Source organism: Phyllosticta citribraziliensis (genome assembly GCF_038025025.1).
Source record: "Phyllosticta citribraziliensis strain CPC 17464 chromosome Unknown J3D65scaffold_16, whole genome shotgun sequence".
In the NCBI taxonomy this organism is placed as follows: domain Eukaryota; kingdom Fungi; phylum Ascomycota; class Dothideomycetes; order Botryosphaeriales; family Phyllostictaceae; genus Phyllosticta; species Phyllosticta citribraziliensis.
Genome location: NW_027117353.1, coordinates 4,914 through 492,452, shown reverse-complemented (window position 1 = coordinate 492,452; position 487,539 = coordinate 4,914). Strand labels below are relative to the sequence as shown.

Here is a 487,539-nt window from a genome sequence, read left to right as displayed (position 1 = left end):
AGGGCGATATCTCAGTCCCGCACTCACCTACTCAATACACTACACCTTGATTCGCACCTTCGGCGGACCTGTGCTCCTTCAAGTCGCCCCATCCCCTAGGTTCAAACAGCATGATACGTCCTCTCATCCGTCGTCTCTCAGCCACCTCGGCACGGATCCACCATGACTTCGTATGCTCTGCAGTCGACCCTCTTCCATTTCCATGTGCTGACTCCTCTCAGTCCATATTGGAAGTTCCTCGAAGGCATACACATCGGAAATGATATCCAGGCAGTCAAGGAAGCTCTGAGGACGCATTGGCCCGAGTACCAGAATCTGAATAGGAAAGACAGGGGCGCCATTGCATATCGCGTGCTGAAAAGACGGAGAGAACATAGCGGAACTAGATCCAATGTGAGTTCGCCTTCTCCGTCCACAATGATTATTCTAATGACGGAGATAGCGCCCGATTCCACCAGTCGATGCCCAACATCATCCAAGGAATGATTCTCAGCCGAACTCTGGCACAACAGCTGCTGGCCATGGTCTCGAATCTGGATCTGGTCTCCGCGCAGACGATAGTCATCCACGCGACAGAGCCCTGAACACACACGCTGAGCCGGTTAGCCATGCGCTCCAATATACAACCGCTTCCGACAAAAATAACACCCATCAACGCGATGGACAAGCCCCGAACCCCCATACCGAGCCAGCTGGCAAAACAGTTGACAAATCAGAGCCGCTCCCTACGCAGACACCACTCGTCTACGCAGCATTCAAGTCGCGAGTGCCCATGCTGAGCCAGCTGACTTGAAGGATGCAATCATGCGGACTGAAGCGCCATCCAAAAGTCTCGAGTGGCTCCGCGAGGCAATGTGCAGCCCGGACAGGACGACGTGGATTGTGGATTGCGAGTACCATCAGCCCCCCAACTACTCCTATCACGACGTTGTACCATACCAGCTTGCTGTCGTGGAGCTCCGCACCAGAAAAGTCCTAATCTCAACTTTGATCGACTATGGAACCAAGACCTCCGAGCAACTATGGCAGGAGCTATATGGAGACGTGCCGTACTTCGACACAATGACACGCAAAGGATTTTCGTCCACGTTTCGGAAACGATACCGCGGCAACACGACACGGGGCTCCAAGCCTAGTGATATTAAGACTCGGATGAAAGACCTGGGCTTCTCAAAAAAAATCCCACCAACTTGTATCATACAACAAATCAAGTTGTGACATGGCGATCATGGCAAGGCTCTTAAGGGGCCAAGACCAAGTTGAAATACCACCGCTCAAGTCCCAGAACTTGCTACCGCTCTTCCAACCGGTAGATATTCAGGATATGGTCAAGAAAACCTGCTCTGGCACGGACAACAGGCTCCAGTCAGTCTTTGGTAGACTGTTCGTGTACGATGGGTCTCTTACGTTCCATGATGCAGAGGTGGATGCGCGAGCGTTGAGAGATGTCGTGGTCGTCATGTATGAGGAGCGATGTCGTTGGTTGGAGACCTGTGCAGGAGGATGGAGTCAATGAAGGCGGGGCGGTGTTGCGACAACGCTGCTGGCGTTCTTGAAGTGGCCATTGGCTTGCTGTGACGGCGGACGTCCCTTGGCGACACATTGGGAGCGTTCATGATGGCAGGAAGGCAGGCGGCACATTGGGAGCATTCACGGCGGCAGAAAGTCAGGCGGCACATTGGGAGCATCCATGAAGGCAGGCAGTCAGGCGGCACAGATTGATTGATGGAACAGGAAAAGCTACAATGCAACGCAACGACCCAATGCAAGGCAATGCTTGAAATGCAACACGACGCTGATTGACACGCTCAAATGGGTAGGATACATTGACACATGCAACTACAAAGAATGTACAACGAAATAAGACCAAAAGCAAAAGAAAAGGGTTTTGAGATTGGACGAGAATATTAACATCAAAAAGAAACTATGCATTCAACAAAGCCGCTGGAGGCGGGCCGCAGCCCATTCCAGCCCAAGTGAGAGGTTATTGACAAGATGTCGTCGTCCCGCTTGTCCCTTGAACGACCCGCTTTGCTTACGAAGAGAAGTTGTCGCCGACGTCGTGGGTGGACGACGAGCTGACGGTGACGCTGTTGGCGGTGACCTTGAGGCCAGTCGTCGAGGTGATGCGGACGTCGACGTTGGCCTGGCCAAAGCCAGTCTCGTACTCGAAGTAGTTGTACTGGGTGCGGGTGGTGTTGGTCCAGGTCTTGCCGCCGTCGGTCGAGACCTCGAGAGACTCGATGGGCAGGTTGCTGTTCTGGACTTGCATGGCGAACCAGTACTCCGAGGCGCCGTCCTTGTTGAGCAGCGAGATGCCGCTGGTGATGCCGCACGAAACAAACTCCCAGTCGACGTTGATGCGGCCGGCGGAAAGCGAGTCGAGCTCGGTGAAGGCGTCCTGGAACAGGTCGAGGTGGTGGTCGCCGCAGCCGGGGCACTGGTCGACAACCATGGCGACGATCGAGTTCTGCTGGGGACCGGTGACCTTGATACAGGAACCGCAGTGGGCGGCAGAGGCCCAGTCAGAGTCCGTCAGCGCAGTGCCGAAGATGGACGCAGGCAGAGTGTAGCCGGAGAACGAGCAAGTTCCCTGCGAAAGGTCCGTGCCGTAGGTGTAGTACGTGGCGGTACCAGTGACGGCCTCGCCAATCACCTCAACCGCGTCAGACGCAGCCGAACCGGCGGAGTTGGTCAGGTCGCCGACAAGGCCAGCAGAGCTCGAGGCCGCGGGGCTAGAGGCAGCCGCAGCGGGCGTGCTCACAGCAGCAGGGGTCGAAACGACGGCAGGGGAAGAAGCGACAGGGGCAGGAGTGGAGGCACCACCAGCGGCGGCATCGGAAATGACGGGCGTGGCGGCAGGCGACGAAGCAGCGGGGGTGTAACCGCGGGCGACGGGCGAGCTAGAGACACCAGCAACGGCCGAGTCGACGGAAGGCGTAGCAACGGGCGTAGAAACGCCGGCAGCGGGCGAGGTCACATCGGCAGCGTTGACGCCAGCGGGGCTGGAGGTAGAAGTGACGGTGACAGTAACCGGCTCAGGGTCAACGGTGGTCGTGCTGGTGGTCGTGCAGTCGCAGGTCGACGAGGCGCCAGCAACGGAAGACTCGGTGGCCGTGACGGGGCAGACCGTGGTGCTGTGGGGAACAGTGACGGTAACAACACCGCCAGTGGCGTCCGTCGACGTAGAAGTGTGGTACAAGGTCGAAGTCGTCCACTGAGTAATTCCAGTCACTTCAGGAGTCGAGGCAGGAGCCTCAGGAGTCGAGGCCGGGGTCTCGGTGGCCGTCACGGGGCAGATCTATTGAAATTAGAAATGAGGTTTGGTACCCAGATGAAATTTGGCTTACAGTGGTGCTGTGGGGAACGGTCACGGTAACGACGCCGCCAGTAGCATCGGTCTGAGTTTCCGTACGGTACAGAGTGGAAGTGCTGTACTGCGTAACGGGGGTGACTTGAGGGGTGGAAGTGACAGCGGCAGGGGTCGAGCTGACAGACTCAGGAGTCGAGGCAGGGGCCTCAGGGGTCGAAGTGGCAGCCTCGGGGGTAGAAGTAGCAGCCTCAGGGGTAGAAGTAGCAGCCTCAGGAGTCGAAACAACAGACTCAGGAGTCGAGGCAGGGGCCTGGGGCGTCGAAGCCGGGGTCTCGCTGGCAGTCACAGGGCAGATCTACTCAAATCAGAAAGAATTCGTAGCAGTGGAATAAAATTGCTTACCGTGGTGCTGTGGGGGACAGTGACCGTCGTAAGACCGCCAGTAGCGTCCGTGGAAGTCTCCGTGCGGTACAGAGTGGAAGTGCTGTACTGCGTGATGGGAGTCACGATGACAGAAGTCTCCACCGAAGTCTCCGGCGTGGGAGCGGGGCTCTGGGGAACGGGAGTCTCCGAAGTAACAATGGAAGACTCGGGCGTGGGAGCAGGGCTCTGGGGAACGGGAGTTTCCGAAGTAACAACGGAAGACTCGGGCGTGGGGGCCGGCGACTCAACAGAGGGAACTGGGGTTCCAGAGCCAGCAGCAGGGGTCGAGGACGTCTCCGGGCAGATCTGGGCAAGTTAGATGGATTCTAGACAATTGAAGACCAGGCTTACCGTCGTAGTCTCCGGAACGGTGACGAGAGTGGTGCCACCATTGGAGTCGACCTGGGAAGTCGTCTTGTAAAAGGTCGAAGTGAAAGACGAAGTGGAGCTGATGGTGGGAAGAGGAGTAGAGCTCAAAGTCAAAACGCTGTCGACCTCGACGGGAGACGACGAGGGAGGAGCGACGCTGGAGGAAGACGCGGGGGCGCTGCTCTCAGGGGTAGCCGGAGACGAAGGAACCGGCGAGGGCGTGTAGGCCGGGGACGACGGAACCGGCGAAGGCGTGTAGGCCGGAGACGAGGGGACAGCCGGGGCCGAGTAGGATGGCGTGTAGGCAGGCGACTGGGGAGGCGCGCTGCCGCCGCCAACGGAGCTGCTGGAGGCCACGGGCTGGGGGCTCGACGCCACAGGAACAGGAGTGCTGGCCTGAGGGACGGGAATGGGCGAGGAGCGCGCAGACATGGTGACATATTCGGTGGTCCAGATGGTCTGGCGGTCGCTGCAGTACGGGTCCTGCTGGGCAGCAGCCAAGCTGGCGCCAGCGACGATGGCACCGCCAACGGCGGCGGAGTTGATGAAACGCATTTTCTGATGTAAAAGAGTGACAGCAGCCCGATATGAGCTCGGACGGAAAGAATGGACCTCTGAAAAGTCAGAGAAGCGAAGGGCTGCAGAGCGAAAGGGTGCCGAGAGGGTGGGAAGCAGATGGAGAGCGAGTGACGAGGGCTTTGTAGGTGTTGGCCATGTTGAAACGGGCCATGATTAGGGAGGATCGCCGCATCTGCCGAGATTTGTCCCTGTCTCGTCTGGTTGCCTGCTTCGCGTTAGCCCCGGGGTGTGCTTCCATCAGTGCGCGGGCTGTACAAACACGAGCCGAGCAGAACGAGGGCCGTGGCGATGACGCTGATGCTGATGGACAGGAGGAGAGCGCATGCAAGACACGAGAGCAGATGGCGGCTTGCGGTCCAGCACGGCATGGCAAAGCGGAGGAAGGAGCTGCTGCAGTGCCAGGTCTGCTGCCGTGTCCGCTGTCAAGAACGTCCTGCGTTTGCTTGGCGTGGTGTTGACGTTGGACGAGCGCTGCTGATTGGCCAATGGCTCAGGCAGCCAGGCATTCTGCAGCTGACGTGCCTGGCTAGACCTAAACGGGACGCGACTCCAGCTCTTTCTCAGGCACCGCAGTCTCGAACCACACCCAACCCTCTCCCTCTCCCTCTCCCTCTCCCTCTCTTTTCCATCCATCGTCACTTCATCATTCAAACGCCACCCGCTTGGCTTGCTCTTTCCATGCCCCCTCCCGCCGCCTGCCGCTCGTGGCTTTCCCCTGCTTTCACCGCTCCACGAATGCCGCTGCGCCCGGACCGTGCTGCGCCGACTGCCGTTCCTCATTTCCGCATTGTGTGGGGTGAAGGCGTGGGACTCCGGTTGCGCTGTTCGCGAATCTCAATTCCCTCTCCCTCGCTTCATTCGTCGTCCCTCCTCGTGGAAAGGACACCTCGTGTTGCCTACCACCATGCGCGCCACGTCTCAGCCTTGCACAACGCAACGGCTCACAAAGTCCGCAGCCAAGCCCGCACGACATGATCAGAGACATTTGATTTCAACCTGCCTCCTTTTCACCTCGCCCAAGCCTCTTTCTCCAGGAATCAACTAGCTCAACGGCGGAACGCCCGTGCGGCCCGGCGCGCTTTATTTACCCCTTCACCATCCGCCTCCATCCGTGGACCGTGGCCCCGTGGCCCCGTCGCCGAGAGGCTGACAGCTCGGATGCCAATCAAAAATGGACCAACACTGCCACCAGTCGATCACAACTAGAGCTTCCATGCTCACTGCCTCCTCCGAACCAACAGCCTCGTGTGATAAAATCACATCATCACGTCACTGACAGCTTCGAGGCCTTGTTCAAATCACCTCTCACTTCGTCCGAAACTGTCGAATGACGATGCTCATGATTGCGCTCTATGGTTTGCCTATGCTATGCCGTTCAGTGGACTAAATTTACATTTCCTCAGCCGTCATTCACAATTTCTCCGTTACAAAACCCTTATGCTACAGAGCTCAAACCCAACTTCTTCACATTCTGCTGAATTGCCTTGAGGTGGCGCCTATCCAGCGAGTCTTCCGAAAGGGACCATGCCATGACGCCCTTGATCCCCAGACCCTGGACAATCTGCGCGAACTTGGCGTCAATGTGGACAGGCTCGTCCCAAGTCCAGAACAAATTGGCGGAGGCGTCCCAGAAATAGTGACCTCCAGCCTGGCTGTCGACCTTGGGAGCTGCAATCGCCTTTGCCCACGACTGAACCGCACTCGCTCCGGCACAAGTACCATAACCGGGAATACAAGCAAGACCACAGTATGCGTCCGTGGTGCCGCAGTAACCACCGGAGCTGCAGCAGTTTGGCGCAGCGCAGCTCTTCTTCACAGTTGCTCCGCAGGTGCCGTCATATGACGTTGGAAGGTTGCCAGGACCTGGCTGGTTAGACGGCTCAAATGTCAACGCACCAGACTTGCCGTTGTCTGATCCGTCGGCGTTTTCAAGAGGCACCGTCTTGCAGTTCGGTCCGAGGGGAGTGGTGGCGCAGCCCGAGGCCGGATCAGTCGTAAAGTACTTGGCGTAAAAGGCGAAACCCATGGTTGCCTTCTCCTTGGGGAGACCCATGTCCAGGTACTTCTTGACGGCGTTGTAGGAACCCACTACATCCGCGTGATGCTTGGTGTAGTTGTCGCGGCGGTTCATGAGATCGTACGACATGATGTTGAAAGAGTCGACCTGCGCAGCAATCTTGGGCGTCGTCGTGGGGTTGAAGGCAAGCATGTCGCGCTCCAGGCCCGGAACAGCAACAGACAAAAACTTGTCCTTGCCAATGGCATTGCGCACCGCCTGCAAGAATGGAGGAAAGGCATCAATCTCCCACACCTTTTGCGAATTGGGGACCGTTTTGTAATCGACGCCGTTGCCACCGACGTACTCAAAGTCGAGATCTGTAGGTACGGTAAGTGGACATTCCAAGACCAAAAAGAGCCGACGTACCAAGGCCATCCAGACCGTACTTGTCAATGACCAGCTTGCAGTTCTTCGCAAAGGTCTGCACATTGGCGGTCTGCAGCGCCTGGGAGTAGTCGGTGTCTCCCCAACCGCCAATAGCAGCCATGACCTTGACTCCGGCTGGGAAGCGAGCCCGAAACGTTTCGACAGGCTCAAATAGCTTAAACTCGCCGCCTCCCTGGGTCAAAAAGTCCTTGACGGGCAAAAAGGCCATGATGGCATGGTCAATGCCACTGTTGAGGGTCGGATTGCCCAGGTCCGCAGTGTGGTACTGGTCGGCGTACATCATGAACCATGCTGACGTTGTGCTGGGCAGCAGTGCTGCCGCGGCCATGAGGCCGTATCTCAGAATTTGGACCATGGTGTGGTGTCTGAGGTCGACACTGGAGGCCGAGGAATGATGGGTGGTCTTCTCAACAAAAAGGAGGCAAGGAATGGATGGTCAAAGAGGGACGCGCAGCACCTGATATATGTCCTCGTCTGCTCAGGTGCGTACACCCAACCACTCACGTCCTCCAAGGCGCGCTCTACTTTAATAGCCATCTTGGCCACTTGTCTCAGTGACCTGGAATGGCGCGACCCTTTGGTTGTCGAGTCATGAACGTCATCCCGGTTTTGGTGTCATGGCCGCGTAGGAGCAACCATGACCAATGGCACCCTACTTCGAAACCCCAGCTTCTATAGGCTAGGGCCATGAACCCGGCGATACCAAGCCGCGACAAAAACCTTATTTCTGCCGTATTCATCTCTACACGGCGTCCCTGAACCCACAGGCTATCAAGGCCGCCCAGTGCTGTAAGCGACGACGCTGAATACCTTCGGCCCTGCTTTGGTTGGCGCAAAGTCAGCTATTTTCGAAGCGTTCCTGGAAGTCAAAATACGCAGCTCCAGTTGATGGAGCGACTACCGATGCAGTTATCCCAGCCATCCCTGGCAACAGCCCTCACGCACTGTTTCATTTGCGACGACGGCCTCCTTAAACTCCTTCAGCTTCCCAATCGCATGCAAAAGAAACGCCTCTCCGCTTTCATCCGGTCGAGGCACGGTTTTGCCACAAACTGCTCAACAGATTCGCGCGCTAAGTGGGAAATTTGACGTATGCGCATGGCGTGTCGTGCATAAGCGTGGGGATAAGGTTGGCCCGAAACTGAAACACAAGGCTTCGACTTTGTGCCAAATTGCGCCACACCTTTAAGAAACGGCTACTAAACAAGAGGATCTCCTGTCACGATGGGGTGGCATTTTGGGTCATGAGCTTCCATGTCTTTCCCATCGGCAAGCGTCGGCAGACGATGGCCGTCGACGCAACTTATGCAGGGTGGCGGACCGGCACGTTGCAGCTTAGTTGAGACTGGTCTGCCGACCACGCCCTTACAGTCTATCCAAAAACGGTAGGTGTGCGACAAGACGTTGACGAGTGGACGAGGCAGTCTTGTCGTGCAGAGTCTATCTCACGACTGACGCATGACGAACTGACCGAATAGGTAGGTCGCGACATTTGGTTGGTCGTCGCTATCCGTCGCCAATTTCTTGACAGACGGGAACCGGCTCGGTCATGACGCTCCAGGCGCGGCACCGGCCTTTGACTTTTCTGGGCGCGTGCTGCTACAACATGACAACGGCTACCACCCAATCGCGACTTTTCAATCATCTTGACATTTGAAAGATACAACCAGAGACGGCATGAAGTACGATTGTGGATGGAATTTCGATAATGCGACCCCGTTCAGAGCTATCGAATTCCTCTTTGCTATCTCTCTTTCTATTCGCTCACGTCCGGATGCAGCAAAAAATGTTGGACCTCAAAAAAAAGCTCCCCATCGCAACCATTTTCGCCGCCAACGCCGCAAGAGCTAGGAAATGTATGCCCGGAATGATCACGCCGGTGAAGATGCTTGATTAGGTAGGACAGGACAAGAAGGAGAAGAAACGATAACACCAACACATGACCTCCCGTCAACACAACGCTCCGTCGTCACGTGGCGCACTGCCGACTACCTCACGCGGTCGTTGATCGGGCGGGCGCGGATGTCGCGCTTGGACGACGTGCCTTGAGGGAGGGCGCTGGTGCAATCGACGAAGCCAGCGACGGTCTCTGCCGGGATGCCGAGGACGCTGAGGCGGGCCGCAGGGTCGACAAACGCCGCCGCCCACTTGCCGTGTGCGCCCACAAATGTTTGAAAGACGGATCCGACGCTGGTGTTCCTCTGCGACAGGTTGATGTCCGAGTCAAAGCGGTACACGCCCGGGGGTGGGTTGTACGTCTCCGAGTAGTACTTGACGTCGAGCTGGCCGGGTGTCGAGTCCTGCGGGCCACCAACTGGAATGCCATTTCGCTCCTGCGCAAAGGCTCTGCTGGCGCTGTGGGCGCCGATCAAGGCTGCCAGGTCCGCCGCACTGAATCCCTTGTCCACAAACAGATTGAGCAGAGAGTCGTGGTCGCTGCCGGGTCCGAAGCCTGGAGGCAGCAGGCCCTCTGGCGGTGCTTGATCCGTGTCCGTCCGTCCTACGCGCACCTTGATAGCTGGTCCACCGGGGCACGTCACGGTGGCATGCGCGCCCGCAAACTGGATGAGGTCGGCCGCGCTCACTTGGTCCGAGTACTTGGGGTAGAAGCCAGACAGCCAGTCGTGGTAGGGGCCGAGACCGCCATTCTCGCGCCGGTTGATCTCGTCGGGGTTCAGGAGTAGAGATCCGTCTGCGCCACCAGCTGCCGGCGGGTAGTAGGGGAGCGACTGCGAAAATGTGCCCGCATCGTGGAAGGCGAATCGGATGGCGCCTCGGGCAAGGTCGTTGCACTGGCCATCAGTGAGGAAATTGCTCGTCAGATCGCTCGAGATGGTGGTCCAGATGGCAGGGCAGCCGGAGTTGGAAGAGTCGTCAGACGAATCGCCTGAGCCGTAGGAAGATTCACCCGTCGAGTTGACATCTTGTCGACGCGTGAGGGACGTTCCCTTGAGTGATGGGAAAGAAAAGGCCGTGCTGCCACAGGCCGAGGCGAGCAAAACGGCCGCGGAGAGAGACTTTTGATGCATGTTGGTGGGAAGAAAAGTGGAGAAGCCAAGGAGAAGTCAGTGGGTAAGCAAAGAAGAAATCTCTTGCACTTCTTGTCAAGGCCGTTTGGATAAGCAAGTGGAAGCGGTGGATGGTTCGTTAACAAAAACTGCATCCGTTTCCAGGTTCGTCAAGGCATCTTATACAAAAAAGTCTCCGTCAGCCAGTCAGACCCCGGCCGGTGTTTGGGTCTCGCAACATGCTCACGCACTCTGACTTACACAGACGACCTTTTTTTGGCATCATAATCCTTTCTTATTTTTTGTTTCCTCCGCAGCAGCCACAATTTCTTGTTCCTTGCTGTGTGGCGCATTTTCTTCTCGTCAGCACAATAGGAATCCACCGCCTTGGTGTCGCGCGCCCGCCCAACTAACTCTAACCATCCTTTCGCTAGGGAGGAGGTCCGTCGGCCGACCACCGCACCCCGACAACAACACCCTCACCTCACCGCCACCCACCCACCACCACCCCAGTCTGCCAACCAGCAGGTACGGGTTCGCGGCGCATACAGCCGGAATCGCTCCATCAGCAAGCAGCAGTAGAAGCATCGTAATCATCTTCTTTTCCACTGTTCTCCTGCATGCTGCTGCTAGCTGCATACGAGGCGCACGCATAGGCATGTACACACGCACCCCGGTCCCCCGCCTCCGCCTACAGTACACCTCGCCGCCGCCGAACGCCACGCATGGCCAGCCAGCATCTCACCGTATCGGGCGCCGGAACTTGCTGTATGTGCGTATGTGGGGGAGGAAAGGATATCGACTCTTGCGCAACGGAGCTCGGTTGGCTTCTTGCACGAGCTGTCTGTCCCTCTGCTTCGAGCCTCGCTTTTCGAGCCTCTCGTTGTCGTCGCATACATGTCCGAAATTGCGACTCGTACAGACTGACTGCCCGCTGCGCGTCGAGCGACGCCGTGCCTGGCGCGCACGCACTTCTCACGCGCGTGGGTGTGGTTCAGCTCGCAGGAGTCTCTCGCTGCTCGCTCCTCGCGCGGTTGGCTCGGTCGGACGAGCTCGAGCTCGAGCTCGAGCTCCAGGGCGTGAGCGAGCGAGTGTCCGACGTGTTGGTTGGACGGATGATTCTGGTGCTACTGCAAAGCACAGCCTTACTGCTGCGCGCTGTGCTGTGCTGTGTGTTTTTCCAATCGACACGGTGAGCCGGCCGGCCAGCCGGCCTCAACACACACAGCCTAGAACACATCATAATGGCTAGTGGTATGAGTGAGCAGTATGTGAGCAGCAGCAATAGCAACAGGATCCAACACCCCCAACGTACGTGAGCAGTTCATTCGTTCGCTCGCTCGCTCGCTGCGGCCTTGTGCGATCTTGCTTCTTTCTTCTTGCAGCATCAGGTGTATGTGGGTAATCAAGCCTGCTGGCCCTACTGCCCTGCGCCGCCGCTCACAGCAGGAGTAGAAGCAGTAGAAGCAGGCAGCCAGCCACCGACGGACGGACGGACAGATGGATGGATGCAATCGAATCGGCACTCTGCTTGCCTTCCCGTATCTCGCTACCTGGGTACTTCCATCCAGCCAGCAGCCCAACCCACACAATCACCGAACGATTTGCATTACACATTATCATCTGCAGCCATGTCTGCACGTTGTCGACCGACGACGGACGCGAGAACCGGGCCATCTGACGCGATTGCTGATGAATACCTAGGAACAAGCCGACGCCGAAGCCGACGCCGAAAAAAACGTTGGTCAGGTAGGTTGGGTTGACAAGGGAAAAAATATGGTGGCAAGGGTACATTGTACGGTGGCGGTACCCCTGTCGTTTGTTGCTTGTCGGGCCCGGCGCTCGGCTGCGCTAAAGGTAGGCAAGGAAGCTAGCTCCTGCGGCTGGCTGGCTGGATAGATGGATGAGGTGAATGGATGGATGGATGGATGGATGCCGGCGAAGGAAACGAGTCAGAAAGAGGGCATTACCAATGTTGGTCAGCCAAGCGCTCCGGATGGGGCAAGAGGTGTCTGTCGTGTGCTATATGGCTTGTGCATCTTACAGGCACCCATGGATGGTGGAGTGGAGGGATGCGATTCGTTGCGCATTCGCTTCTGTTGTTGACGTACTGTACATACAATCTCGTGTTGTTTGTAGATAGGTATGTACAGTACACCGCCAGAAGGAACCTATCTGCCGACCTATGTATCGCAGTCAGTCAGTCAATCAGTCATCGAAGGCCAGTCGCCGCACCATCGCTGGACCATCTCAGTCAAGCAAAACAAGCAAACACCAAGAAAGCTGACAGAGGGCCAGGAACCCGCCAAGTCGGACAAGCAGCAGTAGTAGCAACAGGCTACACAAGCAGGTGGGTGCCGTACTAGTCGGTACAGGTACCTTAGACAGCTGTCTCGTGTTGTCTAGCCCTATTGCCGCCAAGCGCTCCCGCACCACCGCTTCCCACGCTTCCTCTTCCTTTTCTTGCCTAATGCGGAACACTCAGCCCTGCAGCATGTACTTTCTTGACAAAGTAGCTGCCCACCTGCTTGCACTGCCGGCTCGCCCCATTCTAACCATCCATTGAACACTGGATTGAGCAAGCTTGGAGCTCTTGACTGTGACCGACAAAAGTTCGGCGATAGGGAACCAGCGCGCGCGCAAATGCGTTGGATGGCAGTATGCATGTGGCGTGTGTCGTGCATGGATGGGCGGGCGCGGTAGGTGGGTGGATGGTGGTGGCGTCCCCGCCGCCGCCGGATCTCCGCTCCCAAGCCCGACGCACCGCACCACCTAGCTACCTCATGACTGGATTCGACTGGATGCACTGGATGCACTGGATGCACGACACTGACGCGACTCGATGACAACGCATGACGGGCGGACGGACGGACAGAGTCTGGTCGTTGGCATGTGGGTGGATATTTGGTTGGTTGGCTGGTTGGCTGCTGGTTGACTGCGCAGAATGACTGCAATTGCGTCCATGACTGTTGCGACGGCGACGGCGACGAGAGCTCTCATCCATCAATCCAACTGCCAGTCGGGGTGTTTCCGTATAGTAAGCAGCGCTGCGGATTGGCTGGGAGCGTCCAAGTCGTTGACGGCAAGGCCGAGAGCGGGCGCAGCGTTTGTAGCAGACGCTAGAGAGAGAGACTACGGTGCTCATTCTAGCGTTGTTGGCTGGACGGAGGCGGAAACATCCGGATGGGACCACAATACCAGACCGATTACCACCCAACCACGATCCCACGATACCTGATGACATGTCCTTCCGGTCAGGTGAAAGGTGGGCAAGGTAGCCCAGCAACACATGATGCAAACCAATGCAACGCGCCTGCGAAAGATAAGGCGCACATCAGCGACCATTAGCAATGGTACATGCCGCCATCAGACAGGTAGACAGAAAAGTTTTGTCTTCTCTTTCCCAGTCGGCCAGCGGAAATTTGAGACTTGCGTGCGGAAAAGCTGTAGTGCAGGCATACCATGCAATGGCAAAGGTATGTGTATGTCGAGGCATCATCTTCTTCCCGCCGGTTCATCCGCTCGCTCACCTGCTCTGCCCCTTCTCCTTCATCCTTCGTTCTTGATCTACGCATCCTCCCGTCCGCAGAAATAGATGAACGCGGCCAGAATAGCAGCGTTCAGCTGCGCTTCACTGCGCAAAAGTCGGAAATTGCTCTCGTCTCACGACACGCGAGGTACGGTGCAGTGCGTTGCTGCGGATGATTCCGCTGCGTGCGTCGCGCCATAGTAGAAGAGTAGGGTCCACAGCAGCATCAGCATCGTCTCCTGCCGAGAAGCTGTATGTTTCTGCCTCGATGCCTGCCGGTGATAGTGAGCAATTGCCCGAAGCGGGCGTGCGAGTCAAGCCACGCGACTGATGTGGATGTGGAGCAGAGGGGGGCCTATGCAGCCCTACGACACAGCAGAAGTCGCCAGCGGTGGGACCAGTTGCTGCGAGCTGGGTGCTGATGCATGCATGCATGCATGCATGGGTGCGTAGGTGGTGGATGCAATTAGGCGGACTTGACGCCACGCCACCTTTCTTTTTCATCTCTGGAGCGGGAGACATGTGGAGTAAGAATGAGATGGAGACAGAATAGAAGACGAGAAAGCACAGGGCCTGCACAGAAAAGAAATGAAGATCGAGAGTGAACGAGAAGGTCTCTCCCAGAGTGAAATCTGGACAAACAAGAGCGTAGCAGCCAAAACAGTGCGAGTTGCCGGACCTGAGGAATCGCCCAGCACCGCTAAGTCTGTACCAAGAGCGGCAGTCAGATAGATGCCAGTCTGGCATGTCATGGCATGGCTTCGCTTCGGCCCCCTGCTCACCTGTATTTGCCCTACCTTGCCTTCTTGAGCTTACCCTGGCCCCATAGACGCGGACATGGATGCGGTGAGATGACACGAGCTACGCCCGCTACCAAGCAAGTGGATCGGGGACGCTACCTGCCTGCCTCCAGCGCATGGATGCGTGCGACGGACTAATTGACTGACTGAGCGAGGGAACATCGAATTCGGGATTTGGAGCACATTGGCTTGTGCTTGTGTCGTGTCCTGCCATGCCATGCGCCATGCCGTTCTGCAAGTCTGTCCCGCGATCGTCCCTGTCTCTGATTAGTTTGGCTGCGCAACGGTTAGTTCATCCACATATCCAGTATCTACCTGCCTACATCTGGGCTGCTGACAGCCCTTCAGCCAGAGCGTAACGGGTGCTGCAAAGGCCGAAGAGCTCATGTGGCCCCGGACCAAACGGAAGCGCAGCCTCCACGAGCCAACAGCCACGGAAGGAAAAAACGGCATTCCCTTTTTCCGTCCATATGTAGTTTTGACATTGGTCTGACCGGGGAAGATTTGAACCACCATCACCTGATGGACAGTTGAAAGGTAGGCAGGTGGGCCAGACGGACACGTGAGGGCTGGTAATCGGAAGGACAAGTGCTGGCTCGGTCCCGAGTTTCTCGAGTCGTTCCGCACCCGCCTACTCGCATGATACGCTGCCTTGCAGCAGTACTGCTGTGCTGTTGTGCGATCGACTTGGTAAAGAGAATGCTATCCCTCCCGAAGAGTGATGCGTTGTCCCTGTTTTCCTTTTTCGTCGCGTTGGCCTTGCATATTCTTCGCCGCTTGTGGTGACTGTCGGCGTTTCCGTCTGTTGCACGTCGTCCTTGGATTGTATCTTCCGCTCCGCTGCATCTCGTTACCTATCCTTCTGCCTGCGCATGGTGCCTTCACCAAGCGTCCATTTTGTGTAAGCCATACACGTGCGTTTTCCATGTCCTCATCTGTCAAAGGCAAGCAGCATGGTACGCTAACGACGGCAGGTGTTGAATCTAACGCAGGTAGGTAGGTAGGGAGATGAGCCGGTTGCAAGCGGAGCGGCCCAGCGTGGTGGCGCGGAGCGGTCCAGGTTGTAGAGCCACAGCTGAAGCTTGTGACAGGCAAAGCCAACAGCCAACGAAAGATTAAGAGACACTTCCAGATTAGGAGAATGTGTCGGTCTTCTTTCTCTCTTGTCGAGATGACCGGCGTGCCGTGCTGACATCAGGTGCACTCTAAAGACGGATTGATGCCGAGGTAGGCAATGAGGTCGTATTTGCGTTGTCTGTGTTGCGTTTTACAAGTTGCTAGGCGGCTACGGTGTGATGCAGTGCCGTTGCTTGATCAGCGAAGGGCTTTCTTAGGCCCTGACGTGGTAGTATAACCCTGAAGATGGAACTACTAGTGTATGCGCCGGACCGGTAGACAATGAAATATGGTCAAATGTTGAGGAAAGGCAACAGCCAATTCAACTGGTGAGTGTAGGCTGTCTGTTTGGACAGATTGTAAAGCTCATCTGGAGCCTTTCGTTTGCCGTTGCATTCGACGTTGACAGCAAAAGGCCGCGTGTTGGCGGGCATTTCTGAAGAGTATGAGCTGGATCGGGTTTCTCATCTCCATGATACAATCTAACGGCGTTGGTTTGAATCCCAATCTATAGCCCGGAACATGTGCTAAAGTATTGGGAGGACGGAAGTGGCTAGCGATTTGGGTTGACGCGAGGATTTTCATCCAGAAGCTGCTTCGATGTACCAAGTGGTCCGTAGGCTCGGCTCAGCTCTGCCGGTTTTGTAACGTTGCATGCTCTTGTTCGAAGTAGTCAACCTCCAACATTGGAATCGGTTGCTCGAGTGTGTTCGCCTTGTCCTTCCCAATATCAGCTTGTCAATGGCTCCATATCCTCCGATCTTGCCCTCATGCGAATTGGAAGTTCCCAGTGGTTTTGCGTAGCTCAGACGTCAGTGGAAGAGGCAGAGGTCCGACAGCGGGCTGGGCCAAGCTGCGTACGCGTGGCAGACGCAAGAGGTAGTATGGAAGGTTGCGAGGATCAAAGGCAAGAAATCTTCGATGACGCTGGGATCGTAGGTCGTTTTTGTGCAAGTTGGTAGACGTCGAGTTGTGGTCGACGCGCCGCCCGCGGTTGCAGCATCGCATCCGGGTAAGCCTCGGCGCGAATCCCGCTCCGCTTTCCGGCGGATTTTGTCCGTTTCCATTGTCCGAACCCGACCTTCCGCAAAACATCGAACCTCAGGCTTCCTTATTCAGCTTCTGGAACGCTCGTGCTAGCGCCTTACCTTGCGACTGGTTATGATACTCATCATTTCTTCGAGACATACGAGATCGACACCCGCCATCCTGACAACGTTCACCGCCCAAGCGTCGAACAAGCCCAAGAGCCAACGCGCTGAATTCCTCCCATGCCCACCACGATCCAGGGGCAGTAGCCACTTGAAAAACTGCCACAAATCACGTTTATATGGCCCAGCATAGTCGGAATAAGATGTGGACCTAGCGGATTTATCTGGAGGCGAAGGAAACGGCGCTCAAGCGTCTGGTGCAAGCTGATGTCCGCAGGGGGACCACATTCTTAAGAGCGGCGGTAGGAGTACTACTGCAGGGGAAGCGGAGGTAGCGGCGGGAACGGCCATCGCCCTGACCACGACTGGGCGCCGGCGCCGTCTTCGGAGCATGGCGCAGTCCAAGCATCTAGCAACACGCCAAACACCTGTTCGGAAGGAGCGTCGAAAGATATGCGCGCTTTGTAAGTGCTGTGGTGTGCTTCCTAATGACTGAATCGCCTGCCATGTTGAGATTAGCTTTGTAAGGTGGGTCGAAATGGCGACAGATGCCGCCTCTTCCATGCGAGGACTTGAACAACATACGCCATTGGCGGCTGAACTTGAGAGGTGAAGAGTATCGCCTTTCCACCAACAAGGACTCGACCCCAATTCAGAGCATCTTCGCTGTTTGCATCAGAGCCAGGAACGAAATCTTCCCTCAAGATGGCTTTGCGGGAGTGCGACATCGCTTCCGAGGCGTGAGTCGCGACTTGAAGCATCGATCAGGCAGTCGAATGGTCCAAGCTTCAAACACCAGTACCGCGCTGGAGCCACAGCGCCTGTTCTGCGCATGTCATGCACAGGGGCTGTCGGTGAAGGTGTTCAAGGGGAGATACCTACCGTAGTGCCAAGGTCATTTCACGTTGCAAGGCAACGCTTCGCATACACCAGGCTGGGCTCGAGATGATGAAATACGAGGGGACCATTTGGAAACTGCCCAGGTCCTTCGACCAACACCAAGGATGTCCAAGACTAAAAGCGACGAGTCGCAAGCGAGCGCTGGTTTGAGACGCAGGGTCCTATGATTCTGGCAGCTGTTGGTCCGGAACACTCCCTTTCTGGTGGTGATCGGTAGGTTGGCAGTCGGATCAAGATAGATGTGAAGCCCAATCTCGACCCTTGATTCGTTTTCACCCAGTGCAGAATCCGTCATGGCCAGGCATCCGCAGCACGTCTTGGAAACCTAACTATGAGCTCAGTGGCGCTGACCACACTATGGCGCAAGAGCTGGGAGCTTTGGAATTGAAGCAAGCATATCGCTAACTTGAATGCAAGCCGTCAACACCTTCCAAAATACTGCGTCTATCAGACTCGGTCTAGGAAGGTCTGAGGCAATCTTATCAATCACACGGAAGGTGTTCAATGTGGAAGGTAGGGCTGCATTGATTGGACCAACCCAAGTCAAGCCCGTGAATTAAAGTCAAGAAGAGGTGGAGCCTCATCTGCAAGCCCGGTGCAGATCCTGGAACCTTCGCACTCGGCCCGACACTTGCGAGAAATTTTCAAGCACCGCCATGTCGTCAACTTCGAGAGGCAAACCGAAAGCGAGCCATTTTGAGCCATGTCGATATCGGACCGTTCCCGTCCTCTTCAGCGGTGGTGAACGACAAAGTATAGCTACACAGAGCTCTCAAGACGCAACCAGAATTGTATCATCGTCGTCGAAACTGAGACTGTGGCTTGGAGATCCGACAGCCACAAGCGATAGGCGAAGTGACTGTCAGTCTGTCACACATTCAGGAGCTACAGCTCGGCACGAGCCGGCCGTTAGGAATCGAGCCGAAAGTTCCAGGCTCCATCAGCCCATCGGAAGAATCCCTGGTGCCCTAAACCGACTTCTGAGGCCTGCCAGTGCGCCATCACTGTGGAAATTGATCAGCATTACCAAGCGCACCAGTGCCAGAAATACAGCGGAAAGCTTCCCTCGTAGATTCCATAAGCAACAATTGTGTCATGGCCAAGTCCGAAGGTGAAAAGCAAGGACGGTGGCCTTGATATAAGGACGATGCAACTGCCACAGTCGGATAGGTTTCAGTAAAGACAATCCTTCGATCCCGGATCACCTTATACAATGTACTCCCGCCTCCTCACTGCGGCACCGCTGCTTGCAGCTTCCGCCCTTGCCCTCCCCCACGGCCATGAACAGCGTTTCGACTACATCATCGTCGGTGGTGGTACATCGGGTCTGGTCGTTGCAAACCGCCTTTCCGAGCTGAAGAACGTCTCGGTGGCTGTCGTTGAGGCTGGTGGTTCAGTCTACAACAACGTCAACGTCACCAACCCGAATGGCTACGGACTGGCCTTTGGCTCGGAGATTGACTGGGCCTACGAGACTGTCAACCAGACCTTTGCTGGTGGCAAGAAGCAGACCCTCCGCGCCGGCAAGGCTCTTGGCGGAACCTCGACCATCAACGGTACGGAAGTTAAGCATGACGAACTGGCAACAACTAACACTGCCCAGGTCTGGCATACACCCGCGCTCAGGACGCCCAGATCGACGCTTGGGAGCAGGTCGGCAACAAGGGTTGGAACTGGAACGAGCTCTTCAAGTACTACCTGAAGAGCGAGGGCCTCGAGAAGCCCACTGAGCAGCAGATTGCTGATGGCGTCACCTACAACCCCGAATTCCACGGCACCACTGGTCCTCTCAAGGTTGGCTGGAAGAATGAGCTCGTCAACTCTACCGTCACTTCCCTTGTCAACGAGACTTGGACCAATGTCGGCGTGCAATTTAACGCCGACATTGCTGGTGGTGACATGACCGGCTTCAACGTGTTCCCCTCGACTCTCGACACTCAGCTCAACGTCCGTGAGGATGCTGCTCGTGCCTACTACTTCCCCTACCAGAACAGAACCAACTACAACGTGTTCTTGAACACCGAAGCCCAGAAGCTCGTCTGGACTGAGGACGATGCTGGCGAGGCCACTGCCTCTGGCGTTGTTGTTTCGACCAACGGCCAGACCCGCACCATCCACGCCAACAAGGAGGTCATTCTCTCTGCTGGTGCTCTGAAGTCTTCGGTCCTCCTTGAGCTCTCTGGTGTCGGAAACCCCGAGATTCTGAAGGCTGCTGGCGTTCCTGTCAAGGTTGAGCTGCCTGCTGTTGGCGAGAACCTACAGGACCAGACGAACAACGAGTACACTGGCACCGCGACCAAGTCTTTCGATGGGACTGCGGTCTTTGTCGCCTACCCCACCGTTGACGACATCCTCAAGAACAACACTGCTGCAGTTGCCCTTGACGTCAAGAGGAAGCTCGCCCAGTACGCCCAGACCACTTCCCAGGAAAGCAGCAACGACGTCGTCTCTACCGACCTGCTCAGGAGCGCCTTTGATGTTCAGTACGACCTGATTTTCAACGCCAAGGTTCCCCTCGCTGAGGTCCTTGTTACCCCCTCCGCCGACACTTTCACCACTGAGTTCTGGTCTCTTCTTCCCTTCTCCCGTGGTAACATCCACATCACCAGCGCCAACAGCTCCGTTGCCAAGATCAACCCCAACTACTACCAGCTCGACTGGGACACGACTGAGCAGGTCGGCACTGCCAAGCTTGTCCGCGAGTTGTTCCAGACTGCTCCTCTCAACCAGTACTTTGGTGGAGAGACTTCTCCTGGCTACGACCTTGTTCCCAAGAACGCTACGGACGCTCAGTGGGCCGACTGGGTCAAGGGCAACTGTGAGTATCTTCTTGCTTCTGGCAAATCACATGCTAACATTAAATTAGACCGCTCCAACTTCCACCCCGTCGCTACCACTTCCATGCTACCCAAGGAGAAGGGTGGTGTTGTTGACACCAACCTCAAGGTGTACGGCACCAAGAACGTCCGCGTTGTCGACGCTGGTGTGCTGCCCTTCCAGGTCTGTGGTCACCTGGTCTCGACCCTCTACGCCGTCGCGGAGAAGGCCTCCGACATCATCAAGGCTTCCGCTTAAGCGGTGGCTTACTCTCACGACGAGACGGGAGATTTCTCTTCTTCTCATGCACATTTCTCTTCTCAAGACATATTTTAGACGGAACCGCGGCAGATACCCTAGACGCCACATTTTTTGACGGATTAGTAAACTGAAGACTTTTCGGGTGCTTCAAACACTGCCGTGCCTCGTATATTCTGAATCGCGGAAAACGGATGAAACGTGGTGAACGATGATGATGTTTTGCTTCATGGATGCCAAAAGAAATCGGGAGACGGGCGGCCGGGAACTGCTGCAAGTAATCTTAACCGTTGATCCTGGCAACACTTCGTCGATCGCAATCGTGAGCGAGTCGGTCACTTCCACACCTTTACAAGCCCAACGCGATCAAGACTGAACGGACAAATGTAAGGCTAGCGGGAGCTGCTGAGCTTGGTCTTGAGCTTAATCACTTCCCAGTCTGTTATGACAAGGCCACAGGGACACCCGCGCGAGTGGACATGACATCGGCATGCTGAAATGCGGGCAACCCGAACAGGTCGGACCCGGAACAAACAAGTGTCCCGCTCATATAAACTTCAGGGCCAGCGGACACGGCAAGCCGATTGGTGGGTTCTCCCGTCCATCACAAAGCGACGAGTTTACTGGGCCAGCGACGCGGCGACGCCGGCGAGTGATGCTCTCCTGCCGCCTCGCCGTTGAGCTTCCCACCGCGAATCCAGTCATAAGGTACTGTATGGCCGCGCGTTCCCCTGCGAGGAGGTAGTCTACTTCTGCCTCTCCACTCTTTTCGATTGTGCGTCTCACTCGTTCCTACGGATCGCCGAAACATGCTGTCGATTGCCAGGCTCTGCGCCATATTATTGGCCTTGACGAGTGTTCCAGGGGTTGAATCGCAGGCGAAGTTGGGAGTCGAATTCGATCAATCAGTCTCCAAGGACCTGCCCGTCTTGAATCTGCCGTACGCTCGTGTTGTTGCGAAAAGCTACGATCGAGTAAACAGAGTAAGCTACAAATCTCCTCGTATCATTGGGAAGCTTCTGAACAGGGGCAGCTGTATGTCTTCAAAAACATTCCGTTCGCTGCTCCTCCGACGGAGCAGTTGCGCTGGAGACCGCCACAGCCTCCGGTCCAGAATTCCACCGTGATTGACGGTTCCCACGGCCCGAGGTGCGTACAGACGGGCATTGGGAACCCGACGAACATTCAGGACGTAGGGGGAGGCACCCAGTCGGAAGATTGCCTGTACCTCGACGTCTACGTCCCTGGTCCGGCCATCAAAGATCCCAACAGCATGATTCCAGTAATACACTACTTTTATGGCGGCGGCTACGTGTTTGGGGAGAAGAACATCTACGGTGGCGCAAACTTCATTGAGACGGGAGGGGTGGTGTACGTAGTGTCCAACTACCGCACCGGCGCCTATGGCTTCCTTGCGGGAAGTACCATGGAAAAAGAGGGTCTCCCGAATGCTGGTTTCTGGGACCAGCGTGCGGCGTTGAACTGGACGAACCAGTACATCAACCTTTTGGGCGGAGATCGCGACCAGGTCACGGCCATGGGCGAATCGGCCGGCGCCGGGGGAGTCTTTCATCAAATCACGGCCTTTGGAGGGACGCAGGATCCACTGTTCCGGCGAGCCATTCTGCAAAGCCCTGCGTTCGATCTGAGGTGGGACAGGAGGGGCGCGTTGGAGGTGCAGTTCCAAAACTTTGCCAAAAACGCCGGCTGCGAGGGTAAAGGACTCGACTGTCTGCGACGCGCCAGCCCCGAAGCCTTGAAGCGAGCCAACGACGCCGGCGCCTCCACCCCGTACAAGGAGCGCAGCGCATACCAGCCGTCAGCCGACGGCGGGTTCGTCAGGCAGATGGCGGCGTTGGAGCTCGAGAGCGGCAACTACTGGAAGGGCATCGAGTCCATCATCATCTCGCACTGCTTGGACGAAGCTGCCGACTACGTCGATCCGCGCGTCCAGACGAACGAGGACTTTGACCAATACGTGCGCTACTACTTCCCCGTCGAAGGCGTCCCCGAAGCCATCGCCACGCAGTATCCGCCCCTCAACGCCACGACCAAGCCGGCGCAGTTCGACACGCAGTCCGCTCGGCTGAAGACCATGATCGCGGACCACCGGTTCCATTGCAACGTGGTCGACATGGCGGAGGCGCTCAGCAAGACTGGCCGCACCAAGGTCTACAACATGGTGTACGCGGCGCCGCCGTACAAGCACGGCGCCGACGTGCTGCCCACCTTCTTCTTCCCGGAGCTCATCCCCAACGGCACCAGCACCTTCGTCGAGGCGTACCGCAGCCTGTTCACCTCGCTGGCGCTCACCGGCGACCCCAACGCGCGCCGCCAGAACGCCTCGGGCCTGCAGGCGCCGCCCTCGTGGCCCACGGTCGACACCAGCGGCTCGAATCTCGCCAACGTCCTCAACATCACGCTGGCAAAGTTTGAGCTCATTCAGGATCCGCAGGCGTTCAAGCCTACCTGCGACTTTTGGACCAAGGTCGCTGCGGCTGTGACGAATACGGAAGGATATGCGCCGCCCGGCGGCGAGGTCAGGCAGGACTTGTTGCCGCAGCCGCAGGACAGCAATGTGTCGTCGAACTTTTGTGAGTATCGTACCACATCCAGCGTCCCGTCATCTTGAAATGGGAGCTTGGCTAACTTTGCGCAGCTGGGACCAATGCTACTGGCCGCCAGTCGTCGGCTGGCGCGAGCCAACTTCACGCGCCGAGCCCTTGGATCAGGTGGGAAACCCCTCCTAATATTTCCGACCAACTAGTACTGATACGCTCGATAGCTACCCCCTTTCTGTTTTCCTTTTCTCTCTTGCCTTTCTCTTTTAGCGACGTGACGCGAGCCTCCGCAGGCCTTTTCGGAGAGAAGTTGGTCGCAGTCGACGTTCGTTTCTTGATGTTGCTGCATTTAAAGTCGAGTCGTTTGAAGGTGGTTCCCCGGCGGATTCGTTGCCCAACGGGCATGGCGGTCTTTTCAGACTGAGATGTGGACAAGCCAACTGAGAGTACGGGATAGTTGAGCGGATCTACTGTATCGTGGGCGAAGATACGATCTAATTTCTCTGAAGGAAGCAGCTAGCTACCCTGCCTGATCTAGTTAAATGTTTAACTTCTGGAGAAGCAGAAGTGCCCTTTGTCCCTCTCCTTGCGGCTTCGATTGGTGATGAGACAATCCATCAGTGTGACCAATCAAGTAACTCAAGTCCGTCCACGTCTAGATTCCATGCAACAGTCCTGAGCAAAGGAACGAAAAGATGGAGAGCAGACCAGTCAGACACTCAAGCATGTACCAGAAAGATTAACAACAACATCATGAACAATTGCATGAGCGAAATGCTGCAATCTATGAATCGTAAACAAAAAGATAGAAGCAGGTAGTGCATCACCTTCACTTCCACCCCAGCAACGCATCCTCATGATAGGCAAGATGAGCAAAATCAGCAGAAAGACAGAAAAGAGAGGTAGCCACGCCACGTGAGCAGCATCAAAAATGTACATTAGCAACCAGCCAGACCACCAGACCACCCCCAACGGCCATGTCCGGAAAAGTCTCGCCAGTAATGCCTGCCCACACTCCCAGTCCGACCAGGAACCTGACCCAGGTGACCGCCCATAGCCAGCAGACCCGAAAACGCTGCACGCACACGCGCGCGCCGAGAAGAACCGCTTCTCTGTCAACTCCTGCCGCAGCCCCAAAAGGGGATTCTGTTTGCAAGCAAAGCAAAGCAAAGCAAAGCAAGCAAGCTCCAGCCAGACGCAAATCTCAACCCAGCAGAAAACAAAAAAAGGAAAGCATAGCAGAGAGCAAGAAAAAAGGCATGCATCATCATCTCATCAATCATTAAGCCCCATCAGCGCCTCCAACTCCTCCGGACTAAGCGTACTCTTGCGTCTCCTCGCGCGGCCCTTGACGCCCGTCTTCTTCGGCGTCTTCTTCGCGACGCCAGCCGCAGATGCGGAGCCCGAGCTATTACTACCTGCGATGTTGCCACCTTCGGCCTGCGTCTTTAAATGTGCTTTTGCTGCCTTTTCTTCTTCTTCTGCCATCTTGGCTGCGGCGATGGCGGCAGCCGTCGATGCCGCTTCTTCTGCTTCTCGCGCGGCGATGGCGAGTTTTTCTTGCACGGTGAGTTTGGAGGGGGAGGAGAGGTTCTCGTAGTCTTCTTCGTCGGACGGCGGCATCTCGCTCGATTTACGCTTCTTACGTGTCTGTTTCGAAAGAGGAAGACTGTCAGTTTTGATGTTCTGTGCGATGACTCGACTAAAGAAAAAGGCTGTCAAGGTTGAGGATTTGGGCTTCGGTCGACTTGTTGGAACAAGTCGAGGCGCCTGCTGAGTAAATGTCGAGAGTTGATGTGGGGCTTTCCTGCTGTTCAGAGAATGAAAGAGATTTGCGTACACTTCGAGGGATGCCCGACGTTTCCCGCCCGATTGTGGAAGGCTTGCTGCGGAGCGTGGAAGAGGGGTGAGAGCCTGTCGAGGTGGGAAGTCGGCTCGCGGAGACGGTCTTTTGGTTCGTAGACGACGGTTTGGAGATAGGTTGGGACATCATGTCGACGTCGGGTGCGTTTTCGTCGGGGTTCTGTGGATGCGGTGTGTTATTGTTGGAAGGGGCAAAGACAACCTTGCGCGGCGACTTTTTGTTGCCATCAGACTCATGGAGAGCGTAGGAGGTAGGTCGAAGCTTAATGTCAAAGAGGTCCGTCTTGTCTTTTGGCGTTGGCTTGCCGGGCGAAGGGATCGGTGGTTCGTCGATTTCTTCGTCATCCTCCGCATATTCGTCGTCGCTCTCCATCTCATGACCTTCTTCATCTTCCTCTGCCACAGGCGCCAGACCTTCTCCTGATACTAGACCCAGTTGCAGCTCGTCAAGAGTGATGGTGTCTCCGCCGTCCATCATCCGCCTTCTCCATCCTTGCATCAGACTCACAGCTTCTCTCCACCTCTGCTGCATCTTCTCCCAGCCTTCGCGCAATCTGATGATTTCCTCTTCCCTCGATTCGACTTCGTGAATGGAGACAAAGTTGGGGTTGGTGAGCAAACCACGCAAGTGATCCAGCACATGGTCCATGTCGGTTGCAAGTGCATCGTATGACGTCGGCAACGCATGCATCAAGCCAGAATCTGAATCCTCGCCTTCGCCGTGAACCCCCGCTTCGTGGTCGTGTTGGCCGAGCTCCGGCATGCCCTGCAGTTCTCTAAGCGTCGCGAGCGTGCTCCGGACCAATCCGATGAGATTGTCATTTTCATCGCTCAAGCTTTGGCTCAGCTGGGTCAAGAATTCCGTCGTCTCCTGCTTAAGGCTGTATTCTGGGTCTTCGAGATTGGCCGGCTCCTCTTCGCGGCTGGCGCTGTTGGCTCCGGTCTGGCCGGGTGTGATGGTGATGCTCGCTCCGACCAATCCCGTCTTGTTTCCGCGTTGTTGTGCCAGGAGATGAGCCTTGAGGCGCTGGATCTGTAGGTCGCGCTTCCGAACATCGTTCGCACAAGATGCGCGCACCTGCTGGACCGTCGTCTTCAAGCGGCCCATTTCTTCCCGTAACGACCGCTCCGACCTTTCGGCAGCGCGGACCGCATTTTTGGCGGACCTCTCGGAGGATTGTGCGAGCGACAGTTGGCGCTTGAGGTCGTCGTTGCCGGTCTGGAGACGCTCCAGGGCGCTGTTGGCGCGTTGGTTGTCGACGCGGACATCGCGGAGGGTTTGCATCATCGACTCGCGCTGTTCCTGTTCGCGCTGAGGGAAGCATGTCAGCGTGCAGGAAAAAGCAAAGTCGTTGGCTCGCGCTCACGTCTCGCCTCAGAATCAGATCGTGGACCAGGTTGATAATCTGGGCCATTGTTGCTTCTTTCCCGCCCTCACCCTTGGAGGGGTGCGCGAATTCGATCGACTTGCCATTGCGCAGTAAGCCTCGTGCAAGCAGCAGATTGTTAAGGTAAGTTGAGGCGCCCCTCAGGCTCTGAGGGTCCATTGTCGCCGAGGCTCGTGATGTGCCGCAGAGGTGGTCGGTGGAGCTTTGTCCAAAAAGGCCGGCGCGTGGATTGTCTGTACTGTAAACAAGCGTTGCCAGGGTCGGAGAATAACTCGTTGCCGCTCTCTAGCGCGGTGGCCGGAGGCGCGGCGTCGGCCCAGCGTAGCGCCGCACGTGATCTCGACCATCAGTTTTTCACACAGCTTCATCAACCTCAAAGCTGGACCACTATCTCATTTTCACTTTACAAGAGCAGACGGGCATCTGGTTTGAGAGTTTTTTTGCTCTATTGTCGTCGCGCGGCTCTACCCGTCGCGTCTCCTAGCGCTCTACCACTCATCACCTCTACCACCACCACCTGTACCTCTCCTCATCAATTCGACGTCTTTTCAAAAAATGTCCGACCAACACACGTCTCAACCACCAACGGCAGCCGCCGTGGCAGACGCCCACCAAAACGCCCTCAACGGTCCAGAGCTCGCACCGGCCACGGCCTCAGCAGAAGATTTGGCCGCAAACAAGGCCGAGAAGGTAGAGCGACACGGCCTACCCGATGCATCCTCACCCGGGGCCAACGGCGACTCAGCAACGTCTCCATCAAAGCGACGCCGACTGGACACAGGTAAGTGATGACGAGCGCGCTGCGGATCGAACGATCGAATCCGAGTGTGCGTATCGACAGAGTCGGAAGCTGACGGTGCCCCCCCTCCCAGACGGTGAGACAAGCGCGGACATTAAGGTTGACGAGTCTCGACGGGAGAGACAAAAGGGCGTAGCGCCGATCAAGCCTGAGTAAGTGGTGATGGTGATGATGACGGTGATGATGATGATGGCCGGGCGACGGCGTGGTGTTTTTGTTTGCCCATCATTTGCAACGTGCCTGACAAGTTGGCTGGCAGGTATCTTGTAGATCCCAAGGAATTGAGGCAAGCCCGGCTCGTATCGAGAGACGAGCCGGACGACGATGCCGCAGAGGCGTCCAAGCATGCAGATGCGAATGACGGCACGCAGCAGCAGCAGCAGCAGCAGGCCGCCGGCAAGAAAGGCAACAAGAAGAAAGAGCGTGGCCAGAACAAGGCCCGGGAATATGGAACACACCGGGACGCGATTCAACTCTGCTCATCCGTTGCCTTTTGCAACGAGTTTGCGGCCGCCCCCTGCAAGTTTGCCAACAAGTGCAGGTTCGAGCACGACCTGCGCAAGTATCTCAAGGAGGGCAAACGCGAGGACCTGGCGACGTTTGAAAAGTGCCCCATCTGGGAGCTTCGAGGCTGGTGCAACGCGGGCTGGAAATGTCGATTCGCAAAGACGCACTCGGAAGAGAAGACGCATGCCGATGGGCGAAAGGAACTGGTGCTGATCGAGGACTCGGAACGCAAAGCGGCAGCCGAGGCGACCAGGACGGGCGATAGGGACGACATTGGTCACGTCAACGTCGTGTCTACGGAAGCGAAGCACAATCTCAACCGCAAGAGGACCAAGATGCCCAAGTCTGACGTATACCTCGAATATCTGGCCAAGTCGGAAGAGGAGGGCAGGTCCAGGCAAAAGGTCCCCGCAGAGGCGGCTCAGGCCGACACCGAGATGAGCGAAGCCAAGCTCGACAACAGAGCTGCGTACAGGGAACCTCCTTTGCTCGCATCAGAGAAGCGCCGGATCTACTATGGGCCGGAAACCCCAGTGCTTGCGCCTCTGACGACACAGGGCAACCTCCCGTTCCGGCGGCTCTGCGTGCAGCTCGGGGCGCAGGTGACATGGTCGGAGATGGCCATGGGACTGCCTCTGATCCAAGGCGAGAAGAGTGAGTGGGCGCTGGTCAAGGCCCACGAGTCAGAGGCGACGCCGCCGCGCTTCGAGCGTCGCAACTGGGCTAGCCAGAGCTACGACAACGGGCGGGACCTCAAATTCGGCGCGCAGATTGCGGGGAACAAGCCTTGGATCGCCCTCAAGACGACGGAGATCCTTACCGCTTTGTGCCCCAGCCTGCGAGCCATTGACCTCAACTGTGGATGTCCCATCGACCTCGTGTATCGCCAGGGCGCGGGATCAGCGCTGCTCGACGCGCCGGGCAGGCTGGAAAAGATGCTGCGCGGCATGAACGCCGTGTCCGAGGCAATCCCCATCACGGTCAAGATTCGCATGGGCGTCAAAGATAGCGAGCCCACGGCGCAGAAGCTCGTCAACCGGCTGGTGCTGGGCGGGCAGGAGGCGCGCGCCGCCGACCAAGGCCCCTGCGGCGTCGCCGCCATCACGCTGCACGGCCGCAGCCGCCAGCAGCGCTACACCAGGTCGGCCGACTGGGGCTACATCTCGCAGACGGCCGCCCTGATCAAGCGGCTCAACGAGGAGCAGGGCCGGCTGCTCGACACGGCCGGCGAGCCGGACGCGCGCAACCTGCCCAACGGCGGCCGCGTGTACTTTGTCGGCAACGGCGACTGCTACTCGCACCACGACTACTACCGCGCCATGGAAGAAGACAAAGTGGACTCAGTCATGGTAGCCCGCGGCGCGCTCATCAAACCGTGGATCTTCGAAGAAATCAGCAGCGCACAGTACCTCGACAAGACCTCGTCCGAGCGGCTGCGCTACATCGAGACGTTTGTGAAAAACGGGCTCGAAACATGGGGCTCGGACGAGATGGGCGTGGGCACGACGCGGCGGTTCCTGCTCGAGTGGCTCAGCTTCAGCTGCCGGTACACGCCCATCGGGCTGCTGGAGCGGCTGCCGCCGGCCATCAACGACCGCGCGCCGGCGTTCCGCGGCCGCGACGACCTCGAGACGCTGCTCGCGTCGGACAATTACAGGGATTGGATCAAGATTAGCGAAATGTTCCTCGGCAAGGCGCCCGATACGTTCCGCTTCGTGCCAAAGCACAAGAGCAATGCGTATGAGATTGAGGCCGAGGGTTGAGGCCGAGGGTTGGGGCCGGGGCGTGAGGCCAAAGCTTGGTCAGGGTCGAGAGTAGAAAGGGGGGCAGGCGTGCCAGGGGTAGAACACAAAAAAAAAAGGGTAGCCCAATCTGCAGGGGTACGGGACGGTAGGGTAGCGTGGCACAATGCACAGATGACGACGGACGGACGGACGGATGGACGTCATGTCTCGGCAGGGCCAGAGCACACACACACACGTGGCGGCAAGGACCTTTTTCTTTTTCTTTTTCTTTGGTTTCCCGTCCCTGCAGCAAGCAGCAAGGGGGGTTCCGCTGCGCTCGGTCAGGGGGGGGTGTTTACTAGGGAGGGTGGGTCCGCATGCTTGGATGCTTGTTTGCGGCTGCGGCTTGTGATGCTGCTCTCGCTTGGACATGGCATTGTTACTACTCTATTGGTCCATCCATCCATCCATCCATCACTAAGCATGCGTGCATGGGCGATTGCGAAAGGTTCGTTTTAGAATATGTACTGTCGTCGTCGTCGTTGGCGCTTCGAGACGTCTTTCGCCGTTTGCCGCCTCGTTCGACTACTGAGACAGACCGACAGAGGCACCGACCGGCTGCTGCATACATGAGTGCTCTGCCCCTGGCTGCGTGGTACAGTACAGACATACAAGACGGTCGGTCTACAAAGGGCTGTCTCGCGCCTGATATCAACGGACAGGACAGACAGGCGATTGGGGAGGGAACGACACTATGCTTGGAGAGCGACGAGAGCGGCGTCAAGTACACCGGCTGCTGTACAAGACGGTGGGATGTCTGTGTGCTTGTGGAATTTTGTGTGTGTAGGAGATGCGCATGAGGTGTACGCGGGGTTAGAAAGGTGGAAACAAACAGACAGACAAATAGTAGACAGCAGTCTCAGACAGGTCAGTGATTAGTTAAACGGGGACTCCTTCTCGTGTCCCATTTCAAACCCGCACAGTCAAGTCAGTCAGGCAATCAGTCACTCGATGATGGACAATGCCTGGGGCTCATCAGGGATCGAGGCCATGTGCGTGCGTGCGTGCGTGCGTGCGTACCTACTTGCGTGCGGAGCCAGAAGTGGTTCTTGCTCTGCCTCGCATTGCGACGAGGACGCAAGCACGAATGCGGTGGTGGGGTTCAGGGTCTTCCTCTCCTCCTCCTACTCCAAGGAAAAACCACGGTACCTACCTTGAGACTAGGCTGGATGCCGCGCCTGGTTGCGTGGCCATCCGCGCGTATGTGTGGTCGTCAGGACGGGGCTAGACTAGCACCACCAGCGGCGAGGGCAGGCAGGTGGAAGCGCCAGCACGCATGCATGGATAGATACATGCTCCAGCAGAAGTGAAGTGCCTGTCTGTCCCTCTCCCTCGACACCCAGGGTTCCATGCGGTGCGGTGCGGTCCAGTCGGACGGGACGGATTATCTTCGGTCAGGTCGGTGCGGTGAGCCGAGCCCACGGCAGCCCAGCCACCCAGGCGCGCTCGCTCGGTCGCACGCAGGGAGCAGGGCGTCGCCAAAATTACTGCGTCGGGCAAGACTGCCGCCGGCCTGCCTGTCAGCGCGACGGGAGAGAGAGAGAGGGAACAGAGCCGTGGGGTTGCTTACACATATAATCCGTACGTGATTATTATGATGATTGGTGTGAAGAACAGAAGCGAGCTTTGCGCGACTCGTACGTACGGTTGGGGTGTGAAATGGGGCCATTGACCAATGAGGAGAGAGAGGAAGAAAGAAAGAGCTGGAAGGAAGGAAGCAATGATGGGTGGAAGTGAAGTGACATGTCGCTTGCTCGCCTGCTTGCTCGCTCGCCTCCGTGTTAGATGGATGATGGGATGGATATACGTGCTTAGGCTTGTACCGAGAGACAGCCGGCCGGGCTGTTGCCCCTCCGCCACCACCACCACCACGCAGTGTCGGTCAGTCCGTCAGGCACGCTCAGGCACCGAGGCCAGTGGCGACGTCGATTCGATGGCGATGGCGATGGCGATGGCGATGGCAATGGCGGAGACAGCCAAGGCGCCGATGATGATTGACGGTCACCATCCATGACCTGAGGTACGCGGCAGGCAGGGCAGGTCTTGGACCTGTACACGTGCTGCAGTTTGCTAGAAATCCAATCGAGGCTGGAGAGCACTGAGCAAGAGACGTAGCGTAGGTAGCACACACGCTGGCTCTTCTTCAATTGGTGAAGACAGGCGGGACGTGCACCAGGTCGATTGCACGATGGAGGAGGGAGACATCCGACGGTGGACGCGCCTTTCTACCCAGCTACCAACCTTACCTACCTACCTACCTACCTTACCCTAGCGGCTCGGAGCGGCGGCAGCCGACGGCGCCTGCGGCATCCGAATCCCAGGGCAGGTTAACCTAGGTACCGTACCTACGGACGTCAACCCAAGTCGTCAGCTCCCGCGGCCTCGAAATCTCCAGGGCGGGCGCGCGGCGGAGGGCCTGTTTTGGCACGCACATCAGTTTCAAAGCCAACGGCCCCCTCGACCTGAGCAATGTCCTCTGGAGAGGCTGTGCCCGGTGCAGTGCCGAGTGCGTGTTTCTCGTTCAATTATTGTGCATGAAGCGGTTTCAGATGATGCATGGGACGGGCGAGCTCAAGCACCCACACAGCGGCGGCGGAGCATTGTTGGTTGACGGGCGGGTGGAGCAACTGCTTCTTGAGGAAATGTGTGTGTGTGACTTGGTAGCTGCGGATTTGCTGGGGCACTGGGCTGGCTGAGACTCGAGAGTCGACTTCGTTGACGAGAGACAGAGACAGACAGAGAGGGCAGGGCAGGGCAGGGCGGAAAATTTTCCCCCACACGACGCTCGAGACGGAAAAGCTGAGGAGCCGCCTCGGTTGCCATGAGCTCTGTGTGTTTTTGTTTTTGTTGGAGCCTCATGGCCGCCAGGGACCAACGGGGACCCGCGGCCGGCGGTGAGCAGAGGGCGCGCGCATTGATTGGCGCCCACTCCACTGCGACGACGACGGACATTTCTGCGTCAAGTGCACGAGTAGATCATGTATAACCGGTTGTTGGGAGGGTCGGTGAAGCTTACGGTTGTAGAGCGCTGTGGTAGCAGAGGGTGGCGGTGCCAGGTCCAGGTCTAGGTCCGCCAGGGAAAGCTGAGCTGAGCTGGGCAAGGAAACGGAAGCTGAGAGCTGAGGCGCGGGGAAATGCAGCGGACCTGACGGAATTAGAGACGCGCAGACGAAATTGCATTGTTGCGTGTGGTTTTGGCTTCCTGGACGTGGAGAGAAGTCCGCATCGCACGCCCGGTGGCTTCGACGCGCGCGCGGGCCACGACGACAGGACTGCCCACCTGTTGATGACCGGCAGTTCCGCAGTGTGTGCAGCGAGAAGGTTATATGTGTGTGTGTGTGTGTGTGTGTGTGGGTGTATAAGCAATGGGCTCGTGTCGAGTACGCTGCCACATGGTCAAAAAGTCAATATACATACAGTACACAAGCGGTGCGGCTCCCGAGGCGGGCTTTGTTCGTTCTCGCGTCGTCGCGGAGCGCGTACGGGTAGGGTAGGCAGGGGCAGCAGCCGGCAGCGCTTCTCCGAGAAAAAGCCCCAAGTTGTAGTCAGGGTCCATCTGTGCGCCAGCCAGCGACCAAGTGAGACGAGAGACGAGAGACGACCTGAGAGACGACAGGCATGCCACAACGTCGTCCTGACGAGAAGCAACCACCGAACGGCACGGCCATGACGCTGGTCGTGATGATGAGATGGATGGATTGTCGCGGGCGCGAGTCGTGGAGGGTGATGGACATTAGGCTGGAACCAGCAGAGTCAGTAACTTGCAGGCCGGTGACCTCATGGCCAACGTAACGGGCGAAGCGAGGGCGTTCAGTTCCTCAGTCGCGGGAAGCCCGTTCCTTGTACCATGTACCATGCATGCAGCGAGTGCCAGTGCCAGTGCCATTGATCTGGCCAGACTCCATCCACCATCGACACGGTCAACAGCTTCAACTCTTGTTCATACATGTGTCTGCCGCACCGCACCGCACCGCACCGCAGTCGGTCCCCACATTGGCACGCGGCGCCGGTGGGGCGCTGCGCCCTTCTAGAAGACGTGACCAGACCAGACCAGCCAGACAGCCCGCCCACGACAGCAGCAGTCAAGGGATTCGGTTGTTGAATGTGTGTGTCTGTCTGTCTCTATACGCGCCCGTGGATCAAGCAAGCCACACGCGCTCGACGGCTCTGTAGGGCCGAAAACCTGTCAAGGATGGGCCTGCCATTGCGGGAGAGCGCTTACGGCTTGCCGCACTGCGCGCCGTTGGGTTGCTTTAATGCAGCCCTCCCTCGCCGCCAGCCCATGACGCCCACATCCATCTTCTGGCTTCAGTTCTGTCTCTTAGCATCTCATCCAATCCACATACCTACCTTGGCCCTCTGCACCGTCCGTCAACACCAGACATCCATTGGCCCGCCACACGCCGTGTGAGTCGACCCGACAGACAGACGCTACGCTCTACATTATCCGGCACACGCTAGACGACTCATCGTCGGCTGCCGACTTGTACCTACCTACCTTGCCCCAGAACCAGAACAACGCATCCGCCCCCAGCTCATCCGCCTCAACTACTTCTCCTCTGTCCCAAATATCCCCCAACACGGTGCTCTCCGCCTCCTTCTCCACCCTCTCGCTTCTGCGCTTCCAACGAGCCCACCTGAAGCCCGCCCGCGTTCCACCAGCTTGGACCGATCCGGCCCACCTGCTCGCTGACTCGAGCCGATCCCACTCGCTCCCATTGACATAAACCTCGTGCCCGCCGTCGAAAGTGGCTTCATCACAGACCCCTCCGCCTCTCTACAACTCCCTCAACCCTTCTTCTTCTCTCGACCGCGACCGCGAGAGCACCCTCGACCCGACCCCCGTCACCACTCCCACCTCGTCCACCACCTCGCCACATTTTGACCGCCAGCGCAAGGAGAAGGACCTCCTCTTCTCCTGGCATAAACACCCCCACCAGGGCCACGACGTGCAACCTCCGACCGACCTCGACGACCTCGACTCCGACATCCTCTTCGACGACGCCGGCGACTGCACCTTTCCCCTCTTCCCTGCCTCCCCTCCCGACGCTGAAATGGCCGCACCGGGCGCCCCGGTCGACATCTTCCTCTCTCGCCAGAGCTCCTCGAGCCCGCGAAACCAGACCTCGACCCTGAGCGCCGCCTTGCAAGGCGCGGGCGCGCAGCCAATCGCCACACCGACTTCGGCACCGCGGAGCGGCAACGAAGCCCGCTTGAGCATTGGCGGCAGACGGGACTCGACGAGTCATGTCGGCTCCTACTACGGCATGGGCGCAAAGCCCATCTCCTTCAAGGACCGCCCCAGGCGAGAAAGCACAACCGCGGGAAGCCTGCTGAACGGCATGAGCTGGGGAGGAGTTTCGGTTGGCAGCTGGATCAGAGACGAGTAAGTCTGTCCTGCTTCATTCCTACTGACTCGGCGCCCGGCGTCGTCACAATTGCCCAATTCCTCACCACCGACGTCATGTCGTCGACCTTTCCACGTTGCTGACCATCAATGCGCAGTGTAATCATGGCCGGCACATCCCCCTATACCTTTGGAAGATCGCCGTCCTTCCACTCGTCTTCGTACCTGCCCAAGATGGAAGCCAATTTCATGAAGGACTTTAATTGCTGTGGCTTGACGCTCGACTCGTTGCACGAACTCCTCCAACATTTTGAAGAATGCCACGCGAACCCTCCGGCCGTCCAGCGCTCGTCGCTGTCTGGCCAGGGTTTCAACAACGACCGGGGCCCGACCTCGGGGAGTATAAATCCACAGCAGACCGACAATTCGCAGTCCATGCAGCAAACGTACCGCCCGCAGCAGTTCCAAAACCATTCCTTCAACTCCAACCTCAACAATGGTTACAAGCAGAGCCAGCTGTCGTCCGCGCAGGACATGGACACGCTCGAGGACATGGAAATGGATGACCCGCAGACCCCGCTGGGAGGTTCCCAGCAGCAGTTCAACTCGCAACAACAGTTTGGTCAAAACAATGACCGGACGCCCCAGCTCAACATCAACCTCGCCAACACGGTCCAAAACTCTGGCTTCAGGACATCGACACCCACGACGCCAAACACGAGCAATCCAAACTTTTCCCTCCAAAACAACCCCACCGTGTCGTCCGTCAACACGCCGACCCTGGGCGGTGCCAACAGGAACACGACGCCAGACTCGTCGGTCCCTGGAACTCCTGGAGAGTTTGAGCAGGACCTCGGCAACTTTTTCGGCGGTTTGCCCATGCCGATGGGAGGATCCATGATGCAGGGCAACATGGATCTTGGCATGGGCCTAGGTGGCGGTTTCGACGGACTCGACGGAACGATCGACCAACCGGCCAAGCGGTTGTTCAGCAAGCAGGGTGGAGGTCTGACGCCACAGCAGTTGCAGTTTGCCCTGCGACAGGGCAAGCTGGGCCCCGACAGCGAGATTGCAAAGCTGCACGCCCAACGCCTTCTCGCCATGGGCGGCGGCCTCTTTCCGCCAGAGGAGAACAAGCCGTTCAAGTGCCCCGTCATTGGCTGCGAAAAGGCCTACAAGAACCAGAACGGTCTCAAGTACCACAAGCAGGTGAGTTTGCATGACACAGAAAAATATGGGTGGATCTCCGCTGCATATGCATGTGCTTTGAGCGCTGACCAATTCTCTTCTCTTCGTGCAGCACGGACACCAGAACCAACAGCTCAAAGAAAACGCCGATGGCACCTTTTCGATTGTCGATCCGGAGACCTCCGTGCCGTATCCTGGCACTGTCGGCATGGAGAAGGAGAAGCCATACCGCTGCGAGACGTGCGGCAAGCGCTACAAGAACCTCAACGGCCTCAAGTACCACCGCGCACACTCGCCGCCCTGCAACCCGGAGCTCAGGGTCAACGCCATGAACCTTGCCGGCCTGCAAGGGGTGCAAGGCATGAATGTCAACGTTGCTGGCGCGGGTCTGGCGGGCATGGGCGATGGAATGTTTTGATCATGGCCACATACATTGTTATTGCACGCACGCACGCGCCGCGCTAGCCAGCAATCCAGGGCCGCCGCGCCGCCGCCACCACCAGTGGGAACGTTCCACGTTCATCGTAATTGCAGAAAAGCACTGGTCACGTGGCGCTCCAACTCGCTTCGCTCTCGCCGCTCGCCGCCCGGCCGTCCCGTCGTCAAACGGCAACGGCAACGGCAACGACGACGACGCGTATTACGGACATGTCCCTTTTTTTTTCTTTCTCTCTCTCTCTCTCTTTCGTCTCGTCTTTGTTGTTGGGTCTTCCGTTTTCCGGCTTGCTTTTCCGTGGCTGGCGTGTTATGGGCAGTGGCGTTGTATCAAAAATTCGGCATAGACGGACGGACAGCGGCGGCTCGGGTCTCTTCTCTCTCTTTTCCTCTCTCGCTTTAACAACGCCTACCTACCTACCTACCTACCTACCTACCTACCTACCTTACCTCTGCTTTGCTTCTTCTACTCACGAGATGTGCGCTAAGGTTCTTTCTTTGTACACAATAGACAGACAGCTTTTCCCCCCCGTTTTTGCCCAAGCTAGCCCCTCCCCTCCCACCCTCGTGCCTTTTTTATTTCTCTGCTCTGGGGATTGGATTGGATTTTTGTGCTTTGATTTGGATGGGTGTCGTCTTTTTTTTTTTTTTGGCTATTTTTTTTTTTTTTTCGTCCTTTGCCTTTCCGTGAAGGTACGACGGGCGGCGGCGACGACACGGGGAAAAAGACGTGAGCGAGAAAGAAAAGATGGATGGATGGATGGAATGGAATGGAATGGAAAGAAAGCAAAATATGAGCAAGTCAGCAAGCAAGCGTGCGTCTTTTGTGTTTGATTATTCGAGCCTCGTCTTTGCAGCGCGCGCGCGCGAGAGAGAGAGAGATTGAGCGTTTGTTTAGGTATTCCCCTGGCTAAAATGGAGAGAGGCAGTAGGGCAGGTAGGCAGACAGACAAGTAAGTAAGGTGATGGTGGTGGTGGTGGTGGTGGTGGTGGTGGTGGTGGTGGTGGCATTTAATGTCGAAGTAATTCTATTCTTCCCTTTCCCTTTCCCTTTTTTTTTTTTTTTTTCTTTCCTTTTTTGGTCTCGTGCATGGTTGATTTTGGTTGATTGGTGGGTGGGTCCCTACTTGTGCCTTTCACGTCTCCCGTTTCTCTGCGGTTTGGGTTTTGGGTTTTGGGTTTGGCTTTGCTTCTGCGGAGTCGAGTCGAGTCGATTCTCCCGCCACGGACTGCATTGGTGTGCTCTTGCTGCTCTGCTCCTCCTCCTCCCCTCCTCCTCCCCTCCGCCTGCCCTCCGCCTGCCCTGTTTTTGCTCTTGACTGATGAGGTGAGGTGAGATGGGATCGGATGAGCGGCAAATGATGACACACCGTACGCACTCGTCGAGAGAGACGAGGGGGCTGCTACCTTTCTCTCTTCCTTCTTCCTTCTTCTTTCCATCTTTCTCTCTTTCGACGCCTCTGCCGCCGCCGCCGCCGCTGCTGAGAGACACGACTCCCTCGAAAAGATGAAAGGGCGGGTAGAGAGAGAGAGAGAGAAAGAGCGAGGAGCCGAAGACAGGACGGCAGGCAGCGCCCTCATGACACAACAAAACAACCAACGCAACATTGACGCTGACGCTGTCGCTGCTGTGGCGAGAGCGAAAGCGAGAATCGGAATCGGAATATGCAGCTCTTCTCATCTCAGGCCGACCAATCGATTAATACACACACTGTGCTGTCTGAATTGTTGGACGCTTCTTTCTTTCTTTCTTTCTTTCGTTCATGCTTAAAGGGGCGGATGGATGGGCGGATGGATGGATGGATGGAAGGCATGATAACACGAACGACGGCCGCATAGCATGCAAAGGGGTCAGGCTGGGTCAGGGGACTCGTTGCCTTTTCTACTTCTTGTTGTCTTTTTGATACGTCTGCTCGTTCGTTCGCTTGCTTGACGGATTGATGACGATGACGACGACGACGACGACGACGATGACGCAGGCGAGTTGAGTCACGTTGGGCGTTGAGAGGGAGGGAATTTTGAATCGAGTCGAAGTGAGACAGTGCTTTTCTTCCATCTGTGCTTCTTCTGTCATGGTGTATGTCGTCTAACAACAAATGTGCTTACAGTCGTGCTGTTGTACATCTCTAACGCCCTTGCCCTTACGCCTTCCGCTTCCCTCCCCCCCCCCCCCCCCCCCCCCAAAGAAAAAAGAAAATTCAAACCAAACGCCACCCTCTCCCCCCTCCCCCATCATCACAACCATCACCGCGTCCCCCCACACGCCTCGGGATGCTCCAGCGCAAAACGAAACCGATCCACACGCAACAAGCGGTCCAGCGCCAGCGTGCGCACGCGGACGACCGTCTCGCGGCAGAACGTCTGCGAGCGCCAGTCGTACGAGCACAGCACGCCGCGCAGCATGCCGCCCTCGCGGCCGCAGACGACGACGGCCGAGGGGGGCCGCGCGGCGGTGAAGGCCGTGGCCGTCATGTTGAAGGTGTCGATGAGCGTGAAGACGCGGGTGTGGTTGGGGTTAGGGGTAGAGGTAAGGTGGGGGTTGGGCGCGTCAGGGACGCACTCCCCATGGCGCAGGTGGTGCCGCGAGTGCACGCTACCCGCGGCGCTCCACTGCAGGCGGCCGTGGTTGTATCCAAAGAGCAGCGTCTCGCACTCGCCAATGTCGGCCGGGATGCCCTCGACCCCGATGAACGACGCCTGCGTCGACCAGAACTTGCCGCGGTACACCTTGCGCAGCATCCAGGGCCCGCACAGCGCGACCAGCACGGCCGGCACGAGGAACGACAGGCTGAGCGCGAACAGGAACGCGACGAAGGCGTGCGACACGTACTTGCGCTCGTCGCGGTACGCGATGGAGAGGTTGGCGACCCACAGGAGCGAGAGGACGAGGTACGCTGGGCTCCCGCGGAGGAGCACTTTCATGACTTTGCGCATGAGCGTTTGCTTGACGATGTAGGCGTGCGGCTTCATGCTCTTCCAGGTGATGGAGGCGCCGTATGCCCCGTCGAGCAGCACCTTGTCTTTTTCGACGATGCCCGCCACCTGCGTGAGCGGCTCAATGTCCCACAGCCGCACGCCCCACGCGTCGCGGACGTGATGCCACTGGGCCGCGTGCGCGCCGTCGTGCGTGGCCGCGGGCAGCATGCAGATGAGGCGCTCCAGCAGCTCGTCGCTGTCGTTGGCCAGCGACAGGCGCGCAAACGCCTCGAAGCTCGAGTCGCTGCGGTCGACCCGCGGCCGCCGCCGCAGCAGCCCCATCAGCGCGTACGCCATGTCGCCGCCGCTGCGCTGCTCCGTGGTGCGCGTCTCGAAGCACTCGAGCGCGATGCTGACCAGCTCCAGCGGCGTCAGGTGGATCGAGCCCTCGTAGTGGTCGATCAGCTGCCGCACCGTCTTCGCGTCCGACCACGCCCGCGACGCAAAGTTGCGCTTGGCCAGCTGCTCGGGCGTCTGCGGTCCGCCTGCCGTGTAGATGGCGATGCGGTGCTCGGGCGGGCAGAGCAGGATCTCCGGGAGCGTCCACAGCCTCGTCCCCCATTCGTGGAACCAGTAGTCCTTTGCGGCGGCGGAGAACGGCTCCTCCGGGTTGCTGAAGGACGGACCCAGCGCGATGATCATCGAGTGCGCGGCGCGGACAATATCGCAGATGCGCCAGACGTCGTCGTTGTCGGTGACGACGCTCGAGTGCGAGCATCCCAGACACTCAAAGTCCAGCCAGAATGCAGGCACGCCGGCCGCCCGAGCAGATTTGGCGCCATATTCCTTGAGCAATTGCCTGTGCTCTGGCCCCAGACGCGTGCGGAGGCGCCTTTCTTCCTCTGGGATGCTCCAGCTCTTCAACTCGTCTTCCGTGGCAACGGTGAACTGCTTTCGCGTGTACGACACGAAGACGTACTCGGGGTTGGTGACATTGTCCTGCTCCCTCACCCAGTCGGACACTAGTCGTGTTGTGCTGCCGCCCTCGGGGGTCAAAAAGCACAAGTATCGGGGGCGAAAATGGCGGCCTGGCATATCGTCGTATCTGGCATCCATCAATGAATCAGAGTCGCTGACGGCGCTCGTCCAACTGGGTATCCTCCTGTGATCCAGACACGGCCGCGAAGGCTGGAGACTCTGCTCTTGCAAAAGCGTCGCGCTTTCGTCGTCTTCGTGCTCTTGATGTGACCGACTGGGTCGATTCTCGGCGGGATTCCGCGCGACCTTGGTGTATCCCCAGTCCCGATATCTGATGGGGTCATAAAATCCCTTGTTCCTCTCTTCGCCTTCGAGATTCTGCGGTATCAGAAGCTGGAAAAGTCAGCACGGTGCCAGTGACGTTCTGCGGGGCCACTTACCATGAACATCATCAAGATGCAAGAGGGAAGCCACTTGAGCGCGACAATCAGCGCCCGCTGGTATTTTTGCACCCACGTCGTGCGTGAAATTGGAGAATAGTAGTCTTGAAGCATGGTTTTCCGGACGGAAGAAAACGTCCAGTTGGAAAGTCGAATGAGCGCGGGCGTCTTGTTCTTGGGCTTTCCTATCCGGTTCCAGGGGACACGATCCCTTCCGACGTCGCCAAAGCTTTGCACCTAAGTTCGAGTACTCAGTAAAGGAAACAGAATATACTCTTGGCGGTGACTTACCTCCATGAGCTCCAGCTTTCCATCATCAGGCCTGATGCGGTACTCTCGGTCGTCATCCTCGTCAATCTTGACGATTCTCCCAAACGCATCTCTGTGGGTGAGTTTGGCCTTTTTCTCGCCATGCAGGTGCATCCATTGCCACTTGTGTTTGCTCTCTTGTTCAACCTGCTTCTTTTCATCCACGTCGTGAAGGTCCACTTCTGACAAAGGCTTGGTCTCGCTGTCGTAGGCTAAATTTGCGGCCTCGATATCTGGTTCTGACGGTGAGCGACCCCCGAATAGTCGTGGCAACGGATTCGACTGCAAGCAAGTCAGCAAGCCGCATCGCCGTATCTTGTTCACCACGTACCGGCGCCATGGTCAAGCAAGTCAATATACTTGATCGGTGATTAGTGGAGACCTGGACCGTGCGGTAGCTCCCGTCAACTCGAAACCTCTACAACTGTTGAGAGCGCTCTGAAAATTGGAGTTTGTCGAGTAATGGAAATCGTCCTTTTCTATAGACAAGACAAGGAAACCCTGCCACAATGGATGCATGATGCAAAATTCCACGTGGGAGTGCAGTCACTCGCCTATCACCTACCCACTTTGGGGGCTACATCTAATTTGGGGGCTTTTGCATGGGACGACGGGTTATGTATAGCTCTGCCGATCCGCAGCAACTCCTCGAATTGGCAAATTAGTAGCTGGATGGAACTAGCGAGTTGGCCCAGGTTTCCACGTTGGTGTAGCCTTTGCCTTCGACGTCTTTCATGCTGTCGTCCGTGGACGAGTCCGTGCCCAGCTTCTCCTCAGCCTCATCCGGAATACCGTCACCATCAGTGTCGGTGCGCTTCGTCCCAGGGTTGAGGTAGCCTGGCCCGTTGACGGGGCTTGCCGTCTCGTCTGATATGAGGTCTCCCTCCTTGCCCCAAGAGTTGAGCTCGCTGACAAGGTATGCATCGACGGAATCGCGCACCAGGCTCGCTCCGGCATGGTTGGCGACATAGTCGACAGCGGCGGTAGCATTCATGATGGTGGACGGAGCCGGGTAGTCGTACTTGGTCTCGACGAGATTCATACCGCCATAGTTGGAAGATGCGACGCCGAGCTCTGACCCATTGAGTTCCCCATCCTTGTCAGAGTCATAAAAGTTTCCCTCCACATATGCGTAGAAGTTGTCGTTTCCTCGCGTAAAAGCGGTCTTCGAGGTGCTGGGGCCCGAAATGAAGTAGTTGCCTACGACATTGACATATGACTTTCCATCGGATCCTCCAGCGATGTAGCCCCCACCTGAGCCCCAGTTGTAAACGACATTGTTGGTAAAGTCGTTGACACCCTTGACCTTGGGATTGCGCGTCTTGTTGTCGATGTAAAGATTCCGGAGGAGCGAGACGCCCCCTTCGCTCTGCATGAGACCGCCGCAAGAGTGGGTTTCCAGGCCTTGGCCAATGATGCTGTTTTGGATGGTAATGTTGGATACCTCTCCGTTGATTGAAAAGGTCTCGTCGCGGCCCCAAGAGACGGAGATGTGGTCAAAGATCATGTTTTCTCCGTCAGCAATGGTGATGGCGTCTTTGCCCTTGTCTCCACCCTTGCCCATGCGGATGCGAATGTAGCGTACAATCGCGTCGTTGGCGTTGGAAAAAGACCAGCCATTACCGTAGGTGGCAACTTTGACATGTTAGAATCTTCGTGGCGAGAGCTGATTTAATCTGCTTACTTCCATCACCCGGAGCAGTCTGTCCTAGAATCGATACCCTTTTGCTGACCACCATGCGATCGGTAATGTTGATGGTGCCGCCGACGGCAAAGACGATGATGCGGTCTGATTCAGACACAGCATCTCTCAGGGAGCCCTTGCCGCTGTCGTCCAGGTTCATGACGACGTAGACACTTCCATCTCTTCCACCTGTGGCATATCGCCCAAAACCTTCTGCCCCTGGAAATGCGAGTTGCTCGGAAACGACCGGCCAAGCCAGGGCCACAAATAAAAGTAGGAGAGAGAGAATTCGCAGGCCCATGATTTGAAAGAATTTAAGCGCGTACGATGTGCTGCATTGCGAAACTGTCAACTAGATATACTCCTGCCAAGAATGGTGCGTGTGATCGACGCGAACTTGAAGAACGATGTTTGGAGCAACAGATGTATATAGCGAAGCGAACATTCTGTAACACAATGCTTCTGGGGCAGCATTGGTGAATCGCGTTCCGAGGGTTCGTTTGAAACGATCTTGGTGGGTCTACATCCGCTCGCCTATTTGTACGACCGTCCGTGGCTTCGGTCCTGTGCGTCGTGAGGCGCCTACCTGGAGCTCGTGTATGTTGAGAAGGACAAAATGGTCGGCTCGAAATGCTTCTCTGCACGTGAGCTTCCTCGGCTTGAAATTCGGTGCTCTAGGAGTGTCCATTGACGCAAATGGCTCCAATGACGAGGTGGTAAATTGTGCGCCTTCACCAAAGTCTCGACAAAGCTTCAAGATGACTTGCTGTTTGTACCTGGACGCATTGCTGTGTCATGGACTCGGGACGAAATGGAAGAACGGTCAGAAAGCTAATGAAATCAGCCAAGGCCGCATGCGCCCACGACATAGCTGCTTCGAGCTACATGACAGCGCTGTCATGACGCCAAATTTGCATGCATCATTGGCTTCGTGGATCAGATAAGACCCGGACCAACTGCTCCATCTCATACCGGACGATCGCTTTTACAATACTGCCGAGCAAAGTTCCAACCGCCCTAAAAGGCGTCTGCAAGGGGCAACAACACGTCGTATGTAGTGCCGGAAATTGCCCAGACGGCAGAGAGAGAAATATTTCTCAAGGTGGGCCATGGACCAAAGGCATCGCATCGAGGCTTTACCTCTGTCCGTAGCAAGACGCGTCGATGCAAGCAGCGGTCAGGGATTCGTCAAGACTCCATGAGTCGTTCGTCCAGATGGTGATCAAAGACGGACAGCGGCTCCGCAGAGCAACCTGGTCGCATCGTCTGCGAAGCGAACTGGAGATGATGCGTTGAAGCTGGGAGCCGATAGAGATGAAGAAGATGTTGAGTTCAAGAGACGGACGCGCTGGGAGTGAGGGTTGTGTTGGAGAGAAATGGCGGTGTTTCAAAATCCCCCGCGTTGTGCAGCATCCATCCCAGAGGGCCCGATTACGTCACGCCCTGCCCCACGTCGCTGCCGACGAAACCTTAAAGACAGCTGTACTCCATACTACTCCCTCTCTTCAACTCTCTCGCTTTGGAACGGACCATTTTCAATTCGTCCATCTCACCAATTACCCATCAACTTTTGAAATCTTTCCAATTGAATTGTTTGAAGCAATGGCCGCTCCGCTGTCCCAGACGTATCCCCGCCCCGACTTTGAGCGCAGCACCTTGCGCTGGAAGTCTCTCAACGGCCCATGGGACTTTTTGTTCGACGATGACGATGCGGGATTGACCGAGCGCTGGCAGCACAAGGGTCTTCCTGCCCAAGTCGAGGTAAAGGGCACTGGCTCAGGCAAGCCCGTCGCCGCCTCTGACAGTGAGAGCCTCACGTACAAGATGGTTGCTGGCACACAAGAGCTCTTGAAGGGCAACCTCGACATCCGCGGTGCCGTTGCTACCAAGAATGAAAAGCGTCACATCCAGGTCCCCTTTGTATTTCAAAGCCCGGCCTCTGGAATCAATGAGCGAGGCGACCACGAAGTCTTGTGGTACGAGCGCAGCATTGAAGATATCCGCACGCCGGACGAGAAAGAGCGAGGAGATAGGGTGCTTCTGCGCTTTGGTGCCGTCGACTACGATGCAAAAGTCTGGCTTGGTGGGCAGTATGTTGGTGGGCACCGCGGCGGCCACGTCCCCTTTGACCTCGACATTAGCGATGCTCTCGAGTCAAACCCCAGCGGCCCTGTCCGGTTGACTCTTCGCGTATACGACTCGGCCTACGACTTGACCCAGCCGCGTGGAAAGCAGTACTGGGGCGCAAAGCCCGAGAGCATTTTCTACACACCCTCTGGCGGAATCTGGCAGTCAGTTTGGCTTGAGACTGTTCCGGCCGCCAGGATTGCCGATAGCAGCAACGGCACATTTTTACACTCCAACGATGTTGACAGCGGGAACCTCCGGGGCCAAATCGCCGTGTCTGGCAGGAAGGCTGGACACGCGTACAGCGTGGAGCTTGAGGCGAGCCTTGGTGGCTTCCCAGTCTCAAAAACTTCGAGGCTTGATCTTCCCAAGGACGCTGACTTTGCCCGCGTCGAGCTTCCCTTGCGTCTATCCCAAGAGCAGAGGGAAAATCTGCCGGCAGAGTTCCTCCAGCGTGCGCCGCTGGACAATGAGCGTTGCTGGAACAATGGCGTTGCCCTCTGGTCCCCAGACTTCCCGTTGCTCTACGACCTGACTTTGCGTCTTTTTGACTCGACGAGCCAGCTGGTGGACGAAACAAAGACAACTACGGGCATGCGCTCGATCGATTGGACCACTGGAAAGGGTGCACTGAAGCTGAATGGCCGGCCAATCTTCCAAGCGCTGTTTCTGGACCAGGGCTACTGGCCTGACACTTTCATGACGCCTCCGTCTTCCGATGCTCTCAAGGCTGATATTGAGATGGCCAAGAACATGGGATTCAACGGATGCCGCAAGCACCAAAAGGTCGAAGACCCCGTCTTTTTGTACTGGGCCGACCGTCTTGGATTCCTCGTGTGGGGCGAAATGGCAAACGCCTACCAGTTCAGCCACGACTACATCGAAAGATTCAACCAAGAGTGGACTGAGGCGGTTAAGCGGGACATTAACCACCCATCCATCATCACCTGGACGCCTGTCAACGAGAGCTGGGCGTACCCCTCTCTCCACGACAATGTCGACCAGCGCAACCACATTCGCGCCCTTTACTACTTGACCAAGTGAGTAGAATTGCTTGCACAGGAAAATGAGATACTAACAGTGTCCAGGACTCTCGACCCAACCAGGCCCATCAACGACAACTGCGGCTGGCAGCACGTGCTGACCGACCTCACCACCTTCCACGACTACAGCGACGCCCCAGCCTTGGCCGAGACGTGCGCATCGCTCGAAGGCATCCTCAGCCCCAAGGCCGGCCGAGGCCTGTTCGTCGAGCCGATCCCTGGCATCGACCCCGGCTCCGCACACAAGCCGGGCGCTGTCGTCTTGAACACCGAGTTTGGCGGCGTCAACATTGCGCCTGCCGCCGCCGATGGTGCGGAGCGCGAGTGGGGCTACACGACGGCGAGCGATCCCCAAGACTTGCTCCAGAGGATCGAGCGCCTGATGAAGGCCGTTGTGCAAAACGGCCAGTGCAGCGGTTTCGTCTACACGCAGCTGTGAGTATCATTCAGACGCTCCGCCTTGACTACGGCTAACGCGAGCGACAGTGCCGACATTGAGCAGGAGACGAACGGCCTCCTGTCATTCGACCGCAAGGAGAAGCTTCCCTCGGCGCAGATCAAGGCCGTCGTGGACGAAGTCTTGGCCATGTTTTACCGCCAGCGTGGTTTGTAAACACAGGTGCGCGGCAACAGTGACGAGGACAAGTATTGAACAGAAACCTCACAGAGCCTGACGCGCGAGACCGGCCTCGACGAAACCAAACTCGCGGGTCTACTTCGACGTCACGCAGATCCAGGATACTGGCGTCGTTGGCGGCCAAGAGAAATCAATTGGTCGGTTTACTTCACACGTAGGGTTGAACAGAAAGTCGTCGTACCAGCAATGAAGCAAATGGCAACGCAGCGAATCAAGAAGAAGCAATCGATCAAATCCAGCAACGTCCTTTCCATGCGCCTTTTCCAAAAGTCCGTGCGTTGCAAACATGAAGTCCCATTTCCAGCATTCGTCGTCACCGTCATCCCATTTTTTTTCTTTTCAAGTCTTGCCACGCCGTAATCAGTTGCCCTTCTTCGGAGTGACGACGGTCGCGTTGCTGACGGGGATGGTCAACTGGCTCTGCGAGCAAGTGCCGCCGCCAACCTGGTTGGTCTTGCAGTTGGAGCCGCCGTACAGGGAGAGAGGAGCGCTGCCGTTGACGCGGATGCTGGCGCCGTTGTAGACGAACAGCTGCGAGATGCTGACGGCTGTGATCAAGGAAACATTTCAATCAGCGTCCAATTCTCCCGAAAGCGGACGCCAAAGCGGCAGCACGCATTTGACATCAACAGAAAAAGTATCAAGCGAAAGGGGCCAGGGGAAGAGGAGCAGAACTCACAGCTAATGCCCAAGTTCGACGTAAAAGTGACGGCAGCATTGTCGCACGGCTGGTACACGCCGCCAAAGTTGCCGTTGGCGCCGTAGCCGGAGGCGCAGTGCGTCGTGTTGGTCTGCGCGCTAAACGCCACGGTGAAGTCGAGCGAGCGGTAGTTGCCCGACGGCGTGTAGCTCGAGGTGATGGATGTCAGGTTCCAGTTGAACTTCTTGAGGGCGCTCGTGTCGAGGGCCAGAGCAGCGGCGGGGGCAGGGGCAGGGGCGGCCGATGCGGCGACGGCGAAGAGGGCCATGGCCGACGTGATGGTGTTGGCGAGCATGGTGACTGCTGTGGTGGGGAGGGAAGTTGGTTTGGCGGTTGGACGGTTGGACGAAGTGGGTTGGATGGTTGCTGGATGGAAGGACGGCTTCAAATGGAAGAAGATGAAGAGGTCGTGAAAGAAGTTGTTCTCTTAAGGGAGCGAAATGATGGTCGGTGGGTGGGTACGAAGAACGCGCAAATGTCGTACGAGAACCAAGCGAGTGTTCGTGTTCGCTGCGTGCCGATTTCCTATTCTTGCTGATGGGGAGACAGGAAAAACACAGCTGCAGGAACTCGCTTATATACAGACGCGAGTTCTCCACCTACCCTCTGGACGGTTGCATTTCTGGGGTCGTAGTTGAGGTCCAGGTCCCACCGCCCCCAATAATACGAGAGCTAGCTACCCCAGGGTCCATGTTCAGGTCCGGTTCCCATATTGGGGCTGCCCGGGCGCCCCTGCGGCGCCATATGTGCGCCACTTACCGCAGACTGGACGCGTTTTCTTTCGCTTCCAAGTGCCGTCGTCCTCGACCTACGCGCCGCCACGCCTGCTAGCTGCCCGTACAGCCCACTGCCGAACCACACCAACACATACGACGTCCCTCTGCTGCTAGCTAGGGGTGGAGCGGCCGCGTGCCATTCTGCTCGGAGACTTCGAAGTCCGCCTTGAATTGGGTCGTCCATCGGAGACTGGTATCGTGGCGATTTGCGCTGTTCGGTCGGCGCCGGCGATGCGGCTACGTTGGGCTAGGCGTGTCCGGTAGGGCGTTGCTTTCGCTCATGGTGTGCTGTAGAGCACAGCGTGTACGGTGCTCGCTCGTATTGTCCCAAGCAGCAATGGCAGCCGCTCATTCTGCTCCTCGTCTTCCGCACACACGGTCTTGTGGGGTAAGGTAGCACCGCCTCTTGCGAGGGAGCAGTCGCCGCGGGAGCATCGTGTTGCGGTACGCAGCCGAGAAGGGCTGGAGAGGATCAAACGAGGCGTGGCTGGCGTGGCGTGGTACAAGCGAGCGCGGGCTAGCCATAAACGGCATTTCGCCTGGTCTGGAGTACCCAAGTCGTGTCCGAGGTCCGTCCAAAAGCCTTCTTTGCCCAGGGCGCCGACGGATGGGGAAAGAGCACGATGCTCTTGCGAGATGGACAATGGGAATCGTGGGAAAATACCATGCCGCTCCTTGATTGCGAGTCCTCGTGGCGGAATGGAAGAGCAGGTTCCAGGTGCGGTCGTTGTGACCAGGCGCTCGCTGACAGACTTCGGCTAGAGCGATTGTTGTGAACTTGAGTGGTTGTGATCTCGCTGTCTCTTCTCTGGAGCTCCTCATTCCTTGGTTTACGCTGACTGCGCGTCTCCATAGCCATGGTGACTCAGAAGGGGACGGAGAGATGTGTGTGCGTGTTTGAGGGATTCCAGAAGGCTCTCGCGTCTTTTAAACCGAATCGCGTCACCCGAGCAGCATGGTGGATCCATCAAGGGTCGAAAGTGAGGGACAGGGAATCAATTCAAATTCGCCGCCAGCAGCGAGCGGATTGGACTCGCTGTTCGGTTCTTTCCGAGTAGCTTGCTGTTTTTGCTGAGGTTAGCTAGAGTGCTCCAAGTCCCGGTGTTGCTAAGGGACATTCATCATCTATACCTTCCAAGAGCATGGATGCACTTCATCCGTATGTCCTCGATCAGCAAGCCAACGGCCACTTCTTTTCCGAAAACACCCACAGCATCCTTACGATTCATCGATGCCTTGTCTGGTAGCTGCTGTTGTCCCATGCTGACAGACGAGATGCTGGCTTTTGCGGTGGAAGGGGCGAGGCTTTCCGTCGCGGACGGCAGGACTTTGAAAATGCGTATGCATGTTAGAGGGTCGTGGTTGAGGTACGCGATGGGCATTGGCGGTGCTGCAAGGATGCGCGATTGCTCTTTCCAAGGAAGAGCACATCTGGCCGGTGGCCTCCTTCCCTCCAGTCTCGCTTCCAAGTTGGTCCTCTTCCCCCAGCTCTACAATCCGTCCTCCATCTCCATCCTCCTCCAATCCACTTCCATCCATCTTCAATCCATCGTCCATCGACTTCCAACCCGCTCCAAACCGTATGACACCCATGGATAAAAGTCTCAACGAAGACGTTCCAATGTGGACCAGAGGAATGACATGCCATGCTCAACCCACTAGCTTGGAGCTCACCATAATATGTAGATGTCGAGGCTCTTTGGTCCGGGAGAGCCGCCGCACTGGTGTCGAAGCCTCGCTGGAATTGATGAAAGTAGCACCTCGCATTTTTCCTTCCTTCATGGAGGCCCTCGTATGGCTGGAGGCAGAACTCCCAGCCGATTACATCGCTCCGCAATACAAGAACAAGACTCGCCCCCAAATCTTCGAACTTGTCATCCGCAACGCCCTCCTAATCGTGAAGGAGAGCGCCCTCATCAATTGGGACGGCGACACACCCTTCGTGCCGGCCATGACCATCACAGGATTTCTCCAAGACGTGCTGCTCCCCGACAATGAGGAGACTACGGTTTCAAAGATGGCTGCAATCAGGACCGCGGCATACAATCAAGGGCTTGCAGAAGGCCGCACGGCAGCGCATGCAGACCTCCTCTACGCCAAGGGCTTCCAGCGCGGTTTCGAAAAAAGTTACAACGATGGCATGATGGTTTACAGGACGGCGCAGTCCACGTCGGATAGAGAGCCAACAGGCGTTGAGATCCCTCAGCAATTAACCGGACCGGACCAGACCGACTCCGAGGGAGAAAAGGTCAATCAGCCAGTGATTGAGATCAATTCTACGGCGGACGACGAGGTGCCTCAGCCAAAAAAATTCCGCCTTGTCGACTACTCGGACTCGGACTCAGATGCCGTCCTTGAGGCGGATCAGCCACGGGGCAAACCCCGTGACGCAGGCTCAGACCTCGCGCAATCAGCTTCAGTCACATCGGGCCCATCTCTTCCAGGCGCTCAACAGACCAGTGAGCATGGCAAACACCCTCGAGAGGCAATCCGGTCCAGCTCGGAAAGTCATTCGTCGGGACCAAGTCGAAAAAGACCTCGACTTCCTTCCACTACAGCCATCCGCACTCCTTCAGCACGCTCCAGCGATCCCGTGTCGGGCTCCGAATACAGTGACGAGAAGCAGTCAGGAGACTCAGGCATTGGCAGCGGTTTGGATTTGCTGTCCACCACAGACGAAGCAATGCCGAAGAACCGCGGAGACCCTGTTGAGTTTCAAACTAGTCATTAAGTCGTCCTTCCGGCTCGGAGGCAAAACTTCGAGCCATCAGGATCTCTGTGTCCCCTAACTTAGACGGCGGTCTTTTACTTGTGCCGGTCCATTTCAGACCATCGCTTCTACGAGATCAGTACTGTCGATACGCTTTGGTTGGGTTTTCACCGTCGGTTTGACCCACTCTCGTTTGCTTCTATTTTCCTCTCCTTTCTTTCACTGATCTTGTTTCTTTCCCCATCCAATTCGGATCATGTCTTGTCGTGGCACGATGGTTGATGAAGGAATATGCGATAAGTTGAGATGGCTCCAGCCTGTAGTGGCTTTATGCTTGTACATTCGGTTTCGTTCACATTTTCTTTCCGTGTTACATTGTTAAAGAAGGACGGCGAGATACGAGTTCAGTTTCCTTTTTTAGTATTTTCAACCTTGTTTGCTATTTTTTCCTTCTCATAAAGGGTAGCATAGTCAATCAAAGCGTTTAATTTTTTTTTTTTTTTAAAAAAAAAGAAGATTGGGGAGAACAAAACCGAAACAGCCCATATAGCTAGCTGGGTATAGTCTCCAATCGAACCCTTTGAACGATCCGAGTTGAAAATGCGCAGACGCGCGGTGTACGACGCCTGGAGCCGGCTCTGGCAGCGCAGAGATGTTTTTCGGGCTGTCAAAAGTTTCGAGGTCGTCCTCCAGTTTGGATCCGAAGAATTTCCCGTGCGAAAGCTCGATCGATGTCTCCTCACACTTTTTGTCTCATCCGCGCAATATTCTAAATCAGAGCGAGCCTGAAAGCCAGCTTCAACCGAGATTTGCAACGGGGACGTGTCGTTAGAGGCAGTCAAGGTAGGTGAGACCAATGGGTCGAGGTCGGAGTGTAGTTCTCTGATTCGCCAGCCATTGAAGAGTTGTTCCTCTTGTTCAGCCCTGCAAGCCGTCCCACCCTACCCCACCCACGCACGACTGCGAGCCTCGGCTCCGCGTCGGCAACCCAACCACCACAACTCTACCTTACCTCGACCCCAGATGCGCCGCTATCCCGCGATGCACAACGACAGAACGAAGCCCATGGCTGGTGCGTTTCTGACGACAAGGACGATTCCGTGAACGCCACACCAGCCCTTCGGCCCGCCCGCCAATTCCTCCCACCATGCCACCCTCAACCAAAGCCCTGCTCTTCGACATCGGCGGCGTCGTCGTCCTCTCCCCCCTCGCCGCCATCAGCGCCTACGAGCGAGCCCTCGCCCTCCCGCCCGGCTACATCAACAGCGCCATCGGCGCCGCCGCGCCGCACGGGGCCTTTCAGCGGCTCGAACGGAGCGAGATGGCGCTCGACGAGCGCTTCTTCGACGAGTTTGGCCGCGACGTCAGGAATAGGGATGTGTGGGAGCGCATTACGCGCACGAACAACACCAACACCACCACCAGCAGCAACAAGGTCCCGGCAGTAGGGACGCAGCAAAAGCAGGACGATTTTGAAATAGCGACGGCCCGCATCGACGCCCGCGCCCTCTTCTGGACCATGATGCGCGCCGCGCGCCACCCGGACCCTCACGTCTACCCTGCGCTGCGGAAACTGGTGGCCGTGGGCCGCGCGCGCGCCGCCTCGGCCGACCCGGCTGCGTTCGTCGTCGGCGCGCTCAGCAACGCCGTCGTCTTCCCGGCGGGCGTGCGCGACGAGCGCGGCGAGCCGTTCGACGCCGGCGCCGTGCTGAACAGCAGCAGCAGCAGCAGCAGCAGCAGCAGCAGCAGCAGCAGTGGCAGCGGAGCGCGTGAAACCAGCGGCAACGAGACCACAACCGCGCCCATCGCCCCGCTCTTCGACACCTTCCTGCACTCGGCGCACATCGGGCTGCGCAAGCCCGATCCGCGCGTCTACGCGCTCGCGCTGCGGCGTCTGGAGGCGGTGCTGCGCGAGCGCGGCTGCCTCGCCCCGGACGCGGCGCTGCGGCCCGAGGAGGTGCTTTTCTTGGACGACATTGGCGGCAATTTGAAGGCGGCGCGGGCTTTTGGGTTTCGGACGTGCAAGGTGGAGATCGGGCGGACGAGGGAGGCGGTGCGGGTTTTGGAGGGGGCGGTGGGGGCGAGGTTGTTGGATGAGGCGGACGCGGGGGGATCGAAGTTGTAGGAGGAGGAGGAAGGGGGTATTTTCTGTCTGTTGGCGTTGGTTGGCGTTGGTTGGCGTTTGGATCTGGGATGCGCTATGGTGATTGATGTGGAGTAGACGTGTAGAGAGAGAAAAGCGAGTGAATCGAGTCAAATGAAACAGCTCCCTTCAAGTGGATGACATATCACGCCAGACATCCATCAAACCTGCCTGCCTGCCAGTGGAATCTGAGCTGACTTGAGCGAATGCAATGCCCTCGGTCTAAGACAGCCAGTATACTAGGTACTCCCCTTATTCTCTGTCTACCTTGGTCTTCCTTTTCTCGTCCCTTAGCCATGCGGAGAGTGTCGCTAATTGTATCATGCAATGCCTTTCACAATTGCTGCATGGCGCGAATTAGAAGCCCGCCGTCAATGCTTTCCTGGCCGAATGCCGTGCCTGGCGAGAGCGAGACGAGCGAGACGAGCAAGAGGACAACAGGTAGGGTTTACAGCATCACGCCGGCCAGCCAGCTTCCAGCCCTGGCAGTCGACCAACCCAACTCGACCATCTCAACCATCTCAACCAACCATACTCCTCTTGCGGCCCCTCAACCGCACCTCATCCAACCTCTTGAGCACCGCCGTCGCCGCCTTCCCGCCCGCATCGCGATACGCGCGCAGCACCTCGTGGAACAGCGGCTCCGCCGCCGGGTGCGTGCTGCCAAAGGCGCGCTCCAGCACGTACAGGTCGACGGCCTTGTCTTCGTCCTGGATGGTTTGCGACGCGAGGCCGAAGTCGATTATGGTGACGGTGCCGGCGAGGACTTGTGTGGATGCGGCGGCGTCGGGTGATTGTTGATGGTGGTGGTTTTGGGTGGTGGATGAGGGGGGTGAGGAGGAGGGAGAGGACGAAGGCGTCCTCAGCATCAGGTTGCTCGTCGTCAGGTCGCCGTGCACGACGCCGACGGCGTGCATGCGGCCGACGGCGCGGCCCACGCGCGCCATGAGGTCCCACAGCTCGGGGACGCGCGACTTGTCCAGCGCGCCGTCGCCGTCGCCGTCATTGGCCTGCCCTTGGTGGCCTTGCTCTTCCTCCTGCTTTTGTTCTCCGTCTTCCGGCACGGCGGCCAGTGCGGCAGGTCGGGGGCGCGCGGCGAGCGCGTCGTGCAGGTAGCGGTCTAGACAGGCGCGGATCGTGTGGCCAGGAATCCACTCGAGGAGAAGCCAGCCGGCTAGCATTCGCAAAAAGAAGAAGCGTCAGCCTAGCCGCTCAATCCGATGGAGAAATAACCTCGCCCGCCGCGACTCAAAAAGACCGAGGGAGGTAGGGAGCGCGAGGCACATTGAAGAAGCAGTATCCCTTGCTGCCAACCAACGCATAGATAATGTACATACCATCCCAATCGCAGCCCCAAACAGCCGGCACCGTGACGCCCTCGCGCCGCAAGCGCACCAGCACGCGCGCCTCGGCCAGGATGCGCTGCCGCGTCAGGCGGCGGTCGAGCAGCGCGTGGCGGTACGGCTTGGAGGGGCGGAACTTGAGCGCCGCGGCGCGCGACGCCGTCAGGAAGCTTGTCTTGTAGACGAGCGCTTCGGCGCCTTGGGTGATGAGCGTCGCGGGAGGCGTCGTCGAGGTGGCGGACGGAGAAGAGAAGAGGGAGGGGAGTTGCAGGCTTGCGGGCGGTGGGGGGGTGGTTGTGGGGAGCGCCATGGTGGTGGTGGAGGTGGTGGTGTCGTTGCGCTCGCCGGGCAGTGTTGTGGCGGTGGTGTTGTGTAGAGTCGTTGTCGTCGTGAGTCCCGGTCAATCGTCAATTGCGTCGTCGTGGTCGTCGTCGGTGGTGGTGGTGGTGGTTGCAGAGAAACCAAATTCACCAGGACCCAGCGACGGCGGAAAAAGGCGGGGTGGGGTTAGTTTGGCCCGCGTTTTTTGACTGCCCTGCCCTGCCCTAGGTGACGTCCGCCTGCCCCACGCGCGTACCGCACCCAAGGAAGCGCGCGTGCCTGCAGACGACTTGCTCCCTGATCTAGCGCCGCCCTACGCCCTGTCCTGACAGCTCTGCCCTATACACGCCCCAGCCCTACATGTGTACATTGTACCAGGAAAACCCCACTATGTGATCTACTCATCAACCAACCACAGTACTGTACCAACTCACCAAAAGCCCACCCCCTTGTATCCCCTGTGTTCTCTTGAAAAGGGAGAAGGGAGAGTTTAGCTCGAGGGAGTACCTGAATTAGTGTAGGTACTACAGATGACAGGATGGACCCAGACAAACAAACAAACAAACAGGAGGCCTTCCTCCTCTTCCTCTGCTTGTCTTGCAATGCCATGCTAAGCTACCCATGAAACGGAGGCTAAACGAGACGACGCGACCAACTTTGGCAGTTGATAGGTAGGCCGTTGACAGCTGGCTCAAGCGGCCGGCCGTTGGATCGCATCGTCTTGCGTCTTGTCTTCGGTCGTCCCAGCTGCCCCGCATTGAGACCCTGTGTGCCCGACTGCCTGGACCCTCCCTCCGACGCACGCAATGCGCGGATGGGCCGGTAAGGTAAGACTGCAAGAGATGGGAAGGGTGCACGCACTGTGCGTGCGCGCGTGGCCTGAACGCTGTCTCATCCGTCTGCCTACAGTAGTACGGCGTGTGTGTATGTTGCGGACAAGGTCCCAGCCAGACGACCCTTAATTTAACTGACGGAGCGCGTCAGGCAGGCCGACGGTGGGTGGTGCGTGTTCCAGAATGTCTGGGATGGAGGGATGGAGGGATGGAGGGATGCGTGGGGCGGAGCTGGGGTTCTGGGGCTCGGGGCTAAGGCGAGGTAGGGTGCATAGGGTAGGGATGCTATCAGGTACGTCCGTACCGTCACTCCGGCCTTTTCTTTTCTTCCCTTTTGTTTTCCCTTTCTGTGGACGGGGGAGAGAAGGAGGAGGAGGAGGAGAGAGAGAGACGGACATGAGAATGGAGAAAGAGATGAGGGATTGTTGCCTGCCCTACAGCATCTTCGCCTGCTCTACCCGCAGAGAGTACGATAGGTGCTGGATGCCATTTTCAAGGCGCAACACGAAGCGACAGGCCCACGGCACTGCACCAAGCGAAAAAGGGCGACAGGCACCAGTGGTGAGTGTACAGGTAAGGTACATGTAGTGCATGGACGGCCTGATCGGGTAAGTGCCTAGGTAGTGTAGCGGTTCGATCGATCCTCGCCGTTCTCTTTTACTGCTTTTGCTGGCCCTGCTGCTACGTACCTAGGTACTGGCTGCTTTTACGAGGTGTTAGGTTAGTGGGAGGCTCGAGTGTTGAGGAGGGGGGTGAAGCGCTCGCAAACAGCACATCATAAACGATGACTCCACAACAGTGATTCGTTTATGAACCGGCAGCAGCCGGCTGCACACCGACGTCGCCCTACCGCCCCCACGCTTCACACGGACGGCAAGGAGACAGACAGATAGACAGGCACAGACAGACAGGCAGATAGCAGCCACGGCACCGATTCCTATCAGAGTGCTTGCGCAACCTAGCTAGCAGCGTGCAAATATACCTAAGACCAGCCAAAAAAAAGGGCTGTTTTCTCCTCCCCGCACAAGGGAGGCAGATCTCTCAAAGAGGACGAAATAAAGCGGACACAACGAGTTCAGAAGCGAATGGAAGAAGAAGAGAAAAAAGTGAACGTGATGTTGGTGCCCGGTTGAAAAGAAGACACGCTTTCTCCTCTGCCGCTCAATCATGGCTCAGCCAAAACCGGAAGCAAGAAAAGCGTTTCAAGGGCGCCGTCAATCTCCCCACGATGACGACCCGACGAGATTTACGCAGTAAAGAAGCAAAAAGAAACGCCCGAGACCGCGTATTTCCATTCCTACTGCTCCGGACAAGAAGAAGGGAAGCAAAAAACGCCGCAAAGGAGCGTGCCAAGCGAATGTGAGGCAAAGAAGGCCATTGGGAGGAGGGGCTTCAGCGAAAGGAACTCCATAGCAATCCTAGGCAAAATTCAAAAAAGTCCACATGCAGTAATCGTCATCGTAATTTTCCCGCCAACTCGCCATAGCCGGCCAAACCCCCGTCAGAACATGGAGCTCTTGCGCTTCTCGGCGCTCGTGAGCACGAGCATGGGCATCCTCCTGCGCTCGCCCGAGCCAGACCTGGAATGCTCATCGCTGCTCTTCCTCTCCATGGACCGCTCCTTGAGCGTCTTGCGCTCCGAACCAATGGCGCCGCTGGCGGCTGCACGCAGACTGCCAATGCTGGGCTTGGCCGACAGACTGCCGCTGCGCACGCTGTCAGAGTCATTGTCCGACGAGGGAAAGCTCGTCTCAATCTCGCTGACTGGCGTTCCGCTGCCGCTGCTGCGCACTCCGCGACGCTCGATGCCCGCGCGAACGAGGTTGCGCACAGCCGAACGGCGCTGACGAGTCGCAAAGTTCTTGCTACCCTCGTGCTTGGCAGTCGGGGCAGCTTGGAGTTCCTCAAGAGGTGGCGGTCCGCGGGGCTGGCGGGTCGGATGCTCACCAGCACGGGCCTGACCGGGGCCAAAAGTGCCCGTCATTGGCGTAGAAGGAAAACCGACAGGACGGACAAAGGCAGACTTGGGACCGTCGGCGACGGCGTCGGTACCGCTCAAGTTGAGAGACGAGATGTTCTTGCGGTGACCGCGGCGAAACGCATTTGCGGATGGCGGCGGGAGCGGCGCAATGTCGGCCGGAGGAGTTCTAGCCTTGGGCGGAGTGGAGCTGCGAGAGTCAAAGGGGTTGGCGCTGACGTCGCTCGGGGGAGAGACCTGGGCGCGAAACGCGGGAGTGGCCGACTTGGGGGGAGAGTTGGTAAAGCTGGGCGTGGGAGGAGGCGGCGAATCCGAGAGTTGCGGCGGCTGCACGTCCTGATTCAAGACGTATTGGTATTGGCCAGTCAGGGGGTTGTAGCCCACGGACACGGACGCGGACAAGTCCTGGGCGGCCTGCATCTGCTGACCGTAGAATCCGGCCTGCGGCGTCATGGGCGTGATGGGGAATTGCTGGCGGGCGTTGGCGCCGTTGAGGCTCATTCCAGCAAGCTGGAGACTGAGCAGCTGCTGCTGGAGTTGCTGCTGGCGCTGCTGCAGGTACATTTCAGTGGCCAGCAGCTGAGCGGCAATGCTGGGGTCTATTTCTCCATCGTCGTGCGTGTCAAGCTTGACCTGGGGAGGCGCAAGGACGTGCTCCGGCAGGGCGTAGTACTGCTGACCGGCGTTGTAGCCAAACTGAGACTGCTGGTTCACGGGAAAGCCAGAAGCAATGGCGGTCTGCGGAACGGCGGGGTTCCGGCCGTTGTTGGGGACGAATCTTTGAGCGCCAAAGCTGTTGTTGTTGTAGGGAGCAGACTGGGGGACAGGGCTCGAGCTGTTGTTGCGTGGAGCGGTGCGAAGACCAGCGAGCAGGTGCGAGCGGCTGGTTCTCGGGGTGGGGTTTTCGTTGGCGGGATGCTCGCTGATGGAGTCGACCTTGGGCGGAGCGGCGGCGCTGAGGCGCTTGAGGTGATTGCCTTTGCCACGAGAAGAAAAGCTGGAGGCGGGAGCGCCCAGGCCTCCGCCAGAGGCAAACGAGTTGTTTTTGTTGAAGGACATTTGAGCAAGACCGCCTGCGTCCATGCTCATTACGACGAACAGACTAGGTAGGTAGGTGGTTGGTGGAGAGAAATCGAAGAGTGGAAGCGGATGCGACCGGACAGAATTAGGGATTACAATGGTCGAAGTAGTCGGGGTGTCGAGTGGTGGATTGGGCGGATGGGTCGCGGGGAGGCGGAAGCAAGCAAGCAAGCGATGCTCAAGGCGAATACCGTACAGCGAAGATGTGAAGTGGAAGTCGGGCGAAGAGAATGAAAAAGCGGTGGTCTAAAGGCCTGGGTATCTGGCGGGCGGGCGGGCGGAAGCAGAGGACTCGAATGGGTGCTGGTTGCTCTGCAAAGAAGCACGAGGGAGCGACGTGGAGAGGCTGACTGGTGTGGAGTCTCGGAGACGTGACTGGAGCGACGACGCGGCTAAGTATGATGATGATGTGCGAGGCAAGAGCCCAAGGCGGCAAATGTGTGTAAAGAAGCAGAAGGCACACAGGGTCGAAGAGAAAGGAGGAGGAGAGAATTGGAGGCGGAGCGGAGGAGAGGTTTGTGGAGGCGGAGGTGGAGGTGGAGGTAGAGGAAGAGACGGAGGGTGAGAAGAGGGACAGGAGCAAAGAGAAGGTGGGCGGGCGTGGGCGTGGGCGTGGGTGGATGGCGGCGGGCTGATGAAAGAGAGCGAGAGCGAGAGGAACCAAGGTATTATTGGCAGACAGGGGCCCCGGTGCGCTCAGTGGTCCGTGCTCCCACGATGGTCAGGTCGACCGAACAACTCAGGGCGAAGGCAGATCAGATATACGACGGCTGCTCTCTACCTTGGTACGCCTCTGCCATCTAACCTCTTGACACTCTTGACACCTTTGACCCTTTGGCCCTTTGACGCATTCAGAACACCCCTCCCAGTCTCGGCCTCGCCAGACCCAACGCCAGGCCAGACTCCCCTCAGCGCCTACAACGAGCCAATCCTGACTCGGCGGCACAAAGCGAAAGCCTCCCATTGTGCTCGACGGCTATTGATTCGCCACCGTGACCTGGATCTGCATCTGCACTGCTCGCTTGTCGCAAGCAAAGAAGAAAAAAAAGACGGACAAAAGGACCCCTGAGCGGCCAGAGCGCGCAATCAGCCCGGCCGGGACTGAACTGCCTTTTCGCTGTCGCCAACGCGCCGTTTCACCCTTTGACTCTCTGTTCCCAGCTCAGGGCAACGCCCAGCCAACACTCGAGCAAATCTAGAACACACATGACGACGCGCTCTCCTCCACGCGTCCGAATGCCTACCCATCATCTGCACTGAACCGTTGAAACTGGCCGACTCCGACCCGCTGCGGAGCCCGTGCCGCATCTGTCTGCCGGTGTACATGCCTGGCCGATTTATCAGCATCTACCACCTACAAAATTATCGTCACGCTGCAATTCGTCAGAGCCTCTCATCTCTCGGCTGGCGGTTCGGCGCGTCCCTGCCCTGCCTTGCCGCTCAAGCTCCAGCTTCACATCAATCCTCTCTCCTGCTCATCTCCTTTGCATCCCTTCGCTTCCCCCACCAGCCACACCGACACCCCACAGCCCACGTTGCTCCTCATCTCCGACCCTCTGACGTCGGACAAGCATGGGCTTGCTGTATGACCCCAACGCCAACACCACCTTGCCCGCCGGCCCCAACTGACCCTGACTTGAAAAGAGCCCTGGGCACCCCGCTCGACTGGCCCGAAGCCAAAAAGGTCGCTGGCCAGGTCCGACAATGGGGCATCGAAGTATTGCATCTCTCTCTCGCCGCAATTCGTGCTGCTAACCAACCAACCGCAGCAACTGCTCGCCATATGGCGCCGCGCAAAGGCCAAGGAGCGCGACGCCATGCTGTGGGGTGACGAGGTAGGGTGCCCGCGTCGCACATCTCCCGCCGTGCAGCGCTGAAGCTCGTGTCGTGTATGTAGATCGAGTACCTCGTCGTCGCCTACGATCAAGACCACAACAAGGTCCGCCTTTCGCTGCGCCAGGCAGACATCCTCGACGCCCTGGCCCACGATGAGAAGCTGCTCAACCAGGGCGGCGGCGTGCCCGACGTCCAGCGCGGCGACCCCAAGTACCACCACCCACCTCACCGAGGCACGCCACGTCCAATGCTGACCCTGGCCGCAGGAAGAGCGAAATCGCTGCGCCAGTGTTCCACCCCGAGTTCGGCCGCTTCATGCTCGAAGCTACGCCCGGCAAGCCCTGGGGCATTGGTTTCAAGGACTTGCTCGACGTTGAGCAAAACATGAAATGGAGGTCCGTTGTCGTCATGGCCGTGTCATGCAACCGCCCGAAGAAGCTGAAACCCGCAGGCGCGTCATTGCAAAGGAGCACATGGCCCCAAACGAATTCCCCATCACCATGACGACCTTTCCGCGGCTCGGATCCCCCGACTGCATCTCGCCTCCCTACCCTCCCTCGGGCCCCAAGCTGCGCTCCCAGTTCCTGCCAGACGAGATTGCTAACCCGCACATCCGATTCCCCACCCTTGCAGCAAACATTCGCGCCAGAAGAGGCCGCAAGGTCGAGATCAACGTGCCCGTCTTCCGCGACGAGCGCACCCCGTGGCCCTTCAAAGACCCCACCGTCGACTACGACTTGCACAACTGGCCCGAGGACGACGACGTGCGCAATGGCGCCGCCAAGGACAATCACATCTACATGGACGCCATGGCATTCGGCATGGGCAGCTGCTGCGTGCAAATCACGTTTCAGGCCAAAAACATTGAAGAGGGCCGCAAAATGTACGACCAGCTGAGCCCGCTGGCGCCAATCATGCTGGCCCTGACGGCCGCGACACCCATCTATAAGGGCTTCCTTGCGGACACGGATGCGCGGTGGAATCAGATAAGCCGGTCGGTCGACGATAGGACGCCAGAGGAGCTTGGAGAAAAAGTAGGCGCAACGTCGGAGATTGCAGAAATTAGACTTGGGCTAACCTATCGGCGTGTGTAGCCGCTCGAGAACGACCGTTGGCGCATCCCAAAGTCACGTTATGCGTCCAACTCGACGTACATTTCGCAGGACGCGCGCTTGCGCAAGGAGTACCTGGATCCGGAGCTAGTGTTTGACCCTGCGCTCAAGGCGCGTCTGATGGAGGGGGGCATGGACGACCTGCTGGCGACGCACTTTGCGCACCTGTTCATCCGCGACCCCATCGTCGTCTTCGCCGAGGACCTGCAGGAGCTCGACCTGACCAAGGTCGACCACTTTGAGAACCTGCAGAGCACCAACTGGCAGCACATGCGGTTCAAGCCGCCGCCGCCGGGCAACGACACGGGGTGGCGCGTCGAGTTCCGCCCCATGGAGATCCAGATGACGGACTTTGAGAACGCCGCCTTTTGCATCTTCATCGTGCTCATCACGCGCGCCATCCTGTCGTTCGACCTCAACCTGTACATTCCGATTGCGCGCGTCGCCGACAACATGGAGACGGCGCACGCCCGCGACGCCGTCAACACGCAGAAGTTCTGGTTCCGCAAGGACCCGTTTTCGCCGCGGCCCGCAACGACAGCGGCCGCCAGCAACGGGCGCAACACGCCGGCGACGCGCGAAACGACGCCGCCACCGCCGCCGCCGCTGGGCCCGGTCGAGGACGAATACGCGGCCATGAGCGTCGACGAGATCATCAACGGGTCGGCGTCGACGGCGGGCTTCCCGGGGCTGATCCCGCTGGTCGAGTCGTACCTGGACAGCATGAACGTCGACGTCGAGACGCGCTGCGAGCTGGCGCGCTACCTCGACCTGATCCGGCGCCGCGCCGACGGGTCGCTGTGGACGGCGGCGCGCTGGATCCGGCACTTTGTCCAGCGCCACCCGGCGTACGAGAAGGACAGCGTCGTTGGCGACGACGTGCAGTGGGACTTGGTCAAGGCGGTCGAGGGCATCACGACGAGCGATGGCCGCGATCCGGTGGCGAAGGATATGTTTGGGGAGAGGAGGTAGGAGGACGACGCATCGGAACGGTTGTGAGCAAGCGCTACGGCGAAGGTACATGTAGTGGGAGCATTGCATGCATTATTGCGTACCAGCGAAGCAGCAGATGGGCGAGGTTGGATCCAATAGATAGACGGATGGGCAGGCGGGCGGCCACTTCAGCTCTGACAGAAATTCAACATGAGAACAGTACCTGCATAGTCAGGTGTCAACAGACATCCAATAAGGTAGCTAGCACAAGGTGCATGGCCCAGCGTAGCGTATGTAGCATGGCAGAGCACAGCATTACCTTCAACTGTCTGTTGTTTATCGGCTCGTTCCTCGCATGAGAAGCTTGAAGCCACTTCAATGTGCACATCGGCGTCTCAGGCCAGGCCACTCTATCCACACGTCCACACCACCGCCATAGTAGGAAGACAACGAGACGAGGCGTGCTCAGAGAGAGACACTAGTAGGTACCTAGGTAGGCAGATTGGCAGAGGCACGCAACAGAGCTCAAAGCATGCATTCACTCATCTCTCTCCTGGCCCTCCCAGTCTAGCCCATCTCTCCACACATCTCTTCTCCCTGCGCAGCGCAACGCAGCCACCCAATCAATTGCTCCGCGTATACTCCTTCTCCCGCTTCAGCTCGTCCATCTTCGCAACCCGCTTCTTAAACTCGTCGTACTGGCACTTTTCATACGAGTGGCGTTCGTTCTGCGCGTGGGCACGGCGTTAGCGCGACCCTCCCTCTCCCCTCTCCCTCTCTCTCTCCACTGCCCCCCCAACCCCAACCCCAACCCCAAATTGTTACGCACCTCGCACTTCCATGGCAAGTAGTACTCGTCGACGCGGCAGCGGTTCAGCGGGATGAGCAGGTGCGCGCAGCCGTCGCGGTAGGCGAGCGGCAGCTTGGCGGCGGCCATGTCGTCGCGGGATGCGGGGCCTGTTGTCGTTCTTGTTAGCTGGCGTTCAGAGACGCGTGGTGTCGTTCGTGTGGTGAGGGATGGAGGGGGGAGAGGGGGAGAGGGCTGCCCAATTGGCATTGACGACGAATAGATGCGTAGATGTGTGGAGGTAGCGACAGAGAGATAGATGGCACAGGTGGACAGGCAGACAGGAGCATCGCTCCAACAACCCAGACAGACAGACTCACCGGCGGCGCCGCCCAGCCCAACCGCGTCCTTGATCTTCTCCGCAATCGTCATGCTGCTGCTCGTATCCAGCTAACAACGTGGTAGCTACAGTGTAGCGTTGTAGGTTGTCGGGCGACGAGGCGTGCGTAGTGTTAGAGGTGGTGGTCTGAGCGTGAGCTGGGTGCGGTGGTGGTGTTGATGCGGAGGTTCGGGTTCGGGGCGTTTGCGGTGTCAATCGGGTGCGGGCGTGGAGTAAAAGGTGGGTTGTCGAGGGAGGCAGCGGAGAGATGGAGCTGGAGTCCGTCCGTACACACACAGAGAGGGTGGGTGAGCGAATGGGGCGCGGCGGTGCGGTCGGGCGGTGAGGGCGAAGCCACCAGGGTGCCTGGCCGTCCGGTCGACAACCACGGGCGCCGGCCAATCGCGCGCGCCCATTAGAAACGACGTCTGCCAATGGTCTGCTGGCGGGGGATCCCCACGGCAGTCTGTCAGACCTACATGCACATGATATGTAAATGGGACGACGACCACGACGTTGTGTTCTTGACCATTCATTATATACAGCAAGAGCCTCGAGAAACGAGACAAGCATCCTCCCATCCCGTCCCATCCTAGCCCGCATCGCCTTCTCTTCACCTCACCTCCTCAACAACCCAGTGCACCTAAAGCAAGCCCATCCCCATCCCATCCTCCACACCCCCCTTCGCATCACCCACCCAGCAGGGCAACAGGGACGACACCATGACCACAAAGCGCATGAGCATGTCCAACGGCGCCTGGCAATCCCAGCTCCAAAAAAGGCTGATCAAGCAGGGTCCAAAGGATCCGTTTCACTGATTAAGCTGCACTTACAAGAGCAGATACTACAATTGATCTAAGCGGAGTTGCGAAGAGAGCGTGGAGAGGAGAGGAGATGGGGATTGCGGGCGGGGAGTGGGTTTATATAGGTCAGGAGGGAGGGAAGGAGACGCTGGGGCCATTATCGGTGGCAGACGTGGCAGCAACACGAGGTGAACTAGAAGCACTGCTCCGCTCAGAGTAGACCTCGACCATGGAGCGGCATCAACAGACTCATCACAAACACCGTCAACAGCAACGATGCTCTCGGCCAGTCGCAATCCACACCATCAGAATCAACAACGATAATCTGAACTTTTTTGGCCATTCAAACGAGAAATAAAGAGTCTTGGGCTGCGGCCTCGAGCTCGAATTCGAGGTTCGAGGCCATATTAACCCGCCCCTTCAAATATCCGTCCATCCTGTCCGGCCGTCCACCCATCCTTCCATCCATCCGTTGACCAGAAACCTAAGCGCTCAAAACGCCCAAAGAAATTAGACGAAAGAACAAAAGACAACGCCAAACAGACGACGACGACGAGCCGTGAGAGAAATCAGCATACGAGAGGAAAGAATAAAACCCCCCATTCTCCTTCCCTTCCTGACGCCCACCCTACTGACGAACCGACCGACGAGACGAGAGTCGTGAAAGAGAAAAGAATAAAACAGAGACCTTGTGGGTTGTTGAGAAGCAAGGCCGTCATCGACAGCCGGGGAAGAGGATGACAGCTGTAGCCTGCATGCGTCATCCCAAGAGCAGGATGGAAACCCAACCCAACAACCCAGCCCGATTTGGACAGCACCAGTAGCCAAGTGTACAAAGCAGCCCCCCTAGAGACACCCAGCAAATAGCCATCCATCCCATCAAAAACATCCTCAACTGCCCGACATGGCCCCAAAACATCATGCCATGTAGCCTAGCCCTCCACAGGCAGTCGTCGTCAATCATCCTTTGCGTGACGCAACAAAGCAGGATTCAAAACGAGAACGCTCATCGAAAGCTGGATCGCTGCGATAGCAACCCCATGCGAGAAGAAGAAACAGAACGGCGACGATAAACAGGACGATGAAGAAAAGGACCGCTGTCGTAAAAGTCGTGGTTTTGGTGCCGTTGATGACGCTGCTGCTGCTGCTGCTGTGGTCGTGCTGTACAAAGACATAAACAACCTTCCGGGCGGTGGTCATGACGGCGGGACGAAGATCCGTAAAAAGTAGAAGAGGAACCGAACTGCAACTCGCCACCCTTGGATCTCCAAACCCACGATCGTCGCAAACGCCAACGTCTGAAGCGCAATGGTCTCTAGATGACGAGCTCTGGTCAATAAGAATTCTCGTCTCCAAGACGCCATTGCGGATCAGACATTTTTGGCCCTTGTGCTCGCGCTGCCCACGCTCCCGACCCTGCCGCTAGTCTTCCTCACGCCGCTCGTCTTGCCATCAGTGCTTCGTCTGGTGGGGCTTCCCCTGGTCTTGGAGACGCTGATTGCGCCAGCACCGCTGCCAGTTTTGCCCAAGGGCGTCTTGGGTTTTCCGACGCGGTTCTCAACATCACTCTCGCCTCCATTCCACGTCGTAGTCGTCGTGGACATGGTGGTTGTCGTGCAGCTAACGGCTCGCCTCTTGCTGTTGCTCGTTGGGGTCTTGGAGTTGGGGGAGCGGGAGGCAGCACGCTTGGCCAGCATGCGAAGCTGATATTCCTCGTCCGACTCAGGCTCGACGGCAGACGCGCGGCGCACGTTGATGACTTCAGAGTCTGGCATTATGTACGGCTCATTCTCATGCCCGCGACACGGCGACTGGTGACGGCTTGCAGGCCCGTAAATCTTGCTAGTCTTGCGGGGCTGCCCAGGAGTAGGCGCAGGGAGATTGTCGTCATGAACTGTGGTTCCCAGGGATGCAGACGTTACGCGGTGATCGTTGGTATTGATTTCGCCAAGCGCCGCGCGCTTCTGGCTGCCGTTGGGAGGCGTAAAGGTTTGTCCGTTGCTGGCCAAGCGCTGTCTATACGACTTGGTGGGCGTCGCCGGTTGAAGCGCCATCTTCTCCTTCCAACTGTCCTCGAACCACCACTCCCTGAAAGTGCCCTGGTTGAGATGGAGCCAGTGTTGTTGAGGGCCAACGACCATTCCGGGCCTCATGAATCGCATAAAGGCAATGATTTCGTTGGCAGTGAACCCATGCCTGTAGATCAGGTAGGCACCAATCAGACATCCCGTGCGCCCCAGGCCAGCCTTGCAGTGCACCGCGATGCCCTTCTTCCGCACCGTAATCATCTCGTGGGCCAAGTTGACAAAGTTGCGGACAAGGTTGAGAGGAGGGCAAGTTCCGTCATCAAAAATCATGTCCAGGTGCTGAATGCCCAGCGCCGTAAAGTATGTTGGCGAGTAGAGCTCCGAGTTGAGGCGGACAACCAGCCCTATGTTGCGCGTCGAAAAGTGCGCCAGGACGTTCTTGAACGGAGTGGGAATGTCGGCCTTTTCAAGTTCTGCAATCGTCTTTGGCACCTGGGCGTAAAGCGGGTCCGAGGTGGGAATCACCTTGGCTGGAAGGTGCTGGGGCGATGCAAAGGCGAGAAAGTTGGGCGACACCCAGTTGAAGTCGCCCATGTCCACGCGCTCAAACTTTTCATACTCCTCGAGGCTGAAATCCCGCAGGCTGCAGATACCTTCCTCCTTCGCTTTCCACACGCCGTAGACGACGTCCTGAATGTTGATAATGTAGTCGGCCTGGCTGTATCCGGCATCTCTGAATGGCATGCACGGCGGATCCATCTGGGCAATTGGCGCAAGGGCAAGGTGTGGCGGCCAGTTTTGGATGAGCACCATGTAGCAAGCAAGCAAGCAAGCGGCATTTGCGCGGCCTAAGAAGGTCAGTGACGATGCTAGGGGAGCGGGGTTGCTGCATACTCCTCGAGTCGGCATGGCACCAGAATACGACGGGCCTGTCTTCGTTCTTGGGGGCCGCAAGCACCTCGTGGAGCAGCACGGCGAAGCGGTAGAGGTGGCCTATGTGGAGTGGGCCAAAGTCGGCGTGGAAGGCATTGTAGAGCAGGCGGCGGTCGACGGAAAAGTAGACGGGAGGAGGGGAGCTGGGCTTGGAGGCAGCGGTGCTCTGTTGGGCTCGCGAGGAGCGCTTGCTGGGAGACTTGCGCTCCTTGGACACCGGGTAGGGAAACGGCGTGTGCGCGTTGGGCGGGTGGGTATACGAAGCTAGGTACAGACGGTCCTGGATGTACTCGATAACCTGGCCGATGCTCTGGGCGCCGTTGCGATGATCCTCCTCAATTGAGGCGTTCGAAGGCATGGCGGGCGATGCGCGCGGTCAGGCGGATGGATCGCGGCAGAGGGGAAGGGGCGGCGCGGTGATGGGACGGAAGAAGACGGCGGAGCGCGTGTGGGTGGGCGTGAGGTGGTAAAATAGTGGTGGAGAGCAGCTGGTGCTGTAGCGATGGCGAGTGGGAGTCCAATGTTTTGGCGTCGTCCGAATTGGGCATGGCCTGGTTTGCGGTTGCCCGGGCAAGAATCGCTCGCTTAGTCAATTGTTATGAGCGCCACGGCGGCGTGACGGCGCATTGCCACTGGCCAGAGCTCCCGTTACGGCGGTAAATGCGCCGATCCCCGCAGATGCCGTGCACGGGCGCCGACATTGTTTTCCACAACAACCGCCAACACTTCCCCGTCGCTACGCCAGTCAACCTCCATCACCGTCATCGTCCCGCGTCATTCGTCCCCATCTCAGCCCCGTGTCCCTCTGGCTCGTGCCACCTTTCGCCTCTCTACTGTCGTGTCAGCCTGTGCCACCGCGCTGCTGTACCGCCGACACGCCTTTCAATTTTCACCGCTGGCCGGTCATTTCCCAATCAGGCAATCTCGCTTGCTTTGGTTCCTGTCAAGCAGCCATGTTGATCCGCCGTGGCAGACAAGAGGGCTGGCTCACCCTCCCCATCACCGCGCTGAAGCCATGGGCTGACCTAAACGGCCTGGCTTTCAACAACGTGTCTGTTGGCCCTCTGCCTGGGCTCGAGCATCGAGGCTCCGCTGTTGTGGCCGAGCGGGACTTGCTCGGAGACAACAACGACCCGCTCATGGCCATTCCGCGCGATCTTGTCCTCTCTCTCGAGGGGGTGCGCTTGCACGCAAAGTCGGATAAACACTTGCGCCAGCTGCTCGAGGTTTTGGGCGACTTTGGCATGGTAAGCTTCACCAATCGTCGTTGAAGATGCGTCTGGGCGGCTATCGCCTTGCCATCCTGCCCTTGTTACGCGAGATGAATCAGACGTCTTTCGGCGCGGCGCTGCAAGGACCCGCATGTCTTGTTAGAGTGCAGCTTGTCGATTCGATATCATATCCCAGAGCGTCGAACTTTGCAGAAAAGACCCAACGCAACAGCTTGGTGTATGTGTTGCCATCTCATCGTGCCCACTGAAGATGTTGCCGCTGAGACGGCGGTTGTCGTGTGAGATGTCGGACACTGAGAGGTTGAGGACAGCACAAACTTTTCATTCCACGCAGTCCATTGTCTTCTCACAGAATAGGTGGGGCACCTAATTCTTGATCCGACGTCAACATGTCCCAGTCGCTGGCAGGCGTCTGACTTCGTCTCGCGTAACAGACGGCAAATTTATTTGGGCTTTGAGATAGTCTTGCGGGGTTGCAGATAGCATTCAAGCTCACGTTTCCAGACTGCCAGGATTTCCATTCTTGTCTTTCTTCTCTATCAGTCTTCGATCTCGCGTCCAGACAACAAGATTGGCGTCAAAAATCCAATGACAGAGTATGAGGGATCAAACAGACCATGTTCAGAGGTACTGACATTTCCAGATATGTCAAATTTCTCCCTCAAGAGCTCCTCCCTACCTTTTGGACCGAGGAGGAACGCACCTTGTTGATTGGGACGACGCTCAAACCAGCGGTTGAAGCCAAGTTGAAGAGCTTGAACAAGGAGTATGAGAAGCTTCACAAGTTGACTGAGAGCATTGCCTGGTGCAATGATGACTGGTGGTACGACGACACTTATGGTCTCACCTTTGACGACTGGCTCCAAGTCGATGCCATGTATCGATCCCGTGCGCTCGAGTTTCCAGGAATTGGAGACAGCATGGTCCCGGGGATTGACATGGCCAACCACGCCAGTGGAGATGAGACGGCCGCTCTATACGAAGTGGACTCAAAGGGAAATGCTGTCCTCCTTTTGAGAGAGGGCAAGACGGTGAACGAGGGAGAGGAGGTTACAATCACGTACGGACATTTACATTCTGTCCGCGAACCATGCTAACATTTTCTAGCTACGGCGACAAGAAAGGAGCTTGTGAGATGCTCTTCTCCTATGGTTTTATCGAGGACAGCATGAACTCGGCTACGGAGCTATTCCTCGATCTGGAAATCCCCCAAGATGATCCACTAAAGGTTGCCAAGATGCACATCAACAAAGCGGCACCAGGCTTCAAAATCTTTGACAGTGAGGAGCCCAATGTCTCAAGCGAGGGCACTGGCTGGATGAGCGACTTCATTTGGCTTGTAATTGTCAACGAAGAAGACGGGCTGGAGTTTCAAATCTTGCAGACCAACGACGGTGGCAGAGAGCTACAAGTCTTTTGGAAAGAGGAGAAGCTCGAGGAGCCACACAAACTCAAAGAGCTACTCGAAGCCAATCTGTTGTGGCCAGTCTTTCAGCTCCGGGCCGTGGCATTGATACAAGACAGAGTTGAGTCACAGCTTCGTGTTTTGCACAGCTCTGAGAACGATGTCAGGGGTGTAGATAAAGACGGAGAGTTGGTAAGACAAGGAGTCTGGAATCTCGCCATGAGGTTCAGGGATCTGGAAAGAGATCTGCTGGAGCGGTCGTACGGGGATCTCGAGGAAGAAAAGGAAAAGCTTCTGGCCACGGAGACGGTGCAGCGGTACCTTGCTTTGCAAGAAGAAGAGGACTTCTCGTGAGCGTTCAACATTTTTACGGCCGATTGACAGCATTCAACACCTTCGCTTGTACAAATTTGACGACAGAGCGCCGAATCAAAGAATTCTTCTCGAAGTGAAGCCAACACATTCCGCATAGTGCCAAGGTATCCAAGCAGCCCAAGCTCGTTCCCCACGCACAACCTTACCGTCGATCACCCCGGCAGAGTCTCTTTGCGTGGTCCAGCTTTCCCCAGAATCGCGATCCGGAAGCGAGGTCATGTCAGCCAAAAGACATGCTCCGGCTGTTTCCGAGCACAGCACTTGATGCATTGTACGAGTCAACGACGCTGCCAGCCGTCCGGAAAAGAAGACCCGAATGTTGGGAATATCAGACGACACCAGGTCAAGACTGAAGTTCAATGTCCAGCAAAGGCCCTCTATGCTGACAATTCAATGGTGTTGAGCGGGCGCCACTGGGGTCTAGTTCTCTGTCGTCCAACATTGCGGTACGAGGGTACCACGGTTGAGATTATGGCTGAGCGCCATTGCCGGCTAGTCAGGCCATTTCTCGAGTGCATGTCCACCCGTCAGCTAAAAAATAGCTCTTGCATGTCGCGTGTCTGGCGTACGTGACGCCCGAGAAAAGCCAGAGCAAAAGCCTAGGGAGCGTTGCTTTTGCTCTTGGATGCATGCATGATGTGCGAGTCAGCCCTGGGGTATCCCGTCCGGCAGCTTGCAAGTTTCCAGGCACGCAGGTCTAACATCATACCATTCCCCGCGTGACCCTCTCTGGGGTGCAGAGTGGGTGCTGGCGGCGACGCAGGGCACACTCAGAGGGCCGTAGCAGCATGGTCGGTGTTGAGGCCGAGCGAGCAGCACCAATTCTCCGTGTAACGACCGCCCATGATGCCACGCCTGCTGATCGTGCCGCCTGAGATGGGACGAATAAGTAAGTGATAGCTTCTGGATGGCTTGTTGAAACGAAAAGAGCCCGGGAGGCCTCGAGCAAACACGCAGGGGTTGATTGGCTTGCGCGCGACTCCTCCCCGCAATCCCCCAGACTTCTTGCGCGGCGTTATTCTTCTTTGCCCCCGACACGTCTTCTACCACTCAACTCCAACCCGTACAATTCCATCCCCTCCCGACCCCTCACGCCCGACATCCTTCTTATCGACCAGCCTCCGCTGCGTGCCGCCCGCTCCAGTCGTCGTTCCTGCAAGCCTGCGACTCCGCCGTATGCCTGTCCGCTTTTCGCCCAAGACCGCCGACTCACGACCGCTTCGCCATATATGACAGGGCTTGCGCGCCCTCCCCCGCCCCCGTCATGCCTGGAATACTCCCCATGAAGGTCATCAAGGTCGGAACCACCTCTCAGGCCCGCATAGCCCAGGCCTGTGATCGCTGTCGGAGCAAAAAGATACGCTGCGATGGCGTGCGTCCCAGCTGCACCCAATGCCTCAACGTTGGCTTCGAGTGCCGCACCAGTGACAAATTGAGCCGCCGAGCTTTTCCCCGTGGATACACCGAGTCGCTCGAGGAGCGCGTGCGCCAGCTCGAGTGTGAAGTGAGGGAGTTGAAGGATCTGCTTGACGAAAAGGATGAGAAGATTGATGTGCTTTCGCGGATACACTCAAAATCGCCTCATGGCGCCAATAGGAGACCGGCTCCATCGGTCACTCCCCAAGCCAGGTCGCCGAGTGAGGAATCCATGGACAAGGACGATCTTTTCAAAGTCACGCAGTCGCCGCTGCTGCTCGATGAGGGCTCCGCCAACTCGTACTTTGTTGGTTCTTCTAGTGGAAGAACGTTGATCGGTATGCAGGCGCAATCCGAGTCACAGACGTCGTCTGACCTTTGCAGATGCCTTCAACCGCCGTGTGCAGGAGACTGGAAAACCGTTCCGGGTTGTCTCCCCTGAGTCTCTTCTCGAAGCTGAAAGTAGGCCCGCAACAGAAAATGGAGCGACAGATACCCCAAAGGCTCCCCCTCGAATGGTCTCTGACAAGGCCATCACCTGTTTCTTCCAAGAATTCGCTCCCATCTTCCCCGTTCTCCACAGGCCGACATTCCTCAGCTTGTACGAGGAGTTTGTGAATGACCCCGAAGCCATGACTGACAAAAAGGCCCTTGCTCAACTCAATCTCGTATTCGGTATTGCAACACTGGCTGGCGAGGTCTGACACCCTTCCCCAACCCCTTGTCGCGTACCTTTCTGACAAGCTTCAAGTCTCTGGACAAGGCGCTCGTGGACTCGTTCGAAACCCAGTGGCAGACAGCTCTTGACGCTGTCTTACACGACGCTTCGATATCTACCCTCCAGTGCCTCGTCCTTGCCCAACTTTACTGCATCCAGAGGGCAGACTACTCTCGTCTCCTCAAGTACAAGGGGATCGCCATTAGTCTTTCACACCGCCTTGGACTGCACCAGTCCCAGAAGCGCTTTGCGCTAGGTGCCCTGACTGGGGAGACGCGGAAGAAGGTCTTTTGGACGCTCTACACTCTTGATTGGTAAGTCTTGTCACTGTCTCAAGTTTCATCCAGCTGACTGGCCAAGTTTCACTGCTGCTCAACTAGGTCTGCCGAAGCACTTTAGGGAGGAGGACATTCACTGCGAATACCCAGTAGACGCCGACGATGAGTACATTACCGAAAAAGGCTTCTTGCCCTCACTCCCCGGCGAATTCACCAAAGTGTCGAGTGCCCTGGCTCTGTTCAGGGCTGTCCGGATCCTTGGCAGAATCCTTGAGGAGAATTACCCCACCTCTCCGTCTCATGATTTATCCTTTCGCAAGATGACGGCACAGTCAGACGAGCTCGATCAGTGGTCCAGCAACCTTCCTTCGCATCTCAAACTGCAATTCGCTCAGGACAAACCGAGCACAAACATGACGAGCAGCCGATCCCCAATACTGGTAAGTTCTTCCCGCAGTGGACCACGTGCAGTGCTGATGGCGTTGGCAGTCCCTGTTTTACAACTACATTCGCATACTCATTTGGCGGCCTGTGCTGTGTGCTGATCCGGGCAGCCGGGCCTCTGCTGCCGTCCTTGCCGTTGCAGGTTCGTGCAAGCATGTTGTGCAAGTTGTCCAGCTGCTCGAAGAGAGGAATTTGAGCTTCTCGCTCTGTCTCAACAAGAATGATTTGCTCGTGTCGTCTGGCTTTGGTCTATTATTCCAAGCTGCTGAGCTTGACCAGGACTCGAAGCTGTTCAAAGAAAACTTGAGATTGACAGCCGTTATTGCTGATCACCTCGACCGATCGCTCTCGCCCGCAGCAGCCTCTTTTGGAAATATCGTCAATTCCATGGCCGGCTTGCGGATTGAGCCAAAAGAGCCGGCGCAGCTCTCACCAGTAGACTCCATCCATGAGGCTTCTTCCTCACCGGATCCTCTCCGTGCCACTCATAGGCACCTTAAAGCGATTGCTTCACGACTATCTCCAAGCAGGCTCTCCCACACCGAGAACCCCGATCGCCGTGCCACGGTGCCAAACATCAGCATCAACGGAATTGGTCAACACACCAACCCCAGCGTCCAAAGCCTCAACTCGATTCATTCTGTCGCTTCTGAGCCTGCCCACGTACAACAAGCCCGTTCCGAGCCGACCATGTCGCCGCTCACCCACCGCGCTTCGTTTGGTACCACACCAAACCCCCGACTTCGCCGCACGAACACAAATCTTAATGCGCCAGCAGCCGCGCGCTGTTCTTCCACCAATCTCGACTTTCTCTCTTTTGGTAACGACCCGTCTGCTCATGCCTATTCCGCGTCCTCGCACGCAAAACCAGACATTCAAGCCTCCGACGAATGGGAACGTCTTCTGGGCGGCTTAGACAACGGCGCTACCAACATATACGACAGCATCTACGGCGGTGCTCCAATCGATGCGCTTTCCGACATTCCGCCCTCGCTGCCCAACACATCTGCTGCCATCGCAGACACGGGTCTCGTCTGGTCGCCGGGCATGTGGCACGTGGGTCTGTCGGATCACGAGCCCCAAGCACCGCCACCCCAGAGCGTCCTAAGCTTTTCAGACGAGAGTTTGACAAGCGGCAGTGACGCGTTTGACGTAGACTTTGGAAGCGCGTCGGCATCGACGGGGTCCGCCGGACCCGGCCCGGCTTCCGGCGCTGCTGGCAGCAGGCTGGAGGCACCACCTCCATCGTCAGAACCCGGCGCCTCACCCGGCCGTCGTCAGTTTCTCTACAGTGGAGGTGGAAGCGGCGGTGCCGGTGGCTCTTCGTCGTACCGCGGCTTGGTGATTCCGTCGGATTATAACGCGCATGGACACGGCGAGTGTGAGCCCTTGACCGTCATCGACGGCGGCAATTTCGGCTTGTGATGGAGCCCAGCTCGGCGGAGACGTCCTTGTAAACAGGGCGATGGCGCTGCTTTGTAAATGGAAGAGCTGAGAAGGTATTGGGACTGCTTGTTTGGTGTTTGGAGCCCAGATGGCGGCATCGGGCTGGTATTCTGTCTTGCTTGGTTCTTTTGTTCTCTGGGTGGATTGAAGTCTTTCTGTCATTGGCGAAGGTACGTTTTTTTCAAAGGCTGGCTGGTTGATTTGATTTGATTTGATTGCTTCTTTTTGTCTCTCTGTACATGCTGTCTGCGAAGCGCATTCGTTTTCTATGTGTTCACCTCACTGTGGTCATGCTTGGCGGCTGCCTTCCTCGTTCGTTCTACGCATCTCTGTACATGTAGTTAGCGAATAGCAATGGCTTTTACTGCATGCTTTTGCTCCCTGAATTTCTGTTCTTGCACTTTTTTTTTAGCTTCGCGTTGACGCTGTGGCTCCAAAGTTCCAAGTTTGTGACCCGCATCTCTTTGCGTACATCTGGCTGCCTGTTTATTGTGCAAGCACAGGTTAGCGAGCGCGTTGTCGTCGTCGTCTTAGCGAACTCCTTACGGTGAGACGTGTCGGGCATGGGACATGTGCTTTGCTGTGATTGATCTGCTTGGTTTAGTGGAGAGCTTCTGTCTGCCTATCTTTTCTGCATGGTATTCCGAAATGGATGTGAGGTTCTTCCTCTTTCCTTGGTGGTCCGTGAAATGCACGCTGTGCCAACTCCTATTATGTGAAACCTCTTCCTCATTGCCAACAATCCGCGCTTCCAATTTTCAACTTACCTTATTTCTAATAACGTAGTGACTTTGCCAGTCTCCGCCCAGAGACACGTCGAAAAGTCGGGCGGTTGTACGAAGGTCACGCTGAGCTAGAGACTGACCGAAACTTCCTGACGAGAAAACTTGTCGAACGAAGCAACTGCGACATGACTGTACAAGGAAGGCATGTGCTGTTGCTGCCTGCGTCCACCATCCTCCCTCCAGCTTCCTTCACTTTCTCTCTCCCTCAACTCCATCGATCTGTGTGCTTCCATTGCGTTTCTCCACACGTTTGTTCCTTGCACTGCTGCTCGACTCTGCTCCCCAAGCTCACATCGACGCCTGTCCTCATAACATGGCCGACGCTGTGGAAAACGACGGCGGCAACCACACCTGTGGCAATTGTTCCAAGACCTCCACCAGCCTTAAGCGTTGCTCCAAGTGTCAAACCGAACGATACTGCAATCGAGACTGCCAGAAGGCTCACTGGAAGACGCACAAGAAGGTCTGCGCGTCTCTTGCCAACGCAGCAGCGGGAGCCGGTAGCTCGACTTCCTCCAGCTCTACCTCAGCGAGCAGCAACCCTGCCGAGCCTGCCTCTTTCCCCGACAACGTTCTTGATGTTCCAGTCCCGAATCCTTTCACCCGCCTTGACAATGGCACCTGGTTGCATGGCCGGTCCGAGCGCGACACCTACAGGCTTCTGATTGATACGTACCGTATCCGTACAATGGATGAGTACAAATTGCTGGGAAAAGTCTCCTCGGACAGCGTTCTCAGCAAGCAAGTATCCAGCAGTATCGATGGCTTCAAAAAGTTCATGGACAAGGTCGAAAGGGAACACCGTCATCTGTTGCCAAAGTGGTGGAGCGATGAAAAGAGGAGGGAGTGCGAGAAGAGAGGTTTGGACGACAATGCCTGGGAAAGCCTGCGCCGTGCACCAGAAAAGGCCGACTTCGTCTCTCACTACGGCCAGCCAAGGATGCCTATGCAGCTTCGCATGTTTGCTGAGTTCATGTGTGGCCAGTGGAGCGGCCAGGATGGTAAAGGCATGAGGGAGCTCATGATGAAGATCGAGGATGGTTCGCTTCCGTGGAATTTTCACATCGACAGAAGCCAGGCCATTCCGGTCGTCCACATCTAGGGATCGTCTTGAATTGGTCTTTCCTGGGGACCGAGAACGACTCTGCCGATCAGGTTGACGGGAGTTTCTGGTGTGGTCTGCCTGTACTTGCTCCGCTTTGCTGTTGTATCTTACTGGTTACGAGATTCGAGGCGCAACGTTCGGCACTTCGAGACGAGGCAGGCTGTCTCTGTACGACCGGAACACTTTTAAATGAAGTCAGGAATAGGAGGCAGGGAAATCATCGAAAACTGGTTGACGAAGGCACAGTTTTCGAAATCCAATAGGGCAGAAAGGAGATGGAGGAGATGGAAGGCTTACTTCTAGCCATCTGAAATGGCTTTGATTCTGTCGGTAACACTTCTTACAGACCCGCGCGTAGCATCTAATGATTGCATTCCGCATGCTGTATTATCGAATAGTAACCACAAACTTTAAACGTCAAAGTTTACTCATGGGATTTTCAATACTGTGCCTAAGTCGGCCTGCTTGCATCGTGAACCAAACATTACTACAACGTCTCCGCAGCTAGCCTTTACAGCTCAAAGGACACGATGAAACCTCAAGCCCCATCACAGCCATTGTCAATCCGGAATGGACCACGTCCAGACCTGGGTACTTCAGACGAGGTTTGACGCCTTCTCGGCCCACCTAGAACCGAATGGCCCTCGTCGTAAGCTGCCAGATCGCCACTCCAGTTCCTGCGCTCGAATCACACCAACTGTTGGGTCGTGCGTGTGCGCGCGCTTGCAGCGAACAACCCAAATGCAAGATGGCATGCCCCGCAGAGAGCAGTAGTGGAGACGGGCAACTGTAGGCAAGCAGACAAGCATTCGAGAGCGTCTGGACGGCCAGGCGGACACGGCTCGGGCCAGTGCCCAGATGGGGGAACTACCCGCGTCTGGATCCCAAGGGGCCAGCAGTCAAACGTGATTGGCGAGCAGAGAGGGCCAACCACTTCGCCTGCCCGTGGTACCGTGACCGCGCTCCATTGCCGTCTATTGCCGCGTCGTTCCTGGAGCGCACTGTTGGCCCGGCGCCATCTGAGATGGCGTGGTGTGGCATGGCATGGCGAGGCTGGATGGCCTTGGCGTCGTCGGATGTCTGGCTGGCGGCCCGGGGATACGGCGGATGGATTGGATGGATTGGCGGATGAGTGGTGATGTGATATGCGGTTGTGCGGTTTATTGGAAGAAACCATCTGCCCGGATGCGGGCGTCGTGGGGTTTGGTGGATGGCCGGATGCTGGACGAAGCATTACTCCTCGGCCCAGGCCGCAGCCAGGCAACATGCGCCCAGACATTTTCGTGGAGGCGCGGGATGGATGTCATGGGATGACATGATTCGGCCGGTCTTCAAGGCTTCGTGAATGAAGTCGTCGCGCTGATGGGCCAATGAGGATGGAGATGAGGATAGGCCTCACACGTCTCCTCCCATGGACTGGCATGGCGACTTGGACGGCGTACTGAAAGAGAGCGGCAAGATCTCATGGCGATTAGCGGGACAATGCCAGGAAAACCTAGCCATAGAGACTGGAGTTGTATGAGCCACAGCTTTTCGCGCCGATCTCCTGCTGGCTGACCGAATGGCTGACTGCTCACCCTGCCCTGCTTTGCTCTGCCATGTCCAAGTCCGTGGCGTGCAGATGGAGCGCGGACATGGACATGTAAACAAACGGTTCTGCAGTTGCGGGCGTCAGGGGGTAGTAAAAACACCCCCTCCCCTTCCGGTCCCCACACAATCCTGCGGCGTATGCAAATCATAGTCCGGGGACGGCACATCGCCTCAGGCTCTCCACTCCATGTGGGTCCCATGTCTGGCCCCTCCAACCGCCGCCGCCGCCACACCACCATCACTGTCCGCCGTCATCATCCTGGCTGCTCGTCAGACCGCGCGGTCTTCGTGCCCCTTTGAGGACTCTTGCATTGCCATTGACGGTGACCCTTGCTCGTCTCCACGACTCCAGCCACGTCACCGCGATCTGCTTTGCGCTCTGAGACACACTTATTCCCGATGCTGGCCGCCAGTCATTCTGCCGTGCGAGGCCGTCCGCAATCAACATTCCTGGAAATTATACGAAGGAGAATAAACCAGATTTGGTGAGTTCTGGACGAAGCCCGATGTCTGTGCAAATGGCGCTTGTGGCTTGTTGATGCTGTCCAAGTGTGCCGAAGGGTCTTCTGCACTCATGCCGAAACGTGGTTGACGGTGGCTGGACGAATGCTGCGTTGCACGCTCTGCTTCTGGGCAATACCAAACAATACAGCCAGACGTGGTGCATGCTACATGCCGGGTGATATTTCTCAATGCCCTTTGCAGCACGAGGACTTTTACTTTTGCTGAGGCAACAAAGAGGTAATCGATTGGTCAAACAATGAGACTGAGCCATAAGTAGAAACCAACTTACTCATGTCAAAATGTTTTCTCGCTTGCAAGGAACGGTCGTTTTTGTGGAAGGTTGCCATTGAGTTTGGTCTTGATCGAGACGGAGACATTGTTGGTAGATGACCAGGAATGCGCGATTCAGCTGGCAAGTTGAATTTCGATCAGCATGAAAGCCGCTTCGCTTGTCTAGAAACTCATCCAGTAGAGTCTGTTGTATTTCTTAGTCCCGGGCCGTCCTTGATGTCTATGACGGCTTGCACGGCAAGTCGCGTCTTGACAAAGCAGCTGCGTCTGGCTGATTGGCCAAATAAAAAAGACTTGTGCCAATGACTCTGATCAATTTACAGAAACATTGGCACCATGGCTTGAATGAGATGGCTCGGGTTGTGGAATTGATCTTTCGAGAAAACCATGCTTGCAGAGACAAGGTGCCCGAGCCGTTTCCAGGTCACCCAAGACCTGAGGAGGCAGGTGGTGAGTCAAGTTGGAACTCATTTTGACCGCCATTCACTTGGGATGATGACCAGACTTGACGATGAAAATATGATGGGAAAATGGTGTTGAGGTTCACCTGCAACGACTCGGCTAAAGGGGGACGTCCTTGGCAGGATCGGCATCACGTGTTGGGAGCTCCAACAGCACGCGGCGCCAGAGCTTCCCAAGCAACGACCAACCATCAACGAAACCTCAGACATCATGGCAGACGTCGACGACAAGGAAAAAGCCGAGAAGCTCGCTGCCGCTAAGAAGCGCGTAGGTCGCTTCCTTTGGAGCCGCATTCTGCAAGGACAGGACAGCTGTTCTTTGCAAGCTAGCAATCGGACTTGCAAGCTAACAGCACGCCCAGTTTGAGCAATTGAAGAAGGAAAAAAAGGGCAAAAAGGGTGGAGGCAAGAAGAAGAAGGAAGAAGCACTGCCTGAAGCCGAAGCCGAATCATCGAGCCCGCCAGCAACCGATCAGCAGCCCGCCGAAGAAGCCTCAACTACCGCCGCCGGCGAAGACGTCAACCCAGCCGATGACGACACCCAAGAAGCTGTCACGGAGTCGCCATCAGCCGATAATGACAAGGAGGGCAAGAAATCGGATGAATCTGAAAAGACTGTCGAGGAGGCGGACCAGAACGCCCACGCTCGCGAGCCATCCTTATCTGTCCAATCCAAGCTGAGATCGGACTCGTTCCGGCGGAGCTCCTCAGCGGCAAATACAGGGTCGCCGACAACGAGCGTCAAGTCGCCAACGGCAAACCTGGGGGACGACGTGCAAGACATTTACCGCAAGCAGGTACAGCGCATCGAGGAGCTGGAAAAGGAGAACAAGCGGCTGCAGAGCGAGTCGAAGGATACCGAGGCGCGGTGGAAGAAGACCGAGCAAGAGCTGGACGAGCTTCGCGAGTCTAACAACGAGGTCGCCGAACTCAAGTCCAAAGCCGACCAGGCAGAGGCAAAGGCAGCCGAATCAGAGAAGCTTGTATGCCGCACATCCCCGGTGTCAATAGGTCGGGGCTAACAACTTCACAGAGGACCGAACTTGCCAGTCTCCAGCGCCAAAACTCGCAGCTCCAAAGCCAGACGGCCAAGCACAATCGCCGCATCTCCAATGCTTCGCCGTCACAAGATGACCTCGCCGCGCAACTGGCCTCTAAATCCGCCACGATTCAATCCCTCGAGCTCGACATTTCCAATCTGCACACTCAAATTTCACAAGCAAACACCGCTTCGTCTTCGCAAAGCGATCAAATAACAGCTCTGACTGATAAGCTTGCGCAATCCGACGCTGCCGCTCAGTCGGCCGCGCAGGAGCTCGCCGACCTCAAGCAGAATCTCGAGAAAGCCAGCGAGTCTGCGGCGGCAGAAGGCACGTCACGGTCATCGGCGGAGACGCGGATCGCCCAACTGGAAGCGGAGCTCAGCACAGCTCAACGGGCCTTGGCCGACGCGACCAAGCGGGCCGAGACGCTTGAGAAGAAGGTCGAGACTTTGACGACGCTGCACCGGGAGTCTGACGCGCGGACGCAGGCTCGCATGCGGGAGGCTGAAAAGGTAGAGCGCGAAGCCCGCGAGCTGCGCAGCCGCGTGACGGCGCTCAGCAATGAAAACGCGCGACTGAAGGAAGAGTCGGAGCGGCGGAGCCGGGCGAGCGCGGGAGCCGACGGCGACGACGCGGACGACGCAGGATTGGAAGAGATTGAGGACGAGGAGCGACGACGGCTGCGGGCGAGGATCCAGGCGCTCGAGGAAGAAAACACCGACCTGCGCCGTGGCATATGGCGCGAGTCGCGGGCGGCAATGCAGCCGCACATGGACACGGGGGCTGCTGCCAGCGGCTTCGACGAGGTCGATCTTTCGACTGGCACGCCCGTCTCCCCTTCGCGCCGGGCGACGGGAGCCAGTAGTCATCAACAACAGCACAGCAGCCTGACGGACGTCATCCAAAGCGGCATCAGCGCCTTTACGGGCAGTGATCGCCCTCGGCGTCCCTCATCCAATCTTCATCAAGGCGCCCGCAAGCAGAGCCTTGCAGGCGGAAGCAGCCTGTTGGGAGACGACGACTTTGAATTCGATGAGGACGCGTTCCGTGCGGCGCAGGAGGAGGAGGGACGTAAGCGTATCGAGCGCGTCAAGGAGATCAAGCGTGGGCTCGAGGGATGGCGCGGATGGAGGGTTGATGTCGTTGACGTGAGGGTGGGCATAGGCGGTGTGTTGGATGTGTGAGCAAGAAAGTAAAGAGTGGAAGGGGAGGATGAGAAGCGGATGGAAATTAATCACTGGCTGGTTGAACACGCAAGCAAACTAGAGGTAAAGAAGTTTTTCAAGTCTGCTCCCTTTTCACCGTGCGCTGTGTAGTCTACCATACCTTTACACGTCAATTGAATGCCTCGCGATGTCTGTTTGGCTGACTCTGAGAGAAACATATTCTGTACTACTCCTTTTCACGCCATCAGGAAAGGAAGAGGAGAAGACGAGCACGTAGTCGCTAAAATCATTCCTACCTACCCACGTACCTTGACCGAAAGCCTTCAGGCCGAATACCGATTCGTCTACATGTAGATAAATAAAACCCACGCCGCATTTTTATCCGCCGTTCTCTGCTCTAGCAAAGCTCCATGTCAACCACCACCTCTCGCAATGTCTCTCCCATCCTCGCTTCAACACACCAGCCTACTATTAATGACCGACCAACCAACCAATCGACCAATGAACTCCCTCCCCACAGCTCCCACAGTCCTCTCATCATCGCCATCTTATTCAGCCGCAAGGACATCGCCACGGTCTAGTACCACCATCCCCTACTCTCTCCACTCCTTCTCCCGCTCGCTTCACCAGCCCAGCCACCTCGTTTCTTTGTCCTCCACCTTCCGTCAGTCGTCCCGTCCGCCGCCCGTCCTGTCCGTCCAGCGCATCTCGCGCGCGCGCGCGCGTAGGGTAGAGCGGGAAAACAAACGAACGACCGAATGAGCGGGCTAGCCCGTCTGCCGTCGCCGTTGCGTTGCATGTGATGCACACGATGCGATGTGGTGCGATGTGTGCATGGCATGTAATATACAATGTTGCGTTGCGTTGCGGTCAAGACGGGTAGCATTGGCATTGGTATGTCAGACGGAGGGCGGGACGGACGCGGACGGACAGACAGGCGGGCGGGCGGGTGGGCGGAATGATGGACGGAACCAAGGAAGGAGATGGCGAGGGCGAAGGCAAAGACGGGAAGGAAAAGAAAGGGGGAAGAGTTTGTGGTGCTGTACTGCGTTATGCAGAGTTGAGAAGTGAAGCCAAGGGTTGCGCGTGCAGGTAGGTGAGGTAGGTATGTAGGGAATATTATGACGCAAAAGAGGAAAAGAGAAAGAGAAGGAAAGAAGATGAAGCAAGCCGCGGGAAAGGGAGAGAGCAATAGGAGACGACTGGAGCAAAAGAAGCAATGCTGTGCCCGCAGCGAGCTGGTTTGGGCAGTTGGGCACACGACACTGGGGGTGAGTGTACGCAGTGCTAAAGAGACTTGGCTACCAATGCTATGGCTACAGCAAGCTACCTTACCTACATTACTCTAGTAAGTCGCCTCCATAATCAGAAAAGCAATCCTCGATGAGAACAGCGTGGTACACGACAGACAAGCACGCAAGCAAACAATGGTGCTGAAGTCACCCTTCATATTTCGAGGTCCCAGCGCCCCCTTCTTCTCCCTCCCACCCCCCTTTCCTCTAACGCGCACGCACCTCACTCACTCACTTGCCATTTGCCTGCTTACTTACCCGCCATATATTGCAATCTCAACTCAGCCATCGCCTTCTCTTGGGCTCTGCTGCCACCACCACTCAGGCCGTTGGGTACCGCACTCGCTGCACTCACTGCCCAAGCTACTACGCAGCGCAACAACATCGCGCAGTGCAGCGCAGCGCAAATCAATACCAGGCACGCATCCTCCATAACCCCGTCTACACCCTCCCACACAGCGTGCGTGCGTGCGTGCGTGCCCAGGCAGCCAGGCAAGCATCGGACGGACGGACAGACAGACAGACAGACAGACGGATGGGTCGACGGGCAAGCGGCGCGGCTGGGGTGACCCCCGTTTACCCCAGATTTCTGTCCCGCGGAGGCGCCGGGCTAGACCAGGCTCGGATGCGATCAGGGGCCAGGCTGGAAGGGAAAGGAAGGGAAGGGAATTACCCCAGATGATTCGTTTTTTAGTGCTCGAGACGTTTTGGGTTGGGTTGGGGTTGAGTATTTCCGCTGGCTGGCTGGTGGAGTAGAGAGGATCGGGGAGGGGAGATGGAGAGGTGAAGAGATAAATGGAGGGGAGGGGCGAGAGAGCGAGAGTCTGCGCGCCTGTCGCGAGGGGAATGAGGAGAGTGGAGAGTCGGTCAAGAGAGAGGGAGAGAGGAGTGGGTTTTGGCTGTGCGTCGTCCATGGCTTCGTCCAGGCACACACACATCTTCTCTCTGTCTTGCTGCTCCTCCTGTACATGGGCATGCGCGTCAGGAGGTGAATGCCACGCCACCACGCCCTCTCCCTCCTACAGCACTCCCATCTCCATAACACTTCCCCAAAAACCATCATCTTCATCAACTCATCAAACCATCGTCAAACCCACACCCACACCAACCCAAAGAATCATGGTGGCCAAGCGAGCAAGCGAGCGAGCGAGAGGCTCCACGCAGAAGGACGCCCCTAAGCCAGCCAACCAGCCAACCAGCCACATCCCCGTCACGGCGCCCGGGCGGCCCAGAAAGTATGTCTGGCGTATGGGGTAGGGTATGGGGTAAAGAGGGATGATGCCAGCGCAGCGAAAAGCCTCTTTGGCGTCTTGTTTCTGCCGTGCGTCTCGCTCCCGACAGAGCGAGCGAGTGAGTGGGTGCGTGGCTTACTGACGGGCGGAATAGGGATGAGGATGGGAATGGGAAAGGGAACGAGCCAAGGCGAGGCTTGAAGTGAAGAGGTGAAGATGTGGTGGGGCGGATGGAGCAGGATGGAGAGATGGAGGGAGGGAGAGGCAGGAATGGCTTTCGTGGTGATGGCGCGCGTCTACCTAGTATGTATGCAACATAAGAGACAGTCAGCGTAGCTGGTACGAGAAGCGGATAAGGAAAAAGGAGTGGAAGAGCAGTGTGGAGAGAGGAAAGAAAGAAAGAAAGAGATTACGAAACCCACCCCCCGTTCCAATATCTACGTAAAGTCCTGCAGAGAGTCTAACGCAAAGCACCGCAAGCCCTTCAGCAACATCATGTACATACAGTACTACCGCACTCCCCCAAGCGTACGGTACAGGACAGGACAGTACACCAGCGCAGTACAGTGGAGGCGGGGCGGGGCGGGACAGCGGAGAGACCCCAGACGACCAAAATCCGGGGCGCCGCCGTAACTTAGCCAACAGCCAACCAACCAGCACGCTCCCGTGGCGAAGGCGTCATTCAGCGAGTAAGTCAGAGTAGCAGCCTTTGTCCATATTGATGGTGGCGCACTCTCTTTTACACTCATTGCATTCATTCGATTTGGGCGCAAGCCTCAGGACGGGAAGACACGCCTGCCCAGCCAGCCCAGACGGACAGGGGGAGGCGGAAAAGGGAATAGGAATGGGAAGGGCAAGGGATGGGTGTGTAGGGGTACCTTGACCAGCGAGGGGAAAATTTTTCCTGCGCTTGCTGGCTTGCGTGCATGTTAGCTATTCGCCTTCTGCTGCTGCTTTTCGTTGGTCTCGTCGTCTCGACGTTCAGAACTGCCAGAGCGTATGCTTGCTTGGGTCTGATTACACCCACCTCTTGCGCGCACACAGTGCTCGCCGGTCCTTCGCCACACCGCGCCCATTCATTGCATTCATTGTCGATACAGTGGCGCGGTCGGTGGTTAGGGTAGGCAGGTAGATGACCCGCGCCGTCTGCGCCGTCTGCGCCCTGCCGATACGCCATGCCATACCATGACGTCGCGCGCGCGCGCTCAATGCAGCCCGTCTGTGTGCCCGCCCGCACGCGCTACCCACTAACCTGCCTACCCTTGGCCTAGCGCCCTTCGATGTCCAGGTCTATAGACGCCAAGCATGCGACCACAGGCAGGCTGGAGCGAGACAGAGGTGTGGCGTAGTGCAGTGGTGAAGTGTCGACCAGACTGAACCAAAGAGCCGTCAGTGATGGGCTAGAGCAGGCGCTGCGCGAGTCCCAGTAAAAGTTGGCAGAGGAATGCTCGAGCATCAGATACGACAGAGAGGCTTCGTGCCAGCACGAAATCCACGATGAGATCCACAGCAGACAAGGTGTGGTCTCGACATCAAACCTCGGCCGGCCGGCCTTGCGCGCATGCCATGCTCTGTGGCTCATATTGCTTTTTTGGTGCCTCTGGCTCTCTTCTTTACTTTTGGTCGCTTGCTCCCGAACCCGAATCCGGATAGCGGGAGGGAGGGAGGGAGGGAGGGACGGAGTACATCAACGTGCGCGGCGCACGTGGAGAGCCCGCGCGTCAGACGGACATGGATGGACGACATCAGATCGGTTCGGCGAACAGCTGTCGTTCATGTGTCAACCGTCGACGGCCAGCGTGTCGCGAGAAGGACTTGAGGAAGATGAACAAATGGCGATTGTAGAATGGGCTGCGCAGAGCCTTGCGATTTGGTCATGCTTGACAAAACACATGTAACCTGCGCTGGCCGGGCGCTGTCCAAGACTGGCGAGTCGCTCGGATGACGGGGGAGATGAAATGAAGTGGATTGCGATGCTCGCGTTCAGTCGCTTGATCGGTAGAGCGTGCTGGTTATTCAGCCGTCGGTCGGTCGGCAGACGGGCAGGGCGGTCAAGGAGGCTGCGGCAGCCAAGTAGCGGGTTTCAAAAGTGACCTCGTGCCATGAAGAGCTGAAAAGAAACCGTCCATGGCGCGATGAAAAGACGCAGGACCTGAGTCCTGACCGATAGGCCCAACTGGTCCGCGGCATGGACCAGATCTGGGCCGCCAAACGTGCGATCCAGATCCGGACGGCCGGCCGGCTGGCTGGCTGGCCGGTTGAATTGAACTTTGGCGCTTTCGCAATGGAAAAGTGGCATTGCTTGTTGGGTTGTTGCTGTCGATGCTGGCTGGCTCATGTGGTGCGGTGCCGCGGGTGAGGTGTGTGGTTGTGGGCTGGGAAATTCCATTATGACGTCAGAGGTTGACCTCACAGCCTCCATCCCCATGCCACCGGCACGTCCAATGCGCATCGGACAAGGTCATTGGGTTCCAATGGGAAATGGAAAAGTGCACAAGTGGCAAACTACGTTGAAGGAGCCGCGCGCACGACCGTTGGTCATGCTCCAGCACAACGGAGGAGCCAGGAAACACGGCCGGGGGGCATGGCTCAGCTAGCACGCTTTTTGTCTGTTGGTCTCGAGGCTCCAGCTGGCCGGTTCAACCTCACAATCAAAGTCTCTTTGTTGCCTGTCCCTCGACGAGCGCAGCGCAGCGCAGCGCAGCGGCAGTCGTCCGCGTGAGGTGGCCTGAGAGCGGTCAAGACGGACGGATGGACGGACGGGCACCCAAGATCGTGGTCGCACGGCGTGTGCGAAAGCCATCCTCGTGGCGGGAGTCGTCTCGAACTGCTGACGTTTCGGAGCGGGCCCACTGGGCGGGAAGGGGATTGTACCACCATCAGCAGACAACCGATGTTGCTGCTGCTGTTGGTTTCCCATGATATTGGAGAGACGGAGTTTGGTATGGGAAGGCGCTTCCGTCGTGCCACCCTGAGCCCTTTTTGAGTAGTCCGGAGCACATAGCCGGAGCACCGTTGTCGTGGGAATTAAGGGAGTCGAGCTTCTATGTGTTGCCGGGTCGGAGCAGCTCAAGGTGCTGCATAGGTTCACGAATGCTTAGTGGGCAGTCGAGAGAGTTTGAACCTGCGAGCATCAAGTTCGCCCACCCAGACTGCCGAGGATAAACTTCAATATGCAGAGCTGTCAATTCAACGGTAGCCATTGTTGGCTCCGCCTTTTCGAAGGCCAATTTGGATGATGGCAGTGTTCACAAGATTGGTGGTTTGCCCACGCATCACTCGTGAAGGGCGTGGCGGATTTTGAGGAAACGCAACCACAACGTCTGTCGTACGCTTCGTGCGCAAAGCGCCTGTGGGCACACGGGTTGGAAGATTACGTAGAGTTGAGACATTGTCCGAAGCGACTTTTCCTAGCGCAGCAGACTATCCAGGTCGGTCTACAAGTCCAGATGAGGCGTTGCAATATCAGAATCGCTCGAGGCAGCCCAGGGCGGCAACGACTTTGTTGGATAAGCATGGGTAATAATGGCATTGCAGCGAACGCCCCGGTTCTCTTGTCGACAACAGGTCGACGGCGGGCTGAACTACTGGAAATCCATTTGAAAAAGCTGCCTCGTGATGCACGGCGCTTGAGGGCTCGAGTCTGATCGGCTGAAACCGGCTTACGCGCAGCAGCATACTCGCACAACTGAAGCATAGGAACGAAGACACGGCAGCAGCGCGCGAGCAGCGTTACAGGCGGCCAATCAGACGGGCCATGATTGATTTTTGGGAGTTTTTCCGACCTTTTCTTCGTCCTCCGCGAAATAGAGTTTTTGGGCGTGCAACAGAGGTTCGTAAACAATCAATTGCAAGTTTGCAGCGAGGCAACCGTGACGGCCGGCAGCACACGCCGTCCAGTGGCACCTGGGTGGCGGTCGGGATGTGATTTCCAGCGTGGCACTGGTTCCTGGCAAGGCGGCGCTGCAGTTGGGTGCAATTGGGATTTATATGTCGACAGGAGCTGGCCTGAGGCATTGAGTTGCGATTGGGCATTCCGACGATAGCGTTTGGAAACGAGGGAAGGTCGAAGCCGATGGCAGAGCGGCGAGGCCTGGTTGGACGTCGGGCCATCAGCGTCCAAAATGGACGTGACTCCGAGTACAGTGGAGCGGAAGAGGTTACCCAGGAGCGACGCGGCAGGCAGGGTGAGTGAGCATCTCGGCCTCTTGGGCTGACAAACGGCTTCTTCACAGAGGGCGAGTCGGCAACGATACGAGCGTCTCAAACGAGTAGGTGGGGCCTCGGAGAGGTTTCGTTGGTGTGTACGTACTGTATCCATAGCTATGTATGTATCGACCCTATCTGATGGACCCACAAGACAGACATGACGTGATGAGGCATGTTGGTTTCAGCACCCTGGCAACAGCTGCAATGACCTGACGTGCAGCAGAGCAGCAGCAGTTGAGAGCAGTTGATGATGCAGGCGAGGCTTGCAAGATGGAGAGGCTGCATCGAGGAGGTTCCCCGTTGTATCCTGATTTGAAGCGGGTCGAGCAGCAGCGCTACTGCACGACTGACTCTTTTCAAGAGGACGTCGACTGATGGCGGCAAACCCTGATCTGCGAGCTGCGCATGAACTGCCTGGCTCCAGGTCGACGTCAAGGCACGGCTAGGCCTATCGAGTAGAGCCGGGGCTTGGCCTACAGCGAGGCGGCTTATACCAGAGCAGAGAGTTGTGGGATGGACGCAGGGAGGCTGGCAAGACTGTACTGTAGTGGGCAAGCAAGGCGAGAGGCAGGGCAGTGCAGCGCAGCGCAGCGCAGCGCAGCAGAGCTCGTGCTAGACTAGGCCGGACTGGACTGGACTGGACTGGGTGGTCTCTTGAATGGATGCCATGGATGTCGGATCCTTGCGCCATTTTTCCGGCCGGCGGTCATGTGCGGCGTCGACATGCGTAATGACGGCCCACAGCAAAGGGGAACAAGAGAGGTGTTGAACTGCGAGCAGAACTGCCTCGGCCGTTTCTCCCGTGAAGCCCAGGTCAAGACGTGTCTCGAGGGCTTGGCGAGGCGCCGTTTCTGCAACGTCGCGACAGACTTCACGTCACGAATCAGGTCCTGTCCGTGTGGCGATGCGACGGTTGGTGTCAACACGTACGTCGTCAACACCAAATGTCGCTCACCTCACCTCACCTCGCAACGACCGGTCCCAGTTGCAGTTGCAGTCCGGTTCTAGTTCCCGTCCTCATGCCCCCGGCCGGTCCAGCTCAGCGCGCGCGCCACTTGGTGCGCCGGGCGGCCAATTCCGGGGTAAAGTCACGAGGGGCGGAGAGTGGCCAGTTGCAGCAAAAAACCCGGTCTCTGTATTTTTACCCCAGAATCCGCCATATTTGCCTCTCTCTCTCTGCGCCGTCGCCCGTCGGTCCCTTCAGCCTTCAGGCACATGGCCGCCCTCGCCCTCGCCCTCGCCCTCGCCCTCGCCGTCGGTGGCTTGCGCTCGCGGCCTGCTGAACGGGGAATCCACGCTCGACGTCGGAAAAGCTGATGGCTTCCCATGTCCGATGTAGACGGACGGCGAGGCTGCCATCGGCGGCGGCTTGGTCGTCGACTACCTCGATGCATGCTCGACGGGCGGGAAATAGCTTGCAGAGCTTTTGTGGACCTGGAGCCGGGGGCGAAGGCACAGGAACGGCTTGCCTCATGTCAGAAAGGTAGCAGCTCGTCGGCCAGCGCTCCCTGCAACTGGGGCACCACCGGCGAGCGCAAGCACCCGAGGGCGGATGGGCGTGCAGCGCAACCCTGTCGCGGGCTGGCATGATGCGTCTCCCGGTGCCAATTGACTAAGTAGACGTGCAGTCCGCCAGAGCGAGTGAGACGTCCATCCCATCGCTCTTCTCAGTCAGTCCCGCGCCAATATTTCGACCTGCCCTTCTGCTCAATCACTTAGCACGTCGGGCCTTGATTGGTGCCGAGCCCGTTCATTCCACCATCGACAACCTGCGCGGGTAGGCCGGAGGTTAAGTGCGAGCAAAAGTCTACCTACTACCTTGCCTTGCCTTACCTTACCTTACTCTAGCAGAGGCCCACCTGACTACCTTACTCTTACCTGCTTGGCTCAGACGGGTCGCGCGTACCCGTCCGTCAGGTCCACCACCACCACCACAACCACCACCTCTTCTCTGCTCTATACCATAACCACCCGACGACAACCACGTCCAACGAGTCCCTCCGCGCGCCCCCGCGCTGCCTTGCTCTGCTCTACCACTCCGCCGCCGCCGCCCATTGTCCGCCGCGCGCCACCAGCCTAGCTCCCAAGAGCCCCGCCGTCCCCATCGACTCGGCCTTGACAGCTGCTCGCTACCCTTAACTCCGCCTCGCTCGAGTCACGCCCGCCTCGACGTCGACCAGCTTCGACACCACCACGCTCCTCTGCAAAGGTACCCTCCGCCCTCGTTTCCCTCTGCATTGATCCTCCAACTGACTTGGTCGCCATGCCGCCAGTCGCAGCCATCCTGTTGGCCTCGCTCCACCCCACAGCCCTCGCTCCCGCCTGCGCGAGCCGCCCTCAGCCTGCTCGCTGCCTCGTACTCTTGCTTTCGCCGCCCACACTCTCTTTCAAGTCGACCTGGCCGCCCAAGGCACCTCTTGCGGCCTGCATTGCCATTGGATGCTCCCGGACGCACCGCTGGCGATTGACTCTTTGACTGGCCTGCTACACTCGTCTCCACAATAACCACACCAGTCCCTCTGAGCTACCCGAAAAATGGCAGCCCCTGGGACCATTGACGGTGCAAATGGTGCCGCCGATGTTCCTCTGGACTTGAAGGGTAAGCTCCGCTTGCGCGACGCTCTGCGTTTGACGTCTACTTTGCTGACCCGCCATTGTTCCTCGCCAGCTTCCACCCCACCAGTCAACCCCGAAGCCTCGCAGGCTCCTCCCACTGCGTCATTTCCCCCTCCCAAAACCGACAAGCCACGGCCTCATGTCTGCAACACCTGTGGTCGTTCATTTGCGAGACTGGAGCACCTCAAGCGTCACGAGCGTTCCCACACCAAGGAGAAACCATTCGAGTGCCCCCAGTGCTCGAGATGCTTTGCGAGACGGGATCTCCTCCTCAGGCACCAACAGAAATTGCACCAGGCTGGAGCGGCGTCGTCGAGGCCGAGAAACGGTCGTCGTGAGAGCACTACCGGGCTGCCCACACACGCCACGAACAACAAGGTGCGGAAAAGCTCCATTGCCAGCAATGCGAGCGTCGGCATTGGAGGTGCTCCTCCGGCGAGGCCGAGAGCCAACACCATCAGCCACGTTGATGGCTCTGCGCTGAACAGTTTCCTTGCGGCCCAAACTACCACCACTCCGGCTGCCAGAGGACCAGGCATGCCAATGGGCCACAGCCATCACCCAAGTCTCTCCGGTTTCCCAGGGTCCCACAACTTTGAGTTTGGGAGGATGCAGCCCCCGATGGAACAAAATGGACATACACCCCACGGATTGCCCAAGATTGACACCCACCTTGGAGTTGGCCTCGGCGGCGGCCTGCGGACCGCTCCGATCCCGGGGATAGACCACGTAATGGACTTGGACAAGCTGTTTGCGGGCTCCACCGTGAACCCGGCACAGCTCCACTTTAGTGGAGCTCTGGGTGCTCAAATGTCTCCCTTTTCTCAGTTCCACCCGCTGAGCGCCAACACTGGGTTTGAGGACGAGGAGTTTGACTGGATGGCTGGTCTCGAAAGTTCATTGAACCTCGACGCAGGCCCCAGCGAGGCTGCCGTGGACGAGTCTTCGCCGTCAGCAATCAGCACTGCTAGCCAGAGTGGGTTCAGCGAAATCATGGTCGACGGGTCTAACCGCGACGCTTCGACGTCCAGCGTGTGGGGGAACTCGCTCAACGCCAGCTCCATGATTGATACCAGTTCGGCCCAGATGGACGCCATGAACGCCGTGTTCCCCGAGTTCATGGACCCACTCCACACCGTCTCTCCCAAGCAACTCCAAGATCCAAACAATCAACGCGACGTTTATTTCTCGTCCCCACCGCCGATACATGCCATGAGTCCAACAACAGGCGCCATTCCGGGCATGTCCAATAATTACTTCCACGGGACGAAGACGTTCAATTCTGATAGCACAAGTATAGCTTCCTCCTCAGTTAACGGCAGTGCTCGACAAAGCTCGGTGACCTCCGTATCAACTGATTCAATCACTGATGCCACTCGCCAGTCCCTCCTCATGAGCCTTTCGCAGGCGATGAATTGCAGTCCCATTCAGCGTAAATACTCGCACCCGGCAATCAGTTCACCCTTGTCGCCTGGCGTCAGCTCCATGTCACAACTTCCCGCGCTACCAAGCACTGGCGATTTGCAACGTTTCGTCAATGCCTACATACAATACTTTCATCCGCACCTGCCGTTCCTGCACATTCCAACCCTGTCGTTCGATTCCCCTTTGCACTTGGGCAACGCTCGCGCGTCGACATTTGGTCAAGGAGGCACCATTGGTGGGGGAGAGTGCTTGATTTTGGCAATGGCTGCCATTGGTGCGCTGTACGAGTATGAGCCCGCGGCTGGAAAGGAGTTGTTCGAGGCTGCCAAAAAGATGATTCTTTTCTACCTCGAGGAGCGCCGACGAGCGGATCTCGCCGCTGCTGTCAACGGGCTCAATCCGATGCATGACGCATTCAGTCACACAACGCCACTATGGCTTGTGCAGTCGATGCTTCTCAACCTCATCTACGGGCACCAGTGTGGCGACAAACAAGCCAATGACGTTGCCTACACTCATTGCGCTGCCCTGGTCAGCCTCGCAAAGGCGGCCAACCTGGATCAACCCCTTGAAGATCCATTCACAGGCCTGTCGCCGCGTAACGACGGAAGTGGCGAGCACGATATTCACATGGGAGAGGACGGAATGCCGGTTGATGCGTGGATGAGTGGAGATGACCATGCCCACTGGATCCGATGGAAAACTCAGGAGGAGCGAAAACGGACCCTGTACGCCGTGTTTGTTTTGTCCAGTCTTACCGTCACAGCCTACAACCACGCGCCTCGAATCCTCAATTCAGAACTTCATCTCGACTTGCCGTGCGAAGAAAACTTGTGGGCTGCCGAAAGTGCTCAGTCTTGGGCCGGATTGGGGGGCCCGCAGATTGCGAGCCAAAAGGGCACAGCCTTTGCAGACGCACTTACCATCCTGCTCACAGCGAGCGACAGGCAGCGCAAATGGGGCGAGCGGGATGGCGTCCTGGAAAGCTTACTGAAGCCGAGCACGTTTGGCTGCTACGTTTTGATCAACGCCCTTCACGTCTACATTTGGGAAACTCGGCAAAGGCACAATGGAAGGCAATGGTCAACAGCGGAAACCGAGCAGATGCACAACCAGATCGAGCCTGCTCTCAAAGCATGGCAAAGTGCGTGGAGGGCGAACCCTCACCACAGTTTGGAACGCCCAAATCCTTACGGTCCGCTCCCCGCCGACAGCATCCCGCTCCTCGACCTGGCATATGTCCGCCTCTTTGTCAGCCTAGCGAGATCGAAAGAACGGTTCTGGGCGCGGGACTTTGATGCAATGGCCGAGGAGCTCGCTCGCGGCGACGAAATTATTCAGCACGCCGAGACTGATTCCGATGGTTCGTCAGACTCGAACGCCAATCCCAGTGTGCCACAAAGGGACTCGCCCGGAGAAATCATGGTCAACTTTGGCGAGCCGAACGACATGTCCAATGGTTTCTCTTCCGCCAAGTCAACCAAGCGGGAGCGTCATCTCCGCAAAGCTGCCTTCTACGCTGCAGACTCGCTGTCCATGTCTGATAAGCTGGGGGTAACATTTGCGGACTTTACGTCTCGGGAGCTCCCCATTCAGTCGGCCATGTGCACGTTTGACTGCGCCCAGGTTTTGGCGGAATGGGTCGCAACAGTTCAGGAGCGCGTCGGTCGGTACATGGGCATTCTGGGCAAGACGGAAATCGATCTCACCCAGGTGCCTGCGATCATGCTGTTAGAAGACGAGGATATTAAGCTGTTGCAAAAAATCGGCGACATTGTCAGCAACGCTGAGATCAAAATCACGCTGGATGGAAGGAATTTAGGATCCCCAACCATGCTCGGCATGCCGTCGTTGGCCAACTTTGGTTTTGGAAGCAAACTCTTGCTCGTGACGGCCTACATGATGGAGAGGTCCGCGGTTTGGCCAGGTTTGTTCTCCGTCCCGGGTACAATAAACAAGTCTAATGCGAAAACAGTGACCCACGTTATGGCTCGCGCCCTCGAGTCCCACGCCAACCATGTGCACCAAAGGGCGGAAGCTTCCATAGCGTCCTGATCTTTTGCGCCCTTTGAATTGAATGCGACAAACTACTCCCTTTGCTTGGCGAATACCGACCCAACAACGAAATGAGTGGCAAGGTTTCAGCTCGACACGTAACGGAATTTTAATGCGCCCCACGACGAACGACCAACGAAAACGCGGATCATGTATTGAGAAAGTGTGATACCCAACCAAGCTCGAGGCGAGGCGCGCGCCGTTGCAAACAGCAGAATAAAAAAGCCTCGAACAACCATTGCTTCATCATCATCATTTGATCGGACACGGAGAGAAAAGGAAAAAAAGTCCCGTCATCCACATCTCCCACCAAAGTGTGTACATGTCGTCGTCGTCGTCGTCGTCGTCGGCGGTCGCGTATGGGGAGGACGGAAAAAGAAGATGCTACCTACAGTTAGGTTTTCAGGAACGTGCCGCGGTTTCTACGATGGTACAGCAGGGCAGCCCAGATGCCGTATGTATCCACTGGGATTGATTGATTGATTGAGTGCTCGTTACAGGCGCCGCGGATGCTGTTTTTTTTTTTTTTTTTTTTTGTTCTTCGTTCCGTTCTTCGTTCTGATCTTCGTTCCCTCGGTCGTCGTCCTTGTCGTACAGTCAGCTCCGCGCGAACGAGCGAGCGAGCGAGCGAGCGAGCGCTCCGTCGGTCGCTCATCTTTTCCCTTTCTTTCGTTCTCTCTTTCTTTCTTTCCGGGAGGCTTCCTCTTTTCTTCCCACTTTCTTCTCATCCCCTTCTCCCTTTTTCTCCTTTGCGTTCGCCTTCTCTTCCTTGTTGCATATTTGAGGGATGAGGGGTGGGATGGATCATCCCCCTTTTCTTCTTGCGTGCGGGGGCTGGATCGGATCGGATCGGATCGTGGGTTCGTTTGTTGGCGTGGCGTGGCGTGGTAGGCGGGCGGAGTCTAGTCAGTCTGTCTGTCAGTCAGTTTGCCTGTCTGTCTGTCTCGTCCTGTTGGTTGGTTGGTTGGTTGGTTGGTCGTCATATATATATATGACTCGCACGTCGCCGCCGCCGCTGCTGCTGTAGCTCGCTCGCTCGCTCGCTTTATTTTTTCCTTTTACATATACACGTGTATAGCGAACGAGCGAACGAGCGAGTGGGTCGTGTAGGCGTGTAGGCGAAGGTGGAAATGAACGAAAAATGTTATGCATTATTCCGCCAGCCAGCTAGTGGCCCCCTGCATTGAAGTTTCAGGTTTTGGTGTGCGAGATACTACTCTGCTGCTGCTGCTGGTGTTGTTGTCGGGACGTGCTGGCGGGGAGCCGTGTGCGTGCGTATGAGTGTACCTTCCCTCCTACACTCCTACGCTCCAACACCCACCTCACCTTACCTTACCCCCTTGGTTGTTTCCGCCGTAAGTGGGTGGGTGGTCGACGCTGCGCAGTCGGTCATGTGTGTGCTACAACACAACACGACCACCACGCTTTCTTGCCTGCCTATACCTATAGTGCAGCGTGCGGGCGAGGGTTGTGGGTACGTCGTCATCATTCGTCCTGGTTTCCTCGTCTTATCTCTACCCCTCGTCCTTTGCATTTCCCCATCCCCTCTCCCGTTCTATCCTCTCACTGTCCTCTTTCTCCTCGTCCATGTCTTTCTTCGATGGTAGGCAGGGTAGGCTGCTCGTCTGGTTGAGCCGTGCTGGCGGATACATATGGACGGATGGACGGATGGAAAGGGGCTGGGCTGATCGTGGATGGTGATTTGTAGGCGTACGTACGTACGTCTTTCCTGTGTGGTATGGCTTGGTATGGCAAGAGAGAAAAGGGAGAGGAAGGGAGGGAGAGCGGGAGTGAGTTGTCAGCGCTTCATGACGGCTGGATGGCTGCGTGGGTACGCAGCGGTGGAGGTTACCGCGTCAAAAAGTTGGCGACTCTCATTTTTGCACAGACAGACTGGCAAATTGATTGACTGGCTGGTTGGCTTATGCGTAGGGAGGAGGCTGTTAGGGCGGAACAAGCACTTCTACTTTTCTTCTTCGTTTTGTCTCGTGGCGTCTGCCTGCTGCTGCTGTCTTCTACATTACTACCGTGTTGTGTCTTGCCGCATCATGGCATACCCGACTCCTAGATGCTGACCTAAGTTCTCCTTCTAGGAGGGTGCTCTGCTGGACAGGGGCAGTGGGGCAGTGGAGCAGACAAGTATGTGTGGTGGTTGTCCTGGAACTGATGATGTGTCGTCCGTTAGTGGTAGTTTTGTTATCGTTGTTGGTGGGATGATGACGGGTCTCTGAGAATTCCCCCAAACCGCCTAATTGTGCGTATCAGCAAAATCTAGAGAAGATGGTCGGCATCGTCGCCAGCACCGAGACGAACGCAACATCAAAACCCGCAGCCTCTCGACACGTCAAATCTTCAGGATTAAGCAGTCGGTCAGTCCTACAGCATCCACGCCAACGCAACTAGTTTGCAAAGCTCCACACAGACTCCCTCCCGCCCATCACAGCCGCGTTCCAGTCCCCGCAGCAACGGTGAGCCTACCCGACCGCTAGCCAGCTTCGCCCTTCATCGGGTCTGGGGTGGTCGCGTTCGAGGAAGAAGTGACCCCGCGCTGGAACAGGACGAGGAGGGAGATGGCGCGGGGTTGCCGACGGCACGGGACGAGTCGCGGGAAAGGAACAACGTCTGCTGCAGCTATCTTTCTAGCCGTTCGGTAAAGACGTACGTATATCAATGCAGCGCCGAGTCACCGTGACCTTTCTAGAAGAGTCGACTCGAATCGTTGACCCAGCCACATTCACGCCGCGTCTTTCCACTGAGCTGAAATCCGAGAGTAAAGGGCCATGGCAGAGCCAATTTCTACCCGCGCAATCGTGTGCCGCAAGCCGATTGGCGACGGTGAGGGCTGGCAGATGGAGACGGTGCGGCTGCGCGAGATAGAAGACGACGAGCTGGTGGTGAGGATCGTCGCGTCGGGCATCTGCCATACGGACGTGACGTTTGGGAGTCTGACCGTGGGCACGCCCTTCACTCACTATCCGTCAGTCAAGGGCCACGAAGGTGAGTGCCGACGCATGGGAGACGAGCAGCGGACGGCGACTAATGGCTTTTTTTTTTAAAAAAAAAAGGGTCTGGCTATGTCGAGCGTGTTGGCCCCAAGGTCACGGTGGCACAGCCCGGCGACCCGGTGCTGCTCTCGTACGCCTTCTGCGAGACGTGTGCAATCTGTAAGGCAGGCCATCCAGCGCACTGCGTCGTGTCGACTCCGATGAACTTTCTCGGGTACGACGCGTTCTTCTCAGAGGACAACGCGAGCGAGACGCCAGACCTGCGAGGCGGCTTCTTCTCGCAGTCGAGCTTTGCCAATTGGACCATTGTCAAGCAGCATTCGGTGGTCAATGTCAAGGGCACCGTGTCTGATGCCGACTTGCGGGTTCTGGCGCCGCTCGGATGCGGCATCCAGACAGGGAGCGCAAGCATCGTACATCTCACGCGCCCCGGGCCGAACGACTCTGTCCTGGTCCTGGGACTCGGCGGCGTAGGGCTGAGCGCAATCATGGTATGAAGATTTCTTGGGTTCCTATGTTTCTTTTGACCTGGAGCACGCACGTGGCTGAGAGACAACAGGGTGCAAAGTTGCAGGGATGCACGACGATCATCGGCGTCGACCGCCTGGATTCGCGTCTGCGCGTAGCGAGGGAGCTGGGCGCGACGCACACCATCGACACGTCCAATATGGACAATCTGGACGAGCTTGTCAAGCAAGTCCAAGCCCTGACGGACGGGTATGGCGCGGCCGTGACGATTGAGGCGACCGGTGCCATGGCCATCATCAGAAAAGGCCTCGCCATGACGCGTTTTGCAGGCAAGTACGTGCAGGTTGGCGTCGCGCCCTTTGGCGAAGAATTGAGCTTCGAAGTATTCCCCCACATGACGAGTGGCAGACACATTATTGGGACTGTCGAGGGAGATGCCACCCCTTCAGAGTTTGTGCCGAAGATGGTCGCGTGGTTCAAGGGGGGCAGGTTTCCGGTAGACAAGCTCGTTCGGTTGTACAGGGCGGAGGAGTGGCACGAGGCAGTCCGTGATATGGAGCTGGGCAAGACTGTCAAGGCGGTCATAACGTGGTAGCGTGGTTTGCGGTGGGCCTTGGCTAGCTGGTGAGTGGTGACAGCTGTTGTGAGTCGCGGTGGGGTCTGTATTTTGGTTCTGACCAAATTCAACCATGGTTCTCGTCGGAGGCTGGCGTCACAGTGAGATGAATTGGATGTTGTGATGACAGACAGCGGCTGGGAGACGCGTCTCAACGCGTCGAGGCACAGTACCGTAGCTAAGACTGGGTCCGGGGGTCGGATGTACGGAATGGGCACAGCGTCGATGCGTCAGGTCTGGCTCCGTGGTCGGGCGGTTGATGCCTGGGCGAGCGGCATCGCGGTGGTCAGGGCGGGCGGTTGAGGGCCTGTGAGTGGAGGGAGACTGTTTTGCTCCCCCGACGCGTTGTCGATGACGCTAGCGCGTCGCCAAGCGAGAATCTTCCCATAAAGCCGCCCGCGCTTCCTCTTCCTCTTTACCCATCCGCCATCCTCATCCAGCATCCTCATTCCACGTCAATTCACCCCTCTCTGCCTCGAATCTGCACCTTGCTTCACTCGCATCCAGACGTCTCGTCATGTCTGCTCAGGTCACCCCCTCCAAGAAGGTTCGCCGCCGCCCCTTCAGCCCCAAGACGCGTCCAATTCGACTCGATGCTAATGGCCATTTTGCAGGCTGCCGCTGCAGTCGAGGCTCTCAACATGAACGACTCGACCCCCAAGAAGCTCGACTTCTCTGAAGACTACGACGACTCGGTCGCCCGTCCCATCGTCGGCATCCCCGACCTCGAAGACCTGCCCGAGGACAATGAAGAACACCCCAGCGTGGCGCCCACAATCAAGAAGGACGAGGTCCACGAGCCTTTGCTCCAGGAGAACCCGCACCGTTTCGTGCTGTTCCCCATCAAGTACCACGAGGTTCGTGTTTCGACGCGTCGACGCGTAAAGTGGGACGCGAAAACTCGGGCTAACATCGCTACAGATCTGGCAAATGTACAAGAAGGCCGAGGCCTCGTTCTGGACCGCCGAGGAGATCGACCTGTCCAAGGACCTTCACGACTGGAACAAGCGTCTGAACGACGATGAGCGCTTCTTCATCTCCCACGTTCTCGCCTTCTTTGCCGCGTCTGACGGCATTGTCAACGAGAACTTGGTCGAGCGTTTCAGCTCCGAGGTGCAGATTCCCGAGGCTCGATGCTTCTACGGTTTCCAGATTATGATGGAGAACATCCACTCGGAAACCTACTCGCTCTTGATCGACACATACATTAGCGAGCCCAAGCAGCGCAACTACCTCTTCAACGCCATTGACAACAGTATGTGCCATCAATTGTACTGTCCTGCTCGTCTTACTGACGCGTCCTAGTTCCTTGCATCAAGAAGAAGGCCGACTGGGCTCTCCGCTGGATCTGTGACAAGAACTCAACCTTCGCATCCCGTCTGATTGCCTTTGCCGCCGTCGAGGGCATCTTCTTCAGCGGCTCCTTCGCGTCCATCTTCTGGCTCAAGAAGCGTGGCCTGATGCCTGGTCTCACCTTCTCCAACGAGCTCATCTCTCGCGACGAGGGAATGCACACCGACTTTGCTTGCTTGCTCTTCTCTCATATCAAGTCGAAGCCTTCGCCCGAGGCCGTTCAGAAGATCATCATCGAGGCCGTCGAGATTGAGCAAGAGTTCCTCACTGATGCTCTCCCCGTTGCCCTGCTCGGCATGAACTCCGGCCTCATGTGCCAGTACATTGAGTTTGTCGCCGACCGCCTGCTGGTGGCGCTTGGCAACAAGAAGTACTACAACTCGACCAACCCCTTCGACTTCATGGAGAACATTTCGCTCAACGGCAAGACCAACTTCTTCGAGAAGCGGGTTGGTGACTACCAAAAGGCCGGTGTCATGGAGAAGAGCAACAAGAAGCCCGAGACGTCGAACGGCGCTCCGGCCACCATGTCGGGTGACTTTGCCTTCGACGAGGACTTTTGAGCGACTCGCCATTCTCTTTCAACCAATGACGACGTATTGTACAGTAGGCGGCTTACTCTCCACTTGGATTGTGGCGTTTGTTTCCTTCTAGTGGGCAAGCGTAGCACATGATGCGCGCTGGAGCATTTGTTGTATTTCACGGACACGGCGTTTTCGGACTAGGGTGGGGAACACTGGACGGGCATGATCCATTGGAGTAACAGATTCCGGACGATGAGGCTATACGTAGATACCAATTGAGCAGACGTGACCACTACGAGACCACGTGCCGTGCGGATTGCAGCCTAGAGGTGGAATGGATGATGGGTGATGGATGATGGTGAGGTGTTCCCGTCGGATCGATCCTCCGTGCTGCCAAGCGACGGACGTCACCCGGCGCAACCGGACTCTGGACGTGTACGATCATCGCCCTCCGCAAGGCAACCTGGAATTAGCTTTCATTTAACACAAGACAGGAACCATCACCACCCTTGCCGCCTTTCCTCACGATCATACTCCAGATGATGCCACCGCTCCTCCTTCTCTCCACCTGTCCGCTGCACGCCGGTCTGCGCTCGCCCTACTGAAACATCCTCGGCGGTCAATTCGCTCGCGCATCATGACCCTGGGGCCCCGACGCTGCCCCTCAGAGCATCTCCCGAGACCACACAGGCCACGCCTTCAACATGTCCGACGCACTGCCCAAGATCCGTGTTACGGATACGCATAGTCGCGAATACGCCCCCTTGAGCGCCGCTCCGGCCGAGTCGCCGCTTGACAATGCTTTCGACGATGGGGGTCGCATTACACCGGCAAGCTCGAGTACGAGAGGGAGCTTGATTTTGGCTGAGAACCCAGACTAACTCGACCACTAGCCCGATCACTGTCGAGCGGAAACATGTCCCAGTCAAACACTTCCAAGGACCAAGTCTCCACAGGCACCCGCCCTTCGAAAGAGCAACCGCCGGCCGACAAGGACGAGGGAATCGCCATGGTTGAATCGCAGGCACCCATAGATCCTCTCTCGCAGGCATGTCGCCATCGCTACCCCACTCTTCAGCCTCCGTCCTCTAACCCGCTCCAATGCAGCAAATATTCAAGCGTACAAACACCCAGACCGACGTTCTGCAAAAGTTTCGCTCCGCGACTGAAGACGCGGCCAACGCGACGACCGACAACGCGGCTAGTCCCAAAACCTCGAGAGAAGTGAACAAGAGCGATGCCGCGTCTTTGGCTCCTTCGAAAAAGTAAGCTCGCATTGATCTCCCGCCGCTTATTTATAGCGCGTCTCTGTTCGGTTGGATCCACATTTAAGGCAGAGTCGGGAGTTGAAGCTTTGATTGTTCCCAATTACACTAGTCATGCAAACGTAAGCCGTACTGACGATCTGGTACCGACGCTGACGACTCCCTATTTGTCCAAGCAGGAAAGGAGTGTCATTTCTGAGTCGATTCATCGGCAATAAGAAGAAAGACGCTGCCTTCCAGATTGCCGACGATGACGCTTCGAGCGTATTCCGACCCGAAGGCATGGACGCTGAACTCTTCTCGCAACCCATCGACAACTTTGGATACAGCCCACGCCATCCGCAACCTCCACGTTATATCAAGATCCGGGCGAAGTTCAAGAAGGAAAAGGAGTTTGATCGTGTGTTCCTGGCGCAAGAACTACGCACAAAACCCCCTGGACAAGAGGATCAAAGACAAACCACGAGCGGAGGATCGGGAAGCGGCAACCCCCCGAGGCAGGCTTCGGACAACCCAGTGTGGGCTTTGGAATTTAGTAAGGATGGGAGATACCTCGCTGCGGGCGGACAGGACAAGGTTGTACGGGTATGGGCGGTAATTGCAAACCCAGAAGAGCGCGCAGCGCATGAGCAGGCCGAGGAGGTTGGCAACGGGTCTTTAGACGGCTCGGGATTGCATCTCAACGCACCTGTCTTCCAAAAGAAGACGTTTAGGGAATACAAGGGACACGAATCAACGATATTAGACTTGAGCTGGAGCAAGGTATGTGGGCCATGTTTTACGCATGCGACGGTTTTTTAACATTAGCAGAACAACTTCCTGCTCTCCTCTTCCATGGACAAGACAGTTCGCCTCTGGCACATCAGCAGGCCGGATTGCCTCTGTACGTTCAAGCACGCAGACTTTGTACCGTCGATCCAGTTTCACCCCAAGGACGACCGATTCTTCCTCGCCGGATCCCTGGACACGAAATTGAGGCTATGGAGTATCCCCGACAAGAGTGTGGCATTCTGGAACCAACTTCCAGAAATGATTACGGCGGTATCCTTCACGCCCGACGGCAAGACAGCTGTCGCCGGTACGCTCAACGGACTGTGCCTCTTTTACGACACGGACGGGTTGAAATATCAGACGCAATTACACGTCAAATCAAACCGCGGGAAGAATTCAAAAGGCAGCAAAATCACAGGCATCCAAGTAATGCAAACAACGCCAGGAGCAACAGCCGGGGAGGTCAAACTGCTAGTCTCGAGCAATGACTCCAGAATACGGCTATACAGTTTCCGGGACAAGGGACTGGAGATCAAATTTCGAGGTCAAGAAAACAACTACAGCCAAATACGAGCCTCGTTCAGTGATGACGCCAAGTACGTGATTTGTGGAAGTGAGGACCACAAAGCCTACATTTGGTCAACGGGCCCTACCGAAGGCGACAACAGAAACCAGAGACCCGTGGAAATGTTTGAAGCTCACAACTCAATCGCGACGTGCGCCATTATGGCCCCTACGAAGACGCGGCAACTCCTCAGTGGCTCCGAAGATCCCGTATACGACCTGTGTAATCCTCCGCCCGTGACTCTTGTCAGCCGCACCGAATCCGTATCTTCAAAGCCAAACTCGGAAAACGGAAGCGTCCAAGGAACCCCGAAAGCCAGCAATTTCAAACGAGCGCAGGAAACGCCAGCTTACATTGCGAGGTCGGCGCACACTGACGGTCAAATCATTGTGACTGCAGACTATACGGGATGCATCAAAGTGTTCCGCCAGGACTGCGCGTTCGTCAAGAGGAAAAATGCCCATGACAATTGGGACGCCGGCTCCGTCTTTTCTCGAAAGACTGTTGGGTCGGGCAAAAGCATGGGATTCAGCATCGGCGTACGCCGCAGCAACTCCACCAAGACACAGTCGAGTAATCGCAACAGGCGGGACTCGACAGCGACCACTGATACGCAACCTTCATCCGATCGCATACTTTCGTGGCGCCAGAATATAGCCGGCAGCGGCGCAAGCAGCATCAGGAATGGCAAGACGGGAGGCGGCCGAAGTGCGTCTCCCAACCGGTTCAGCATTGCTTCTGCGCGATCATCGCACGCTCGCATCGACAACGGCACTCCGCCGCCTCTGCCGAACCAGCACCATCACCACCACCTACACGAAAACGCCGCCGCCGCCCCCGCCAAGAAGCGCTCAGATTCCAACCTTCGTCCCCAAACTTCCGGCGGCGCTTTGGGTTCCCATTCGTCGCCGCAATCGCCTCAACCGTCACTGCCCGTCCCTCGATCGCAGCGATCGTCGACGAATCCGCACGGCGACGCCGTTCGCGAGGTCAACGGCAACCATCGGCAGGAAAACGTCCATCCCACGTGGAAGGGGCAGAAGCAGCAGCAGCAGCAGCAGCAGCAGCAGCAGCAGCAGCAGCAGCCGGCGCCGGCGCCGGCGCCGCATCCCAGCGCGAGCTTCGTCAGTCAGCTCAGCAGCGAGGCGGACAGCAGCGTCGAAGGCGAAGGCGACGCCGTTTTCTGTCGCGGCTGCGGCTGCAGGAAGTTCAACGCGAAGGCGTTGGATGCGGGGCATCGGCTCGTGTGCGCGCAGTGCGGCGCCGGGGCTACGTCAGCCTGAAGTATTGAGCTTGCGAAGGGCGGCGGCTGCGTCGAGGTGTCAGCAGCATAGGGGGAATGTCGGCTGCAGAGGGGAGAAAGGATTGCTGGAAAGCTGGCTTGACTCTGTTGGCCCGCTCAGGGCCTGCAGCGAAGCCACCACACGCAGAGCTACGCAGAACAGACGATAGTCGAGAAGCTAGATACCAGGCAAATACCTCTAAATCAACAATGCCTTCTCTCCTGCTGTTGCGATGACTCGGGTGCCTTGGAAATGCCGCCTGTGACATGTACTACCCGTGCGGATTTTGCACGCTGCTGCCGAAAAAAACTCATTAGGCTGGGCTTGTGTGTAGGGCTGTTGCTTGACGTGACGGGACCAGTCAGTCTGACAGACCGTCCGTCTGTCTGTTGTTCCTCTCGCCGGACGCTCAGCCCCTCCTGCTCAGAGCCAGAAAAGGAAAGGGAAAAATTGCAAAAAAGGGGGTGCAAGAGACCCAAACCCCACAGCTCCAGCGTACGAAAAAAGACGAAGCGAAAAACCCCAGCCAGGGCATTAACGCATAACGAAAAAGGGGATTCGTAAACAAAAACACCCCGTTCATTACCAACATGACACAGCTTGGAAAACAGGGGGGCATGCGAGCGGCGGACGGGGCTGGCTGGTCGTTGAGTGCTTTGAGAATGTGTGGAGGAGAGAGCTCGCGATGCGCACGCTGCCTCGTATAAGTGTAAACGGAGGGTGGTGTGGGTGGTGGAAATGATGCCTGGCGCGGCAGGCATGTGTGCATGCATGTGTCAGGGTGTGGTGGTGCTGGTGGTGGTGGTGCCTGACTAGAGCGCTTTGGGCTGGATAGGATGCGGTGTGATGTGATGGGATGGGATGGGATGGAGAGAAATTGGGCGAGTAACCCTGTACTATGGGATTATTGGTATAATGGGCGTTAGGAGATAGGGTAGGTGCTGGGGTATTATTGTGTAAGGAGGCTGTGGATATGCGTAGTTGAATTTAATGAAAGATGTAGAATGGGTGGTTACCGTGGTTAGTACGCTTTCTTTTCTGTAGGTGATATCCTCTATCGAGGTGTTTACCCCCCCCCTAGTTGACTACAGCATGGCCGTAAGCTATCATGCTACGCATAGCCTCTAGTTCATCGTGAAGATGGCATCACAACAACAAGTATAACGTGGATGCTGTCTGCTATCAAGCTTCAGTCTTCACATCCGCTGCTTTGCCCATATTCACGCCGCCCCTGACTGACTCCCACTCCAGCCCGACACAGCATGCGGCGGCCCTCGCCTTTTATCCTATCTACACCTTCACAGCATCCATATCGCGAGGACTTCAGCCAACTGAACTCACCCTCCATCACACATAGCCGCGAAGGTCTCGTTTCACATTTCCGTAGAGCTCGCTCCCGCAGCGACGGGCTGCGTGCCTGCGGCCAGGCTGCATCGCGACGTCCATCCCCTCGAGAGGTCCACTCTCATCGACTAGCCATGGCCTCGGTCAACCAGTTCACAAGGCTGAAGACCAACACACACGCCCTGCCAGCCGTCGCCGCAAATAGTTACAACATTGCGCAATCGCCGACCCTCGGTCCCAAAGAGAAGGGCGTCAGTTAGACTCAAAGACCGGCCCGCGAGCGCGAACCATAAAGCGCAAAGTAAGCGCGAAGGTGTGAGGGTGAGAAAGAGGACATGCTTATCGAAGCGTTGGTCACAGAGTCGAGTCGAGTCGCGGAGCCGCGGCGAAAGGCTGTACTCTGATGGTGCAGCAAGCCACCGAACTTGGTTACTGCAGCCACAGCACGCAACACACGCACAGACCAGACCAGACCGACCAGCTTGACTTGACTTTATGTGGGCTGACTGGCTGGCTGTCCCAAAAAGGAGAGAGAGCGAGGCAGATCAACACGAGTGGTGCGATTTAGTGTTCGAAACGTGTTTAGTCACGGCTCCGAGGCAGGCGGGAAGGGGGCCCAGGTAGCTAGCTAGCTCGCAAGCAAGCAAGCAATATGGATGGACAGGCACAGGGAGCTGGGCCGGGGACGCGGCTAAGTGCGCGTGTCCCGCTGTATCCTGGTGGGTTTGGGACCGGCCACCGGTCGAGAGCCGTGCAATAGGTGCTGCGTACTTGGATCAGGCAGGGGGTTTGCTGGTCAGTCGACTGTGCTGCGAGGTGGTGGCTGGCTGGCTGGCTGGGTGCTCGAGATGCTTGATGGGCTGGCTGGTGACTGGCTGGCGGGCGGCGAGCAGTGATTCGCGACGGTCCATGGCTGCGTTGAGAAGAGACTGTCGATTTTGCAGAGTGAAGTTACTGTAGTAAGGGTTGACTATTAGTGGTCTCGACGGACAGCCCGTCACTCTGGTAGTCGGCGATGAACCCAGTAAGCTGTACCTGCATACGGCGATCTAGAACGCACACCGCGAGCTCCAGCGAGACAGAAAGCTGGGTAAAGACGAAGAAAACACATGTGCAGCGTAAGGAGCGTGGTGAGTGTGCGGGTAAGGTGTGTTCAGTGCGCTGCGCCAGCTAACCTAGCTTGTCCCGGACCCCAATCCTAAATAGAACCCTTGCTTCTCCCGGTTCCAGCCCCTTCGCTGCAATGTGCTAGACATGGAGACCTAGTTGTCCAACATATTAATGTTCCACAAGTCAATATCCATTGTCGGGCTGGCCCTTGCTCGCATTTGCTTATCCATGCTTATGCTATCGTTGCTTTTGGAAGGCGGATGTGGTTGATGGGTGATGGGCTGTCTTGGTAGTTTTGCGGATGTGACAGGGCTGAAGTCTCGCTCGCCCGGCCGCGATCGCTATTGTTGAAAGCGATGCCAAGTGTGGCTCCGGTGTGAAAACGACTGCCAAGTTACCATTTTAAGGCGACAAGGCGTTGGAGAGAGTGCACCATGATGCTCTTTCGCTTTTGAGGAGGTCGGCAATCATTCAAGCTTATTGGACAGAAGACGATTGGAGAAGCCAGATAAGCAACTGCTTGGTAAAGTCAAAACGCCTTGCGCCATCAACGGCAGCGTAATCCCGCTCCGTGATATTGTTGCGTGAAGAAGGATCATGACGATGTGCGTGCGCGCTGATTTTCCAAAGTATCCGAAAATTCGTATCATGCCCTGCGCATTCTTCTTGCTTTGGAGGACCCACGAATCGAAAGAATTACGCAGAGTTTGTCGGCCAAGCAGAAAAGTGACGATTTGCGGGTTGCACCTGATGAGTACCCGAGTCAAGGACTGCGGTCTAGAACCAGGCGGAAAAGGACCAGGTGAGAGGCTCGAAAGGACGGGAGAGCGGGAGGGGCCGATCATTACGGTACGAGGTGCGGAGCAGCGGAGGTGTGACGGATGGACGGAGTCGCTAGGAGCCGTTGTCACTCTCGCTCTTGGAACCCTCTGATGGGCCCCCGCCTTGAATGGTAGACTCCAACGCGTCGAGTCGGCGAGACATGTCGTCCACTGCGGTGGCGAAGAAAGGTTGCGGTCAGCCAGGGTCTTAGTCATGGAGCAGGAGGAAATGAAGTCCACTGCTCTTTCACAAAATTGAAAGCGATGATTGTAGAATGGTGAAGCAGCAGACAAGATATAAACGGCATGCCATGAAAGTCCCAGAGTCCTAATTCAAATTGGATGCCCTCAATGGATGAGAGCTGCGGCAGGGGGGTGCGAAAGAAATATGCGCTCCGGCACTCACTCTTGTCAAGCAGCTCTTTCGATATGCCCTGGAACTTAGTCGATAACTGGTTCAGCAGATCATCAACAACGGCTGTCAGCTCAGCAGAGCCGCTTTCGGAGTCCTATAGTATCTTCTGTTAGCACACAATTCAAGTGATAGGACATGCCGCGTAGTACCGAGCTGCTAGGGGTGGTTGTCTCTACGCGGTCCGACATGTTGAGGATTTAGGAGCTTGCAAGCGGCAGAGTTCGAGGAATGATTTCTTAATCGCGATCGTTATCGTTTTCAGGGCAGCAATCTGGTAGACTGAGAGATGGACGAGGCCCTGATGGGTGAGAACAATGGAGCGCTGGAGTCGGGGGCTGATGTCCCCCAGGACAGCGCACGGCCCCACCGAGCTCGCCGAGGGCGGTGAGCGTCGGCCAAGACCTGTTGATCGCGTTTCTCCAAAAATTTCAGAATCGCAAAAACCAACTCCTGCCATCATCCCCACCCCACCAAGACCCTCAACCTTTGCAATCCGGATCTCCTCCGTATCCGATCACCATGGTCAAGCCGAGCGGTAGCAAACTCCTCAACGCCCTCCAGAAGGAAAAGGGTTTCGACTACAAACAGGAAAAGCAAAAGCGCATGCGCAAGGAAGCTGAGAAGAAGAAGAAGACCAAGAAGCAACCCGAGCAGGACGATGAGGATGATAGCAGCGAGGATATCGAAGCTGGAGGTGTTGGGGTAACTGGCGCCGCAAAAGAAGGCAAGACTTCGGAAGCGAAGGTCGCAAAAAAGAATGAACAATCCGAGTCTGAGGAGGAAAGCGACGACGAGGAGGACGCATCCAATGTAGGTCCTCCGCAACCTCACGTCTATACAGCTTGTTTATCTAACTCGCCTTCGTAGGTTGACCTCTCGAGGCTCGAAAATAGCGACTCGGATTCTAGCGGCGATGAGCTTGAGGAAATCGACGACGACGAAGACGACGAAGATGACGAGGACGTGCCTCTGTCTGACCTGGAGTCCGTGGCGTCGGACGAAAAGGGCGACATAATTCCTCACCAAAAACTCACCATCAACAATACCACCGCACTTATGGCCGCTGTCAAGCGAATCGAGATGAAGACCTCCAAGCTTTCGTTTTCCGAGCATCAATCCATTACAAGCGCTGAGCCTATAGAGGTCGAGGACACCAACGATGATCTGAACCGGGAACTGGCTTTTTACAAACAGGCGCTTGCGGCAGCGAAGGAGGCTCGTGGCCTTTTGAAGAAAGAAGGCGTGCCCTTCTCGCGCCCGAATGACTTCTTTGCTGAGATGGTCAAGAGTGATGAACACATGGGCAAAATCAAGCAAAAGCTGGTTGATGAGGCGGCGAGCAAGCAGGCGTCGACCGAGGCTCGCAAGCAACGCGACCTCAAGAAGTTTGGCAAGGCAGTTCAGGTTGCGAAGCAGCAGGAGCGCGACAAGGCCAAGCGTGAGACGCTGGAGAAGATTAACGTGTTGAAGCGAAGTAAGTCTCTTTGCTCAATCTGCAAAATTGTGGCTGACTCGGTTGAAACAGAGCGCCAGGGCGCGGACCTCGAAAACGAAAACGAAAACGACATGTTCGACGTCGCCCTTGAAGATGCTGCCGAGACGGAGAAGAAAGACAAAGCAGCCCGCCGCGCCAATGGTGTGGCTAATACTAAGAGGGCAAAGAAGGATGCCAAGTTCGGCTTCGGAGGCAAGAAGCGCTTTGCCAAAAGCAATGACGCGCAGAGCAGCACCGACATGAGAGGATTCTCGGTGAAGAAGATGAAGGGACAGGGAGCCGCAGCCAAGAAGAGGCCAGGGAAGGCTCGGAGACATGCTGGAAAATAAGTTCAACAGCACACAACATTCGCGGAGAAGGCGCTTGAGCATCGGACAGGCGGGAAAAAAGCATTCTAGGCGTTGTCGGCGTTGTTGCTCTCTAAACTGGGAAGGCAGATTCGGCTCGGTAGGTTGTATTGATCTGTTGGCTGTAAACAACTAGCTCTTTTGGGAAGTGCTCCCCAACTTGCCAATCGACAAGGATAAGGCGAGCTTCGAATTTCTTCCATGCTTGGGGTGGACTTCAACTGTGGAGACTTTTCATTTGACCACGCCAACTCGCCAGTTTGCAGATTGAAGTGGGCTAATCTTGTAGAGTAGTTATTCATTCCAACATTACGCCAAGGTAAACTCCTCGTTGTCGCTTCGTCATGAAAATGGCTCTTCTCGCCATGGTAAACCAACTCAAGTTCCGGCCTCGGCAACTGTACAAACCCAAGGCATCCATAATGTTGACCGCAAATATCGTACGAGGCATCCTTCCCTAATCTTTCTAAACCTCCAACCTAATTACGACTATGCACAAGGCATTAGAAGCCAGAATTTGAATCGCCTGATCAAAGGCGGCGCGGTACACATCTCGAATGTACTGGAGTCATTCAAGAAGAATCCCGCGGTGGTACGCGGAATTGACGTAGATCAAAGTCCTCGCGTTCCGACTTTCCGTCTCCCGGATTTGAAGGCGGAGAGGGGCTTCGACGTTCGACTTTGACGTGGCTGGTTCCAGTTCCTCCCAAGCTGGCGGCGAGCTTTGCAGCAACGTTGCTCGATTCGGCGGAACTGTCTTGCGTCGACCGATCTGATCCCTGATGAGTACTTCCGCTGAAGCGAACGTCACCCAAGGGTATTTCAGCACCTTTGGCCGCGAACTCTTCCAGTGTTTCTCGACTGGAGACCTCGCGCACTTTGACGTCCGGGTGGCGCGTCTTGCCTCCTCCCACGCGATCTGCAATGTTGCGTCCCAACGAGACGAACCAAAGCGGCTTGTCGCCCGCGTTGTACTTGCCGAAACTCCAGTACTCCCGGCGCTCTTCGTCAACGGGCCTAACGTGCCCGCAGGTAATGAGCCGAATTAGGTACAGCGGCCCGTTGATGGCGACATAAACCAACATGCCCGCAATAACTCCGTATGCGGTCGAGTATGACATGGGGATGAAGATGATGGTTACGAAAGCGGGTACGGCATCTCCGATATAGTTCCAGTTGACGGCGGTAACTTGGCGTACCATCATGGCTCCAACCAAAATGACCGTGGAACCCGTGGCCCATGGAGGTATCGACGCAAATACCGGTGCGAAAAACAGGGTGATGAAGAAGCAGAGCCCTGCCGTAATCGCGGTAATGCCAGTTCGACCCCCTTCGGCGATACCAGCACCGGATTCGATATACGCAGTTACTGGGGATACGCCAAGGAGGGACCCGAAAGCGATGCTCACGGCGTCGGTACAGTATGCGAGTGTGGAGCGCGGGAAATCCCCTGTCGAAGCATCCACAACACCGGAAAAGCGGGCCATACTGTACAACGTTGCGGTGCAGTCTATAATGTCGACATATAGAAAGGTAAACAGTGCCAGTACGAAGTGTCCAGGTGAGGCACTGACATCCCACTCGAGCGCATTGAGCGTGGTTCTCAGGGGATGGAAGGTGACTACCTGTTTGAAGAAATCGAACCTGACGTTGCCGTCCGGTGTGTGGGGAAAGTATGTGAATGACGTCGATCGCCTGGCGTTGCCAAGGGGTTAGACAACTGCTTGAAGAGACGACAATCGCAGCAACATTTACACTTACGGCCAAGAAATCGCGGACACCACAAGTATGCCAATAATCATGGCTGATTTGATCTTGTACGCCATAAGAACAGCAGTCAAGACACCACCACAGAAGATGGCAATCCAAAGCTAGACCTGGTCAGAACTCGACACTTGACTCGTGAACTCAAAGTGGTCTTACCGATGGGTTTTGCATCTTGTGGCTCTTACATTCGCCAAGTGCGTTGCGGTACTGCTGAGGACAACCGCCCAAGTCTAGCGGCGTCGACGTCGCGCCCGTTATTGCTCCAATCCCCGCATTATACGACAAACCAATCTCAGCCAGGAAGAGCCCGATACCACAAGCAGCGGCGACCTTTAACGAAGTTGGGAGCAACCGGACGAGCCACTGACGCATTCCGAGGAGAGACAGCAGGACGAAAATGAAGCCTTCCGTAAAAACCGCCGTGAGCGCCAGACCGTACGAGACGGAACCGGTGCCATGGTACCCAACCACTTGATACGCGAAATAGGCATTCAGACCCATTCCAGGGGCTAATGCGACAGGGAGGTTGGTGATCAAACCAAAGAAGAAAGATCCAAAGGCAGATACCGCAGTCGTTGCAGTAATCAGATCGCGGTTGAGGATGAGAAGACAATCCTGGTACTCCTTATTGTTTGCGCATGTCCTATCCCTTGGGTCGTTACACTTGCAAGCTCCACCGGAGTCGGTCAGGATGGCCGCGTTGACGGATATGACATAGGACATGGTGAAGAAGGTGGTCAAACCGGCCCGAATCTCTGACAAGAACCGCGTGTTCTTGACTTCTTTGCTCTACACCATCGGTTAGCAAATATGGGCCGAATGTTCCCATTGCAGGTTCAACTTACGTGGCCGGATCCATCCAAACGGAAGAAGCGACCAAAGCCCGACTCCGCTATACTCTTGTCCAGCTTCGCGCATTGTCGCCTGATTGACTCCATGACATTGAGGCTTCCAAAGGTTGCATGTGCAGAGTCGCAGAGGTCGACGTACAACGCATGACAAGAAAGCCACGGGTGACTAATAGCTGGACTAAACACCTCCTATTTCGTGCCCCAATACCTCGCGCTAGCAGAGAGGGCTGGGCTACCAGGAGCGGGAAGTAACAGTTAGACCGATCTACCTGAGCGCAAGGGAATCGACAATTCGAAGACCATGAGGGGCCGGCAGCGACGGGAAGCTATCCTTGCACATATCAGGGGCCGACAAGAGAGGCGCGAGATCAGAGCAAACCACCTATCTAGCCGGCCCGACGTGGTTTAACCCTGAGGGGTTGGGTTTTCTTGCAGGGACTGCGCCTGAGACGCCCCCAAGCACGACAGTGGCTTTGGCGGTTATCGCAACCTCAGCTACAGCGCGGAGGAGGTTTAACTCTTGCGGCCGGTCGGCTGCTTGAAGCATCTCGATCATTGTTGGCTTGTTGGCAACGCCCGGCGCAGTACGAAAGCCTCACTTGGCGTCAAGTTAGCAAGTATCGCAATCACGACCCCGAAAATTTATGCGCGTACCTGGCAGCAGCGCGAACTCAACGATACCAATGCGGCGCGGAACGTCCAAATGGCACAGTGGTATCGCTCTGGGAAGCGGATGAGAGCGGGCGTGTGAAACGGCCGCGGAGAGTTTGCAGGCCGCACTCATGGGACAGTCCTAGCCTTGTCAGGCTCCCACGGCAGCAAACCCCATGGCACCTCAAGCGACCCCCAGGTTTCTTTAAACTTTCCCATGCTCTCCATCCCCGCTTCGTGCCTGTGCACTCTGTGCCACGCGCACACAATCTCGGCCGCCCTGTGTCAGTGTCTCTAGCTTCGAAGCTTAGTTGCTAGCCGTCATGTGCGGGCGCCCGCGAATCTTCTCTCAGGCTTCGGTGCCTTGACTCGCCTGGCCTGCCGCGTTGGACTTGTCCCGCTCCGTTCTGTCTTAGAGCTGCACGTCAATCTGCTAGACCACACCCACTCTCGAACTACGCCGGATTGTTTCTCGTTCGTCGGGAGATTCTCCTCCATCCGCGAGGTCTGACCCATCCACATGGTAACTGCTACCTCAATGTTTTCCGCAGACCTTTCGTGGACGCATGAAACCGCCGAGACGGTGGGCCAGGCGCGAGAGAGGAAACTGAGGGACCGCGAAAAGAACACCTCTGCCCCGAGTCTTCAAATCGACAGTAGCGCCTCCTCCTGGTCCCTTCCAACTCGCAAAAAGTCCGTCAAGTCGGTCCAGCCGCGAAGATCCCCGAAGTTGTCCAAATCGTCGAATCGACTGGAGGCAGGGCATGCAAAGTCTGGATATAAGCTGTCAGGCAAGACTTCACTTGCGCCTCCTGGCGCGATCCCCGCGAATTCGAGCGAGAGCATACCCAAGTCGTGCTTTACGACTTCATCCGGTACGTCCGTCTGGTCACAATCAATGTGGATGGTCATGTTGAGATAAGCAGTGTCGACAGTCAAAGCCAATGGCCACGAGCCGGACGAAGAATCACACAAGGACAAGAAAGTCGTTGGCAAGGTTCAGGTGCATGAAGTACAGTCACTGAGCGAGAATTCATATGTGACGCGCACAACGACTCAAGAAGTACGCATCTTTCCGCATATCTTTCTACTATTTTTCTCACAATCTCATCCACAGGTCTGGTGTCCTTCCAATGGCGCGAGTACTGATGAGGAGCAGACATCTCCGTCGCTACACGGCCGGTGAGTGAAATGACACATGCGTCTAATGCGTTCTCGCGGGATGATATTTTTTGCCTTAGACCTCGCGTTTTACGACCCAGTCGCATAGGTAAATCCATCAAGTCGGTGATGGTTAACATTTCCAGGTCCACGAGTTCCATATCTCTGTCAGCTTCAGTTTCCTCCCACATCTACGCCGATAACGAAATCGACTCGTTTGTTGATCAGGGTGCCGCTGAGAAGGCCACCCCTGCGTGCAATTGGCAAGCGCCTTCGGATTGGGACATTGCCTCCAACAAGTCTCACGGAAGCCGAGTGTCCTCCGATGCTACGCCCACGTTTGACGACATGTTTGTCTGCGAGCCCGACGCCAAAACGCTGTCCGACTTTCAGCGCTTCATTCGCCGCATGGAGAAGGCCGGGCCTGAGATAATCCTGAGCCACTTGAACAGTGATGTAGCTCCCGAAGACTTTGACCATCCGGAAAGAGAGGGTGAAATTGAGGTTGAGCGACACTTGTGGGCTCTGACGGCACTCCAGCTGCAGAATATGGAGAACTCGTTGGTCCCGAACCAAGGCGTTGGTCCTTTGATGGGCCTTCCTACTCTCTTCCGACAACCCAAGCGCGCTCTCGAGTTGTACAGCAACCTAGGTCCGCATTCTACCTATTTTCTTACTACATGATCATACTGACATGTTTGCAGCCGAGGTTTATCAGCTGTCCGCCGTATATCCCAAGTCGCAAATCTCCTTCCTCACCACCAAAGCGCCTCTCACCTCCATACCTCTTCCTTCCAACGTGCAGCCCCTCACCGTTCCCTACGCCGGCCTCCTCCCCCTTCCCTACGTCGCTGCCTCCTTCAACCACATCCGCGCCGCCACGCTCCCCGCTCAGCTCCCCTCGTCGCAAATGAAAGCGCTCCTCCGCGACCTTTTCCGCATCCTCGCGCCCGGCGGCATTCTCGAGCTGCGCCTCGTCGAACCCACGCCCGTCAACAAAACGCTCGGTCCCCTCTTCCGCGACTGGCTCGAGGACCGGCTGCTTCCGGGACTCGAGCGCGGCACACGCTGCCACAAGCCGCTCACTGTGATACCGGAGTGGGTAGCAGACGCCGGGTTCAACATTCTCGAGGGCAACGAAGACATGGTGGCGCACAAACTACACCTGCCGGCGACGGCCATGTCGCAGATGATCGAAGGGTCGTGGTCGCCGTCATCGAAGCTGGACAAGGCCGAGTCCGGGTCGGGCAAGTCGAGCAGCGGCAGCAAGAGCAAGGAGACCAGCCCCGTCTCGCTGCGGCGCAAGGTGCGCCAGGAAGACATGCGAGGCGGCCGGCCGGGCGAGGGCAGCGGCGGCGGCGCTGAGAGCCACAGCAAGCGCTTCGGCATCATCGGCGGCGGCGGTCCCAAGCTGTCGGACAGGTCGCCCGGGTTGGAGCCGGTCGTGGAAGAGTCGCCCGCGGACGAGGAAACAGAGGACGCGGCTGCGAGGCTCAAAGGTGAGCTCGCCGCACTGGTCGCGCGCGGCCTTTGGAAGGATTCCTGGGGCTCGTTCGTCAGTGAGGGCACCTGGTGGTGGGACGAACTGGAAATTGTCAGAGAGTGTTGGGAGTTTGGGACGGAGTTTGAATGTGGGACTATGTTTGCGTTCAAGGAGTGATACTTCCCTTTTCCACCCTTTGCCCCCCACCCCTGATTCCGAGATTGCTCCTGCGTGTGTTTCCTGGGCGTTGTCGCTGGGACGTCGCATTATACCATTTGTTTTCTTGTCCGTCTCGATCTTGCCCCTCTGCGGTTTTCTTTTCTTTTTTTTTTTTTTTTCCTGTCGGCTCTCGTGTTTGCGAATTTTCCAGTTTACCAACGTCCCCCCAATGTTCTCCTGTGGGAATGGTGTTGTCTTTTTCCCTTTCCCTTTCAACTTCGATCTCATATTTGGACACGATGACTGATGGATGGATCGATTGATCGATGGACGCCGCGACGAAAGGAACATAATTCACGGCCTGTTTCTCTTCTTCAATTTTCTTTCTCCGAGGTTTAGCTTTTCACGGCGCTTGATATGTAGCTTGTTCTATTCAAAATGCGAAAAGGTTCTTCCAAAGCTGTTTTCCAATGCGAGCCTCGACTACAACATTCCGATATTTCTCACCTAACTGCCCACATCGCACGCTGCTATTCCCTCCCCTAGACGAGGTAGACAGACAGCCGCCACGTCTCCATCTACTCTGCCCAGCCACCGACCTCGCAGACCCCGGCGACCTTGATAGTCGCTCGCCAACCCAACCTCTTGCACGAACTATCCGAACATCCGAACAGTGGCATCTGTCCATCGCAGCAGGCAGGCAGGCAGGCCGGCAGCAAGCAGTCAAGCCAACAAGCCAGCACGCACACAAGTCACCACCACATGCGTCGGACACGCGCACATCTAAAACAAGAAGACGTCAAGACAAGCAGAACTCCAAGATCCGAAAACGGCATCTGATCAGTCGTCAGAAGCATGTGCGTGCATGCGGTCCGCCAACCCACCGCCAACAGCAACCGCAGCAGCAGCAGCCACACCGCCGCCTCCGCCGCTGCGACACTTGTTTCAACACTTCTGGCTTCTGGCTTCTAGCTTCTGGCTTCCGGCTTCTGGCTTCCGGCTTCTGGCGTCCGATTGGATTCAAACATGAAGCAAGCACAAGCGCACATGGGGGCCAAAGCGCCTTCGTTTGGATGAGAAAGAGAAACGAGGACCAGCAGCCACGGCCTCCGCCGCCGCCGCCGCAGCAGCAGCAGCAGAAAAGAGGCTGTGACTGACGGCTTACAGAGCAAGCAGCCAGTGCCAAGGGCCCGAAACAAGACGACGTGGTTGCGGGGGCGGACCTTGCGCGCGTGGCGCAGGGACTGGGGGGGGGGGGGGGGGCCGCGGGCGTTGGTGCTTGGCTGGTTGCGATGAACTACGATGGACTGGACTGGACTGCGGACGGAGGGGAGGGGCAGGGGGCGGGTTCTGGGGGAAGCAATGAATGGTTGCTGTTTGCTGTGTGTTTTCGCGGGGAATAATTGTGACTTATCTGAGTAGTGACTCCGTCAATCCATCTGCTACCCCAATCTGCCTTCACCTACCTCATTGCACCTCCAAAATTACGCCCTACAAAACTTGCCAAAGTGCCAGCCAAACAACCAGTCAAATCAACTTTAACAGCCAGCTCTCAGACATCAACGATAGGGCAGACTAAGTCGACGGCCAAGCAGCAGCCGAAGAAACCACAGCGCGTCATTGCGGCAAGAAGTCGAAAGGGATAGGAGCAACGCAACAGGGACTAGATCGATTCCGTAGAATGCTTATCCTCCAGAGCGTTTCAAAGCATTGTGTCCAAAGCGAATGGTATACCACATCAAAGGTTCACCAGAGCCATCATGCCACATCCAGTCCAAGAATTGCGCTTTTTGTGATTCAAGAAAACCTATGCTCGCCCCAACGACCCAATCCAATCAACAATAAATGCCAGTCAAGTGCCATCTACAACTCGCTCTTCTCATCATCTTGCTTCTTGAACAGGCGGAGGATGTTGGTCCTGCTGGTCAAGTCGTCGACCTTCTCAGGAGCCAGCGAGCCCTTCTTGAGCAGGCCCTCCAGACGAGCAAGCTCCTTGTCCACGTAGCCCTGGTTGGCCGACAGCTTCTCAAACACCTTGACGTAGTATTCCTTGTACTTGCCCTCGGCCTCGCCGGCGACCTTCTTGGCCGCCTCGATGCCCTCGGACCAGTTGTCCCTGGCCTTGTCGATGACGGTGTTGAAGGCCTCGATGGTGCCGCCGAGAGCGGTGAGGCCGCCGCCAGGCGCGCGCTGGGTGCCGGCCTTCTCGTTCAGGTAGTCGACGAGGTTCTCCTCGGAGCGGCCGCCAACATACTCAATAGCAATGGAGCTGCCCTTGGGGAAGAACTTGATGGTGGGGTAAGACTTGACACCAAACTCCTCAGGCAGGCTCTTGGATTTGGGGGACTCGACGTCGACCTTAGCGATGATGACCGAAGGCTCCGTCTTGAAGTCTTGAGCCACAGTCTCCCAGGTGGGCGCAAGGTTCTTGCAGTCTGTCTAAGGTCAGCCAACTTGATCTCGACAAATGATGGAATTGTGAAGGTACGTACGTCCACACCACGGCGCTGTGAAAGCAACAATGACGTGCTGCTCGCCACCAACCTGCTCCTTGAAGCTCGTGTCGTCCAACTCGACCACCTCCGACGGCGCCTTGCCCTTGACCTTGGGCTTGACGCCCGTCTTCTCCTGAATGAAGGCGCTCAAGCTCTCCAAGTCACGTCCCCCCTTGTAGTCCTCGGGTGTGTCGCTCTTGCCGTCGAACCACTTGAGCGTGGGGAAGCCCTGCACGCCGAACTTCTGGCCCAGCGAGCGGTGCGCGTCGGCGTCGACCTTGGCCACGCTGACCTTGTCCTTTGCGTACTCGAACACGCCGCCGAGCTCCTCGTACACGGGCGCCAGGTTCTTGCAGTGTCCGCACCACGGCGCGAAGAATTCGACGAGCGCCGGCTTGCCCGACTTGAGGACAATGTCGTCAAAGTTGTCCGGGACGAGGTCGAGGACGGCGGCGCTGGCAGACGCGCCGAGGAGGGCGAGGCCGCTGAGGAATGAGAGACGGACCATCGTGTGTGTGTTGACGGTCGTGGGTGGAATTGGTTGGTAGCGGGCGTGAAGAGGTGGTGTTTTTGAGCTTGGAGCTCAGAGCTTGGGGGCAGTGGAGAGGTGGCCAGGTGCCAGGTGCCAGGTTGTCAGCGCGTCCGCCGCCACCGTTCGATTAGTCAGGCGGCTCCGAAGAGGACAGCAAGCAACTTTCCCGTTTGGGAAGTTGGATCGGAGCTCCACTCGTTCTCACGTGCCTCGTCCCTGCGGCTCGATGGAATGTCTCATTCTTCGACCGTCGCGAAAGTGCTCCTCTAGAAAGATAAAAGAAATTTTTTTGCTCTCGTAACAACGGTTTCCCGTCGAAGCTCCGTCGTGATATCGAATGACCTCCAAACCCACATACCCTTTTAGTCCAGGCGCCTTCTAATTCTACTGGCAAGCGACGTCTTGTGCTCTTTACCGTCTTCCGCCTTGACTCCACCAGCCATGACCTCCTCATCATATCGTTCGCTCGCCCTATCCCCTTCAGCAAGGCTAATGTCATTAATTTCGTCGCCAACCTCCATCCACACGTCACTCGTCGCCGGTATAGGGCTGACTTTGCAAAGCAACCAGTAGACCACGCTGCTGACGATGAATCCAGTAAAGTAATTCAGGTTGTAGATGTACGTCGCTCCGGCCGGCACTTTACGACCGACGGCGCCGGCGAAGCCCACGACGTTGATGAGGATTCCGCAAATGTACGCCGCGTAGCCGCGCCAGTGGAAGCCTGCCGTGAAGAAGTAGGCTCCGGCCTCTCGGCTCGAGTAGAGCTGCTTGATGTCGAAGTAGCCCTTGCGAACAATGTAGTAGTCGCAAATCATGACGCCTGCGATTGACGACAGGAAGACCGAGTAGGCGGACAGGTACGTGGTAAAGTTGTTGCTGGTGTTGACCAAGTTCCATGGGCACATGCAGAGGCCAACGAGCGCGCAAACATAGCCTCCACGGCGGATGTTGATGTAGCGCGGAAGGAGAGCAGTCATGTCAGTTCCGGCTGACACAGAGTTGGCTGCGATGTTTGTGCCGAGCTGGGCGAGAGAGAACGCGGCAGCAATGACGAAGACGCCAAAGCGGTTGGCGTTCGTGTTCTCCCGATCCAGCACCATGGTCAAAAGATCAAGAGGATTCCACACCGGGTCGGAGTCGGGGTAAATAACTTTCGCCGAAGACGAGACAATGATGCCAATAAATGAGGTGATTCCAAATCCAATCGGAATGGTGAACAGCTGCGACCAAAGCGCGCTGCGCGGAGACTTTGCAAATCTCGAAAAATCCGGATCGTTGACGATGAGGGTGCTAAAGTTTGCAATGGAGCTCATGATGCCTTTGACAATTTCCCAGGCCAAGGCGCTGCCTTTGAGAGATGCCGGTTGGTGAACGATTGGTCCGATTCCGCCAGCTTTGACGATGAACCAAATGAAGAAGGCGATTGCCGCAACGGGGACGACGTAGGCCTTGACGGTGAAGAGGTGGCGGATCTTGTGGACCGGAAACCAAATGGCCGGAAGACTGAAAAGCCAAAAGAAGAAGAAGCTCACAAACATGACGGTCGACGTCCCAGAGCTTTCGATGCCATTGTGAACAGCGTTCTGTCCATGATAAGTGGGATTGGTCATAGACGTGGGTGAGCATGCTTACCTCTCGCCAGTTGTTCCAGATGGCTCGAATCATTAATTGCACGCACTCACCTCCGATCCACGCCTGGACGCCGTACCAGATGCAAGCCATGGCAGCGCGGTTAAAAACAGGCCACAGCGAGCCCCAGATGCCAAAAGAGGCTCTGTTGACGACTGGAAAGCCGATGTGGTAAGTGGCGCCAATCCGACCAGTCGCACAAACAAAACAGGCTGCAATGGCGTAACCAATCCAAACGCAGATCCATGCCTGCCACCAAGAGCAACCATTGGAGATTGTCGACGACGCAATCATCCAAGTGTTGATGTTGAACGAATCGGCTGTTGGGGCGTGTCAGCTCGCATCATGGTTGGGCGCGCCGGAAAGATACATACCAACCCAAAACCCCACAAAGTTCCAGGAGCGCCATTGACGACGTTCTTGCTCAACGGGCTTGAGGTCGTAATTTGTGAGCAACAATTGTGTGCTCGTGAGACCAGGTTCGCTCTCGACGGCAAGCTTGTCGAGATAGTAGGCAAGCTTGGAGCTCTTGACCTTCTCCATGACGGAAGCGAGCGATGGTTCGCTGTGAATTCCAAGAAGAGAATCAGTCGGCGACGAGCCAGCAGGCGACCGTGGCGGCGACTTGACAACGGCAGGTTGGGTACTGCCAGCCGCGGTCTGACGTGGAGGAGCACGTGGAGGGGACGAGGTAGATGACGAGGCGGGAGAGGCTATCAGAGGTTCCCTTTCTGGCTCGTCTGCTCCTTGGTCGGACGAGTTAATCGGGAGGTGTGAAAGCGAAATGGGAGCTGGAGGAGAGACTCGTCGTACCATGGCGGGAGAAGAGGCTAGTCATATAATACCGGCGCCCGCGCGACATTGTTGCCGTGGAGTAGATGGTCCCCCAAAGAGAGCAGAAGAAACGGCGGTCGGGTGCGTCCAAAGTGAGCTAGGGGCCGTCTGTGGCCGGGATGTTGACCACTGCGGGAGCAAGATCCTTATCGCTGCGCCGTTGCCGTGCGGTAATGTCCAAGACTCAGGGTTGAATATCTCCGCTGAGAATGGCGACCAAGGGCACTTCTTAATGTTTTATGCTGTGCTCGCCTGGACGCGCCAAAATCAGAGACAACGGTCGCGCGTGACGAAGTGCGTAGTAGGGAGCGGCCATCCCCCGAGGATACAGTGCTGCTCTGCCTTATCTTGAAACCATTATACGCTCAACGGCCAGGCTGAGCTAGAGGCGACCCTAGCAAGCATCCCTTTGCTGGCCCTGGGCGGGCGCGTGTGGGATGTACTGCACTCGGGCCTCCCTCGTCCATGGAAGCCATCTCTTGTCGGCGCCACTTGTGCATGCACACGGCTTTCCCAGGGCTGAGAAAAAATGCCCCAGAAGGATCGTCTGACGTCGCTTTATCGCTTGGCTGATAAGCTGCTGCCCTGGCCGTCGCTAGTTGACTCGATAGGATCTCGTCAGTGCTCACATACATCAACTCTTCGACATGTCTCCCGTATCGTCTTGCGGAGAAATACTGACGGTCCCGAGCTAAACTGGCGCGTCGGTGGGTTCGTGGGGAGATGATGGATCCATCAAGCCGACCGACGAGTCGTCCAATTTGACTTGGTCACGGGACCGCCACGGCCTTGACCAAAGAGGCAAGCGGAGACGCAGACGACAAAATTCTTTCTCTTCCTCAAAGCAAGTGTCTTTCCCTCTACAGTTCTTGCGCGGAATCAGTTCGTCCAGCCAAACTTGTCCTTCTCTGAGTCCACCTCCGCGGCCACCAGATCCAAGGGTGTTGGCTGATCGGAAACAACGCATCAAACAACTAAGACAACTCCAGCGCTACACAACGACTCATTCATCCCAGGACACGAATCAACCTCCCCTGAGAAATTCCTCTCCTGCTCCTACTCCTCCACCTCCTCGTTCAATTGAGCACAGCAGCTCAATCATCGAACGTCTACCCGATTGAAAGTACACATCAAAACCAAACCCCAGATCCCTGCCACCCACCCAACCACCCAGCCAACAACAGCACCTCCTTTCCAACCCAACCCAGGCATCCACAACCACCACCCCCCTGCCCCCACGCCCGCCAAGGTTCCAGAAATGAGCCAAAAAGCACCTGCCTACACCGCATCCGGCTAACTTGGTATCAAAAACACGCACTGGACATCTGTTCTCACTCCGCTCCTCTTCTCCGACGATGCATGCGCTGCTGCTAGTGTTAATTTGCGACGGCTATTCAATCGTGCCTGCGTGCGTGGCGTGCGTGACTGACGTCGCTGCGCAGGAAGAGAGGAGGCGCGTGGGCGTGCGGGTGGCGCGTGGAGGCAGGGCTGGTGGTGGTGGTCAGCAATGAGGGAATGGCGACGAGGCGATGGCACGGTGCGCGGGTGCGCGCAGCGCGTGTGATGTCATCCTACATCGAGTAGTAATTGCGCCTGCCATGCTCGCCTTGTGACGACGCCCGTCGTCCTGTGTCGGTTGCGGCTCCATAACGCTCAAGTCAGACGCGTGCTATGGCACGTAGGTAGACGGGAAGTATGCCACGTGCAGCGCGCCATGTGGAGTAAGCATCCATTGATTCACGACTCGATTTATAGGTTTCCCCTCGCGGCCGGGGAGAGACGACCCTGTACAAGAAAAATACAACCGAAACCATACTACAAAGTCCGCCTCGTGCTCTCTGTCCGCTGCCATGCTGCTTGCTGGCTATGCGTGATGGAGGCGGGACGATCCAAGAAAGAGACCCTGTGTACAGACAGACAGACAGACAGACAGACAGGCAGCAAAAAAAAAAAACGCCGATGTAGATGGGAAAGACGCCCGCGCTCATATGCAATTTTGACTAGGTGTCGTGGCTGAACTTTTGGACTTTTTGTACCGAGAAGCATGTGCATGGACAAACTCGGTACACTGCTGCTGGTGGAAGGTAGTTGACGAGAAAAAGACGAACAAGACGAACGGGAATAGAAATGCCAATTTGGTAGTCCAACAGCTGTGGAGCGTGAAACAGTGAGACTGGGGAGCAAAGATGTGGGAGGAGTTGCCATTCATGATGACAGAACTTTCCACCCGGAGCAAACCACCATCGCGGCGGGAGAGAGATATGGAGAAAGAGGGCAGACGATGCGCGGAGGGGAAGATACGAACATGTTTAGGAAAAGTCTTCATCTTCAGCTGACCACTTTGATGGATCAACGTCCTTCCCACCGCCCGAAGCGCCTCCAGTCGGCATACACACCCTTCCAAATGGCTCGCTCGGCCGCGCCCATGCCCGCGTTCATGGCCCGCATGCCCTCGACGCCAACGACGTCCGCACAGGCGTATAATGCAGGCATAAGCGCAGCCCTGCTTTCTGGCGAGATGCGTCCAGCGAGCTGAGCAGCACAGAATGTAGCGATAAGCGCAGTGACATACTGGCCAGCGTACTCGCGCGCCTTCTTCGTGTCGTCGACCAGCTCGGTGTGGCCGTTGGCAGGCCGCTTGCGGGCGCGGTGGAAGCCGCGAACGGCACTGACGGTGGGCGAGCAGAGCGTGGTGATGAGGCGAGCAAAGGACGCGGCTTGGGCAACATGCATGGGGCTGGAGTCCGAGCGGGTGGATAACCAAGGCGGGTGGAGACTGGCGCCCAGGTTCGTTTGGCGCATGTCGAATTTGAAAAGGCATCGAAGGAGTCTTTGCAGGAGTGGGATCAGAACGTGGAAACGACCACCGAGGCGCGTGCGGTGGAGGGCAATGATGAGCTGAGTCGTGTTGCAAATGCGAGTGTAGATGATGGATGCCTGGTCTTCGGGCAACTCAGGGCCGACTGGTGAAGAGAGACGAGAGAGAGATTCGATCAGGCTTTCAACAGCGTACTGTGATACGAGCCAGTGCTGGAAAGAGGTCAATATTTTGTGTCAGGGTTGTTCAAAGCCAGACAGGCTACCTTTTCCTTCAAAACCGTGTCGATGCAGTTGAGAGCCGCATGGAGGTCCCGCATATTCTCGACCGTCTCGAGGTATGTACTCAATCGAGCCACGAAACCATTCAGGCTTTGACCGGAGATTTCTTCCTTTCCAGGATTATCTGGGCGCGGTCAGTTTAATCTTGTCAGTGTTGAAATTTGTGACATACCTGGCAACGAAGATATCAGAATGTTCGCCAAAACCAGCCGAGCATGGGTGCTCTGATCCTCTTCCTCGACCAAGGACGAGAGCATGGCTGCTCTCAGATCCAGACCAAGTGAGCCCAGAGCTTTACGGCAAGCTTTCAGCAGCGCGTGGCGGTCGGTCGCAGAAAGATCTGATGCTTGTTAGCCGAATCCCAACCAGTGCGTCTGCAAAACTGACCAAGTTCCCACAAGTCGTAAATAATGGTGCTGACCGTTTGAGCCTCATCGGGGCTTGATATATTGGCCAAGGCCTCTGCAATAGAAACCCACGATGAGGCCTCCGATTGCAAAATGCTCGAGCTCGACTTGCTCTGCACTCGAGCAACCTTGAGTAGCTTCGATTCGATGCTCAAAAGATAACCTGCCACAAGTTAGCATGGTCCAAACGAATCCACGAATTGTACAATACCATCGCGTCCCAAGCTCGACGTGGGCAGATCCGACACGGCCTGCAAGACAGCTTTCAAAAACGCATCATCATCCTCTGCGCGCAAAGCCTTGGGGTCAGGCAAGACCTTGTCCAAGTCATCATCCAGAGTCCTGAGGTAGCGCTTCATTGTTTTGTAAGCCTCCTCTTCGTCGCCCAGGCAATCAGCTTTCTCCAAGATGCGAAGCGCAGACTTGAAGCATATGAGCTCAGCATTGTGGTCCTTGAAGGTGTTGCAACCTTTGACAAAGCGGCTCATAATGTCTTTGAATCCTTTAAGGTACTGCTGGCCGCGTGGTTGATCCTTGACCGAAATGGTATTTTCCAGAGTTGAGCAAACCAACTCGTCAAGTAGAATCAAGAGGTCCTTGTTCGTCGGGGTCGTCTTCTGGACAAGCCGGGCAATATTCCATAGGCTGTCGGTGTCCGTTGCAAGCTCTGAGGTTGCATTTGGAGCTCCCATGAGTTTGACTAGAACACTGAGATGCCTGAACAGTGCCTCGCTGCTAGGGCCCTTCTTTCCAGAACCGCAGCAGAGTTCGCAGAGGCGGTTGACGATTTGTTCGCGGTGCTTTCGACTAATGGCCGACAACGGCATGCGAAGGTATTGCAGCTCTGAGAAAGCAAGCAGCTGGTGGCGCACGTCCTTCGATTTCCCTTGCTTGCTCTCTGGCTCCAAGCCTTCGTAGAGCACGGTGAAGAGCACATCCCTAAGGTCGTGCGATGGCATGGAAAGGATGATGTCTGACATGGCCTCGAACACTAGGCCAAAGGACATGGGCTGCGAAGACTCGAAATGCCCCGCGAATTCGCCAAACGCGTGCCAGAACAAGAGCCTGAGGAGATCGCTTAGGGAATCAAGCGAAGGTAAATCCAGAAGACTGGGATACTGAGTGAGAACAGCCGCAGCATTGAGTGTGAAAGACTCCAAGCGGGAAGTCGCCACGGCGACAGAATCCTCGGTGCGGCGACGTTTGGCTCCTTCAGTAATGTTCTTCAAAACCTTGTCGTTGGAACGGAAGAGGACAGCAGCAGACTCGTTGAAAAGGTCCTTCGCGGGCGCCTTTAGGTCCAGTATCGCCATGAAGTCGCTGCAAAGCGTGGCAACAAGGTTGAACGCCTCCTGGCCTCTGGCAGCAATTTCGTCGTCGTCGGACTTTTCAGCAGCCTTGATGATTTCCACGACACTTTTGCCATCTTTTTTCAACACTCTTTCGGCAGCATTCTTGACCTCGTTAACTTCTTGATAAGGCCGAAGAAGTACATGTACTCTGGCAACAATGCGCAACGCCCTTGCAACAGTTGCAGGTTCTTTTGAAACGCCAGTGAAGAAAAAGAGGGTCCTTTGGATTGACCTCAACACTTCTTGCACCGAAGCAATGGTGTCGTCCGATTGCAAAGCGCTCACCAACGCGTCAAGGACGATGAGACTGGCCGAGGCCTCGTTCAGTTCCGCGCTCTTAGACATTGTGTCGCATGCTGACACCCGCTGCAAGTACTCGCTAAACATGTCAAACAACTGCCGAGCCGTTAATCTCGTCTCGAGAACCTCGCGCAGTCCGATGGAAAGCTCTTTCCGAGCCCAGATCGACTTTTCCATGGAGAAGGAAGAGATCCCGATGCTCTTGAGCTGGGCGAACCAGCGCGAAATGAATCCTTTCAAATCGCGAACTTGCGCGTAAGCTTTGAGCAGCGGGAGAACAACAGAGTCCATGAGCACGCCATCATTCTTCGTGATCAACTTGCTGGCATGCGTGACTGCATTGAAAATCGCATCAGCCAGAGATGCTTCGTCATCCTGGGAGCTACTGCTGGGCGAATTGACAAAGACGGTCGAGTCGTAGTCAATGATCCGCGCAAGAAGTCGATGATCAAACTTTTGTGGAAATTCATCCTCGCCCGCGAAAATGCCAGAATAGAACTTGACAACATTTGCCAAAACTTCGGACTCGAGGGTAGCTTTCCTTTTTGCCAAAGTGTCGATCATGCGGTCGAGCACCATTCTCCGGTCGCCGTCGATTTTCCCAGCGGAACCGTAAACAGGGGCGCCGATACAATCGCAGAGTCCAGTGAATGCGTTTTGGAGCCACGGTGCTTCGTCGAGCCTCTTCTTTGGCGTTGATCGCTGAGAGCAACGAATGCAGACGTCCATGAGGGAAGCAACAATTTCAAAGACCTTGCGCCTATCAGAGTCCAATGGGCCTGGGCTGTTTACGTTTGCGCTTCTGCCGTCCAAAGCCGCGCGTAAAGGGTTGAGGAGAAATGAGATGCTGCGGTCAAAGAGCTGAGCAGAAGTTGATTTGGACTTGAAGCGTCCCCCTTCAGCATCGGCGAAGAAGACGGCGCGAGCAGGTACAAAAATGTGCTTTGCCAAAAGAGTCTCCAGCACAGAGCTTATCTTTGATTCAATGGTCAGACTCCCATTGCTGGTGCCATCGTCACATGAAGATTTGGCGGTGACATCAGACAGGAGAACGACCGCAGGCACTAGGCAATGTTGCGAGAATTGTTCGGCTGAACTTTGCCCCTCGCCACCTTGGTCCGGCACACTTGCCTCCCAAATACGAAGTATCTGAGGGAGAATGCGAGCCAGCAAATCTGGTCGTTCCTCGAGCGATTCTTGTGCTATGAGCCTATGCGCAGACTGGAGCCAGAGTCCGAAGAGACGAGCGGCCTGCGCAATGTCTGCGCGTAATGCGGATTTGACGAATTCCGTGACAGACTTGTCCTGGCCATCGAGGTTGTCGAAGCCTAGGTCGACAACGGTAGAAGCTGCTTCGACGACTGCATCAAAAAGGGCCAGAGGGTCGTTGCGCTCTAGGGAGGACGAAAACGTCCCATCTCTTTTTCTCTTTTTAGACGGCTTGGTGGTCTTCGGTTTGGTGGACTCGAAATCTTCTTTTGGCGAGCGCTTGTCCACAAAGTTGTCTTGCAGCGTCTTCTCGAGGGTATGCAGAAAGGTGTGCACACTGAGAGCCTTTGCGGATACAGAGGGAGGTAGTCCGAGGATGGTTCTGGTCAAAAGTCGCCATGCGGTCCAGGAGGAGCGCGCGGCCGGGCCATCGCTGTCATCCAACTTGAGCTTGGTCAATAGCCATCGCAAAACCCATTCGGTCCTGGGGTTCCCTCTGTAGTAGAGTGACGGGGCCTGTCCATGTTGGCAGTCTCTGGCGCCGTCAGGGTCTCCCAAGACGGACTCGATTTGGTCGAGCTTCCCCTCGAAGGTCGGGAAGTCGTTATCAAGCGCGAGAAGCTTGCGCAGCGGGGGCGAATCTGGGGACTGTGGAATAAGACATGAGCGCATGTTCGGGTGCGACGAGGAAGAAGGATTTGGCAGAGTCGTACCTGAGCAACGGGCGCCATCTCCAACCACTCCGCGCGAGAGGAGATGCGTTGGCGCAAAAGGCCGGCGGCCAGCTCCAAGTTTCTGTAAGGCCCGCACCGCACCGGCACCACGCCACACCGCGTGTCGGCCTCACGAAACGCCAAGGCCGACGTCTCAAACCGGCAGCTCTGTGGCTAGCCTCGAAACACAGACTTCAGCTCCATCTACCGCATCAACACCCACGCCTCCATCCTCTCGCGCGATCCAGCCTGCCGAGCGGCTCCTCACTGCCCACCGCTACATCCGTTGAGGCCATTGCCCATTCGTCGCCGTCTCCCGCTCCACAATGGCCGACGACAAGACCCCCACGCCTCCCGCTGCGCCTGTCCGCTCCACCAGGCCCATGAGCGAGGCTCTGCTCAACGACAAGGTGCGTCTGCCCTGCAGAAACCTGGCGCAAGAACTCTGAGCTCTGCGGATCATGCGTGAGATGCACGCCGCTCCTTCCCGCTCGTCGCCCGTCATCCTGCAATCCACCCTTGGCTCCGTTCCTGGCTGACCTTGAGCGCAAACAACAGTGGGACCGCTGCCTCTCCTCCATGCTCATCCGCTCTGGCCTTGGTCTCTCCTTCGGCATCGTCTTCTCCGTCCTCTTGTTCAAACGCCGCGCGTGGCCGGCATTCGTGGGTCTTGGTTTTGGCGCTGGCCGCGCTTGGGAGGAGTGTGACAACGTGAGGACAACTGCGAGATGCGGCAACCATGTGGACACTTGCTGACAAGATTACGACAGTCCTTGAGGAACGCTGCTGCTTCAAGGGACGGTCTCCGCGTAGTCAGGTCGTGAAAAAGGGGATTTTAGATGCTACGGATCCAAGGCACATTCCACACCAACGAGAAGTGAAGCTGTACCATAGCCGGGAGTAGAACAAATTGCAGGCATCCTTGTAGAGGTCGACGTCCTGCAGCACCTGGCCCGGAGCCCAGCGCCGCCAGCATCAGTGGAGGTTGATACGAGCGGATGCGGCAGGAGACTGCAGAGGGATTTCTGAATTGATACAAATCCTCTTCTGGACATATTGTTCCGCGAATCGAGTTTCCTGGTCCAGAACTTGATCTTTGCAACCTGTGACTTCCAATATACCTGCTTGTCAAGCTGCACGGGATCATATCTTATCTCGCTCGCCAAAGGCTCCCCGGGAACCAAGGTCGCGATTACTCAACTGTGGGCAGACGTGATTTATACAGCAGATTCAGACGGGCCTGTGGTCTTGTCACATTTTCTGATGAGTCAAAAGTATACTCATAATGATCCATTGAGAAGAGCAGGTTCAAAATGGCAGACGGAGATTGGGTGCAAAGTCCACAGGGCAGGGCCTAGAGCGAGGGGAATACTGATCCCGGTGGAATGATGAGTAGGCGGACGAGGCCAGGGCTGACAAAGATGATTGAACGAGAAGCAGCAGAGACAGCCTGGTGCAGATGATGATCAAAGTCGGGCCATGTTCGGCTCTCACGGTCTTCAGAAGCGCGAGGACGAAGCCGAAAGCGGAGAGAAGACCTACCAGCACCGTTTGGCTCCTGGCTGCCACGTGTAGGTCGACAGTTGCGCTATGCATCGTACCTAGGCGTTGTAGACTAGTGTGTGTGGGAGACGATAATGATGAAGTGCAGCTCCTGTTGCTGCAGCCAAACGAACTATCGAGTCGAGCAGCAGACGGCGTTTGAAGCAGACTGGAAGCAATTCGACGGCGTCTGAGTCGCGGGCGGCATGCTCGGTCAGGCCGCGCGACGCGAGGGCAGGGCAGGCTCAGCAAAGTGCTCCAGCTGGTCCGATGAAGCCGCCGCCTATAGACATGGCCGCCGTTGTAGGCAGGCTAGTGCGGCTGCGGCGGCCAGGACTACAGCGTGCAGCTCCCGAGGGGCTGGCGCCCCACCAATTCTGCCGTCATCCCATGCACCCGTCTCAAACCCGCCCGCCGTTCTCTTTTTCTTCCGTCATTCCCCTCCATCCATTCCATCTCTCCCATCCTCCTCTCCCACCACTCTTTCTCCCCATCCTCGCATCAATCGTCCATCATGGCTTACGGAGAGATTGATCAGCTTGCCATCAACACCATCAGGACGCTGGCCGTACGTTGCCCAACCAAACCCGCCCCTGCCCCTCCCCCTCCCCCTCATCTTCACCTTGTACCCCGCCAAACTCTCAACAACGTCCTTTTCCATCGCCAGACCCTTCAATGCTGACCCAAATCCTGCCTACAGGTCGATGCCACCGCCAAGGCCAACTCGGGTCACCCGGGTGCGCCCATGGGCATGGCTCCCGTCTCCCACGTCCTGTTCAACAAGTTCATGAAGTTCAACCCCAAGAACCCCAAGTGGATCAACCGTGACAGATTCGTTCTCTCGTACGTCTCTCTAGCTCCACCGTGTGCACAGCTGCAAATTGAGCTCTTTTGCCCCAATCTTGTCTTTTGACGGCAAGATGGCCGTGGTGCTCCTCTAGCTGGGAGCTTCAATTTTCACCTGTGACGCAATGGCTTGGCGGAACTCTTCTCCGACTGAATCAGTCGCAATCTGCTATGGACCATCGCTGACAATCATCTAGCAACGGTCACGGCTGCATGCTCCAGTATGCTCTGCTCCACCTGTTCGGCTACGCCGTTTCCATGGACGACATCAAGGCTTTCCGCGTAAGTTCTTATCTTGCAACCATGATGATCAGACCCGCTAAACTCTTCAAAGCAAATCGACTCCATCACCCCCGGCCACCCCGAGTCCCACGACACCCCCGGTATTGAGGTCACTACTGGTCCTCTTGGCCAGGGTTTCTCCAACGCCGTTGGTCTTGCCATCGCCCAGGCCCACACTGCCGCTGTCTTCAACAAGCCCAACTACAACCTTGTTGACAACTATACCTACACCTTTTTCGGTGACGGCTGTGCCATGGAGGGTGTTGCCAGCGAGGCTGCTTCCACTGCTGGTCACTTGAAGCTCGGCAACCTGATTGCCATCTACGACGACAACCACATCTCCATTGGTGAGTAGACTCGAACGGTTGATCGAACTTTGTGCTAACAATAATTGCAGACGGTGACACCGCGTGCGCCTTCACTGAGGATGTTACCAAGAGGTTTGAGGCCTACGGCTGGCACACCGTCTGGGTCAAGGACGGTGACAACGACCTTGACGCCATTGAGAAGGCCATCAAGGAGTGCCAGGCCGTCAAGGACAAGCCCTCCATGATCCGTCTCACCACCACCATTGGCTTTGGCTCCAAGCTCCAGGGCACCGGTGGTGTCCACGGCAACCCCCTCAAGGCCGACGACATCAAGCAGGTCAAGGCCAAGTTCGGCTTCGACCCCGAGCAGTCCTTCGTCGTCCCCAAGGAGGTCTACGACCTGTATGGCAAGAAGGCCTCCGAGGGTGCTGCCCTCGAGGCTGAGTGGAACAAGCTCTTCGAGAAGTACGGCTCGGAGCACAAGGACCTCCACGCCGACCTTGCCCGCCGTCTTGCCGGCAAGCTTCCCGAGGGCTGGGAGAAGAAGCTCCCCACCTACAAGCCTACCGACGCTGCCATTGCTTCTCGCAAGCTGTCCGAGACTGTTCTCGAGTCCATTTACGACACCATCCCCGAGCTGCTCTCTGGTTCCGCCGACCTGACGGGCTCCAACAACACTCGCTGGAAGTCTGCCGTCGACTTCCAGCCCCCCGAGCTCGGCATCGGTGAGTGGTCTGGCCGCTACCTGCGCTACGGTGTGCGCGAGCACGGCATGGCTTCCATCATGAACGGTATCTCTGCCTACGGCACCCTCATCCCCGCTGGTGGTACTTTCCTCAACTTCGTCTCCTACGCCGCCGGTGCCGTCCGCCTCTCCTCCCTCGCTCACCAGCGCGTCATCTACATTGCCACCCACGACTCGATTGGTCTTGGTGAGGACGGCCCTACCCACCAGCCTATCGAGACTCTTGCCCACTTCCGTGCCCTGCCCAACATGATGGTCTGGCGCCCGGCTGACGGCAACGAGACCTCTGCTGCCTACTACATGGCCCTCACCTCCAAGGGCACTCCTTCCATCATTGCCCTTACCCGCCAGAACCTGCCCCAGCTCGAGGGCTCCACCATTGAGAACGGCATCAAGGGTGGCTACGTCGCTCTTGAGAACAAGAACGCCCAGGTCACCATTGTCTCGACCGGTTCCGAGGTCGGCATTGCCCTTGAGGCCGTCAAGACGCTCAAGGACAGCCACAACATCGAGGCCCGTGTCGTCTCGATGCCCTGCATGGAGGTCTTTGACGCCCAGTCCAAGGACTACAGGCTGTCGGTCATCCCCGACGGCATCCCTACCCTGTCGGTCGAGGTCATGTCGACCCTTGGCTGGGAGAAGTACTCGCACGAGCAGTTTGGTCTCAACCGCTTCGGTGCTTCGGGCCCCTACAAGGAGGTGTACGCCAAGTTCGAGTTCACCCCCGAGGGCATTGCCAAGCGCGCCGTCGCCACGGTCAACTTCTACAAGGACGTCAAGCCCCTCCGCTCGCCCGTCAACCGTGCCTTCACCAACCTCATCTAAGCGCCTGTTGGCGCAGACGGGGTCGTCTGAGGAGCTGTCGGAAAAGCAGAGTGGTAATGGATGCAGTACCCCAAAAGCAAGGACTTTGGGTGGGAGACTAATGGATCTTGTTAACCGCGAGGCCATTAGGGGGAGGAAGTTTCCTTTTGCTTATGATTGGCACAAATGCGTATAGAATGATAGGAACGAAATATCCACGATTTTGATTCATGCAGTTGATGTTGCTCCAATACTTGGTGATGAAGTGTGACACGACAGCATAGTCGTGGTGGGACATTTGCTTCGACTCATTGGTCTGAGGTCAAGCAGGAATGATCAAGCTTTGCCAAACAGCTAGCGAGTTCTGAGCCTGTCAAACAGGTTGACGGCAAGAACAAGGGAGTGTTTCAGTCAACAATGGGGTCAAGGGTCAGGGCTGTCAGGTTCAGCTTTAGCCGCCGGCGAACGGTCGCTAGTTTAATATATGCTTAAGCGGACTTCTTTTGGTCCGCAGCGTGCGGATTATTGAGTGTTGGCTTTTTGTTTTGATGTTGCAGGCGCCATGACTGCGAATGCCAAGGTAACGGGCAGAAGGATGCAGCAGGGCTGAGTCCGCGTTTTTACTTCCAAGATCAGATGACGGCCTTTTGCCATGTTTGGCTAAGCTCGCTGGTTGCCACAGGGCGTTTGCAGATGGCGAGCTCCAGAGAGCAGAGCTGATCGTCGATACAGCCACTGTAGAGACGGGCTGTGGCGCAGGAAAAAACTTGATTCGAACGGCAACAACGAAGCGAAAGCTGGCGCAGTCGAGGCTCATCAGTGTCTTGAGCAGTGCACAGCAAACGGGAGGCGTGGCGCCACAGCGGAGGAGGAAATGGATGGCTGACTGCCTGGGGCGTCGGGATGCGCGGATGGACATTGCGTTGGGTCCAGCCGGATGGAGTCCTCACAACCAAGGCTCAGCAGGCGCAGGCGTCACCGACCTCCAGCTCTTTGACAGGACCCGTACGTCATCGGCTCGTAGCCTAGGTCCGCCAATAAATACCACCACTCGGCCTCCTCTCCACCACGCTTCTCGTTCCTCCCATCACCTCTCACACAGACACACACACACACACACACACACACACATACACACTCAGTCTATACTCTCGACTACACACCGCCACCATGCCTTTCACCGGAAGGTGAGTCTTTGCTGCCCTGCGCCGCCCTCTGACCTCGATGGCCAGGTCGCGGCGCGCGCCCCTCGGCTTCCAGGCGCTGAGCTGACTTTTGGATTCCAGCGACATCATCAAGATCATCTTCGCCATTGTCCTCCCGCCTCTTGGTGTCTTCCTCGAGCGCGGCTGCAATGCCGACTTCCTCATCAACATCCTGTTGACGATTCTGGGTTACATTCCCGGTATCATCCACGCGCTGTACGTTTTCGCCCTGTTTTCGCGCTGCCACCACCAGAGCGCCCCAATACTGACTGCGCGCGCCCACAGGTACATCATCCTAAAGTTTTAGTCGCGTTGGAATGTCGATTGAATCATCCACACCTCGATACCCAAACTCGATTTCCTTTCTCTTCTTGGCCCATGCCATGCCTCTGCATTTGCAGCAGCGACTCACGGCTTAATCTGGACCACCATCCGGCGTTAGACGGCTCATGACATTGGGCTTGACGGGTTCTCTTGCAAGGTCATCGGCATGGCGGAAGCTGCTGGTTACGAGTGTCTTGTTTTTTCCTTTCTTGGCTTCGACTTTTTTTTCTCTTCTTACGTAGTGACGAATCACTAATGACTATCTTGCGACTCCCCCATTCTTCTTCGACTGTCGATACATGTTTTGTTGTTGTTGTGACGATTACCGCCGTTGTGGTTTCAAGAGCTTGGAATCAATGGGCGCGGCGCAGCGTCGAGGCAAGCGACAGCGACAGGCGAGACGCCATGACGCCTTTGCTGCAACACAAGGAGCACGACGACGAATGCGACAGGAGAGAGAAAAAATCTTCGCGATCCCGGGCGCATCATGGTATCGCATAGAGCGGCGGATACGAGTCCCTGTGGTGTCCAAGCTCTCCGCATTTTCCCGCCATCCGCCCAGCTCCAGCTCCAGCTCCAGCGGGCAGCGAAGAACGAAGAACGTGTAGGTACCGAGCGGACCGCGGCCTGCGCTCCGGCTCCGTCATCCGGGGGCCCGGCCAAGAAAGGGAGCTCCCGCGTGATGGGCTCGGCTGCTCGACCGCGTTACATTGACGGGCACTACGACCCGTCACATGTAATGCCATTCCTGCATGTCATCGTCTTGTTTTGTCTGATGCACTGCTCAGAGGACCATTTTTCTAGTGGACCACCCGCCTCTGCCAAGTGCGGGCTTCGTCACGCAGGCTATGCCCACTGCTGCCTGGACTCGGTCTCCTGTGTACCTCTCTGAGGACATGCCGCGGGCGCTAGAAAAGGCCGTCATCCTGTGTTGTTTCGTTGTTGGACAATGCCTCTTCTCTTGGTGCATTCTCTGACTTTAGACTGGCTGTTTGAACGGGCTGGAGCTCGCCTTGGCACGATCAACTTGCTCTAACTGTGCCGCCTCCCCGTGCCTTTACCATGTGGACTAGTCTTGTTGGGCTGGTTTCTGGACGTTGAGACGGACCAAACAGTGTTTACAGTGCTGAGCCACCTCGATTCCAATTGGGTGCACGTGACGTGAATCCTTGTCAGCCCTACCGCCGCTAACTCCGATGGGGCTCAGAGCTTAGCTTGGCTTGGCTCCCGTCGTCACTTCTACATCTTCTCAACAACCGGAGCGGACACTCTTTAAAGCTGCCTGCAGCGTCCTTCGCTGCCGCAGTCCATGCCTCGAGCAGCAGGCGCAGCGCATCTCTCAAGAGATGGCTACCTCGAGGCCAACTCCCGCGCCCGACGCGCTCTCCACCAACACCGCCATGCCGCCGCCCAGTCCCGAGTTCGTCAACTTCCTCGGCGAGCTTCTCGCACACGATAGAGACGCGCAATTTTTCCCTGCCATTCGCGATGCCGTGGCCAAGCGGAAGCTCCACCCGCTTTTGCAAGCTCTCTTTGAGCAACTGGACGCCACATCCTTGTTCGAAGTCACCGAGCCGCACCCAGAGTTCTTTTGCCAGAGCTTCGAACTGGTCTATGGCGTCTTCGCTACGGACGCGTCCCGGAAGCTATTCCTGGGGCTGGATCCTCCACCCCCTGGCATGAGCACCAAACCTACATATGCGACACCATTCGTCACGACGGTCAAGCTGATGCAGTCCATTGATGCGCTACCGCAGCAGGATTTTCTGTGTTTGTTCAGCCTCGCCGAGTATTCTTTGTGCAAGCACTAATTCAATTGTGATGACGCTCTAGTTCCATTGCAATGGTCTTCCATAGGACTTTTCCACACGCTTCATTGCCTCTATTATATATTCGAGCTGAACGCCGGCACGGCCATCGCCAACCACCCTGCGCTCACCCTCTGGGTCAAGTCGATGATTCAATACGAGCATTACCTAGACCTATATGTGCAATTTGACAAGAATGGCTATAGCCCCGCTCAGTTGAGGATGGACATCGCATACACGGTATCCAGGTACCTGGCATTGAACTTGGAGCTGTGCACGCCACTCGCAGACGCCCAAAACGGCTCCGGCAGGAGCTCCTGGAGCCCGAGCGAATTCCTCGGAGATTGGAATTTGGTCTACCCAAATGGCGCCCAAATCGTCACTTCCAAGGCCAAGTACTTTCTCGAAGTCTTGGATAGTCAGGGAGTGCATTTGAGGAGGCAGGTGCCAGACGTGGATTTCGAGCCAGTACAGAATATTCTTGCTCGCATCAGAGGGGGAAGAGCCAAAAGCAATGGTATCGGAGTCTCGCAGAACGGCGACATTACTGCCGCCGCAGAGTCGGACTCGACGTCTCTCGAATCCCCAGCGCAACCGCAGGACTCGATCAAACCTGCGCCCCTCCAAATCACACCCACCAACTTCGACGACATCCTGCCCCGCATGGACCGCGCCGACGCGCACCAGCTCCTCGTCAACCTGCCGCTCGACATCCAGTCCATGGAGACGCTCAACGCCGTCTTCGCGCGCCTCCAGCAGTCGTCCAAGCACCCCGACGCCGACGATGCCCTCGCTCCGCTCAACCTCGACCCCACCATCATCGCCTGCGGCTACATCCAGCACGGCCTCCGCCAGCTCGAACGCCAGCGCCCAGCCACGCGCGCGGCGCCGGGCTTGCACGACTTTGTGGTTGTACCTTCAGGCGGTGCTTCTTCGTCGTACGCTGGCTCTTCACCAGCAGCGTCAGCAACGGCGGGCACCACCACCACGGCCACCACCTCATCCTCGTCTACAGACAACGCCAACCACGTAGACTCTGCAGGTGTGGCGGCGGCATCAGCAACCGAGGACGCCGAACAAGAGGAGTACGCGCCGGCCGACGACGCGGCCGACACCAAACGCAAGATCACGCTCCTCCTGCTCTTCATGCGCAACCTCATCCGCAAGAACATTGTTGGCTGGCCGGCTCTGCAGTACGACATTCAGGAGATCTGTACGCGGTATAGCCCGTATAAGGAGGTTAGGGACTTTGGGCGGTGGATTGAGACGGGTGAGGAGGCGTAGAGGGGGGTGTGTGTGGGAGGGGGAGAGAGGCGGTAAAAGAATAAGGCGTTTTCTTCCTTCTTGTTGTTTTTCCTTTGGTCTAGTTTCCTACTCTTGTTTAACGGTTGGCATGGTATGGCATGGCATGGCCTCGGCGATTTTGTTTTTGGAAGGCCTGGGCTCGGAATGGATTGTGGTCTGGTTCTGGCTGCATTGCTTGCTTGCTTGCCTACTTACTGAGCTCTCGGCTTGCTGGGAAGCTTCATTGGGGATTGACCAAGGGTCGGTGGGCAAGCAGCGGGCGGCAGCAGATTGGACTGGCGTTTTTTCTCTTCTCTTCCTTTCTGGATTACAGGACGGGGCTTGCATGTCGTTGGCGTCGTGGGTTGGTTTTTGGTAGGATAGGGAAGGCATTGTTTAGGGACATGTATATATAGATAGTATTGGGTAAGGCTCTAGCATTATGGGCATGGGTTTGCAAATCGGACTGGGTGTTCTTGGTGTAACCAATGATATTTGTTGTACTATCATTATTTCTCCTCTTCTTCTTCTTCTTCTAGTACTGTCTCCTACCACTACCACTCCAAAACGCGGCCCAACTTCCGCCGCTCTCTTTCTTTCTCCGCCGTCTCGGACACCACCACGAGCCCATCCTCACCCTCTCCATCTCCCTTCTCCGCCCCCTTCTCCATCATCTTCCTCCCCGCACTCCCCTCCTCCCCCCCTTCCCTACGCGCCCCCACCCTCGCCGCAATCCTCACACTCAACGCTCTCAACCGTGCCATCTCCCCCGCCAACGCCCCATCCCTCGTCGCCAAATTGGGCTGCACGTTGCGCTCCGGCTGCGCCAGCGGCGCCAGCGCGGCGCGCAGCGCTTTGTAGCGAGTGAGTTGGCGGCGTATGGCGGCGCGGCGAGCGGACAGGGCGTGCAGGGTTGTGGCGTGCGTCGTGTAGGCTTGTGCGAGTTGGTTGTGGTGAGGTTGCTGTTTGGATGTGGTGGTTTGGGAGGAGGCGAGGAGGGAGCGCGCTTGGTCGTCGTCGACGTCGGACCAGGAGGGTGGCAGCGAGGCGATTGTTGCGGGGGAAGTGAGGTCGGCGGATGGGTGGAAGGGGTCTACGTCGACGGCGTTGGATGAGGATGGTGGTGCGTCGAGTGGTGCGGAGGAAGGTTTGGGCGCGCTGCGCTGCCAGTACAGATTGTCGATCGCCTCGGCCGTGTGGCGGATGGAGACGGACGGGTAGACGGTTTTGTTGTGGCGGACCAGTCGCCGGTTCACTGCGTGAGATTTGTATTAGATGGATGATGGCATGATGGCCTTGAGACAGTTTTATGGGATGGGATGAAGGCTTGCGATGGACAGCTAAGCTGGATTGATCATGATTTTGGGTTCGATCTTTTGATCGTTTACTAACCCTCGCGCATGGCGCTGCGGACGGTGGCGTCGGGGATGTTGCAGTCATCTTTCCATTGCTGCGGTGCTTGTAGCGGTTGCGACAGGATGCGCGTCTGGCGGCGGATAAAGGCCGACTTGAGGTCGATGACGGTGTTGGCGCCGGACATTGAGATAGAGAGCGGCAGTGGATGCGATGACTCAATTTAAAGGGCAGAGAAGAAAGGGCGTGGTCTCAATTTCGTAGGCTTGTCAATGCGGTGTTCGGTCGCGGGGAGACGCGTCTGGAGGAGCGGACGTCATGCTGCGGGTATTTCTAGCGGCGAATCAGACGGCGGCGCGAAGCTTGGACCGCCCGGGGCGGACAGAAACCTCAAAAGTTGTCGGCATTGGATCATCATCATCGACGGCACTCGACCTGTCAAACAACCCCTCCGCGCCAACCTCCACCCGCGTCTCCTCTCCAGGACCTTGACCGCTCTCTCCCTCCCTCCGTCTCAAATCTACAGCGACGACAAGACACACGACGCTCCGCCAGAATGGTTAGGCTCGAGGAAGGTCCGCGCTCCCAATCCCTCCTCCATCTCCATTGAGCACCACGCTACACCACACAAGCGCACATTGATGGCCCGCACCTGCTAGCCCTTATCCCCCGTCCCCGCAAATCACGCTGACCAGACGGGCACCGCAACACAGTCCCCGACGAGGAGCTCTACGCCGCGCAACGCGGGCCGACCGACGGCGGCGACGACGACTGGGAGGACGACGCCTCGTCCGTGTCGTCGGACGCCAGCAGCGACATCTCGTCGGTCGCGGCCGACGACGAGACGCTGGCCGAGCGCATCGCCGCGCTCAAGGACATCCTGCCCGCCAGCCAGCGCCGCTTCCTCTCCAAGAGCTACGAGTCGGTCTCGTCGTGGCTGACCACCGGGCTCAGCTTCAGCGGCAAGGCCCTGTGGGTCGTCAGCTCCTCGGCCCTCCTGCTCGGCGTCCCCTTTGGCCTCGCCTACATGGATGAGCAGCAGATGCTCGCCATGGAGCAGGAGATGAAGATGACGCAGAGCGCCAATGAGGTGAGTCGATGACGTCGCTTGTTGGCTGCGGATTTTTTGGTCGCGTGCGAGTGCGCCATCATCCGCAGTTTGACACGGCATGGATTAGTCTTGAAACATCATGCAGAGCGGCTCGCTGACATTGTCTTTTCACAGGTCATTACCCCCGGCGCCCAGATCCAGCAGCCTGGCGAAGCCCGCCCTGCGTTGTAGTCTACTCAATAACAACAGGCAAAACGTTACCACGGAGTACTTGGAAGCGTGATGGGGGATACTTGCATCAATACTTCAGAGGTCTATTCGGGAGGAGGCTGTCTTGGTCAACGAGAGTCACGGAAGCAGACTTTCATGTTTTCAGTGGCAATTGTATTATTTCTCTGCTCAGATGAAAAATTTCCTCTTTTCACAAAGCCAACAACCTCCCATCTCGTCTCCCTCCTCTCCAACAGAAGAGAAATTGTTCGACAATCCAAAAAGAGTGGAGAAACGGGCTTTTCCGTCTGCAATGCTATATGTACAATGATATAATCCTAACACCGCCCACACATATCGCCCAGTTGTCTCTCTCAAGACCCGCCAAGGAAGGTACCTACCGCGCTTTTGAGCCAAAGTCCGCCGTGAAACCTGCACCCCCATCTCCCATCCCAGACCATCAGTGAAAAACAAGTCCTCTTTCTTGCCTTGCTAGGATCAACACGGACCGCCACTTGCTGCTGCGTCCCAGCTTGACGAAGTCGAAAATAAGGGACCCAAAAGAAGAAAAAAACAAGAGTACAATCAACGGATGTGAGAGGGCACGACCCATTGACAAAAAAGAACTTCTATGGAATGGGTTGGCAGCCATCTCCGGGACTCAAATGCTCTTTTCCCCCCGCACACCACCTCGGCATGTTCAAGCGCTTTTGAGCTCCATCTCAACGGGAAACCGCTCCTACACGCTTTCAACGCTCCTCCGCGCACGATTCGCCAATACACCCAGACTCAGGGACACGACGTGGTATTTTTTGGGAGAGGCCGTTGGACGGGGCCGAGTTTCCATTGGTTGGGTAGAAGTATCTTAGGGTGTTTAAAACGGAGGAGGGAGGCTTGCGGCAGCGACGGCGGCGGCGGACTCTTGCTGGACCATGACCTCCTCGTCGGCCGCTTCGATGGCGACGGCCAGACCAACCTTTGCTTGGTTCTGTGGTGGTAGACTAGGTCAGCAGCGAGTTCCTGCAAGATGGGTGATTGTACTTACCTTGACGTGGTCGATTTCGCCGGCAAAGGTGAGCTGGATGGGCGGCGCCACCCTCTTCTCCAACACGCAGCCCAGCTTGCCCTTGCTGTCGACCTGAGCGCGGAAGGTGCTCTGGCGGAACTCGTACTTGGCGCCGAGGGTAGCGGTGCCATCCTTGGGCGGGGCGCCCATCATGATGGCCATGGCGGGAGAAAACTCGAGCTTGACGTCGGCGCCGACCTCGACCTTTTCGGCCAGTCGCCGCCAGTACGAGGCCTGGATGCCGCCCTGGGCCAGCAGCTGGCCGCTGGCGATCCAGTCGGTGCTCTTGTACCGGGCGGCGTAGCTGAGGACGCACTCCGGGCCCTGGTTCATCGCTGTGCGCTGCCACACTCCCTCCAGACCCAATGCCAGCTTGGGAGTGACGGATTGGAGGTAGCTGCCCATGAAGATGCCCGTCAGGCCGCCGTCCAGGAAGGATGGGTTCATGGCCTTGAGCGACGCGGTGAAGTCGGCGCCGGTGTAGTCATTCTCGACTTGCAGCATGGGTTGTTGCGCGCTGGTGGATACGGTGGTCTTGGTGACGAGGCCCGGGGTCCAGCGGTAGTTGAAGCGGCCGCCGACGGAGAAGTCGCTGTCAACGGTTCCGTGCATGAAGACCTAGAGTCGCCTTAGCGGGAGTGGATGGCTAGGAATCGGCCGAGCATACCTTGGGCGAGCCATACAGCACCATGTACTGGTACGGCTGCAGCTGCTGGGAGCCCATGGACAAGGCATGGCAGACTTGGAACATGGGCGCCACGCTGAAGGCCTTGGTCAACTCTGCGCGCAAGCCAGAGAACGAGTGGTTGTTGGTGAAGACATCGCGCTGGACCTCCTTTGCAATGTTGTCAATGGTGCCGGGGTTGGGAAGGCCTAATGATTCCCTCTTTTCCGAGTATGCGTTGTAGTAGCCCTGCAGCTTCTTGTAGACCGAGTTGTTGGTGAGCACGTCAAGGGCCGTGCCGGCCTTCTCTATCGACGCCATGACGACGGGGTTGCGAGAGGATGGCGAATCGAGGGTTGCAAGAGGGGAGGAGGAGCGCCCGATGGAGGAGAGCACGAGACGGCGGGCGAAAAGTGTGGCGGGATTGGATGAGAGAGATGTCTATTGCATCTTCGCATCAAGCTCGACGACGTAAGTTTTCGCCGGCCAATCGGCGCAGCCCATCACGTGCGGACCTTCGTCACCGGCGGGCATTGATGGACTGGACGGCTGCCGGCATTCCACTACTGAACCCAGGCTCTTTCCAACTGCTCTTGCAACCGCCAGCTCTGAATTTTTTTTCTTCGTGTGCCCAAAGCTCAGAGCTTTATTCGCAGCATACGCTTCTGCTACCAATCTGTCCGGGCACCTTTCCACGCCGTGCGCGCGCTCACATTTCAAGTTCCCCTCAGCCGCGCCGCCTCTCCCCCTCAGACTGCGACACCACACCACGGCATCAACGGCCACCACCTGCTATAGCTGGCCCACCCCTGGCCTGCGCATTCTTCCCCAATCTTATTGACGCGGTTCCTCTGCTGGTGCCGTCGTACCAACTATGGATACTCTGCTGTACGTCCTTCACTCCCCATCTTGAACACGTGATGTTGGAAACACTGCGCATCTGCGCCTTCAGTCGTGCTGTGATGTTCTGAATGCCGGTGCTGATTTAGATTGCAGAACCGCCGAGGCGGCGGCAAACTCGCCCCGCTACAGGCGGAGGTCGAGCACCTTTATCGACGCCATCCATGACTTGCCAGAAAAGGAAGAAATGGCTCCGGCCCAGCTCTACAGCACCGAATCAGGCCGCTTGTTCCACTCTGGCCGCATAGTGATTGCGACCGTGGGCTTACCTGCCAGGGGCAAGACCCACATCTCCGTTGCCGTTGCCCGCTATCTACGATGGCTTGGCGTAAAGACCCATGTATTCCACCTGGGTGACTACAGGAGAGCGACCATGGGCGAGGGGAACGACGTGCCCCATGACTACTTTTTCCTCAACGCCTCGCCGAGCTCTGTGCTGTTGCGCAACAAGATTCTCAAAAAGTGCCGAGAAGACATCTACCATTTCCTGGAACACGAAAACGGCCAGGTCGCCATCTACGACGCTGTGAATGCCATTTCCGCGGGCAGGGCTGCGCTGGCAAGGGAGTTTGCAAAACGTCAGATCCAGACCCTCTTCATCGAGTCGCAATGCACCGACGAGAAAATCATCGAAGAAAACGTCCGCAGCGTCAAAATTTCCTCGCCCGATTACGTTGGATGGAGAGACGAGGACGCCATCAAGGACTACTTGCAGAGAATCGCCTCGCGGATACCTCACTTTGAGACCATGGAAGAGCGGGATCTTCACTGGATCAAAATGGTCAATGCCGGAGAACGCGTCATTGTCAACAGCTGCAATTTCGGCTACCTGTCCCAGCGCATCGTTTTCTACCTCTTGAACTTGCACATCAAGTCGCGCCACACGTATTTTGCGCGTGCTGGCACCACCAAGACTGAGGATTCGTACAAGGCAGATGCGTCTCTCTCCCCTGAAGGCGAGGACTATGCCCGGAAAATGTCCGACACGCTCTTGAGGCACCGCGAAGAGGAGCGCAAGGCTCTGATGGAGCAGGGTGGACCCATAGCTCAGTTGAAGCCCCTGACAGTGTGGACTTCGACACGGCGACGGACAGTAGAGACTGCGAATCCCTTGACAGACCTGGGCTATCGCGTGCGGCAGCGGAGTCAAATGAGCCAGTTGCATCCAGGCGTCTGCGAGAAGATGACGGAGAAGAAGATTCGAGAGCTGTTTCCGGAAGAAGTTGCGAAGCATGAAGCCGATCCCTACCACCACAGATATCCCCGGGCTGAAGTACGTACTACCGTTTACGTTTTGGGGAGGAAACTGACCGTAGCAGTCTTACCATGACCTTGCCGTGCGCTTAGAGCCCATCATCCTGGAGCTTGAGCGTGAGCAAAATGACCTTCTCATCATCGCGCACGAGAGCGTCTTACGAGTCTTGTACGGCTACCTGATGGCTTGCAATGCTACCGACATTCCCAAGCTCGACTTTCCGCGCGACGAAATCATCGAGGTAACTTTGCCCCAGCACCAGACAAAACCCCGGGCTAACTGTCTCCAGATCATCCCAGCATCCTACAACAACTCGGCCAAACGCATACACATTGAAGGCCTGCCCCCCAAGATTGTGCCCAACTCGCCCGAGGACATTGCCATGCCCGTGGCCCCCTCCGGCGCCGTAACGCCCTCACCACTGCCATCCGCCCACGGCACGCCCAAGCCCTCGGGCCCGCCGCCCATGGTCACCGTCACCGAATCCATCAGCCTCGACGGCGCGACAACTGCCACCGCGCCGGCAACTGCAACGATAGCACCAACGCGTACGACGACTGCCGTCCCGAGTCTCCCCACTTCGACGCCGCAAGCGACGCAACCGCAACATCAAGCGCAGCAGCCGTCCGACGGCGAGAGAGAAAAGGAGAAGGAGGGCGTGAGAGAGAAGCCGAATTTTGGGTCTGGCATGGGGACGCAAGGGCTGGCGGCGCTGGCGGCTAGTCGGGGGCGTGCGGGGACGATTACGCCTCAGGATGGTCGGCAGACACCGCAGCCGCTGAACATCAAGCCGACGCACGTGGATCCTAGTTCGTAAGGTGCGCGCTTTTTTCGGTAGAGGGAGGAAGCAGGACTTGAAGTATGGGAGTGCGCTGTGTGTCGGTGAGGAGGTAGCAGAGCGTGCGGTTGGGAGCGGTTATTCGGTTGGTTAAGGGACTGGCCTGGCCTGGTTTTCTTTCTTTTGGCGAGCGGAGCAGAGCAGCAGAGCATGGAGTGGCCCCGGTATAGCATGGTATGGTATGGCATCGAATGACATGGCTTTGGCTTTATCGAGTGGGTGGGTGTGGCTCTGGGCCGTTACAGCATTGAGAGCAGCGAGGAGGACGCAAGCCCGTACATATCACACCATCAGGCATTATCGCATGGCCGTCGTTCTCTTATTCTCTGGCACCGTGTTCCTTTCTCCTTCTGTGTCTTTTCCATCTCGCTATACTCTGCCTCATCCATTTCTTCCTCCTTTCTCTTCTCCTCTTTCTTCTACCTCTTCTTCTTCTTCTTCTTCTTCGGTTCCCACTCTTCCTTCCCGCGATCATCGCTTGTTCAGTTGCTCTCTTGCTGCTGCTGTCGTCGGTGCTCATCATTCACCCCAGCACTCAGTCAGTCAGAAAATGACTTTGTATATCCCCAAACGCACATAGCCACAAGCATGCGTCGCGGCAGTAACCGACGCCGGAAGGACTTTCATCGACAGTACAATGCATTTAACAGGAAGCATGCATATACCCTCTCGCAAAAGGACGGGGTGGGAAGCTGTGACAGGTGACCGAGGAAATCGAAGGAAAGGAGCGGCAGATGTGAGGGCATTTAGTTAACTAGTTTCAGCGTAAAAGGGGCAGTCAGGTCAGTAGGTACAACACGAGACAGCGCCCGAGCAAAAGTAAAGCGCGCTTTGTAGACATTAATACTGCTGTGATACGTACATACATACATGACGACACACGCTCCCGCGAGGACAAAGTCTAGATCTAAATACAAACAACGTCGTCGAGTGCAAAAAAAGAGAAATATTATGCCATGCTCGAGGTAGGAGGACTGAATGTACAGAATGCAAATGTAGCTGGAAGAACGCATAGACCCACCCCCAACGCCCAAAGAATGCAAATGCCGCGCGCTGGCAAACTAAGGGATTGATCAAGAAGGAAAGAGGATAGACAATGGAGGGAAAAGGCAGTGCGACACTAAGCCGACACGACACCATCAACGACGTCAATCTCAGCAATCCACAGCGCCCTGGTGTTGACGTCGGGGAAATCCGCATGCAGCACGCCATGCCGGCCATCCCAATACACATCCATGCCGCCGGGGCTCCTCAAGACGCCGCCCGCGCCATCCGCGAAGCCCTTGCCCAGCGCGACGCTGCCGGTCGCCAGCAGCGGCGCGTCGGCGCGCGTGTACGGGCCAGTGACGGCATCCGCCGTGGCGTAGCTCACCGTGTAGTTGTCGCTGTTGAAGCAGCCGCTGCTGAAGAAGAGGACGTAGGTGCCGGACGCGGTTTTGAAGAGCGAGGGCGCCTCGATGAGGCCGTCGTCGGAGAGGCCCGCGTGCTGCAGGATGGCGGTGGGCGTGCCGACGGGGTGGAGCCCGCTGCTGTCGACGGCTTGCAGCATGATGGGCGTGGGGACGAGGGGCGGGATCGTGTTGCCGCATGTTCCGGTGTTGTTGGCGTTGCCGTTGCCCAGGGCGTTGCCTGTCGTGCATTAGTATTGTCTGGTTGTATTTCAAGGGGGCCTGAGTGGGGAGAAGGGGGTTAGTTGTGCTGGATGGTTCATTCTGCTTGTTAGCTTCCCTGTTGCTGTACTCACCATCAACTTTGTACACAATGTATCTCTGCCCTCCACTGCCGCCACCCCACCATGTCTTGTTGTTCCAGCAATCATCGTGAGTCCCATTGCTTCCAGTTACGCTGATGGCGCTGGTGGAGCCCCACCCACTGCCTTTGACCTGCCAGTCTTTGAAGCCCGACGAGTCGATGGCGCCGCCCTGAGATAGGGGACAGGCCTGCGTCGTGGGCTCTGCAGTATATGGGCCCTGCGGGCTCGTGGCCGTGGCCGCGCCGATGCAGTGCAGGCTCGAGTTGTACACGGTGGTGGCGCTAAAGTACATAACAAACGTTCCGTCCTCCTGGGGCCAGGATGTCAATCACGATTCAAGCAAGCGCATGCATGCATGCAAGGCGGCATATGGAAAGCGTCTCAGGGAGGGAGGGCGAGGAGCGGCGTACCATGAGGTTCACGTCAGGGGCCCACGTGTTTGGCGCCGACGCGTTGACCCACGCCGGCGGGTCTGGCAGCGCGTCCTGGCCCTCCATGTACGTCCAGTCCGTAAAGTCTGCCGAGTAGGCCACTTGTATGTGGACCGAGTCGTTCTCCGTCGCAAATGCCCACCAAGTGCCGTTCCAGTAGATGATGCTCGGGTCCGGAAAGTTGCGCTCTATGACGGGGCCGCGAACGTACGTCTCGCCCGTCGAAGAGTTGCGGTACACATTGGTCCGGATATGTAGGGGCTTGGCTGAAGCGTGCAAAAAGTGTAGGGAAGATAGCAGCAACACCAGAAACGACTGGACAAGAAGTATCATTACGGCACGTCAATCCTGCGGGCCGACGGGGAGAAAAAGGTGAGGCTGGAGTCGACAAACAATATGAGTTGAAGGATCAGGCTCCAGAGCAGACTCCCTCTCACATCCGGATATCTTGACGGCGCCAGAAGGATTGCTTCTAGCGACGGTCCGCTCGTCTTATACAATCCATCATGTCCAGTTTTTGAACGCGCAGCGTTTCACGCCAGGGTGGGTTCCGCAGCTCTTTTCGCAGTCCCACCAGCCACAAGAAATATCGTGACGGGTGTTGGGGCGGCAGTGAAGGACACGGCACCTTCCCGAAGCGGCATGCTGCCGGTGTACACCTCGTCGCAATACAAGAGGCAGCCAAGCTGGCGGCGACAGGATGGGCCAGAGAGTCGGCGATTCGGCGAGACGCGAGGAGCGTGAGCAGCTCCTGTGCCCCACCTGTCGACGCATGATGGGCAATACTCGACTGTAGGGGAGATCTAAAAGGGGAGAAACAATTGGTGGCTGGCCACCGAACGGACTTGGGGAGAGACTAGTGGCTGGGTGAGAAGCGGAAATGGTGGAGCTAAGTCCGCAGAAAATCGAGCGCGCAACACTGTCATCTGCCACCCGCGCGTGCAGGACACATGGTCGACACTTGTCCTATTCCAGGAAACGACCCCTCTTTCTTGCAAGACTGAGAGAAAGTGAAGGCAGACGCACGTCATGGAAGACGGCAAGTCGGAAAGTAGACGAGAAGAGCGGCCCGGCACGGTACAGCCGTCGGACTTGGACTGGCACGAAGACGGCGTGCGTGTAGAAATTGTTTCGGGCATCAGGCGGCAGCAACTATTCTTGCAAGATCAGCTCGGGTGCCTTGGTTCGTGGTGATGATGTTGAAGGTAGTGGATAGCCTTGCGAGGTCGAGATAGGAAGCGAGCATGTTCGGTGGCCCCGCTGGAGGCTTCTACGTGATGCCGTGTCTCTAGACTCGCCGACGCCATTATCGATGGCTTGATGGGATGGGTTGTCGACGTGTCGGGTGAGTTGAGAGGTCGAGGTGCGGTGAGGTGGACGGCGCGTCGTCGTCGGACAGCTCGCGTGCGCAAAGTGTCGGGCAACCCTCAGCCACGGGTACCTTTCGCATCAACTCCCTGTCGAATGCTCCACCTGGTCATACACGACCATGGACAAGTTGCGGCACTCGGCAACCACGAGTACGACAGTCAGCAATAGTCCATCATTTCGTCTGCGACAAGGGCCGCCAGTTCTGCGCCGGCCATGCACCTTTTCCCGCTGGGTTGACTGACAGCTGCAGGCGTTTGACCAATTTAGAACACCTGCTTCTGTTTCCATGGCCGTCTCCTCGCTCCCGACTCGATCCTCCTGTAGACAACCGCCAGCCATTCATCGCCATTCATCTCGCCATCAACTTATCGGATGACCTTGTTCAAATCTTCGCCGCCCAGTTCAGCAGCCACATCCATTGCAATCCTCACCACCTACCGCATCCGCAACCTATCCCCTGACGCCACCACACGCGCTACTCGGCCTCGCGCCCATCAAAACGCCAAACCCCCCATCTCCCTGCCGTAGATCCCATCTCGGCCGTCCCTGGTTCTGTCTCTGTCTCTGTCTCTGCCTCTGCCTCTGCCTCCGTAATTACCTCACCAATGGCTTGTCCAAAGGGGGCACAAGTGGCTCGTGACGTCGTCGCGCCACACATCGACTCAATCAGCAGCCAAACATCCTCAAACCCACTCCCTTCATTTCATGTCAACGTCTCCAACTCCAAGTCGTCCTCATGTCCACCGGCGCGCCTCAGTAAGCGTTGATTCTCTGGACACCCGACTCTCGGATTTCGTTGAAGTCACAGAGGCGCATCATCTCATCTGACCATGCCTCATCCGGGCTTACCGAGTGGCTAGCTACCTGCGATCCTTCCCTCGCTCCTTTCATCCTGTCGCTCTGATTGCTGTCCGATCTTCCTTCCGGCCGCCTCGGTCGCTCCCGCTGTTCCCTCCGCTCGGGCTCATTTCCAGAGACGAGATCCATCCATCCAGGCAGTCGATCCATGGCCGCCCTGGCGAACAACTTGGCAAGCGGCCAAGAGCATGAGGAGAACGCAATCGCAGTTGGACGTCGACGTCTAGACTGGCGCAACATCAGTCCGTCATCAAAGCACGCGCCTTTCCTCCCTACTTTCGGCCGTGGCTCATGGCTACGTATCGTATGTAATCCAGCCTCTCCCACGGCCGCCGCCACAACGGCAAGCCAAGCCAAGTGCTTACGACACTTTGCGCACCCCGACTTCTAGGAGTACCACCTGCCTTGACCACTCTTGAATTACCCCCCTATCCATGCAAGCACGCTGTGGTCAGCTTCCCATTCACCAAAGTATGACGATCGACACGCGCGCCAGCGGCACTGGGCAGGCGGCAGATCAACCTGCCATTCAGGGCAAAGGCAGTCAGTACTATGTCTGATCCGGCCAAGCAGCAGCGTAGACTGCATGCGGTGTCCAAACGAATGATTCCTCATGGACCATGTTTGCACGACTGGGGAGACCAAGCAGATGATATGTAGCCGCGCAAGTGGCACTGTAGTAAGGTATGCGACTGTATAAAAGAGGATGTGCAAACGACAGGAGAGCAAGAAACACGATCGATCCCATCATCAGGCATAGTCTACAACCCGCCACTTCACCACCTCAATCATAGACAGGCCCCCAATCAAAGTGCCAGCGACATCGCGCGACGCCTCAAATCACGAGCGATTCGCGTCAGGACAGGTACTGTAAGGGGGGCGCGGGAGGCAGTGCGGTAAGTGAATGAAAAATCACTCCCACTCGTACTCCTAGCAACGCTAGCGTAGCGGTGCGGCTGAAAAGTGCGTGCAAAACTAGCGATCAAGCTAGCTAGCTGCTAACGATAGATTCCCTCATCTTCTAGCGCAAGAACAGCGGCAAGAAGACAGTTGGAAGAAGCAGAAGAAGCAGAAGCGCAGCTCGATTGAAGGGGGTCCACGTATCTACCAACGTTTGTTGGTTATGCAATTAAGCAGTGGATCAACGACCCATCCGTCTGGTACCCTCTCTCATTCACGGCCATGGTCCTCGAAAAACCAGCAGACGCACACATCCGATCTGCCATGTACACCACGATGGGCCCATAAAAACAAACCTACCTACCTCTACCGCGCACCCACAGCACAAAGTAGACAGACAACTGCCACCTAGCAGAGAACCAAAACCCTCACCCACGAGGGACAGACAGACAGCCTTGCGTATATTAAACCGGCAGTCCCCAGTCCGCACAGTCCCCTACCCACATGCCTAGTCTAGCCAGCCAGCCAGCCACGTTCCCATTTTTCCATCAATCCTCCCGCCTCTAGGTGTCTCCCTGTCTCCCTGCCTCCCTGCACACACACACACACACACACACACACACACACGCACGCACGCAACCTGCCGCCCGATAGAGGAGCACCAAGCAAGCCCTTCCAACAAAGCAAAGCAAACTATGCATCGCGACCGACATCCTTTTTCCTCCCAACCAGGAGCTAACCACATAGCCATGTAGTGCAAACAACGAGCGGCAAGACAAAAGCGAGGCGCGCGCTCGCGCGCGAAGAATCTCGTGTTCGCAAACGCCATGGCATGGTGTCGCGTCGCTCAGCATCGATCGCCCTCTCACTGAGTATTGGTATACAGGCAGGGATCCAAATGTCCAAATCTGGCCAGCCAGCCAGTAAAGGTAAACAAAGGCATACCTACAGTACTACCTACTCCCCCCGGCAACCTCGATGGCGCGCGAACTGAACTCGGTCTGCCTCCAAACCCGCCCACCACCACCACCGACCCCTGATCTACGAGCCGGCCAGCCAGCCAGTAAGCCAGCCAGCCTTCACCCCGACCGAGTACGCCGAACGACCGACCGTCCGGCCGACCGACCGACGACCGCCGCCGCCGCCGCTCGCCGCTGGTGCGCAAAAGGTAAGGATGTGGGATGTGGGACGTGCGTGGTGCGGGTTAGCATTGGACGCCGCGGCCGCCCGCACGCCATGCCATGCCATGCCCACGCCCATGCCCATGCCCACGCCACGCACAATCCTCGCGCGACTACTTGGCCACGGACCCTTCCACGGCCTCAGCCCTATCTGTCCTGTCGTACCTGCGTTGGTGCGTAGGGCCACCAGCTAGCCAGCTGCTAGGCTAGGCCAGGGTAGGCTAGGTTAGGAGAGGCGAGGTGAGGTTGAGGGGACATGGATGGTGAGGTGGTGGTGGTGGTGGTAGATGAGAGAGACAGAGGTGAGCACGCCCACGTCACTGCGCCGCTCACATACGCAGTCAACCCACCTCTTTCGTCCCATCCAATCCATTACATCACGCATCGTCAGAGACAACAGCAGACCATAGATAGGTAAGTGGTAGATAGACAAAGAAATAAAATTTCCTTGTAAGACGATACGATACGGTATAAAACTCTTCCGCGCAGCGGGAGGTATATGTAAAGAAAAAGGAAAAAAGCCCAACCAAAACCACAAGGAAAAACAAAAGACAAACAGGGAGAAAATACAGACACAGACAGACAACACACCGGGCACTCTTACACCGACTCCGTCAACACAACACCTGAACAAGGTTTAGAGTAGTAGAGGGGGGATTTAGAAGAAGGGGACGAGGAGGATGACACACGGCTTTCCCCGGTCCACCCGGGCCCCTCGGACAACCACAAATGGGAAAGTAGAAAGAATAAAGCGGCGTTTGAAAAAAGGGGGGCTCCAATCGACCACATTTAGGAAGAAACAAGAAAAGAATTCAAACCAAGAGAGCCAACGAAACGGGTCCTCAATTGACAGGCTTCCGTCTCGACTGTCCCCCGCCTCCGTGTATGGCGGCAAAAAGAATAAAAGACGTTTCTGGTGTGTGTTTGGTGACGCCCAAAGATCTTTGCCACATGTATGTTTGATATTGCAGTTTGTTCCCACCCTACGATCTTTGAGAAGGTTATTTCCCAAAATTTGTGAAGAAGATGTGAAGAGAAGAAAGAGTAGAAAAAAAGAGAAAAAAAAGTGTGCGCCGAGCGTGCCGCAGGTTTCGAGAGATCCGCAAAGAAGGCTTCCGCTCACGGTAGACAAGGAGAAGAAAAGTTGTGTGGAGACCACGCGAACAAAGAAAAATGTTGAAAGCGAAGGCACGCGTTCTCGCGATTCAAGGTTGTAAGGAGAAGGAGAAGAGGTGGAGACGAAGTGAAGAAGTAGAACCAGCAGACCAGCAATAAAAACAAGGCTCAAAAGCAGCCGAAAACCCGGTATGCTGACAAGTCGAAGCGGTAGAAAAGAAAACAAGACCAGAAGAGTTGGATCCAAAAACTGAACACGATTTGTCCATGTTTCAGCGCAGCGCAGCTCAGCCATGAAAAGTACGGATGGCGCAGGCTCAGCCAGTCCGCCTTTTGCAGTCAACTTCATTTCTGTACCGGCCGTGTTGTCCCATTTCCCATCACTCCTCAACTAGCCATCCGAAGCAAACGCCGAACTCTGGTTTCCTGGGCACTGATCCTCCCGGTCTCTTTAAACCTCCAGAACTGGTATTCTGGGATATTCCTCGATCGATTACGATATTAGTTGTTGGCGGCAACTACTCGACGACACGTGAAACAGCTCGCACACAAAATGCCGCTGGAAAAGGGGTATATGAAAATTTGGCGTGGTTGTTAACATGTAGTGCACCGCGGGTCAATCCCAGGGATTAGCTTTGGGCTCGGGCGCATTGCGCTTCCGCAGGAATATCCGCGGCGCAGGTCACATTGTCGGTTGCTGCTGAGGTTGCCCGGGCGAGAGACTTGACGGGTCAATCGTGCCGAACGATACGAGATTCGACATGTCGAGATCGTCAAGATTCTCGTCGCCCATGGGCGACCGGAAAGGCAACGACAAGGATTGCTTCGCATACATATCGCTGAGGGAAACGGTGTCGTCGGACATGCCGTTGTCGTGTGTCATCGGGTAGAGATCCGCCGAAGATGCTCGCCCCAACGAGGTAAGGGGCGGCGACTGGTTCGCAATGATCGGGTCGCCATGATGGCTCATGGCCGACATGGGAGAAACAGACTGAGCAGGCATGCTAGTTTGGTCTGGGAGCGGGGAGAGGTAGGGGTTGCTGTACGGCGTACTGAACGTGGCCTGGGGCATGTTGTCTGGTCCCGGGTTCGAGGTGTAGAAGCCGGGCGTGCCGTACTCGGAAGGCGAGTTGGCCGTGGTTGCAGACATCGGGTATTGTTTAAAGTCCATGCCGTACCCAGCCGAAGTGTCAATGCTGAGGTTGGGGCCGATAGGGCCAGACATGCTGTGTTGCGGCACCGGCGCGTAGATTTCCTGTGGTTGCGACATGGGGGTCTGGGAGATCGGCGTCTGCGGCATGGGCGTCGTCGGCATCGGGGTGTAGGACGCCGGGTACGACGTCTGTGGTGGTTGAATCATGAACGGCTGCATTGGGTTCTGTCGGAGCATCGAGAAATCCATGGCAACAGGCACCGATCGACTCCTTTGACGCTTGTGACCCCTGGCCGGAGGAGGCTGAAGATGGCCGCCACCGCTCATAGGTGGTGGCATCTCAAACGGACTTTCGTGATACATGCCCGAGTGGGGATGGACGAAGTGGTTCGGCTGGGATGCTGGCCTGTGATTGATGGGAGAAACCGGGGCAGACATGGCGAGCTGGTTCGGGTCGTAATAGCTGTGCCTGTTCTGGAAAGACTCGAGCGAGACGAGCTTGGCGAGCTGTCCACTAAGAACCTTGGGTGAACCGCCGAGATGGTGCACCAAGACCTGAGACGCTTGCTGGTCCTCGGTAAAGTCGCCGCATTGGTAGAAACCACCGGAGCCGGAGGAGTCCATGAAGAAGTTCGGGGGTCGCATGAGTTCCACGATCAAGCCTCCAGAAGGCGATGCGCCCTCGGCGGCGTTTGCATCTCCGAGCTCGAGAGAAATGTTCTTGATCGATGAAAAGGGATACTCGATCTTGTAGCCTGCCGAGTCATTGTTGATATAATAGGTCACACAGCACTTCTCAGGGGAGTAGAAGATGACCAGATCCATCGAGTTTTGCCCGACGCGCTTCCATGAACCAATAGTGAGAGAGCGGCAAACAAAGTGGTGGATGACTGAAGACTATCAGCAAGGTATCACTGGTGTGAGACACGAGTACACTACTAACCGACTTTGGAAGAGCTCGTATCGGTGTTGAGGAGCATGCCATGGCCGTAAGGCATGCCACCTCCGCGGCTGAGAAAGTTGTGGTGCAGGGTCTTGCCCGACTCCATCGCCTGCATGGCGAGGTACCGGCGCATCGACTCTGGAATGTCATTGCAATCCTCGCCGCTCTCGATGCTCTTCTTAGCGAGGTTCTTTATCTTAGCTCGCCTGGGCCATGATTAGCGTCGCGTGCGGGAGGATCTGGAGATGGTTCGACAAACCTGTTCTGGAACCAAATCTGCACCGAGCGCTCCGTCATGTTGATCTCCTGCGCAATCCTCTCTCGGACTTGAGCAGTGGGAGTAGGGTTCTTGTTGAACTCCATCTCGAGAGTGATGAGTTGGTTTTGCGTGGCCCTCTGGCGCTTCTGGTTCTTCTGTTGCTGCGTCAGGGTCGACTTGCGCGGCGGCCGGCGCGCAGAGCCGTTCTGACCAGACTGGCCAGGCGTGGAAGCGCCCGGCGACGTGGCCGAGACGGGCGTCGTGACCATGGTGGTGGGCTGAGGAGCCGTGGTTGACTGCATGGCCGTCGCGATGGGCGGAGCAGCGAGAGATCGGATTCGGCCTTGACTCGGGCCAATAGGGTTGTAAGAGGGTCGAGGTCGAGGTTATATCCAAGAGGTTGACGGTCGTGAGGGTCGTGAAGGAAAGCAAGACGTTGCGGTCGGAAGACGGGTCAAGATGAGTGTCGGACGGGCTCAGGAGAGCGTTGGGCGCGGCAGCAAGCAGAAGGAGCGGCGACGGCGGAAGGGTATGGCTCCAGGTCGTTGTAGTATCCAAGCTCTCTTGCTTTAGTCAGGCACAGGAGCAACTGATCGACTGAGACTCTGAGCGCGGACAGGGCTTCAGCGCAAAAAGGATGTATGGCCGAGGGACAGTAAGGAGGGGACGGGCGTGGCCCAGAAGAGAGAGGCAAAGACGGCCGGAAGGAGTGAACGGCGTCGATGGGGGAAAAAGAGAGACTGAACGCGAAGAGAGCGTGGGTAGCAGGCACAGGATGGCCGAAAAGAGACGACAAGGCAAAGCGACACCTGGGCGGCGACGAGTATTGCGAAAGCGAGGTATAATGACGGAGAGGGAGGGTGGGTGCTGAGAAGGACCAGAGGATAGAAAGGGGGGGCAAAAAGCGGTTTTGGTTCGACGGCAGCGCCGGCCGCGTTGGCTCCGCTCGAGTTAGCGGCAGGGGTATTGATGGCCGGCAGGGTCGCCCTGCGGCGGCGCGGCGCAGCTTCGATCACGGCGCGGTCCAACGCTGGAAAAGGCTCAGGCAAGTCGAGTAGCACCACCCAGTCAGCCAGCCAGCCGGCGAGTTACTGTCGTTCGTGATGGATGCCGCCGTTGGTCGTGGTGGTGGTGGTGGTTCTCGCCGTCTTCTTGCTCGCCCGTCTCCCTCCCTCACCTCACGTTGCACCACCCACCCTCGACCCTCGACCCTCGACTACGCGCCACGACGCAGCACAAGCAGCCCTCAGGAACGCTGCACGTCTAGTCAGGAACAGTCCTGCATGCACACGACTCGGCCCTGTCCTCATTGGCCCTGTATATAAATAGCCGCTCCGCTCGCTGCTGGCAGTTGGCCGTCGGCTTTGGCGGGAAGCATGAGAGACGCCCAGCCTCTGGGATGTCGTCCCTCGACGGATGCGACCACGTCGTGGCACCCAGCAGACGCTCCGAAAAGAAAACCACACCTGGTCGACCCTCTCGCTCTCGCTCACCTGTGCTGACAACTATGTAATGCCCGGGAAACCTGCTCATGCTCGCCCTCGTTCCCCCCCCTCCCCCCCGAGCAAGTCCCCCACCATGCCCCCCGCTGCGACCGAAGCCGCAACACCTTGCGGAACGCGCTTCCCGCCGTCAGGCACAAGGCACAAGACACACGCGCCTCAGTGCATCACGGGTCACCGAGCCTCTTCTCAGCCTCAGCGCCCGGCCTGATGACGCACCACGAGTCGCAGACGGCTCCCTGGCTGCTGGACTCTTCCCCCTCCGCCTCCCCGTCCACTTTCCGACGAATGCCAAGTCAAGCGCAAACTGCCCTGCCCTTCCCTTCTGCTCCGATGCTCGAGCGCCTGTCTTTGCCTTACACTACGGGATCTGCGATCGGCTAGGATGAGTACTGAACCTCTACGCCAACGGCGCGAAAGATCTGCTCCCGTCGTTTCAGATCGAAGCTGGCTCCCACCGTGAACAGGAGTTCCTTGACTCTGCCCTCCCACAACACCCCGATCCTCCACTTCTGATCAACTCGCGCCTTGAGCACTCCCGTGACATCCTCGTCGTGTTGCTGAGCCCTCTTGTTGCGCGTCGTCGCCCACTCGGCCCGTATCATTCGCCTTGCCCACTCGGCCTCGTCTGCCTCCTTCCTCCGCTGCCACAACTCGCAGCCAAGCTGCAGATCGCTCTCGTTTGAGTAAAAGTTGAAGTCGAATCGCGAGCAAAGCGCGAGACTGGGCCCGGCCTTGACCGCATACGTCGACGACAGGCTCCCCATCAGGGGATTCAGCGTGAGCGTCATCGTATATGGGAAGCCGGCATGCTGGGGAAGCGTTGCAAACCTTAACCCAGTGCTGATTCCCCCACTCTTATTGAGCAGCCCATAGTAAACCTCTGCGCCGGCGCTGAACCGCCCGCTGACTCTCTCGGCGCTTTGCTTCTGGGTTCTCCCCTCCACCGCCTCAGGCCCCCTGGGGTCATGCCCGAAGTTGTAAAGGCCGCGGGCGCCGAGGAGCGCGCTATCCGTGCTGTAGAGCAACTCGGTGCTGTACTTGCCATGATCGTTTTGCACCACGCCGAGAATGGTCCCACCATTATTCATGTTCGAGTCGCTGACCGCTGCTATACGAACTTGCCGCGTCGGTGAAACGCGACGCAGGTACAGCGCTTCGAGCGAGTTTGTGGGCAGGAACAGTCGCCCGTACAACACAAAATCTGAGCACGGTTTTAGCAAAGCCGCACGTCGCTGTCGGACCAGACTTGTTGGAGGAGCGCACCTCGGCGGTCAACCCTCTTTCCCCGGTGCCATAGCTCCCACCAAAAAGGCTCGTCGGGCCTACGGAGCTCTTTGATGTGCCGGTAGCCGCGAATAAGGTTGTGGAGGTCGAGCTCGCTCGTACGAGACTTTGCGTTCAGCGGGAGCGACGAGTAAAGGTAGGACAGGGAGCCATCGACGACTCCCACGGTGCCAAGCGAGTAGGACGTGGCAAAGTTTGGAGACGACAGAGACGAGAGGTTCAGCCGCAGTCCCCAAGGCGTCTGGAAGTCCAGCAGACCTGCAGAAAATTGTTAGCGCAGAGACTCGACCGGTGCTGTGTGGTGGTGTTCGAGGTACCTTGAGCCGTCGCTGTGAGGTAGGAGTACGAGTTGTCATGATTCCAATGCGACGCTTCGTGGAACGCATTCTGCACATAATCCATGAACCCGAGCATGTCGCGCCGTCAACATGCTGAGCTGGGAGCTCCAAGACTCGGTGAGGAGTTGTTGTGGACGGGCAGGAGCTCGCTGGGGGGCATGCGGGCGGGTGCTGTCGCGCGCGCGGTCGGCGACGCCTCGCCTGAGCTTGCGCTTTTTTGGCGCCGGGCGTCGTGAAAACCTGCCGCGGCGCCGATAAGATAACCCGGAATTTTCAACACCACCGCAACTTTTTTACCGCAGCGCGCTCCCAGCTACGCAACAAACCCTCTCCGCCGTCGCAAATTCCGTCAAGATGCCCAAGTCCAAGCGCGCCAAGGTCGTTCACCTCTCCCAGGTCGACAAGAAGGGCAAGGAGCATTCCGAGAAGCTGTTCAACAATGTCCGCGAGGCTGCCGAGAACTATCAGTACATTTTTGTCTTCGATGTCGAGAACATGCGCAACACGTACCTGAAGGAAGTGCGACAAGAGTTTTCGGACAGCAGGTATGCTTTTTGCCGTCGCGTCCGCTGCAAAAGGAGGTTCTAATGCCTTCTCCAGATTGTTCTTCGGCAAGACCAAGGTCATGGCGAAGGCCCTCGGCACCGACCCGGCTTCAGAGCACCTCCCCAACGTTCACAAGCTGACGGGGCACCTGACGGGGAATGTCGGATTGATCTTCACCTCGCGCGAGCCGGCCGATGTCATTGAATACTTCGAGACGTACACTCAGACGGATTTCGCCCGCGCAGGCGTCATAGCGCCGCAGTCGTTCACTGTGCCGGAGGGCATCGTGTACAGCCGGGGCGGCGAGGTTGCAGTCGAAGAGGACGTGCCTCTGCCGCATCCGATGGAGGTGACGGTGCGCAAATGGGGCATGCCGACGCGCCTGGACAAGGGCAAGGTGATGCTGGACCAGCCGTACACCGTGTGCAAGGAGGGACAAACTTTGAGTAGCCACCAGACGGCGCTGTTGAAGCTCTTTGGCGTGGCAATGGCCGAATTTAAGATCCAGCTCAAGGCGTAAGTCATCTCACTTGTCCGTTGGAGGGGCGCGCGCGCCATCCGCGGCATTTGCATTCCCCTCTTCTGTTCCCCCGCCGCTGCTTCGCAGGCGAAAATTCCACCCAGTCGATCCATCAATGTGCTGATAAACCACTGCAGATACTACAGCGCCGCAAAGCAGGAGGTTACCGAGATTGGCGCAATGGAGGAGTAGTCACGTTCTCTGCAACTTGCATTTGCACAGCGCATTTCCCAAAGTTTTCTGGCGGGATGGGTATGGGCGGGCTCCGGCGTTTTATTTGCGGTGTGCATTTCTTTTTCCAGAAGAGGGATTGATTCACGGGTCCAGCATCGGGAGAGAGCACACCTTTCACGTGCTAGAATTTGAGATACCTCCAAAATCAAAAAGAGTTGAAAGTCAACAATGCCTCCCGCCTACCTAGAAGCCCCAGCAACCCGTTTTTCCACAGTGGCGACGTGAGAGAGCTGAATTGGCAATTCTTCCCTCGCAGCAGATACGCAATCCCTGGAACCCATCTTCATGGTTGCTCCTTTGATGGTCTCAACGAGTGCCATCACTTTTTGGCGCGATCAAACCACATAGTTCCCTGTCCCATCCACTCGTCTCCTCGCACTTCCTCTCGAATGTATTCACGATGAGTCCACACAATTTTCCCTACCCCACAGCAAAAGTCCAGCAAGCCAACCAGTAAACTCGAATCGCAGCCCCTCAATGCAGATTGTCGAAATACTAATACACAACCCACCATCAAATCAAGCCATAGACAAGCAGGCTCAGCACTTGAGCAGCAACCGTGAACGTCGTCCAGCAATAACTGTCCAACAGCACGACTTTACGCTGTAGCAATCAACCACGAGGCAGAACTAGACAGCGAAACAGACTGGTAGGTGGCATCGTGGTGTAAAGAGCTGGCTGGGTGTCTGTCTGCCATTTGCCTTCGTCATCCGCTCAGTCTGCGTCGAAGACTGCCTGTATCGTGTATGTCTGCCCGTCAACGCCTGGCCGGCCACTAACCCACCACACTACATCTGAGTATCCATCCGTTCACCTCAGCACTAACAGAATGCTTCTTGGTGGCGCTGGAGTACGCCAATGTGTCACGCCTCGGGCTATTACACTGCCTTTTCTTCTCTCTGTGATGGATGCAAGGTACAACGCGGAGTCGAGGTCGTGAAGTATACGCCACTGTAGACCTGGCCTGCTCTAGTTCTGTTCAGGCTTCAAATCTACGTATTCCTGTATACGATAGACTAAACTCTCAGGTAGCACACACAAGTCCTAGCAAAGCTGATGACGCGCTTAATGGCAGCAGTCAAAACGTCTGCAATGTCGACAGAAAGAGGACTGCAACTACAACGATAGGCAGAGCAGTGAGGAATAGACAACCAAGGCATGTTGTGTTGGGCCTCCCAGTCCTCTCGCCCGGCCAGTCAGCCACCTTGTCACATGGATGGTAGAATCTTCCATGCAGCCAAATGCAAGGCTTCGCCCTTGCTTGCCATGCAGTGGAGGGTTTGAGTTTTGAAATGATTGCATGGTTGCTCTCGCTTCAGCAGCGCCCTCTCGATTAGGTAGGGCACGGCAGCCTATTCCGAATCGCGGTCAGGTCAGTCGTCCGAGCCATCAGAAGCTCCTCCGAGCGCGTCATCGGAGAGGACATGGTGATCGTGCTCGTCTGCGTATTCCTGTTCACTGCCATCATCGTCGATGGATCCAGCGTCGTCACCATCTGGTCCAACGTGCTCCCCAAGTTGGCTCTTCAACCCCGCCAGTATGTCCTCCAACCGCGCCTTGAGGCCGGGCACACGGGATTGGGCCATTTGAGCTTCTATCTCTGCAATCTTCTCCCGCATCTCATTGACTGCGGCCGTCTCGCCATCGTCGCATGTGACATCATCGCACGCAGTGCTGGCAGTATTCCTACAAGGTGACTCCTCAACGACAAGGCGAGGAGAGAAGCACGCCGCAAAGTCTTCAGCCATGCGCCTATCTCTGATGGCAAAGACGACTTCGAGTGGTCCCCAGCTTTCGCTGGCGCTTGCTCTCTTCTTGCCTTCGCCGCCCCGCAAGACGGTCTGCCAGGCCCTGGCTATCTCGCCCACGGGGTTCCCGTATGCGCCGCATCCCCAAGCGCCGAGGACTAGTCTATCGACGCCCTTTGCGCGCGCAATCCGCAAGACGGCGCGCATATTGCTGATGACAAGCTCGCGGTCTCGCGGAGAGGCGTAGCGCTTTGGCGCGTCGTCGTCGTCGTCTTCACCGCCGCCATCTAGGTCAGGAAATCTGAGCATGCCAGCAGAGATGACATCAACGAAGAAGCGGTCTCTCTTGTTCAGGTCGCGGGCGTCTTCGTCCCAGTGACGGAACACGAGGACGTCGGGTGTGTAGATGGCGCCTACCTCGGGGAGGCGGTAGAAGGCTTCTTGGAGGGACGGGTAGAGGGTTGTGCGCATGCAGAGGCTCTCTTCTTGCGAAGTGGCACCATTGAAGAGGCCACCGCCAGGGCGCAAGGGTGACGCCATGTTGAGGACGGCCGTGCGAGATTGCTTTGCAGTGGGAGACGAGGCCAGAAGGGTCGCGGCTTCAAGCGTTTCTGCCGCTTGGAGCCGTATATGCGGTGGAGCGTTGGACATGGCATGGTGGCTCCCGTCTGCTTCGGCAACATGGTCACGGTGCTCGTCATGACTGTGATGGGGCCTTCTCTTGCTGCCCTTGGTCTTGACCGGGGGCTTTGGGGTTACTCTTGATGCGCCTTGGGGCGGCGGGTCCACTATGAGCTCGGCAGCACCAATGCCTCGCCGAGCGCGAGGGCAGGACTTGAGGATTTCCGGGACGCACTTGTTGACGGTGGCCTTGGCCTGTCTGGAGCGAACTTGGCGGCGAAAGGACTGGGGCGGTTTGACAATGGTGGGTTCGGTACGGCCCATGGCGCGACAGGGCCCAGCAGCGAAGGCAAACTCCCTTGCAACGCAAACGAATCAGAAGCGTGGCGGCGATGCGATCGATGGCTGCGAGCAGTGGTGGTTGGGGAAGAGAGGGAACCAGCGGAGAGGACGGCCGACTGGAGGCGGCGGCGGTTAGTGCGTCATGGCTCGCCCGGCCAACATGGTGTCCATCCAACTCTCCCCGCTGCATCTCAACGTTTCTCATGACTTTGTCAAGATTCACCTGGCCGCGACACGCACTCATCATCTTCTTTTTCAACTCTGGCCTGTGGGCCAATGTCTGCGGGAGAGGACCCTTTTTTCCTCGATGGAACATGTGCAATGACATCGGTGGGGGGCATGCGTCACGCAGGGCTCTGACCACCGAGCTGCTGGGTGGTTAGCCAGGGACTGTCTTGACTTCTTTCTCCCCTCCCTTTGATTCGAGTCTCCCCGTGTCTTTCCCTGCTGTTTCGCTCTGCCGCAGTTGGCTGTGAGCCGTTCCGTCTTGTCTCGTTCGACTCTCTTCTTCTTGTCTGCAGCGGCTTTTTTCCCTTTCTCTGTGCGCCTCTCGTCTCTGCCGCTGTCGCCGTCCGGGACGTCGTCTTTGGAATGCCGTCTGATGGACCCGTCCTGCGCAATGACGATCATCCAGGCATGCTTCCGGGGCACAGGCTACCGAGATTGGTTTGGAGCAGCAACAGTGGATCGATTATTGCTGCAGCATCAGCTTAGCCAGGGCGGCCGTCCTGCCGGGCGCGTCCTCCCGCGCCGCTAAGGCTGCCGATTGACGTCAACGTGCACATTTGGCATGTCATTGCCTCTGTTCTTTGTGATGTTGATCCAAGGGTTAAATATTTTGGTCCAAACCTTTACCACCCTTCTACCGTGTTTTCGGTTTCTGTTTTCTCCGAAACGCTGCACCATCTTTTCAGCTCCATCATCCGTCCCTCTGGCCTCTTGCGAAATGTTCTCTCAATGACAACAACCTGGCTCCAAGTCTTTCTACATCGAGGCCTGTTCTCGAGCTGCGCTGCCTGAATGATTGCCACAATCATCAGCCATGAGCTCCGCAAGTTGGTCTTTTCTGGCTCCAATCCTGGAGTCGTGTCTTGCTGACCGTTCAATTGAGATACACGGACACTGGCCAATTCCCTTCTCATCCTGCTGGACGTGAGAGCCTGCTAGGCCTCGATTCCTGTCCTCCAGAGTCATCCGATGTTTGCAACGCCCTGGACGCCTTCGCACAGGTTATTGCCACCCAACTCAACGTCTTTGGGGCCTTTGTAAATCTGAGCGATGGCAGATCCCAAAGACTCGTGGCTGGCAATTGGGGACGGACGAGCAGCAATCCCGACACCTTGCGGTTGGCAAGGTCAGAAGCAGACAGAGAGACCTGGCTGTGGTTGGCACGACGAGCAATTGTACAGGCACCCGGGCCTCTGCTGGCCAATGGAGCCTTTGCCGTTGACCTGATGCACCACGAACGGACGGCCGACTTGCCGTGCGTCTCCGATGCCCCACACTTGAGGCACTATGCTGCTGCTCCCCTAACCACAAAACTTGGGATCCAAATAGGGACGCTGTTCGTTGTCGACAATTCGATGGGTCGAGTTAGTGTCTCTGCCGACGACCTGGAGTTTTTGGTTTCGGTGGCCAACAAGTGTATGTCTCAATTGGAAAGTACTCGGCAAATCTATCTTCGCCAGCGCGTTGACCGCATCTGTGGAAGCCTTGGCTCCTTCATCCAGTATCGATCGTTGTTTTCAAAAGTGCATGAAAAGCGTCCAAGTTTGGGTTCCTGGAGCAAATACCGCAGTTCGTCAGCATGTGAAGGCATGGCCATGGCGAACCAGAACGACGATGCCCTGACGCGATCAACGCCCGGTCCAAATGCTGCAACTTCATCAAACGAGCAGTTCGAAACTTCACACATGTCCGACGAACGTTCGAAACCTAACGAAAGCCCTCTCAAGCAATCCCCAGAAACAACCTACCAGAGCGTTTTTCGAAGAGCTGCAGAGTCACTTGGAGAAGCCTTGGATGTGGACGGTGTTTTGTTCGTCAATGGCGTTGTCAATTTGAAAGGATCCTATACCTCGGCAGCAGAACCGGACCAAGGATTCAGTGCGGATGCTGCTCGAAAGCCAAGGTCAAGATCCGCGGACTTGACACTTCAGAGAAGACCATCACTCATTGGCCAAAGCCATTCTCGCTCATACAAATCACAACAACGTCGTCAACGGAGCGAGTCCCCCGGCGAGAGGATTTTCGCCAGCACAGACTACCACAAGAAGAACTTCGCCAGACACCCTGGAGAAAGCCTTGGTTTTTGGTCGAAGGATTCCTACGGTCAACCCTGTACAAAAGAGCCAGCTGACACTGGCTTCGGACTGAATCACATCGACGAAAGATTCCTTCAACTTCTTGTCGAAAGGTATCCATGTGGAAACATTTGGTACATTGAAGAGAACCACAAACCCTTTACCTTTTTCGGTGAAGAATTGCAACCAGCTCATCCTCGAGATGACGTCGCGCAACTGTGTCGTGCGTTTCCCGAGGCCCGCCAGTTGATATTCTCCCCTTTGATGGATCCGATCAGTCTCAAGCTCCTGGCGGGATGTTTTGCTTGGACAAAGCAACCATCTCCCATTTTCACGCCAGGCTCTGACATTAGACCACTTCGTGGCTTCTTGCATGCCGTCGAAGCCGAAATATCCCGTCTAGATACGGTCGCGGCAGTCAAACAACAGGAAGCCTTTGTATCCGCAGTCAGCCACGAGCTCAGAACACCTCTTCATGGGATCCTCGGTGCCGTCGAACTTTTTGGAGAAACACAGCTAGATAGCTTCCAGCAAGGACTAGCTGAAAGCATCCGGTCGTGCGGGACTACGCTACACGATACACTGAGCAGCGTCCTATCCTACGCACAGATAAATCAGTTTCAACGCCGCCGAAAGAGACCAGAAGCTTATGGCCAGAACCAGTTTTCATCGGAGATTTGCAACATATCTGATCGCACTAGCTACGGGATATTATCCGCCACTGATATTGCCACCCTGTGTGAGGAAACGGTCGAGGTGACGGCCGGCGGGCACGTCTACAACAACCCGAATTCGATGGAGGACGTGGTAGTCACTCTGGACATCCAATGGCGGGATAATTGGAGGTTTCTGACTGAGCCTGGAGCACTCCGCCGGATCATGTCCAACATTATTGGCAACGCGCTCAAGTACACCTCCAAAGGGTTCGTCGGCGTCTCTCTTCACGTCAAAGAAGGACAAAGCTTCGATAAGCCCTCGAGCTCCGACAACGCCGCAGATCGAGAACTGACCGAATCGCCCTGCTCGCCCATCGTCAGTCCGAAGACGGTGTGGAACAGGAACAACGTCTTGGAAGATTCTGTGAGTTCCGTCAAAGACAACGTGAAACACGTAGTCTTTACTGTCACGGACTCAGGAAAAGGCATGTCCCGAGATTTCCTGGAGAAACACCTCTTTGTCCCGTTCACACAAGAAGACTCTGGCATGGCGAGCCAAGGTGTCGGTTTGGGCATGTCAATCGTCAAGAGTCTCGTCGCGCTTTTGGACGGCAAGATTCACGTCCGCAGCCAGCCACGCAAAGGCAGCAGCATTTCCATTTCAATCCCGATGGTTGAGGGCAGTGTTTGCAATTCAAGCACTGCCATTACATCAGCTGACCGCGCCATTTCTCTTCTCAGAAAGAAACAGCCGAAAGTGGCTATTTTGGGGCTCCCGCCGATGATCAAGGACTCTTTGAACATGTACTTGCGCGACTGGTTTCAAGCAACCGTCCTGGATCCAGAAGAGGAAGTCTGCGAGCCCGACATACTGATTGTGGAGCAGACAGACCAGTACATTGCAGAAAGTGCCAAGCTTCAGTGCGAAGCTGGAAGAGTGGCATTACTCGGCATTGGCGTGAGTCCCTCCTTGCGGCGCACTTCGGCGGCCTTTGAATTCAGCTTTCGAGTTCAAAAGACGGCCTGCCGTCCGCTTGGCCCCAACAAGCTCGCCAAATCCCTCTTTGCGTGTCTGGAGGATCCATATGGCAATCCTCTGTCGAGCAAATCCATACACTTTCAGTCAACCTTTCCACCCCCGGAGCGCATGGACGTCGACCCACCGTCCCCGGATCCGTACTACGCCCCTTCCCCGACCAAGCGTCCACGGTACTGCGAGAACTTAGTGCAGGGTAATGGGAAGCAAGCAAATCCAACGCCACTGCTCACGCAAGTACCCCAACTCACTCACTCGGCCTCGCCGCCAGTCATTCCTCCGCCAGATGGTCGCAAGCGGGATAGTCAATACGATTCGCCCATCACCACGCCCACGACTGGAACCAGGCTGAGCAGCACGACGGCGACGGCGGTGGAGGGTCAACAGCATCAAGAGCAACCTTCCTCGGCACGTCCGCGTCTGCTGCTCGTCGACGACAACGAAGTCAATCTGATGCTGCTGGGCAGGATTATGCAAAAGCATGGCTTTGTGAACTACGAGATGGTGCGCAACGGGGAGCAGGCGGTCGACGCCTTTGAGCGAGCGCATGGACAGGGCTCAGCGTTCGACATTGTCTTTATGGGTAGGTGGATTCACTCGGGGAATGCGCCAGGCCAGAATCATGCAACGAGCTCCGCCACCCGTTTCCCTCCCCTTCCCTCTTCCACACTCTTCTTCCACACTCTTCTTCCAGTGTGGAATCTTCCTACGAACCCTCGCCCGCTTTACTCTCCGCATCGATCAACCACGCACGCATTCCACACAAACTGACGCAAACAAACTCACCAGACATGATGATGCCCATCCTCGACGGCTTCGCCGCGACCCGCGCCATCCGAGCCATCGAATCACGACCACGCCACCGCCCCTCCCCACCACTTCCCCCTGCCACCGTGGCGCCCTCCCCAAAACCATCCTCATTGCCCGCGGAACCCCAGCAGCCGCCATCTCGCTCGTGCCACCACTCCGGCGATTCATTGTCGCCGGGGGCCCTCGTCGTCGCCCTCACGGCGCTGGCGTCGCGCTCAGAGGAGGAGGACGCGCACGCGGCGGGCGCCGACGTGGTGCTTTCGAAGCCGTTCTTGCAGGGCCGCGTCGTCGAGGTTGTCCAGGGGTGGCTGGGCACGCTTGGGCAGGGGGCCACGTGAGAAGAGCCTGGCGGGGGGCAAAAGGGGGTTTGAAAAGCGGCAGCGATCATTGGGATGATGTACTACTACTTATGATGGTAGTAGGCGAGATGGCTCAGATTTGAAGGGGGGCTAAAGAGAGGGATATGAGAGACAAACACGTGCGTCTTGGTTTTGAGGTTCTCCACTACTGTATGATGGATGGATGCGTGGATGTAGCCTTGAGCGGACCAAGTGTTGTTCAGATAGCTGGGATGGGAGGCGGGGTGATGGATTAGTGAGAGGAAGGAAAAGGCCGCCGTTGGTTTTTGCGTGCTTGCTAATTTATCGTCCGATCGTTCGTTTGTACTTTATTGCCGTGTATCGGGCGTACTAGTGTCCGCAATGGATAGCAGAACTCTTCGAATCTGTCGAGATACTTGAAGAGGGAGCACGTGCGAAGGCAAAGGCATTCAAGAGAAAGGCAAATCAAACTACAAAAACATTGTATATACCATGCTTTTAAGACGGACCCATCTAGCAAGTTATGCCACATGCCATGCCATGCCATGCGAATACAAGACACCAATACGCCGGCCGCCCAACCCGACTTTTAAGCTCTCTCCCACGCGACAACGACGATGTATTTACTCGTCGCCATCGCTGCCGTCCTCATCGCCACCAGCCTCCTTGGCCTTGCGCAGCTTCTCAGCATACTCCTCAGCGAGCGCGCGGACGCGCTCCAGGCTCTTCTTGCCGCCCTCCTTCTCCTCCCACTCAGCCCACTTGCGGAAGACGAAGCGCGCGCGCTTAGCCTTCATCTTCATGCCCGCCATGCGCTCGTACAACTTGCTGACGTTGTCCTTGGCGCCCTGGCTCTTGCCGGCTTGCTTCATCAGCGACTTCTCCAGGTCGACCAGCATGTCCCACAGGTCCCAGCGCTTGGGGTACGTTGAGAGGAGCCCTTCGAAGACCGTGCGGCCGCGCTCGGCGTCGCCGTGCGGTGATTGGAATTCGAGCGCGGCGAATTTGGCGGTGAGGTGGCGCGCGTGTTGCGGCTTTGGCGGGATGGATTGCAGGGCGCGGGGCAGCAGGGCGCGGGCACGCGCCGGCTCGTTGAGCGTCGTAAGCAGGAAGGTGGCGTAGTTGAGCCAGAAGGACGGGTTGGGCGTGAGGGACTTGTTCTTGGACATTTTCTGGAAGAGGTCCTCGGCTTTCTGTTTCGTCGGTTAGTTCAAGTCTTCGTTAAGTTGATGAACGGGCTAACTTGCCTGGTACCGGCCTGTGGACGTGTAGATGCTCAGCAGGCGGTTGTGGATCTCTTCCTTGTCGCAGTACTTGCACGCGCGGCCAAAGACCTCCTCGACCCTCTCCTCGTCGCCCTGTTCAATCTCCAAGTTGAGCAGCGCCGTCCACATGTTGAGCTTGTCCTCCTCCTCGCGCATGTGGATCGTCTTGAGGGCCCTCTCGGCAATCTCGCGAGCCTTTTGGACTTCGTTGAGGCCGATTTGGAAAGCCATGTACTGCATCCAGAGGGTGCTGTTGTTGGGGTCTCCGAGAAGCAGACGCTCAAAGTCGGCAACGGACTGAGGGCCGTTGGCATCGAGGTCGCCTGTCCGGTCCTCGACGATGGTCGGCTTCTTCTTCTTTTTCTTGGGCGCAGCAGCGTCCTCGTCTGAATCGTGCTCATTGGCGGTAGTCTTGTTCTGCTCAAGAGTGGCGCCAGTCCAGTCAAAGCCAGATGTGCTGAGTCCGTTGACGGGCTTGGAGGGCTTTTCATCCACGTCCATTTCGTCTTCTTCCTCATCCTCGTCATCACTGCTTTCCATATCCTTGACCTTGGACATGTCAATCTCGACGCCCTCCATGGCATCCTCGTCCGAATCGCTGTCATCTTCAATTTCAACGCCGCCCTCGTCGTCTTCGTCTTCGTCTTCGTCTTCACTTTCTTCCTCGTCGTCATTCTTGAAGTAGCTGGCCTTGAGACCAAGGCTGACCTTGTGCTTTTGACGGTCAACGCTCAAGACAACGGCCTTGACCTTGTCGCCCTCACTGTACAGCTTCTTGCAGTCTTCCACCGGCTGATCCGCGATTTGGCTCCGATGGCACAGTCCACTGACGTTGTTGGAGTTGTCAAAGACGACAAAGACTCCAAAGTCTTCAACCTTTCGAACCTTGCCAGTGACCACCATGCGAGGCTTGAGATCGCTGAAGGCAAGAGGTGCAACGTAGTCCTTGTCGAGCATGCTCGCCTTGAGGGTCAACTGCACATGGTTGAGCGCCGGATCAAGCGAAATGACCTTGCCCTTGACCAGCTGGTCGACCTCGAATGCCGACTTCCAGTCTTTGATGTAAGAGTCTGACAAGTCGGAGATGCGAACAAACGCGGTAACATTGGGACCCAGGGAGACGAACAGACCCTTGTCGGCCACGTTCTTGACAAAGCCACGCACAACATCGTTGACCTTGAGCTGGCGAATGTTGGCAACGTGAGGGTCCTTGACCGGCAGCGAAGAGCTGAGGATCTTGGAGGGACGCATAGACAGGACCAGCTTCTTGTTAGGCGCATCTACTTCGAGAACACAGACGCGGACGATCTGATTTTTCTTGTAGATGGTAGGGTTTGCTTGGGCGTAGTCGTCGGAAAATTCAGTCAGAGTGACTGGTCCAGAGATGCTGTCAGACAGTTGAACCATGATGTTGCGTTCGCTGACCTTGGTCACTCGGCCAGGCAGCACCGAGCCGGGGGAAAGGTCCTTGAGGCTAGTAGGCTTGACGACCGAGTCCGAGGTGGCAGTGAGATCAAGGCGGTTGGCCGAGACGTCGACGCTCTTGACGCGAACCTTGAGAGCCGATCCAATGGGAAAGTTGGCAGCCACGTCACTGAGCAGCGAAACATCGTTGGAGAGATCCATGAGATCGATGCGGCCACGGACGACGGGCGAAATATGCACCCAGACGCAGTTTTCGCCAATGTTGTTTACAAAAGCAATGTGACTCGAGCCGACCTTGAGCTTATCCAAGGAGAGCAGGTCGTCCTCGCTGGAAAGCTCCGTTTCCGTCTTCGCCGTCATTTCAAAGACTGATGTCTTTGCACTGCGGTGCGAAATAGGAAGGAACTTGTGATTCTTGACATCGTGGACACCAATGATCCGAACGGGCAGAATGGGCTTGGTCTTGAATTGCGCGAGGGGGTTCTTGCGGTTCTTGATGTCCTCCCACTTGCTGAACACTTCCGAAATGTCGATGCGACCAAGCACATTGTCCGCGAGGGCGACGTTGAGCTGAGTTTCCTTGACGCTCGTGACCCGCGCTTTGGTGAGCTTTCCAAGCGTGTACTCCGAGACATCCTTGATCGTTTCGTCGGCAGGATTGACGAGATTCTTGTTGGCCTTGTCGTTCCTAGGTGCAGACATGGAGGCAGCCGCGTCCTTTTCGTCCTTCTTGGTAAGCAAAAACCTTTGCTTTGCTGCATCCACGACAAGAACTCGTGCTGTGATTGACTGAAAAGAACGCAGTCCGTAATCGGCCTTGTCGGCCATTTCCTGCGGCATTTGCGTCTTGAGGAGCACGCCGCGAAGGCGACCAGCGAATTCGACAAAGACACGCTGGCCATCAACATTTTGGACAAAGCCGTTGACAGTCTGACCTTCGCGGATATCTTCAAACTTGCTAGGCAGAGTTCCTGACTTGGCAGCGGCAAGCAAACTGGGCTTGTTTGTGAGCCAGACAATGGGTCTCTTGTCAGATTTATCCAAAATCAAAAGGTCTTCGAGGGTCTGGCCGACACGGATTCTCTTCACCATGGACTCCTCCTTTTTCTCTGAACCATCAGTGAGTTGACCGACTCTCAGGATGCCCTTGATCGAGGACCCTTCTAGCTCCACATCAATACGTTCCACTGACTTCTGAGACACGGCAGCCTTGACGACGCTGCCGATTTGAAGTGCCTGGAAGGCGGCCTGTTGCTCTGGACTGTGGGCCGAGGGATCCTTGCACGAGACGGTCATCCTGTCGTTTTCGGCGTCGATGGAAATCGCATGGACGTTGATTGTCTGGCCAACTCTGAAGTGTTCCGAAGGATCTTTGATGTAGGCCTCGCTCATCTCACCAACAGGCAGGAATGCCTTGAGATTGCCATAGAATTGGACGAGAGCACCTGCAGGCATCAATTTGATAACGGTGCCCGGGGCTGAGTCCCCTTCCTCGACTTCGGAGTAAGAGGACCAAGCCGGCGCCTCGGAGTTGACCAATGTCTTCTTCAAAGTCAAACGGATCTTTCTCCTGTCCGTGTCAATGGCAAGGACTCTGGCAGTAACGGGCATGCCCTCCCTGAACTTCTTTTCAGGATTCTTAAGTTGCACGTCGGCAATCTGGGTCTCGGAGACAACGCCATTGATGCCCTCGGCCAGGTTCACAATCACAGCACCAGATCCCACGGCAGTAATCATGACCTTTTCGACTTTGCCCTTGACGACCTGGCCAACCTTGACGTCCTCGACGCGAAGGAAGGGTTGCTCCAGGATCTTCTTCTCAAGCGAAATCAGGAAGAGCCCGTCGAGTGGGTTGTACGCTACCACACGAGCACGGTGAGTCGAGCTGATTTTGAACTTGCCACTGAGTGCGGAAATGGAGTCGACCTTGTCGTCAGAGAGCCTGGAGATGTGGGCGAAGCCAGGTACGCCCTTGATACCAACATCGAGAAAGACGCCAAGCATCGGCTCCACGTGCGTTACTTTTGCTTCTTCGATGATGGAGGAAACTGGCAAAAGCTCGAGGGGTTCCTTTTTCTCGTCGGCGGGCTGACGAGGGGATAGTGCCATGATGTGGCTGAGGAGGGAGACACCAAGTTTGCGGCGGTCGTCACTCGGGAATGTGCAGATGATTCTTGCCTTGACCTTGGATCCAACCTTGTATCTTTGCGAAATGTCCTTTTGCGTCTCAGCGGCACCCGCGTGCACAATATCGGCGGTGGCATCAAGCATGCCGATGATTTGGCCAGCTAGGCCTGAGGAGGTTGATTCGGTGACTAGGAGATCAACAGCTGCACCAGGCTGGAAAGCATCGATTGTGGGTGCCACGGTTAATACGTTGGCCTTTTTGACGTTTCCAATCTTTTGTGCGTCGGCAGAGAGCTTGACAATCTTTCCGTTGGAGCTTGATCCGGTAACCATGCATAAAAAGACAGCACCTGGCTGGATCTTGTTGTAGTCGACGCTGTAACCGACTTCCTTGGAGGACATGAAACCCTTGGTGGCGCCACTTGCCAGACCGAGGTCCATGACAAGACCGTGATCCTCCACACTAGCGACCGAGGCCTGGACGAAGGCATTGACGACCAAATCTTGCTTCGATATGGGGCTGTTGACGTCCTTGGGGTTGATCGACAGCTCGATGCGCTTCTTGTTCTTGCGAGCCGAGTCGTCTCCAGTGGAGGTGACTACCGCACGAACATACTGTCCGAGCCTAAGCACATCCTTGAGGTCAATGTCATCCTCGTCTGCGGAATCTTCGGCGTCGCTCTTGTCACCCTCGCCCAGCAATGCTTCTATCCTCTGTGTGAATTGGTCGGAAACGGCAGTCAGGGGCACGAAGCCGACGAGGTTGTTCGGTAGCGCAACTTGGACGTCTTTGGAAGTAATTTGCGTGACCTGACCGAGGACCATTGAGCCTGGCTGAAGCCTTTTGTGGGTCAGACTTTCAATCTTGATGCCCTCCTCCTTTTCCTTTCCAACGTCACTCTTGCGCTTCTTGCTCTTCTTCTTTTTTGCGGCCTTGTCGGCCCCCGCATCTCCCATTTCCACATCGTCGTCACTCTCATCTCCCTTGGCCGCCTTTTTGTTGGACTGCTCAAAGAGAACATCGCGAGTTGCTTCGTTTTGAATTTGTTTGTGTTCAAGAGGAGTCAAGACGCTCGCTCCGCCACGAGGAAATGAGCGCTCTTCTTGCGTCAGCACAGAAGCAACGGGGACAGGCTTGTCGGTCTTCGATTCGGGCTGCGTCTTTGCATCGGCGGGTGCAGGGTCGGATTTGCGCTGGCGCTTTGCGGCGCGGTCGTCGGCAGCGTGCTTTTGCTTCTTGGAGCCAGCATGGTCGCTGTCGGCTCCACGCTTCACCGGAGCCATTTTGAAGGTGAACGAGGAAGATGTTGAGCGCCGCGGATTCGACGGCGTGGTTGCGCATCTACAACAGAGTCCTGAACTTTTCGGTCCATGGGTCCAAAAATTTGGCGGCGATGGGATTCGCCGACGGGCCGTCTTCGGATACAGCGCGTTCCCAGCGCGAGGTCGGTATCGATAAGCTTTCGCGATTCACGCCACCTGGACCACCTGCGCCACACATGGACACCGTTTCAATTGCTCAACATCTTGGACATGTCGAACAATTGTCTGCACGGCTTGGCTCTTTGACACGTCGTGGCCCCTTTTCCAGCACGTCCTTCCCCGCTGTGTTGCAACAACAACACGACATTAAACCACTCCTCGCGTGCACACGGCTGTGCTAGGGCCGCCTGGCCCGCTGCAAAAACGCGGAGACGCGCCACCCGCGACGCGCCTCTGCAGGTGGACCCCATCCACATGTCCCCAACCGGCTCTTCTGACCTTTCCACCTCGCTCACCATCTCTTCTCCTTGCATTTCTTGAAGATAGCCCACTAGGACACGAGGTGCAATCATGGACTTGCCATCGTCGCCACCCTCCGCCATGCCCTACGAGGACCTCCCTCCCTCCTCGCAGACCTTTGCCTCGTCTCCGCCGCCGCCCTCGTCACCGTCTTCGAGACCAGCCTCGAGAAAGCCAAAGAAGCCGCCGCCAATCACCCCGAAGCGATTCAACAAGTTCTTTACTCCCCGGACCACCAGAAGCAACACGTCCCACTCCTCGTCCGGCCGCCAGCTGCGTGACATTACCCGTAATGCCATCAATCGCAAGAAGCCCACTCCCAGGAGAACCGTCGTCTTCTCCGACAGCCATGTCCCCGGCCAGGAGAATTACTCCACCCCAAAAGTCGAGCACCACAGGAAGCGGAAGCTGTTGCCGTCCCCTGAAAGCTCCCCCATCCAGCCTTCCCCATCCAAGAGGCCAAGAGAGCATGGCTTTTCCGTCACCTTCGACCTTCCAGATTCCAACGACGTGGCCTCCGATGCCGAAACCACCATTCTAGAAGAAGACGAGGAGGATGATATTCCCCCAATACCCATCAAGAGGGCTCCCATTTCTGGACAGACCGGCCGAATTCTATCGCGCTCCTTTGGCGGTAGTCGAGCCATTGGTCGAGGCAGAATGTACGATCACTGCGGGGTGTGGCAGGATCAGACAGCCAACTTTTGCAGCCGGCCGGAAGATAGACACGTCTTCAGAAACGACATTCCTTTCTGCACAGCCAGCTGCAACAGTGAGTACTTCTACTTTAGATTCTTTCCATCCGAGCTAACGTGGACTGCAGCAAATTCCATGGTTGCAATTGGAGACGAAGATGGGACTATAATGTTACTAGAGTCGGCAAAAGACAGCAAACCACCATTCTCACAAGCCCATGTCAAGTTCCGTCCGCACAGCAATGCCGTCATGGACGTTGCATTCTCGTCTGATGACTATTCGCTGGCCACCGCATCCGGAGACCAGACGGGTCATGTCATCGACGTCCGGACCCAGCAGACGACCTATGTCATGGGCGGTCAGAACGGCCACCAGTCTTCTGTCAAGCAAGTCTGCTTCCAACCGGACAATGATAATGTCCTCGCAACCTCGAGTCGTGACGGCACCGTGCGGCTATGGGACCTGCGCTGCAAAGGTTCCGAAGGTGTAATTCACTCCCTACAGACAAACTTTGATGGCCAACCATCAGACAACTTGCACCGCGTTACGTGTGCTAGCACTTACAATGTTATCAGCGGCGCACACGCTCCAAACAACACGCTTAATATGACCTCTCAGGCCTCTACAACCCGCGACGCAGCCTCCAAATCCGATGTTCACTCACGACGCGGCGACGTCTCCATCACTGCCCTCTCCTTTCTTAACCTCCCCTCCCGTTCACACCTCCTCGTCACCGCATCCGAAGCCTCGACAGCCGTCAAACTGTGGGACATTCGCGGCCGCTACAACCGTCGCGCCATCCCCATCGCCACGACCCGCCAGCCCGAATCGCACTCCAAGCATCGAAAGTTTGGCATCAATTCGATATCTTTTTCCGGTGCCGGAGACCGCCTCTACGCCCTGAGCCGCGATAACACCGTCTACGCCTACTCAACGAGCCACCTGGTGCTCGGCCACGCGCCCGAACTCGGCGAGCGCACCAGCGAGCGTCGTCGCAGCGGTGCCGTGGACAAATGCGGTCTCGGGCCCCTGTACGGCCTCCGCCATCCGCGCCTGCACGTGACGAGCTTTTGGGTCAAGACGGCGCTGCGGCGGGCACGCGGCGACAAGGTTGAATGTCTGGCGGTGGGCTCGAGCGACGGCTGCCCAGTCGTCTTTCCCACGGACGAGACGATGCTGCGCCGCCGCATCGACGCGGTCGCCGCCAACGCCGAACCGCCTCGCAGCTTTCAAACCTTCTCCACATCGGCGCGCTCGTCTCTCCTCTCCACGTCCCTCCTCAACCGCACGTCGTACGCCGCGGCGTCGCGGCGGCGCAGCAGCAACAACGACATCACTCCCATCGCGTCGCCAATGAGCCCGCGCATGGCCGACTCGCTGCCCATCTTCTCGCACCACGGGACGCCGCTCGTCCGCGGCCACCTCAAGGAAGTCACCAGTTTGACGTGGACCAGCGAGGGCGACCTGGTCAGCATCGGCGACGACTACTCGGCGCGCTGCTGGCGCGAGGACGCGGCGCTGGCGCGCGACTTGAGGCGTGGTGGTGAGGGCGAGGGGAGACGGTGGGGCTCGGGCTGGGCGGACGTCCCTGATGCTGATGATGACGATGATGACGATGACGACGAGTAGAGCTTGGTGGTACTGGTGGCGCGTACGCTGGGATGGGCCGCGTGGGGGTGGGAGTGCTGGTGTAGGGTCGGTGTGGTGTCTAGTCGTCGCGTTGTCTGTTGTCTGTTTGTTCAACACTACGCATCTGCACCCTGCCCTCGCGCTTTTCCCCCTACGCCTTCCCTCTCTTCCCGCAGCAGTCGTGCAGATGGTGACGGCACAGCATTTTTCCCTTCTTTTTCCACTTGTTCAGAGGCTTCGTTATACCCGGGTGTATTGGTTAGTGTCAGACAGACAGACAGTGTGTCAGGCAGACAGAGAGACAAACAAGCAAGGATGAAAGCACAAAAGCAGCGTCGAAGCAGCATAACCACAGCCACACACAAACATCATGACGATGCATCCAAATCAAATCAGATTATGGATCCAATGTCCCTGTTCACAAAATCGTTCATCTTCTTGGCCACACCTACATCAGTCTCCCGCCTTTCCACTTTTTGCTCTCTTTCTTGCGTCCATGTGACTCTCTTTCTACAATTCACTGCGTGTTGTCTCTTTCTATGTACAGTACAATCTTGACACCACTCCTACACGGTATGCAACGCTGACCCATCCATCCATCCATCCATCCACCCCTCCATCCACGGCCCACAGTCCGTCTGATCCGGATAGATATAAAGAAGCGCCTTGGACCGAGGTGAGAAACCGCAACAGAATGGGGTAGGTGGACAGACGCGACAGCGTCAGGTGAAAGCTGAAAAGCGTGAACGACTTTTATCCCAAACGAAATGAGACGAAACGAACGAGCGGGACGAGCAAGCGGCTGGAATGGAAAGTGTCAAAACCATGGCCGACGCCATCTGCCTGCCTTTCTGTTGGACGCTCTTTTACCCAGCACCCACCCGCGTACGCTGTTTATACTACAAAAGGAAAGGCAGAACACAACATGGCCAGACTAGGTAGACAGGTAGATGGACGTATACCTACCTAGCCACTTCAGCCATGCGCACGCACGCACGCACGCACAACATCCAAAAGTCGAGCAGTCCATCCAAACAGTCCAACAAAGAGCCAAGAGCACCGCCAGCCACAGAGGGCGGAGAAAAGAGAGAGAAGAAAGACAAGAGTGCGGTCAGTCAGTCAGCAAGCATACTACGGCGACGGACCCCAATCGTCCCACTCGTCGTCGGCCTCTCTCCTGCGCGCGCGCGGGCCGCGCCACGTCTTTGGTTTGTTGGAGCCCGCCGCTGCCACCATGTCGGCCGGGACGTCGTTCCAGTTTTGCGTCTGCGCCTGCGACGATGTTGTGGTGCCGCCATTCGCAGGCGCAACGGTCATCTTGGTCGCCGCCAGCTCAGCGCGCCTCGCGCCATCTCCCTCCTCCTCATCTTCATCATCGTCGTCGTCGTCGTCGTCCAAATCGTCGTACAAATCATCATACCGCCTCCTCCGCATCTCCTGCATCTGCACTGCCGCGCCGCCGCCGTTGGCCGCCGCCCCCGCCGACGATGGATCGTCATCGCTGTACAGGCCCGGCGCGCGGCCCAGGATCTGGTCAGCCTTGCTGGGCGAGCGGCGGCCCTCGCGCGGCACGGCTGCTATGCCCGAGCTCGTCGTCAGGAAGCGCGTGTTGCGGCCGGCCGCAGCCAGGGGCCGGTTATGCCATGCGGAGCTGGGATGGGGCGGCGACGCCGACGAGCCGGAGCGGTTGGTGATTGGATCAGCGGTGGGTGCGTTCCGGTTGGCGGTGAGATGCGTGCGCGTGATGACAGGGGGCGAAGGGGGTTGCCCAGGGGCGCCGGGGCTGCCAGGGGGGCTCTCGATACCCCAGCCGGCGGCGCGCTCGCGGGCCTTTTGGCGCTGCATGGCGGCGAAGCGCTCGTCGGCGATGCGCTTGCGGGCGGCGATCCAATCCGGACTGGCTTCCCAGTACCAGCCGTCGCCGGTGGTGTTGCAGATGGGCAGCGCCCAGAGGTACGGCACCGGGCCTAGCACGTGCGTCAGGTTGCGGCGCCAGCCCAGGTCGAAGGCGTTGGGCAGCTTCTCGCTGTCGAGCTCGTCCAGGTATTCGTTGTAGCGGTCGCGCTCGCGTGCGGCTTCAAGCGATACCCAGTTGCGGTGGAGGGACTGCTGCGCGGGGGAGACGGCGCGCTGGTCCTCGCCTTCTTCGGGGCGCGTCACGCCGGGGAGGGCGTTGGCGTGGATTTCGAGCAGCTGTTCGCCGATCGAAGGCCGCGACTGCGGGTCGTTGACGTAGTTGCGCTGAGACGAGGCCGTAAAGTGCTGGAAGGACTTGCGCAGCGGCGAGAGGTAGCGCGTCTTTTCCAGAGATTCTATCGTCGTCAGGTTGCGGGTGGCGAGGTGGACGTGCCAGGCAGTGAAGCCAGTCATGACCAGGCCGACTATGCCTGCGATGACTGCCAGGATGATGTAGTTGATGGGCAAGAAGCTGTCCATATAGTCATCGTTTGTGAACTGGTTCCAGCACCAGCTGCCGGAATTGGCGAAGCACGCCCAGCAGAACAATGACAGGTATACGAGGAACAATAAAAATGGCTTGTAGTTGCGCAGGCCCACGCAAGCGGCCAGCCACGGACAATGGTGGTCCATTTTCAATACGCACCGCCCGCAGGTGGAGCAATGATGCGCGCGGTCCGGTTTCTTTGTCTGGCACTTTTTACAATAGCGCAGCTCCCCGTTCGCCTTGACCGTAAACGACGTGTGCGGTATCGACTGCTCCGTTGTCGGCAGCGAGCTGTAGCCGCCTTTGACACCATCAATAGGCGATCCCGGGTCCGTAAAGACGGCCATAGTGTAGCTCCAGTTGAGCAATGCGTAGAGGAACCACGCCAGCAGCGCAGTCACATAGTCTATATCCGAAGCGTAAGCGCATGCCAATCTTCATAGCAACACTTGCCGTCCTGCACCAAAAAAACAGAAAAAATTGTCCTTACAATGGGATGGAGTATTGGGAGCATGCACCCCAATCTGCCAGCATACCCAGGCCGCCCACGTCGTCAGACCGTAGACTACTGACAGCGGAAAGTAGGCAAATATTCGGCAGCAATATCTCTCGCACTTCCGTGCCCAATTCCGGCGAGGCATTGCGTATGAGGGGGAGGATGGAGGCGACGGAGATGCGAATGTGGCCATGGCGTGGCCGGACTGCGGGCGGAGGACGAAGCTGCCGGAGCAGAGCTGCGAGGCGCGGACGCAGACGCAGGATTCGGTAGGATGTCTGGTTCTAGGAGCGGAGCGGTGGGTAGAAGATATTCGAGGGGGTTAGGTATTCTGGGGCCTAGGAGGTCGGCGGAGGAATTGCTGGGTTGCGGCGGCGAGTGCTGCGGACGAGGGCGGCGGCTATCGCGACATTACGCAGAGTCGAGCGAGGGTCCGGCGAGGAGGGTGGCCGTGGGAGAAGATGATGTTGTTGAGGCTCAGGCAAGCAGCCCGTCTAACTATATGGGTCAAGTTGCGAGAAACAAAGTGTCGCGGGAGCGGTGGTCCAGACAGAAGGGTGGCACAGCTCCCTTCCCTGGGTCCTGGTCCTGGTCCTGGTGGTGCGTGGCGTGGCGTGGCGTGGCGCTGACCCCAGCCAGCCATCAACGCGACGTTCCGGCTTCCGACTCCCCCACCTGCATGGCCCTCTTCTGGTCTCTACTCTGCGCCATAATCTTCCAACTTGCATCGACACTCGTCACCAACACCAAGAAACAATGTCTGATGCGTCGAGATTCCAATCGATGCTTATCTTGCGTGGTCAAGCCGTGTCCGAGATCGACACCACGACAGCCCAGGACTTGGCCAAAACCAAGTTACTTGCGATCCCCGTCCAGTCACGGCGCTCGCCCTGAGCTACACCGCCTTTCCACGACCACATCATCACTCACAAACCATTGAACAAGCCAGGTAGCAGGACAGGACTCCATTCATCCATCTATCTATGAGGAAGAGATTTCTAAACAAGCCCGACCAACCGAAAAAAGAAAAAAAAGCGCAGGCATACACCCGCACTCGAGAATCGCAGCGGCATCTCCTATGAGTAAAAAGTTTTGTCGTTTTTCCAAGAAGAAGAAGATGGCGCCCGTGGTTGTTTCTTTTTTGAATTTTATGAGATCCCAATATCAACAAGAAGGGGGGTTGACCGCCGGGCGCCAGTCCAACAGATTTCCAATCTGGGGGGGGAGAGAGGTTTTCCAAGCCGTAATTTTTTTGGTTGTTTTTGAGTATTCTAGGTGTTTGGTCTTCGCAAAAGTGTTCGTCGTAAATGGTTGGTCGCAGAGGGGAAGAAAGTCGAGAGAGACTGGTCCGCCGCTGCTAGTGTCGAAAAAGAAGCGCTCAAATCAGCCCCTTCGCGCCGAACGAGGCGGAAAAGGCGGATTCGTATCCGACAGGGGCTCGTCAGACACCGTATCCGCAAAGACTATTGGATGACAGCCGTCCGAAAGGGTCGAGTCGGATTCGCGAGGAGCGCAGCAGACGACAGCAGCAGCGCGAGAAAGAGAAGAGGGACCAGTCATCCGGGACCGCCGCGGCCGCACACTACTCGGTGCAGCGTTGCGCAGGTGCAGTGTCGTCGTGTGGGGAGATTTACATGACGGAGCAGCCGTACATGTCGACGAGCTTTCCCTTGCGGATCAACTTCTCCTCATTGACGGGCTCAGCGTTCTGGACGGTGCAGCCGTACATGTCGACGTTGGAACCGCGGTTGACGGGCTCGTTGCTCTGGACAGTGCAGCCGTACATGTCGACGTTGGAGCCCTGGTTGACGGGAGCGGCGATGATTTGGGAAACCATTTTAGCGATTGGATTGAAGTTGGAGAACCTGTTTGCTCTGGTGAGTGATTGCCCCGCAGATGATGCCAGATCAGGAGAGAAGGCTCGCTGGATGGCTTACTTGGAAAGTTGGTTTGGAAATGAGTTGGAAGTTGTGGGATGAAGAAAAAAGTCTCTGGTCGTCGAAGTCGAGCGAGATTTATACTCGAACTGGGAGTCCATCCTGCAGTAGCAAGACCTTGGGTCGAGTATGGCAATTCTGATTGCGTCCGAGGTTACGAACAAAGAGTTTGGAGGGTCTGGATGGTCGAGGGTTTGTCTGTCGGATGGAATGAAGTGGTGGCGTTGAAAGAATCAACGGTGATTCTCATCTTGGCATGGTGTTGATATTGTTCCTGCGTTAGTATTGTCGCGCCCCCTTGGTATTGTCCACGTCGACCGAAGCGGGCGACCAACCACCCTTCGTTCACGCGACAAAAGCCTTCACTACAAACCAAATATCGGGTTCCGTTATCATCGAAATTGCTATCTGAATTTCGCTCCGTGTTGATTGTTCGATTCAACCTTTGGCCAAGTGCCAACGCGCCTTTAACAGCATATACATTGTTGTTGACCAAAAAGCAAATCCCTATCAACAGCTCCTTTTCAAGTGCATTCAGAAAGAGATGACATACGATTGTCAGATGTGATCTAGGCTCGCCGATGTGGGCGCACCGCCAGACGAAGACGGTCACACGCTCCATCCCAAGAAGCAAGCCGAAGCATGTTAGTATTGTGGTACCCATATTCTTGCTCCCTTCCCGGCTATCGCACTCCATTCACAAGACCTCCCTGATTGTATTTGCATGATTTCCTCATTGATTCGCCTACCCACTCAGCAGCCTTGGTATTCTTCTCCCTGCTTGTGAGCCCATTCGCATTCGTGTTTTCACGCAGATCCGCTTGGGCCGAGGATGCCTTACCTCAGATTTCTTGGGTAGAGATTATACTGCGGACAAGCTTGTGAATGAGCCTAAGAGGAAGGGAAACAGAACGATTAGAGACCGGGTCAGGTGACCGTAGTACAGCTAGGACGCGAGGAAACACAACGAAATGCAGACAGAGAAGGTAGTCATGATTCATCAATTCATGGTAGTTTAGGCTTTGATGTACGCAAAGGAGTGTCCTAGGTGTTCAGTCGCCAAAGAGACAAGCGCCTCGTCTCGTGCCTACTACGCCACGCTATGCCATCGCAGCAGAGTATCAGCAATTTAGCCAGTCCAGCAATCCGCAATGCAATCAAACATCCACTCGCACAGTCGCTCAGCGACTACGTACAGTATGCTACAGAGTGCATGCTTAGGTGTAAATCGTTTCGGTAAAGGCGTTCAAGCTCAAGCCCTCCTCCGCAACATCCTCGTCCTTGAGGAAGAGCAGCGGCATCTCGACGAGCATACCGCGGACGCGGCTCAGAATCTCCTTGACCTGGCGCGCGCCCTCCTCGCCGGGGGCAAAGTTCTCGGCAACGACGTGGCCGCGCTTATAACGACGGTGGGACCGGCCCTCGTCATCCTTGTTGTCTTCGTCCTTCTTGCCGTCGTCCTTGAAGTAGCGCTCGTAGAATTCGTCATACTGCTCCCAAGTGTGCACGTTGTCGGAGGGAACACAGTGGAAGACCTCGCCAAAGGCGTCGGTGTTGGTCTTGGCCTGGCTGTTCCACGCCCTCTGGAAGTCTTCCGAAATCGGATCCATGACGAACTCGTCCTCGGCGGAGCCCCAGTCGTAGATGTTGTTGGCGTCGCTGATGGGCAGGTAGTTCTCGTCGGGAGTCTCGTAGTCCTGCGTCTTGAGCAGACCCATGTGCTTGCGCGTGAGCTGGCGGCGCAGCGAGGCCGCAAATCTGGAGGCCCGCCACGGCTCACCGCCCATGACAGAGTCGACGGGCGTTGGGTCCTCAATGATGACGGCAATCTCCGAGTCGTGGTCACCGAGCTGGCTGCGGTCGTTGAGGTTGGCGGAGCCGCAAATGACAATACGGTCGTCGGCAATGAGCAGCTTGGAGTGAATGTAGAGCTCCTCGGAGACAAAGGCCTCGATCTCGTCGAGCGCGCCATTTTCCCAGGGAACGTTCCTGATGTCTTCACCACCAAGCATGTAGCATTCCGCAACCGAGTCCCAACGGCCGCTGGCGAGGCCGTGGTGCTTACCCATCCTGCGGGCACCACTCTGGTACTCGTCGTACCTCTCCTCCTCACCGGGCTCTCCTGGGTAGCCGTCTTCTTCTTCATCGCCCTGGACACGGCGTTGGTAACGGCCGCCATACTCGCGGTCGTGCTCCTCGCGAGCATCCTCGTAGGAGACGCCTCCCTTGTCCTCGGCGTCGCGCAGAGCGCCGCTGACGTTGATTCTGTCGTAGTTGCGGAGGTTGTAGAAGCGAATGTAGTCCATGGGGTTGATTCCCTCGGCAGCAACACATTCGTAAATGGACTTTCCGTGGCCACGGTTGATAGAGTTGTACTGGAACTCCATAATGGCGCGGGTGCTGGCAGCTTCGTCGGTGCGGAGGTCACCAGGGAAAGCAGGGACGGAGGGAATGAGAACCACCATTTTCCAGTTTTCGCCGTTCTTAGCAGCACGGATGATGCGCTCGACAATAGCGGCACCGACCTTGTTCTTGATGGCCTTTTGGTCGTCCTGAGTAGCCGTGATGAAAAACTGATTCTCAATGTAGACAAAGTGCTTGCTGTTCTTGATGATTTCAATGTAGGCGTTCTGGATAGAGTGTTCAATCGTCACACCGTGGCTCCACTTGGCGCAGCTACGGGCGAGCTGAATTCCAACAGAGCCATCTCCACGCTCCTCCCTGGGCTCGTCGTACTCATCTTGGTGAGCCCTGTTGTGTTGAGGGTGGTAGCCGAGGCGCTCGGCACCGTGCTCGAAGCGCTCAGACAAGTTGGTAAACGTCTTTTGGAAACCTCCGCCTTGCCTTTCTTCGTACGCCAAGTCGTCCTCGGGGGCTGGGTTAGGGGCCGATGATTTCTTGGACAGACGGCTGTACCTCTCGTCACTCCGAATCTTGTACTTTTCATGGAAAATGAAGTTCCATCGCTGGACGAAGTGCTCCTGGAGATCCTCCGTAATAGGTCCCCTAAGGGAGAGAGCCACATCGGACCAGCCCATGCGGGAGCTCTCTTCACGGTCGAGTTTGTTGTTCTGCCAGTTGGTGACATCCTGGAAGTCCATGATGCGGGCGTTGTTGTAGTCTTGGCCGGGGAAGACGATCTGGTCTAGATCACCGGGATGGACATCGGCAATGGAGTGTTGGTTGGTGTCCCAGCGGCCGTAGCAGAGATCTAGACCTCCCATGAAGGCGATGGTACCATCAATCAAGCACAGCTTCTCGTGGTGGGCCCAGTAAAGAACGGTGTCCTGGCCAGAGCCATAGATGGCCTTGAGCGCGTCCATAGGCAGGGTCGCGGCCGACTTTGCACTCAATGAAAAGTTCTTAAACTCATCAATGAGATCCTGGCCTACGGTGTTGGCGTCCGGGATATGGTCGGGGTGACGGAAGACGGCAATGTTGGGGTGGAGAGCCTCGAGGTGGTGCTTGGTGTGCTCCGAGGAGACTGTCAAGGGAATGAATCAGCGGGGTTCTTTTCTCAATATATTCTCAAGATCCGAATGCGACGTCCAGGCCCAGGGGTCAATGGAATTATCGGTCAACCATGGGAGAACTGGGGTCAGAAACTTACGAGTCAATGCCTGGGATACCTCCTTGTATACGATAATGTTGACCTTAACACCACGCTCTGCAGCGGCCTGCAGCATGCGGTCGATGCGGTAGTTTTGATTCTTGGCGGGGGGACGACGCAGGTACAGTTCGGGGGACAGCCACCCTGGTGTCGTCAGCGTGGTTGCACAGTTTCAAGGCGGATGGGTCTCACAATCCAAAATCCAGATTGATTCCTGGGCGCGCTCCAAGGCGACGGATACAGCCCACATGTATCCGCAGGCATCGACGAACCACTTGGCGTCGTTGCCAGACTGACGCTGAGGAGCAAAGCTCAGGAAGCGGTGCTTGGAGTACCTCTGAGCACCCTCGTGGGAGGTATCGGCAGCATCAGCGGCGAACTCTTGCTGAGTGGGAGGGGTGTCATGGTCCTCGCCGACGATGGCTTCCTTGATCCTCTCGAAGAAGCCAGTCATTTTGGGACGAGGGTTGTCGGGTTGGTCAAAGGTGAATTGGGGGTTTGCGGAGGAAGGGTCGGTGTAGGGATACGAGTGAGTGGGCTGGATATTTATGGTCAATCAGGACAGTTTGAAACGAGTCGGCCAGTACTCACAGACTGCTGCTCCGCCTCATCATCAGGGCCGTGGTTCTTGTGGAGCAGCCTCCGCCCCAGGTCACGCACCAAACCGCGTCCAGAGCTGTCGGACTGGCCGTCGTACAGGTCATGGTGGTGGAACTCGCCATAGGCCAGATGGTCCTCGTCGTCGAGGCCCTCCATGGCGGAGCGGGCGGTCGAGGACCTCAGGGTAGACGGCAGCTTTTCGGCGAGTGGTGGAGGAGGGGGGTGTTGGGGCACCCGGTGGTCCCTGAGGGGGAGGGAAACCTGAGGTGATGAAAGCGACGGCGGGCGGGAGTGGAACAAACACATCACCCCTCCAGCTCCAACTCCCCCCACCTCGCGTCCATTGGCTCCATCCCTGCTGGCTGGCCCGGTTCCGCGTCGCCTTCTCGAACCCGGCGAATCATGGACGCTCGTGGTCGCATTATTTGAGCCTCAGGTCGTCTTTGTTGAACATGCATGAGGTGCTGTCCGCGGCGGAAACACCTTGGTTTGAGCCATGATGCCGATCGACTCCGGCTATGTCGGCCTGCTCGCGACGCCATCATTGGTGTTGGAACAACCCAGAGCTTCAGCACGGAGCGGCAATGACCTCATGGTTACCGCTCTGCCGTGGCCCGAATCATCTGCGATGGCTGCTCAAATACGCCCACTCGACCCCTCATCCGCTCCCCCTCCCCTCGTCCTTCTTGCGAAACCAACATAAGTCCATCATGGCTGCCGCTTCCTCTGCTCTTTCTGCCAGAATCCTGCCTCGCGTCGTCGCTCCCGTGGCTTCCAGACTTGCGCGACCTGCTTTCAGCTCCAGCATCCGCCAGTTCCACCAGTCTTCCAACATGACTGCTCCCAGCCAATCCATCGCCACGCTCGACGTATGCCAAATCCATCAGCTGGCGCGTTGCCCAAGCTAACGGTCGCAGTCCTCTCTGGTCTCGCGCCTGCCAGAGTCGTCCCCCACTCTTTTCGAGGCCAAGAAGGCAAAGAACCTGTCTTTCGAGGCCATTGCGAACAAGCTGGGTCGCGAAGAGGTTGCTGTCGCTGCTCTCTTCTATGGCCAGGCGAGGGCTTCCCCGGAAGACATCAAGAAGTTGTCGGAGCTGCTCGAGATCCCTGCCGACACGCTAGAGACCCAGCTCTCTGGCTTCCCGGACCGTGGCCGCATTCTCGACATGCCCCCCAAGGACCCGCTCATCTACCGTCTCTACGAAATCGTCCAAAACTACGGCTATGCTTACAAGGCTGTGCTGAATGAAAAGTTTGGCGACGGCATCATGAGCGCCATTTCGTTTTCGACAAAGGTTGAGAAGGAGACGGACGACAAGGGCGAGTGGGCCAAGATTACCCTCCGCGGCAAGTGGTAAGTAGTGCGCCGAATTCTGGAACAATGCCCAGTACTGACATTCTTAGGCTGCCCTACTCGAGATTTTGATTGTTTTAATTCTGTACTGTTCTGGTTAGCGTATAATCGAATGTAAATTTACTGCATACCTACGTTTCCCTGTGTGGTGGCGCTCGCGGCTGTCTGCCCAGTGGAGTTACCCTGCTGCTGGTTAGTACAACCTCTCCAAGAAAGTACTGGTTAATTGTACGGCCTGCCTGCATGCATCGAGTGTCCAATCTTTGGTGCATCTGCTTAGGAGCAGCAAATTCGATTAGACGGAAGAGCTGTGACTGCTCATCGTAATCACCAGGCAAAAGCTTATTGACGTGCAAAACACCACGCACTAAGAGTCGAGTCCAATACCTCATAAGCTCATGTGCATCGTGGGCTTGGGTTAGGCTTCTCAAATCTCAGAAAGAATGACAGCAAGAAAGTCAATGTTGAGGTCATTTAAGATCCCATTCTTGAATCTGGAGTCTTCGCGTCAAAGGTTGCAGACTACAGACAATGGTGAAAACGACACCACAGCATGTAGTGCCGGCCAGCGAAGGACCCCGAGCGAGCAGGCGTGCCTGCCCAATGGAAGGTAAGCGGTCAACGGCTTCACGCTTCCTCTGGAACAACCCCGACAACTCTACCACGGCTCTGCCTGATCATCCACCATCCGTCCTCCCTCCCTCCCTCCCTCCTCGCTCCTCGCTCCTCGCTCTTCGCTGCTCACTCCTCACTCCACAACCCTCGCCATCACCACCCGCCTTCGATTGCGCACCCGCCAGCCGAGCCGTCCAGATATATCGCTTGGTCCATCGATAATCGATACGCCCGGGCTGCACCCCCCCACAATCGGCTTCCCACCCCATCGGCCTTCTGATCATGGCCCAATCCGAACATCACCAACCTCTACCCGAAGACATGTCTCGCTGCAATCACCCAGACTGCAACGGCACCGTGTTCAATTCGGAGAAGGCACTTCACCGTCATTGGGCCGAAGAAGATTCTCATGACTATTGCAAGCCTTGCAAGTACATGGCCAACAGCTATGACGAGTTGACCGACCACAAGGCCAATTCCCCCAAACTTCACATCTGCTGCAAGTTCTGTGGCCAGGACTTCAAAAACATCAGGACTAGAGACATTCATGTCAGGAAGGTGAGATCATTCCCGCTGCCGACACTTGAAGATTGCTCACATCTCTGTAGATGCATCCTGTTGAACAGGACCTCCGATGCATTGGCTGCAAGGAACACTTCGTTCGTGGTTACGCCCTCATTGGACATCTCGAGTTCGATCACTGCAGGGCGATCCCGGCTTCGCAATTCAAGAGTTGTGTTGAGCACACGGCGCTGGTCAACAAAATGCTCGAGGATCCAGATTACGTCAAGACGAAAGAATTCGATGGCGCCACTGCGCTCGCTACTGATGGCAGTACCTATGCGAGTACCGATTTCGACGATGCTTCAACCATTGGTGGAGGCTCAACTGTGGGAGGAAGATCGACTGGCAACCATATTCTCGATGAGGACGATTGCTCGGCAGTTGATTCGCAAGAGGGCGGTGTTCCCATCGCGGCTCTGCTGCCAGAGGTCAAGTCACAGCCCCGCAAGGTGGCACATCCTGTCGACAATTTTCCCGCGCTCCCCGGAGCAAAGAATAGCACTCCCATGACCTGGGCCAACAAGGCAGCCGCCCCGCGTCGCGCTGAAGACTTTCCACCACTTCCTGGACCCAAGTCGTACGCCTCCGTGTCCCAGCTCTCCAGGGCGACTAGTCAAATGTCTCTGAACTCTTCTACCGGTAGCGAGAGGACCGTGTTGAAGAATGGCTCCAATGCGTGGGAGACCTCGTCTCAATCTTCAGAGGTGCTTTTCAAGGGCACCGGCACGAGGCCATTCGTTGCAGTTCAGTCTTCCACGACCTCTTCGACGCTCTTTAGCGGCGCAGAGAAGACGCCGCTGGATGCAAAGTGGAAACAGGCGCTTGCGGAGCGCGATCTTGAGTACGAAGACAGAACTCGATGCAACCCTTTCCTCCTGCGCTTCTGGGACCCAGAGCATCCGCAGTATGATCCGGAGCGCTTCTTCCACAACACCATTGGAAAGTACATTTGCCCACTTAGCAAATGCGAGTATGTCTCTCCCGACTCCACCAGCTAGGACGTTGCTGACAGATTCACAGGGCTCACTTTTTTGAACCGTCCAAGATGACTGAGCACCTTCTTGGGAAGCACATCATCACCCAAGTCCGCTGCCCTACGTGCTCAAAGCTGTTCAACAGCTGCTCGGCCTTGCTGGCTCACTGCGAAAACGCCTCGTCCGAGTGCAGAGTTGCTCACACTCGCGATTTCTGGAAGGTTGTTGATCTGTTCAGTGGTGGGTTCCTTGGCATCAAAGATGTAAGTCATGTACCCTCGCCATCATGAGTAATCCGCCGCTGACACGTTTTGAGGCTCATCGCTCCGACATAACGGATCAAGACCGTCAAGACCGTCGAGATGATTATGGCCTCAGAATCGTCGGCTCTGGCATGAAGTCTGACTACATCAAATACATCGCAACCGTTCCAAACGACTGGGCTGGAGCTGGAAGTGCAACGTCCAGACAGACGACGACCGTCGGGCGCACCTGGGATGACGGATCTGGTCCCCCGCGCCGCTTCACTGGAACGATGAACCCGTCGGTCCCCATCTCGAGCTCGCGCAAGTTTGCTCGCTCGACGGCATCCATCTACCCAGAGCTTGTTTACCCCGAAGGTGACGAGCCGAACGGCACTTCGGCCCACATGATCGACCCGAATGCCAGACGTGACCGTACTGGCATCTACGTCGTGCCCGAAGAATACAAGGTCATGCGTCGCGAAGACATGAAATATATCTGGGAGATGGAGGAGACGAACAAGTAGATTGTTCAAAGGCGCCGGTGCTCTAACATGGCGCCTGAAGCCACTCTTCCAGCACCCAGGTCTCATTATATCTCTCGGCCGGAACGAAACCGTTTGTGTTTTCAATCCCGACCCAGCCGATACCTCTGAACACTATTCAAGACTTCCCAAAAATTGAGGTTTCGGTGTGATCTGGCCTCAAGGGCTTTTCAATCACTCCCATAAAGCGTCTTACATCAGCCCACTCGATTGCTTTTCGATTGTTTCTGACTCGACACGGTATCTGATCGACACTCGGACAATTCTATTTACCTCGGCCGTACACCTCAACACGAAAAGCGAAGGGGGTGATGGCCAAAAACAAAATCACCAAAAGCAAAGGCGGCTTCTCAGGTGCATCCCCTCTCGACTACCCGCCATCTGCGACAAACGGATCCAACTCTGCTACCGCCGACAGCCTCTGAAAGGTCGACTACGGTGGTCTGGGCTTGCTCACTCTACTTTTGCTGCTGCTTCTTCTTCTTCTCCCTCTTTCCGTCTCTCCAAAGAAAACCCCTCAGCACTAATAATCCAACCCTTACGGTTCAGTTTGAAAATTCCCCTTGTCATTTGCCTTTTCCCTTGCACCTGCATCTGCGCCTGCACTTGCATTACCAAGTTGCTCAGAAACACTTACTCTGCCTCTCGTCTCTAGCTAGCTAGCTTTCTTGCCCGTCTCTTTCTGCAACAGGCAGGCAAGCACGCAAGCAAGTACAACAAGAGATGTGACGAGAGCGCGGCGTGCAGACAGCAAAAGCTTCTCCCCATTTTCCTCCCTTTAAGCCAGGCGATGACGTTGCTTTCGTCATCTTCTCCGAATCGTCGACGTCGACGGTAGTTGAGGGGCTCCGATGTGGTAGTGGGCTACCTACTTGCTCGCCTACCTCCTAGACTAGAATGAAAGGGTTAGTCGGTTAGTTAAGCGGAGGAATCAGGCAATCGATTAGTGAATGGATGTTGCATTCGACCACCGTTCATGGCCTTCGATTGTGTAGCTACAAGGCACCGTTATTTACGTATTGTTTGGTATTGTACAACGTATGTGGGTAGAAGATGGCAAGAATCAATAACTACATGTATGTAATGTAGACTGAATGGAGACGAGAGGGAGGAGGAGGAAAGGAAAGGGAAGGGACAAGGTACCCCTCTCTGCGTTGCAGTCCGTCGGGTTGCGGGCAGTCGGGTCGCTGCGGGATCTCTTGGTCTACACAAGAAAACGTATTCATCTGGCCTCTCTGCCTACCGACCAGCATATGTACAACAGTACAGTACAGTACATTTCACAAGTACACGCCCACCAGCCAGCCGCCGCCGCCGCTCAATCGACCCGACCAAGCACATCATCCAGGTGGATGATGCATGGCGTCGTTGCTTCCTTCGGTTGCAGCGCCCCCATCCTCCATTGTCTAGTTTGCGGCATGCGAGAAGTTCATCACCGCGTGGCGTCAGGTGTATTGGCGCCGCCTGGGCTGGCCGCTTTGCTCGCGCGGCCCTGCCTCCCTCCTCGTTTCGTTTTCGTTTTCTTTTCTTTTCTTGCGTTTCGGTCGGCTGTCGGCAGCTCCCTCCTCCGTCTGCTGTGTCGACGTCGTCGTCCTCTTGTCGACCTCCACCTTACAAGCCTCATGCGACAACACGACACGACAGAACAGAGAAAAAGAGACTGGACCCACATCGCCGTGCTGTGCCATGCCATCTCGCCTGCCTTCCATGAGCGCATTCTGTTCGCCAGTCGCGGTTTGTTTCGCCGCTACCACGGTGGTAGCGGCTCAGATGCTCAGATCATGTGGGCGTGCCGGTGATGGCGATGATTCCGCAGCGCGGCGGCAGCATGAGGAGATGTGAGATGGCTGCTGCTGCGGCGTACGGGATGCGGCGACAAGCCCGCCGCCGTTCGCCTGATGATGATGCGTCGGTTGTGTGCGCGAGACAGTGAGAGGGAATTGGAAGAGGAGGCGGCAGCAGCAGCAGTCGAAGTGTGCAGTCCGCTCGCTAATCGCCCTCCCAACGCCAACTGCAACCCCAAAGACTCAGGGGGCAGCACCAAGTCTGCCCCGCCCACACTCCCACTCCCACTTCCCTCTCTACCCACGCCGCCCATCGCCGCCATCTCCTCCTCTTCTTCCATCACCGCACCGCCAATGGACCAAGACGCCGAAAAGCAAAAGGGAGAAGAGGTAGTGGCGGAACTGCCGGATGAGCGGCCGGCGCTGTGCACGCCGCAGGCGTAGCCGACGAGGACGGTCTTTTCTTGGACGGAGTGGCCGTACTGGCCGTACTGCGCGCAGGGGTCGACGGCGTGCTTGTGGTAGAGGCAGCCGCAGACGGCGTAGCGCTCGGTCAGTTGGTAGCACATTATGTTGCCTTCTCTCTGGCTGGCGGACTGGCTGGCTGCGTGTGGGTTGGTCCTCTGATGTAACGAAGAGCAGGATAGATGCTGAAGAGTGTTTTACTTTCGAGAATCGTATGAGTCGACGATTAAGTGACTGATGGGAACAGAACGCCGTCCTTTTCAAAGAGATGCAGAACCGGTAGTATGGAGTAGCAGAAGCGTGATGTGATGATTGACAACGAAAAGAGACAGACTGGAAACTCAGTGATGCCTTATATATATCAAAAAAGCGGTGCCGTCGCGTCGAACGGCACCACCGTCGAGAGAAGGAGACGAGCGAGGAAGATGGCTTAGCAAACGGCGGACAGAAGTGAACCAGTAGCAGTTCTTTGTGGACCATCATCCATCTGCAGCCCTACGTTTTGCATGGGCATGGCGTGAAGCCCTGCTGCTGCCACTGCTGCCGCCTGCCGCAGGTAGTTGTGAGATGGTGGATGATGCCGATTATCCAGCGGTACTGTGACGAAAGGAAAGAGACGGTGACGAGCAACAAATAGCAAGTGGACGGAGAAACGAGAGTCGTGGATACAACGGCAGGAACAAGGGAAGAGAGGGCAAAGCTGTCAGCATTGCGCGAAGGCACGGTCTAAGATAGGGCTGCAGGGGTGGGATTCACCACCGCACTTGGTCGCTCGCTGCGTCTGCCTGTGTGTCTGTCAGTCAGTCCGTCCGTCCCGTCGTAAGTCACGGTGTAAGAGGGCAAGGCAGCGACCAAGCGAGGGCATGGTGACATGGGATTGGCTCATGGGCCCCCGCCAGGAAGCTCGCGTCCGTCAGTCGCGTCATGACCGCAGCTGTCCGGTCGAGGGTGACAGGATGGGAGGAGAGGACCAGGACGAGGACGAGTAGGATGATGATGGGAGCAAGAGGCTCTCGTGGTTGCAAATCAATCCGTTTCTCCTCTCAGCGGGACCGGGCCGTCGCCAGATGACGAAGCAATTGATGAGCAACGAGCGGACGAGCGAGCCGGCACCGTCAACGACGACGACCACGACGACGACAATTTCTAATGCCGTGCATGCATGCAGGCGGCTCTGCGGGCCTCGCGGCGACCTGGCGGATGGGCGGGCTTGGTCATGATCATGCCGGACGCCCCAAAGTCGCAAACGATTGCCAAAACGACGTGCATCTGACAGGACAGGACGGCGCCGGCGGGCCCCGCTGGCTGGCTTGACGAAGAGCGGCATCAGAGAAAGCGACAGAGACGGGCGAGGGCAACCGACGAGAGCGCGAGCCCGACGGCCATCCGTCCGTCATCCATGGCGCGCATCAGCATCATCGTCATCATCACGGCCGCATGGCGCTGGCGAATGCTGCGACTGGCCAGCCAAGCGAGAGGCGCCTCGTTTTCCCGGCCGGATGATGATTCCATCTGACGGCACGGTGTGGATGGATGGATGGATGGATGGATGGATGGATGCCAAGCAGGTACCATAGCGGACGGCTGGCAGACCAGACAGGGCGGACCAGCCCCTCGAGGTTGTCGAGGCCATGAAGGAAGGGCGGATGCGGGTCAGTGGGAACGCGGCAAACGGAGAGGCTGGAGCAGCGCGTACGCGATTAGCACAGACAGGGTTGCGAGGAAGAAAGTGGGTGACAGAGACAAGAGAGCATGTAGATGGAGGCGGCGGTGGCTGCTTTACGTGAGAAGCAGCCGAGCTGGTCCGGCAGCGATGCCATTACAAAGAAGCAGTGCTTCCAAAGCGCATGATGGTGCTGGAACGAGATGGTCGAAAGCAGAAGCATGTAGCGCCGGCCATCGATGCAGGTTTGCGGTGTGAGACGTGGATGGAGGGTGAAGAGGGAGAGGTACGAGGTGGGAATTGAGGGCATGGATCGCCGGGGTCCCCCTGGATACCACCACCCCGGCTCGCATCAACCCTTCGTCTCTCTATGCCCACCTTTTCCCTCGGCCTTCTAATAATAGGCAACCGTCGACTTTGGTCTCGTTTTGACCTCGTACGTTTGCTTGCCGCTGACAGGCTGTGATGCGCCTTTCACTGTGCGGAGAGCATTTGGAATCTTGCTCCTCGTTGGTCTACTCGACGACAGTTCTCAAGGTATCAAGACAATCCAGGCAGCCATCCGCCAAGCAGCGTCTGCGCACCAAGGCAGGGCATCACGCAGTACAGGGTGCAGCGGCTCTGGCCGTCGTCGGCCTTGATACAAGACGCGTCAGACTGGCCAAGCTTTCAAGCAGGCAAACAGGCAAGTCATTGCGAGGTGCCCTCTGTTTCGAAACACGGCCAACAGAAAGGGCACAGGGCAGCGGTTAAATGTTCGTACTCATTCTCTCGCAGACGAGACAAGTCTGGACAGACAGCAAAGTGTGCCTGTCGTTCTTGGTTTTGGCCAGCCAACTAGGCGCGGCGCAGTGGCCTTTGGAGAATGGGGTACTGGGTCTTTGTACGTACATTATCTATCTTCGCTGTCGACGCTGTCTGTCTCCACGGAACGCAGCCTTTGAGCTGCGTGTGCGCATTCTAGACGGCGAGACAGAGAAGAAACCCCATTCCAGTCGACATAGCGAAGCATCCCATCTTCTGCCATCCCACCTATCATACGAGTGCCGTTCCCATTCCATCCCACGCCGTCGACAATGTCGTTCGTCTGGCAGCAACATGAAGCACTGCTGCACTGCGCTTTACTGCGCTGCGCTGCGCTGCACCCGGCTGACATGCCTACCATGCTCCTCTCACTCGCCACTGCACACGCACAATGACGCGCGACGCCCATGTCCATGCCCACAGCATCAGCACAGCTCACCTACCTTATGTACCTTACCCTCCTACCTGCCCGTCTCTGAAACCCGCGCAATGCTCATAGGCCTCTTTGCGCAAATGTCGGTGTGACTGTATCGTCCTCAATGTCACTGCTGCCAAACCACCTTACTAAGCACCTGAGCACCCACCTATCATATGTATGCGTAGGTATGCTTCTTCGCGCGTCACCGTGGCCAAAAACGTCGCGAACCCGCGAGCTCTGCTCTACTCTGCAGCACTCTGCAATGTCTCGTCCACCTCGGCATCACCCGGCCGGCCGGCTGCCTCCCTCACAACCCCCCTTCTCTCTCCTCTCCCATCACTGCCGGAAGGCAGCGGGAACAACCTACCCTGCAGCAGCAGCATCAGCTCCGACAGCTCGCCCACCCACCCAAGTGCACAGACGACCTTCTAGAAAAAGAGCTGACGCGTCATCCACGCATGCTGAAATACACAGCTACATTCATGGACTGCACACAAAACTGACGAACAGACGGTCGGGTCAGGAACAAAGAAGAGATTCAGTCATGGGTTGTATTTCTCAGCGTAGCCTGTGTATGGTTTATCGACATGTAGGTAGGTACTCAGAAAAAGAAAAAACTCGTCGGGGCGAAAAGGACTTGCGTACAGGACGTGACTGCTCACTCATCGACTGGCAAACCACGACACTTTCAGGAGGAAAAACGGCCGAGTTTCGACAAGAAGAAGAAAGAGAAGAGGAGAAGAAAAAGGCGTGGCAGAAGAGGAGGATAAGAGAGGTTTGTAAAAGGCCCACGCGCAATAGGATGGGGCAACTAAGAGCTCTGGGCGACAGGTGCGTTTTGAATGGATGCAGGGAATGAGCAAACATTTCCCTACGCCTCCACGCCCGATGATGAGTCGAAGGTGAAAGGATTAAAAAAGTGTCCAGGTGAAAGAAGTGGCGCTGGGCCCAAAAAGGAAGCACTAGGCTTCCCAGGAGAAAAGAAAACCCATCTCAAGCCATGTCCTCTTCCATGTGTAAGACAAGTCGCCATGTCCCTTCGTTGCACGCTCCTGCGGAAGAAAAGGAAACAAAACCAAAAACACCTGCTGCATGTGAGAGAGTCCCAGATGAGATATCCACGCTAGTATAAAGCAAGCCATCCCAGACGCCAGGCAAATATGCTGGCTGTGGGGAATCAAATACAAAAGGAAAGGGAGAGAAAAGGGCATTAGACAGTAATCGTCGTCAAAATTGCCCCAGACTGGGCCAACCCAGTCTTTACGAAAAGTCTTCGCTGACGGGGCTCTTGCGGCCATGCGAGCTCGCCGGGCTGGGGTAGTACTTGTCGAAATAACGCGAGCGGTCCTCGTTGACGCTGCCGCGGACCGTTTCCACATCCTCGAGCTTGGTCTTGTCGAGGTTTTCGCTCACGGCCTCGACCGAAGAAACCGAGTCGCGGGAGCTGAAGGATGATGCGCTGTCAATGGTGCTAGCGGAGGGACGCTCGGACGACGACATGGGCGAACGAGGCGAAGCGCTTGCCTCGTGCACAAAGTTGGGGTTCTCTGGATCGGCGTTGATGACAAGAGGGCCCTTGCGATTGCGGATAGGGTTCCGCGGAGGAAGCTTCGGCGCCGCTGGCTTGGTGACGGTGACGAGTCTGGCACGGATTGCCTGGGGCTGGGTGGCCTGCTGGACCTCTGCCACCACTGGCTCCTCCACATCTTCAAAGTCGTCATCGTCGTCGTCTGATTCAGAGGCATCCGGATCTTTCCTCGACGCCGCTTCCGCTTCGGCCTCCGTCTCGTGTTGTTCCACATGCTTCTCTTGCCGCACTCCCGACTGCTGAGTGACCTCACCCGCAGAACCCTGTTTCGGCAGGGGCTCGGGTTCGGCAAGGACGTCATCTTCCGGAATTTCCGCCATGACTGATCGCGTCGTCGCGGACATGCTCGGGCTGTTGATGGAATGCGTGTCGAAAACGTCTGTCTGGATTCCCATGTCGCACGTTTGTATTCCACGGTCGACTGTAGAGGTGCTCAGGGTGCTCGCTCTCCAACTGCTCCGCCGGCTCGTAGTCCTTATGCTGCGTCCGTCAACGCTCCGTCTGCTGAATGTGCTGAAAATTGGGCTCTGCGGGCTCGGGTTGAACTCGAATTGCTCGCTGGTAGGTCTCTTGTGCGTCCCGGCCTCGACAATATGAAATCCTTGCTTTTCTAATGCCAACACCCCATACGGATCAGGATCCATCTTATCCGGGACGCCAAAAATGTGGTCACTGTCGAGCTCGAAATCGCTCGGCGGGGGCTCGGAAGGTAGGAGATTCTGGTCGAATTCGGCATCTCCTTGCGCGGCTTTGATCGTCTCCATTAGGGTGCGGATCTCAAGAGGGGGATTTGCAACTTTGCCGGCCAGGATATCTGCCAGACCAAGTCTTTCGCCGTAGAATTTTTCGTTTTCGTCGGTCCGCTCAATGACAACGGTCCCGTCTATCTGCACGCCGGCGTAGAGACCTCTTGACTTCATGTAGTTGAATACGGGGGCTTGACGCTTGTGAACCTCGGTCTCGACGATGCCTCCGACGCCGAGCGGACCGGCGACTGCGCTCACTTCCCCGCCCAGTGTACATCGTACTTTTGCAAATGCTTCCAATGCTTGTTGTGTGTTGATGACGACGACGCAATCGTAGATGTCGACGCCGACTAGAAAACCGAGGCCGGCGGTATGCAGCATGATGCCCGAGGGAGGCGACCAGTTGCCATCTTCCATGCGTCCGACGAGAATTCCACTTCCTCCTGCGCCTGATATCCAGAGTCCGCTGCGCATGGTAGTGAAGATGGCGAGTCCTTTGGCGTTGCGAATTACCTGGGCCGACGTCAGCTTGGGCCTTGTGGAGGAGGGGCAAAGCGGGGGAGGTCAGACTTCAGCGGGAATCTTTTTGAGAACTTTTTGCTTTTGCTTAGGCCCGTCGATGGTGGTGAGCAGTTCCTCTTCGTAAAAACCATCTTCTGGGAGCGAGTCAGCGGAGGCAACATGGCGGACTCGACCAGGCATACTGCAAAAACTTCTGAGGATGCGGGCAGCCTTGTCGCTCTCCTTGTCGAGGGTCGTGGGCCAAAAGGCTTCGGAGCCCAGCTTGTTGGAGAGACGGTTGACGGGGGCACCGAGTTTGTCTGCCCAGCCCCATAGCTTGTCGAAGCTGGCCTTGCTGCCATGCTTTGTGCGCTGCCACATGGTGTCGAGCTATGGCGGCGGGCGAGCTCGCTCTTGGTGATGGGCGCAGTTAGGGCGTTGGGTCCATGTAGGAGGACGAAGGAAGGGCGGGGGTAGGGTAGTTGAAGGAAGGCAGGACAGGGACGCAAGAGGGAGAGAGGGAGAGGAGGAGGATGGTTTCACGAGGAGCGGGACGAGGAGGGTGGTGGCCGGGGAAGGCTTGTCAGTTGCGTGTTGCGGCGCCAGAGAAGAACGTTGGAGCTTGTTGACGTAGCAGGATCTCCTCGATCCTCTGACTTTTGCACTTTAATTTATGGCCCCCCTGCGCTCATCACCACCACCACCACACATCTACTGATTAACAACCCGTGATGGGAAAAAAATGCGCAGCACCGTCCGAGCCATCCGTCGCCGTCGTCGCCGTCGTCGTCTTCGGCTCCAGTCCCGTCCAGTCGACCGGCCGAATCGCTCTCGCGCCACAGGATGACCATCCGCCGCCGAGGCCCGCAGCATCAGCAGCCCGTGCCCTGCCGCCGTGCGGGCTGTGCCTGAACCTGAGCTTGAGCCTGATGAGCCTCGACTGTACGGGTCCAAGTCTGCAAAGCAAAGGCGGCTGGAATGTGATTGATTGCGCAACAAGCCAAACGTCTGGCAGCATTCCAGAAACACACATATCCACTTGAAACGCTGCCGGACGGCCTTCCCTGCCGCCTGATTCCACAATCCAGTGGCTGCTATGTCAGCACCCTCACTTCCGCCGCATTTTTTTGGCCTGTAACTACCAATTACCTCTCGTCATGCACCAGCTATTTGGCATCTCGATTTGCAATTCCCACCGTTCATGCAGTGCTGTCTGCGCTTGCACGAGCACAGCGCCGACGCTTCATGTCGAGCGGGCATATGCCGTTCGGAAACACGGACCGAACCATTGTCTGCCCCAGGTCAAAAATAGGTCGTCTTCTCCCTACGACAACTAGCCACTAGCCGTCCTTTTCTTTTGTTCTCTTTCCCTTCTCGGGCCAGAGGCGTCTCGCTTGGCCGTCTTCGTACGGGCCGCTGTCTGCGAAGAGCATGGATTGGCAGCCATGTGTCACGCACAGTCTGCTTGGCGGCAGAGCCTACTCAGACATCATCATCACCTGGCATACAAATGTGTATGCTGCCGCCGCTTGCGCTACCTCACAGATCCATCTCGTCGCTCTCCTTCAGGCGTCCTGAGTACTGGCACTGTCCTCACCACCGCGCTGTCGCCTGGATACGCGAACTTCATCTCCGCGACCAACGCGGCCTGCTGCGGGCATGGATGCTCCCCAGAGTCCTGCTGCCGTCTGCCGTCTAAAGATAGGTCGCTTGGTCTCAGACCAGCCTCATGATTTACGCCCTCTCGACTCTTCACGATGCCATTCTTAGCGACGGCTCTCCGCGACGTCATGTCGTCTGTTGCACCGACGGCGACGACAGGAGGTGTTGAACCACCCAGCGATGTTATCAATGTGCGCACTGCTGTCGACTCGCCCGCTTCTCCATTCTTAGCAATGAGCGGGAGATCTCGACGTCATGCTCATGGTCAATGGTACCCAATGTTGCATTTTCAACTCGAAAGAGACCGAGGCCACCAGCATGTTCATATGCTCAGCATCAGCATTTCCCCATTTGGTTGCAAAGATAATGTCGTCATATCTACGCGCCGTTGTTGTTGAGGGACTTCGAAGCAGCGTAATGTCCCCAGAAACTTTGCGCACTCATAAGTATCATGACTCGTTGTGGCCCGAATGCTCCCCATCCCAAGCCCTTCTTTGTGCTGTTCGACACGGCGTTCGCTATCAGCACAGTAGGGGCCGAAAGAAACAACACTACCCAAGTCAACTGCTGTGGTGTTGGCCAGCTTTCTGGGCGCAACTACTGTACAGTCATGATCGGCCGCTCTTCATGATATTCGTCTGCAGCAGCGAACGGAAGAATAAAGCCGTCAGGATGTATCAATTCTTTCGACACGCACTTTGCCAGCCTCGGGCTGTCTACTTGGCGACGCGGGGGCTCCCTCTACCGCCCATCTCTAACAGAGCAGGCAGACAATGCTCGCTTTGATTAGCTTCAAGACAATCGATGTTTGATTTTTCTTTTCTTTTCTTTTTTGTCATCTTCACGTACGAGTCTCAAGTTCTTTTTTGCTCTCAATGCACACGCATCGCATGAGGAGCGTAGGCCGAGGTCGACCAGATGATGCGTTGGGCTTGCCAGCGGGACTAGTCCGCAAACAGCAAGGAAGCGGATGGCTCACGAATGTCTGCAACCAACAAATCAGTTTTGTCTTTGTTTTCCGATTTGCTAGCAAAACGGCATCTCAGCGGCATCTCTTGACCTGCTTCCGCTTATTGCATCTACAAGTGGCACCACTTCTCCAACAGGGCAGTGCTTCTCGCGGTGAGGTGGACAAACATGGTGCGAGAGTCGTCTGACTTTATTTTCCGCAGTCGAGATTCAGGATCAAAGGTATTTCTATTTCTCTTTCTGCCGTACCAAGATCTCAGGGTGAAAAGTCGAACATTGCTTGGTCGTTTGGCCCGAAAATCATCATGTCGGCCGTTGCTATGGCGCAGAGCAGCTTTTGTTTTCCGTGTTGCGGTGCTGGATAGATGATTGGACAGTCGAAAAATGATTTGGATAGGCTCAGGGCCATGTGCTGGTGGCGAAGCCAAGGTGGAAAGAGTGCATCGTCAGTGTTGTCGGAAATAATTGTAGGGCAGCAACCTGTAGCACACGACACAAGCGCGTCGGTTGCGCGCTAGATCGGCGGCAGACAGCCGAGTAGGGGCGGGCGTTGCCCGGCGGGCCGGGGTTTTGGCAGACGGCGACAGTAAACAAAGACCTGAAGACCTTAGCTAGCGCCCGCAGCGGCACTGCTCCCCTGCACCTTTCCCTCGTTCAGACTTCCTACCACTCCCGCCTCTCGCGCAACCATCCTTACATTCCCGCCGCCGCATAAAGCTGTCTGTCGTGCAACGAAGCTCGACCACATCCTTCATCGACCTCCATCTGTCCGTCTGGCATCATCATGGACTCGGCCGTCAACCCCGCCAACAACCCCACCGACGCCATCCCCGAGGCCAAGCAGCCGTCGCCCGCTGGCTCCTCCAACAATGCCAATGTCACAAAGAGGTAAGCAGACAGCAGGCAGGGCACCTCGCCCATCGCGCAGCGGGGAGCGCCAGCGCTGACCAGTACTCGCCAAAAACAACAGGCTGCAAACCGAGCTCATGACGCTCATGATGTCGCCGTCGCCCGGCATCTCGGCCTTCCCCAACGAGACCAACTTCCTCGAGTGGACGGCCACGATCGAAGGGCCCGAGGGCACGCCCTACAGCGGGCTCTCGCTCAAGCTGTCGTTCGCCTTCCCCTCCAACTACCCGTACAGCCCGCCCACGGTGCTGTTCAAGACGCCCATCTACCACCCCAACATCGACTTCTCCGGCCGCATCTGCCTCGACATTCTCAAGGAAAAGTGGAGCGCCATTTACAATGTGCAGACGGTGCTGCTGAGTCTGCAGAGCTTGCTGGGCGAGCCGAATAAGTGAGCGCCCTTCCGTCGACCTCCTCCTCCACCACATCAAACAAATTCTGTTTTCCATGTTTTCCATTTCCCATCCTGCCCCTCCTCTCATCGGACGCAGCAGCAGCAACACCCTCCAAACAACCCAACACTAACGCCGCAAACAGCGCCAGCCCGCTCAACGGCCAGGCCGCCGAGCTGTGGGATACGGACTTTGAAGAATTCAAGCGCCTCGTCCTCGCGCGCCACCGCGACCTCAGCGACGAAGAGCTCGCCGCATGAACCCTGCCTTTCCCTCGTCGACGTCCTCCTCCTCCTCCTCCTCCTCCTCCTCCTCCTCCTCCTCCTCTCTCTCGTTCCTTCTTTTCTTGTTTCTCTCTCTCTCTCTCTCTCTCTCTCTCTCTCTCTCTCTCTCTCTCTCTCTCTCTCTCTCTCTCTCTCTCTCTCTCTCTCTCTCTCTCTCTCTCTCTCTCTCTCTCTCCCTCTCTCTCTCGGTTGCGCGCAAAAAATACCACGCGGATTAGCGGGCGGAGCTGGCTGGTTGGGGTCGTGATTGTTGCGTTGCATGCATGCATGGGAAGCGGCTGGTGGACTGGGGCTAGGCTAGGCTGGGCCGGGCCGGGCTGGACTGTGCTGTGACGGTGTCGGTGTCGTTGCGGAGATGCGCTGCCTCTTTTTCTTGCTTCGGGGTGCTGGTCTGGTGTGCGGGGGGGTTTTCTGGTTGCTGGGTTGATTTTGGGCGGTGGGTGGGTCGGTGGTGCTCTTGGATTCATTCAGGCTCGCTCAATCGGGCGAGGAAGGTCGTTGTCTTGTCCCTCTTCCTCTCGGTCTCCGTCTTTCTTGTTGCCGTTGGTGGTTGCGGTGGTGGTGGTGGAGAGCGTATGGGTGGGTGGTAATGCCCAAAAAAGACATTTCTATTCGCGTTTTCCTGCTGTTGCTTTGGTCGTCAGTGTTGGTTGGCGCTCAGCTGGTCGGCCGGCTGGTTATTAGTCCATTGGTTAGCTAGTCGGCGGGTGTGTGGATATATTGTGGGTGGTGCAGGACAAACAGATGGATCAACATTCTCTCTCTCACCGAGCACATGGGTACCAGAGTAGATAGATCTGAAAAAGCTTCGCGTGCTTAATGGCCTACGTGTCTACACATGCACATAGGTCAAATAGGGACAAGACACATTAGAAAAGTAAGATAAAGTCTTTTTCTTTCATCACACCATCATCATCAAACCCTAGAGCTCTACTCATCCACCCACCCTACCCCACGCCGCTCTTCTAGAAGAGAAAGAGCTAGAGACAGAGAAAGAGAGCAGTCGATAGAAGTAGTAACCAAGTAGTATGTAGCATGCTCCTCATGTTCGTGCCCGCTCATGCCTATGCTCATGTATGCCATGCTATGCCATGCCATACCATCCCATGCAAATATCCATGTCCCATTCTTTTTCTCCGTCGGCGTCCGTAGACTGCTGGCCGGCGCCAAATGTAAGTAAGTATAAGGAAATGAAAAGGAAGAAGAACCAAAGATCGCTCATCAGTAAATGCATCGACCATGTGCATGTCGGCGCGCTTCCAGCAGCGCGCGAATGCTCCCCGGTATGGCGCACTTCTGGCACACGCGTGAATGCTCCCCAGTGGAGCGCACCTCTGGCACGCGCGTGAATGCTCCTGAGTGAGGGGCACCTCTGGCACACGCGCGAATGCTCCCCAGTGTGGCGCACTTCTGGCACCCGCGCGAATGCTCCACGTTAGATCATCACTTTGTCCGCGCCGCCTGCACACCAGAGTAGATCTCACGCTTCATCTGCACCAGCTGGCGGTGCATCGTCTCAATCTCGCGCCGCTCGGCCTCGGTAGGTGGCTCCTCGCGGTCTGCTAGCCGCTGGTACCGATCGTAGTACCGCGTGTAATACTTTTTGAATAGCGCCGACATCTCCACCACGTGCGAGTGGTCGAGCGGGCCCGTTGGCTCAGGAGACTCATCGCCGTCATCGCGCAGCGACTGGGGTGAAGCCGTCGCGGCACCACCGCCATTGCCGCCGCCGCTGCTGCTGCTCCCACTGCTGCCAAACGCCGCGCCGACTCGTGCCGAGAGCGCCGCGAGCGGCCGTGATGATGAGCTTGTTGACGACACCGACGAAGAGCCCGAGTGGTTTGGTGTCGGTGTTTGGGTTGGCGCCTGTCTGTTGTTGGAGGCGGGCTTGGTGGGGGCGGCCAAGCGCTTGGGGGGATGAGATCTGGACGCGTCGGTGTCGGGATCTGGGGACTTGCGCTTCAGGCGTCCATCTGTTGTCATGGTAGAAGCGGATGCCTTGGAGCTCGTGCCATTCGCAGCTGCTGGAGCTGGTTTGCGCGGTTTGGCGCTGACGTCGGCCTTGCTGTCGCCGTCCAACTCGTTTGCCTTGCGTTTGAAAGTGCGCTCGGGCTGGCGGACGTCGCTGCGAGAGAGCGAAGGAGCCATACCCTCGTTTGCGCGGCCATTGGTGGACGAAGACGCAAACTGTTTCTTGTTCATCGGATGGTCCTTGCCAAGATCCGAGGCGTTGGTTGGGGGAGAAGCTCCTAGAGGAGACGGATTTTTTGGCTTGTTGTCCTGCACCCTCTTGGTCGATGTGAACGGTCTCTCGTTTATCTTGGATTGCATCTTTTTCGTCTTCATATCCTTTCTCGTGCCGGCGTTAGAAGCTGTGCTCCTTTGACTGGAGCTCTTGGAGGCAAATGCAGACGCTTCAGAACCATTTGTCTTGTCCGACCTTTCACGTTGACTTGCGTTGCCGGCCTTGCGAGCATCCTCCTGCTGATCTCTCGACGAGACCGACGGTGCAGGCTTCGCAGGAAGCGGGTTTTCTCGTTGACTTGGGACGGCCTTGGTTGTTTTTCGTTGAGTTGCAGCAGGTTTGTCGCCATCTGTCTCCCTTCCCGAACTCCTCGACGCGGTCCCCTCCTTACTAGCTGACTTGGCCAGTGGCTTTTTTGGTGCAGCTGTTTCCTTGTCTGCTTCGACAGTCTTGATTCCGGATTTCCTTGCCGGCTCCTTGACCTCCTCCCTGGTGCCTGTGGCCCTCTTTTTCGGCACAGCACTCTCCTTGCTCTCCTCTGCCTTTCGCTTCTTGGGCTCAACCTTCTTCGCCGGTGCCTTGAGCATCTTTTTGAGATTTTTCAGGGGCCCAACAGTGGGCGTTGTCTTCTGGGAGACTTCTCGGGGCTTGCCGATGGTCAACCTCGAAAGCGTCTTGCCCTTGCCCCTTTCATCCAAAGGCAGCAGCATTTGCCAAATCTTCTCCTCCGGACTCAACCGCTGCTTGTCGAAAGCACGAATGGCATTGTCAATGGCGGCTTGCCTCTCGTCCTGGGAACGGTATGGAAATGTCCAAACATCGAGCTCCTTGTATGACTTGCCTGTCAACTCCCACTCGCCATCTTTGTTCTCGGTTGCAATCTTTTGAAGCACGGCCGCGAGCTCTTGCTTTGGGGCACGGGTTGTGCGCTGCAAGTCGGCCAACTTTGTAGGTTTGATGGCGAGAATGTGCAAGATGGGCACCTTGATGGCCTTTTGTAGGGCAGACATGCGGCTCGAGGGCGGTGCGGAGGTGGGTGCAGATCCGGGCAACGGTGACGCGGCGGCGAGCGACGGGCTGGACTGACGGGACTGGCCCATCTTGGCCCCAAAGACGTTGACTCCCGGAGCCAATTTCTTTGGAATGCGCTTCTTGTCGGTCAGAGCACGGGAATTTTTCGCATCCGCGATGGCGACCCTGTCATAAGATGTCAGCTTACCCGACTCGCGTAACAAGAGCCCGTCTTAATGCTAGCGTACATTTTGGACTCTCGTTCTCTGTCCATGGCCGCCATATTGTTCTTAAAGGTCGCGAGGGCTGCATCGAAGCCAGCGGTGTTGTCCCGGGCTCTGTGCATGTCGAACCGGCTGACGAGGCCTTGGAACTCGTCGTCGTCGCTCGAGTCGGAGTTGGAAAGATAGAGTTCGGGGCGGTCAATCTGGTTCTTGGAGTGGAGAATGTGCTTTGTGTCGCCGTATTGAATGACCTGTACAGTTTTCCAGTCAGAAGAGTTCGACACGGGCAGCAGCAAGACGTACCGGGTTGTGGCCGAGCAGCAGCTTCGGAGGAGTGCCATTGCGGATGCTGGTGATGAGTTCGTCGAGGACGTCCTGGGTCAGCTCGAGCTGCATGGCGTGTCTGCCTCTGCTGGCGGGAGGGATCGACTTGGAGCCGATGTAAGTATCCGGAGCCCCGCTGAGGAGCATGCCGGCAGCCGCGTGGGAGGAAGACGCCATGGTGGGCTCGAGGCGTGACGGACAACGACGACGTCGACGACGAGGGTTGAGAGGGTCGGAGTCGGAGCGGAGAGGGTCGCGTTGAGGACGACAAGGAGGTGGTGAGAGGTTGGCGTCAAGCTGGCGCACCCGTGAGGGCAGCAGCACAGACAAACTGGGGCCGTGTTTGAGGCGTTGGCAGCGTGACTATGGTCGAAGTAGTGGTGGGGTGGGGTGGAGGGAGCAGCTTGGTGCGATGCACACGCAAGCAACGGGAGAGAGGGTGGTAGCAATGGCGGTGGTGGTGGATGTGAGGAATGCGGAGAGGGTCGGAGATGGATGGTCGAGGAACGTGTGTAAGGTGGCCAAGGTAGGCGTAGGCGGACTGGACGGTGGTAGCGCCGGTCACAGACGTCAGGTCAAAGGGCCGACGGGACGCGAAGGCGCTGGGGCGTGCAAGCCACGGGTGGAGGGCGCGAAACGAGGCCGTCCTTTGTGAGGAGTGGAGCGGGGGAGAGACAGCAAAAGGCAGGATCAGTCAATCGGTGCAGTCAGTCCGTCAGTCAGTCAGTCGGCCGGTCGGTCGATGGGATGGAATTGTCGCCATGGATGCGACATGGGGGAGGGACGTGGCACCGCAGTCGCAGTCGCAGTGCCCGCACGAGCTGGATGGGTGAGGTGGATTACAGGGGCCCAGAGGGCAAACTGCCGGCTCCCTGCCATGGTCAAGGTGGTTGTTATTGCACACGGAGAACAACGTCGCCAGCTGCATGTATCAGACGAGAAGACTGTCGCTGAAGTCGACGGCCGCCCAATTGCACCTCAACTCGCCCTCCAACAACAGCCTCGCCCCGTCGCCGACCTGAAGAACATGAAGCACTCACACGTCCCGTCACGTCGTAATCCTTGCATGCCGGGCTGCGGCTATTGCGGGAACAGTCCAGCCAAGCGGGACGTTCCACCTGCCGATCAGACTTGGACCTCTTCGGCTGACTCGACCAGACGGTGCAGCCAGGGCGACAACAAGACGGACGGACAGGCACGACAAGAAGAAAAGGCAGACTGGCAAAGACTGTGGATACATAGAATCTCCAAGTCCCCGACCACCTTCAACCCGTCTTCCCACCCACCACACCACCTCCCGGTCCCGTCGCCTCACCGTCACGTGTCCTCAGCTCTCCAGCCAGGGCCTCAGTCCACCAGCCAATATTCTTCACCACTGGCTCTGCACAACGGCCTCTGGAACCGTGGTTCGTCCAGATTCACGCTATCCGTCTCAGGTCACCAAACGGCCATCGACACCTTTCTCCTTTTGTGCCTTGGCTCCGCCGCTATTCTAGGTACTCCTACTTGCTTTTGCTTTTTCCCCGCTCAAAACCACTGCACACTCTCACTCACACCTCCCTCCGTCCCCCTCTGCGCTGCCCTGCCCTGCCCTGCGAGGTGCTGAAACTAATGTCCTTTTTTGTCCGTTTCATCACACGCTCCCCGATCGTCCCCGAAACCTAGGCAGCCGATACTAGAAACACCGTCAACAGTAAACTTCATCCTGTCAGCGCTACCAAAATCCATTCTACGTCATTGCCACTCGTCTTTGTTGCTTCTTTGACATTTTTCTTGTTGATCCGCGCTGCCGTTGTTTGCTTAAGCCGTCTGGTTTCTCCACCATTTCAAAAAATACCTCCTGCTACATGTCACAAGCAAATCTCTCCGTCCGAACCATGTACTATACATCACCACCAGCTTGCCCAGCCGCGGCAACCACCCAAACACGTTCCCGACGCCGTCTGTCCGTCTCTGCAACGCGTGCTGCTGCCGACATGGTGTAGTTGCGATTAGCGCCCTTTAGCTTTGTCTTGGTTGCGCATCGTTCGGTCGGCCTACACGTCGATCTCTTGTGCTGTTTTGGCGTTGCCGTGGGAAGACCCCGTTAGTTCCTTGGACACAAGAGGCGGCGGGTCCGATGCGGAGGACTGCGATGTGGAATCCTCGGCGCTCATGTGCTTCGGCATCACTTGTTTCGCATGTGTCGTCACAAGAAGGACCCTTTTCAGAGCTTGCCATGAACTGTATAAGAATACTAGCTTTGCTTTGTGGGAATTGAACGCTATTCTAGTGCTCTCTCAAACCCCCAAATACACCTGCAGGACTACACACAAGAGTCTCGACTCCAGCGCTCTCCCTTATCGACGCAGCGCAGCGCAGCGCAGCGAGTTTCAAACCAAGCGCAAAGTCTCATGTCATCCCACCTCGTGTCCTGTCCGCCATTCAGCTCACCAACCAACACGACGACCCCTTAATCCAGCGGGCATGGACGACCATAGCAGACGAATGGCACCACATCCGCCCCGCCGCGCCCCATCTACCGACCCCGACTCGGATGCGACGCAACGCGACACTTCCCCGGTCCAGGCTGGTCCCTACACCAACCAACATGGACACCGACGCCGATACCGACACCGCTCTTCTCGCCAGAGGCTTCTTTATCGCAATGCAAAGCCGGTGTCGGTGCCCATGGCTCGCGATGCGGAGGTGGCAGCGATTTGGAAGTGGCAGTGGCAGTGAGTGGCATGGGCATCGAGTGGCAGTGCGGTGGCTGGCAGCAAGGCGGAGCGGGACGCTCATGGCGCCTCTCAGAATTCGAAATTCCGGCCATAATTAGCACCAAGCAGTGAGGTCGCAGGACAGCGGCTAGTACTAAAATCCAAGAGCGGGTAGACGGGCTTCACCGCCGCAGGCAGGACCGCAACGCGAACGCGTGCTTGAGCGCTGGTCGGTGAGTCTCAGGCTGTTGATTCATGGCCGCAAGCGGACCGTGGGCGTGGGCGTGGGCAGCGGCGGCGGGCGGCGGTGCGGAGCGCTGCGGTGTCCGACGAGCCGCGGAGCGGTAAGAAGGCAGTACGAGTGTCATGGAGCCTAGGTGGGATACCTGTCTGGGGTATGCCGTTCTCGAGCAAGCGTACAAGCTTAACTGAAATTGGAGCCCAGCATTGCTCTGCCATGCGGGCAGTCTTGGAGTATTGGCTGCTTGAATCGCGAAGGAGACGAATTTTTTTCTTTCTTCTGGTTTCTTGGAAGGGTCGCTGGAGGTATCGCGCGCAGGGCAAGATGCGCGGCTCGCTCGACGGCTTCCCGGGACCGGGCAACGCACTACGCGACCTGACGCGACGTTGGACAGACAAGGCGGCGCGACCGGGAGAGAACAAAAGAGGGCCAGCGGGCGGCATGGCACGATCCTGCCCCTGCCCCTGTCCCTGTCCCTGTCCTTTTCCCGCCGCCTCCGCTGGTTCCTGTGCCATTTCTGGCTTCCAACACCTCACCTCGCTGGCTGATGACGGCTCCCGCTTTGTTCGACTTGGTTCTGGTGATTCCTCATTTCCCTGACACCAAGGCTGGCTGGCCGGCTGGCTCGCAAATACGACCCATGGACGTGCAACAATGGAACCGAGCGAGCGAGCTGATCATCAACAGCCGTCGGCCATGCCCTAGCGCGTGCCTGATCCAAGCTGCCCTGCCCTACGCGCAACGGAATGAGATTGATTGATGCTGCTAATGAGCACCTCGCTTGCGCCATAGCTGCACGCACAAGAGACAGACGCGTTGTTGGGCTCTTGTTTTGCCTGCCTCGAGACGCACATTCCGCTAGTCAACTCTTCTTTTGCCGTCAACACTTAGCGGTGAGTCGAGCCTCCGTCTCCTCAACGCTCAAGGCCACAAAGTTCTGGCCTTGTCCCATCGGCGCATTTCTTGGTTTAATCTCCTCTAGTCGCAGCCGATCACCGTTTGTCGACATATGCCTGGTTTTCCCGCAAACCTTTGCTGCTTTGCTCAATCTCTAGTCGCCACGAAAAGCAATCAAATCCCCCACAACCAATTCCAATCGCCGCTCCCCACACGAGCCCACTTCCCGCAGCCCGGCTCGAGCACCGACATTGGATGCAAGATACGATGACGGCCAACATCCTGTCTTGTCTCGCAGGAAAAAAAAAAAAGAAAAAAAACCTGTACAGCACAAGTTGGGATCGAAGGTAGATGCGTGACGTAAGCTTCTCATCTCTCTGGGAGCTCTTCTCTGGCCAGGCTGCTCTTTTGATTCTTTGCTTCGTGTTTCTGTTTCCATACTTCTTTTCTTTTGCTGAAAAAGTAAGGGTTCGATCGATCCCCTTAAACATTGCGCCGACGGAGAAATTCGCGAGGGGCATACCTAGTCCGAGAGCCGTCGCGCCATCATCGCCCTGGAATTTCCTTCACCGTCGGGATGAGTCTTTCTCGGTCGTTCCGCTTCTTTCCCTTGAAGTTGTGCCGGGACAGGCCGGATCCAAGCACCACGCAGAATCGCCCCTTGTTCTATCCCGTCGCTTAGGTATTCGCTGCGCCATAAAAATGCATAACAGGGGAAAGCGAGAGCTGCGGGGGTTCTTGGGCGGAGCTCAAGGCAAAGATCCCGATGAAGAAGGACGAAGACGTCTTCAGCAACATTTGACTGCGGATTGCTCGTGGCTAGACCCTTGAGATAAAGCCACTGCATTGTTTCTCTGTAGGCGTTTGTGCGACGCTCGATTCGGGCTCGCCTTTGGCTTCCAGCCGGACCCAGAGCCCTGTCTGTCTCTCCCTCCATCTCTCTTGTCTCTGCCACGAGGCACCAGCAGTGCGATACAGAAATATTATCGACGTCTCAGCTCAGCACGCAGAGCCCAGCCTCGCACTTCATCTCGTATTCGAGAGCCGTGCCTGCAGCAGGACGGCAACAGACGTCGGCATGGACTTGGGCGTTATGACGTGCAGACATCGGCGTCAGGCCGCTGGTCAGAGTGCGGGCATTGCGTGCTCGAAACATGGGCGGCGAAGAAGAAGGATGACGAGGACTCTGGATGAGTGTGCCTGGGCTCTCATGCTGTGCATACATTGCCTAGTTATACGGCGCACACGTGGTACTGCTGTGCTGCCGGACCGCCAAGTCACACTCTGGTTTTCGCTGCACCGTCGTTGAACCGCGGATGCAACCTCAGGTCACTCAAATGCGGTTTTCTTTCAGCACGCATGATGCTCTACACTTCAACTCTTTCAACCCAAAGATCGAGGTTGATCTTCCGACATCCCCATCATCAACAAGCTAATTTTGGTGTCAAGGCAAAATCCCCTCTTCCTACACACCCCTTGTTTCCGCCCTCGGCCCATTTCCCCTCGCCCACAGCAAACATCACCTCACCTCACCCCCACCTACCCGCGGCGTAACCCTCGCACAATGCCACATTCGGCACCACTGCACCCACCCATCCCATCCACCGTCGCACGGCATCTGCACTTACCCAGCAACACACCACCCTCATCCGCCTCTCATCTGTCCGTTCACAGCGCGAACCCGCCAGCGGAGCATTTATCCACGCACCCACCAGCCGCACCGTCTCGTTGCATCTGCTGCCCGTCGCCTCGTCTAGCCGTCGCGTCGAAAGGGTCCAGCCTAATCCCGCTTCGCCCCCTCCCCGCACCGCCATTTTTCGCCCGCCCCGTCTTTACCATATGAAAACATGCGACACTCAGCAGAGGCATTGGTCTGTCATGTATGACTTGGAACGCCACGCACCTGCCGAGCCGGCCCGATCTGGAAACATGACCTGTCGTTCGTCCGGTCGTCTGTCGCTCCGGTCTTGGCCGCTTGCTCGTGGTGGGCGTGCGTTGTCCGTGGCTGCGGGGCCAACGGCTTGTGGGGTGAGCTCGAGCTGGGCTGCCTGTTTGTGGATGGCACTCGCTCTGGATATATGTACAGGATGGCCTGTGTGAGTTCTGAGACAGTGTGTAGATAGTGGGTGCTATGTATCTGCTGTATCGAGGTCGCCCACAGTGCCAGGCAGTTCAAAGAGGGCGGTTGGGGATGATTCCTTTAGCTATCCGTACGAAGCCATTTATATAGAGCTATAGAGCATACACATTGGGCATTTTGAATCAGGTTATGTAAAGGGCAGTCCTGGTCTGAAATACTGCAGCGATGTCTTCAGATCTACCCCGACATTTAGCATTGGTCCCGCTTCGAGACAATTTCTGCAGCAAAATCCGACCAACGGACTAGAGATGGTTCAAGGATAAAGACAAACTGGTCTCTTGTAATTCAATCCATGACGAGTTATTTATGCGACTGGAGAAAATGGTCAACGTCCTGGGGTAGTTTGACAACGCCACCTACCCGAATCGGCCTAGCGGCAGATAAGATGATCTGATTCATCAACCAGTCTGGACCTTGTCCTGCCAGCTCCGAGAGCCTCGCTCGGCCTACGGATCATCTGTGGTTGACATCAACACCCGACGCGCATCAACACGCTCCCACGCACCGCGCCTTCCATTCATTCCACGTATTTGTCGCGCTTCACGCCCAACCTCTACCATGCTGTCTGGTACGTTCAGTTCCGTCTGCTCGATTCGCGCGCCTCAGCTGACAACGTCGCCCACAGCTGAGCAGCTGTTGGAGCAGGCTGCCAAAGATGGCTCCATGGTGCCGTACGTCGCCTCACCTCACCGCAGCCCCGTGCTTAACGCCGTGTTGACCATGCTGCAGCGAAGACTGGCCCCGTGCTTTGCGGTTCATCCTGCCTAGACTTGACGACGTACGCGACTTCAAACATGGCTCCGACGATTACCTCGATGCGCTTGCTCACCGTCTGTCCAGATAGTACACAACCACTTTCCTATCCCTACGGCCCCGGCACCGCACACAGAGCCTGCGCGCGACCGTTCATCCACCCCGAGCAAACCTGAGACTGCGGGAGAATCCATAGCTACCGACAATGAGAATGCGCCGCCGGGAGGAGGAGCATCAGACGAAGGCAGTGGTGGGTCGCAAAAGGCTGACGGCGACGCTCAAGCATCAGACGACGCGATACTGCCGCCGGAACTCCACGAGCTCTACACATCGATTGTGTTCAACCTCAACAAAAACTTTCCTCAGCATCCCCCGCACACTCTCCAGCGTCTGGCCGAGCTGGTCATGTCTCCCAGGGCACATTACCGCTTCCTTCCCTCGTACCTCCGCGCGCTCGACCGCGTCGTCACCGTCTCTTCTCCCACGACCGTCTTTCCTCTCCCGCAGACCACGGTGCCTTCGTCCGGTTCCACGATACTCAATGGCGTCACGCCGGGCTCCGCGAACCTGAGCTCCCCCAGTGCTGGATCTTCGCCGAGTCTGGGCAGTGACGACAGCTTGGGCGGTGCTCTTCTGACTCCCATCCCTTGGCTGCGACCTGAGAATGATCGCTCGGGCAATAGCGCCAGCGAGCTGGTCTCCGAATCGACGGAGATGGTGGACGGTCCAAACGGCACCGGACGCATCGAAACCGTCTCCGTCGTCAATGGCGTCCTGGGGACCACAACCTCGGCGCCAGCCTCCACCACGTCCACTTCACCTTCTCCCGACAACGCCGCTGATTCCCCGTCTTCTACATCTGGTGCCGCCAACGCCAATGCCACGGCTACTGCCCCGGACGCCCTTCGCGACACCGGGCCTATCACACAGGGCGAGCTGTTGCGCCAGGAGCAAGAGGCCGGCATCGTCACGGTTGCGGCAAGCGGCGCATCTGGCAGCACCTCCTCGCGCCCCGTCACGCGCTCCTCGGGCCTCTTGGCCGCGTCTCAACAGCCGAACCCAGACCACCAGTCGGAGCCACACGCTGAAGGCGAGCCCGTAGAAGATACAGATGCGCCGCATGCGCGTGGTCCAGACGTCATTGGCATGGAGGACATGGGGCCGCAGCAGGGTGGCGCGTTGGCCCGGAGCATCGACATGGAGGCAGCTGTTGGACGGCCGGCGCCGCATTCGGAGAGGAGCGGCGAGGGGAGTCAGGAGAGTGAGGGCGCGAAGGACGATGAGGCGCAAGGCCGTAGTAGAGAGGAGGAGATGAAGGACGCCGATAACGGCGACACCGCAGCGGAGCCGTCGGCGTCGTCTTCAGCAGGGCCGCAAGGAGACCAACAGACACCGGCCCAGGCAGAGTCTTTGGACACGATGGACGCGGATCCCACCTCGACTTCTGCGCAACCCATCGCTGAAGCCCTTGGCGGCGTGAGCAGCGCCGACGACGTCGACGACGACTGGGAGATGCTGCCGCGAGGAGAGGAGACGACGCAGTTTGACGGCATGGCAGGCGAGGCGGCAGCGGAGGGGAAGGACGAAGAGCAGGAGAAGAAAGACGACGTCGACGTCGACGCCGTTGACAATGAGGAGGTGGGCGCGGCAGCAGAGGCAGAGGCAAAAGAAAAGGAGAGCAAGAGCAAGAGCAAGAGTGCAGAACAGAGCGAAGGTTCCGGTAGTGGCGGTGGTGGCGACGAAGCGACCACAGCCGCCGGTGAATCCGCGGCGCGGAGGGGCAAGAGGAAGCATGGAGAAGGCGATGGCGATGGCGATGACGCAGAGGCAGAAGATGCGCAGATGGGCGGCTGTGGTATGGCATAGGCAGGCAGGCAGGTACGTAGGCAGGTACGATCGCTCACTTAATCACTCACACACTACATAGGTATGGCAGCGTGGCGCTCGAGGCGTTTTTTCTTTTTTTCCTGTTATCTCTCCTTTGGTTGTTGGTTGTTGGTGGACTGGGAGGGTGAGGGGGAGGGGGAGGGAGGCCAGAGGGCAGACAGTTGAGCCTAGGTACCTACCTACCTTATTTTACTTTGAGCGTGTGGATAGGCGGGGGGTTTAAAACGGGAGAGAGAGGGGGGGTCAGAGGCAGGGAGAGGAAATAAAGACTGAACACTACGTTCCATGCGCGTGTACCATCATGTGGCATGCCTACATGTATTTGACATGTATTTGTCTGTCTGTCAGCCTGCCAGCCTCTCTTCACGTCGCTGCGTTGGCAGACGCAGCAAGGACAGAAAGAAAGAAAGATAGCAGTGCGAAGCGTGCCTGGGTTTCTATTGTCATCGCTGCTGGCTCTGCAGGTTCTGCTGAGTATACGGGACGGACTCGTCTGCCCTGAGCTTGTTCTATGTGTCCCCCGTACCTACCTGGACAGACAGACAGCGAGTCTCACATCACGCACTCTTTCTTTCACTGGCAGACAGCCAATTGTCTCAGGTGCGCAATTGACAACAGGTAGTAGCCAAGGCAGGTTTGGGCCGAACATGTCAGGTCGGCGGCATAACGTCGCAAAAATGACCGTCATCCATTACTGCTTTCTCTTCTCTAAACCACGAGTTTTCCCCCGTTTTTTCCCACCCATCCAATACAATCCAATCCGTGCTCATGTAAAGAAGCCAACGCGAGATCGACGATGCAAAACCGGAAGGCAGACTGAAAGGAGAAGTGGAAACGATGGGCACGTACTCCAATGTTGTGGCTCACCCCCGAGGGCAGCCAACGCGGCACACGTCTGGAGCGGCCTGGTTGGAGAGTTGCGTTATGGGGGGTGCCGGAGTCATAGCTGCGAATCGCCTCGCAACAGCAAGCGCGGAGTTCGGAGCGCCCGTCTGCCTTGTCGAGGGATGCATGAAGCGTGGTCTGCCTGGAGGCAAGAGAGCCGTGCAATTATCAGGGCCTCGTTCGTGGCTGCAGGGCCATCAGGGTTAACATTATGATGTGGAACGCTCAAACAAGTTTCCATGTTTTGGGACCTGTTGTCAACCATACCTTGACATGATCTGCCGTCCTGTGCGTGACAAGCAGTTTCGGTTGGCCATGGAGGTGCAGGTTGGGCGGGTTGACAAGATTAAGCGATGCAACTGGCTGACAAGGCAGGAAACGATTCACAAGAGCTTCTTCGCTAGAATGACTGTAGCAAACTTGTCTTTCTTTCCGTCTTTATATCCCGTTGCCATTCTCGTGGGCCGAGGAGGCGTCGTTGGATTGGTTTGCTTGCATGGCGGCGAGAGCGGCGTCCTTGGAGGTCTGGCCGCCAATGGTGTCGCGATAGGTCTCGGGCAGGCCTGGAACGGAAGTGGGGTTGATGCCTTTGGCGGCGGCGATCTGACCAAGCCTAAACTGTTCGGCGTACTGTTCGCGTATGTACTTGACGGTGGCTTCGAGGACGACGGCTTCGCTGCGGCCTTGGCCCTCCATGCCGGGCACGATGGAGGCGAGTTGGTCGAAGCCCTGCCTGATGGCCTGGCGCCTCTTTTGCTCAGAGGCAATGTGGTTGCTCTTCTTCTCCTCCTCGGTCAGGCGGGGCTTGTCGGGAGCTTGAGCAAGACCGGGGCCTTTGGCGGGCGGCGAAGGCGACATGGTGTGGAGTAGCGGGAGAGGAGAGAATAGCGAGGATTGATAGATTGGGATGGTGAAAGGGCGTCTTTTGAGAGTGCCAGGTGGAGAGTCGGGCAAGGATGCCTGTGGTTGGAGCAGCGCAGCGCAGCAGGTGGGGGGAGGGGGGTGCGGGCCAGCGAGCTAACGGAACGGCAGGGCTGAAGTGGAGTTGCGGGCTCAACCAGGCAGGCGCTTGTCCGAAACAGGGCGGCAGCGATACGTCACGTAATTGGATGGGCGTAAGGTAGCGGCAAGCCGAGCGCACTGTTTCTGGGGTGCGGAGCCAGACTGAGACCGCACGCGTAAGAGAGACATGCGGAGAGGGAGACGAGTGTGTACCTGGTTTGGATGGGTGTTGGGTTCGTTGGTTATCGCACGTTGCGGACGGGACCTGGGATTATCTCGTCACCTGACATGATCGACGCGTTCCGCAGGCGAGGGCGTGATCCCTGCCCGCAGCAATTTGAAACGCGAGGGAACAGAAGGCGAACGGAACCTGAACGCTGGTCTGCCCGTCACCTGCCAAGCAACTGAACCGTCAGTCAGTCAGTCGGCACCCATCACCACTTCCTCCTCCACCACCACCACCACCTCTCCTCTCCCACTCACCACGCAGCCTCCAAATTCGCCCCTCTCACCTTTCCCACCGGTGCAGAATTCCTCCATAACCGACCCACCAACCCTCGGCACCTCTCCTTCATCCCGCCCGACCATCTTCCTGCTGCCTCACCGCTCCGCCAGTCTCCTCCTCGTTTACGCCTCCGTGCCCAATCTTGCGGCCAAGTCTTGAATGACATGCGCTGCTCGCTCTCACCGCATCCGCCGTCTCCCCGCCTCCCGGTCCTCTAATCATCATGTCGACCTCGTCCCACAACCGCTCCATGAGCAGCAGCCGCTGGCGCGTAAACAGCCTGCAGCAACAAGACCACTCCAACCGCCGGAGCTCTTCATACTCGCGCCGTCGTGTCGTCGCCCCCCAAGACGCCTACTCCTATGCCCTCCGTGTAGCCTACCTCTCATACCTCCTCCAGCCTCGTGCCCGTCGCATACAACATGTCGCTGCCCCGAAGCAGATCCACCGTTCCTCCACCTCCGTGACAGACTTGGTCAAGGACTTTGCCCTGATACGGGATAGCAAGAGCACAAAGTTTCCCCATGGCTTCATGAAGGAGCTCGACAAGCGCCTGACGGGCGTGCTGATTGGCAAGGAGAAGATGCCCGAATTCAGTGACGCCGGCATCAAGTCCACCTTTGCTGCCTTCCTCAACGAGTTCAAGGACCCAAAGTTCAGAAAGACTATGGAAGAGAATAGGCGCGTCGAGGATCTCCTGCTCATCTTCTTCTCCAATGCCACCAAGGTGCTGCAAAGGGGCAAGGCTCCAGATGACGATTCTTGGAGGTTGATGGTCGACCGCCACGTTGCCCTCTTCATCCGCCTGATCAGCTCCACTCTGAAAAGCCACGACTGGACCCGCGACAGGCCGGAGCTCATGTCGCGTCTCAACACCATGGAAAAGAAGTTGTTGATGCACGACCAAGACTTGGCCGCCGCCTCCCAGCGCAATGGCGGCGGAGGCAGCCAGTCGATTGAAGTCGAAGTGCCTCGCAGTTATGAAGTAAAGGACATGCCATTGGTTCTCGTCGTGTCACGCATCTTCAACGTTCCCTATGACCAGATTCAACAGGACGTAAATGCCAAGAGAGACGTCTGGACGGAAAAGGCCGCCCTCCAAGACCTCAAGACCTACCAGACCAACCTCAGCCTCAACACCAGGCAAACCCTCAGTCCCGATGACTTTGACACGGATGATGCTTACGAGTCCTGGAAAAAGCACGAGGTGACGGACCTGTCGCAGATGATGTTGGCCATTATCCAGTCCAACCCCGAACTTGCCAAGAGCACGTCGGGCGCTGGCCTGCCTCAATTCAAATCGGAACGTGGAACAAGCTCCGACTCGGGCTACTCTGAAATTTCAAGAAAAATGTCCGAGGCCTCGGATGGCTCGTACGTCATTGACCAGCCCGTCGATCTCAGTGCACTCAATCTCAACGATGGTCCCGAACCCGCTGACAATGGCACTTCCCCTTATACCTATATTCCACCCGAGCCTCGAGCATTTTACCGCGCTGTTGTGAAGCAGGCGCTCACGTACGACATGCAAGACGGGGATCTGGAGCCCTCGACGCCTGGATCCGAGGTCCAGTCTATCAAGCTCTTGTCCAAAGACTCTACAGAGCTGCTGAGTGAGATTGGTCTGCGCTGGCGCGTCCCACAATTCTCTCGACTTGTCCTCTTCCTCGACGTAATCAAAGAAAAGTACCAGCAGCAGGAAATCAACCTCGATACCCTCGACGAGGCATTTGCCTTTATCAAACAGCCTCCTGTCGAGAATAATAAAAAGGGTAACAGATCGAGCATCATGTTGATGCAGTCGGCTCTGTTTGATCATACCAAGTGGACGATTCACGACTTTACCCTCAAGCAGCAAATTCTTTCGGCTCTGCACGACGAATTGCTGCGCGAACTTTTCCAACTAATGCTTCAGTGCTACGACAACAAACCCCCTCCACTCGGTCCGGTCATGTACATTCTCGAGAATCACGTTTACGACGACCCGCTCTTTTCAAAAACGCCCGAAGACCTTGACGAGTACACGGAGAGGCTTCAAGAGGCGCTCCGAAAACGGGCTGCAGAGGTCTACGGCGACATTCTCTCCAAGAACATTCCGGACAGCAAAGAAGAGTGGGAGTTTTTCCATGTCATTGAGCTTGGCAAGGCAGTGATTAAGCTCTGCGAAAAGATTCAAAAGCGATACCGCAAGAATCCCGAAATCATGGGGTAGGAGCATTTCCACACGTTGCAAGACTTGGCTAACCCGTCCTAGCGTCAATCCGCTCAACGTCCTTGTCCAAGAAGTCTTTCCTTCTTATGCCGCGGATGCAAGAGACTTGGTGACTCGAATCATGGATGTGGCCCACCAAAAGGGCGAGGAGGTTCCCATCCAAGACGGATTTGATTTGTACAAGGAGCTTGTCGAGATTCGCGGCATCCACGCGCAAGCACTACCCGAGTAAGTGTCGTGAATTCCAACAGACGTCAAAGCTGACTGGCCAAGTTTACCTTTTGAGTTCCACATTGAAGATAACCTGCAAGAATTTGTCTGGCGTTGGATTGAAATGACCAATGCAAATCTGAAGAATTGGGTCGAAGGGGCCGTCAAGCAGGATGACTTTCAGGTTCGCGTCGACCATCCAGGCAACATTCCAACCGACGAGGAGCGCCACAGTGTGTCCGTCGTCGACATTTTCCGCTCCTTCAACCAAGCCATTGAGCAGATTGTCAATCTAAACTGGGATGACGACTTTCAATATGCCAAGTTCATGACCTCAGTCTCCAAGGCGGTTGGCGATGCTCTGGGACGATACTGCGAACTCATTGAAGGCATGTTCAGCAGGGAAATGGAGCGTCTGACGCCCGAGCAGGAAGCTGCTCAGAAACAGACGAGGCAAGAAAAGTGGCTCCAAATGGCAAAGGACACTTGGGCAAACAAGGAATCAATTGAACCATACCAGTTCTTGAGCGAGGTAATCCGCACCGTTCTTCCCTCGCTACTCCACTGACGCTTGGCAGAGTTTGGTAAAATTGAACAATGTCGAGTACGCCACCCAAATGCTCGACAAACTGGAGCGAGAAATCAACGTCGACGCATGTGCAGAGGTCATCCAGCGAAACACGCCGCCGACGCAAAAACAGCCAAGGATGAACAAGTACGTGTTCACCATCAAAATCATCGAAGCCGAGGACCTCAAGGCTTGCGACATGAACGGCCTCAGCGACCCGTACGTTGTCTTGGGCGACGAGTACCAAAAGCGGCTTGCCAAAACCCGCGTCGTCTTTAGCAATCTCAATCCAAGATGGGAAGAGACTGTTGACATTACTACCTCTGGCCCGCTCAACATCATCGCCACCATCTGGGACTACGACACGCTGGGTGACCACGACTGCGTCGGTCGTACCTCGCTCAAGCTCGACCCATCTCACTTCCGTGACTTTATGCCCCGGGAGTACTGGCTTGATCTTGATACTCAAGGTCGGCTGCTGCTTAGGGTCAGCATGGAAGGAGAGCGCGACGACATTCAATTCTACTTTGGCAAGGCTTTCCGAATACTAAAGAGGACCGAGCGCGACATGACGCGCAAGATTACGGACAAGGTAAGTTGAGTCTATCGCTGTTGTAGTAATGTGCTGACCAGACCAGCTCTCGGCCTACATCCATCACTGTCTGTCTCGCCGTGCACTCAAAGCCCTCCTCACCCGTGGCCTGACAGCATCGTCGGTCGCCTCGTATTTCCGTGCCAGACCACAATCAGTATCGACTGGTCCCAGCCAGGACGATGTGGCGAATGCTCTGAAGCCGCTCTTCAACTACTTCAACGACAACTTCGCCTTGATGAAGGAGACTCTCACTGACAGCGCCATGGTCATGGTCATGTCGCGCGTGTGGAAAGAAGTGCTTGCAACAATCGAATCACTGCTCGTGCCGCCGCTCAGCGACAAGCCATCGCACCAGCGACCCCTCACACAACAAGAGCTGGACATTGTCTTCAAGTGGCTGAAGCTACTCTTCGACTTCTTCCACGCTGTCGACGACGAAACGGGCATCCCGTCGGGCGTGCCCAACGACGTGCTCAAGTCGCCCAAATACCACGACCTGCAGACGCTCAACTTCTTCTACTTCGAGCCGACCGAGACGCTGATCCGCACATCAGAAAACATGGCCGCCATCACGCTGCAGCGGCAAAAAGAAAAAGAACAACGGCAGCAAAACGCGGCAGGCGCCGGAAACGGACCAACCGGCCACAGCTTCGGCGGCGCGGTGGGGCTCACGGGCATGCCGACGCGGCGCGCAAAGACCATCATGCTGTCGCGCAACCTGGGCACGATGAAGAAGGCCAAGGAGGAGAAGCGCAAGGAGGCGCAGGCCGAGCCCAGCGACGACATGATTCTGCGCATCCTGCGCATGCGGCCCGAGGCCGAGCGGTACCTGCGCGATCGCAGCCGGCAGAAGGAGCGGCTGGCGGCGGCGGCGGCGGCTGAGATGATTGTTAAGCAGAGTCTGATGGCGGGGAATTTTAGGCGGTAATGGGGTGGGCGGGAAGGTGGGGAGGTGGGAGGGGAGGTAGGTTACTGGGTTGGGGGGTTTTGGTTGGGCGGTCGGTCGGGTGCGTTGCTTTTGTAAGTTGTAGCGTGCGGTGGTGAGACTGACCGGACGGACGGAGGGTGGGACGTCGTGGTGTGGAGAGCAGGGCAACGCAGGGTAGGGCTTTAATTTGCCATTGTCATAATAGCCAGCATCATCATCACCGTCATGACGTCGTTGTTTGGAGCCTTCGGTGGGTACAGCCAGCAGGGGTTTTGAGGCATGGATAAGTGGAATGGAATGGGATGGACGAAAAGAAACTCTCCCTCTTTCCCCCCTTCTCTGTTTCTCTTTTTTTTTTTCGGACGCGGCACGAAACAGAGACCAACAGACAGATGGGCGCTTGATCTTTGAGCGTAGATGACCAGACTGACAGAAAGCCATGAGAATCGGAACGGAAAGAAGCGCTGCATTTTCTGTCACGCTTTTGAGGAATCATTGGTGGCCGGCGATTGAAGTATTCGCTTGGTTGTGTGGTAGCATAGTTAGTTTACATAGTAGTAGTTTTGTGTGGTCCAGCAGTAGTAGTGTAATAGTGTAATAGTAGCAGTAGAACTACTACCCTCCTCGCCAAACCTTCTAGTCTCCCCGATACATGGTATTCATGGTGCTTTATAAAACTTTGCTGAAGACGTTATGTTTGGTCGTTTGAGCGTATAATACATGCAGACGAGTAAGTGACTGACTAACTGAGGACACTCCTGCTTCTCCCGCCTCCGCTTTCTTGCTTTGTAGTGACGGTGAGCGAGGAGACTTCTTGTGCGTGTGTATGTCTGTGTTTGTGGTATAATAGTCTATCTAGGTATCTATCGAGCAGGTGCACGTAGGTAGGTGGGTAGGTGGATTACGGTGCTTGGGGATGACGCGGTAGGTACAGAGACATGTGTATGTTACAGGTTTAGACACGTGTGGATAAATGGAAGGATGGATACAGGTGCGCTGGACGAGAGAGGAAGGGAAAGGAAGGGAAGGGGGAGAGAGAGATACAGGACTGGCTGACTGATGCACTCAGCCGGGGGGAGTAGATGTACATGCAGAGCATGCTATGCTGTGTGCTGTACAAGGGAAGGAAGTTGAAAGTGGGACGACGATGTGGAAATCGCAGGATCATGGCCGTCAATGTCCGCCTGGTTGGCTGCTTGAAAGACAGACGACAGTTAGTCAGTCAGTCAGACAACAGGCCTACAACTTAGCCATGCGCTTCCTCTTGACCAAGTCCTTGAGCTCCTTGCGCAGAATCTTGCCGCTCGGGTTCTTCGGAATGGCCTCGACGAAGCGCACGCCGCCCGTCAGGCGCTTATGCCGCGCCACGCGCTGCGCGATGAACTGCGCCACGTCGTCCGCGGACGCGTTGGTGCCGGGGCTGCGCACGACGTACGCGCGCGGCTGCTCTTCCAGCTCGTTGTCCGGCGCCGGCACGCCGATGACGGCCACGTCGGCGATGGCCGGGTGGTCGAGGAGGAGCGCCTCCAGTTCGGCCGGGGCGACTTGGTTTCCCTTGACTTTGATGAGTTCCTGAAGCCCGCAATGTCAGCATGGTGTGTCTGTTGGTGGGTCGCACTCAGCGACGTTAAGTAGTGACAAACCTTTTTGCGGTCCACGATGAACAGGTAGCCGTCGGCGTCGGCGTAGGCAATGTCGCCCGTCTTGAGCCAGCCGTCGGCCGTCAGCGTCTCGGCCGTGGCTTCGGGCTTGTTCCAGTAGCCCTTCATGACCTGCGGCGCGTGCACCCAGATCTCGCCGCGCTCGCCCTGCGCCACCTCGTTGCCGGCTTCGTCGACAATCTTGGCTTCGCAGTTGGGCATGAGCTGGCCGATTGACGCCGAATCGCTGCGTGCGAGGGGATGGAAGGCGCTGACCGTGCACGTAGTCCTGCGGCGCGTTAGCATGGTGAATTCGCGAAAAGGGGGGTTTCGAGGACGCACTCGGTCATTCCCCAGCCTTGCTTGACGTTGACTTTGCCGTTGGGGAACAGATTCTCAAAGGCGATGGAGACTTCTCTTCCCAGGGGCGCCGCGCCCGAGGCGACTCTCTCCACGCTGCTCAAGTCGAACTTGCGTGTCGCCGGGTGCTTGGCCATGAGCAGCACGACGGGCGGCACCAGCCCCAAATCCGTGATGCGGTAGCGTTGAATGTACTCCAGGAACTTGAGAAAGTCAAACTTTTGCATGATGTAGATGGGAATCTGGCGCGTGGGCCCCGAGATGGCGAAGAGGGCCTGTCCCATGGCGTGGTACATGGGCACGAAGCATATCCAGGCGCTCCGCGATTTCATGGCCTCATGGTCCGGGTGGAGCGACGTCAGATACAGCACTTCCTCTGTGTGGGCCACAAAGTTGTGGTGGGTGATCATGACGCCTTTTGGTACGCCAGTCGTGCCGGAGCTGTAGTTTAGGGCCACGGTGCGGTTGAGTTCTTCTGGGGTGGTGAGCTTCTCCCATACAAACGATGCCCCCTCTTTTGCAGACGCGATGAAATGAGACCAATGCCTAATGCCGTCGACAGATTTGCCGACCTCGTCAAACGTATCGTAGCCAGCATCAAAGACGAAAATGTTGCTCTTGTCCATTCCAACGCTCTTGGCCGCCTCGAGTCCGGTTGGCAGGCTTCCTTCGGCGCATATCAAGAACCGCGCACCCGAATCTTGAAGCTGGTATGCAAGCTCTCGCGCAACGTATGACGGATTGGCTCCCGTAAAAACTCCCCCGGCCATGATGACGCCCATCATGACGACGGGGAAGAAGATGCTGTTGCCCGAGTAGAGGAGAACACGGTCACCTTGCTTGAGGCCCGCGCGCTGGAACCCGAGGGCAACACGTTTTGACCATAATCGAAAGTCTTCATAGCTGAGGTAGTATCTTTCGGGGCGTTCGGCATCAATGAAGCTCTTGTTCTTTGGGAGGGGTGATGACGGCCCGCCAAAGACGTGGGTTGGCAAGTCCACCAGGGGAATATCACAGTGGTAGTGTGACTTCAGGGGCATTCTGAGGGCGTGGAGAATCGAGTCGTTGAGTGTGCGGATGTTGAGAGCTCCGGAAATCCGTCTTGATACAAGATGCCAAGAAAACAAGGGATCTATCGGCCAATCGCTCTCAATTCAAGCCGGGTAAAGGTGGACGAGGGGAATACGGAAGGGGACTCGAAAATGGTATGCGGGCCGAAGCAGAGTTTTAAGGCGTGGTATCTTGAGAGGAGGGGCCTGAATGAAGATGGGCGAAAAGACATGTTGAAACGAAACAAAAGCGGCAGACGCCAGGATTTGAGCACTACCTTGCAAGTACGACATGTAATTTCTGTTCTGGCCCTCTACAGTGCATGTATCTGCGTCCGGCGGTGTAGACCGACAGTTGCGCACACGGGCGCTTGTACGACGAGCGTACGGCCGGTCGGTTTGCGGGGATGGCGTCATGCAATAATGCGAGCCGAGGCATCTTGTAAGTTGGGGTCAAAGCAAAGAAAGTCTATCTCGGGGTCGAATTTTGGGGAAAAGGTTCCGCAGAGCCTCAGGACCGACATGGCCTTTTGTGGAGAAGGCGAAGCGATCACATCTCGACGAGGGCTGCTGAGTGCTGTTTGACTGCGGTTGACGGCTGGCTTTACGGCCCCTGTTTCCTGACGGCAATGGCTAACGACATCGGGAAGCATCCAAGCGAGAAAGGCCCGGCGAGACCGAGTGAGAATGGACGGCTGCAGCTGGCATATTTATTTTCCGACTGGACGACGTCCAACATCCTCGGTACTTGAAGGGCAAAGGCTGAGCTCGACCAGCGACGAGCCAGTAAGATGAGAGACGGACATGGCAAATTGTCTCGGCGGATCAATCGACATGGTCCGTGAAGTCGGCGCTGGATGGACACAGCGTCGAGTGGCTTGAGCTGACGGATCGTCTGCGGCGGAGAGCAGTCGTCTCGTCGAAAGAGCGGGAACGCCGTCTGATCTGTAGTCGAGGGAGGACAGCAGGTGCAGGAGACGGGGGCGAGAGGGCTGGTGGAGCGGGTGGTGGCATTGATGGTGATTGAAAATCAACAGGAGGGTCGAAGACGGTGGTGACGGCAAGGTTTGGTCTGCACGTGTGCGGTCGTATCCGTCGCACCATCTTGGCGCTTCCTTCAACCTCACCTCACCTCCTCTTCTCTGCCACTCCAGTCCAGCACCACTCGGCCCACGCCCGTTCCGCGTTTCATCGCAGTCAATCATGTCAAGACTACACCGGACGTTAGGCTCGTCGAGTCGCCGTTCACAAGGAAGCTCCATCGCCTTCGGCCCGCGAGACGCTGTTCACGCCGTGTGTCAGACGACGACTTTTCGCAACTCCAAACACGCACTTGTCTCCCATTTCATTCGCCACTTCTCACGAATCCTGTTTTGGTAAGAGAAGGTCCTCTTTCGGGCAACCTGAGCGACACTTGCTCGCCCTGTGCCGCCTCGAAATGGCTGGTTAAAAGTATCGCGCTTGATATTCCTCCACCAAGCTCTGCTCAAAGGTACACGTATCAATCCAACCAAGAGGCGTCCAAATTCGCCCACTACTGTCACTACGTCAGAGCCCGTCCGTCTGCATGTTCCTTCTTGGTGTTTGCAATCTGAGACCTCGAGTCCCCCAACATTTTATGCAAGCAATCCTTTCTGCCTGCCACCCGAGAGCGCTTCAAACCAAGCGCGACATTGAACGACCTCGGACAGTTGGAGCGTCTGACGGCTGCCATTGGCTGCGCCAGACTTGTCCAAACGGTGCCTGGAGAGAAATTCGTCTGGACACCAACACCAAATCTGCCTGAGCCCGCACCTTCGCTTCACCTTGTCCCTTTGCAGGCCGATCTCCGGAGCCCTCGTTGTGCCTCAGCCTTGTCCCAATCCCCATCGAGTGTCACGCCCTGAAGACACAGTCTCACCCGCTCCTTTCTGGCACACGCCGCCCCCTCGTTCATCGCTGCGAATGCGATGCGACCCATGACTGGTGGTTTCCAAATCGTGAATTGTGATACACTAACTTGCTAAGCTTCCAGTGGAGCCTTCACAAGCAGAATGGGAAAGCGTACTGGCAGGTATAAGAGCCGATGCACTCCACGGCCTTGAGTGCTCCATCAGCACCACTTCCACATTCAGTCCTTGAGTCCAGAGTTTTTCAGTTCTTGCGCCGGTCGCCCTTCGTCTTCAATCCCTTAATACCCCAAACAAAATGCACTACTCCACTGTCGTCGTGGCAGCCTTGGCTGCGTCCGTTTCCGCCCATGGCCTCGTCACCAAGATCACGGGCGCCAATGGTGTAGAGATGCCTGGTCTCGGCGGTACGTTTGTGCTCCCCACCATGACAATTCTTCTCTAATCTTCTCGCTCCAGTCATGGACGGTACTCCCCGCGACTGTGCCAGCCCGGCCTGCGGATCCGAGGGCGATACCTCCATCATCCGTGACAGGGAGATCTCGGGCGGCACCAAGGCCAGCGCACTTGGCCGCACCAACAAGGGCGGCAAGGTCGACGCCTCCAAGGACATTGAGATGTTCATGAACGGCCCCGGCGGCGCGGCGGCCAAGCCCGCCAACAAGAAGCGCGGTCTCCTCGACGGCATCCTCGGCGGCGGAGGCAACGGCGGCGGAGCCGATGCTCAGGGCGCAAAGACCCCTAAGGGCACGTCCGAGACGGGCGTCAAGGCCGCCGCCGGCAAGGGCGCTGCCTCTGGCATGCCCACCTGCTCCGACACGGGCGAGATCACCCTGACCTACCACCAGGTCAACCAGGACGGCGCCGGCCCCTTGAAGGCTGAGGTCGACCCGACTTCGGGCGGTACCGACAACGCTGCCTTCAAGGAGGCCAAGGTCACCCAGGATGTCCCGGGCATTGGCATCGGCGGTCTCTCCGGCGCGGCCGTGATGGACTTCCCCGTCAAGGTCCAGATGCCCGAGGGCATGCAGTGCCAGGGCAAGGCCGGTGGTGCCGAGAATGTCTGCATTGTCCGCGTCAGGAACAGTGCCGCTGCTGGTAAGCCTACATGACCCTACTACCATCTTGCCCGTCCTAACAACATCTCCAGGTCCCTTCGGTGGCTCCGCCGCCTTCATCCAGCCCGCTGCCGCCAAGAAGCGCGCCATCGAGTACAACCTCCGCAAGCGCCACATGGCCCGCGGCACCCTCGCCAAGGAGCAGTAAGAAGCTCATCCCCCCTCGCGGTCGAGTAATTGTGGGAGCAGCAGCAGCAAGCAGTGGCAGCGGAAAACTTTTGTTGGCTGGGGTAGAATAGTTGTGTGTGCTGTGCACACAGAACGAAGTTTTTCCTTGTACTCTTCTCTTCGCCCTCATCGTGGTGTGTGGTGGTCGTGGTGCTCGCGTCCCTCCTTTCCCTTTTGTCTTCCGTCCCCTCCCCTGTAATGATGTAGTCGTAATGCTCTCTCATAATTACTCACTGATACACTCTTTAATGTGGGTTTGCCGCTGCTGTGGTGTATGACTTGAACCATGTAATCGTAAAGTTGACTGGCCTTGGGCTTCTCCGCTTCCTTTCTTGGGTTGTCTTATTAGATAATAACTCACCGATACGCTCGTTACTAATCGTGCCTCTGCCCATTGTCTGTTTCTGTATTGTCCCAAGCCACAAATTTCACTCTCTGTTCTGCTCATAGTGCAAAGCTTGCTATATCCACTTGTCTCCTAGGGCATCATCCCTACCAAACTTGAAATAGGCACGTGTGAGTAACTTGGTGCATGACTCTCTTCAACTCTTCAGCGGAGAAGGGGTTGTAGTGGGCCAGGCTGCATGCCAGACCCTTATTACATTTAGACCTACCGGTGTAGCCAGGGTCATCACGGATACAGGATTCAAGTTTGCCGCGGCGCCTATTCCCCCTCGGGGGAGGAAAGCAAATAAAGTAAAATAAAGGCACTGGGAAAGAACGCTGTTCTCTCAGAGTTCTACACATTTCAAAAAGGGTGCATAGCTAGGCCGACCAAAGAAGTCTAAAAAAAAAAAAAAAAACCCCCCGGCAGCTACTTAATGAGCGCATGGAGGCCGTGGTCTAATTTAGTGGAGTAGACTGCAAAAGAAGCCAAGAAGCAAGTAGACAGAACACGAGAGGGCGTAGAGGAGCCTCCCAGAAAAAAAAGAAAAAGACAGGAGAGGAGAAGAGACTAAAGCGTCGACACAATCCTAGTGCTCCCCCCTTGCCACATGCGAACAGGCTCCACCACCCCTCACTCTCCCTTGCAAAAATTAACAATTATAAACCTATTCCGTCTCTCTCTTTTCCATCAACAGGTGAGGTGGCCGAGTTGGTTATGGCGCCAGGTTAAGGTCTCAATCTTAGCAATTGCAACAGCGCGAATCATTCAAGTGATTCTCATTGTTTCCTGGTGGAGCAATCCGCGCGAGTTCGAGTCTCGTCCTCATCAACATCTTTTTGTTTTGTGCTCTTTTGTTGCGGTGGTGGAAGCGTGAGGTGGTGGTGAAGTTTTTTGCATGGCCGTGTGCCGAGCGGAGCCGGATTGCGTAGGTAGATGGTCCGTGCGTGTGCGCGTTCGCGTGGGTGGGTGCGTCTGTGCGGTGGTGGGTGGCTGCCATGCGTGCTTGACGCGATTTTTGGGAGAAGGAAGGCGCGGCCATCGGTCAGCGAGGGGACGCCGTGAGAAGGATGCAGAAGTAGTGGCAGACGATTTTCGAAGCCCGGCCGGCCGAAAAAGCAAAGTAAGAGGGAAAACCAGACGTTGTTATTTGGCGGCGGCATACAACGCGACCTCAGGGATCACCTATGAAGCAGTCTAGCTCTCAGAAAGATAGAGCAAGCAACATTTTGCCGGAACGAAGAGGCGAGAGGATAGCCGGCGGTATAGTTTGTAATGAGGTTGAAGTAGTATTGATTGATCGATCGATTGTATCCACCACCATCATCATATCCGCATAACAGCCATGTCGCCTTTTTATAATCCACCGTCCATCCAGTCCAAAGAACGCCACCCGTCCGTAACCAAATCCAATGCCCACGACGCCTTTTACTCCGAATGATCCAATTCCATGCCGCCATGGCCGTCGTCGCATTGAAGTACAGCCGCAACGGCTCACCTCGCGCCAACGACCTCAGCCTCCTCCTCGACCACGTCCTCGCCAGTATCAAACCGCAGAGCAACAGCCCACTCGCTGCCAAACTTGACGCCCTTCTTGCCCGGGCCGCCGAGACGGCGCCACGGCTTGTTGAGGCCGAGGTCGACGACCCAGACGAGCCACTCCGGGTCGCGGCCGTCGCCCAGCTGCAGCGCGCGCAGCAACCCCGTGCGCGGCGCCCCGAGGCAGACGATGTACTTGGCGCGCACCTCGAGCGGCTCGCCCTCGAGGATCGACACTTCGCCCGTCGAGTTGTTGATGCCCGAGGGCGCCTCGATCGAGAGCACGCTGGCCCGGCTCTTGTTGGCCCATCCCACCACCGCCAGCGCCGTCTCCTTGTCCTGCGGGCCAAGCGCGTCAAACTCCTTGTTGCGGCCCAGCAGCGCGTCGACGATGAGCTCGGGCGGTGCTTCCAGGCGTCTGAGGACGCGGTGCACGTCGCTCCAGCTGCGCACGTAGCCGCCAAAGCGTTTGAAGATGTCGATTTGGCGCCGCACGTCCTTTTCATAGTCGGCTGGTCTCTCGCAGCCCAGTAGTGCCACAAAGACGCGAGGACCACGCGCGTGGAGATGCCTGGCCGCAGCAATGGCGCGAGCACCGGTGCGGTGGTTGCCTGCAAGAACAATAACGACGGGACGGGCGTTGATGGCGAGGTTTTCGCGGGCGAGGCGGCGGCCCCCTGGGTTCACTGCTGAGAGCGCAACTTGTGCGATGCCCCGACCAGCATTTTCAGCCAGCTGTTCTTCTGTCATGAGATATTCGACTTCGGCCAACTCTTCCAAGGCTGTCATTGTGCCAGGGGTGATTGTCGCACAGCTCTTGCCAGACGAGGTGACACGTAGCTTTGCAGGATGAAATTGCGGGAAGAGGGAGAGTGAAGGTGAAGAGGGAGGTGTCGGACGGCCGGGCACGGGGCTATTCGTTGACGAGTAGGCGTTGGATCCGCGATGTCCTTGGGATCGGAGTGATTTGTGTGCGGTTATGATGTCTTCCTGGATCGCGCTGTTTGAGCGAAACGGCACACGCTTCGTCGACGCCAATGACCTGTTGCGACGGGAATTGCGCCCGCTATCAAAGTCGGAGAATTCCTCTTCACTTGAGCTGGAGGACGAGTCCTGTCGACGAGTCCGGCGTTGATCCAGTACGTTTTCCGTGGGATGGAGGTTCTTGCCGCCAGCGGTTCCAGCGCGAGGCTGGAGACGGTTGAAGCTCACTAGCCGCTCTTCATCGGCCGTTGTGTCTTCGTTCCTGATTTGTTCAAAGACTGAGCGCTTGTCGAACTTGGACAAGTTCTCGGCAAAGTCAAATTCGGGCAGCTCCTGGACGTCCGTGGCATCCTCCGTGGCCCAACCGTTCGTGGCCTCCAACGCTTTTTGGCGCCTGCTCTTCTTGTTGGAGGCTTTGACGGCATCACGGCCGACTTTGCCACCAATCAGGCCTGGTGTTTGGGGCGTAGCAGAGTTGTCTTGCAGCATGGGGGTCTGCCTCCATCCCTTGCCCTTGTAGTGGGCTGGCGTCTTCCGTTGAGTCTCAGGAGACAACTGTGGAGCAGCAGCTTCGCGAGCCGGCGGAAACAGTTGATCTTCTCTCTGCTTCTTGCCTCCTCGCCCGCCGCGTTTGCGCCTCCTACCCTCATCACCCTTGAGTGGAGTTTCCATTAGCTTCCCAGTCCGCGTCTTGTCGATGCTGACCCTTGGCTTCTGACCCTCATTTGTCGTCAAATCTCCAGAATCGCTCCCGCTCTCGAGTCCCAAGGCATCAAACGGCGCCGTCAGGGTGGCCGGGTCCTCCTTTGACTTCGTCGCCTTGGCGCTAACCGACGGCTTCTTCGCGGGCGGAGGAAAATGGGGAGTATTCCTGGGCAAAGATGGAGGGGGACCTGCGTCGACAGGATTGATCGGAGTCGAAGGTACTTCGTGGGCCGTAGAGGCACCTGACGCTGGTTTCTTGCCCACGCTCAGGATGGCCGGATCCACAAAACTCTGCTTCGGCTTCGAGGCCGGCGCCGGTGCCGGTACCTCGACAGGTGTTGCGCTCGGCCGGGAATACTGAGGGACAGGCGCAGGGGCAGACGGCGGGATCGAGGGTGGAAATCTGGGAGCATTGCTGGGAGGAAGAGAGGGCGGAGGTGCGGTTTGAGGCGGCAGCGAGGGTTGATGGACAGAAATGTCGGCAATGTGGACACCTGCGATGGTGTAGCTAGCCAAGCGGTGGCCGGAAGCCGGAAAGTACACTGCATGCAGGGTCAGCCATTAGGTTGGGCTGAGAGAGGCGCCCAGGTGGTCAAGTACATACCGTTCTGCAAGACCAGGGTTGCTGTCTGCTCGACGACATTGGCGACTATGCCCTGCACAACGACGTTCGGAGGCTGCTTGAGCGTGACAAGCACGTTGATGCCGATGAGGGCGGCAGACATGGCTGGAGTTGGGTGTTGAGGCAACGAGCCAAGAAAGAGCGAGAAGAGTCTCAAAGAGGGAGTGTGGAAGAAAGGTTGGGCGTGAGCTAGCTGCCGGGGAGGCGGGCCGGCACGTCACCGTCACCGCGCGTAACCGTGTTGGAGGTAGAGCTACCGCTACTCCACTGGACGAATCTTCACTTGCGTACGTATTTCACTCAACGTCCTCATTCCAACCTCACCCGTGCAATTTGAGTATTCCTGCCAGTCGCATCCCCATCACTGACAAAGTCTTGTCATTCACGCACCACACCTGCTCCAGCATCTCTGGTATTAATAGCCAACACCCCCTTATGCACACAAGCTATAAGCATATATTTACACAGCGACCCGCTACAGATTATCCACAGATTCGAGCGACAGCTAAAAATAACACGTGTAATGAGCATTCAAGGTTTCCACCCAGCACGCCTCAATTCATTTTGGACGATCCTATCGTCGTCCTCCGTATGGGCAAAGCATCATGGTGATTCATACATTGCCCCTCGTGACCTCCAGTCGACGCCATAAAGAAAAGGGCATTTCGCCGCAACCAAGCTGTCCAATCCTGGCAGGCCCATCCAGGGAAGACCGAAAAGCTCCGCCAAGAAACGCAAAACGCCCCCGCCATGCTTGAATATTCATGCTTTCGTGGTGGATCCGGGTGGAGGGAATCATAAAAAGCGCCCAGATGGAACATGGACAAGAAGAAAAGAAAATGACCCGGTCCAAATGAGCGAGTTTGGCGAGGGGTCAAGAAACGAGACCAGATTCCGGACGTGGAAGAAAACGCCTTAGTCGATTTAAAACGCCGGCGACCCCATTTGACCATATTCGTAATCCCGCATGATGCCGAAGAGATCGCGCTTGGAGTTTGACGAGGTTGTCGATAGCTCAATGTTGCCAATGTCGCACCAGTTCTTGACGGGCTTCGCAAAGATGTTAGTAAAGTCCAGACAGAGGATTTATCAGAAAACTCACCAAGCAGCTCAAGTGCTTGCACCAGTTGCAAGACTTGTGGTAGACGTAGAAGTTGTTCAGGAGAACGATGAAGCCTACAATCACCGCAACAAGAGCTCCAGCCCGGAACAACCACCAAGCCCACCAAAGGGGCTTGCGGTCCTTGAAAAAGGCGACGGGCTGCCTTGTAAACTCTTTGATTCCCTCGGCCCGGTTCTCGGGATCCTTTGGGTTGGGCACGGCGCTATAAGGAGGATCGTCGATACCGATGCGCTCGCGGAGGGGACCCGGGGAATGCAGAATGGATATGCCCAACCCAAGCCCCATTATGAAGCCACCAATGTGGGCAAAGTTGTCAAGTCCTGGCAAAAGACCCAGGACGAAAGCGATGACGATGTCGAGTGCAATGAAGCATAGTTCCCGAATCGGCTTGGGGCGCTCTCTCCAGTGGTAGAGAAGATCCAGCAGCGTGAGGGCAATGATTCCGAAAATAGCTCCAGAGGCACCACTGAGTCGGAGTCTGCATTAGCAGCTGAACTGCACACGTGGGACAAAGAAATGCGACTTACGTGGAGGCCATGCCGTTCGGGGCATAGTTTGCTCCCAAGACATTGCCGAAGATTCCCGCGGCAATGTAGACCAAAGCGAAGCGGATTGGTCCAATCAGCAACTCCATGTCTCGTCCCACCGTCACTTGCACGAGCATGTTGAAGACAATATGGATGAGACCGGCGTGGAGGAAGATGGGCGTGATGAAGCGGTACCACTGGTTGGGATGCAGTTTGCCGTTGGAATCAGCACTGCCAATGCCACTCATGCCGCAGAGCTGGCTGAGGGAGCATTCCGAAGTCGACGTGGTCGTGTTTGGGCAAGGAAAGGCAACGTCGGCAGTGATGTTGACCTCGCTACTGCCGCCCATCTGGCGCATGCAAGGTATGTAGCGCGCGCCCATGTTGATGTAAACATAGGGCGAGGGGCCAATCATGGGATTGAAGGAAGGTTTGATTTCGATGGGCGATCCAGTAAGCACAGCTGTGAAACTGTCAGTCAAAGTCCTAAGAAGCACATGTTTGATCCCTACCGTTGTGAATGATCTCGCCAATGAAGACGGCGGTTTGAATCACCGCCAGGCCGTACGCAACCCACGACATTTTCTTTTTAAAGAAACCCTTCTTCTTTTTTGATCGAGGCGCCTGACCCATATAATCTCCAACAAGAGGCGCATGCCCCTCCGGGTCAGCATTGTACTTGGAAGGGCTATCCGTCTTGGGCTGTTGCGAGTGTAGTGGAATGGCATTGTGGTCCGTGAAAGGGTCGGTTGGCCGAGTTTGAGAACCATAGTAATCTCCAGCGCTTCCGTGGTATGCGGTATCCTCGCCAGGACCGGGACCGTAGGGGTTGTGGGGTATATTGTTGGCAGGGTAGGCGTGGTCCTCAAAAGGAGACTGGGTGGTTGCTCCGACGGGCGAGTGGGATGAGGTCATAGAGGTGTCGACGTAGGGGCAGATAGGTTGCGTGGATTGAGGAGGCAACGGCGGGAGAGGAGCATCTTCTCGGCGGTCATGGTTGGAAGAACTGTAGTAGTCGTGTGACGCCATGGCGAGCGGTGACGGTCGCGCTGGAGAAGCAGAGATGTGTTGGAGAAGCAGGTGTTGGCGAAGGCGCTGTTCCGGGGAAACGAAGGTCGAAGCGGGCGGCTAACGGTTGTGTAAACAAACAAGGAAGCGAAAGAGGGGTGAGCGCGCAAGGAAGTCGAGGTTTAAAAGGCGTGTTTGATCAAAGTCTTTGAGAAGTGTTCGGAGACATGATGAGAGAGAGGGTTGGGCAAACGGCGACGGTGTGGCTGAGCGGCTGACATGGCCATGGGTGATGGGCTGGTGTCGGTCCTTGCCCTTGACCTTGACGCGGCCGCGGGTGTGTGAATCCCTGTCTCAAACCGAAATAGCTTTCCATAGCCTTACCTTACTTCAAGCTCACCTCGTCCTGTGGGCGCGCATTCTCTTCTCGCGGGCCATGTGCTTATTCCAGCTCTCGTCGACGATCCATTGCTCGTCACCATCTGGAGAGGCTGTGCGACGACAACAAAACACGCTCCAAACCTCAGTGGTGGCTGGGCGCCTGGCCATCAATCTGTGGCTGCCTTACGACAGACAGGACATCTGTCTGCTCGTGGAATATTCAACTTGCAGTCCCCTTTCTGTCAAATCGTTCAGGGTGCCTGTCAGCGCGCCAATGCTAGCCCAATCCCGTTGGTCGTCCACACGCCCGGAGAGACGGTGCCAGCCTTTGGAGCCGCGCTTGGACCAAACTTGACGAATCCCTGGAGCGAAACGACCTGACGACACTAGCGCCCAGATACCGGTGCGGTCCGCCTTGTGCTCTTCTTTCTCCCTTGAACCTGAGTGATTTTCCATCCCCTCCATCTGCTAGTATCACACAAAACTCCATCTCTCGGCGTGGGAAGAGGCGGAGCGACCATCACCATGGGCTGTGTAGCCAAGTTACGTAGTCCTGGCACATCGCCCCCGTTGCCAAGCCAGATCAGCAGCCATGTAGTCGCGTCTCCGCCCCGTTAATGTGCAGCCCAAGCATGAGAAAGCGAGCCACCTCGAGCGCCACAGTTGCGTGCGAAAGTCAAGCCACATGGGAGAGAAGAAAACGAAACCATCAAGTCGCCGTGTCGGGGTTGCCATTGTCATCCAGATGCGAGACGGACTTGGCTGTGTCCTACATGAAAATGATATGCCGATAAAACGAGACACAATGCAGCGTTGGACGTTACGCTCAGTTTCGCCATTCGGTAAACGTTCTGACCGCCGGATAAGCGCTCATGATGAGAATTTTAAAAATGCGCAGAGACTACGAGCACCAAAGAACCTACCTGCCCTGCCGTAAGCGTCTACACTGTGACCGCAGACAAGTTGCCATCACCAGACGCGAAAGAGCACAAAGAGTAAAGGCAATGGCCCGCCAGCGGAACTCGCCGACGTACAAAGTTTGGAGAAGCGCGTGTGGTCTGTGGTACGGGGCGGGAGAGGCCGTTGCTATATTTGCTCTGGCTAAGAATCGATAGTCGGCGCGGCTATCTGATATGCCCAGGTACTTGGCGTCTCTGAGTCCTTTTTTTTTTTCACTCTTCGGACCGCAAGCCGAGCGTGGGATGCCACGACCGGCCGACAGGAACAGAGACACGGACGCCGCACTAAGTCGAGCGTCGAACGTCGCATCGAATATTGGCACTGCGTCATGCTTTGCACCAAGGCTTGGAGTCTTGGTTGCGGGTGACAGCTTGGCGACGTCTGGCTCATGTCAATGGCGAGAGAGAAGAGGGGGAGAGATGATAATTGTTCGGTCGTCTAGGTAAGATTTTCTTGGTGAGGCTCTAGGAAAAGGAAATGTCTGGCCAGTCCGTCTACAAGACCAACTCGCTCTTGAAGGGCGCCGAGGCGTGCATGAAGTTTGCGCGCAATGGAGTGACGCTGCGAAAGTCAGTACGACAGGGTCGAGCAAAGCTTGTAAGGCAAAGCAGGGGCAAGGGGAGTGAGGGTACCTGGTGATGCCCTGCCTGACAGCCCACCCATCGTTGCCAGGCTCGCTCTTCTCCACGCTATCATGCACGTCTTGGAAGCTCGGCGCCCATTTAAAGTGTTTGTGACTGTACCTGGCGTGCGGGGTACTTGTCCCACTGCCTTCCGCAACACCATTGTTCCCTGCTGCTGACGACGACTCAACATTTGCTTCTCTCTCGCGAATTTCCTTTTCAGCCTCTGAAGGACCCTCGTCTTCGCTGTCGGGGATCGCCACCTCTTGAAAGCAGCTCCCACTCTTCCATGCGTTCTGCAGCATCTCGGTCCACATTGTCTTTTGCTTGCTGACCCCAGCCTGGAGCGGCACATTTACCGAGTACAAATGCGTGTCCTTGTCCCAGTTTGCGGCCAGGTGCTCAATGACCTTGACGGCGTGCGTAGAAGCCTCGGCAATGACATTGGCGTCGTGATTGCGGTCGAAGAAGGCATACGAGAGCGCAATGGCGCGCACGCCACACACGGCAGCCTCCATGGCGCCGCCGATGGTTCCACTGCTCAGCGAAAAGACGGCGGTGGTGTTCCTGCCGTAGTTTGGACCAGAGACAACCAGATCAATGGGACCGCGCTCCTTGAAGTAGTGGTGGAGACCAATCTGGGCGCAAGATGCAGGCGTGCTGTCGATCAAAATCCATTCCTCGGCTTGAGAATTTGAAGGCAGAGGTCGGTTGCTGGTTTCGCCGGTGTTGGAGTAACGCGGGGTGCCGTCGGCGGAGACGGGTAGCGTCGAAGGTATTGGGTCAGGGCGGAAATAGGTGGGCCGGATGTTGTGCCCCACGATGTGGGCTTTACCGATCCATGAGCGCTGCGTGTGGGGGAGGACGACCGAGACGGTGTGGCCTTGGGACTGGAGCGTGGAGATGAAGGGATGCACGTAAGGCGACGAGTCGTTCGAGGGTGGCCCGTCGTCGTTGGTTACCTGAGGACATATGGTTAGAGAGGGTTGGGACTGGGTCGGCGGGAGGCTCATACGAGAATATGCATCTTGAGGGTCGATGTGACGTGAGGCTGGCAGTGACGTGGATGGAAATGGTGTAGAGGCTGTTGGGCTTCTTGTTCCGTTGCCGGAGTAGACCCTTGTCGAATGTTGCTTGGCCGTGTGCCTGAGGGTGCGGATGGGAGGTTTTCTTGAAGGGTCGTCGAGGTACGGAATAAAATGAAGACAAGGACGAGCTAGAGGTGGCGGCGATCACGTCAGGTCGAGGGGTTCAATCGATGTCTTTAAGCGACGGTCGTCGTAGCATGCGCCTGGCAGCAGCCATGGCGCGTGGCCCGACTGGCGACAGACGAATGGCGATTCATGGTGTGCTGTATTTTGCCGTCGAGGGCAGAGGCTCTTCCACTGCAATGACAATTGGTGGATGATGCGGAGCCAGCAGCTTTGGAGTGGTGACGTGCTCCAGGTCTCAGGTGCGCTGTCGACCGCCAGCAACCCGACGGGAACCCACCCACGCCAACCCAAAGCCTCACCTCAGGTCCTTATCGATAAGCGACAAGGGATCGAGCACCCACGACGTCGTGGCGGGGCGGGGCGGCTCGTCCCCCATCCCCCGCCATCAACGCCAATCCTTCTTCTTTCGCATCTCTCAAGCATCATTCACGCATCAGATCCCTTTTTCCATGGCAGCTGCTAGCGCCCCGCCATCACCAACAACCTAGCTCGAACCATGCCCTCTCTGCGCTTCACTTCGTCTTCAGGACCGCTCTGGGTTAGCCATGCTGCTCCCAAGCCACCCTCTAACCACAGCAAATCCGTCTCCTTGTGAAGCTTCAACAGTCAAGAATGCTGCTCGACGCAACCAGCCACTCCATTTCTGCTCGCCATCTGTCAGCACTTTTGTTCCGGACAGCTCGTCGCTGAGCCCTGCTGCCGACTCGGACAACAACCACCTCATCACCGACCACCACCAGAACCCGGATGGCTCTCCGTGCCCGTCGACTGGAATCGGGTACCCAGCTCCTGGCATCGGAGTTCCGACTCCATTTGACGGGGCCCAGACCCTATCCGAAAGCTGTAGGCCCCTCAACCCGCCGAACATGACAAGCTCCAGCTCTCCCTGGGCTTGCCCGGGAGCTAGGTGGTTCGCGGCATAGCGTTGTACCTTTTGCGAAAGAGGACCCCACGGAGCTGTGGGCCCCAGCCAAAAGCTAACGTGTTGGTGGTGAGCTGCCACCTGTGTGCTGCCGTCCGGGTCCCCGCCCTCGACTCCGGACGCGTCTGGCGCCGCGTTCGGTGCTCGGCCTGTACCAGGTTCGATTTTGTTTGCTTATATAGCTCTTGCTTGCTTCGAGCTCTTAGAGGACCATATTTCTGTGCTTTTGACCTCTATCCCTCTCCCCTCTCCTGCTCACTACCAACCTGCAATTGCAGCTCGCAGCTTCACATGTACGACACATCGTCCCCATTTCTTTCCTTCAACCAATTGACCATCTAGCAGAATATTCAAAGCTTTACACCATCACACAAAATGGTTGTTCCCGTTCCCACCGCCAGCCTTGAGGGCAAGGTCGCTCTCATCACGGGTGCTGGTCGCGGCATTGGCCGCGGCTGCGCTCTCGAGCTCGGCAGGCGCGGATGCTCCGTCATCGTCAACTACGTCTCAAGCTCCGGGCCGGCCCAAGAAGTGGTCAAGGAAATCGAGTCCAACGGGACGGGAGCCAAGGCCAAGGCGATCCAGGCCGACGTGTCCAAGGTGTCTGAGATCAACCGGCTGTTCGAGGAGTCGAAGAAGGCGTTTGGCAAAATCGACATCGTCATGAGCAACTCGGGCACGGAGAGCTGGGACAAGACGGAGGAAATCACCGAGGAAAAGTACGACCACGTCTTCAACCTGAACGCGCGGGCGCAGTTCTTCGTCGGCCAGGCCGCCTTCAAGCACCTCGAGCGCAACGGCCGCCTCATCCTCATGAGCAGCATTGCCGCCGGCCTCATGGGCGTCAAGGACCACGCCCTCTACAACGCGAGCAAGATGGCCGTCATCGGCATGATCAAGGCCTTTGCTACCGACTTTGGCTCCAAGGGCATCACCGTCAATGGCGTTGCCCCCGGTGGCATCAAGAGCGACATGTTCACCCAGAACGCCTGGCACTACATCCCCGGTGGCACCCCTGATTTCCCGGCAGACAAGATTGAGCAGCTCATGGCCGATCACTGTCCCCTGGGCAGGTGCGCCGTCCCCGAGGACGTGGCGCGCGTCGTAGCCTTCTTGGCCAGTGATGATGGTGGATGGGTCAACGGTTCGTTATCCCCTAGCGTGTTGATGTCAATTGCCCATGAAACTGACGTCCATCGACAGGCCAGGTCATTACCATCTCTGGTGGCTCTTCCCAGTAGTCCTGTTGGCTACGACCCCGATATTTACCATGAGTTTGAGACGACAGACGCAAATAGATTTAATGTGCAAAAAAACTTACGCTTCCACGGCGCCTCCATTTCTGTGAACCCACTTCTCTCACTCGCCATGGCCTTGGTCAGCGTAGTAGTCTTCACCCTGCAGTCACCGACAAAGTTTGTTACAGACGTTGATTATCTACATGGATTCATTATTGTCATTACAGCTATTTACCCGTCATTAACAGATTTACAACGTCTACTACCGCCTGTCGTCTCTTCGGCGTCTTTAGTAGATGGACAACGCATCGGTCGAGTTTTGGTAGGTGACGCCACACTTCTCGCTGAAGCCGCTGTATCGCTCGTTCCTCTCCGCAACCCACTTCTCAAACGTGGACCTAGCGCAGCTCTCGCCGGGGCCATCGGCGCAGGCGTCGAGCGGCTGGGGGCTGTTGTTGACGATGACGCGGTAAAACTCGTCGCCGGCGTCCTCGTAGCCGTAGCTGTCACAGCTCATCTTCTCGACGGCGATGTTGGTGAGGAAGGACAGGATGTTGGAGCTCTTCCAGGCGCGGCCGTGGTTGATCTGCGACAGGGGCATGGTGGCGTTGGGGTCGTTGGAGGCCGACGCGGCGCTGTTGTTGAACAGGCCCAGCGCGACGAGCACCGTGGGCGGCAGCTCGCGGTGCGAGAAGCTGACGTACAGGTCCTGCTGGTCGCCGGTGGTGCTGTTGGCGGTGGCGTCTTCGAAGAGGGACGACACGCTCGCGTTGACCCATGGCCAGCCCAGGACCGGAGAGATGGGGTTGCCGTAGCCCGTGTTGTGGTGGTACATGATGTCGTTTGTGTACTCGAAGGCGAGCCACTCGTTGGGCGTGAAGAGCGACAGCGAGCAGAAGGGCGACGTCCCCTTGATGACCGACTCGTAGCCGCACAGCTGCTGCATGCCGTAGATGTCGGACGCGGTCCAGTTGAAGCCGGGCACGGCGGCGCGGAAGCGCGCGATGATGGGCGCCGTGTACTTCTTTTGAAAAGTCTGTAATGACAGTCAATATCAGCCCCCATATCATGGTAGGTTTGAAGCGGATGGTCACTTACGCTCGACTGCTCGCTACCCCTGCTGGAGCTGTATGCCGGGCACCCCTTGTACGGGGTCAAGCTGTCGGCACCAGACTCCTTGCTCTCATAAATCTGCACCAACTGCGTCTCGTTACCCCTGTGGTCCAAGCCGTTGATCAAGCTCTGCGCGCTCTTAACAGTGCGCTCAGCAGTGCTCGTCCACAGCTTCTTGGGCAACGCGAAGCCGGGATAGCGGCGCTTGAGCTCAACACCAAGGCTCATGGCCTCGAGCGAGCCAATCTTGGTCAGCTGCTCCATGTCCTCGTCCTCGATGGGGCTCTTCCAGCTGGCCAGGAACGCCAGGTCGCGCGACGCGGCCCAGTTGGCGCCCGTCGAGTTGGCCAGCTTCTGCACAAACGGCTCAATGTACGACTCGTAGTCGAAGTCGTTGGCGTAGATGGCCGCGTGCCGCACCAGGTACGCCGCCCGCGTCACGTTGCAGCCCTGCGGCGGCGCCGGGTCCAGCGGCGGGTCTTGCGGGTCGAAGTACGGCGCGATGCCCGCCAGGTGCTCCAGCGGGTCGAATTGGTAGTGGTTGGGGCTGTAGAGGATGTTTTGAGATGTTGCGAGGACCGGCTGCGCCGACGCGGCCAGGAGAGCCGAGGTTGCCAGGAGCGAGAGCATCGTGAAGGACCAATTTGGGAGGGGAGGAAGAATTAAAAGTAAGACGAGTTATTAAAGTGGGAGAATGTCCTCCTTGTCCAGCTTCGAGAATAGCTAGATTCTGCTATTCGAGGATGAGGTGTACAACGAGAGGACAAACACATAGAAGAGCGGGAACATGAAGTTGATAAACAAAATGCTAACAACTGTGCGGGGTGATGTCATAATTTAGAGTTGCGGGATGGCTGGAGCTTGTGCTGGGAAACCAGGATGTGCCCAGGGGACAAATTGAGAGAGCAAAGCAGGAACAAGTCCCGCTCTCGGCCGTGGTCGATTCTGATTGGATCATGTGTCTAGCATTTGTGCTCACCGCGCGATGGCCGTCCACTTTTGTGGTCTATTCATGGTTCTGGATACGGACAGTGGGCACAATGCCGTCTTTCGCGTCTGTGCTCATGGCTTTTTTGTCTTCTGCTCTCCTGAGGGCTCCGCGCTCATGACGTCATCTTCCTGTGCGTCTTGAATGCAAGCTTGTTTGGCCGTGGAGAACTGCTCAGGCGCCGTGGAGCCCGTTTGCAGAATCCTGCTGGAAGGATTCCAGATGCCTGCGGGACTCGGCTTCATGCGAGTCTACCATGTTCACCGCTGGCGACTCCTCGATCTGCATGAGTTGCTGCACGCACGCACCGCCGAGATCGCTTTTTCGAACTTTGAAGATTTTGATCGTTGGATTTGACGCAGCCCAATGGCCGCTGATGGTCGATGGCAGGGAGACTGACGAGTCCCTTTCTCCTCCCGTCGGGTTGATGCTCGGGATGCTGGTCCTTTGCACCGGTCCAAATCTCTCACGGTGGGCTCTTGCACGACGGCATCGTCGGAACTCACGATGCGCACCTCGGTGGGGCAAGACTGTATGATGCTCGTCGATGCTGATCTTGAAGCGCAGATTGTCAGGAGATCGCTCGTTGTTGAGTTAGGTGATGTGCTCCGTCGTCGGCTCAATCAGAAATTCGTCTGGTTTGTGTTGCAGGGACATATGTCCGTAACAGACCCTGCCAAGCCTCCGTGCTCTCATTCAGAGCAGTGACTTCGTTGGTGAGGGAACTGCAGCAGTTGGTGGACTACTTGTGCGGCCATTTGTAATGGCATCTTCCATTGGCGTTGGATCAACTGCTTCATCCGCTCGACAAATGCTCCCTGTGGTGCCTTGTTATCTCTCCCCGGGATGCCCTTCACTTGCAGAAGTCCTTCCGCCAGGAGCAGCTCTGGGTCGAGCGCCAGAAATCGCGGTCTCACTGGATGGCGTCCTGAACACAGACGTCGACGAAGGAAGATTGTGAAGGGCAATAGTCCCAACAGCCGACTCAGAGTCTGGGGCACGAACATCGATTCCAGAAGCAACCGCAGAGCCTGTTCTTTCACCAAATCCCAAGTCACACCCTTCATCGTGCTCACCTCTTCTGCACTTGCGCCTAAGCCATGGCCTCAAATTGAAGGCAACTCCGCAAGCAAACACACCCATCCACAGCACGAACTCCAAGGCGTAGGCAACGATGCCTATGACATCGACTTCGCTCTGGAACACGATGCTCAGCGCGCTGAAAACATCGCCGGCAGCATCGATGCCGACAAAGAGGAACGAAATGCCGCGGACGCTGCGGTGTTGATAGATGTCGATGTAATGCCTGCCGACACCGAGAGCCAGGAGTAGCGCAGAGAGGGCGGCGAGGGTCGGCAATGGCCAGGTTTGCGTGGTGGCGTGGATAGGGTTGGTGTGCGCGAGAGTGGAGGACGAGATGTAATGTCGGAGAAGGAGAATGATGGCGGCTTGTGTCCCACCCATGATAAGAGCCAGGGGAAGTGCGAGCAGTGTTGTCTCATAGAGAGACTTTTTCTGATGCCCGGCATATGTAAGAAGGTAGGTCTAAAGGTCAAGAAGCAGTCGAAGACGTGGAAAAAGCGGGAGTCCGCATTGCATTCCGCAGTCACAAAAAAAGTAAACTCACTTTTTGGTAATAAACACACTGTCCCCACGTGAGCAGGCTCAGCGCCGTCAATATCTGCGGCTGCACTTGCAGTGCGACGTTGAAGTTTCGGACAATATTGTACGCTCCAAGAGGGACACCAGCCCATGCCCACAGGACCATCATGCCTGGCTGGAGGCCGATTGCATGGTGTCGGCGGTAATTTATGATGATTTGGGGGATTAACTGCAGACAATTAGCGCCGACAAAAAGTGAAAAAAGAACAGCGTGCATAGTTTCAGTCGGCTCGCAAGTCGCGATGGCGCAAGTGTCTCTTCCCAAAACCAGGGTTCTCTTGAGACATGACTGGGGGTAGAAATTGAAGATACATACCTGAATAGACCAGCAAACCTGCGCGAAGGTTATGGATCAGCTTTCTCCCTGCTTCTCTCTACGATATAGTTTGATGCGACTTACCGCCCCAATTGTTCCAAGGACATTCGCTGCAGCCGGAACGTCCATTCTGACAGCATCTAGATTCAAACTCGGAGATGCTGAAGCTTTGGGATGTGTATGAGTAAATGAACCTTTGATGATTGTAGGTCTGGTTCGTGAATTACACCGACACCGGAGGCGATAAGGAAGACAAGTGTGATGACATAACAAAGCTTGGTGTGCCAAGTCGTCTACCGGACGGTCTTGGTGAGAGCAGAGCCAATTGCGACCTGAGCAAAGAAACAAACTGCTTTTATTAGCCTCGACAACTTTTATCGAGGTCAGAAAATCCCATGATATACAAGTGCATTTCCTTTTCCAACTACCCAACGCCATCAAATGCAGCAGAGTAGCGTCCTTTACTTCTTCTTCTTCGCGGCCCGCTTCATTCCCCGAATGTCCTTCTTCAACCGTGCATCCACCATCTTATACTTGCCCTTGGTACCCTTGGGCCTACCGCTAATACCTCTGTTGCCGCCCCTGGCCACGACGACCGCGACCTTCTTCTTCGGCTTCTTCTTGGCCGCCCTGGACATGAGTTTCACGATGCTCTGCGCCTTCTCCTTCTCCGTCATTCCCTCCTCGTTCTCCAGCAGAGCACTCTTCTTCTTGAGCTTCTCCAGCTTCTGTGCCGCGTGGAACTTCTTGCGAGCCTTGGCTTCTTGCACCTTTTTGATGGGCCGGGCGTTGAGAGCGCGCAGCTTTTCTTTGATTGCGGCAGCCGCGGCAGCCGTGACTGGGCGCTGGATCCGGGCGTGCTTGTTCTCGTCATCGAGGAACCATTCAGGTAGGCCGTCAACATCGCGGTGCGAGTAGCGGTTGAAGTTGTCGTCAAGAAGGTCTTCCTTGGTCTTTTTGCCAGACGCAAGCTGCTGGGCCAGGGTCATGGCTTCGGCTGTAATAATGTCGATGTCTGGCCGACCATCCTTCATGGGTATGGAGTCATGGTCCCACTGAGTCTCGTCGCGCTTGACGGTTTCGAAGCCTGATTTGGCTTCCTCTTCATCCGAAGACCACTCGTCCTCCTCGGCGTCCTCCTCGGCGTCCTCCTCGGATTCATCCTCACTCTCCTCCACAACCTTTGCCTCCTTCTTGGGCTTTTCAGCCTTTGCTTGCTTCGTCGTAGACGCCTTCTTGTCTTCGGGAGACGTCGACTTGCTTGCAACATCAATGCCGCTGTCATCGCCAGGGACGTCATCCAGACCATCAATGCCCTTGAATATATCCTGATCAAAGAACATGGCTGCTCTCCTCGTCAATCCACCCTCAGTCTTGTCCTTCGACAGATCCGTGACCAGAGACTTGGGACCATCCTCGTCATCAGAAGACTCGTCACTGTCGGCATCTTCCATGAGTTCATCCTCGCTACTCTCTTCCTTCTCCCCATCAGAAAAGCCTTCGAAGTCATCATCGTCAATCTCCTTTCCAGACTCTTTGCGAGCTTTCTTCGCGCGATACTTTGCGTCCGAGGCCGATTTGCGTTCCTGGTACTGCTCGTACATGGACTCAAGTTCCTGGTCAAGGAGGTCCTCCTCAGGATCGCTTTCGTCTTCATCCTCGTCGCCGCTCTGCTCCTTGGCCTTGTCTTCGACAATAGCCATCTTGCCTTTTGCAATCTTGCCAAGCGCGCCCGCCTTGTCGACTTGCTTGAGCTGGAACATGGCGTCCTCGCCACTGGGACCTTGTTGTTCCATACCGATTTCCATGGGCGTAGTCATGTGGAGCTGCATGCGGACGATTTCGCGCTGCTTGCGCTCATTCTCTTTCCTCCTCTCCTTCTTTTTCCGAGAATCATCCTGTTCGCGTAGTCTTTGCATCTCCTCCTGGATCTGCATCTCTTCGTCCATTGGCTCAACCTCTGCCACTTCCTCCTCTGCCTTTTCTTCCTCGTTCTTCTTTTGCTTCGAAGAGAAGCCAAAGATTTCACGGACCCGCAACCTCCAACGCAGCAAGCGCTTGAAATCCGCGCGTCCCAGAACTTTGAGGTCATCACAGCATGCCCTGATCTCATCCGTAGTATCTGGCAGCTTTGCAATGGTTGCTTGAGCAACGTCGCCATTGGGCTTTTGTTCGAAGCTGAGCTTGTTCAAGCTGCCCAGCATAGCAATGGGGTCCGTGGTTTGGATAAATTCGCTGACAGGGGCCTCGTGGAATTGAGTGTAGTCTCCCTCCTCGTAACCCTCCCTCTTGCGCTTCTTTACCTCCGGGTTGAAGACTTTGGCCTCGTTGTTCGGCGCGGGTGCAGCGAGTTCGGCGAAGACGGAGCGGGAGTCCAAGAATTTGGGATCCATGCGCTTAGGAGCTTTGTAACCTCTACAGACGACGAAAATCTCGGCGGAGACATTGCGCGAGGAGGGGGGCTTGGTCGCCTCAACCTTCTCGAAGAGCTGTTGGAAAACCCAGAGAAGCGAGTTGTAGTCCTTGGAGCGGAAAATCTTGGTCACAAAGGTACCACCCTCGCGGAGGAAATCAGTCGCAAGCTTCAGGGATTGAAGCACCAGCTCTGCTTGTGTAAAGGCGTCTTGAACCCAAGCCGTTCCGACGTTGGGCGCGCCATCGTGGAGGACGGTGTCGGCTTTGAAAGTTTTGAGATGTTGTCGGAGCGTCGCGCGGCACTTTTCAGTCGTAATATCGCTTTGGAAGGAAATAACGCGAGGGATGGGCTTGATCGGAGCCAAATCGACACCAACGATGAGGCTGTTTGGGGGCATGACCTCGGCGGCGACTTGACACCATGACTGGAGGGTCGTCAGCAGATACAGTCATAGGGAGATGGAGAGACCATACTCCTGGCGCTGCGCAAAGATCGATCAAGACTCTGCTCTTCTCCAAAAAGTTGAACTTCTTGTTCAACTGGATGAGCTTGAAGGAGGCACGGGCGCGGTAGCCCTTCTCCTTGGCGAGATGGTACCATTTGTCGAGGCGGCCCTTGCCGTGCTGTAAAAGAGACGTTAGCAGTGGTCTCGAGAGGCAGCGAGGTCTTCCTAACCTTTTTCTGGACCGGCATGGCTGCGACGTGACGGTGTTGAGAGGGCAGGCGACAGTCCCGTAGAAACTTTTGGCAGATGCACGGGGCCGCGCGACAAAAAGTTCAAACGGCGGAGCGCCAAGTCTCCACCCGGAAGCGGGGCCAGGGATATGCGGCACGGGCCTCTAGACGCCAGTGTGGCACCCAGCCGCGGCGGAGCCCTGAGGTGGGCTTCCTGGCCTCCAACCTATGACGCAGTCGCGGTCATCTTGCACCACTCCCCAGTGCTACCTCGCCATTATTTCCTCGCATGCCGACAGAACCTATCCGCCGCTCGAATCTCCTCAAACGCGTCTACGATCGTCTTCCTATGGGGCCCCGCAAGAAGGTCAAACAAAGCACCACGGGGCCCGCGCCCGACGATGCCTCTGCGCCAGGCACGCCAGCCCCCCAGGCCTCCGATCATATCGACGCCGAGCAATCCTCACCTGCACGGCAACTGACAAATGTCGAAACGAAGGCCAACTCAAAACCGACAGACCCCGCCGCTGCACAATCCGAAAGTAGCCCGACTCCCGGCCTTGCCCCGCGGAAGAGCTGGTACAGCACCGGGACGTGGAGGGTAAAGGCAGCACCCATCGCTCAAGTGGCCAAAGAGAGCATATCGTCGGCTGCTGGAGGAGTGACCTCCGACTCTAGCGAGGCAGGGAATCAGGAGAGCGGTCCGAGCACCCCAGCCAGATTATTGTCCAGCAATAGGAGGAACTCGAGCAAGTCAACCGCAATCGCTGCGTCCACGACCAAGATACACGCAATTTCAGATCGTCCAAATGATTCCAGCACCAGCTTAGCCTCCGAGCCAAAGGATACCATGAGCGGCCGTGATGTCGACCCGCCTTTGCCTCCAGATCCCGTCAAAGAAGACGACAAATTGGCGCAGACTGCCGCCGACGTTCCGGAACAGACGCAACAGTTGTCTGGAAACAGAGCAAGCTCCTACATGTCGTCGGTAAAAGGGTGGTATGGATGGTGGTCGCGACCCGATGGGTATCCCGATGCGAAAGATGTCAAGACGGCAGAAGAGGCAAACGGGGCCGAGATCGAGGCAGCAAAAGCAACATCTTTACCAGGAGTGACACCGATCGACGAGACACCAGACCCACCCAAGCAAATGGAGGAAGTGGGCAAGGATGTTCCAGCCAAGCTTGATGGCGAGTCAACAAAGAATGTCAGCAAAGGCCACCAGAGGGGAACTACGAGCAAGAGTTGGTTCTGGTTATGGAGTAGCCAACAGAATGCAGAACAATCACCCGAGGCCCCGGAACCGGCTGTGGAGCCGCCCAAGGATACGCCGGAGGTTAATGAAAACGCAGACAGCGCAGAACAGACGGGACAGGAGCCAACGCAGGAAACACGGGAAACGCAAGAACCCGTCCAGGAGTCTACACAGGAGCCTCCAGATGAAGATAAGCCTATTCATCAAGAGCCGCCCAAAAAGTCGGCGGGTTGGGCATTTTGGTCTCGTTCGCAACCAAAAGATTTTGACCAGTCAGATGCGGCTTCAACGCACAAGCAGATAGGGGAGTTGGCCGTAGCGGATACTCCTTCGCAATCACATCCGGAGGCAGCTCAGTTCAACGAACATCGAGATGAACCTCCCAAAGAGCCGAAACAGACTGCATTAAAATCCATTCGTGGCTCGCTCCGAGGCCGAGGCCGTGGTAAATCCAAACAAATAGATTCTAGACCAGAGACACCCGTCAAAGCGATTCAGCCCGAAAGCGCAAATACAACTCCAAAACCTGGCGACGAGCCAAAGGCAGAGCAAAAGGCCACTGAGGCCTCGCCAACCACCAAAAAGCAAACTCAAAAAGCTCAACCACAAGCACAAGCAAATCCCAATCTTCTTTTACCCGAATTCAAATCCACTTATCGAATGGCAGCCGCGCCTAGTTATTGGGACAAAATCCGGCATTATTTTCTAGGAGGCCACGAGCCCGAGTCCCCACACCTTCACATTGCAAAGGAGCCTCCGAAGGTTCGCAAAGCTCTCGCAATTGGAATCCACGGTTACTTTCCGGCGGCCATTCTGCAAAGAGTCCTTGGGCCGCCTACGGGCACATCGATCCGCTTCGCCAATGCTGCAGCCGAGGCAGTCGAGCGATGGACCTTGAGCCAAGGTTACCGCTGCGAGACGGAAAAGATAGCTTTGGAAGGAGAGGGCTTCGTCGGTGACAGGGTAGACACACTCTGGAAGCTTCTCCTAAACTGGATTGATCACATTCGCCACGCAGATTTCATCCTCGTTGCGTGTCACTCACAGGGCGTGCCCGTGGCAATCATGCTAGTGGCGAAGCTGATCCAATTTGGTTGCGTCAACGCGGCGCGAATCGGAGTTTGTGCCATGGCTGGCGTCAATCTGGGACCTTTTCCAGAGTACAGGAGCCGCTTCTTCGGCGGATCGGCGGGCGAGCTATTTGAGTTTTCGAGGCCGAACAGCACCGTCTCGCAGAAGTATCAGGGTGCGTTGAGGGTGGTGTTGAATTATGGAGTGAGGATAGTGTATGTTGGAAGTATCGACGACCAGCTTGTGTCTCTCGAAGTGAGTGCCCTTCAAGCCTATTCATCCGTCTGTTCCAAATTCTGACCATCTCGCACTCGCAGTCCTCGACCTTTTCCAACATATCACATCCTTACATATACCGTGCTGTCTTTGTCGACGGCCGCATCCATGCACCCGACTTCATAACGCATCTCGTAGGCTTCGTGCTCAAGCTGCGCAACCTCGGGTTGCCAGACCATGGGCTCATTCGAGAACTATCGCCCGCGTTGGCTGGCAGTTTATACTCGGGCGAGGGTCACAGCCGCATCTACGACGACCCAAACGTCTACGCATTAGCAGTGCAACACGCATTGCATACGACAAGCCTGCCAGCGAACACAAATCCCAGCTTAATCGTCAAGGACTATGATGGGTGAGATCCGCCTCGCTCTTGGCCAATCAAGGTCTTTATCTTGGAAATTTGCTAACGTCGATGTAGCGTCGGCACGGTTGGCAGCAACCCCTATTTCCTTCCCTGGGCCATGCGCGGGCTGCTGGAAGAAGATTTTGTGCGCAAAGAACTGAGCAGCGAGGTCGAGGACTTGCTCGCCCTGTTCGAGAGCTGGAAGCCTATCACGAAGCCACTCAAGGACATCCGTTTCAGGCTTGAGGCTGTGCGGAGTAAACTCTAGACGTGTGCATATGCATCAGTGGCTTCAAAAGCGCCATCCTTTTTTTGCTTGAAACGGCATCATTCATTATTTTTGGGTAAGGGCGTTGGTCAGTTTTAGCGCGGCGTTTTTGCGTGCAACGACTCGTTGACAGGGTAGGGTCGCTTTTAAGTCTGCGGCGGGATGGGGGTTTGTTGAACTTTTTGCATTTGTCGGATTTTTACTTAGAGAACAGCAATGACTTGCAATGCGTCGTCTGCACCGTCGCCTCAGGCTTATCCGCGTTGCCGCTCCTTTGAAGACGAGTCCTTCTTCCTTTTACCCTGACTTGGCCAGTGTTTGGGAATCCCTTGATAATAAAATCCCGTTATCCATTGCTGAGATTGTGGTATCTTTTATGGTGTTTTGCGTGCCTCATTTCGAATCCCTATTCCTCGCCGTAGAATATCTCCCTATGTTTGTGAGTGGCATCGACCACGGCCTCCACCGCCGTAAAGTCTGTCCTTTATCAGTCGTCATGCAGTCGCTGGGAGGTCGTGACGTGTGGGGTCTCAGGACGCACCGATGTTGGATCCAAAGTCGGTCGACGTCAGCACCTTGACGCTCAGGTCGGCGTTGACCTTGCCGATGACCTCGGCCGCGTTGTTCGGCGTCAAATGGGCATCCTGATGCGCCGTCAGTCCATAACGTCCCTTTCAACCCTTAGGTCGATCTGTGAGGTGTGGGGCGTACTCTGTTCAGGTGCAAGTTGATGGGCCCGCTGGCGTCAATGGTTGCCTCCTCGCCGCGCAGCTGCGTCACCTTGCCCAGGATGCGCACAGTCTGGTGCTTGAAGTTTTCGAGGTATTGGGCGTTGATTCGGGGGGTTGCTTCGGCCATTTTGACGAGTGTTGAGTGCAGAGGTGGTAGTAGAGGTGCTTTACGCGTGGTGGAGGACGCGACGTGATGTGGATGCGCGCATGAATCGGACCGTCGTTGGCCAGGCTCCGAGACGGGCCTCAATGACTCGGGTAGCTTTCCAGACCGCGAGCCACGGCAGTGGAGCAAAGAAGGCAACGGGCGCCCTTTTGGCCCCAAGTTTCGACCATTGACTCAATTCTCATGACTGGACTTTGGCGGCGGCGCAGCGCTTCTATCGGTTGGACCTTGGTCAAACGGCTACTCCTTGGATAGATGCGTCATACCAGTCACTCACGACTCGACCATAAAAGGTGACCGCTTCTCCCGGTGGTGCGCAACCTCCCCACTGGCAACGCCCTTCGTCGTCGACGGTCTTTCATCCAACATTCAATGACAGCGTATACCGGCATCCCTTCCATGGACTTTGCTTGGTCCGTCCTCATTGCTACTCGCATAATACGACCGACCAAAACAACCGCCCCCTACCGAATATAAGCAGCCATGGGCCCCACACGGGCAGAGAAGTTGGCGCCTCAGGACAGGCGCAAAGGCGAATCCGTAAGCTCTCGCGGACAAACCACCCGAACAGACCAATTAACGTTGTTTCCAGGCACTGAGCGACTTCGCCGAGTACGTCCAGAAACAACAAGCCAAGCGTGGCAAGAATGAGAGCTCCGCATCCACCTCGAAACCGGCCGCGCACGAGGAGCACGAGGAACTAGAGATTCTCGACCAGCTCGGTCTTGCCGACGAGTCGAGCTCCGTCAAGCTCAAGCACGTCCTGCTTGACCGCGACGCCGATACGGCCGACGAAAGCATTGCACAACTGTCCAACTACCTCAACGGCCGCTTGACCGAAGGCCATGGCGAGGCGCTGTTTGATCTCGGCCTCGAGGACAATGGTGATCCCATGGGATTCACGCGCGAGGACTGGGACTTTGCACTCGAGCGGGTGACAAAAGCGGCGGCAGACGTCAATGCCGACTCGCGGTTATTAATGACCCGAAATGTGGGCGGCAACAACGAGGTTGGACCGCTCAATACAAAAGACACGAGTGTCAGTGGGAAGCTTATCATACGGCGACGTCCGGAGAGTGTCGACGACGTCATTGAAACGAGGATTGCCGTTGTCGGCAATGTCGATGCTGGAAAATCAACCATGCTGGGTGTCCTCGTCAAGGGCGGGCTCGACGACGGCAGAGGAAAGATGCGCGTGAATCTATTCCGCCACAAACATGAGATTGAGAGTGGCCGGACTAGCTCTGTTGGTATGGAAATCATGGGCTTCGACAGCAAGGGTGAGGTGGTGTCGTCAACTGTCCCCGGCCGGAAACTGTCGTGGGAGGAGATTGGCCGAAGATCAGTAAGTGAGGTCGTTCTGTGCTTGGAAACGGTCTCTGACATTTCATCCGTAGGCCAAAGTCATTAGCTTCACCGATTTGGCTGGCCACGAAAAATACCTGAGGACGACTGTCTTTGGTATGCTGAGCAGTGAGCCAAACTACTGTCTCCTCATGGTAGCTGCGAATAACGGTCTCATTGGAATGTCCAAGTACGGTCACTACTTGTTGATGGTATTTCGACTGCTAACAAATGTGTAGAGAGCACCTGGGAATCGCTGTGGCCCTCAATGTCCCAATCATGGTTATCATCACCAAAATCGACATTTGCCCGCCAAACATTCTCCAAGAGACGATAACACAACTGACCAAAATTCTCAAATCCCCTGGAGCCCGCAAAATACCCATCTTCATCAAGGACCGTGAGACCTGCATTAACACAGCCACTCAATTCGTCAGTCGGCGCATTTGTCCCATCTTCCAAGTTTCCAACGTCACTGGCGAAAGCGTTGACCTCGTCCGCACGTTTCTCAACATCATCCCGCATCACGGCAACTACGACGTTGACGCGCCTTTTGAGTTCCATGTGAATGACACGTTCAGCGTCCCCTTTGTCGGGACCGTGGTCTCTGGCGTCGTCAAATCCGGTTTCTTGCATTCGGGCGATACGGTGCTCATTGGACCCGACTCGCTCGGGCAGTTCATCACAACCAAAGTGCGCTCCATCGAGCGAAAACGCATCCCCGTGCCCGGCTGCGCAGCGGGACAATCGGCTTCACTCGCGCTGCGCAACGTCCGCCGCAAAGATGTGCGCAAAGGCATGGTCGTCCTGCCGCGTGTGGACCCAGCCGCCCCGCAGCCCAAGGTGTATCGCGAGTTCACTGCCGAGGTGCTCATCTTGTCGCACGCAACGACCATCAAGACCAAGTACCAGGCGATGCTACACGTCGGCCCTGTCAGCCAGACGTGCGCCATCATCGACATTGACCGCTCCTACATCCGAACGGGCGACCGCGCCACCGTCGCGTTCCGATTCGTACAGCGCCCGGAGTACCTGACGGTTGGCGAGCGCATCCTGTTCAGGGAGGGCAGGACCAAAGGATTGGGCATTGTCAAGGGCCTGGGTTACGATGTCAACAACCCACTGAATCCCGAGGACAAGGCGGCGGCGGCGGCTGAGAAGAATGGTGGAAAGTAGCTGCGCGGTGGGGGTTTTCGGTGAGTAGACTGACCCGGTGCGGTGCCTGTCTACGCTGTTATGAAGTCTTTTCTGCTTTCTTTTATTTCTTCTTTCCCCTTTCTGCTCGTCACTGCTCGTTTGCATGTCGCCTTAATTGGGCAAATCACGACCCGGGCCCGTCCGCTTTGGCGTTCCACGACGCGAATTGGCGCAAAGGAAGGGCGATATTGCAGTTCTGCAATCCCTCTACTCCACCCGCCTCTTTCATTTTCTTTTCTTTTCTCGCTCACTGTATGTACATGAATCGTCTCAAAATTCATCGAATCTGCATCCACTTTGCTCCGTGCGTTAACTTGCCAAAAGCGTCCAGTACATAGAGCGTAGAAGTAACATCGATCGTCACGTACGACCATAGCAGGTAGAAAACTCGGAATCCCGTCCGCTCTTCCATAGATAAGCTACCTTGCGGCCGATTAGTAGTTGCGTGGGTGACCAGCAGCGAATCCCGGCTGTTGTACGTTTTGCAGATTTTTTCTCTTTTCCTTTTTGCTGGTGCGTGCGTGCGTAGGGTGGTACGTGCGGTGATGGACGATGAGGAGGAGGAGGATAGTTAAAGGTACATAACAGGGACAGTGAGGATGAGGTTATGTCTTTGATTTATGCTCTAAAATACTTTCTCTCTTCCTTTGGATTGTCTACAACAGATGGCTAACGCAAAGACGCAAGACACTGTCCTTCGGCTACGGAGGTTACCCCGTCTCCACAACAGCAGTGGTTCTTCGATTACGCATGAAATTGACTATTCTCTCATAGTTTGGTCACAGCACCTTTATCTTGTTGCAGATACACTGTAGCTATGTTTGCGAGCGGCAAGTCAAATTCAACGGCAAAGCTTCATTATTAAAGTGGCACTGGCGGTAAATAAACCCAAAGCCAAACACGGGCAACAAAAGAGACCGACCTAAGTCCTTTACCCCCTCATTCCCCTCCCATCCACCCCCTTACCAACCACCCACTACCCCGGCCCCCCATAGAACGAACTAACCGTAACCCCATCTCTAACCTTCTCCGCACAAACCGCACACCCGCCCTTCCGCGTATCACACGGCGGCTCCACAAACCGCGTCCAGTCATGCTTGCCGCCGACGCCCGGCACCCACTCGTCCGCAAACGTTTGCGCGAGCCACGCGTGCCGTTCGGGATCTGCGTCGCGCAGCCGCTCCAGCTGCCGCTCCAGCAGCTGCTCGATGACGTCTTCTTCGACATCGGCGTAGCCGCCGCTGTTGCACTTGGCCAGGCGCCGCGTGTATTCGGCGGATTGCGTGGGCGTGATGCCGTCGTGGAGGGCCCAGTAGGCGATGTAGCGCTGGAGGCTGAGCTTGAGGTAGGAGGGGAGTGCGTCGGGGACTGCCTCTTCTTTTTCTTCGATTTTGGAGGAGGAGAGTGAGTTGGAGGAGGAGCTGTTGCTGGAGTGCCTGCGCTTGGGGCGGTCGGCGGGCGAGTTGGACGACGACGAGGACGAGCCGTAGTCGGTGCTTTCGGAGTTGTTGGGCTCGTCTTCGTCGTTGTCCTCCTCCTCGAAAAGATCGTTGTACTCCCCGTCGTCGCTTCCGAGGTATCTGGAGCCGACGTCCAGGCGCGAAAGAGTCTCGTCGTTGTCGTTTTCACTCTCACTCAATGGACTTGACTCACGACTACTGGAGATACTGATGTGGTCTTTCGCGCCACCATCCCTTTCTTCCTCTCTATCATCCTCAGCATACTCCTCTTCCTCAATATCGGTAAACACGTCTTCTTCATCTTCATCATCCGTTTCCTTCTCCTGTTCATCACTATCTTCCTCTTCTTCAGTGTCGGTCACTTCTTCAATTTCGGTCTCTTCTTCAATATCGACCTCTTCCTCATCCCCTTTCTTCTCTTGATCATCACCCTCTTCCTCGTCCACTTCCATCTCACGCGGCATAGTAGGCTCCCAATCATAATCCCTCGCGCCATCATCATCGTCTTCACCACTCCCGCCAAAAATGCCGCTGCTGCTGTCCTCCGACGGCGTCTCCCACACGTCATCTTCACTCGCTGGAGCTTTGCGCTTGTCCGGGTCAACAAACTCCGGTCCGTCAGTGTCAGAGCCACTATCCGACGATCCAGTCCCGCCCGTCTTTTTCGGTCTGCTCGCGTTCAGGGCACGTCTGCGAGGCTGTTGCTTTGCTGGCGGTCTCTGCTGTTTTCCGGTGTCCTTTGGAACATGGCTGGGCTTCTTGCCCGACGCGTCCTGCGTGCCGTCCCTGTTCGCCTCTTGGCGCGCGCCGAGGAGGAATCTGTCGAACTGGGATGTGTCGGTCACTTTTGGTGTCTCACGGCGGGGGAAACGGTTGGAAAATGGAAGCGTTCCACTTCCCCTCTTTCCGCTCTCAATGGCCGTTCGCGGGTCAAGATGTCTGTCCTTCCTCGCGAAATCCCGAGAAGTGTCTTTAGCTCGAATAACAACTCCGGAAGGAGTCCGTTGGGAGGTCGGTTTCGAAGAGGTTTTCGGCGTAGGATATGGGACGAATGGTTTAAAAGGCCACCCCTCGCGGTCTCGCTTCCCAGACGGAGTGGTATCATTGACTTTGGGATTGTAATTAGGATGGTCCTTGTAGAAGTCGGACTTCCACTTACGAAGACCTTCTGCTGTATCCGCGTTGTTCAACTTTCGAAGCCAGCTCGCAGACTTATTGTCGGTCATTTGAGTCTCCTCTACGATCTTCCTCATCCGTTCTCTGGTGCTAGCGGCCCTGAGGACGGGTCGCGGCTTCTCCGTGGACTTCTGTTTCGAGAGGTTTTGGTACTCGAGGGGCGGAATTTTAATTCTATAACTGAGCCACACATCCCTTAACTCATCCATAGAGTCAGCTTTGTTCGCTTGACTTTCCCAGTAATCGCATTGCTCTGCAGGAAGTGTGTTTTGCCTTCGGCATCGTTGAATTGACCTGAAGAGTTTTTCTCTGGTAACCTCGATAGGAGGGTCTGTAGCAGGAAAGACCGCGCTTTCACTGCCGCCGATCTTTTCCGTGTCATTCGTAGGTTCCACAGGGACAGTCCTTTTTGGGTCGATGGACTTCAGATATTCCCTATGCTTCGGATCTGAGGGGTTTTTGTACTTGGGGGGAAGCCCTATCTCGGTGGTGAAATTGTCCCACGCGTCAAATACCGCGGACTCAGAGCCAGCTTTGCTCATTTGCCTTTCCCAGAAAGAGTGCTGCCATTTATTAATCTCGTTGCGCCTTCGCGATTCTTGAAGCATGTGCGGGAATAATCTTTTCCAAAACTCGATTTCGTTATCTTCAGACGGCTCCGTCTCATAGCTAGGGGCAGTATTGTGCGAGTCAGCTTGCGTAAGGGCTGGCGTCTCATGATCGGGAATAATCTCGTCTGGGACGGTATCCATTGCAAGAGGCTCATCATCGACCACCAGTGTGTTCAGGCGCCTGCGTTTGTCCGGACGTTCGAGGTCAGTCCTGTCGTCCGATGTTCCTGGTCCAGACTGCGTAGGGATTTGTGCTGCAGGTGCCTTGGATCTGGGGGTGAAAAGGCCTGCAAAGGACGAAAACCCACCAGAAAGGCCACCTTTTAAAGAGTCCCAATGGCCCGGAGACGTATCTGGATGTGGCCGCTTGAGGCTTCCAGGTCTGGAAACTTCGACACGTGGTGGATTCTGCTCAGTAGATATACCCGCATTGCGCTCATATTGTGGGAAGGTGTGAGGAGAGGCGAGATCGGGACCAGGAATAGTTCTTGAGCGGGATCGTCTTGGAGTGTGCCTGGGAGGAGGCACGTGAGATTTTTCAGGCGCAGCAGAGGACGGTCCGAGGTCCCGAATCCCATTCCGGCCGCCGTAAGCGTTAAAACCAGCGGATGGAGGCTCATGCTGAGGTGGTATCCTCGGAGTCGCAGAGAACCTACTCCGAGGAACGATAGATTTCTCAGGCGCAGCAGAGGACGGTCTGAGATCTCGAAAGCCATTTCGGCCGCCATACGCGTTGAAACTAGCAGACGGAGTCTCGGTCTGAAATGGTGTCCTGGTAGTTGCCATGAGCCTCCTCCGAGGCACGTTTGATCTTTCGGGCGCTGCAGGGAGCGGTCTGAAATTTCGAAAGCCATCGTAGCCGTCGTATGCGTTGAGATTATCAGAAAGAGTATTGCGAGACGCCACAAGCATATTCCGAGGAAGTTCAATCTCCTTTGGGGTTCTTGAGTGGGCCAAGCCGTCTACGTCATGCTCCATGGTCTCATTGCGAGATGTTGTCCTGAGAGATGGCCTGGCCAAGAAACGAGTGGTTCTAGGGCGAGCACTCAGATCGTTTTGATCCGAGTCGGACTCAATCAACCGATCCTCATTGTGAGAGGCTGTCCCGCGAGATGTCCTAGGCGAAAAGGGGCTATCGGGGCTAGCATATAGATCATCTGGATGCGAATCAGACCCAACCAACGGCGCGTCGTAGGAGGCTATCCCGGGAGATGCCCTAGGCGAAAAAGGGCCATCGGGGCCAGCACCCAAACCATTTGTACGCGATTCAATGTTGTCCAACGGCTTCGTCCTGAGAACAGACTTCGGTGTTTGTCTGTTGGTAGGTGGTACGTAAGCAGAGCCGGGAAACGTAGACATGGCGCCTGGCTGATAGTTTGAGTTCAACGTCGAAGGGCGTGCAGGTGGCCTGGAGGTTGTCGCTGGGAAACGGCCCGGTGGATTTGAAAAAGAAGCTGGTTGTCCGTTGACGGAAGGCTTTGGAGCAGCAAATGGGTCCTTATTCTTGAAGCTCACAGAGCTAGGACCATTTCCCCGTTCTGTATTGTTCTTCGGGAAGCTAGGAGACTTAGCAGACATGCCGTCAGGCTGCTGCTTGTCGGAAAACACTGCGGCGGATGAGCTAGGCCTCAAAAGAGATCCGAAAGCAGCCTTGCGGTCGGGGGTGTGCACCGACGCGTAGTAAGCCGAATCAAAGAAGTTGCCAGAACTAGAAGAGAACTCTGGATTTCGATCGTTGGAAAATATCCTTGGAGTTGGGCTCGGCGTTCCAGGACTTCGAGGGCCACGGCCACTTCGTGCATTTCCAATCGACACGTCGGGACGAAGACCTCCAGAATTCAAACCACCACCAGGTTGACCAGGTTTTGGGAAAGCGCCAGCGGACGTGGGAGTGGTCAAGTTTGATGGGTTGTTGCGCCTAGGCCTTCCCCATCCCCTTCCTGATTCTGCTGGTGCGCTGTCTGCTGGCTTCGTGATTACCAAAGCAGGGACCGGTGGTCGCGAGTCGAGAAGAGTTCCTGCGTTAAGCGGCTCGATTCTCTCGCCTCCAATCATTGGTTCCGGGGTGTATGGCGTAAATGCTGCCGGTGCGGAATGTCTCTCGTAGCAGAGACGGCGCGGGCCGGTGTTACGGTGTGAAGCGGATGATCTGACGGCAGGACTGATCATTCTCTCATCTTCTAAAGGACGGCGATGTAGGAATGGAATCTCAGCTCCATCGTCATCGAATTCTAGGTAGCGTGGGCCGTGGCTTCTTGACCTTTTCGAGAAAGGTGTAGCTGATCGACCTTGTAGACTCCTGGCTCTCCTCAGGCTGTTTGAATACGACGCATAGGAGGGTTTGGGGGTTTGTGGATCCGTCGACGTTGGTTTTGGTTGTTGGTCAAGGTTCTTTGCTTCCGCCAACACTTGCAACTCTTGGAGGTGTTTTCTCCGGATCTTCAGTTTTTGCTTTTGGTGCCAATCCAACATTCGCTGATGTGCGTAATCGAATTTAGAATCGCTTTCTTGAGGCAAGTGTGCCAAGTCAAGTTTCTGCTGCTGACGCAGCTCTTCGGCCTCCTGAACTTGGAGCCTCCTGCATGTCTTGAAATCTTCGTGACGAAGGCCAGTCTGAAGATCCCGCTGGAGTGTTGTGAGATGCTCATTGTGCTTCCCAAAATAAAATTTCACGGGTCGAGGTGCTCCAGAGATGCTGAGGCTTTCTCCGGAACTGCTCCCAGCATCCAGGTCGTTCGAGATCTTCCTGTGAACCTGGGTTGGACTCGGTGGTGTATACGATGGGATTGATGCGCTTCTTCCGTGCGGCGTCAATGGTGTCCCTTGTCCATGTGTTCCTGGTATTATTTGAAGCGGGCCGATACCTTGCAGGTATTCTTGTCTCTGCTTGATGTGCTCCTCATCTCGGCGGCGACGTCGTTCTTCGTATCTTTCGTGGTTGTCAATCCCCCACTGATCATCCAACACTTGCTCGTATTCGTCGTTGAAATCATCCACTGACAGCCTCAGGTACTTGAGAGCCTCAAACGCGGCATCATGAACAAAATCATCATACTCTGCCCAAGTCCGTTCGCGCTTGTAGATTGGATCGACCTGCGCTCCCCACGCTCGCCAAAAAACCAGAGCGGTCCGCTTTGTCCTTTCCCTGCGTTCCTCTTTGGGGATTTCGTTAAACTTAAGGTCCATATTGGCAATGACTCTTGCGAACAGCATTGCGGTTTCTTCAGCGTGAAGGGCATTCATTTCCATCTGCTGTCGCTCGACCAAATGGTCGTAAGCTTTGATGACCATTGGCATGACGTTCCTCTGGGATTCATCCAACCTGGGAGCAATGTCGGCCCACCATCCGTACGGTTTGGGCAACGGAGCCGCGGGGATGGTTGCATAGGCTGGATACATGTCGCCCCTGTGAAGAACATCTGGTTGTTGGCTGTCTCCGTCGGGCTCGGGAGATGAGTCGGGTAGTTGCGACATGATGGTCAGCGGTTTCTGAAGGCGAGAAGACGTGGAAGCAAGAAGTGGAAATGGCTCGCGCGTAGACGGTCAGACTAGAAAGATGTGGAGAAGCAAGTTCTTTAGTAGCGGGCGCATGGCTGCTTGCGGAGCGGACAACGAGTTGGTCATTGTCGTCCATTCTGCAAGGTTGCTTCTTTGAGCTTTGGCGAGTGTTGTAGGACAGACACGCGGAGAGTGACAGGCAGGGAGTTTGTAGAGGTTGACAAAGCGACTTGAGCACAAAGAGGCGAACCGGATGCAGGGCGAAGGACGTGAAGGAAGCAATGCGCATAGCAGAGCAGCAGTGTTTCAGCAGGCGCAGGTGGAGGTGGTCTGGGGTGGGTGCAGATCAGAGGGTCCCAGAGTCGGTCAGGTCTGGAGCTGGCGGCGGGCCTGGGACCCACTGATGCACCACCTGCGAGGCGAGACCCTGGGCTGGGCTGATGGATGTCATGAATCCTCCCGCCGCGCCCGCTACACTGCTGCGACAAACTGAGGAGAGAGAAAAAATGATTCTGCTCGTCTGGACTGCCTCTGGTGCTGTCGTCCAACCCCTTCCCTCCCTTCTTCCTCACCACCATCTCCCCCCATGCCGTTTCTGCGCTCAGGTCCTCTGCTCTTCAGGTCCCCAGCCAAACGCCGAATCCCTGCCTACCACTGGTACATGTACCAACCGAGTGCCGGTGCTAAATACCTTAGCCTTCGGTGCGCTAGCCTCGCCAGTCGTCGCCATCGTCATTCCGCAGCCGCGCCTTCAGCTTCCATCTGCTGCTCGGCCTGTGCTCGTCGAGGCGTCGACATGCCCACGACTCGCGCCCTTCCGCCTCTATGAATAATCCTCGCTCCATCTTCACCGGACGACAGGGCACCTCCGACGACTCCAACAACTCAGAGAAGCGCCGCCTGAGCACTCCCGAGTATTGCGCCACGCTGGACAACCTTTCCTCCACCCCCGTCCGTACTCAAGTCGCCGCCGCCGCCGCCGCCGCCTCGCATCACCACAGCACCACCACCACCACCACCACCTTTGCGCGTCCCGCTTGGCCCTCAAAGCCCACCCCCGGCCAACCTCCCTCTCTGAACCGCTCCTCAGACCCGCAGCCTTGTTCGCCGCCGAAACCTGTCGCTGATTCTTTTGTCACCCCTTCCAAGCCCGCTGAAAAGCGCGCCGCCAGCCACTCGACCTCGGCTCCAGAAGTCAAACCTCCCTCCGAGCCTCTGCACAAGCGTCGCAAGCTTCACACTCGCTCGCGCCATACTCTGGACCACTTTGACTTCTCCTGGCCTCCCCGCGACAAGAAGCCGCAGCCCCCGTCGCCGCTCTTTTTTTCAAACACCAAGCGAGCCAGGCCGCCTCTGCCTGCCCGCTTCTCCAGCTCCGAGGCCGCTGCGAGGATGATGAGCAATGCCCGCGAGGACAGTGGCATCAGAACCGTCACTCTCGCTCGCGGCACCCTCGCAACCTCCAGCCCAGTTCAACGACCCTCCCCCGCCTCCCCCGATTCTCGAGACAAGGAGCTTCCTCGCGGGCTGAGCCAGATTGGTATAACCGAGTTGCTGGAACACGATGGCCGACCGACCTTCATCGTGGACTTGGGGGATCCCTCTGTATATGGTCCAGGGTACTTGAATATAGTATTCGCAAATGCGGCGCTCCGATCGAGCACGGGACTTGTCGATTTAATTACCGGAAAAGCTGTGAATGATGCCAAAGACCCTTCAACCCTCAGAAGTTTCGCCCAGTTCAAGACGTGGCTCCTTTCTGCCGTTGTGAATGGTGAATCTTTGGATGTTTGTCTCCCGGGCCTTCTCTACAGCGACCTATCCTGGAACGCATACACCATTCGAAAACGATACCGCATCGTGAGCGGCAACTATGCCATGCCGCCACCCTCGGAGACCTCGTCATCCATCCCCAGCTCGGCCACGACGCAACCGCCGCCATCAGCGTCTTTACTGGTCTCCAACGACGAGCCCGAGGGCCCCGTGGACACCGAGGCTCCAGAAACAGAAGCAAGAGACTACTTCGGCCTACCCAATTCCCCCGGTCTTCCTGCAGACACTCCCATCCAAAGCTCTCTCCTACCTTCGTCGCAAGATACAGGCACAGACCTTCCCGATACCCCGTCCGCCATCGCTGCAACCGGTCTGGCCAATCGCGCTCTCGGTACACCCGACATTATGGCAATGTCATCTCATCCTTCACTATCAAATGAGTGCGTTCTCCGAGCTGCTGTTGCGGGCGATGTTGATTCATTCTTCGGCAGTGACCCAAGTATACATCTTCGTAAAGAGCTCGGCTTCTTTGATTGGACCCGCCTAACCATTACTTCCGACCTGCCCAAGCACATTCAGTTTGCCCGCAGCATCGACTGGGCATCGACGCCGCTAGGGCCAATCGAATATTGGTCGGCTGATCTCCGAAACTATGCAAACCTCGTCATGGCATCACCTCACCCAGCTGCCATGTACTGGGGTGATGATCTTGTTGCTATATACAACGAGGCCTACGTCTTACTTGCAGGGCAGAAGCATCCCAGGTTGATGGGACAACGTTACAAGGACGCTTGGGCTGAAATCTGGAACGAGGTCAAAGAAGTCTTTGTCAATGCCAAGCTGAGCGGCCAAGCTACAATGAAGGTATTCAGCCAAATGTCTTTGTTAGTAAAAATTCTCACTTCTTCTAGGACGATGATTGCTTGTTTATCAGGCGCAACGGCTTCCTTGAAGAGACGTACTTTTCGTGAGTATCGAGTCTTGTCTTGGTGGTATGACAGCTGATCTTGTACAGATGGTCCATAATACCCATGATTTCAAACGGAAAAGTCATGGGTCTTTACAATCCTGCGTTCGAGAAGACTAGAAGAAAAATCGCCGAGAGACGGATGCTCACTCTTCGTGAGGTAGGGGAGCGAACGGCAGCGGCGAGAGACATCAAGGGCTTTTGGGCACAGGTATTGGCCGCGCTGACCAGTAACGAGCATGACACGCCCTTCGTGCTACTTTACTCTGTTTCGGATGAGTCCGATAGCGACTCCTCTTCGATACATTCCAGCAGCATGTTCGGCACGAAAGTATGCCTATTAGAAGGGTCTCTGGGTGTGCCGAAAGGCCACCCTTCCGCACCACGCAATCTGGAGCTCAAGACGAGTACGGAAGGCTTCTGTCCGGTGTTGCGAGAGGTCATGAAGACGGACAAGCCGGTCCTGCTTGAAGTAGGGACCGGTGAACTTCCAGCTGATATGCTGGACGGCATCGAGGGACGGGGCTTTGACGATCCGGTTCGGTCGGTCGTCGTATGCCCTATCCACCCAACGACGGGCGAAGCAATTTTGGGCTTCCTCATATTGGGTGTCAATCCGCGCCAACCGTACAACGACGACTACAGTCTATTCGTGCAGCTTCTTAGTCGGCAGTTGGCGACATCTCTGGCTTCAGTCGTGTTGTTTGAAGAAGAGATCCGGCGAGGTCAAAGAGCAGCGAAACTTGCCGCACTCGATCGCATGGAGCTGTCCGAGCAGCTTGCCGCCCGGACTCAGGAGGCGCGGGACAGTGAGACGAGGTTCACACGAATGGCGGAATTCTCCCCTGCAGGCCTCTTCATCGCCGACTCGGAAGGCCACATTACCTATTGCAACGACACGTGGTACTTGATCTCACGAGTGCCCAAGAACAGTGCCAGTACAGACCGCTGGATAAATGCAGTCAAGGTTGAGGACCAAAAGCTCGTCATGAGCTTGTGGAGCAGGCTTGTCGAGAATGCCGAAGCTGTCACTGCTGAATTCCGATTCAGAGCCCCCTGGGAAGACAGCAATGGCAACAGAACAGATACATGGGTTCTCTTCAGCGCCTACCCTGAAAAGGATGAACGTGGTCACCTCAAGAGTGTCTTTGGCACCATTACCAACATCAGCCAGCAAAAGTGGGCGGAAGACTTCCAGAAACGCAAGATGGAGGAGGCAGTTGAGTTGAAGCGCCAGCAAGAGAACTTTATCGACATCACCTCTCACGAGATGCGTAATCCTTTGGTATGTCAGCTATACAAGGAGCAGTCATTCACCGCTGCAATTGTAAATGGTCCTGCTGTATGCTAACCCGTCTCAGAGTGCAATCCTTCAATGCGCCGATGAGATTTCCTCGAGTCTTGCAGAGTTCAAAGACACAAATGCCGACAACTTCCACAGCCGCGGTGTTGCAGATATTGACGCAGAGCTCGTCACGAGCAACATTGACGCGGCCCAGACCATTGCTCTTTGCGCGCAGCATCAAAAACGCATCGTCGACGATGTCCTGACACTGAGCAAACTCGATTCGGCCATGCTCCTTGTCACTCCGGTCGACGTGCAGCCATTGACAGTTGTCCAACGAGCCCTGAAAATGTTCGAAGGCGAGCTTCAAACTGCCGACATTCAAATGGAATTCGTTGTGGACGAATCCTTCCAAAGACTGGGCGTGGACTGGGTGAAACTGGACCCCTCCCGAGTTCTCCAGGTCCTCATCAACCTAACCACCAATGCCATCAAATTCACAACAACGGAATCCAAGCGTACTATTCGATTAACCATCGCAGCCTCGACCGAGAAGTTTTCGTCCCTGGAAAATCGGCTCGTGGACTATTTTCCAACGCGCTCCAAACGCATCGACATGACCCGGGGATCCGACTGGGGCACAGGCGAAAACATTTACATCCACTTTGCCGTGCAAGATACGGGCCGTGGACTCACCGAGGAGGAGAAGAAGCTACTATTCTTGAGATTTTCACAAGCGTCGCCTCGCACGCATGTGCAATATGGCGGATCAGGCCTTGGACTCTTTATCTCGCGGGAGCTGACGGAGCTTCAAGGCGGCGAGATTGGCGTCTCCTCAGAAGCAGGCAAAGGCAGCACGTTTGCCTTTTACGTCAAGGGTAGGCGGTGCTGCCCCCCAGAGGATCTATGCGAACAATACGCCATCAATCTCGGCCGCACGGCCAGCGATTTGCGGAAGAGGGCTGGCGGGTCGCAGGAATCAGTGGTCAAAACCAAGGACTTTGCACCCGCCGTGAGCTCTGTGCCGACAGAGAATGCTCCCGCGAAGGCAAAGGAAAGGAAGGATACCGTCGTTTTGATTGTAGAGGAGTAAGATCACCTTCCTTTAGTGTTTCTTTCATGTTCGTTATTGACTAATGTGGGACAGCAACCTCGTCAACCAAAGAGTGCTGCAAAAGCAGCTGAAGAACGCCGGTTTCAGCGTCCACGTCGCCAACCACGGCGGCGAATGCCTGGACAAGCTGCGCCATAGCACGCACTTTGCCTCGACCAACCGCCAAGGCTCGGCAGACCACGAAGATAACCCCCTTCTCGATCTTTCGGTGGTCCTCATGGACCAGGAAATGCCCGTCATGGACGGCCTGGCAGCAACGCGCAAGATCCGCGAGTGGGAGTCGTGCGGCAAGATTGTGCGGCACTTGCCCATCATCGCGGTCACGGCGAACGCGCGCGCCGAGCAGATTGCGCAGCTCATGGCCGCCGGCATGGACGACGTCGTCAGCAAGCCATTTCGCATTCCAGAGCTGGTGCCGAAGATTGAAGAGCTGGCCGCGCGGTGGTCAGGCGCCGGGGAGCGAGAAGACGAGGGCAACGATGAGAGTAACGTGGGCGGTGCCGGAGTGGAAGCATCAATGAGCATGGGGTAGACGTGCGGCGTTTACAGAGTCGGGTCAGGGGGTTCATCTCACGCCTTCCCCCCCCCCCCCCCCCCCTTTTTTTTTTCTTTCTGTTTCTTTCTGTTGGTTGGGCGGGCGGGCGGTTTGTATAAAGATACCATGGGATACAGGGCCTGGAGGGCCACGCACGCACACACGGCGTGCTGCATCCAGGCCGGAATATTGGCGCATACAGGAACGGAAGGATGGACGAACAGGACGGCAACGGGCATCGGGACAGTTACAAGAGTCGGCAGCATTCGCATCGCATCGTCTTACCAGGTTTTGCTCTGGGTTCTAAAGTCACTTTTTCTTTGGTCGCGAGGAGCTTTGTTCTTCGCTGTCTCCTTCGGCCTTTCTTGCATTTTTGCGTCCTTGTTAGGAGAGCAGCATACCGTCGCATGCCGTCTTTGCCTGATTTACTTGGCAGCTGCCAATCGAGCGTTTGATCAAAGGGGTCCCGTTTTGTCGTTTTTGCGTGTTGCTTCCTCTCGCATCTCCACTTCGTTCGCAGCCTCTGATTCTCCTTGCGGTTTGGCACCTTGCGCTCTTCTTGCATGTTTACCATCATGATCATTTCTCTAGGCCGCACAGAACAGCCCGTCTTCTCCACACATTTCTTCTCTTCCGTATGGCATTGCTTCCCGTCATCACTTTTGCTTTGCGGCTTGGCTTCTATTTCGAAGCCGGAAACCGAGTCTATATCGCGTCATCTCGATTTGTGTACAGCAAGGCACTGGCATAATGAATTATTGCACATATGAATATGTTTGGCTTTGGGGGCGTGGGCTGTGGAGGTGGGACAGGCCGACGTTTTGAGAATTTGTTGCAATCGTGACTCGTGGCATGTGCAGTCATAGAATGCATGGTTCGATGCGATTATTTGTCAAAAATAAATCTCTTCATTGCTTGTTCTGCCAGCGCCTGCCAACGCCTGCCAACCACCAACACCCACGAGACCATCCTACAAAGCCTATGAGCATTTGAATCAGCTACCGATGTATTTAAAAAATAAAGTGGAAAGGTATTCAGGTCCTGCGTCCCGTTTCCTTCAGACAGGTGAGAAGATTATTGGGTAGCTGGTTTCGTAACCCTTTCCTGCCCAGCTGGAGGAAACCAGCTAGGTGGTCGGTGTCTTATGGCCCCAGCGTGCTCGTCATGGAGGGAGAAGGATGAGGGGTAAGAGAGAGAGAGAATGCTTACGTGGGTGCAGGTGGTCTTGAGCTTGCATCTGTTCGAGTTGTAGTCGAGGTTGTCGTGGGCGGGAAGCAAGCGGGTCGGTTCGGTGGTGGCGCACAGACCACATCCACTGACGTAAGGGTCTGCAGCTCAGCCCGTTCTAGCCAGCTTTTGGCCTGCCTGCTTGCCGTTGCCTGCCACCCTGCCCTGCCCTGCCCTGCTGCGTCGTCACCGTGTCCCGCCGCCGAGCTCTCCCCACTACTTCTACTTCTTGACAACAGCCATCGACGTCTGTCACTTCTCCCTCCCAATCCACTCTACCCCACGGCACTGTCGACTCATTCCTCGACGCCGCTTCGAAACGCGAATACTCGCCCGCTCTACCTTCACACCCGTCACGACAGCGACCCCGCGGCTTAACCTTCCATCATGACGCTCTACTACAGCATGGTAAGTTTCTACCATCGGTTCAGTGTCGTGTGAAAAGCCAGCATCGCCATTGAAGTGGTCGTGTCTCGTCACTGCGAGCAGTACATGGCTGTCGAGTACCAATCACAGCGACGTCATACGACACAGGCACACGATGCATCTCGCTCTCTGCAACTACACGCGACAGTACACGTTCTCGAGCTAACAGGTCTCTTTCACAGGTCTTTATGCTCCTCATGCTGGAGATGTTCATCTTCGGCTCTCTCATCTTCCCCCTGCCCTTTACATGGCGCCGCCGGCTGTTCACCTTTATATCGGAGAGTCCACTCGTGGCAAAAGTCCAATATGGCATGAAGGTTGGTTTTGGGATAGTCTGAAGACGCGTGGAACCTGGTGTCTGATTCGAGGCTCTAGATAACCTTCATCTTCATCACTGTCCTCTTCATTGACAGTGTCAACCGCGTCTACCGCGTGCAGCTGGAACTTGCTGCCGCGTCCAAGTCTGAGATGCGTGGAGGGTATGTCCAACTTGATCCCCCGTGTTGGTTCGAAGAGCAGCAACTAAAACTTTCGCAGTGCCGCTGTCTTGGGCGGCTCGGAGCGCATGGAGGTTCAGGCCCGCAAGTTCTACTCGCAGCGCAACATGTATCTCTGCGGCTTCACGCTCTTCCTGTCGCTGATCCTGAACCGCACCTACGTCATGATCCTGGACCAGCTCCGCCTCGAGGAGGAGCTCAAGGAGCTCAAGGGCGACTCGTCGGTCAAGAGCAAGAAGAGCGTCAACGCGCTCGGCGACCCCTCGGAGCCCGGCGAGGTTGCTAAGCTGAAGGAGCAGCTCAAGGCCAAGGACCGTGATATCGAGCACCTGAAGAAGCAGGCCGACGGTCTGTCGCGCGAGTACAACAGGCTGGGTGATCAGACCAGTGCATCTGATGCCACCCCCAAGAAGGAGAGGTAAATGAGTCAACTGGAAGCTTCACAAGCTCTCTTGTCATTGGCAGAAAGTGTGTCCTGGCGTCGTGTTGGGATGCTAAACTCTTGTGGACTATGTCCGAGAGAAAAACGAAAGGAAGAGAAGGCCTGGGGATGATGGACCTGGGACTCTGGATTGAAACGTCAAGATTGACACTGGCGCAAAAGAATCACTTGTATGGTACACTCTTAGTGGCGTCAACCGCTGGATAGGGATGCTTGACATGAATTGAGACCCTGTTTTACGAATGCCATCGAGCTCTCTGTGTGCACGGACCATGGGAATTGCGACTGGACTGCTCCCCGCCAGGGTGCCCTGCTTGCCGCTGTCAACACACGACACCACTGCACCTCTCCATGTAGCACCACGCGCGCGATATCCAGCTCGTAGGCCAGTCCACGCAGCTGGTATCAGCTACCAGCCATGATCAAAGCCATTTTCTACACGCGCTTCCACCCGGCAAAAGGTACCACTCCCTTGTGTCATTGCCGTCGCTGTACTCACCCCGCCATTCACACAGGCTCGCGCGTTCTCCACCAGGTTCCTCCGGGTTCAATAACGCCCTCATCAGCGCCCTGCGCCCAATCGACACCGCTCTTCGACTTCGCCTCCATCTCGGAATACGTTATCCCGCGACAAGATTTTTGCGACCGGCTGGTGACGGTGTGCGTCAACCACTACCGCGTCATCGGATACCCGGTGTGCATCAACAACTACGACGGGCGCTACGACCGCAACCAGTTCATCTTCAACTTTGCGTTTGTGGTCGAGGAGGAGCTGCTGGACTGGAACAGCTACGCCAGCGTCGTGCGCAAGCTGGGCCGCCTGCTGCGCAACCTCGAGGAGCAGAGCGGCTTCTTGAGCGTCGAGGAGAAGGAGCGCGATGAGCTGGAGCTGCAGCTGGCGCTGGCGGCTGCTGGGGGAGGCTCGTTGGCGGGAGCGCTGGCCAAAGCCCCCGCTGCCTTGGAGAAGATTCGGGAGGTCGAGAGTTTGAGTAGTGGGAGGGGCAGTGGTAGCGGTGGAGATGGAGAGGAGTCGGTCCAGTCGTTGGGGCTCGAGGGCCTGAGATTGGATGAGCCGGATGAGGAAGAGGCGATCGAAGTGGCAGAAGATGATGGCTTTGTCGAGGACGGTGCCGTGAGCAAGGTTTACGCGCTTTGCGAGATGATCTTGGAGGACTTGAACAATTACTGCGAGTGCATGATTCCAATTGGTACGTCCGGTTCATCAAGACTGGCTTCTACCCCGCTGACTGAAGACAGATGATTCTAATACGATCAACCTGAAGTTGTTCCCTACCAGGCTCCCTCCAGCCCCCGTACATGGTTGGCATGTGCCACTGCTGACGATTGATCTGGAAATGTATACCTCGCCATCGGCCAAGACCAATCGCTGCGCGACTCTCTCCTCGGACCTGACACTCACGCGGATTCTGCCATTCATCGATGGCATCAACTCGGTTGCCAGCATTGCCCAACTGGCCGACACGGACCTCGGCCTTACACGCAAGGCAATCCAGCACTTGCTGTACTACGATACCGTTGTGCTTCTTGACATCTTTCAGTTCGGGGCAACATATGCGCCAACACCTTTGATATCGCACTTCTTCACGGACGATGCTGCTCTCGGAGAATGCGCGCAATATGTCCGCATCCCACGGTTTCTTGACGCTTCCATTGGAGACGCTGCGGGAGAGATCAAAAAGGAGTCGGGACACTCGCGCAAAGCCAGCGTCGGCAGCTTCACGGTCACGACGGCCGTCGGTAGCCCTTCGCAGCATTCGTCTCCGCTACACAATCGTCCGAATCGCTCCTCAACGAGTGGTACTCATGTCACGAACATTACGGGCTTGACTGCAAACCTCGTCCTCGCGCCGAACCAACCCACCGTCTCTCATGACACTTTGATCCAGTTATACTCCTCGCTTCGCCAGGGCGTCACACTCCGTTCGTGGGTTCTGGAGAACGCAACACTGCTAACTCACATCGACGTCCGCCGCCTCATCACTTTCGGAGTGATCAAAGGCTTCCTATACCGCATTCACAAGTACGCCGTCACGACCAGCGCAGGCGCTCTCGCCGGCACGACGGCATCCTACGACGGTCACGACCACCTGCACGGTGCACGCTGGCGCGGCCATAACGGCTACCACTCGCCGTACGCAGCAACGGTCGAGGAGTCGGAGGCAGAAGACACAGTGGGGGCGCCCAGTGGAGTCGGGGCTGCCGCGACAGCGGGAACGGGCCGCACGGGGTTGGGCAGGGAGTTGCCGCTTGCGAGATATCTTGACGGCCTGCATTGCTTCGACGAGGTGTGCACCGAGTTGGGCATGGGCGAGCGGGAGGTGCTGGCCAAGATGAAAAAGGGGTTTGGGGACGTGTTGGTGGTGCATAGGTAGGAGTCGAGGGGGGCGCGGGAGGGACTTTTCTGGGCGTACGGTATGGCGTGCTGGATTGCGGCTTGTGATACCCGTGGTTTGTTTTCTGGCCGGATGTTGTGCATTAGCTGGTTCGGCTGCATGGTGGTCAGGGTGGAGGCGAGGACGTTTATTGTTCAGGTTTCTGATGGAGGCGCCGAAGGGGGCGATGTGTGATTGGGCGAGCGGCAACCGTTCTGCGGAGATCTTTATCTCGACCGTTCGTCCCGACTGCCAACGTATAACGCTCTGCTTGGTCTAACATAACAGACAAAGTGCAGCTATGTTAGCAAAGACAAGGTTCATGTACCCAGCTTCCGCATCCGGAAGTTGAAGAGCAGCTCAATTTCACATGCGCATATATCCTTGACGCAGCTGACCATTCTAGGAACGAGAATAGCGTGCATCTGTAGATAAATTGTGATTGTAGCTCCTTTTCCAAGAATTGGCGGTGTTGGAATAGGTGCTTGTCAAGTGCGACCTGAGACGGCTAAGCTTCTTCGGGATCCGCCCACCCATGGCCCGAACGATGACGTCCATTGCAGAACACCACGAGCGCCAACCTCTCCGGCCGCAAGCAAACCTCCACCCACCCCACTCAATTCTCGGTAGACTCGAGGCAAACTTGCCTCTGCGCGCCGCAATCGCAGAGCAGCCACCATGGCATCGACAGGAGCAGGAAAACCCAAGCGGGGTCCAACGGTCCTGGTATTCCCCACCCGTTGTTCAAAGCAGAGCACCCTGCCTCACTATTCTACCCTACGCAACCGCCCGCCCGAAACAGTACCCATATTTAGACAGCACCGACTAATACACACGGCCTCTCCTCGCAGGTCACCGACACTCGCGACCAACCACGCGCCGCTCCTCAACGACCCGGACCGCCCCAACGCACCGGGACCAACATCATCTCCGTCGACAACGTGCTCCAGTACGTCTCCGAGATACCGTCAGGGCAGCGCCGCGGGCCGCCCTCGGGCAGCTTTGGACCGGGCGGCGCAACGCAGCGCCCAGCGCACAACCGCACGCCGTCAGGAAAGCACCCGCTGGACCCGAAGCTGAGCGGGCGCATGGCGCCGCAGTACCTGCCCAGCCGCAGCAGCAAGGTGTCGGAGAAGCTGGTGCTGCTGCCCGAGGCCGACGACCCCATCGACGACGAAGAGGACCTGCTGGGCTTCGGCGAGGACGAGGATGGCGCCGGGGGCCCGCCCGATGACGAGGCGCTGGAGCGCTTGCGCAGCGCGCAGCAGGGCGCCAGGGAGAAGTCGTATGCGGAGCGGCTGCCCAAGGCCAGGCGTGCGGAGAAGCTGGCGAGGGTCACGGCGTATTGCACGGCGCAGAGCTACAAGATGCGCGTGACGGCCGACTTTGTCCGCGACCAGCATGGCGCGCGGACCAAGCTGTACGACGATTGCTTATACACGGTATATCATTTGCCACTGCTGGGAGGCAATGACGGGTACCGGGTGAGGAGCAGTCCAGTGTTGAAGAGCCCGGGAGGCAAGAGCGTGTTGGACGAGGAGATTGAGAGGAACGAGCGAAGAGAATACCACGAGGGATACTTTGGGGAGAGCGAGAGTTACGGCGTGCGCGCACACGAAGACGGAGAGGCCAGTCCGAGCCAGAGCCCCAGCCGCAACGGCCAGACGATACCCCACGAGAGCCCAGTGCAGTCGCCGCAGCACGAGAGCACCGCGTCGCACCGTTCCATGTCGCCGCCGCCGCTGGCGCCGAACCCGCTCAGCTTTGGCGAAATGTTCGTCTTCAGCTACGGCGTCGTCGTCTTCTGGAACTTCACCGAGCGCCAGGAAAAGGACATTCTCGCCGACCTGACGTTTTCGCAGTCCATCAACCGCGTCCCGCTCGTCACGCGGCCGCAGCGCGAGGAGGACTTTGAGACGGAGGAGTTCCACTTCGAGTACAATCCCAACATCCCCCGGCCGCGTGTCTACAACGATATGATTACGCTGCGCAGCAGTGACCACATGATTAAGTTGGCCATCAGCCACGCGATTGCGCAGAGCACCAAGCTCTGCTTCTTTGAGGAGCGGATGGCGCACATCATGCTGGAGGCGCAGTACGTGCCGCGGCGGCTGGCCTTGACGGGCAAGCTGGGGATGAAGCGAGAAGACGTGGTCAAGATTCTGGGCCGGCTGTTCAGCAGCAGAGTGGACGTCAACCTGTGTAAGTTCCTCCCCACATTCTACATACTCGCTCTCTCTCTCCCTCTCCCCAAACTCTGGGGATGGATAAGTCTAGATTCCTAGATCTTTAGACTGACCTGTAATCGAATGATTCCGCTGCTACAGCATCGAACATGCTCGACGTGCCCAACTTCTTCTGGGACTCGGAGCCCACCCTGCACCCGCTGTACGCCGCCGTGCGCGAGTACCTCGAAATCAAGCCGCGCATCCAGGTGCTCAACGAGCGCTGCCGCGTCTTCCTCGACCTGGCCGAGATCCTCAGCGATTCCATTGCGGACAAGAAGATGACGCGTAAGTCGCCCGCAAACAGCCCCGCCCCCCCTCCCCTCTCTCTCTCTCTCTCTCTCCCCCTCTCTCTCTCTCTCTCTCTCTCCCCCCTCTCTCTCTCTCTCTCTCTCTCTTTCTTTCTTTTCCAAGTTAGGGTTTGAGTCGTGTAGTGCTCCGTTGCTTCGATCCGTAACTAACCTCCAACCGTGCAGGCATAACGTGGATCATCATCGTCCTCATCGTCCTATCGATCTTCGTTACGTGCTCCGAAGTCTTCCTGCGCTTCGGCATCTTGACACAGGGCCGCAAAAAGGGCGACGCTGGTGCAGCAGGCGGCGCGCCGCTGCCCATGTGTTCGCCGCGCGAGGAGCTCTAGTATCTTACAAAAGTACCTATCTTAGCTGTAGCGAGCGGTTGTGTCTGTTTTGTTGTTGTCGATGAAGAGGAAAAGTTAGGCGGTAGAGAGCGTTGGGAGTGAAGCGTCGTAAATCATTGGTACAGGAAGGAATGCTGCAACGGCGTGGCGTGGCGTGTAGCGGTGGGCGATAAGACGACGCGACGTCAATATTCGAGCAGCAGGATGGAAGAAAGAAGAGCATCACAACGAGCGCGGCATTCGCGTTATGCGAAGGAGGTGGAGGAGCAGCGGAGACGGACAGACAGACGTATAGTATACGTTGTAGTGTTAAAGCACGGTATAGCACCTCTTGAGGCCCCAATGTCCTTCTGGGTCTTTGGCTGTCGTCGAGAGGATAAGATCATGGACATCCAAAGTACCCTGTACTTGCGCTTCTATGGGTTTGTTCGAAACGATTCACCTACGACCTAGGAATTGTGTAGAGCGGGATTACCATTCAGCCCGTCGCGCAGCATGCGGCATACCACTTGAATGGGTGGGTGGCTCAGATGGATGGTTGGTTGGATGCGAGGCCGCCTCGCATTGGGACCGACGAGACCGACAGGAGGGAGGAAGAGCGGGTGAGACTGTGCAAATCTACCGTTATTTGGTGTCTGTCCGGTCTACAGTCTCTGTTGGTGCTTGGGACGATGATGTCGAGTCCTTGTCTCTATGATGGCATTTTCTGTAGTCCTGGCAAGGGTGGACTGGAAAGAGAAAAGAAAGGTTAGGCGGCCAAAAATCCGAAAAAAAGATGGTTGCATGACTTCACGTTCATCTGTCACCGCGTCGTACACTATCCGAATATCCAACCATTGGCCGATGGGCTTCCCACCTCTCGTTCGTCACCACACACTCGCCGGCCGCCGCAGCATCGACGAGCCAAGTCCCACCCGCCGCCGGGTCATGGGTCACAAACGAGCGGTGCGGTGCCGCAAAGAGCCAAGACGCGCTGCGTAAGCGAATGGGGACAAGCCGAGAAATTGTGACAGACGGGCCATCCCTAAGAGTAGGCAAGTCCGGCAAGGCGATTGGACGGTTGGTGGTGAGGTTGGATCGGGGACAGGTGCCGGTGGAAGTTTTTTCCCTGGCCGCCCGCGCGCCGGCAGAGGCCAAGGAATTCGCCGGGGCCGTGGCAGGTTTGCCGCACGCACTGGTCTCCATTCATTGGAATACGATGGCCATTGAGTGGGTGAGAGGTGTCTCGTCTTCAGAGAATCAGCTGAGGCGTTGGCGGCGTCGTTAGAGGTGGGACCATCTGGCCCCCGTGGCCGTCGGGAGGAGGCTGATTTTTTCTTCGCTCTTTCTTCACGACTTGCCGTTTTGGGTCGTTTGGTTTCAGGTCATTTCTGATTGGTTGAGCCGAGGAACAGCGTCGGTGATGTCATGCATGCCAGCGGCAGAACTGAAGGGCGTTGATTCTGTCAGCTTCAGCCCTTCCCTTGGCTTGGACTTGGGCCGCGGACCGACCGTTTGAGGCGTGGAGCACGTGTCCGGTAGGGTACAGGTACGTAGATAGATAGGAAGCCATGGCATGGCCGTCGGTCGAGCTCATGTTGGGCGCGGGAGAAGGACGGGCCAGGGAGCTCCTGGCCGGGGGACTCCACGTCGACTCATCCAACGAGGCCTCCCCCGACTGACTCTGGGGGGGAAAAGGCCCTTTTGGCCACGGCGACGACGACGACACAACGAACGGTGTGTATAGCGCTTGATGGCGGATTGGAGCCCAGGGCGCACAGCTGAGCTGAACTGAACTGATTGAAGGCCAGGGTTGCAACGCAGGCGGCCAGCCCTATCGCGGTACCTATCCTATCCTATCGCACGGCTCAGTAGTCAGATTTTGGGGAATGTACCAACACCGACCTGCCCTGACGCCCAAGAGAGCCAGCCGTCCAATTGCACCCACTCAACATGCCGTCCGGGCCCACCCCGCATACTGCTAACCTCTCTGCTATCTTAAATTTAACCCCCAGCCCACTCCTGCTGCTGTCTGCCACCTCAGTCGTCGTCTCAGGTTCAATCAACTTGGTTCCCTCTTCGTCCATCCCGCAGTCCCCTCCACTCCACCTCGACCCGGTGCCATCTGTGTGACCCGATCCTGCTATGCTGAACACCATCTCGACTGGATCCATTGCTCAAATTTGTACCTTCCGCCCCCTCGACCCGACCAACTGAACGCCACGCCACCCACGGCCTCACCTCACGCGACAACGACTCTCTTGTTCCCTCACGCGCCTTCTACCGCCGAACGAGCTGTCCCTGCGACAATTCTCAATTGAGCCCCAAAGCAGTCTCGACCTCCAGCCAACATGCGGTACTTCATCAACCCATTCCACAAGCACGATGTGTCGGAATTCCCTGGCGTCCTCGTGCCTCTGAGCCAAGCTCCCCACCGTCGCTCGTCCGTGACGCACGTCCACGATGGACCAAGGAAATCAGAGGACGGCAGCGATTGGTCGCACGGCACCACCATCGAGTCCCTCCGCGCTGAAATCGACGGCGACGATTCCGCCGGCGGCGTCAACACTGCTTACGACCGTAGGTTACTTTTTTTGAACAGAGCTGCCTAGGCGTTTTGGCAGCGTCCCCCTTTTGGCCCCACGTAGTAGAGAACACCGTCATTCAGATCTAACGGCAACTAGGCAAGTCCAAGGTCATCAACAGGGCCATCCAAGACATTGGCATGGGCCGCTACCAATGGGAGCTGTTTGTTCTATGCGGATTCGGCTGGCTCGCAGACAAGTAAGGCCACCGTCTCTTTCGAAGCCTGGGACAAAACTGTGTTCTTTTTTGCTAACTTGCCGTTCGCGCACAGCTTGTGGCTGCAGGTGTGTGCATAGGGAGACCCGGCGCTTATCTACGACTTTTTTTTTTTGCTTTGGGCTAATCGATTGACCAGGGCATTGCGCTAACTCTTACCAAACTCAGCCCGGAGTTTGGCGTCGATAGCGAGCAGATTCGCTATACGACCCTGTCGCTGTTTCTTGGCCTGTGTCTCGGTGCCAGCTTCTGGGGCATCATGTCCGACGTCGTCGGCCGCCGGCTGGCCTTCAACGCTACTCTCTTCATCGCAGGAGTCTTTGGCCTTGCTGCAGGCGGCGGCCCCAACTGGATCGGCACCTGCGCTCTCTTCTGTTGCCTGGGAATGGGAGTTGGCGGCAACTTGCCCGTCGACGGCGCGCTGTTCCTGGAATTTCTCCCTTTTGCCAGCGGGAATCTGCTGACGCTGCTGAGCGTTTGGTGGCCAGTCGGCCAATTAATTTCCTCTTTGAGTAAGTCAACCCCGGACGACCAGGGTCGCTCCACGGCCAATCGGGTTGCGCTGCAGCCCACATACACGCGACAGTTCAAGATTCTAACATGGCTCAGTCGCTTGGGGATTCATTCCTAACTATTCCTGTGCGGATGATGCCACCGTCTGCCGCAAGGAAGACAACTGGGGATGGCGATACCTCGTGCTTACCTGCGGCGCAATCACCTTCCTCATGTTTGTATCGCGCTTCTTCCTCTTCCACCTGTTCGAGTCTCCCAAGTTTCTGCTCTCACGCGGCAGGCAGACGGAAGCTGTCGCCGTGGTCCACGGCATCGCCTTCAAGAACGGCTCCCAGACGTGGCTGACGGAAGAAATCCTCAACCAAATCGGCGGCGACCCGGAGATCGTGGAGAAGCCGGCCTTGTCCACGGGCGAAATCATCCAGCGCAACCTGTCCAAGTTCTCGACGGCACGCATCAAGCCGCTCTTCAACGGCCGGCGGCTCGCCTGCTCGACGCTGCTCATCTGGTTCATGTGGGCGACCATCGGCATGGGGTACCCGCTCTTCAACGCCTTCCTGCCGCAATACCTGGCCAACGCGGGGGGCTCGGGCTCGACGACGTCGACGTACGTCGTGTACCGCAACTACCTCATCACGTCCATCGTGGGCGTGCCGGGCTCCATCGTCGGCTGCTTCACCGTCGACATCAAGTACATTGGCCGCAAGGGCACCATGGCCATCTCGACGCTGCTCTCGGGCATCTTCCTGTTCCTCTTCACCCTCAACACCGACTCCAACTACCAGCTCACCTTCTCCAGCCTCGAGGCCTTTTTCCAGAACATCATGTACGGCGTCCTGTACGCCTACACCCCCGAGGTCTTCCCCGCCCCGAACCGCGGCACTGGTACCGGCATTGCTAGCTTTCTGAACCGCGTCGCGGGCCTCTGTGCGCCCATTGTCGCTGTCAATGCTGGCCAGACGGACCCCAAGGCCCCCATCTATGCCGCCGGTGGCTTGTTCATGGCGGCGTTTGTCGCCATGCTGTTGCTGCCGATTGAAACGAGGGGCAAGCAGAGTCTGTGAAGAGAGAGAGAGAGTGAGAGAGAGAGAGCGTGGTCAAAACGGAAAGAGAAGAAAAGGACATCCAAAAAGGGGAAAGAAAAATTCGTATCGGGTCGTATAGACCGGTAATTGGACCTACCTATTACTTGTCGGTTGTTGGTATCATCACGCTGGCCGCCGCAGGTCGCGGGGTTGGAAATATGAGTAAAAGAAATCTGGACATGACGAAACGGCAGCACGTAGTCGAACTTCAACGAGACGATTGGCAGGCATGACTGTCCGATGTATTTATTGCGTTTGAACGAGATACTCCCCCCCGGATGAACCAACTACATGGCGTTGCGACGCGTCCATTATTTGACTCCTGTTTCATGACCGCACACGCCACACACAAGATATCCAAGAAACACCGGACCTATCCTCCTTCGCTCCATAACTGCGTGACATCATCATAAACGCAATGCCCAGAAAACGTACGTCGTAACAATCGTGACAACCGAAGGAATCAACCAAGCGAGCAGACGGATTCGCCTTCCCCAAACAAACACAACGCGCCAACCCGTGGACCGCTTTTCCCCAAGCAGTCACAAAAAAGATCCCAAGCGAGCACGCACCCAGACCCGCCTCGCATCCATCGATTGCTGCCCCTATCCCCTCTTATCGCCAATCATGTGGCCCTCGTCGACGGAAGAAGCAGCGCCGCCGCCGCTTCCGTGTACCCTGTCAATCGCCCGGATCGACTCCTCGCTGTGCTCGCGCCGCTGTCGCTCCAGCCTCTCGACGCCGCGCTGGATGTTCTCAATGTGCAGCGTGATGGCGAAAGGGGCGCCGGGCGCCTTGCCGTCGACGCCGCCGAGTCCAGGAGCGTCGAAGAGGTCGTCGGGGTCGACGGCCGCGGCCGCGGCCCCGGCAGCCGTCTCGGGCGCGGCGACGCGCTCGCGCAGGCTCTCGAGCTCGGAGCCGATGGCCTGCAGCTTGAGCATGACGGCGGCGACGTGGGCGCGGGCGGAGCGGCGGTAGCGCGAGACGTCGTCGAGGAGGCGGAGCTGGCGGGCGTTGCGCTCGCGGTCGGCGCGGCGGCCGCCCAGCAGCGTCCAGATGTCGCGCAGCAGCGCGTCGCGCGTGGCGCGGGCCGTCACCTCGTCGCGCACCGTCACGTCGTGGATGCGGTCGAGGTTGGCGTCGAGGTCGTCGAGCAGCGAGAGCAGCGCCTGCGCCTGCCCGATCAGCGTCGCGATTTGCGCTTCGATGACCGACGTGTGCCGCGTGTATTGCCCCAGCAGCAGCCGGTGCGCCGTGTCGGTGCTGTAGGGCCCCAGGAGCGGCGACAGCAGCGTCGACAGGATGGGCGTGTGCGACAGCAGCCGCGGGATGGCGCCCTGCGATGCCTCGACGTCGACGACGTGCTCGATCGTCTGCAGCGTCCACTTGTTCACCGACAGGATCCGGTCGACGGCCTTGCCGATGTTGGAGTTGAAGATTTGCAGCTCGCGCGACGCCCGGCTGGCTGTGCTCACGAAGCCGTCGAACTCGAAGCTGAGCTCGTTGCGTGACGGCAGCGCCGAGTACTTGACCACTGTCCGCACGTCGCGGATGGCGTTTTCGCTGCGCTTCATTTCCGCCGGTAGCCCGGCCGATTGGATCGCTGCTGTGAGGACGTCGTCGAATGATGACTGCACTCGCACGAGGTCGTCGAATTCGACTGGTCCGGCCGTCTTGGGTAGAGATGGCTCGCACAGGGGTAACCGCAAAACCGCCACGCCAGGCAGGTAGCATATTGATGTAAATGCTGTGGTTAGGGGGGTAACTAGGGGACTCAGGGAGGTTTGAAAGTAGTTGTCGAAGAGGGCTCGGCCGGTGGCGAAAAGAATTACGATGGCAAGCATGATGGAAAGAATAGGCTGCAGGAAGTAGAACGTAGGGACAAATAATGAGAACAGTAGTCGCACCATGGGATGCACAAAATTCTTCCATATCCAGTCCAGAGGCGCAAGGATCGTGAAGGGCTCTTCAGAGGCTTCGGACTGCCGCGAGAGCTTGGCCATAGGCCTGCTCCTCCTCGTTGTTGGTACAACTCTTGGGGATCCATCATCATCTTCGACATTACTCGACACGCGCCGTCTTGGGCGGATTCCTGCGGATGACTGCATAAATGATCCTTCAGGGGAGGGCATGACAAATTGAGGCTCTCCAAAGTCTGTTCGTGGAGTTGGCTGCCTCGTTCGTCGTGGAGCTGTTGCGGCCGGTAGAGATGATGTGCTGTTTCCCGGAGAAACACCAACCCAGCTTTGGCTGACCTTGTTTGTGCGACGCTTTTTGGATTGTTTGGCTTTTGTCCTGCTCTGCGGCTCGTCACCGTGACCCGATGACTGTCCTTGGTCGTCCTGGTAAGAAGAATCCACAGTACCCCAAGAATCTCCGAGCTCTTTGTTTCGCGCCTTCGCTGTTCCCATCATCCAGGAGCGCGTACCTCAGGGAAGTTGGGACTGATCTCTGGCCTTTGTTGTGGACTAGGCGAATGGGTTGGTCGCAATGAGTTCGGCGACAGGGTTCGTGACAGGGAAACAAGCTGTTGCGCTGGTGGCAAAGCGCGCGCGAGACGAAGCAAGCGGTAAGAATGAAGCGACTCTGAAAGCCGCGATACTGTTGAATGCTAGGGAGATACGGAGACTGCGCAAGTGTTCGAGTCGAGCAAATCAAGGTTTCATGTCAAGTTGACGGAGTCGAGTGCGACGACCTCGAAGGTCACCGCCAACGTCACCCGCCACAACGCGGCGCGGATCCGGCCAATCGCGTTCGACGCGACTCGGCATTGAAATGCCAACCCTGCCATTCAAAGCGGCAGCTCCTGCCAACCGTCCACCATGCCACCAAGACGTCCACCTCTAAGCCTCTCCCACGCATCTCGCTATGGTACATGTAGATCTCTCTGCTGTCCATTGGCCTTGCGCCCGGCCGCATCCTCCCGCAAATGCTCCTCCAGCGCCCCAGCTCCGCCGCCGAACTCGACCGTCGACCAACCGCACAAACCCGATCACCGCGAACTAGGACAAGCGCAGAAGCTATTCACCCACTCTCCCTACAGCCCGGGCTCGCCGCTCTTCTTGCCTCGAGGCGCAGACTTGTTCAACAAGCTCCAGGGTTTCTTGCGGGCACAGTACGAAAAGTTTGGCTTTGACGAAGTCATCACTCCCAACATCTACAAGAAATCATTGTGGGAAAAGTCGGGTCATTGGGACAAATATGCCAAGGACATGTATTCGGTCCAGGGCCGAGGTGCAACTGGCAAAGGCGAAAACGCCGAAGCAGGCGAAGACGAGGAATTCGGTCTCAAGCCCATGAATTGTCCAGGACATTGTTTGCTTTTCGGGAGCGAGCAGCACAGCTACAAGGAGTTGCCCATCCGCTACGCTGACTTTAGCGCCCTGCACCGGAATGAAATCTCGGGCGCGCTGAGCGGCTTGACCCGTGTACGCCGTTTCCACCAGGACGACGGCCATGTATTTTGCCGTCCATCGCAAATCCAGTCCGAAATCAAGAGCTCGCTCGACTTCATAAGCTTGGTATACAAAACATTTGGCCTCGGACCGTTCAAGCTGGTCTTGTCCACGCGGCCGGAAGAGCACATTGGAACAGCAGCAGAGTGGGAGCGAGCTGAGGATCAACTCAAGGCAGCTTTGGACGCCAGCGGTCAGCCCTGGGAGATTAATCCAGGCGATGGCGCATTCTACGGGCCAAAAATCGACATTATTCTGAAGGACAGCGACGGCAAAGAGCACCAGACCGCTACGATACAGCTCGACTTTCAGTTGCCGCAACGCTTCAACCTTGCTTACACAGCCCCGGCACCGGAGCTCGAGAAGCAGGGCATCGTTGAGGGGCCCGAATATGAGGAAGCAGTCCAGAAAGATGAAAAGGGACCTGTGACCCCTGTCGTTATACACCGCGCCATCCTGGGCAGCCTGGAGCGGTTCATGGCATTGCTGATTGAGCATTACAACGGGGAATATCCGTTTTGGCTCTCTCCAAACCCCGCCATCATCTTGACCACAAAGGACAACCCAGATCTTGTAAAGTTTGCCCACAAACTGGCCTCGAGACTCAGCAGTATAGGAAGAGCGACAGGACCGGAGCATCCGTATCGGATGGGGAGACCTCGTCTGCGGATTGACGTGGATTCGGCTTCGGCTTCGATGGGCAAAAAGACGGCGCTGGCGAGGCAGAAGGGATACAACTTCATCCTCACCGTCGGCGAAAGGGAGTTGCGGCATACGGAATCGGTTGCGTTGCAGCCGTGGAGTCAGCCCGGGCTTGAAGAATGTGGGAGGATTATGGACTCTGTGTGGCTTCATGGGAAATCGAAGAGCTCAAAACGCACAGCGGCAGATGACGAAAAGCGAGACGCGTTGGCAGAAGAAGGAACCCCAGCACTTCGCAAAGGCAAGTATGTCATGGTTCCGGGAAAGACGCTCCAGTTTTTCTTCGAGAAGCTACAAGATAGCTACTGCTAAAGGAGTGGTTGGTTTTCGAGGACAACAAGCATGGCTGGATGAGGCGGCTCCAGGGAGGCTGTGGACTTTTTCCTTCTCTGTTGATATCCAAGATGCCTACTGCCAAATGGGTTCAATTCAATGGCGGAACGTTTGAAGACAGATGCACACGGGCATCGTCTAGAAGTTATTACTTGCACAGGCACGGAGTTGTTGGTCGAAAAAGCAGGAATGGCAAAGGGAACGGGTTCAACAGGTACATGGAAAAAAGGCATCACCTAGTTATACACAAAGGGTCGCGGTGCCGAAAGAAACCCAAGATTTCCTCAGCGCTATTGTGAGCACACACCGTGTTGTCGGGGAATGATGTCGTCAGAGCGGGAGAGTAGCGGATGGACGGCTGATCCCAAAGCCGTGCAATGATGATCGCAATAAGGACAGCAAAACCAGATGTACGACTGCCTGGTGGTGTCAAAGGTCGCGGGACGAGTTGGCGGCGTACGGCAGGACAGCGATGAGATGAAGTCTTTGGTGCATACGACAGGGCGACGGTGATTCGACAATGGCTGAGGTGTGCTGTGGGCGGGAGATGAGGCTTGGCGGCCGGGGCCCAGGGGCTGCGCGGCGGCTGATTGGGCCGAAGCCCACTAGTAGGTACACCACCCAGACGAACAACACGACGCGCCCTCCCTTCAACCATCGCATCTCCTCCACCGCCGTCGCCTTCGCTTCGCATCCACCGTTAGCCACCTCTTTTTGCGTCCGCAATTTGACCGCCGGGCCTCTCCTCCCCGGTCGCTGTGCGATCACCTTCGAATCTTCTCCTCGCTCAGTCCCACCGCCAAACAGCCGCGACCGTCATTCGTTCTGTGCTCCGACTCCTCATTTCGCCCGTCGTGCTGCGCGCTGCGCCTCTGCCGCCCAAACACTGCTCCGTCAGCTTGCTCTCCTTCGCAACCCCGCTGCCACTCCAAGGACCGACTCTGCGTCACCAAGAGGGCGCCCTGCGCACCAACATCACTCGTTCACTCTGCCCTTTTAGCTATCCGAGTGCGCCCTCCGTCCTGGACGTTTCGTTTCCTGCCTGCGACACCTGGACTGCTTCGTCTCGACAAGACTTTTCGTTCTGATCGCTCACCATGTCGACTCCTGCTACCTCGCCGGGGCCGGAGCAAACGCGTGAGCGCTTGCCGACTCTGTATGAGGTCCTGGCCCGGAGGACCTCAGCACCCGTGGACCTCTTCTTCTTCTACATTTACATGCGCGACCAGCAGCGCTCCGTCGACTATCTGGACTTTTGGTGCGTCCTCGTTCCCCGACTCCACCCCGCCAAGCTAACACGCCTCCAGGCTTGATGTCTCCCAGCATATGGCACTATGCCGACACTATGTCCGCGAGCTTCGCCGCACCAACCTCTTTGGCACCCCAGAGTTGGAAAAGGCTGGCAGCAAGCGCTCTTCGGCTATCCTGGACAATGTCGCAGAAGCCGGTCCTTCGACCGAGAAGGACAAGACTCCTGATCAGCGACTGTCCGCCTTTCTCAGAGAAGATGGCATCAGGCACTCTCCTCAAAACAGTGTTGGCACCGACGACTCTGGACACAGCATGCCCCGCCCGAGCTACATCAACTCGCAAAACAGCGGCTCTCCCATGCAAGACTCTTCTGGCGGCGCCGAAACCACCCCCGAGCAACACAGCGTCACCCGTGCCGACATCCGTGCTTCTGCGGAGAAGATTCTCTATACCTACCTCTTGCCTGGATCCGAGCGTGAGATTATCCTCCCGCAAAGCATCTTAGACAGGGTGACGCACGACATCGAAATCGAGAGCCGCGACGATCCCGAGGTCTTTGATTCCGCCAAGGACTACGTCTTCCAGGCCATGGAGCGCGATGCTTTTCCTGGATTCCTCAAGGCCAAAGCTTTCGGCAACCTTGTCCCTCCAAGCATGATGGTCCGTCTCGTCATTGGCTTGCTGGCCATGTTCAGCGGTTTCTGGGCTGCCTTTACCCTCATTTTCCTCGACTACTCTCGCGCGACTCGCTGCTGGCTGATTCTGCCATTCACGGTCGGTGTCTACTCTCTGGCGACACACCAATATATGCTGGACCCACTCCTCGTTTTCGCGCTGCGCTCCGAGACCACCTTTGGCAACTTCGGAAAGATTCGCGAGCCATTTGTCAAGAAGATGCTGCGCCGACGAGCCCTCACCGTTCTGACCATGATTGCAGCTTGCGACGCTGCTCTCTGCCTGCTGTTCATCCTCGTCCCGGGAAAGCGTCTATGATCAAGTCGACAGAGCCACGTTCGGTACAACAAGTTCTCATCTTGCTTCCGCCATGTTGTAATAGATAATGACGAACCACCTTGGGCCGAAGTTTCCTCCTACGGGTCATAGGACTCATCTTCTGGATAATCTTCGAGCCGCAGTCAGCATTCGCCGCGTAGTCTAAAGGACCGCAAGCCACGATCAGTATGTCCCAATCGCAGCGCACCAGGGCCAAATCACCGACCCTCGTCACTCGACCTGTGCTTCTGGGTCATCGTCGTACTTTCCTTTGCCAACAAAATGGGGCGTCGAATCGGTCTCTCCTCGTTTTCTTTTCTTTTCTTCCGGGGTTGTTTTTGCTCCTTACGAGCACGCAGTTCCCTTACTGATATACCCGAAGCCCTTCCCCCACGGCGGTTCTTGCTTCTTCTTTCCTTGCGTTTCATGTAAATGTTTCGATGGGCGAGGTACTGGCTTTTTCTTTCTTTCTGCGGTCTGCCTGCTTGCCTTTGGCTTTGCTTCCCGGGGCTTCTTCTTTCTCTTTTCTCGCTTAATGCTGTTTTCCCTTGACGAAAGTCTGCTTCTCCGTGACGCTGCTTGCGGTGGTGGTATGGGTGTGGGTGTGGGCATGGCTGACTGGCCTCATTTGACGCGGCGTGCGACTCGCCAAGGTGTATTCACTTGCCCCGCGCGGTTCCGTTCGTGTCCTGATCAGAAATCCAAGTGTGCTGCGGCCCCGGGGTTTTGATCAAAGTCACGTCTGCCACGCGTTCTTCGTCTCGACATCTGGATTGACGCTAGGTAATGTAGAAGCAAGCAAGCAAGCAAGCACTCGTCTGCCACAAGCCACGACAGCGTCGCCTCAAGTCCTTCCTACACGTCTCCCCCCTCCCCTCCCGCTCAGCCTTTAGAGAAGCACTAGACAACAACAATGCGATTGACTGATTGATTGACTTGATTGGCCCGGTGTATGTATGTGAATCGGTTCAAAATCTCGATGACTGCACACAGGTGACATAGAGATGAATGGCTTCCTTGATTGATGCGCCTATCCTTTGCCCCCCTCCTCCCTCTCCGCCCTCCTTCCTACCCGGCAGATTCACGACCGCAACGGCAACCAATACCTTCATTCATTCATGCTTTCTTTCCTGCCTGCCCGCCCTTCTGAAAGAGGAGTTGGAAATGAAAATGAACCCGGACTTGATTTGACCCCGAACCCGAACCTGAACCTGAGTATGAACCTGAAGTTTAACGCCGACTGTAGCATTAACGTAATGGAATGGAAGGAGAAGGAGAGGAAAAGAGGAAGGAAAAGAAATAGATGGGCGGACGACGGTCAGACTCGCAGCAGTGACAGAAGGGGGGGAACAGGACAGGACAGACAGGGCGCGTCTACCCTTCCTTGCATCCTTCCCTCATCCTCCCATCCTCCCATCCGTCCATTCGTCTGTCCATGAAGCCATGAAGCTGCGACTAGCTAGCTACCTAGCTAGCTTCTCATCCATCCATCCATCTGCCCGCCCGCCTCATGCCCACCACCGAGGCATAGCAGCCATGACTCCCCGGCCCGCCCCGCCCCGCCCCGTTGCCTCGACAGACGACAAATGATTGCCATTTGAATGCCTGCTCGCCCGCTTGCTCGCCCGCCTGTCTGCGCTGTCACTGACGTAGGTAGGTGGAGGTAGAAGGGCTGCAATGTAAACGCAAACGCGCTCCGTCCGCGTGCCGACGACGCGGGCAGAGTGAGTGACTGACGCGAGAAGCCACGAAGCCACGACGCATGCGCAATGTTCCAGGCAGACGGAGAAAGCGACGACGACGACGACGACGACGACGCGACGTCCATGCCGCCGTAGCAGTGAAACGCAGCGCAGCGCAGCGCAGCGCAGCGCAGCCAACTAAGCCACGCACGCCGCAAGCAAGCAGCGAAAAGAAAGGCTGCAATGCAACCTAGGCAAAACGCAGGACATGTATCCAACGGATCAATGCCCCTTCGAAAAAAGCATTTTTTGTCTTTTACTTTCTTTTCTTTTTGTCTGTTTGAGAGAGTTTTTTGATGCACACATTTTGCCGAGTGATTGATCGACTGGTCAGGTTGATTTGGTTGGATGATTGTTGATTGAGAAAGAAATAAGGAAGAAGGAAGAAAAAGAGGCCGTACTGGGAAGAGGGAGAGGGAGAAGGACGGATCAGGAGGAGGTGGGGAGTTATAGTACACGACGAAGTGAGTGAGTGTTGTTGTTGGGGTCGAGTGAAAAGGAAAAAAGGCACGTTCAGGGGGCCCGCAGCCGGCAGCAGGAAGCCCACCCACCACCCATCATCATCAATGGATGTCATCGTGGTTGGTTGGAGCCGCCAGCCATTTTCGGCGTGAACCCAGTCGGTCGAACGTCTACCACTCAAACTCGCCCTGGGCCTTGTGGAAGAGGTAGCTAGAAAAGACAGGAGTCAGTTGCATGCGTTGCGGAGAGGGATCGGGGCACACCTACTCTTTGCCGCCCGTCGACAGGATGCCGTCCTTGAGCGTGCACTTCCACTTGTTCTTGACGCGCTGCACCTTGTCGTACGTGCAAATCATCGTGTCGCCCTGCGGGCCGTCCTCCTCGCCTTGGATCTGCTCCTCGTCCGAGTCGTCGAGGTCCGAGTTGATGGCCTCGTCGTCGTTTTCTTCCGGCTTCGCGTCGTCGTCGACGCCCAGCTCGCCGTCCAGCTGCGGGATGATGCTGCTGCTCGACACAGCGGGCGTGGCGCGAGCGAGCGCCGGCGCGCTTCTGCGCTTCTTGCCTTTGCCCTTGGCGCTGGGGAGCTCCTCGAGCGGCTGCATCAAGCCACTTTCGATGACGTCCATGCGCTGCTCGAACTGCGCCCGCAGCATGCCATCTGCGGCATGCATGGCGCTAAGGTCACCGGCAGCCTCGGCACGTCTTGAAGCAACCAAGGCGTTCCAGTCGGCCAGGTCAGCATCGCCAGCGCCGTCAGTCTGGGCAGCATATACTGAGCTCTGTTGCTGCTGTGGGTTTTGCGACGGAGGACCCTGCTGCTGCTGTTGCTGCTGTTGCGGCTGCTGGGGTGGGTGTTGAGCCGCATGCTGCTGATGCTGCCTATTGGGAGGCATCTGCAAGTTCATGGGACGTTGCTGTTGATGCTGTTGGTGCTGTTGATGCTGTTGACCAGGCAGGCCGACATTGTTCTGAGGATAGGCCGACGCAATCGAGGCATTGGCCTGGTCTCCAAAGTTTTGCTGGAGCAGCTGGGCAGCGCGCTGCTGGGCAATGTTGGAGCCATTCATGGAGCCGTAGCCGTTCATCTGGTAGTTGGGCATGTTGGGAGGGTATCCGGGTTCGGTCTTGACCCTCGGGCCGCCGGCCTGTGCATTCTGGGCGTACTGGTGAGGAGGCTGAGAGGCAGGGGGTTGCATCTGCTGGGGCACGGCTTTGGAGCTGTCGTTGGATGGGACGGTCGGGGGATTTGAGATTTGCATGGGCGGCGGCGGGGCCGGGTCCCAGGGCATCTGGGCGACATGGAGGGCGGACAGCTTCTTTTGCCAAATCTGCGAGAGGGACGGTCAGCTAGATTGAACAAGATGGAGGGTAGTGATGGTGATGGTGTTGGTGGTGGTGGTGCACGAGGGCGTCACGTGCAGCGCTAGCCGGAACAGGTTGGCGCAGGTTGAGCGGGGCCGGAAGGAGGTATAAAATAGGCGAAAGGCAGGGCAGATACAAAGTGGCAGCGCTGCCCTCGCCCCCCGATCGCCTCTGAGCCCGCCGGCTCCTTCCAGCCCAGCCAACCCCGCTTTTCCTGCCATCCCTCGCTGGCCGGCAGCCTGGAGCTGCACTGCGACCACAAGACGACAACAACGCCAATTTGTTTTTCTTCATCGTCGTCGTCGCTGTTGTTGCCATGCAGCTCGTCGTCGGCTCCCGCGGGCGCTGCGCATGACGTATCAAAGGGAAAAAGACCCATGACGACAACCGACGATGCGAAACTGCTGTTGCACCTACCTCCTTCATCTCCTGCAGCGTCTGCTGGTCGACGCCGCTCTCCTCAAAGTCATTCTGCGACGCTACGACGACCCGCTCGATGATCTGGCCGAAGATGGCGCCCTGCACTCGTCGTTGATGGTCAGCCCATGTTGCGCAGCGTTGTTGGTTCGCGACAAAGGGAACAGAGCGAGCGCTTCAAGGGCAGAGGGCGGGCTTCACTACTGACGGTGATGGTGTTGGACATGATGATGGCTGATCGATTGCCTGTGACGTGACGGCCGTGGTCGTGTCGTCAGGTTGCGTGATGGTAGCGTAGCGGGAATCGCAAACGCAGCCGCGTGACGTGTGTTGACTGGCTGCCGGCTGGCTGAGAGGTCGCTGGAATGGGGAGGGGCCCGACCGACGTTCGTCGGCTCTCCACCGGTCGCTCTGCTGCTCTGCGCCTTCTGTCTAGTCGCTACTCTGTCTTGCTATCAACAATACGGGCGAGTTATCGTGTCGTGATGTTCTGCGACGGCGGGGGTTGCGTCTTTGTCTTTGCTTGCAAGGTAGAGGATGAGTGTTGGCCCGCCGCAAGCGGTCGAGATACGACCCAGACGTCTGCCGCTACGCCTCGGCCCCGATGTTTAGCCGTCTGCCTATGTCCGCCCACCTCACCCACCGCGCCTTAGCACCGCAGAGCACTGCGCTTGCTCCGGCGACCTTCCACTCCCTCATTGAACGATAATGCGTTCTTTTGTGCCGTCTCACTTCCTTGTTGTCGCGAATCATGCAAGGTACCGTCTGCTGTGTCAGCAAGGAGGGTGCGCAAGTCTCGTGAACCACAATCTCTCCACTCGTAGCCCGCATTCCTCCTATGTTGCTGGCATTATGATCTGTGTGAACGCCGTCACTTTACTTACGATTCATGAGTGCCACAATACATACAGAGGTCTGATGCCTCGGCCGTTGGACGGACCCTTTGTCGTCCTCTACTCGCAGCTGGAATCACGCGTAAATCGAGTAAAGAAGGTTTTTTTGCACTTCCACCGTGTGCATCAGCGAAGGTAGCTAGTTCTCCGGGCCTGCCTTTGTCGGCCTCGACACAGCAATCGTGCCTTTGAATTTCCCTCATTCCCCTTTCCAGCCTGACGGCCACTCACCCAGTCGAGAAGCAACTCGAAACCACCCTTTTGAATCGCCGACCTGAAGCAACGCCATTTTTCCTCCCTTGCCACAAGGCACCACCTCAAAAGACTGAACTCCATAGGCGGCAAGCTAGCCTCAGAAGCGCCGTTTCGCCATCAGGAAATCCACCCAGAAGCCGTAAAAAGACAGTCTATACGCAGAAGAGACAGCAATTTTGGGTATCATGCCGCACCATAACAGAGACACATCAAACCAATTCCACCACTCCCTCAAATTTCCGAGCCCACCGAGTTGAGCTCTTTTTTGATCTTGTCGTACTCGGCAATCTCTTCCTCGGTGGGCCGCATGGCCTTGCCCTCGGCACGGATGGGGTCTTGATCTGGCCTGCGTACCATGTGGAAGAGACATGCTTTCTTCGACTCGTCCACAACCTGGTAGCCGACGACGTCATACAGGCCGTCGTAACGGAAGCCACGCGCAGGCCGGTACTTGCTTGCGCCCTTGTGAATATTGTGTGAGCGGATGACCCGGACAGGCTTCTTGTCCTCGACGCTCAGAATCAAGCTCTGTGTGTTTTCCGTGTATTTCCCGTCAGTCGAATTTGTACCCGAATACCGCAGCTCGTGTCCCTCATCGCGATCATTGTATTGGGAGCCTCCGGACACAATGATGGAAAAGGCGGCCTTCCCCTTCACAGAGTAGATGCCGCCTTGGGTGGACCCGTGAGCTCCGTCTCGGACGGTGCAGAGCTGAGTCGGCCACCACTGGCCGTTGACAAGATCGCCCTGGCCATAGTAGGCTGCGCCCGACTTGCCCGGGAATCCAGGCTCGATACGATCCGTACTCCTGTTGTGGGCCTTTTGCGACTTGACGATTCCCCGCAAGAGATCGGTAGAGAAAATCTGTAAACACCAACGGTTGTACAGTTCCAAGGCGTCCGCTTGGATATCCCACGGGTAGTCAACACCTTTGCTGTACTCGGCTGCAAACAGCTGCGGCAAGCCCGTGTCTTCGTGAAGCATCTGAGTTTTTCGGACCACGATTTTGTTGACTTCCAAGAAGGCCAACTGGTGTAGCTCCTTCCTGATGTCGTCAAATGCATCGAGTTTTTTCTCGGCGCAGTCCCTAATGAGCCTTTTGATTTTGCTAAGTTTGGCATCGACGCCGGTATAACCAGCATGCCTGGACCTGCTCTGCCACTCCTGCGGTTTGATCGATGTGTACCACGCAGGCCGCTTGAGCTGTCGTCCAGGACCCGGTGCCAGTGACGCCTGCCCTGTTCGCTCAGGGCGCGCTGTGTGCGTGTTGCCACTTCTTTCTGCACCAGTAAGCTGCGGCCGCTCGTCCTGGTACATGTACTCAAGAAATCCGTCCCTGGATGTGTGGACAGCGAGCTTGCGCATAAGGCGCTCAGCCTGATTCCCATCGGGAAGAGGGAATTGCTTAGGAGCAACGCCTGCATTCTTCTTCTGGGTCTTCCAAGCCCAGTATTTCTCTTTGACCCGGCTGCAGTCGTACTCAGTCGGATAAGGATCTCCAGAAACAGTTGCTCCAGAGTTTTTGATTTTCTTTTCCATGCGCTGTAGCGCCTCTATATTGATGTGCGCTCGAACGACACGCTCAGGGACGCCTTTTGCAGCCAAGGCTGCAATCTTCTCGAGCATATTTCGAGTGAATGACTCGTAATTTTTCAAGTTTGCATCTGGCCAATTCTTCTCCAGGCGATGTCGAATGTCGGCGGACGATCGAATGGCACTTTCGGAAGATGTCTTTGATGCCGTGTTGCCTGATGCAGAATTATTCGACGATCCTGCCGCTGGCGAGACTTGTCGCGCACTAGGGCGTCGCCTATCAGACCACACGTTGTCAGATGGCCGCCTGGCCGGGAGAGATTCGCGTGTGACAGATCCAGTATTGGGGGAAAAACGATCTGCCATGGGCGACTTTGGAACGTTGCGGAAATCGGCAGACGCGTTTGAAGCCGCCGCCGCATAGGAAGTGTTTTCATTCAAGCAGCTGGTCGAAGAAGCGACCAATGGACGCGATTCTTGTCTTCCACTCTCGACCTCAGGCGAGCCATGATTCGAGGGCTCTGAGGGAGACCCAACGAGTGAGGAGAGGGACGAAGACGATGCCCTCGAGTTTGACTCAGCAGCTTGAGCCGATGGATCGCTGCGCGCCGCTGAACCAGCGTCATTCGAGGCTTCCTTCGGAGAGTCAACCTGTGGCTGTGCTGCGTCGACTTCGGGAGGCGTAGTGTCGCCTGCCGCTTCCGTATGGACATCTTCTATATCCATGTTGTGGTCGACAAACATGGGTTCATCGACTGCAGTATCGGTTGCCGGCATCGCTTCATCTGCTGGCCTGCGATCCAATGGGACCATAAGAGGACTTGCAGGGGACGCTCGAGCCGTGCCGCTACTTGTGCCCGGAGATGGGGCAGCGGCCGCAGCAGCATGTGACTGCTTTGGTATGGCCGGCGTGGTTTCTGTGGCATTTGACCCGCCCGTGTTTGGCGCCGTAGGTGAAGCTGTGGGGCCATTTGTCGAGCTAGGTGTTGACTGTGAAATCGCCTTATCCACCAAAGAGTGACTTTCGCCTGCATCTGCGTTACCAACGGCTGGGCTCGAAGCTGACGCCTCCGCGCTGTTGATGCCAGGTGAAGCTGGTGAATGTGGTGCAATATTTGCCGATGATGAATCGACGACAGGGAGCCTTGGAGTTGGCCTTTGAACTTCTGAGAGTGAATTGCTCTGCCAAGCATCCGAAGACCGATGTGAGCGCGTTTCTGGCAACTGGATGACATTGGCATCTAGTAAACCCTCTCGGCGTGGTGATGAGGTGCCACTGATTGGACCAGCTGGCGATCCAGCTTCGATAGTTGTAGAGCGGCTATTGTGGGCTTGTGGTTCAGTGGATGACCGCTGTGCTGGATTTGAGGCTGGGATTTCCTGCTTGATCGTGACTGCCGGAGAAGAGGGTGTCGAAGATGAGAGACTTCCGGTTCTTACTGAAGGGGTCATGTGAGGTTGCGTCTCCCGCGTGACCGTAGTTGCCGGCGCAGCCCGAGATGTTGGCGCAGGGGCATGTGACTGCTGCTGATTGGGTTGAGGGACAGGGCTGCGCTGGTGATTTTGTGATGATGGCATCCAGTGACTGCTCCCGTTGAGCGCAACTGGGGACGCCTGGACAGGTCCTTGGTTTTGGCCGATCGCACAAGCGGGATTCCAAGCATAAGATGTCCCCATAAGCGTGGGCGGGTGAGCGGGCATAGAAGAAAAACCTTGCCCTGGGTTGGACAATGATCTTCCTGGCGGTCCAGTAGACGGTGGTGAAGGATTTGCCCTTGAGATTGGAACTCTCTGCCTTTGAGCTGGCTGACCATTGGCGTATGCATTGGTGTTCCAGTCAGGCTCTTTTCGTTTCTGCGCTCCAGGAGCGCTCATGTGCTGGAGGTATGGAGTACTGTGGGTACCTTGGGGAGGCTAGTTCAGTAGGATGTTAGTCCTCGCCGCGACAAGTAATGAATAGGGTGAATGGGGACATACTCCCATTGACGGAGAACCCTGGGCAGCTTGATTTTGTAGTCGGGCATAATGCGCCCTCTCTGCTGCTGCATATTGATCTCGGATCCGATCACGGCCACGAGCCAACCGCTCTTGCAGCGATGGACGCGGGGCCGTAAGCCACTCGAGCTGCTTCCGAACCCAGTATGGATTGGTTGCATCAATGGCCATTGTGATGAAAAGCGGCCCTTGAGGCTAGCGCTGTTGTAGCTATCACAGCAAACTTCTTTGGCGACGTTATAATAGTGAGGCGAGAGTCGTCCTGTCAAGATGAAGATGTGAGTTGACAGAGGCTGAACAACAAGGGAGCCTTAAGCGCTAGGGTTGAGAGCACAGCGCTTAGACCAGCTTCTGTCTATCGCTGTTATAAGCAAGTACGGTCTCTAAGACAGCTTAATACAGATGCCTTGTCAAGAGGTCGCGGCTGTTTATATAGACGTGCCAAGAGGTCTCGAACGTGTCAAAAGGGAGACTTGAGTTTTGACCAGTCGCAATGTGGGAAAGCTTGAGGTTAATGCTGCGTCCTAAACTAGGACCATCCAGGCCGGGAGTTGGAAGTGTTTGCGGTACAGCTTTGACGCGTCTCGACCGCGACCGCGACCGCGGCTGGTTGGGCGGTCGATGTGTAGGGAAGCCCAATCGCGTGTCTTGAGGAAGGGGGATAGTATGTCAACGGCGGCCTTCCTGGCGATGAGAAGTCGAAGGTTATGTAGAGGAGCAGTTGGGGTTGTGTAACGCGGTAGCGCGGGAGGGCGGGGAGCAGGATGGTTCTTCGGTTCCCTTGTTAAGACGCGTCCAGACTCGACGGACGGCCAATCAAAAAATGCGGAGTGGCGGGTCGCTCTTGCCGCGAGTAGACCACCCTCCCACGTGACTACACCTGCCCAATCAGGATGTCTAATTGTCCTGACAACTGCATTGCATGCTTTTAAGTTAAGATTTGACAACCTTGAGGGCTGTCTTTGACTACATGTAGACAAGCCATGGCTTTGGCTGAGAGCTAGAAGTTATGCATGGCCACGTCGAACAAGTTTGGCTAGGACACAAGGAGCTTTCTTAGGCTTCCTCGAGCTACAGTAGTGAGGGGGAGCACGGGGAGCATTCAAGAGCAATCTCATGAAAATTACATCTGTTGATTCCAAGACTCATCCCAGTGTATATCAAGATATGGTGTCGAGACTTGGTAAACAGCAAAATTAAAACCTGTTGAAACCAAATGCACCTTTGACCTGCCTCATCGCAGCCACGTAAGACGCCGATCCAAAAACCAAACGCCCATGCCGTGCTATGCCCACTCATTCCCCCACGCTGAAATATATGCAGCAGTTTTGTGCTCCGTAATGAAAAACAGGTTAGAGACAAGAGAGCCAGCTCGTCTTACTTCGTCGTTTGTCCCAAGACCTCGTGCTCGACGACGGCATCTGCAGGGCTCTTATTCGACGCTGCAGTCAGATCCTCGTCTTTCTCGTACAAATCGGTCGTGACGGCGATCCATCCACGGACCTTGCCTTGGCTGTCGAGAATCTTCCAGTCACCTGATCTATTCGATTCGACGACTTCCATATCCTTGCCTTTCGCTGCCTCCATCTCCTCCTCGGCATCGATGCGAATCGTTTCTGCGACGTCAAACCCGTTTTCGCGCATCATCTGCAGGATGCACCGGGTGTTGAGGTTGAGAATGCGCTCAGGCTCCTCGACGTGGAAAATTGTCTTCGAGATCCACTTGAACAGGAGCCCAAAGTCGGATTGAGAAAGATGCGCCGAGGATACGGGGTAGAAGAAGCGAGGGCCGGGCTTCGTCCTCTTCGGCGAACTCGTTGACGGGTCTTCCGAGAGTAGTCTCTTCGTTTCCTTCATGTGCACCGACCAGTTGTAAAAGGCCTCGCTGAGGATGGCCACCAAAGTGGTACCGCCAGGTCCCGGTGGAGCATAGCACGGCATAGGCTTGTCCTTCAGCCATCTGGTATTTGGGCTTTGCAAAGGAAGGCACCACATGTCCAGAAGTACGACTGGAGAGAATGGCGTGATTTGTTTGGCGATTTCCGACGTGGCTCTTGGCGAGAAGAGCGGCACGTAGGCATATTTGCGCTCTGGGCTCGTTTGCCAGTAGATTGTCTTGACCAGTTGGTGCATGGTCGCAGCACCAAAGCTATGCCCGGCCCAGACAATGGAGCCTGGGCGGTGCATGTCAAGCTTTTCCTTGAACATGGACAGGAGGTTGCTTGTGTCGAGCTTCTTGTTCTTCGACTTGTTCTCATCCAAATTCCTTATTTCTTCGCCAGCGTCCATCTTGAGCATCGAGTCGTGGATAACACCGAGCTCCCAGAGGCGAATTTTAAGCTGCTCGTCTCTCCTTTCCCATACATCTTCCCTTGGCTCATGGGAGAGCGTGACGTAGTCGACTGCCTTGGCTGGAGTATCTGGCGTCGCCCGAATGTACGAGATTGGACAGCTTCCGTCACGATGTTCTGGTGCAATCACCACAACTCCGTGGCTCGAAACCGAGCCAACTATCTGCGAATATGCATTTCTCGTGCCTCCCAGCCCGTGCGAAAAGACCATGACTGGCCACCGGGAGGATTTGGTTGGGGGCGAGAGGAGTGGCGCATTCCGATGGACGGGAATGTTGATGTAGTAGAAGAGTTGAGGGAAGAATCTGTTGCGGATGAGCATTGAGCCACGCAATGGATGTAAGACGACCTACGAAAAGACACTGGCAAAGGCCGAATTGGCCCCCATGAAGCGAGCGTACGCAGCCATGTAGCCCCTTTGAGGGTTGGGAATCCATCGTACGGGTCTGTCGCTAGCAGAAGGTTCGCATGGGTAGAAGATGCGGTATGCGACAGTAGATATGCTCGAATCGGGCGCCGGGCTTGGCGAGTTCAAGCCGGCGACGGGAATTTCGACATCGATGGATCCAACTTTGTACGGGCCAGGGTACTCTGGCAGAGTAGTGACGGGTTTGAGGCTCGACAACCAGGACATGGTGGGCAGCGAGTAGAGAGGAGGTCGGAGACGGAGAGGCGGTCGGAGAGAGAGGGACAGCGAATTAAAGGTCCATGGAAGGATCGTGTGAGAGAAAAAGGACGGCGGCCAGAAGGTGGGAGAAACTTGTGCAGGCGAATCTGGGACACGCGACACTCGATGACGTTAGATCTCAGCCCAGACGATGCGCACGTAACGCCGTCGGCGGTCCGACGCAGCCGGGGCCCGCGACGGAGACGGAAGCTCTCAGTCGATTGCCGCACATGTCGCGATGCAATGAATGAGGATGATGTGGTGAGGAGGATAAGACGTGACGATGGTTTTGGATGGCAGGTCGCGTGCTGGGTTCTGTCGAGGCGATGATCCTAGGGCTCGTCCTCGGCGGTGCAACGGGCTAAGCGACCCGGCGCGCAGCAAGAGAGTTCTAGAGGAATCGGAAAAGGTCCAACTTTCGGTTCTTCTCCAACGCACGATCATGGCCGTTGGAGTGTTGCTCAATGATCGACGCCCGCCGCTTACATACTCTACGTCCTGGACCCGTACATCCCACATGTTGAAAAGACATTGGAGACACAGACGGTTTCACCAGACACTTTGAAGTGCACTCCGTATACGCAAACGAGCCAAGGCCAGGGCAGTATTGGGTTGACCGGTGCAGCTAGTACCATGGCAGTCCGAGTGCCATGGTTCGCGTTGGATTTTTGGCTTCAGACACGCAGAGATTGGAACATGAAGCAGACATGATTGAACCAACCATTCAGCATTCCATAGTTGTTGGGTTGATTGCGCCTGGGGCTGGTGGCAGTGGAGTGGTGGCTTACAGATTGCACCTGACTTCGGATCGTGCCGTAGGTAGCAAGCGAAGACCACGCGGCGGGCCATGCGAACGGCGCGTTGCGCTCATCCATGCCCGCCCGCCCGCCGCTTAGGTTGATGCGCTGTCGCCGTTACCACCACCGCCGGCATCCCCAGCCTACACCCGTTACCTTTCGCTTCACGTCATTTTGCTCCTCCACACGAGACTGCTCCTTCTTCTCCCTCGACCCACTTCTACTCCACTCTATCGCCATGGTTCGCCAAAGGGCGCCCTCAGCGGCGTCCACCAACTCCTCAAACGTCGTTCGCGACCAGGTACAAACTACTCCAACTTCACTCTCCTCCACCAAAGCTGCCCGACACTGACACTGCTGACCAGGAGCTCGGGAGCATGTACGACTATCTCGCCAAGATCATACTGCTTGGCCCAAGTGGTTGTGGAAAGTAGGCGCCTCCCCCAAAGCTACCCGGCGACCGAACCCTGACCCTTCTAGGTCGTGCCTGTTGCATCGCTTTGTCAAGAACGAATGTACGATACTCTGTACACCCTTCTATCAATATGGCTCTTATCATCTCACCCAGGGAGAGTCTATTCCTCGCAAACAATCGGCGTCGAGTTCGCATCCAAGATTATCAAGGTCGGCACTGGTGCGCGTCGGAAGCGCATTAAGCTGCAGGTAATTATGCTCGTACCCATACCGTCAAGCATCCACTCACCATGGTAGCTGTGGGATACTGCAGGGACTGAACGCTTCCGCGCCGTCTCCCGCTCCTATTACCGCGGCGCAGCGGGCGCAATCCTGATATACGACATTGCCTCCTACGCATCCTTCAGAGCTCTCCCCACCTTTCTCAACGACGCCCGCGCCCTCGCTTCTCCGGACCTTACCGTCATCCTCGCAGGAAACAAGACTGACCTTTCAGATGGAGAGTCACACTTCGAAGTGGAACCCACCTTGATTGACGAACCGCTTCCCACACCTTCGAGTACAAGCAGCTCAGCAGCTTGGGGTTCGATGAGATCAAACAGAGGCATCGGATTTGGGACACAAAATACCGCGACTTCTGCAACAGAAGGGAGAGAAGTCCCCGTCGACATATCAACGCGGTGGGCGACCGACGTCTCCATACCAGTCAGCATGGAGGTATCGGCGCTCTCGGGCGACAACGTCGAAGAGCTCTTTGCCCGTCTGGCGCGGATGATCTTGACCAAAATCGAAATTGGCGAGATAGATCCGGACGACCCGCAAAGCGGCATCCAATACGGAGACAGTGGCGGGTGGAGCGGATATTTCGATGATGACGGCAGCATCAAGAGCGGCACAACAGATGGCGCGGGCACCAGGCGACGGCGCAAAGGCAAACACCGGGGAGCTGCTCTATTGACTGGGGTACAAGAGTGGGAAGAAGTTTTCCGCATTCCAGGATCGAGAAGAAGGGGGGGATGCTGCTAGCACCGAATTGTCCTTCCACATGGTCTTCTCTTTTCCTCTGTCATTCCTCCATTGCTTTGGTCTCATTCGCGGGGCGTTTTGGTAGAGGCCCCGGATCATTCCTGTTCCCGCGCATTTCAGTGCCTTGGTGCATGTGGCTCATCGAATCCCCATCTGTCTTTGAGGACCCGCGTCTTCAACCTCTTCTTGGACATGCCTTGCTTTTTCTTTTGTGCGAAACCCTGGCTTGTAATGTGGACTGGCGAAAGACTGACATTGTGTTTAAGTAGTATGCCCAGGCGGGACAAGATGACTCGGCGCTACCTGCCTTGGGAGTTGTTCTCGAACACTTGGCCGCTCTATTTATCCGTAAAGTCCGCATCTCACTTGCAGCTTTGATATTTTCACCATGGTCGTAACAAACCAAAGTGCGACTTGTCGCTAAAGCCTCCCTTGGTATTGCGACAAACAGCGTTGCTGTTAAAGTCGCTCTATCAAAGAGGATTGAAAGCTCCCCTTTCTCTCTGCCAGCTAATCTGACTAGATCGTCCAAGATGCCGCGCTCCATAGCTGCGTCCACTCTAAGCCATGTCATTGGACTTTCAGCCACATCGGCAACTCGGAAGTGGAATACCCGCAAAGTGAGGGCGCCATACTTTGACGACGTCATGCATTTGCCTCGTCGACCCGGCCGAATGGAGACTGCGGATGACAAGCTTTATGACTAACCAATTCAAAGCAATTCTTCTTTGAAAGGCTTGTATTGGCCAACTTCGTCGAAAATCGAAGCGATTATTGTCGCCTTGCAAGAACACCACGGAGGCGCCGTGCGAGTCAGATATCTTCATGCGGCATGGAACCAAGGCTGGGCAGATTGACTGGTTCAACAACGCGGAAGTCTCCAAGACACTTGCCAACATTTATTGAGGTCGCCAACTTGTCATCAAGCTGATCCTTTCGCGCATGATTGGACGCCGCCAAGCCCATTTGACGACTCGCAACAGCAGCAATCTTACCCGATTTGAACGCAACAAGCGAAAGGCCCAGACGGACGACGAACACTCCCTGACGGCGCCACGCGTGTGCAAAAAAAAGGCACCCACAGGCCGGTCACGAAGGGCTCTCCCATGCAAATGCGGGGCCCCGGATTATCCCTGTCCACACGCTTCAATCACATTTCCTCCGGACATCAAGATGCCTGTCTAGTGCCGGGAGCTTGTTTCCCCCACACGACTAGAGACGACGCCTTCCCTCCACGGACGCGCTTCTCCTCAACGGCGTGCCTGCCACAAGTAGACAGCCAAGAGATTTGAGGGCGTGTCACCCGAGGGTGTCGCTCAGGATCATCATGGGCTTTGACCCTTGGCGGTGACCCAGCAATGCGGGGCACGACGTCGACGACGAGCGCTGTAAATAGGGACTTGCAGCCAAAGTGACACCGAAAGCTGTCCGGCCAATTTTTTTGTTCCGCGTCACTCCCTGACACTTGTGTTTTGCCATGTCTTCCTCCCCTGACGACAAGGCGGTTTCGTCTGCAGAGCTGGAAAAGAATCAGCCCGAGCATATCGACCACGTTTACTCGAATGGGTCCGACGACACTGAAGATGCGGCGATTTCGTTCGGCTTCACGCCGGCGGAGCAGAGGAAGTTGATTCACAGAATCGACCGACGCTTGGTGGTGACAGTGGGTGTCATGTACTGCATCAGTCTGATGGATAGGACGAACCTGTCTGCCGCCAGCATTGCCGGGTAAGAAGTCGCATTTGTTCCCAGCCCATCGCCACGAGCGACGCTGACCGAATCTCGCAGCATGCAAGTGGAACTCGACATGGTGAAAGGTTATCGCTACGTGAGTTACAACGCAACCCGCTCGTGTGCGAAACTCGACTGACGTGAGCGCACCAGTCCCTCGTCACGCTCGTCTTCTTCGTCACCTACGTCGTCTTCCAGCCCCTTTCGACCGGGCTCGTGCGGAAAATCGGACCTCGTTTGCACCTCGCCGCAATTTGCGTATTTTGGGGAGCTACCATGATTGGCATGGGTTTCGCCCACACGTGGAATGCGCTCGCTGGACTTCGCGCGCTGTTGGGTGTATTCGAGGTAAGTCTGTCAATAGCCACTCTGGTTGGGACATTGCTGAATATTGTAGGCTGGTTTCTTCCCCAGCGCCGTCTATCTCTTGTCGACTTGGTACGTTAGGTGTAAGTGTCACGAGAACCTCTTCAAGACGAGCTGCTGAATTACGTGCAGACGACATGGGCAAGCGTTACTCCGTCTTCTACATCATCGGCTGCGTCGCCTCGGCATGCGCTGGAATCCTCGCCTACGGACTCATGCAAATGGACGGACTATCGGGTCTTGGTGGCTGGAGGTGGATCTTCATCATCGAGGGAGTGGTACGTGAAAAATCTCGCGGTCCAGTGATTGCCAAAAGGATATGTCCTTCGAGATATCTTGACCGCCCTCTGCCTCAGCTCGGTCGCCCCAGTGAGCCATTTCTAACACTCATAATAGCTTACCTGCGTCGTTGGCTTCGGCGGCTACTTTCTCCTGGTCGGCTTTCCAGACTCGAAGCAAAAATCCTGGGACTTCCTCAACGAGCGCGAAATCGCCTTCATCATCGCGCGCGTCAACGCAGACCGCGGCGACGCCAAAACCGAGCCCTTTACAGCACGCAAGTTCTTCGGCGCAGGGCTAGACCTGAAGATCTGGGGCTACGCCCTGGTGTTCTTCGGTACGACGACCATCACGTACGCGCTGGCGTACTTCCTACCCATCATCTTGCACGAGAACATGGGCTTCAGCATCGGCGCGTCGCAGTGCCTGGTCGCGCCGCCGTACGTCTTCGCCGCCATCATCATCTACGCCGACGGCTACGCCGGTGACCGCTGGAAGCTGCGCGGGCCCGTTATCTTATTCAACATGGTCATCTGTCTCGTCGGCCTGCCCATCATGGGCTTCCACAAGACTCCCGGCATCCGCTACCTCGGCGTCTTCTTGGTGACGGCGGGCGCCAATGCCAATGTTCCGGCCACGATGAGCTACCAGGCCAACAACATCAGGGGACAGTGGAAACGCGCCTTTTGCAGCGCAACGCTAGTCGGTTTTGGCGGCGTTGGCGGCATAGCTGGGAGCTTGGTCTTCAGGTACGAAAAGTCTTCCCGCTGCGGGTTCCAATGCACGGCCGCTCGATGCTAATGTCTTGCCACAGGACTCAGGACGCCCCGGATTACCGCCCAGGCATCTACGCATGCATAGCTTGCGCACTGATGAACATAATACTAGTCCTTGCACTGGGTGGCTTTTTCCGCGTCGCCAACAGAAGAGCGGCGAGGGGCGAGGTCGTTCTAGAAGATCCAGACGTGAGTCTCGCCTCGTGTCCCTATCTTTCCCCATGTCTTGTCTTGCAACTGACGTCTCTTGCGCAGAACGAGGGGGACAGAGGCTTCCGCTACACGTATTAGTTGGCTTGTACATACGACTTTTGCTTCGTGGCTCTGAGACATCTATCTGCGTACATACCATGCCGTGTTTTGATGCTCGGGCATGTCTAGCGTCTAACGAATGGCTCACTTTCACTTCGTCTTGGAGGACGATGCGCCTCGCCTCCTGTGCATAGTTGTATCGGCTCCTAATAAAAGCTCGTAAATTTGACCTGTGTTCGACCGCTTTGCATCTTCAACCTCTGGTCCTCACTGAATCACTGCTGATCTAGTCTCCGACGACTCCGTCCTCGCCTCCATGCCTTTCAGCCGACAGTCCCTATGGGCAGCCCGCAGAGCAATCATCGCACCCGCGTGCTGCATCATCGCAGCGGGTCTGTACATCTTGGCTCGCTTGCAGGAATTCTCCCACCAGCCCCACCGGAGCAGGCTCAGACGATACTATTTGCGAATAGACCACACCAACAACCTCCAGTCAATTTGGACCCCGCAGACTGAGCTTCTATATCCAGAGCGCGACTTCAACTTCAGACAAGTCACGCTCTACGAAGACCTCACGTACAGCCTGGCGGCACTTATCTACGGCGTCGCAGTCGGGTGGATCGGCGTCGTCTACCTGACGCTCCTGCACTACGCCGAATTGTGGGAGATGCCCGTGTGGCTCAGGGGCTCGTTTTTCCTGCTCACGCTTTGTCGTCCGTTGACGGTGCTGCGGTGGCTGTGGCGAAAAGGACAAAGGACCGTCGCAGCAGCCCGCGGCAACGTCTCCAGATGGATCTCGCTCGCCTATAGACTGACCAGGACTGCGCTCAGCGTCGCTCTCGTTGCCTTCGCTGCCTGGCTTTTCCTCTATTCTTCCACTGGCGTTGACGTCAGCCGCGACGGCGCGGGCTCCTTGCGTGTCTGTTGGTACGCGTCTTCGCCGCGACTGTGCGAGGATATGGACGTATTGCTCAACGTCGTAGCGATGGGGTGGACGGCGTCCTTTGTTGGATGCGGCAGAATGGCCACGTTGTACTTTTTGTGGGCTCTGGGTTTGCCCGTCGCTGTGCGGGCTGTGATTTTGGTACTGGCTTTGGCGGTGGTTGTGGTTGGGCTGCTGACAAAGAAGTATGGTGATCTTGAAAGAGAGCGAGCAGAGCAGGAACAGGAACAAGAAGAGGAGGAGGAGGAGGAGGAGGATGAACAACGTGACAACGATGGAAGTGCAGACCAGAGAGATCCTCAGGCGAACGAGTCCATCGATCCGCGTCTCGATCCTCGTACCATTTCGGCCGATATGCGCAGGAGAGCCGAAGAACTCGTAAGTCCAGCCCTCTCCCTTTCCTCCCAGTGCATCCATCTCTTTCTTCCCTATCTACTCCACTCCGCAAGACCTCCCACATGATAATAACAACGACCACCACATAGGCCCAGCTCGGCGACGACATCGCCACAACCCACGCCCCTGAAGAGCACAGCGCGGCCATCAGCAACGCTATCCAGCACGACCGCGCGGTCGAGGTGGCTCAAGTGTTCGCACGCCCCCTGGACACGCCGACTCCCACGCTCGAGCAAGTCATCACTGACTACTTCCGCTTCCTGACGCCACCGCTTTCGGCCACGGAGCGCCCTTTCGTGCGCCGCAAAGCTGCAAAGCTCTACGTGAAAGAACTTGCTGCGCCAAACGCAGCAGAGCGGCGCTCGTGGCAGCGCCACATGCAGTACCTTCTACGAAACGTGCGCTTCAGCGTGCTGCTCGAGCGGGCCGGCGTCGCCGTCTTGGCGGAGAATAGAGAGTTGCTTTATGCAGCGATAGTAAACGGCGTTGTAGCTGCAGAGCTTGACATGGTGACCGGTGGCGTCAATGTCGTTGTCACTCATGAGGACCGGGCCTACGCCGCCAAACACCTCCCCGCGCTCGTCCAGGCTCTCGTCCTCAACGATCACGCGGGCGGGTATGCCAAGCTGCGGACGCGTTTCCAGGAGTTGCAGACCGAGGAGTTGCAGATGCGCCAGGAGGTGGCCAGCCTCGTTGATGGGGCGCAGATGTTGGCGTGGAAGAAGCACGAAAGCGCGTTTTTCGCCGGGTTGCTGCTGAAGTTGGATGTTGGGGCGAGGAGGGAAAGAAAAGAAAGAAAAGAGATGAGTGATGTGGCACAGGCGCAGGCGGGTGGTAGCGGTGGGAGGGGAAGGGGAAGGAGAGGAGAGGAGTTGAGACTGGTTTGAGGCTTGTCGCCTTCTTTTTGGGATAGACTTGTGTTCTTGACGCGGAGCAGTGCAGGGTAACAAAGACTTGACGCAATGATTACAGCCGCGATAAGACTTAGAGGGCGGACGCCCCTACTGAGTGTGAGCGAAGCCAAATGACATCTTTGATTGACTAGAAACTCCGAAAAGGTTGAAATCTCAAAAATGAAGCAAAAGCAAGAAATCAGACTAAGCCACTAGATAACGCCCTTCACCAAAAGTGCAGGCCCAGTGATGAGCAAAACCGAAATGATCAAATGAAAGTGACGAGCCAACTCGGCAGCAAATGCTGTAGAGCCCGGATTGTAAACCAAATTGGGGGTTCGTTCGTTCCCAAACATTGACTGAAAAAAGAGGGAGTGTGCGTAAGAAGTGACAGCCTGATTGCGCATCATGCTCGTCCCCTCTGTAGATGAGAAGGTAAGTTGCCGCGCCATAAGTTACTGCGTCGTAAGCTGTCGTTGAGTGCAGTTGCTGCGTGACCGGAAGAGGCTCCCATGGCCCGATGGTTGTGTTGGTGCTAAGATTGTCGAGTTGCGCGAGCCGCGCGTGATCTGGATGCGAAATCGCGGACAGGCATGTACGACAAAGGCATGTTTGCGGCGCCGGATTCTTCTGATCGCGATGTGTCAAGTGAACTTGGACGATACGTCGGTAGGCTGGCAAGGGGACATTTTGGGCCGAGTAGCAAATCAGATCTCGACAAAGCAGACCCACCAAACCTCTCGCGCCATCGCCACGCGGCCATTGTCGATAGGGAAGCAATTGATGGCAGTCTCAATTCCCGGCCGCAGCGTGGCGCGCCACTCGAAGCCCTCACCGTCGTCGAAACACTTGATGACGCTCTCGGCCGTGCAGCGGCGGAGGTGGCTGGCCAGTCGGTCGAGGACCTCTGTCTCCTGGAGCAATTCACTGGAGACGAAGCTGACGCTGAGGTTTGCGATTTCGATGGCCCAGATGGACTTCTTGCGCCGGAAGACCTGGGCGAGGGAGCGTTTGCGGTGCTCGAGTGGGCGTGGGGTAAGGATGAAGAACTTCTTTGCTCGTGATCGCATGAGCGATGCGCTCTGAATGAAGCGGGCAATGTCTGCTGGCACGTCGAGAGACTCTGGTGCTATTTGGGCTTCCTTTCCGCTCCTGCTGGCGGGACTTTGGACGTCTTGTGCCGTCAGATCATCTTCAATGAATGCGTTCCAGTCGAATGGCTCGTCTGGAGACCTGGTTTCTCCTAGACACTCGACCGCGACGTCCAGTTGATTGTATCCTTGGGCTGACTTGAACTGCATTTCCAGACTGCCCGTCAACCTTGCCGTTGCCAATTCATTGATCGCCTCCGTAACGTCGTAGATCAAGCATAGTTTCCAATGCCTGTTTGTGGTTCTCACATCCATCACGGTCGTTGTCATGACCAGCTGAAAGCGCGGTCGGTCCTCCACGCAAGTCGGCCCAATGATGCGCATGCTGCAGCATTCGCCAGCCGGCAGATTCAGGTAGCTGCAATGTCCAATCTGCAAACCTGCTGGTCCCACCTCAAAGCCGGCGGAGCTCATGAAAATAGGATCACCCAAGACATGCGAATCCGTCAGTGCCAGAGAGATGTCTTGCACGTGAGGCATGGGAAGTGTTGCGTCTTGTTCAGTCGCAGCGAGGTTGTCGAGTGAAGCGTTCCAGTGCTGCTGGCGCAGGCCGTCTTCCATGAAGTTGCATTGTGCGATATCTGTGCTGATCCGGTCGACCTCGGCCTCGATCCGTTGAGTGATGATCTTGTCCGACCCACTGATTGGGCATTCAGCTATCGAAGTGTTTGACGACAATGGGCCGTAGTATGCCGAGTCCAGGCTTGTTCTTGATGTGGAAGAGATGGTCGAGGAATCGTCGGTTGAGTTGTGATCGCCGCGTCCTAGACTTGGACTGCGTGGATGCTTGCATGGCTCGCGGACAAGACCTGACGGCGACTTGCTCGTGATGCAAGATCTGGCGAGAGAGTAGATCTTGGTCGAAGTTGGGAGCTTCAAGCAGTCTTGACGCTCGCGAATCGGGATCGGTTGTGATTTGTAAAGCAGCATGGCGACGGGCTTTGAGGTTTGCGATGGTGGACCGACGATGTTGTGGATGGTAAGTCTTCGAAGAGCTGAGCTTGCAAATCCTGTAGTCTAGGTTGCGCGGTGGTGGGCGGTGGCGGAAGGAAAGAACCATCACACTTGCAGTTCGCTGACTGGCATGTGAAGTTCACATCGGATTCTGCTCCCAGCTCGCCAGATGGTCCGAGAAACAGGCGGATTTTGATCGAAATCCACCAAAAGCAGTCACTTTGCTCAAGTCTCAGACTGCTTTTGCGAAACATGGGCGGAGTGCCTGTGATGATTCCTGAGGACTTCCACTCTATCATCTATGCCCTACTTCTTTGATAAATGATACAATGGAATCTCTACCAGCGATTCTGTCAGGGACCTCGTTGTGAAGTGCATGCACAATGTCTTTGCGCCGGACATCCAACTCGAGGTCTTGACACAGGCTGTGCAAGTGCTCTCCCTGGCTTGCCGGCACTACCTCATCGTCACCAGCTGTGATGATTTGAATCGGTACATCTGTCGTTTCTTTGCTCGCGGCAAACTCCCTTAGAGCCTGATCCGAGTCCCAGAAATTGCGCAAGAAGGGCCAGAGGTAGCGATATGGCAACCATTTTTGAGGATACAGTGCAAGTAGCATGTCTTTGATTCCGATGAAGGGAGTCTCCAGAAGGATGCCAGCTATTTCGGGGCGATTTGTTGAGTCATGGGCTGGCTGCTTTGATTTGAAGTGCCAGGCTGCAAGATTTGTTGCTACACCTGCCCCAAGGCTCTGGCCCCAGAGGACAATTTTCAGGTCGCAATTTTCGCGGCCATACGTTTCGTGTACCCATTGCAGCGTCGCCTTCGCATCACGTTCGATACCTTTTTGAGAAGCTCGCCCCCTCGATTTCCAAAAGCCACGATAGGAAGGGGCGACAAGAGTGAAACGCATATTGGGTTCAGAGGTCTGCCTAAGCGCTTTCAAGATCTTGCTGAGCATTTGCAGTCGCAGAGGCACGGATCCTCCATTTCTATGCAAAGTCAGCGCGCTGAGGAGATGGGTAATTTTGCTCGGTGGTCTGAATCATGCCCACCCTTGGAAGTAAATGATGACTGTGCGTTTTTGGCGGTGTTCCTCAGGGGCCTCCTGAATATTGCCATAGTGAATCTCGCCAGCACAAAGAGCGATTTTGGTCCCATCAAGCGACCTGATCGAGGTTTCCTGCCATTCGACCGGTCTGCAGAGCTTGGCGTAGTCTTCCATGGTTTCGGAGCGGGCAAAAGGAGGCATGTACGGCATGTAGATGATTTTGTTTTGGAAGACGATGGTCATGATAATTTTGTAGCTCCATAGCCCAAGAAAACACATGAGGAAGACGGTAGGAGGGATAAAGACAGGATGTAAGGACTCAGTGAGGAAAGTTCGGCGACAATGATGAGGGCGAGGACGATGTGGGCGACGGAGATTTTGGGGCGTCGAGGCTCTTGGTCTTTGTGGAAGGTACGACAGCCCCGAATGCACAGAGCGTCTGGATATTTGGCGGCCATTGAGCCTCTGAGATTGCCAGTGCAACTGTGTTTTGCAGCCTCTCTTGCCGAAATTGGCTGGTGGGCAAGGTAGCAGGCGGAGGAGTGACATGCTAACCTCGTCTTGCAGCCGATGCGCTCGTCAGCTCCAAATAGGCGCAAGAGGGAGAATGTGTTGTCAAGTATTCATCCCGTCGACGTTGAAGAGTTTGGGCAATGACGAAAGATGATAGAAGTATGGGGGAGCGGATGGCATGCCAAAGTGGGTGAGGTTCGAAAGAGATCCTGTGGCGTCAAGGCGGGCAGTGATTGGGCAGAAGGTTACTTAGTAAGTCGACGGGTACCTTCCCGCGCAGATCCTTCCGAAAGGTGACATCGGGCCGGCATCGCATCGAGACCCCTTGGTTCGTGCGCAACACCAAGCCAGTGATTCGGGCAGAGTGACCGCCTGCAGTCTGAGATAACAACACCAAGGCAATAAAAACCCTTCACCACTCGCCACCACCCTCATTCACCCAACCGTCGCCACGATTTCGCACTACCCATACCTCTCTACTCAGTCATCACTCAATTAGTCGACAATGCTGCGCTGGTGAGTCGACGTGGAAAAAAGCTCCAAAGCTCGGCGAGCTGACAGTTGACGTCTGTGACAGGTACCAATCCATGCTGGCCAAGCGCCCGCTCCTCACTCAGAGCGTCACCACCGCGGTATGCACCACCTTTGTTTCTCAATGAGCCATCCGTCGTCGAGCCCTGCCTCCGCGCCGTCCTCCCTCTCGACCTCGACGTCGTCGCCCGCGTTCCTCGACACACACATTACGTCATAATCATGGAAATCACCACTGACCTTCGACGGCGCATTCCAGGTGTTGTTTGGAACCGGTGATGTCCTGGCCCAGCAAGCCGTAGAGAGACGCGGCTTCAAGAACCACGAGCTGGCCCGCACTGCGCGCATGGCCGCATATGGTGGAGGTGAGCTTCACCCACTCTCTGTCAAGATTAGGAACCTGGTAAACAAGCTGACACATGCGCAGCCATCTTCGGTCCTGCAGCCACGACCTGGTTCAAGCTCCTCTCGCGCGTCCAGCTGTCTAGCACGACTGCAACCACCGTAGCCCGCGTTGCTGCTGACCAGCTCCTCTTTGCCCCCACCAGCATGTTTGTCTTCCTCTCGAGCATGTCCATTCTCGAAGGCACCGACCCCCGCAAGAAGCTCGAGGCGGCGTACAAGCCTGCATTGATCAAGAACTGGATGGTCTGGCCGTTTGTGCAGATGGGCAACTTCACGTTGGTCCCTCTTGAGCACCGCGTGTTGGTGGTCAACATTGTCTCGCTGGGTATGTTATCCATGGCCAAAGCATTGCGCTGCGCCTCCAGGACAGGAATCCCGCTGACTTTCATCCTCAGGTTGGAACTGCTACCTCTCTTTCCTGAACAGTCAGGGTGCCACCGCCGCCGATGGAGTCGAGGCCGGTTCCCTGGCGGCAGAGAAGCACGATTGAATACCCCGTCTCTCTTGATACCCGCGATTAGCCTGCCAGAAAACCTGCTGGCGACTCCAGACCCCTCGGCAAAGGCGATGATAGTCGTCATACCTCTTCCCCCAGTGTTGCACGGCTCGTCGAATGCTCCTTGCAGCCTGGTTTCTTGGTGTCTGGAGATCATCGAATATTGGAGGAGAGGCGACATCATCCAAACTGGACGTCTATAACGAAAAAAAAAGAAAAAAAAAGAAAAAAAGCTCACAAGGAAGAAGACCTTGATGTGGAAAAGTACAGGACCTAAAAAAAGATGCATCACGACCAAAAAAAGCCTGAAACACTTACTCCTTGCCGGGCACGCAGCAAGCGAGCCGGAAAGACGCCCCTGCTTGCCGGTTTTGTCCTTGCTGCACCCACTCTGCAGTAGGGCGCGTTTCGGATAAACAATGACTCGACGAACCCATGGCTCCGGGTCAACACCTCGCTACGAATCAAACGGCACCCGCCGTTCTGGACCTATTCCCGTTGGCCATCGGACGCTGTACCGGGCGCCGGGTTCGCGGATCAACGGTTTTCTTTTCCCTTTTGTCGTCATGGCATCTATCTTTGGCTTTGGGATGGTCGGCGCTGCATGAGGTCCAGGGATAGATGATGCAATGGTATCTAATGATTTTTCGGCTTCTTTTCCTATTCTCCTATTTCCTTTTCCCTTTTCTGCAATTCTCTTCACTGGTCAATGTGCTGCGTTGCTGCGGGCCATAGTCGTCAGGAGCTGCCTTGCCTTGGGTTTTCCTTGGATATCGTGGTTTTGACATGTTGCTGCGGCACACCCATCGCATTTGGCTTGATCGGCGACCACGGTCGGCTCCAGCGTACGCTTTCGGCATGCCGGTACGCAAGTGCGAATGCGCATTCGGACAGTTCCCCTCGACTCGCTTCATGCTCTCTCGACTTGGCCTCGGACTCGCCGACGGGGAGGCAGATCAAACAGGGGCTTGTGCATAGCTTCATGCTCACCCTTCCCCGTCTCTCTTCCCCTTCTCATGGCTGTTCCCACCCCCTCCATCCCCTCGCCTACACTGTGCACTGGGCTGCGCAGCCGCGCGGCTACGTGTGGCCTGGTATCCGCAGTCGCGCTTTTCCTTCTGCTAGATTTTTGCGAAGAGTTGCATCACTTAGAACCGCATATACATCATAGACAGACAGACAGACAGAACGAAGACTTTCTTGCTGGTACCTCATACTAGCGTAGACGCTGCCGGACACTTCTCCCTGCATGTATATGCTCTGCTGAACGAATGCATGCAAAGGGATTAAAGGAAGCGCTGCTGCTGCTGCTGCAGTAGCAGCGTGCATAGGCGTCACGGCCCTCGCTCGCTTTTCAGCGCATCGACACAACCTCTACTCATGTATCTCAAAGCCTCGACAGACGACGCTTGACGCCTGCAGCAGGACTAAAAACAGGGAAAAAGACAAACAAAGAACCCCAAAACGAAACGCGTAAAGACCCCTCCTCATCTACCTCCCACCGGCTGCTTTGCCTGGTATGTCTCGTCTCGTTTCACGCATACTTTCTATAGACTTGTGTGTATGTATGTATGTATGTATGTATGTATGTATGGATGGACACGTGGGCGGGCGCGTCAGGCTGCTGTTGCTGCCGGTCGGCTGAACACACCACAGCACACGTGCGCTGCGCCGCGCTGATGTGCCAACTGCCAAGGTAGGTGAGGTGGGATACGAGATGGGTAGCGAGTGGGTTGGATGGATGGATGGAAGGATGATAGCGAGTGGAAGGATGAATTGGTGGATGGCACGGGAGGGGAAGAGAAGGGAGTGCAGGTAGATAAGCAGATATCAGCTGCTCTCGGGGTCGAGTATCGAACTCCTAGCAGTCTGGTGGTTTAGGAGCTACAATAAGGCCAACAAACACCGATCTATCTGCCTGGATGGCACGAAGGTAGGTACAGCAAGTACAGTGCGCGTGAGCAGTCACAAACATGGAGAGACTAGAAGGTACTTGGCACCAGCAGCCCACACTGTAGTAGGTAAGCAGGCACCCTGCCCAGCAGCCTTCGCACCGCCGCACCAAGTCATCACTCATCACTCGTCCATCAGCCTGTCGGCCTCCCCTCGCCCCGAGACCCCGAAGCCCCGTCCGTCCGTCTCCACCACACGCGGCCGCAGATCCATTCCGTGCCAAGACCGCCGCGCCGCTGCCGCGCCGCGAGTCGTCATTCGCCTTCCGCTGGGCGCAATGTGCGCGGTACGAGGGGCGGACGGGGGAGGTATGAGGGTGTGGCTTGGTGGGTGGTTAGAGGGATGAGGGGACGACGGCGATGACGAGAAGTAGGAGGAGGAGGAGGAGGAGGAGGATTGGGAGGGGTGAGGCAGGGGGTGAGGAAGGGAGGCAGACGGGCCGGCAGGGGAAGGCGACAGACAGACAGAGAGAGAGAGAGAGAGTGCATGTGTATGGAAGAGAAGAAGGAGGCGAGGGAGGGCGATTATGATTGAACGAAAATTGTTCTGCTGGTTGACGATGCGAAAATGAGAACAGGCTGGCTGGCAGTCAAGAGAGAAGCGTCCTCAGACCTCAGACCTCACCCATTCACTCGCTCGCTTGCTCGCTTTCACTCGCTTTGGCCGCCGGGGCGCTGTACGGAACCGCGACTAACCAGACCAGAAAAGGCCGACAACGAGACCAACCACAACAGCCGTTCGTTCATCATTGAGCGTCGGCAGTGGCCCTGGGATCTCTTCAAGCCACGCAGGAAAGAAGTGCGCTCTGCGATGCCAGTTCGCTGCCGCCTGCCCAGCCCAGCCCTGCCTGGACCGCCGTTGGACGAACGTTTTGCGTCGGACCCACTGCTGGAAGGGGGGCCCGCTCGCGGGCCGGCTGCCCTGGCTGGTCTGTGAGTTGCTGGAACGTGGCGATCCTGTTATCCCGCCGCCTTGTCATCAATTGCCCGCTCGTCGCTCGTTCGGTGACTATGCGAGAGGCTTTCTTGAGACCTCGGATTGTGCTCTCGCAGGCTCGGTACCGGCTGCCGTCGCTCGTTTGGCGTACAGACACTCGGGTGCATGGTGCGCAATGCAGACACGGACAAGATGCGAGATAGATCGCGATGCGCGCGCGCGGATTGACGACCAGGAAAATGTGATTTGAACGCAATTTACAAGTGAACCAGAGCACTGGAACAGATGGGAGATGAGCGCAAACAAAGATCTCCAAAAGAACAGAGGCGTAGTGGATGCATTTGTCAAAAAGGTGGGGAGAGGCTTGCTGGTGGGTATGGGAACTGGAAGCTACTTGAAAAATTCGCCAGATGCAACAGGGCCTGCGGGCAGGCAAAAGAAAAAGGGAAGAAAACACCCCGAGAGCCGACAGCCCAGGGAGCAAAACTAGCAGTGAAGTAAAGAGCAAAAAGAAGTATGAGGGGCAAGAAAAGCGCGTGGCTGTACGAAGGTAATACACACTGCAAGTGAACGACCTGGACCTTGCTCAAGGCCAAGGCAGTCGAGTCACCCATGGCCAATACATGGCGACATCAGAGCTCCTTCCGAGTTCAAGCAAAAAAGAAGCACCACGTGGTGTCCTCCCACAGAAAATGAAAGCCCGGTTCCTCCAGCAGACCCTCCATCCCGCCCTTCGTATCCCGCACATGGGATTGTGATTAACTGCCGTCATGGCCTCTGAATTTCGAGTCCAGCAAGGGCCGGGATTGGCCTGGTTCGAGTCGCCTCTTTTTCGCCGTTTTACTCCAGAACGCCCAGTCCTCAAATCCACCGCCTTCCGGAAGACAAGAAAAGAAAAGCCACATCGTCGCGTCGGCGTTGAAGTCGTCCGTTGACCGCGTCTGGGCGCGAGACGCATCAATCGATCGTCATTCTGTTCGGCACAGGTCCAGCTATCGCTGGCATTTCGGTCGTGTACTTTTGTTCGTCAAGATCCGGGACCTTTCTCCGCGCAAGGTGTGGCTTGAGGCCCTTGTTGAAATTGTGCGTGCACTGGCAGGCAACGATAATTGTGACAAGCAGCAGGGCAATCGTGATGACGGCAAAGGTGGTGAGCGAACGACGCGCCGGGAGGTAGTCGTTGACACGGCTCTTGTCGGAGCCGTACATGCGGACGAGCTTGAACAGAAAGTAGGCGAGAGCTGCGAAATAAATCACCTGCCAAAAATGTGTCAGCGTTGGGAGTGAGTCACGTTTCCTAGGGCGACGCACGATGATGGCAATCATTCCAATAATGTTTTCCTTCCTTGTCCAATAAGCAGCCAGCACCAGCAGCAGGATGGTAATGGGGACGGCCGCAATCGTGAGGTAGAATTCGGCGTCGGTCGTGTTTCCGACAACGACGAGGAACTGCACAGTAAATCCGAGGAAGAAGAAAAAGTCGAACTTGAGCATGGCGATGTAAATCTAGAATCCAACGTCAGCCCAAATTTTGCAACCGCATGAGACGAGGATAGCCTTGCCTGATAGGTCAGATATCTGCGCTTCAGCCGCAGGTCAGCGGAGATGTGCTTGTAAATCGTCCATGCGAACTCGTCGTAGAGCTTCCAAGCAACAAACGACATGAGGATGGTGCCAAATGCCATGAGGCAAGGCTCGACGATGAGGAACGGCTTGATCTCTCCCCAGAATTCAATCGAAATCAGGCCATTTTCCTGCAAGACCATGACGGCATCGTTGATTTGGTCGATTTGGATGGACGCGTAGACCAAGATGCCGAGGTTGTAGATGCAAAGACCAATGACTTGGATGGTGTTTTTCAGGCGTAGCGCGTCGTAAACAAGCACCATTTGATAGATGTATCCGAACATGAAGACGGACAGGTAGGTGGGGATGGTTCGAGATTGGGGCAGAATGTTGGCATTTTTCTTTAGCGACAGCTGAAATCGGGCGAAGATGTACCTGGACGAGGTCAGCGACGAAGAGGGCATTTGCGCAATCGCACGACGTACGCTTCGAGGGCCAAAGCAACGATGGCTTGCAAGAGCGAGGTGAGCAGAAACGCCCAGGTCCAGGTGGTATTTGGCCTATACATCCTGCTCGAGCCCCGTGGGAAGCCAGGGCCGGACGACAGGCCTTCACGATCTCTGTAACCTCCAGGGAGGGACTGTATGGTGGGGGGCTGGTAGAGGCGGTCGATGCTTTGTCCTCCGAGGAGGGAAGAGCGAGAGCCGTGGTTGTAAATTTTGGCGACGATGCCGCCTCGGGCGGCACGGAGGGGAGAGTAAGGGAGGGCGGCGGGTAGGGATCGAGACAGGCAGCGCTGCTCGACGGCGGGTCAGGCAGGCTCAGGTGCGGTGCAGCGTCAACTTGGCGTTGATGTGCAGAGCCGACGTAGGTAGGTAGCGCGACACAGGGAGAAGGTGACGGCAGGCGGGATGATGGATGGCGGAACACTCGGGCCAGGGTGCAGGTCAGGTAGACAGGGCCGGGGGCGTGGCGCAGAAGCTCAACGATTGTTTCGAAAAGCAAGGGATCGCGGCGAGAGGGAGCGAGAGGGTGAGGGCTAGGAGTACCAGCACACTAGCGCAGCGGACGGGCGACAGGGAATCTAAGGGCGCAGCGAGTTGTGGTCGGATGGTAACGATCGTGTCGAGTGTGCGGGCGTGTTGGAGGAGGAGGAGGAGGAGGAGGAGGAGGAGGAGGAAGAAGGAGGAAGTTGTATTGGAAGGGAATACAGCAGGAAATGGGTCTTGGGGGAGAAGGCGGAGGAGGAATCAAAGGCGCAGGGTGGTGGTAGCAGCCCAGGAGCCAAGCAGTGGGCGCCGTACGTGTGGGAGGAGGGTACAGTAGGCTTAAACAAGGGTCGCCGAGAGACGTGCAACCACAGAATGCGAGCCTTGCGACGACGGCAATCACCAACATTAAACTACCTACCTCGTTATCGCGTCTGCACGACATCGAGCCCATCCCAATCCCATGCGACGTCGCTATACCACGGCGCTGCAAAATACAGCCCAGCCCAGCCCAGCCTCACATGCGCCTCGGCCAATAGAGCAGTCGCCCAGTCGCCCAGTCTACCTACACAGTCCAACTCCCAAACGCGACAAAATCGTCATACGGCCGACCAGCTCCATGTCATGCCCTCGCGCCCCTTTACTGACGTGCCGCCCGTCGTCTCCATCTCGCTGTCGCTCTCGCCGTCGCCGTCGCGTTCGCGGTCGCGGTCCCGGTCGTCCTCGCGCACAGCCACAACGCTGTGTGGGGGCTTGCTGCTCTCCAGCCGGTACGTGTCGTGCGACTGGTCCGACCTCAGCGCCGGCAGAAGAGGCCGCAAACACGCGCTGCACCCTATAATCATGCCCATGCCCGTCTCCGAGTACGCCCACGTTACAATGTCTGCCAGCCGGTCTGTCCTCCCACGTCAGCCTCGTTTCTTCCATCGCTGCCGCTACTTACAAAGCCGATCCGGTCCATCGTACATGTAGTTCCTGTTGTACTTGAGCCGCACCATGGCCGACGCGCTGGCAAAGATGCCCATTCCGAGCAACACGATGACCGACACCTTGGTCTTGCGGTTCATCCTCACGTTCCAGAGGAGCGGGATAGGCCTACCCGTCTTATCAGCCCCAGCCCTGACAGTTGCGCTGCTCACTTACAGTATTGCGCAGAACAAGTCGCTCGCAATGTTGATCGCTGCTTGGACATAGCTCACAATGGTCAAGTGAAGCTGTGAGCCGCATTTTGTGTGTACGAGGCTTGGTGTCCAATGCGCCCTACAGCCCTGTCAGCCCTTTTTTCTCCTTTTCCTTGCTAATCACAACTCACTTCATAGGATGGCATCTGGCAAGAACGAAAACAATGGTCCCCAACAAGGACACCACGACAATCGCCAAGCAAGTTCGAATCGCAAAAATATACTTTCGTCTCGATATCGCAATGCGACTGAGCTGCAGAGCGATGCTGATTTTGATAAACATGACGGCGATGAGGAACAAGACCTGGCTCCAGAAGAACCACTGCCGCATGTCAGTCCACGCGATAGCCACAGTGCTGGGCAATGCCGTACCTTGAGTGCCTCGGGAACTTCATGCGGGTTCAGATGCTCGTCCAGAACCCCAATGCCGAATCTCGCGGCCAACATGACGCCCACCGTCTGTACCGCAAATGGTCCCTGCATGGTTAGCGGTCGCTCCTCCATCTGGAAATGTTGCAGACAAACCACTGCCGCGACCATTGCCCAATCGTCGGATCCCCATGATGCTCTTGTCGTCCTAACCAACACTCGAAGACCGAAGAGAATAAGGGCGGGAATTCCTTGGACGAGGGCGATAATGACTAGCTGGTGTGCATTATCCCGGACAATCATCCCGCCGGAGTGCTCGTCGAGAAGGCGCAAAACCAGACAATGAAAGCATATGGCGCATTGAGCAAGAGCAGCGTGAGAAGATGATGATGCTTCGACGGCTGTGGTGAGGAGGTCGTCACCAATGCCGTGTTTACACGCTGGATCTGGGCAAGGAGATTGGCGTGACGTAGTGCGAGTGCCAGGAAATATCTTCGAAACACCATGCAGCAAACATCGTGGACCACCACCCGCGCATGGTCATGAGCGCGCGGCAGCCGTACCAAGACTTCTACCAGTTGGCACCTAACATTTGCAAGACAACCCACGGACGTCCAGCTCCATCACACGTCGACATTGCAGATACCAAGCCCATCAAGACAAGAATGTCCAACAGGAAGAAGCAAAACCATCGGCGCCGTCAGCCTTGTCTCGACACATCTCAGACCTTGATGCTGGCACGACGGGAATCAGACAGGCCATTTACCCGGCAGTCGGGATTTGGCGTCGCTTTCGCCGACGAGAGCAGGCATGTTCTTCTCGAACCCCGTTGATCATCATACTGTTGTCGGCAGACGGGACATTTGTCAATCACGCAGAGAGCGCTCCGTCTCACCAGCAAACTGTCTTCGAAGACACAGCTCCCCGCTTTGACCCTCTCCTGGCAGACCAAGACACCAAGTGACGAACTCATCAAACGACGCGGGACATCTTCTCGAACAGCTCCAACGAGTTCCAAAGCTGAAAACTAGTTCAATTTGTTCCTTGCCGACACTGTTCCAACGAGGGTCTATCGATCTTCGACAGCGACTTTGCACATGCCGAAGAAGACACCCCACGCCCACCACCACATCAAACTTGCGATAGAGTATATGTGCCGGCGACCCCCCACTCGCATCATCCGACAGAAGAATATTCTCCCACCAACACCAATCACGATAGCTCTCCCTATCGAGAAGCGTCTCACCATCGCCAAGCACGCACTCATTTTCCACCAGCCGCCAATCACAGCGCCCAAGAGTCCTCAGCGAGGCCCAGCATTCGCTGTTCGATCGTGTCTTTTTCAGCCGGTCCTTCCGGCGGCTGGGCAGGGGCTTCTGCGCAGGGAACCTGCCGTTTGGCTCGGGGTCATGCAAACTGGGGTTGGCCCTGTGCCGAAACATGAGACCCGCGTCGATCTGATCGGCGACGCGGCGGACGCTCTGGTGCTGGTGGCCCTGCGTGGCGCCTGGACTGGCTCGCTGGCTGCGCTGCTTGCGAGTGGGCTGCTGGGCCCGCGTTCTGGACTCTGGTGGAGTGCGAGTGCTTGCTGCTACTTGGCTTTTTGCTGGAGACCCTGGTGGCGTGTCTTTGGTCGCGACGAGTGAGCGGCAGATTCTCGACAGCCGCTGCTTGTGCCATGACGTTGCAGCTCACTGACGTCCGTGGCAAGTAGTCGTGAATCTAACTCCACGAAAGTTTTTGTCGGTCGAGAGGTATCGACTGACACTGTTGCAAAAACATGGAACGCGGAGATTTGCTAAGAAAGACGCTAAACATCTATTGCATTTCAAGGCCCAAGTGCTGAAAAGGTTCTCGAGCTTGACAACATCAGGCTGCTCCGCACGAAACACGCCAATCTGCTCTGTTCCAGCAGGCCGTCGCCCTGCCTTGCCTCCACAACCCTCTACACTCGAAGACGAAACCCGCGTCCAACCAATCTATCTTCATCATGCTGTTTCAGTGAGCATGTCAGGCAGAAGATGTCTTCTGTCGCTCGCCATTGGATCCAATGGGAGAGCCTGTTTTCACGCTGCCGAGTTCGATGAAGAGTGTGTGTCTGAGGCCCGAGTTGCGATGCTGGCATGAGAGCGTTGCAGAAACGTCAAACCCATCATTTCCGACATCAGCCAGTCAACACCCAGAGCCGCTGGAAAGCCTCTCTTCCCCCTCCCCACCCTCACTGACCCCCTCCCCCACCGCCATTCCCATCGACAGCAAACGCCCTCAACTCCTCCAACCGCACACTCTCCAACGCCCTCTCACTCGTCGCCTCCAACACAACCCTGGGCACAACCCTGTCCCCCAGTCTCTCCCTCTCCCTAAACGCCTCCAGCCACCTACCCGCGCACAAGCACCACTTACACCCGGCCCGCATGCCAGGGATGACGCGCAGATCATTGCCGCGCGACGCGGTGAAGTCCAGAAACTCGTCCGTCACGACGGCCGCTACGCTGTGGTTCCCGTAGTCGCCTGGCGGCGCGGCGCAGTAGCCGTTGCGCAGGTAGCCGGTGCGGGGGTTGAGGGAGTGGAGGGCGAGGGGCGTTTTGAGGACTGCGTGGTTTGGGTTGTTAGTGGCTGTGGTGGGATTGAACTGTGGGGAGGGTTTGAGGGGGCGACGTACCATTCAGGCTCTGCGACGCTGACGACGCCATTTTCCCGCTCGCCATCAGGTGCGGCTGCTCGTCGTCGTTGGCGTTGGTGTTGGGCAGCACTTGCTGCGCGGCGTAGTCGTGCCCGTGGGCGTGCACGCTGCTGCTGCTGCTGCTTGCGAGAAGGGCGAAGAAGGCGAGAGTGGCGCGTAGTAGCAATGCGGCACTAAATATGCGCATGCTCTGCTCATACAACAAACCGGGATAGCGCAATGAAGACACTGGTGTTGATAGCGAAGGTGAGTAGGCGATGCAATGCTGTTGGCACACAGCTAGGAGAACATGTACAGAGCTAGAGATGCCCGCACCGTCTATGACGTGTGCGGCAGCGCCCTCGCGATCGGTCCCGACAGACTGGGTTCACGCCGTTGGGCTAGCTGAGCTACCTAACGTCGCAGAAGACTCGCACATGCGTTTGTAGCGCCAGTGTCAAGCTGCAAGCTGCAAGCCTCAAGTTTAAAGCACGACCCTATGGTCGCAGACTTTTGTTGTCGACAGCGTCGACTTGCCTCCTGTTTGCCTCCTTTCGATCTATTGTACATCCACTTAGTTGCGGAAGTGCGCGTCAACATGCCTGGCGACATGGTAGCGTGTTGATAGGTTGCAGAGTAGGGCGGTCGAGCATTGGAAAACGCGGACCTACATACCTGGTTTATCTGGGCAGGGGCATGTCAACGGAGTACTAGGCTTTGGGGGCGGTCTATTGATCGGAGCATGCGCATGCATACATACACGCAGATGGTAAAGTTTTAGCGGCAATCGATATATTGGAGTCCCCATTTCCCTAGTTCGAAATCCCACGCTTTGTTGAGTGCACCCGCTGGTCGTTTGGACGGTCCTTTCCGACGAATGACACAGATGCCAGCGGTGATGCCCATGAACGGTCATGTTCGCGCGGGCTAGACACCAATTATACTGTCGAGTACTGCGAGCTTGAATGCATGCATGCGCCTGGTTTGTACTTCTCGTGTCTGCTATAGTGGGAGAAGCACATTAAGTAGCGATGATGATCGACAAGGCTAGATGTTTGTCAGACTACATGGTCACTGTAGGCAATCCACCAAAGCACTGCGTCTGCAGACAAGACAACGGCCGAGAGACGAAAGCCAAGAAGAAGCAGGGCGGAAAGCTGGTTCGCGGCTGATCCCAGTGCTTCCCACCGGCTTCATAGTGAAGTAGTCACTAGAAGAGCACATTCTGACGCAATGCCCCTAAAACTAGGGCGAAGATGAACCCAGCATGACCAGAAGCGTGCGACGACAGACGTACGATGGCCCGGCGAAGAGAAATGCACGACTGCAAAGGCGCCTGCCTGTCTGTCTGTCTACCTTCCATACGTCCCCCGTGAAGTACAGAGGGTGCAGATGTGTCGACGCCCTGGAGAATGGCATCAACGCTACCGCCCACGAAAGACGCGAAAGAGAAGAGCCGCTGCCACTGAAAGGGGAAAAGAGATGGACGGACGTGTGAAAAGCAGAGAGAGGACAGTGATGAGAAAATGAAAGCAACGCAGCCGACGTAAATGAGGACGGAGACAGGGACGCCGCCAGCCAGCCAGCCAGCGCTTAAAACGCCATTTGGAAAGATCGCTGAAAAGGAACAAGGGAAAAGGAGAAGCCCTCGGCTTTTCGCGTCGCAGAGGACCAAGGGAGGGCACTTAAGTATTCCACCAAGCCATTCGTCCATCTTCTCATCCATCCGCCCATCCAATCTTGTGATTCCAAGAATACCGCCGTGCCAAATGACCTCTTCACATCTCCGTCCAATGCACGTCGCCCACTTCTTCCACCTCCACGAGCGCATCTCTCTCCCTCTCCCTCTCCTTCTCCCTTTTCTTCGCCATTTTCCTCTCCGCTGCTCCATCCATCCCGGTATACCGCACGCCGGACGGCACAGCAGCGGCGGCGGCGGCGCCCTTCTTCGGGCCGCCCAGCGCCGCTTTGATCCGCTTGCCCATGCGAGAAAAAGACGACGAAGAAGATAATGATGACGATGACGGTGGCAGTACCGGTGCAGCTGCGACACCCTTATCCGTTTTCGGCTCATCGGCTCTGGCGCCGCTGCCGCCGCCACCGCCGACGCATGTGCTGGCGTCCGGCCCATCTGACCCCCTGGCCTCGGGTCTCCCCCTGTCCACCCCCTTGCTGCCCTCCCGCGAGTGCGACCGCTCCTGCTGCCTCTTGACTTTCCCCGCCGCGCCCACCAAGGGCGGTTCCACCGACGCCGACGACGACGACGACACTGACGACTCGGCGTGCTTGAGGCTGCGCGTGCTGGCATGGCGGCGCACCGGGCTCGGCACGTCCTCGACGCTGCGACTACGCATCTGCAGCTGCTGGTGTTGCTGCGGGCCTGCCGCCTCCGACACCGAGCCGCCGCAATGCCGACAGTGGGCACAGCACTGGGTGGCGCTGTCGTCGGAGGCGGCCGTCTGTGGCGGCAGCGCAGGCGATAGGACCATGGGCGTGCTGGCCTCGCTGGGGAAGGCCGACGGCGAGAACGGCGTCATTGGCGGCGAGGGCGGGGCGTCACCCGTGCGCGAGTAGCGGAAGAAGGAGGCGGCGCGCTGCGAGGCATCTGCCGCCACCGTCGATGCGTTGATCTGCGTAGATGCCGACGAGGATGAGGCGATGGACGGGTTGTGTTGGTGTTTGGGCCCGGCGTGGGGGTTAAAGGTGGGCGTGGTGGTTGCTGATGATGAGGCTGAGCTGTGCGGGTTGCTGAGGGCCTCGTAGCGGTTGGATCGCGAGGAGAAGCTGCTTGAAGGCGATGTTGGCGCGCGCGGCAGCCCGTGGTGTGAGAGGGGCAGACGCAGTTGGGGGTGCTGGTTGTGGCGGTGGTGTGGTTGCTGATTTGGCGTCCCGCCACGATTCGACGACGCAGTCATGTTGGCTCTCTAGTCTGATAGGATCGATTGGACAGGAAGAGACGAGCAGTGGTTGAATTGTAGAGTATTGGCAAAAACGGCTCCTCGTGGTGTTTCAAAAGGACGACGACGAAGAAGAAGGAAAGGCTGGGGTGAAGACAAGCACTTCGACAAGGCTGTCCGAGCAGGCAGACAGGCTACACAAATGCTGCAGGCAGGAATATGTAGCGCAGCCTAGCCAGCGCAGACATTGGGGTACAAAAAGAAAAGCAGCGTACAGGACCAGCGGGCCGAGTTTTACTTTGGCCGGAGGCAGACCGGTCCTGGGAAACACGAAAAGCATCGGCATGAACTCGACTCGTGCTGAGGCACAGCCCTGCCTGCCATTGCGCGCGCCATTGGGGTATGGGCCGACACGGTCGAGGTTGAGATGGGGTGGTGTTGCGGTTGGGCGAGTTGGATGCGCCTACGCGCCGGCCGAACGTCAGCAAACCCTGCAACCACTTAGCACTCCGGCCAATCATGTGCGCTACGAACCACCAAAGCGCTTAACCTTTTACTCCACAGTCAACGATGTCTATTCTGCGTGCTTTTCGTGTCATGGCGCTGGCTCGGACGCGGAATCTTTCTAGCGAGCCGGATCAATCCAGGGCGAGCAGGTCTTTATCCCACAGAAAGCGCTTTGGCCAAACCATCGACGCGTGCAGTCCCACGATCGCCCAATTTGTGGGCGAGTGGAGAACTCCCCGTCCGTGCCACTCGACGGCGATCTGTAGATCGTCTCTATCATGGCGTCACCGGGCCCTGGGCGAGCAGATGCCGAGCGCATCTTGTGCGTCTGGCCAAAAGCTTACACCGGAGCCAAGCCTGCCACCAGGGCTTGTTCTGCCCACTGTGCGCGCCTCCGCAAGCGCCCTGTGGGCCCCTTAGCACGCCGAGCTATTTGTGGCTTGCCGTCAGGTGGTTCAACATGATGGTCAACGGGTTTCGCATTGTGCGGGCTGCCATGCGGCGTGGTCAGTTGCGTTTCAGACCTCTCTTGCAGATGCAGGGCCTTGAATAGCCATCTGGGAAAAGTGGGTGTCCCGTTGGGTGGGCCGTGGGCACATTGCGCTGGAGGCATGGAAACTGAAAGTCAAGACGCTGCATATGTAATTTTCTTCTTGATGCTGTCTCTCTTGCATTGCATTAAGTCTTGCGCCAAGGAGCATTCAAGGCTGCCCAGTATGTTGCGTCTAATCTACAGCCACTGACAGTGGCCGGATATGCTGATTCAATGGTGTGCTCGGTGTAGTGTAGTTTCGCAGTTTTCAACGTCATGGTGGCGCTTATCCCCGTGTGAGAATGTGGGCTCGGATTGATGTTGAAGAATGAGATGCCCGGCGTCGGCAATTGTAAAAGTCGGCCAATCATTGGCAGCAAGTGTTTGATGAGGGATCGTGGGATATTCGGAGCGAAGGAGTGAACTTTTCCTCGTGCAGGAGCGACTGCCGCGGGTCCTTTTTTGCAAAATAGTGGGCGTTGTTCTGGTGCAATTGTAACTGGACCTGGTTGTGTTTCGCCTTGTCCATCGCATGATCTGATGCTCTGGCCACGGGATTGGACACGCATGTGCCTCGGGTGTATCGCCTCAGCTTTTGTGTGAAACCTAGACAATCCCAACGTGTTCAAGGAGGAGCTTGTTGCATGATCTTTTTGATCGCACCCGCAGCAATTGATGCAGCGAGGTATGTCGTAAAGATCAAGAGGAAACTCCACAATTGAAGAGTTAATTGATCCTGAGTCAATTGTTTGAAGAACCGCCCCTGGAGAGCAAGCCCTATCATTGCGACAACGACTGCAGCAATCAAGTTTTGGATTTTCGTTCCAAAGTAGGCCTGGAAGAAGACTTCTGGGGAACGCAAAGAGAACATGAAGATCCAGAGAGCTCCAAGGACAACTTCTTCAACTACGAGAGATATGAAGACTGCACCAAGAACCATTGCAGTTCCCGACACGACCGGGACACGCCGCTTGGCCGGCTTCGACGACTTTGACGAGGCTGTTGCGGTTGCTGTTGTAGCTTTGTCCTTGGATAGAGGCGGAAACAATGTGCCAGGAATTTCTGAAGGATCAGTTTCCACGTCGCCTTGCGTTTGCACATCCTGCTCGTATACTCCTGGAGAGAATGGTGAACCAACGTCATACACGTTGGCGGGTGGCGCCAAGCGAGGATCAAAATAGCCCTCCCGCGTAGATGCAGTGGAGGATCTATTCCAAGAAAGAGTGTAATCGAGTACAGGAGTTCGAAAATCGTCTCGAAATAAAGATGATGACAGTGGACTTCGATATTGCTCATTCTGGTGGCCACGTCCCCTGTTGACTTCAGTCGTAGCCAAGGAGACGTAGGATGCCCGGGGGGTGTTGTGCATGTCCTGATTGAAAGCGGGGCCTTTTTGTGGCGGAGGTCTCGAAGTCATGTTGGATGGAACAGTGGGACGAATTGGTACCAGGAAAAGGTGCGAGAGACCGGTCGCTGAGTGTTTGTCTCATGGAAGCGCGGCGATGAGTTGTTGAAAAATTGTTTAGGAACCTGGAGAGGCAAAAGAGGGAGCAATTTTGGCGGAGAACCATTGTCTTTACGCCACTGACTACCGAGTGAGTTTGTATGGGCCCAGTAATGATTTTCCCGACCAAGGCTCCAACAGATTGGTGAAACGGCGGAGGTGGACTTGCACTGTGGTTTTTCCACTTTTGTCTGACAAGCCTCCTTCATGCGCAGCGGAACTGGCATAGACACCGCGCGGAATGGGGCGACTTCAGGCAATGCTGTGGCGCAGTGGAGACTCTTCTCGCAGGCTCCCGTATGGAGCGCAAGGAAGCGTAACCTTGACCCGACTTGGACAAGAAAGCTAGCAGCCCTGCGCACGACTTGGAGAAGCTGACGATGACGTTCAGCTTCAAGTTGAATCCACAACGGTGCCGGAATTTCGTATTCGAGAAGGAAAATTGAATTGATGAGGCGACATGAATGTAGCAGTCGGTGGGAGCGGTCAAAGCAAAGGGGATTCCTGACACAGCCGCGTGTCTCCGCCGCGCCTTTCCCAAAATGTTGAGTCTTCCAGGCAGGGAACTCGAGATTTGCCCGATATTTTTTATTTTCTCTGCACGCCATTGCAACTCGTTCGTCGTGTAGCTGTCCCACACTGCGAAAGAGTGGCAGATGAGAATTACAGAAAAATCGCAGAGTATTTACGCTATGCCCGCGAGAGCAAGCCCGTCCTGATGATCCAGATCAGTTTCGTGCTAGACTCGGTTATGCAATGTCGATTATTGGACCAAGCAAACCATATGGCAAAGGTTCTGATCGACAAGGGCACCAAATCTTTGACGTCTCGTGGGCGTCGACATTGACCCGCATGAAATGACGACAGGCCGTCAAAGGTTTCTTGGCCAAGTGGACGAGGGGGAGTGCGATTGGAGGCTGAAGCAGTTTGCTTGCTACGCTTCCAGGGCTTCGTTTTTTCGACAGGCGGTCCCCGTGGCCGTTGGCGTTGGCATCACAAACAAGAGCATGGCTGCGTTGAGGTCTGCGCGAAATTAGCTCGCAGAACAGGGCCGCCCAAAGATTGGCGAGAGGCTTTTCGCCTGCACTCGCTTTCCGCGTCGACCATGAATCCTTCTGACCGAGAGTGTGTCATGAGAATCAGGCAAGGCAGAGACAGGTGCAAATGGTGAGACGACAACGCCCTGACCTCCAGGACTTTCGCTTAGCCATCCAAACCAGGTCTAGTGCCTCTGGCAGCGACAAAACTCGACCGCCCCTTGGGTGTTGAGCTTTTGCTGCTTCCAAGAAATTGTTCAACTTTCACCCGACAGCCATCCATCATGCCCGACACGGCATGCCGTGGGTTGACCTGCATGTCTCATGAGCAGGGCGGTATCCGCTGGAAATCGGGGCCCAGAAGCAGGACGGAAATGGTGAACACCAAAACAGACGGTTCGCGAGGAATTGTGTCGCGTTCCATTGTGCTCAAATTGAAGCTGCACGATTTGAGCCGCAAGACCATGTTCCACCGGAGTCGTTGTCGCCAGTCGAACACTTTTGACCCGAAACCCGACCGCTGACTTGGGCCAGCTGTGAGTCCATAGTCAACGGATTTCTGGAACACTGCTGCAAGACCAAAGCCTGGCCTAGGATGGCGATCAGCATCTGCTCATAAGACGCGTCAAAGAGCTCCACTTGCGAAACTCGAATGGCGCAAGGCGTCATGAGCGGCTGGACCACAGAGCCGTGGTGCCGATTGGGGCATTCGGCCAGGATTCTGTGGCGGCAGGCTGCGGGCTGGAAGATGTAAGTCGGCATCGTCAGGACCTACCGTTAGCAGTGTGATGTTGGGGCTGGAGCACACAACAAGACTTGGACCAAAGTATGTTGTCGGCAACGTTTCAGCAGATGGCGGGACATTATTTACAGCCGAACGAAAGGTGCAGAGGGACCTTGTCGGACCGTGACTCTCGGGTCAAGAGACGATGGATAGTCGTAGGATTCGCACATGGTGCAAGCCTCCTCAGCCTTGCGCAGAAACGCAATTGCATCGACGTCTGGTCCACGGCCGTGGAAACATTTGTGGGCCGTCAGCTCCAGTCAGAGTCGGCTGATGTGTCTGCGCGCGTAGCGTGGGAGACAGGGCCGATGGTCTCGAACTACTGCAACATTTTCTGCATGAAATTCGGTAGACTGGCAGTAGTTGGCACCCAGCCCGACGAACGTGAAAGAAAGGCAGATTGGCGCATTGGTCGACGAATGGCGGGCAGCATTGCGCCCTACTGGTGACAAGGGCAAGCAAGGACAAGGACATTCCCCCAACGTCAAGCGCACGCGAGAGCGGCAGCCACTGTGTCGGCCCGTCGCCCGCTGGTGTATTGAAAACGTCCTGGAGCAGAGACTTGATCTGGCCGAAAACAGGGAGCGGAACGCGTTCAAAGAGCGGGTTGCGCCATGCAATGCGGGGGACAGGCCGAGTTCCTTTGTCAGCTGCGATGTCGGGCGGGAAACTCGTCTGAACGCCCTCTGACTGTTTGTGGGCGTTCCTCTGGCTGGGGAAGAAGCCGGGGATGGGCATGGGCATGGGGAGAGTCAGACGAGCAGACATGGTCATGGTCATGGTCATGGTCATGGACATGGACATACCTACGCCCTGCGCTTGGACCCCAATCAATTGTCAGCACCACCCACATGTAGACGCACCCATCCGTACACCCACCATCTGCGGTGACTCAATTTGACGCCGCGCTTGTCAATCACTTGCTCCGCGCCCTTGCTGCCAGCCAGAATAAAAAATATCAACAAAAAGTCTCCGCTCTACATATATCCTGAGGCTGCAAGGACCATCTCGTCGTCATCCTGTCCATCACCACCCGTCAAGAATTTCCCCCTCGTGCCCAGTGTCTTGGGCCCTTTGTGGCAGTGGGCAGTGCCGCACCTTATACTCTCCAACCGCCATCGCCATGGCCTCCATCTCCTCGACTTCCTCCAACCCGCTCGCCACCAAGATGAGGCACTTATCCATCCAGGGAAAGCCTGCCGTCGCCATCTCGCTGAACGGAGAGCATGGCTCCTACATGACTTCCTACTCCAATCTGGACAAGATCGAGGGTCAAGTTTCCATCACCGCTCCAAATGATACCCGCTTCGACGAGCTCGAAATCTCTTTGTTAGGTTCGTACTCTCTCTCTCTCTCTCTCGCCCTCATTCCCAAGTTCCTCGCTCACATCCATCACAGGCATAAGTGCAGCCTACGTTGACAAATTCAACACGGCACCGACAATGTCGGCCAGAACCGATGCAAAGCACCTTTTTCTCAAGCTTCGCCAGCCAGTTGATCAATTTGATTTGCCCTCCCCCCAAATTCTCGAGGCAGGCCGAACCTATCAGTTTCCCTTTACCTTTGTGATACCAGCCCAACTGCTTCCGCGGTCTTGCCAGAGGTTTGCCAACAACCAGATCCGCGCCGCCCATCTCCAGCTGCCGCCAAGTATGGGCGACTCTTCCGTCTCCGGCTACGGTGGAAAACTGCTAGACGATCTCACCCCCGAAATGGCCAAAGTGTCGTACAAAATCAACGTCCGCATCACGCGCGACCGACAGACGGACGAACCGCCCGTCTGCATCGTCGAGAGCAGCAAGAAGATTCGCGTGAAGCCTGCCTTTGAGGAGCAGCCCCCTCTGGCCGTGGATCCCAAGGACAGCTCTTACCGCCTGCGCGAGGAAAAGACTATCCGCAAAGGCATGCTGAAAAGTAAGCTTGGACGGTTGGTCATGGAAACTCAACAGCCTCGCGGCCTTTGTCTTCCAGGCCCACGCAACATGGATTACGGTCCAATCACCTCGTCCGCCAAAGTCACGCTTCGCTTTGATCCCGCCGACGAGACATGTGCGCCTCCCAAACTCGGCAGCCTTGCCTCGAAGCTCAGAGCAACCACCTTTTACTCGACCACACCCCGCACAAACTTTCCCAATCGCGACACCGCCTTTGTCGACTTTTCTCAAGGCATCTACTACGAAGCCGTACCGCTCTCCACGCGCTGCATGGCCGGTGCCCAGTGGGAAAAGCACTCCAGTGCTCCAGGCGTCGTGCGGCGAGACTCGGGCTGCTCGTGTTCCAGCACCAATTCGAAAAGCTCCGCCGGCCATCCTGCGGCATCTTCGACGTACACGCCTGGCTCGACATACTACACGACCACGCTCATCGTCCCTCTCCAACTGCCCGTCAACAAGACCTGGATCCCAACCTTTCACTCCTGTCTCATCTCCCGCGTGTACCGGCTCGATCTCATCCTCTCCATCAACGCCACCACCTCGCTCTCGGTTAAGGTCCCGATCCAGATTTCGTCTACGGGTAGCGTCGAGGGCAACGAGGAGCGCGCGCAGCGGGAAGAAGAAGCCGCCGTGACGCTGCAAAGGAGACTTGAAGAGGCAGAAGAGGTGGAAGCGCAAGCCGCGTTGCTGGCAGACGCCAACGAAAGCGTTTTCACAATATCTGACGAGGCTTTTCCACCTGCGTTTGAGAGTGTAGCGGCGACGGATGTACGAAGAGGAAGTCGCGGGGAAGGCGATGCGAGCGGGTCGAGGTCGAGGTCGCCCCCAGCCTACTCTGCACGTCCGCCGCCGCACACATCAAGAGAGGGCATTACCCGGAACGTATTGTTCATGGCACTTTGACCGTAACTGAAGTTCCTCCGACTCCTCTTTCAAAACCTTCTCAAAACTCGTCGACGTTTTCCACAGCGGCGAGATATTCGTCATTGTTGCCTCGTCCTTCTCCACCTCTGCCTTCACCGAAGCTTTATTTCCATGATATCCCCCTTTGGTTTCCTCTCCTTTTCTTGCCTTCCCAAATTAGTTTGTTACTTTCTTTTCGGCATCGGGTCCGGCGCACCACAGGCAGGCATCAAATTGGGCCAACGTTTCGACTCGGGACTCCGTTTTCTTTGGTTTGGTCTGGTTCAGAACAGGACGGGGCAGGACAGGACAGGATAGGACAGGACAGGACAGGCAGGGTACAGGCTTTGCAATAAGATATCAGACATGTATACCGCGCATAGACATAAACTGGAACGGCCGGGCTTGGGTTGGTGGGTGGACGGCGTTGCGGTGGGAGTTTGTCGTTTCGAGGGAGCTTGCTCGCTGGCCGGTTTGGACAAATCTTTCTAGTATATGTTTTGAGGTATTGTTGTAACCACTCTCCGCTCCGGCTGTGTATGTGGAACCCACCGCCGCACGCACATACATACGTCAGTCCCATCCATCCATCCATCCATACTCCCATATCCACGCCCTTACAGCGGCGGGGGGCAGCGGCCCGCGAACGAGCGGAAGGGTGGGCGGCGGGGCGGGCATTGAAGCACCCACCTTACCATAATGCAGTGTATCCTCCATGGTACCTCGCCTACATGCCTGCCTCACTGGCCTTAGCTACATACCTTCCTTAGACGTCTGGCAAACCGAAACCGAGAAACCAACCGATCAGCCGCTCAGCCAACCGGCCAGTACCAGCCTGCGCATCTAAGTGTCTGTTGTCGTGGGATACATGCAGCAGGTCGGTCGATAGGTAGGCGGAAGCATTCCCCCAAAGCCCTACACACATGAGCAAGCAGCAGCGGAATAATCGCCCACCCGCTCGCCTCCTCGCCCGCTCGTCTACTGACGCAATTGCACCGATTGCGCTGCCTACATCACACAGTGACGGCATTTATAAGCAAGCACGGGAAGGACGAGTCACAAGCGAATGCGTGTGGTCGTGGTGGTGATTAAGTTTCTGGGTGTTCGGCGCTTTAGCTTTGATAGATAGATAGACAGATAGATAGGCGGGCGGGAAGGCCGATGCGAGGCGATGCGAGGGCAGGGCAGGGCAGCGGCAAGGGAAGGGAAAGGAACCGAAAGGCTGCGAGTCATTTGGATTGCTGTGCCGGACCTGGGCGTCCACGCAGGGAGTCGAGTCCTGTCTTGGTGAGTCTGATGACACGGGTTGAGAGAGTGATGCAGGTGCTGCTGCTGCCGTAGTAGAGGTGCAAAATAGATAACTCCATTCGTCGCTCGCCTCCGCGCTTTTGTCTATGCAACATACTTACATCAACACGCCTCCACTCTTTTCATGGCTTCGTTCAACTCAAGACACCATAGGTAGGCATCTAGCCAGCCCCGCCGACCCTTCCTTGGACAGGAAGCGGCAGTACCCCTGACGATCGCCAACCTTCAAAGCCAAAAAACCGTCGCCGCGCTCAAGCCGCGCTACCGCCGGCGGCGGCTTGATCCATCTGCGCCAACCGTATGCTAACGGCCCTCCTGTGAGCCTCGAGCTCCTCGACCTTGGCCAGCTGCATGACGGCCTGGCCGACGTTGCGCAGGCCCTCGGCCGTCAGGTTGGAGCTGGTGATGTGCTTGACGTAGGAGCCGAGGTTGACGCCCGAGTACTGCTTTGCGTAGCCGTACGTAGCTGCACATTGTGTTAGCAAAAGGGACGTGACGCAACAAAGTGTGTACGTGTGTCGACTGTGGAGTGGGTGATTGAGGGAGGAATTGCGACTTACGCAAACTGTGGTTGACACCCGCCGAGTAGTCGCCCACACTCTCAGGGGTCCAGGGGCCAACAAACACACTACCAGCGTTGTAGACCAGCTCGGCGACCTTCTCTGCCTCCCTAACCTGCAGGATCAAGTGCTCGGGTGCGTACATGTTGCTGAGCGTCATGGCCTCGTCGATGTCCTTGACGACGAGCGTGACGCTGTGATCGATGGCGCCGCGCACAATATCCACGCGGGGCAGCGCCATGGCCTGCTTGTGCAGCTCGTCCTCAATCGCCTGAAGCCCCTGTTCATTGAGGTCAACGGCAATGAGCACAACCTGCGAGTCGACGCCGTGCTCGGCCTGTGACAGCAAGTCGCTGGCAACAAAGGCCGGGTTGGCGGACGAGTCGGCAATGACCAGGACCTCAGAGGGACCGGCCGGCATGTCGATGCTGACGCCAGCGCTGGTGTCGTTGGAAACAATCATCTTGGCTGCCGTGACGAATTGGTTGCCCGGTCCGAGGATCTTGTCGACCTTGGTGACGCTTTCGGTGCCGTACGCCATTGCAGCAACGGCTTGAGCACCGCCGGCCAGCACGATACTCTCAGCGCCAACCTTGGATGCAGCGTACACCACCTCAGGGGTAATGGACCCATCGGCGCGGGGCGGAGTTGCGATGACAATGTTCTTGCACCCAGCAACCATGGCCGGCACGCCGAGCATCAGCGCGGTCGAGGGAAGCACAGCAGTGCCACCAGGGACGTAGAGGCCGACGCGCTCAATGGGACGCACAAATCGCGAGCACACCACGCCAGGCATCGTTTCGACGTGGAGTGGCTTCTCGTCTTTTTGTGCGGCGTGGAACTTGCGAATGTTCTCGAACGAGATGTCAATGGCAGAGATGGTCTCGGGAGGGAGTTGCATCATGCTGCGGGGGAAGGGTGCCCTGAGCACAGGAGAGGTCAAGGAGGTTGCCTTTTCAAACTTGTGAGTGTATTCAAGAACCGCTGCGTCGCCGCGCTCACGAATATTTTGGATGATGGGGTTGACTATGCCGAGGATTCTGTCGGCGGAGCGCTGCGAGGGACGCTGAAGGGCCTTTTCGACCGTCTCTGGGGTGTGCTCAGTCGTCACGATTCGCCGCATCTTGATCCGGCCATCCTGCGTTCCAGCGGGATCTTCTTTGCTCTTGGGGATAGAGGCAGCCTCCTTGACCTGCTCTTTGGCCTCAGTCTCCTTGGATGCTCCGTTGGCAACGCCGAGCTTCTCGGCCCAAGGTCCCTTCGCATCGCCCTTTCTCCGCTTGACCTTGATGCTCTTTGCGTCCAGATTTTTCTCCACGTCCTCAAGCCTGACTCCTGAGGCGACACACTTGGCCAGAGCAAAGTAGAAAAGATCCGCAGCTTCGAAAGCCACTTCCTGCTGAGTCTTGGCCTCGACCAATTCTTGTGCCTCCTCCATGATCTTCGCCTTGAGAAGTTGTGGGTCATTGAAGAGCCGTGCCGTGTAGGATCCTTCCGGAGCCGAAGCCTTGCGGCTCTGGAGAGTCTGTTGCAGCTTGGACAAGCCCTTGTAGTGACCGAAGCATGTTGCGGTGGCGAGGTGGCAGAAACCTAGTTGACGTGTTAGTGAAAGAAAGGCGCGCGACCAAGTTAAAACCAACCTCTGCCCTTTTGCCTGACGACAAAGCGGAGGCAGTCGGAATCACAGTCCAGGGAAACCTTTACAAGCTCCTGGACGTCTCCACTGCTCTCGCCCTTGTACCACAGGCCCCTCTTCCTGCTCTGGTAAACGCCGCGACCTGTCCGCAGACTCTCTTGTACACTCTCCTCGCTGCTGTATACGAGACCGAGTGCTACGCCCCTCTCATCGGTGACCAGAGTCGTAAACAGTCCATCAGTCCTGTCGCTCGTCGCATTGGCCAATACAATTGATCCAACGGGAAGGAGCTCAGGCTCCGCCTTGGGGTCAATGGTCAGAAGCTCCGCGGGCACGATGGGAGTGGACGCATTCTTGGCCACTGCCAGCACATGCTCGAGCGTGGGCTGCGCAAACGAGGTGAAGACCTCGGGCCTGTCCGTTCCATACTCGTGCAGCCACGCCGCCTCCGAGTCCACGTCGCGCACGTACTCAGCGTATATGGCAACCGTGGTGCCAGAAATGGCATCCACAACTTCCTCCTTGGATTGTCCGAAGATACAGAGCACGATGCGGTCGAAGTTGACGTTGGGGACTTGCTTGAGCTGCGCCAGCTGGGGCAGGCTCACGAATATTTTGGCCGCGCCGGAGTCGAGGAGGGAGACGAGGTCGGAGACGTCGGTAAGCAAGGAGGCGTCAAAGTGAGTCTCGAATAGACCCAGGGTCTGCTGCAAGTACGTGAATGCATCGTCGACCGTTTCTGGCGTGACTTTGGTAAAAACCCCACCAATGTAGGACAAGGCCTTGAGATCGAGGCCCCGCGCAGGACTGGCGTAATTCTTGAGGTCAATTGAAGGCAGCAGAGGGAAGGCCATGGTGATGGAATTGAGCCCTGGAGCTTGAGCGGGGGGACTCGAGACTCAAGTGGGATGAGTGGCACTGGTAATGTATGAGTCGGAGGTTTTTGTCGCGGGCCATGACACCGCGGGATTGGCCGGGTGGGGTCGCAAATCGCTCGGCGCGCAGAGGCCGCCTTTGTAACTGCACAACGATGACTCGCCTGACATCACCACCAGACATCTGCTGACTTTTATTCGTTGTTGACTCAACTGTGTCTGGTTCACTCAGCGAATCCTTTGGTTGCGTCTCTACCATGTCAAAGAATCAATTATGCGCAACCGCTCCACGTACGTACAATTTTTCGAGGACAAGAAACGCTCACCCCGCGTCAAAATAATTCCTGTACAGACAGCTGCAGCTTCCTGTCGAACTGTGGCCAATCAAACCCTTGGTGAACCTGTCAGAGATATGCCCCTTCGGCTCGCAGTCTGGAACATCGTTTCGAGCCGCAATGCGCTGTTCGACGCGTGCAGCAAATGGCCAGGCTGCTTCAAGTGGACTGATGCCATTTGAAGTCGTATTCGACGTCGCTGGGTAGCTCTTCGGCTTTTTGGTGTACAAAGAAGCAACGAATGTAGTCTTGTTGTAAAAACAAACCGCCTTGGAAGCGTCATCCGTGAGGTCGGTGGACGGACTCACTCTCTTGTCCACAACCAATTGAAACTCATAGCGCTCGCTGTCCTGGCCTCCGTCAATCAATTTCAGGTCCGCATTCGAGAACACTATCAAAGCCGAGTTGGCCGCCGACGAAATGTGGTAGATCCCTTCGGAGCTAGGCGATATGACCCAATGGAAGGTTGTCATCGATCTCACCGGATCTTCATCATAACTTTTGTAAGGGTAGCAGCTCCAAGTGTCTCGAACACTGGTGCATCCTCTCTGCACACTATCAAGGAAGGTGGTAAAGGTGTAAGAGCCGACCGGGAATTTGTCGTTGGAGGCGATTGTCGCGTTCGTCGCATTCGTCGACCCGGGAATCATTGGCGCGTTGCTATTGGCGCCCCCTACGCTCGAGGCTGAGACAGTGTCTCGTGAATCACTTGGAGACTTTTCGCTGCCGACCCGTCAGCACGGAGTTGGTACATCGATCATGCAAGATCCGCAACACATACTCGGAAAACTTCTTCTTCAAACCTACTGACAAGCCAACAACTAGAGCAACTATGGCCGCAATTGTTATCGAAACTACGAGGCACCGCCTGCGATAAATGCGCCGTCTCTCAGCGCAGTCATCCCCAGATGCCTCGATCTTGAGCTCCACTTTGAGCACCGATCCAGCAGTAAAGGTTGTGCGGCATGATGGAGTATTTGGAGCAGGCGTAATGTCGGTCGAGGACCTATCGTTGATGTTGGTCGAAGAAGGCGGTCGTATCAGCGGATCATCGCGTTCGGGACTATCCACTATTTTTGACAGTCGCAGACCCGCAGGTGTCCTTAGACGTTTCTCTGCTGGTGCATCGGCCTCCGTGTTGACCGATTCTCGAGATAGCTTGCGCCTTAGCCAATTCTTCATGGCCACAATCTACCCAGTCGCGTCAATGACGGGTTGCTCCAAGGAAGCAGGGTTGAGACAGGACAGTGTCGACCGAGGACAAGAATGAAGAAAGACAGGCAGCAGAGACTCCAAAGAGTCGTCAACTCAACGACACATGGCGTTTCCTGACTTCAGAACGCAGACGCTAAAGGTGTCAGCCTTCTCGTCGGTGTGGTCAACATATAATCGATTCGAGATGCTGCAATGACAATCTGAGAATAGAATGAGTCGATGAGATGAGGCGAGAAGTATGTGAGAATTGGTCGCAATGGCACTTGAAGCTAGAAAGCGGCAGTCGACAGGGCACCTGGGGGAGCGCGAGTCGTTGCGCTGATGGAACGATGCGGAACAGAGGCATCAGGCCGCCAAACGCGGCGGTCGAGTGCGATTGCAAGTGAACGGCAGATTCCATCAGGGCGGGGTCTGCAGAGGCTGAAACGAATGTTTGTTTGAGGGATGTTGTGGGAAACCCGAGGTGGCAGGCAAGATGTGAGTGCGATGCAGATGGTGTAGGTGGTGCCTCGGGTCTCTCCGCTAGCGCAGCCCCTCGCGGCCTGGCTCGATCGTCAGCCATGGAGAAACCGTTGACCCGGTTCACTCCACTCCAGGCCAACAACACTCTCTCCTCGCCATCTCGACGATCTCAATCCTTGTTATCTGTCGCTCTTCGTCCTCCTTGCAACCGTCCCTGTCTGCGCCTGCGCTGTTTGGTCCTCGTCTTCCATTCAAAACGTCATCTGGTAGAGTCTTCATCCGACGGATATTCCCTGGAGGAACATCGCCTCGAACCTCGGAAAGGACAAGGTTGGTTTGCAACTGGAAATAAAAAAGCCGTGCAGTCTTTACGTCTACCCATTCAGATCTTTTCGGTGAGGCAACAACCCGCGATCGACGGTCTCTTGATGCCTCGTTGCTCAAGATGGCCTTGAGACTCGCCAGACATTAAGTCTGTCATCGGCCTATCTTCCACACTCCTCTCCATTATTTCTTTCCTTGCGTGCACCACTCATAGTCCTTCTCTCACTAGTTCTTTTGCATGGCTCTCGATGGTCCCCGCCTACAATCTCCGCTTCCGACGGTTTCTCCTCCGCTGCTCGGCGCTCCGCTACGACTCCTCCAAGAAAACAATGTTTTCCTACCTTGTCCTTGATCACGTCTTCTCAGATCTGTGTGTTAAGCGCCAGAACTGCTCCCAAGTCTCTATCCACAACAAACATGAACGCGTTCTATATTCCTCCTTTGGGAATCATGGATAGTTTCTGTATCTCCTTGTTCAAGTCACTTCCAATGTCTATGTTTCTGCAAGGCTTTTTGCCACAGATCAATTTCCTATGTTCATTCGATTGCATGTGCTAGCATTTGAACTTGCAGATGGTCCATCACAGCAGGCCAGGAGATGTCGATATGTGAAAGCGAAGAAGCTGAGCGGTTCCCCACCCCTCTGGCCTTGTCGACAGATTGTTCTCAATGTTTTGTAGCATTACGGCGACGACGTAAGTCTCCGGCGCAGGTCTCCGGCGCAGGTCTCCGGCGTAGGTCTCCAACCCAAAAAAAATTCTTCCGCTGTACAAAACCACAGCCATCCACCTACCCGACGAACTCCCACCATCACCCCCTCGCACGTGATCATGGCCACCCCTCAGCAAATGACCCTCCACATGGAGGACATTGCATGCGATTCTAGCCATGTCCCTAGAGTCATTGGCTACGTCCTCGACCAAGACGTTGCCCAGTGGCTGCAGGAAGTTGGCGAGAAGTACATGGCCAAGGTCGCAGAGCTTCAACCAGGTTAGTAACTACCACACAGTTCCTGCTTACCGCAACTACTGCGATACTCTACATATGCGTTGTCAGAGCTCAGCCTGTAGGTCGCTAATTGTAGACGTCCAGGTGCGCTTATTTTCGGTGTCAAGTACAGGTTTGACCGCCTGCCCGCTGGATATTCGCTTTGGGCCAAAGAGCGCAGCGACGGCACCAGGAGCGACAAGTACCTGTACGGCCATCCTCAGAGCCGGCCCTTTACTTCTCAGAAGCAGTTCGTCGAGCACCTGTTGCACCACCTCTACCATCGCGGCCAGGCCAACACCTGTCCTTGCAAAGCCTGTCGCCCGCCCACGACTGCTCCTCGGACTCCAACCGTGAACAGGATCACCACCGGCATGGCAAACCTGACCACCGCAACCCCGCCTCCCGCCATGTCTGCTGCCAACGCTGCCGCTGCCGCGATGGCTGCTGCCGCTGCCTCTGCCCCTCCGCCTCCGCCTGGCGCTGTCGTCTACGGCTGCCCTCTTCCACCGGGTTCTTGGGGCGCCATGCCGCCCGACGCGCCGCATGGCCCGGCCTGGTACGACAAAGAGTTCGAGAAGCGCATGGCGAAGCTCAAGCCCTGGCTCCACATCTACGACACCCACATGCCCGGCAAACACTGCGAGTGGTGCCCTAAGCTCTCCAAGGTAGACTACTGCACCTGCTGCCGTCGCTTCTACCACGCGCGCAGTGCCGACACGACTGTGCCCCACTACGAGGGAAAGTGAGCTTCGGGCCACTCGGTAAGCATCATGTGATGAAAGCACTTGAGAATGCTGGATTAACACCAGAGGCAGACCCGTTCGGCAGCTGGAGGTCTCGATTGAGGGTTTCGGATTTGGGTTCTCGCGGGAATCATTCTGGGTAAGTCAAATTCACATCCATTCTCTACTTTTCTAACCCGCAACCTAGGTGGTTCTTGACAAGAAGGTTTCGACAAGCAGCCGCCACACGGGTTTCGACTGCAGGACCAGGTCTTTACGAACGTCATTGGGCATTGGAAGCAAGGTCTCGACACGGGGTCATTCGTCATTCAGCATTCGGCATTGAGCATACGGGGCTGGAGTCACTGGCGAAGGGCATCATACGGGAAAACGGAGTTACAGATACCATGGCCTCGGTTGAGGAAGCTGACGGCTCGTTGCATCATCACGAGTCCGCCATGCGGCTATAAATGGGATAAAATCAGGTTCTTTACTACATTCCACGTGTGCCGTGACGAGGTGGAGTCAGGATGCTGGGCGGTTGACTCGGCCATACGTGAGCACTGACAGGCCGGGCCGGGAGCGGTGATGGCTGGGAGCTGGGAGCCGGGCGGACAAGCTACTGCGCCACAAAGCAACCATGCAGGCCGCACAAGATCAAAAGGTAATCGAGTACCTGCATCGAGCTTGTGCTTGCGTCAGACGGGGGATTTGTTTCGTCGGATGCGTGTTTCGAGGGCCCGGGAAGCACAGTAAACACGGCGTTCCAAGCCCCAGCGCGCCTCTGCGGGCACACCCGGCGAACTACGCACCGTTGTTGGTTCGTTCGTTTCGTGCCAGCGTCTCAGCAATCCTCTCCACCGCAACTATCCACCTCGCTGCGCAAACTTCGCCCACCGCCCTACGCACTGTCGCCCTCCTGCGCCTCCGCTCCGCTCTGCTCTGGCCCGGTCCAAGCCTCTCTCCTTGAGCTCACGTCCCCTCGTCTTTAAGCGACCACTCTCCTCGCCCCTTCCGCCTCGCTGAGCCATATGGAGCTTTCGCTGCAATCGTCTAGGGTCAGGTTGGAGCTGCATTCCTCGCTTGCCCACCACCATGGAGAGTCCTCGCGGAACCGTACACGCCACCACCACCGACGCCCATAGTCGCATTCCTCAATGCTGCTGCGGCAACTCCGACTGCCCATACCTCTCCCACAACGGCCATCTTCTCGAGGGTCTCGAGCGCGACGTTCAGACAGCCGCCCAACTCGGTCAGGTACGCGCCCATCATCCTCCCTTGGTTCAACAAAGCCTCCTCCCTCGTTTCCGCGTGTGACGATCGCAACACGCCCCAGACCAAGCCCTCATTTTAAACACCTTCATCTGGGGCTCAGGCGCTCAGCTGATCGGTCCTTTGGTCGAGTCAGCCGGCCCTATAACCTATTTTGCTCCCTAACGCCAAGATGTTATCCACGCTGAACTTCAGCTTGCAGGCCCTCCTCCAACGCCATGAAGCCTACATAGCCGACAGCGAGGCCGAGCGCCGACGAATGGCTGTCAAAATCGAAGAACTCGAACGCGAGAAGGCGGACCTCGAGTCCAAAAATGCCCAGTCCATCCAGGAGAACCGCGACCTCCTCGACCAGCTCGAGGCCATGAACAACGCCGTCGCGGACTCGGACAAGCGTATAGCGGACCTCTCCAAGCACCTGTCTTCGACCCAGGACGAACTTACGCGGCTTTCGAACCAAGCCTCGAGGACCGAGACCCTTGAAAGGCAATTGGCCAGCCTGGAGAAGGAACAAGTCGATCTGCAGTCAAGACTTTCCAGCACAGCAGGGGACGGCAAGTCGGCAGTCCAGAGATGGCGCAAAGCCGAGCGGATCATCAACGAGCTCCAGGAACAGATTGAGCGCATCGAACGCGAGTCTCGAGAAGAGCGCGAACGCCATGTCGAAATCGTGGGCCGCATGGAAAGGAGACGGGCCGTGGAGAAAGAGCTCGAGACAGCTGCGGGAAGGTTGAAAGGCGCTGCTGCCGCCAAGGTCGCCCAAAGCAAAACCGACACCAATGTGGTGTCACATTTTGTCAAGGACATTTTACAGGACAACGCGAACTTGCAGATTGGTATTGTGGAACTTCGGGACATGCTCACAAACGCAAACGAAGAGGTCGAAAGGTTACGGGAACAACTGATGCTTCATCAACCACTTGATGAACCATGCGAAGGCGATGGGGGCGCGCCAAATCTCCAGAACGAACTTGGGTTTGACCCAGAAGTCACCAGTCCTAAGAGCCCAGAGAGGAGCCCATGCCATCTACCCCAAGAACACCACGTACACCACCATCTCCACTTGACTTCCGAGGCATCCAAGGACGCGCCAAAAAAGAGAAGCAACCTGCAACGCCGGCCGTCGAAGAAGAAGCGCACTCCACTGGCTCCTGGTCAATTCGCACCCACTACCAACCACACTCCACAGTCATCCATTTCTGCCCCAAGGCCGTCTTCTCCGTGCACGGCTGCCAGCATTCTTTCCCATACTTCAGTAACTATACCCAGTCATCGTTCAAACCATCGTCATCATTGGTCGATCCAAAGCCAGCAGACCGGGGCCTCGGTGGCTTCATCGGTACCGAGCTCCCCGTTCGAAGCATCTCGCCGGACCTCGTCCATCTTTGATCGCATCTTTAGCGATTGTGGTCAGGACTCCTCGCGTCCAACAAGTCCGGAAAGCAATGATGACCCTGGATCTCCTGTATATTCGCCTATCAAGGGAGGCATCCTCACCCATGGAATTAATAGGACCAGCACGATGCCTGTCACCATGCGCTCTCTAAAATCTCCCACCACTACGCAGGCTCCGCAGAAGCTTTCACTCAGAATCCCAGAAGAAGACCTCGCCATTCCCGAGGAAGTTTGCGAGCCCATCACCCAAAACGAGCCTCTGCCGGAGGCTCAAGCTCCCGAGCTGAACGGAGAAACTTATTCGACGCTCAGGCGACAAAGCTCTCACGAGTCATTACTCTCAGTATCCGGCATGGATATCCATACGCTACAGTCACGCCCATCACAGATATTCTTTGCGCCCAGCTCCCCGTCCAAGCTCGCGCGTGGTAGTCTGTCCAGCATGACAGCGCGCCCCAGCCTTTCTTACAAGCACGACACGGACGCTCTTAGCTCGTACCAGAGTCTCTTGTCGAATTCCAATAATAATCGGCGTCGTTCGAGCGCTGCAAGCCGACCTGGATCTAGGAATTCCAACGCCAGCACTAGCGTCGGCAAGCGTATTGGAGGCTGGGTGTTCGGAAAATGGGGTGCCGCGCCCACACCAACGCCTTCAACTCCTGATGAGGATGACCCTCAGCCTCCGGCAACGGCAACGTCGGAGACAAGAGCGAGCGATGCTGGCACGCCGGACGCGCCAATGTCGACAGCCGAAGATGCGACACCGACACCTACCAGACCAGCTACAGCTTCCTCAACATCCAGCAGCAAAGCGCGACTTCGCGCCTCTGGGGTCAATCAACTTGGTGCTGTGCCAGGCATGCGGACCGAGCCAGTCTCGGTGCCGCCTCCGGCGTTACAGAACCAACCGACGACGCCAAAAAACTCGATAGTGCAGACAAGCGATGTCGACGTCGATGCACTGGGAGAGTGCCTAGCGGAGGCTGGCGACAGTCCCGCAAAGTTGCGCAAAGAAGCAGACGTCGTCGAAGCAAAAGATGTCAAAACAGGGGGCGCTCTGCCAGGCCTCCCAATCCTACGCGTCAACAGTATGGCACTGCTGTGATGACGGCAAAGGGTGAGGATTGTTGAGATACACCTGCTCGGCCATTCTCGTATTTGTTTCGACTGCTCCATTGCACTGCGTCATATCATTAGATCTTTTGTGTTCGCACACAGCACACGCATCTTTGTCCTGCGGCGTGTCTGCCATGTACTATACCTCACCGTCTTTTTTGGATAGCCAGCTGCTCCTGCCAACAGTGTCCTTGAGACCTTCGTCTCTACACTTTTCCTTTGTCCGTTGTGGAAGCCAATCGTCCGATTTGCGGTTCCTTTTCCTGCATTGTATTTTATTGTCGTTTTTGTACTACCAATCGTCCTGTCATTGTCGTTAGAGCCTTCCATCCACCCACCTTTCTGCGCGCGAATATACCCCCTGACCTATCCCGCCCCCTACTTTCCCCTGGCGCGACTGAATGGAGCGTAGTCAACGATGTCTTCCGCATTGCTTTGGTTTTGGTTTTGAATTATCTGTCAATTTCCGCTTGTGCTTTTGGTGGCGGCAGGTCCTACCCGCGCTTTCAATCTCTCGGCCTGCATGTTTCCTATGTGTATTCGTTCGAGGATCATCAAATCAAGTCAGGGCAGCCTGGAGCCTGCCTAGCATTACCTGGACTGTTTCGGAATCTCATTTTCGCTGTTGTTTTCTGCCTCTCAAGTCATGAGCTTTGAGCCCCAAGACCTGCTTGCCATGTGCGTCGATACTCACTTCCTCCTCACGTCTGCCCTCTGGGCAGCCGGACTTTGAGTCTCTTGCGGCTTCCTCATACGCTCCTCGACTTCCGTTGGCCTGGAAATCTCTCTCCTGTTCCTTTGCTTCTTGACCAGCGATCAACACCGAAAAGATATTTTCGAAAGCACAATCCAACCGAGTAGAATTCTCCAAGTCGTTTCCCAAACGCATCACTCACCAGTTTTCTGTCATTGATACACAAGCATTCCACAATGAGTCAAGAAGAGGAACAAGCCCAGCCTCAACAAGAGCAATCAACCCAGCCTTTCCGCTACATGAGATCGCGTTGCCTTTTTGCTGAAGAAAGAGGCAACCTTTTTCTACCACGGTACGTCAGGAAGTCCGCCACAACCACAGATTTCCCTCGTCTCCTCGAGTCGCCAGCACTGACATCTAACCCAAGCGAAGAGTGGGACGGCTTCCTCCATGTCTGGGCCGACAGCAACGAAAAAGAACAGCTCTTCCTGATACCCAAAAATCTCCTCGCCAAAGCCTCCGACCGCTTCTCCGACCTCGTCCTCACAGGCGACCCCCCCGAAATCAACTTCTCAGAAGAAGACGCTGTCGTTTTCGGGGCCTTTGTCAACTGGCTTCTGGAGCGCCAACTGCCCGAACCGCCCGGTGACGACCTGCCACGCTTCGACGGCACCGGTGACACGGTACCGACACCGATTTCGCCCCTGTCGCCCACGACGCCCGCGACGCCTGCGACGCCCGGGCTCCAGCCGGCTCTGCCATCCCCCCGCCACCCCGTCGCCCAGCCGCAGAACATCTCGCAATACATGGCGCTACTAATCGACCTGCACGTCTTCGCCGACGCATGGCACATAACACTCCTCAAAATCGCCGCGACCGAGGCGCTGGCCGAGGCGCTGGCCCGCTGGTGGGTCTACCCAGCCCCCGAACTGCGCTATATCCAATCCGTCACGCGCGAGGAGAGCCAGCTGCGCCGGCTCGCGGCCATGCGCGCGCTGCACGCGTGGGACGTCTTTGTCGTCTGGCGGCAGCGCGCTGCGGATTTGGATGCGCGCTTTGTGGCGGATGTTGAGGCGTTGAGGGAGCGGTTGGGTGACGGCCAGCGCGGGCATGGGGAGTGGTGTGACATCGATCTGTGCCAGTTTCATGATCATCGCACCATGGCGTCGAATGGAGATCATTGAGTGCGCGAAGGGGATGGGGGGTCGAGGGGATGCGGTTGGGGGCTTGAAGCGGAGGTTCTGGTTGGCGTTGCTTGATGACTCTGCTCTTTTCCGTGCATGGTGTGTCGCGTGGATTGAACAGTGATGAGATTTGGATTTGCTGGATGCTTGGAGGCGGTGTCTTGGCTTTTGGTAATAGGGTTTAGAGAATGGCGTGATACAATTGTTGTTCGACAGGCAGGCTTGAGATATCCTCATTTTGGGGACATGACGGTGCTCCGACCCGTTCAAAAACGACTTGCCTTTTCTCTGTCTTCCTGTGACGTGCGGGCAGGCCCCAAACGCAGACCCAGTCTATTGGTAGGGAGAGGAAAATTGAGACTCGATCTCGGATACAGACAGATTGTTGGTACGTGTGGATCGATTTTGGGTTACAATGCGCCGTCTACATGCAAATATGTTGGACCGGTTGGGTATCTCCGACCCCAATTTACTCCTCATCAAATTCCTCGTCGTCAGCACCATCGACGTCCATCTCATCGACGTCGTCGTCATCGTCCTCATCCTCGCTCTCACCTGCGTCCTCCTCATCGAATCCATCCAACTGCTCTTCCCTCCTCTCCTTCTCCTTCTCCTCCCTCTCTTCCTTCTTCTTCTTCTCTTCCTCCCTCCTGCCCTGTTCCAGAAGCTTCTCCTTCTGCTCGCGAAGCTTCCTCTGAGTAGCCACGTACGCGCCCAACGGCGTCTTCTCCCACTCCGTCTCCTTCAGGAAACCCTCGACGCCCGCGCGGTTGTTGGGCGCAAAGTCGACCTTGGACCGGCGCTCCTCGATCCACCGGCTGTTGGCCTCGAGCTTCTGCACCACGAGGCCGATGACCGTGTTGACCTTGCCGTTCTTGTTGCCCGACGTCTTGTTGCCGACGTCCTTCAGCCAGCGCTTGAGCATGACGATGACGGGGAGTGCGAGCTCCGGGAAGGCGATGTTCTTGGCCCAGAGCACGAAGAACTCGGACAGCAGCTCGCCGACTTGCTCGCCGACGCCGTCCTGGTACACGCGCGTCCGGAGGTACGACTTTGCGGCGCGGGTGCTGGTCGCAAAGTCGAGAGCCTTGAGCGTGCTGGGTTTCGGCGGCTTCTTCATCTCCGCCGAGTTGAGGACTTCGAGGAGAGCGGGCGCGACGGAGACGTAGGTCGATGTGGCGAGGGAAATGCGGAAGATGGAACGGACGAGTTGGAAGCGCAGGGGGAAGTATTGCGCAGTGGGGATGAGGCGCATGGCTGCCATGGTGACCACGACAATGGGGTAGATGAGGGGACGGAGAGGCGACTCCTTGCCTGCCTCGGCCTCGCGGAGCGTCTCGCAGTGCATGGCAATGACGCGGGACCAAAAGTCGAGAGAGTGGACGTACTGCCAGTTGTAGACCGTCTTGTACGACTCCTTGGACTTGTTGATGATGCTACCGCGCAGAGTGATGGCGAGCCTGCGGATGAAGTTGAATCCGGTCGTGTAGCCAAGGTTCGGGTCCAGCCCCCACAGCTCAGCGGCCGTGTTCTTCATAAGGTTGATGCCAGCAAGCGTGTGGACGCTGGTGTTGCGACTGGCCTGGACCAGTCCCTGGTAGACGGCCTTCAATACAGCCTCCTTGATACCAGCATCGCTTATGACAACCAATTTTCGGAGAACGAGGAAAGCCGAAATGCGTGCGGCCTCATTGTTGGAGCCATCCGACCATACAGCGACCACGTTCTTGGCCAATTCACGAACAAGCTTCTTGAACGACAGAACATAGGGGAGAAGCGATACAAGGGAGTTGAGCGTCATGCGCAGGGTTGCGTCGTCGGAAAGACTGCCTAGAAGGTGGTTTACCGATGTGACGTGGGACTTGAGCATTGGGGTCATGTTGCGGAACTTTTTGCCTTCGCTGGAGAGACGGCTGCGAGGTGTTAGTGTGTGGACGAATGAGCCAATAACGCTTGACTTACACCTTGCCCGTGTTCGATTCCTTGACGGGAATATGATGCTGGAGGACTTCGGGGACATGCTTCAGCGCCAAGATCAGGAGCTCGTGGTACGCCTCTGGGTTCGAGATGGAGTACTTGTACTCCTTTCCGTCGTCCTCGTTCAGGTGGGCTGCTGCTCGGAAAGCCAAAACTACCTCCTTGGTCGCGCGGAGTGAGTGCTTCTCCTTCAAGGCAGTGCCCCATTTCTTCAGCAAAGGCTTCGTAACCTCACTGCTGCCCGGTGCCTCCTCTTCTTCGTCCGACTCGGCCGCTTTGCTCTTCTTCTTTTTCTTGGGCGCCTCATCATCGCTTCCGCTCAATGCGTCAATCTCGGATAGATCGGCCTCTTCTGCAAAGTCCAGCAGGTCCGGGTCATTCTCCTTCATGTACTTGTAGAATTCGGGATCCTTTTGCTGCAACTCCTCTAGTTGCTGCTTGTGTGCGTCCAGGTCGTCCACCGACTCGTCCTCAGAGCCGCTGTCGTCAGCTACAGGTTGCGCCTCGACAGACTCGTCCGATGAGGATCCAGAGGCTTCATCGTCCTCCTCAGCCGCCTCTGTCCGCTTCCTCTTGCCCGTTTTTGTCGGAACATCCTTGCGCTTCGATTTTTTTGCCGTGGGTTGCTCCGGAATATCGAAGGCGCCCTGGAAGAAGTCGTCCACGCTCATTTCGGCAAAGGGGTTCGATTTGAGGTCATCGCTCCGTTTCGCTCGTTTCTTTTGGTCTTCCTCTTCGACATCGCTCGCGCGTTCGTTGTCTTTGGCGTTGCGCGCCTTGCGTTTCTCTTTCATGTGCTTTTGCTGCTTGATCTTGGCCCCATCTTTTCTGCGCTTGAGGACATCCTTGAGATGATTCTTCTCGAACTTCTTGGTGGACTTGGATTGCGCCATTGTGGGCGGATTATGGCGGGCGAAATTGGGTGTAGAGCTGCAAAAGAAGGCGCCGGCGAAGGTAGTGATGGGAAATTTCTCACTAGCGTGTCCGAGATCCCTGTCGCTTGGCATCAACTGCGGAGAAGCTCAGGCTCCCCGTGCGGATCACCTCGACCACCGGCACCTCCGAATCACACCTCGAAAGCTATTCAAGACGCATCATGTACTCCCAGCGTCCATTGCCTTATGCGCCTACGCCATACAGCTACACTCCGACGTCTGCGTTGTCAGCAACCATCAATCTCGATGAGGTGCGCAGAGAGCTCACATCACGCGACTGAACTGCTCACCACGAGCAACAGGAAGTCAAGCTCTCGACGACCAGCGCCGAGCGCGATCTTTACGAATCTCTTGCGGAGATTTACAGCATCATAGTTACACTTGACGCACTCGAGAAAGCCTACCTAAAGGATTCGATAACCGAAAGCGAATACACGGACACTTGCAGCCGACTGCTCAAGCAATACAAGTCCAATCTCGCCAATGAAGCCGTTACAAAGACATTTGTGGACCTGGAGAGCTTCAAGAGGGAATGGGATGTGGGTTGAAAGCCTGTCTCAGGAGAGGTAGAAGGAATTGCTGACTCTTGCAGCTCGATTGTCCTCGAGCCACCGAACGGCTCAAAGTGGGAATCCCAGCGACAGTGGAGCAACCATCTCATAGACCAGCTGCACCCGGCAATGATTCTGCAGATGCTACGCTAGTCGTCACCGCTACGGAAAACTTCATCACCTTGCTGGACGCAATCAAGATGGGCTTGCTGGCAAAGGATGTGCTTCACCCAATCCTAGGTGACATAATTCAGTCTGTCAACAGGGTGACAGACAAGGAGTTCGAGAACAAGGGCAAGATAATACAGTGGCTCATCACGCTGAACCAGATGAAGGCCTCGGATCAACTCTCTGAGGATCAAGCTCGGGAGTTCCATTTCGACATGGACCGCGCCTATTACGGCTTCAAGGCAGTTTTGAAATGAAGAAAACTTACGAAACGTTTTGTAGCTCACAGGTGTCGCGCCTCATCTGCGATGGCTCGGCACCACCACTACCATGGCTCCCGTCAAGGCGCGGCGCCGCGGTCTCTTCAGCCACAGGCGGCTCCATGTCGGCAAGTGACAATCGGTGAGATTGCGCATGGGCCACGCCCTGTGGTTTTCCTGTGAACCAAGGGTCCAGCTCTTTCTTCTCTCTCAACTGCGGCGCTTTAAAATCCACAGATCATGGCCAACAATAACCGCGAGACTGCCGGCGAAATGCTACATGGTATGCACCGACTGTCGCGCAACGCAAACGCCTGCTAACTCCAAGACAGTCCTTGACTTACCGCAGCTGTACACACGCCCTTCGGCCCAGGAACTCCTCAACACCCTGACCTTGTTGACCTCGGAGCCGCCATCGTGGGAATGCAGCGATTCCGAAGACGAAGAGCTCTCCCTGGGCCTGGAAACAAGACGACGACGAAAGACGAGCGCCGTGAAAGCTACTCCTCCACAGATCAACCCCGAGGGCCTTGCCGCTTACCTTACACGAATAATTGCGAGTGACTTGCGCTGGATACAAGACGAGGACACCAAAGTGGAAATTTGGGAAGCAGCAAGCATCCGCTTGAGCGAAAGATCTGGACGAACAGGCATGGGTGCCATCTCGCGCAAGTTCTGGATCCCTCTTACCAAGGAGGGCGCGGGAGAAGACATACAAATCTACGAGCCTCCGCTAACTGGCGACAACCTCGGATTAAAAACCTGGGCCTCTTCATACCTCTTGGCAAAGAAGCTGCATCGGCTGGCTGACAACAGGAGACTGTTTCCCTTCAGTGGGAAACCTGACCCGCCAACCATCCTCGAGCTTGGTTCCGGGACTGGCCTTGTGGGGCTTGCTGCGGCTGCCGCCATTGGAGCTGAGGTGATTCTCACAGACCTCCCCGAGATAATAGAAAACGTGGACCGAAACATAGACTCAAATCGAGACATATTGGAGGAGCACAATGGAAACGCCTTTTCCGCGATTCTCGACTGGACCACGCCGTCTACCATGATGCTCTCACCAAGTGCCGTGAAGCATGCTCACCACAAGGGTGACTCGAAATTCGATGTCATTCTGGCTGCTGACCCACTGTACTCCCCCGAACACCCTGTACTTCTCGTGCAGACCATCGCATTCTGGCTGTCTCGGGTTGAATCGGCAAGAGCGGTGATTGAACTGCCTCTTCGATCAGCCTACCGGCCGCAGGTTGAGGACTTCTTTTCCAGGATGCAAGCCATTGGCCTTCGGATCTATGCCGAAGGTTACGAGACTGGTTACGACGACTGGGGCGGTCCCGACGGCCGAAAAGCGGTGCGCTGCTGGTGGACTGTTTGGGGTCATGAGAGCCTCGATGCCAGCGAGGCTCATGCTGTGGAGCACGACGAACATGTCGAACCTGCGCAGGACATGGCACAGTCTCATCATCAGCTCATCCGGGAATTTCTTCAGCTTGAATCCGAGGAATGACCACGTTCTTCATCTTCCTCGAGCATGGAAATGGGCGCTTCAAAAACTGTGTGCTTGTCGTTGTGGGCTGCCGTTGAATTATACGATAGACGATGCATATACGAGACTTAGAGAGACAATGACTCCCTTTATCAGCTCGACGACCTGAATGGCTAGAGCCGGATAATTATTCCGGGTGAATGCACCAGTCGGATTTGGCTCGCATTCGCGTGTCGTTGATACGGCGAATCAACGCACCACCCATGTCGTCATCCGCGGGGCACGCAGTGCATCGACCACCATCACCAGACGGAAAGGGATTGGGATCAGGCATGCGTTGGCTCCTAGTTTCTCCGTTGCAGCTCTCCCTATATCAACCTCCTCTCAACACTTCAGACGCGTCCTAAAGCCATTTGCAATCCAATTGACCTCTAACAACGCTTTTGGAACGTCACCATGGGAGAAAAGGTGCCCCGCTGCCCCTCCATCCTACCCCGCACTCCACGCGTTCCCAGGAAAAGCTGGCAGCTAACCTCAACATCGCGAACCGCAGAACCTTTCGTTCGTCCTCGAGAAGCCCGGCGCCGTCAAATTTGAAGACAGACCAATTCCGGAGATCAAGGACCCGCACGATGTGATTGTACGCGACAACCCCAACGCTCCCTGGACACCGCGGCCTCGCGAACCCCAGCTAACCTCAACACCTCAGGTCAACGTGCAATACACAGGCATTTGCGGCAGCGATGTACGTCGACCACTCCACGCCCATCCGTCCTTACCGAATCATGAACCAACACAGCGGGGGTGAACGTAGGTCCACTACTGGACTCACGGGCGGATCGGCGACTTCGTCGTGAAGTCGCCCATGGTGCTCGGGCACGAATCCGCAGGCCTAATCTCGGCCGTCGGGCCCGCCGTCAAGTCGCTGAAGGTGGGCGACCGCGTGGCCATGGAGCCTGGCATACCATGCCGCTACTGCGTGCGCTGCAAGGCGGGCACGTACAACCAGTGCCCGGACATGCGCTTCGCCGCGACGCCGCCCTACGACGGCACCCTCGCGCGCTTCTACAGCCTCCCTGAGGACTTTTGCTACAAGCTGCCCGAGTCGGTCAGCCTGGAGGAGGGCGCCCTCGTCGAGCCCAGCGCCGTCGCCGTTCACATCTGCCGCATGGCCAAGGTCGCGCCGGGCGAGAGCGTCGTCGTGTTTGGCGCGGGCCCCGTCGGCTTGCTGTGCTGCCGCGTCGCGCGCGACGTCTTTGGCGCCAAGAAGGTCGTCGCCGTCGACGTCAACGAGGACCGCTTGCAGTTTGCGCTCGAGTATGCCGCGACGCACAGCTTCAAGGCGGACAGGGCCAGCCCGGCCGAGAACGCCGAGAGGATGAAGCTGGAGACTGAGCTGGGCGGCGGTGCCGACGTCGCGATTGATGCTAGTGGCGCCGAGGTCTGCATACAGACGGCTATCCACGTTGCCAGGATGGGAGGCCGGTTTACGCAGGCTGGCAACGGCAAGGTATGTCGCGCTCTCGCCGTCCCTTTTGCACAGAACTCAAGCCATTGACCATCGCACAGTCCGAGATCACCTTCCCCATCACCGCCGTGTGCAGCAAGGAGCTCACCGTGACGGGATCTTTCCGCTACTCCACCGGCGATTACCAGCTGGTCGTGGACATGATTGCGTCGGGGAAGCTGGAAGTTAAGAGCCTGATTACGAAGAAGGTCAAGTTTGAAGACGCCGAGGAGGCGTTCCGGAGCGTTAAGGAGGGAAAGGCTATCAAGTGCCTGATTGCTGGCCCGCAATGAGGGGAAGCTTTATGCTGCTAGCACTTTGTTTCTAATTTCAGCTTTAAAGATCGTCTTTCAATTGTCAAGAATGCATGCCGGCCTGTGTCATAATTGATCCAGTCTGCCCGTTGTACCTTACACGCAACACCCGCCTCGCCCCTGGAACAGCAAACCGCAGCACATCCTGCGAATCAAGACAGAACGCAACCACCCTACCGCCCCGGCTCCGGCTCGCTCTCCACAGCAACATCGTCCCGCTCTCTGCCCAGGTCCACCGTGCTGTCACCCTCCTTCTCCTCATAAGCCGGCGGCGCCAGCTGCTCACCGCCCGAGACCCACACCGCGCCCAGCTCCTCTTCGACCTCCTGGCGGCGCTTCTTCCACTCCTCGACCTTCTCGAGGCGCTCCCGCAGCTCGGCGAGTTCCTTCTCGACCGAGTCCTTCTCGGACGCCGTGCCGATGCGCTGGAAGTCCCACTCGTCGCCGTTCTCGCCGAGGCCGAGCGTCAGCGTGAAGGTGTGGTAGCGCTTGAGAGAGGCGCGGGTGGAGATGGTGACGAGTGCTGGTTTTGTGTGTTAGCATGGGCGTCGCTTTGATCGCTGGCATGGAGTCGACTTACTAATGCCCTTGGCCTTGCAGTTTTCATACAGCAGGCCTTCCACGTCAGAGCTGACGGCACTGGTGCCCTCGTCCACAAATGCGTACCGCGGCTCATGGTACAGGAGACGCGCGATACCCATACGCTGCTTCTCACCACCGCTGAGCACGTCCTGCCATACCTTGCGAGTGTCCCAACCGCCTTCACGGTCAGGGAGGTAGCCCAATCGCGCAGCCTCGAGGACGTGAGAGAGCTCGAAGTCGCGGCGGCCCGCCTGTTGCATATCCACTGCCGTGTGAGGGTAGATGACCTGGTCACGCAAAGTGCCGGTGCTCAAGTACGGCCGCTGCGGCAGGAACATGATTCCGTCTGTGCCACTGCATCGAGGGCGCGAAACGAGACCGCGGTAGGTTGGCCAAAGACCTGCCACAATGCGCGAAACAGCGCTCTTGCCAGCGCCGTTGGGACCAGTGATGAGGAGGTGCTCGCCGGAGTGTACTATGAAGCTGAGGCTAGCGATGAGGTCTTCTCCGCCCATTGGGTAGAGCGCAGGCGCAACAACAGGGACATGCTCCAAGCGCACACCGTCGAAGCCCCTGTGTACTGTGCCTTGGACATCTGCGAGCGAGTACAGCTCGACACGCTGACCAGGTGCAGGATAGTAGGCATTGGCGTGAACTCGGTGGAGCGTGCTAATGAGCGTGTAGACTCGAGAGGTATATCCTGCCAGCTCCTGGAGGTCTTTGATGCTGTACATCATCCTTCCACCAGCATCTGCGAGACTGAGCATCAGTCGCTTGTTTGTAATGAAGTCCTTCATGCGGCCACGCTCGCGGTGGTTGCGCTCGCCTGGGTCAAGTCTCTCGGAGGCTCCGCCGAGTCCACCCCATGCTGGCAGGAAGACGGGTAATGATGTGATGAGGTAGCCAAAAGCGGACCAGGAGTACTTCAAAACAAAATCTTCAAGCATGTTGTATCGGATCTTGAGGCTGTAAATGCCCTCCATCCAGCCCTTGAGCTCCTTGAAGCCCTTGTCCAAAAATGTTCTCTCCATTTGATCGCCACCGTAAAAGGCGACTTCTTCAGCGTTGGCTATCAATCGAGAATGGAGAGCTCGGAAATCGCCCTCGCGACGGGCCTCGACTGCTTTCAACTTTCCAAACGGCGGGGACAGGCGACGGAGGACGGTGGCGGTAGTGAAGTAGTTTACGAGGAGACCTGTCAAGGCGAGCGGACCAAGGGAGCGGAAGAGCTGGTAGTTGAAAACGCAAATGTCGACAAAAGGCTTGCCCAAAGACGAGTATAGTGCGGCGGCGGCCTCGCAGAATTGTGTCAAGTCCTGCGTGATGAACTGGTCGGCACCCTGGCCAATACCACCGTCCAGATTGTTAAGTCGGTAGTAGTTGAGGTTCTCGTTGAGGTAAAGATCGTGGATGTATCGGGTCAGTCTTGTCCGGAAGGCGATGGACACCTTGGACTGCAGGAATTTGATCATGGCGTTGGTGTAAGAGGCAAAGCTTCCAATACCACACCACTTTGCGATTCCCCAGAGGAAACCCTTGCCGTGCCCGGCAACAAGATCACGGACGATCTCTCCGTCTAGTCGCGCCACGACCAACGAGAGATATGTCCTCAACAAGAGAAACACTCCATGGCTGAGGAGCAGTCCAGTCTCCTTGCTATTCCACCGCGGGATCATGATGTTGAGCAGGCTGAGGAACTGGTGCAAGAAAGCCAAGTTCAAGCCGGCCTTGGTCTGCGGCGGAGGTACTTGCGGCGTGTACCCATCGCTAAGCCCGGCCGCCCGCGGCGGTTGCAAGAACAAGCGTCGATGTGCGTCGAATGTGGTTGGTTTTGTAGGATATATCACGACCTTGGACGTCGAGTTGCCTTTGGTTGGAACAAAGATGGTCCTCGAACCATCCTTGCCGCGAAGACCGGAGTTGCGACGCAGCAGTCGCCGTCCCTGCTCTCTCTCAGCCTTGCGGCGTCGCCATATCCTGTGTCCTCCATAACCAGAGCCTATGATCGAGATAAGGAGGGAGATGGTCGCGATGATCTTGGTGGTTTTGGAGATGGACCCGGCTCGAGCTCGAAGCTTGGTAGCGTACTGATTCCATAGGGCGAGAAGAGGATCTTCGCTATGGCGAAGAGAAGACTGGGCGGCCATAGTGCCGCGTCATTTGGTAGACGGGATGTGAGAATGAACGAGATAACTAAGAGTCTGTAAGTGGCATGTAGAAGCTCATGATGACGGGGGGAGACGCGCAGAGAAGTCCCAAGCAGAGCCTCGGGTGGTGTTGCATGTGAAAGGCTCACGGACGGAGCGGCCCCGCGATTCGTTCCCCACGGGCTTCCCGCCCGACAATCGATTAGGGCTCAGCCGAACACGGAGCGAAGCGAAGCGAAGCGAAGCGATTCTTTGGTTCTCTTCACCGCTGGCAATCTATCAACACTCACGGCTCTGAATGCTCAAACCATCTACAATGCTACACAACACACCGACGACACTCCTTGCGCAACGGTTCCAACACTCTGATCACGACGACGACACTATGCTCAGCCCTTGCCCTTGATTTGGACCATCAACTCCATCTCCGACTCGCACTCGAATGGCTTCTTCTTGCTCGTCTCATTTTTCAAATCCAGAGTCAAGATGATTCCTTCTTTCCAAATATCCGCCCCGCGCTGCACTGGGGGCGCCGTTATGTTGGCTGCTCTTCTTCGGCTGCTTATGTCGGTGCTGTTCACACCGAAGTACTCGTCGCGTTTGTCCACGAAAGCCTGCGGAAGTTGGCCGGGTCCCGTGTAGCCGTTCACTATTTCCGGGATACCCAACGGGAGCTCGTTGTCTTTTTGATCCCAGCGCCACGTATGGAAAGTCTGCGCAAGTCAACAACAGGCGATACGCTGCTATGTCGTCACCAGCATACCTTTCCATAACTGTTGACCAGAATCTTCATGACTTCATTGTCAACGGGTCCAGGCATCCCTGGCTGGACGAGGAATCCGCTCGTTACTTCGAACTGGTGGCTATGCCAAAGTTGCCTCTCTCCCATGGGTAATCTGGAGAACGCGTCGCCGCTGATGATGTACTCGACTCCTGCCAAACGAGCAGGATTGGTCCCAGGTACGTATATCGTGCATTGGATAAATTCCTCATTCATGATCGCGCAGTGGTGGTTTGCTTGAAGGTAGTGGTTTGGTTCCCCAGAAATGAAATGGAACCCGTTCAGAAAAAGCATGAGGTTCTGAGGGCCAACGAGACCGAACTGATTGCCATGCGCGCAGACTTGCACTGACAAGGTCGCGAAAAGAAAGGAGAGGTATTCAATGAGCCCCATGTTGGAAATCCCCGAAAAGAAACAAAGACACTACACTCAAAATCAGAATTGGGGACTTGCTGCAACAGTCTTATACCGCGTTTATGGATAAGCAAAATGCATTAGGCTCGCTGGGCTCCCAACACGCGGTCTGTCTGATGCTAGCACGGCTGGTCGGCGACCCGACCTGTCAACTTAGGGAGCTAGAGACCGTTTCGGAGACATGGCCGGAAAAGCAGTCGGCGACCACCCAGTGGACGGCAAGGCACCAACTTCGCCATCAGGTTTTGACTAACACTAATCAACACCAAACGCAAACTGCGTACAGATTCGACCGAAATGGCGTTCCTTTGGGCAAAGGGCAGAATCCAGCGGCCAGGAAGTGAAGCGAATCCCGGAGACAAAACTGGAGGCTGATGGCTGAAGAAATCCCAGAGCAAGGTGTTGCACTTCCATCGAATATGACTGAGGCTTGGTAGCAAAAGTCGTGGCAAACACGACCCCCCAATCAGTACACTCGACGCTTGAATTCTCCCTGCCAGTCGCAGTTACAGCGTACGAATACTCCCTGATAGGCGAGACTGATTCTCTGCTCTTGTGTGTGCCACGACCTTCATAACCAAGCCTTGGACGCCCTCCGGAAGTCGAGCCTTCTGACTTCGTTGCTCTCTTGAAGCGGATGTGAATCTCGGATTTATTCTCACCATTTATCCTTCCCGTGGTAAGCAGCCAAGCATAAATGTGCAAGTGAATCCTGTCAAACGACGCTAAATATAGCGTCGATACCAAGTTCGTTTTGAGGTAAGCCTTCGACTTGCTCGTGTAAAACATTTGGAAGACTCTGACAGCACGTGGAAACAGATTATTGGGATTTGCAGCATCAAGGATATGGCTAAGGTTGAGTCTGAGCTCCGATTCAGTGTGGTCTGGGTATCGCAGTCAAAACAAACCTGTCTACGAATGCAGAACTTGTGATTCGCGCCAGAACCATGGCGCTTGGACTTTGATCAGGGTGCTCTAAACGTGTCTCTGTTAAGGAAGGCATTGAGGGGAGATCGGACACCAGTAAACTCCGAGCAGAGCGTCTGCGCGACCGCTTCCGTTGCGGGAAGCTCCCACTTCCTTTTGGAGCAGGCATGCTGCCCCTACATCTCACGACGATGACACCTGCCAGCAAGCAACTGTGGCTGCTCCTGGCTGCAGAAGAAATGACTTAAAGACACGTTTCGTCGAGCTTGATTAAAGTCAACCATCACCGCTTCTTACAACCGAACATATCTTACCATCACTTTGCTACCACCATCCTCTTCGCACTCACTACCATGTCACAGCACTCCGTACACTCCGACGACTTCAGAAGTGCAGCTGAATTAGAAAACATCAACACTGCACCGATGAACGACTCTCCATCTTGCTCATGCCCCAGGTGCTCCTTCAGAACTTTCGGTCATCTTAGAAACCATATCCAGGACCTCGAAGAAAAAGTCGACTCCCTCGAAGACAAAGTCGACTCGCTCAGAACGATCGAGGAAGAAAATGAAGCCATCCGCTCGAGATTGGACTACCGAGCACCAACCTCTGTGTCGAAACCTTTTCCCCTCGAGGATGATGTCCAATTGAATCGCGAAGGATACGAGGATTGGTCTGAAAAACTGGTCAGGACGATCGCGGACCATGATGGATGGTTCCACAACGAAGATCGCAAGCTGGACTACCTCATCGAAAGCGCCCATGGCTGGATGCGCCGCTTCCTTCAAGACCGGTACGGCTATCGCCGTCGCCAGAAGAAGGCACGCAGACTTCGACCACTCTCATTCAAAAACGCTCTACGCGATTTGGACGAGATTTTTCTGCCACCAAAAGATCGCGCACTCAGTACAGCCGATCTCCATTTCCGTTTTCTTCGACTCGAACTAGGACAAAGCTTCTCAGAGTTCCTGCCAAGATTTCTGTTTCACTCCAACCGCAGAGGGTGCCACAACCGATCTCTCGAGGTCGTATCGCTGTTCCAACGTCTTCCCGGGGTCTGGCAGGAGAGGTTAGAGATCGAGCCGCATGGCGACAAAAGGATGCCCGCGACGTTGGGGGAACTGGTGGACTGTGTCTTCGAAATCGAGTCGTTGGGGAATGATGGTGAGTGGGTACCGGTAGCCAACACAGACGATGCTGAGGGGCGTGAAGCGACTGGGGGCCAACCGCATACACCGCAGGCGACCGCGGACTGAAGGGGATACCCAAAGCTTGCCTACGGAAGTCTGGGATGGAAGAAAACTGAAGTCGAGGCTGTTTGGCATGCAATGGAAAATTTGTATCTCATTACTTTTCTTCTCATGCATCCGCTAGGAGTCAGACAGTCTTTTTGGAAGCCAATTTTGAGTTATTGATTCGATGGACTGGTTCGTGGAGTGATATTTGAGGAACCCACCTTGGCTACTGTTCAATGTGTTCAGATCCATCACATCGGGCTGCACGTAGTCTTGACTACAAGTCACAGGACGGACTGCATGTTTTGAATCCAACAAATAACACCGAGGGGAAAAGCCATTGGATCTTTGGTGTTGTTTGCCTACATACTATTTTTTTGAAAGCCAAGTCACTTGACGTCATCTCAAATGACTAGCGCAAGCGAGCGGCTTCTGACTTCCGACTTTCTGGCTTTCTGTTCATCACGGTACCAACTTCAACAAACCAGCAATTCCCCCTTTTTGTCATCTGCAATTTTTGAATTCGAGCAAATTACTTCGGTTCTACAGCCTCCAACAGGACTATTGTCGTACTATGCAAGGGTATCTAATGAAGGCTTCTCGTTGAAAGAAAAGGCAAGGGGAAAAGAAAATCTGAAAGATGCACCGCCCCGTGGACCCGAAAACATATAGCGTACAACGCTTATGTGCAACCGAGCTATTCCAGTCCGTCCGCTGCGGTTCGAACGGCCCCAGTTTGGTCGGCTTTGCTCCTACACTTTCGCCGTCAACTTCCAGCCACCCTTCTTGACTCTTGTCATGCACATGCAAATGGCACCTAGCCCCATGACTGCTCCCGCTACGCCGATGAGCCCGTGGAAGCTCCCATTAAGGTTGTCCCGCACAGCTCCAAGGACTGGAAGTCCGACCAATGCACTGTCGCAAAAGGTTAGCAAAGGAACCACACGTATTTCAGTCGGCAGACTTACCCGAGCGCCAAACAAATGCAGCCCAATCCAAACTTGACTCCCAGATCCTCGAGCCGGCCGTCCACCAGCGCAATGACACAAGGCGAGCACAAGCTGACGAAACCGCCAGAGACAAAGCCGTACACGACTGCGAAGACGATGATCCCGGCATTCGAAGGGTGGAAGCTCAACGGCAACCAAAACGCCAGCAATGTGATGGCAGATCCAGCTGTCACCATGCACATGACGTTGAATTGACCGATGTGATCCGCGAGCTTCCCCGGGACTATCCGACCAACCATTGATCCTGCGTTGGCAATGGAGACAGTGTACTGAGCGAGATCTACCGTCATCCCATTTTGCACAGCCATTTCCGGGAGGTAGTTGAATGGAGCCAGGAGGGACCACATGCAGAAGAAGCCGCCGATGACGAATGCTGTCCATGCAAAAGCGTTGTGGCGCAGGCCGCTGAGACCACTGACTTTTGCTGGGCTTTGGTTCTCAGGAGTGTCTTCCGTCTGGAGCTGGTGCATAGTAGCTTCGTTCGACGTCCTCGGTGGTGCGGTTGAGAAACTTTCGGCGTCGGAGCGCTTGCTCTTGATGCTGTCTCCACTGGAGTGCCTGCTCTCGACATCGATGCTGTCGCGCTGTTGCACCTTGACTTGAGATCTCTTGGATGGAAAAGGGCTGGCACAACACAGGACGCCAATGAAGAGACTGACGCCAACAATCAAGGCTGACCATCGTACCGCGGCCGGGAAACCACGGTTTTGGACCAGTTTGGAAACCATGATCGGGAAAAAGACGCCACCAAAACTACTGCCGCTGCTAGCGATACCGACTGCGAGACCCCTCTTGGTTGAGAACCACTGAGAGACACTGACGACTGCTGGTAGCGTCGTACCGGAACAGGCCAGGCCGAAGAGGAATCCCTGACAGAGCATGATCTGATAATACTCCTTGCAGAGGCTGAGCAATCCCAGGGCCAGGATTCCAAGAGCTGCAAAAGGCGCAATCACAGGCCTGGAGCCATACTTGTCGACGAGATGTCCTACGGGAGGACCAAGCGCAAACAAGAGAAAGACTTGGAGAGTCGTTATCCAGGCAAGTTGCTGCGAGGACTTGTTCGGGAGCAAGATTTCTTGGTAGTAGAACTGGAAAATTCCGCAACTGAGATTCATTAGCAAGGTGTCTCTCTTGGTCAGAATCGATACTCACGCATTGATGTATCCAAAAGAGGACATTTGCAAAAGAAAGGACCCAAGAACGACACTCCAGGCACGAAGGCCTCCGTTTGGTGGCTCTAACCCGTTGTTTTGGTCAAGCATGATGAATCAAGATCCTTGGATTGGGAAATGGAAAGGCTTGTTTGCTCAGCTTTCTCAAGAGCGCCGCTGGTATGTATAAAGCAACTTGACATTCAAGATCCCATCGATGCTCCGCGGGCCCCGCGGGCCACTTGCCACATTGAGCTTAGTGGCTGTGAGCGTCCCTCGGCCGGAAAGTCGTGGCACAGTAGAGGTGCACCCTTCGGCATCTATGCAGGTAAATGCTCCCCGTCCAGATTCTTTTTGGATGTCTGAAAGCTCCTGGATACTCTGGATCAGAATTGCTTCAATTCTCTGTCTTCAAATATCCTTTTCCAGCTTCTGAGTGCTTCCTATTCTCTTCCTTTGGTTTCGTGGCGTGTGCCACGACTTTTGGCGTTTCCGGGGGACACCCTGGGGGCCAAAGCGACCACAACATCTGCACTCACTTTCCGCGGACCTGTCCGGTTCTTACGTCTGCAACCAGACACATCGCCATGAAGAGGAACGCGCAAGGCCAACCCGTCATTACCGGGCAACGATGGACCCAGCCTTCGGTGTCCTGTCAGCTCTGCCGGACCAAAAAGCTGCGGTGCGACAGAAGCCAACCATGCAGCAACTGCTCAACGAGAGGCGCGCAATGCGTGTACGCTGGACAAGGACCTGCTCCCTCCAGCTCAAGTACCATGCCTGGCTCTGCCATGCCGCCGGTTGAAGAAATCCTCCAAAGACTTCAAAATCTCGAACGAGCCGTGTTCAAAAAAGGCGATCCGCAGACGAATGCACCTGGTCTCCTGTCCTCACCTGATAATAATGCTTCCGGTCTCCTGTCTTCGTCGATGGCTCTCGTCCGCCACGGGGCCATTTCTGTTACACAGGAAGAAACGCCAAACGCCGAGCCGACGGGGAATGACGACACCTCGAGGTGGCTGGAGGGCATCGCCACAACACCAAATTCTGTCCTGTCCCTCACCACACATGCAGTAAGTTGATTTATTTTCTGGCCGAGGCCTGGTTCAAAACGTCGGGGTACACAACACTCAATTTCTGTCCGTGGTCATCATTTTGTTAAGGTTGAATACTCCCAATCCTTCTGGCTACTTCTGGCCTCTTGGAATATCATGCTCACCATACTTATGACCGCCGGGGACTCGAATGTTCTTTAATCTCCCGGCTGGGGGCTTGGATGCTTCTTGTTTGCGCTCCTCTCTCCAGATCCTTCATTTCTCAAGTGTTTCGTACTGATTCAATGTGATAATTACAGACAGCCGAAAGGAATGACAGTCCTTTGAATCTCTTGTCCAGCCTCGCTGGAAGGAATCAAAAACCAACGTCCGGGCGGCTTTGTGACCAGTTGCCAGCCCGGAAGCACGCACTTGAGCTCTTAGATCACTTTGCATTGGTCGTAGATTGCAAGTACCGACTGCTCCACGTTCCCTCTACCCGGACTATCGTCGAGGAAACTTATCAGGGACTGATTGAGGGGACGGAGCCTCCCCGTACGACGCTCTTACTCCTTTTCAGCATCTTTGCCAGTAGTGCCTACTTTTGGACGAAGAACCTGAGCGACAAGCTCCAAGTGAGCCTCGCGACGGCCAGGAATGCCTTCAATGTCTTCAGCAAGATTGCTGTGTCGTTGGTTGATCAAGATGGGCAAACAGTCAAGCCCTCGATGATGGCCCTTCAGGCCATTAGTATCTTGACCCACTTATTCAACAACTCGGACGGCTTCTCAACAACGTTCCATCTGCTGCGGAGCATGGGTTGCCTGATGGCCCAGAGTTTGCGTATCCACCATCTCGATACTCCTCAAAGCCAGCACGAACGCAAGGTAAACGGCTCAAACATGATCGAAGTTGAGGTCAAAAGACGCATATGGTGGCACATTGTGTCATCTGACTGGCTCCTTTCTTTTCTTGGAGGGCCCCAGGAAGGAACCTATGCAATCAACCCGAAGCAAATGAGGGTTTCCTATCCCGTCAACGCCGACGATGAGCTCATCACGACCAGCGAAGCGCATTGCAACCTCCCGCTCACCGTACCGACGTCGATGTCTTCCTTCATCCAGCGAATCAAGCTTGCTGAGCTATGCCGGGAAGTAGTTGACTCCTTACCATCGACATTGCTCGAGCCGCGAGAGCTCGATTACGACATGGTGCTCAATCTGAACGCAAAATTTCAAGACTACCTCAAAGCACTTCCGTTTTTCTTCCAGTTGGATCCGGCAAATATCGAACGGAGCAGAAATATCTGCCGAGAAAGACCTTACATCGCGTGGCAAAGGACCATGGTCCACTTCAGCGCTCAGACGAGAATTTGCCGACTCCACCGCCCCTTCCTTCTCGAAGGATCATCCAACCCCAAATATGCCTTCAGCCGGATGACTTGCATCAGGGCTGCGCACGCCGTTCTGGAGCTGCGCAGATCCATGGATGACCTGGAGCCCCGCGAGTTGGATGGCACTCGGTTTGTCCATGTCATGCATCACGTCTTCATGGCTGCCGTTATTCTTGCGACCAACGCCTGCTTCGACCCCAACGAGCCCAACGTGGAAGCGCGAAAAGCCGAGGTGATGGCTGCTTGCAAAGTTCTAGAGAGAGACACGCAGGAATCAACAATTGCCAGCCGAGGACTTCAAAAAGGTATAGACACACTGCGAGGTATGCTACAAAAGCACAAAAGCCCACCCGACGCGTATCAAACCGGGCAGAACGCAGAGTCCTTTGGCGGTGGCTCAAACATGCCATATTCTTCCTTTGGAAAGGACTGCGAAGGGCTCGGGGATCCCGGCGATTCAAGGGCTGGCAAAGGCGCGGATGATGTGCCGCACACGTGGAGCGAGGGCCCCCAAGACGGCATTGTCGACCCGGGAGAGCACTGGGACCAGCTCTGGTCAGACTTCTTCGATGTTGCACCAGGGCTGGACACGCCCAACTGGAACTCGCTTCTGAACGACATGGACTTCTCTCTAGGGCCTGGCTGACCTCATGCGTCACTGGGGGCGCAAGGTACACCGCAAACCGACATTTTACGCGCCATCAATTTTGCATGCATACATGCAGATGCCGAAATAGCTCGCATCTATGGAGCATTCAACTGCCCCACCCTGGCAGAAACATTTGCTGTTTGTAATGATCAGAGATGCCAGTTAGAAAATGATGGCTCAACACGACAGCTCATCTCTGCTGGTAACTCTGAGCGGTCGCGCGACGCGTTGAATTAAGTCATCTAGGAGCCAATGGTACCGTTGCATTTCCCGGAGGTAGCTCCAGTCCTGCTGGAAGCCCGGACGTGGTCTCACACGCTTGGGGGCCGCGTTGGCTGGGTGGGGGCGGATCAACCCGTAAACGGGTGCCTGCCTAGACCTCAAAGCCGACCATCCAGGTACCTGGAGCTGTCGTGCTGTTCGAGCCCGGTCGCATGGTTGAGGTATGCAGTGAGATCATCCAATGCCCCGTTGTATGCTCGAACGGGGCGCAAGCCAACCAATACCAAAAGAAAGAAAGAGGGGTCCCCAGCCACTCCCGCTGTCAGCCAACAGCATTTTACCTATTACAGCGGCCACAAACGCCTTGGCTTCACGGCAGTCCGCCTGGGGAAAAAGGCAGAAGTCCGAGCCAGTCAGCACCAACCTCACTTCACGCTTTATGCTCGAGACATTAGCGAGCTTCTGGTTTCGCTAGACTAGATCCATGTCAGCAACTCAGATCATGGAGGGCCGAGGGATTTTCGCTAAGGCACAGGCTGGGTACAGAGAGTCCTGTCAAGCAAACGCCTGACACCGCCCTGGACGCCACGGCGGTACATACAGCAACGACCTAAACATATCGTGGAATCCGAATCCTCCACCCTCGCGTGCCGAATCAGAGGCCACCGCCATCTCCATGGAGTCCGTCAGCAAGATCCGTGGATATGCCTTTTGCTCAAGCTACGCGGTCCGCCCCGCAAGGCAGTGGCTATGCCGCCCCAAAGCTTGGTGTTGAATAAAACAGTCCCAAGCTCTGCAGTCAAGCATCAAATTGGCATTCTGTCGTGTGCATCTTGGCTCTTCTTGACAATCCTTATCCCTTTCAAACCTTGCGCCAAGTCCTGCAGATCAAACGACCTACCATGGCTTCAGAAGCTACTCCGTCAGTCTCCCCGTCGCGCTCGACAAGCCCTGCGAGCCGAACAACCAAGAAGCTTCGCGCAGCTTGCAACCTCTGCCATCAAATGAAAGTCCGCTGCTCTGGAACAAAGCCATGCAGCAGATGTTTCGACTCTGGCGTCGAATGCGTGTACTCGTTTGCGGCGAAACTCGGCAAACCAAAAGGAAGCAGGAATAAAAAGACCCTGGAACGCCTGCGACAAATGAGCGAGGCTGCTTCCGGTGGACAAACAACGCCGCCTTGCCTCCCCTCCCCACGCCATCGAAGTGATTCCAGCGTCTCCAAACCAGTGGAATCAACCCCTGAACCAGACTTCAGCCGGGGGTATTCAGGTATCGACACGACCGAAGGCGACTACTTTAGTCTATATGGCCACTTGACGCCCATGTCCCGAGTTGGCGGTTCAAGTAGCTCAAATTCCGATTCTCTCGAAGACTTTGGATTTGACTTTGACGTACAAAACCAGTGGAATGTGAGTCCTATCTCCCGATCGCAGTTGCTTGTGTTCAATTTGAAGACGAGCGAGGCTGACAGCGCCAACAGTTCTCCAGTCTGCCCACCGAGAATCTAATGATTGATCCGTGTCTTCCGAATCCCGTGAATCTGGACGCGCTTTTCAGTCCACCTCTCTCGGTCTACGGAAACCCTGAACTCGAATGCACAATCCCGGATCAATCGACGGCAGCCTTTGAAGACTCAACCCTTCCAGCAAATTTCACTACTCAGCCGGTACCATCGAAGCAGCACTGCGAATGCCTTCGCATCCAAGCTGAAGGTCTCGTCCGACTCAAAGATACGGAGCGACAGTACGGTAGCATTCGCAGCGATACAATCCTAGCGACAAGCCTAGACGCACTCAATACCTCGATGGCTCTCTTGCGTTGCTCACGTTGCCAGTCGGATCACCAAACACTCATTCTGATGATCATGTCGCTGAGCCTTGTGTTTCGCTGGTTGCTTCGATTTTCAGAACGACAGCAGGACGACTCTCTGCTGTCTCTACGCATCACTCTCGGCGAACACGAAATCTCATCTCAAGAGCCGCTCGACGTCATCAGGAAGTCACTGGTATCACTGGCATTGCAAAAGGCTCGGGAAACGTTTAATATGGTGCGGAATTGCGTGGCGCGGCTGAACGACCTCGAAGATGCGGCGGGCGTCGGTGGGGAACTCGATGCCATGAACTTGCGGCTAGCAGTCATGCAACTGGACACCATATTTGGGAAACTACCTGAGTCGGCATGAACAATGCAGACTTGGGCGACACGAAAATCATTGGGAGCTCCGGAGTACAAGGATTAGACAGATACAACGGCGGGCAGTACAGGGAATGTGCAAACGAAAACTTGGGGGGCCAAGGGAAGAGACGCAGAATCAAATACATGGTATTCTACCACCTTCATCAGTCAACTCCTAGAACCAGCGTGGCTTGAGCGCCCGTATGGTATGACTTGTGCAAGCATGTCTTCCTTCGAGTCCACTTCGGTGACCGTAGTCCTTCCTTCCTCTTTTCGTAAGCGTTGACCAGTCCCTCCCTGTTTCTTCATTGTGTTCCCACGAGTGGTTGCACCAGTCTTGACTAATGAGTTTCTATGTATGGCATATGTGTCTCTTCGACATTGCGACTAGCATTTGACACGAGGCAGAATCTTCTTCGTACGTCATCGTGCAGTGACCACACACGGCGCTTAAACACGATTGAGCTATTCCGCAATTCCAACGCCATCGTACCTGACAACGAGAAATGGAACAAAAGTAGTGCTCGAAATTTTGAAGCACTTGGTATTTGGAAAAATGCTGTCAAGTGAACTGTCTGAACTGCTCCATTTTCTTCCTCTAACCTCTCCGGCGGAAGCTCAGCAGCGGGCCGTCCTTCGCGTTCACCACGTGGTCGTAAAGTTGATACTCGCCGACACGGTGCCGACCCCACTCGGCCCCAGGGCTTCCCTCTCCCAGCCTCTCGCCGTCCGCCAACTTGAAGTCAAACTCGACCAACACTGCCGCGAAAGTGAGCATCAGCTCATTCATGGCCAAACCCTTGCCGATGCATCCTCTCGGTCCAATTGAAAACGGCGTGTGTACGCTGTGGATGTTTTCGACTTCTCGTCTTCCGCCTTCCGCCTCGTTTGCGATCCAACGCTCTGGTCTGAACTCGAAGGGGTCGCCGCTGATGTGGTGCTCGTTGTGCTGGATTGAGTAGGTGGATACGCCGACTTCGCAGCCGCCGGGAATGTATTCGTTGTCGACAGCAATGCCGCCGTCTAGAACGGTGCGCCAGGGGGCAGTGCCGACGGCAGGGGAAAGGCGTGCGGCTTCGTCAATGCAAGCGCGGAGGTAGACGCAGCTGCTCAGCTGTGGCCCCGTGCGGACCGATGCAGCCGAAGCAAAGGTGGAGCGAACCTCTTCGACGACGCGAGAGTAAGCGGCCGGGTTATGTGAGAGGTAGAAGAAGGCACCGGCCATGATTGTCGAGGTCGTGTCGGCACCTGCCCAGGGTATCAGCATGCTTGTCTTGAACCATCCCAGTCAGCATTCGGCGTCACTTACCGGCAACAATCAAAGTGGTGCTCTCGGATGCTACCTCGGGAAGGCCGAATCCAGAACCAGTCTCCGGATCCGTCGCTTTCATCAAGGCGGAAAAGATGTTGTTGTGGCTCCGGGTCCCCAGCTGATCCTTGGCCGCAATATCCTGCAACATCTGCTTGGTAAATCCGAGGAAACGGTTGCGTCCGAGGATCGCCTTTGGGAAGAGCTCCCTGTCGAGGCGCCTCCAAAGCAGCTCAGGAGCGTGTCCAACGGATCCAATTCGAACGTTGGAGTCTGCGATGGCTTCGAGGACATAGCGGTGCTCCGGCTTCTCCATCAGCTTGTACTCCATGCCAAAGATCACTTCGGCCATGATATCGAAAGTGAGGAAATCGCCTTTGAGAGCACTATCAGCTTTCTGTTTGAGTCTAGAATCATTTGGAAAATACTCACACCACCGTGCCATGTTCTGAGGCTTGGACCATCCATCCTGGTCAATCGGGGCAGACAATGAGCTTGGACTCAATCCCAGGGGCAAGACATCCAGAAAATTCTGCACGTGCCTCATGATTGCAGGCTCGTAGGACTTGAGAGCGGCGTCGGAAAAGCCTTGGCTCACAACACGACGCTTGCGAGCGTGCTCCTTGCGGTCACGGGCTGTGACTGTGTTTGGAACAAAGTGGACGGCAACCATATAGCTCTCTCCCTTGATGACATTCTTTCCATGTCCGTAGATGTCTGTTTCGGAAAATCCTGTTAGCTGCCATGTTCCAGGACACGGAGTGCTGCAGGCAGACAAACCTTTGAGGCTACCAGCGGAGTTGAACATGACTTTGTTTGGTGCATAGCGGACCTTGTCACCGTACTTCTGGTGACACCTCCACTGGTCGATAGGGATATCGCCTTTCCAGGAGTGATATGCCGAGTAGAGGTTTGTGATTTTTGCGAGGAATGGTCCAGGGTACTTGGCCAGGGGATGGAAGTAAAGCTTGTATACAATGTCCACAACGACCTTTAAATTTGTAAGTGACATTCTTCTCAAAGAGATGAACAAGACTTACAATTCCAATCGCCACAGTGAAGAGAACAAAGAGAGTCAAATTAGCAACCCTGCCCAGCCTGGAAAAGATGGCAGCAGCAGGGATCGAGGGCCGCTTCGAGTATCTTCCCAAGAGAAAGAAAAGATCATGAGAGAGATGCTTAGAAGACTGAGCGAGAAAGGCGTCTTGGAAGTCCATGTTGGATCGAAGAGGGGGAGTCCCTGAGCTAATCTAGACAAGTGGAAGTGATCTGTTGCAGAGAAGTGTATTGTGTAAGTCGCGATTCTTGGTCCTTTTGAATATCCCCAATTCCGACGAGTTCATTGGGCAGTTCCTGTCTCCTGATGGAAAGGCCTTTGTCGGCACGTATGACTGACTACACTAATTCACCTGAGTATGGGAGAGAATAAGCAGCAAATCCACGGATTGCCGCGGACGCTCCGTGGAAGGCGAGTGATGCGACTCGGAGACACAAATGGCAGAGACGAATCCAACATCATTCGAGGCATCCTGCCTCCAAATTCGCCGTAGACACTTGTGCGGTCAGCAGGATGCTCCCTCTGGGTTTTCGGACCACTGCAAGAGTTCTCCATCGGATGCTGAGTCCACACTACCGCGCAACATAGAAGCTCCAAAGAGGAGTTGGTATTTCGGCAGCAGTACGGGGAGCGAATGAGCACTGAACGTCTAGAAGCTTGGTCAAGCATTGCAACAAGGTTACTCTTCCGCCTTGATGCAAAGTCATGACCTCGAGATGTAATTCGATGCAGAGACGCACGAGAAACTGAACATGCAATGCTTTCGTCATCTGCCTGGCGCATTCCGGTTGGACAAGACTGGTCCAACGACGACAGGCCCGGATCGTGAGGTAAGAAGGATCCTCGTTGAGAATAGACCTTGGAACACGAGTCCAAGATCCACAAGGCTGAGCTCTCACGAATTGACAGTGCCCAAATCTTCAATTTCCAAAATTTGGCTCTCGAAGCCACACAATCGGGAACCACTACTCCAGGGTCTGCGGACCTGCAGCGTTCTGGAAGTAAGCTGAGTCGAGTTCCCAGCCAAGCCACTCACGGCGAATAATCGCGGCTCGATGAGACGGTCGCGTTGGAGAGAAAGCGAACATAGCCCACGCACATGTCGGCGACTACTTTCGGTTAGTATATGCGGCCGGGCCCTTTTGGGAAAGAATCACTTCCACTTTACGAACACCCAGAACAACATAAGATTTCCATGTTGCAAGGCCTCTCGATCTGCGTCAAAAGCCATTACTTTCTTCCATGTTTTCTTGGGCACCTGGGATTGTCGCAGTGATAATCCAACCCCAATCCTCCTCTTCTCTCAGCCCTCCCGAATCGCAACCTCTTCAAGACAATTCATCCATCGTTCTTGATTTGGCAAATCTCTTGAGCTCATCATCTCCTCGACACCTTTAAGCCGCACGAATAGTACCTCGAAAATGGGCTCGATCGTCGACCTCTTTGCACAATGCGCCGCAGAGCATGCCTCGCGTCCCGCCCTAGACGACTGGACAAAAGGACCGTCGTCTCTTCGCCAGTACACGTATCGCGAAATCGACATCGCATCAAGCAACTTCTGCCAAAAGCTGAAAGCCCACGGCCTTCGAAAAGGCGACCGCATCCCCCTGCTGGCAGCAAGATCGCCCGCAATGGTGGTGGCAGTCCTTGCAATACTGAAGCTGGGAGCCTGCTACGTACCCGTCGACCTGAGCTCCTGGGGCCCCGAACGGATCGAGACCACGCTCAGTATCGTCGGTGCCAGGACTGTCGTCTGCACCGAAGAGTTGGACGCGCCGCTGGCTGGATACGAGATCATCCGCTTTGCGAACGAAGACATGGTTTTCGATCAGGTCCACGACGGCTCTGTTGAGGATGCGCCTTCGCCGGATGACTTGGCGTACATCATCTTCACCTCTGGCTCGACAGGAAAGCCAAAGGGTGTCATGGTGGCGCATCGTTCCATGGCCAACTATGCTCGGAGCAATGGTCAAGAATCCTCCTTCAACGTCAAAGTCACTCCACGCAGCCGGGTCTTGATGTTATTCTCCATCGCCTTTGACGGTAAGTCCACCAAGGGTATCACCCTACCCCTGAACCTGTTATTGATCGGTCGTCTTATGCAGGTTGTGCTGGCGTCTTATTCAGCACCCTCTGCAACGGAGGCTGCCTCGTCATCGCTAGCCCAGAAACCTTTGCAAAGGCAGCACAAACGTGCACCGAACTTCCTCTGACGCCAAGTATACTCATGGCCCTGGATCCAACGTCCGGATACTATTCGGTCGAGTCTGTCCTCCTGGGCGGAGAGAAGCCCTCAGAAGCCCTCGTCAATGCTTGGGCGAACCCTAAACGAAAGGTGTGGAACGCGTACGGCCCCACAGAAGCAACCTGCGTCACGTTGATGGCAGAGCTGCAGCCAGGAAGTCCGATAGTGCTAGGCTATCCCGTGAACAACACGTCTGTCATTTTGCTGGACGAGTCCGGAAACGAAGCAGACGAGGGCGAAATCTGCATCGGTGGCCTTGGGCTCGCCGTCGGCTACTTCAATGACCCCGAACGGACCGCGAAGGCTTTTGTGATGCACAAAGGCGAAAGATTATACAAGAGCGGCGATTTTGGCAAGATGACATCGGCTGGCATCACCTTCGCCGGCCGCAAGGACAGCTTGGTCAAGAACCGCGGGTTCCTGGTCAACCTGGAGACCGAAATTGAACCAGCCCTTCTGAGCGTAAGTTCAGTCACCGCCGCAGCCGCCTTGATGGAGAACGGTCGTCTACACGCTTTTGTCACGCCGTCCAGCGCTGCTGATGGGTTGAGGGAACGACTGCTCCAGGAATACTCAAGCTTCCTTGTGCCGGACAACATCGTAGCGTTGGACCAACTGCCCATGACCAGCAACGGCAAAATAGACTTGAAGGCGCTCCGAAGTCTTGTGGTCGACGATGCAGAAGATGCCGTCATGAGCGGAGAAGACCTGGAGCCCAAACAGGCCGTGATGGAGGCGTTTAGAACCGCACTCGGCGTCCGCCTTTCAGATCTTTCAAATAATCAGTCATTCCGAGAATTAGGCGGGCATTCCCTCGCAGCTGTCCGCATCACGACAACACTGAGGAAGCATTCGTACTCAATCACGGTTCCTCAGATATTTTCTCTGGACACTGTCGAAGCGATTAGCGACGCTTTGGTCAAAGTCACTGCGGAGGCGGCGGACCATCCCTCGGACAGTATTGAAGAGGAGCAAGCATTGTGGCAGCCAGTGGAGCACCATTTTGGCAAGAGACCTGCCTCTGTCATCAAAGTTGCACCAATGACCGACATGCAGCTTAGGATGGTGCACGGCACGATCGAGTCCCCATCCGTCAACTACATCCGGGTCAGCGCGACATTTGATCTCCAAAACGGACGCAACATTGCATCCAAGCTCAAAGAGGCCTGGTATGCAGCCGTTGGTAGCCACGAGATTTGTCGAACGACATTCCTGCTCTCAGAAGGTGCGGGAGTGCAACTCATCCACGACGAAGCGTCGATGGCCTGGACAGAAGACTTCATCCAGGACGCCGACTTTGACGAAGCCTGCCGCAGGCTCGACAACTGGGAAGGCAGCGATCCCGTCGCTCTGGAGCTGCCTCACGTCTCTTCCCTGTCATCCGTCCAGCTGTTGACAGTTCCCGGTCAACGGACTCGTCTGACGTGGACGGTGCACCACAGTCTGACGGACGGCTGGTCCATCGCCAGCTTCGTCAACGACTTTGCGCTCGCCGCCGCTACAGGAAACACTGCGATCCTCCCACGGCGGCCGAGCTTCGCCGCAGTCTCCAGGTCCATCAGGTCGCTGCAGGCGTCGCAGGAAGCTGAGGCTCGCAACTACTGGGCAAGCAAGATTGGCCAGCTGGACGTCGTGCCTCGCCTGACACTCCCTCAGAGCTCGACTCCCACGTCAAACAAGCAGTCGGAGAGATCCATCCGCCTGCGCATGGCGCCGACCGACTTGGAACAAGTCTCGCAGGTCGCCAAAGTCACGCCGGCGGCCATTTTCTACGCCGCTTGGGCCGTCGTGCTCTCCAAGTACTGCGCATCCAAGGACGTCATCATGGGAGCAGTCCTCGCAGGAAGAAACGTCCCTGTCGAGGGCATCGCCGAAGTCTGCGGTCCACTCCTCAGCACGCTCCCTCTGCGTGTGCGTCTCGGCCATGCAGACTCGAGCTTTGAGCTTCTGCACGACGTCTTCGCGTCGCTGTGTGAGATGAGCGACTACCAGACGTCCTCCAACGCTCTCATCCAGTCGGCCACCGGAACCAAGGCGACAGACCTGTTCGAGACGCTGCTCGCCCTGCAGTACGACTTCCCCGAGGCGGCCTGGCCGTCGACCGACGTGCCCGCGCCGTACGACGTCAAAGCCACCGAGACCTCTGAGCTGCCCCTGAGCGTCCTGATCGAGTCGGCCAACGGCGCTCTGGAAGCGCGCTTCATCTACCGCCACGACCGCTTCGACGCGGCCACCGTCGAGCGCATGGCGCAGCACTTTGAAAACGTCCTGTTCGCCATGGTCGAAGGCGCCTGGAACCGCGCGATTGGCGAGATTGCACACTCCATGATGAGCCGCGTCGAGCAGAGGTCGTTGGTCGACGGCTTCGAAGGTCTGCGAGAGCCGTATGTCGGCCCCCGCACTCTGAAAGCAGCGTTCAGCGAGGCCGCCGAACGGTTTGCCTCGCTGCCTGCGCTCGAGTTCGACAGCGTCGCCGTGACGTACCGAGAACTCGACCGCCGTAGCGACGTCGTGGCATCAAGGCTTGTGAGCACAGGATCCAGGTCAAAGTTCATCGCAGTCCTCGCCGACGGCTCGATCGGGTGGATCGTGGCCATCCTGGCTGTTCTCAAGACGGGCGCGGCGTACCTGCCCCTTGACCACAAGATCGCGCACGAGCGGCAGCGGCTGATGCTGGAATTGGCCGAGACCGATCTCGTCCTGTATCCTTCGGAAGCATCCGTGACCCAGAGACTTGAAGGGGTGACGGCTCTGGCGGTCGACACGATACTCGACGAAGCCGTTGGCGCTGATCTAGACCAGGTCCCGCAGGACGACGTCCCGGCCGACGACGACGTCGTCTGTCTCATCTTCACATCTGGCAGCACTGGCATCCCCAAAGGTATGAATGCTCCCTCGTTCACTCGTTCTCCGCGTAAGCACGCCCTAACATGGCACAGGCGTCCAACTCCAGAACTCGGGTATTCTTTCGTGCCTGGCAAACCCCATTGCGAGGGCGCACACTGTCCCCGGACAGCGCAACGCGCAGGTCGTCGCGTACGGCTTCGACATTTGCGTTATGGAGATCTTCTCAACGCTGCTGTACGGCGGCGTCTTCGTGCTCAAGGACGAGAACGACCCTCTCGGCCACTTGCACATCGCCGACGCTGCCTTCATCACGCCGTCGATGCTTGGGACGCTAGACCACAACGCATACGGCCATCTCCGAGTTGTAAGTAGGAGCGTTCTCCAGTTCTCGCGTGACGGAAAGCTGATTAGAGGCCTCAGATCACGCTTGTCGGCGAAGGGGCGCCGCAAACGATTGTGGAAAAATGGGGCAGAGACCGCCATCTGATCAACGCCTATGGACCGGCAGAGGCGACGCTGTCGGTCAACTACTCGTACTGCAGAGCGGGCGAGCCGATCAACGCAGGGCGCCCGCTGCCACGCATGGCCAGCTACGTGCTGGACGAAGACAACCAGCCAGTGCCGGTCGGCTGCACGGGAGAAATCCTGCTCTCCGGGGTCCAAGTTACTCCCGGTTATTTGAAGCTTCCGGCGAAGACGCAACAGGTGTTTTTGCCGGACCAATTCCACCCGGACTTGGCCATGACCATGTACCGGACGGGCGACATTGGTCGGTGGACAGAGGACATGCAGCTCCAGGTGATTGGGCGGACGGACAACCAGGTCAAAGTGCGCGGCTCCAGGGTGGACATTCTGGACGTGGAAGCCATGATACGCAAGGCGTATCCCGCGATCGAGTCTGTGGCCGTTGTGTTGTCATCCAACAGCCTGATTGCCTTCGTCACGCCCATCGATGTCGACGTACGCGCGCTCAGGGCCGCTGTTCAGGCAAGTCTGCCGTACTACTGCCAGCCGAACCGCTTCGTGCTCAAGGACCAGCTGCCCCTGAACCAGAACCACAAGGTGAACCGCAAGGCGCTCGAGGCGTTGGAGGTTGATGTGGGATCGGCGGACTCGACGCCGCTGGAGACGGACACGGAGATGCTTGTCGCAAAGGTATGGCAGGAGACTCTGGCGACGAGCGGCAGCGAACACCGCGGCCTTGAGATTGGCGCCCTTTCGAGCTTCTTCGACGTTGGGGGACACTCGCTCCTCCAGATCAAAGTTGCGCAGCAGCTCTCGCAGGCGCTGGGCCGCAGCATCTCGCTCAAGACTGTCATCCGCCATCTCGTCCTGCGTGACTTGGCCGCTGCCCTCGACGACCATGCTTTGAACGCTCACGAGACATCCGATGCGTCTGTGGTTCCGTTCCTCAAGGCGCCGCTGGTGGAGACAAAACCGGTCATGCCGCTCTCGTCCCTTGAGGCCGAGTTTTTCGAGACCTACATGACGGCACCGGACAGTGGCGCATTCAACATGCCGTTCGTCTTTCGCGTCCACGGCATCTTTGACCAGGCACGCTTCGCACAAGCTTTTGCGGATGTCATGTCGAAGCATCCAGTTCTGCGTTCTCGCTACTTCATCGTGGATGGCAGGCCGGCGCGCGTACTGTCTGACGCAATCGAGGAACCGCAAGTCCTCACTTGTACCTCAAGCGAAGACGTCGACGCTCTGATCCAAGCCGAGATCAACACACCGTTCGACCTCGCTGTCGACCAGCCAATCCGCGCCAAGTTGTTCATCGAGAACGACACCTCAACCGTCGTCAGCATCACCATGTCCCACATCGTTGGCGACGCGACCTCGCTCGCGGTGCTGCTGGATCAACTCACCAAATCCTATGCTTCTCCTTCTCTTTCGTCTTCCGCTCAAGGAGCACCAGTAGACCGCTTCGCAACTTGGACAAAGTGGCTTTCCACTCACCTGCCTGCACCTGCAAATACCATCTCTTTCTGGAGGCAGCACCTTGCCACTGCGACACCCAACTTGCTCACCTCTTTCACGCAAAGGCAGCCCTCGCATCGCGGGTCCTACCTCCACGTTCCCATCCCGCCGCGTCTGCACTTGGCTCTCAAGCGCCGCGCCACCCGCTCGCGCGTCCCGCCGCACAGCATCGCGCTGGCTGCGGTCGGGCTGACGCTGGCAACGATGACGAAGCTGCCTGCAGGCGAGGATATCGTGCTTGGCGCACCGTACGCGAATCGTGCCGAGGAGGGTACGGGCGACATTGTCGGGTTGCTGCTGGATCGAGTCGCAATCAAGATCCCCTTTTCTTCCGTTGCAGGTGGTAGAATTGAGAATGAGAAGGGGGAGAGCGACAAATCGAGCGTTGCAGCGCTCCTCGCTGCCATTTCGGCATCGAGCCAGGCGTCGCTGGCACACTATGTGCCGCTGGCTGACGTTGCGCGCGCCGTCTCTGCCTCTCCCTCTACCTCTGTCTCCACGCACACCTTCCCCCCGCTCTTCGACAGCATGGTGACATACCACACGGCGCACGAAACGAGCACACGCGTCCCGCACTTCGCGCTGCCCTCCTCGCAATCCGAAGACTCTGGCATCCAGGCTGATCTGGCCGCAGACGGCGCAACGCAGACGCAGACGGTCCTCCTGCACGCCCACGCGCGCGGCGCGAAGTACCCGCTCATGTTTGAGTTCACCGAGTCGCCGTGTGGCGGGCAGCTGGCGTTGGACCTGGAGTACGACGAGGCCATGTTCGACGGCTGTGTCGTAGATGAAATAGCGAAGCTTGTCGTGGCGACGTTGGAGTTGGTTGTTGCTGAAGAGACGACGCCGTTGGAGGAGGCAAGGGCGAAGCTGAGTGAGCTATGGGAAGCCACGGGCGGACGAGGGAAGGTTGGCGATGGTGAGATAATGATGGATATGGACGTTGAGGATGGGCTGCCGGTCGTTGTGGCGGTCGAGGCTTGATTGATTGACGGGTAGAGAGATGATGGCCGAATGTTCTGTCTGTTTGACGTTGTAGCTTTTCCTTCCTTCTTGTGTTCAAGCGTTCGTGGTTCTTCTCATGTTGACGATGTAGGCTTGTTTTGTGATTCTGAATCGATAATGATCAAACAAAACTTTGTCCCCGTTGGCTCTCTAAGCAGTCTTGGCAAGTCTCCATAACAAAGCGCAACAAGTTTTGGTCGAAGAAAGCCGAGATGACTGGCTGGCGGTCGTTAGCACCGTTTAGAAAGAGGGTTGATTGAAGAACGGGGAGGAAGGGAAAGGGCGATTTTGAAATAAATTCCCGAATATGTGAGAGAGATTGTTGTTGAATGCAGAAGATTCGAAATATGCAAGTAGAGTCTGAAGGGTCTATAGGTAGTAGAAGAGTATGTAAGAGGATAGGTAGGGAGAATGCAGATGGGGTTTTTCCAATATCTACCGCCATAAGTGGCAGACAACTACCAAAGACACCAGCTCCGCCAATCATGCCTTGCCGACCTTGAAGGAGAGAACCTGTACATATAAATGTCAACTTCATCGCGAAGAGGGCGAGAAATAACGGTGAACTCACATCGTTCTTGCCCACAGCAACCAAATCATCTTCGCCTACACGCACGCCACCAACCGTCTCGGCAAACGCCAGCGGTGCATCGCCCATGACCTTTCTATACACATCACCAACGGTACTGCCCTTCTTGACGAGGACGCAATCGCGAAAGACGGCCTGGGTAGCAGCACCGGAGCCGCCGGCGCCAAAGCCGTGGATGGTGCGGACGGGGAAGACGGGTACCAGTCCTAGCAGCTCAGCGGCACGGGTCAGCACCTGGACGACACCCGTGCTGCCGAAGCGGTACAGCACCATGTCCTTGAGATTCTCGATGCGTTGCTTAAGCTTCTCGTCCATCTCCAAAAGGCCCCCGCCGTCGGGCTCGCCCGCTTCCAGCAGGTCCTCGCGCGTGTCGACAAACTCGCTGCCTTCGGTGTATCTGATGAAGCCTTGCTTGGCAAGGCGCCGCAGGAAAACCTCACTGACGGCGGAGCAGAGGACAATGGTTTGTGGGTCGTGGATCTTGGTGATTTTGGCAATGTTCTAGGATAGTCAATTATTCGTTCGCGGAGGTCGTGAGGCAGCGAGGACCAACCTTGTCAGCATCTGGATGGTCTATTTTGTTCAGGGCAATGACGGTAGGGAACTTTTCGTCGATGAAGGCGTTGACGACCTTTTCTATCGTCTCGTTGGACCAGTGCTCCAAAGGTTCCTTCAACTGTAGACGGTCGAGGCAGCGGGCGACAACGGTAGAAGTACTGCCGTAACCAGAGAATTGCGTTTGGAGCGTCTCAACAGCGTTGGCCTCTGTGGCGAGGTCAGCATCTACACTCTGAAAGCGGCGAGAAGTTGGTTGGAACTCACTTACGGCGACGTGCCGTCGTCTGATTGAACCCCTGGAGAGACTGTGAGTTCTTGAACCATCAACAAGAGTGCGAAGCATACCATTTCTCCATCAAGTTTCCCTGCACCCAGCGCACAATCTCAGAGCGCAGCCATGCAATGTCTTGTGAAGGATCATAACCTCGTGTTGCCTTGCCTGAGCCGCCCAGTCAGCAAACGACGTGCTCCCAAAAAAACGGTTTCTCTTCATTTTCTACCGCCAGCTCCTCATCCCGCCAACTCGGGGACCGCGCCTCACTCACCCTCGGCGTCTGTCGCGCCACTAACATCGACCACGTGCACCAGCGCATCCGCATGTCTCAGGTCGTCCAAAAAGCGGTTTCCCAGCCCCTTGCCCTCGTGTGCGCCTGGAACGAGACCTGCCACGTCCAGCAGCTCAATCGGCACTGATCGCCGACCGTCCGTGCAGCCGCCGTAGTTGGGTTTGCATTTGTCCTGCAGGTCGAAGCGCGCGCATGCGCACTCGATTTGAAGGTATCCGATTGCGCGCTGCGGGTCGATGGTGGTGAACCTGGTCAACAGACTCAGCGTCACATTTCGCGAGTTGGTCGCGGGTTGGAGCGGTGGCCGCGGGTGGTGGTTCGATGGTACGATGACGTGGTGGGGCGGCTTACGGGAAGTTTCCTGAAGAGCGCAGTTAGTAGGGCTTGAGGGACTGTATATTATAACGGCGTGACACGTACCAACTTTCGAGGTCGCGTCTGTCAAGCTGGCGCGCATCGATTCAGCAAGGTGTGGTAGTCGAGGGAATTAGCTTGGCGCACCTGTTGAGCGTGGTCGACTTTCCCGACGACGGCTTGCCAACAAGGCCAATCAATGGATCGCGAGGCATTGCGGTGACCAGGTGTCGAGGTAGGCTTTGTGTTGAGGGCCGGCGCAAGAAGAGGTAGCTTGTCTCGCGGCGTGGACTGACGGTACCAGACTGAAGCGAAAGAAATGCGGATGCCGTCACCGCGACTTTCTTTTCGCTTATCGATAGGAACGTAACGGCGGTGTCCAATTGCAGGCCGCAGCTCTATTCCGCAGTGATCAGCCGGAGCCCCTCGAAATCGGTCTGGGCGCCGAGACATGTTGACGCTGGGGCACACTTGTATTTCATCGTCGTTTGGCGTTGCGAACCAGGCACATTGAACCTCGTCTTTCTTCTTGGTAAGTGTATTTCATAAAGCTCGTCTTATTGCTCGCCCATCCGCTTCACTTTTCCCCACGAGCATAGTCAAGGGTTACTACGCCGAATCGTATCAGACCCTAACTCTAGTACCATCCATAAGAAGCAAAAAAAGCATTATCAACCTTCCATGCAAAGCCCATGCCGGACAAAATACCGGCCGCCGAATGAACAATTATCGTATAAGAACAGGAAGGGGAGGAAGAAGAAATCTGGAAAGTGGGCTCTGCTTCTTAGTGCAAGGCGGCGCCCAAAAAGGTCGAGACGAGGACGACCAGACTGAAGATGAAAGGAGTAGTCTCCAAGCTGGGGATGGGGACAGCAGCAGCGGCGCCGGTCTTCTTGCCACCAGTCGCACCAGCGCCCTTGCCAGAAGCTGTCGCGGTAACCTTGCCGGAGCCAGCGGTAGCGGTGCCCTTCGACTCGGTGCCAGCGTTCTGAGAGCCGGGGCCATCGAGACCCTTGGGCGTACCAGCACCCTCGGACATGTACTTCTTGGCCGGTTCCGGAATGGCGGGCAGAGCGTCCGTGTCAACATCCCAGGTGTTGGACTTCTTGGGGCACTGCGAAGGAGGGCCGTTGGGCTTATAGCCGCCGTCTCCCTCGGGTGGCGGGGTCCTGGCCAGAGCATCCTTCAAGGCCTGGTAGTCGGGCTTGGGGTTGACCTGGTCGCCCTCAATTTCGACAAGACCGTACTTGTTGCCCTCTTCGGACCACTCGTACACAAGACCGCCGGAGTAGACCGAGATCATATCGGTGCCGTACAGCGACCTCACCTCTTCGAAAGTACGCGTACCCTTGTTGCAACCGTACTCGGAGAGGAAAAGGGGAATAGAGTATTCGCCGTATTGCTTGACCTTGGCATCCCAACCAGACTGGGTAAACGAAGAGGGGTTGCACCAAGAATAGTCGTTGAAGGCGAAGAAGTCGGATCGCTCGTCGTCGGTGCCACAGTTCATGTAGGTCGCAGTCTCGTAGCGGTTGGACTCGACGTCGGCAGCGGAGTAACCGCAGGGAATCGGACGGTAGCCCATGGAACCAATGTACTGCTTCATGTCACGGGTGACAGCCTTGACGTAGGGAGCAGACCCAGTGCTCTGCTCGTCGTTGATGACCTCATTGCCGGAGAAGAAGAGCAAGGTGTTGGTGTAATTGGCAAATGCGTCAATGGTCGCAAAAACGTTCTGGAGGTAAACATCGTTGTAAGACGCCTTGGGCTCGGCGCGGTTGATGGAGTATTTGGGGGTGTTGACGTCGAGGGCCAGGTAAATTCCAGCGTCGGCCAGCTCGTTCATGCACTCATCGTGAGTCTTGGAGTTGTCGACAGTGTAGATGCGAACCACGTTGACGCCCAATTCCTTGAAATACTTGACATCACGCTTGCAATTGTCTGGGTTGGCGAGCGGGTCGTCGAGGTTGGAAGAACCACCGGGCTGGTAATCGATTCCACGGACGTAGAAGCGCACATCGCCAGCAAAGAAAGCATTGCCCTTGACGGTGACGGCGGGGAGCTTGTTGTTTCCAGTCTGGGTGGCAAGGGCCGGAGCAGCCGCTAAGGCGGCACCGAGGAGAGTGGTGCCAAACTTCATTGTGGGTGAAGATGGAAGAAGGGGAGATACGAGGTTGACGAGTCGTCGAGATGGAGAGCCAGCGAGCGAAGGAGTCGAAGGAGATGGTTGATTGTAAAGAGAAGGGAGCTCAAAAGAGTGAGAGACTTCCCAGAGAAGAAGCAACGGAATTAGTTGACGGTCAAGCTGTGTGGAGGAAGGAGGAGGTTGGCAGACGGGACTGAGTGTAGACGGGCGAGAGGAAAGGCGGGTGGGAGGGGCTGGCCACGGGCTTTGTAGGGCAGGAAAAGGAGAGCAGACAGGGCACACACATGCAGGCAGAGGCAGAGGCAGAGGCAGGGATGGCAGAAAGGCAAGGTGCCAGGTGCCAGTCCAGTAGGCTGAAGGTTTGGTTTGCAGTCGCAGTTGCACTCTGTCGATCGAAGGAGGGGCCCCCGGCGCACAAGTCACCACCACCACCACTCATGAAACCAAACGATGTCATTTGCTCAATCTCAGACGCCCGTTGGCCTGCTCGCCAGGGCTCCCCAGCGACCCAATACGGCCTCTGACGGCCTGACAATTGTCCCTCTGCCACCTCTGAAAACCATGGCGACTATAACTACCTACGGCTCGTCTGCAGCGACACCATTGAACGACGTGCATGGTTGCTAGCACTCCAAGCACTCCAAGCACGCCAAGCTTCAACACGAACTCCAGCTGGACTGTACAGCAGCTTAGCTTGACCGGGGCCGAGTGGAGAGACCCCGTGTGCTATTTTTGTTCCACACCTACATGTACCTTACCCACTCCTTCTCGCATCCACACCCAGCCACGCCGTCTCTTCCCAGTCGCCGTGCTGTCCAAGTCTCCAGACGACGCTCCAGCAGCGGGCCGATCCAAATCCACCCGTTGCTCTAGGAAGCCCCTCCGCTGTCATGATTGACAAAAGGTCCAGCCGCCGTGCATGTTGTTGCCTTACACCGCCATGCCCACAAGGACACTGCTGTTTATTCATCGTCATTTCAAACCCCAAGCCAATCACCAGCTGCAGCTCGTAAAGCCTGCCATGGATCCGAATTTCCCATGCGAGCCTTTTTGCCTTGTCTCGTCGGTCTGGCTGCTCGGGGCGTTTGCGAAATCTTGGAAAAGTCAAATTTGAAACCGCCAGTGCCAGGTTGCTGTCCAACCGCTACACCACCACAGCATGGCCGTCGTTTGCAACCGGCCACCGTCAATGGCAACGACGCGGCTGCGGGCGCAAGAGCACCAGTAACGGCGTGCATTGGTTCTGTTAGGCGCTGCAATCCTCTGCTAAGTATCCGAGTAGACCGCTGCATGTCGTCAATGACATTTGCCTCGGCTGCCTTGAGGCTGAGACGGAGCGACGGAGAAAGTCTCTTTGGGTTCGTGTTTCTGTACGGAACGTGTGGTCGGACTGGGTGGAGCTTGGACGGCGGTTAGGCCTACGCCACAAGAAACGCTCCCGAAGTGGCGTCGGCCACGAAACCAATGCGGGAAACGAGGTGCTGACCCTCTGCTGCTGTGCCGTCTGGGCAAGCCAACCCAAGCGCTTTGCAAGTCTTCGCAAGTCTTCCCTCAAGAAGGAGCAGAGCGCCAGCAATAACCACCAGATCAAGGTTAACGTTAGGGGTGAAACAAAATGTGGACTGACCGGGGGATCCACATTTGCTGCTCCTGCGCTCGAGACAGGAAACAGAACAGAAAAGTCCAGTCAACCAACCACCAACCACTCCGCCCTGACAGTTCACCTTTGATCAAACATTTCCCCAAGACCCCAGTGTGCGCCACGGTACCCGGCAGAGCCTCAACTCTTCAACCCGCAACAAAAGTAATAAATGCCTGGCCCCATCTTCTTCTTCTCCATCCGCCTCCGCATCGCGGCTCATGCTGTGCTCCCGCCAACCATCAAGCGGTGGTCTGCGTCGGTCGGGGGATCCGCGCGCATCGTCTGTTTTTGGTCGGCCCCCTTTCTCCCTGCCATCCCCAACAGCATGCCCCCGCTATGACGATCAACGCCCGCGCCCGTCCCGACCCATCGACGGGCGTTCGAGAAGCGTCAAGCGCGGAACGGGCGCCCCCCTCGCTTCTTGACAGGCGGGAACACCTGCACTGCCTCCCTCCTGGCGTGCCTGAGAGCTGGCGGGCTGCTGGCTTGCCAGGCACGACATCCAAAAACAATGCACCCAGCCGTGGCTTGTCTTCGGCCTCTCAATCACGACGAGGAGGTCGCAACTTGCTTCTCCGTCTACCAATGGCCACGCCCTGCCACTCGGGATCCAACCTCCCCAGAACCTCCCCATCCTCCTTGCCATCGTTGTTGCTTCCAACACACGGCGCTGGTGCATGACAGACTGACGTGATTGGCCTCGCGACCCACAAATTATCTCGCCGCACGCGCCGCAAAAACAACCTTAAAACAACCTTCTTGGCTTTTGTGACACCCGGGCCAGGCGCCCCCGCCCCACTCTCTCCAGCTGTCTGTCTCTCCACTCAGCCCGGCGAATGATGGCGAGAGATGGTCACCGTTTGTACGTATGAAATACCTGAACATTGAAGGATTAGCGCAACGTTGATCCACAGTTGCTCTTCCTGCTGCAATGGCACGGAATTACAGTCTGGCACGCAGGAGCTGGCGGTGCCATGTGTGTGCTCTCACAGCGCGCGACAAAAACAGTGACGTCATGCCTCAACCATCCCATCAAACCTCACCACCCGGCATGAAAGCAAAAGCAGGAACAATTTCAATTCCAAGAAAACCGCACTCTCAACATACCCGTCCGCAAGCACGTCATCGACCATCCCATCCCATCCCAATGCACCGGACCCGTGAAATGAGCCTGACCGCAGTAGGTGACCTCACAACACTGCCGATACAGCAGCAGCAATGAAACAACAATTACCTAGACGAAGAGAGAGAAACAAAAATCTAACCGGCAGCCCGCGGAGACGATGCGTGAGTAATCACTGCTCCCGCGATCCAGGGCAAACCGTTCATCGTGTGTCTGCGATCCGCTCGAATGGGTGGGCGGGTGGTGTAGATACCGACGTTCCGGCCCGGGGTGTGGATGGGGTACCTAGGCTAAGGTGGGTTTGTCGGCGGGAAAGTAAAGTGGGTAAATTGGTGCAGTCAGGGGAGACGAGTGGGTGGAGCTGATAGCCATGCCGGGCACACACACAAGCACGATTGCTCTTACCTGTCTTTGAGGTGAGATGAGATGACCGCATGGCTGGTGGCTGCGTAGGGCTCGGGGTAGAGCGCGGTGGCGTGTGCTGCTTTGCTTCTGCGGTTATGGGAATTGGCCGACTGCAGTGGATATCTACGTGCTGGTAAAAGTTACTGGTAGTCGGTCAAGATTAGAGCAGGCGCTGTAGGCGCGTAGGCAAGGCAGACTACACTGTGTATCGGTACGTGAGATGGGCGGGGACATGAGATGGGCACACCAACAGGGGCCAATGTGAAGGGGGAAAGTGTGAAAAAAGCTTAATTGGCACCACGCTCTGGCTGTAACGTTTCCGCCCACTCGAGACGAACGCTCTAAAAACTCACCCCATCTTTCCTCTCCTATCACGCCCCCCTTCCCCTGCATCAGTTCAGTAAACATACAACCACTCTCAAGACTTCCGACAGCATTCCAGCCAAACAGCCAAACGCGATGCACAGACCAAACATCTCTAGAGCACATCGAAAAGCGTGATAAGCCCAAAGCAACATAAATTATCCGCGCACACTGTAGGCGCCGTAGGTTTTGTCCTTGTCGGATCGACTGGTGGCCTTTTTGCAAAACGATTTCCTCGAGCTTAACGCACTTGAGATCTATCTCGAGTCGCCGCATTACCTTAGCCACCGCAGCCGCGCCGCAGCGCCCAGCTCAGCCCTTTCCGATCTCCGAACACATGTGGCAAGTACAGGCGGGGCGCCAAGGCACGTTGGCCACCGAAAACCCCATTTGCTTGCTTGCGTGCAGGTGTTGTGGTGTTGACGCTTGACGCAGCGATGCAGCGAGGTCGTGACGCGCAAACAAACTTCTCCCGCCCGCACCGTCCATACGCGAGAAACAAGCCAAATGTACAGGCTGTGCTGGACAGAGGCGGAGCAGCAGTCGCCCAGAACCTCAAAAAAAGCACAGGAACGATGACAAGAATAACATCAGCAAGGAAAATAGGGGGCGGGTACCTGCGCCTCACCTACCCATGGAACTACCTACGTACCTATCTTACAAGCAGGAACAGCACGGTACCTATCTACACTTCAGTACATAGAGTCAGTCAACGCGCCAGGGACGGCTGCTGGCGGCTGGCGGCGGCGGGTCCCCAGACGACTTGAGTTTTACTCGCGCTTGGGCGCTTGGGTTTTCTTCTTTCTACCACGCCCAAGGCAAAGGCTGCTGGGTCTCGGCTGCATATATATGTGTACATAGAGTTGGGACTATGAATCGATGGAAGGAGAAAGACGTAAATTTGGATGCGGCTCGGCGACGTGGCTTCCTTGGGCCTGGGCTTGGGCTTGGGTGCGGGCTTGGGTGCGGTGAGGCTGTGTTGGAGACGAGACGAGATGAGATGAGGCTGGTCGAAAGTAAGGGAACGAAGTATGGGTGGGTGGATGGGACTGACTGCCTGATGGTGTTTTTCTGAAGTGAAAGGGTGAGGTTGAGGTAGGCGCAGAAAGTTCGAACGAGGATAGACATTTCTCAAGTGTTTGCGTGTGAACGACATCTGTCTCTTCTCTTCGTCCACTATTCATGCCCATCGAAAACCAGAGAAAAAGAAACAGGGAAAAGAGAATCAAAGATCCGTCGTCGCCTGCGCGACCACTATCCAGTCACTTTCCAAGACCGGGCCGCGCTTCTCTCCTGCGCTCGTCCTTCCACCTCCTGTACAATCCAAAACGACTGTTGATCCAGACACGAAGAGACGCACGAGCAGACACCTCGTCATGAAAGGGAGGGATAAGGTACAGAGGGTCGAGGAGGAGGGCGCAGCAGAAAGGAAAAAAGGCAGGTCAAAAAGGCTGCTTACGAATAAAACCACAGCAAACTCGCTCTCTGCTGCACTGCGCTTTCGCTTTGTCAACGCCCGGAAATGAGTCCAACAACGCAAGCAAGCAAGCAGCACAAAACCAAACACAGAGTGCAAAGCCCAAGAGAAGAATGGACACCACCAACTTACTTCGGCAATGGACTTATACCTCTTTGATGTAATTTGCCGGCACGCTCCTAACAATGCCGCCCTTCTCGACATCTGCCCACCCCTCACCAACGTCGCCGTTGATCAGCACGAACCGTTCGCCCTCAAATATGCTGTGTTCGGCCTCGCTACGGGCCTCGTAGTCGTACAGCGCTTCGGCATACTTGAGTTTCTTCGCCCCGCGCTTGGGCGCTACTGCTGGCCCCTTTTTCTTGCCTGCCGGCGACATGGTCGGGTTGTTTGCGGCCGCCGTGGACGAGTGGATCGAAGCCGTGCTGTTAGAGTAGGCGGATGAAGGACGCGCGGGTGATATGGGTAACGCTGCTGCGAGCGGTGTTGGGGTTGCTTGCAGTGCCGGAGCTGGTGTAGGTAGAGTTTCGACGTAGCTCGCAGGGACGAGGCCGGATTGCGTGCCGGCGCGGACAGTCATCCAGCCAGAGCCATCTTCTTGGGTCAGTAATGGACAATCAATGCATCAGCGTTGGTGACTTACCATCTGGCTCGATAATGACAACCTCCTTGCCTTCGTCGACAGATATCTCGCCCTCGCCCAGTGCTTGGTAATGGTAGAGCATACGTCCTCTTGGCTCGCCAGGCTTTGCTGCGCCGTCTCCATTTGCACCTCCGTCCTCTGCTGGCTTGATGTACTGTGCTGGCGGCGGTGCCATTATCCTATGCTTCCGAATGCCGCCCAGTGCCCCCTTGATCGTGCTACTCCTCTCGGGCTTCTCTTCCGCTTCGACCGAAGTTGCCGACACTGACCGGTGTGCTGAGGCAGAGTAGCCAGAGCTAAGTGTATTCATCGAATTCACCGTGTCGCTGCGGCCCAGTTTTGGCATGTCAGACTGCGAGTCTGACTGAGGCAGATTGGTTGACGATGCACGGGCAGATTCTTGACGGACAACTTTAAGCCTCTTTTTCTCCTCCTTGGATTGCTCCCCCGGGCAATCCGTGGGGACCTTCATTTGACACTTGCTGTGGCACGTGTAGCCGCAGTCTTGACAGTCGAATCCCTTCGCCGACAGCCCCCATATCCGCTCGCCGCAGAGATCGCAGTTTGTAGGAATCTTAAAAGTCTGGGACTTGAAGTTGTGGTTCCGTGCGCCAATGCTGATGTCGCCGACAGCCGTGGTAATGGTCGTTACCTCCACTTCGGCAGTCGTCTTTTGCTTCTGAATCTCATGGAGCGCTTCTTGCATCGCAAAGAGGGCCCGTACGCATTCCACCTCGTCCCTCTTGTCTTTGCCCTCTTGGATGAGATGCCTTACTTTTCTCGCATTCTCAACTTCGCCCAGCTTCTTGGCGATTTCACGTTCTAGTTCCCGGAGTGACCCTTTGCTCTTCATCAACACGTTCCGCAAAAAGACCTTGGTGCCATCGTCGGTTGGAATTGAGTCGTCATCAAGCCAGATGGGGCTTGGTTCAAAAACAAAGTCGGGCGGATCTTGCCACTCTGTCGCGTTGTGTCTGACAAACATCATCGAGTCTAGGGCGGGATTATTCCGTGGAATTTCGGAGGCCAAATGGTTCAAGAATTCTGTACTTCGGGCCAGCGTGGACGTCTCAATCTCCGCGGCGTGTAGCCAGATCTGGTTCAGTCTGGAGACGCGAGTCTCGGAAAGGTCTTGTAAACTCTGATCGTGTAAGATAAGCCACTGCTTCCAACGGCTTGGAGAACCTCCCCCGGATTCTTACATTTAGAAGCTCCGGCACATACTCGTGGTAGTACCTTTCTTTCTGTTTATTTGTAACGTTTATGTTCATTAAGTACATGCTCTGAGCAAGTGTTAGCAAGCTGGTAGGAAAGATGGCAAGTCGACGGTACCTTGATATTCCGCATCTCTGCCTGTGTCTGCTCAAACGCAGCTCGCGCCTTTTGCTTGCCGTGGTCCATGGCAGCGTCCGACTTTTTCCGCCGACTCTCCACTTCTTGACAGGCGCCATCGTATTTACCCTTCATCTTTTTGAGGTCGCTGTACTGAGAGTCTCGCTCCTTTTCCAATCTGCCGGCATAGTCGACGTGGGACTTGCGGAGTTCTTCGTACCGGGTGGCCAGTTGCTTGAGGGGTTCAGCCAGGTTCGAGAGAAGTTCGCCGGCGAATTGTTCGTGTTGGTTGGCGCGATTCTCGAGAGTGGTAAGTTGGACCTGCCATGTTGTCATGGAGGCGCTGTCTCGCGCGTCAGTCCGGACCCCACGGACCCCAGCCGAGGAGACGTACCATTCCAACGAGCCCGGAGTCACAGTGGGATTCTCTCCAACACTGATCAAGCTGGACTTTTTGGCCTTCTTCTCAAAGTACTTCTTTGCTAGCCCGTTGAGTCGCCCTGCATATTCCTTCTCTATGGCGCTCCGTTCGCGGTAGAACTGTTGTATATCATCGAGCCAGGCAATGCCGTTCCCGACCTAGGAGGGTCGAGTCAGTCATGTCGAGGCATTTCGCTCGCGCGCTGCGATCCGTGGCTCTACGTTTCGGGGATGCGGGAGCGGGGTGGGTGAGCTGCACGTACCCATGCGTTCACTGGCTTGAAGCCATCCTGCTCAAGCGGTTAGCCCTGGGGCGCTCTGATAGGCGCAGGACGGCGTACCTTCAGCTCGGCACCGAAGTTGGGAGCAATATCCAGTTCGGCCATGGTTGCAAACCTCAAGGTGGGGAGCGCAGTGGCAGGAATGCGATTGGGAGCATGGAGAGCAGTCGGGCAGGGCTGCAGGTGGGTTGGCGTACACACCGCGCGGCCCCTGCGGCGGTGATGGCGGGGGACATCAACCGCGGCCAAACATCGGTTTACGTCGACTTGACAATCCACCTTCAACCCCACGGCACGCCGTCATTGTCTCTACTCCACAACCCGAACCCTCACGCGCCGGCCTGCTGAATCTGCGCGCTCACCCCACTCGACGCGCCCACCAACCCGTCCTCACCAGACGAAAGCTTGCTCGGAACGCTCGCTCCTCCAAATACTCGTCGTCGCGACGTCACATCCACCATGTCGTCCGAAGAGCAGCCCCAGACCACTGCTCCCTCCCTCGAGAGCCGAATCACCAGCGAAGCTCCTGCGGACCCCCCTGCGGACGCGCCTGCGGAGACGCCTGCGGAGGACAGCGTCGAAGCCGCCCAAGTCGATGGCGCTCCCGCCAGCGGCAGCGGCCTGGCAGAGCCCGAATATGATGTCGAGGTGAAGCTGGCCGATCTTCAGGCGGACCCTAACAATCCGCTCTTCTCGGCCAAGTCTTTTGAGGACCTCAACTTGTATGTGCGATTGGATCTCCTGCGCCAAGCGCGCGTACTGACGCGCAATGATCAGGAAGCCGGAGCTGCTTCAGGGCCTCTACGGCATGAAGTTCCAGAAACCCTCCAAGATTCAAGAAAAGGCTCTGCCCCTGCTTCTCATCAATCCTCCTGCGAACATGATCGGACAGTCCCAATCTGGTACCGGCAAGACTGCTGCATTCACGCTCAACATTCTCTCGCGCATCGACCTTTCAACGCTGCAGCCTCAGGCCCTGGTTCTCGCCCCGAGCAGAGAACTTGCGCGACAGATTATTGGAGTCGTTCAAGAGATGGGCAAGTACATGAGCGGACTTGCGGTCACGGCTGCGATTCCTGACCCCTCTCGCCGCGGACAAAAGTACGAGGGCCAGGTCGTGGTTGGTACACCCGGTACTGTTATGGACATGATTAGGAAGAGGCTTTTGGATGCTAGAGGCATCAAGGTGCTCGTCTTGGACGAGGCCGACAACATGCTCGATCAGCAAGGCTTGGGAGAGCAGTGCAAGAGAGTCAAGATGTAAGGAGCTTCGTCTCGACGCAACATGAAGGCTAACTTGTCGCAGGCTCTTGCCCAAGGAGACTCAGATTGTCCTCTTCTCTGCTACCTTCCCCGACGAAGTTGTTCGCTACGCAAAGGGCTTTGCGCCGTCAGCCAACCAGCTTACTCTCAGACACGAGGAGCTCACCGTAGAAGGCATCAAGCAGTTTTACCTGGATTGCCAAGGCGAGGAAGACAAATTCCGTGTCTTGTTGCAGTTCTACGGCTTGATGACAATCGCTTCTTCCATCATTTTCGTCAAGGTCCGTCCGATATTCAACCAATCAGGGACGCTGCTAACAGGTTGAAGCGTCGCGATACCGCTGCTCAACTCGAGAGGCGCATGACAGCCGAAGGCCACAAAGTCGCGCAACTCTCCGGTGCTCTGGAGGGTCCTGATCGTGACATCATCATTGATAAATTCCGCAGTGGCGAGGCCAAGGTTCTCATCACCACCAACGTGCTCGCTCGTGGCATCGACGTCCAATCTGTCACCATGGTCATCAACTATGTAGGCTCAAACCCTTGGTGAAGTTCAACTCCCACTGACTGAGCGTAGGATATCCCCGAGACGGCCAGTGGTGAGCCGGACATGGAGACGTATCTGCACCGCATTGGTCGCACGGGAAGATTCGGCCGTGTTGGCGTGGCCATCAGCTTCATTCATGACAAGAGGAGTTGGCAGAACCTGGCTGAGATTGCTCAGTTCTACCACACAGAGCTACAGCCCCTCGATACGGATGACTGGGACCGGACCGAGGAAACCATCCAAAAGGTCATCAAGAGCTCGCGTGCCGGCAAGTCGACTGCGGAAATGATGTCCTAAGATGGGACGGCGTCCACGAAGGCCTTGTGACTTGCAGGACGTGATGACTGTCCCACGCAGTACGAGACATTTCGAAAAAGGTCGGATTTGCAATATGGAGGTGCTAAGATATCATGATAAGGCGTTGGTCCAAAAGCCATGAAAGGGTGGACATTTGCATGCGATGAAGGACAAAACTTCCAGCGAAAAAAAGTTCTAGACGGTGGAATCCAGCCGGATAGATTGAATTACGAGACAATCAAACGCGGCCACCAGAGTATCGTGCGGTCAATTGAAAGCTTGATTAATGTGCTCATTGGACAGCTTGGACTGACTCGAGCCGGTATTGACATGACATCTGCCCGAGGAAATTGCTCATCCTTGCCAACAGCCCTGATATCGTCGTGAAAAATGCTCGCAACAAGCCGAGCTCAATGGGACTTTCGCTGTGTCCGCGTTGGAAAGATCTACAGCGACACGTACAGCGGCGATATACCGCTGCCCCGCACTAAAATGCCCTTCGTCATAGGCAAGCCAGCATCTGACCACCACACCATGGCCGGTACCAAAGTCCTAAAGCTACCTACCAGGTTAAACCGCCGAAACCCAGACTCCGACTCGTCTCGATTGCTGGACGAACTTCAGAATCTGCTGGCGTGGAACAAAGGCCGTTGTCGCAAGAGACCAAGCTAGCTAGCTTCGATATCGCGCGCTGCTGGTGCGGCATTGACGTTTTTGTTTCCGCGGCCTGTCCAGCAGCTTTTGGTTGCAATACCAGGCCATACCCAGTAATCAGGGTGGTGGTTCTGCTCCCTGGTGCCGCCCGCAGACATGGATCACGCAACCGGCGACAGGAATGCCTCAGCAGCCACCACATCCGCGGAGACCACCACGTCGTCGTGGTCGACAAGGAACAATGCCGACTGTGAAGACGCGGGAGCTGGACATGACCGTTCAAGCTCTAGTACTGCCAGGCGGCCTGGTCTGGACGACGTGCAACGGTGCGCTACTCATTTCTCTACCCATCTTGCCTTGGCTCTACCCAGCCCATCGTGTCCGCCATCCCGCTTTGCTTTCTTATCCACCTGGACCCCGCCCTTGGTTCCGTTCAATTCTTTTTCTGACTTTTTGTCCAGTACCATCACCGCACCAGTGATACCGTCATCGTTCTATCTGGCGTCAGAGGCGTCTCCGTCGCTGTTCCGTTCTTCTCCTGCACTCAACCAAAGCAGCACCACATATTCCCACGCATCGTCTTCTCACCGCTACGCTTTGTACACTACAACCTCGACCACGAGCAATTCCTCCTCGCGCACACAGCAATACCGAAGCGCGCCGGCTCTCTCGACGTCCAATTCAGACACCGTTCTCGACGCGTTTCTCAACGGCAGCGGCGGCAGCAGCGAGGCTGCAGGATTGAGTCTTGGCAGCAGCAGCTTTGCCTCTGGGCGCGACAGCCCCGGGCGCCGCAGCGTCGTCACATTCAGCGAGCCAATGGAGACACCTGGAGCAGAGAGGCGGCGGCGACTGCACGAGGAACAGCAAAGAGAGGCCAAGAGCCAGGAGCGCGACACCGGATACGTGAGCAGCAGTGCGGATGAGACGACGGGGATTCTGGGCGCGGACCGCAATGGTGGCGTGAGATCTTACCAGGCGACCGCGGGCGAAGGCACAAGCAAGCCCCAGGTCGAACAGGAAGACACGGAGACGGAGACTGATGCTGAGTCGCGGGATACGGATGAGACGGCCACGGGGAGAGACGCTGGACACAGGAGCAGCAGGGCAAGAGAGAGTAGCTTGAGCAGCTACGCGTCGACGGTGCGCTCCAGAAGACAAGGCATTGGCGGCGCGTCGACGTCCAGAAATGGACGAGCACACGGCAACGGTTCCGGAGCCAGTGGCGTGGGCAATGGTAGCGGCAATGGCGCTGTCGTTGATGCGGTTGAAGAAGGATGGTGGAAGAAGATCGCAGATCGATATGGAAGCGTGGAGCTGGACAACAAGGGGTCTGTTGCTCGCGACCATTTGGCATTGGGTATGTCCACTTCATCTACGAGCCTCCACATGCTCAGACAGCTAACATTCACCGAACAGAGCGCACCTTTCTCGCCTGGCTCCGCACCTCTCTCTCCTTCGCCAGCATAGGCATCGCAGTAACCCAACTCTTCCGGCTCAATACATCGCTCTCTTCTCCACCGAACCCCTCAGACGTCCACCTCCGCCACGTGGGCAAGCCTCTAGGCGCTACCTTCATCGGCGTCTCGATTGTTATCCTGCTCATTGGTTTCCATCGCTACTTTGAGTCGCAGCACTACGTCATTAGGGGCAAATTCCCTGCCAGCCGGGGCAGCGTCGTCATCGTCAGCCTTATTGCCGCCGCCCTGATTGTCACGAGCCTGGTCGTTATCCTTGCGGTTGCTCCGAAGGCGCTGGAGAGGTGAAGAACTTGCAAAAGATGCTTTTCTGTGTAGATCGGGTGGTGGGTGACACGACCGAAAAGAAGAGGAAAAGACGCAAGAACGATTCCAGCTCGAAACTCATGTGCCACGATACGACGGCTGTTGCAACAACGTCCTGATCTTTCCGCGTGTCAAGAGGATTTGTGTCCGACGCTAAATCTGTATGTAAGCATATATGTAGAATGGCCAGTCATTATTGTATGTCTGATCTGTCGTAGGGCACGTTGTATAAACATCGCATTCACACTCAAGCTTGGAGCAAGACACAGAAAATATGTGTTCTATTAAACTAGCTTTTGCCGACTACGCTACGACGCGGAGACTTTGCCGACCGACAGTCATTCAGTCGACAAGAAATCCCGCCAATGCCACTTCACTCTTATTGAAGGACATGACTATCAATCTATGTCAAATGCGAATCAAATCCAGAAACAAGGGGGGAAAGAGGGGGGTGTGTATTCCTGGCGCTTCCTCCTAATACGCCTGGCTATCTCCATACGTGATGGCACCATCAGCGCACTTGGTGCCCGGCGCAACACTCTGCCACGTAACGGTGCCCCAATTGCAGAGCCCAAACAGCGCCTCGCCGTTACAATACAGCTTGCCGTCAGACGCACAGGACGAGCTCTGCGCCCCCGTCGTCGGCACGGGCGCCGCGCTGGACTGCGGCTCCGTCACGACGGTATTCCCATTGGTTGACGGGCCGCTCGCAAAGGGCGTGGGTGTGGGCGTGGGCGTCGAGGCCGATCCGATGACCTTGTTGCCCTCGGCGTTGTCGTCCCTCGCGGCCACGATGGCGTTGTTGACGCACTGCGTGCCTGGAGCGACCGGCTTCCAGCGCACGCGCCCGTTGTCGCAGAGCGCGTATACGGTCTTGTCGTTTGCTTTGCAGACGAGCTGGCCGTTGTTTTCGGGCGTGCAGCGGCGCGCGGGCGAGGGCGAGGGCGAGGGCGAGGGCGTCGGCGTTGGCGTGGTGGAGCTGGGCGTCGGTGTTGGGCTGGAGCTCGACGGCGTGCGGGTCCGCGTCCGGGTGCGTATACGCGTGGTGGTGGACAAGGTCGAAAGGATTGTCGTCGTGGGAGGGGCCGGGGTCGATGACGACGGCGAGCTGCTGTCAGGAGATGGTGGCGTCTGCGTCGATGGCACCGGCGACGGCGTTGAGGACGAGCTTGGAGAGAAGTGGGAGTGCGTTATCGTATGTGCATACGTCCCGGTATGCAAGTGAGTATGCGTACGCAAGTTCGTATTGTCCGAGGTCGAGCTGGATCCAGGCGAACAGAAGGTACATCTGCGAGAACTCGTGTCTGGAGAGACCGAGCTTGGACTGCTGGACGAAGGACTGGGGCTGCTTGAAGGAGTAGTCGTAGTAGGAGGCGACAGCGTGATGGGACTGCCAGAAGTAACCACCGATATCGGGATTGAGCTCAAGGAGGTTGAAATGAGACCCGAGGACGGACTGCTCGAGACCACCACAGACGACGTCGAGCTGGAGCTCACAGAGCTCGGGCTCGACGGTGTTAGCGATGAGCTAGGAGTGCTTGAACTTACTGCATCCGAAGCCGTCGTACTCGCTGGTGTTTGCGATGGTGTTTCAACGAGGACCGTGTATGTCGAAGCCGCCGGGTTCTCGTCGAGAAGCAGAAGGCTCCGGGTGCCAATGCCGTCATAAGCAGCCGTGATGATTGCGCTGATACCGGTTGACCTGACTGGCACTGATGTAGGAACAAGGAAGAAAGAGCTCGGTGTGAGCCCGTATCTTGAAAGAGCCGTGGCAGAGTGCGCATCCGCCAAGGCGCCAAAGAAGCCCTGATTGAAGAACCGCGTGAGAAGGCTCGTCGACGAGGAACTTGGTGTGGGCGTCGAGCTTGCCGACGCTGAACTCGAGGAACTGGAACTTGCTCCGGAACTTGTCGTGGGAGGGACAGACGAGGGGGTCGTGCTGCTCGAAGGGCTAGAGCTTGTCCCAGAACTTGTCGTTGGAGTACTAGATGAGGGCGTCGTGCTGCTCGAAGGACTAGAACTTGCGCTAGGACTTGACGTTGGAGGGGCAGACGAGGGGCTCGTGCTGCTCGAGGACAGTGACGGGGACACGGTCGAACTGGTCGTTGCCCGGCTTGTAAGCGAAGATGTGATAAAGTCTGTTCCCGAGGACCCACTTGCTGTGGAATAAGGAACCTCGACAACATACGTGTATATCTGGGCAAATGCCGTGACGCCCGCGGGAGCCAGCACAATGGTTTGGGACGTAGGACCATTGTACTCTGCAGTTATCGTATATCTGGCGTAAGAGAGTGAAGACGGAGAACTGGCCGGCGTCTCTGTAAGAGGAGTGAGGACGTAGGTCTTCGTTGGCGGCGAATTGCGTGAATAGGTGACCGTGATCGTGTTTATGGCGGCTGCCACTCCAGATCCAGGGGGGAAGAAGTAACCCCTAGTTGTCACGCTAGGAGAGGAAGTACTTGGCGCGGAAGTCGTCTGCCCTGCCGATGTCGTTGCTGAAGGAGAGGAAGGCTGGCTTGAACTCGTCTGAGAACCGCTTACAGGCGTCGAAGTCAAGTAAGTGGTCATCGAAGTTGAGTAGCTGTTGTACACAGCATCCGTGTCCGTAGAGGCGCTGGTAATGACCAATGTCGACGAAGTGACAAAAGTAGTAAAGGCTGTCCCAGTAGGCGTGGAACTTGGTGCGCTTGATGTTGGTCGAGGCGTTTCTATGAGCAATGTATAATCCTGAGAGGTGAGGGCCGCTTGAGGCGCTCTTGGGACGAAGCTGTAGGCTGATGGGAGGGCCCTTTGAATGATACCGAAAGACGTTGTGCCATACAGGAAGACGCTTTGGGTAGTGATTCCGTCGTATTGTGCCGTAATTGTTGTCAGGGGAGTACCCGGCAACGTGGAGTCAGTGGGCGCGACAACAAATATGCTTGGCGTGATGCTGTAGGATCGATCTATTGTGATTGTTCTCGTCTGCATGTCGGCTCCAAGGGAGGCATAATAGTATCTTGTGATCAGGACCGTTGTTGATGACGAGGGCTGAGTGGGACTCCCTGAGGTCGCGGACGCCGTCTGCGTTGTCGTGGGCGGAGAAGTGGTGGGCTGGCTCGGACTCGTCCCAGACGACGCGCTTTGAGTTGGAGCTGAGACGGTTGATGGAGGATTGATGATGATGGACGGTTGTGTCACCGAGTTCGAATTCGAGACCGTCGTCGTAGTGGCAGAGGACGAGGATGGGGTACTTGACGAGGATGGGGTACTTGACGAGCTTGGGGTACTTGACGAGCTTGGGGTACTTGACGAGCTTGGGGTACTTGACGTGCTTGGAGTACTTGACGTGCTTGACGTGTAAGGTGTCAAAATCGCGCGTGTTGCTGTGCCAGGTCCCCTTGAGTCTGAGATGAGGAGGCCGTATGTTTGGACCCCATTATACGCAAGAGTCAAGGTCGGAACCACTTGCGTTGCGCCCGAGTAGGAATAATCAGGGGAAATGACGAACGAGGTTGGCAAACTAGGATACCTCGGGTCCTCAAAGACTGTGACCGTTTCGACACCCGGCGTAAGAAGGCCACCCCTTGTTGGGTAGTAAAATCTTGTGGAGAGGCCTCTTGACGAGGAAACTGAAGAGGAAGTGGTAATTGTTGGCTGGGTCACCGAGTTCGAGATGGAATCCGTCGTCGTCGTCGCAGAGGAAGGCGATGTAGTAGGGGTAGTTGAGACAGCTCGAGGTGTCGCAAGGAAGGGTGTTTGAGGGCCATAAGAATCATCCCAGGCAAAAAATCTGAACGTCCTGGACTCATCGTGTGCAATAGTCACGGTATGACTTAATGGTGCCCCAAGACCTGGGCCCCCGGGGCTAATAACGAGTGTAGTTGGCGAAATACGGAACAGTGGGTCTGAGGTGACCACGATAGTCTGCACGTCCGGCGAAGGTAAACGCTCAGTGCCACTTGCATAGTATTTCTTTGTAGACAGGGACGTTGACGGGGTGGTGGTCGTCGATTCAGTGGTGCTTGCCGATGGAGTCGTGGTTGTCGGTTGTGTGAGCGAATTGGAATTGGACTCCGCAGTCGTGGTGGCAGATGAAGAGGGAGTACTGGACAGTGCTCGAGGCGTCGCAATAGCCAATGTGCTTCCCACAGAGTAATAGTTTCCAGCATTTACATCTGACACATAAAAGCCGAATGTGGTGGGCCCATCATATTCAAAGGTCAGGGTTTTACGATCCAACATTGCACCACGGACTGGAGTTCCGGACACAAGAACGAATGTAGTGGGCAGGGTACGAAATCGTGAGTATTGGTCCGAGGAGATAGTGACAGTCTGTGGCGAAGCAGGAACATATGCATTACCCGGAGTTGGGTTGTAAAATCTCGTAGAGAGCTGCGTCGTGGTCGTTCCACCAGACGGGGTGGTGGATTCCGATGGAGTGGTGCTCGCCGATGGAGTGGTGCTCGCCGATGGAGTGGTGCTCGCCGATGGAGTGGTGCTCGCCGATGGAGTGGTGCTCGCCGATGGAGTAGAGCTTGCCGATGGAGTAGAGCTTGCCGATGGAGTAGAGCTCGCCGATGGAGTAGAGCTTTCCGATGGAGTAGAGCTCGCTGATGGAGTAGAGCTCGCTGATGGAGTAGAGCTTGCTGATGGAGTAGAGCTTTCTGATGGAGTAGAGCTTTCTGATGGAGTAGAGCTTGCCGATGGAGCGGGGGTACTCAACGCCGCTCGAGGCGTCGCAACAGCCAATGTTCTGGGAAAACTTTCGCTGATTGACATATAGAAACTGAATGTGCTGGGCCCATCATATTCAACGGTCGCGGTTCTGTAGTCCACCTGTCCACGGACTGAAGATCCGGGCTCAATAACGAATGTAGTAGGCAGGACCGGATATCTTGAGAATTGGTCTGCGGAGACAGTGACAGTCTGCTGCGGCGGCGAAGGACCGAATGTCTCACCCGGAGCTAGGTCGTAAGACGACGTAAAGAGCCGCGTGGTCGTTCCACCTGACACGCTCCGACGTTCGAAGAGGTTGACCTCGTCCTGTGCAATGAGATCAGCAAAGGCAGCTCGGACGAAAGGGGAGGCCAACTTACCTCGTCGTCGGACTCGTCCAAAGACTCGTCCACATCCCTTTTGCCGTAACCCCAACTCTTGTCGAGTCCCTTGACAGGCTTGTCCTTGACCCAGCAGCCATCGCCGACGGGGTACCTTTTCATTCTCTTGGCTTGCCTCTCCACTTCGTTGATGATGCCCGATTCAACGTTGTTGATTTTCTGATCGCCCGGATATGGGAACGCAAGCTCCGTGTCGTTCTTGGTGATGCAAGCAATCCTGTTCCACCTGCCCTTGGGTCCGTACTTGCCATTCAAGGCGTTTTGGTAGTCCGCCTTGGATTCTTTGTCGACGTCGAAGCTTCCAACATTGACGTTTCCAATGAACATGGTCGGCAGCTTCTTCAGCCATCCCTTGCCCGCCTTTTTGGGCTTCTTCTTCTTTGGTTTGCCCTCGACGATTTCAACGGGCGCACACTCCATCCACATTTCTGGTCTGCCGGTGCTCGGAACCTGCGGAAACCACGTCCAAGCCAACGTGTAGTTGCCATTGGCAGCGTTTTCGGGGATGTAGAACGGTACAGGGTCCAACTTGTTGTCGACCTTGCCGGGACAATTTCCCTCAATGGACGTGATGACTTTGAACTCGGAGTCGAGCCTTGGAGGGAAATCGGGGGACAGTGCAAACTGGCATGACCCGCCGCTGTGGCTGGTCCATCCTTCGATGATGGCCTCGTGTTTCTGCCCAGCCTCGAGGGCAGTCCGAATGAGAGGAATAGTGAACCCGTTCAAATCTCCCATGTGGAGAAAGTAGCAAGGGTAATCGAGGAAGCTCTTCATCGGAAGCCTCTCCTCATGGTTGATTTCGTAAGGAACTGGTTGCTGGAGCCTGAGGGAGGTTTTGTGACCGGCTTTAGGGGCTGGCGACCCTGCAGCCGTGGCCAGCAAGAGAAGGCTGGCGAAGGCGGTTTTGGCAACCATGATGACGGACACAGCACTGTCAGCAGCTGCGGCAGTCAGAGGTTGAGCGGGGATTTGGAAGCCTCCCTTAGAATAGGATTGAATCGAGTTTTTAATCCACATTGAGATTTTGCCTCGTCTTTGCGATCTGGTCCGGCCCACGCCGCTTCAGACCATCTCGTCATTTCCCCACCAGGGCGGTGATGGTATCGGCGGACGCGGAGAGGAATCGTTCGTCAATGGTCTAGAGACGATGCAGGACTAAGTCTGTCGACCGACAAACTAATCCCTTCCATTATTAGAAGCCCGCCATGATGTGACATCTCCCTTGTTGAGTGGGTTCCTCATGGTTGCATCATCTGCCAGCAAGCCTTTGGAGGTGGTGGAGCGACGAATTCAAGACGCACACATCAATCGCACGAGAGACCTGAAGACTTCAGCATCTTCAAAATTGCTGGCGGCAGGCACAACGAAAACTTGCCTCATCAACACCACCCATTGCAGTCCCAACATTCTCTCCAACGGCCGCAAAGTCTTTGGGACACCATTGCGCAAAGAGGCCGCACATGCAACGACGTACTCAGAGACGACGTTGAACTAGCCTCATCGCTTGTCTAGAAGTTGCCCCATGCGGTTAGCTCGACAAAGTTAGGCCTCCTGGATTCGCAGCACCCCTTGAACACTTACCCGGTTCTCCTGCGGTTGTAGCCCCTTGCTGCTCTGTTTCCCTTCATCTGTGGTGCGATCTCCACGGTGGGGTCAGTTTCAGAGAGATCGAACCGAGATATAGCAATCGCGCTCCCCCGCCCCGGTTGTTGGATCGAATCAGGTCGTGATTTTGTACTGTCGTTTCCAAGTGCTCGAGCAGTTTGTTCCCAGGAACGCCGCTGCTCAGCCCCACACAGCTCTCTCATGATCGTACAAAAATATCTACACCAAAGTCGAATCCCCACCTGTTCCGCCGCTCCAAAGTCAGAAGGGAACGCTGTCCTCCTGCCCCAAAGTCCAAAGAACCAAAAGGACCGACCGACCGTTTACCGTAAACAATTGAACCCAATGCCAGTTCGTCCGTGTCTACATTGACGCCGTGTCGCGCCACCCTGCCGCGCGAGACAAAAAAGAGTACGGAAAAGAATACACCACCGACCCCTCCCTTTCCGCCCTTGTGCTTTCCTGTTGCTTCAACCAGCCCGGTCGGTTCAGCCTAGCTTTGCGTCCAGACTCCGTCGACGTACGCCACCGCCATGGTCCCCGTTAAGCAAGTCTATAGTTGAGAGAAAAAGTGAAAGAAGGTTGCCTCGTTCCGTATCTTTTGAAATGAACGCATACCGACCAGTGGAGCCACTGCCAGACAAGAAAACGCCGTGGAGATGCTGCATTTCGAACAGAGAAAACGAGAGCAATGGGTCCGTGTAACTAGAAATCAGTCATACTTTGCTGTACCATTTTTCTGCAAAGGCATGTGATGTGTTCAGGAGAGCGTGAGTTGTCCGATGTCGGCCGAGACAGGTGTTTTGCCGCAAAGATGACACAATCATTTGTGTTGTCCAAGGCTTTTGACAAACTTTTTGCCTAGAAGCAGCTTGCTCTTCATGCGGTTACTGCGTACCCACGTTAGCATGCGGCCCCACTGCGGGTCGTTCGATTGCGCAACTTACCTCTCTTCAGAATCGTCATCCCTATCCCTTGACCGATGGCTCATGGCCGTGATGGCGCGGTGCAAGGTGTTGGGGGCGTGGCGAATGCTTGCCGTGTCACGCTACGTTCAGCATTAGCAATCTATTCCTCATTGGAAAGACCTAGAAGTGAAGGGTCCAACATACGTCGAAATCCACCACACTCAGCTCGTCGGCAAAAGTAGTAGGATCCTCAGACCTGTTGTGGGCGTTCAATCCGCCACCAGTCCAAGTGGTGCCAGTCACACTCCGCGCGCTGCTCGAGTAGCTGTCCGCGCGACTAACGGCCGAGTCCCGTCCGCTGGCAAAACTCCTTCGCGGCTCGGCTTCGGTATCGTCCTCGGGGCTAGCACGCGAGCTGTCCGACACCTGCGTCGACGAAACCTCGGACGACGTGTTGAGCATGATGGATGGATTGGCCAACTGCTTCAAGTGCTGCACGCCCTTGCCCTTGTTCGGGCGGTGGTGCGAGAACTTGTTGTTTAGAATGGTACCTGCGTGGCTGATGAGAGCGCGGATGACGTCTTTCTTAAGTGCAAGTGCCAGGTCAAGGTTGCTCCAAGTCTTGTTGCGGTACTCAATGGTGGGCATGCGGAAGACGAGGTCGTGTACATCTTCCACATTGCGATTACCTTTGCCCTTGTATGAGAGACAGAGTACCATGCTGGGAATCTTGATGTAGGCGAATGTCATGTAGTTGCTGGCGCGCGTCATCATCTGATTGAGGTCGTCGCTCTGGCTCCTTTCCTTGCGTTGCGAGCTTGGTGATCTGTGCATGCCGAAGCCGCGCTTGGCCGACTTTTCGTTCTCGGCCACGCCAGGTAGCTTTGTAGCCGAGGAACGGCGACTCGAAGGTCGGGCGCTCGCGATGGTAAGGGTATCCGAGTTGTCCTTTGCAGATCCCGAAGAGGTATGGAGGTTCCTGAACAACCCGGTGCCAGTGCGACTCGATGCGTCAAACATCTTGAATTGCGTCAAGTCGAGATGGGCCCCGATGTTGCCCTTCTTTGCAGACATTCCCGAAGAAGTCTTTGGCCTGTTCTGATCAGGCAACGCAAGTGTCGGTTGTAGGCGCAGCTCCAGGGAACCGGGACCAGATCCGTCAATGCTTGCCCGCTGTGACGAGTTTCTCGAGATCTGGGGAGAGTCCGGAACGAGGTTGACTTGATCATCGCCGTTCTCTACCTCCATCCCCTCTTCTTGTGGAGGAAGAATGTGCTTAACCATGAACGGCGAGAACCCGCCATTCTCGAATGCATTGCTGCCGACACCTGGGAAGATGTACTCAAACAGCTTCTTGCCAATCTCGCGCTCGAGCTGAACCTTGAGAGGGAAGAGGTTGACTTCAAAGTGGTCCATGACAGGAATACCTGCAATTGCTTCAAGCATGAACCAGTGCACACGCAGCATCTTTGCGTCCCTGCCGTCGACAAAGTTCCTACTCTCATCGAGATATGGAGCAATCATCTCGGGATAGACAGCATCGGGCAGCAGATTGAGGCCATGGATGCGTTCAATCTCCATGCAGTTGAGGTTGGAGCCGTCGCTGTTGTCTGTGCGGTCGAAGCTTGCATTGCCCAGCTGAAACTCGGCCAAGCTCTCCTCGCCTTCGCGGACAAGATGCCACACAATCTCGCTTGCGGTGATGAGATAGCGCAGCAATCCCATGGGCTGAGTCGCCTCGGCGGCTCTGTCATCTGTCTTGCGTTGTGACGTGGTAATGGCCTTCATCATGAAGAACAACTCCTCCTCGTTCTCCGCAAGCGTTCTCTCCAGCTCGATCCTGTTCTTCCAGCCCTCACGGTCAAGGTACTGCTCGTGAACCTGGAATCGTGTCTTGATCTCTTCCAGCTGGTGGATACGTTCTTGCAGGCTCACGACAAGCTCCGGAGCACCGTTGAGGTCGCTAAAATCAGAGGCCAGCATGATCTTCTCCAGCTTCTCGCTGCGTTGCTTCTCGAGTGGTTCACTGTAGAGAAGGAGGTCCAGCACAATAATGTACATGGCGTAGTACTGCATCGAGTCGCAAACGGCGCGGACGTGGGGGAACTCGACCCAGAGATGGTCGACTCTGCTCTCCGCACTCTCAGGGCTGTGTGAGTGGCTGTTTTCCTCGCCACTGACGTCGTCGTTGTACTTGAGACGAAGAGTGTTGTATTTGTCATATCTCAAGCTGGCCGAAGTCCTCTGAACCACCCTGGAGAAGCCGTACGGATTCGTGTCAAATTCGAACATGACTTCAAAAGGTACCCACGGAGGCCAACTGGAGCCGACGCTCGCTCCGTACCTATTGCCCGAGTACATGTGCAGGTATTCGGTGGAGAAGGTTTTGGTGCTCGTCACGAAAATTTGCAGGCTGTCCATAGCAGCCGAAAAGCGCCGCTGCACGAGACCAGAGACGTCGTCCTCGACGCGGTCTTTGTCCATGACTTGAATGACCTTTAGCTGCATGCCCTTGGCCGTCACCAATACCGCAGACTTTGTGTTCTTCTCGCTCTGCAGCTGAATCTGCGGTGCGATGAGGCGGACGTGGTACGTGTTCTGCGCCGTAAATTCCTGAGCAATGTCGTCGTTTGGATTCTCGGCAGAGGGCTGCTTGTTCGTTTCGGATTCGGCTGGGTCGTTGGCATCTACAAATCTTCGGCCATCCTGGAGCAGCTGCTGAATCCTCGAATTGACGTCCAAGTCATCATCTGCTTGGGGAGACATTGGCGTTGATGCAGAGCGTGGCTTGGTCACAGGTACATCGGTCGACTTGCGGGACTTGCTTTGTTCATCGATGATGTCCAGGATAAACTTGACAGCCCGACGCGACATGTAGTAAACGAAACCACGACGCTGGCTGACCTGGTGAATGTATCGGAGGATAATGTTTCGTAGCGCATTGTTCCACTTGACTTGGGCGTTGTGGATGACGAAGCGGTTGTTGAAGTCGCTAATGTAATCTGCCAGAGGCGTCGCATCCAGCTTCTTAGCGTTATTGTCAGTCTGGTCATACATCTCCGGCGCCTGGTAGTACTCGTCGTCAGCGTCACTAGACGCGACGGCAGAGTTCTCGTCACGCTCAAGCCGAACGATCAAGCTGTGGTACATGGACTGGAGGATGTCGCGCTTGCGCTGCAGGTTTTCGTGATGATGCTGGTATACCCGCAAGCGTTCTTCGAGCTCAACGTCGTCGTCTTCGGTCGAACGCAGGATCCTGAGTTGTTGTTCACCAATGGAGCGATTGTTTGATTCTAGTTGCTCGTGGACCTTCTTCAGCCGGTCTGCAATGAGTTCGCATTGAACACGCCTTGGGTCGTTTTGCTTTGACATGACGCAGTAGTGAGTTGGTTCATTGCCGAAAATGCTGGTCCTGTGCGGATCTCCAGAGATGTGGTCTTGATGGTCTGTCTGGCGGAAGTACGTGAAGCGAGGGGCAAAAGCCAATGGCAAAATTTTAGTCTCCGGATTGTTCTCTGAGGGGAGGATCCAGTCCAGCTCCACAAAATCATCCATGTCTACCCACGAGAGATCGTTGTCCGGAATCGTGAACTTGGACAAGTCAACCTGCGTCGCGTCTTGCTGGAACGAGTTCAAGGTGTCTTCGGTCTCTTCCTCTAGATCATTGCTCTCCGGACCCGTGATGCGCGCCGAGATGGCGCGGATATCGGCAGACATAAAGTCCAACTGCACCTGGTTGATGCGCATACCAGTCGTCGTAGTCGACTTGTTCGCACCTTGAGCCGAAGAGCGAAACTCCTCTCTGCGCATGTGAAGATCAAGCATGAAGCTGTCTAGGCGAACCTTGAGACCAGTCGCCGATACCACACCTTGTCCATAGTCGTCTGGATCCTTGTGCTTGTAAATGTGACTCATGTAAAGAGGAGACAGCAAGAGGCCAAATTTGATGGTGCCGAGATGTCTTCCAAACTTCTTGCCAGACTTGTCCACACCAGGCCATAGAGGTCCCTGGCGCACAGGTAGCTGCATGGCACCGGAGAACAGTGACCACCAGCTAAAGAAGTGACCGAAGACTCGAGGAGTAAGGTGAAGGCTGTTGTAGTTGGATGAAGCCTTGGTGTTTGCAACAGACCAATCCCTATCGTGGGGTGCAGCGATGGCGACCGACATATGGATGTGGTGGCTACGGAATCCGCGGAAGGCGTCGTACTCCTTGCCGTCGCGAGACTTGGCGTAGTCGGGATGTCTGAGGATGACGTCGTAGTGGGGAGCAAATTCGAAAGATCTCTTGCCGTTATTCCCAGTCTTCTCAAACACAAGGCCAACAAGCCATCTGACGTTGCCGGAAAGCTTCATGACAGTCTTGCGGAAGGATGCACCGTGCTTGAAGTTGGAACTGCTGATGACAGTTTCGTTGTCCACCTCCTCTTGATCGACTGACCTCGCATAGTGACTCAAATCGGGAATCGCGAGTACGTACACACCGCTGTCGACGGTGATGAACTTTTTCGGGTCGTCGTCTTGACACACGTTGAGTCGGACGTCGTTGCGCCAGCACATGACAAAGCCAGCGCCATCGCCAGTAACCTTGTAGGGATCGCGAGAGCCTTTAAGGATCAAGTGCACATCGCCGTCTCCCTTCCATGCAATTCTGATTTTGCTGTGGAAACTCAGTCGGATCTTGTCCCAGAATCCCACCTTTTCACTCGGGTCGACGGGGGCCTTGGTGAAACCTTCTATGACCTGCATCATGTCCTGAATGGCCGGCTGGTAACTACTGCCCCACGTAATCCTCGTCGGGAAGCTAGTGTTGACGTCGACACTCATATCGGAGTAAGTCTTGACAGGAGCAATGGTTTTGCGAACGTTGACAATAAAGCCACCAGACTTTTGACCATCTTCAAGCATCTCCGGAGGAACGACTTCAACCTCGATTTGTCTGCTGGACTCGCGGTCGCGAAACTCCTCTGCAATGACAAAGTCCGTTTTGAGGGAAAAACTTGGAAGACGAGTCGACTGCCCAGTCCGCATGGCGGGTATGTGGATGAATGGCAGAGGATAGTCGCGCAGGTTCATTCGTGCTTCACCCATGCTGATTTGGACACTGAGAGGAATGAGTAATGAGTACTGCATGTCAACGGGCATTCCTTTGCCGATGCGGTTCAAGAAAGTTGGGTACTCCGACAAGGGGAAACTTGGCTTGTCGACAATGAAGTGGAGGTCGCTGACCAAGAAAGCCATCAACGCTGGCCGTTGGGGAATAGCAAGGATTGATTCCTGCTGCTCGACGCCGTCGGGCATGTCGTCGAGGCCCCAGAACATGGCGCGTATATCCTTGACGCCGTTGTTCGTGGACTTGAGACCGTTGTCAATGCGATTTCTCCAGCTTTGAGCATGCAACCTGTCGAGTTTCTCGCGAGCTTGAGCAATATGGACTCGAGTACTGTCGCTCATCTCGGAGGCACCTTCGACGTCGTACCGCATTCGTCTGCGCCCACGCTCTTCGGTGCTGCCCTTCCCATCGCCGCGCGTCAAGCTTTTGCTCCGTCGCTCGAATTCACTTCCAGGTCGTTGCTGGCTTCGGCCACGCATGTGTGCAGACCTAGCACGGTTACTTGTGTTGCCACGACGGCGTTCGCCTTCCTTGAGCTTTTTGACCTTGAGAGCAAATGCATCCTCGCGGGCCATGCGTTGTCTCTGCTCGAGCAAGCCAAGTCTGAAGATTGTTCCAAGCTTCCACTCGAAGCCACTGTCCTCGATTTCAAAGAGCACGGCCTGGCTCCTGATTGAGATCCTTGGCACCTTTTTGGGTGCTTCAGGCCCCTTCTCGAGGATGTACTCATTCGAGCCAGTCTTGAACCGGTGATGGAGCTGCTCGACCGTCTTGACCGTGTTGGTAATGTTGTCGAAGACTTTGTGGACAACCAGTTGATGGGGAACAGCCACGCGAACGGCATCAGTTCCAATGTCGATTGACTTTTCCTCTGACACTTGGTTTCCAAATTTCCTTCTCGACGACCGCAGGTCGACTTTCAAACTCTTGACGCTGACCATACGAGCCCAAGTCTTCTTGAGACCGGGAGCCTCTGCATAGAGACGCAGCAGCTTGGCGCGAGCAAACGGCGGGGCCCATCTGTGGCGACCGGCGTCGAAACCGTAGATCTGGAGCATAAGAGGTGGATCATCCGGCACCGTAGCCTTGACCTGGACAAAGGCGACCCGGAAGTCGATAGTGACGATTTCGGCCTTGGATGGGATGCGTGGATCCCCGTAAAGCCTATCCTCCCTTTCGGCATCCTCGACGGTCAGACTTCTTTGGTGTTTGGGTGCCGGAGCGGGCACATAGGTGCGATCTGAATACTGTTTGACAAAGGCTCTCCGAAGGACCATGGTTGCCACGCCAAGTGCAAAGTGTCGGTACAGAGAGTAGTGGACGAAAAGACTCTGAGCGAAAGAGTTGATGTGGAAGACAGGGCCCTGGATATCTGTCGAAGTTGTAAAAGCAACCTCGAATCTCGGCAGCCTCAGGAAAGACTCTTCTTCTCGCGAGTCCGATGATTCGATCGTGAAACCCTCAAGACCCTGTATGTGTATGGCCAGTCGCCGTCCATCGCTTTCGGTCAGATGCCTCTTTCGCGGTGCGGGTGAGGACGGAGGAGAAGAAGGAGATACCGCTCTCAGTTGAGATTCAGTTGGCACCGATCGACTTGTCGCCCGTCTCCTGGACAATCTCTTGTCGGAATCATCACTCTTGTCGGCCTTGTACTCGGCAGTCCAGGTGTCCAAGTGCAGCGCGACGCCACGCGAGTGCTTTGACACATCCGGATCAACACCAGCGACTTCGACGTTGAAGTCCGAGCCGTGGAAATGGAGGTGTGTGAGCCACCTTGGAAGTGTTCTTAGGAATTTTGGCTTGCTCTTGTCGGAAGCCTTGTGCGTGGTGGAGGATTCCATGGTCCGCAGCTGAGCAACAATCTGCCGCACGCCTTCGCTGATTTCGGGCCGCACCATGAAGATGTTGAAGGTCTCGAGATTGCCTGCCAGGACGACAGAAACCTCGGGGAAAGCCTCGAGCTGCAGCTTTACTTCGGCTGCGTCCGTAACGAGGAGGTTATGCTTTTCGCGGGACGCAGTTTGGTAGTACAGCTCGTGGCCAGTGATGCGGAAATTAGAAGATACGGCGTAATGTAATTCTCCACCACCAGAGTGAGAGGCCTCCACATCCAGGGATATCGAGGACATGGTGGATATTAGAAGGTCGAACTCGTCGGTGTCCTTCTTTCCGGACTCCATTGGCGGTAATGTTACCCTCACGACTGGCTCGTGAATGGAGAACTTTACATTCGCTTTGGGAAGTAGGCGAGATATTATGTGGCGCTTGGTATGGATACTGGTGGATGCCCCAGGTTTGCGGCCTTCTGGGCTTTGGAGGAGCGCAAGGATTAAAGGTAAATGTTTAGGATCAAGGTCAAAAGAAGGAGAAGTGACCACAAAATTGGCGAAGAGAATATTCGTATTGCGCTCGGCAACGTCTCTGTCTCTGTCGATTTGGATCGTTTTCGCAGGGAGCGTGGTTTTCAGAGTCGTGGTCGCCATTGGTATGTAGAGCAACCTTTCTGGATTGTCCTGACCATGGTCTATTCCCACTGAGATAGAAATGGCGGCGAGCAAGGCTTGGTGGGCGACATCCTGAGGGCCAAAGTACATGAGGTGCGCGGGGCTGCGAGGATCTAGGCGCAGGAGATCGAAGCCGACTTCCTTCATTGACATGTTCAGGTAGACAGGGCGCTCAGACTCGGAGCCTGAGCGGATTCGCTTTGTGAGACCAAAGAAGCTAACGGCGAATTGAATTTCCTGAATACCCCTGAGGGTCGAGCTAATGAACTCTTTGGAATCCGAAACGGTTTGCACAATGTCCCGCTCATGGCTGCCTGGCTTGTCCAGCTCATCCACGAGATCATTCAGCGAGTACTTGGTATGACTGCGAAGATGTGCCTTTTGCTTGGCCTTGATACGGTCTAGGCAGCCCTCGATTTCGTCAAAGGGTATGTGAAGGCGCCCCAGCTTAAGCGCAATCGATGCATCGCGCAGGCCGTCCAGCTCCTTGTACAGCAATCCATGAATGTTCAACGTGAAGTGATCCAGAATCTCGGTCGACTCTTGGCCCTCCGGACTGAACAGGACGTTGCGGACGGTGAAGATCCATTCGGCTGGACTCTGGTCGCTCGACTTGGCTCTGCGATGCTGGAACAGCCGGCTGCGATCGACCATCTTGCGCCTCGTATCGACTGCCGCCGTGAACTGCGCAATCTGCACGGACCCGACATCCTCGATGACCAGGGATGTGGTGGTTGCGACAATGTCGAACATGCGAATCCAGTCGAGCTGGCGGTGCAGTTTCTTTATGCGATCCTTGATGTCCGTGAGCTTTTGCCATGTCCTGGTTGTGTCCTCGCTCTTGCGGCCCTGCTTCTCGTTCGTCTTTGACCCTTGCGCCGGGCTTGTTTCCTGCAGTTCCTTGGCCAGCCCATTTTCTGAGCTTGGTTCCGGTGAGCCCTTGGCTTTTGCCTCTCCCAGCGCCTTGAGATCAATCGTGAGCTTGAGCTCCTCGACAACCACGCTCACGTAGGTGGGTTGCGCAAAAGTTGGCCGGTGTAACGATATCCTCAAGCCGCGAATATCCAGGCGAATGCCGTCCTTTGGTGTGAAAGAGATGCGTCGCAAGCCGTACCAGCCAAGTCGTTGTATCGAAACGCCGGTGACGACTCGGACGAGGGCGAATATGACAAAGGTCGACAGGTAGAGGAGCACGACCAGGCCGGAGAGGGCCGAGAGAGAGAATGCCATGATGGAGAGACCAAAGGTGGTCGTTCAACGGCCATGCGCCGGTGTAAGCCGTGAGCCCATGAACCAGAGAAAGAGGAGGGCTTTCGGGTGCGGAGGAGAGGTCCAGGAGGCAGACGGATGAGCACACGAGTGGCTCGCGCGCCGGGGTGGGTTGGTCAGCGTAAGGGGGTCGGTCGAGCGTTGCGACCGCGTGCGGTGCTCGGTTATCGTATCGTCATTGCGAGCGGGGAGTGGAATTGGTGAGGGCGATGTGAGAGGTGAGAAGAAATGCCCAGGATTCATGGCGGAAGCCGTCCGCCGCCGCATCCCAACAGCGGTCGGCGTCAGCGGGGCACATGGGCAGGCATCCCCGTTGCATTTGTTCTTCAACACCTGCATTGACTTCGCCCTTCCAATCATCCACGCCATCTACAACCAGAACCACCTCACCATTGCATCAATCGTGGCCCTCGTCCTCCGCTCGTCTCCAGGCCGTCGTCCTCTCCGACCCATTCCATCCACCGCGTCGACGCCCCACCCATTCTCCAACGTGTCAGGACCCGCCCTCTTCACGGCTCCGGCAGAAATCCGACGGCCGCGTTCGGAAATGTAGACACTGGCCAAAATCCCATTTCATTCCTGTTGGCATCTATCTATGCGCCCATGCGCCCGCCATGCTGTCCAGACCCATGTCCGCCGTGGTATTGTGTGGACCGTCCTCCGCACCGCCCCCCAACTCTCCACTTTAGTCAAAGAAACCACCGTCATCCTCCTCCGGCTCGTAGTAGTCTTCGGGCGGCGGAGGTGGACGCTCGTGGTCAGAATCGGAGTGATGCGAGTCTGAGTCTTCCTCGAGCTCGTGCGCTACAGAAAACACATTGCGTCAGCTTCTCGTGTCCGGGACAATGCAGTTGAGAGGAAAGAAGCGGGACAAGACTTACTGACGACGGCTCCCAGCACCGCGCCACCGACTACACCCGCGGCCGCCGCGCCCACCATGGCGCCAGTCGAGTGGCCTTCCTTCTTCTCCTTGTTCTCCACGTCGCCGTAGTACTGCTCGGCGCGCTGGCCGTGAGGTCCCTCGTAGCCGCTGCCTTGGCCGTAGCCTACCGGCGGCATCGCGCCACCGTACTGGTTGTAGAACTCGCCGCCGGGCGGGCCGCGGTCAGCCGGAGGAGCAAACGGCGGTTGGTCCCACTGGACACGGCCCGTGGCAGGCTCAGCGTAGTAGGCCCTGTTGCGAGTGCTGTCCCAGTGCGAGTACCAGCCGTAAGCCAGAGGCGGGGGGTCGTGGGATGGCGGCGGAGGCGGGCCTGGGGGAGCGTAGCCAGAGGGCGGAGGTGCGTATCCCGAGGCCGGAGGCGGAGGTGATCTGTAGTCGGGCGGGCCTGGCGGGGGGTATCCGTATCCGGATCCTCCAGGGGAAGCTCTGTACTGCTCCGGTGGAGGGGGAGGAGGACTGCCGTAGCCCTGGTCTGGAGGAGGAGACTGGTAGTGCTGAGGAGGCTGGCCGTACTGCTGTTGGCCATATTGGCTGCCGTAGTGCTGCGGAGGGGGTGCTCCGTAGCCGCCGTCATATCCACGCTGCTGACTTCCTGTAGCAAGTGTCAGTCGTGAGTCAAAGATCATAGCGGCAATGCAAGCAGCTCACCGTCCTCCTTATCCTTCATCATCCCGGCAAATTTATCTGTGAGTTTGTTCATGAAAGACATGTTGGGCTGTTGGAGTGAGGAGAAGGTGATGGGATCAAGATGGACAAGAGCAAGGCGCCGGGGCAAGTTTTATAGAAGTGGTGCCAAGTGACGGCGAAGATCAACCCTAAGGTGGAATCTTCCAAAGCTGTTGTGTGTTGCGTTGTTAATGGAGAGCATTCAGCCACAACGGCGCAGCTCGGGAGCCCACATGCCGTGAAAGCACCGCCTCTGCACGATCCTCTGTCCAACAACGGAAATGGGCATGCTCTCTCAGCTGCGGCCACGTATGTATCGTCAGCCCACTGGCACTGCGCGAATTTCCCCCTCACCACTTCATTTCTGGCAGGAGCATCGCTGTCTTGCGCCTCTGGATAGATTCTCGGGAACCTTCGCCTATCGACATGCTGCGTTTTTGCCTGGCCACAGGAGCCAACATGTGCCTGCGAATGGAGTCTGGATGGCGCAATGTGGAACCATGTTGGCCCATGCAGCTGGTCCGGGGATGCTTCGTTATCTCCAATGTGGCTGGTGACAGCGAGATGCTTTCACGGCTCGGTTCTTAAGTGCCCGGCACTGGACATGACGCCTGCAAGGAGGCGATACTTCGGGTCTCGTCCTCCCATCCATCGTCTACCATCTCGAAACCAGCGGAACGGGCCGGCATTGGACAGCGGCTCCGGGGCGCCTTGGACGTTGTTGGAGAGGCTCTCGGGAGAGCATGGCCGTCTCCTTGAATCACGGTGAGACCGTTGGAGGAGCCATGAGACACCATGGCGGCAGACGAGGAGGCAACCCCTGACTGCCACGACCGAAGACTGTGTGTTCATTCACCTGCCTTGGCGCATGTATTGAATGATGGAGCAAGTTCGGATTGACAGTAAACGCGCGGCAAGCCGGCACCCCTATTCCTGTCATGTCTGTCAAGTTTATGCCAGCACAGTTGATGTCAGTGTGTCGTCTGTCCTCAAACATGGCCCCTCGTCTACCAGACTGGGAGCATAGGAGGAAAGATGAAAGCACGTCAGACAACAACATAGGAGAAAGAAAGGATACGCGTCGCGGCCAGGCAAAGAAGGAGACTCGTTCCAATCGCAGGCGTGCAGAAACGCATCTACCAATCGATGACGGGCAGCACTGACTGGAAAGAAAAAGAAAAGAGCAGAACGCAAGTCGATTCGTCAAAGTCAACGTCTATCCTCATTCAACCGGCCAGTCCAGCCAGCGAATCTACAATTCAATACCTCTTGGCCGCCATCATCGTAATTAAACCGAGATGCAACTCACACGCTCCCAACGCACACGCGTGTCCCAAGCCTGCAAATGCGCACGCCAAAAACACCAACAAAGACTGATGTGATGCGAATGGCAAAAATAGAAAACAACCAAAGACCAAGCCCGAGCGCCTGAAAAATGCCAATCACTAACCATCAACTCAAAAATGAAAATCTAGGGGAATCGCTTCGCACCCCGCAATGACGAACCAAAAACGGCAACGCAGCGCAATCCGATCAAGGGGTCATGACGAAATGACGTCAGTCTTTCAAACACCGCCGTAGTCTTCTCTCGCAATGCCAGCATCAACGCCGTCGCCCAGCAGCCTCTGCCTTTCTTCGCGTCTAGGAGGCGTCATGTCGCGTGGGCCGGGGATCCAGCCTCTCATCCATCCGCTCAGCTTCCGCCAGCGCCACTTGGCGCCGCCCTCGTCCGGCACGACGACGGTCCTCTCCGTGCCCTCCCCGTACAGCCAGAATTGCACGCCGACGGCCGCATCCATGATCAAGACACCCGCCGCACCAAGCCAGAAGGGCGTCGCACGCCCGACCCACTCGGCGCGGTCACTGCCACCGGCGCCGACCCAACCGCGGCCGCCGTTTGGCGGAAACGTATACCAGGCACAGGGGTTGGCGACAATGGAGGAGCTGTAAAACAGGTTGCCCATGAAGGCGGCGAGGAACAGGGTGGGAGAGAGACCTTCGGTGCTCTGCCGCTTCCAGTTCTTGTACAGCTGCGGCATGCGGCTGCCCAGATACATGAGGGTGCTGAGCCAGGAGAGGAGAGTACCAGCAATCTGCGTGGCGGTTTCGCCAGCAGAGGCGGTCGCAGTCTCGACAAGGCCAAGGGCAGGGCTGGGGCCGTGGAGCGGGGAGGCGCGGGCAACGACTGCGAGGAGCAGAGAAAGGTAGAGGACTGTACGCGGCGAAGATGCAGGGGAGGAAGAGCCCGAGGTGCCAAGGCGCGTGATGGTGCGGTTTGTTGGGGTACCGACACGGGGGCTCCGCGCGGCCTCTTTGGAGGGGGACGAGGGGTAGCGCGGCGAGCGAAGGACGTCCTTGGGCTCGGTGGCCTTGGAGTCGTTGGGGGGCTGCGTGTCGACGCTCGTCACCGACATGCCGTCGATGATGTCGGGCATGTCGCCGTTCTTGTCGAAGCGGCGGCCGTCTCTCGACCAAGGTCGCAGCAGGGGCCGGCCATGCTGGAGGTGCTCATACCAAACCCACTGGCCGACGAGGCAGCAGTCGACGAAGCAGTAGTAGCTGGCAACGATGACCTGCCACAAGGCCTGGTCGGTGAAGACGCAGCCCAACAGGTTGGACAGGTCACCCAGCAGCCACTCGCCCAGGAAGAATATGCTCAGGCCCGAAGTGCTCTTCAACTGGTAGTTCTTCCATATTTGTGGGAGCTGTGCAAAGAGCCAGGAAACGATGCTCAGGGTGCCGAGGAGGGTGGAGAAGAGGGCGAGGTTGGTAGGGACGCAGGTGTGAAGCGTCGACGAGAGGCGGAGGAGGAAGTCGGTCTCGGGAGCGCAGTACTGAGGCAAGCCAGGATGAGTCGACCAAGGGTTCTCTTCCATTGTGAGGTGTGAGATGTGTTGAACAGGTCGGTGGGAGGTAGGTAGCGGTTAGGAGGGGAGGGCGTGAAGAGGGAGACAGCAACAATCAGTCTATAAAAAGGCAGCGGACGACGGCAAGCAGGTGGCTTGAAGAGTCGGATGACAGAGACAGCCACCGGGGCCTGGAGATTGACTAGGGTCCAGCGACCTGAGTAGGAGATAATCCGCACATGATATGCGCGCTCAGAGAGAGGCAAGGCATGCGAGGCTGAACAGAGGGCGGCTGATAAGGCGATAAGTGCAATTGAATCTGTGACTGTAGCGTGGGGATCCTCCCGATTGCGCCCGCCTGCCCACGCGACCATCCCACGACCTCCACCCAACATGGCTACCTAGGTTATGTATCTACATATCTACTGACCGCTTCGGACTACAGCTGGGAACGAGAACCTTCAGCGCTTCAAAGACTGCCCGCTCCCGCGGCGGCACCAAGGAACAAGCCACCTCCCACAACCACAGCCGACCACTCTGCTTCCCAAAACAGCCATCGCATCCGGGGCTCGCCCTCAACCAAACATCAGATGGTGGTACCCCTCCCGTCCCCTCCTCCTGCGCCTCTGCAGCGTCTCTGTGTGACTGGCCGACCGATCGACCGCAACTATCGCGCGCCGACGACGCTTCACGTAATTCTGTCCTCACACCCAGCGCTCTTCCTTCAGTTCTCTGCAACCTCCTACACTTGCCTAATGGGGAACTTTGCGACAACACGTGCCTCTTCCGCCCTGACGTCACTCCGCGCGTGGACCAAGCTCGGTGTGTGGTAGGTCTATACTTCGACGAGGCACCGAGTATTTGGCCGTGTATACGGCATTGTACATATAGGCGCCCAAGCCCCGTCTGCTTCATTGTTCTCGTCGCCGGGCTCCTAAAAGATGCGGAAAGACACGGCTCAGGTCGATCTTGCGCCCTGCCTGCATTCCAAGCATCGTCGAGTATCCCATCTTTTCTGTAGTACTTGCTCGCTTAATCAAGTACTCACCCTCTTTTTCCGTTCCTCTCGTCCGTCCACATCCGTCCTACCAAGCCAAAATTCCTACAAACATGCTTCGAGAGGGCCAAGGTTGATGCGCTCGTTCCTCAACGGTTTCTCCGTGGCGAGTGACACATCCCTTTGACCACTATCTCGCTCTACATGTCCCTTGGCCTCCCGTGCCATGATCATGCGGTTCCGCGCGTTATGTAAACGAAACCACCTCGCTGGCCCATGGTCCTCATCGTCGCCTCCAGTCCTCTCCGCCATGACAGCATACGTCTGCCGCCGCTGGACGGACGTGCTCCAGCAGTCGCGGATACCGCGGTCGACGCCCTTTTGGTGTCCTCGACACCGCCTCCTTGTTTGACGCCGCCGAGGCCGAGACGTCGCTCCTGCGCAGATGCGGTCTTTGGGCGGTTGAGCCGGGTGCGAGCAACCCTCTTCGCGAACGGTTACCAACTACCCGTACGCTTGAGTGAGGGGTGCGTGTGAATCAGACACCTCGCGGCGACAAAGGAAATGTTGCTACCACGGATAGATCACATGGATGGTGATCATGGTCAGAGTCTCAGTGCACACCTGCTATCATCTGGCACTGACTTGGATTGCTCGTCGCAACGAAAAGAATGATAGCCGGTCCAAGGATGATTGCACAGTGATATTGTCTTTCTGAAACGCTTTTTATGCATCGATATTTTGGGACACTGAACACTGAACACCGTCCAATTTGTCTGTCGGCTAGACAACACTGCCAAAGTGCCGAGACCGTTCAGAGACCAAGGTGTTGACGAAAAAGTGAGACGGGCAACTTGTAAAAAGACGTTCCGCTTTCTTTCCTGCGCGCTGAAAAGGTACGGGAAAAGGTTGACTGAAAGGTTCCCTGGCTCAAAGACATACACACACGGCTACAGTATTTGACAATCTTCAGATCAACGAACAGGGCAGTCCACGCCGCGCTTGGCAACTAGGAATTCACAGATGGGCGACTGTCGATCAAATGCCCTCATCGTCCTCCTGGATGCGCGTGTACTCTTCCCTTTCCTCAGGATACGGAGGCCTGTCGCGCCAGTCAGTCAGTCAGAATCGGCAACCAATCCACCACGTACTCACATCCCCCATCGCACCTCTCCTCACCTCTTCTGCCCTACCGAACCACCAACTCACCGGTTCATCCGCTCATGCCCAAGAAATGAAGAGAAGAAGAAAAAAATTAAAAGAACAAACTCACCGACACAGATTCTTCACCAACACAATCGCCGCCGTCCCCAAAATATACCACCCCAGCAAGTGACTCCACTCACGGCTAGCCGCCGGATCCGCATCCGTCCTGCCCCGCTGCCCGACACTGAAGGCCGCCAAATCATAGACCAAACACGCGCCGAGCATCCAGTCGCCCAGCGCGGCGCCGACGGCAAAGCCGACGCCCGTCAGCACCTTGACGGCGCCCGAGGGCGCGGCAACGCCCGCGTAGAACGCCGCCGACGTGTTGTGCAGCATGTCGAGGACGGAGATGCCGGTGTAGGCTTTGGCGACGGCGTGCGTGAGGAAAGAGGCGGAGGAGTGCCGGCGGAGAGGTGGGAGGGCGGTCGTGAGGTACAGGAGGTGGGCGAGGGTGGTGATTGCGACGAAGATGTTGGAGAGGCCGAGGTGCGAGGAGTTCCAGAAGAAGAGCCAGGCTGGGGTGTGTTAGCGAGGTAGGGAGGTGGGTACGTAGGGAGCAGCTGATGGGTGGAGGTGAGGTGATGTGAAGGTGAAGGTGATGGAGAGGTGAAGTTGGACAATGGCTGGAAAGGCGTTATATGTCCTCCCATGCCTGCCCGTCTCCTCTCTCCATCTCCACCACCTCCACTACCCCAAGCACCAAACAAAAAAGCAAAAACAGAAAACTCACTTCCAATACACGCATTGCCCAACACCAGCACCCCAGCATACCCCGTCATCTCAGCGACGTCCTTCTCCGCAGTAGCCCCATCTCTCCTACTCACCCGCCACAACCTCACCATCCACAACACCTGCGCAACCTGCAACGGGAAGAAAAACAGCGCCACCATGTACGGCTGCGGCGAAAAAACGGACAGGTTGGCGTCGTTGACGTCCTTCATGTTGGGCGTGCTGAACAGCCCGTAGAACTGCAACCCCACGTTGTACACGAAGGAGAGCGGCGCGAGGACGCATGCGGCGCCGGGCGACAGCGCGAGGGCGGCGGCCATGTTGATGGTGGTGATGTTGCTTCTTTTGTGATTTGTTTGCTTGCTGGCTTGGTTTGTGCGATGGATGGAACTGTTTGGCCCGTTGGAAAATCGGACAATGGTGAGAGGTGGGCGTGCGCGCGTTCGTTCGTGCGGATGGTTGCGGCGACGACGGCGGCGGCGGCGGCGGGAGAGGGGGATGTGGAGGCACGAGACCCGCGGTGTGGTGCCTAGTCAAGGAAGACGACGCTGGCAGCGAGCGCAGCGTAGAGGCAATTGAAACTGGCAGCCCCGAAAAGGAAATGGCCAACAATATCGACAGATGCTGGTTTTGCGTTCACAAGTGATGGTGATAGACTGGAGGAGGTGGGTAGATAGCTAACGTAGCTACAAGTAGGAGCTCAAGCTACGAACGGCATGACGCAAGAGACTTTACACTTTACCTAGGCAGTGGCTTAGGTCGGCGCCGGCGGCGGCGCACCCGGAGGGTATGAGGATTCCAGAAAGACTGACCATCTAGCTACTAGCTGGGGTCAACCTGGTCAAGTCAGCTTACTACTACTCGTGCAAGTTCGCCCGTCATCGAGGAACTCATGCCTCAAAGTTGCTTCACGTCCCGGTACATGGACCTCACCACTCACTTTTCTGCTCCACCAGGACGCGAAGCAGACGAGACCAAGATGACACGAGACCTGCACCGTTTGGAGAAAAATAAGAATAAACATTGAGTGACTTTGACACCCACCGCCCCACACACATCCCAACAGGAGCCCCTTCTATCTATAAGAAAAAAACAGCCCAAATCCCCCAAAACGAGCAGGATCCCAAACCTTTTGCGATTGTCGAACGACAGGGAAAAAAAGAAAAAAGGAAGCCTCCTTCAAATTTCCCCGAATTTCCAATCTCCAATCAATCCAAGATATGCAATTGTTTTGCCCCCCAAACTCTCGAGCACACCGTAACAAAAAGCCCGAAAACGTTGGCCAGCCGGCAGAGGTGCTAATGATACAAGGAGGTTCTGGAAAGAAGGTGGGTACAACGAGGAGCAGCAACGACAACGGGTAGGGATGTCAAACAAGGACGAGGAGAGAGGAAAAAAATCTATTCAGTGTGCGTACTTTCCAAGAGAAAAACGATTCATGTGGCCATTCCGGCCGTCTACTCGCGAGAGACGTCACGTCCGAAGACCTTGGCCTTGATCCAGTCAACCAAGACGAGGATGCGGTTGCGCGCTGCTTCATGTAAGTACTCTTGGCTGGTGTGAAGATGGAGGACAAAAACTCACTGCTGAAGCACATGCTCAAGTAGGCGCTCCTCCAGAAGAAGTAGGTCAAAGTGCCACCCGTGGCAATGTTTCCAGTCAACCAGGAAATGTCGGCAACAGCCTTCTCGCTGCCAATGTAGGCAAGAGAACCTTGGTGAGAGTATTCGAAGGGACCCATCTGCTTAACGCGACGAAGACGCTTCTGCAGTTCCTTGATTTCGCCAAAGACCTGGTCACGGACGTCCTTGGAAGGAGCCTTCTCCTGGGCGTCGGAAAGGTTCTTGAGCTCGACCTCAATCTGCTCAGTCTTGGCCATGTTGTTGAAGAGGCGGGCGAGGAAAGCACCCTCTTGGGCGGCAACCTGGGCAGTCGGGGCGTAGTTGGCGACGGCACAGTCACCGACAGCCCAAATGTTCTCGGCACCCTTGACGACGAGGTATTCGTTCACAGCCAGACCACGGCGGGAGCTCGCTTGCTCGGGAATCTGCGACATGAGATCACGGACAACGGGACGCAGAGCGTTACCAGTAGCCCAGACAAGAAGACCGTAGGGGATGCGCTCAATCTGCTTTTGACCGTCGGGACCAGTTGACTCAGCCTCGATGTACTTTTCAGTAACCTTCTTAACCATGGTCTTGTTGCGAATGGTGATGGTCTCCTCCTTGAAGGTCTTTTCGGTGTACTCAATCAGTTGCTTGGAGAACATGGGAAGAACCTAAATCGTCAGCGCAAGACATTTTCCAAGCCAGGGAAGAGGCATACGTTGGGAAGAGCCTCGACGAGAGTGACGTGGAAGTTGTCCTTGATTTCCGGGATCCATTTCTTGAGGTCGTCGTTGAAGAAGTCCTGGAGCTCACCGGCGAATTCGACACCAGTAGGGCCACCGCCGACGACAACCATGTGCAAAAGACGCTTGACCTCTTCTTCGCTCTGGTCCTTGAAGATGGCAGTCTCACAGCAGTCCATGATGCGCTTGCGGATTCTCTGGGCGTCTTCGACTTCCTTCAAGAACAGGCCGTGTTCGCGAACACCGGGGATACCTGAGTTACACGGGTTAGATGGATCCCGGAGATCCCCGAAAGAGGCAACTTACCAAAGGTTGCGTTCTCAGCGCCGACACCAACGACGAGCATGTCAAAGGGAACCTCGGTGGCCGAGACGTCTCCCTTGATTTCCGACTCATCCTTGATGTAGACGACCTTCTTCTCGTAGTCAACCTTGGTGGCCTCGGCCTCGTAGTACTTGACGGCGGCCTTTTTGTGACGGAGGAAGTTGCGGATCGGTTCCATGATGGAGCGGTGTTCGATGGTACCAGTGGTGCAGGACGGGAGCAGCGGCGTGAACAAGAAGTAGTTGCGAGGCGAGATGACGACGACATTGTAGTTTTCCGTGTCGAGCTTCTTCAGGAGAGAGACGGAGCCCCAACCAGTACCTGCGCAAAAGCAAAATCAAAAATCAGCCCCTGACAAGAACGAAACCAACGAGTTGGAGCAGCGCACCAAGGATAACCAGAGTCTTCTTCGTCGGATCAGGCGCAGGCTGATCGTCCGGGTTGCGCATTTGATAGATTCCATAAGAGATGTAACCGAGTCCAGCAATGGCCGAGAGCCAGGTCAAGCGCCAGGTCCAGCGCAGAAAGCGAAAGCCCTTCTTCTTAGCCTCAGTCTTGGGAGGGACATCAGCGTAGGCGCGGCGGAAGGTCTGCTGAAAGACCTGTCTGGGAAGAACAGGGCGAATAGCTTCCTTTGCGACAGAGGAAGAGAGAGGTGAGGGCCGGTGCGTGGTCAAGGTGCGACGACCGGCGGAGCGGAGGGCTGCGAAGACGGAAGATGAGGCCAATGGCCTCATGGCGGCAGCTCCTGCCATGTTGCCTAGGGATAAGGGCAGAAGGTGTTGTTGGTGTTGTTGTTCAAAGACGGCGGCAGTTTTTCTCAAGGGAAGCGATGACGATTCCGCTCGGCCCTGACTGATCCCAAGGCGCCGATAAGACGCCGCCGTCCAACCACCCGACCCTGAAGCTGCCCTGCCGTGCCAACCGTACGCTGAATGACAAAAGCCTGCCCTATCTCAGCTCCTAGGTCAGCGGCGTCGGCGACAATGGATCCTCTTTTTCAAGGCCCCTCGACGTTGGCGAGGCTGATGGTTCGCTGATGGCTCGGCTCGCCGCCGTCGTCGGATCTCTCGCCCTTGGCGCTGCGAGTGGTGACGAGAATTTGCAGCGCGCCGCTTCGTTATCCACTTCTTCTCGGTTCTCGACTTCTCCCTCCGCCTCCGCCCCGGCTGATCACGGCCGTCGTGGCATTTATGTATTCCTCTGCTCTTCACCCCTAGACCCCGCCTTCCGTGCCGCTAGCAGTGATGGCATCGGGTCTTTACGGCAACCGACAACCCTCGGGCGTGCGGGCGCGACAGCCTCAGTTCGGACGAGACCGGGAACTGTCAAAGTATAGCTCATTCCAGGAAAGTGGGTGAGAGCGGGGAAGAAGGGCGTCTGGAGGGGAAAGAAAACAATGGTTTGGAGGAAACCGCGGGAGGGGCATGGAGACTTTGAGAATGCATTTGAATATATACACCAGATCAGCTGCCCGTGTCAAGATCTCACCCCATGGCACGTCAGTTGGTTCGGCTGTAATGCAAGAGATGCACCGGGATTGCGCCTCAAGAAGCGACTACGCCGCTCTGTTGTCTCGAGACGCCTGGTTTGTGCATGGACAACTACATCATGACATCCCCACTGCAAGTCCGAGTCAAACAGTCGGGTTTGGCATGACCCAGAGCGTCCGACAAAGCAAATGCTGAAAGCTCTGTCAGGTCGACTCCATGACTATTGTCTGGGGCAGAGGTCCGTCACCGGACGGACGTATGATGAACGCCATGCCACTACATCTTTGCCTTTCGAGCACTGCCCATCTTCGCTGCCCATTTGCTTGGACTCCCTATCCTGACTAGCCCATCCTGCATAGTGGTAGCAATATGTCTACCGTCCTCGCCCCAGATGCGACTTTCATGTAGCCCTCGATTGCCCCCAGCCCTACTGATCCGAGCCTCCTGGCAAAACCACCTCTTCTTCCCATTGACTTGCGTAGCAAGCTCCTGACTAGTCACATGGAGTACGACGGTATAGCTCAGACTGGCCATCTGCGTGTAGCCGTCCCCAGCACCCAGGTGGTTCGGGATCATGAAGAGGGAGTTACGATCGCAAGCGTACAAGTGCGCGCAAGCATGCAAGTTGTGCTCCTCGCCCACGGCCGCCATGTCGCCCGTGGTCGAGTAGAACTGCAGTTGCCGGCGTTCCAGCGGTCCGCGGTCCTGGTTGAACGGCTCCATGTCCACCTTTCTCAACGACAGGCCGGGAAAGGCGTGATTCGTGCCGTTGTTGGCGGCTTGCATCTCCCAGTACCACGGCGAGTCGACCGATGGTGCCTCAGGCCAGTCTTCGGGGCGGCGGTCCCCAAGCGCGCTGCGATATCTCCGGGGCAGGTCGTAAGGATCCTGGCAATCGTAGTCTGACTGCTCATCCACTTTGAACATGCAAGTGCATGTAAAGCAGATACCGCCCTGTGGCTCTTGGAACACATCGACGCTACGCGTACAGTACCGGCCGCCGTCGCGGGTGGTACGAACGTGATAGACAAAGGGGCGGGTGGTGTCGCCGGGGAGAATGAAGAAACCAGTCACGTTCTGGAAGAGGAGAACCAAGGTCAACTGTCAACATTGGCAAGAGACAAGGGGCAGACAGACAAGGAAAAGATGCGAAAGCACTGATTGCAAGGTACAGAAAGGGGGTCTGTCGTTAAGCATCCGTACTCGGAAAAGGAAAACACAACGCGAAGGGAGGCCGCAGAAGCACCAACGTACAGACACGACATACACTCACGACAAAGCCTCTCCTCACCGTCTGACTAGCAGCCCATACAGCTTGCGCGTACACGTGACCGCCGTACGCCGCCGTGGTTCCCCCAGGCGAAAAAGCTTTCGCCGTGCTCTTGAAGGCGCCGTCGCCGACCTTGTCCAGGCGCATGAGCTGCGCAAAGGACAGATATTGATTGCCATTAGCGGCGGCGTCGTCATGGTCCATTTTGGGCGCGGAGATTTAACGACTCGGTAAAGTAAGGCAGGCGAACGGTATTTGGTGAGATGTTTCCCACGCAACCTCAACAAATGGGCGGGCGAGATCGCCAGATGCCCTCCACCTTGGATTTCGTTTGGCGTCGTCGGGCAATGAAGGCTCAGGCTGCAGGCAAACTCGTGCAAAGCATGATTGCGATGTGCTGGTCGCAGTTGGGAAAGCAACATGCTTGTTGGCAATGTTCCCCTGTCGGACCTCGGCTGAGGTGCAGTGGTCCTGAGTGGCTGCCACCACCATCGCGGAGTGCCAGGGCGCTCGAGCTATGTAATCCAACGCCCTGCCGTAGGACGCACACCAAACAAAGACGCCTTCCACCAACCCTGTCAACCCCCGTTGTGCCGTCCATCATAACTCGTATTCTTTGTTCGATTGGCACACTCGGTTTATCGAGTGCATGACTCTGCCGCGCGTTATACCACCAAGCCCCCTCTCCTTACATCAAATGCCACCTCTGATTCGTCCAGACAGGTCAAGGCCATGGCAAGCGTGTACCGGCTGCCGTTGACATTGCCAGGCCCACTTCGTTTCTCAAGCTTTACACCTTTGCAGGGCTGTGTTGTGCCAAATTCGAAAAATGCCAGTCGTTCGCCATTCTCACTAGCCTCGGCGACCACTGCTCAAAGCGGCCATTGTGCACCGAAGGCATGCCAATCTTAGGATACAAGTTTTGAGAGATGAAAAGATGAGCCCTTTGCCTGCTAACAGACCGCTCGCTGTCTGTAAAGTTTCGGATATCAAAATAAACGCCGAGCAATGCAAATGTATACGATGAGCAAAGCGTTCATCTGCTAAGCTCCAAACCCAGGCCTCAGCGCATATACAGGGGGTTTGACCCATGCGACTGCTTGGATGAGATGAAAGAAAAGGATACAGCCCCTAGGTGACTCGATGGGAGTCCGTATGTTTGTTTCCATCTAAAACGCCGTTTTGCATGCAACAATGTGTGATGCTCCTCGTTATGAAATAAAAATCATTAAGTGAACCAAGGAAAGTGACTACCGGCTAAAGTTGGGCTGAGGCAGGACAGGCCACTGGTTGAACTGGTTGGTCGCAGGCCAGGCCTCAAAATGCATGTAGGGAAGAGGACCTGCTCGTCGCTCGTTTGACGGCCGACCCAAAGGCTGGTATTGCATCTGGTCAGTCCCCAAGCGAGGCAGTTGGCTCATCGATCCCGAGGGCGGAGGGACGAGCAGAGTGTTGACCTGACGGACCGGTCGGTAAGGAGAGCTGCGTTGCGACAGGTAGAAAGACGGTGACAGTCTATTCTGCTTGGGAGGCGCCGCCGAGCTGAAGGAGGGATGGATTGGCGAGTTGGACGCAAGGTCATTGGGATAGGGGCTCAGTTGTCGCGATGCCGCAATGGCATGTTGCTGGGGCTGAGGTATCGGCAAAATTGGCCCGCCAGAGGTAGGGATGCTTGACTGCTGCTGGCCCCACTGCATGGGGGGCGGATACACAAGAGACATGGCACGTCCCGACGGTGGTGGCAGTTGGGGCACCGACAGATTTGGTAGGGGCGGCAGCATTGGGGGCGGCGCTGTTGTGGCCGGGTTTGACGTCTGCGTCATCGGGGGTGGCTGAGACATTGTGGTGAAATTTAGAAGGGTCTCCCGCGGGCCAGTGGAAGACGCAAAGTCGCGGAGTGGACGCTTAGACGCAGGCTCAAGGACATGTTCGTCATGGCTCCTCTTCCTTGTGCCTGGACGGAGGTTGAGCTCCGGTAGCGGTCCAATAGGTGATACTGCGGTGGAGGAAATTTGGGGGGGCAAGGTCGGCGTGTTGGAGTATGAGTGATTAGGCGAAAAGCCATTGGCAAAGGGCGGCGACGCATGGGTCGAGTGCGGTGGAGATGGTAAAGCCGGGGGGACATGGAGGGTCGGCGTAGGGGGTCCCAGCGTCCGCAACGGCAGCTCGTGCCGTGCTCTGGAAGCTTTGTCGACGTAGGTTCCAAACTTTCCAAGCGTGACATGCCATTTGTTCCAAGCTTCTGCGGACGTGAAGAGATTGTACTTCATGTTGCTGAGAAATTCAACCTCCATTATGTGAACTTCTTGGACGGATATTCCAGACACGTCGGCCCACGTCTTATTGGTGTAGGTGTTGTCGTCGAGAAATTTATTGCCTAGCATCAAGGCTACCGTGAGCAGCCTATACTCGCTGCCTGGCTTGCCCTTGACAGCTGGGTTGATGGTCTTCAAGCGGTAGATGAAGAGCAGTGCCAGAAGAACCACGTTTTGTGTCACCTGCGTAGTTGAGAGAATTGTCGCGACCCATTTGCGGAAGCCAGGCGTAGGCTGGGCATCTTCGACGAGAGGAGCTATTGGAAGTGGAGGTGTGCGAGTGTCGAGCGCCTGATGCAGAACGGACGAGTTTTCGAACCAAAAAAGGCATGTAATCTGGAAATCAGTCAGCCACTGGATGTGAACCTGCCAGGTCTGAAGAAGATACCTCTGCAGCAAGTTGAGGCATGCTCGTTTGGGGTGTGGTGATTGTGGACGGTATTTGCAGCGACAAGGCTACGGAATTGTTTGGAGGTCTGGCAGCAGACGCGTAGTCCTCGAACGTTGCAGGCATTTTGGGGGGACTAGAAGGCCTGCTGGTCTGGCTGTGAAAGCTTTGTGAGGGAGCTGGGAGAGGTGGTCTGCTGCCATTTGCCATGACGGCGTTGACGTCGGCGGGGTGCTGCAGGTGCCTCCGGTCGAGTGAAGCGGCACCACCAGGTCTTTGAGCAGGGCGACTTCCGTTTAGAACGGTGCCATTGGGTGCGCCATGTATGCTTGTCATTTCCGCAGGAGGCGTGACGAGAGAGCCAAGGCTTGGCCGTGCCTGTCTTGTACCGTGTTGTTGTTGTTGTTGTTGGTGGTGGTGGGCAAGCTTCGAGTGGAGGGCGGAGGAGTGGAGCGGGACAGCGTGAGGCATTGGCTGGGGCCGCTGTAGTTGGAGCATGAGGGCGAGCGAGCAGGAGCAGGAGCGGCGGCGGTGGGCGGCGAGCGTAGTAGGTACGGGGAGGCAGTGGTGAGGTGGTGGGTGGGTGAGTGAGGTGGGTTGTATGTTGTCGTCACCGTCGTGGTCGAGGGAGGCTGAGGAAGGTGCTCGGTGGGTGGAGCTTCACAACATTTCCAGAATGAGTGAAATGCTGCTTGGTCCCTTCATTCGCTGGCGGCCAAGCAAGGAGCGGCGGTCGAGGTATGCTCGCAAAATATGTGCGATGGTTTCCTGGGAGCTACGCGGAAAGGAGGACGTGGAGGAAGAGATGGAGGCGTCGGAGGAAGAAAAAGGCAGCGGGAGATGAGGGTTGGAACAAGGACGAGGAAAGGATGCTGCAGGACTGCGAATGGAAGAGACGGGGCAGAGACGCAGCGGCGACCAAGGCAGTAGGTGAGGATGATGGCGTTTCGCTTTGCGTAGGCTGCATGTGGGCGCGGCGGAGAGGCACCTCTTTTTGATAAAACATTATTCAGGACTAGTCAGGCGTATCGTGAGAGGAGCACGCTCGCGCCGCCGGGATGGAAGGAAAGTTCCAGGCATGCTGGGTGCCATGGCATGGCATGGCATCGCATCGCATTGGATGGATGGCACTGACGGAGACGGTCACGGCCACGGCCACGGCCACGGGCACGGCGGCGACGCGGGCGTCAGGTCAAGGAAGCAGAGGGGCGGGCAGAATGGGTGGAGGGAGGGCTGGGCAGGGCAGGGGGGGGGAGGATGGGATGGGATGGGATGGGCTATGTTGTGGGTGGTTAGCCGGGATAGGATGCGATGGGATGAATGAGCTGGGATGGTTTGTGTGTGGGTTCAGTCCATGTCTGTCTGCGGGCGCCGGAGTGGAGCAGAAGCGACGGTCAGGTCAGTCTGGAGCGAGGTTGAAAAGAGGCTGATCCAAATTGTGGGCGGTGGTTGATGTCAGAGCAACCGGGCGACATGCAGCCGGCTGGAGCCACCGCAGACAAGGATCCCTCAGTGAATTGGGGCTAGCCCAGATGCAGCGTCGAGACCCATTCTCTGCCTCTTCAATGCCATGCCATGCCATGCCTGTGTCTTTTTTGGCTTCGCTAGCCCGCGCCGCCTCGCCCTCACCCTCGCCCTCACCCTCGCCCTCACCCTCGCTGACCTGACCTGACTGGACGGGACCCGATGGATCCTGCGCTGAGCATGAGCATGAGCCTGCCCGAGCCCGGCGCCGGCGGGACAAACAACAACACCACTACCTCCACCTCCACCTCCACCACGACGACACCATCGACGCTGAGCCTGCCCTGTGGCACTCTCTCACTTCCGACGGGCCCGCTGCTCCAGGCCAGGGTGTCGCAGCAACTGAGTGGGTGCCACTGATCCCGTCCGTATGTCGCTCGGCTCGGCATCACCACAGCACAGCACAGCTGCCTTGCTTGTCGCAATCGTCGTGTCGTGTCGTGTCGGTGTTGTCCTGGTCAGGCCTGGCCCGGCCTTTCCTTCCCATCCTGTCCTCCTTGTCTGTCCTTGCCTTCCTTGCCTGCTCTGGCGTGTCAAGGGGCCGCGCGCGCCTCTCACACACTCGCCAGCGCCATCGCGTCCGTGTTGTCCGCGCCCGTCGATTCGACTTTTTTTTTTTTTTTTTTTTTTAAAAAATCATGTATCATTCGTTGCAGTCACTTGCAGGCGCAGCACCGCGCAAGACTGCAGCGCGCAGGCCGGCCGGCCGCCCCTACTCGTACTCGTCGTTACGTGGACCCCCAGAGCCAAAGCCCGAGCCAGAGCCAGAGCCAGTGCCAGAGCCAGTGCCAGTGCCAAAGCCAGAGCCAAAACCAGAGCCAAAGCCAAAGCGGCCAAATGAGCGACACGCGCGCTAACTCTTCCGTCCCGCCAAGAGCCAAGTTTCACGTCGCCCGGCAAAAGGCACGCCGCCATCAATGCAGCCAGCACCCAAGTCAAGTCAATCAGTCGGTCAATCGATGCCTAGCTGGCCTCATTCTTTATCCTTTGCTGCGCGCGCGTCCTTCGTCGCCAGGTGGAGAACAAAGGAAGGTCCTCATGCTCATCATCGGCCCCGCGGAATACTCAACCCCCCCCCCCGTCCGTCATTTGCCTCCTCCTGACCGTCGACCCCCGTCCAATTCCTGATACCGTACCATCAATCACTTGGGCAGCCCAGCCCGTCTTTGCTTGTGCCACGCCTCGGTCACTCGTCAATATAGGGGCCGCCGTCAGCATCAGCATGCCATGCCTTGCCGTCGACGAGAACAGCAGCTCCGTCCTCAGGTAGGTACCGTACCCGTTCCGTGATTTGATTTGGGATCTGCAGCGTGTGGGCGTGGGCAGGGACAGTCACAGGAGGGCAGCGAAAAAAAAAAAAAAAAAAACCTTGGGCAAGGCGAGCTGTCAGCCAGCCCGAGTTCCATCGCTGCGTCAGGCTGGTGAGAGCCACCGGTGGTTACGTGATGGCGGGCTTACGAGTGTGCATCCCTGGGCCCTGGGGACAAGGACGGCCGACTATCGAATCAATGCCGGCTAAGCTGGACATGCTCTGTCCAGTTGCAAACTCTGTGCCCGCCTACGTCGCCCTGACCTGACTGACGCGTAGAGTGCTATACCGTATGCCGTCCCGAGTAGCCGGGCGACGCGCCTGTTCGCGTGTGACCTCATGGCCGCCGTGGACATGAACCTTGTCCGGCCTGAATCATGTGCTGCTCCAGCAGTAATCAGTTTCGTCGCCTTCTTCCATGGTTGTGCTGTGCTGCACTGCCGGTGCGCGGCCAGAAAAAAAACGCCATGTTGTTGGCCCAGCGAGTCAACGCCTCCAGCCATATCTTGCTCTCTCCCCTCCCTTAGCCTAATCAAACTTTGCGCTGCGTCGCGATCCTTCTGACCATCGCGATAGAAAACTACATGGTGCCGTCGCAAGGATTCTGCTCACCCCTCTCCGCGCCGCTTCATTCAACATCTCGCCCGACCGACTGACCGACCCGTCGTCCGGGCGTGTGAAAGCCTCTTGATTCTCCTTGCAGACGTCAACATGAAACGCCTCAGCCGGCGACTGGCCTCTTAAGCGTGCTACCCCATATCAATCGGTAATCGAACGCGAATGAGTCGTCTCGGCGTCATTATTGCTTTCAGCCCAAGCCAGCCAGCCAGCCAGCCAGCCGGCCAGCAACGCGGAGCACGGTACCGCAGACAATGCTCTAGCAGGGAACGCCGGCCGCTGATTACGGGAACGAGGCAGAAAAGAAGAAAAAATCTTGTAGCTGTGCGTGAGCAACCACGCAGCAAGCAGGCAGGCAGGCAAGCAACCAATATGCTGGCCGGCGCGGTGCTAAACCCGCCAAGGCGAACCCGCGGACACCAATCATTACCTTACTCTATCGGCATGACTGAGAGCGCATGAGCATCGTCGCAGTCATTATCATTCGCAGGCCCATCTGACCAAACGGACCAGGAGATTGGGTTTCGGCCTCAACACCCTCCACCCCTTCCCATCATCTCCTCGTCCGTCTCCGTACGCGGCACACCTGCAGCCAGTGCTCAGGAGTCGCACACCTCTTTGTCCACTCGATCGTCGACCGCGGCGGCAGTGGGCTTAGGCTTTGACCGCCGGCCCTTTTCTTATGTTGCAGTCTAGCAGCGTCGAACGTCCCGCCTTCTCGCGCGCCGGGCCAAACAGAGTGCCCGTCTCTCCGCCTCTGGCATTAGTTTGATCGAGATGAGGGCGCGACCGACCTGACAGAGCGAGATCATCTCACACGCCTGTCTGCGCGTTCGTATCTACGTGCCACTGACCCCAAACCGCCGACGCGAACCCCAACCAACCTCGCCTCAGCCCTCCCTCCCTCGCTCACTCTCAGCTGCGAATGATGCGCGGCGCGCTGCGGCGCTCCATGTTCCGAGTGGGCGTTTGTTGGCCGTCCGTCCGTCCATCCGTCCGCCGGTCGGTCGTGATGCGCGTGTGCGCGGCGGCGGCGGCGGCGGCGGGCTGTGGAGCAACTGCTTGTGCGACTGCTGGGTCCAGGAAATATTGCATCCAGCAGGGTCCAATCGACCGGCTCACCGCGCCAGCCGTACGCCTTATTTGCTGCTCCCTCTTTCCTGTGCGTTGGTTGCTGAGTGGTTGTGATGGACGGTGGGGGAGAGGGGGGGAGGCTCGTGGGTGGTGGGCCAACAGGACGCGAGACAGCCAGCCAGCCAGCCAGCCTCATCATCGCCGGAGTCGGGTGCGGTGGCTCATTGGTCTCTGCCTCCGTCCGTTGTACGTATACGCTAGGTGCTTCGCTTGCTCGCCCCGTGCGTGCAATCGCTGAGCGTTCCGGAAGTGGTTGTGTTTCTTCCGTGCCCTGACCCCTGCCTGTTGCGCGCTGGCCACCATACCGACCCCTCCCCCCTTCGCTACCACCAGACCACCACCACCATCATCATCAGCGGCATCATCATCATCACCGAACTCCCTCATCATTGATTGCTGCTGTAGGGATGTGCCTCAAGCATCTCCGTGACCGCCAACGTAAGCCTCGTCGTCTGCTGCTCCACATTCGCTGCATGCGTCCGCCGTCCGCCCGCCCTCGTTTGAAAAGTCCACACCTGCTGGACTACTGGACTACTCGCGCAAAGAATGCAGATTGCAGCGACAAAACAACACATGAGGCAAGAGAAAAAGCGATCGTCTGCACGTGACGGGGCGCGAGGCTATGCCTTGCCCGCTGAGGAGGCTCCATGACCTATGATGCCAGGTAAGCCACCCGTCAATCCGGCGCCATGCACTTCACGTCCGGTCCCCTGTTTGCTCGCCCGGCGCGCAAGCGACCACGAGGAGACAAGCAGGAAGGAAGGACAGGGAAAAGAAAAAAACGGAAAATGGATGGACAGGGAAACACAGGCAAAGAAATGGGCGGTTGCGCTCGTGTCACCGCCCACCCCCAGCCGGGCCTGCCTGATATGTATGTCTGTATCTATGTATGCTCATGCTGCCTGCCTGCCTGCCTCCCTCCGTCCCTCCGTCCCTCCCATCATCCATGTCTTTCCAGATGCGGCGACACCAACATGCCGCAAGCAAGCCGAGCCCTTCCCTTGGAGCCGGCTGGCTGGCCGGCTGCTCTCTGGAGACAAGGAACCAACCGAGTCGGACACGCATCTGACAAAAAGCCCTCTTCTCCGTCCGCGTCGTGCGGTGGCGCGCCTGCTTCTAACCCTCCCCTCCCAGTACATGTAGTAGTCCCCCCCCCCCCCCCCCCGCAGCATCATGTCCTCATACAGATCAGCTGCCCCCCTCCCCCCCGGCTGGGGCTAGGTCGGGAATGCTGATGGTCTGGGTGTTTTGGTGCTGGTGATGCACAACGCACACCAACACACAGACAGACACAGGCATCCATTCTTTGACGCTGTGCCAGACACGGACTGTTTGATGGCCGCGCTGCCAGCCAGCCGGCGGCAGCCGTGTGTGATATGAACCGAAGCGCAAGCAAGCGAGAATCAGCAGCACCTTTTTCGACCGCTCGCTCCGCACATTTCGCTCTTTTTGCGCCTCGTTCCGGGCGGTCTAATCTAAGGCGCCTGCTCTCTCCTCCTGCTTTCGGGAACGTGCTTGACGACGACGACAACAACGCGGAGATGGGATTTCGCCGCCACCACTCGCCCGCTGCGTCACTACTTGCAGCAGCCAGCCCCCAGACCACATCGCACTAAATGGGAGTGAGCCGGCTACATACTAAAGCCATCTGGGATTTGCTTGCGCCTCTGCCACGTCCCGAAATACGAGAGGCTCAATTCAGGAAATGGAGATGACGGGGGCCGGCCGGCGCAGGAAAGCCCCCAAAACCCCCCCCCCCCAATCCACAACTTCTTCTTTTGACATGAGACATGGCTACAACCCCGGATACGAATGCCTTGAAATGCCCATGGTTGGGGGAGTGATGCTTTATTCTCTGATTCTGATGTGGCACACTGGCTCCCTCGCTCGCTCGCTCGCTCGCTCGTCGCTCCCTCCGTTTGCGCGAGCGCGAGCGACAACGAGAGTTTCCACACTGGTTTCGACCATAGTGACACATGCCATCATTCATCCTACACAGCAACCAACAAGCGGGCCCGGCCCCCGTCGTCGCAACCCGCCCCGCGCCCCCGCCTACCAAATCCTGTTGTCCGTCTTCTCCTTGGTCTTGGTGGTCTTGTTCTTGCTCTTGGGCTGTGTCGGCGTCTTGAAGAACAAGCTGGGTCCGGAGCCGTCCCTGAGCTTGTAAGACAGGTAACCGCGATGCGCCGGGTCTCTGTAGTATTCGATGTCCTTGCGGTCCGTGGGCTCCGACAGGCGGTACGGGTACGGTTTTGCATTGGCTTGTGGGAAGTGTCCGAATGCGGGCGTGACGAGCAGTCTCGAGCGGATGGGGTCCGTCTGGCTCTTGAGCACGCGTCGAAGACACGCTTCCGAGTAGTATCTCGTCACCACTTTTCCGCCTACGTTTTCAACGGCCTCGATGGCGGCCGCTGACGCACGCGAGACGATTATTCGGATGGGTGTGCGGATTTGGTCTGCACCCTGCGCTCTTGGGTTATCTCACTACTCTCTCCATCAGTGTGGTTCTGCTCACCCTCGCCAAAAGCTTCACTCCGTCCTTTACTCCGTGCAAGCACCTCGAGTCGTGGAGCTCCTTCATAGTGATCGGCTTCGAAGGGTCGAGGCGTCCCTGGTCAATCCAGTCTTGCACCCGGTCCAAGTTGAGCGGGCTCATGTCCACCGCGAAGCTACACCACACCGCATTAGCCGTGCCTTCCACCCACAAATTTGCCCACTCTTCCCCATCACGTACTTGTTGGCCTTTCCCCTTCCTCTCTCCGGGTTCACCACCGAGTCCGGTGTCTGACCTCCATTGAATCCCCGCGGCACCTTGCCGTGCTGCTTCTGTCCCTTGTGACCTCTTCCCGACGTCTTGCCCTTGCCAGAAGCCGGACCGCGACCTAGCTTCTTGCGCTTGTTGTACGCGCTCGGCACGTCGGAGAGCGAGGCGAGGATCGAGGCGTGGCGGGCCTGCGGCGGTCGTTGCAGGAATGTTGATGGGGCGAGGAGCGGCTGCCGCGCGACGACACCTGGCCGCGCAGACGCGACGAGGGAGCAGCAGGCTCGGAAGACGCTCGACCGGGGCGGCATTGGCTTTGGGCTGGAGAGTTTGGCGGGTGCAGCTCAGTGCTGTACCTAATCGATGCCGAAGAATCTCTAGCTCGTTGCGCGCGCGGGCCTGCCGTGCCAAGGATGTTCGGAGCGCCGACTGGCCGATTTTCCGGTTGACCTCACTCAACTACCTTCGCGAGAGGTTTTAGAACATGATGCATACCGCGGTCCACCTGGCATTGGTTCTACATGTCCTGTGTACCTGTCCAATTCGCCTCCAGGTGTCTTTGCTTCGGGCCAAACATCACGCAGGCGTCGTTAAGCATCTTGTGCAATGCCACAAGCACAAAGCAAGCATCTCTTGGATTCTTGTTTTCTGCCTCTTTCTGACTCTGCGCCATCAGCTGGCTTGCTTTCCATGAAAAGTGGACACCTCATGGCGTCTTCATGGGAGACATATCTAAATTGAGCGTGTCGGTCTTTGTGCCGTCCAGCTAGACCTCTTCAGCGACCGCCACAGCGCGGTCAAGCCGTCCAAGATCAAGCAACCCGAGGGAAAATACACCGACACTGCCTATTCTAGATACAACACCCGGCAGCGCCTTGACGTGCGAGTTCTCTCAGTGCCTCCTTGATATGCAATCATCCGTGGCCGTCGTATTGGGTAAGTGCTATTCTGTAAAGGAACCTTTCCCCGCAAACCAGCATCCATTGCGCACGAAGTTGGCTCCTCTGTTGCACTACTTGCACTACTCGTATTTACGATGAGCTCAGAAATAGTGGAGATTCTTGGAAACTAGTCGAACACATGCTCCGTCCACATGTACAGTGCTCCTTGCAACCGCCTGGTATCTTCATCTAAGCCTGTCCATTCGCGTCCGCTGGCGTATGTTTGTCCAGAATCTCCTCGGCAGTGTCGACGATAATCTGGAAAGCCCTCCTCACATGCTTTTCCTCCGTCTGAGGCGTAGCGGCAACGACTCGAATGACGTACTTCCCAGCAATGACGCTGCTGGTGAGGTAGATTTCTCCCCTCTTGTTGATCGTCTCGTAGACCTCTTTCGTGATTTCGTTGGCGTCAAGCAGTGCTTGCCTTTCCGCATCGGGAGTAAAGTCATTCAGGAATGCCTCGTGGCTTGGATCTGGCTGGCTGGCTGAGGTTCGTCGCGTGCGGTCCTTCAGCCACTTCCTCGTTGGTGCGATGGCCAACACGTTGAGCGCGAATTGCGGGCCGGTGACATGCTCCAGAATGTCCGGTCGTGACTTGACCAGCTCGTGGAAAATCTCGCCGTACCCAATGTGCTTGCGGATGTGTGCCTTGACGCCTTCGGCGCCGTACGAGCGCAGAACGAACCAGATCTTGAGCGAGCGGAATCTTCTGCCAAGGGGGATTTGCCAGTCGCGGTAGTCTGTTACCAGGCCAGAGTCGGAGAAGCTGTTGCGCAGATATGATGGCGTGATGGACAGAGCAGATGCCAGATCGGACCGCCGTTTGACAAAAAGACAGCTGCGCAGATGGTCAACACAGACCCATTTTCATCAGATATGTACTCACCTGGCATCGAAATTTGTGAGCAACCACTTGTGCATGTTGACATCAAAGCTATCCATAGCTTCCATTTGCTTGGAAAGATAGTGGTACTCCTCACAGACCAGAGCCGAGCCGGCATAAGCAGCGTCCACGTGAATCCAGGGCTTCAGAGGTAACTCCTTGACCACCTGCGCAATCTCGTCAAAGTGATCAACGGCACAAGTCGCCGTGGTTCCCAAGGTCGCTGTCAAGTAGTATGGAATCAAGCCGTCCTGCTTGCACTGGTCCAACACCGACTGCAGGGATTTTCCAGTCACCTCAAAGTTGTCTTCTTTGAGACCAGGCACCGTCCGAAACTTGGTACCGGCGATGATCGCGCCTTTTTGCGTTGAACTGTGGGCATGCTCGCTGCCCAGCGCAACGAGCTTACCCCTCAACGAGTCGATTCTGTCTTCCTTTTCTTTCCCCTCGAGCCCTTCGCTCAAAAGGTTCAACGCTCTTTCTCTTGCCGCCACCATGACCGTGACGATAGCCTCGCTCGCACTGCCTTGGATGACACCGCCGCCCTCGCCCTTGCTGGAGAAACTCTCGGGCAGTCCGAGCAGCTGGGCGAGCCAGTCCAGGACCACGGTCTCGAGCTCAGTCACTGCTGGCGAGCACAGCCAATTGAAGGCCGGCGCAGTAAAAGCCGCGCTGTACATTTCGCCCAGCATGCTTGGGTATGTGGCATGCGCAGGAAAGAAAGCCATGAAGTTGGGGGATTGCCAGTGAGTGAGTCCCGGCATGATGACTCGCTCAATGTCTGGTTGGATTGCAGACCATGGCTCGGGGTTGCGAGGGGCTTCACTTGGAATCAAGTCCCTGAGATAGCCAGGTGATACGTCGGACAAGACTCGTCTCGAGGAGATGTCCTCGTAGTATTGAATAACTAGGCTTCCGAATTAGTATGGTCTGAGGGCCTGGAAATGTCATCGGCACGAACTTTCTTCAATTGCAGCATGTGCTGCTTCACGAAACTGATTCGAGTCCATGGCGACGAGGCGATGTGATGGGTGAAAGAGGGCTTGGTGTTGAGAATGTTTGCGAGAAGGTGATGAATTTATTGATTCAAGGCTTCTCCGACAAGCGGCAGGTTAGCGGACAAATTCCGCTCAGCATCACGACATTCAACTATAGGGCGTAGGGCGTGCGACGGGAGAGTCCGTGATAAGAGAGGGAATGTTTGCCCATGACATGAAAAGATCTGACAAAGTGCAGTCGACTTGAGGGAGTTGTTACGCCATATTCAGATGCTCGCTGTCACCTTCCTCGCCAGCTGGCCTTTGGAATTGACCAGGGTCTTGGGCGGTGAGCAGCGGGGCACGGACCGGGCCCGCTGTATTTATGGGCAAACACGCAACCAAAGTAGGCAGGTACTTGGCTTGGATGCTGACGAACCGCGGAACTCCAGTATGTGGTTTGACATGGTCTGACCATATATTCGTCTTCAGCACTCGAGACCTTTTCACTTTTCACGTCTGTTTCCGCGTTGCTTAGAGACCTCTTGAATTATCACCACCATTCCGTCCGCCGCTTCTAATCCACAACATTTGAGTTTCGAAAGGGTATATGTGCTCCACTCCCCCAAGCAAAAGTTCCGCCGTAAAAGTCCCTTGTCGTTCAGTCGTAAGCCTCGTGTGTCAGAGGTGCGGGTTATTTTATCCTTTAGACAGGGCAAGTCTAGATTGGTGTGAGCAAATGTCAAATCGAGAAAGTCTTTGGCACGCACAGCACCGCAGGAGCCGCAGGTTTTGGCGCCGCCGCTGATCGAGGCTCCGCACTTGGGGCACGCCGAGTCGTGAGAGTTGACGAGGTGGATGGTGGTCTGCATGGTTGCTGCTTTGGTGCTCTGAGGCGGCGAGATTGGTCGTGTTTGAATCTGAGCTTCTTTCCTTTGGACTGCGCAAGTCTTGACAGAGATGATAACAAGTCAGGCTGAGGAGGTTCGGGTTTGTTGCTCTTTTTATTTCGAAGCATGGGCCCAACCACAGCGCCGTCAGCTGCCCCGCTTCAGCTCCTTAGCTCTTCCCGCAACTGCTTGCTCCGCCAATCAGAACGAGCACCAATCTAAGCAGCGTCAGCAGTCAGCTGTCACTAACTCCAACTAGGATAATCGCTTCTAGAATCCCTCGTCTTCCTTCAGGCTTGCGATACCACGGGCCGTTGGAGGTGCCATGCCTCCATTTCGACCATCACTCGGGTCGTCTCCAGGCCGAGCCACGTAGAACCCAACCTCGTCAATGATATCCCACAAAACATCCTCCGCAATCTGCTCCTTGTAGCGCAACCCCAGCGCGCACAGCTTCCTGCCATTGGGCTCCTGGTCCTCCTTGTCCCCCGAGTCTTGCGTGTCCAGGTCGGCTGGAGGGTACCAGAAATTGGGACCAAAGTTGACTTGGGCGACGCCACCACAGAATGCAGCCACGGCTGGGAAGTAGCCGACCATACCATCGTCGAGTCCCGCTCTGACTAGTGGGTTGGATGAAGCCACGGGCGAAGATGCTGGCGGCAGGAAAGACATTAATCCTTCAAAGGCTGTGCCGACAAGCTTCCCGTTCTTGAATACCCTTATTGACGAGTGTGGCAGCGATCGCAAAGCAGCCTCGGAGTGGTTGGGGTTTGGAGGGACAACGTTCAGAGCTCCGCGGTCGGCATACGTCTCCATGGGTTTCGTGGGTTGATACTCGTTTACCTCGAACCAGTTGTTTCCCTTGAAAGGAACGGCGATTCTGTCGCGTATTATGTCGTGAGCGCTTTCCACTGGTTCCCCGAACCCGTCAGTCGTATCCACCGCTGGATTGTAGATGCCTTCAACTACTCGTCTGTGGAGGTTTATCGAGGGGAGCTTGATCTCAAGTCCTAATACATCGCCTTCCCGAAGGTGGTCATCTTCAACAACGCTGGTGGCAGGTTTCCCCTTCTTAGCGCTCTTTGAGTTGTGATTGTAAAGTTTACTGGGACGGGATTTGTGCATAGACTCAAGGTTGATGTCTTTGATGCCGTAGCTGTAGCCGTCGAATCCCACGGGTGCGTCCAATGGTGCCTCACGCCGTGCCCAGCCCACGCGGATGTGTGGTTGCGGATTCTCTTCCTGGCCCTTTGGCACTGGGGGCCCTTCCTTGGGTACACCGCTTATTATTTGGACTTCAAAGTAATGCCTACCCTCTCGGGCAACGACATTGCCTCTGCTCATGCGCCAGCCCCGCTCGTTGGTGAAAACAGTCGCGGTATCGTCAAAATGAATCCATTTGTCGCTATCTTCGAAGCTTAATCGAGGTTCGAATGGTTTCACGTCTGACTGGCGGTAGTAGTGCTTGTGCCGAAAGAGCGGATCCGCGACGCAAGGGTAGTATCGAAATTGTCTTCGATTTGAGGCACTACATAATTGTTAGCTGCTAATTAAGAGATTTGATTATTTGGCATCAGTACTGATCCAATGGCCTTTTGAGCTCCCTTGCGCCGTCTGGGGTGAATAAAGGTGGCTCGTGAGATATGAATGTGGGATCCTTGGGCGCTTCAAAATCCGAAGGGCGCAGAGTGTCGACGGCGTAGTTGAGAGGAGCCAATACTGAGGAGGCTTTGGCCTTGGTCTTTACGTCGGGCGTGTTGGACCTGGAGCTTCCAGTAGCCTCGCGCTTCTTCAAAGTCTCCCTCTTCTCTCGCTGCTCTCTTGGTGGAGGTCGCGGAGCAGTACGCGGACGCGCCGCCGAGTCCGGGTTGAGCGGCGACGGGAAGACAGGTACATGGTCCTCTTCATGCGGACGCTTGATGCCAGCAGGAGCTGCGGGAGTGGTTCCCCGCGAAGAGGGTTGATTGTCTGCCATGGGAAACGCGTTTCGAATGGGATTGCGACGCGGCGACGACGAGGAAGAGACGCGAGCTCACAACGGAAGCTCGAGTCGGACAGGGTTCATGACTCTGCCGAGGGCGGTGAGGGTGAGTTTGTCGCGAGCCAATCGATAAGGAAAGCGCGCAGTAAATTTCACTCCCCACAAGCCAACAACATCAACCACGCGCAACTCAGATCTTCCCAGCGACCATGCCCAAAGCAACGACGGCTGCAGATGTGCGCCAGGCCAGGCGACACAATCCACTCGCGGACGACTACGCCCCATCGAACCCGCTCAAGCAAAAGGCTCCCAAGAAGAAGTCAAAACGGAACAGCGCCGACGCCGAAGGCTTTGTCGACTCCAAGGCTTCGCGAAAAATCCTACAAATCGGCCAGGACTTGGCCAATGAAGAAGAGGCGGAGCTTAGCGCTCAAAGACCCCAAGCTCCCAACCCGGCCTTCGCATTCGAGACCAGGTTAGATGGAGGCGCCGAGTCGGAGGAAGACGAGGTGCAGTACGGAGACGATGACGATGCATGGGGCGACGAAGAAGAAGAACTGGTGATTGAAGAAGTTGGTCAACACCAAGGTATTTTGCTTGGAGTTGTCTGTGCTGACTATGTGCACAGGATGAAATCGACCCCGAGGATCTCGACCTGTTCAACAAGTTCAACCCTGTTTCCGACCCCTCTGAGCTCTTCCGTAGCGGAGGAAGTGGCGATGACTCTGGTCAAGGAACAAATCTTGCGGAATTGATTCTAGAAAAGATTGCACAACAAGAGGCGCAAGCAGCAGGAAATGGAAATGCAAGTGGACCGGAGATCCTGGGTGGAGGCCTGCCCGAAGATGCAGTCGAGTTGCCTGCCAAGGTCGTGGAGGTCTATTCTCAGTGAGTCAAGATCGCTGCAGCATCAATTCGGGACTCGTTCCTAACATGTGAATAGGGTTGGTCTCATCCTGTCCCGGTGGAAATCGGGCAAGCTGCCCAAGCCATTCAAGATTCTCCCAACACTACCAGAATGGGAGACATTGATCGCTATCACACGCCCCGATTCGTGGACGCCGCACGTCTGCTACGAAGCCACAAAACTATTTGTCTCCTCGAACCCGCAAACCGTTCAAACCTACCTCAACACCATACTCCTCGAGCGCGTTCGTTCAGACATTCAGGACTCGGCACAGAAACGGCTCAATGTGCACCTCTACAAAGCCTTGAAGAAGGCTCTTTACAAGCCCGCCACATTCTTCAAAGGGATCCTCTTCCCGCTTGTTGGGGACGGCGACTGTACATTGAGAGAGGCCCACATTGTAGCCAGTGTGCTTGCTCGGGTATCGATACCTGTCTTGCACTCGGCTGCGGCTCTCCATCGACTCTGCGAAATCGCCGCGGAACAAATGTCGGTAGACACTGCGGCCGGCGGTGCCACGAACATCTTCATCCGCGTACTTTTGGAAAAGAAATACGCATTGCCGTACAAGGTCGTCGACTCCCTGGTCTTCCACTTCCTCCGCTTCCGGGCTGCAAATATTTCTGCAGACGATGACATGATGGACGTCGGTGACTCGAGGGCAAAGGATGGACAATTGCCCGTTCTGTGGCACCAATGCCTACTCGCGTTCGCGCAACGCTATCGCAACGACATTACCGAAGACCAGAGAGAAGCGTTGCTCGACCTCCTCCTTGTCAAGGGTCACAGGGCAATAGGACCGGAGATTCGGAAGGAATTGCTTGCGGGTAGAGGCCGTGGTACAATTATTGAACCGGAAGCTGGCAACGGAGGCGATGATACCATGATGATTGTGGATTCATGAAAAGAGGCATGAACAGCAAATAACAACTTTTCCCATCATTTTCGATCTTCGACTTTTCCTCGGTCCATGCCTTTAGTTCCCTGCCTTGGCCGCCTTCGCACCCTCCTCATCGTGAGCTACGACCTCGATTTCCACTTTCATATCCGGGTCACCAAGTTTTGGGACGCCGATGCATGTCCAAATGGGTTGGTGATTGGGCATGTACTTTTTGAAGTTCCGGACCATCGCCTCCAAGGCGTCTTCGCTCATAGGAACGTGATACGAGTTGACCCGGAATACTTGCGACCATCCTTTTCCTCCGGCTGTCTTGAGAGCCAGCTCGACATTGGCAAAGGCTTGGTCGATCTGGTCGTCTCGATCGGCATGGATCACTCCGCTCTTGGGATCCCATCCGCCTGATTCAATAAGTTCTCCATTCTGTGCGGCAGAGTTGTTCAGGGAGTCGACGTACCCTGCCCGGCGCACTCGATGCGGTCACCCACGCGGACCGCTTGGCTATACCAATACTGCACCCGGGACGTTTCACCGCGGCCCTCGTACGCGTAAGTTTTCAAGTGGGCCATGGTAATCTGTTGACAGCAAATTCTGTGCCATCTCAAGAAGCACCTGGCAACCCGCATAAATAGCATACGCGTCTACACGATGCTTGGTAATCATCAGGCCAATTGCACGGCGATCGATTGAGTTCACTAACGGGAATGGGTAACGTGATGTCAAAAATGCCGAACATGCCGAAGTTGCCGACCAAATCAAGTGTACTAACAAAGTTTGAATTCTGAGAACTTCGAGAGACTTCAAGACATTGTGGAATACATGGCTTAGTCAAAGAAAGAGCCTGCGTATCGTGGATTTTCAAGTGTTGTGTAGAGAAGCAAGTTCGAAAAGGATGTCCACACTAGTCTTGAAGATTGAATAACAAGTAGGTTTATATGCGCCCAAACCCCACCTTCTTATCTGCTGTGACCAGCTTGGCGCAGAAGGATCCTCAAGATGCATGATAAGACGACATATTTAAAGGGCGTTGAGCTGCCAGAGATGGGCGCGCAAAAAAAACCAAAAACATCGACAATGACTGAACAAAAGAGCCATGTTCGTGTGGCTGCCGTCCAGGCAGAGCCCTGCTACTTCGACTTGCAGGGCGGAGTGGCCAAAACCATTCGCCTGATTGAAGAGGCCGGCGCCAAAGGATGCGACCTGATCGCTTTCCCCGAGGTATGGATACCGCAGTACCCTGCCTGGATCTGGTGAGTGCCGCATCTCCCCCAATGCGCAGAATGACTTTGTTTTGATGGAACCAAATTCCGCCGGATAGGCAGCGTCCGCTCGACACTGAGATGGTGCAGCTCTACATGAAGAACTCGCTCCGTCGCGAGTCTCCCGAAATGGACAAGATCTGTGCTGCTGCGGCCAAGAACAAGGTCGCCGTCTGCCTGGGTTACTCGGAAAACGACAAGCACTCGTTGTACATTTCTCAGTCTCTTATTGGCAAAGATGGCAAGATCAAGATGCACAGGCGCAAGATCAAGCCCACGCACGCTGAACGCACGATTTACGGTGATGGCAGCGGCGCGTCGCTGCTCAATGTTGCTGATGAGCCCGGTGTCGGTGAGCAACACTAGAAATCCGTCAAAACGGTACCTCGACATTGGGCTAATTCTGTGCACAGGTCGTATTGGCGCTCTTTCTTGCTGGGAGCATTCTCAGCCACTGCTGCGCTACCACACCTACTCCCAAGGCGAGGAGATCCACGTGGCCGCCTGGCCGCCCATGAGCTCTCACAAGTCTTACCCTGAAGGCACCATCAGTTTTGCCATGTGCCGCGAGGGTATGCACACAACCTTCCCATCCTCGTGCACCTGAACTCCACTGATGTCCCAGGCGCCCAAACTCTCTCCACCACTCACGCCATCGAGGGAAACACCTTCGTGGTCCTTGCTTCAACCTTCTACACCAAGGAGGGCCTTGATCTCATGAAGATGGGCGACGAGAACCCCATCTACCGCACCGGCGGCGGCGGCCACTCCTGCGTCATTGGGCCAGATGGCCGCAAGTTGACCGAGGACCTTGGCGAACAGGAGGAAGGCCTGGTCATCGCTGATTGCAACATGTCCGAAATCATGAATTTCAAGGCTTTGCTTGACGTTCACGGGCACTACAGCCGTCCTGACCTTCTTTGGCTGGGTGTTGATTCCCGCGAGAAGCTGCAGGTCAGGCAAGAGGTCTAGGACGGCTTCTAGCTTTGCGAATCCGTTGGCTCCAGGCACTCATTCAGCGAGCCTTTGGGATCCTTTCCTATGAAATATGTATATGTGAGTAGCTGCATCAAAATGAGTACAGTATATTATTTGTGTATGTGTTTTTCGAGGACATGGGTTGACCGTGGGAGCATGCGGCGGTCGAGCGCGCCCAGCTGTCCTGAATTACTTTGTGGAAGCCCCGTTGCCAGACAATTCTTGTGGTTGTCCCTGGAGCAACTGGCCCTAAGGACGTTGCAATTCGATTGTTCCATTGGACGCGGAGATGAGCCACCAGCAAACGAAGGACGACGTGAGGTGAACGACAGCTCAAGATGCATGCCAGAAGGTGATTGGTCGCAGGGTCAACACATGGACGCAAGTAGCTGCCCGCAACAAAGCATGTCTTAGCAGGCATCAATCCTACCTTGAGATTTCTGGACAATGCAAGTCGATATCCTGCAATACTTTCCAGAAGAACGCTAGGAATTCTGATGAATCATCATCCGTCTTCTCCCTTATGTGTCCGGGGAAAAAAAAAAAAAAAAAAGAAACCTTCTAGAGTATAAAGACAGTACGCTCGATAGCTTGCTTTTGACCTTGCGGATGCCGGTTTCTTACAACACTGGCGCCCACCACAATGATTACTATCAAGTCACGCCATAAATCATCCTGCGCCCCTGGCCGCCGTCCCCGCCCGCGCTCGCCGCCATGTGCTGTTCAAGGATGAGCTTCCAGAGCGCTGCTGCAAACGCGCTTTGACTATCTGACGACATGCCCGGGGTTCTTTTGGATTGTTCGGCGGACATTTCGCAGCTTCGAACGCGCACTGTTCCTGTCCGGATGGCCATGTTTGCTAGCTGATGAGATTGCTGCTCAGAATTTGACAGACGAACTCTTTACTGGTCAAAATTCTCAAATAACAGAGGCCCACGGCGTGGAATAGAAGATGCCCGCACAGGTTGCCAGCATGGTGGAAAAGGCGGAAACCTTAGTCGACAGCACACATTGGTTACTCTCCCGTCCGTAGGTTGAGTCGCGACACCTTGGACGCTCCGATCTTGCATGGTCAGCCTCGACGTTTGTTGATGAAAATCTTGGTAATTGCGATACTTTGCTTCGGTGTAGGAACAGCCCGAGCGAACAGTCTAAATGCTGTCAACTCCTCACCTCTTCAGTCAGTCATAGACGTCCGCCACTACAATCTGGATGAACCGCAAAGCTACTGACTTCACATGAGCCAGATGGAGGAATAGTTACGTTGTAAATAACCAAGGGGAACATGCGAATAGCTAAGAATAGTCGGATCAAGAAAATTAACCGAAAGTTTAATTCGTAATAGTTCTTGAATAGGGACAAGATAGACCGACGGGTGCGGAGGAAAGCCAAGGTAGACATGTAGTCAGCTTCAAGTCGCACATGGTGTAAGCGGCTCCAATGTGGCGTTGCATTTGACATGAGCAGAGTCGAACAGAACCCCGCAGGTGGTACCTGCCTGACAAGGACACCAGAATCCAACCAAACCGAAGTCCTTCGTTTTCGGATCAGCCCCGCAAAACCAATTGCCTATACAGACAAGTTGGGTAGGCAAGGGCGGCTGCCGCTGCTTCCCGCTCGGCGGGAGAGGCTTTGTGACAAGGTTTCTCGTGCTTTCTTTTCAACACCATGCACGGTGGCATCATGGCTGTTGGTTCGCAACATTCTCCCGGTGCATGACGAGGGCGTCTGATTTGCCCGTGGCGTCCGCTGCTCACTCAGTATTTTAGTCTCTCTCGTCTTCTCCGCACACGGCCTTGGTTGGATATTATCCCTTGCATACCCACAGCCGCTTACCGGCGGCGGGGACAACGTCTTTGATGCTGCGTAGTCCCATGGTTCTGCGCGTCCATCCATAATTTTATTACTACCATTCCGAACGTCATGGCGCCTTGCAGCTTGCTCCGGACTGCCACCATATTTTTCCTCTGTTTATCACGCGTCTCTGCCGTCTTCGACAATGGCGTCGAAACCACGCCTTGCGATTCCCCGCTCTATTGCCAAGGCGAGATTCTCAAGGCCATTCAGCTCGCCAAACCATACGATGATTCCAAGACGTTTGTTGACCAGTATGCCTCTCCCTCCGCTCTAGTCGGGTCTCTCAGTTTTCTTCCCTTGGTTCAGTGCTTCTGACACGCCCGCGTCAGACCCACGATTCGGCCTCTGGACGACGTCATAGCCGCCTTCGACCAGCTGCCCAAACCGGTCAAGAACGATTCCGCCTTGCGCAATTTTCTCGACAAGAACTTTGGTCCCGCCGGAGGAGAAATCGCTGTGGTGCCTCCGGCGCAACTCACGACGGAGCCCGCGTTTCTCGACTCGGTCCGCGAGCCCGAAATCCGCGAGTTTGTGAAAAAGGTAATTGACATATGGCCGGACCTGACGCGCAGTTACGTGGGTGCAGGGTCGGCGTGCGATGGTTGCGTGAGTTCCTTCATCCCCATAAACCGCACGTTTGTCGTAGCCGGAGGCCGGTTCCGCGAGGCCTACTACTGGGACTCGTTTTGGATCATCGAGGGCCTGCTGCGGACGCGGGGCTCCTTCACTCAGGTGGCGGAGAACATCATTGAAAACTTTCTCGACCTGGTTGAGGAATTTGGGTTCGTGCCGAACGGCGCTCGCGTCTACTACCTCAACAGGTCGCAGCCGCCCCTGTTGACGCAAATGGTCAAGATCTATGTCGATTACACGGGAAACGCAACAATCCTCAAGCGCGCCTTGCCCATTTTGGTCAAGGAGTATGATTTTTGGAAAAACAACCGCTCCGTCGACGTCGTCGACCCCCAGGACGGCACGACTTACAAGCTCAACCACTATTCGGTCAGCAACACGCAGCCTCGGCCCGAGTCTTATGTCGAGGACTACGAGACGGCCAACAATGCGTCGTATTACGCCAAGGACGGCACTCAGCATCCGGGGCCGGCTCTGTCAGATGAGACCCGGCGCACCCTGTACGCCAACCTGGCTAGCGGTGCCGAGTCTGGATGGGACTATTCTTCTAGGTGGATTGCAAACGTGGACGACGCCGTTACGGACAGCTATTTCCCCCTGAGAAGCCTCAATACTCGGGAGATTGTGCCCGTAGACCTCAATTCGATCCTCTACGCCAACGAACAGACTTTGGCCGAGTTCTTCAACAGGACCGGCGACGACGTAAAGGCGGCGGCATGGGAGAAGCGGGCAGTCGAACGCAGCGAGGCCATGTTCAAACTCATGTGGAACTACACTCATTGGTCCTACTTTGACTTCAACTTGACGTCCGGGGAGCAGAACGTCTTTGTGCCAGCCGAGAACACGTCGTCGGTGCTCGAGACGACCGAGGCCAATGCGCCGGCTGGCAAGCAGCTCTTCTTTTCGCCGGCGCAGCTGTACCCGTTTTGGACAGGAGCAGCTCCACACGAACTCAAGGACGACCCGTACGCGGTGCGAAGTGCCTACTCGCACGTGGCGCAGCTTTTGGAACAGAAACCAGGGGGCATCGCGGCAAGCAACGTGATCACGGGACAGCAGTGGGACGAGCCAAACGTCTGGGCGCCTTTGCAGTACGTCGCCATCAAGGGCCTGCTGGCGGTGCCGGCGGCGCTGGGCACGAACGACGATGCGTACGAGTGGGCCCAGTCGTACGCGCTGGAGATAGGGCAGCGGTTCGTGGCTTCGACATTTTGCACGTGGCTCGCTACGGGCGGGTCGACGCAGAGCAGGGCGCGGGTTGCGAATGCGAAGGCGAACGGGATAATATTCGAAAAGTACTCGGACGCCAGCATCAACGCGGTCGGGGGTGGCGGCGAGTACGAAGTGGTAGAGGGCTTTGGGTGGAGCAACGGACTGCTGATTTGGCTAGCCGACTTGTTTGGCCAGAACTTGACGGTGCCCGACTGTGGCAATGTTGTAGCAGCCAAGATGAAGACGCGAGACTTGGGCGGCGGCTTCGGCAGCGCGAGACGGCCTTTGAACCGGATCAGCCAGTATGATCGTCGGTGGGTGAAGGCGCGGGGGGAGGGAGAGGGGGAGGAATGGGGAGGCGGGCTGCAGTAGGGTACACGTAGTTGAGTGGTAGACGGGGAGAATGGAGAGCGAGATGGTTGTGGGTTTGACTTGACAATGTCGCGGGGATCGTGTAGGTGTGTGTCGTCTGACGGCGTGGTGAAGACTGCGGTGGAGTGGTGGGTGTGGAGAGAGGAGAGCAGAGGACAGAGGGAGGACAAGGTCCAGGTGGATGCAGGGACCACCTGCAGGGCACGGCCGGCAGTGAGTGGAGGGCGGGCGCCCGGTGGGCTAGGTACATGTATGTAGAGGCTGGAGGCTGGAGGCTGCCCTGCTCAGCTGCACCTACATTAGCATTGTTACTCGTTGCTGACATCAGGCACCGCCAAAAACCCAAACCCAACCTAACCCGTCTTCTGCTCCTAACCATCAAAAATAAAAAAAGGTACAAAGTCCACCGCTTCCCTCGCTCGCTCCTGCTCTGTTGTCTCTCGCCGCCTGCTTCACCCCTTCGCTCCCGGTCCCCGACAAGTCAACACCACCACCGCCGCCTCCTCCTTGTCATGCACAAGTCCTCACTTGCGCCGACCACGTAACAATGGCCGCCGACGGCTCACAACCACATGAGCCTGTCCTCGCCCACCCCCAACCCCAACCAGCCATGGCCGACTCCACCTCGTCAACTCTCGAGAGCCTGCGCCGCCTCAGTGTCGACGACGCTCGTCCCGTCCCTCCAGAGACGCCTCGTCGACTGACGGATCCTGTTCCTTCGAGACTCCTCCAGCCGCCGCCGCATCTTTCGCCCCAACATCGCAATCGCTCTCCCTACTCGAGGTCTCACTTGCGCTCAACCTCGCTCAGTGCTCCGGCCCTGACGCGCACCTACTCTTCGCCCACGCCCATGAGTCCCACCGCCTACTTGAACCCTCGTCCCTCGAGTCCCCTGCGCTCGCCCGCCCGTCTCCGCACCCCTATCAAGCTGGACGAGCCCTATCTGCCTGCCCTGTCCTCCTACAACTCTGACATTGGCATCATCTCCGAAGACCGCGAGCTGCACGTAGCCTCGCGTACCCTGGACAGGAACAGACCCGCCGACACCATGCACTCGGGCAACTCGTTTTCTCGCCAGCGCCGCAGGCCCACCTCCCCGCTGTACTCGGTCTCCAGCCCACCCACGCCCGCCCATCCTTCGCCGACACTGTCAGCCACCAAGTTCAACGAGCGCTTCCCCTCGGACATGACCTACCCGAGCTCCTCGTACTCGTCTTCGTCCATGCCCTCCACGCCCACCTCGATGCGTTCGCGAAGTCCCAGCATCTCGAGTCTGGAAACCATTCCGGATTCTCCCGATGCCGAAGAAGCTGCCATCGAGGCCGACCGCGTCGCCAAATTGGAGGCCGCTGCCAAAGCTGCAGACGGCGGACGTGAGGGTCTACGGAGGAGCAGCTTAGATGTACCCCGGGCGAGGCCAGGTGGATTTGCCATGGCCTCGCGCGACAAGAGGAAGAGATGGAGCGTCTGTGGTGCTGAGAAACGGGGCGATTTGGACCTCGAGACCATTTGGGAAGACTAAAGTTGGCGAACCTCTACCCAGCAATCATCTCGTCCATGACGAACTTGGTTCAGCTTGGACTACGATCAACGCACCACGATTACGCACGAGGGACATGCCAACAGGATCCACAGCTGCAGACGAGCGGCATTTGGTTAGCATCAAGCGTCAAGACGCTTTATGGAGTTATGCTTTTTTCCTTTCTTCTTTCTCTTATCCGGTACGAAGGATGGCGGCGCCATGCATTTACCACAATCAGGAGTACTCGAGTAAACGGTTTGGACAACAGGCGGGCGTTTGTTACACTCTCGAGCGGATCGGCCGCGGGAGCAAACAGAGCATATGATAGCCATGATACCCAGTCATCGTAAATTGCTTTGCCATCTGACGTGGTTGCTAGCCAGCCGCGGCATGAAGAGGCTTGTTAGGTAGTCTTTCAATCAATGCAGATTCATCACGCACATTCAAGCATGGAGACACGAGAAAGTCGTGTGTACAATTTTGAACCTGATGCGAGTATGGCACGACCAAGTGTGAGCTGGCAGATGGGGGCACCGGCATGATGTAAACCATGTAAACTGGGGCCGGCGGCATTGCGGTCGTAGGTAATCCGATCAACATCAACAACACCCGACAGGTCCCCGCCAACGCAGAACCACGCCCCGTACACACATCAATTGAACCTTGAAAAGAGGAGGCAACATGGCAATCAACTTTGCAGTCATTGGCACCGGGTGGATCACCGACTCCTTCATTGAGTCGGCGCACGCGACGCAGGCGTGGAAGCTCACGGCCGTGTACTCGCGCAAGGCCGAAACCGCCCAGTCCTTTGCAGTCAAACACAACGTGACGGCGACGTACACCAGCCTCGAGTCACTGTGCCAGGCGCCCGACGTCGATGCCGTCTACATTGCGTCTCCCAACTCGTTTCACTACGAGCAGGCCAAAGCGGCGCTGCACGGCAAAAAGCACGTCATCGTCGAGAAGCCGGCGACGTCGACGGTGGCCGAGTTCGAATCGCTGTTCGCGCTGGCCAAACAGCAGGGCGTGTTCCTGATCGAGGCCAACCGGCACATCCAAGAGCGCAACTTCAAGGTGCTGCAGCAGAGCCTGGGGAGGCTGGGCGCGCTGTACGGCGCGTCGCTCAACTACGCCAGCTACAGCTCGCGCTACAACGCCGTGCTGGCGGGCGAGACGCCCAACATCTTCAACCTGGCGCTCTCGGGCGGCAGCCTGGTCGACCTGGGCGTGTACCCCATCGCGGCGGCCGTGGCCCTGTTCGGCGCGCCCAAGGCCCAGAGCTACCACCCCATCATCGTCCGCACGGGCGCCGACGGCGGCGGCTTCATCACGCTGCAGTACGACCGCTTCGCCGTGAGCATCAACGCGTCCAAGATTTACACGTCGGCCGCGCCCAGCGAGGTCTACGGCGAGAAGGGCACGCTGGTCGCCAACGCCGTCACCGACGTTGCCAGCGTCGAATTCGTCGACGCCCGCTCCAAGACGCGCGAGCAGCTGGCCGGCGAAAAGGCAAAGCTCAACCTGCAGGAGGAGGCGGCCGAGTTTGCGCGCATCATCAAGGAGCGCGACGGCGCGGCCGCGAAGAAGCTGGAGGACATGAGCCGCATCGTCATTGGCATCACGACCGATCTCAGGGCGCAGAATGGCTTGGTGTTTGATGTTGAGAAGAAATGAGGGGTTGCGCAGTCAGTCGGGCTCTTCTTCACCTGAGGTGGGCAAACGACACCATCTATCCATAGACGCCTACAGTTTCGAGACGTGGCCGCGGCAGTCGAAGCAGTACTCAACAAACCCAATAAATGCTCAATTGCTCGCCCACTACAGCCCAAGCATCGTGTCTATGCAAAGGACTATTTTTGGCGTGGGGTCTGTTCTCCCAAAAAAGTTTCACGTTCCTCCAGTGGTTCGAAGTTTGTAACACTAGTTTACTTTTCAGACATGATCCAGAAGAGTGTGTGAACCAAGCAGCAAGCGACCAAAGACACAGGGCCCACACAATGGCGCATTCACAAAGAGTATCTGCGAGTGGGTAGGAATAAGGTTGCGTGCGTGTCTGAGTCTCTCCCGGTAAGACGGACCTGACACCCACGGGGTCCGCGGGGTCCACGGGCCGTGGCGGGGCAGACGGCCCGAGCGACGCTCACCACAGCCGTATGCATCGTCACTCAGGTCAGATCGGTCCTGTTGCACCTCACTCGCACAACAGCGCAACGACAACAACAACATCAACAACAACTGGACAACAACACCGCCAGGCCCAGTCGTTCAACGGCAACCTCGCCCATCGGCGGCACCCACCCAGCATGCCCAGCTCCGAGTACAGCGCCGTCACAGGCGGCGCGCTCAAGCTGAAAGGCGTCGGCGGCGGGGCCATCGACAAGAAGAAAAAGAAAAAGAAGCCCAAGCCCAAGCCGGAGGCTGCTACTGCTGACAGCGACGGCGGAAGCAAAAGCAACAACGACGCCGCAGCAAATGCTACCGCCAGCGACGCCGTTGTGTCGAGGGCGGGCACAGAGCCTGTCGATCGAGCAGGAGGAGAAGGCAGCGCAGAACCGCCGTCCGAGGAGCTGCAGCGCGAGGCGGCGGCTGCGCGGCCGAAGACGGAGGCGGAGCGCAAGTTTGAGGAGGCGCGGCGGAAGAAGGTGCGTTTGTCTGCCTTGCCTACCATCCATACATGCATGCATGCATTTGCAGCCCCCCCCTTTGACTGCGTTTGGATTGCTGATGCGTGTCGTTGTTAGTTGGGCGAGCGGCTCAAACGCGAAGGCGTCAAGTCGCACAAGGAGCGCGTCGAGGAGTTCAATCGCCATCTGAGCTCGTTGTCTGAGCATCATGATATGTGAGTCGCCCTCCTCCCTCTCTCTGCCTTCTCTCTCCCTCCTAGAGAGAGAGGAAGCTTGTTGCATATGGAGTGTATGTGTGCTGACATGGACATTCAAGGCCTCGCATTGGCCCCGGATAACGACGGTGGGACTGCCACGTCGTGGCACTTTCTCTTGTTCGTTTGCAAGGTCTGGCGCTCCATGGACTGTCTCGAGCGGTCGTCAGGCTCTTCTTCGCTTTCTCCAAAAGGCACATCTCCGTCTTTGGCTTTTGTAGAACTCAGAAATCACAGTACTTGAAGTCGAACAACAATTGTGTGTCGACGAACGACTACTGCTTCACCGTGTACATGCACCCAATTTGAATTTAGACCGGGCAGCCAGGGCCACCAGTCAAGTCAGGAGATACGCGCAAAGCACGAGGACTGGATTTTCGAAATGTGTAAATTCACACGCTTTTCCAACAAACGCGACGCTACTCCTACATCGAAACCTTCAAACGCGCAATGACCCGGGTATAATAACGCGCACGCTCCAAAACCTGCTCCACCCTAATTGACAATGCTCGACTTGATCAAACCCCCTCCCCACGCCGACACCCCTTCCCCGACCCATCCGCAGTGCACATCCACCGTTGATGCGGTACCTTGCAAATCGAGGCGATTCTCGGTGGATGAATGTCGAAATCGCGTTGCTGACACAGCACCCAAAGTCGGCCAGAGACGGACACAATCAGGACAGACCGCTCAAAGGCGGCTTTTGCGGTTTAAAGCTCGACGTCTCGGCGACGGCACAGCCAGCAAGCAGCAAGCTACTGCCGTCTTCGAGGACATCATCGACTCCCGCGGCGGTAGCGGTGGCGCTCGGCAGCGCGTCTCTCCCTATCTTGCCTCCACGCCCTTGATGGCCACCACTACCGTTAGCCGCGTTGTTCTTCGGAAAAAGACCCGCCGTCGTCTCTTCTCTGTCTCTGCCGCCGGGGGTAGTAGGAGTACCAGGGTACCTCAGTAGTGCCCTGAATCCTCCCGATTTCCTCTCTGGAATCCCGCCCTTGCCCGCCGTCGCCACGTAGAGCAGGTACTTGAGGTTGGGCAGCGTGTGCCGTATGTCGAGCGGCTTGAGCCCCAGTGCGTTGGACAGGATCTCAATGTCCTTATTGAGCAGGAAGACGGCGTATTCGAAGCGGTAGCGCACGGCGCCCTTCATCCAGAGGGGGTACGTGCGCGGTCCGGCTGTCATGGAGATGGGGTCTTCGATTATCGATGTCGACCCGCGCGGCTGCACAGGGTACGGCAAGGGTATGGAGAGGTATATCGACAAGTGGGCGACAACCTGGACAGCGTATCCTAAAGCAGCCGATGTAACGGTTTCGTCTACGTCGTCGAATTCAGAGTTTGGCAGGTAAAGTCCGCATATCGTAAAAGCCAGAGGGCGCCCCTGGATCGACTCGATGGGGTATATTTTGAGCAAGTCTTCGCAGACGCGCCGTCTGTGGCCGAGAATTTCTTCTTCCGTTTGCCGTGTCGTCGTTACGCGCTCCTTGAGCTGCTCCTGGCCGTGGGCGATGTCTTGTGCAAGCCTGTCCTGTGAGGCTCGGCCTGTAAGCATTGCTTCCCGTCGCGAGTCTATGTTTGCTTGCAACTCAGCCCGCTTCTTTCGAGCAGCCTCTAGCCGCTTTCGCTGGGCAGCCACTGTAGATTCAACCAGTTTTAATCTTTCTCTTCCTTCGGAGACATTGTGCTCGGTGGATAGCGCCTCTTGATTTTTATTTAGGACGGATGCTATGTCTGCCGTCAGCTTGTCCCGTGTTGCCAGCGCGTCCTGTATGCAGTCGTCGAGTGTTGAGAGCCGCATGAGTTGGTCATAGGAAGACGAGGGTTGCGGTTTTGAGGAGGCCTTGGCCTGAATTTCCGTCATGTTGAAATGCGTGTCATTTGAAGCGACGTCGGTGAAAGCCGTAAAGATGCCATCATCGAAGTGAAAGAGGATTGAGTTCGGAGGGAACGGGTGATGAAACTTTTCGAGCTGTGTAAAGTGTGGTAAGTAAATGCTTGGGGACAATGGTCATCGTTGAGCCTTACAGATCTGGAGATGAATTGCAACGAACGAAAGCTCGCAGTGAGACTGAGGAGGTATTGGTGATTATCCATGACCCGAGTTTTGGCCCATACTTTTAGAGTAATCTCATCAAGCCTTGTGACTGAGGGGCCCCACGGTTCGAGGTCGAAAGACTTGAAATTTGGGTTCTGCGCAAAAGTTTAGCCCAGGCGGTGGTGCTGCCATGTCGGATGCACCTACCATTGCCTTTTCGACTTCCTCGCTCACATAAATGGGATCTAATCACATCATCAGCCTAGCACGTTGACGTGTTGGTGCAAGACTGACCTGCGTTCTCTGCCACATGCAACGAGAAAAAGATGTTGGCCATACGGCCTTCCGCGACATCTTCAAGCTTCCTCTGTCTCTCCAAAGGGCTGGCTCCGGACCATGTCATGGTGCTACGACGGCGCAGTCTACTTATGCTGGGCCTCACTGGAGCATCTAGAGTGATGTCCTGGGATTTGTCCGCTGACTCGCCTATGGGATGCAAGTCCCTGGCCCTCAGATCAGTGGATGAGCGGGCATGCTCCAATTTTCTGCTCTCACGCTGGGCCAAGGCCTTTGCAGGCGTCTTGAGGGTCGAGGGGATCGCATCGTCGTCAATTGTCTTGCCGCGGGGTCTCGATGAGGGCTGGACCAGGGCCAAGTTGCGAATGGTTATGCCGTGGAGATGCCTGATTCTACGATTCTGACGGCAGGTTAGCTGGAGCAACAACAGATTTACAGCAAGTGGTAAGCGCACGTAGGGCAGAATCCACGGCCTCTCGCGCCTTGTTGTGTTGTCGTCCGAGCTGCGAGGGCTGCTGGCCATGTCGCGAGTGAATGATGGTGCCGCGTGGGGTCACCGGGAGAGCGAGCTGCTCGAGGGTTCTGGCCGAGCTGGGTGAAGCAATTGGGTCATGGCTCATCCGCCGACACGGCAGCTCACTTGGGTTGGGAGCGTCGTCTTGGTGAAGCTGCTGGAGCAAGCGACGGTGACGACGGGCTCCGCATGCTAGCTAGCTCCAAGTGATCCGTCCCGTCCGTGCACTCCCCGAACCTCCAGCGATTTTCCGTCGCGCCAGAACAACCTAACCACTCGCACGACAATACTCCACCGTCTTCCTTTCTGAGCTCAAGACGTGCCTAGGCCCATCTGAGGACACAATGTCGGGCCTAGGGACACAGGCCGCCCGCGGCGTCGAAGCCTCCAAGGACGCCGCTCGCCAAGTATTCGTCTACTGCCACTTTCGAACGAACCAGACTCTATACTCGTTGAACGACCGCGTTTTGCGCGTAGGCATTCCAATGGACTCAAGATCAACAAATACTGACCAGGAATTGTAGGGATCTCATCTGCAACAACTTCCGTTCGCTGGCAAAAAGTCGTTGCCTTCAAAGCTCCGCAAGGACGTGTGGCGCCCTCTCGCAGTCGTTACCCTCCCTTTCGAAAACCAGGCCCGGGATGCGTACTTCAAGCTGCTGGATTTCAAGAAGCTCCATGAACTGTATTGGAGCCAAAACGAAAACAAGGATTGGGGGGCGCTGCCCGAGAAGAAGCAGAAGCAGCTGCAGGGATCGGACAGGATGCCCTCGAAGAAGGAGCGCGCAAAGATCATCATGGACCAAAAGGCGAATTCAATCGCAGCTATTGCAAGAGCGATGGAACTACAGAATAAGTCGTCTTCGCAACAATTCGAAAGGTACATGGCCAAGGACGACCAAGTCGAGGACCTCTTTTGGCTGCGATCACTGCTCCGGAACCTCCATCGCCTAGAGAAGAACGGGCAGGGCGAGAACTTGCAGAGTCTCTTGAAATCAACCGAGCCTGTCGACGAAAGCGTGAAGTCGGGACAACAGAGATTGCGTCTAGCGTTCACATTGCTCAGAAGACACGGAATTCTCTCCCGTCCTGCTATCGACGTCGCCGAAGTGATCAACCAGATACGGACAGACTACACGCCAATCAGGAATCAATTGCGCGACCGAGAATTCGCATACTTGGACAGCCTGCGACAGGAACGCGACCTCTATGAAGATGTTAGGGAATTGAGGAAGCAACTTGGCATACTAGGCGCTCATTTGGGAAACGTCCACCGAGAACAGCAGCAATGGCGCAAGCTCGTGGATAGCAAGAAAGAATTCCTCAAGACAACGTCTGCGAGAGATGACGAGGGAAATGTCAAACCCGAATTCGCGGAGGAAATCCGTGAGGCGGCGGTCGAAAAACGGAAACTCGGGAAGACCATCGCGGAGTTCAACTGGAAGAAGGCGGAGTTGGAAAGGCAGCTGGAAGAGAAAAAAGAGGCGCTGAGGGAAACGAATGAGAGCATACTGGACGCGCTCTACCCGCCGTCCCAGAAGCCAAAGGGTGCGATTCCCAAGAAAGGACCCAATCATCAAAGAGCAATGCTGCGGGAAAACCGGCCACGGCCGTTTACTCTCGACGGTGTCGAAATCAAATGGGCAAACATTGTGGATCTGGAGCATGCTGAGAGTTGGCCAGAGGCCATTTTCCACGAGGGCTTGGCTGTGGAGAGGTACAAACCGAACATGTCCAGAGTGGTCGTGGACAAGTCCAAGCTCCCAGACTTGGTGGATTACGCCGCCACGATACGGCGGGAGTGGGAGGCGGCAGACAAGGAAAGGCGGGAGCGGGAAAAGGCAGAGCGCGAGGCGGCGGAGAAGTAATTGCTTGAGCAAGAAGAGGCAATAGACCACAGTGCAGAGGGCCAGGAGGCGAGGAGATAAAGGCAGAGAACCGGGGTGCAGAAGCAAAAGGCCAGGAGGCTGGAGCCACAGGTGTACAAAGCACCGGGCGGACTAGGCACGTCATGTTCAATTAACTGTATATGCAAATCCAACTCAGTCGTGATGAGCTGCAAGTAATCGGGCGGGTGTTGCGGTAAGTTGGTGGCAGTGCAAGGCGGACGAGACGCGGCGGTGCGGCGGTAAGTAGCGGCTGCGGGCCTGCCCTGAGCATTTTCCAACACCATGGCCGATCCGCACATGCGCTTTCTCTCTCAGCCAACCCACATCCAACCAGCCCGAAACCGCGACAATGGCCGACTCTGCAACCGAACCCTTTCCTCCCCTCTCGCCCGTGCGCAAGGAACACTCCAACAACGCCCAGTCGAAAGGCTTGCGCCGCCAGAGAAAGTCCAGCAACCTCGGCGACGATCCTAGGGGAGACACTGGAACTGTAGCCTTGGCCACGGCGTTCGACAACAAACCACCATCTACATCTTCGGTAGCTGTAAGGACCCGCATCTCCTGCATGGCCGCGGCCGATTCTCTGATTCGCCTTTTCCAGCGCTCCGACAGCAGCAAACAGGGCCGTCCATCGAAGCGCCGGAAGGCCAAGTCCCTCATCCGGAGATGGTGGAAGCTGTCCCTGCGACACACCTGGCTCAATCCGCTGCTCATCGTCTCGACGATAGTCTCCTTATACCTCGTCAACCCCTCTGAGTCCAACCCGCTCCACGCCGCCCTCTTCCTTTCCTACCCACTTCCAGAGGACCCCAGCGCCGACCCCGGCGCTCCTATACACTATGGAAAGGGTGGCAAGGACTTTGCCTTTGTTGCTTTCTACATCGTCGTGCTTTCCTTCACCCGGGAATTCCTCATGCAACGCGTCATCCGACCTCTGGCCATTTACTGTGGAATAAAGTCGCGCGCAAAGCAGGCCCGCTTCATGGAACAAGTCTACACGGCCATCTACTTTGGCATCTTCGGTCCCTTTGGTCTATACGTCATGTCGCGAACACCGGTTTGGTACTTCAACACGACTGGCATGTACGAAGGATTTCCGCACAAGACCCACGAGGCGATCTTCAAGGCATACTACCTGCTCCAAGCTAGTTACTGGGCGCAGCAGGCCATAGTCCTTCTCCTCATGTTGGAAAAGCCGAGAAAAGATTTCAAGGAGCTCGTCATGCATCACATCATTACAATTGCGTTGATTTGGCTGAGCTACCGGTTCCACTTTACATACATGGGACTGGCGGTGTACATCACCCATGACATCAGCGACTTTTTCTTGGCGGTATGTTCTCTTTGGATTTGTGTTGGAAATAGCTCATCGACTGACTTCTAAACAGACTTCTAAAACACTCAATTACCTTGACTCGACCCTGGTCGGGCCTTACTTCGGCTTCTTCATCTTCGTCTGGACGTACCTGCGTCACTACATCAACCTCAGGATTCTTTGGTCCATGATCAACGGCGAATTCTCCTCCGTCGGACCGTTCGAGCTCAATTGGGTTACGCAGCAGTACAAGTGCTGGATTTCTCAGTACATTACGTTTTCGCTCTTGGCCTCTCTACAGGCTGTCAACCTCTTCTGGCTGTTCCTCATTTTGCGCATCGCATGGAGATTTGTCGCAACCTGGGGAGAGGTAGTCAAAGACGAGCGCAGCGACTACGAAGATGAAGATGAGGAGACTGAAAAGCCTCAAGCATCCACCAATGGATTGGCCCCCGAGAGCAAGCCTCAGTTGCTTCTTAATGGAGAGCCTGTCAGTCCTATTGATGGTGGAAACTCGTCTGCGCTCATGGATGCAGCCAACGCCAGCCGCAGGAAAGTCAGGTGAGGTTGAGAAAAGTGCAAGTCGAATGCGACATGTCCTCCGAGCGTTATTCCAGAGATTCGCCCGGTTGGATCATCCCCGCCGAGCCGTTCTTGGACACAGCAGGCCGCTCGCGCACTGTACCATTTGGAGGCTCGAGACAGCCGTGGCGCGTTCGCACAGCGTTATCTGAAGAGGAGGAAGACAGTTTTGAGAGTTGAGTCGGTTCTCTGCTGCGTAATTGCTTAGCGACACAGGTCTCGAAGTCGAGTACCTCTTGCATTTTGTGCATACTTGCGGCAGATTTGCAAAAACGCGCCTTTGTCATCCACTACTTAATCAGCATAGGTCATGAGCCCGCCAGTCGCTTCGCCATGGCCGAAGAGTCGATTGAAAGGCTCAAAAAAGAATCAAGCACATTAAATTATTCTACAATCCTATGAGAGGCGTCTTGTCTGGAGCTACAAAGCTCTTTTGGCTCACGGAGCAGCAGAGCCTCGCGGCACGTATTTGGGAATTTGAACGTTCCAACGAATCAGAATCATGTCATACTCTTGAATTCTCAACCATTCACATACCCTCTGCCGTCGATAGGGACAAGGAAGCCGGGCTGCAACTGGGATAACCACTGCTTCCACGCAAGGGAGCTATCATGACAACAACGGCCACGGCTTCCATTTGAAATCCTGCTAGTGTCCGCGGCGAGCGAGTGTCGAATCGGAAAACGCATCGAGCCATCTGTCCTCGGGCCTGGGCCGTTCAAGTTTCTGGCCTTGCGGATATTGGGTCCAGACCAGTTTGGTAAGAGTCTCCTACCGAGCGGCATGGGTTGGATGTCAACAACGAGGTTGCGAATCGGGAAAATGACTTAAGTACGCAGAGCTCCTTCGCATTGCAGGACGTCGGAAGATCCGAGAACTGGGGATACTGCAGGCGTTGTCCACGATCTCCAACATAAGAAATGCGGCTCGACGCATGCGCAAGTCCGACAGCGATGGATGCACAACGAGGTTCGCTGTGCTGTTTCAGGCACTGCCCAACAGCATCGGACAGGGAAGATGGATGGCAATTTGGAACGACAGAATGTTCGATTGATTCGGCCGCCCTGTTTCAGCTATAAGACTCTCTCGTCGTACCTCCTATGTACTGTTGCGGCCGCTGGCGGGGAGGGTGTCGTCTGAAGAGATAAATGGATGACTGGGTTCCTTCTAGTCAGGAACAGATGTCCCAGACGGGTGGGTGGCCTGCAGGGGAAGACTTCGATGTGCGATGAGCGCGCTGTTCGTATGTTGCTGGCGTTTGGCAATTGCTCACGTTTGAGTGTAGGCTTGCGGGCTTGCGTGGCATCGATGACACCTCTGTAATTCCTCCCTCGTGTCCTGTCCTGCGTAGCTGTTGCTGGGCAAACGGGCCAAGCAGTTAAGGCTTTGTGTTTCTACACTCATCTTCCTCTCGCTCCCTGATGCTTCTTCCCTGCTTGGGCCACCAGCGATGAAAGACAAGTCAGCAAGAGAGTGAGCGGTCCGGGACGAGAAGAGCTCCCAAGGCCCGAAGCCGACGGACTTCATCTACACAAGATGCGCTACGAATGAGCGAGTTGCTCTTCTCCCTGCAACGCTACTTGCTACATTGGCATCTTACGCCGCTGCCGCTGCTGCTCACAACGATGGTAGGCGTTTTGAAGCGCGAAGTGAATTTCCAGATTTGGAGAGCGCGTGTCGAAATTGCCCTATATGGCGTCCATCTTGTTGATCTCCTTGCCCATTTCCGACATTTACTGGTGGAAAAGCCGGACATCGCCAACTACGACCTCGGCGGCGCGTTAGTTGAGGCACGGAGTCTTCCCAATCGCCATGACTTCAAGATCGATAATTCCTCCCGTGGACTCCGGTAGACGGACGCTTGCAAATATCCTACTCATCGAGAGCGCATCAAGTCCAACATCCCTCGCACCCGCATAGCGCGCAAAATGCTCGTTTGGTGCCCGCGCCATATTCCCGCTCGGGAACAAAGTCCTCTCAACGCTCTCAACTTCCACGCCACACCATCAAAGCCGGATTTCCCGCCCCTTTTCGAGCGAGGAAAGGCGGAACGATGCGGAACGAACGGATCAACAGGTGAGCGCGCGAAACAAGATATGCATGAGGACGGACGGATAGACGGACGGGGGCGGAGGGTAGGGGCCGGAGAAGCGGAGCGGAGCCGGGGACAGCGAGCGTGCAAGGCGCGCAAGCGAAGTATTTGATGACTGCGCACTGAGCGGCGAAGTTGTGTGGCGCATATATTTACATTCGCGGCGGAAAGAAGGCGGTTCCATTCCGCTGCATCGCGACGGGGAATCAAGGGAGATGGTGGGATGGATGGGCGGAATCAAGGCACCGTTCTCCTGAGCCAAGGGGCGGCTCCGGTTCCTAACGATGAGGTACGAGGAGACCACAACCGAACGCGACACTCAGACACTTGCTGCAGCCACAGCAGAAGCTTTCGGACATCGGGGGTCCGGGGGTCCGGGGGTCCGAGACCGAAAGCACAAACAGCGCAAGGAAAGTTCCAGGGAGCTGTCTGCACAGAAGGGGCAGGCAGGACTGGGCTGGGCTGGCGGAATCGGCAAAAGCCAACAGCCAGAGCTTGTCTGCGTCTAGCATGCGACTAGCATTTGGCGGCAACGAGAGAACGAGCGGAGCGGAAGCGCGTCAGTTCGCGCCAAGCCTGCAGCACGAGAGGCAGCAAGATTCAAGGTTTAAGATTTGGAAGGGATGTCTGTCTGGGGTTTGCTTTCGGTTGGCTGGTTGGTAGGGGGTTTGCTTTTTTGCGGGTTTGGGTTGCGGACGGACATCCAAGGCGAATAAGGTTGGTAAGGTTCGTCCATCAACCTTTTCGGTTTTTAAGCGCTTTAGCTTACTTCGTGATTGCGCCTTTCAGCGCCCCCCGTGGTGCTTGGCTCGTGTGGCTAGTTGGATCTCGTTGGTGATGCGAGAGGGGGGCGTTTGGTGGAAAAGTTGTGTGATAGATGGTGTTGGTCTTTTTGTGGTAAGGAAGGGGTGGAAAAGAGATGGTAGCGGATTAGTGCATTGGGCGGGCTATTTGACGGAGCCGCACAGCCATGCGTCTTGCTTCATGACGCATCGCACACGTGGATTGGAATTTTTCAGACATGTGGAACGAAGTCACATGGAGTTGTGTCCATCACAGCAAAGGTTGTGAATAGCCCGGCTGTACAAATGCACCCAGGGGCCAAATAGTTTTGAATGCAAGAGAGCGGCGCAAACACAGGGAAGTCTTGTACCAAAATGACATACAAATCCTGTATAGCCTCCCGTATTCTACAACCGGCGACGACAAGAATTAATAAAAGAATAGACAAGAAGCCGCCTCGCCTCCTTCACTCATTAAAGAAAAACCCAGCTCTCTTCCGTTTTTCAAGTCGTCACTGCTTACCTGCCGGACGACGTCGTGCTCGTCACGACACTCGTCGTAGTAGTAAACGTGCCGCTCTCAATCGTCGTAGTCGGAACGATGGTCGGCGGGATCTTCTGCAGCACCGTTTGACTGATGATGGTCGTGACCTGGGTCCCGTTGAGCGGGAAGCCGCCGGGCAGCGTTCCGCTCTGCGAATTGCGGCCGGCGGCGCCCATGGCCAGCAGCGCAAAGTGGCCGCCGGCGACGGGGCGCGCGATAAACGTCGGACTGCCCTCCCTCGTGCCGCCCTGCGCAATGGTGTCGTGGAGGTCGGTGAACGCCTTGTCGAAGCTCGTGCTGTTGATCCAGTATGCCAGGGCATTGACGAACAGGCGCCGCGTCTCGGGCGAGCAGGTGGCCGCGGTCCACATCTCCCAGTCTGTCTTTGTGATGGATTTGCGGCTGTCGAGCGGGATGCCGAAGATTTGGAAGATTTGCGGGTACCAAGTCGACTGCATGTCGTACACCTCCTGCCTGACGACGCCGAGGTTGAGCAACTTGTCTGGATACGTGTTGTACAGCAGGCCCCAGCTGTAACGGGACTGGTAGTTGAGGAGCGTGTGGGTGCCGGTGGGGTCGATGCCATAGCCCTCCCACTTGTCGTAGTATTCTGTCGAGTACGCCGAGAAGTTGGCCGAATCTACCGGGTTGCCCGTGACCGTGGATACCTGAGCCATGGCTTGCAGGCCAACAATACCCTTGATGGCAAGATTGGTTTGGTTCTCGAGCGTGCCCTGAAAATCGTCCGTACTCAATTGGCTCGAGGGTACAAGCGCGTACCTAATCAGGAATTGCGCCCATTGAAACATCTTTTGGTAGTGTTGCTTCAAATAGTTCGAGTCTCCGGTGTACTTGTAGTACGCATAAGTCATGAGGATCATGTTGGCCGACTCCTCAACAGGCATGGTCCGGTCGTTGCCATCAACATATCCAGTCGCATTCGGGAAACGGAATCCAATGTCGTGAATGGCGTAAAGCCTGGGGTAGAATCCGGATTCCTGGAATAGCCACAAGGGGTTCATGTTGTACTTCAGCATATTGGGGTTAGAGTAAAGGAAAAAGGGCATGCACGGATACTGATGTAGTTAGCTCTGTCTACTAATCTATCAGTTCATGCACTTACCAGCACATCAACCGTATTCATGTTGCCGTTCGAGGAAATTTCCTTCTGCCACATGAAAGGCTCGGTCGGACTGTAAAGCTGAGAAGAGTTGCCGCAGTTAAAGCGGGGTGGTAGAGTCAAGACGTAGGCACCCATCGTCTGTCGAGTCGACAGCGCCACAATGGAGTAGTACGACTGAGCCTCTTGAACCTCTGGAACGGCAATGCTGGACCTGTTCGTTGAACGCAAATACCCATAGGCAGTAGAAGCGTTGAACAGGTAATCAACACCAAACTGATCCCGTCCAGTCTGATACTGGATTCCTGTAAGCTGGTCTTGGAAGAGCGGACCGTTGGCCTGAGGACCCTGCGGTTGCCCGGTACGGTTGACCGGATTGGCGCCAACATCGGCCGGTCTGTCTCCAGCATAGTAGGCTTCAATGTCGTCTTTGAGCTTTTGCTCATACTGCGCCGCGGAGACCTGCACCGTTTGGAAGTCGTCGTAGTGAAATGCGATAGCGTTGGGAATGCTCGGTCCCAAACATTGATCGCCACTCCACCATGGTTGGAGACTTTGCAAACCTTCCGGAGTAAGGTAGTTGATGTTTGGCTTTTGAATAGTGCCGACGGTGTACAAAGAGCTTCCTTGGGTAGCGTTGCGGCCAAAGTCGTGTGTGTAAGCGAAGATTTGGTCGTCGCCGCTGTCAATGTCGTTGGAGAGGTAGCGATTCTTGATGAAGTTGTACCGAATGTTGACTGAATCTCCGGCCTGGAAAGAAAAGTTGGCGACCCTTCCTGGCTTGGTGGACAAAGTGAAATTCCCCCATTGAGGAAACTCGTTCAGCTCCGTAAATGTGAACTCCTGGCCCAGATGGTATTCCCTTTTTCGAAATTAGTCTTTGTAGTCTCAAAAGAAGCATGGGGAAATTACCAGGTAAACAGAGATCCCCGATTAATGGTGGTGTTCGGTTGCACGGATGCAGTGTCTGCGGACAGCGAGTACTGAATGGTTTGACTCGCCTGATAGTTATTCCAGCCAGCGTTGACGTCGTTGTACAGCTGCACGCTGTGTGAAGAGTTGTCCTTGGATCTCCAGGAAACGAGAAGGTAACTCAGTGGAATACTCGTCCGGCACAAATCCTGCGGAATGACCGGGGAGAAAAAGGACGCCGTGAGCTCGACTGGGCCAGCCGAGAAAGTGAAATTGGAATATTGAGAATCGTAGGTTACGGTCAGCGGGGTCGCATATTTGATGTTGTCCATCAATGGCAGATCAGTGATTCCGTCGCCCATGAATTCGTAGGCCGTGCCGTCAACCAGGACGATACCCTCCCAGCCGATATCTTCACCCGTCCAGAATTTGACGGAACCGCCATTGAGAGTTCCATTTTGTGCGGTGGTTGACCACGCACTCGTATATGGTGACCGCACAGCCAATGGCACCGATGGTGGCCGTGCTGGAGAATAAATTGGTTGAAAGGTTCTGAAGAGGTCTGTAAGCGAGGGTGGTCGACGACAGAAGGAGACAAATCTCCCCAAAAACTTTGTAGTGATTAAGCATACCCAAGCTTCCGCCCATCATCGCATGATGGCTTTTGCGCCAAAGCGGTGGTGGCAGCCAATGCCAGGGCGATTAAAGAGCGCATAATGTCTGCGCCAATTATCCCAACACACCACACGAGATTTTGTACGGCCAGTGAGTAACGGAAAGGAGTGAATGTACAATGGGATATGGCGGGATGAAATCGGATCAATCAAAGGGGATATCCGTCGGCGAACATGACTTTTAAACCAATGTCCTTGGTTTATAAGACTCACACGTGCACCGAGATCTAGGTTCACAGCAGCGGGACCCGAGTCGGCGCCATGGGTCATGGTGGCAGCAGGCGTACTGGAGCGGGAGTGAGGACAAGGCAGCTTAATGTCAAGCATGGTTGTTCTAACGGGCCAAGAGAAGCGGCCATGCCTGGCGTGGACATGTAGACTCGCAGGTAAATACAACCGACAGGCTCAGCGCTGCAAATGCGGAGATGAGAGGTACTCGCCAAGGGCAAGCATGGTGGCGGAGAGGGTCTGCGGGTGGTTGAAACAAAATGGACAACTGTAGAAGAAGCTGTGGAAAGAAGCATACATTTGAAAAATGGAAGCGTTGCAGCCATCACTGACAATCGTACTGAGCAAGCAGTCGTCTCTGTGTCTCCGTGCTTCTCTCGTGTCGCATGGTCTTCGAACAAGGCAAGCATTTGCAAGGCGGCGGATGGGTTGGGCCTTGTCGAGCTAGGGTTAGGAGTTGAGATGTGGACGCGAGTCATGTTGCAGCCGACGAGTAGCAAACACCTTTCCCCTTCCGCAGCCTCCGTTCACCTCAGTTTTAGTTCCCGGCACTGTTGGTCCAGAAAGAGCAGTCCTCGGCAAGCAATGCCCAGCATGCGCTGTCCGGCCTAAGGTATTTGGAAAACGGTCCTGCTAATCTCCTCCTAACAAGGCATCGTAGACAATATCGCAAACAACGTCGTTCATAGCGAGATCCACGCGCCGCACCGAAGCCGATGGCTTCGTTCAGTGCTTTCCGATGTGCAGCTTCTCCTTGATCTTTGTCTTCATGCTCGTCTTGCCATGTTCCGAGTTCGAGTGGCTGTCTTGGGAACGCGCGGGCGAGGGGGAAGGCGAATCCAAGTCGGATTTTGCTGGGCCCGCATCTCGATAAACCCCCTTCGACTCCAACAATCCTGCCTATGGTCAGTCAAAATTCACCCAATCACAGAAGCAATATGGCTTACGATCAGCCTCTCGTCCCGCTCCTGGCTTGGACGCGTCGAAGTCACCCCCGTCGGCGCTAAAACCCGTCGACTTGATGACCTTCTCCCCTGTTCCCTTCTCTTGGCTCTTGTCCGCACCCCCGGGCCCGGACACGTCTTGTGTGCTCTCTTGGTCTTTCTTGTCTGCTTCTTTGTGTACGTTGAGTGGCTCGCCTGAGAAATCACCAGGGTCCCGTTTCGCCAACACCTCTTCCCCCTCCTCCTTTTTCTGCTTGATGGCGTGTGTCTGGTCTTCAGCTGGCTCCTCCCTTGGTCTATCCCCGCCCTGTTGTTTAAGGCTCGGCTGCTGCCCGGACGTCGGGTCTGCTCCGACCGATGGCACGGCAGTGCCGAATGTTCCAATGGAGTCATTTGGACGGTCCGCATTCCTCTCACTCGGGCGAACGTCGCTGCCGTGAGGGTCGCTGCTGTGGGCGCTCAAAACCCCAGTCTTGTCAGTATCGTGCAACGGGTCGAGGCCCGCAGTAATGTTGACGCCACGGGCACTGCCTTCTGTCGGCGCGGCTGCCGAGCTTCCTCTCTCGGCGTCTGGTGTGACAGTCAGCAAAGAGACTTACCAACTGAGTGTTGAAAACGCCATTACCGAAAGTCTTGTCTGCGCCACTGATATCCTTGGTGCGATCTACAAGGTTGGCGCCATCCACACGAGGCTCGGCCGACGCATCATCTGCCGTTGCATTCAAAGTCGCGCTGGGATTGGTCTCTTGGGCGGGCTTTCCGGCCTTTTCTGGGTCGTCTACGAGCACGATTGTTACTTTGGTCTTCCCGCCAGCCTGATGGTTGGGATTGGAGCTCATGATGCCGGCAAACTCAAAAAAGAAGGAAAGAGAAGGTTGTTTGCCCGCACGGCAGGCAGGTGTAGAGTCATGTAGTGGGGGGATTTGTGATGTGAGAGCCGAGATGTATAAGCCGACGGGGCGAAATGCTGCACTCCGCCATTCTTGGTGACGCAACGCTCGATGGACTTGGGCAGACAAACAAAGGGCTGAGCAGAGACATACCGTGCAGGTTGCCGGAATCGTAAGGGTCCGTTGCGGTGCCAGCACCAGCTTGACCCGAGACGGGCTCCTGGCCGGATTGCTGCTGCGGGTCACCGTAGATGAGCTTGCTGGCCGTGTTGGCAAGGTTGGAGATGGTATCCATGGTGGTTGCTGGTAAATGTACGTTTCGTTTCGTTTCGTTGTTCGTGAGCGGGTTGCGAGAGAAGAGCACGAGGGTGACAGGAGAGAGGGCCGCAGGGAAGAGCTAAAGAAGTGTCAGGTCGGAGTGAAGTGAACCCTTGGCTAAGTTGGAAGTGGTGTAGCGGCGATGGCCTACGTCATGGTGTCAAACAGGCAGGGCAGGCAGGCTCGCAAGGCAGGCACCGCAGGGCAGGGCAAGCAGCTGCAGCAGGCATGCAGCGAGGGGCAGGTGGAACCAGTCGCCATCGAGCACATCACCCCTCGTCCACCAAAACTGACCTGTATCACGACAAATTCAAGAAAATCCAAAGTCGGCATCATCATCACCATCATATCATCACCCCGACTGGCATGATATGATCTGCACCGGGTTGTCATTCTCTCCGCATTTCCGACCCGAGCATTCATGACTCGCCCGACGCTGCGAGGTGCCTGACAACCGTCCCAGCCCAACCTCCTGCTTTGACTTCAAGTCTTGCAAGATTGAATTTGGACCACCGACTTCAAACCGTGCTCGCCTCGTCTCCCGCTTCCTCGCTTTCCGGGAAGCTTCTTTTCTTCGCATCCGACGACTTTTCGCTACTCAATTGCGCTGACGCAAGCGGCTGCTGCGCCGCTGCCTCTCCTTCGGGTGGACAAAAGCCTTGGGACGTCACCGTCCAACCAGCATCCTGCAGCTTTCTCCACTCCTTTGCGACCTTTGCCCTGATCAGCTCCCCTGTACTGCGCGCGTCCTCCAAGCTGTCGTGTCCAGCTGCGCCTGCCGTTTGGATTTCCCGGCCCAACTCCCTCTTTGCCAATGCCTTGAGGCTGTGTCGGATGGGGAGGCCCTTGACGTGAGGAAAGAGCATGACCGTATCGATTATTGTTGGATGCACGAGCCGCATGACGTTGAGATCGTTCTCCAAAGCGTGTCCCAGCAGTGGGGTTTCCGGGCTAATGTGCGAGAGGAGCAGCGCACGAGCTTCCTCAGGGCTCGACACAATCCGTAGTGTCATTGCGCCCTTCTCAGTCGCCGATGCTCGCGGGTTTGATGATGCCGGGTCTGTGGCATCGTACTCTGGTGCGCTGAAGAACTGATCCGGCGTGACACCCGAGTAGCGCGTGTTCAAGTCGAGCACAGTCCCAAGTGGACGAACAAGAACATCAATCAGCGACTCTCCGTCCGGCCAAGATGTTGCCGTCAGCCGAATAACCTCCAGCCCATACACCGTATAGCCCATCTCGCAATCAAAACAGACAGCCTTGTTCTTGATAGGGTTGGGGTTTGGCGGAGTCTCAACGAAGGGCATGATGGCTGCCATGCGCTTGCTATCGGCAACTTTGAAGACGTGTGTGTTCAGAGTCACACATCCTCGACTGCCTTGCGGCTCGCGGCAGCACATATATCGTGGTTCCTCGCGTCCAGTGATGTTGTCCGTCTTCTTGCGCTGAGGATACATGACCTTGCCTGGGTGATACGTGCAATGGTCCCCGGTTGTGAGAGCGCCATCTTCGCGTCTGTCGGGGAACACTTGGAACCGTGTCGCACAGCGATCACATACTTCCCAGTTTGCTACCCACTTCACTGCTTGCTTGGCTTCTTCGATCTCTTCTGACGATGGCACTTTTGTGACGTAGCCATGTCTATCCAGCCCTGTTTGATTTGTAGTGAGCCGCGAGAGGAACATCGTCTCTTGGTCCGGGCTCAAACCAGTGTCGACACGTTGTGGTGTCTTTGTTTCCGTTTCGGCATGGGTTGCTGGAGTTTTGGCCTTCAAAAGGTGCGCCTTCCAATCCTCCACCTTCATCTTTTTGTAGCTCATGACCCGTTGCCCCGTCACATTCCGGTATACTTTGCCCTGCGTCTTTGCCAAGTGTTCCTCTTCGTCCAGCGCGGCCTTGATGAGCTCGTTTTCGCCAAGAACAAGCGTGTGGAGCTCTGTGTCGGAACTCTCTTTGGCTTTCTTGTTGACGAGGGACATGGCTTCATGCAGTTTTTGGAGGAGAGCGTAGCGCACTGCCCACTGAGCAGGCTCGCCTTTTATGGGCCGAGGATTGAGACTTTCCTTCTTGATGTCACCAGCACCCGTCGCTGAGACTTTGGGCTTCTGCTGTATTGACTTGGGCGGCGGTGAAATGGGACGCTGGACAGTCGCCAAATGCTTTGGGGAGGTGTTCGTGGTTTTCGAAACACGTGTCTTGGTCAGAGTCTCTTTGGCGTTTGTGTTTGACTTATCTGACCCTACCAAGCCCCCGACAAAGGCTTTTTTGGCCGGCTGCTGAGGCGGAAGACTGGTGCTATCGTCATTATGATCAATCTTGCGCTTCTTAGGCTCAGGAACATGGTCTGTTGAGGGCTTCTCAACCAAGGGGTTGGATCTTGGCGCCGACTCCAAGGCGCGGCTGTCTTGAGAAGGCGTTGTGCCGAAGAAATCGTGACCAAAGATGCAATTTGGCATTCGACACGCTGCGCCCATGGGGCAGATGATCTCTTTGAAGAGTCCCTTGCTGGTCCACATTTCGGCGAATGAAAAGGCAGACGGCTGTATCTTGGGGAATGTGGCAGCTGTTGAGTGTCCGACGACGACTGGTGTCAAATGCCGACAAGGTCGTGGGCCATCAGCGGGAGAGAGTGGGGCAAGCGAAAAAGGATGACATGCTCGATGCGAGCAACAGCGCTAGAGAGTTGATCTGACGGCAGCAGCCGTGCGGAGAGAGTGCTGCAGGTACCCGTTGACGCGACAAGGAAGACGACGCGGGAATTGAAGTTGGATTCACCGAGGATGATAATGGCCAAGGAGCTGACTGCGTACGGCTAGAGAATCGGGCGGCCACGAAGTGACTGGGTGAGTTGTAAGTAGGAGGTGTCGGTCGAAGTAAGGTGAAGACTGCAAGGTGGCTGTAGTGATGTCGGCGTGCAGAGGGAATCGCAAGCGCAAATTGACCGGTGAAGAGAAGCTAGCAGTAGAGGACGAGTCGGAGGCGTAGCAACTCTGTGTATTGCGTGAAGGTACATATGTTGTTCCCGTTCTGGACAGTCGTGGCAGGTGAGGTCACGGCAGGTCGTGAAAGGTTTCTGGCACTCACTGGCCCGCTCGCTTATCTCCGAACAGCCAGCGTCGATCCTGCCGAGGGCAGGCAATGGGGAACACAAACACAAACCAACCACTCTCCAACTGAGAAGCTGAGCAAGAAGCCAGAATCCTCCACAGTACTCCTACTGCTCTGGTGGATCCTTTTGCCAGCACTCCCAGGCGAGCTCTGCGTACCAGAAATTGCAAGAAATGTATTGTGTTGGAAATATCGAGACTAGTCTGGCGAGCTGCTGTCAGTCACCATTCTTTCTGTCTTGGTCTACCTCGAATTCGTATCATGAGACAACTTGAGCATGATTCCGCTTTCTATCTAGAAGGACCGTCTGCTCTCCGGGAAAGAGATGATGGTGACAGATCCATCGAAACTAGGCAGACCACCGGAAGTACCGAGGCTTCGTGACCAGAATCTAGCTTCCACAGCCACATGATTCCACGAATACCTACGAGTTTCAAAGCTTCCTATCATTTACCTCTGAATTGTGAACAAGACCCCCGTTTTCTCCCCATCTACTCTCTGCCTTCGCAACCGACAAGCCTCGCACGCAAAAAGTGCCCCCTGCCAATATCCGGGGATCTTCCGGATTGCTGCTGCCTGTTGGTTGACGAGGAAGCCAAGCTGCAATGTCTCATCCCGTTGCTATGTATACAAAAACTACCAACAGTGCCCCTAGCCTTTGCGAAATGAGAGCGAGATGGCGACGTACACGTCGACATTGAGGGCATTACGCTCAACGTGCCTTTATAAGGACAGCATCTGGTCTCTGGCGAGGGCGGACCGACTGCAGACACGAGCTCGGTTGCTATATTTGTGAGAGCGGCTTTGTCCGGGCGTGACCACCTTGTCTTGACCGCCTTGTGGAGGACCCGAGCGCATGTGCAGACGCCCGCAGAGGAATTTTGAGCGACTTGAAAACCGTCATGAAGAAGACCAAGGAGCGGAGGAGGGGAAAGGACGAAGAAGAGGAGTGAGATTGAAATGATGGTCCATGAGGATTTTCGATGACGCCTGCGGAGACAGGGTCGATGCTCATGCGGAGGTGCCCTGCGTGGGTCCTCGTAATAATCTACTTGGCCGACGCATCGGGCAGGATGTGTGCACGTCGGCACTGGAATGCGGTATCTGCAGTGAAAAAGGCTGCTTGGTCCTCATGAGAGATGGTGCCCTGGCGACGAGACGGAGCACACTCAAGGCCCACTTCCATTTCGAGACGCGAAGCCGGCAACCAATCGTCTCGCTCCGACCCTCAGCCGCCAAGCATTAGCCAGACGTCAGGTTCACGGGCAACAAGGGACCAGACACGAGGGGGTTATCTCTGGTGGCGAGTGGATTCGGCGCTTTGCATGACCGATGCAAGCGCGAGAAGCAAGCAGAGTGCTGCACGCTTCCTTCGCCTTTCAAAACGTCTGCGACACGTACATGACCGGCAGCGTTGGCTGATGATGGCATTGTTTGCGTCTACAGCTGCGGATAGCGGAAAGTCGACAGCGTGGAAGATCGCAATCTCGCGTGGTGTGGGACGGGGTGCAGGCCGGGGAGTCCAAATGAATCGGAAAGGGCGCCGAGATGTTTTATGTTTTGTTGATTCTGACGATCACGAAGCGAGGCGGGTACTGGAGTGGACGCACATGAGTGTGGTTATCTGCTTGCGCTGGGAGCGGCAGAGGCGATGCAGCGCGGGCGGAGGCACTGCAGTTCCGGTGTACATGTCCGAAGCGAAGGGCAGAGACGCAGTGACGGTCTTGTTCGACGTGGACGTGGAGAAGAGGATGGTGGAGAGGGAGCAACGCCAGGCAGAGGCAGGACGGAGCAGCAGTTTTGAGGTTCGACGACACGACCATGGCGACCCCTGGGATGTCGATTGGTCCATGTACAGACAGGTATGTAGGTGATCAGAATCGTCTTCTCCACGGTCGCAGAGCCGCCGCGCGTCACTGCGTCGAGAGATGTGCAGCAAGGTACATGTGGTCGCTGAGGGCTCGAGCTGGGCGTGGACAGTACGTACTCGTACATACATACATACATAGACTGGGTAGAGAGGTATCGGCAACTCATGACAGAGGCGGCGGGCGAGGGACGGCCAGACGGAGAATTTGGAGCCCTTTTCCCTTCTGCAGTCGCCACTGATGCCACGTCGAATGGGGAGGCGCATGTGTTGTGTCCGGTCGAGGAACACAGCATGCGGACGCCAGAAGCAAGGTGTTGGCGAGGCAATTGTTTTTCTGGAGAAGGCTTCGGGAGATTGCAATCGCCAAGGGTCTTCGGGTGGGAGCCGAAGCTGAAATGGCTCGCACTAAAAAGGGCTGGATGGGCATTGCTGCAGACGGACGGGGTTTCATGGCGTAAATGCCGTGCTGAGACTAGGGAACAGACGAACCGTGGGTGAGGGTAAAGGAGACGGGCGAGGAAACTCGAGAGCTGAGCCTGAGCCTGAGCCTGAGCCTGAGCCTGAGCCTGAGTTTATGAGCGACGGGAGGGCCCCGACCTGGACGGACATGTGCATCTGGTGCTTCTTGGAGAGTGACTGGGATTGGGTTTCGCGGCAGATTGGCTGACGACGGGCCCGCCATCTCCTGCGCCCCCAGCCCGCCTGAGCAACTGTGCTGACTACCCACGGCACCTACCCACGCTCCGCCCGTCAGTCTCGCAACACCACGCCTCTCCGTCCTCTTCGACACACCACCCACCAGCCTCCGCTCTCCGCCAACCCCACCCTCCCTCTTCTCCACCACCTCCAAAGGCAACATAGATCGGCTTGGCTGCTCCCAGCGCCCCGCCTGCATCTATCGCGCCGTCCGTTCCTTACCACCAGTCGCTCCTTGGTTTTATGATAACGCCCCAATTCAATCACCCTCTTCCCGCGCAAGTCGCCTCGCCGCCTACTACCCACCTAAACTTTTGTACCACTGCCCGACGCCCTTCCGCTTGTCTAGCGCTAACTTTTCCCTCCAGTTAATCGTCTCTCTTCTCCGCCTCCATCGTGCTCTTCGCTCCGCGCCTCGCCTCGCCTCTTCGCCTTTCTATGCTGTATCCATAAACACTGCTGTGCCACCAGGCCACCTGCAACTTTCCGCGCAACCACGCCCATCTCAACCTCTTCGCCTCGCGACCCTTTTGCCTCCTTGTCGCGCCGACCTGTTCTTCACAACCTTGTCCATTTTGACCGCGACCTCATGCCATGGCGCAGATTGCCATGCCGCAGCAACCCGTAGCGCCGTGCTCCACCTCAGCCGACATGGGATCTCCGCTGTACCAACGGCGAAAATCCTCCGCCGTCGAGCCCATCGAGCTCATTCCGAATCCTCACTTCGTCTTCCCTGCTCCGCCCGCCGACCCTCGGGCTTCGTCAAGCCGGCGTCCCTCGTCACTCCAAGCGCTACCCGATCCCATTCGCGCCCAAAACACCGGGGACAAGTACAAGCGCCGCTCCGCCAGCGCCCTTCCGGACTTCTCGTTCAATCCTTCAAGTCAAGGAGGTCTGGCTCCCCCGACGGCGACGACGACTCCACCTCTAACTCCTACCTCGACTTCGCCGACCACTCCTTCCAGGCACTCCATCCACAAGCGAGGAGCTAGCGAGTACATTGGCGGCAGAGGAGGACGCTCTTCGGGCACTGTCGTCCCAATGAGCGCGAGTCCGACTAGGCTCGAAGCCCCAAATTCGGGAGGCCTCCAACCTGCGTCTCCTGCGGGCAGACGAGGCCACGCCCACCGCCGTTCAGGAGCCATTTCATCTCACGACTTGTCCTTTTTGCTCCAGCCAAAGACACAGGCTCCTCCCGTGCCGCGCATCGAAAATGTCCCTGCAACACCCGCAGAAAGCGTCTCTCAGCCCTCCCCCCAGCCGCCAGCTGAGCCTCTGGCACCCGCCATTGTCCTCTCCGGCAGCTCTGAAGACCTCACAGCGCATCAGGACAATTCCGATACGGCTGAGAATCGTCCCCCTTCCCGTGCGCGTGTAGGATTCTCGGAGACGGTTGAATTTATTCGGCCTCTTTCGACCATTTCGTCCGAGACGGAGAGCACCATGTCGACCGTGAGGGCCCACTCGGTTTCCAACAGTCTCTCTTCAACCATGAGTGGACCGTCAAGCCCTCAGGGGGTTCGCTGGGCAAGGCCTCCCACCAGCAACCCTTTGACAGTTCCGGAAAATAACCTTCCGCGACCAAGCACTGCTGGTGCCATGATGGACTTTGGAGGAAATGACAGCTCTGGTTTCGGTAACCTCACAGACACAAACGAGAGTCGTCCAAGGTCAGCAGTTCTCCCTGATGAAGCAGCCCCGCCACCATTCCCTGGAACTTCAACGCCCTCAAGTCACTTCAAAAAGAGAAGCTTCTTTTGGACTGAGCAGCGACACAGTGACTCTTCCATTGTCTCCGCCACGAATAACTCTGATTCGTCCCTCTCAATCCCGTCCGATTCGCCTGTACCATCTTCGGCCGAACCAAGCCCAGTTCCTGGGACTACCGAGGGCGGCCAAACTCCTGCGGCGCGAAAAGGATTTGGCAAGAAGCCTCGTAAAGTCAAGTCTTGGGCAACTTCCATCATCTCACGGAAGGCGAAGCGGCATGGCTCGAAATTGAAAGATTTACCTCGTCGGGGATCGACTCCAACGCTACCCAGCCAGTCCAGTTTACATTTTGATGACCAGGACCACGACTTTGATGTCTCTCAAATTTCTCCAAATTTCGACGTCGACGACACCGTCACCATTGTTACTCCAACTGCTACCGTCGCGCCTGCTCGGCCAAAGGTCAATACTAGCCTTGCGGCATGGCAGCCCAAGGAGTTTTTGAAGCAGGACGCGGATATCATGAGTCCCGTGATTGACCTGGACGCTGCTCTTGGCCCTTTCAACACTCCTACAATTGGCCCTGTTCCTCGTTCACGCCACCGGGGTCCCTCGGCCCTAAAGCGTCCCATGCATAGCAGCATGGGAACTTTTGGCATTGCTAGCCATAGGCGCACCGAGAGCGCTCCGGAACTCGTCCCGTTCGAACTTCGAAGCGCGCCCATGACCGGTGCCACAACGCCAATGGCTGACGTGTTTGAGGAGGAGGAAGAGGAGGACGAGTCTCCCATCACACTGAACGCCGGAAAACTGACGACCGCCCTTTCAGTTGCAAAGAAGGAGGACGACGAGAGAATAGAACAGTCTGGCTCTGACGACTCGGACGGCGAACCACAAACAAAAGAGTCGGATGCACCGCAACCAGAGATTCAAAGCACCTGGAATTTCGAAGGTGCTTTCGGTGCAAGCTCGACTCTCACCGCCGAGGCAGCAAATCACTCGCCCAAAGCGAAACGGGCTGTCACTCCCGTATCTCCAGGTTCCAAGCCCTTTTTGAGTGCTGTCGAAACGAGTCCGGGCACCATCACTGAGGATCGTGACGACCACAGCGGTGGCTCAAGCACGACAAGGACGTCGGAGTCAACCATCATGCCGAAGACAGGATCGGACTTTACCAAGGAACACGAGTCGCCGAAAAAAGTTCGAGAGTCATCTTCGCTTCACCTCGCTACCCCCGATTCGCTGAGTCCACCGACCGAGCTGTTTCGCAAAGGTTCCTTCGACGTGCCGAGGATTGGCACGGCTTCTTCCTCCATTACAGACGGGCGCGCGGCAAACTTCGGCGAACCCGGTCCAGACTACCGCGTCTCGGTTGACGATGTCCCCTCCTTGACCAGCAGCCGATCGACCATGACAAGCGCCGCTCATGCCAATTTTCCCTACATTGTGCCACACAGTCCTGGCGATCGGACAGCTTCGGTGTCGTCGGTTTCAAGCATTGCCATCGAGAGTCGTCGCAAACGAGCGAGTATTGCCAGTCTTTCGAGGCTGGTTGGAAGCTCGTTTGGTGGCGAGCGGAGCAAGCTTTCAGTCGAGCAAAGACCTCAAAGTGAGCACTCTGACAAGGCCAACGAGAGCAAGAGTCGCAAACATAAGAGGTTAAGCAAGATGATGTCATTCTGGAAACCCAAGGAAAGCAGCTTGCGTCGCTGACTACTCGGATTCGTTCGCTGTGGAATGTTCTTCGCCTTTGGTTTCATTCAATGTCACGACCGTCATGGAATATCCGGCCGAACTGGCGGTTGACACAGTTGTTGATGGCCTTGCCTCGGGCTCGCACATGGGCCTCGAAGATTCGGCATTGACTCTTAATGAACATTGTGGGTTACAGGTTTCTTCTTTACATTCGGGAGTACATGGGACGCGTTGGACAGGTCTGACGAGCGTTTTGGATTTTCGGATTCTGCATTCTCTGTGGCGACGACACGCATTTTCCTTCATTTCGAAAGTCGGGGTCCCGTCACAGAGACCAGAAGACCAGTGGCTTTGACAAGCGTGGAAGCTTGTTGCTCGCGCACGATTTACAGCATGGAAAGGGTGGGTGGATCGCTTTTGTCTTTCTTTCTTGTGCGATGGGGTAATCTGGGGGGCATGCATGGGCAGTTTCATCTATCCCGCGTGTCCGGTTTTTTCAAGTTCTGGAGGACCATGGTCGACGCATACACCTTCCACCAGGCAGTCGGACACGCATTCTGCGTCCAGATGCGCCTTTTGAGGAGCTCGCTCGGACGCACGTCATGCCTACTATGGCTCAAGGGGAGGACAATCTCACTACTCAACCTGGCTCGGATGGAACGAATGCGCCATCGGACTTTTGCTCGCCCGGCTGTAACAGGTGACTAGCTTTAGGTCAACTCTCTGTATCAGCAGCAAGCAGTAGGTGTCGTCGAGGAGCAGCTGTTCAAGGAGGATGTAGAAGACGGACGAAGCAGGAGCAGGAAGGAAAGATGGATTTTTGTGCATTATTGTCCATCCGAACTAGATACCTTCTTTATCTCCCCCCTTTTTACCTGGTTTTTTGACTGTGGCTCTTTGCGCTTTTGACATCTTCCTCAACTGTTGTCTTCGATGTCCTAATGACGAAGGGCGGTGGGTTTAGAGAACCGGAAAGGAATGTGGTCGATGACGTGCTCAGCAGGCTGGAATAAGCTTGATTCAACGACATGTGGCTCACAAAACGCGCTGATCCTGATCGCCGTGATCCGAAGACGTCTACATTCTCAGGGAGCAGCAGCCTGGGACAGAAGAAAATAGTCTGTCAACATAGATATCCACCTCAACCACATCAATCACAAAAACACCAGCCCTCTTCTAACCACCCGACGAATACAGTATGTACCTACACGGACGGTACAGCACAAAACTCCCTTGCGCAGTTCCGGAAGACTGACTCGGATCTCCCGCAGCCACGCTCATTTAAGCGTGGCAAGTCACAGCCATACTACAGATGCCAGGTTTTGTTCTAGAATAAGTCCAAAACGTCGGGGTCGTATAGTCGCGACGTGCTGGCCCCGCCATCCGGCCCCCATACACATATACACGTGCAAAGAGAACTGGGAGGTTGGGACGGAGGTTTTTACTTGGAAACTCTCCTCTTCACCTCCCTGGGAGGTTGGTTTCATCTGAATGTCTGACTAAGGAGGTGGTACTTTTGGATGTGTGTTCCCAGATTGGTTTGCCGTGGTTGGGGACTGGGTTGGGCAGCTAGGGGACGTTGATGGGATTTTTGTATAGGTGCAGTAAAAAAAAAAAGAAAAAAGAAAAAAGAAAAAAAAAAGGGTTAAATTCTTAATCTACATAATATTATACCACCCTACTTACTATCTACCCTCTTAAACTAAATATACCCTCCTTATATCCTATCTTAATTAGGTAAGTTATTTATTATTTTTAAGTTCTTTTATAATTACTACTAAAACTACTACTACTACTACTACTATTAACTTACTCCTACTTATATATATATATCTTTAACTATATTTACCCCTTAATTATCTAAGGTTCTATTACTATACTCTAGAAATAGACTATACTAGTATAATCCTAGTACTAAAATACCCCTATATAACCCCTATATCTTAAAGAGTATATCTTTACCCCCTAATTATTTAGGCTCCTAAATATATACTTACTATTTTTTAACCTCCTAAGGCTTAGTATTTCTTAATTATTAATATTAAGCCTAATTTTAGCCTATCTTATTATATAAGAAGTCTTAACCCTAGTTAGTTTTATTATTTATAAATAGGGGTAGTTTTTCCTATAAAAATAAGTATAAAATAGGGGTTATCTTAGATAGTATAATTAAATCTAAAAATACTTTTTATTATTATAAAACTTATAATCTATACTCTCCTTATTATAAAATCTACCTCCTTCTTTTAATAAACCTATAATCTACCCTCTCTTACTTATTTAATCTATTCTTTATTTACTATTTACCTCCTAATCTACCTTATTTATATTTTATAGTCTACCTTATACCTTATATACTTTAATTAGTATAGTAATTATTATAGAGTTAGTAGTTACTATAGAGATATTATAAAGATACTTAGTATAGATAGTATTATAATTAATAAGAGAGGTAAGGAGTAAGGTAATAATAATAGAGTCTCTTAAAGGAGGATAAAGCTAAGGTTAGACTCTTCTAGCTTATAGTTAAAGATATATATTTAAATAGTAATACTATTATTACTCTTATTAATATTAGTCTTATTACTCTTATTAGTATTAGTTTTACTACTCTTATTAGTATTAGTTTTACTACTCTTATTAGTATTAGTTTTACTACTCTTATTAGTATTAGTTTTACTACTCTTATTAGTATTAGTTTTACTACTCTTATTAGTATTAGTTTTACTACTTTTATTAGTATTAATATTAGTCTTACTAATCTAGTTTTACTACTCTTATTTAAAGCCTAAAATAGATTATACCTCCTTTAATATATAGTATACTTATACCCTTATTAACTATAAAGTCTATATTTATAAGCTTATTTTTAAATAGTCCTCTCTCTTCTCTTCTTAATAGGCTAGCTAGGGTAAGGCTTTAAAAATAGTAGTAAAATATTCTACTCCTTTAGATTATCTATCTTAATAGGTATAAGGTAGTAACTATATACCTTATAGTAATTTTCTAAAGCCTATATATTACTCCCTTATAGCTTAGGTATATTAACTAATACCTAATAGAAAGTATATATATATTTATATAGGAAGAGTATATCCTTATAATAATTATAAGTATAAAAGTTAATATTACCTCTATTAATATTCTTAATAGAGAAAATCTTTTTAGTAGAAGAATAGATAATAGTCCTTTATATAAAAGAGTTATAAATAACCTATTATTAAACTAATTTAGCTATATATATCTCCTATAGCTTATAGCTATAACTAGTTATTAGTATATTTTAATATAGTTATAAAGGGTAATAAGTAAGTATATATCTTCCTATCTTCTCTATTATATAGTAGTATACCTCTATAAGTACCTAAAAAGGAAGATTATTATATATTTTAATTATACTAGTATTAACTAACTTAACTATATTATTTATTATTTAGCTAAAGTATATAGTATTACTAAATTAATAGCTAAATACCTACTATACTAGGTTAATTTAAAGTAGGTACTTTATATAGTTTAGCTTAAGTTAAGTAATCTTCTTTATTATATAATTATATTATAATATCTTCTTAATATAGGCTATATTAATAAGAAGCTTCTAATACTTTATATTATATACCTACTAGATATTATTTACTAGATAATTAATATAAAAGAAGCTAAAAGTAGGAGTACCCTTTTAGATAAGTATTGCAGTCTATAGATGGTTAGGGATGCCTTAGGTAAGTAAGGCAGGTACTAGCTAGTAGGCTTAGTAGTATAAGTAAGTAGATAAGAATAAGTAAGGCCCTAGGGCTAAGATAAAAATAATAATAATATAATCTAGGCTTAAGAAAAGATATCCTAACTAAACTTATAATATTTTTTAGTAGCTAAAAGTACTATAGTACTTCCTTTTACTATAGTATCCCTTCTATATCTAAGACCTTTATTACTACTAATATATAAATACTATAAGTCTACTTCTACTAAAACCTAGGAAGATCCCCTTAAAATAGCTAATAATATACTTCTATATAGTACCTAGTAAGGATCTCCTTTCTTATATAACCTAGTACTAGTATTATTATAGTAGGACCCTTACTTCTACTATACTTACCCCTTCCTTTAATACTTAGTACTAGTATAAGGAACTATCTATAATATAGTCCCTAAATAATAAGTTTACTATATTAGTTTTAGAAGAGGATATACTATTTATCTAATAACTTAAGGCCTTCCTCTATTATAGTAAATATAAGTAATAGCTTAAATAGATTACCCTAGTAACTAGGACTTATATTAACCTTATTATAGAAATATTTAAGCCCCTAGATAGTATAGGAGTATTTACTTAATAAACTATAACCTCTTAAAGGTACCTAGATTATCTAGTATACTAGGACTCTATAGGAGGTATAAACTAGGCTACTTTTTAATAAGTCTTAGAATAAGTTAATACTACCTATACTAAACTATTCCTAGAGAATTACCTAGTAGTTATAGAATAGAAATATATAGAAGAGGCTCTAGCTAAGGGTATAAGGACTATAATACTAAGTATACTAATCTCTACTAATATAGTAGATTTACTACTAAATCTAGTTCTAACTATACTATATAAGGAGGTGGGCTAATATAATATAAGTATAGGTTTAAGGGTATCCTAGTCCCTATATAATCTATTCTAGTACCTTTCTCTAACTATACTAGAATATCCTACTATACTAGAGGTACTAGCCTTAGGTATAGTCCTTAAAGTACCTCCCTAGCTATAAGCTAAGATAGTACTTTAGTTACCTTTAAGACCTACTATAATTACCTTAGAAGTTATACTAAGGTTAACCTAAGAACTATTAAGACCTACTCTTCCTATTAGTAGCTATACTATACCTAAATAGGGAAAGGGCTAATTAGTTACCTATTTAGTAAATCTACCCTCTTTTTAGGTATAAATACCTATTACCTTACTTTATAAATAACCTTAATTAAAATCTCTATACTATATATTAATTTATTTATAACCTATACTATCTATAGAGCCTTAATAACCTATTTTACTAATACCTATATCTACTTAAGGATATTTATCTTCTTTATATTACTCTACTTCTATATATACCTATTAATAACTCTAGTTATAGATATATATAACTATAAGGCTATACTAGCCCTAAGATAAGTAGGTAATACCTCTTTAGACTTCCTAATTAAAACCTTCTAAAGGAAAGTAGCTAGTTACCTATACTAGTAGCCTACCTATAGATAATAAGTTAGAATATAATCTATAGAGTCTCTATTCTTCTATAGATAATAATTTTAAAGACTAGTATATTCTACTAAACTTTAGGGAAGGTACTAGCTATACTTATAAAGGCTAGTTTAGATAACCTCCCTTTCTACCTAGCTATAGGCCTCCTTATAGCTATTCTTATTAACCCTTTAGTTAACTACCTAATATTTTCTAGAGTAGTATAGGCCTAGGTTTTACTTAGACCTCTAGCTAATATATATATAGTAGTCTTCCTTTCTCCTACTAATAGCTACTAGGAAACTAGAATCCTCCCCTAAGGTATATATACTATAATTAGCTACCCCTATATAATATAATACTCCTATATATATATAACTAGTATAGTACTATAGACTAGACTAAGGAGATCTAGTAGCCTATTATAACCTTAGAATCTTTAGGAGTAAAGCTAGATATACTCTAAGATATATTCTTTAAATAATAGAAAGTATAGATAATAAACCTTACTATAATAAATGAGGGGGTTAATAAGTAACTTAAGAAGCTTAGTATATACCTATCTATACTTAAAATAAGTATACCTTAAGGTAGAGGTAGAGTACTACTAAGACTATTATAGCTATAGAAAGGGAACTACTTCTCTAGTAAAAACTAGGAATAGTAATACTAGGAAAGGTATACCTAGTATAATATAGAGGAACTACTCCTACTAGGCTCCTCTCCTTCTAAGGATAGGGATAAAGAGGATAAATAGTCTACTACCTTTTAATTTATTCCCCTATAAGGTATAGGAGATAATAAGGAGTATAACTAGGCCTTAGCCTTAGGACTATATATAGGGTAGATAGCCTAGTATTTCTATCTAGATAATATTAGTTACTTTAACCCTAATCTACTAGAAGAAGATATTAGCTATAGAGGTAGTATAACTAAATAAGGGAAGGTCTTATACTATACTATAGAGTAGTTTATTAATAGTACCTTAATAGCTTATACTACCTATAGAGTAGATCTAATCTATACTAACCTATAGAAGTACCTAAAAGGATTATTAAATATATAGTATACCTCCTAATTTATAGAGGAAGACTGAGCTTTTATATATACTAGATATAGTATTAATAATTAGACTTTACTACTATATAAAGACTTTAGTATAATATAATATAAAGCTATTAAAGTACTAAATAGAGTATACTTTAGGCTCCTAGAGATCTATGCTAAAAGTATAAGGGACTTTATTATTACCTATATATATCTAGGATAAGCTACTAGTTTCTCTACTATATATAATTAGTTAGCTAATACCTATATATATATTAACCCTTACTTCTAGTAGTAGATCCCTAAACCTATAGTAAATACTATAGTCTAAGTATTTATTAAGAATATTAAGAGTTACTAGTAGACTTAGGAATACCTATCCTAATATTTTAATATAACTACTACTAGTAAGGCATTCTTCCCTAAGGGCTAGAATTAGGGATATACTTTAATATAGACTACTAGCTAGCCTTTTAATTAATCTAATAGAGTATACTTAGTATCCTAGTATAATATAAGTACTAGGGGACTAAGTAATATAAAATAGGTGACCTATTCTAAGTAGGGTATGCTCCCTACTCCTAACCTAAAAGGGTCTAGTTCTAGGTCCTACTTAAAGCCTAAGGATTATTATAACTATAACTATAACTATAACTATAAACCTACTATATATATATAATACTATACCTAGGATAGCTCTAAAAGTAAGTATAAGGATACTAATAAGGAAAGTAAAAATACTAAAAGTAATAAGGATGCTAGTATAGAGACCCCTATAACTAATAAGGAGAAACTATAGTTAAATAATAGTAAGCCTATAATTATAATAGGAGCTAACTACTACTCCTAGTATAGATATATACTTACCTAGGATAATACTTTTAACTATACTCCTAGTAGTAATATAATAGTACTTAATCTCTAGAAGCTATATAATAGCTACTAGATAAGCTTCCCTTCTAAATATAAGTTATACTAGTACCTAAGGAATAATAGTTTTAAATATAGTTTAAACTAAGTAAGTATTAAGCTACTTAAGAATTTAGGACCTAAATAGAGTACTATCTAGTTAGTAGGTAACTAGTATCTAAAAGCTATTAGGATAATAGAACTAAGTAATATATTATCCCCTCTTAGTATATCCTTACTCTAGTAGTTATAGCCCTCTAGTAGGTATTAATCTTTCCCCTTAGCTTTATAGTATAGGTAATATAGTACTATAGGTAAGGTACTTCTATACTTAGTTAGGGATACTATTACTAAATAGTCTACCTTATTATATTAGGGTTTAACTTAGTTAATAGTAAACTTAGGAAGATAAAGGATAAGGCTATAGCTAATATAGAACTAAAGGTACTAATCTTAGAGTTATCTATAGTCTTTATAGGACTTAGTATAGGGGATAATCTACCTCTATTTCCTAAATATTAATCTATAGAGATTAGTTTTAGGCTAACCCCTATAGGAATAGTAGATATTAGGTATCTTAATATAGGTACTTTATCCTTAATAGTAAATAGAATATTTTTAAAGGAAAAGCTCCCTAATATTAAGGTAATAATACTTAAGAAATCTATAATTATTACTAGAGTAGAATATAAGATAGAATATACTAACTATATAATACTTCCCCTTTACTTACCTAGATAAACTAAGGTAGGATAGGTACTTAGCTTTCTTCCCTACTATACTTAGATAACTAATAAGTTAAATATCCCTCTACTTATAGGAAATAACCTCCTATATCCTAAAGGGGTAATTATTAATATTAGTTAGAATTAAGTAATATAGCTATATATAGGGCCTAAGGGACTAAATACTAGTATAATAACTAAGCTATTTTCTACTCCTATCTATTAATATATATATACTATAAAGAATATAATAATACCCCTATAGTCTTAGGTAAAGCTACTTATTAAAATCCTAGGACTAGACCTCCTTTACTAAGTATATAAGTTCTATCCTAATAAAACTATATATCCTATACCTTTCCTATAAAAGAGAGGTACCCTTTATACTATAGTTACTAGTATAGATATAAACTAGATTATTACTAGAAATAACTTAGATTAGTCTCTTATAATCTCTTAGAATATATAGCTAGGTAGTATTATTATAGTAGAATTTAATAGGGTATACTACCTTATAGATATAGAATATAGCCTAGCTAGTTTAAATCCTACTATCCTTATTATAGAGGAAGTTAAGCTTAATAATAGTATTACTATATTTAGGACCCCTAAGGTCTAGTCACTATACTAGAAATTAGTAGATTAGTTTTAAGACCTTTTCTATAACTAAAAGGGATTTATTAAGGTTTCTAAAAAGGATTAGATAAAGATACTATTAATCCTAGGCTAGTATAAATATTTTAAATATTAAAGACTATATCCTATATCCTAAAGGGACTATAAATTCTAAGACACTATACTTAACCCTATATATAAATAAGGAAAGGTAGAGTAGGTATATAGAGATACTTATCTTAGCTTCTCTATATTTATAGTATAGAAGCTAGTCCCTAGAGAGAATAGGACCCTAGAGTAGAAGGGATAAGTAGTTATAGATATATAAGCCCTTAATACTATTAGTAAGAAGGACTTATAGCTACTCCTTCTAGCTACTAATATTATCTCTAATATCTAAGGGTACCTCTATATCTTAGTAGTAGATACTACTCTTTCTTCTATTAATAGTAGATCTATCCTAATAACTAATATAAGCTAATTATACTTACCTACTAGGGTATAGAATAGTTAAATATAGCCCTAATAGGATACTATAACTCTATATAGTATATATAATAGTAATATAACACTCTTCTTTAGGACTACTATATATTTATATAAATATATATTAATAATATTACTATTTTCTCTAAAATACTAGAAGAATACCTAGACTACCTTAAGAAAGTATTTACCATCCTTAATAGTATAAATATAAGCCTAAGTACTAAGAAGTCTTAGTTAGGGTACCTATCTATTATACTATTAGGATAGTAGGTATCTAGGTTTAGTATTACTATATTAGAAGCTAAGATCTAAGCTTTAAAGGACCTTAAATTCCTAAGGACCCTTTAAGAACTAGAAACCTTTATAGGGCTTATTAGATAGCTATAGGATAACTATCCCTACTATATATAACTAGTAGAACTATTAGAAGCTATAAAAACTATACTACTATAAAGTACTCCTAAGGATAAGTAAGTATATTACTAATATATAGTGGTATAGGTATTACTAGACTCCCTAGTATTAGTAGTATTATTTAAGGCTATATAGATAACCCTTTATAAAATATAATAGTATTTTTACTATATACCTAAGAGACCCCTCTTTGTGGATATAGATACTAGTAAGGAGTTAGGTTTTAGTATAATAGCCTATTATATAAAGGGTAATCCTAAACTAGTTATAGAAGATTAGACTCCTACTATAAATATAGAGAATATAGAGGGTAAAAACCCTACTATAAATTAGCTTAAGAAGGCTGTTATAATAGGCATATATATGCCTATATAAGTACTAGGGCCAGTATAGATAAACCTAGCATCGCGCGGTAGGTAAGTACTAGGGCTAGTATAGATGAACCTAGCATCATGCAGTTATAGGAAGTATAAGCCTTACCTTAGGTAGTAGCCTGCCACAGCTCAGGCTAAAACCTATAGGCTAGTACCAGCTACTATAGGCTGGCACCAGCTACTGCAGCCCTAGGTAGATACTATATAATAGCCTATTAATACCTTACCTTTATAACTTACCTAATAATGACTAAGGACCCTTATATAAAGGATAAGAGGTAGAATAGTATAAAGGAAGGACTAGGAAATATATAGGTAGTAAATATCTTTTATATTTTATTCTTTTAACTTATTAGATTTAATTAAGATATATATATATTCTCTAGCAGTTTACCTTTAGCCCTTACCTATATAATAAGAAATCTATAAGTTATAATAGATATAAAAGATTATTCTAAGTTTTAGCTCTATCCTACTTCTTTACCTATAAAGGTGTTATAATATTTAACCTAAGTAATATTATACATAGCTATAGTCTTATATAAGACTACTTATTACTTTTCCCTAGTAAACCTAAGTTATCTTTATTAGGCGCATCAGTGTCATCTAAGGACTAAGGAGTATTAAGTATATATTAACTATAGAAGTCTTTAATTAAGGCTATAGGGTAGTATATAAATATTTAGGAGGCATCCTATCTATAACCTACTTAAGGGATATTCTAAGTAGAAGACTATAAAGATAGTATAGCTAAGAATAAAGCTAATATATCTGGCACTACTAAAGGTGTTAGTACTAGTTAATCAACTTGATAAGATTTATATAAAGGGACTAAAGATTCACGTAATACTAGATACTTATTAAATAATAATAAGAGAGGACCTACCCCTATTCTCCTATATAATTTCTACTTAGTCTTAGCAGTAGAGGTAAAAGAATATACCTAAGACCTAGGGTTAACTTATACAGTTTAAGCTCTAGTTACAGAGGCGTTTATAAAGGTACTATACTTAGATATTAATTAATTTAAATCTAAGATTACATCCTTAAATAAGTCTTAAGTGTAGTAGTAACTAAACCGCGCGCGAAGGCAGAACTAGGCTCTTAAGTAAATACTCTTAAACTATACTAATAGACTTAGGGAAGTTCTAAGGGAAGGATATATTAGGCCCTCTTTATTAGCTTAGCACCTAAGACCTATTACCCTCTCTTAAGATCCTTCTACCTATATAAGAGAAACTACTACTAAAACCTCTACTTTATCTTTAAGTAATAAGAAATACTAAAGTAGTAAGGTTCCTAATCCTCCTCTTCTTACTAATAGAGAAGACCCCTTATATAAATACTAGACCCTCCTTATATAAAATAAAATTAAATAAAACCACGATTACTTTACTAAAGATATAGCAGAGGAGACTAAATAGAATATTATAGGTTATATTATTTCCTATATTAGTAGAGAAGTCTTATATTACCTAACTCCTTTCCTTACTTCTTATATAAAGGCCAATAAAGTCACTCTAGATAAGGATATCTTTAAATTCCTAGATAACCTCCTCTAGAGTCTATATAAATATAAGGATATAAAGAAGTAGTTACGCTCTCTTATATACTATATTCCTACAGACCTTTAGAAGTTTTAATTAAACTTTATATAATTAGCCTTAGATATAGATCTTCCCTAGGAATAGTAGAAAGAGGACTTTTATAATATAATAGATCCTCTCCTTTAAACCTATATAGTTACTATAGAGTAAGATAAGGATATTAACTTTTATAAGTACCTCTAATAAGCCTACCCCATTACTTAAAGTCTTAGTAACTACTATTCTAACTATAGAAAACCAATACTTATATTGTATAAGGATTAAGTAAAGAAGAGATAATAAGAATAAGTAAAGATAACTACCTTAGGTAGTATAAGTACTTTATCTTCTAGTTATACCTAGGCGCGATCTATATCTAGGGCTCCCTTATATAATATAACCTATAAAGGTAAAGTAGAAGTCTATATAGAGATTAGACTATATAATTGCTGCGGCCAGTTTAGCTATTTATAGAGGTAATACCTACAACTAGAGATAAAGGCAATAGAGTTAGTAGAAGAAGAAAGTATAGAAGAAGTCTATATAAATAAAGGAGATTAGTCTTTATTAGAAAATAATAAGGCCTAGGTAAAGTCTCCTACCTTAGGTCTAAACTTAGAGTAATACACATTAAAGGTTCTTATATAAATCTTAGTTACTTTATTAGAGGTGTACCCTTTACTATATAAACCTTAATTATATCTAACAGCCATGCCTTAGAAATTTATGCCCTAGCTAATACTAGTACTAGTAGTATAAGTTTTATTTACCCTAAGCTACTACTAACTCTCTAGTCTATAGGTGCTGTAAAAAAGAGAATAATAGGTAAAGGGCTTAATATTACTAGGTTTAACTAATATATAAATAAGAAAGTTAATTTTTACTTTTATCTTTAACTCTATTTCTAAGATTAAATAGTTTCTACTTATACTTTTATTTATAATATTAGCCGCAATGATATAATTCTTAGGTAATAGTTTTTTAACTAGTATGATGTTCTTCTAGACTATAAATAATGTAAACTAGTCTAGAGATAGCTACTAGTTAACTAATCCTTTTAGTATCTTTTATGCCTACTAAAAGTCTCTATATAAAGTAAAGAACTATAGAAAGAATATTAAGTAGATATAGACTATAGAGATAAAAAATTTAATAAACACCTTCTTCCCTTAGTATAGGTTATTAAGGGAATTGAATTTTAAAATTAAGATGCTTTTAAGATTTCTATCTATAAATTATAACTTGCGCTAATAGAGATCTACGCTATTAACCTTATATAAGTTTAAGCAGCTCTTAAAGATAAAGAAACTAAGGAATTACTAGCTTCTAAGCTACTAGCTGCTTATAAGGAATTTTAAGATGTGTTTTCTAAAATAGAGTCTAATAAGCTACTACTATATTATATAGGAGTTAATTATAAAATAACTCTTATATATAATAGTCTACTAGAGCTTCTACTAAGTCCTCTCTATAGAATGTCTCTAGAGCAGCTTAAGGCTATAAAAGAGTATATTATTAAGAATATTTAGAAAGGCTTTATTACTAAAAGCTTTACCGCCTACACTTCTCCTATTCTAGTAGTAAAAAAGCCTGGTAGGGGATAGAGATTCTATATAGACTACTAACAGCTTAATAAATAAACTACTAAGGATTTATACCCCCTTCCTCTTATTATAGAGTTACTTTAGCGCATTAGAAAGGGTAAAATTTATACTAAGCTTAATATTTAATAAGCTTTCTACCACATTTATCTTACTAAGGATTCTAAAGATAAGACTACCTTCTATATAAGATATAGCTTATTTAAATACCGTGTCTTACTATTTAGATTAAGTAACGGACCTGTAGCCTTTTAATATTTTATTAACCAGGTTCTCTTTAAGTATTTAGACGATTTTATTATAGCTTTTATAGATAATATGCTCATTATCTCTAAAGACCCTACAGAGCACGAGGAACAAGTAAAAAAAGTACTAGTAAGACTATAAAAAGCGGGACTATAGGTGGATTTAAAGAAGAGTAAGTTTTTAGTTACTTATATAAAGTTCCTTAGATATATCGTTTCTATAGAAGGTATTTAGATAGACCTAGATAAGGTAGAACCTATATAAAACTAGCTAATACCTAAAACCCTTAAAGCTCTTTAATCCTTCCTAGGTTTCTATAATTTCTACTAATAATTTCTCCCCAACTATAGATAAATCAGCTGGCTATTAGAGAAACTATACTCTAAGGTAAAATAGTAACTACTAGGACCCCTAGAAGAGGAGGCAATTTAACAACTTAAGAAGCTAATATATAGTAATACACTCCTAGCTAACTATGACCCTACTCTTAACACTTATATAGAGACTAATATAAGTAATAGAGTTACTATAGGCGTTTTAATGCAGCTTTAACAACCTTTACGCGATTAGAAACTAGTAGCGTTCTACTCTAAGGTAATAGCTAATATAGAACTTTATTATAGAATATCTAATAAAGAACTGCTGGCTATTAAGAATAGACTAGAAGAATAGAGACTAATACTTATTAGCCTTAAAAAACCTTTTCTCGTAATAATAGACTATTAGGTATTAGAGTACTACTCTACTAAACGACAACTTAATTAATAACAAGCTAGATAGTCTGAGTTTTTTATAGAGTTCTATATATGATTCTCCTATTAGCTAGGAAAGGAAAATATTATTACTAATTACCTTACTTAAAAATAAGAAGACCTAAAGACTTAAAAAGAAAAAGTAAAGGCTATATAAGAGATATACCTTATCCTACTAGAGACTATTATCCCTCTTTCTATTTTAGAATAAGAACTTCCTCCTCTAGTATTATTTTTAGATAAACTTCTCTATACAAACTAAGAAGATTCTAAATTAGAACTCTAGAGATAGAAAGCCCTCTTAAAAGACCTTAAATAAAGAAATAGTTAGGAACTAAAGGATGGTCTTTTATTATAATATGGCACCCTCTTTATACTAGATTATAATAACCTCCACATAAGAATACTTAATACTTTATATACTACCTATATAACTACCTATCCTAGTATTATAAAGATGCGAAAACTCCTTAAGTAACATTACTACTAGCTAGCTATAAATTATATGATTAATATTTATAGGTGAGGATGCCATATTTACTACTAAATAAAAGAGTTTTATAATAAAGACCTAGGCCTTCTATAACCCCTAGAGATTCCTACTTGACCCTAGTAATACTTAGCTATAGATTTTAAAGAGATGCCTAAAGACTAAAAAGGCTATAATGTAATTCTAGTTATTATAGACTAGTTAAGTTAAAGAACCTTTAGCTTACCTTATATAAAGAAGATTAATACTAAAGGAGTCTCTAGA

At 55.6% G+C, this 487,539-nt stretch overlaps 163 protein-coding genes and 1 non-coding gene across 164 annotated transcripts; 78 read left to right on the top strand and 86 right to left on the bottom strand.

Annotated features, from left to right (window-relative positions):
• Positions 1–2,035: 2,035 nt before the first annotated feature.
• J3D65DRAFT_562482 (RlpA-like double-psi beta-barrel-protein domain-containing protein-containing protein) lies at positions 2,036–2,644 on the bottom strand (the record flags this gene model as incomplete). Its single annotated transcript, XM_066797566.1, has 1 exon — positions 2,036–2,644. A coding segment is annotated over one exon (609 nt), but the record flags the coding sequence as incomplete, so codon positions are not given.
• Positions 2,645–4,155: 1,511 nt separating this feature from the next.
• On the bottom strand, positions 4,156–5,114 carry J3D65DRAFT_172340 (uncharacterized protein). Its single transcript, XM_066794265.1, has 2 exons — positions 4,944–5,114; positions 4,156–4,889 (listed from the first exon to the last, which is right to left on the bottom strand). The coding sequence occupies exons 1-2, from the start codon at positions 5,050–5,052 to the stop codon at positions 4,216–4,218; spliced, it is 783 nt and encodes a 260-aa protein (XP_066650048.1). The 5' UTR covers positions 5,053–5,114; the 3' UTR covers positions 4,156–4,215.
• An 872-nt stretch (positions 5,115–5,986) lies between these two features.
• On the bottom strand, positions 5,987–7,814 carry J3D65DRAFT_642513 (putative class V chitinase). Its single transcript, XM_066801999.1, has 2 exons — positions 7,110–7,814; positions 5,987–7,060 (listed from the first exon to the last, which is right to left on the bottom strand). The coding sequence occupies exons 1-2, from the start codon at positions 7,483–7,485 to the stop codon at positions 6,120–6,122; spliced, it is 1,317 nt and encodes a 438-aa protein (XP_066650047.1). The 5' UTR covers positions 7,486–7,814; the 3' UTR covers positions 5,987–6,119.
• An 885-nt stretch (positions 7,815–8,699) lies between these two features.
• J3D65DRAFT_642507 (heme peroxidase) lies at positions 8,700–10,632 on the bottom strand. Its single transcript, XM_066801998.1, has 2 exons — positions 10,400–10,632; positions 8,700–10,317 (listed from the first exon to the last, which is right to left on the bottom strand). Exon 2 carries the CDS (start codon positions 10,157–10,159, stop codon positions 9,119–9,121), a length of 1,041 nt encoding a protein of 346 aa, XP_066650046.1. The 5' UTR covers positions 10,160–10,317; positions 10,400–10,632; the 3' UTR covers positions 8,700–9,118.
• J3D65DRAFT_172104 (uncharacterized protein) lies at positions 10,519–11,516 on the top strand. The gene has a single exon (XM_066794264.1). It carries the CDS (start codon positions 10,797–10,799, stop codon positions 11,388–11,390), a length of 594 nt encoding a protein of 197 aa, XP_066650045.1. The 5' UTR covers positions 10,519–10,796; the 3' UTR covers positions 11,391–11,516.
• A 2,059-nt stretch (positions 11,517–13,575) lies between these two features.
• J3D65DRAFT_172100 (uncharacterized protein) lies at positions 13,576–14,968 on the bottom strand. Its single transcript, XM_066794263.1, has 3 exons — positions 14,787–14,968; positions 14,484–14,724; positions 13,576–14,373 (listed from the first exon to the last, which is right to left on the bottom strand). Exons 2-3 carry the CDS (start codon positions 14,684–14,686, stop codon positions 13,770–13,772), a joined length of 807 nt encoding a protein of 268 aa, XP_066650044.1. The 5' UTR covers positions 14,687–14,724; positions 14,787–14,968; the 3' UTR covers positions 13,576–13,769.
• Positions 14,969–18,593: 3,625 nt separating this feature from the next.
• Positions 18,594–20,815, top strand: J3D65DRAFT_172054 (uncharacterized protein). Its single transcript, XM_066794262.1, has 3 exons — positions 18,594–19,190; positions 19,238–20,452; positions 20,501–20,815. The coding sequence occupies exons 1-3, from the start codon at positions 18,848–18,850 to the stop codon at positions 20,707–20,709; spliced, it is 1,767 nt and encodes a 588-aa protein (XP_066650043.1). The 5' UTR covers positions 18,594–18,847; the 3' UTR covers positions 20,710–20,815.
• A 467-nt stretch (positions 20,816–21,282) lies between these two features.
• On the top strand, positions 21,283–23,845 carry J3D65DRAFT_663037 (Alpha/Beta hydrolase protein). Its single transcript, XM_066802644.1, has 4 exons — positions 21,283–21,692; positions 21,737–23,303; positions 23,369–23,441; positions 23,495–23,845. Exons 1-4 carry the CDS (start codon positions 21,519–21,521, stop codon positions 23,538–23,540), a joined length of 1,860 nt encoding a protein of 619 aa, XP_066650042.1. The 5' UTR covers positions 21,283–21,518; the 3' UTR covers positions 23,541–23,845.
• Positions 23,846–24,545: 700 nt separating this feature from the next.
• On the bottom strand, positions 24,546–26,757 carry J3D65DRAFT_598221 (Afadin and alpha-actinin-binding-domain-containing protein; the record flags this gene model as incomplete). The annotated part of the gene is made up of 3 exons (XM_066797853.1): positions 26,501–26,757; positions 25,216–26,445; positions 24,546–24,893 (listed from the first exon to the last, which is right to left on the bottom strand). The coding sequence occupies exons 1-3, from the start codon at positions 26,678–26,680 to the stop codon at positions 24,546–24,548; spliced, it is 1,758 nt and encodes a 585-aa protein (XP_066650041.1). The 5' UTR covers positions 26,681–26,757.
• Positions 26,758–26,911: 154 nt separating this feature from the next.
• On the top strand, positions 26,912–29,922 carry J3D65DRAFT_642485 (tRNA-dihydrouridine(47) synthase [NAD(P)(+)]). The gene is made up of 3 exons (XM_066801997.1): positions 26,912–27,302; positions 27,394–27,472; positions 27,580–29,922. Exons 1-3 carry the CDS (start codon positions 27,077–27,079, stop codon positions 29,588–29,590), a joined length of 2,316 nt encoding a protein of 771 aa, XP_066650040.1. The 5' UTR covers positions 26,912–27,076; the 3' UTR covers positions 29,591–29,922.
• Positions 29,923–33,390: 3,468 nt separating this feature from the next.
• J3D65DRAFT_681652 (uncharacterized protein) lies at positions 33,391–37,033 on the top strand (the record flags this gene model as incomplete). The annotated part of the gene is made up of 4 exons (XM_066803737.1): positions 33,391–33,399; positions 34,375–34,997; positions 35,117–36,167; positions 36,259–37,033. 4 exons carry the CDS (start codon positions 33,391–33,393, stop codon positions 36,562–36,564), a joined length of 1,989 nt encoding a protein of 662 aa, XP_066650039.1. The 3' UTR covers positions 36,565–37,033.
• Positions 36,680–37,504, top strand: J3D65DRAFT_171986 (uncharacterized protein). The gene has a single exon (XM_066794261.1). The coding sequence runs from the start codon at positions 36,795–36,797 to the stop codon at positions 37,413–37,415; it is 621 nt and encodes a 206-aa protein (XP_066650038.1). The 5' UTR covers positions 36,680–36,794; the 3' UTR covers positions 37,416–37,504.
• Positions 37,505–37,674: 170 nt separating this feature from the next.
• J3D65DRAFT_642476 (uncharacterized protein) lies at positions 37,675–38,312 on the bottom strand. Its single transcript, XM_066801996.1, has one exon. It carries the CDS (start codon positions 38,260–38,262, stop codon positions 37,705–37,707), a length of 558 nt encoding a protein of 185 aa, XP_066650037.1. The 5' UTR covers positions 38,263–38,312; the 3' UTR covers positions 37,675–37,704.
• A 489-nt stretch (positions 38,313–38,801) lies between these two features.
• On the bottom strand, positions 38,802–41,562 carry J3D65DRAFT_642471 (uncharacterized protein). Its single transcript, XM_066801995.1, has 3 exons — positions 41,207–41,562; positions 40,916–41,152; positions 38,802–40,868 (listed from the first exon to the last, which is right to left on the bottom strand). The coding sequence occupies exons 1-3, from the start codon at positions 41,336–41,338 to the stop codon at positions 38,826–38,828; spliced, it is 2,412 nt and encodes an 803-aa protein (XP_066650036.1). The 5' UTR covers positions 41,339–41,562; the 3' UTR covers positions 38,802–38,825.
• J3D65DRAFT_598213 (pectin lyase fold/virulence factor) lies at positions 41,392–43,323 on the bottom strand. Its single transcript, XM_066797852.1, has 2 exons — positions 42,909–43,323; positions 41,392–42,859 (listed from the first exon to the last, which is right to left on the bottom strand). Exons 1-2 carry the CDS (start codon positions 43,207–43,209, stop codon positions 41,886–41,888), a joined length of 1,275 nt encoding a protein of 424 aa, XP_066650035.1. The 5' UTR covers positions 43,210–43,323; the 3' UTR covers positions 41,392–41,885.
• A 1,080-nt stretch (positions 43,324–44,403) lies between these two features.
• On the top strand, positions 44,404–46,956 carry J3D65DRAFT_642467 (family 2 glycoside hydrolase). The gene is made up of 3 exons (XM_066801994.1): positions 44,404–46,075; positions 46,124–46,513; positions 46,565–46,956. Exons 1-3 carry the CDS (start codon positions 44,511–44,513, stop codon positions 46,689–46,691), a joined length of 2,082 nt encoding a protein of 693 aa, XP_066650034.1. The 5' UTR covers positions 44,404–44,510; the 3' UTR covers positions 46,692–46,956.
• On the bottom strand, positions 46,829–47,950 carry J3D65DRAFT_642464 (uncharacterized protein). The gene is made up of 2 exons (XM_066801993.1): positions 47,395–47,950; positions 46,829–47,263 (listed from the first exon to the last, which is right to left on the bottom strand). Exons 1-2 carry the CDS (start codon positions 47,708–47,710, stop codon positions 47,076–47,078), a joined length of 504 nt encoding a protein of 167 aa, XP_066650033.1. The 5' UTR covers positions 47,711–47,950; the 3' UTR covers positions 46,829–47,075.
• Positions 47,951–49,884: 1,934 nt separating this feature from the next.
• J3D65DRAFT_689064 (uncharacterized protein) lies at positions 49,885–50,922 on the top strand (the record flags this gene model as incomplete). The annotated part of the gene is made up of 1 exon (XM_066803879.1): positions 49,885–50,922. The coding sequence occupies exon 1, from the start codon at positions 49,939–49,941 to the stop codon at positions 50,920–50,922; it is 984 nt and encodes a 327-aa protein (XP_066650032.1). The 5' UTR covers positions 49,885–49,938.
• A 1,126-nt stretch (positions 50,923–52,048) lies between these two features.
• Positions 52,049–53,195, top strand: J3D65DRAFT_598203 (putative epoxide hydrolase; the record flags this gene model as incomplete). The annotated part of the gene is made up of 2 exons (XM_066797851.1): positions 52,049–52,590; positions 52,639–53,195. 2 exons carry the CDS (start codon positions 52,049–52,051, stop codon positions 53,024–53,026), a joined length of 930 nt encoding a protein of 309 aa, XP_066650031.1. The 3' UTR covers positions 53,027–53,195.
• J3D65DRAFT_642455 (kinase-like protein) lies at positions 53,165–54,886 on the bottom strand. The gene is made up of 2 exons (XM_066801992.1): positions 54,382–54,886; positions 53,165–54,218 (listed from the first exon to the last, which is right to left on the bottom strand). The coding sequence occupies exons 1-2, from the start codon at positions 54,695–54,697 to the stop codon at positions 53,566–53,568; spliced, it is 969 nt and encodes a 322-aa protein (XP_066650030.1). The 5' UTR covers positions 54,698–54,886; the 3' UTR covers positions 53,165–53,565.
• A 138-nt stretch (positions 54,887–55,024) lies between these two features.
• On the bottom strand, positions 55,025–55,932 carry J3D65DRAFT_642454 (uncharacterized protein). Its single transcript, XM_066801991.1, has one exon. It carries the CDS (start codon positions 55,315–55,317, stop codon positions 55,048–55,050), a length of 270 nt encoding a protein of 89 aa, XP_066650029.1. The 5' UTR covers positions 55,318–55,932; the 3' UTR covers positions 55,025–55,047.
• Positions 55,933–57,042: 1,110 nt separating this feature from the next.
• J3D65DRAFT_562347 (uncharacterized protein) lies at positions 57,043–58,608 on the bottom strand (the record flags this gene model as incomplete). The annotated part of the gene is made up of 1 exon (XM_066797557.1): positions 57,043–58,608. One exon carries the CDS (start codon positions 58,606–58,608, stop codon positions 57,043–57,045), a length of 1,566 nt encoding a protein of 521 aa, XP_066650028.1.
• Positions 58,609–60,184: 1,576 nt separating this feature from the next.
• J3D65DRAFT_562213 (glutamate-cysteine ligase-domain-containing protein) lies at positions 60,185–62,519 on the top strand (the record flags this gene model as incomplete). The annotated part of the gene is made up of 6 exons (XM_066797552.1): positions 60,185–60,316; positions 60,369–60,434; positions 60,497–60,677; positions 60,725–60,830; positions 60,887–61,469; positions 61,530–62,519. 6 exons carry the CDS (start codon positions 60,185–60,187, stop codon positions 62,517–62,519), a joined length of 2,058 nt encoding a protein of 685 aa, XP_066650027.1.
• A 191-nt stretch (positions 62,520–62,710) lies between these two features.
• J3D65DRAFT_642442 (NADH-ubiquinone oxidoreductase B18 subunit family protein) lies at positions 62,711–63,950 on the bottom strand. Its single transcript, XM_066801990.1, has 3 exons — positions 63,648–63,950; positions 63,310–63,437; positions 62,711–63,208 (listed from the first exon to the last, which is right to left on the bottom strand). The coding sequence occupies exons 1-3, from the start codon at positions 63,697–63,699 to the stop codon at positions 63,104–63,106; spliced, it is 285 nt and encodes a 94-aa protein (XP_066650026.1). The 5' UTR covers positions 63,700–63,950; the 3' UTR covers positions 62,711–63,103.
• Positions 63,951–65,571: 1,621 nt separating this feature from the next.
• Positions 65,572–67,932, bottom strand: J3D65DRAFT_171784 (tyrosine-protein phosphatase CDC14). Its single transcript, XM_066794260.1, has 2 exons — positions 67,371–67,932; positions 65,572–67,324 (listed from the first exon to the last, which is right to left on the bottom strand). The coding sequence occupies exons 1-2, from the start codon at positions 67,765–67,767 to the stop codon at positions 65,820–65,822; spliced, it is 1,902 nt and encodes a 633-aa protein (XP_066650025.1). The 5' UTR covers positions 67,768–67,932; the 3' UTR covers positions 65,572–65,819.
• Positions 67,933–68,125: 193 nt separating this feature from the next.
• Positions 68,126–70,535, top strand: J3D65DRAFT_642437 (uncharacterized protein). Its single transcript, XM_066801989.1, has 4 exons — positions 68,126–68,656; positions 69,146–69,237; positions 69,285–69,701; positions 69,749–70,535. The coding sequence occupies exons 1-4, from the start codon at positions 68,363–68,365 to the stop codon at positions 70,398–70,400; spliced, it is 1,455 nt and encodes a 484-aa protein (XP_066650024.1). The 5' UTR covers positions 68,126–68,362; the 3' UTR covers positions 70,401–70,535.
• Positions 70,536–71,685: 1,150 nt separating this feature from the next.
• On the top strand, positions 71,686–74,998 carry J3D65DRAFT_689058 (transcriptional activator protein-like protein acu-15; the record flags this gene model as incomplete). Its single annotated transcript, XM_066803878.1, has 5 exons — positions 71,686–72,175; positions 72,222–72,535; positions 72,589–72,869; positions 72,916–73,273; positions 73,323–74,998. The coding sequence occupies 5 exons, from the start codon at positions 71,686–71,688 to the stop codon at positions 74,700–74,702; spliced, it is 2,823 nt and encodes a 940-aa protein (XP_066650023.1). The 3' UTR covers positions 74,703–74,998.
• Positions 74,999–75,724: 726 nt separating this feature from the next.
• J3D65DRAFT_642428 (uncharacterized protein) lies at positions 75,725–76,975 on the top strand. Its single transcript, XM_066801988.1, has one exon. It carries the CDS (start codon positions 75,822–75,824, stop codon positions 76,608–76,610), a length of 789 nt encoding a protein of 262 aa, XP_066650022.1. The 5' UTR covers positions 75,725–75,821; the 3' UTR covers positions 76,611–76,975.
• Positions 76,976–79,423: 2,448 nt separating this feature from the next.
• On the top strand, positions 79,424–81,893 carry J3D65DRAFT_171669 (M protein repeat-containing protein). Its single transcript, XM_066794258.1, has 3 exons — positions 79,424–79,727; positions 79,822–80,442; positions 80,493–81,893. Exons 1-3 carry the CDS (start codon positions 79,671–79,673, stop codon positions 81,684–81,686), a joined length of 1,872 nt encoding a protein of 623 aa, XP_066650021.1. The 5' UTR covers positions 79,424–79,670; the 3' UTR covers positions 81,687–81,893.
• A 9,043-nt stretch (positions 81,894–90,936) lies between these two features.
• On the top strand, positions 90,937–94,497 carry J3D65DRAFT_562156 (fungal-specific transcription factor domain-containing protein; the record flags this gene model as incomplete). Its single annotated transcript, XM_066797551.1, has 2 exons — positions 90,937–94,369; positions 94,418–94,497. 2 exons carry the CDS (start codon positions 90,937–90,939, stop codon positions 94,495–94,497), a joined length of 3,513 nt encoding a protein of 1,170 aa, XP_066650020.1.
• Positions 94,498–96,815: 2,318 nt separating this feature from the next.
• On the top strand, positions 96,816–98,761 carry J3D65DRAFT_642399 (chaperonin 10-like protein). The gene is made up of 3 exons (XM_066801987.1): positions 96,816–97,494; positions 97,563–97,993; positions 98,062–98,761. The coding sequence occupies exons 1-3, from the start codon at positions 97,278–97,280 to the stop codon at positions 98,563–98,565; spliced, it is 1,152 nt and encodes a 383-aa protein (XP_066650019.1). The 5' UTR covers positions 96,816–97,277; the 3' UTR covers positions 98,566–98,761.
• A 250-nt stretch (positions 98,762–99,011) lies between these two features.
• On the top strand, positions 99,012–100,758 carry J3D65DRAFT_642395 (ribonucleoside-diphosphate reductase-like protein subunit M2). The gene is made up of 4 exons (XM_066801986.1): positions 99,012–99,133; positions 99,201–99,443; positions 99,508–99,841; positions 99,892–100,758. The coding sequence occupies exons 1-4, from the start codon at positions 99,104–99,106 to the stop codon at positions 100,500–100,502; spliced, it is 1,218 nt and encodes a 405-aa protein (XP_066650018.1). The 5' UTR covers positions 99,012–99,103; the 3' UTR covers positions 100,503–100,758.
• Positions 100,759–100,919: 161 nt separating this feature from the next.
• On the top strand, positions 100,920–104,629 carry J3D65DRAFT_642391 (WD40-repeat-containing domain protein). The gene is made up of 6 exons (XM_066801985.1): positions 100,920–101,303; positions 101,357–101,511; positions 101,571–101,728; positions 101,908–102,490; positions 102,539–104,117; positions 104,139–104,629. The coding sequence occupies exons 1-6, from the start codon at positions 101,168–101,170 to the stop codon at positions 104,345–104,347; spliced, it is 2,820 nt and encodes a 939-aa protein (XP_066650017.1). The 5' UTR covers positions 100,920–101,167; the 3' UTR covers positions 104,348–104,629.
• Positions 104,630–107,785: 3,156 nt separating this feature from the next.
• Positions 107,786–108,335, bottom strand: J3D65DRAFT_642381 (uncharacterized protein). The gene is made up of 2 exons (XM_066801984.1): positions 108,187–108,335; positions 107,786–108,131 (listed from the first exon to the last, which is right to left on the bottom strand). The coding sequence occupies exons 1-2, from the start codon at positions 108,223–108,225 to the stop codon at positions 107,835–107,837; spliced, it is 336 nt and encodes a 111-aa protein (XP_066650016.1). The 5' UTR covers positions 108,226–108,335; the 3' UTR covers positions 107,786–107,834.
• A 145-nt stretch (positions 108,336–108,480) lies between these two features.
• Positions 108,481–110,195, top strand: J3D65DRAFT_642380 (eukaryotic rRNA processing protein EBP2-containing protein). Its single transcript, XM_066801983.1, has 3 exons — positions 108,481–108,847; positions 108,905–109,511; positions 109,563–110,195. The coding sequence occupies exons 1-3, from the start codon at positions 108,557–108,559 to the stop codon at positions 109,859–109,861; spliced, it is 1,197 nt and encodes a 398-aa protein (XP_066650015.1). The 5' UTR covers positions 108,481–108,556; the 3' UTR covers positions 109,862–110,195.
• A 252-nt stretch (positions 110,196–110,447) lies between these two features.
• J3D65DRAFT_648672 (permease family-domain-containing protein) lies at positions 110,448–112,584 on the bottom strand (the record flags this gene model as incomplete). The annotated part of the gene is made up of 5 exons (XM_066802404.1): positions 110,448–110,721; positions 110,828–111,574; positions 111,641–111,750; positions 111,803–112,435; positions 112,492–112,584. The coding sequence occupies 5 exons, from the start codon at positions 112,582–112,584 to the stop codon at positions 110,448–110,450; spliced, it is 1,857 nt and encodes a 618-aa protein (XP_066650014.1).
• Positions 112,585–113,361: 777 nt separating this feature from the next.
• Positions 113,362–116,195, top strand: J3D65DRAFT_171346 (uncharacterized protein). Its single transcript, XM_066794256.1, has 5 exons — positions 113,362–114,023; positions 114,075–114,211; positions 114,266–114,330; positions 114,390–114,961; positions 115,014–116,195. Exons 1-5 carry the CDS (start codon positions 113,669–113,671, stop codon positions 115,967–115,969), a joined length of 2,085 nt encoding a protein of 694 aa, XP_066650013.1. The 5' UTR covers positions 113,362–113,668; the 3' UTR covers positions 115,970–116,195.
• Positions 116,196–117,169, top strand: J3D65DRAFT_171089 (uncharacterized protein). Its single transcript, XM_066794255.1, has one exon. The coding sequence runs from the start codon at positions 116,422–116,424 to the stop codon at positions 117,106–117,108; it is 687 nt and encodes a 228-aa protein (XP_066650012.1). The 5' UTR covers positions 116,196–116,421; the 3' UTR covers positions 117,109–117,169.
• Positions 117,170–117,325: 156 nt separating this feature from the next.
• J3D65DRAFT_598158 (putative disulfide isomerase) lies at positions 117,326–119,054 on the bottom strand. Its single transcript, XM_066797850.1, has 2 exons — positions 118,444–119,054; positions 117,326–118,386 (listed from the first exon to the last, which is right to left on the bottom strand). The coding sequence occupies exons 1-2, from the start codon at positions 118,952–118,954 to the stop codon at positions 117,815–117,817; spliced, it is 1,083 nt and encodes a 360-aa protein (XP_066650011.1). The 5' UTR covers positions 118,955–119,054; the 3' UTR covers positions 117,326–117,814.
• Positions 119,055–119,340: 286 nt separating this feature from the next.
• Positions 119,341–121,153, bottom strand: J3D65DRAFT_562054 (uracil permease; the record flags this gene model as incomplete). Its single annotated transcript, XM_066797545.1, has 3 exons — positions 119,341–120,564; positions 120,596–120,930; positions 120,985–121,153. The coding sequence occupies 3 exons, from the start codon at positions 121,151–121,153 to the stop codon at positions 119,341–119,343; spliced, it is 1,728 nt and encodes a 575-aa protein (XP_066650010.1).
• Positions 121,154–122,874: 1,721 nt separating this feature from the next.
• J3D65DRAFT_170970 (uncharacterized protein) lies at positions 122,875–123,612 on the bottom strand. Its single transcript, XM_066794254.1, has 2 exons — positions 123,020–123,612; positions 122,875–122,932 (listed from the first exon to the last, which is right to left on the bottom strand). The coding sequence occupies exon 1, from the start codon at positions 123,430–123,432 to the stop codon at positions 123,103–123,105; it is 330 nt and encodes a 109-aa protein (XP_066650009.1). The 5' UTR covers positions 123,433–123,612; the 3' UTR covers positions 122,875–122,932; positions 123,020–123,102.
• On the bottom strand, positions 123,345–128,635 carry J3D65DRAFT_642357 (Urb2/Npa2 family-domain-containing protein). The gene is made up of 5 exons (XM_066801982.1): positions 125,162–128,635; positions 124,931–125,113; positions 124,716–124,883; positions 124,528–124,667; positions 123,345–124,474 (listed from the first exon to the last, which is right to left on the bottom strand). Exons 1-5 carry the CDS (start codon positions 128,481–128,483, stop codon positions 123,794–123,796), a joined length of 4,494 nt encoding a protein of 1,497 aa, XP_066650008.1. The 5' UTR covers positions 128,484–128,635; the 3' UTR covers positions 123,345–123,793.
• A 90-nt stretch (positions 128,636–128,725) lies between these two features.
• On the top strand, positions 128,726–129,741 carry J3D65DRAFT_642352 (uncharacterized protein). The gene is made up of 3 exons (XM_066801981.1): positions 128,726–128,934; positions 129,083–129,235; positions 129,295–129,741. The coding sequence occupies exons 1-3, from the start codon at positions 128,851–128,853 to the stop codon at positions 129,346–129,348; spliced, it is 291 nt and encodes a 96-aa protein (XP_066650007.1). The 5' UTR covers positions 128,726–128,850; the 3' UTR covers positions 129,349–129,741.
• Positions 129,742–129,793: 52 nt separating this feature from the next.
• J3D65DRAFT_642350 (uncharacterized protein) lies at positions 129,794–130,155 on the bottom strand. The gene has a single exon (XM_066801980.1). The coding sequence runs from the start codon at positions 130,118–130,120 to the stop codon at positions 129,833–129,835; it is 288 nt and encodes a 95-aa protein (XP_066650006.1). The 5' UTR covers positions 130,121–130,155; the 3' UTR covers positions 129,794–129,832.
• A 367-nt stretch (positions 130,156–130,522) lies between these two features.
• On the top strand, positions 130,523–133,287 carry J3D65DRAFT_642346 (Transketolase, thiamine diphosphate binding domain-containing protein). Its single transcript, XM_066801979.1, has 5 exons — positions 130,523–130,634; positions 130,767–130,909; positions 131,110–131,194; positions 131,247–131,541; positions 131,592–133,287. Exons 1-5 carry the CDS (start codon positions 130,581–130,583, stop codon positions 133,070–133,072), a joined length of 2,058 nt encoding a protein of 685 aa, XP_066650005.1. The 5' UTR covers positions 130,523–130,580; the 3' UTR covers positions 133,073–133,287.
• Positions 133,288–134,136: 849 nt separating this feature from the next.
• J3D65DRAFT_642345 (UPF0057-domain-containing protein) lies at positions 134,137–134,699 on the top strand. Its single transcript, XM_066801978.1, has 3 exons — positions 134,137–134,238; positions 134,338–134,472; positions 134,542–134,699. The coding sequence occupies exons 1-3, from the start codon at positions 134,222–134,224 to the stop codon at positions 134,561–134,563; spliced, it is 174 nt and encodes a 57-aa protein (XP_066650004.1). The 5' UTR covers positions 134,137–134,221; the 3' UTR covers positions 134,564–134,699.
• Positions 134,700–135,835: 1,136 nt separating this feature from the next.
• On the top strand, positions 135,836–138,163 carry J3D65DRAFT_642338 (uncharacterized protein). The gene is made up of 2 exons (XM_066801977.1): positions 135,836–136,350; positions 136,414–138,163. Exons 1-2 carry the CDS (start codon positions 135,927–135,929, stop codon positions 137,670–137,672), a joined length of 1,683 nt encoding a protein of 560 aa, XP_066650003.1. The 5' UTR covers positions 135,836–135,926; the 3' UTR covers positions 137,673–138,163.
• J3D65DRAFT_663006 (kinetochore complex Fta4 of Sim4 subunit, or CENP-50-domain-containing protein) lies at positions 138,146–139,318 on the bottom strand. The gene is made up of 2 exons (XM_066802643.1): positions 139,065–139,318; positions 138,146–138,927 (listed from the first exon to the last, which is right to left on the bottom strand). The coding sequence occupies exons 1-2, from the start codon at positions 139,210–139,212 to the stop codon at positions 138,227–138,229; spliced, it is 849 nt and encodes a 282-aa protein (XP_066650002.1). The 5' UTR covers positions 139,213–139,318; the 3' UTR covers positions 138,146–138,226.
• Positions 139,319–139,398: 80 nt separating this feature from the next.
• On the top strand, positions 139,399–140,629 carry J3D65DRAFT_642333 (mitochondrial outer membrane translocase complex, subunit Tom22). The gene is made up of 3 exons (XM_066801976.1): positions 139,399–139,600; positions 139,739–140,115; positions 140,251–140,629. Exons 1-3 carry the CDS (start codon positions 139,582–139,584, stop codon positions 140,305–140,307), a joined length of 453 nt encoding a protein of 150 aa, XP_066650001.1. The 5' UTR covers positions 139,399–139,581; the 3' UTR covers positions 140,308–140,629.
• Positions 140,630–141,160: 531 nt separating this feature from the next.
• On the bottom strand, positions 141,161–142,337 carry J3D65DRAFT_562342 (eukaryotic porin family protein; the record flags this gene model as incomplete). The annotated part of the gene is made up of 3 exons (XM_066797556.1): positions 141,161–141,274; positions 141,332–141,970; positions 142,020–142,337. The coding sequence occupies 3 exons, from the start codon at positions 142,335–142,337 to the stop codon at positions 141,161–141,163; spliced, it is 1,071 nt and encodes a 356-aa protein (XP_066650000.1).
• Positions 142,338–142,474: 137 nt separating this feature from the next.
• J3D65DRAFT_170693 (6-phosphofructo-2-kinase/fructose-2,6-bisphosphatase-like protein) lies at positions 142,475–145,089 on the top strand. The gene is made up of 4 exons (XM_066794252.1): positions 142,475–142,904; positions 143,013–144,189; positions 144,236–144,412; positions 144,461–145,089. The coding sequence occupies exons 1-4, from the start codon at positions 142,891–142,893 to the stop codon at positions 144,986–144,988; spliced, it is 1,896 nt and encodes a 631-aa protein (XP_066649999.1). The 5' UTR covers positions 142,475–142,890; the 3' UTR covers positions 144,989–145,089.
• A 583-nt stretch (positions 145,090–145,672) lies between these two features.
• Positions 145,673–146,199, bottom strand: J3D65DRAFT_170681 (uncharacterized protein). The gene has a single exon (XM_066794251.1). It carries the CDS (start codon positions 146,020–146,022, stop codon positions 145,756–145,758), a length of 267 nt encoding a protein of 88 aa, XP_066649998.1. The 5' UTR covers positions 146,023–146,199; the 3' UTR covers positions 145,673–145,755.
• J3D65DRAFT_170714 (glycosyl hydrolase) lies at positions 145,822–147,761 on the bottom strand. Its single transcript, XM_066794253.1, has 3 exons — positions 147,173–147,761; positions 146,754–147,072; positions 145,822–146,638 (listed from the first exon to the last, which is right to left on the bottom strand). Exons 1-3 carry the CDS (start codon positions 147,524–147,526, stop codon positions 146,130–146,132), a joined length of 1,182 nt encoding a protein of 393 aa, XP_066649997.1. The 5' UTR covers positions 147,527–147,761; the 3' UTR covers positions 145,822–146,129.
• Positions 147,762–152,025: 4,264 nt separating this feature from the next.
• Positions 152,026–153,277, bottom strand: J3D65DRAFT_170510 (uncharacterized protein). The gene has a single exon (XM_066794250.1). The coding sequence runs from the start codon at positions 152,966–152,968 to the stop codon at positions 152,162–152,164; it is 807 nt and encodes a 268-aa protein (XP_066649996.1). The 5' UTR covers positions 152,969–153,277; the 3' UTR covers positions 152,026–152,161.
• Positions 153,135–155,756, bottom strand: J3D65DRAFT_170306 (uncharacterized protein). The gene is made up of 3 exons (XM_066794248.1): positions 154,975–155,756; positions 154,716–154,921; positions 153,135–154,662 (listed from the first exon to the last, which is right to left on the bottom strand). The coding sequence occupies exons 1-3, from the start codon at positions 155,274–155,276 to the stop codon at positions 153,302–153,304; spliced, it is 1,869 nt and encodes a 622-aa protein (XP_066649995.1). The 5' UTR covers positions 155,277–155,756; the 3' UTR covers positions 153,135–153,301.
• A 776-nt stretch (positions 155,757–156,532) lies between these two features.
• J3D65DRAFT_642310 (uncharacterized protein) lies at positions 156,533–158,235 on the bottom strand. The gene is made up of 3 exons (XM_066801975.1): positions 158,081–158,235; positions 157,743–158,021; positions 156,533–157,680 (listed from the first exon to the last, which is right to left on the bottom strand). The coding sequence occupies exons 1-3, from the start codon at positions 158,175–158,177 to the stop codon at positions 156,857–156,859; spliced, it is 1,200 nt and encodes a 399-aa protein (XP_066649994.1). The 5' UTR covers positions 158,178–158,235; the 3' UTR covers positions 156,533–156,856.
• Positions 158,236–158,258: 23 nt separating this feature from the next.
• J3D65DRAFT_642307 (mRNA turnover protein-like protein 4) lies at positions 158,259–159,620 on the top strand. The gene is made up of 3 exons (XM_066801974.1): positions 158,259–158,646; positions 158,702–159,163; positions 159,305–159,620. Exons 1-3 carry the CDS (start codon positions 158,456–158,458, stop codon positions 159,357–159,359), a joined length of 708 nt encoding a protein of 235 aa, XP_066649993.1. The 5' UTR covers positions 158,259–158,455; the 3' UTR covers positions 159,360–159,620.
• A 1,154-nt stretch (positions 159,621–160,774) lies between these two features.
• Positions 160,775–162,094, bottom strand: J3D65DRAFT_562377 (uncharacterized protein; the record flags this gene model as incomplete). Its single annotated transcript, XM_066797561.1, has 2 exons — positions 160,775–161,842; positions 161,909–162,094. The coding sequence occupies 2 exons, from the start codon at positions 162,092–162,094 to the stop codon at positions 160,775–160,777; spliced, it is 1,254 nt and encodes a 417-aa protein (XP_066649992.1).
• Positions 162,095–162,932: 838 nt separating this feature from the next.
• Positions 162,933–167,709, top strand: J3D65DRAFT_170328 (uncharacterized protein). Its single transcript, XM_066794249.1, has 4 exons — positions 162,933–163,167; positions 163,224–163,341; positions 163,398–166,690; positions 166,897–167,709. Exons 2-4 carry the CDS (start codon positions 163,310–163,312, stop codon positions 167,253–167,255), a joined length of 3,684 nt encoding a protein of 1,227 aa, XP_066649991.1. The 5' UTR covers positions 162,933–163,167; positions 163,224–163,309; the 3' UTR covers positions 167,256–167,709.
• Positions 167,710–167,719: 10 nt separating this feature from the next.
• Positions 167,720–173,505, bottom strand: J3D65DRAFT_642300 (uncharacterized protein). Its single transcript, XM_066801973.1, has 2 exons — positions 168,485–173,505; positions 167,720–168,430 (listed from the first exon to the last, which is right to left on the bottom strand). Exons 1-2 carry the CDS (start codon positions 173,336–173,338, stop codon positions 167,861–167,863), a joined length of 5,424 nt encoding a protein of 1,807 aa, XP_066649990.1. The 5' UTR covers positions 173,339–173,505; the 3' UTR covers positions 167,720–167,860.
• A 45-nt stretch (positions 173,506–173,550) lies between these two features.
• On the top strand, positions 173,551–176,591 carry J3D65DRAFT_642298 (WD repeat-containing protein-like protein). Its single transcript, XM_066801972.1, has 2 exons — positions 173,551–174,608; positions 174,660–176,591. Exons 1-2 carry the CDS (start codon positions 173,888–173,890, stop codon positions 176,159–176,161), a joined length of 2,223 nt encoding a protein of 740 aa, XP_066649989.1. The 5' UTR covers positions 173,551–173,887; the 3' UTR covers positions 176,162–176,591.
• A 414-nt stretch (positions 176,592–177,005) lies between these two features.
• Positions 177,006–179,427, bottom strand: J3D65DRAFT_170269 (DHHC palmitoyltransferase-domain-containing protein). The gene is made up of 2 exons (XM_066794247.1): positions 179,095–179,427; positions 177,006–179,010 (listed from the first exon to the last, which is right to left on the bottom strand). The coding sequence occupies exons 1-2, from the start codon at positions 179,291–179,293 to the stop codon at positions 177,293–177,295; spliced, it is 1,917 nt and encodes a 638-aa protein (XP_066649988.1). The 5' UTR covers positions 179,294–179,427; the 3' UTR covers positions 177,006–177,292.
• Positions 179,428–182,026: 2,599 nt separating this feature from the next.
• On the bottom strand, positions 182,027–185,572 carry J3D65DRAFT_642292 (uncharacterized protein). The gene is made up of 4 exons (XM_066801971.1): positions 185,239–185,572; positions 184,840–185,185; positions 184,648–184,791; positions 182,027–184,521 (listed from the first exon to the last, which is right to left on the bottom strand). The coding sequence occupies exons 1-4, from the start codon at positions 185,551–185,553 to the stop codon at positions 182,255–182,257; spliced, it is 3,072 nt and encodes a 1,023-aa protein (XP_066649987.1). The 5' UTR covers positions 185,554–185,572; the 3' UTR covers positions 182,027–182,254.
• Positions 185,539–187,019, top strand: J3D65DRAFT_642290 (cyanate lyase C-terminal domain-containing protein). Its single transcript, XM_066801970.1, has 3 exons — positions 185,539–186,116; positions 186,165–186,601; positions 186,652–187,019. Exons 1-3 carry the CDS (start codon positions 185,766–185,768, stop codon positions 186,671–186,673), a joined length of 810 nt encoding a protein of 269 aa, XP_066649986.1. The 5' UTR covers positions 185,539–185,765; the 3' UTR covers positions 186,674–187,019.
• A 303-nt stretch (positions 187,020–187,322) lies between these two features.
• On the top strand, positions 187,323–189,759 carry J3D65DRAFT_170209 (uncharacterized protein). The gene is made up of 4 exons (XM_066794246.1): positions 187,323–187,774; positions 187,825–188,750; positions 188,801–189,017; positions 189,071–189,759. The coding sequence occupies exons 1-4, from the start codon at positions 187,499–187,501 to the stop codon at positions 189,521–189,523; spliced, it is 1,872 nt and encodes a 623-aa protein (XP_066649985.1). The 5' UTR covers positions 187,323–187,498; the 3' UTR covers positions 189,524–189,759.
• Positions 189,760–191,315: 1,556 nt separating this feature from the next.
• On the bottom strand, positions 191,316–191,894 carry J3D65DRAFT_607773 (uncharacterized protein; the record flags this gene model as incomplete). The annotated part of the gene is made up of 1 exon (XM_066798525.1): positions 191,316–191,894. One exon carries the CDS (start codon positions 191,892–191,894, stop codon positions 191,316–191,318), a length of 579 nt encoding a protein of 192 aa, XP_066649984.1.
• A 2,845-nt stretch (positions 191,895–194,739) lies between these two features.
• Positions 194,740–195,652, top strand: J3D65DRAFT_642282 (uncharacterized protein). The gene has a single exon (XM_066801969.1). The coding sequence runs from the start codon at positions 194,797–194,799 to the stop codon at positions 195,532–195,534; it is 738 nt and encodes a 245-aa protein (XP_066649983.1). The 5' UTR covers positions 194,740–194,796; the 3' UTR covers positions 195,535–195,652.
• Positions 195,653–195,821: 169 nt separating this feature from the next.
• Positions 195,822–198,059, bottom strand: J3D65DRAFT_170189 (uncharacterized protein). Its single transcript, XM_066794245.1, has 2 exons — positions 197,580–198,059; positions 195,822–197,522 (listed from the first exon to the last, which is right to left on the bottom strand). The coding sequence occupies exons 1-2, from the start codon at positions 197,889–197,891 to the stop codon at positions 195,936–195,938; spliced, it is 1,899 nt and encodes a 632-aa protein (XP_066649982.1). The 5' UTR covers positions 197,892–198,059; the 3' UTR covers positions 195,822–195,935.
• Positions 198,060–200,925: 2,866 nt separating this feature from the next.
• Positions 200,926–201,702, top strand: J3D65DRAFT_607771 (ubiquitin-conjugating enzyme/RWD-like protein; the record flags this gene model as incomplete). The annotated part of the gene is made up of 3 exons (XM_066798524.1): positions 200,926–201,029; positions 201,112–201,441; positions 201,588–201,702. 3 exons carry the CDS (start codon positions 200,926–200,928, stop codon positions 201,700–201,702), a joined length of 549 nt encoding a protein of 182 aa, XP_066649981.1.
• Positions 201,703–203,169: 1,467 nt separating this feature from the next.
• On the bottom strand, positions 203,170–205,707 carry J3D65DRAFT_607770 (uncharacterized protein; the record flags this gene model as incomplete). The annotated part of the gene is made up of 3 exons (XM_066798523.1): positions 203,170–205,168; positions 205,231–205,457; positions 205,510–205,707. 3 exons carry the CDS (start codon positions 205,705–205,707, stop codon positions 203,170–203,172), a joined length of 2,424 nt encoding a protein of 807 aa, XP_066649980.1.
• Positions 205,708–206,302: 595 nt separating this feature from the next.
• On the top strand, positions 206,303–207,136 carry J3D65DRAFT_607769 (uncharacterized protein; the record flags this gene model as incomplete). The annotated part of the gene is made up of 1 exon (XM_066798522.1): positions 206,303–207,136. One exon carries the CDS (start codon positions 206,303–206,305, stop codon positions 207,134–207,136), a length of 834 nt encoding a protein of 277 aa, XP_066649979.1.
• A 2,171-nt stretch (positions 207,137–209,307) lies between these two features.
• On the top strand, positions 209,308–210,322 carry J3D65DRAFT_169290 (uncharacterized protein). Its single transcript, XM_066794239.1, has 2 exons — positions 209,308–209,363; positions 209,453–210,322. Exon 2 carries the CDS (start codon positions 209,719–209,721, stop codon positions 210,196–210,198), a length of 480 nt encoding a protein of 159 aa, XP_066649978.1. The 5' UTR covers positions 209,308–209,363; positions 209,453–209,718; the 3' UTR covers positions 210,199–210,322.
• Positions 210,323–212,065: 1,743 nt separating this feature from the next.
• On the top strand, positions 212,066–214,126 carry J3D65DRAFT_607768 (uncharacterized protein; the record flags this gene model as incomplete). The annotated part of the gene is made up of 4 exons (XM_066798521.1): positions 212,066–212,075; positions 212,133–212,178; positions 212,237–212,285; positions 212,348–214,126. The coding sequence occupies 4 exons, from the start codon at positions 212,066–212,068 to the stop codon at positions 214,124–214,126; spliced, it is 1,884 nt and encodes a 627-aa protein (XP_066649977.1).
• Positions 214,127–215,605: 1,479 nt separating this feature from the next.
• Positions 215,606–215,842, bottom strand: J3D65DRAFT_539015 (uncharacterized protein; the record flags this gene model as incomplete). The annotated part of the gene is made up of 1 exon (XM_066796716.1): positions 215,606–215,842. A coding segment is annotated over one exon (237 nt), but the record flags the coding sequence as incomplete, so codon positions are not given.
• A 521-nt stretch (positions 215,843–216,363) lies between these two features.
• Positions 216,364–221,052, top strand: J3D65DRAFT_598103 (uncharacterized protein; the record flags this gene model as incomplete). The annotated part of the gene is made up of 5 exons (XM_066797849.1): positions 216,364–218,747; positions 218,794–218,979; positions 219,025–219,493; positions 219,540–220,121; positions 220,168–221,052. The coding sequence occupies exons 1-5, from the start codon at positions 216,763–216,765 to the stop codon at positions 221,050–221,052; spliced, it is 4,107 nt and encodes a 1,368-aa protein (XP_066649975.1). The 5' UTR covers positions 216,364–216,762.
• Positions 221,053–221,082: 30 nt separating this feature from the next.
• On the bottom strand, positions 221,083–221,686 carry J3D65DRAFT_642250 (uncharacterized protein). Its single transcript, XM_066801968.1, has one exon. The coding sequence runs from the start codon at positions 221,520–221,522 to the stop codon at positions 221,235–221,237; it is 288 nt and encodes a 95-aa protein (XP_066649974.1). The 5' UTR covers positions 221,523–221,686; the 3' UTR covers positions 221,083–221,234.
• Positions 221,687–221,892: 206 nt separating this feature from the next.
• On the bottom strand, positions 221,893–224,233 carry J3D65DRAFT_169432 (putative 4-coumarate-CoA ligase). The gene is made up of 3 exons (XM_066794240.1): positions 223,035–224,233; positions 222,696–222,981; positions 221,893–222,624 (listed from the first exon to the last, which is right to left on the bottom strand). Exons 1-3 carry the CDS (start codon positions 224,090–224,092, stop codon positions 222,292–222,294), a joined length of 1,677 nt encoding a protein of 558 aa, XP_066649973.1. The 5' UTR covers positions 224,093–224,233; the 3' UTR covers positions 221,893–222,291.
• A 1,828-nt stretch (positions 224,234–226,061) lies between these two features.
• On the top strand, positions 226,062–227,613 carry J3D65DRAFT_169630 (uncharacterized protein). Its single transcript, XM_066794242.1, has 3 exons — positions 226,062–226,397; positions 226,450–227,088; positions 227,141–227,613. Exons 1-3 carry the CDS (start codon positions 226,289–226,291, stop codon positions 227,254–227,256), a joined length of 864 nt encoding a protein of 287 aa, XP_066649972.1. The 5' UTR covers positions 226,062–226,288; the 3' UTR covers positions 227,257–227,613.
• A 744-nt stretch (positions 227,614–228,357) lies between these two features.
• J3D65DRAFT_t156 lies at positions 228,358–228,492 on the top strand. Its single transcript has one exon. It is a non-coding gene; the product is annotated as a tRNA-Leu (tRNA).
• A 663-nt stretch (positions 228,493–229,155) lies between these two features.
• Positions 229,156–231,614, bottom strand: J3D65DRAFT_648650 (YjeF-related protein N-terminus-domain-containing protein; the record flags this gene model as incomplete). The annotated part of the gene is made up of 2 exons (XM_066802403.1): positions 229,156–231,431; positions 231,494–231,614. The coding sequence occupies 2 exons, from the start codon at positions 231,612–231,614 to the stop codon at positions 229,156–229,158; spliced, it is 2,397 nt and encodes a 798-aa protein (XP_066649971.1).
• A 527-nt stretch (positions 231,615–232,141) lies between these two features.
• On the bottom strand, positions 232,142–234,325 carry J3D65DRAFT_169233 (rhomboid family membrane protein). Its single transcript, XM_066794238.1, has 4 exons — positions 233,674–234,325; positions 233,162–233,624; positions 232,614–233,100; positions 232,142–232,561 (listed from the first exon to the last, which is right to left on the bottom strand). Exons 1-4 carry the CDS (start codon positions 234,188–234,190, stop codon positions 232,436–232,438), a joined length of 1,593 nt encoding a protein of 530 aa, XP_066649970.1. The 5' UTR covers positions 234,191–234,325; the 3' UTR covers positions 232,142–232,435.
• Positions 234,326–236,004: 1,679 nt separating this feature from the next.
• J3D65DRAFT_562068 (survival protein sure-like phosphatase/nucleotidase) lies at positions 236,005–237,146 on the bottom strand (the record flags this gene model as incomplete). Its single annotated transcript, XM_066797546.1, has 2 exons — positions 236,005–236,071; positions 236,143–237,146. The coding sequence occupies 2 exons, from the start codon at positions 237,144–237,146 to the stop codon at positions 236,005–236,007; spliced, it is 1,071 nt and encodes a 356-aa protein (XP_066649969.1).
• Positions 237,147–238,494: 1,348 nt separating this feature from the next.
• On the top strand, positions 238,495–239,654 carry J3D65DRAFT_598084 (uncharacterized protein). The gene is made up of 2 exons (XM_066797848.1): positions 238,495–239,413; positions 239,473–239,654. Exons 1-2 carry the CDS (start codon positions 238,645–238,647, stop codon positions 239,508–239,510), a joined length of 807 nt encoding a protein of 268 aa, XP_066649968.1. The 5' UTR covers positions 238,495–238,644; the 3' UTR covers positions 239,511–239,654.
• A 142-nt stretch (positions 239,655–239,796) lies between these two features.
• J3D65DRAFT_562069 (histidine phosphatase superfamily) lies at positions 239,797–241,250 on the bottom strand (the record flags this gene model as incomplete). Its single annotated transcript, XM_066797547.1, has 2 exons — positions 239,797–240,543; positions 240,606–241,250. 2 exons carry the CDS (start codon positions 241,248–241,250, stop codon positions 239,797–239,799), a joined length of 1,392 nt encoding a protein of 463 aa, XP_066649967.1.
• A 700-nt stretch (positions 241,251–241,950) lies between these two features.
• J3D65DRAFT_580250 (PQ loop repeat-domain-containing protein) lies at positions 241,951–243,788 on the bottom strand. Its single transcript, XM_066797705.1, has 4 exons — positions 243,671–243,788; positions 243,587–243,604; positions 243,236–243,439; positions 241,951–243,123 (listed from the first exon to the last, which is right to left on the bottom strand). Exons 1-4 carry the CDS (start codon positions 243,713–243,715, stop codon positions 242,440–242,442), a joined length of 951 nt encoding a protein of 316 aa, XP_066649966.1. The 5' UTR covers positions 243,716–243,788; the 3' UTR covers positions 241,951–242,439.
• A 61-nt stretch (positions 243,789–243,849) lies between these two features.
• Positions 243,850–246,762, bottom strand: J3D65DRAFT_642230 (Spb1 C-terminal domain-containing protein). Its single transcript, XM_066801967.1, has 3 exons — positions 246,678–246,762; positions 246,476–246,625; positions 243,850–246,426 (listed from the first exon to the last, which is right to left on the bottom strand). Exons 1-3 carry the CDS (start codon positions 246,693–246,695, stop codon positions 244,048–244,050), a joined length of 2,547 nt encoding a protein of 848 aa, XP_066649965.1. The 5' UTR covers positions 246,696–246,762; the 3' UTR covers positions 243,850–244,047.
• Positions 246,763–246,902: 140 nt separating this feature from the next.
• Positions 246,903–250,151, top strand: J3D65DRAFT_642228 (uncharacterized protein). The gene is made up of 3 exons (XM_066801966.1): positions 246,903–249,258; positions 249,321–249,631; positions 249,698–250,151. The coding sequence occupies exons 1-3, from the start codon at positions 246,967–246,969 to the stop codon at positions 249,888–249,890; spliced, it is 2,796 nt and encodes a 931-aa protein (XP_066649964.1). The 5' UTR covers positions 246,903–246,966; the 3' UTR covers positions 249,891–250,151.
• J3D65DRAFT_642226 (replication factor A protein 3) lies at positions 249,979–251,152 on the bottom strand. The gene is made up of 4 exons (XM_066801965.1): positions 251,054–251,152; positions 250,602–250,998; positions 250,432–250,534; positions 249,979–250,367 (listed from the first exon to the last, which is right to left on the bottom strand). Exons 2-4 carry the CDS (start codon positions 250,746–250,748, stop codon positions 250,297–250,299), a joined length of 321 nt encoding a protein of 106 aa, XP_066649963.1. The 5' UTR covers positions 250,749–250,998; positions 251,054–251,152; the 3' UTR covers positions 249,979–250,296.
• On the top strand, positions 250,903–253,755 carry J3D65DRAFT_642224 (GTP-binding protein-like protein 1). Its single transcript, XM_066801964.1, has 4 exons — positions 250,903–251,327; positions 251,380–252,132; positions 252,185–252,321; positions 252,371–253,755. Exons 1-4 carry the CDS (start codon positions 251,271–251,273, stop codon positions 253,305–253,307), a joined length of 1,884 nt encoding a protein of 627 aa, XP_066649962.1. The 5' UTR covers positions 250,903–251,270; the 3' UTR covers positions 253,308–253,755.
• A 546-nt stretch (positions 253,756–254,301) lies between these two features.
• J3D65DRAFT_642219 (uncharacterized protein) lies at positions 254,302–260,425 on the bottom strand (the record flags this gene model as incomplete). The annotated part of the gene is made up of 1 exon (XM_066801963.1): positions 254,302–260,425. The coding sequence occupies exon 1, from the start codon at positions 260,047–260,049 to the stop codon at positions 254,305–254,307; it is 5,745 nt and encodes a 1,914-aa protein (XP_066649961.1). The 5' UTR covers positions 260,050–260,425.
• A 350-nt stretch (positions 260,426–260,775) lies between these two features.
• J3D65DRAFT_169042 (uncharacterized protein) lies at positions 260,776–265,869 on the top strand. Its single transcript, XM_066794237.1, has 5 exons — positions 260,776–262,710; positions 262,758–262,813; positions 262,862–264,098; positions 264,175–265,187; positions 265,246–265,869. The coding sequence occupies exons 1-5, from the start codon at positions 260,899–260,901 to the stop codon at positions 265,742–265,744; spliced, it is 4,617 nt and encodes a 1,538-aa protein (XP_066649960.1). The 5' UTR covers positions 260,776–260,898; the 3' UTR covers positions 265,745–265,869.
• Positions 265,870–267,132: 1,263 nt separating this feature from the next.
• Positions 267,133–268,587, top strand: J3D65DRAFT_642210 (endoplasmic reticulum protein-like protein). The gene is made up of 4 exons (XM_066801962.1): positions 267,133–267,382; positions 267,583–267,717; positions 267,776–267,879; positions 267,938–268,587. The coding sequence occupies exons 1-4, from the start codon at positions 267,362–267,364 to the stop codon at positions 268,317–268,319; spliced, it is 642 nt and encodes a 213-aa protein (XP_066649959.1). The 5' UTR covers positions 267,133–267,361; the 3' UTR covers positions 268,320–268,587.
• On the top strand, positions 268,569–271,120 carry J3D65DRAFT_580229 (nitrogen permease regulator 2). The gene is made up of 3 exons (XM_066797704.1): positions 268,569–268,800; positions 268,855–269,547; positions 269,597–271,120. The coding sequence occupies exons 1-3, from the start codon at positions 268,758–268,760 to the stop codon at positions 270,730–270,732; spliced, it is 1,872 nt and encodes a 623-aa protein (XP_066649958.1). The 5' UTR covers positions 268,569–268,757; the 3' UTR covers positions 270,733–271,120.
• Positions 271,121–271,410: 290 nt separating this feature from the next.
• On the top strand, positions 271,411–273,918 carry J3D65DRAFT_688960 (uncharacterized protein; the record flags this gene model as incomplete). The annotated part of the gene is made up of 4 exons (XM_066803877.1): positions 271,411–271,533; positions 271,584–272,934; positions 273,060–273,245; positions 273,434–273,918. The coding sequence occupies 4 exons, from the start codon at positions 271,411–271,413 to the stop codon at positions 273,595–273,597; spliced, it is 1,824 nt and encodes a 607-aa protein (XP_066649957.1). The 3' UTR covers positions 273,598–273,918.
• A 1,771-nt stretch (positions 273,919–275,689) lies between these two features.
• On the top strand, positions 275,690–278,268 carry J3D65DRAFT_168901 (sugar transporter). The gene is made up of 5 exons (XM_066794235.1): positions 275,690–276,156; positions 276,261–276,360; positions 276,434–276,446; positions 276,518–276,890; positions 276,988–278,268. The coding sequence occupies exons 1-5, from the start codon at positions 275,928–275,930 to the stop codon at positions 277,953–277,955; spliced, it is 1,683 nt and encodes a 560-aa protein (XP_066649956.1). The 5' UTR covers positions 275,690–275,927; the 3' UTR covers positions 277,956–278,268.
• On the bottom strand, positions 278,212–280,648 carry J3D65DRAFT_642196 (uncharacterized protein). The gene has a single exon (XM_066801961.1). The coding sequence runs from the start codon at positions 280,388–280,390 to the stop codon at positions 278,582–278,584; it is 1,809 nt and encodes a 602-aa protein (XP_066649955.1). The 5' UTR covers positions 280,391–280,648; the 3' UTR covers positions 278,212–278,581.
• Positions 280,649–280,774: 126 nt separating this feature from the next.
• On the top strand, positions 280,775–282,880 carry J3D65DRAFT_642195 (threonyl-tRNA synthetase). Its single transcript, XM_066801960.1, has one exon. The coding sequence runs from the start codon at positions 280,799–280,801 to the stop codon at positions 282,443–282,445; it is 1,647 nt and encodes a 548-aa protein (XP_066649954.1). The 5' UTR covers positions 280,775–280,798; the 3' UTR covers positions 282,446–282,880.
• Positions 282,881–283,563: 683 nt separating this feature from the next.
• Positions 283,564–284,710, top strand: J3D65DRAFT_562043 (regulator of G-protein signaling domain-containing protein; the record flags this gene model as incomplete). The annotated part of the gene is made up of 2 exons (XM_066797544.1): positions 283,564–283,724; positions 283,774–284,710. 2 exons carry the CDS (start codon positions 283,564–283,566, stop codon positions 284,708–284,710), a joined length of 1,098 nt encoding a protein of 365 aa, XP_066649953.1.
• A 2,101-nt stretch (positions 284,711–286,811) lies between these two features.
• J3D65DRAFT_168844 (transcription factor IIA, alpha/beta subunit family protein) lies at positions 286,812–289,359 on the bottom strand. Its single transcript, XM_066794233.1, has 4 exons — positions 288,902–289,359; positions 288,694–288,795; positions 287,182–288,242; positions 286,812–287,124 (listed from the first exon to the last, which is right to left on the bottom strand). Exons 1-4 carry the CDS (start codon positions 288,917–288,919, stop codon positions 287,085–287,087), a joined length of 1,221 nt encoding a protein of 406 aa, XP_066649952.1. The 5' UTR covers positions 288,920–289,359; the 3' UTR covers positions 286,812–287,084.
• Positions 289,360–290,102: 743 nt separating this feature from the next.
• J3D65DRAFT_537289 (PUA-like domain-containing protein) lies at positions 290,103–291,035 on the bottom strand (the record flags this gene model as incomplete). The annotated part of the gene is made up of 1 exon (XM_066796711.1): positions 290,103–291,035. A coding segment is annotated over one exon (933 nt), but the record flags the coding sequence as incomplete, so codon positions are not given.
• A 3,711-nt stretch (positions 291,036–294,746) lies between these two features.
• J3D65DRAFT_562148 (platelet-activating factor acetylhydrolase) lies at positions 294,747–296,354 on the bottom strand (the record flags this gene model as incomplete). The annotated part of the gene is made up of 2 exons (XM_066797549.1): positions 294,747–296,025; positions 296,074–296,354. 2 exons carry the CDS (start codon positions 296,352–296,354, stop codon positions 294,747–294,749), a joined length of 1,560 nt encoding a protein of 519 aa, XP_066649950.1.
• Positions 296,355–297,422: 1,068 nt separating this feature from the next.
• Positions 297,423–298,624, top strand: J3D65DRAFT_607741 (ras family protein; the record flags this gene model as incomplete). The annotated part of the gene is made up of 5 exons (XM_066798520.1): positions 297,423–297,485; positions 297,523–297,614; positions 297,665–297,699; positions 297,753–297,847; positions 297,896–298,624. 5 exons carry the CDS (start codon positions 297,423–297,425, stop codon positions 298,622–298,624), a joined length of 1,014 nt encoding a protein of 337 aa, XP_066649949.1.
• A 1,331-nt stretch (positions 298,625–299,955) lies between these two features.
• Positions 299,956–302,206, top strand: J3D65DRAFT_168582 (general substrate transporter). The gene is made up of 8 exons (XM_066794232.1): positions 299,956–300,352; positions 300,413–300,452; positions 300,509–300,703; positions 300,753–300,804; positions 300,854–300,999; positions 301,118–301,749; positions 301,815–301,965; positions 302,032–302,206. Exons 1-8 carry the CDS (start codon positions 300,102–300,104, stop codon positions 302,065–302,067), a joined length of 1,503 nt encoding a protein of 500 aa, XP_066649948.1. The 5' UTR covers positions 299,956–300,101; the 3' UTR covers positions 302,068–302,206.
• An 810-nt stretch (positions 302,207–303,016) lies between these two features.
• On the top strand, positions 303,017–303,720 carry J3D65DRAFT_642170 (uncharacterized protein). Its single transcript, XM_066801959.1, has one exon. The coding sequence runs from the start codon at positions 303,050–303,052 to the stop codon at positions 303,431–303,433; it is 384 nt and encodes a 127-aa protein (XP_066649947.1). The 5' UTR covers positions 303,017–303,049; the 3' UTR covers positions 303,434–303,720.
• A 1,247-nt stretch (positions 303,721–304,967) lies between these two features.
• On the bottom strand, positions 304,968–306,341 carry J3D65DRAFT_672449 (uncharacterized protein; the record flags this gene model as incomplete). Its single annotated transcript, XM_066803497.1, has 1 exon — positions 304,968–306,341. One exon carries the CDS (start codon positions 306,339–306,341, stop codon positions 304,968–304,970), a length of 1,374 nt encoding a protein of 457 aa, XP_066649946.1.
• A 319-nt stretch (positions 306,342–306,660) lies between these two features.
• On the bottom strand, positions 306,661–307,659 carry J3D65DRAFT_672448 (Alpha/Beta hydrolase protein; the record flags this gene model as incomplete). Its single annotated transcript, XM_066803496.1, has 2 exons — positions 306,661–307,357; positions 307,421–307,659. The coding sequence occupies 2 exons, from the start codon at positions 307,657–307,659 to the stop codon at positions 306,661–306,663; spliced, it is 936 nt and encodes a 311-aa protein (XP_066649945.1).
• Positions 307,660–308,233: 574 nt separating this feature from the next.
• On the top strand, positions 308,234–309,485 carry J3D65DRAFT_168462 (uncharacterized protein). The gene is made up of 5 exons (XM_066794230.1): positions 308,234–308,445; positions 308,507–308,561; positions 308,720–308,825; positions 308,888–309,190; positions 309,261–309,485. The coding sequence occupies exons 1-5, from the start codon at positions 308,435–308,437 to the stop codon at positions 309,353–309,355; spliced, it is 570 nt and encodes a 189-aa protein (XP_066649944.1). The 5' UTR covers positions 308,234–308,434; the 3' UTR covers positions 309,356–309,485.
• A 3,603-nt stretch (positions 309,486–313,088) lies between these two features.
• On the bottom strand, positions 313,089–314,559 carry J3D65DRAFT_168489 (uncharacterized protein). The gene is made up of 4 exons (XM_066794231.1): positions 314,302–314,559; positions 313,813–314,251; positions 313,562–313,756; positions 313,089–313,507 (listed from the first exon to the last, which is right to left on the bottom strand). Exons 1-4 carry the CDS (start codon positions 314,382–314,384, stop codon positions 313,208–313,210), a joined length of 1,017 nt encoding a protein of 338 aa, XP_066649943.1. The 5' UTR covers positions 314,385–314,559; the 3' UTR covers positions 313,089–313,207.
• An 845-nt stretch (positions 314,560–315,404) lies between these two features.
• On the bottom strand, positions 315,405–316,658 carry J3D65DRAFT_562229 (uncharacterized protein; the record flags this gene model as incomplete). The annotated part of the gene is made up of 6 exons (XM_066797553.1): positions 315,405–315,700; positions 315,749–315,900; positions 315,949–316,065; positions 316,118–316,308; positions 316,359–316,463; positions 316,512–316,658. 6 exons carry the CDS (start codon positions 316,656–316,658, stop codon positions 315,405–315,407), a joined length of 1,008 nt encoding a protein of 335 aa, XP_066649942.1.
• A 1,915-nt stretch (positions 316,659–318,573) lies between these two features.
• Positions 318,574–319,225, bottom strand: J3D65DRAFT_648627 (uncharacterized protein; the record flags this gene model as incomplete). The annotated part of the gene is made up of 2 exons (XM_066802402.1): positions 318,574–318,947; positions 319,018–319,225. 2 exons carry the CDS (start codon positions 319,223–319,225, stop codon positions 318,574–318,576), a joined length of 582 nt encoding a protein of 193 aa, XP_066649941.1.
• An 855-nt stretch (positions 319,226–320,080) lies between these two features.
• On the bottom strand, positions 320,081–322,208 carry J3D65DRAFT_168187 (uncharacterized protein). Its single transcript, XM_066794228.1, has 2 exons — positions 320,904–322,208; positions 320,081–320,734 (listed from the first exon to the last, which is right to left on the bottom strand). The coding sequence occupies exons 1-2, from the start codon at positions 321,930–321,932 to the stop codon at positions 320,228–320,230; spliced, it is 1,536 nt and encodes a 511-aa protein (XP_066649940.1). The 5' UTR covers positions 321,933–322,208; the 3' UTR covers positions 320,081–320,227.
• Positions 322,209–323,578: 1,370 nt separating this feature from the next.
• Positions 323,579–324,370, bottom strand: J3D65DRAFT_672444 (uncharacterized protein; the record flags this gene model as incomplete). Its single annotated transcript, XM_066803495.1, has 1 exon — positions 323,579–324,370. One exon carries the CDS (start codon positions 324,368–324,370, stop codon positions 323,579–323,581), a length of 792 nt encoding a protein of 263 aa, XP_066649939.1.
• A 1,988-nt stretch (positions 324,371–326,358) lies between these two features.
• Positions 326,359–327,401, bottom strand: J3D65DRAFT_168019 (uncharacterized protein). Its single transcript, XM_066794224.1, has one exon. The coding sequence runs from the start codon at positions 327,080–327,082 to the stop codon at positions 326,462–326,464; it is 621 nt and encodes a 206-aa protein (XP_066649938.1). The 5' UTR covers positions 327,083–327,401; the 3' UTR covers positions 326,359–326,461.
• On the top strand, positions 327,243–329,498 carry J3D65DRAFT_168169 (uncharacterized protein). The gene is made up of 2 exons (XM_066794227.1): positions 327,243–327,612; positions 327,677–329,498. Exons 1-2 carry the CDS (start codon positions 327,402–327,404, stop codon positions 329,113–329,115), a joined length of 1,650 nt encoding a protein of 549 aa, XP_066649937.1. The 5' UTR covers positions 327,243–327,401; the 3' UTR covers positions 329,116–329,498.
• A 978-nt stretch (positions 329,499–330,476) lies between these two features.
• Positions 330,477–333,537, bottom strand: J3D65DRAFT_642131 (histidine biosynthesis trifunctional protein). Its single transcript, XM_066801958.1, has 3 exons — positions 332,624–333,537; positions 330,984–332,573; positions 330,477–330,889 (listed from the first exon to the last, which is right to left on the bottom strand). Exons 1-3 carry the CDS (start codon positions 333,471–333,473, stop codon positions 330,675–330,677), a joined length of 2,655 nt encoding a protein of 884 aa, XP_066649936.1. The 5' UTR covers positions 333,474–333,537; the 3' UTR covers positions 330,477–330,674.
• Positions 333,538–333,614: 77 nt separating this feature from the next.
• On the bottom strand, positions 333,615–335,109 carry J3D65DRAFT_168057 (uncharacterized protein). Its single transcript, XM_066794226.1, has 2 exons — positions 334,611–335,109; positions 333,615–334,552 (listed from the first exon to the last, which is right to left on the bottom strand). The coding sequence occupies exons 1-2, from the start codon at positions 335,009–335,011 to the stop codon at positions 333,817–333,819; spliced, it is 1,137 nt and encodes a 378-aa protein (XP_066649935.1). The 5' UTR covers positions 335,012–335,109; the 3' UTR covers positions 333,615–333,816.
• Positions 335,110–336,400: 1,291 nt separating this feature from the next.
• Positions 336,401–337,936, top strand: J3D65DRAFT_168009 (uncharacterized protein). The gene is made up of 3 exons (XM_066794223.1): positions 336,401–336,820; positions 336,923–337,702; positions 337,751–337,936. The coding sequence occupies exons 1-2, from the start codon at positions 336,661–336,663 to the stop codon at positions 337,564–337,566; spliced, it is 804 nt and encodes a 267-aa protein (XP_066649934.1). The 5' UTR covers positions 336,401–336,660; the 3' UTR covers positions 337,567–337,702; positions 337,751–337,936.
• A 319-nt stretch (positions 337,937–338,255) lies between these two features.
• Positions 338,256–341,354, top strand: J3D65DRAFT_167967 (uncharacterized protein). The gene is made up of 2 exons (XM_066794222.1): positions 338,256–338,799; positions 339,017–341,354. The coding sequence occupies exons 1-2, from the start codon at positions 338,638–338,640 to the stop codon at positions 341,312–341,314; spliced, it is 2,460 nt and encodes an 819-aa protein (XP_066649933.1). The 5' UTR covers positions 338,256–338,637; the 3' UTR covers positions 341,315–341,354.
• Positions 341,355–341,955: 601 nt separating this feature from the next.
• On the top strand, positions 341,956–343,437 carry J3D65DRAFT_167962 (uncharacterized protein). The gene has a single exon (XM_066794221.1). The coding sequence runs from the start codon at positions 342,256–342,258 to the stop codon at positions 343,201–343,203; it is 948 nt and encodes a 315-aa protein (XP_066649932.1). The 5' UTR covers positions 341,956–342,255; the 3' UTR covers positions 343,204–343,437.
• Positions 343,438–343,517: 80 nt separating this feature from the next.
• On the bottom strand, positions 343,518–345,245 carry J3D65DRAFT_642118 (nucleolar complex protein). The gene has a single exon (XM_066801957.1). It carries the CDS (start codon positions 345,221–345,223, stop codon positions 343,673–343,675), a length of 1,551 nt encoding a protein of 516 aa, XP_066649931.1. The 5' UTR covers positions 345,224–345,245; the 3' UTR covers positions 343,518–343,672.
• Positions 345,246–346,276: 1,031 nt separating this feature from the next.
• On the top strand, positions 346,277–348,591 carry J3D65DRAFT_648622 (VPS28 protein-domain-containing protein; the record flags this gene model as incomplete). Its single annotated transcript, XM_066802401.1, has 5 exons — positions 346,277–346,366; positions 346,418–346,654; positions 346,708–347,079; positions 347,504–348,473; positions 348,542–348,591. The coding sequence occupies 5 exons, from the start codon at positions 346,277–346,279 to the stop codon at positions 348,589–348,591; spliced, it is 1,719 nt and encodes a 572-aa protein (XP_066649930.1).
• Positions 348,592–348,822: 231 nt separating this feature from the next.
• On the top strand, positions 348,823–350,415 carry J3D65DRAFT_167861 (putative xylitol dehydrogenase). Its single transcript, XM_066794219.1, has 5 exons — positions 348,823–349,051; positions 349,137–349,223; positions 349,293–349,328; positions 349,398–350,093; positions 350,153–350,415. Exons 1-5 carry the CDS (start codon positions 349,040–349,042, stop codon positions 350,381–350,383), a joined length of 1,062 nt encoding a protein of 353 aa, XP_066649929.1. The 5' UTR covers positions 348,823–349,039; the 3' UTR covers positions 350,384–350,415.
• J3D65DRAFT_580166 (ABC transporter transmembrane region 2-domain-containing protein) lies at positions 350,414–353,276 on the bottom strand. The gene is made up of 2 exons (XM_066797703.1): positions 350,985–353,276; positions 350,414–350,927 (listed from the first exon to the last, which is right to left on the bottom strand). Exons 1-2 carry the CDS (start codon positions 353,131–353,133, stop codon positions 350,578–350,580), a joined length of 2,499 nt encoding a protein of 832 aa, XP_066649928.1. The 5' UTR covers positions 353,134–353,276; the 3' UTR covers positions 350,414–350,577.
• A 246-nt stretch (positions 353,277–353,522) lies between these two features.
• On the bottom strand, positions 353,523–354,208 carry J3D65DRAFT_562428 (uncharacterized protein; the record flags this gene model as incomplete). Its single annotated transcript, XM_066797563.1, has 2 exons — positions 353,523–353,846; positions 353,897–354,208. The coding sequence occupies 2 exons, from the start codon at positions 354,206–354,208 to the stop codon at positions 353,523–353,525; spliced, it is 636 nt and encodes a 211-aa protein (XP_066649927.1).
• A 1,333-nt stretch (positions 354,209–355,541) lies between these two features.
• Positions 355,542–356,540, top strand: J3D65DRAFT_642107 (uncharacterized protein). Its single transcript, XM_066801956.1, has one exon. The coding sequence runs from the start codon at positions 355,609–355,611 to the stop codon at positions 356,509–356,511; it is 903 nt and encodes a 300-aa protein (XP_066649926.1). The 5' UTR covers positions 355,542–355,608; the 3' UTR covers positions 356,512–356,540.
• Positions 356,541–357,010: 470 nt separating this feature from the next.
• J3D65DRAFT_642101 (MFS transporter) lies at positions 357,011–358,772 on the bottom strand. The gene is made up of 3 exons (XM_066801955.1): positions 358,656–358,772; positions 357,459–358,607; positions 357,011–357,405 (listed from the first exon to the last, which is right to left on the bottom strand). The coding sequence occupies exons 1-3, from the start codon at positions 358,763–358,765 to the stop codon at positions 357,243–357,245; spliced, it is 1,422 nt and encodes a 473-aa protein (XP_066649925.1). The 5' UTR covers positions 358,766–358,772; the 3' UTR covers positions 357,011–357,242.
• A 30-nt stretch (positions 358,773–358,802) lies between these two features.
• Positions 358,803–361,855, top strand: J3D65DRAFT_167547 (putative Zn(II)2Cys6 transcription factor). Its single transcript, XM_066794217.1, has 2 exons — positions 358,803–359,727; positions 360,009–361,855. The coding sequence occupies exons 1-2, from the start codon at positions 358,987–358,989 to the stop codon at positions 361,725–361,727; spliced, it is 2,460 nt and encodes an 819-aa protein (XP_066649924.1). The 5' UTR covers positions 358,803–358,986; the 3' UTR covers positions 361,728–361,855.
• Positions 361,856–362,643: 788 nt separating this feature from the next.
• On the top strand, positions 362,644–364,337 carry J3D65DRAFT_167562 (uncharacterized protein). The gene is made up of 2 exons (XM_066794218.1): positions 362,644–363,364; positions 363,436–364,337. The coding sequence occupies exons 1-2, from the start codon at positions 362,855–362,857 to the stop codon at positions 364,135–364,137; spliced, it is 1,212 nt and encodes a 403-aa protein (XP_066649923.1). The 5' UTR covers positions 362,644–362,854; the 3' UTR covers positions 364,138–364,337.
• A 1-nt stretch (position 364,338) lies between these two features.
• On the bottom strand, positions 364,339–366,656 carry J3D65DRAFT_688912 (cytochrome P450; the record flags this gene model as incomplete). The annotated part of the gene is made up of 3 exons (XM_066803876.1): positions 364,339–365,378; positions 365,440–366,430; positions 366,480–366,656. 3 exons carry the CDS (start codon positions 366,654–366,656, stop codon positions 364,729–364,731), a joined length of 1,818 nt encoding a protein of 605 aa, XP_066649922.1. The 3' UTR covers positions 364,339–364,728.
• Positions 366,657–367,688: 1,032 nt separating this feature from the next.
• Positions 367,689–374,637, top strand: J3D65DRAFT_642084 (uncharacterized protein). Its single transcript, XM_066801954.1, has 4 exons — positions 367,689–368,539; positions 368,602–371,622; positions 371,681–371,952; positions 372,009–374,637. The coding sequence occupies exons 1-4, from the start codon at positions 367,918–367,920 to the stop codon at positions 374,553–374,555; spliced, it is 6,462 nt and encodes a 2,153-aa protein (XP_066649921.1). The 5' UTR covers positions 367,689–367,917; the 3' UTR covers positions 374,556–374,637.
• Positions 374,638–374,807: 170 nt separating this feature from the next.
• J3D65DRAFT_167384 (P-loop containing nucleoside triphosphate hydrolase protein) lies at positions 374,808–377,109 on the bottom strand. The gene is made up of 9 exons (XM_066794216.1): positions 376,791–377,109; positions 376,710–376,735; positions 376,641–376,650; positions 376,269–376,537; positions 376,069–376,162; positions 375,988–376,019; positions 375,719–375,930; positions 375,148–375,666; positions 374,808–375,089 (listed from the first exon to the last, which is right to left on the bottom strand). Exons 1-9 carry the CDS (start codon positions 376,856–376,858, stop codon positions 375,060–375,062), a joined length of 1,260 nt encoding a protein of 419 aa, XP_066649920.1. The 5' UTR covers positions 376,859–377,109; the 3' UTR covers positions 374,808–375,059.
• Positions 377,110–377,144: 35 nt separating this feature from the next.
• Positions 377,145–379,072, bottom strand: J3D65DRAFT_642072 (1,3-beta-glucanosyltransferase gel1). The gene has a single exon (XM_066801953.1). It carries the CDS (start codon positions 378,781–378,783, stop codon positions 377,428–377,430), a length of 1,356 nt encoding a protein of 451 aa, XP_066649919.1. The 5' UTR covers positions 378,784–379,072; the 3' UTR covers positions 377,145–377,427.
• A 4,420-nt stretch (positions 379,073–383,492) lies between these two features.
• Positions 383,493–386,684, bottom strand: J3D65DRAFT_642056 (uncharacterized protein). Its single transcript, XM_066801952.1, has 7 exons — positions 386,536–386,684; positions 386,458–386,484; positions 386,169–386,353; positions 385,775–386,117; positions 385,645–385,725; positions 384,443–385,583; positions 383,493–384,393 (listed from the first exon to the last, which is right to left on the bottom strand). Exons 1-7 carry the CDS (start codon positions 386,578–386,580, stop codon positions 383,945–383,947), a joined length of 2,271 nt encoding a protein of 756 aa, XP_066649918.1. The 5' UTR covers positions 386,581–386,684; the 3' UTR covers positions 383,493–383,944.
• On the top strand, positions 386,559–388,875 carry J3D65DRAFT_642055 (ATP-dependent RNA helicase-like protein dbp5). Its single transcript, XM_066801951.1, has 5 exons — positions 386,559–387,197; positions 387,253–387,735; positions 387,782–388,019; positions 388,067–388,267; positions 388,316–388,875. The coding sequence occupies exons 1-5, from the start codon at positions 386,935–386,937 to the stop codon at positions 388,580–388,582; spliced, it is 1,452 nt and encodes a 483-aa protein (XP_066649917.1). The 5' UTR covers positions 386,559–386,934; the 3' UTR covers positions 388,583–388,875.
• A 1,180-nt stretch (positions 388,876–390,055) lies between these two features.
• Positions 390,056–391,002, top strand: J3D65DRAFT_562152 (uncharacterized protein; the record flags this gene model as incomplete). The annotated part of the gene is made up of 2 exons (XM_066797550.1): positions 390,056–390,596; positions 390,656–391,002. 2 exons carry the CDS (start codon positions 390,056–390,058, stop codon positions 391,000–391,002), a joined length of 888 nt encoding a protein of 295 aa, XP_066649916.1.
• A 5,504-nt stretch (positions 391,003–396,506) lies between these two features.
• J3D65DRAFT_562372 (uncharacterized protein) lies at positions 396,507–396,857 on the bottom strand (the record flags this gene model as incomplete). The annotated part of the gene is made up of 1 exon (XM_066797560.1): positions 396,507–396,857. A coding segment is annotated over one exon (351 nt), but the record flags the coding sequence as incomplete, so codon positions are not given.
• Positions 396,858–398,240: 1,383 nt separating this feature from the next.
• J3D65DRAFT_166543 (mitochondrial protein from FMP27-domain-containing protein) lies at positions 398,241–407,622 on the bottom strand. The gene is made up of 3 exons (XM_066794213.1): positions 398,840–407,622; positions 398,675–398,775; positions 398,241–398,617 (listed from the first exon to the last, which is right to left on the bottom strand). The coding sequence occupies exons 1-3, from the start codon at positions 407,480–407,482 to the stop codon at positions 398,551–398,553; spliced, it is 8,811 nt and encodes a 2,936-aa protein (XP_066649914.1). The 5' UTR covers positions 407,483–407,622; the 3' UTR covers positions 398,241–398,550.
• Positions 407,623–408,199: 577 nt separating this feature from the next.
• Positions 408,200–409,292, bottom strand: J3D65DRAFT_166915 (uncharacterized protein). The gene is made up of 3 exons (XM_066794214.1): positions 409,113–409,292; positions 408,850–409,056; positions 408,200–408,774 (listed from the first exon to the last, which is right to left on the bottom strand). Exons 1-3 carry the CDS (start codon positions 409,171–409,173, stop codon positions 408,326–408,328), a joined length of 717 nt encoding a protein of 238 aa, XP_066649913.1. The 5' UTR covers positions 409,174–409,292; the 3' UTR covers positions 408,200–408,325.
• A 1,150-nt stretch (positions 409,293–410,442) lies between these two features.
• J3D65DRAFT_166538 (PQ loop repeat protein) lies at positions 410,443–412,198 on the bottom strand. Its single transcript, XM_066794212.1, has one exon. The coding sequence runs from the start codon at positions 412,004–412,006 to the stop codon at positions 410,696–410,698; it is 1,311 nt and encodes a 436-aa protein (XP_066649912.1). The 5' UTR covers positions 412,007–412,198; the 3' UTR covers positions 410,443–410,695.
• A 1,457-nt stretch (positions 412,199–413,655) lies between these two features.
• J3D65DRAFT_580131 (uncharacterized protein) lies at positions 413,656–415,702 on the bottom strand. The gene is made up of 3 exons (XM_066797702.1): positions 414,910–415,702; positions 414,247–414,694; positions 413,656–414,075 (listed from the first exon to the last, which is right to left on the bottom strand). The coding sequence occupies exons 1-3, from the start codon at positions 415,226–415,228 to the stop codon at positions 414,012–414,014; spliced, it is 831 nt and encodes a 276-aa protein (XP_066649911.1). The 5' UTR covers positions 415,229–415,702; the 3' UTR covers positions 413,656–414,011.
• Positions 415,703–416,365: 663 nt separating this feature from the next.
• Positions 416,366–418,337, bottom strand: J3D65DRAFT_562281 (external NADH-ubiquinone oxidoreductase 1 mitochondrial precursor; the record flags this gene model as incomplete). Its single annotated transcript, XM_066797554.1, has 5 exons — positions 416,366–416,439; positions 416,493–417,186; positions 417,234–417,511; positions 417,565–417,903; positions 417,971–418,337. 5 exons carry the CDS (start codon positions 418,335–418,337, stop codon positions 416,366–416,368), a joined length of 1,752 nt encoding a protein of 583 aa, XP_066649910.1.
• Positions 418,338–419,004: 667 nt separating this feature from the next.
• Positions 419,005–420,744, bottom strand: J3D65DRAFT_642025 (thioesterase-like superfamily-domain-containing protein). The gene is made up of 2 exons (XM_066801950.1): positions 420,343–420,744; positions 419,005–420,152 (listed from the first exon to the last, which is right to left on the bottom strand). Exons 1-2 carry the CDS (start codon positions 420,547–420,549, stop codon positions 419,352–419,354), a joined length of 1,008 nt encoding a protein of 335 aa, XP_066649909.1. The 5' UTR covers positions 420,550–420,744; the 3' UTR covers positions 419,005–419,351.
• A 437-nt stretch (positions 420,745–421,181) lies between these two features.
• J3D65DRAFT_688822 (uncharacterized protein) lies at positions 421,182–423,546 on the bottom strand (the record flags this gene model as incomplete). The annotated part of the gene is made up of 2 exons (XM_066803875.1): positions 421,182–422,996; positions 423,049–423,546. The coding sequence occupies 2 exons, from the start codon at positions 423,544–423,546 to the stop codon at positions 421,596–421,598; spliced, it is 1,899 nt and encodes a 632-aa protein (XP_066649908.1). The 3' UTR covers positions 421,182–421,595.
• Positions 423,547–424,665: 1,119 nt separating this feature from the next.
• Positions 424,666–425,895, top strand: J3D65DRAFT_642016 (uncharacterized protein). The gene has a single exon (XM_066801949.1). It carries the CDS (start codon positions 424,943–424,945, stop codon positions 425,411–425,413), a length of 471 nt encoding a protein of 156 aa, XP_066649907.1. The 5' UTR covers positions 424,666–424,942; the 3' UTR covers positions 425,414–425,895.
• Positions 425,896–429,306: 3,411 nt separating this feature from the next.
• On the bottom strand, positions 429,307–430,806 carry J3D65DRAFT_642005 (mitochondrial 54S ribosomal protein uL15m). The gene is made up of 3 exons (XM_066801948.1): positions 430,368–430,806; positions 430,149–430,302; positions 429,307–430,096 (listed from the first exon to the last, which is right to left on the bottom strand). The coding sequence occupies exons 1-3, from the start codon at positions 430,703–430,705 to the stop codon at positions 429,686–429,688; spliced, it is 903 nt and encodes a 300-aa protein (XP_066649906.1). The 5' UTR covers positions 430,706–430,806; the 3' UTR covers positions 429,307–429,685.
• A 51-nt stretch (positions 430,807–430,857) lies between these two features.
• On the top strand, positions 430,858–431,451 carry J3D65DRAFT_642003 (uncharacterized protein). Its single transcript, XM_066801947.1, has one exon. The coding sequence runs from the start codon at positions 430,879–430,881 to the stop codon at positions 431,086–431,088; it is 210 nt and encodes a 69-aa protein (XP_066649905.1). The 5' UTR covers positions 430,858–430,878; the 3' UTR covers positions 431,089–431,451.
• On the bottom strand, positions 431,296–433,516 carry J3D65DRAFT_166396 (pyridoxal phosphate-dependent transferase). Its single transcript, XM_066794210.1, has 3 exons — positions 433,180–433,516; positions 432,222–433,125; positions 431,296–432,173 (listed from the first exon to the last, which is right to left on the bottom strand). The coding sequence occupies exons 1-3, from the start codon at positions 433,226–433,228 to the stop codon at positions 431,525–431,527; spliced, it is 1,602 nt and encodes a 533-aa protein (XP_066649904.1). The 5' UTR covers positions 433,229–433,516; the 3' UTR covers positions 431,296–431,524.
• Positions 433,517–433,540: 24 nt separating this feature from the next.
• J3D65DRAFT_166400 (uncharacterized protein) lies at positions 433,541–434,211 on the bottom strand. The gene has a single exon (XM_066794211.1). The coding sequence runs from the start codon at positions 434,065–434,067 to the stop codon at positions 433,702–433,704; it is 366 nt and encodes a 121-aa protein (XP_066649903.1). The 5' UTR covers positions 434,068–434,211; the 3' UTR covers positions 433,541–433,701.
• J3D65DRAFT_641995 (Ash2-trithorax family protein) lies at positions 434,167–436,095 on the bottom strand. The gene is made up of 2 exons (XM_066801946.1): positions 435,663–436,095; positions 434,167–435,610 (listed from the first exon to the last, which is right to left on the bottom strand). The coding sequence occupies exons 1-2, from the start codon at positions 436,058–436,060 to the stop codon at positions 434,356–434,358; spliced, it is 1,653 nt and encodes a 550-aa protein (XP_066649902.1). The 5' UTR covers positions 436,061–436,095; the 3' UTR covers positions 434,167–434,355.
• Positions 436,096–436,275: 180 nt separating this feature from the next.
• J3D65DRAFT_688816 (Bystin-domain-containing protein) lies at positions 436,276–438,294 on the top strand (the record flags this gene model as incomplete). The annotated part of the gene is made up of 3 exons (XM_066803874.1): positions 436,276–436,671; positions 436,695–436,954; positions 437,010–438,294. The coding sequence occupies 3 exons, from the start codon at positions 436,276–436,278 to the stop codon at positions 437,875–437,877; spliced, it is 1,524 nt and encodes a 507-aa protein (XP_066649901.1). The 3' UTR covers positions 437,878–438,294.
• On the bottom strand, positions 437,555–438,470 carry J3D65DRAFT_681533 (L-PSP endoribonuclease family protein). Its single transcript, XM_066803736.1, has 2 exons — positions 438,329–438,470; positions 437,555–438,272 (listed from the first exon to the last, which is right to left on the bottom strand). The coding sequence occupies exons 1-2, from the start codon at positions 438,438–438,440 to the stop codon at positions 437,950–437,952; spliced, it is 435 nt and encodes a 144-aa protein (XP_066649900.1). The 5' UTR covers positions 438,441–438,470; the 3' UTR covers positions 437,555–437,949.
• A 475-nt stretch (positions 438,471–438,945) lies between these two features.
• On the top strand, positions 438,946–440,102 carry J3D65DRAFT_562299 (carbon-nitrogen hydrolase; the record flags this gene model as incomplete). Its single annotated transcript, XM_066797555.1, has 4 exons — positions 438,946–439,121; positions 439,190–439,482; positions 439,544–439,702; positions 439,756–440,102. The coding sequence occupies 4 exons, from the start codon at positions 438,946–438,948 to the stop codon at positions 440,100–440,102; spliced, it is 975 nt and encodes a 324-aa protein (XP_066649899.1).
• Positions 440,103–441,800: 1,698 nt separating this feature from the next.
• Positions 441,801–444,456, top strand: J3D65DRAFT_166210 (trehalose). The gene is made up of 2 exons (XM_066794208.1): positions 441,801–442,216; positions 442,295–444,456. Exons 1-2 carry the CDS (start codon positions 442,032–442,034, stop codon positions 444,180–444,182), a joined length of 2,073 nt encoding a protein of 690 aa, XP_066649898.1. The 5' UTR covers positions 441,801–442,031; the 3' UTR covers positions 444,183–444,456.
• Positions 444,457–444,563: 107 nt separating this feature from the next.
• On the top strand, positions 444,564–446,145 carry J3D65DRAFT_641980 (uncharacterized protein). The gene has a single exon (XM_066801945.1). It carries the CDS (start codon positions 444,730–444,732, stop codon positions 445,702–445,704), a length of 975 nt encoding a protein of 324 aa, XP_066649897.1. The 5' UTR covers positions 444,564–444,729; the 3' UTR covers positions 445,705–446,145.
• Positions 446,146–446,301: 156 nt separating this feature from the next.
• On the top strand, positions 446,302–447,742 carry J3D65DRAFT_641979 (oxidoreductase-like protein). Its single transcript, XM_066801944.1, has one exon. The coding sequence runs from the start codon at positions 446,386–446,388 to the stop codon at positions 447,376–447,378; it is 993 nt and encodes a 330-aa protein (XP_066649896.1). The 5' UTR covers positions 446,302–446,385; the 3' UTR covers positions 447,379–447,742.
• Positions 447,743–447,812: 70 nt separating this feature from the next.
• On the top strand, positions 447,813–448,859 carry J3D65DRAFT_641978 (uncharacterized protein). The gene is made up of 3 exons (XM_066801943.1): positions 447,813–448,346; positions 448,446–448,543; positions 448,645–448,859. The coding sequence occupies exons 1-3, from the start codon at positions 447,858–447,860 to the stop codon at positions 448,664–448,666; spliced, it is 609 nt and encodes a 202-aa protein (XP_066649895.1). The 5' UTR covers positions 447,813–447,857; the 3' UTR covers positions 448,667–448,859.
• Positions 448,860–448,932: 73 nt separating this feature from the next.
• Positions 448,933–451,595, bottom strand: J3D65DRAFT_641974 (UV radiation resistance-associated gene protein). Its single transcript, XM_066801942.1, has 6 exons — positions 451,369–451,595; positions 450,912–451,314; positions 450,825–450,862; positions 450,608–450,772; positions 449,530–450,551; positions 448,933–449,425 (listed from the first exon to the last, which is right to left on the bottom strand). Exons 1-6 carry the CDS (start codon positions 451,435–451,437, stop codon positions 449,359–449,361), a joined length of 1,764 nt encoding a protein of 587 aa, XP_066649894.1. The 5' UTR covers positions 451,438–451,595; the 3' UTR covers positions 448,933–449,358.
• A 67-nt stretch (positions 451,596–451,662) lies between these two features.
• Positions 451,663–453,484, top strand: J3D65DRAFT_641971 (mitochondrial 54S ribosomal protein mL67). Its single transcript, XM_066801941.1, has 2 exons — positions 451,663–451,901; positions 451,953–453,484. The coding sequence occupies exons 1-2, from the start codon at positions 451,773–451,775 to the stop codon at positions 453,294–453,296; spliced, it is 1,473 nt and encodes a 490-aa protein (XP_066649893.1). The 5' UTR covers positions 451,663–451,772; the 3' UTR covers positions 453,297–453,484.
• Positions 453,485–453,666: 182 nt separating this feature from the next.
• Positions 453,667–455,197, top strand: J3D65DRAFT_562123 (TLC domain-containing protein; the record flags this gene model as incomplete). Its single annotated transcript, XM_066797548.1, has 3 exons — positions 453,667–453,861; positions 453,919–454,650; positions 454,706–455,197. 3 exons carry the CDS (start codon positions 453,667–453,669, stop codon positions 455,195–455,197), a joined length of 1,419 nt encoding a protein of 472 aa, XP_066649892.1.
• Positions 455,198–458,607: 3,410 nt separating this feature from the next.
• J3D65DRAFT_648597 (uncharacterized protein) lies at positions 458,608–461,379 on the bottom strand (the record flags this gene model as incomplete). Its single annotated transcript, XM_066802400.1, has 7 exons — positions 458,608–458,706; positions 458,740–459,391; positions 459,413–459,708; positions 459,756–459,966; positions 460,201–460,614; positions 460,665–461,216; positions 461,297–461,379. The coding sequence occupies 7 exons, from the start codon at positions 461,377–461,379 to the stop codon at positions 458,608–458,610; spliced, it is 2,307 nt and encodes a 768-aa protein (XP_066649891.1).
• A 789-nt stretch (positions 461,380–462,168) lies between these two features.
• Positions 462,169–463,259, bottom strand: J3D65DRAFT_166035 (uncharacterized protein). Its single transcript, XM_066794207.1, has 3 exons — positions 463,110–463,259; positions 462,514–462,956; positions 462,169–462,462 (listed from the first exon to the last, which is right to left on the bottom strand). Exons 1-3 carry the CDS (start codon positions 463,130–463,132, stop codon positions 462,293–462,295), a joined length of 636 nt encoding a protein of 211 aa, XP_066649890.1. The 5' UTR covers positions 463,133–463,259; the 3' UTR covers positions 462,169–462,292.
• A 903-nt stretch (positions 463,260–464,162) lies between these two features.
• J3D65DRAFT_165953 (putative RNA exonuclease Rex3) lies at positions 464,163–466,382 on the bottom strand. Its single transcript, XM_066794206.1, has one exon. The coding sequence runs from the start codon at positions 466,232–466,234 to the stop codon at positions 464,237–464,239; it is 1,998 nt and encodes a 665-aa protein (XP_066649889.1). The 5' UTR covers positions 466,235–466,382; the 3' UTR covers positions 464,163–464,236.
• Positions 466,383–467,730: 1,348 nt separating this feature from the next.
• On the top strand, positions 467,731–468,934 carry J3D65DRAFT_165879 (uncharacterized protein). The gene has a single exon (XM_066794205.1). The coding sequence runs from the start codon at positions 467,966–467,968 to the stop codon at positions 468,698–468,700; it is 735 nt and encodes a 244-aa protein (XP_066649888.1). The 5' UTR covers positions 467,731–467,965; the 3' UTR covers positions 468,701–468,934.
• Positions 468,935–469,744: 810 nt separating this feature from the next.
• J3D65DRAFT_165859 (uncharacterized protein) lies at positions 469,745–472,957 on the top strand. The gene has a single exon (XM_066794204.1). The coding sequence runs from the start codon at positions 469,987–469,989 to the stop codon at positions 472,813–472,815; it is 2,829 nt and encodes a 942-aa protein (XP_066649887.1). The 5' UTR covers positions 469,745–469,986; the 3' UTR covers positions 472,816–472,957.
• The last annotated feature ends 14,582 nt before the right edge of the window (positions 472,958–487,539 follow it).

What these genes read in the sequence shown, in the direction of transcription:
- J3D65DRAFT_172340 (XM_066794265.1), bottom strand. Translation starts at nt 5,052, where the DNA reads ATGCCGTGCTGGACCGCAAGCCGCCATCTGCTCTCGTGTCTTGCATGC. An exon ending in CCTCGTTCTGCTCGGCTCGT is followed by an intron (nt 4,890 to 4,943) that starts GTTTGTACAGCC and finishes AACGCGAAGCAG; the next exon opens with GCAACCAGACGAGACAGGGA.
- J3D65DRAFT_642513 (XM_066801999.1), bottom strand. Translation starts at nt 7,485, where the DNA reads ATGGTCCAAATTCTGAGATACGGCCTCATGGCCGCGGCAGCACTGCTG. An exon ending in GTACGGTCTGGATGGCCTTG is followed by an intron (nt 7,061 to 7,109) that starts GTACGTCGGCTC and finishes CCGTACCTACAG; the next exon opens with ATCTCGACTTTGAGTACGTC.
- J3D65DRAFT_642507 (XM_066801998.1), bottom strand. Translation starts at nt 10,159, where the DNA reads ATGCATCAAAAGTCTCTCTCCGCGGCCGTTTTGCTCGCCTCGGCCTGT.
- J3D65DRAFT_172104 (XM_066794264.1), top strand. Translation starts at nt 10,797, where the DNA reads ATGTACACACGCACCCCGGTCCCCCGCCTCCGCCTACAGTACACCTCG.
- J3D65DRAFT_172100 (XM_066794263.1), bottom strand. Translation starts at nt 14,686, where the DNA reads ATGGCATGGCAGGACACGACACAAGCACAAGCCAATGTGCTCCAAATC. An exon ending in TCCGCGTCTATGGGGCCAGG is followed by an intron (nt 14,374 to 14,483) that starts GTAAGCTCAAGA and finishes CTCTTGGTACAG; the next exon opens with ACTTAGCGGTGCTGGGCGAT.
- J3D65DRAFT_172054 (XM_066794262.1), top strand. Translation starts at nt 18,848, where the DNA reads ATGTACTCCCGCCTCCTCACTGCGGCACCGCTGCTTGCAGCTTCCGCC. An exon ending in CGGAACCTCGACCATCAACG is followed by an intron (nt 19,191 to 19,237) that starts GTACGGAAGTTA and finishes AACACTGCCCAG; the next exon opens with GTCTGGCATACACCCGCGCT. An exon ending in CGACTGGGTCAAGGGCAACT is followed by an intron (nt 20,453 to 20,500) that starts GTGAGTATCTTC and finishes ACATTAAATTAG; the next exon opens with ACCGCTCCAACTTCCACCCC.
- J3D65DRAFT_663037 (XM_066802644.1), top strand. Translation starts at nt 21,519, where the DNA reads ATGCTGTCGATTGCCAGGCTCTGCGCCATATTATTGGCCTTGACGAGT. An exon ending in GCTACGATCGAGTAAACAGA is followed by an intron (nt 21,693 to 21,736) that starts GTAAGCTACAAA and finishes GCTTCTGAACAG; the next exon opens with GGGCAGCTGTATGTCTTCAA. An exon ending in GCGCCGAGCCCTTGGATCAG is followed by an intron (nt 23,442 to 23,494) that starts GTGGGAAACCCC and finishes TACGCTCGATAG; the next exon opens with CTACCCCCTTTCTGTTTTCC.
- J3D65DRAFT_642485 (XM_066801997.1), top strand. Translation starts at nt 27,077, where the DNA reads ATGTCCGACCAACACACGTCTCAACCACCAACGGCAGCCGCCGTGGCA. An exon ending in GCGACGCCGACTGGACACAG is followed by an intron (nt 27,303 to 27,393) that starts GTAAGTGATGAC and finishes CCCCCCTCCCAG; the next exon opens with ACGGTGAGACAAGCGCGGAC. An exon ending in GTAGCGCCGATCAAGCCTGA is followed by an intron (nt 27,473 to 27,579) that starts GTAAGTGGTGAT and finishes GTTGGCTGGCAG; the next exon opens with GTATCTTGTAGATCCCAAGG.
- J3D65DRAFT_171986 (XM_066794261.1), top strand. Translation starts at nt 36,795, where the DNA reads ATGTCCCTTTTTTTTTCTTTCTCTCTCTCTCTCTCTTTCGTCTCGTCT.
- J3D65DRAFT_642476 (XM_066801996.1), bottom strand. Translation starts at nt 38,262, where the DNA reads ATGAGAAGAGCTGCATATTCCGATTCCGATTCTCGCTTTCGCTCTCGC.
- J3D65DRAFT_642471 (XM_066801995.1), bottom strand. Translation starts at nt 41,338, where the DNA reads ATGCACCTGCATGGCGAGAAAAAGGCCAAACTCACCCACAGAGATGCG. An exon ending in GAAAGCTGGAGCTCATGGAG is followed by an intron (nt 41,153 to 41,206) that starts GTAAGTCACCGC and finishes ACTCGAACTTAG; the next exon opens with GTGCAAAGCTTTGGCGACGT. An exon ending in GCATCTTGATGATGTTCATG is followed by an intron (nt 40,869 to 40,915) that starts GTAAGTGGCCCC and finishes TGACTTTTCCAG; the next exon opens with CTTCTGATACCGCAGAATCT.
- J3D65DRAFT_598213 (XM_066797852.1), bottom strand. Translation starts at nt 43,209, where the DNA reads ATGGGCCTGCGAATTCTCTCTCTCCTACTTTTATTTGTGGCCCTGGCT. An exon ending in GACTGCTCCGGGTGATGGAA is followed by an intron (nt 42,860 to 42,908) that starts GTAAGCAGATTA and finishes AACATGTCAAAG; the next exon opens with TTGCCACCTACGGTAATGGC.
- J3D65DRAFT_642467 (XM_066801994.1), top strand. Translation starts at nt 44,511, where the DNA reads ATGGCCGCTCCGCTGTCCCAGACGTATCCCCGCCCCGACTTTGAGCGC. An exon ending in GCCCTTTACTACTTGACCAA is followed by an intron (nt 46,076 to 46,123) that starts GTGAGTAGAATT and finishes AACAGTGTCCAG; the next exon opens with GACTCTCGACCCAACCAGGC. An exon ending in GGTTTCGTCTACACGCAGCT is followed by an intron (nt 46,514 to 46,564) that starts GTGAGTATCATT and finishes CGCGAGCGACAG; the next exon opens with TGCCGACATTGAGCAGGAGA.
- J3D65DRAFT_642464 (XM_066801993.1), bottom strand. Translation starts at nt 47,710, where the DNA reads ATGCTCGCCAACACCATCACGTCGGCCATGGCCCTCTTCGCCGTCGCC. An exon ending in GTCGAACTTGGGCATTAGCT is followed by an intron (nt 47,264 to 47,394) that starts GTGAGTTCTGCT and finishes CCTTGATCACAG; the next exon opens with CCGTCAGCATCTCGCAGCTG.
- J3D65DRAFT_642455 (XM_066801992.1), bottom strand. Translation starts at nt 54,697, where the DNA reads ATGGCGCTCCCCACAACCACCCCCCCACCGCCCGCAAGCCTGCAACTC. An exon ending in TTGGGGCTGCGATTGGGATG is followed by an intron (nt 54,219 to 54,381) that starts GTATGTACATTA and finishes TGCGAATGCTAG; the next exon opens with CCGGCTGGCTTCTCCTCGAG.
- J3D65DRAFT_642454 (XM_066801991.1), bottom strand. Translation starts at nt 55,317, where the DNA reads ATGGCATTGCAAGACAAGCAGAGGAAGAGGAGGAAGGCCTCCTGTTTG.
- J3D65DRAFT_642442 (XM_066801990.1), bottom strand. Translation starts at nt 63,699, where the DNA reads ATGACGATTGCGGAGAAGATCAAGGACGCGGTTGGGCTGGGCGGCGCC. An exon ending in TGGGCTGGGCGGCGCCGCCG is followed by an intron (nt 63,438 to 63,647) that starts GTGAGTCTGTCT and finishes GAACGACAACAG; the next exon opens with GCCCCGCATCCCGCGACGAC. An exon ending in ACTTGCCATGGAAGTGCGAG is followed by an intron (nt 63,209 to 63,309) that starts GTGCGTAACAAT and finishes GCCCACGCGCAG; the next exon opens with AACGAACGCCACTCGTATGA.
- J3D65DRAFT_171784 (XM_066794260.1), bottom strand. Translation starts at nt 67,767, where the DNA reads ATGCCTTCGAACGCCTCAATTGAGGAGGATCATCGCAACGGCGCCCAG. An exon ending in GTGCCATGCCGACTCGAGGA is followed by an intron (nt 67,325 to 67,370) that starts GTATGCAGCAAC and finishes TGACCTTCTTAG; the next exon opens with GCCGCGCAAATGCCGCTTGC.
- J3D65DRAFT_642437 (XM_066801989.1), top strand. Translation starts at nt 68,363, where the DNA reads ATGTTGATCCGCCGTGGCAGACAAGAGGGCTGGCTCACCCTCCCCATC. An exon ending in GTCAAAAATCCAATGACAGA is followed by an intron (nt 69,238 to 69,284) that starts GTATGAGGGATC and finishes TGACATTTCCAG; the next exon opens with ATATGTCAAATTTCTCCCTC. An exon ending in GGAGAGGAGGTTACAATCAC is followed by an intron (nt 69,702 to 69,748) that starts GTACGGACATTT and finishes AACATTTTCTAG; the next exon opens with CTACGGCGACAAGAAAGGAG.
- J3D65DRAFT_642428 (XM_066801988.1), top strand. Translation starts at nt 75,822, where the DNA reads ATGGCCGACGCTGTGGAAAACGACGGCGGCAACCACACCTGTGGCAAT.
- J3D65DRAFT_171669 (XM_066794258.1), top strand. Translation starts at nt 79,671, where the DNA reads ATGGCAGACGTCGACGACAAGGAAAAAGCCGAGAAGCTCGCTGCCGCT. An exon ending in TCGCTGCCGCTAAGAAGCGC is followed by an intron (nt 79,728 to 79,821) that starts GTAGGTCGCTTC and finishes CAGCACGCCCAG; the next exon opens with TTTGAGCAATTGAAGAAGGA. An exon ending in CAGCCGAATCAGAGAAGCTT is followed by an intron (nt 80,443 to 80,492) that starts GTATGCCGCACA and finishes ACAACTTCACAG; the next exon opens with AGGACCGAACTTGCCAGTCT.
- J3D65DRAFT_642399 (XM_066801987.1), top strand. Translation starts at nt 97,278, where the DNA reads ATGGCAGAGCCAATTTCTACCCGCGCAATCGTGTGCCGCAAGCCGATT. An exon ending in GTCAGTCAAGGGCCACGAAG is followed by an intron (nt 97,495 to 97,562) that starts GTGAGTGCCGAC and finishes TAAAAAAAAAAG; the next exon opens with GGTCTGGCTATGTCGAGCGT. An exon ending in TAGGGCTGAGCGCAATCATG is followed by an intron (nt 97,994 to 98,061) that starts GTATGAAGATTT and finishes GAGAGACAACAG; the next exon opens with GGTGCAAAGTTGCAGGGATG.
- J3D65DRAFT_642395 (XM_066801986.1), top strand. Translation starts at nt 99,104, where the DNA reads ATGTCTGCTCAGGTCACCCCCTCCAAGAAG. An exon ending in TCCCCATCAAGTACCACGAG is followed by an intron (nt 99,444 to 99,507) that starts GTTCGTGTTTCG and finishes ACATCGCTACAG; the next exon opens with ATCTGGCAAATGTACAAGAA. An exon ending in CTTCAACGCCATTGACAACA is followed by an intron (nt 99,842 to 99,891) that starts GTATGTGCCATC and finishes GACGCGTCCTAG; the next exon opens with TTCCTTGCATCAAGAAGAAG.
- J3D65DRAFT_642391 (XM_066801985.1), top strand. Translation starts at nt 101,168, where the DNA reads ATGTCCGACGCACTGCCCAAGATCCGTGTTACGGATACGCATAGTCGC. An exon ending in CATTACACCGGCAAGCTCGA is followed by an intron (nt 101,304 to 101,356) that starts GTACGAGAGGGA and finishes CTCGACCACTAG; the next exon opens with CCCGATCACTGTCGAGCGGA. An exon ending in TAGACTTGAGCTGGAGCAAG is followed by an intron (nt 102,491 to 102,538) that starts GTATGTGGGCCA and finishes TAACATTAGCAG; the next exon opens with AACAACTTCCTGCTCTCCTC.
- J3D65DRAFT_642381 (XM_066801984.1), bottom strand. Translation starts at nt 108,225, where the DNA reads ATGTCGGACCGCGTAGAGACAACCACCCCTAGCAGCTCG. An exon ending in CAACCACCCCTAGCAGCTCG is followed by an intron (nt 108,132 to 108,186) that starts GTACTACGCGGC and finishes AAGATACTATAG; the next exon opens with GACTCCGAAAGCGGCTCTGC.
- J3D65DRAFT_642380 (XM_066801983.1), top strand. Translation starts at nt 108,557, where the DNA reads ATGGTCAAGCCGAGCGGTAGCAAACTCCTCAACGCCCTCCAGAAGGAA. An exon ending in ACGAGGAGGACGCATCCAAT is followed by an intron (nt 108,848 to 108,904) that starts GTAGGTCCTCCG and finishes TCGCCTTCGTAG; the next exon opens with GTTGACCTCTCGAGGCTCGA. An exon ending in GATTAACGTGTTGAAGCGAA is followed by an intron (nt 109,512 to 109,562) that starts GTAAGTCTCTTT and finishes CGGTTGAAACAG; the next exon opens with AGCGCCAGGGCGCGGACCTC.
- J3D65DRAFT_171346 (XM_066794256.1), top strand. Translation starts at nt 113,669, where the DNA reads ATGGTAACTGCTACCTCAATGTTTTCCGCAGACCTTTCGTGGACGCAT. An exon ending in CGCGCACAACGACTCAAGAA is followed by an intron (nt 114,212 to 114,265) that starts GTACGCATCTTT and finishes TCTCATCCACAG; the next exon opens with GTCTGGTGTCCTTCCAATGG. An exon ending in TCTCCGTCGCTACACGGCCG is followed by an intron (nt 114,331 to 114,389) that starts GTGAGTGAAATG and finishes TTTTTGCCTTAG; the next exon opens with ACCTCGCGTTTTACGACCCA.
- J3D65DRAFT_171089 (XM_066794255.1), top strand. Translation starts at nt 116,422, where the DNA reads ATGCGAGCCTCGACTACAACATTCCGATATTTCTCACCTAACTGCCCA.
- J3D65DRAFT_598158 (XM_066797850.1), bottom strand. Translation starts at nt 118,954, where the DNA reads ATGGTCCGTCTCTCATTCCTCAGCGGCCTCGCCCTCCTCGGCGCGTCT. An exon ending in CACAGCGCCGTGGTGTGGAC is followed by an intron (nt 118,387 to 118,443) that starts GTACGTACCTTC and finishes GACCTTAGACAG; the next exon opens with ACTGCAAGAACCTTGCGCCC.
- J3D65DRAFT_170970 (XM_066794254.1), bottom strand. Translation starts at nt 123,432, where the DNA reads ATGAGCGCGGGCGTCTTTCCCATCTACATCGGCGTTTTTTTTTTTTGC.
- J3D65DRAFT_642357 (XM_066801982.1), bottom strand. Translation starts at nt 128,483, where the DNA reads ATGCGCTCATGTCTTATTCCACAGTCCCCAGATTCGCCCCCGCTGCGC. An exon ending in TTACGACTTGTGGGAACTTG is followed by an intron (nt 124,884 to 124,930) that starts GTCAGTTTTGCA and finishes AACAAGCATCAG; the next exon opens with ATCTTTCTGCGACCGACCGC. An exon ending in ACACGGTTTTGAAGGAAAAG is followed by an intron (nt 124,475 to 124,527) that starts GTAGCCTGTCTG and finishes ACCTCTTTCCAG; the next exon opens with CACTGGCTCGTATCACAGTA.
- J3D65DRAFT_642352 (XM_066801981.1), top strand. Translation starts at nt 128,851, where the DNA reads ATGGCCGACGACAAGACCCCCACGCCTCCCGCTGCGCCTGTCCGCTCC. An exon ending in AGGCTCTGCTCAACGACAAG is followed by an intron (nt 128,935 to 129,082) that starts GTGCGTCTGCCC and finishes CGCAAACAACAG; the next exon opens with TGGGACCGCTGCCTCTCCTC. An exon ending in CTTGGGAGGAGTGTGACAAC is followed by an intron (nt 129,236 to 129,294) that starts GTGAGGACAACT and finishes AGATTACGACAG; the next exon opens with TCCTTGAGGAACGCTGCTGC.
- J3D65DRAFT_642350 (XM_066801980.1), bottom strand. Translation starts at nt 130,120, where the DNA reads ATGCATAGCGCAACTGTCGACCTACACGTGGCAGCCAGGAGCCAAACG.
- J3D65DRAFT_642346 (XM_066801979.1), top strand. Translation starts at nt 130,581, where the DNA reads ATGGCTTACGGAGAGATTGATCAGCTTGCCATCAACACCATCAGGACG. An exon ending in CGTGACAGATTCGTTCTCTC is followed by an intron (nt 130,910 to 131,109) that starts GTACGTCTCTCT and finishes ACAATCATCTAG; the next exon opens with CAACGGTCACGGCTGCATGC. An exon ending in CGACAACCACATCTCCATTG is followed by an intron (nt 131,542 to 131,591) that starts GTGAGTAGACTC and finishes CAATAATTGCAG; the next exon opens with ACGGTGACACCGCGTGCGCC.
- J3D65DRAFT_642345 (XM_066801978.1), top strand. An exon ending in CCCGGTATCATCCACGCGCT is followed by an intron (nt 134,473 to 134,541) that starts GTACGTTTTCGC and finishes GCGCGCCCACAG; the next exon opens with GTACATCATCCTAAAGTTTT.
- J3D65DRAFT_642338 (XM_066801977.1), top strand. Translation starts at nt 135,927, where the DNA reads ATGGCTACCTCGAGGCCAACTCCCGCGCCCGACGCGCTCTCCACCAAC. An exon ending in ACCGCAGCAGGATTTTCTGT is followed by an intron (nt 136,351 to 136,413) that starts GTTTGTTCAGCC and finishes ATGACGCTCTAG; the next exon opens with TTCCATTGCAATGGTCTTCC.
- J3D65DRAFT_663006 (XM_066802643.1), bottom strand. Translation starts at nt 139,212, where the DNA reads ATGTCCGGCGCCAACACCGTCATCGACCTCAAGTCGGCCTTTATCCGC. An exon ending in CCGCAGCGCCATGCGCGAGG is followed by an intron (nt 138,928 to 139,064) that starts GTTAGTAAACGA and finishes AATCTCACGCAG; the next exon opens with TGAACCGGCGACTGGTCCGC.
- J3D65DRAFT_642333 (XM_066801976.1), top strand. An exon ending in TGACGCAGAGCGCCAATGAG is followed by an intron (nt 140,116 to 140,250) that starts GTGAGTCGATGA and finishes GTCTTTTCACAG; the next exon opens with GTCATTACCCCCGGCGCCCA.
- J3D65DRAFT_170693 (XM_066794252.1), top strand. An exon ending in ACAGATATCCCCGGGCTGAA is followed by an intron (nt 144,190 to 144,235) that starts GTACGTACTACC and finishes TGACCGTAGCAG; the next exon opens with TCTTACCATGACCTTGCCGT. An exon ending in CGCGCGACGAAATCATCGAG is followed by an intron (nt 144,413 to 144,460) that starts GTAACTTTGCCC and finishes AACTGTCTCCAG; the next exon opens with ATCATCCCAGCATCCTACAA.
- J3D65DRAFT_170681 (XM_066794251.1), bottom strand. Translation starts at nt 146,022, where the DNA reads ATGCGTTCTTCCAGCTACATTTGCATTCTGTACATTCAGTCCTCCTAC.
- J3D65DRAFT_170714 (XM_066794253.1), bottom strand. Translation starts at nt 147,526, where the DNA reads ATGATACTTCTTGTCCAGTCGTTTCTGGTGTTGCTGCTATCTTCCCTA. An exon ending in CCCCTGACGTGAACCTCATG is followed by an intron (nt 147,073 to 147,172) that starts GTACGCCGCTCC and finishes TCCTGGCCCCAG; the next exon opens with GAGGACGGAACGTTTGTTAT. An exon ending in CATTGTGTACAAAGTTGATG is followed by an intron (nt 146,639 to 146,753) that starts GTGAGTACAGCA and finishes AATGCACGACAG; the next exon opens with GCAACGCCCTGGGCAACGGC.
- J3D65DRAFT_170510 (XM_066794250.1), bottom strand. Translation starts at nt 152,968, where the DNA reads ATGAAGTTGACTGCAAAAGGCGGACTGGCTGAGCCTGCGCCATCCGTA.
- J3D65DRAFT_170306 (XM_066794248.1), bottom strand. Translation starts at nt 155,276, where the DNA reads ATGCAGTCAACCACGGCTCCTCAGCCCACCACCATGGTCACGACGCCC. An exon ending in CAGATTTGGTTCCAGAACAG is followed by an intron (nt 154,922 to 154,974) that starts GTTTGTCGAACC and finishes ATCATGGCCCAG; the next exon opens with GCGAGCTAAGATAAAGAACC. An exon ending in TACGAGCTCTTCCAAAGTCG is followed by an intron (nt 154,663 to 154,715) that starts GTTAGTAGTGTA and finishes GATAGTCTTCAG; the next exon opens with TCATCCACCACTTTGTTTGC.
- J3D65DRAFT_642310 (XM_066801975.1), bottom strand. Translation starts at nt 158,177, where the DNA reads ATGCTCGGGTTCATGGATTATGTGCAGAATGCGTTCCACGAAGCGTCG. An exon ending in CCTCACAGCGACGGCTCAAG is followed by an intron (nt 158,022 to 158,080) that starts GTACCTCGAACA and finishes AATTTTCTGCAG; the next exon opens with GTCTGCTGGACTTCCAGACG. An exon ending in AAAGAGGGTTGACCGCCGAG is followed by an intron (nt 157,681 to 157,742) that starts GTGCGCTCCTCC and finishes AACCGTGCTCAG; the next exon opens with ATTTTGTGTTGTACGGGCGA.
- J3D65DRAFT_642307 (XM_066801974.1), top strand. Translation starts at nt 158,456, where the DNA reads ATGCCCAAGTCCAAGCGCGCCAAGGTCGTTCACCTCTCCCAGGTCGAC. An exon ending in CAAGAGTTTTCGGACAGCAG is followed by an intron (nt 158,647 to 158,701) that starts GTATGCTTTTTG and finishes TGCCTTCTCCAG; the next exon opens with ATTGTTCTTCGGCAAGACCA. An exon ending in TTTAAGATCCAGCTCAAGGC is followed by an intron (nt 159,164 to 159,304) that starts GTAAGTCATCTC and finishes AAACCACTGCAG; the next exon opens with ATACTACAGCGCCGCAAAGC.
- J3D65DRAFT_170328 (XM_066794249.1), top strand. Translation starts at nt 163,310, where the DNA reads ATGTTTGCAACGCCCTGGACGCCTTCGCACAG. An exon ending in CCCTGGACGCCTTCGCACAG is followed by an intron (nt 163,342 to 163,397) that starts GTTATTGCCACC and finishes GAGCGATGGCAG; the next exon opens with ATCCCAAAGACTCGTGGCTG. An exon ending in GTTCGACATTGTCTTTATGG is followed by an intron (nt 166,691 to 166,896) that starts GTAGGTGGATTC and finishes CAAACTCACCAG; the next exon opens with ACATGATGATGCCCATCCTC.
- J3D65DRAFT_642300 (XM_066801973.1), bottom strand. Translation starts at nt 173,338, where the DNA reads ATGGCTCCGGTGAAGCGTGGAGCCGACAGCGACCATGCTGGCTCCAAG. An exon ending in CGTCCACAGGCCGGTACCAG is followed by an intron (nt 168,431 to 168,484) that starts GCAAGTTAGCCC and finishes CCGACGAAACAG; the next exon opens with AAAGCCGAGGACCTCTTCCA.
- J3D65DRAFT_642298 (XM_066801972.1), top strand. Translation starts at nt 173,888, where the DNA reads ATGGACTTGCCATCGTCGCCACCCTCCGCCATGCCCTACGAGGACCTC. An exon ending in CTGCACAGCCAGCTGCAACA is followed by an intron (nt 174,609 to 174,659) that starts GTGAGTACTTCT and finishes CGTGGACTGCAG; the next exon opens with CAAATTCCATGGTTGCAATT.
- J3D65DRAFT_170269 (XM_066794247.1), bottom strand. Translation starts at nt 179,293, where the DNA reads ATGGCCACATTCGCATCTCCGTCGCCTCCATCCTCCCCCTCATACGCA. An exon ending in TCCCAATACTCCATCCCATT is followed by an intron (nt 179,011 to 179,094) that starts GTAAGGACAATT and finishes CTTCGGATATAG; the next exon opens with ACTATGTGACTGCGCTGCTG.
- J3D65DRAFT_642292 (XM_066801971.1), bottom strand. Translation starts at nt 185,553, where the DNA reads ATGTGTTTGTTCCACTCCCGCCCGCCGTCGCTTTCATCACCTCAGGTT. An exon ending in ATGAGGCGGAGCAGCAGTCT is followed by an intron (nt 185,186 to 185,238) that starts GTGAGTACTGGC and finishes ATAAATATCCAG; the next exon opens with CCCACTCACTCGTATCCCTA. An exon ending in ATCAATCTGGATTTTGGATT is followed by an intron (nt 184,792 to 184,839) that starts GTGAGACCCATC and finishes TGACGACACCAG; the next exon opens with GGTGGCTGTCCCCCGAACTG.
- J3D65DRAFT_642290 (XM_066801970.1), top strand. Translation starts at nt 185,766, where the DNA reads ATGTCGGCCTGCTCGCGACGCCATCATTGGTGTTGGAACAACCCAGAG. An exon ending in AATCCATCGCCACGCTCGAC is followed by an intron (nt 186,117 to 186,164) that starts GTATGCCAAATC and finishes TAACGGTCGCAG; the next exon opens with TCCTCTCTGGTCTCGCGCCT. An exon ending in ATTACCCTCCGCGGCAAGTG is followed by an intron (nt 186,602 to 186,651) that starts GTAAGTAGTGCG and finishes TGACATTCTTAG; the next exon opens with GCTGCCCTACTCGAGATTTT.
- J3D65DRAFT_170209 (XM_066794246.1), top strand. Translation starts at nt 187,499, where the DNA reads ATGGCCCAATCCGAACATCACCAACCTCTACCCGAAGACATGTCTCGC. An exon ending in GAGACATTCATGTCAGGAAG is followed by an intron (nt 187,775 to 187,824) that starts GTGAGATCATTC and finishes ACATCTCTGTAG; the next exon opens with ATGCATCCTGTTGAACAGGA. An exon ending in TGCCCACTTAGCAAATGCGA is followed by an intron (nt 188,751 to 188,800) that starts GTATGTCTCTCC and finishes ACAGATTCACAG; the next exon opens with GGCTCACTTTTTTGAACCGT.
- J3D65DRAFT_642282 (XM_066801969.1), top strand. Translation starts at nt 194,797, where the DNA reads ATGTCACTGCTGCCAAACCACCTTACTAAGCACCTGAGCACCCACCTA.
- J3D65DRAFT_170189 (XM_066794245.1), bottom strand. Translation starts at nt 197,891, where the DNA reads ATGTGGCAGCGCACAAAGCATGGCAGCAAGGCCAGCTTCGACAAGCTA. An exon ending in TCAAAAAGATTCCCGCTGAA is followed by an intron (nt 197,523 to 197,579) that starts GTCTGACCTCCC and finishes ACGTCGGCCCAG; the next exon opens with GTAATTCGCAACGCCAAAGG.
- J3D65DRAFT_169290 (XM_066794239.1), top strand. Translation starts at nt 209,719, where the DNA reads ATGCGTGACGTAAGCTTCTCATCTCTCTGGGAGCTCTTCTCTGGCCAG.
- J3D65DRAFT_642250 (XM_066801968.1), bottom strand. Translation starts at nt 221,522, where the DNA reads ATGCAGCGCTTCTTTCCGTTCCGATTCTCATGGCTTTCTGTCAGTCTG.
- J3D65DRAFT_169432 (XM_066794240.1), bottom strand. Translation starts at nt 224,092, where the DNA reads ATGCCCCTGAAGTCACACTACCACTGTGATATTCCCCTGGTGGACTTG. An exon ending in CAAGGCTGGGGAATGACCGA is followed by an intron (nt 222,982 to 223,034) that starts GTGCGTCCTCGA and finishes AACGCGCCGCAG; the next exon opens with GACTACGTGCACGGTCAGCG. An exon ending in TCATCGTGGACCGCAAAAAG is followed by an intron (nt 222,625 to 222,695) that starts GTTTGTCACTAC and finishes TGCGGGCTTCAG; the next exon opens with GAACTCATCAAAGTCAAGGG.
- J3D65DRAFT_169630 (XM_066794242.1), top strand. Translation starts at nt 226,289, where the DNA reads ATGCACTACTCCACTGTCGTCGTGGCAGCCTTGGCTGCGTCCGTTTCC. An exon ending in AGAGATGCCTGGTCTCGGCG is followed by an intron (nt 226,398 to 226,449) that starts GTACGTTTGTGC and finishes TTCTCGCTCCAG; the next exon opens with TCATGGACGGTACTCCCCGC. An exon ending in CAGGAACAGTGCCGCTGCTG is followed by an intron (nt 227,089 to 227,140) that starts GTAAGCCTACAT and finishes CAACATCTCCAG; the next exon opens with GTCCCTTCGGTGGCTCCGCC.
- J3D65DRAFT_169233 (XM_066794238.1), bottom strand. Translation starts at nt 234,190, where the DNA reads ATGGCGTCACACGACTACTACAGTTCTTCCAACCATGACCGCCGAGAA. An exon ending in CCGAACGGCATGGCCTCCAC is followed by an intron (nt 233,101 to 233,161) that starts GTAAGTCGCATT and finishes ACTCCGACTCAG; the next exon opens with TGGTGCCTCTGGAGCTATTT. An exon ending in GCAAGCACTTGAGCTGCTTG is followed by an intron (nt 232,562 to 232,613) that starts GTGAGTTTTCTG and finishes ATCTTTGCGAAG; the next exon opens with CCCGTCAAGAACTGGTGCGA.
- J3D65DRAFT_598084 (XM_066797848.1), top strand. Translation starts at nt 238,645, where the DNA reads ATGGTTGTTCCCGTTCCCACCGCCAGCCTTGAGGGCAAGGTCGCTCTC. An exon ending in TGATGGTGGATGGGTCAACG is followed by an intron (nt 239,414 to 239,472) that starts GTTCGTTATCCC and finishes GTCCATCGACAG; the next exon opens with GCCAGGTCATTACCATCTCT.
- J3D65DRAFT_580250 (XM_066797705.1), bottom strand. Translation starts at nt 243,715, where the DNA reads ATGGACGTTCCGGCTGCAGCGAATGTCCTTGGAACAATTGGGGCG. An exon ending in AGTGTGTTTATTACCAAAAA is followed by an intron (nt 243,124 to 243,235) that starts GTGAGTTTACTT and finishes GCCGGGCATCAG; the next exon opens with AAAAAGTCTCTCTATGAGAC.
- J3D65DRAFT_642230 (XM_066801967.1), bottom strand. An exon ending in ATCTTTGCGCAGCGCCAGGA is followed by an intron (nt 246,427 to 246,475) that starts GTATGGTCTCTC and finishes ACGACCCTCCAG; the next exon opens with TCATGGTGTCAAGTCGCCGC.
- J3D65DRAFT_642228 (XM_066801966.1), top strand. Translation starts at nt 246,967, where the DNA reads ATGCCGACAGAACCTATCCGCCGCTCGAATCTCCTCAAACGCGTCTAC. An exon ending in ACCAGCTTGTGTCTCTCGAA is followed by an intron (nt 249,259 to 249,320) that starts GTGAGTGCCCTT and finishes TCGCACTCGCAG; the next exon opens with TCCTCGACCTTTTCCAACAT. An exon ending in ATCGTCAAGGACTATGATGG is followed by an intron (nt 249,632 to 249,697) that starts GTGAGATCCGCC and finishes ACGTCGATGTAG; the next exon opens with CGTCGGCACGGTTGGCAGCA.
- J3D65DRAFT_642226 (XM_066801965.1), bottom strand. Translation starts at nt 250,748, where the DNA reads ATGGCCGAAGCAACCCCCCGAATCAACGCCCAATACCTCGAAAACTTC. An exon ending in TCAACTTGCACCTGAACAGA is followed by an intron (nt 250,535 to 250,601) that starts GTACGCCCCACA and finishes ACGGCGCATCAG; the next exon opens with GATGCCCATTTGACGCCGAA. An exon ending in CGACTTTGGATCCAACATCG is followed by an intron (nt 250,368 to 250,431) that starts GTGCGTCCTGAG and finishes GATAAAGGACAG; the next exon opens with ACTTTACGGCGGTGGAGGCC.
- J3D65DRAFT_642224 (XM_066801964.1), top strand. Translation starts at nt 251,271, where the DNA reads ATGGGCCCCACACGGGCAGAGAAGTTGGCGCCTCAGGACAGGCGCAAA. An exon ending in AGGAGATTGGCCGAAGATCA is followed by an intron (nt 252,133 to 252,184) that starts GTAAGTGAGGTC and finishes TTTCATCCGTAG; the next exon opens with GCCAAAGTCATTAGCTTCAC. An exon ending in GGTCTCATTGGAATGTCCAA is followed by an intron (nt 252,322 to 252,370) that starts GTACGGTCACTA and finishes ACAAATGTGTAG; the next exon opens with AGAGCACCTGGGAATCGCTG.
- J3D65DRAFT_169042 (XM_066794237.1), top strand. Translation starts at nt 260,899, where the DNA reads ATGAATAATCCTCGCTCCATCTTCACCGGACGACAGGGCACCTCCGAC. An exon ending in ACGAGATGCGTAATCCTTTG is followed by an intron (nt 264,099 to 264,174) that starts GTATGTCAGCTA and finishes AACCCGTCTCAG; the next exon opens with AGTGCAATCCTTCAATGCGC. An exon ending in GTCGTTTTGATTGTAGAGGA is followed by an intron (nt 265,188 to 265,245) that starts GTAAGATCACCT and finishes AATGTGGGACAG; the next exon opens with CAACCTCGTCAACCAAAGAG.
- J3D65DRAFT_642210 (XM_066801962.1), top strand. Translation starts at nt 267,362, where the DNA reads ATGACGCTCTACTACAGCATG. An exon ending in TGACGCTCTACTACAGCATG is followed by an intron (nt 267,383 to 267,582) that starts GTAAGTTTCTAC and finishes TCTCTTTCACAG; the next exon opens with GTCTTTATGCTCCTCATGCT. An exon ending in AAGTCCAATATGGCATGAAG is followed by an intron (nt 267,718 to 267,775) that starts GTTGGTTTTGGG and finishes TCGAGGCTCTAG; the next exon opens with ATAACCTTCATCTTCATCAC.
- J3D65DRAFT_580229 (XM_066797704.1), top strand. Translation starts at nt 268,758, where the DNA reads ATGATCAAAGCCATTTTCTACACGCGCTTCCACCCGGCAAAAG. An exon ending in GCGCTTCCACCCGGCAAAAG is followed by an intron (nt 268,801 to 268,854) that starts GTACCACTCCCT and finishes CCATTCACACAG; the next exon opens with GCTCGCGCGTTCTCCACCAG. An exon ending in CGAGTGCATGATTCCAATTG is followed by an intron (nt 269,548 to 269,596) that starts GTACGTCCGGTT and finishes GACTGAAGACAG; the next exon opens with ATGATTCTAATACGATCAAC.
- J3D65DRAFT_168901 (XM_066794235.1), top strand. Translation starts at nt 275,928, where the DNA reads ATGCGGTACTTCATCAACCCATTCCACAAGCACGATGTGTCGGAATTC. An exon ending in CGTCAACACTGCTTACGACC is followed by an intron (nt 276,157 to 276,260) that starts GTAGGTTACTTT and finishes AACGGCAACTAG; the next exon opens with GCAAGTCCAAGGTCATCAAC. An exon ending in CCAATTAATTTCCTCTTTGA is followed by an intron (nt 276,891 to 276,987) that starts GTAAGTCAACCC and finishes AACATGGCTCAG; the next exon opens with TCGCTTGGGGATTCATTCCT.
- J3D65DRAFT_642196 (XM_066801961.1), bottom strand. Translation starts at nt 280,390, where the DNA reads ATGATGGGAACAGCGAAGGCGCGAAACAAAGAGCTCGGAGATTCTTGG.
- J3D65DRAFT_642195 (XM_066801960.1), top strand. Translation starts at nt 280,799, where the DNA reads ATGCCACCAAGACGTCCACCTCTAAGCCTCTCCCACGCATCTCGCTAT.
- J3D65DRAFT_168844 (XM_066794233.1), bottom strand. An exon ending in CGCTGCAGGAGATGAAGGAG is followed by an intron (nt 288,243 to 288,693) that starts GTAGGTGCAACA and finishes TCCCTCTCGCAG; the next exon opens with ATTTGGCAAAAGAAGCTGTC. An exon ending in CTGTCGACGGGCGGCAAAGA is followed by an intron (nt 287,125 to 287,181) that starts GTAGGTGTGCCC and finishes TGTCTTTTCTAG; the next exon opens with CTACCTCTTCCACAAGGCCC.
- J3D65DRAFT_168582 (XM_066794232.1), top strand. Translation starts at nt 300,102, where the DNA reads ATGTCTTCCTCCCCTGACGACAAGGCGGTTTCGTCTGCAGAGCTGGAA. An exon ending in TGGTGAAAGGTTATCGCTAC is followed by an intron (nt 300,453 to 300,508) that starts GTGAGTTACAAC and finishes TGAGCGCACCAG; the next exon opens with TCCCTCGTCACGCTCGTCTT. An exon ending in TCTTCATCATCGAGGGAGTG is followed by an intron (nt 301,000 to 301,117) that starts GTACGTGAAAAA and finishes CACTCATAATAG; the next exon opens with CTTACCTGCGTCGTTGGCTT.
- J3D65DRAFT_642170 (XM_066801959.1), top strand. Translation starts at nt 303,050, where the DNA reads ATGGCCACGTTGTACTTTTTGTGGGCTCTGGGTTTGCCCGTCGCTGTG.
- J3D65DRAFT_168462 (XM_066794230.1), top strand. An exon ending in CTCAGAGCGTCACCACCGCG is followed by an intron (nt 308,562 to 308,719) that starts GTATGCACCACC and finishes GGCGCATTCCAG; the next exon opens with GTGTTGTTTGGAACCGGTGA. An exon ending in GGTCAACATTGTCTCGCTGG is followed by an intron (nt 309,191 to 309,260) that starts GTATGTTATCCA and finishes TTTCATCCTCAG; the next exon opens with GTTGGAACTGCTACCTCTCT.
- J3D65DRAFT_168489 (XM_066794231.1), bottom strand. Translation starts at nt 314,384, where the DNA reads ATGTATAGGCCAAATACCACCTGGACCTGGGCGTTTCTGCTCACCTCG. An exon ending in GTTGCTTTGGCCCTCGAAGC is followed by an intron (nt 314,252 to 314,301) that starts GTACGTCGTGCG and finishes GACCTCGTCCAG; the next exon opens with GTACATCTTCGCCCGATTTC. An exon ending in TTGGAATGATTGCCATCATC is followed by an intron (nt 313,508 to 313,561) that starts GTGCGTCGCCCT and finishes CATTTTTGGCAG; the next exon opens with GTGATTTATTTCGCAGCTCT.
- J3D65DRAFT_168187 (XM_066794228.1), bottom strand. Translation starts at nt 321,932, where the DNA reads ATGACTGCGTCGTCGAATCGTGGCGGGACGCCAAATCAGCAACCACAC. An exon ending in GGTATACCGGGATGGATGGA is followed by an intron (nt 320,735 to 320,903) that starts GCAGCGGAGAGG and finishes CGGATGGATGAG; the next exon opens with AAGATGGACGAATGGCTTGG.
- J3D65DRAFT_168019 (XM_066794224.1), bottom strand. Translation starts at nt 327,082, where the DNA reads ATGTCCATGTCCATGACCATGACCATGACCATGACCATGTCTGCTCGT.
- J3D65DRAFT_168169 (XM_066794227.1), top strand. Translation starts at nt 327,402, where the DNA reads ATGGCCTCCATCTCCTCGACTTCCTCCAACCCGCTCGCCACCAAGATG. An exon ending in GCTCGAAATCTCTTTGTTAG is followed by an intron (nt 327,613 to 327,676) that starts GTTCGTACTCTC and finishes CATCCATCACAG; the next exon opens with GCATAAGTGCAGCCTACGTT.
- J3D65DRAFT_642131 (XM_066801958.1), bottom strand. Translation starts at nt 333,473, where the DNA reads ATGGCCTTCCCTCTGCTGCCTTCAATTGACCTCAAGAATTACGCCAGT. An exon ending in CGTCAGGCAAAAGGGCAGAG is followed by an intron (nt 332,574 to 332,623) that starts GTTGGTTTTAAC and finishes CACGTCAACTAG; the next exon opens with GTTTCTGCCACCTCGCCACC. An exon ending in GGGTGTCAACCACAGTTTGC is followed by an intron (nt 330,890 to 330,983) that starts GTAAGTCGCAAT and finishes CACAATGTGCAG; the next exon opens with CTACGTACGGCTACGCAAAG.
- J3D65DRAFT_168057 (XM_066794226.1), bottom strand. Translation starts at nt 335,011, where the DNA reads ATGAAGAATTGGCTAAGGCGCAAGCTATCTCGAGAATCGGTCAACACG. An exon ending in TTGAAGAAGAAGTTTTCCGA is followed by an intron (nt 334,553 to 334,610) that starts GTATGTGTTGCG and finishes ACGGGTCGGCAG; the next exon opens with CGAAAAGTCTCCAAGTGATT.
- J3D65DRAFT_168009 (XM_066794223.1), top strand. Translation starts at nt 336,661, where the DNA reads ATGGCCACCCCTCAGCAAATGACCCTCCACATGGAGGACATTGCATGC. An exon ending in GGTCGCAGAGCTTCAACCAG is followed by an intron (nt 336,821 to 336,922) that starts GTTAGTAACTAC and finishes GTAGACGTCCAG; the next exon opens with GTGCGCTTATTTTCGGTGTC.
- J3D65DRAFT_167967 (XM_066794222.1), top strand. Translation starts at nt 338,638, where the DNA reads ATGGAGAGTCCTCGCGGAACCGTACACGCCACCACCACCGACGCCCAT. An exon ending in CAGCCGCCCAACTCGGTCAG is followed by an intron (nt 338,800 to 339,016) that starts GTACGCGCCCAT and finishes TTCAGCTTGCAG; the next exon opens with GCCCTCCTCCAACGCCATGA.
- J3D65DRAFT_167962 (XM_066794221.1), top strand. Translation starts at nt 342,256, where the DNA reads ATGAGTCAAGAAGAGGAACAAGCCCAGCCTCAACAAGAGCAATCAACC.
- J3D65DRAFT_642118 (XM_066801957.1), bottom strand. Translation starts at nt 345,223, where the DNA reads ATGTCCCCGAAGTCCTCCAGCATCATATTCCCGTCAAGGAATCGAACA.
- J3D65DRAFT_167861 (XM_066794219.1), top strand. An exon ending in AGGACCCGCACGATGTGATT is followed by an intron (nt 349,224 to 349,292) that starts GTACGCGACAAC and finishes TCAACACCTCAG; the next exon opens with GTCAACGTGCAATACACAGG. An exon ending in CGCAGGCTGGCAACGGCAAG is followed by an intron (nt 350,094 to 350,152) that starts GTATGTCGCGCT and finishes ACCATCGCACAG; the next exon opens with TCCGAGATCACCTTCCCCAT.
- J3D65DRAFT_580166 (XM_066797703.1), bottom strand. Translation starts at nt 353,133, where the DNA reads ATGGCCGCCCAGTCTTCTCTTCGCCATAGCGAAGATCCTCTTCTCGCC. An exon ending in CTGCAAGGCCAAGGGCATTA is followed by an intron (nt 350,928 to 350,984) that starts GTAAGTCGACTC and finishes ACACAAAACCAG; the next exon opens with CACTCGTCACCATCTCCACC.
- J3D65DRAFT_642107 (XM_066801956.1), top strand. Translation starts at nt 355,609, where the DNA reads ATGTCACAGCACTCCGTACACTCCGACGACTTCAGAAGTGCAGCTGAA.
- J3D65DRAFT_642101 (XM_066801955.1), bottom strand. Translation starts at nt 358,765, where the DNA reads ATGCTTGACCAAAACAACGGGTTAGAGCCACCAAACGGAGGCCTTCGT. An exon ending in TCTTTTGGATACATCAATGC is followed by an intron (nt 358,608 to 358,655) that starts GTGAGTATCGAT and finishes AATGAATCTCAG; the next exon opens with TTGCGGAATTTTCCAGTTCT. An exon ending in TGCATTTGTTTGGCGCTCGG is followed by an intron (nt 357,406 to 357,458) that starts GTAAGTCTGCCG and finishes CTTTTGCGACAG; the next exon opens with TGCATTGGTCGGACTTCCAG.
- J3D65DRAFT_167547 (XM_066794217.1), top strand. Translation starts at nt 358,987, where the DNA reads ATGCTCCCCGTCCAGATTCTTTTTGGATGTCTGAAAGCTCCTGGATAC. An exon ending in TGTCCCTCACCACACATGCA is followed by an intron (nt 359,728 to 360,008) that starts GTAAGTTGATTT and finishes TGATAATTACAG; the next exon opens with ACAGCCGAAAGGAATGACAG.
- J3D65DRAFT_167562 (XM_066794218.1), top strand. Translation starts at nt 362,855, where the DNA reads ATGGCTTCAGAAGCTACTCCGTCAGTCTCCCCGTCGCGCTCGACAAGC. An exon ending in ACGTACAAAACCAGTGGAAT is followed by an intron (nt 363,365 to 363,435) that starts GTGAGTCCTATC and finishes CAGCGCCAACAG; the next exon opens with TTCTCCAGTCTGCCCACCGA.
- J3D65DRAFT_642084 (XM_066801954.1), top strand. Translation starts at nt 367,918, where the DNA reads ATGGGCTCGATCGTCGACCTCTTTGCACAATGCGCCGCAGAGCATGCC. An exon ending in ATTCTCCATCGCCTTTGACG is followed by an intron (nt 368,540 to 368,601) that starts GTAAGTCCACCA and finishes CGTCTTATGCAG; the next exon opens with GTTGTGCTGGCGTCTTATTC. An exon ending in CAGCACTGGCATCCCCAAAG is followed by an intron (nt 371,623 to 371,680) that starts GTATGAATGCTC and finishes AACATGGCACAG; the next exon opens with GCGTCCAACTCCAGAACTCG.
- J3D65DRAFT_167384 (XM_066794216.1), bottom strand. Translation starts at nt 376,858, where the DNA reads ATGCCTCGCGATCCATTGATTGGCCTTGTTGGCAAGCCGTCGTCGGGA. An exon ending in ACCATCCAGATGCTGACAAG is followed by an intron (nt 375,667 to 375,718) that starts GTTGGTCCTCGC and finishes TGACTATCCTAG; the next exon opens with AACATTGCCAAAATCACCAA. An exon ending in TTGCTGTGGGCAAGAACGAT is followed by an intron (nt 375,090 to 375,147) that starts GTGAGTTCACCG and finishes TTATATGTACAG; the next exon opens with GTTCTCTCCTTCAAGGTCGG.
- J3D65DRAFT_642072 (XM_066801953.1), bottom strand. Translation starts at nt 378,783, where the DNA reads ATGAAGTTTGGCACCACTCTCCTCGGTGCCGCCTTAGCGGCTGCTCCG.
- J3D65DRAFT_642056 (XM_066801952.1), bottom strand. Translation starts at nt 386,580, where the DNA reads ATGGCCGAACTGGATATTGCTCCCAACTTCGGTGCCGAGCTGAAG. An exon ending in ACTTCGGTGCCGAGCTGAAG is followed by an intron (nt 386,485 to 386,535) that starts GTACGCCGTCCT and finishes CCGCTTGAGCAG; the next exon opens with GATGGCTTCAAGCCAGTGAA. An exon ending in ATGTGCCGGAGCTTCTAAAT is followed by an intron (nt 385,584 to 385,644) that starts GTAAGAATCCGG and finishes TTACACGATCAG; the next exon opens with AGTTTACAAGACCTTTCCGA.
- J3D65DRAFT_642055 (XM_066801951.1), top strand. Translation starts at nt 386,935, where the DNA reads ATGTCGTCCGAAGAGCAGCCCCAGACCACTGCTCCCTCCCTCGAGAGC. An exon ending in TCTTTTGAGGACCTCAACTT is followed by an intron (nt 387,198 to 387,252) that starts GTATGTGCGATT and finishes CGCAATGATCAG; the next exon opens with GAAGCCGGAGCTGCTTCAGG. An exon ending in CTTCCATCATTTTCGTCAAG is followed by an intron (nt 388,020 to 388,066) that starts GTCCGTCCGATA and finishes AACAGGTTGAAG; the next exon opens with CGTCGCGATACCGCTGCTCA.
- J3D65DRAFT_166543 (XM_066794213.1), bottom strand. Translation starts at nt 407,482, where the DNA reads ATGGCATTCTCTCTCTCGGCCCTCTCCGGCCTGGTCGTGCTCCTCTAC. An exon ending in TGAGTGTGGTGGATTTCGAC is followed by an intron (nt 398,776 to 398,839) that starts GTATGTTGGACC and finishes TGCTGAACGTAG; the next exon opens with CGTGACACGGCAAGCATTCG. An exon ending in GATGACGATTCTGAAGAGAG is followed by an intron (nt 398,618 to 398,674) that starts GTAAGTTGCGCA and finishes GTGGGTACGCAG; the next exon opens with TAACCGCATGAAGAGCAAGC.
- J3D65DRAFT_166915 (XM_066794214.1), bottom strand. Translation starts at nt 409,173, where the DNA reads ATGTCTTTCATGAACAAACTCACAGATAAATTTGCCGGGATGATGAAG. An exon ending in GATGAAGGATAAGGAGGACG is followed by an intron (nt 409,057 to 409,112) that starts GTGAGCTGCTTG and finishes CACTTGCTACAG; the next exon opens with GAAGTCAGCAGCGTGGATAT. An exon ending in ATACGGATACCCCCCGCCAG is followed by an intron (nt 408,775 to 408,849) that starts GCCCGCCCGACT and finishes ACGCTCCCCCAG; the next exon opens with GCCCGCCTCCGCCGCCATCC.
- J3D65DRAFT_166538 (XM_066794212.1), bottom strand. Translation starts at nt 412,006, where the DNA reads ATGGAAGAGAACCCTTGGTCGACTCATCCTGGCTTGCCTCAGTACTGC.
- J3D65DRAFT_580131 (XM_066797702.1), bottom strand. Translation starts at nt 415,228, where the DNA reads ATGGCCGCCGCCCTCGCGCTGTCGCCCGGCGCCGCATGCGTCCTCGCG. An exon ending in GGGCAATGCGTGTATTGGAA is followed by an intron (nt 414,695 to 414,909) that starts GTGAGTTTTCTG and finishes AACACACCCCAG; the next exon opens with CCTGGCTCTTCTTCTGGAAC. An exon ending in TTGGTGAAGAATCTGTGTCG is followed by an intron (nt 414,076 to 414,246) that starts GTGAGTTTGTTC and finishes CTGGCGCGACAG; the next exon opens with GCCTCCGTATCCTGAGGAAA.
- J3D65DRAFT_642025 (XM_066801950.1), bottom strand. Translation starts at nt 420,549, where the DNA reads ATGGACCATGACGACGCCGCCGCTAATGGCAATCAATATCTGTCCTTT. An exon ending in GGAGAGGCTTTGTCGTGAGT is followed by an intron (nt 420,153 to 420,342) that starts GTATGTCGTGTC and finishes CTCCTCTTCCAG; the next exon opens with AACGTGACTGGTTTCTTCAT.
- J3D65DRAFT_642016 (XM_066801949.1), top strand. Translation starts at nt 424,943, where the DNA reads ATGTCGCTCGGCTCGGCATCACCACAGCACAGCACAGCTGCCTTGCTT.
- J3D65DRAFT_642005 (XM_066801948.1), bottom strand. Translation starts at nt 430,705, where the DNA reads ATGCCGCCCCGGTCGAGCGTCTTCCGAGCCTGCTGCTCCCTCGTCGCG. An exon ending in GGAAGGGGAAAGGCCAACAA is followed by an intron (nt 430,303 to 430,367) that starts GTACGTGATGGG and finishes GGTGTGGTGTAG; the next exon opens with CTTCGCGGTGGACATGAGCC. An exon ending in GAGTGAAGCTTTTGGCGAGG is followed by an intron (nt 430,097 to 430,148) that starts GTGAGCAGAACC and finishes CCAAGAGCGCAG; the next exon opens with GGTGCAGACCAAATCCGCAC.
- J3D65DRAFT_642003 (XM_066801947.1), top strand. Translation starts at nt 430,879, where the DNA reads ATGATGCATACCGCGGTCCACCTGGCATTGGTTCTACATGTCCTGTGT.
- J3D65DRAFT_166396 (XM_066794210.1), bottom strand. Translation starts at nt 433,228, where the DNA reads ATGGACTCGAATCAGTTTCGTGAAGCAGCACATGCTGCAATTGAAGAA. An exon ending in ACATGCTGCAATTGAAGAAA is followed by an intron (nt 433,126 to 433,179) that starts GTTCGTGCCGAT and finishes TCGGAAGCCTAG; the next exon opens with TTATTCAATACTACGAGGAC. An exon ending in CTCACAAATTTCGATGCCAG is followed by an intron (nt 432,174 to 432,221) that starts GTGAGTACATAT and finishes CCATCTGCGCAG; the next exon opens with CTGTCTTTTTGTCAAACGGC.
- J3D65DRAFT_166400 (XM_066794211.1), bottom strand. Translation starts at nt 434,067, where the DNA reads ATGCAGACCACCATCCACCTCGTCAACTCTCACGACTCGGCGTGCCCC.
- J3D65DRAFT_641995 (XM_066801946.1), bottom strand. Translation starts at nt 436,060, where the DNA reads ATGGCAGACAATCAACCCTCTTCGCGGGGAACCACTCCCGCAGCTCCT. An exon ending in AAAAGGCCATTGGATCAGTA is followed by an intron (nt 435,611 to 435,662) that starts CTGATGCCAAAT and finishes ATTATGTAGTGC; the next exon opens with CTCAAATCGAAGACAATTTC.
- J3D65DRAFT_681533 (XM_066803736.1), bottom strand. Translation starts at nt 438,440, where the DNA reads ATGGCCCACTTGAAAACTTACGCGTACGAGGGCCGCGGTGAAACGTCC. An exon ending in CATCGAGTGCGCCGGGCAGG is followed by an intron (nt 438,273 to 438,328) that starts GTACGTCGACTC and finishes TTATTGAATCAG; the next exon opens with GCGGATGGGATCCCAAGAGC.
- J3D65DRAFT_166210 (XM_066794208.1), top strand. Translation starts at nt 442,032, where the DNA reads ATGGCGCCTTGCAGCTTGCTCCGGACTGCCACCATATTTTTCCTCTGT. An exon ending in TCCAAGACGTTTGTTGACCA is followed by an intron (nt 442,217 to 442,294) that starts GTATGCCTCTCC and finishes CGCCCGCGTCAG; the next exon opens with ACCCACGATTCGGCCTCTGG.
- J3D65DRAFT_641980 (XM_066801945.1), top strand. Translation starts at nt 444,730, where the DNA reads ATGGCCGCCGACGGCTCACAACCACATGAGCCTGTCCTCGCCCACCCC.
- J3D65DRAFT_641979 (XM_066801944.1), top strand. Translation starts at nt 446,386, where the DNA reads ATGGCAATCAACTTTGCAGTCATTGGCACCGGGTGGATCACCGACTCC.
- J3D65DRAFT_641978 (XM_066801943.1), top strand. Translation starts at nt 447,858, where the DNA reads ATGCATCGTCACTCAGGTCAGATCGGTCCTGTTGCACCTCACTCGCAC. An exon ending in AGGAGGCGCGGCGGAAGAAG is followed by an intron (nt 448,347 to 448,445) that starts GTGCGTTTGTCT and finishes TGTCGTTGTTAG; the next exon opens with TTGGGCGAGCGGCTCAAACG. An exon ending in TTGTCTGAGCATCATGATAT is followed by an intron (nt 448,544 to 448,644) that starts GTGAGTCGCCCT and finishes TGGACATTCAAG; the next exon opens with GCCTCGCATTGGCCCCGGAT.
- J3D65DRAFT_641974 (XM_066801942.1), bottom strand. Translation starts at nt 451,437, where the DNA reads ATGGCCAGCAGCCCTCGCAGCTCGGACGACAACACAACAAGGCGCGAG. An exon ending in GGCCGTGGATTCTGCCCTAC is followed by an intron (nt 451,315 to 451,368) that starts GTGCGCTTACCA and finishes ACCTGCCGTCAG; the next exon opens with AATCGTAGAATCAGGCATCT. An exon ending in AGGAAGTCGAAAAGGCAATG is followed by an intron (nt 450,773 to 450,824) that starts GTAGGTGCATCC and finishes ACTTTTGCGCAG; the next exon opens with AACCCAAATTTCAAGTCTTT.
- J3D65DRAFT_641971 (XM_066801941.1), top strand. Translation starts at nt 451,773, where the DNA reads ATGTCGGGCCTAGGGACACAGGCCGCCCGCGGCGTCGAAGCCTCCAAG. An exon ending in TGAACGACCGCGTTTTGCGC is followed by an intron (nt 451,902 to 451,952) that starts GTAGGCATTCCA and finishes CAGGAATTGTAG; the next exon opens with GGATCTCATCTGCAACAACT.
- J3D65DRAFT_166035 (XM_066794207.1), bottom strand. Translation starts at nt 463,132, where the DNA reads ATGGCGTTTTCAACACTCAGTTG. An exon ending in GCGTTTTCAACACTCAGTTG is followed by an intron (nt 462,957 to 463,109) that starts GTAAGTCTCTTT and finishes CGCCCACAGCAG; the next exon opens with CGACCCTCACGGCAGCGACG. An exon ending in AGCGGGACGAGAGGCTGATC is followed by an intron (nt 462,463 to 462,513) that starts GTAAGCCATATT and finishes GACCATAGGCAG; the next exon opens with GATTGTTGGAGTCGAAGGGG.
- J3D65DRAFT_165953 (XM_066794206.1), bottom strand. Translation starts at nt 466,234, where the DNA reads ATGTGGACCAGCAAGGGACTCTTCAAAGAGATCATCTGCCCCATGGGC.
- J3D65DRAFT_165879 (XM_066794205.1), top strand. Translation starts at nt 467,966, where the DNA reads ATGGTGCCCTGGCGACGAGACGGAGCACACTCAAGGCCCACTTCCATT.
- J3D65DRAFT_165859 (XM_066794204.1), top strand. Translation starts at nt 469,987, where the DNA reads ATGGCGCAGATTGCCATGCCGCAGCAACCCGTAGCGCCGTGCTCCACC.